Below are 484,756 nucleotides of genomic sequence, written 5' to 3' on the forward strand. Positions count from 1 at the left end.
CTTTAGAGCTTTGTGCCCCTAGAAGGCTATCCTGAGTTTGGTCCAGAAAATCCTCAGTCTCTCGTATACAACGCAGGGTCGTTACCTGTTGCTCCAGACCTTCAATCTTCTCTTCCAATATGGAGACCAGCTTGCACTTTGTACAGACAAAGTCGCTTCTGTCCTGTGGAAGAAAGACAAACATGGCACATCCAGTGCAGGTCACAACAGCTGAATCCCCCCCTTCCATATCACCTACCTACTACGGAGCTTCCTCAGAGACGTTGGCAAGATGTAAGCCTCACTGGGCTCACTCCAGGCGAACTCCCAGGCAAACTCCTGCTGTGAGCTGCTCTGCTGTCCCTGCTGCTCCGCTGCCGCTCAGCTGGTTCGCGAGGCTCTGGCTATTTTTAAACAGCCAGGCTTCCCTGACGCAAACACACAGACACCCTAATGCCCGCCCCCTGCAGGCTAGCAGCCAATCAGACACTCACTCAGGCTCCCTCCCAGCAAACACACGCTCGGATACTTCCTCAGCAAGCAAACACACACACTCGGATACTTACCAGTCCCAGGCAAACTCCTGCTGTGAGCTGCTCTGCTGTCCCCGCTGCTCCGCTGGTTCGCTGCCGCTCAGCTGGTTCGCGAGGCTCTGGCTATTTTTAAACAGCCAGGCTAACAAATAAATTTGTTAGTCTCTAAGGTGCCACAAGTACTCCTTTTCTTTTTTGCGAATACAGACTAACACGGCTGCTACTCTGAAGCCATCAATAGACTCACAACTGCCACATGAAAAATTGCCATTGGCAGAAATGACAAGCAATAAAAATACCCTGTTAAGTCCACTTATACTAAAACAGGACTCAGGAGTAGGTGGAGATCACCTAGAGATAATAAACAAGCACAGAGCCTCATTTGTGCATAATATATTGATGGGGAAAAATGCACCTGGAGATGTTCAATATGCCTCTAAACTATTGTCCCATCTGGACAGTTGCATCAGGGGTCCTGGTATTTGAGTAAGTATGAAAGTAACCAGTTTTATGGTTTTTTTTATGGTAGCTGCAGCAAATTTCTTTTAAAAATGGGATTGAATTTAGTGAGTATTAACAGTCAGTCATTTCCTTAGATCTACATCAAGGATTCCAGAAGCACAAGCAGAAAGGGTTGCTCTCAGAGTGGATGGGTCATTATACAAAGTAAAACTGCCCCTCCACCCCCACGAACATGATACAGTTCTGTGGTGACCTAGAATCCTATTTTCGACATCTCAGACTCAAGGAATATTTCCAACACACCTCTGACCAATATATTAACCCACAGAGACCTTCCTGCCAATACTACAAAAAGAAGGATTCTAGGTGGACTCCTCCTGAAGGTCGAAACAGCAGCCTGGGTTTCTACATAGAGTGCTCCCGCCGACGTGCATGAGCTGAAATTGTGGAAAAGCAGCATCGCTTACCCCATAACCTCAGCCATGCAGAACACAGTGCCATCCACAGCCTCAGAAACAACTCTGACATCATAATCAAAAAGGCTGACAAAGGAGGTGCTGTCGTCATCATGAATAGTTCGGAGTATGAACAAGAGGCTACTAGGCAGCTCTCCAACACCACTTTCTACAAGCCATTACCCTCTGATCCCACTGAGTTACCAAAAGAAACTACAGCATTTGCTCAAGAAACTCCCTGAAAAAGCACAAGAACAAATCCGCACAGACACACCCCTAGAACCCCAACCTGGGGTATTCTATCTGCTACCCAAGATCCATAAACCTGGAAATCCTGGACGCCCCATCATCTCAGGCATTGGCACCCTGACAGCAGGATTGTCTGGCTATGTAGACTCCCTCCTCAGGCCCTTCGTTACCAGCACTCCCAGCTATCTTCGAGACACCACTGACTTCCTGAGGAAACTACAGTCCATTGGTGATCTTCCTAAAAACACCATCCTAGCCACTATGGATGTAGAAGCCCTCTACACCAACATTCCACACAAAGATGGGCTACAAGCCGTCAGGAACAGTATCCCCGATACTGTCACGGCTAACCTGGTGGCTGAACTTTGTGACTTTGTCCTCACCCATAACTAATTCACATTTGGGAACAATGCATACCTTCAAATCAGCGGCACTGCGATGGGTACCCGCATGGCCCCACAGTATGCCAACATTTTTATGGCTGACTTAGAACAACGCTTCCTCAGCTCTCGTCCCCTAATGCCCCTACTCTACTTGAGCTACATTGATGACATCTTCATCATCTGGACCCATGGAAAAGAAGCTCTTGAGGAATTCCACCATGATTTCAACAATTTCCATCCCACCATCAACCTCAGCCTAGACCAGTCCACACAAGAGATCCACTTCCTGGACACTACGGTGCTAATAAGCGATGGTCACATAAACACCACCCTATATCGGAAACCTACTGACCGCTATTCCTACCTACATGCCTCTAGCTTTCATCCAGATCATACCACTCGATCCATTGTCTACAGCCAAGCTCTACGATATAACCGCATTTGCTCCAACCCCTCAGACAGAGACAAACACCTACAAGATCTCTATCATGCATTCCTACAACTACAATACCCACCTGCTGAAGTGCAGAAACAGATTGACAGAGCCAGAAGAGTACCCAGAAGTCACCTACTACAGGACAGGCCCAACAAAGAAAACAACAGAACGCCACTAGCCATCACCTTCAGCCCCCAACTAAAACCTCTCCAACGCATCATCAAGGATCTACAACCTATCCTGAAGGACGACCCATCACTCTCACAGATCTTGGGAGACAGGCCAGTCCTTGCTTACAGACAGCCCCCCAATCTGAAGCAAATACTCACCAGCAACCACACACCACACAACAGAACCACTAACCCAGGAACCTATCCTTGCAACAAAGCCCGTTGCCAACTCTGTCCACATATCTATTCAGGGGATACCATCATAGGGCCTAATCACATCAGCCACACTATCAGAGGCTCGTTCACCTGCGCATCTACCAATGTGATATATGCCATCATGTGCCAGCAATGCCCCTCTGCCATGTACATTGGCCAAACTGGACAGTCTCTACGTAAAAGAATGAATGGACACAAATCAGACGTCAAGAATTATAACATTCAAAAACCAGTTGGAGAACACTTCAATCTCTCTGGTCACTCGATTACAGACCTAAGAGTGGCTATCCTTCAACAAAAAAGCTTCAAAAACAGACTCCAACGAGAGACTGCTGAATTGGAATGAATTTGCAAACTGGATAGAATTAACTTAGGCTTGAATAGAGACTGGGAATGGATGAGTCATTACACAAAGTAAAACTATTTCCCCATGGTATTTCTCCCTCCCACCCCACCCCCCACTGTTCCTCTGATATTCTTGTTAACTGCTGGAATTAGCCTACCTTGCTTGTCACCATGAAAGGTTTTCCTCTTTCCTCCCCCCCCCGCTGCTGGTGATGGCTTATCTTAAGTGATCACTCTCCTTACAGTGTGTATGATAAACCCATTGTTTCATGTTCTCTGTGTGTGTATATAAATCTCTCCTCTGTTTTTTCCACCAAATGCATCTGATGAAGTGAGCTGTAGCTCACGAAAGCTTATGCTCTAATAAATTTGTTAGTCTCTAAGGTGCCACAAGTACTCCTTTTCTATTTCCCCATGTTTATTCCCCCCACCCCCGCTGTTCCTCAGATGTTCTTGTCAACTGCTGGAAATGGCCCATCTTAATTATCACTACAAAAGGTCCCCCCCCCCCGCTCTCCTGCTGGTAATAGCTCACCTTGCATGATCACTCTCATTACAGTGTGTATGGTAACACCCATTGTTTCATGTTCTTTGTGTGTATAATCTCCCCACTGTATTTTCCACTAATCCATCCAGTGAAGTGAGCTGTAGCTCATGAAAGCTTATGCTCAAATAAATTTCTTAGTCTCTAAGGTGCCACAAGTACTCCTTTTCTTTTTTCTCATTGGCTAGTTTCCTAATGTTCTTCATGCAGCATTATTGGTTAAGCATGTGGGAAGCACAATCCATCACAGAAGGGAGAAAAGTAATCTACAGAGGCATAACTGCATCTGGTGCAACAAAAATATGCTAGGTTTCAGAGTAGCAGCCGTGTTAGTCTGTATTCGCAAAAAGAAAAGGAGTACTTTTGGCACCTTAGAGACTAACAAATTTATTAGAGCATAAGCTTTCGTGAGCTACAGCATCCGATGAAGTGAGCTGTAGCTCACGAAAGCTTATGCTCCAAAAATATGCTAGTAATATATCAATATTATTTCAGATTTCAGTAGCTCTATTAATTAGAAATGTTTCAAGTTTGCACTGTAAAATTCTCTAGCCCTCAAGGAAAACAGAATTGTTGACAGTACAAAATATTGTCTTAAGTAAGCTGTAAAAGAGGGAGTCTGATAGAAAAAATAAGAATACAGCCGAACTGAGACAGGCTGTTCTTCTAAACACCCTGTTCACTTGCTACAACGTTTAAAAATATTAATAGCTAGCATCAAAATATGTGCAGTTTAGTAGCCTAGTTCTATAATTAACTCACTGTTTCATGAAAAGGTTAGAGTCACAAGAAGAATCACTTTCTTCCAACTCAGAGCTTTATTAGAGTAAAGAAAATAGCATTGTCTCTAAAGTTACTTGGGCCCTGCTTCACTGTACAGCTTCTGCATAGAACTTCCCCAGCTCCACTCCTGCCTGAATTTTTGGTGTATAGGTAAAGAAACAGTCCCACATCCTCCCAGCCAGATCATCACATCAGTTGCAACATTTAAAATTATAGGGCCTGATCTTTAGCATTACCTGAGTCCAGGATCATCCATGGGAAGGCTCTGCACCTGTGCACTGTCTCTGGGGATCATGTGTTTCCACTCAGGACCTACACAGCAGTCAATACTGAATTAGAAGCAGTGGGGCAGTATGTGGTTCTGGGCCATTCCAGGACTGATATATAAGACAAGGTAATGTCCAGGAGTGGCTGAATGAGCCATTCTTTCACAATTTGAATGTTGATTCATTAAGGTTTTACTTGGACAAGCGGATTAGAGTTTTTTTGTTTTTTTTTAAATATAGGCTACCCGTGTTAATGTCTGACTAGACCTGAAAAAGTCCCAGATACTTTTTTCTGTTTCGTGTGTCATTTACTAAGAGCTGCTGGGATAGTGCTGCCTCCTGTTATATCCTAATCCAGAAAACTAATCAGTCTGTCTGTAATCCTGTCAGCCTAAATGTGTGTGATTAGTAAAACTATGGAATAAGTCCTGCCTCAGCTATTGGAAGCCTTGTTGCAAGTGGGAAGAGAGTACAATACAGGCCAGGCAACAGTGCGCAGCAGACATCCTGGTTCTTTAGAAGAAAGAAAAGGTTTTTTTGTTGAAGGATAGCCGCTCTCAGGTCTGTAATCGAGTGACCGGAGAGATTGAAGTGTTCTCCGACTGGTTTTTGAATGTTATAATTCTTGACATCTGATTTGTGCCCATTTATTCTTTTATGTAGAGACTGTCCAGTTTGACAATCAAACTTCAAAAACAGACTCCAGCGAGAGACTGCTGAATTGGAATTAATTTGCAAACTGAATACAATTAACTTAGGCTTGAATAGAGACTGGGAGTGGATGGGTCATTACACAAAGTAAAACTATTTCCCTATGTTATTTCTCCCCACCCCACCCCACCCCCTACTGTTCCTCAGACGTTCTTGTTTACTGCTGGAAATGGCCCACCTTGATTATCACCATAAAAGGTTTTCCTCCCCCCCCCACTCCTGCTAGTAATAGCTCATCTTAAGTGATCACTCTCCTTACAGTGTGTATGATAAAACCCATTGTTTCATGTTCTCTGTGTGTATATATAAATCTCCCCACTGTATTTTCCACCAAATGCATCTGATGAAGTGAGCTGTAGCTCATGAAAGCTTATGCTCAAATACATTTATTAGTCTCTAAAGTGCCACAAGTACTCCTTTTCTTTTTGCGAATACAGACTAACACGGCTGCTACTCTGAAACCTGGTTCTTTAGAGTTAAGCACAGGAGCTCGACTGAAATGTGTCTGGCTAACTGGATGGGAGAACATATCCCCTTGTTACTTCCTTTCCCTCTATTTCTTCCCCTAAACCAATGTGGGAAATATCCTTACCTTCAGGACATACTCAGTCTCTCTCTCTCTCTCTCTCTCCTTATGAGTTTGCTCTTTGTTCTCTCCTTTGGCAGTGCATGTTCTGAATCTGCCTCTTGGCCCCTCTCTCAGATGGATATAACTTGGGAATAGGAGTTTTGGTTTGTCGTCTTCAGTAAGGGAAAAGGAAGGAGAAGGTATGTACTAAGATTTCTTGTCAGAAAAACACTCATGTGTTTAAGTGCTTTCCTGAATACGGTCTGGCTTCCCAGTTTATGACATTACTTATTATTTTTCTTCTGATGAACACAAATAGATGGAGCAGTGTCTAGTCATCATCTTTGAAGAGTATATTTGTTTGTTGATATCTTTCTTTTAAGATATCTTAAGAACATTACACCAAACGTAACAGAGGCTATCTGGACTCGGGTCTGCATCTGGTTTGATTGGTATTATAGTTTTTTCTTTCTCCCTTTTGAAATGTATCATTCAATTTTCCATACATGATGCATTAAAGCAGTTGACTATCTGTTGTGTCCAAGCTGACAGACTGAGAGTATGTCTCAGTAGATGTCATTGTTGTTTTGGCTCCATCTCTGAGTCAGATTTCACAATTTGTGCCCATGTGTCTGCTTCAGCTAATGAAGGAAACAAAGAGCAAGCTAGAAAAAGGGATGAGAGAGCAAAAACCGAGGATACTAAAATTAACGCCCTTCAAAGCACACAACTCATGGGTACAACTGATCATGGGTTCTTGACCTGAGGGGTCACACACTGGTCACAGGAGAGTCTGACCACCTTACCTTTCCATATTACTTAATAAGGTGGGCTCCGGTTAGATGGAAGGGGGACTCCCGGTATGGCAGTGGGGACTGCTGTGTGGCGAAGGCTGAGAATCACTGTTATAGAGGAGCTTTTAGCTCAGAGTTTAATTTGTATAAAGAGAAGCCCAATATTCTTTTTCCTACTACTGTATGTCAATGCCAGCTGTTTCTTATGCAACCACTTCCATGTGTTTTGGCTTCCAGTGGCCTGTTGGCTTAATTGCTGCAAACAGGCTTCTCAGGAAAAATTGTCTGCACCGGAATGGGAATTTCAGATAAAGATGCATCTGAGATGCCTTGCTACCAGCATAAAGAGAGAGACAGAGGGCAAAAATATTAGAAAAGCTGAGACTTTTACAATCCCCCAGGCATGTCTCCATCTGATCATTTCTCATTATGCTGAGTCTTCATGAATCTTTGTTTTGAGCAAGCCTCCAGAAGGGTTACTGTTCAGGTTCTGATAAACATCTCAACGTTTAGATGACTATACTTTTTACTCCTGGAGGTCTGTGTCACACTGTCGCAAGTGACTCACGACCGTGAGTGCCTACCTCAGGCAGACTGTCAAAAACAGGGCAGACACCCTACACTTGTGTTGTGTTCTATAATTAGGCTTCACCAACCCAGTACCAAATGTGAACTCCTGGATTTCTAGAACAGTCGTGCCATGAGTCACAGTCAGTCCCCTTAGACTCTCCAGTCTATCTTGCCATCCAGACAAACTGGGCTGAGTGATAAATGTCCACTGACACCAAAAATCACAAAATATTCAGGTTGTTTCCAGTCCCAAGAGACCTGTCACTTATCTAAGATACAAACTGATCTGGGATCTTACACCAGACACAGCACCTGTAGACAATCCTGTAAAAAAACTGTCTAAAGGTTTATTAATTAGGAAAAAGAAATAAGAGTTATTTACAGGTTAAAGCAAGCAAACATATACACACAAATGAATTACCATGTATGAGTCCAAAAGATGACAGAAAAGTGGTAATATGTCAATTCAAGATGTCCTTTAGGGCAGACGCAGGGGTAACCCCTGGGGCTTTCTGCCTTAGTTTAATGTCGATGGCCCTGTGAGAGTTCAAACAGCAAACAGGTGACACATTTTCTTGTGATTTTGTTTTATCTTTTATATTTGGCCTTCCAGTCCATGAGATGAGCTGCCTGGCATGTAGCATTTCCAAAGTCTGATAGGGCCATCCACCAATTCTTTGTATTTTGATGTTTCTTAGTGGCCTGCTTAATCTTGATGGGCATACTTAATGGTTGGGGGGAGAATTCCCATGCCTGGGTTCAGAAGATCAGAACAAATATTTTTAAAATTATAAAGCAAAATTTACATGTTTTCCTTATAGCATGGAATACAGGCATTACAAGTGAGATTAATGCATGCAGCAATTTAAAAGTTTTTCATGGAGACTAAATACATTCTTATAAGACTGATACCTATTTTGAATAAAACTAACATACAGGTGAGCTGGTTTGGTTTCCAGCTATGCGTTTGTCAGTTCTTAGCTAACATCTATGACCTTGGTCAGAGCTGGTACTTGGTTTACCAGATTCACAGTCCGATTTTAGATTCTGCCTTAGTTCACTGAGTTTCAGTGTCTCACCTAGTCCCTATTGGAGACTTGTCCATATCACAAAATCAGTGTTTAGTTTGGCACAATTCTCTGTCTTTGCTCACAAGAGGCACAGGATTTATTCTACAAGAGCATTACAGATCAGGATTGATGTGCATTGACAGGAACTACATGAATGCCAAGAACAAGGTCTTAAATCTAACCACTTTACAGTTTTGATAACTCATGAGTTCAAAAAGGCATCTAAGCCCTTCTTAGCAGCTGAACACATCATAGTTTTACACTTGGGTAACACTAAAATAGCCAGTTGGATTTTCTCTTTACTCTTAATTCTAGGCTGAGAACAAGTATAAAATATTTCATTTCAGAGGCTTTTGGAAAGATATAATCCATTGAAAATATGGGTGTAGAATAAAAATGCCTTTGCAACAGAGGTGTCTGTGCTAGGCTAGACAGTGTAGGTTGACCGTCTGTGGTTTAACTGAGCGGGCAGATATGTGGGGAACCTACAAGAACTCTGCCAAAGAATGACCTCCCACTTCCTGAAGAAAGTAATGCTAATCATAATAATTTCTTTTTTTTCTTAATCATTTGTGTGTGGTCTTTGTTTTGTTTGTTTTTTTCCATTGCCTACTTCCAGTGAATACAGACCATACCAGGTAGGCCTACTCCAGCCAATACCTCAACTGCTTTTCCTGTCCCAGCCCTTCCATCCTCAGCTGACAGAACTTTTCCCTCCTTTCCCATCTTGCTTCTGGGGTTCCTGCCTTTCTAGGGTCTGGCCTCGCAGGAACACAAGCCTATTTGGAGTCCTAGTGGAAAGAAGGTAGCTGAGGCAATGAATTTTATTGGATCAACTCCAAATATTTGGAATTCTGGTGTGCATGGTAAGAGGGGAACAGGGACTTTTTGGGGGTTAGGGAAGCTGGGGCTGGAATGGAGAAGGGGAACTCTGGAAGAGACGAATAAGAGCTGGAGTTAAAGGAGATAATGGGAAGAGGTGAGACAGAAAAATGTGGGAAGGAGAGCAAGAACTAGAGAAAGGCACAAATGGTATCCAAGAAGCTCATGTTTTTTTAACTCCAGGTGCATAGGTTCCATTCTGGGTTCAGGCCTCCCTTTGGAGTTGGGATCACATGATAATCCTGGTCAGTGCTTAAGAGATCTTATGACAGATGTGGAAATTTCCAGGACAAACCTGACTGAATTAAGTTTATGCACCTTAGGAGCTCATTGTATTAAAAATACAAATATTTATGTATTATTGTGGGATTGTATGTAACTTGTCTAGGAGACATAACTAATGTAAACCTTGGCAAGTGTTATGAGTTTTGAAGAACTATTAAACAATAGGCTAAGACCAGAATGAACTGCTAGTTGAGTAGGTTTCCTAGGAAATACTGGGAGGAGGGCAATCCAAATGCCCATCTCCAGATCTCATCTTTTGAAGTTTAGCCCTGGGGAGAGAACCTTTGTCTACGAATTACCTATTCCCAGGGTCAAAAGGCCCAAATGGCATAAAGGAGTAACTCACAAGTTTCTGGTGGTTTTTGTTCTGAGGAAAAGGATTTATGAACTTGTAGACACAGGATGGATGGGATTTGAAGGACTGTTCACCGGCCAGAATCCTTGTTCGAGTGAGGGGGTGAGCTCTGGTAAGCTTATTGTCATGCATGTAAGTTCTTTTATTGTTTTGATATGATGTTTTCTCTGTATTGCTTTTACCTTAAGAATAAATGTACTTGCTTAGAAGGAGCTGTGTTCTAACTTAACTGTGGCAATTACACTGTGTACCTTCTCTGGGGCAAAAAGTAAAGCTGGCCAGCTTAGGCAGTCTGACTTTGCTGTGGAATTCCCAGTAGTCATCCTGGAAATACCCTGGTCAGGAGGGAGAAAGATGTGTCTCTTCAAACCTCACCCGGGTCAGGTGATGGCTGAGGAGCTGGAAGCCTATGAGAGGGTGCCCTTGCTGGATCACAAAGAGGAAATAGAAGTACAGTTGTCCTGAACTGTGACAGATCCTATGCTACTTAATGATTTTGGTTGTGCTGTATCTCTCAGCAGCTTTTTGATAAGATTGAACATTGGATAGCTCTTTGGTGATTAATAGGAAATGCTGGAATGTCTAGAACAATTCTCTTTTCGGTTCCAATTGCATTTAGAGGATAGGAGAACCTGCATAGTTTTATACATTATGACGGGGCAAGGCAAGATGGCAATAGTAAATTAATGGGAGATGGATATATTAGCCACAGGCTAAACAAATCCCTGTTACCAGAATAAGCAAATGGCAGCTGCTCCAGGTCAATTAAGACACCTGGGGCTAATTAAGATCCAGAAGGCAGGGAGAACTAGGTTGATTGGGACACCTGAAGCCAATCAGGGGCTGGCTGAAACTAGTTAAAAGCCTCCCAGTTAGTCAGTCAGGTGGCCGCAAATGTCAGGAGCTGTAGGAGGAAGTTGCGCTGTTGGAGATACTGAGCAGTACACACCATATCAGGCACAAGAAAGGAGGCCCTGAGGTAAGGGTGAAGTGGGTCTTGAGGAAGTCAGAGACTGCTGTGGGGAAGTAGCCCAGGGAATTGTAAACATCCTGTTTCTAAAAAGTCAGCTACCATAACTGATACTATTAGGGTCCCTGGGCTGGAGCCCAGAATAGAGGGTGGGCCTAGGCTCCCTACTTTGTCCCCTGATTAATCACTGAGACTGGGAGACAACAGAGACTGTGCAAGGGAGTAAAGCTTCTCCTCACCTCCCTCGCTGTCTTATGATGAAAATGGCTCAGTAGGCTGTGACCCTTGCCTCTAGAGAGAGAAGGGCTACGTAGAGGGTCACAGTGAGCCTCTGAGGCTAGCAAAATCCACCAGGAAACGCGGGACCCACAGAGACAAGGACAGAGCTTTTTCACAACAAATTGAATCTTGCTTACACTGATTTTTGCATGGTTGCAACTTCATTCACATCAGTAGAATTACTCCTGATTTACATTGGTGTAAGTGAGAGGAGAATCAGGTCCATTATGTGGGAGTGTCCAAACAATGTAGAATTTGGAGAATCAATGGGAGGTCATCTTGGCACAACTGCACAGATGGATTTGCAACCAAGTATATAACTTAGCTATTTCGGCAGACACTAGCAACCTGAGTAGCTCAACTCCATAGAAACCTCTTTGTTTTGGAACACCAATGATTGCTTCTAAGAAATTGATTCCATCAGTATGAAAACAAACCAACCCCCTCTCCCCTGAACAACCTATAGAACCAAACGTTGTATAATGCAGCAACTGTATGTTCAAGGTGCCTACATTGAAGACAAGGGGTCATATTCCCTAGCTGGCGTAAATTGTCATAGCCCTATTGGCTTCAATTGAGCGTTGTTGATTTAAACTAGCAGAAGATTTGGCCCAAGGTCTTTTGCTAGTTCTATCAAACCTCACTACTACAATACTATTACTTATTTGTATTATGGTAGTGCTAAAAGCCCCCAATCAGAATCCTGAACTTCATTTTTCAAGGTGTCAAATGAACATATAGTAAAACATAGTCCCTGCCATGATGTATCAACCTTTCTTCAGCAGTGTATGACTGAAAATAAATTTGCACTATGTAAGATTACTTGTCTGTGATATGATTCTGGAGCGTTATAGGGTTTGGGAATAACTTGAAGTAATGCCATTTGTCTAGCATGAGCAAAGTTCACAGTATGCACTTATAAAATATCTTTCTAACTACTGAAATTATCCATATATAATCCCTATAACACTCCAGGGCCACAAATTTGGCTCATTCATCAAACTATATGTTGTAATATTGCCCAAGGGGTGCACAGCTAAACTTAGACTGCATATGTTTTCAATCTGTATGTATTCTAAGTAATGCATATTTATTCAATGAGCTTACATTAAAATGAATGGCAATCATTTTATTTTAGCTTCTTAGCCTTCCATTTGATGTGTGTAATACCTATTTTTAATTCTTTATGCTTGTTTTAATTGAAAGTGAGGATGAAGATTTTATAAGGACATTTTTTCTCCTTGTTTTAGTGATTAGATCTTCCAGCTTTAAGTCACTCTTCTTCCTCTATTCTATATCACTCCACCTGCTACAATCCACATCTCTGCACCTGCTGTCACAAGCTGTTGTCCCAATCTGCTCCAGTATTTTGGTTCTGAGTCTCGTCATTCAATTGAGACCCTATGCTGTATGATGTTGACTCATGAGTAAGGATGTGATTTAGTCAGAGACGTCATGGAAGTGAGTGACTTTACTGGACCTCCGTGACTTCTCTGGCTTCAGCACAGAAGGGCTTCCGTGCACCCCTGCCCTATGGCTGGAGCTAGGGCTGCCCCCCCCGGCTTCGGTTAGGGCAGGAGCCAGGATTGCGCTCCCCTACCCCACAACTTCAGCTGTGTTGTGTTGTTTCCCCATCACCCCTGTGGATACAGCTAGAGCTGGAGCTGTGTGCTCCTTCCCCAGTGGCTGCACTGGGGTTGTGCTCCCCCTCCCCCATGACAGTGGGGCTCGGGCTGTCAGTCCCTCTCCATGGGGCTCCAGCTATTATTCCTCTCCCCTTCCCTCCCCAACCTGCCGTCTGGTTATTTTTACTAAAAGTCACAAACTGGTCACTGGCTCCCATGAATTTTTGTTTATTGACTTTTATTAAAAATAACCATAACAAAATCTTAACCTTACTCATGAGTGACTGGCTTCAACTTTAATTGCTTTCCTGCCCTGCTAGTCCTCACGCTGCAATATTGTCTCTTTTACTCCCAATTTTCTATTCCTCTGCCACTACTAAATTATTTGTATTTCTCTGCTTTTTTTGGAGGGAGGCGTGTTACTCTTTTCCCCACTCAACTCTGATAGTGATACAGTTTCTGACTTGGCTTCTGTGCTGATTTAGCACTTTGACTGTGCCTGTGCGTTTTTATAGTTCCTACGTTCCTTCTATCTTTCCCACCTTGCCATTCTGATCATCTTGTCTGATTGTCTTATGACTTTTTTTTCTTGAGTCAGCCTCAGACATTCCCATAATTCTTCTTTCCCTCTCTGCCGACTGTAGCAGCCATATTTGCTCTGCCTGCTGCATAGCTCATTTAGGTGTGTATTTTTAGTCTATCTGAATTCAGAAGAATCATTCTCTACCATTTCTATAGAACATTCATCCATAGGAAACTATGCATTAGTCACAGTTTGTGATATAAATGAAATGTTATATTTTTGAGGCTTCTTAAGTACCATGGAGGAGTCTGCATCTTGAACTCTAAGAAGAATTTCCCACTGCATTTATCTACACGCATCAGAAAATTCATTAGTATCCCAGTGATATTACCAGTTATTATACTGCAGGGGAGGACATAGGTGCAATACATTGCATTTGCTTTACTTCACTAGGTTTTATCATGTATTGGTACTTGTGTACTGGATTGGCTTGAATATAGATCCTTTTTCTACATACCTTGGGCTATGTCTACACTAGCACTTTTGTCGGTAAAATTTTTGTTAGTCAAGGGTGTGAAAAAACACCCCGCTGATTGATATAAGTTTCATCAACAAAAGCACTGGTGTGGACAGCACTATATCAGCGGATGATGCTACAGCCACTTGTTGGGGGTGGTTTAATTATGTCAACGGGAGAGCTCTCTCCCATCGGCATAGAGCGGCTGCATGGGAGACCCTACAGTGGCACTGCTGCAGTGATTCAGCTGTGCCACTGTAAGGTCTGTAGTGTAGGCATAGCCTTATAAGAGCACTTCTGTATTTCCCTTTCCCTTTTACAAATCAATATTAGGTTGCTTTCTTGTTTCTTGCTATCAATTAAGCAAATCAGGTTTGTTGTATGATTGATTTTTTTGTGTGTGGTCCTTTTGACCTGAATTTTCCACATGAGTTTATTTGTTTTTGTTAACTTTCTTCTGAAAGATGCTTAGCTGAGCTTTATCCTCTCTTCCTTTGACTAGAAGACCTAACATTATTGTACTTGTACTGTAAGTGAAAGTACAGGTGTATGAAACATAGAAGAAATCTGCACAGAAAGGGCTGACATTCTCCTGATCCTTTGTGTATAACAGTTCTTCTAGCTAATGGAGACATTAGGGGAAAAATCTATTGATAATTCAATCTTCCCTAATGTTAGCGTGATTCATGCTTCATTCTCAAGACTGAGTTTCAGATGCCCTTTTAATAATCTCATTTTTTTTCATTGCAAGAAGAATGGATTCATTATAAATATAGATCTCCTGAAATCTTGGGATCAGTTTTGGAGTGAACTATGTGGCTTATTTGATTGTTATTCTTCTATAAGTTCTATAATTAACTGAAACAGTTCAGATTTTATTGTGTTGAGGCTTTTTCTCATCCAGTCCATGTGAGATCCTTTTACTCACCACTGGCTTCATTTTATTCTTTACTCACAAACTTGAATGTCTGAATTCAGTACACACTTTAATGAGATGTTGCTCATTGAAATGAAACGGGAAGTGGTACTGTATGGCTATAATATTTTATAATACGTGTGTCACTTGTCTGGATGTATTATATATCCATTGACATTTTAAAGGGGTAAGATAACAGAAGGAATGAAGTTTTCAAATGCAGGTGTCTAACTATCAATAATTTTAAAGGCACCCATGACAAAGTGGCCTAATTTTCAGAGTTCTGCATACCCACACCCCCCTCTGAAGTCAGTGTGTGTTGGGCATGCTCAGTATCAAGCCACTGTTAAGGACCTAAATAAGGATTTAGGAGACTAACTTTAGACATGTTTGAAAATTTTGGCCTGAGTGTCATTGATTTAACTTCTTTAATGACCCCTTGTATTTCTCAAAGATATGCGTAATTGAAAACCCAAGCCTAAACACGGACTAAGTTTTGTGCAAAAATCACACCATAGGAAGAAAAAGCACTAGGAGGAAAGAACTCAGGGGTACAGCAAAACTTCTGTGTATAAACACTTCTGAAAGTTGGATTCCTCAAGCGAAGCTAAGAACACCTCCAAAAGCTAGATTTTGACTGAGTTGCACACACTGAGTTAGAATTTCAGTTGGAGTGCATCCAAAATCATTAAGCAGAAGCCTGGGATACCACAGCAAAGAAGATATCATTAGCATGTTTTAAGTTAGGTTCCAGTAATTTTAAAACGAACATGAAGAAGAATGATAGGATAAGTCATTTGATTAATTAAAATTAAACATTATGAGGAAGAGAATTGTTTAGAATAATTTTTACAAGTTGTTGCACAGTGAAAAGTGATTTTGCCAAGTCTCCTTCTTCGGGAGATTTACTGTTCAGCCTTAATGTGAACACCCACAGAAGAATTAACAAAGAGGGCAAAAAGAAAAATTAAATACACCCAAATAGACTAGCACGACCATCAGATGCAGCACTAGATTTGCTGCCCCTATGAGGGGAAGCTCCTAGACAGGAACATCAAGGATGTTCTGTATTTCTGAACAAACTGCTGAAGGCAGACTACTACTTTCTCTACTGTTAATTGTTGTAATTTTGTGCCTTCCCCAATTGTGAGCGAAATGAAAATGGAGAACCAGGGAAGTTGTTAAAGCAGTTTTTGATATCTGATAAATATCCCTGATGCTAGGGAGTGTTACTGTCATAGATGCAGAAAACAATGGGGAGACCTGTGCTTCATGAAGAAATTGTAAAGCTAATGCTGCTAACAAATAATGAAAATGAAAGCCAGCAAAACGGAAAAATGGAAATAGATCATTCAGAGTCTCCAGTCTTGGTTACTGCAAAGGAAGCTGATCAGGAACTGCAGCCTGCTCTCTGTTTTGCTGAACAGAGCACAAGGCACTGATTTATAGTACAGTTCTCAGATTTAATAAAAGAAACATTTGTACTGGGGCAAATAATGGCTTGTCAAACCTCGGCTGATGACTTTTTAATTTAAAAACTTCTTAAAGTGTCTTGTATAATTTTTAAATTAATCCATGTTTGCAGTATTATAGCATTATGGATAAAGAACAACCGTTATCTCTTATGTAAATAACTCAGAGCTAGATTGTGCTATTTAATTATCATCAGCCTGCACAAAGGGACAATGAAAAGCTACTCCATCCCAGGGGAAGCATCAGGAAGGATATTGTGCCTTGGCAAGGAGGAATGTCTTGCTGGACACCATGGGTGCACAGAGGCATGCTATTTCCTCCTACATCCATTTGCAACTGATAGCTTCATTCCCACATTGCTGTCCAACTTTGGTGGCAGGCTCTTACTGACGTTGAGCCACTGGGGCACTGTACAGCATCTGGTAAACAGGTATACACTCAGACTGTGGAAGAGCAAGCAGGATATGCAAAGGGTAGGACATAGGTCCATGTAAAAGACTAAGCAGAGACTGTCAATTTATCTAAAGTCAGTAACTTACCAATGAAAGCTAACTGATTCTGAGCAAGGGTTAAACTGGTTTTCACACTGGCTTTAACTAGAGAAGTTTTAAAAAAGGGGCAAGTCTAGTCAAGCCTGTGCACTTTTCTAGTAGAGGCAAGGCCTTGGTTTGGATGTGAAGATTTCTGGAACACCCTGTTTTTAGCCTGGCTAAACTTACTATTCTATGAGAACAACCTTTTAAAAATATATATTTAGTCTCTGGTCTAGTATCTTTCTGTATATGATTGTGGCTGTGCTTCAGATAGTTGCAAGATTAGAATCAAAATAGTTAGTTAGAAACAAGATGTGGGAAAGAGAGAACATATTGCTATGGAAGTGGTCATCAGAGGGTGCCATTACATATAGTCTTACAAGTTCTTTTCCTAGGTATGTGAGCTAGTTTTTAATCTTGGAAGAAATACCGTGATGTGAGTTTTTGAATGCAGGTTTCTTTGGGGGAGCTGTGGCAAGCAGTAAGCAGACATGCCAAACCCGCTTCTTTTTTTTTTTTTTTTGATTGGCTCCCAGAAGCAGGGCAAGGGACAAGGAGGGGAGAGAGTCAGGGGTGCACAGTGGGCCCACCACAGTTCCAGACTACATACTGTGGGGATCTAGTCACATAGAGTGTTGAGGTTCTTAGGGATTGGCTTGTTTTGAAATGGGATTAGCTTGATTTTTGGCTTATTGTGAAAGTCAGGGTGCTTATTTACTACATGAAAGTTGGCAACTGTGAGTAAGAGACATTGATGTCTGCCTTAAATTTTCTAACTAGTCAATGCTTGAGGAAGAGTTGCTCCCTAGGATCTAGGCATTAGTGTATAGGGTAAGATCCCTAAAAGAGGTGATCTACATCACTCGTGTCTCCTCCGTTGGGAAGCTGACTTGACATCTGTTACTGCTCATCAGAGGGGCAATTTGTACAACTTTCAACCTTAGTAAAATTCTTTAATTGCATGTAATGGTTAATATTTCATTGCAATTACCAGACTAATAAAATTTTTCACCAGAGGTAGAAGACTAAGGGAAGTTAGGAGACATGCACTTCTGTTACTCTTGGAGATCCAATGAACTTCTAAATTAGATTTAAACTTTTAGCTCATTTCAGCGTTATTTTCAGTCTGAAACCAAGGGAGAATGGTAATAATCTGAAGGGAAACATTCTGTGTGGCAATAAAACACTTCCTAGCAGAACCTATGCGATGGGCCTCTAACCAGTTTCACTGAGGCAAACATTCTGATCAGAGACATGAATGGGAGGCAGGATGGCTTTCTTGTTAAGTGCGTACCATCGCATTTATGAAACTTCAATTTCTGAAAACTGTTAGAAAGCTTTAAAATCATAACGTGACTGAAGGACAGTGTTTGGGCACTGGAGAGCCCCCATGTAGTGTTCACTCTTAGGCGCTCCTGTGTCCTCGGAGTGAGGCACCTTTGCCTTTCTTGTTTCAATGTTCATCTCATCACCGTTTTAGCATCTGTTTTGTTTAATATTGTAATACATGTGTGGGTTCCACTTTTTTCACCAGTAGGAGGAGCCATGGTTGAGCCTGTCTGGGCAGGTTGTGCATGTGACCATCACAAGGCACACACATAACTTAAGATATATAGGGGTAGAGTTAAGAGCTTTTCTGTGTGGAGAAGTGACAGACTCTGGGCAGAGGGGAAGGCTTGTCTGCCTGCACCCAGTTCACCTCGCTGGACCACCCAGCAGGGAGAGAGATTGCTTACTGTACTACATATGCTGTAGCCTAGGAGCGTTCATTTGGAATCTATTGTGGTTTTCAATAAATGGTTAAAATCCATTTGGGCTTTTGAACTTAACTGAATTGCTCTAGGGAGAAGGCAAGTTTGTAACAACAGTAACTGTATAACTGCCATTAGAGTGGCAGGAAGATCTGTGAAAAGTTTATTAGAAATATAGTGAAATGAGACAAACATATTTGGAAAAATACTTTATAGACTACCACGTTTCAGAAGAAATGTAGCTTTTGGCAGAAAACGAGAATGAATAACACATTGAATAACTTAAATACATTGTTAAATTGTTTAAGTGTCAGATTTATCCACCCTTAAAACGACTTCAATCTGACTAGAAATGACCTGGATTTCAAATAACTTAAAAAACAAACAAAACAAAACCTCTGTATGTGGATCCTCAACTGAAACAGTGTTTAGTGCTGTGTCCTATTGTAATGACTGTGCTGACACTGGTGCACAAACAAGGAAGTGACAGCAAAAGAAGTAATGTGGTGTAATTTCAGGAAGCTGAATTTAGATAATTATGCCAATTGTGATCGATCTCTTAGTAATAGCTGAACTAGCTAGATTTAGCTCAAGAGGTAAGGGCCTGTGCTTCAGAGTAAAAACATATCTTTTTCCCTTAAGATGAGCAGACACCCCTCTTATTATATACTGGGAACAGGTATGGATAAGAAGTTGACATTTTTACGTAGTCACTTTTCAGACTAGAATCCCACTTTAATATGTTCAGGGTTGTGATGGTGTTGTATATCATTGTTTTTAAAGAAAGATAAGGTTGCAAAGTTCAATACTCAAAAGTTGGGAAATGCCAGAATTAAAGTTGCTGGTTCAATCTTAATTTAACCTTGTGTTTATAGTAATGTCTGTAATTATATAGCATGTGATTATTTTTTCCACAGGACTTTCTGCCTCTATTCCCCCACTTTTCCTTCTGCTGGGCACCAGTTTTGATCATTGAGAGCACATGAGACAGTCTCACTGTTCTCAGTTTTGATGCCCAGCACCACCTCAGCATCCAGCACCTGGGAAGAGCAATGATAGTTAAAGTCCTTCTTAGCCCCAGGCTGGAGCATGCCCAGTGCAGAGGAAATCTTCTGAGAATTTAGCTAGGAAACAAGCCTCTATTACACATGTACAATCTGTGGTTTTTTTGCAAAAAGAAAAGGAGTACTTGTGGCACCTTAGAGACTAACAAATTTATTGGCGCATAAGCTTTCATGAGCTACAGCTCACTTCATAGCTTTTTGCGAATACAGACTAACACGGCTGTTACTCTGAAACTTGATTTTTTTGTGTGGTTTATTACTGGGCCAAACTTGGGTGGACACATCTTTGCATCAGAATAATGCGCCTGCCAAATTTTAGTCCACCATTCCAAAGCATGGAGGCACTGGAGATTTTCAAATGAAATAGTTGTAAGACTTTTTTTTTCTTTTTTTTAAAACATGGGCAAAAATTTTCTATAATCTTGTTCTTAGAAACAACTAGCTTTTGTTGAAACTTTCCACCCGAGGCAGAAACCTGGGAAGGAAAAATTTAGCCTGAATGGTTGAAGTAATGCAAAGTTATGAGCAACTGAAAACATGGCCTTATAATGGAAAGTGGTAGACAACCTTAACTAGAAGTGTCGCTATTAACTCTGCCTACCATATGCCAGATTCTGTAACCTTTGCTTATGCATAGTTGTCTGTTTGCTTATGCATAGTTTGTATCATTATGTGCAAACCTATTTGGAGTATCAGAATTTTACACTTGGAAGCAGAGCTAACTTGGCATTGCCAGTATGTACTGAAAATGAGGGATTCTTGTTATTGCTAGAACACAAATACAGCACTACATGATACTGCAACTGAAAATCATCTTCCCCAAACACGGCACAGAACTATGTAAGTCTAATTAACACTAATGGCATCAGGGCCATCTTGGTATTCAGACTGTTGAACTGTAGACAGCAAATATCTATGAATATAACAGTAATTATGGACCTTTCCCTACTATATCAGGACTATTTAATTTACATAGTATAATGAAATCATATAGTTTAAAGGCTCTTCAGGTGTGTTCAGATCAGCCGTTTACACCGTGCACACAGCACAATATAAATTTCTTAGATTGTCTGTGCTAGCCTAAAAATAACTCTATGAACATATGTACTAAAGTACTTGGAATAAGCTTCCTTCTTTTTTTTTTTAAACTAAACTGCAATAAATCAAACTGTAGAACCAAGCACATGCTGTTGCAGCTACTGGTGCAAAGTCGTACATCATTTCTCAGCAAAACAAGATGACTGCTGAGGTTTTTTTTTTAATTTGTTAAAGGTATTTACTATGGAATTTTTTTAAAAAAGGGATGTAGGAAAAATGAACTTCCCCTCTGATTTTTAATTTGGACTATCAGCATTGCCAGGGAGCAGAAAACCACGTTCTTATAGAATGGAAGCACCGAGGGGAAAGGTCTAACATGCTAAGGAAATTCAGGAGTCTATCACTGCAGCTACCTCCTTGTCTATTTGAGTGTAGATCCTAGACCAAGGGCTCAACAGGCTACTCTCTGGCTTGTCTGGAGTTGCCACAACTATGCACTGGCTTGGCCCCCGTTTCCTCTCCATGCTGTGACTGTGGGATAACTTTGCAGATGATAATGTAATGCTGACAGACCCCGGTCGTCACTGGGCGGGATCGAACTGGGGACCTCTGGAGCTTAGTGCATGAGCCTCTACCACATGAGCTAAAAGCCAACTGGCTGTTAGTTAAGGCTGTAGAGCAGACTCATTTAACTCTCTCTAAGCGCTGGTCTACACTAGGAGTTGAGGTCGAATTTAGCAGCGTTAAATCGATTTAACCCTGCATCCGTCCACACGACGAAGCCCCTTTTTTTTTTTTTTTTTTTTTTTACTTAAAGGGCTCTTAACATTGATTTCCTTACTCCACCCCCGACAAGGGGATTAGCACTGAAATCGGCCTTGCCAGGTCGAATTTGGGGTACTGTGGATGCAATTAGACGGTATTGGCCTCCGGGAGCTATCCCAGAGTGCTCCATGGTGACCGCTCTGGACAGCACTCTCAACTCAGATGCACTGGCCAGGTAGACAGGAAAAGGCCCACAAACTTTTGAATTTCAATTTCCTCTTTGGCCAGCGTGGTGAGCTGCAGGTGAGTGCAGAGCTCATCAGCAGAGGTGACCATGATGGAGTCCCAGAATCTCAAAAGAACTCCAGCATGGACCGGATGGGAGGTATGGGATCTGATCGCTGTATGGGGAGAGGAATCCATTCTATCAGAACTACGTTCCAGTTTTCGAAATGCCAACACATTTGTGAAAATCTCCCAGGGCATGAAGGACAGAGGCCATAACAGGGACCCAAAGCAGTGCCGCGTGAAACTTAAGGAGCTGAGGCAAGCCTACCAGAAAACCAGAGAGGCAAATGGCCGCTCTGGGTCAGAGCCCCAAACATGCTGCTTCTATGATGAGCTGCATGCCATTTTAGGGGGTTCAGACACCACTACCCCAACTGTATTGTTTGACTTCTTCAGTGGAGATGGAGGCAACACAGAATCAGGTTTTGGGGACAAGGAAGTGATGATGATGAGGTTGTAGATAGCTCACAGCAAGCAAGCAAGCAGAGAAACCGGTTTTCCCGACAGCCAGGAACTGTTTCTCACCGTGGACCTAAAGCCAGTACCCCCCGAACCCACCCAAGGCTGCCTCCCGGACCTGCCAGGCAGAGAAGGGACCTCAGGTGAATGTACCTTTTTAAAATAGTATACATGTTTTAAAAGCAAGCATGTTTAATGATTAATTTGCCCTGGCATTCGCGGCTCTCCTGGATGTACTCCCAAAGCCTTTGCAAAAGGTTTCTGGGGAGGGCAACCTTATTCCGTCCACCATGGTAGGATACTTTACCACACCAGGCCAGTAGCACGTACTCAGGAATCATTGTAGAACAAAGCATTGCAGTGTATGTTTGCTGGTGTTCAAACAACATCCCTTCTTTATCTCTCTCTATGTTATCCTCAGGAGGATGATATCATTCATGGTCACCTGCTAGAAATAGGGTGCTTTTCTTAAGGGGATATTCAGAGGTGCCCATTCCTGCTGGGCTGTTTGTTGTGACTGAACAGAAATGTTCCCCGCTGTTAGCCACGTGGAGGGGCTAGCCACGCGCTGGGGGGAGGCAAAACGCGACCTTGGAACGAAAGCACATGTGCTATGTATGTAATGTTAACAGCAAGGTTTACTGTGAAAGAGTGTACCCATTGTTCTATAAAATGTGTCTTTTTAAATATCACTGTCCCTTTTTTTCCCTCCACCAGCTGCATATATTTCAAGGATCGCAGGATCTTCTCCTTCCCAGAGGCTAGTGAAGATTAGAAGGTGAAAAAAATGCACTCGCGATGAAATGTTCTCTGAACTCATGTTGTCCTTCCACACTGACAGAGCACAGATGAATGCATGGAGGCAGACAATGTCAAAGTGCAGGAAAGCACAAATGACCGGGAGGAGAGGTGGCGGGCTGAAGAGAGTAAGTGGCGGGCTGAAGAGAAGGCTGAATCTGAAAGGTGGCGGCAGCATGATGAGAGGAGGCAGGATTCAATGCTGAGGCTGCTGGAGGATCAAATTAATATGCTCCAGCATATGGTTGAGATGCAGGAAAGGCAGCTGGAGCTAAGACTGCCACTACAGCCCCTGTGTAATCAATCACCCTCCTCCCCAAGTTCCATAGCCTCCTCCCTCAGACGCCCAAGATTGCGGTGGGGGGCCTCCGGCCACCCAGCCACTCCACCCCAGAGAATTGCCCAAGTAAGTGCCCCAGCCAAGCAGAAGGCTGCCATTCAATAAGTTTTAAACTTTTAAAGTGCTGTGTGGCCTTGTCCTTCCCTCCTCCACCACCCCTCCCGGGCTACCTTGGCAGTTATCCCCCTATTTGTATGATAAATTAATAAAGAATGCATAAATGTGAAGCAACAATGACTTTATTGCCTCTGCAAGCAGTGATCGAAAGGAGGAGGAGACGGTGCTTAGCTTACAGGGAAGTAGAGTGAACCAAAGGGGGAGGGGGTTTCATCAAGGAGAAACAAACAGAACTTTCACACCATAACCTGGCCAGTCATGAAACTGGTTTTCAAAGCTTCTCTGATGCACACCGTGCCCTCCGTGCTCTTCTAACCACCCTGGTATGTGGCTGCGCGTAACCAGCAGCCAGGCGATTTGCCTCAACCTCCCATCCCGCCATAAACGTCTCCCCCTTACTCTCACAGATAGCACACAACAAGCATTAATAACGGTGGGAATATTGGTTTCGCTGAAGTCTAACCGAGTAAGTAAACTGTGCCAGCGTGCTTTTAAATGTCCAAATGCACATTCTATCACCATTCTGCACTTGCTGAGCCTGTAGTTGAATAACTCCTGACTACTGTCCAGGCTACCTGTGTATGGTTTCATGAGCTATGGCATTAAGGGGTAGGCTAGGTCCCCACGGATAACTGTAGGCATTTCAACATTCCCAACAGTTATTTTCTGGTCTGGAAAGTAAGTCCCTTCCTGCAGCTTTTGAAACAGATCACAGTTCCTGAAGATGCGAGCATCATGTACCTTTCCTGGCCATCCCACATTGATGTTGGTGAAACGTCCCTCGTGATCCACTAGTGCTTGCAGCGCTATTGAAAAGTACCCCTTGCGGTTTAGGTACTCGTTGGCTTGGTGCTGCGGTGCCAAGAGAGGGATAGGGGTTCCGTCTATGGCCCACTGCAGTTAGGGAATTCCATTCAGCAACGCCGTCCACTATGACCTGCACATTTCCCAGGGTCACTACTCTTGATATCAGCAGATCTTTGATTGTGTTGGCTACTTGCATCACAGCAGCCCCCACAGTAGATTTGCCCACTCCAAATAGATTCCTGACTGACCGGTAGTTGTCTGGCATTGCAAGCTTCCACAGGGCTATTGCCACTCGCTTCTCAACTGTGGGGGCTGCTCTCAGCTTGGTATTCATGTGCTTCAGGGCAGGGGAAAGCAAGTCGCAAAGTTCCATGAAAGTGCCAGAATCTGTGTTCCACTACATGAACCTGCCCCATTAGCCCCATGATGCCCACATTGGCAGGGTCCGTGCTTTGAGAGAAGTCTGTGTCCATGTCCTCATCACTCTCGTCACCACGCTGATGTTGCCTACTCGCCCGGTTTCACTTTGCCAGGTTCTGGTGCTGCATATACTGCTGGATAATGCGCGTAGTGTTTAATGTACTCCTAATTGCCAAAGTGATCTGAGCGGGCTTCATGCTTGCCATGGTATGGCGTCTGCACAGAAAAAAGGCGTGGAATGATTGTCTGCCGTTGCCCTGACAGAGGAAGGGGCGACTGACGACATGGCTTACAGGGTATTAAAATCAACAAAGGGGGTGGCTTTACATCAAGCAGAAACAAAAACAACTTTTATACAGAATGGCCCCCTCAAGGATTGAACTCAAAACCCTGGGTTTAGCAGGCCAATGCTCAACTCACTAAGCTATCCCTCCCTCTGGTATTATTTCAGGCAGGATTGAATCTCCATTAAAGTTTTCAAGGTGCCCCAACAGACCTCACCAAAACAATTGTCAGCAGTTGATTTCACGGAGGGAGGGAGAGGGGAAGCAAATGAATACTAAATAAATCTGGTCTATTTCTTGTTTTTGATCCACTCCATCTATCTTTTACATCTTTGGCTGGCAGCAGACAGTGCAATAGGACTGCTAGCCATCCTCATCTCCTGCCTGCTCACCATAAGATGGTACAATAGGCCTACCTGTAGGACTAAAGAGAATGAGCTGGTTGAGTCACTCCTAATTTAGTCCCTGCGCCCATGTCTGCCAAGGCGCTCCTGACCAACCTTACTGAGGTGGCCAGGAATACCTCGGACGCGATGACGATGGTTTTCAGGCCTATTGCACCATCTGTTGCCACAAGGCAATGGGTTGCTGCTGCTGTGTAGCAATGCAGTACCGCGTCTGTCAGCACCCAGGAGACATATGGTGACAGTGAGCTGAGCGGGCTTCATCCTTGCTGTGGTATGGCGTCTGCACAGGTAATTCAGGAAAAAAGGCGTGAAACGATTGTCTGCCATTGCTTTCACGGAGGGAGGGAGGCCTGACGACATGTACCCAGAACCACCCTCAACAATGTTTTTTGCCCCATCAGGCATTGGGATCTCAACCCAGAATTCCAATGGGCGGCGGAGACTGTGGGAACTGTGGGATAGCTACGCCCAGTGCAACACTCCGGAAGTCGACGCTAGCTTCGGTACTGTGGAAGCACTCCGCCGAGTTAATGCACTTAGAACAATACTCTTATTATTTTTATAAGGTTTGGTATCTGTTGTGTTTACTCTGTCTGGTTTTCTCACATTAGACCTGTAAGGCGAGGTCACATCAGCATGAAAATCATTCCTTATCCTTCTCAGTTTCATCTGTGTGCTTTCCTTGACACTGCTCTAGGTTTGCACACTGCTCTTCTAGATAACATTGTATCTTTGTTGAGCCTTTCAACCTTTAAATCTGCAATGTGGTATTCTTTGAGGTTGAGAGAAGGATGAGTAAACTTAAAGCTCCTTGTCACATGTCTTGATTACTACAACATTTTTCTTTCAGGCCTTGACAAATGCAATCTTACCCACTCATATCTATTCAGAATGCAGCTGCAAAGATCATATTACTAATCCATTACTTTGACCATATCACTCCTCTCTTAAAGGTTGACTCCTGCCTCCGACTGGCTTATACTAGCTTCCATTTCCTACTTTTTGACATTTTCAAACAAGCACCTTTGTGCTTTCTACCATGGTGTCCCACACAAGGAGGTACAGCTCCCTGTAAACAGCTACAAAACTCCTCCTTCAGATCCCTCCTTAAAACTCTCCTTTGCCAAGTTGCCCACAAAAAACTTGACATTGGTTAGGTTGGTGCTATGGTCAGATCATGGCCTAGCATGCCAATTAATATTGTTTCCTTATACTCCCCCATTGGGTATGTCTATATTGTGATTAAAACCCCCATGGCATTGAGTCTCAACGCCTGGGTTAGCTGACTTGGGCTCATGGAGCTCAGTCTGTGAGGCTAGAAAATTGCAGTGTAGATGTACCCAGAAAGACTAATAAGGGAGTACAAGGAAACCATGAGAAGTCCAAACTGTAATTTTATAGCCCCGCAGCCCAAGCCCAAGGCAGCTGACCTGGGCTCTGCAACTCTGAGCCATAGGGTTTTTAATGATAGTGTAGACATAGTCTTTGTCTTCATCTGTGGTCTCTTGCCATGTACTTGGATCGTAAGGTCTTGGGGAAGGGGGACTGTCTTGCTGGTCTATTTATACAGCGCCTAGCACAGTGGGGTTCTGGCCCATGACTAGGGCTCCTATGAAGATAGTAAATAATAATGATATGTTTAAGTTTCTCCTGCTGTTTTTATAGGCAGTGTGTGTTTGCAATACATTTGTCTGTCTTTGAGGTTTTATATAACTATGTGTATTTAATACTTTATTATTATGGAGGATGTTTCTGTGGCTACAGCAGGCAGAAAGCTTCGAGAGTACCAACAAAAAGAAGTTGCTGTGAGAGAGAGTGTAGTAAACCTTGTCATATATATTGTGTCATAATGTTACTGGTTATTTTTCATTCCTTGAATATGAATTGTTGCACAGGGTAAAATGAGCAATAGCAACATTGAATGACCCACATAACCAAAGCAAAAAAAGAGCATGATATAAATTGTATTTGACCAAAGTGTGTTTCTGAGGTATAATACAGAACTTTGTGGGTTGGGCTCATCCTCATGTTATGATTGTTTAATTTTTTTTTTAACATGCATATTTTTTTACACACCACATACAAAAAGGATTCCCTGTATCTGAGGATGTTACTAGTGTACTGGGACAGCCAGTTGAGTCGGTTGTTATGGAAGACTAGCTTCAATTGATATTTAAAAAAAACCCTTTTGCTTCCTTCATACTATACTAGTGTCACTTTTGGAACCATTAGGGTGACGCTTTTTGAACTGAGCAGCTCCGAAGACCAGATTTTGTAGCCAGTGGAAGATTTATTTTCCCCCAGATAGAGAATTTTTATTCAAATTTGTGTGGAATAGCAAAAATCCAATGCTTATCAGCTCTGCAGTTTGCTGGTTGTGTGACCTGACATCAGAATTTGCTCCCATAGTGGAGACCCAGAAAATAATAAAAACAACTAGGAATCCATGTGGCGCCTTAGAGACTAACAAATTTATTTGGGCATAAGCTTTCATGGGCTAAAACCCACTTCATCAGATGCATGGAGTGGAAAAAACCACTAGGCAGGTATGTATGCACAGAACATGAAAAGAAGGGAGTTGCCTTATCAAGTGGGGGGGGCAGTGCTAACGAGACAATTCAATTAAAGTGGAAGTGAGCTATTCTCAATAGTAGAATACCAAGGGAGGAAAAATCACTTTTATAGTGGTAATGAAGCAAATGTAATGAGGGTGGCCCATTTCAAACAGTTGACAAGAAGGTGTGAATAACAATAGGGGGAAATTAGTTTTTGTAGTGATCCATTCACTCCCAGTCTTTATTCAAGCCTAGTTAGATGGTGTCCAGTTTGCAAATTAATTCCAGTTCTGCAGTTTCTTGTTGGAGTCTGTTTTTGAAGTTGTTTTGTTGAAGAATTTGCCACTTTTAGGTCTGTTATTGAATGTCCATGGAGACTGAAGTGTTCTCCGACTTGTTTTTGAATGTTCTACGTTTTGACGTCTGATTTGTGTCCATTTATTCTTCTCTGTGGAGACTGTCCAGTTTGGCCAATGTACATGGCAGAGGGGCATTGCTGGCACATGATGGCATATATCACATTGGTAGATGTGCAGGTGAATGAGTCCCCAGTGGTGTGGCTGATGTGGTTAGGTCTTATGATCGTGTCCCTTGAATAGATATGCGGACAGAGTTGGCAATGGGGTTTGTGGCAGGGACTGGCCTGTCTCCTAAGGTCTGTGACAGTGAGGGATCATCCTTCAGAATAGGTTGATGATGCCAACGAGGAGTACTTGTAGCACCTTAGAGACTAACAATTTTATTTGGGCATAAGATTTTGTGGGCTAAAACCCACTTCATCAGATGCATAGAATGGAAAAAACAGTAAGCAAGTATAATAAATACACAACCTATCTTGAAGGATGACCCTTCACTCTCACAGATCTTGGGAGACAGGCCAGTCCTTGCTTACAGACAGCCCCCCAACCTGAAGCAAATACTCATCAGCAACTACACACTACACAACAAAAACACTAACCCAGGAACCTATCACTGCAACAAACCCCATTGCCAACTCTGTCCGCATATCTAACTATCAGCCTATAGCCTCATTCTCACTCTTTGGCCCAATGATTTTTCAAGTATTTTATGTGAAATGGGATAGCTCCACCAGGAGAGATCAAGGGTGTCTTCCTCCACCTCAGCAACCTCGCTCCTGCTTTGATCCTCCTCCTCCCCCCCCCACCTGTTGAACTGGGCTCTGAAGTGTCCATGGTATGGTCTGAGTGGAGGTAGGGTCAGCCCCAAGTATTGTGTCCAGCTCTTTGTAGAAACGGCAGTTGCAGGGGCAGCACCGGAGCGGCTGTTTTCCTCATGGGCTTTGCTTTAGGCATTCCACAGCTTCTTCACTTTAACCCGGCACTGCAGTGCATCCCGGTCATGGCCCTTTTCCATCATGTCCCTTGATATCTGCCCGAAGGTATCGTAATCCCTGCAGCTGGAGCGCAGCTGGGACTGGACAGCTTCCTCCCCCTAGACACTGATGAGGTCCAGCACCTCGCCATTGCTCCATACTGGGGATTGCCTGGCGCATGGAGGCTTGGTCACCTGGAAAGATGCGCTGAGAGCACTCCACGCCTGGCTGAGAAAACAGGAAGGGGATTTTCAAAATTCCCAGAGAATTTAAAGGGCGGGTCTGATGGTTGGTCACCTGAGGGCAGGGCAGTAGAATTCAAAGTGATGACCAGAGTGGCTAGCACAGGCATTGTGGGACACTTCTGGAGGCTGATCAGAGTGCACTAACAGACCAGGGCGTCCACACTGGTGCCGCGGCGCTGCAGTGGGGGTGCACAAAACATTATTCCACTTGCTGAGGTGGAGTACCAGGAGCGCTCTAGCCAGTGTGGACAGGTAGTGAGCTAGTGCGCCCAGGGCTCCTTTATTGCGCTATATCTCAAGTGTAGCCAAGCCCTGAGATTAGTTGTGTGACAGGCAGTAGCTGTAGGGAATACAACAGTCAGTGAGCTTTTTCTCTCCCATCAGAAAGTTTCAGTGTAGCAGAGGGATGTATTACAACCACCATATGGCACTAGCTTACAGTACTGCTAAAGTTAAAAATAACCTACCCACCCCTAAGACTGGTGTGGTGCCTAGGAGGATATGTTTTCACTCTGTTGTACTTGCAAATCACATTTCATCTGCCTACTTAACTCCTCAGAAGGATGCTAAATATACTTCGTGATGATTACTCTGTCATAAAGCACTAACGATGTACAAAGGCTGAACACAGACAGTAAATAATGAACACATCATTCCTAACAACAAATAATCCTTTCACAGTAAACACTGTCAAGTGTAGTAAAAGACAAATTACTCCATTCAGAGCTCCTTCATTGATAAACTTCATAGAGTTAAACAAATGCAGATGGTAAAATACTAGCATAAATGGTGCTCCTTTGTTCTGTGCATGGGCTGTTATTGAGATCTGAGTATCTGCTGCATACTCTGTAAATACTGGAAAAGAGCTTTGTTCACCTACTACCACAAACAGTAATTAGATGGAGCAAATCTAATGCTTTTAAGTATCCCAGTGCCATAATTTATGATAAACCAGTGCAAAGTAAAGAGCAGGTGCTTCAGAGATTATTACACAAAACAAGATTCTGGGTCATGAAGACAGAAGTGTTCAAAATCACATAGCTGTATCTGATACATCTACAATGCAATGAAGAGCCATGGCATTGGAATCTCCTTCCAGTGTCGTCGGCCCTCGGCTCTGTTGAAGTGAAATTTTCTGAATTCTCCATGTGGCAAAGCCTTGCTAATCGATCAGTATACGTGACTTTTATTCTGTAATCTCCTGCATTTAAATGAATATATTGATGAGAGTGGCTGATCAACACCTCTGTCCTTCTAGGAGTTTTGAAGAATCCTAGCTAGCCACTGCTCAAAATAATTAAGAGGTGCTGAAGAGTACACAATCTAGATTTGACTTGGTGTAACAAAGAAGGGTCTAAATTAACCAAAAGGGAGTGTGGATCAGTAGCTAGAACATAGGACTAAGGAGAATTGGGTTCTATTCCTGCCTGCTGCGGGACTTCGGGCAAGTGCCTCTAATCTATCTGTTTCCTTTCTCCCTCCTTCATTTTGTTTTATCTATTTACAGTATATGCTCTATGGGGGGGGACTACTGTATATCTTACTCTATTTGTACCATGTGTAGCACAGGGGGGCTTCAATCACTGGTGGGGTGCTTATATGCTAGAGGAATATACTCTAACAGGAGAAGGACAAGTGTCATGATAAGATCAGGAGGTCACACATTAAGAAGCATGCTCATCTTGAGGGATTATGTGTCTCTCCTTACGTTTCCACTCCATCACTTACCACTGCTGAGCTGCTCCAGGCAAGGTTTGAGGAAGGAGTTGAATGTGGAGAGAGAGAGAGAGAGAGAGAGTTTGGCAGGTAGGTTTGGATGGGACATTCCAGGATGAGGAGATAGGGATGTTTGTGAGAGAAGAACCCAGGAGGGGAATCAAGGCAGTATCACTGACCATGGGGAGAGGAAGGGAAGAAGCTGTGAAGAGAGACCAGGTCTGTGATATAGGCAGGGACTTGAGAAGCGATTTCTAAATTTTAATTAATTAATCTTCACAACATCTTTGTAAGGATGGGGCCAGTTGAAGCTCAGTAACAAGTTCAGATGTCAGAAGGGGGATTGAAATGAAGGAGTCACTCACTCAATCCTGTGCTCAGGCCATTCAGGACCATACCTTGCAGAGATTATTTTATTAGGATTTCCCTAGGACAACTGGGGTTATACTGGGGTGTTCTAACATATATGGACCAGTTTCTTGGCCCATCTCTGACTGCTTTGTACTGCTCTGATGCCTTCAAGTATTTGAGCATAAACTTTCGTGGGCTACAGCCTGCTTCATTGGATGCATTGAATGGAACATATAGTAAGAAGACACACACACACACCTTGGTGGGTCTTGTGCTTATTGGCAGTTTTACTTGCCTTGGAGCTTCACAGCAGCCCTTAGTTTGGCTGTTTTCGTGAACCCACAGTTCAGGTCAACTCCTCCTGTGTCTGACAAGGAATTGGGAAGTTTGGGGGGAAACCCAGGCCCGCCCTCTACTCTGGGTTCCAGCCCAGGGCCATGTGGAATGCAGCTGTCTAGAGTGCCTCCTGGAACCCAGCTACAACTTCCTGGGCTACTTCTCCATGGCCTCCTCCCAACACCTTCTTTATCCTCACCATAGGACCTTCCTCCTGATATCTGATAATGCTTGTGTTCCTCAGTCCTCCAACAGTTCACATTCTCACTCAGCTCCTAGTGCATTTTGCTCCCAGCTCCTTACAGGTGCACCACAAACTGAAGTGAGCTCTTTTTTAAACCTAGGTGCCCTGATTAGCCTGCCTTAATTAATTCTAGCAACTTCTTGATTGGTTGCAGGTGTTCTAATCAGCCTGTCTGTCTTAATTGTCTCCAGCAAGTTCCTGATTGTTTTGGAACCTTCCCTGTTACCTTATCCAGGGAAAAGGGACCTACTTAATCTGGGGCTAATATATCTGCCTTCTATTACTCTCCTGTAGCCATCTGGCTCAACCCTGTCACAATACATACAGAGAAGGTGGAATTTGCCATACAAACTGTAAGAGGCTAATTAATTAAAGATGAGCTGTTATCAGCAGGAGAAAAAAAACTTTAGTGATAATCAAGTGACCTATTTAGACAGTTGACAAGAAGGTGTGAGGATACTTAACATGTGGATATAGATTCAATGTGTAATGACCCAGCCACTCCCAGTCTCTGGGTTAAAACTCAAGTTAATGGTATCTAGTTTGCAACAAAGCCCGATGCCAACTCTGTCCACATATTTATTCAAGTCACGCCATCATAGGACCTAATCACATTATCCATGCCATCAGGGGCTTGTTCACCTGCACATCTACTAATGTGATATATGCCATCTGCCAGCAATGCCCCTCTGCCATGTACATTGGCCAAACCGGACAGTCTATGCAAAAGACTAAATGGACACAAATCTGACATCAGGAATCATAACATTCAAAAACCAGTAGGAGAACACTTCAATCTCTGGCCACTCAGTAAAAGATTTAAGGGTGGCAATTCTGCAACAGAAAAGCTTCAAAAAACAGACTCCAATGAGAAACTGCTGAGCTTGAATTAATATGCAGACTAGATACATTAACTTGGGTTTGAATAGAGACTGGGAGTGGCTAGGTCATTACACATATTGAATCTCTTTCCACATGTTAAGTATCCTCACACCTTCTTATCAACTGTCTAAATAGGCCACTTGATTATTACTACAAAAGTTTTTTTTCCTCCTGCTGATAATAGCTCATCTTAATTGATTAGCCTCTTACAGTTTGTATGGCAAATTCCACCTTCTCTGTATGTACCTATCTTCTTACTATATGTTCCATTCAATGCATCTGATGAAGTGGCTGTAGCCCACGAAAGCTTATGCTCTAATAAATTTGTTAGTCTCTAAGGTGCCACAAGTATTCCTGCTTTTTGTTTTTTTAAAATGAAGTGGTAATCCAGTGGCCCAGGGAAGGATTGCTGCCATGCCAGACTTGGGGCATAATTTGTTGGCTAAACAAAAACTTAGGCAAAATACCAAAATAAAATAGTTCCTCTGCCTGATATGGGCTATAGTTCCCAGCAGCTTTTCCCTCACCTCTCTCAGCCCCCTGGGGTCCTTGCTCTGACACAGGGATTCCTGCAGGAGTCTACCTGCTCCCTGCAGTTATCACTCCCTGGGATAGCTGCCTCAGAGTCACATCAGGAGCTTGTAGTTCTGCAGTTCTTTAGCTCAAATGATCACTTGTATAGATATCGGGGTTAGAGTCATACAGGGACTTTAGTGCTTAACTACCTCTTTAAAACACCTAAATCCAACACTGAGGCACGACAGGTGTTCACAAAACCCCTGCTCAGCAGCTGCCTACCCCTCTAGGCATCTAAATCCCCATAAGTGCCTGTTTCTGCCAGAGGACATGTACAAGTCGTGATGGTGCCACGAGCCCTAGTTCACACCTAAGGTGTGATGGGAATCTCAAATGAGGCACCTCCCTGCCTAGCTCACCTACAGGACCCAGTCCAGGAGAGGTACTCAGAGCAGCCTAACCTGCATGAAAGACAGCCAGGGGTGAGAATATTTGTATCTATCCATGTACCAGAAACCCAATACCACTTTTCTGGGAGGTGAGAGATCCAGGTTTGAATCCTCACTGTGCCCGATTTGGAGCAGGGAGTTGAAGCTGACTCCTAGATGGCTGTCCTGGCCACTGAGCTACAAAGTCTGGCTCAATGATGAGTTAATTTTTTATACAAAATAGAACAGCTTCAACTGGAGTGAGACCTTCCCCAGAATCTCCCAGAGCCTGGTGGCCAGGGCACTCACCCAAGAGGTGTGAGACCTGAAAGTCAGGGTTCGGCTCCAAATCAGGCTGAGCAGGGGTTTGAAAACAGGTCTCCTATATGCCAGAGGAGTGTCTTAATTGCTAGGCTATTTGTATAATGGATGTATGGTGTCTCCTTCCTTCGTTTTTCATGAAAAAGGAGTTTTAGACACCTAATTTAGACACTTATTTCCAGGCAAGGGCTCATGGCCAAGAAACCCACGCAGAGATAGAATATCAGAGTTGGAAGGGACCTCAGGAGGTCATCTAGTCCAACCCCCTGCTCAAAGCAGGACCAATCCCCAACTAAATCATCCCAGCCAGGGCTTTGTCAAGCCTGACCTTAAAAACTTCTAAGGAAGGAGATTCCACCACCTCCCTAGGTAACACATTCCAGTGTTTCACCACCCTCCTAGTGAAAAAGTTTTTCCTACTATCCAACCTAAACCTCCCCCACTGCAACTTGAGATCATTACTCCTTGTTCTGTCATCTGCTACCACTGAGAACAGTCTAGATCCAGCCTCTTTGGAACCCCTTTTCAGGTAGTTGAAGGCAGCTATCAAATTTCCCCTCATTCTTCATTTCTGCAGACTAAATAATCCCAGTTCCCTCAGCCTCTCCTCACAAGTCATGTGTTCCAGTCCCCTAGTCCTCCCTCTGGCCTATCAGGTGTCTAAGGCCCAGATTTATGAGAGCTGGGTGCTTAAGTACCTTTGTGGCTCTGGGCCCTAAGCCCCTCCCCTCTCCTCTCCTCTGCATTTCACTTCTAGCTTGCTTAGGTGGCTCCTCAGCCAGCTAACTTCTGAAAATCTTCCTGAAGCGCATATCATTGTGCATGCATTGCATCAGAATCATGGGCACTTAACTCAGGGCTGTGCATTCCACAGGATGGCAGGGTGCCTAGGAGTAAGGCGTTGCAATGCCTAACTCCCCTTTCCTAATCTAGTCCTAAATATTCTTCAGGTGATCCCCTGACCTATAGCTACACAGCCTCAGCTGGGCAGCAGCTAATAGTCACATGTGAGCTGGACCCATCTCCTATTAAAAGGAGTCAGTCACTCTGAACAGAAACCCTTAGCTGTTTGTTTGAATAGTAATGGTACAATGTTGTAATAGTCATGACATTTCTTCCCTAATTCTCCAGGTTCCCTAACTGACTCACTGGTGGGAGTGTTTCATAAAGGACTTAGCTATAGGTGTCAATAATAGTAATTTCCCCCAATATTGTTTGGCAAGGGGTGGCAGGGGATGCTGCTTGGGTTTCTCAACTTGAAAACATCCCCAGGTAATTAAAGTAGGCCACAAGAGAAGGAGAGGACATAATGCTGTCTCAGGACTATTTCATTCCAATGCTTAGGAAGCTGAATATACTTTTGGCCACTATTTTCACTATGCCATGCATGTTCTGTCTGCTCTGCATTATTGGTTCAGCATATTGATTGGATGGGACCTGGGTTTTCTCTTGCCACTTGATAAGTCAAAGTTGATCTTCAGATACAGACTAAAAGGTGACTAGAATTGTCAAAGGTATATGCAATAATCGCTTTGTTCCTCAAAGGGCTTCAGGGAGGTGGCAGTCCTTATCCAGGGTTTCCTAATGAGACTGAAAGATGCAAACGAGCAAGTTCCTTTGAAAGCAACTTAGAAAAATGATTCAGTAAACAATCTAATTACAAACCACTTAGTAGGGATGGGGGAAATGGGCTAAAAAGTATATTCACATTCAGCCTATTCCTATTTGTAGCTCCTATTATTCAAAAAATATTCAGGAGGTATTTGGATTTGAAAAAAAAAACCTTAGAATGGAAATAAAATATGAGCATAAAGATATAAAATAATCTACAATTGGCAAAAATGAGGGTAGGAGTATGTCAAGGTTCCTTCCCCACTCTGAACTCTAGGGTACAGATGTGGGGACCTGCATGAAAAACCACCTAAGGTTATTTTTACCAACTTAGGTTAAAACTTCCCCAAGGTACAAACTATTTTACCTTTTGTCCCTGGACTTTACACCACCAAGCGTCTAACAAATATAACCAGGAAAGAGTCCACTTGGAAATGTCTTTCCCCCCCAAAATCCTCCCAAACCCTACACCCCCTCTCCTGGGGAAGGCTTGATAAAAGTCCTCACCAATTTGCATAGGTGAGTATAGACCCAAACCCTTGGATCTTAAGAACAATGAAAAAGCAATCAGGTTCTTAAGAATTTTAATTAAAGAAAAAGTAAAAGAATCACCTCTGTAATGTCAGGATGGTATATACCTTACAGGGTAATCAGATTCAAAACAGAGAATCCCTCTAGGCAAAACCTTAAGTTACAAAAAGACACAAAAACAGGAATATACATTCCATTCAGCACAACTTATTTTATCAGCCATTTAAACAAAACAGAATCTAACGCATATCTAACTAGATCGCTTATTGACTTTTTACAGGAGTTCTGACCTGCTCTGGTCCCGGCAAAAGCAACACAGACAGAGAGAACCCTTTGTTTCCCCTCCCCGCAGCTTTTAAAGTATCTTGTCTCCTCATTGGTCATTTTGGTCAGGTGCCAGCGAGGTTATCTTAGCTTCTTAACCCTTTACAGGTGAAAGGTTTTTTCCTCTGGCTAGGAGGGATTTAAAGGTGTTTACCCTTCCCTTTATATTTATGACAGTAGTACACAAGAATAGGCAGAAAACAGGAGAACTAAGAGTATTACGTTGTATTAGTCTTTAAACCCTTCATGAGACATGACAGACATACAGCTGGCTTGTTCCTTCCAGTCCCCTCCAGTAACATAATGAGGCAGGGATCTTGTGGAAAATAGTGTATGATCATGTAATTAAAGACTATCATGTATGTATCTGAATGATGTTATCTGTAACAGAGGTAAATGATAGCTTCCAAAAAAGTAGTAAGAGTCTTTATACTGGTTATGCAGCATGCTGAAGGTTCAGTCTACATTACAAATTGAAACCATGTTGTAATGAGCTAGGGGACAAGCATGTGGTCACCAGGTGCTCTGCTTTGGCTGTAGTTTGAAGTGGTTCCCGCCACAGTCTGTAACAAGAGCAACTAGAGTGAGATTTTTCTTACTGCCTTTGCCCTGAACCAGATGCCTCTCCTCAGAGCCTATTATGTCATCTTAGAAGTTAATCAGCTATTTTAAAAAAAGCTATGTGCTCTTTAGATTGAAACTCTTTGAAGTGAAGTTTCATTGTTTATTTGAACAGATACTCATTGCTATGTAACCATATATCTTGTTTTAGTCAGCATGTTTTTGTACTGTGTTCGCCTTTTTCCTTGTTTTGCTGCATGCACATTGACGGCAGCTGTTTTGGGTGATAATAGCATTCAGAAGAGTCTTTGGGAAATGTGCAAATTGGTTGGAGAGAAGTAGGAGCTATCACATTCATTCCTTAATTTCCGTAGAACCTCAGAGTTACAAACACCAGAGTTATGAACTGACTGGTCAACCACAGACCTCATTTGGAACCAGAAGTACACAATCAGGCAGCAGCAGATACACACACAAAGCAAATACAGTGCAGTATTGGGTTAAATGTAAACTACTAAAAAAATACAGGGAAAGCAGCATTTTTCTTCTGCATAGTAAAATTTCAAAGATGAATTAAGTCAGTGTTCAGTTGTAAACTTTTGAAAGAACCACCACAACGTTTTGTTCAGAGTTACGAACATTTAAAAGTTATGAACAGTGTCCATTCCAGAGGTGTTCATAACTCTGAGGTTCTACTGTACTTGAGTTTAACTCATGAGGTCACAGCATCTGTCCTGAGATGTACTTGGAACACAGCCTGTGGTGATGAATTTTCCAGGGCTGTGCCATCAAGCCGAAAAGTGCAATGAACTTGTGCAAAGTACAGGGGAAGTGTGTGCACAGGGATCTACAAATCACTCAGTAAAACATATATATAATTGCACAAATATTAATAAGTGAAAGATTCAGGTTGGGTAAGCACCAATCATTTAAATACTTAAAGCTTGAGGGGCAATGGGATTTAGTGGATGGAAAACTGGCCTATGATTTAGGAGACCTGGTTTCTATTTCTGGCTCTGCCATTGACTTGTTGGGTGACCTTGGGAAAAATCTCTTCATCTCTCTGCGTCTCACTTTCTTCTTGAATCATTTGCCTGTCTAGTCTGTTTAGGTTGTAAACTCTTCAGGCCATGGGTTGTTACTTACTATATGAATGAACAGTGCCTAGCTCCATAGGGTCCCATTCTCAGATGGGGCCATTAGATTTTACCATACTACTTCAATAATCACTGAAATTCCTTGAGCTTTTCTGACTCTTAGCCTTTGAAATTTCTTTCACAATTTCCTGACTGATTCTTTCACTGCAGCCACTGCCATCCACAGGCTGCTGGCTGCTTACAGCCATCACTCCCAAAATCTCACTTTCCCTGGGCCTCTTACCACTTTCACATAGCTCCCTGACAAATGCCTGCCCCGCCATGCCTCCCAAAGCCACCTCTGCAAACCCATCAAGAAACTCCCAGCTTTCTCCACCCCAGGGACTTTTACTTGTGCTTGCCAAAGTTATGGGGCTTGTCTAAGGCTGTGTCTACATTGGAGCAGGAAGGTGTGATTTCCAGCTTGGGTAGACAGCCCTACTATCACAGTTCAGGGCAACTGCACCTGTATTGCCCCCGACTGTTCCAGCAAGGGCACCCACTCTCAGGCCTTTAGCTTCCTAGCTGTTGCCTCTGTTCAGTGGGGGACCTACATCTCCAGGCTGATCAGTTCTCTGCCTTCACTGTGTTACTCCCAGCAAAGAGAGTCTCCGTAAACTGACCTGCTTGCTTTCTCTTCAGAGAGTGATTGCTACAGATCTAAGTTACCATACACAGTTTTCTAAGCAATCCTACTTTATTCTTATGGTAAAAGCATTAGAGAGAAAACATTTAAAAATAATTAAAGAATCTACTTGCATGCTAATAAGCTTACCAGAGTTCATCCTAAATCTAACACAGGCTCTGGCAAGAGCAATCTTTCAGCACCCCAACCTAGCGTGTTCATTGTAGTTACAAGTTCAGCACAGCCTCAGCTCAGAACAAGCAGACTCATGACAAGTTTAGTCCACATTTTTATACTGATATGGGGTCTGGAGTTTCCAGAAGCACAAATTAGCATACAATGGACCTCTTCTCCCAGGGTGTATCTTCACAAGGTTGGCTTCCAAGGGGAGAATTTGCATTCCCTTCACCTCAAGGTATTGCCTAGGAAATTCACTTCACACACACTGTTCCAAAAAGACCTTTGAACTTCCTCATGCCTTCTAGAGATTGCATTAATCCTGTCTTCCGGCTAAGGAAGTGCTGTACAATTTAACAATAGTACATAGACATTTGCATATCTAATACTGTGTACGTCAAAGGTACTAACCCTATTTCAATAAGATTCAATCTAATTCAATAAAGTTCATTCAGGATATTGTCAGTCTGTCAGTCCCATGCTAGCTCTGATGGAGCTAGCATGCTGAAAACAGAGTGCAGCCAGGGTGTACACTGTGAGGGGTTAGCTTCCCCAAGTCCGATCCCATCTGAAACCCTAGGTACATACTCTAGTTGCTGGCTCGTCCTGCCACTCATGCCCCCATGACTTCACTTTTATGTTTAGCACGCTAGATCCATCGGAGCCAGTGTGGATATGTCTGCTCAAACTGGGAATCAGGCTTTCCAGCTCCAGTATAGCCTAAGAGGGCTGTATGAAATCTCTCATGATAGACTTCCTACAGTGCAAAATTTTCCTCTGAAAGTCATAACTAAATTTAAGAGCAAGTTGGGACGGGAGCCCTTAGCTTAGAGTCAGAAATTTTTAAGGAAAATACACCCAGTTTTCTTGTCACAGTCAGAAATATACAGCAGTTATTTTGGAGGCTAGGAGCCTTCTTCTGGGATTTTTTTTTTCTTTATTGGGTACATTTTGGAGAAGCTGACGCAGAATCTTTGTTTCTAAGCAAGAACTTGAAATTCTGAGCACAGCAGCCAATCAGAGCACAGGGACTGCCATGTTCACTATATAGGTTATTGATCAATAATCTATACAGGGATTATGCAAATCAGACATCCACTACCTCAGCTCAGGGAATCTCATAACAGAAAAAAACCCAAATGGATGGCTGTGAGTCAGCAACTGTACAATCATAGAACTGGAAGGAACCTCGAGAGGTCTCATGGCAGAACTAAGTATTATCTAGACCATCCCTGACAGGTGTTTGTCTGCAGTTTGTCTAACTGTAGCAGATCAACAACTCACTGGTGCAGTGCCTCCTGCTGGTTGTCTAGGAATTAGCTCTTTTCCAGCCTCAGAGCATCCTCTGCTGGCTGATGTCTTGCTTGCTTCAGGCCCCATGTCCCTCCCAGATCCTGATGCCCCTTTACCTTGAGGTTCTACCCCTAGCAGTACCCCCTTACTCTGGTTTTCCTTCTAACCCCCCACCCTCTTACCTTACCTTACCTCCATGGCTACTGCCAGTCATCATTTAGCCCCCTGGGGCACACTGTAGACTGTAATGGCCACTCATCATTGGCAAGCTATTCCCAGGCTACACCCCTGTAGCCCCAGTACCTTTGTATGCCTTCACCAAGACCTGCAGTCCGGGGGTTGCCAGGCTGCAACTCCCTTTGCCCTTCCCCAGTACTACTCTGCTTCAGGTACCTTGCTCCCAGGCAGCTAGCCCTTCCCACTCCAGGGCTAGAGTGAGACTCTCCTCAGCTCCTTTCCCCCCAACTGGGCCCTGATTGAGTTGGCCACACCTGTGGTCAGCCATTCCCTCAGCTGCTTTCACTCCTTTTCCCAGCCGCAGCTCTCTCTAGGGCTACTTTTAACCCCTGTTCTGCGGGAGTGGGGCAGTTGCCCCACTACACTAACCTCTCTTAAAAAATCCCAGTGATGGAGATTCCACAACCTCCATGGGCAATTTATTCCAGTTCTTAACCACCATGACAGAAAGTTTTTTTCTAATGTCCAACCTAAACCTCCCTTGCTGCAATTTAAAGCCCACTGCTTCTTGTCCTATCCTCAGAGGTTAAGGAGAAAAATTTTTCTTCCTTCTCCTTGTAACAACCTTTTATGAACTTGAAAATTGTTATTATGTCCCCTCTTAATCTTCTCTTCTCCAGACTAAACAAACCCAGTTTTTTCAATCTTCCCTCATAGGTCATGTTTTCTAGACCTTTAATCATTTTTGTTGCTCTTCTCTGGACTGTCTCCAATTTGTCCGCATCTTTCCTGAAATATGGCACCCAGAATTGGACACAATATTCCAGTTGAGGCCTAGTCAGCATGGAGTAGAGTGGAAGAATTACTGCTCGTGTCTTGCTTACAACACTCCTGCTAATACAAATCAGAATGACATTTGCTTTTTTTGAGTGTTTATACTATTGATTCATATTTAGCTTGTGATCAACTATGACCCCGAGATCACTTTCCACAGTACTCTTTCATAGGCAGTCATTTCCCATTTTTATGCGTGCAACTGATTATTGCATCCTAAGTGGAGTACTTTACATTTGTCCTTACTGAATTTCATCCTATTTACTTCAGACCATTCTCCAGTTTGTCCAGATCATTTTAAATTCTAATCCTATCCTCCAAAGCTGTAGCTCACAAAAGCTTATGCTCTAATAAATTTGTTAGTCTCTAAGGTGCCACAAGTACTCCTTTTCTTTTTGCGAATACAGACTAACACTGCTGCTACTCTGAAATCCACCTTATAGTAGCTCTATCTAGGTTGTATTTCTCTAGTTTGGTTATGAGAAGGTTATCAGAGACAGTATCAAAAGCCGTACTAAAATCAAGATAAATTACATCTACTGCTTCTCCCCTATCCACAAGGCTTGTTACCCTATCAAAAAAACTGTTAGATTGGTTTTGACATGATTTGTTCTTGACAAATCCATGCTAACTGTTACTTATCACCTTATCTTTGAGGTGTTTGCAAATTGATTGCTCAATTATTTGCTCCATTATCTTTCCTGATACTGAAGTTAAGCTGACAGGTTTGTAATTCCCTGGGCTGTCCTTATTTCCCTTTTTATAGATGGGCACTATATTTGCCCTTTTCCAGTCCTCGGGATTCTCTCCTGTCTTTCATGACTTTTAGAACATAATTGTTAATAGCTCAGATATCTTCTCAATCAGCTCCTTGAATATTCTAGAATGTATTTCATCAGGCCATGGTGACATGAAGACATCTAACTTGTCTAACTTGTTCTTTCCCCATTTTAATCTCTACAAGTTAAATATTAGCCTCTTTAATTGTACATCATCCCTGTACTCTGAAACAATTCTCTTTCAGTGTAACTTATAGAGATTTGTATTGAGATTTTTGGCCTTAGTGCATTTGATAGATCAGTCAATTTCAACCTGCGGTCCATGGACCCCTAAGGGTCTGCAGACTATGTCTAAGATTTCCAAAGGGGTCTGCACCTCCATTCGAAATGGTTGCAGGGTCTGCAAATGAGAAATGGTTGAAAACCACTATGATAAATGTAATCAGACCAGGGAGCCTGGCTCATAGAGGAAAATGGCAACTTCAGCTAACTAAACTACAACTCTGATCATACACTGTGGCAGAATTTCCAAATCAAAATATTTTGCTTTTGGGTGTGGAGGTTTCTCGCAGAAAAACTCATTTTCTGTACAAAGCAGGTGCTTTTCACATGCACATGTTAGTCTCTAACCCAGTTTTTCCCCTTGAAAAAGGTTGACAGAAATTTTTCAATTAGCCCTGTTGACTTTGCTTTATTATACAGGTATCTTTTTGAGTATGCTGACTACTTTAATAGGAGCTAACAATCGCAAATGTAAATAGGGCCCAATCTTAAAAATCCCCTCTGCCTTGCAGGAAAGGAATGTCACTTCTTTATGGGAACTCAGTCTTGTTCAGTGGAACTCACCCTGCTATGCAGGACATCAGGAATTTTAAGTCTCCAAGAATGTGGCTGCAGTTCATGTTAAAATAACTCCCTTCTCCATAGAGTAGTGTGTAAATAGCATTGAGGGATTTAGGGATGAAAGCTGGTATATCTTATATTGTTACTATGGGGCTGCCTAAGGAACAATCTGGCTCCTTTATATCAAATAAAAATCCTATACTCTGATGGTTCAGGCCTCATGGGGGAATTACATCTGATGACACAAGTACTGTATAAATTGGAAAAAGAAACAAACAACTGCAAAACTTAAATATATGCTCCTATCCTCTGGCCACACTACCTCAGAAATCAAATATGAGGAGATATCAAAGAAAAACTGCTCATGCCTGAAGACAGAAAACACGAAGCTGCTAATAGGATCCCAAAATGTTAGAAGTCTAACTAGAAATGTTCCAATGTTCCATAGATAGGCCCATCAGCCAACACTGGCAGAGTGTTGACCTTGTGCATAGAGGAATGAGGTAAGATTCATTACAGAGCTGTAATTGATAGCACTCTGAGGCCTAAGAGTGAGGCAGAAAGTCCTTATATTTTAGTTAGAACTGACAGAACGGTCAATTTCTCTACATAGGCTAGTGGTTGCCATTTCTTTTTCAGGTCTTTTGTAAAAGCTGTGGATTGACCTAGAGATAACTTTTGCGAGAGATAAGCGTATCCTCCACATTGGAGAGGAAACTGAACAGGAAAGAAAAATACATTTTATTCAGACTGAAGTCACTTGCAAATTGAATTTGTTCTGAATCTTTGAACATCTGATTAATTGAACGCACAGAGTAAAGCCCCTTTATCCATAGGAGGAAAAGGGTTAAACAAACTCCCTTTTATGAGGGATCAAGTGGATGTATAAATGCTAAGGAAGATTTCCTGTCTTACTCCAGTGTTAATTGAAAAGATCATTACCAGGAAAACCCCAAAAGACATTTAAAAGAAATCAAGCAACCTGAGTAAGGGCCTACGTAGTCATCTGGGAACTTATATGGCACTCATCATCGTAGTATTAGAACATTTCTGTTTGCCTCAGGATTTTGCCCAATATCTTTATGGTAAGTCGTATTATCTGAAAGATTCTGATGTAGATGTCTCTTATTGGGGTATTGGTATACAACCTTTAGGCCCCCAGTTCAAGAGCAGAGGTTGAGCCCCATTGCTGTTTTACTCATGAAAAAGTAGTGCACTGATGCCTCTCTCATGTGACCATGTCAATACAACTCATTCCTGATTCCCATGCTATCTTAAGCATGGGCCTCCTGTGAAGAAGTGCAAGCAGAAACTAGGATGGGACCACCAACCACGTCTATCTATAAGCCAGGGGCTGTGTTAGCTTTGCTAAGGTATCCATGTGGACTGGTAATAGATGATTTAGTTCCATTAGTTCCATCCCTATCCTGCCCCCAACCAATGTGGGCCTAAACCTTTCTCCTGCATGGATCTGTAGTAGGGTGGAAGATATGCAACAGAGACAGTTGATCTCTTCTTCCTTCATGGGGCAGGGGAGATCTGGGAGATGGTGTGAATACGTTGATGGCAGAGAACAAAAACAAAAGGACTGAGCGAGTTTTAAAAGACAGGTAGAAAACAACAAAATGAAACTCAGTTTAGAAAAATGCAAGCTAGCCCATCTGGGGGGAAATAATCGGAAATGCAGTGGGGGGGTGAAATATGATAGGTGGGATTTTCAATAGCAAAACTGATCAGTGTATGGAAGTTTCTGAAGAAAGATTAAAAGTTTAACATGTACAGATGGACATAATTCTGCAAATCTGTAAAACTTCAAACATAAGGAAGAGAGAGAATTTATGTAGGGTGGCCCAAATTGGTGTAAATAGGAATTGGCTGAAATTAAATCAAGAAAATATAGGCTGCATTGTGGAAAAAGAATCTTGAGAGTGAGCTGTATTAGGCTGTGGAATAATCCCTGGGGAAGTAATAGAAGTGCCATTGTATGGGGAATTCAAATGTAAGACAAACAGCTAGGTAATCTACTGTTGGACTCAATCCTGTGTTCCTCACTTTCTGTGGAATGCTTGTAATATTGAAGTCAAAGATTTTTTTGTCATTACTTCAATGGGAGCAGGATTCAGCTCTAAAAAAGCTAAGAGGTCTTTAATATGTATTATTATATAGAATGGAAAGTAACTAGATCCAGGAGGAACATGTAAAAGGTAAATTTTAAGGATCATTTTGTTGTTCATGGATACCTCGTGAAGCCCTTATAATTGCTCCAGGATAACAGATAGCTTCTTAATGCATCCTTGTAGTTCCTCTGCCCTTGCATAACTCTGTCTCTGGAGGTGGTGAGTTTTCAGCCTCCCTTGGTATCCTAACTGCAGCTAGTCTTTTATTGTTTTAAAGTTTTCTCTTGTTAACTCTTTGCAATGAATCACTGTGCACTACTTTGAGCTGCTTTCCTGTGGGCCCGATCATTTATTAATAAGGGTAATAAACTCAAATACACTGCCTTTTCATTATCACTGTTTGCAACATATGTTGTTTTGGGCTAGCTTGCACTTGTGTCATAAATCAGGTCTCCGGAAAACATTTAGCATGAATAAAATGAATACTAAAACCAGCGTTTGCTTGGCATCAATTTAAAAATTAATATATTTACACTCTCTTTGTGGGTCACCACCACCAATGTTTGGCTGAGGTTCTGAACAGGATTCTGAAAATGATTTATCTCACTTTTAGGCCATCCATTTTATGCTGATGTTACTTACATGGCAGAATTTGCAAAAAGCGGAGATAAAAAAGGCTTTTTTCCATAGTGTCAACCTTTGTAAGTAACCAGGGGTCTGATCTGAGCTACATAATATCTTGAGTGCACAATGTGAGAGTAGATTTGTGTTGGTATTAAAAATTAATATTTCATCCAGGGAAGTTTAAGTGAGGCAGCATCACCATTTATCTGGAGAACCCCATTAATACTGCAATTCTCGCAAAAGGTGACTGCCTGCGTGGAACTCCAATTTGGGACAGCATGTCAGAAAAATAAATTGCTTCTCTTCCAGTTTGCAAAAGCCCACAAAGGAACAATTTTTCAGGAGTTCTGTGACATGGAAATGGGACTCTTCTTTTCAAACTGAATCTAGGCCACTCTGAGTAAGCAAAATGCTTTTATAAAACCAGTTCCTTGTTGTTGTGTCATTCTACTTATATTTCACAGTTGCTACTGCCATCCAAAAATGCTTAACAATTTAATGAGAAGTCAGGAATCCTAACTGCACAAGTACAATGGACCAGATGCACAGCTGGTTTTTGCTAGTCTATAAAGCAGGTGGAGATTGTCTCTGGTAATGAAACGTGTATGTGGGAAAAGTCAGCAGTGGCACAAAGCTGCTCCAGTCTTTATTTGCTAGGGATGGGGGAGTTGTAATGGTAAGAGGCCAGTGTCACTCATACGGATGGTTATTGAGCAGTGGTTCTCAAAGTTTTGTACTGGTGACCCCTTTCACATAGCAAGCCTCTGAGTATGACCCTCCCTCCCTTATAAATTAAAAACACTTATATATTTAACACCATTATAAATGCTGGAGGCAAAGCAGGGCTTGGGGTGGAAGCTGACAGCTCGCAACTCCCCTATGTAATAACCTTGCGACCCCATGAGGGGTCCCGACTCCCAGTTTGAGAACCCCTGTTGTTGAGGGTAGGAATATGCTGATTCATAGCTTTCACTTCAACAACTCTTGTGAAGCTCCTGGTAGATTTAAAATTAGTACTCCCCTTCTGCTGTGGAAAGCCCAAGTGAGTGTAGTAGTAGGGAGCAGGTACTGCAGTCTGACAAGTACCATACTTGGTGTCACACTGTCTGGAAGGGCATGTGAATTTGGGTGCCAACCTCAGGGAAGACTGTCAGGAAATAGGGCACAAACCCCAAATTGATTATATCTATAATTAGATTTCACTAACCAAGTAATAAGTGTGAACTCCACAAGCACTGTAACAGCCTTACCGTGGAGTCACAGACAGTCACTTTGGGCAGTCCGGTCTATCTTATCTCCACAGGCAAGCCTGCCTCTGTGATAGATGGTCCCTTATACCAAAAATCACAATAGTAGCCAGGTTTCAGAGTGGTAGCCGTGTTAGTCTGCATCAGCAAAAACAACAAGGAGTCCTTGTGGCACCTTAGAGACTAACAAATTTATTTGGGCATAAGCTTTCATGGGCTATAACCCACTTCATCAGATGCCTGGAGTGGCCCTGGAGGTTTTTCGCCTTCCTCTGTAGCATGGGGACGGGTCACTTGAGGGAGGCTTCTCTGCTCCTTGAAGTCTTTAAACCACAATTTGAGGACTTCACTAGCTCAGACATAGGTGAGGTTTTTCGTAGGCGTGGGTGGGTGAGATTCTGTGGCCTGCGCTGTGCAGGAGGTCGGACTAGATGATCAGAATGGTCCCTTCTGACCTTAGTATCTATAAATCTATATAGCACATGAAAAGATGGGAGTTGCCTTACCATGTGGGGGGGGGGGTCAGTGCTAACGAGGCCAATTCAATTAGGGTGGATATGGATGTGGCCCATTCCCAACAGTTGACAAGAAGGTGTGAGTATCAACAGAGGGAAAATTATTTTTTGTAGTGACCCAGCCACTCCCAGCCTTTATTTAGGCCTAATTTGATGGTGTCAAGTTTACAAATTAATTCCAGTTCTACAGTTTCTTGTTGAAGTCTGTTTCTGAAGCTTTTTGTCAAAGAATAGACACTTTTAAGTCTGTTATTGAATGTCCATGGAGATTGAAGTGTTCTCCAACTGGCTTTTGAATGTTCTATGTTTTGACATCTTATTTGTGTCCATTTATTCTTTTGCATAGAGACTGTCTGGTTTGGGCAATGTACATGGCAGAGGGACATTGCTGGCACATGATGGCATATATCACATTGGTAGGTGTTAAGGTGAATGAGCCTCTAATGGTGTGGCTGATGTGGTTCGGTCCTACGATGGTGTCCCTTGAATAGATATGCGGACAGAGTTGGCAACGGGGTTTGTTGTTGGGATTGGTTCCTGGGTTAGTGTTTCTGTTGTGTGGTGTGTAGTTACTGGTGAGTATTTGCTTCAGGTTAGGGGGCTGTCTGTAAACGAGGACTGGCCTGTCTCCCAAGGTCTGTGAGAGTGAGGGATCGTCCTTCAGGATAAGTCGTAGATCCTTGATGATGCACTGGAGAGGTTTTAGGTGGGGGCTTTAGATGATGGCTGGTGGCATTCTGTTACTTTCTTTGTTGGGCCTGGCCTGTAGTAGGAGACTTTTGGGTACCCTTTTGGCTCTGTCAATCTGTTTCCTCACTTCCCCAGGGGGGTAATGTAGTTTTAAGAACGCTTGATAGAGATCCTGTAGGTGTTTGTCTCTGTCTGAGGGATTGGAGCAAATGCAGTTTTATCTTAGGGCTTGGCTGTAGACAATGGATCGTGTGATGTGGTCTGGATGAATGTTGGAGGCATGTAGGTAAGTATAGCGATCAGTAGGTTTCCAGTATAGGGTGGTGTTTATGTGGCCATCGCTTATTTGCACTGTAGTGCCAGGAAGTGGATTTCTTGTGTGGACTGGTCCAGGCTGAGGTTGATGGTGGGGTGAAATTGTTGAAATCCCAGTGAAATTCCTCAAGGGAATTCCCATGCATCTAGATGATGAAGAAGTCATCAGTGTAGTGCAAGTAGAGTAGGGGTGCTACTTTACTCCCTCAGCACAAGAGCTGAGGAAGCGTTGTTCTAAGTCAGCCATAAAAATATTGGCATTGTATGGGGCTGTGGTGGGGCGGTGCCCCACCCCAAGGCCAGATTGGGCTACAGCAGGACAGAGCGGCTGCGCAGACAGGCAGCCAATCAGAGAGGGCCTGCGGGGAGCCAATCAGGGCTGAGCAAGAGACAGCCAATCAGGGCCAGGCAAGGCCCTACATAAAGGCTGCCCAGGTAAGAGGCAGGGAGTTTCTCTTGGGCCTTCAGAGGGTCTTCTATGTAAGGAGACTTGCACCAGGGACAGCGCAGTACTGGGCAAGTGGTGGAAGCAGAAGGGAACTCCAGCGCGGTACCTGCCAGGCTGCAGGCCCTGAGGAAATGGCCTAGCCGGTGCAAAGGGGCTGAAGGGGAAATGGCCCAGGGAGAGAGATGGACAAAGGGAGGGAAGGCAGGCAGGCAGGAAGGCTGCCGCCAAAGGGTCCCTGGGTCAGGACCCAGAGTAGAGGGTGGGCCTGGGTCCCTTCCACCTTGCACTTACACCTGGCCATTAGGAGTGGCCATCACAAACTGCACCAGACCCCTGGCAAAAGGGGTTACACTTAGGGGGTGTGGTGGCCATTGTGGCTGGGGTGAAGAGAAGAACTGCTAATAACAACCCCCCCACCCCCTGGAAAGGGATGAATGTGGATTAGGGGGCACTGCCGGAGGGCAGTGTCCTGAAGAGGATGCTGCGAGAAGGGAGCAATGTGGGTCTGGATGCCAACAGAAAGTGAGAGACTGACAGGACGCCACCAGCGAAGGGCACTCCACATGGACTGAGCTAATTCCCAGAGTTACCAACAGGAGGTGCCGTGGTGGGTAATCCAAATCCCGACACATGGGCCATGCGGGTACCCACACCAGTGCCACTGACTTGAAGGTATAAATTGTCTGCAAATCTGAAATAGTTGTGGGTGAGGACAAAGTCACAAAGCTCAGCCACCAGCTCCCTCCTGCCACGAACCCCTCGGTCCCAGCCTTGAGCACCCTCCCGCACTCCCAACCCCTCATACGCAGCCCCACCCCAGAGCCCCTATTCCCAGCCCGAGCCCCTACTTCCCCCTCCCCCCCAGCCTGGAGTCCTGTCTCACACCCTGGACTCCTAATTTCTGGACACACCCCAGAGCTCATACCCCCCAGTTGGAGCACTCACCCCTGCTGCATCCCAACCCCCAATTTCGTGAGCATTCATGACTCGCCCTACAACTTCCATACCCAGACGTGGCCCTCAGGCCAAAAAGTTTGCACACCCCTGGTCTAGTTACCTAGGATTCTGTTGAATAATGTATAGTGCAAGCTTGTGGTTTTCCTTCAGGAAAATGTAAGCAGGCAATGACCTTGATAACTATTTGGCAAACATGGTCCAACAACAGTTTTAATTGCCTTTAAAGGGAGAAAGGCTTGTCACTCTATGGCCGTCTTCAATGGAATCAAATACTGGTACCAAGTAAAGTGATAAAAGGGAGCTTTGCCACTTGAAGATAATTTTAGACTGGAAGTAAACTTTGCCCCTTTCACTTCCTGTAAGTAATGTAATATGTAGAAAGTTTTTGTTCACCTGCTGCTTTTACTCTGATTTTTAAGCACTGTATTAAATGTTCAACTATTTGCATATTTAAAATGTGCACCTTGATTTCTAGGGACCATCTACCCCAATGTAACATCAAGCTCTGCAAAGTAAATCCTGACAAACGAGATGAATATGTTAAGCTGAAATGTCTGACAATGCTGGCCTTTAAGTAGACCTATAGCGTACAAAGTTAGCCCTGACTACTAATCCAATGTAGCAGTTTGTCTTTTTTTTGTTGTTGTTGTATGCAGACTTAAAAGGGAAATGGTGCATAGGGAGGAAAAATAACTTTTCAAATGGGTCACTCTCATTGCCACTTCAAAATTTATTTTTCCTCCCTTGGTATCCTGCTGTCAATTGAATTGTCTCATTAGACTGACCTCACACTGGGTAAGGCAAACATCTTTTCATGTATTTATACCTGCTCCTGTATTTTCCACTCCACGCATCTGATGAAATGGGTTCTAGGCCACGAAAGCTTACGCCCAAATAATGTTAGTCTCTAAGGTGTCAAAAGTACTTCTGTTCTCTTTGCGGATACAGACTAACACGGCTGCCACTCTGAAATCTGTCATAAGATTTGGTGTTTTGTCTTAAAGCCCCAGCTCTTGAAGATCTGTTTACATCAGATTCTCACCTTTTAGAGCCTTCATGGTTGGGGAGAAAAACTTAGAAACATGACACGTAAATGCTCAAAAACCAAAACACAAATCAAAAGAAACTATTAATGTTTTTTTAAATTTGCTGATTTTTAAGCCAGTCAGCACTTTTGGGGGCCTGCCTTGCAATCTTTGAATGGATGGGGTTGTTACTACTGAATCTAGGCACAATCCGATCAAGGTAGCATCAGAGGATTTAAACAGACGGCCAAAAAAGAATTTGAAAGAAACATAAATGAAAACTTATTTCTCTCAGCCTAGTTACTAGGAACATTCAATACATATGGCCACAGCTAGTTTACTTTTAATATTAGCAACTGGCAGTTTCAAAGAGCAACTTGTATAGCTAGAGGGTACCAAAGAAATAATTTATTTGTTCCTTTTTTTCTTTGTTAGCCCACCCTGCTGTGCTAAGATTTCCACCCATCTTAAGTAACTCCTGTGACTCTCCAACGTAGAATTCACAAACGTTAGGATCCTGTGGGAGAAGACGGCCCATTTAAGTGGCAGGCTGTTATGTATACCCTCAGATATACAAGCCAGAGTCAGATTAGGCTCTAAATCTTAAACAGCAAAATGCCTTAAGCACATAAAGGCCTGATTCCCCTCTCACACCAGTTTGACAGCAGTTTAATTCCATTATCCTAAATGGCGGTTACTTCTGATTGAAACCAGTCTTCTGACTATTTAAAATAATCAGACTGGCCTGTAGGGATACTGGGAAGTCTCCTGGGAGATCCCTGGCCAACCGAAGCACAGGTTAAAGTTTCCAGAATAAAATCCTCTTGTGCTGTTAATGAATGGCCTGTGCCTAGGGTTGCCAGCTTTCTAGGATTGTCATGCAATCTCCAGGAGTTAGAGATTGTCACATGAGGAAACTTCCAGGAATAGGTCCAAGCAAAACTGGCAACCCTTGAAACTGACAGGCTCTCCCCTCTGCTTGGGGCTCCCTTGCAGCTATCTGTGTGTCTTTGAAGCAGAAAGCTGCTGCCCTCTTTCACTGCTGTTCACACTACAGTGGTGCTGTCATTGGCTCATGTGAGGCCACAGTAGTGGGACAGAGGATTTGTCTGATCTGAAGGATTTAGGAGGAGGGCAGCCACCAGCATTAGAGATGGGTGAAATTGTTTTGGACAAAACTTCCTTTTGCTGAAAAATGCAGATTCAGGTAAAGCAAAACTTCTGGGATTTGTCAAATTGTTTCAGTTGGAAAAACAAACGCACAGATTCCAAAACAACCAAAATATTGTGTTCTGACATTTTTCAAAACCAAATGTTTTGATTTTTTTCAATTCAAAATGACTGTTTGTAAATCTGCTTCAATTGTATTGAAAAAGCTTAAACTAAGAATTTGTTTTGGGTTGAATAAAACGTTTTGTTCAATCCAAAACATGTCCCCCTGCCCCCGGAGTGGAGAGCAACCTGAAACATCTGGTCCTGACACAGCTCTAACCAGCAGCCACACTTCTTCATTAGCAAACAAGGCTGGTTGGAGGGCTGTCTGGTAGGCAGAATGCAAGCTGATTTGAAGAGAAGCCTGCAACAAAGTACAGAGGAAGTCTAAGTAGTTGATTGCGAGGGGAATGTTTTTTGTTTCAGGAGTCTTTACATTAAGTTTTGCTTTAATGGGATTATACTGATATTTTGGTTTGTTTGAGGGATTGTTCACTTAATTTGGGAGTGATCCTTTGTTTTGGGGGCACTTGCTTCTTTTAGGGGAGATCTAATTAGGAGGGATTGTTTGATTTGTTTGGGGTAGATCACTTCCTGTGTTGGGGGACTTCGTTTGAGAGGGGAAATTGAGTTTAAAGTGAGTGTGACCATAGCTGCTGCAGTCAGTGACCTCTGCTATGTGACCTTCTCTCCCCAAGGCAGAAAGAAAGAAAACACCAGTCGTTTACTGCATTTTTTTTAAAGATATGGTGGCAGGCAAAAAATTAAAATATTTGGCAAAATGGAGCAAATGCCATCATCTGAACTCCTTAATGTAGAAGGAGATGGGTGAACCAATTGCACATTTTGGAGGGGAAGCAAATGGTATTGAAGAGAGCCTGCAGAAGGTGAATCCTCCACACTGCTTTTGGTAGGGATAGAGGACTGAAGATCTACAGTACATTCCACTAAAAATATGCACAGGATAAACTGCTAAACAAAGACATTTAAAATGTCAATACATTGATCCAGCCACGAATGTCACTCAAAAAAGGCACTTTTTTTTAAAACAAGAAATAACAGACAAGCCTAAAAACTAAATCTTGTGCACAGTTAACAAATGGACTAATTAGAGGCCAAATTATTTGTAGCAGTTAAGTGATAGCCAGGCCAAAACAAGCGTATTGCAAGAAATGGACTTGGGCTTTGCAAGTAACAATGGGTATTTGCAGGGCTAGTGAAAACTCAATTAAGTTTGCTCAATTAAGATGTTAACAACTTGTGAAACAACAGAAGTGCATCTCTTTAAAAATGCATACTAAGGCTTAAAGATAGAATGTATTGGTGAACAAATGGCAAAGACCAGATTTGTTGGGAATAAATGTGGAGAGAATCCAATATAATTCACAGGTGACCTGTAAAAGGGCTGCTTTAAGAGACCAGGGGTTTATCTCCTGGACCTTGCTATATGACACAAGCCAAAGTTTATAAACCTATCACCTAACTAGGTTCCATATCCACTTACTTCAGTGGTGACTGTTAGAGAGAATTGTTTAAATTAACTAACTTGGGGAAGATGTGTCTGATTTAAGTGAGTGAGGAAGAATGATGGGAGAGTGTGAGGGGATGTGTGAGATCGGGGGGGGGAAGTAATATTGTTGAGGAAGATGACTGAATGGCAGAACACAGGAATAGTAATGAGGGAAGAATTATTGTACAGTATAGAAAAATAAGAGTATGGGGAAGTCACTAAAAGAGATGAAAACAAGTATAGAAAGTGTAAGAAAACGAAGGGAGGGGAAGAGGGAATGAAGAACAAAGACAAAATAGATTTGAATTTATTTTATTTAAAGTTTAGTGCAAAAAAAGTTACAATAAACGGCTGAAGTTGGAAGAGAGAATTTAGGAACACAAGCACTGAAATCCATCTAGAGCACCCAGTTAGGATAGGGTTGCCAGTTTTGGTTGGATGTATTCCTGGAGATTTCATCACATGAGATTATCTTTAATTCCTGGAGACTCCAGGCCAATCCTGAAGGGTTGGCAACCGTAGATTAGGACAGCATTTGGATATTACAGTGACAGGTGCTTTACAAGGGTGTTTAATAGTAATAAATGTCTAGGCTGACCCTGCCCATAGAACTACTCCATTTGTGCTAAGAGCACCTGGCAGCTAGAACTCCTGCTCCATTCCAAAAGGTTTGTCCCATCATATTTGGCCATGTCCAATACTTTCACATTTTAATTTTTGTTTTGGCTTTGGTGGGACAACCTCTCAATTCCAAACATTTCCAGAATAAACCCTGCTTGATGTGCAAGTCTTTTCTTGCTTTTTTTAATAAAAGTAATTTCAATCACTGTATAAGTGATATCAAGCTTGAAACACCCTTCTCATCACACTTTTCTATTTCAGTGAGCTTCCTCTTTCCCTAGGTTAGCCTCACACTGGAATTATTTCTGGTTCCTTAACATGCACCAAATGGTCCATCCTCTAGCCTTTCCCTGGGGGCACTATCCCCACCAGTTCAATACTGCTCTTTGCAGTCTAGGACATGCTAACACAAGTTCTTCGGTATTATCAGGATAATGGAACCAATGGTTCTCAGTCTTCATTAGACTGCGACCAGCTTCTGACAACAAAAATTACGACATAATCCCCACTCTCCATGCTGGGCTGTAGCCTGAGAGCTTCAGCCCAAGGCAGTAGCCCAAGCCCGGATGCTCCAAGTGGTGAGGCTGAAGCCCAAACCCAAGCCCAAGAACCACCACCCACGGCTCAAGCCCTTAGGCTTCAGCTTCAGCCCGGCGGTGGGGCTCAGGCTTCAGCTTCAGCCCTGGGCCTTAGCAAGTCAAACGCCGGACCTGGTGACACCATTAAAACGTGGTCATGAACCACTTATGGAACTAATGTTTGTCAGCTTTGTTTGTGTTACATTTGCAGAAACAAAGAGTAGCTTGTGACAGATCTGCTGAGTTTCATTTGCTTTCCGTTGTTGAACTTGCATTCCCTTGTTTTGCTGGAGTCCAATGCACAGTAGTGAAACCATGGCTAATTATACAGAGCTCCTTGACATTGTATTCCATCTCTCTCTCTCTCATTTTATATATATATATAATATATGCTTATAAAATGAAAGAGGCAAGACTGTCTTGAATCTGTAACTGGACTCGGGTGATGTTGATAGGAACTGCAAAGGCAATGTATCTACGCCGTGAATCAGTGACCGGAGTACAAGATGATGGAATTTTCCAAATACTGGACAAACTATTGCAGAAATAAAAAGAAAAGGAGTACCCGTGGCACCTTAGAGACTAACAAATTTATTAGAGCATAAGCTTTCGTGAGCTGTAGCTCACGAAAGCTTATGCTCTAATAAATTTGTTAGTCTCTAAGGTGCCACGGGTACTCCTTTTCTTTTTGCGAATACAGACTAACACGGCTGCTACTCTGAAACCTGTCATATTGCAGAAATGTGCCTATTCTGAACAGTGGGCCTACTGCCCTGTTCTCCTTATGCAGCATGAAGGGGAACAAAGGAGTGAAGAATTAGGAGCTCGCAGCATAGCTGCCCCACATCTTAAGTCAGTGATAGCTGCTCTGTGTGAACAGTGTATGCTAAGGACTCTGCTACAAATCAAATGTATGGCTGGCTGGAGGGAGGTGGGGGATGGGGTGAATTAAAGTAGTAGCAAATTTCTACTGATAAGGCTGATCTAAATAGCACTGGTCCATGCTACTATCAGTCTGTTGTGGGATTGCTGTCTTAAAATCTCTCCCCTTTCCTGCCTCTGCATAAAAGCCTCAAAGAATTTTTAAAGTAAGTTACCTTTCTGTGGGCATTGTCAAAGAATGGGATAATCTAGTCCTATAAAATGCTGTAGACATGCATTGTTATACATTCTACCAATTATCTTAATTTCTCTCTCCTATATGTAGCTCATTTCATACTTGCTTTTGTATTTAACTTCAAATTAACATATTTCAATAGAAAAAACTACTTTGAAATAATCGTGTTAAAGATCTGATACACTGACAAAAAATCAAGCATTTCAAAATTAAATGCTGATTCTTTGTTTTGAATTTGCACCAGCAAGAATAATAATGTGGAATGATAAGAGTTAAACACAGAGTATCGGGGTGAATTTGTGCTCTCTAGGGCATCAAAACCATAACACTAGACTCAGTCCTGAGGTTCTTACTCAAATAAAAATCCCAGTGAAATCAAAATGGTGATTAAACATGAAGTCAGTGGGAGTTTCATTGCTGGATTTGATGCATTATTTAAACAATTTCACAGGATTTTCTCCTTATTTAAAATCTAAGTTATAAAGGGTTTATAATTATGTAGATTTGCTATGAACATCTATTTATGATATACACTATTCATCTTAAAATTTCATATAAAAATCTCCATGAAAAGTAGTTGCTATGCATGCAGTCACTATTCAAAATGTTAATATGTAGAGCATTAAAAAAATATTGTTTGAAAATACCAAAAGCAATTAAACAATTTTATGGACAAAAATTATGCCAAATTTAATTTTTTCTAAAGATCAAAGCTATTTTTAGATATACAAACCAAAAGATAAACACAGTTCAAGATTAATTATTTGTTCCTTCTTTTCTTGCTGATTAAAATAGCTTAAATATTTTTTTAAATTTGTTTAAAAAATATTGTTCTTAATTTACAATTTTACTTGCCAATTTTCAGTTCTCATTGAATTTTGTTGGCCAAAAGGTATTAACCCCCTGAAAATAGAAATTATATCGAAGCACTGGACCAGCTTTAACAATAGAAGCGGTAATACAATACTATAGGACAAAACTAGGGCGTCTAATATCTTTAGCATAGCACAGTTCACATGCTAAAATACTAATATCTGACTTGACATGCCAGGTTTTTATTTTTTTAAATAAAATACGACCTGTATTCCTCCAGCATGGATACATTCATTGCAAACAGCATGCAGATAAAAGGGGATCCAGTTTTAAACTACATAGCCTTAACAATAAATAGTTTGAGCTACTACATGGTGATAGTGCATTTCTTGTTAAAACTGCAAGCTTTTACCAAATGACAAGAAACCCTTATTCTTTTTATAAATATTTTCAATAGTTTTAGGTACAGATTTCATACCAAGTATATAAAAATAGTATTTTTTGATAAATAAAGAGGCTTCATTTACATGACAAATAATGTGCAACAACTAACCACTCTCTATCAATTCTATTTGGTTGATTGTCTAGGAGATGACATGCAGCGATAATTGCCCCTTTGCCTTCACGGAACTGACAAATAAACCAGCAGGAGCCATGATCACCTGAAGCAAACAGTGCCACAGATATTGTTTGAGAACAACAATCAGGCACTCAGGAAAAGCCTTTGCTTCAAGCAACAAAAACCTCCTATGACAGTTCTTTTGTCCTAGACTTCCAGCTGCTCTGACCCTCAGGGTCTTTTGGACTATCACAAAAGTCTGCCAAACAGACCATAAGTTATATCTGTGTATACAAAATGCTTTTCAACATGCTTCTAAAATCTAGAAATTGTGTCCTACTGTATGAACTGGTTATATCTTATCATAGCTGCTTGCTTTCTAAAAATCTGATTTTTTCATGTTGGCAAGTCTCCATGATGACCAGAGAAAAGGCAATACAAAGCAGTCATGCAGTACTGGTTAAGTTTTAAACTGGCAACTGTGGAACATGCTTTGAATACCACTTATTGGTCTATCATTATACATTTATGGCTTGGTTATCTTTAATATCCATTGTGCTTGTCACAACATCCAGTGGAAAATCTTCAGAGGTTTGTGCAGAAACTGCTCCTGTTCCTTCAAGGTCCCAAGATCCCGGCAAGTTCTTAAAGCTTAGTGAACTGACTGCTCCTGGGCTAAAGCTACTTTCCTCAGATCTGCTGGGGAGCACAAGGTGCAATGAAGTCTCTGAGGAGGAGGACACTGAGGAAGAAAGAGTTGCCGAAATAGACTGAAGAGGAGTCAAGGTGGTATCCGAATATGGAGAGGTGCATCTTAAAAACTGCAAATTATCTTTCTGATTTACCTGATAGCAGGAAGGTGAATATTCAAGGCCTGAAGTGTAATAAAATTCACTGTCTATAGAATTTTGAACATGGGATTCAGTACTTTGGGGACTGCTCTCTACAGAAGATGGATCCCTGTTCCAAATGTCAGGAGTCGTGTTACCATGGCAAAGTTGTGCTTTGGTGCAAGTAGTATTCCCAGCTTGCATATGCATACACGGTTGATGTGTAGTCCAAGTCATTCTAGTCTGTAAGCTTTCCAATGTAGGACTCATAGATGTGCCATGCACTGCACAGAATCCTGGAGGCTTCTGTGACGTCAATAAGTTTTCCAGAAGATGCATCACGTTCTTCATGTCCTTTCTTAATTGTGAGACCTCTTGAGTTAAAGTAGTGACCTGCCGAGGCAAGGCAAAAAAGGAACACTTACATGAAATAAAGTATATAGTTTACAAACGCATCCAAAATACACTGTAATTTTCTTTTCTTGCTTGATGAAAGGCACTCTTTTTTTATAAAGGTATTAGCCTAGTATCATACAGTATCTTTGCTTAGAAAGAAATACCATTTAACTAAGCAGAGAAGTGATGTATCAGAAACAGTCCTTCCATTTAAGTTTGTATCTCCTTACATTATACACATGCATTTAATCGTGTGTTGCTTGCTTCCTTCACTAATACTGAAACATAAAAAGCAAATGTAACAGTGAGTGAGATCAGGTGAAAAACAGACAAAACCAATAAAAACAGGTTTCAGAGTAGCAGCCATGTTAGTCTGTATTCGCAAAAAGAAAAGGAGTACTTGTGGCACCTTAGAGACTAACAAATTTATTAGAGCATAAGCTTTCGTGAGCTACAGCTCACTTCATCGGATGCATTTGGTGGAAAAAACAGAGGAGAGATTTACACACACACACACACACACACACACACACACACACACACAGACAACATGAAACAATGGGTTTATCATACACACTCTAAGGAGAGTGATCACTTAAGATAAGCCATCACCAGCAGCAGGGGGGGAAAGGAGGAAAACCTTTCATGGTGACAAGCAAGGTAAGCTAATTCCAGCAGTTAACAAGAATATCAGAGGAACAGTGGGGGGTGGGGTGGGAGGGAGAAATACCATGGGGAAATATGACAGGTTTCAGAGTAGCAGCCGTGTTAGTCTGTATTCGCAAAAAGAAAAGGAGTACTTGTGGCACCTTAGAGACTAACAAATTTATTAGAGCATAAGCTTTCGTGAGCTACAGCTCACTTCATCGGATGCATTTCCACCAAATGCATCCGATGAAGTGAGCTGTAGCTCACGAAAGCTTATGCTCTAATAAATTTGTTAGTCTCTAAGGTGCCACAAGTACTCCTTTTCTTCATGGGGAAATATGACAGGTTTCAGAGTAGCAGCCGTGATAGTTTTACTTTGTGTAATGACTCATCCATTTCCAGTCTCTATTCAAGCCTAAGTTAATTTGCAAATTAATTCCAATTCAGCAGTCTCTCGTTGGAGTCTGTTTTTGAAGCTTTTTTGTTGAAGTATAGCCACTCTTAGGTCTGTGATCGAGTGACCAGAGAGATTGAAGTGTTCTCCGACTGGTTTTTGAATGTTGGTTCTGGAAACCTATCACACTGATAACTCCAATTGCTTTTAAACAAGTTCCACACACAAAAATGGCTGCAGGCTCAAACCTGGAAGGGGGAGGAGGGGATTTCCTATGGCAACGATATTCTTACAAAGATTAAAACATTCCTGCTTACATTTTAAAAAAAAGGAAGAGGAAAGTCTGAAAGATAGACACGAATGATATGGAAATATTAATACTGATGAAGGATGCTGGGATGAATCCTTTTGAAAATGTATACAAAGACCTATGCAAGAAATGGTGTTAATAGTAAAGAAATCCATGTACATTTTAAGCAGTGATTAATGATTTTAAGTGTCAGTTGTTTGGTCCCCAATTTCAGATGTCTTAAAGGTTCCTTGAGATTTAGAAAGGGCTGAGTACCTGGATCTCTGAAAATCAGACCTCTTCTTCAAGGTAGCTCAAATTGGTAATCAAAATACAGAGGCATTGAAAACCACTAGTCACTTCTAAAAAATTAGGCCTGTCGCTAAGAAGTGACTTGCGCTCTATATTATATTAATTTATATATATAAATTAAAAAAAATCAGGCCTAGGTTTGCTATAGACTGTGCCCAAATTTGAGATAAAGGTTCAGGAAGCTTAACAATTTTTTTTAATGAAGTTAAGCCTGAGTTACAAATTGGAATCCAAACTCCAAAAGTGGGTTTAGCGTAGCTGCATGTTTCATTGGAAATGTTTGCACAGCTGTAGTCACAGCTTTTGTTTGGGAAATGTTGATGCAAAGGGGGCCTTTGCCAGAGATGGCTATTGATGAGAGAGATTATTCTAGGGCATCACCAAGTGTTAATCATGTTTTCAGTGTAACGTTTCTTTTCCATTCATTTAAGAGGTAATGCATATTATTGAAATTGTTGATAACAAATTAATATTACTTTAACCTCTAATATAGGCCACATCCCTCCAAAACTCCCATTGTGAGCAGAATCAAGCCTACAGGTTAATAAGATGCTTTTGGCAAATATGATGTTTGGAGGTAAAGACATTCATTAGGAAAATTAAAAGCTTAAGGCAAGCAATGAAAGGAGCAATTCATTTTTTTTTTAAGGGAAAGATTCTTAGGGAGTTAAAGCTAGGTCTTTATTCTTTATAATAAAGAACATGCTGAGGGGGGAAAATATGAACTTGGCTTTGCCACCAGTGTTGGTTAATCAGTCTATTTTATATTAGATTATTGTCATTTATGCCTGTGGAAATAAACACACACTTCATCAAAGCCATGTTAGTGGAAGTAATCTGTCAAAAGCAAGACATGACTGCACATTTCTTTTCAGAAGGATACATCCACCTTCAAAAATAGAAAAGGATAACCTAGCAGTACTTGCTTTGCCCCAAACTAAAGAGACCAGGAATAGTTAGGTGACTTATGCAACTTAACTTTTTTTTTTATAACCAGAAATACAATCTTCACTATAGTGAAGACAGTTACAGGAAATCATCGAAGAGGGCACTTCAGGCTGGGTTTGGCAGTATTAGGATCATCCACTGTATTTTTTTTTTCTACAGCTACAAGAGCAGGAGCAGAGGAAATTTGGAAGGAAAGTACAAAACATATTTAGGTTCATTCCTTCCTCTGCATTTTGTATTTTTTATGGTGATCACATTTCCCTTTTTAAAAAGGGAGGCTCTTTGCTTTAATGATTCTGCTTAATAGGAAATAGGAGGAACTGGTCAGAAGTAGGAGAGTCAAGTCTGACAGTTGTCAGATTTGTTAAATGAATGATCTAATTGTGTGTGTGTGTGTGTGTGTGTAAATATATATATGTATGTATAGTTAATAAGGTTCTAGTAGCTAAACTCAAGGATATGTAGCCTAATTGAGTTTTGTACAACCAATTAAAAACTTGGCATGCATTGCAAATGGCTTATCTGTCAGCTTTATATCCACTTATAACAAGGTTCAACAGACAGTTGATAGGATGCTCAGGTATAAAGCCGATCTGCTTGAATTTCAGAGATAAAGTGAGGTATGAAAGCCCACAGAAAATGTGGTTGAACTAAGTTAATGAATCAAATTCACCTGTGAAAAGCTCACCCATGGAAAGCCCCTTTGTGCTGCAGAACTCCAAAGGGGTGTCTGGGTTTTCTGTAGATCTGGAACAAAGCAGCTATTCAGTGGTTCCTACACTTCTTTTGCAACCATGAGCTGGTACATGACCTGCTTCCAAATATGTGGGCATGGCAGGGAATACTGGGAAGTGGTGGGTAAGGAGGTACTCTAGCTGATGGGTAGTGGGAGCAGCCATTGTGGGGGAGGTAGGGTCAGCATCTACTCTCTTCCCTGGTCAGGGGTGAATTTTGCTTCTTATACCCTGCAGAATTCCCAGTTCACAGCTAAGGGTAAGATTAATTTCCCCTTACGTGAACATAGATTGCTTGAACTTCAGAGGCTGTAAGACAACATCTAGAATTATATTTCTTCTTAATCTTGGTTTCAACTTTTCCTCTTCCCCTTCAAACAGCATTTTTTATTTTATTGTTCTCTAGCATGTCCCTCCTTCCAGTTCATTGAAATAAAGGGGAAAAAATCAGTCCTAATATTAATCCTTGTGACAGGTCTGACCTAGCATAACAAGCTGTTCCGGAACACAAGTATCTTTGATGTATGAGCCACTTCTTTCTACATTTATTGATAAGTAGCTTGTTCCCTATACCTCAAGATTCACTGATAGATTAGCCTTGTATGTGCTTCTAAATCAGGTCGCTGTAGCATAAGTAGTTTCAGAGCTTTTGGGTATTACTTCTGCAACAAATTGTTAGGCATAATCTCCCTTTGGTAAAATCTGAGCAGACACTCCTTGAGTAAATTAGGAATTTGTAATTTGTTAACTGCTGACATCAAGTTTATACAGTAGGTCTGTCATTTTTTTGGATCTTCCCTGTTGTCATGTAATACTGGGCTGCTAAAATTATTGGATTCCAGAAACTACAGAAGATTTCAGAGTAGCAGCCGTGTTAGTCTGTATTCACAAAAAAGAAAAGAGTACTTGTGGCACCTTTGGGACTAACAAATTTATTTGAGCATAAGCTTTTGTGAACTACAGCTCACTTCACTGGATGCATTCGGTGGAAAATACAGTGGGGAGATTTATATATACACACACAGAGAACATGAAACAATCGGTTTTATCATACACACTGTAAGGAGAGTGATCACTTAAGATGAGCTATTACCAGCAGGAAGGAGCGGGGGGGAAGGAGGAAAACCTTTTGTGGTGATAATCAAGGTGGGCCATTTTCAGCAGTTAACAAGAACATCTGAGAAACAGTGTAGGGTGGGGTGGGAGGAGAAATAACATGGGGAAATAATTTTACTTTATGTAATGACTCATCCACTCTCAGTCTCTATTCAAGCCTAAGTTAATTGTATCCAGTTTGCAAATTAATTCCAATTCAGCAGTCTCTCATTGGAGTCTGTTTTTGAAGATTTTTTTGTTGAAGGATAGCCACTCTCAGGTCTGTAATCGTGTGACCGGAGAGATTGAAGTGTTCTCCGACTAGTTTTTGAATGTTATAATTCTTGACGTCTGATTTGTCCATTTATTCTTTTACGTAGAGACTGTCCAGTTTGACCAATGTACATGGCAGAGGGACATTGCTGGCACATGATGGCATATATCACATTGGAAGATGTGCAGGTGAACAAGCCTCTCATAAAAAAGGCTGACAAAGGAGGTACTGTTGTCATCATGAATAGGTCAGAATATGAACAAGAGGCTACTCGGCAGCTCTCAACACCACTTTCTACAAGCCATTACCCTCTGATCCCACTGAGGGTTACCAAAAGAAACTACAGCATTTGCTCAAGAAACTCCCTGAAAAAGCACAAGAACAAATCCGCACAGACACACCCCTTGGACTCCGACCTGGGGTATCCCGATCTGCTACCCAAGATCCATAAACCTGGAAATCCTGGATGCCCCATCATCTCAGGCATTGGCACCCTGACAGCAGGATTGTCTGGCTGTGTAGACCCCCTCCTCAGGCCCTATGCTACCAGCACTCCCAGTTATCTTTGAGACACCACTGACTTCCTGAGGAAACTACAATCCATCAGTGATCTTCCTGAAAACACCATCCTAGCCACTATGGATGTAGAAGCCCTCTATACCAACATTCCACACAAAGAGGGACTACAAGCCGTCAGGAACAGTATCCCCGATACTGTCACGGCTAACCTGGTGGCTGAACTTTGTGACTTTGTCCTCACCCATAACTATTTCACATTTGGTGACAATGTATACCTTCAAATCAGCGGCACTGCGATGGGTACCCGCATGGCCCCACAGTATGCCAACATTTTTATGACTGACTTAGAACAACGCTTCCTCAGCTCTCGTCCCCTAATGCCCCTACTCTACTTGCACTACATTTGATGACGACATCTTCATCACCTGGGCCCATGGAAAAGAAGCCCTTGAGGAATTCCACCATGATTTCAACAATTTCCATCCCACCATCAACCTCAGCCTGGACCAGTCCACACAAGAGATCCACTTCCTGGACCCTACGGTGCTAATAAGCGATGGTCAAACACCACCCTATATCTGAAACCTACTGACCGCTATTCCTACCTTACATGCCTCTAGCTTTCATCCAGATCACACCACATGATCCATTGTCTACAGCCAAGTTCTATGATATAACCTCACTTGCTCCAACCCCTCAGACAAACACCTACAAGATCTCTATCAAGCATTCTTATAACTACAGTACCCACCTGCTGAAGTGAAGAAACAGATTGACAGAGCCAGAAGAGTACCCAGAAGTTACCTACTACAGGACAGGCCCAACAAAGAAAATAACAGAACGCCACTAGCCATCACCTTCAGCCCCCAACTAAAACCTCTCCAATGCATCATCAAGGATCTACAACCCATCCTGAAGGATGACCCATCACTCTCGCAGATCTTGGGAGACAGGCCAGTCCTTGCTTACAGACAGCCCCCCAACATGAAGGAAATACTCACCAGCAACCACACACCACACAACAGAACCACTAACCCAGAAACCTATCCTTGCAACAAAGCCCGTTGCTAACTCTGTCCACATATCTATTCAGGGGACACCATCATAGGGCCTAATCACATCAGCCACACTATCAGAGGCTCGTTCACCTGCGCATCTACCAATGTGATATATGCCATCATGTGCCAGCAATCCCCCTCTGCCATGTACATTGGTCAAACTGGACAGTCTCTACGTAAAAGAATAAATGGACACAAATCAGATGTCAAGAATTATAACATTCAAAACCAGTTGGAGAACACTTCAATCTCTCCAGTCACACAATTACAGACCTGAGAGTGGCTATTCTTCAACAAAAAAACTTCAAAAACAGACTCTAACGAGAGACTGCTGAATTGGAATTAATTTTGCAAACTGGATACAATTAACTTAGGCTTGAATAGAGACTGGGAGTGGATGAGTCATTACATAAAGTAAAACTACATTTCCCCATGTTATTTCTCCCCCCACCCCACTGTTCCTCAGACATTCTTGTTAACTGCTGGAAATGGCCCACCTTGATTATCACCACAAATTTTTTTTCTCCTTCCCTCCCCCTCCTTCCTGCTGGTAATAGCTCATCTTAAGTGATCACTCTCCTTACAGTGTGTATGATAAAACCCATTGTTTCATGTTCTGTGTGTGTGTGTGTGTGTGTGTGTACATCTCCCCACTGTATTTTCCACCGAATGCATCCGATGAAGTGAGCTGTAGCTCACGAAAGCTTATGCTCAAATAAATTTGTTAGTCTCTAAGGTGCCACAAGTACTCCTTTTCTTTTTTTACAGAAGGTTGGGCCTGATCAGAGTTTGGATGGGAGATCTTTATAAAAAGAGAGCATCTACAGCAACAAACCAGCTGAATGCTGTAAAGCTAATAGAAGATGCAGAATTTGGAATAGTTACTGCAGAATTCTGCAGTGTTTTCTGATGTGGGGAATCACCAAGAGGAACGCAAGAGTGCAGCAGAAATGGTGTGAGAGTGGCAACTTTCTGTTTGAGACAGTTCTGCAGCAATGCTCTCGCATGGCATTAGTATCTGCCAGCATAAGTGTTTCCTGTCTTTCAGATGAGATTTAATACATGAGGCTTTGGCCATTTGTGGTTTTTATAGATTCCATGAGTTTCTGGTGTCATGGCCAACCTCAAGTGTGGATGGGGCGGAGTGTAATTATCCAAATCACTCCTGCAACTGCAATTGGCTAGAGAGCTTTTCATTACTGCCAGTACTAAACTGTCGATGTGTGTACTGTTATATGCTGACCCAAAAGGTTTTCCTTCTGTTCTATGTGCTGAAAAAGCTGTTCAGCACTAGGCACTGTCCAGCATCAGTAGTGCTGATCTGTCACCATTATCTGCAGCAAGGAAACTGGGGTGCCTTAGGTCTGATTTTTTGGGGTAACAATGCCTTGTTTGACCCTGCACTTTCAACAGAAAGTGAATTCATTTCGTTATGGAAAATGCACTTTTGTTGAACAGCTCTATATAAATGTCAGCTGACAATTATTACTATCACTTTTAAATGTTAATAGCCAAATTAGCTTTTCTAGCTCACGAGTAATGCCCTTGCTCATTCTCTCACACACCCACCCCAACCATGCGAGTGAATTTGATTGCAAAATCAGACAAGACTTAAGGCTAAGACAGGAATGTATCCCAGACCTGTCAAGGAAGTGCTTAGAGATGAAGTGAGCTGTAGCTCACGAAAGCTTATGCTCAAATAAATTTGTCAAATCTTAGTTGGCTCCGACATTCCCTTTCCTTAGCCCACTCACCTATTTACTTAGCTTATTTAGCACAAACATTCTGTTTTCAACCTGATGATTCGTTTATGTCCCTAATTCTATCTCCCAGAAAATGAGGCCTCCCTCCATGTGATAATTACTCATGTCAGGCTAGGCCAGTGAGCTGTAGCTCACAAAAGCTTATGCTCTAATAAATTTGTTAGTCTCTAAGGTGCCACAAGTACTCCTTTTCTTTTTGCGAATACAGACTAACACGGCTGCTACTGTGAAACCTTAGAGAGGAATTTTTAGCAGAGAAATGTAAAGCTTTAAATGTTTAAATTTCTCTGCTAAAACTCTGTCTCTATTAGCACTTCCTTGAGGGACCTGGGGTACATTCCTGTCTGGCCCTTGAGTCTTGTTAGCTTCCAATTTCTTGATCAAATGTTCTGGTATAATTCTGATTTCCCTTCAGTATTTTATCACCCTTGTGAGATGTATATCTCACCCTAGCATCTGTCTCCCATCCCTCCCTTCTGAACACCAAAGACAATAAAGTTAGCATTTGACAAAGCAGAGAAGTTGGCTGGCACTGTTCCAAAGATGCAGCACCTGTCTTCTCTGGAAACCAGGCTGGGTTCTGACAGAATATTTTGAAATTTGCCTCATTTCTTGCCTGCTCACAAGCCTTAGCTTCTAGGGTCCATGGTCCCAGGGTAGTCAACTAAGTGGACTGGCTCCAAGACTGGTGCTTCCAGGGCCCATGGCTCCAGGGCAGCTAGCCAGGCAGACTGTGAGTCAGGGACCCTGGGGATTTCCCTTTTTGAAATGTTTGCTTTTTGTTCTGAGTCAGAACAAATCCAAATACCTAAGATAATTTCCTTTCATGGAAGACTTTCACCATACAGTTCTATGGAGTAGCCCAACTGAAACTGTCATCTCATTTCAATTCTTTTTCTCTTATGGGCAATGTGTGTCCATCACAAAAAACAAAACCACACGTAGTGTTAATTGTCTCCCCTTTTGGTAGTTTCAGCTGAATGGTTGAATGATGTGTAAATGGAACTAGTGGCTACTCCAACTTAGAATAAAGCATAGTGGCAGATCAGTGTGGGAATGCTGTCATTGATCCTGCCTCTGCTATTCCTGTTCAGTGGCTATCTGCCTGTCTGGCCCTTTCATGAGCACCCTGTTTACCAAAACATAATCCTGATGGTTTTTAATTAATTACTTGCAGGTATTTTCCTAGAATGTACTTAGGAGATCTCAGTCTGTCCTCCTACACTCAGCTGTAATTTCTATCCTAACTTTTACTACCAAATACAGAGTGACCTTTGCATCACTGACATCTCTAGCCAATGTCTGTACATGACCTGTGTGCTCCTCCTCATCTGGCAATTTTGTGCCAGCTCCTAGATGAAATAAGTCATGAAACTTGAAATCTCCATGCAACTATCTTGTTCCTCTTTGGTTAAGGTTGAGCTCATCTTTTGGCTCAGCTTCACCTGCCCCCCAGCCCACTCAAAGCTCTTCAGTTTCTAATAAATTTATCGCCCTTTTCCTTGCTCAATCATCTTATCTACAATTGAAAGCTTGAGATTCCCTATAGAGTTGGCTCTGTATATGGAGCCAAATCACATCAGAGGAATCTACTAGAGATGTCCTGGATTTATGCTCCCCTCCCCATTATTCTAAGTTTAGCCTCCAGGACCTCTTTCCTACACTTTCCTATGCTAACTACCAGCATGTCCTGTGACCATGAACTCCACCCCAACTTAACTAAAAGTTTGGAGAGATGTCTCATGAGATCTCTCTCATTCACACTTGATAGGTAAATTGCCAAATGGTCATCACATACCCAGCTATTGACAGTTTTAATGAATGAATCACCTGTCACTATAGCCTGTCTTACAACTATATCCTACAACCCATGGATGCATGAGTACGATCAGCTTCCTCTGACTTACAGGATGGTGATTCCCAGTTGAGGGGACTATGTCCCTCTATTCCACTCTGGTCTCCACCAGTGCTGAGCCAGAGGATTGGGGCGGCCAGTTCAGAGCCATTTCCAACCACACTATCCTTATAGCTGTACTCCACTCACCATTGAGTGCCCCCACCACCCTTCACCCAATTGTCTCCTTCAGGCTTCATTCCACTCACCATTGAGTGCCCCCACCACCCTTCACCCAATTGTCTCCTTCAGGCTTCATTCCACTCAGGTCTGCATATCCCTGCGTTCTCTCTTTCTGCAGCAAATCTGACAGCGGAAATTTGCTGCTCTTCTCCTGTATTTCCACTCTTTTTCAAAAGAGAGAAAACTGTGTGCAGAGGGACTGGCCCACAGATCCAGTTACAGTGAGACTCACTCCTGTGGCTTTACTTCCCTGTGAACACCCGTGGAGTCTCTCTGCATGAAGTCCAGGAATCCTCTTCCATGATGCAAAAAAAACCCCTATTTTTCCTGTTGCATCCAGGCCCTCATGTCCAGGTTTTGCCACATCTTCCCTGCCTGGCATCAGCATGGAAAGGGGCTGAGATTTTAGGGTGTTTGCTACTTTTGTTGCATTCTGTAATATCCTGCAAATACTAAGCTACACTTAAAGAACACGTCTTTGTGACAGTACTCTATGCCTATCAAAATGTGAAATGGTAGAAAACCATCTCCAGACCAACAGCAGCAAGGGTAGAAACACTTCATTTTCATAAGTGAGATGTGAACTTCATATATATATAAATACTAATATTTATTAAGCACAAGTACCTCTGTTCCTTTTTTTGTTTAAAAACCAAGGAAAGTAAAGGCAAAACAAAAATTTAAGTAACCTAGGGTTTTATGATTAAATTCCCCAAAAGTGGTTGCATCACTTAAATGCAGCATTTAAGGTTATAAAAATGTTCTCTTTCTAGAGAAATGTTTGTAAAAGATTATAATTTAGAGAGACTGCTTTACATAAGGGACAGTATAGTGGACATAGGAATTTGGAGATATGCCCTGGAGGCAGGGGGTTGAGAACACTGCATGGCTGTGTGCAGCAGTTCACCAGACACGCTCTCCAGTTTGTTTTATTAAAGTTTTATTCCTTTCTCATTCACAGATTTGTTATTTAATGAACCCCAAGATTGTTATGAACTTGACTGTCCATCTAATAAATAGTAGTATTTCTATTGTTGGTATGCTGGTTACAATATATTTCTGTTGTAAAATGTACACCATAACACAAGGAGAGATTCCAAGACTTCAAATAGATTTATGCCGATGTTACACCGGCGGCTGATCTGTCCCATTATGAACGAAGTTAATGCTCTACGAACTTTAATGTTTTGTATTTCTTGACTTTGTGACTTTAATTATGCAAACTTATATTCAATTAATGTAACTTTTTTGCATTGAATTCCCATTATTAATTTAAAAAAAACCTAATTTGTTTTAGAAAACATTTTAATTCAAGGATAAGGGATGCCAAAACTAAACTATTTGGGTGTCTATCATGGTGCTAAATAACTTTTCTGTTGTCTGGCTTATTGAAGAGGTTTTGTTTTAAACCAGATGAAAGTTTTCAAGCTACAAATTGAACTTTCACAGTACAGTACATACTGCTTGCAGAAGTAAAGAAGTAATTAGAAACAAAGTATTGGTTTACCATTTTTATCTTCATGGGTTCCAGTCAGAACATTCCAATTTACAAAGATTTAACAGAGGGATCAGCAACCTTTGGCATTCGGCCTGTCAGGAAAATCTGGGGGCGGGCCCAGACTGTTTGTTTGCCTGCAGCATCTGCAGGTTCAGCCAATCGCAGCTCCCACTGGCCGCGGTTCGCCGTCTCTGGTCAATGGGGGCTGCGGGAAGCGGTGCAGGTGGAGGGATGTGCTGGCTGCCGCTTCCCAAAGCCCCCATTGGCCTGGAATAGCGAACCAGGGCCAGTGGGAGCTGCAATTGGCTGAACCTGCGGATGCTGCAGGTAAACAAACCAGCCCAGCCCACCAGCGGATTTCTCTGACCAGCCACATGCCAAAGGTTGCTGATCCCTGATTTAACACACCAAGTATATGCATTTTTTTTAGCCTAATACCCATTTGTTTTGTTTTAAAATGTACATTCTTCCCCTCTTATTTATTGATGCATGTATAAGGTTGCAGCCAGATGTAAACAAGTTTGTTTTAAACTCTAAACATGATTCAACTGATGCAATGAACAATCTTAATTCAATGTCTGGAGTAAACAAAGCAGTCCTATGAATGTATTTTCATGATGTGAACTCAAAATACATGACTGGCTAGAATATTTTAAATTTGTATAGCAAGAGAACTGAAAATTAAACAGCTAGGAATACTTCTAGTAAGTGCTCATTAAGCAGATAATTTTTTGACTGCAACACATCCTGGTTATTGTCCTTTAGTTGTCTCTTTCAGTTCAGTGAGAAGCGTGCGCTTGGAAATGATGATATTGGTTAGGTACATTACTTACATGACATACAAAAGAGGTGATGTATCAATCTCTTGTAAATCTATCTCTTGGGCATTTGGGGCTGGTTTTTAGCAGGCCCTCACTCTCTTTGAACTTGCAATTACAAATACAAGATTCTTGAGGTCATTTGGCATCTAAATATCTGAGCCTGTGAACCATGTACTGAGACATCTAAATGACAAACTTCTGCAACTATTTTCTTCTACAAATTATGAATATAAAAAGGCCAAGTATAAATAAAATAATCAAGCCCTTAAATTTTAAATGGGGCAAGATCATTAAATGTAAATTTTCAGTAGTTTTTGTGCTTTACATTAAAACAGCAAGATCTACATAAATGGCATACAAAAGCAATAATTAATTGAGGAATAACCTCTGTATGCTCCAGTTTTATCCATTCTACTAAAGCAGGTTTCATTTTGTGGAGATCTAAATTAAAATACTTCCTTTCTCTTTCCAACATGTAACCTAGACAACAAATAGAACTCATCTATCACTGTATGACTGCTTTTTTTCCTTCACTAACAGCTGGCTGTAGTGAACATTTGCATGAGGGATTTTTTTTCTCTATTCCTCACACAAAAAGTAAGAGTAGTTTAAGATCACTAGTGAACTGTTGTAATGCAATTACCTTCTATAAAAGCAGTTATTTTCTTAGTTGCTGACTTACTTTTGATCTTGACGTAAAAATATATATTTGTTGATGTTAGAGGGTCACTGGTAGCCAGCAGCTGTGTGTATGTGTATAAAAAAAAATTGGGGTGAAGTGTTGACATGTAGGTGCCTTGCCAGAGGGTCCTCTGTTCTTTGCAAACTACTTTCACTTCAGACCTGTCAAATTCACAACACCAGACACATGTCTTACAGGATATTTAACATGGAAGGTACATAAGAATGGCCCTACTGGGTCAGACCAAAGGTCCATCTAGCCCAGTATCCTGTCTTCCGACAGTGGCCAGTGCCAGGTGCCCCAGAGGGAATGAACAGAACAAGTAATCATCAATTGATCCATCCCCTGTCACCCATTCCCAGCCTCTGGCAAACAGAGGCTAAGGACACCATTCCTGCCCATCCTGGCTAATAGCCATTGATGGACCTATCTTCCATGAATTTATCTAGTTCTTTTTTTAACCCTGCTTTGGTTTCAAAAGAAAGCATGCAACTTGTCAAGATTCATAATCACTGAGATATATGTATGTGTAACATTTAAGGAATCCTGTATTTATGGTGAAAGGATGCTTTATGGACTTGGAGTAAAATTTAGTCATGAAATCATATGCCTCAGTGAGGGCCCATTCAAGCAGAAGGAAGGGAGTTGTCACCCTGCCTTAGGCCATGTCTACACTAAAGCTTACAGTGGCACATCTGGACCAACAGAGCTGTGCCACTGTAAGAGCGCTCATGTAGCCGTGTTATGTTGACAGGGGACAGAGCTCTCCCATTGACATAATAAAACCAGCTCAATGAGCGGTGAGCATCTCTGCCTCAGTGGTGGCCTCGGGGCTGGAGGACCTGTCAGCCTCCCGCCATGGCCCCAGGCTGGAGGAGCTGTCAAGTCCCGCAAACCCTTGTAGTCCTGGGGCTGAAGGAACTCTCAGCCCCCCACCACAGCGCACAGGGCTGGAGGTGGAATCCAGGGATCACATTTGCTATAGCCCAAGGTTCACTACTGCAAAGGGCATTATAGCAAGGATCTACTGTTAGTGAATATATAAGTCTCAGAACATTACCTGCTTAACTAAATCTAAATTGTGCCACCTTAAAATATTCTCTTATGCAGTATTCAGCAAGGTTCTTAAGTATTTGCATAATTTTAAGCATGTGGTCAATCTTGTTGACTTCAGTCTGCCTGTTCACATGCATAAAAGTTAGGCTTGTGCTTAGGTACTTTGAGCAATTTGGGCACAGAACAGTTTTTTCTTAGGCAGCTGCTCAGGAAAAAAACACCCTTACTACATACGTATGATGTTGGGAAGCAAAGAATGAAGCATGGTGCTGTAATATTTTCTTGACTATATTAGGAAACCTTCATCTTCATTGTTAATGTTAATATCTACGGTAGCTGTTGGTTATTTACTCAATTTGTTTAATGTCTTTCATTTGGTTCCAAAATTTAACTACGTGCATAAATCTTTTCAACATTGAGTCAATGGGATTACCCATGTGCATAAAATTATGCATGGCTCTGCAAGGTGGGGACCCTAGAGAAGAAACAGATACTAGACTAGGAATACTTTTGGCACCTTAGAGACTAACAAATTTATTTGAGCATAAGCTTTTGTGAGCTACAGCTCACTTCATCGGATGCTTATGCTCAAATAAATTTGCTAGTCTCTAAGGTGCCACTAGTACTCCTTTTCTTTTTGTGGATACAGACTAACACGGCTGCTACTCTGAAACCAGATACTAGACTGTCTCTGTGTCCTTAGCATGTCCAGCTAGGGTATAACTGGATTACAGGAGACTTGAGACAATGATCATGTTTTCAAAATACTGAAGTAAAATTATAATATGAATTTTGGCATTTATTTGCAAAATAGATTAAACAATAAACCTGCTCTTTTATTACCACAGATTGCTTTCTGTCTATCTCTGGGCCCCTGGCCTGTAGTTATTTTTTAATAACTATCAAGTTTCATCTCAAAGTTTTTAGTGCTCTTTTTCCCTGTCTCCTATTTTTCCAAATTCACAATTTTTTCTAACCTTGTTACTAGCTCCAGGACACTTTCTATCCATACTAATTTGCCTTTTTTGACTACTTTCTGTGGATCTGTAACCTTTCTCTACTAAAAAGCTTTTCCTCTTCCCAGCTTTTAGACCATTCCTCCCACATCACTGTCTCTTACTCCTGCAGTTTTCTAGCTTTCTCTTAATTCTGCCTTTCTACTGCTGTCTGAGCAGCTCTTCGATAAGTGATGAGAATGATCTTGCATTAAACTTATTTTTCTACATGTAAAATGTTTGTATTAAATATATTTGTGTGTATAGATATATTAAAATTAAGTTTAATGCAAAGTCACACTCAATTTATTGATTCGTGCCTTTTATCCGTAGTAAAATCAAGTCGATAGTAGTACATATATTTGTAATAGTTATCATTCAAATTCAGTCATCTCCAGTAATAAACAAAGATGTAAGAGCACTGCACAACAGGACAGGAAGTGAAGAATTCCATATCCAATTAAAATGAACTGGAGAGGCAGAATATAATGAACTAAGCTGAAATTTGGCTACAGTGGTTTTAACATCCCTTCTCTGACAGATCCTATGTCACTTTTTTTAATGACATATATTCAGATCCTTGGTTTTACATCTCTTCCAAAAGCGGGTACCAGTAGCATAGATTGTCCCTTGACGACATGATGTCCTTAGCTCAGTAGTGACTGAAAGGAAAGAATTCCTCTACTTTCTGAATCACCTGGAACACTTTGCTGCAACACCTTAAGGTCTCCTACTGATGTGCCGAAATGGTGAGTTCCGACAGGATCATGGCACAGGATATTGCTATTGGCAACAACATCTTTGAATCATAGGACTGGAAGGGACCTCAAGTGGTCATCAAGTCCAGTCCCCTGCACTCATGGCAGGACTAAGTATTATCTAGACCATTCCTGACAGGTGTGTGTTTAACCTCCTCTTAAAAATCTACAATGATGGAGATTCCACAACCTCCCTAGGCAATTTATTTCAGTGCTTAACCATCCTGACAGTTAAAGTTTTTCCTAATGTCCAACCTAAACCTACCTTGGTGCATTTGCTTCTTGTCCTGTCCTCAGAGTTTAAGGAGAACAATTTTTCTCCCTCCTCCTGTAACAACCTTTTACATGCTTGAAAACTTACGTTATCTCAGTCTTCTCTTTTTCAGACTAAACAAACCCAAGTTTTTCAATCTTCCCTCATAGGTCATATTTTCTAGACTTTTAATAATTTTTGTTGCTCGTCTCTGGACTTTCTCCAATTTGTCCCCATCTTTCCTAAAACATGGCATCCAGAACTGGACACAGTACTCCCGTTGAGGCCTAATCAGCATAGAACAGATTGGAAGAATTACTTCTCGTGTCTTACTTAAAATACTCCTGCTAATACATCTCAGAATGATGTGTTTGTGTTTTGTTGTTTTTTTTTTTTTTCCAACAGTGTTACATTGACTCATTCATCTTATGGTCCATTATGACCCCGAGATCCCTTTCCACAGTACTCCTTCCTAGGCAGTCATTTCCCATTTTGTATGTGTGCAACTGATTGTCCCTTCCTAAATGAAGTACTTTGCATTTGTCCTTATTGAATTTCATCCTATTTACTTCAGACCATTTGGGAGACTTATTTAATCTCTATTTTAATAATTAATATAGAATTAGAAACTGGATTAGGCATAAAGGATTCCTTGTTTAGTTACAATTCTCTCCCTACTCTGTAACCCCATCGACTTTAAGGGACTCACTCCCTTTTTACGGCAGTGTGAGAAGAGGATCAGCACCAAAACTGTTTGGGGTTTTTTTTGCATGGTGTTTAACAGGGAAAACTAACTTTGTGTTAGGAAAAAAATATCATTTCTACTGTTTAAATGTATCACAGTGCTAAAAGATTTCTATAACTACACTGGAAAAGCAATAAGGACAAAGCCACTGCAGATAAAATGTTTGTTTATTCCACTAGGTTTCTGCTTGAAAGGTTCTTGACATAGTACTCTATTTTAAATTGCTTGTTGATGATGATCATACAAGACTTATTTATAGTCTCAACCTTGAGGATCACAGATATTTTTCAAATCTAACAAATGAGTCAATACTACTTTCCTAACTTCTGCTACGGTAAAGTTCCAAAAACATCGCTAGTATGCTAGTGACATTTCTCCTTCGAGTATTGTTTGTATAGATACTCTGGGGATATGTATGAGCTCTCTGCATCAAGATTTCTAGAAAGCTCTGACCAATGATGATCATGCCAGCCTTGTCTCAAGCCATGGGATTCTCCAGTCTGTTTATGGAGGAGGGTCTAAGAACTTCTAAGGCACATTTGGAACTCAACTGCTTCCAGGCCCCTCTTCACAGTCCCAGTTGTGGTATATCTAGTCATTTTCCTGAAGCTGCTTAAATGTAGATCTCCATCATAATTGCATCCAGCCAGTCCGAAAACGGGGTCTGGGGTGGCGATAAAGGTGTATAAAGCCCCTTTTGTCCCCTTTTGCTGGTCCTAAACTGAATTCAGCTGAGCTGGATATGAGGTTTAAGCCTGAAAATTTGAGAAGTGGCCAATCCAGTGAGATTGGAGGGGTGAGGTCAGAGAGAAATTTACCATGTGTGGTGACAGTGGTTGGTTAGTCAGAGAGAGAGAGAGAAAAAGAAAGGCACAGTTTATGGCCAAATTTCAAAAAAGGGCTCATTCTTAAATGTTTCCTTTACCAAATGTATAACATCTTTCAGAAAAAAAGATATTACAGAAAATTCAACTAAACGGGAAACTAAAAGCAACCATTTCATTGTAAAACAGTCTTGCTTTAAGTGCAAATCTCAGGGCAACTTTAACTGTGGAATTGCTACTGATGCCTCCATCGTATGACCTGAAGTACTTTATTTGACTGAAAACATAATGGATATGAATTTTTAAAGACCACAGTGAAGACACGGTATCATATCTGCTAGGAATAATTTTTCTAATGCTTTTCATTTTTTCCCTATAACCAAGTGATGATGACGTATCAGTATTAGTGGAGCATTCAGAATAGGTGGAAGCCAGGCAGATATAAGGAACTACTTTCTTTAAAAAGAAGTCATAATCTGAAAAAGCAAAATGTTATATAATTCCTACATTCCACAGGACTAATGGCTTGAGCAGGGTTGGGCAAACGCTTCCTGCCTAACTTTGAATCTACTCAGATAATATGGGTTACATTTTTTATATGAATTTAAACTTTACTAGATTTGCATTTTGCTCAAAGGAGATTGTGTAAAAAAAAAAAAAGCAAAGACGTGTGTAATAAGAGTACGCAGAGTGAAACAGAAAGAGACAAAAGAAGCATGGGAAGGGAGAGCTATTTTATGGAAAAAAAAATCAGTGTACATACATACACCATATAGAGGCTGCTTACTTGTGATAGAATACACATAGCTCAGACATAGATAATACATAGCACAGACTAGATAAAGTATGTTTGTTTTTTGAATTACTCTTGAAAGGAATTAAAAACAATGTATTTAAATTACAGGTAAGATGGTTTGGGAACCTCTTCCTAATTTAGCAAATTCAAAACTTTGTGAAATTCCCAAACATCATGGGTTTTCCCCATGTCTTCTCATGTTGTTATTGTTCAAAGTGGTGTTAATCAGAATAAAACAAATCTCCGTACCTCATGGTTAAGCCTGCTGATCTGTTGTTTGGTTTCTTCTGCTTTAATAACTAGCACTGCAGCACCAACTTCAGAGTCTGTAAATAATCCACGCATATATGTAAATTATAGAAATACATTATCAAGTGGTTTAGGGAGTTAGTAAGGTAATTCTTTCACTTGTTCTCTGCTTTAAATCTGATCCCAGGTTTGGTTGGGAGCAAATGAAATTGGTCAATGTAAAATGTATAGTAAGGATGTAAATGAGGTATTATGGGAAGTTTGCACTGCCTCTTCCTATGTGGGGCCTACTCTGTGAGAAGACATAGAACTTCTATCAAGGCTTTATATCTGTTAATTCAGCAATTAAAAAAAATCATGTATGTAATTGACACACCCCTATTATGCAGTTCTTTTTGGCTTCAAAAAGAATGTTTCACAGTGGCATTTAGGCAAGAGATACATAATTATGTGGGAACAGTTTCCTCATCTAGGAGGGGAAAACGGGAAACAATCTGAGTTCAGCTGGGTATGACATTTCAGCACTAGCCCATTGCTTTTGCAGTAATGGCTGGGCTCTTATATTTGTGTTCCTGCCTGCTGCTTTATTTCATTAGTCCTTTCAGAAGTCTGCCCAGCATTTCCTGCTACTCACGGCTTTCACCCTGTTCATTTCTGACACACTCTTAACTCCCTAAAAAGCCAAGAGTTAATAGTAAAATAGCAGCAAAGTTCCAGTATGGTTCTTTTAAATTATTTTTCCAGGTATGTCCCTGTGGGACCCAATCTTGAAATGTGTTGTGTTCAGCAGGTTTAACAGAGTTGAGGGCACTCAGCACCTCCTAGAATTTATATTAGTAAAAATGTAGTAGAAATCAAACTCCTGACAAGCCATTTATTTTGACTTGTAATAGGAAGGAGCAGGACAACTGGCCCAGACACACTGATCGTATCCAGTTGTACCTTTCTGTCAGCATTTTTGATCAATGCAAATGACACTAAGTTTAACTGCATGTTAAACCCATTCATGTAACTCAAAGGTTTATTTTATTAAGAATCATGCAAGTATAGATGCACAAAAGGCAAGTCATCAAAAAAAAAAGCGTCTACTACAATGAGTGGCTAGATATAGCACTTACCCACAATTGCAGGAGATACCCGGGATTCCTGCCTGAGTTGATCAGGGCCAAAGTCAAAAGTCTGGCTTCCCTCATTATGGTTTCCATCTTCAATCCCATCGACAACCCTGTTAAAAACACTGTATTTGAATATAAAGTGTATAGACCTCACACTTCATAATGTAATTATCAATATTACTGAAAGGCACAGTCTTAAGCAATGGTGAATTCTGAATGACACTAATCTTAGAGAAATATAAAGGCCATTACACAGGTGTGACCAACTGAGTTACCACTTGCTTAAACCGTGAGTAAAGAGAGGAAGAATCAGGCCCTTCATCTTAACTGATCATTTTGAAACCATCATTACTTTTACAGGTTGTGATAGGGTCTTTAGTCTAATCTACTTGCATTCTCTGTGCCATTTGTAATAATTATAAACTGTTATGAGCATCAGTGAAAGAGACAGTTACCTTTCCTGTAACTAGTATTCTTTGAGATGTGTTGCTCATGTCCATTCCATATTAGGAGTGTGTGCTCGCCACATGCAGCCGTGCTGGAAGTTTTTCCCTCAGCAGTATCCATAAGGAACTGGCTCTGGCACTTCCTGGAGTGGTGCCTGCATGGCGCGGTATAAGGGGCGCTGCCGGCTCCCCCCCCACCCTAAATTCCTTCTTGCCGGAAACTCTGACAGTGGAGAATAGACATGAGCAACACATCTTGAACACCAGTTATGGAAAAAGTAACTCTTTTCTTCTTCGAGTACTTGCTCTTGTCAATTCCATATTAGGTGACTCCAAAGCAGTACCTCTGGAGATGGGTAGGAGTTCACGGATGTGTAGATTGCAACACATCTCTGCTGAACCCACCATCTCTGGCCTGTTGAGTGATGGCATGAGCGGTAAACATGTGGATGGAGGACCACGTTACGGCTCTACAGATGCCCTGAATAGGGATGTGTGTCAGGAAGGCCGCTGAAGACACCTGCGCTCTTGTCAAGTGGGCTCAGATGATCGGCAGCGATGGAATCCCTGCCAGGTCCTTATGCATGAAGTAATCCAATTCGAAATCCTCTGAGAGTACACAAGATGACCCTTCATCCTATCCGCTGTAGCATGAACAGTTGAGTCGATTTACGGAAAGGCTTGGTATGTTCTAAGTTAAAAAGCCAAGGCCCTCCGGACGTCCAGGGCATGAAAACTCTCTTCTCTTCATTGGTTTCCTGTGGTTTGGGACAGAGCACCGGGAGGAAGATGTCCTGGTTCTTATGGAAGGTGGAGACCACTTTTGGCAGGGAGGTCAGGTGGGGCCACAACTGAATTTTATCTCTGTAGAAGACAGTGTACAGTGGATCTGAGGTCAAGCTTCAATTTCCGAGACCTGTCTCACCGACGTCACCACCACCAGGAACGCGACCTTCCGTGACAGATGGGAAAGGGAGCAGGAACCCAGCGGTTCAAAGGGCGGGCCAGTGAGCCTGGAGAGGACCAAGTTAAGATCCCACTGTGGGACAGGAGCCCACACCTGCAGTAAGTCTCTCCAGCTCACTCAAGAATCTGACTATCACGCCATGGGAGATCATCATCTGTCCTTGGATCGGCAAGTGAAAAGCGGAGATGGCCACAAGATGCACTCTAATGGAAGAGTGTGCCAGGCCCTGGTTCCTCAAATAGAGCAGGTAGTCCAGGACAGCCTGTATGGAGGAACACGAGGGAAAGATGCCCCGTTCGGACGCCCAGCAGGAAAACCTCGTCCACTTGGCCAGGTAAGTCAGTCTAGTTGAGGGATTCCTACTTTCCAGGAGGACCTGTTGGATTCCTCCAAACAGGTCTGCTCCTCCAGGTTCAGCCACGCAGCATCCATGCCAAGAGATGGAGGGACCTGAGGTTGGGGTGTGAGAGCCAACCGTAGTACTGCAACAGCAGGTCCGGTCAGTTGGGCAGGGGCCAGGGAGGGGCCACTGACAGGCTCATGAGTATGCCGAACCAATGCTGGCAAGGCCACGCCGGGGCGATCATGATAACCTGTGCATTGTCTCTCTTGATCTTTGCCAGGGCCCTGCTGATGAGTTGAATTGAAGAGAACAGGTAAATCAGGCTCCACAATAGGAGAGAAGGCATTGGAGAGGGAGTCCTTGCTCGGATCCTGTCGAGAACAAAACTGGTGGCATTTCCTGTTCTGTCTGGTAGTGAACAGTCCACTTTGGGAGTTCCCCACCTTTGAAGGGTCATGCAGGCTACCTCTGTATGGAGCAACCACTTGTTGTGAGAGAAGTCCCTACTGAGCTGGTCTGCCAGCATATTCCTGATGCCTGGAAGGTGAAAAGCTTCTAGATGGATTTCGTGGCTGATGCAGAAATCCCACAGACGGAGCGCCTCCTGACAGAGAGCTGATGAGCACGCTCCCCCATTGCTGGTTGATGTAGAACATTGAGGCTGTGTTGTCTGTCAGGACTTGTATCACTGTGCCTGACAGGTGGGGCAAGAAGACTCCACATGGCAGCTGGACTGCTCAGAGCTCTTTGACGTTTATGTGTAACCGCACCTCCTCTGGGGACCACATTCCCTGTGTCTGGAGGTTGCAGAGATGTGCCCCCAGCCAAGGTCCGAGGCGTCCGACACCAACTTGATGGAGTGAGGAGGGTTGTCGAATATAACCCCTTCCAGGACTGTGCTGCGGTCAGTGCACCATCTAAGCGAGGTAAGTATCACTTAGGGAATGGTAACTATCTTCTCCAGGGGGTCTTGGGACTGGGAATAGACCATCACCAGTCATTGTTGCAGAGGCTGCATTTGGAGCCTGGCACGGTGAACCACATAAGTGCGTGCGGCCCAGCAGGCACAGACAGACCCTGGCTGCAGTCGGAGGGAATGCGGAGACTTCTTCAATGAGGTTTGCCAATGTGTGGAGCCTTTCCAGAGACAGGAACACCCTGGCGCAGACAGAGTTGAGGACCACGCCGACTAACTTTGTCCTTTGCACTGGCACTAACATCAACATTTTGTCATTTACCAATAGGCCCAGAGAGTGGCACGTGGCTTGAAGCACCACAACATCCCTTCAGACTTGAGACCTGGAACCACCCTTGATGAGCCACTCACTAAGGTAAGGGTAGATCTGGATACCTGGCGCCTGAGGTAACCTGTTACCACCGACATGCACTTGGTGAATACCCTTGGTGCTGTCACCAGGCTGAACGGAAGGACCGTAAAGTGGTAGTGATGGGGACCCATCGTAAACTGGAGAAAATGTTTGTGTCCTTGAAAGATCGCTATGTGGAAGTATGTGTCCTTCAAGTCGAGAGCAGCATACCAGTCTCCTGGATCCAGGGAGGGGATAATAGAAGCCAGAGAGACCATGCAGAACTTTAGCTTCTGTAGGTATTTGTTGAGATCTCACAGATCCAGGATGGGCTGTAGACCGCCCTTGGTCTTTGGGATTAAAAAGTACCGGGAATAGAACCTCTTGTTCCCATACTTGAGAGGAACTTCTTCCACCGCACGCAGCTGTAGTAGTACTTCCTGCATGAGGAGACTCATGAGAGGAGTTCCTGAAGAGGGACAAGGAAGGTGGGTGGGGGGGGGTAGAAAGGAACTAGAAGGTATAACCCCATTCCACTGTGCTGAGGACCCAGTGGTCAGAAGTTTATAGCGGTCCTAGTCAGGAGGAAAGGGGAAAGGTGGTCTGAGAACACTGGGAAAGATGGATCCGGGGAATAGTCTGGTAGGTTGCCCTCAGGGGCACCCTCAAAATGACCATTTGGCCCCCTGCTTAGTACGGGTCGAGTCCAACTTGCAGAGGGTGGAGATGGGTGACTCAGGTGGCACTTGTAACCCTTAGCTCATTTATGGGGCTGGTCCTGCCGAGGCTGACTCCCTTCGCCCTGAGGCTGCTGTGGTTTGAACTGCTTATGTACCGGGGCTGGGATGGAAAGACCCAGGGTTTTTCAGGGTGGTGCAGGAGTCCTCGAGGCTGTTTGCCTACGGCCCCACCATCGAAGGGCAGGTCCTGCAATAACTGCTGGGCCTCGGTGGACAACCCAGAGAGGAGCAGCCAAGAGACTCACCGCATGGAGATAGCGGAAGCCATGGTGTGGGCAAAAGCATCAGCAGTGTCTGACGCTGCCCTCGTCGAGGATCTCTTGGAAGCCTCAGGGAGTGACCCTTTGAACTTGGCCATGGCTTGCCACATATTGAAGTCATATTGGCCAAGGAGGGCTTGTGATTGGCTACTCTCAGCTGAAGGCTGGAAGACAAACTTTACATCCAAAAAGATCCTGCCTCCTTGAGTTTTTATTTTTGGGGATGGCCCCAGGTTGTCCCTGCCTCTCCTTGTGGTTAACCACCTCGACCACAAGGGAATTGGGGGCTGGGTGGGAGTATAAGTATTCATGCCCCTTGGTTGGCACAAAGTACTTGCATTTGGCCCTTTTAGAGATAGGGCCAGGAATGAGGGGGGTCTGACACAGGGCAGTAGTGATTTTGGAGACCCCTTCATGAAGGGGTAGCACCCCCCTGGCAGGAGCTGAGGACGTCAAACAGAGTCCAAGGGTTCTTCCAGTTCCTCTGCCTGAAGCCCCAGGTTAGAAGTGGCCCTCTTCAAAAGTCCCTGGTGTGCCTTGGCGTCATACTGGGGAATGGGTGAGGGGGCCCTGTGCTAGCCTTGTCTGGCGATTGAGGATGATGATGCCGGTGCCGTGGGAACTTCCACTTCCATTGGTGGTTCAGCAGCTTGCTCCCCTGGGTTCTCCTGGACCTGCAGGGTCTGACTCCCAGAAGCCTCGAGCACTGGAGAAGGATGGGATACCGAGGCCATTGGCCTCTGTGAGGCTCCCGGCACTGATTGGGCAACCTGGGAAGGTTGTGTGAACCCCCAGGAGTTCCACGGGTACCATGGCGCTGGCCACTGAGTTAGCAGTGCCAAGTCAAAAGCTCTATCTACTTGGTGCAGACAAACACAGTAGTAACAGCTGGCTTTGACCGTTCCACTGTTCTATTTATCCAGCCCTGCCAATATCAGTCTACCATCTTTCCTGCAAATAAGGTTTGCTGCTTGCCAGTATTGATACTGGGCCTAAACCACTGCCCACTGAAGTCCCAGGAAGGGCTCCCAGTGACTTCAAGGGGCTTTTTATTGGGGACATTATGAATTACACTGCATGCTCTATATAGGTGTACCTATATAAGCTGTATTAAGAGCCAAATCCTGAAGTCTGTACTTAGTTCTTACTCAGGCATGGCTGACAGTAGCCTTAGCATACCCCCCTCTCCATGGGGGTGTAGAAGACTGATTAACTAAAAAATCGGTATAGATCCTGCCCTGACTCACCCCAATTCAAGCCACGTTACAAACTTTTGCAACTCTGAAAGTTGAAACAGTAATTTGACCCACAACAAACTTGGCTCTAGTCAAACTCTGTTTATGGGGAAGTAGAATGGAAATCCAGATTGTTTCAATGCACTGCAATGATCAGGCTGCAATTCCACTTGTGGTTCCTTAGATCTTCCCAACACATGGGCAAACATCTAATCAGAGTAACAAATGCCATACCGAATTCAGTAAAACTTCCCCAAGCTCTTCAGATATTCAGTCCTCCTGTGGGATTGCTCTTTCTTTTGAGTTTGCATACATACGGCTAAACACAGGGTTAAAATTGCTTCACTAAGCTAAGGTGAAACTTAAGCTGCTCTAAGAATCACAGTCAATGGAGCTCCTGAGATGAAAAATACTATTGAGAATAAGATCACTGTATCAGAATCTTATTTTGAATCGGACGGGTTTTTATTGTGGTATGCAAGCATAGCTCAAGGCTGTACTTGTGTGTTTGTCAGACGGAGAGAAAGAGGAGAGTGCACATCATATCAAAAACCTTAAACCAATCAACCAAACCAACAAATAAAAGATTGATCTATGAAACAGACCTTTTCAACAGGGCCTCCAGACACTGTGTCTACAGAAGCATCCATTTGTGTATACAGAAACACACATTAACACATAAACGGTCACTTTGTATAAAAGCATTTGAGACAAAGCGGCAGATTTTTCTTTCACTTGCACCATTTGAGTCCCATGAAGCTACTCCCGTTTCACTTCTGTATAAGTGAGATCTGAATCAAGCCCATGAAGATAAAGAATGGAAAAATTAGAAGTATAGGCCATTAATATACAAGTTTGAATATTTCTTATTTTGATGTATTTACGTTTTGTAATATGAATATAAGCTTTTATCCCATAATGTTTTAAAGCGAACCCAAGTGCTTGTAAAAGGTGCTCAACTGACAACAGTGGACAATGAAATCCTCATTTTGTCCACAGAACAGACACAGCATGGGAAGTGATACAGTCTTCCCTAACACTGCCTCAACACTGACAGAGGAGTGATTTCTAGAAGAGTTCAGTTTTATGCTCAGCCAGTTCTTGGCCTCTCTCTTACCCAGCTAATTGTGAGGGTGGTTTTTTGTGATAAGGGGACACCTGTACAACGGGAACTACACTTTACATGAAATAAGGATGTACTTGTTCTTCTCCTCAAATGCAAAAACCTCATGGTAGGTGTCATAAATATAAAGGGAAGGGCAAACACTTTTAAAATCCCACCTGGCCAGAGGAAAAACCCTTTCACCTCTAAAGGGTTAAGAAGCTAGGATAACCTCACTGGTACCTGACCACAATGACCAATGAGAAGACAAGATACTTTCAAAGCTAAGGGGGGGGGGGAGAAACAAAGGGTCTGTGTCTGTCTGTGTGATGCTTTTTCCAGGGACAGAACAAGAATGGAATCTTAGAACTTAGTAAGTAATCTAGCTAGATATGTGTTAGATTTCTGTTTGTTTAAACAGCTGAGAAAATAAGCTGTGCTGAAAGGAATGGATATTCCTGTCTTTGTGTCTTTTTGTAACTTAAAGTTTTGCCTAGAGGGATTCCTTATGTTTTGAATCTAATTACCCTGTAAAGTATTTACCGTCCTGATTTTACAGAGGTGATTCTTTTTACTTTTTCTTCTATTAAAATTCTTCTTTTTAAGAAACAATGTTTTTTCATTGTTCTTAAGATCCAAGGGTTTGGGTCTGTGGTCACCTATGCAAATTGGTGAGGATTTTTATCAAACCTTTCCCAGGAAGGGAGGTGCAAGGTTTTGGTGAGGATTTTGGGGGGGAAGACTTTTCCGAACGGGCTCTTTCCTAATAAAATAAAACCGGTTAGACGTTTGGTGGTGGCAGTGGAAGTCCAAGGGCAAAAGGTAAAATAGTTTGTACCTTGGGGAAGTTTTAACCTAAGCTGGTAAAAGTAAGCTTAGGAGGTTTTCATGCAGGTCCCCACATCTGTACCCTAGAGTTCAGAGTGGGGAAGGAACCTTGATAGCTGGGCAAAACATAGAAGAGAGAACACGGTGGGATTGGTGGTGGGTTTGAGTTGAGAGACGTGCTTGCAGCAACATACGTATTATAGTCTTGATCCTCCTAATTCACTGTGCACATGCAGAGTGTTACTGGCCTCAGTGGGACTCAGTGGGTGCAAGGCTCTGTACTAGTGCATCTGCTGGCAGGATCAGGATTTCAATTGGAAGTAATTACACTTTACTGTATTAGGTGCATACACAAGTTTTCTAGTGATAACTTTTTGTAAGGGTGATAGAGAAGAAGATGGGATTCATGAAAATATGACCTACTCAGGATTATGGTGTTTCCTGCAACTGGAAATTCAGATGATTAATTTGTTTGGAAATTCAGTACAAAAGCTGAGTGATACGATTTGGTCTCATGCCTTCATAGAATAAGATTTAACTCGCATCAAATATCCACTTTTGTACAGGTTATTCATGGATTAAAACATTAATATCTTCATTGCATTTAAAACCCATATGGGAAATAAGCATGGTGAAAAACTATTAGATATGCATTGAAAATTACAGCAGATCCATAGTTTAAACTAACAAGAGACCTTACTAATATATGGAGGGGTTGTAGTGTTACTTCAGGATTAAAGGTGATCTGAAAGGTAATGTCAAAAGTGAGGTATGTATAGACTTACATGTAGACTTCAAGGGCCTGATTAACAGCCCATTAAATCAGTGGAAAGACTCCCACTGACGTTAACGGGCTTGGGATCAGGCCTTAATTGGTCCTTCTGATGAAGTTGTGGAAGGAATTTCCCCGGACTACAACCAGAAATCTTCTATAACCATTGTCTCTTCTAGTATCAATGATATTCCAGACTTCTTGGGTCCTTTAGTGAACCCAGAAGGAGATTGATTTTCTTTTAAGGAAAATTAAGACTCTCAGAGTCTGGTAGTGCAATCAGTGCACCCATTTCTGTTTCAAATAGGATTTTACCAATGTGCTTTTCCTATTAAGTGTAGAGGAGGATGAATGCCATTTTTATATGAATATACTGGCCATGCCAGCTGTGAGTATTGTAAATACTAGAATAGATCAAGTCTTGGAAGCATTTCCTACAAACAAACAAACAAACAAAAACAAACAAACAAACAGTCTTGGTTGATAGTTGCTGTGATAGCAGCAAAGCAAAAAATTTTCAGAAACAAGGTAAGGCTGTTCTGATGAAGGCTGAATGGATAGTGCTCCAAATGTAAGTGGCTTCCTATGGGTTGGACACCTATGTAATAGGTTGCAGGACCGAGGAGAGTTATTTGATTATTATTAATACATATTAACACTATTGCAGTAGTGCTCTTCGGTTCCAGTCTGGTTTGGGGCTCTAATTTTGCTAGGTGCTGTGCAAACACATAATGAAACACAATTCACAGACTATGGGTAAAACTCTCATGTAGAGTAAATCTACCTAGCTCCATTGAAGTCAATAGAGCTACACCAGTTTACATTAGCTGAGGCTATTGCCCTATGTTCAAAAAATACTGATATTGATTTACATTATTGATTTACAGGGGAAAAATACATAACAATACCTCAATTATCTATACAGTAGAGCCATCGTACAGGTAAGTGTTTATTCTCCACAAAATGATATGACTATGGCCCAAAGTCTGAAACATGTGCACTGCCAAACTACTCAGGTGGCGTGCTTGATCATCTCTTTGGGGTAAAGGGGAATTGTACCCCCTTCCTCTAATCTGTAACGTGGCCACTGCTGTAGTCTCAGAGCTGCAGAGGCCCGCACTTGAGATACAACTGCAGTCCCTAGGTGGAATTCTGGTTGGCCCAGCCAGAATTTCCCTTAGGGATTCCTTGAGAATGCACACTGGAGCCACCCTAGCAGGTTGGGGTCATGGCCCTGCCTCATTCTGCCCTTCTTCAGGTGGATAATATCAATGCAGAACGCTGGGAGAGAGGATGGCATACATTTCCTCAGCAACACTGTGGCTGCTCCTTCTAGAGGGATCACAAGTTGAGGTGGTTTCTTGCACATCTCCCCCTCATTCTTACACTCCTGCCCAAAAGTAGGCCAACATTTAGCCATTGGTTAGGGTCCTATTTGCATTTTACTACTAACTGGAAAAAACACTTGCTCCAGGTTTCTGACTTTCCTTTTTATTTTGTTCAACATGTTCTGATATTGCAAATGTAGTTGGGAAATTACAGAGAAAGGGATTTGGCTGGCAGGATAAGAAGTCTCAAATCATGTATGCTATGGGCTACGTTTCCAGCCTAACTATAAACAGGACTCTAATTTTGCATATGCAAAAGTATGTATGGAAATAATAGTGTGTAACAATGCACCTGCAGTTTGCTCCCACAAAATTGGAGGCCAGTGTCTAGCCATGTCTGATTGTAATGAACAATTTTTAATAGGCACCATGAACTAAGGATTTACTGAACTACTACTCATTTTCCACAGGCCATCAAATGGCAATGACTTTCAGTCATAACTTACTTGAACCAAATCAAATGTGTGACCTACTATAGAGATGAAAGACTTTTCCCTAAATCACTTTTTTCTAACGCTGAAGCTGACCTATCACATGCTTCCACAGATATACTAACAACAAAAGGGGTTGGTTTGCTGCATGTATCTATGTGATTTTTGGCTATACTGAGTTTATTGCATGATTTCCTAAATAAATTTTGACCTAGGAAGACCTATTGTATAGTTGTGATTCTGAGTCAGTGATTTTCATGTTTACTTTACCACTACCATAACCCTGAGAGGAGAAATAGATTTTTACGTTAGCTTGTCTATCACTAGTGAACAGAGAAAACTTTTGAAAATATACAATACTTCAAAACTGTTGGAGGATGTGAATTAAAACCCCCAAACCAAGACATATGAAGGGCCAAATCCTCAACTGGTTCAGCTCCCTTTGGTGACTTACATGAGCTGAGGATTTGTCCCCAAGGCTATAGTTTTTGCTAATAAAAGCTTATGATTTCTGAATAACCTACATAAGCAGCATTGCCATTAATGAGGTCATTCCACACTTGTACTAATCATACTTTTATACAACCACACACCATCATGTATTTTGTTTATGCCACACATTTTTAGAGAAAAGCTGATTTTAAAAACTTCATAGTTACTTCCCATTCAACATGTAGAGCCAGGTTGCCATTATACAATCTGTAACTTTTTAAAAACCTGTAAACTATAACCTACTCCAGTCACTTTGTGTATACGCGGCTATGCATTGACAGTGATCACTCTGAATATAGCCTTTCCTCTGAAGGACTCAAAATGATTTACAAAATTAAGCCTCATAGTGTCCCTGCAAGGTATGTATTTTCATACTTGTTCTACAGAGGGTATATTGATGCATAGAGGGGTTAAGGCCAACATTTAAAATCTGGGTGCCTCAAGTTAGGCACTGAAATCAGTAGCTCCTCATCTAAGTATGTCATCTCATTTTCATATATGCTGAGCACCTGTAACTTCCACTGTTGTATCATCATCTTTATCTTGTAATACAGCCCTGAAGTCCCAAAATTTCCTCTGCCAGGGGCTAAATAACATTGAATTCTTGTTAATAAAGGACACACCTGTTCATGCAGGATGGCTGGGATAGGAAGACTCCAGGAAGGTTAGATGCTAACATTAAAGTAAAACAAGAATTTTACAGCATTAAGAAAAAAATTCATGACCTGATACTTAAAAGCAGACTTATGTGATGGGGAATAAATAAAGATAAATGTTTAAAGCTATTACCTTGGGCTGAGGTCAGGGGGACCAATGGTGTTCAGTGTTGAAAGGTGCAGTTTTAGGTTTTTCTCTCTCTTTCTGGAGTAGTAGTGGAGTTCAGTTTCATGTCTGGTTCTTGCAGGGTTTGAACTGCAAACTCGGATAGGGGAGTGAAAGGGCACCGTTCCTGAGGCCAACTGTTTCAAGTTTATCCCTAGATAGGTTTTATTGCTTCCAGCCTTCTTCTCTTGGGATGAGGTTGTGCTCCTAGTATGGATTGGAGAAAGGACAGCATTCTCCTTTTCTTCTCCTTCATCCTCGTCTTCCTCATCTTCCACAATTGATGGGAGTCTCTTGTTTATGCTGCCATTTCCCTTGGGCTCTGTCTAAAATAGTAAATAATTCATATTAATATAAACTTCAAAGCCCAGCACTGCAGGGACAGCTGATTTGCTCTGATATTCATACTTGAATAAAACCAAATCCTTTAGAGCTTTTATTTTTCATTAGAACAAATGTTATTTTGGGACCCACCTGTTGTTTATCTTGCTCTCTCTCTTTAGTCCCTCACGTAAATATACAAAAGCCCTCTAGGAACATAGCCAGTGAACTCACTGCAAATATATTTTGTTACTGAGAAATGTTGCCTGAATTTAGTTCTTAAAAGCCACCCGGAGTACATATACTTTAATAGGTTCTCTCTGTCTTTTGAGGAGTTAGTTCTTCTGAAGTTAATGCTGTCAGATTGTTGATGCATTAAGGAATGAGTTTTAAGTAAATAACGTATATATCCACAGTCCAGTATATGGCCAGTCAGTCAGTTAAGTTTTATAAGTCAGTTATAAGGAGTGATACAGTTCACTTAGGACCTGAATGCATCCTGGTTCCTCCTCTTAGTCACACTGAGTGGGACCTTACACTCTGATCTTACTACCTTATAGCCAGACCCCTGACCTCCCTCAGAGCCCTATTAATGCAAAACAGTGTAATAGGATTACCTTCTGAAGAACTAACTCATCAAAATATAGAGATGACTTTATTAAAGAATACAGATTGTAGGATGGTCTGTAGGCGTTTATTTTAGGAGGCAGAGGGGCCTAATAGACACTGAAGACCTGCCACTCTACTGCTGGGTGACCTTGGGCAAATCATGTCTCTGTGCCTCAGTTTCCCAATTGTAAAATATGAATAATGGTACGCCTTTGTAAATCAGTTTAATATCTGGTAATGAAAATGGCTATATAAGAGTTATGCATTATTAATTTATTATTATTATTATTATTACTATTATTATTATTTCTTGGAAACAAAATACCAGTGCAGTGAGTTGCCCACATGGAGCTTATTTCTGGGTCAGGGCCTTGCTTCACAAGTAGTCCCATTTAGTCCCATGCTACAGCTTGTGAGGCAAGGTATTATAACTTGAGTAGCAGAATCAGGTCCTACGTCATTCTTACAAACTCCACACATCTCAAATAAAGCCAAATTCAACTGAGCCCAAAAGAAACCTTTTCTGAAAATAGTACTGGAGCATTTTCAGCATGATTGAAGATGTGGGAGTCTTTTCTGAAGAGATTTCCAGTCCAATTGTCCACAATCATATCAGTTTGGATAGTTTGGGTAAAGATACAAATTTTGGGTGAACAATCTTTTGAGATTTGCCGATCACTCCTTGTCCTCATATTTTGAAGCACGAGTTTAATTTTGCTATTCTACTTGTACTATCAGTTTACTAAGTAAACATTATACAATTATTATTATTAATGCAGATACACTGAGCCAGATCTTTTCAATCTGATATGTCTAAAAAGTCAAGAATATAAAATGTAATAGCAAAGGCCTGTCTGTCAAGAAGATAATAATGGCTTCCCTGCTATATAGAAGTCTGATGAGCAAACTATACAGAACTCTGATATGAGAAAGAACTTTATGTAAATTGAACTTTCCATGTCTATCATTTGGGTTGAGTAAACATTCCAGGATCAGCTTTAAAATGAATATGCATTAATAGAACATCAAAATCCAGCATCTGGATGCTAAGATGCCTGAGCATTTAGGCATAGAAAATTGTCCTTTATAAGGTACACCTAACAGCAGTTTTCAGCATTCAAATGCAGGATCCTATTTAAGGGCCTGATTCAAAACCCACCGACGTCAGTGGGAGCCTTTCATAGATTCATAGATACTAAGGTCAGAAGGGACCATTCTGATCATCTAGTCCGACCTCCTGCACAGCGCAGGCCACAGAATGTCACCCACCCACTCCTATGAAAAACCTCACCCATGTCTGAGCTATTGAAGTCCTTAAATCATGGTTCAAAGACTTCAAGGAGCAGAGAAGCCTCCCTCCAGTCAACCATGCTCCATGCTACAGAGGAAGGCAAAAAACCTCCAGGGCCTCTCCAATCTCCCCTGGAGGAAAATTCCTTCCCGACCCCAAATATGGCAATCAACTAAACCCTGAGCATATGGGCAAGATTCACCAGCCAGATACCCAGGAAAGAATTTTCTATAGTAACTCAGATCCCATCCATCTAATATCCCATCTCAGGGGATTTGGCCTATTTACCCTGAATATTTAAAGATCAATTACTTACCAAAATCCCATTATCCCATCATACCATCTCCTCCATAAACTTATCGAGTAGAATCTTAAAACCAGATAGATCTTTTGCCCCCACTGCTTCCCTTGGAAGGTTATTCCAAAACTTCACTCCTCTGATGGTTAAAAACCTTCGTCTGATTTCAAGTCTAAACTTCCTGGTGGCCAGTTTATACCCATTTGTTCTTGTGTCCACATTGGTGCTGAGCTTAAATAATTCCTCTCCCTCTCCTGTATTTATCCCTCTGATATATTTATAGAGAGCAATCATATCTCCCCTCAACCTTCTTTTAGTTAGGCTAAACAAGCCAAGCTCCTTAAGTCTCCTTTCATAAGACAAGCTTTCCATTGACTTAAAAGGGCTTTGGATCAGGTCCTAGGCGCTTATGTTTCAGAGTTAAGCTCATCATATTTAAAAGCAGACAATCATACCTGAGATGGTGTAGACTTGTTTGATAATCTTGATATTACCTAAGGAGGGAAAAAATGTAGTAGTAACAGAAAATAAGTGAATCTGCACAGTTTTGGCTTCCAAGGGCAATTTTATATGATGGAACAGCAAGGAAATCTCATAATAAAACAAATGTATATTCCACAAATTAAATTCAAAAGGCCACTGATAGTGAAATGTCTTTGAAATAGACTCTGTCAGGACCAAGTTGTTGACCAGAAAACGTATCTACCATTTTAAAGAAATAAGGAGTTCCTGTAAAATTAACATTTTACTCCAAAGTAAAATAAGACTAGGGACATGACACTGCACTGGACATACATGGATGGATCTCTGCATAGGGAGCTCCAATGACTTTGATAGGTCTCCATGTAAGCACAGAGTTCGTTGTAGGATTGGTCCTTAAATAATGTAGGAATCTAGAACAGTGACAGGTAGGCCAACAATTTTCAAAAATGGATCCCTAAAGTTAGGCTCCTAACTCCCACAGAAAGTCAAACTACCATCTGTGCCTTTGAAAATCCCCCCTTTAGGCTCCAAAACAAGTGTCCTGATTTTCAAAAGTGCTGACTACCCAGCATCTCCCTTCGAAATCAGAGGGATCTGAGAGATGCTCAGCACTTCTGAAAAATTATACTATTTACGTATATGTCTACATACAAACTCTAGGTAACATTTTCAAAGCTTAAGGGCCAGATTTACCAAGGTATTTATGGGTCTAAAAATACAGATAGGAGGCTAGTAGGATTTACAGAAGTGCCTATGCAAGGTAGGCACCTAAGTCCCATTTACTTTTAATCTTTGTAAATCTAGCCCTCAAGCCCAGATCCTCAAAATTATTTGATTTCAATGGGATTTAAGCACCTAAATAGAGGATTTGGGCCCAAATCACCAATTCAAAAGTAACTTAGGAGCATAAGTCACATTGAAAGCCAAGGGATCTTCAGAGCATAAATAACTTAAGTGCTTTTGAATATTTTACTTCAGCAGATTAATTTTAGTAACTCATTTTTGAAAATCTTGGTTGTTTTGTCATTAGATCAGAGCTCTTGCAGTTTATAAGACTATTAGGTGAATAGTTCTGTAATTACTCATAAAAATGAAGTCATATTATTGCCACACAAATGTATGCTTCCCCAATGTTTAATTTTGTCTAAGCAGTAAACCGATTCCATATCTGCCTAGCCATCAGCATGTGGATTAATCAGACATGTTGCTTACATAAATTTAGCAATAATTCTCAATACACTGATAAGCAGAACAACTAGAATCATTACATTGTGTAAATAAAGCAAAAATATGGCCCTGCTCCTCCTATGTCAGCGAGAGAAGATATCAGGCAGCCCTAACAGGAGCTCTGATATGGTCAGATGTCAAGCCCTTTCAGCTCTGATTGTAATCAATGTCAGCGGAAGGAACTCTGCACCTGGGCCCTAGATAGTTTGGAGCAATAGAAGCATTCAGTGTGCTAACTACTACAGTTTAAAAAAGATCAGTTTAATGTGATACTAAAGGCCTGACTTGCATGCACACCTACACCCAGACACACCTGGTATTAATTAGATTCATTTAATATAGGTGTGTATAGTGCCTAGTACTTTGGGGCCTCTAGACACCACTGTAGTATAAGTGTTAAATATATATTGATATAATATTAATTAAGATCTACAAAACCAGCCACGCGAATTAGCAGTTTAACAAACAGAAATACGAAAATATTAATTTGCCTGCCAGAATCTTGCTTGGGTTTTACCAAGAAAGGACTTGTGTGTGGGTGTGCATTGTTAAATGTGAGCAAAAATCTTCTCTTTTGAACTTTCTTCCCGGAGTATAAAGGAGAGTTATATGTGCAGCCTTGAAAATAAGGAAATACAAAAATTTCTGCATGGAATGGCTTTAGATTTTATTTCAGAGTAGCAGCTGTGTTAGTCTGAATCCACAAAAAGAGCAGGAGTACTTGTGGCACCTTAGAGACTAACAAATTTATTAGAGATTTTATGTATGCTTTTCTGTAGCCCTGCTAGAATTGCATGCATTCAGCTGGGCAAAAGGGGCTGAACAGCATTTCCCCTGCAGGGACTCTACCTGACTGCCAGAGATTAATGCTGTGCCAGCAATGAGTGCATTGAACCTTTCTTCACCACTCTCACTGTATCCTGATGGTAACCCAGCTACTGTAGATTTGCCTGAGGGAGGAGGAGAAAGCAACCAGCTGCCTCAGAGCATTGCTAATAGGGAAAGGAAAATAATGGGGGGTCAGAAGATTTATGGGGTACAGGCTGGTGAAAGGTAGCTCAAGGGAGGGAGCAGACCGGTGGCAACAGGTTCCCTCTTGAGAGCCTGTCCCCCATCCTCTCCTCCCATTGGTTCCCCTTATTCTGTCCATACAGCCTGTTCTCTCTTTTGTCCCTGGCCCCATAGGTGGGCAGTTTCAGTTTGAATCAATACATTTGGATAAGCTATGTGCCCAGGAACAAGCTTATCCATTTAATTGAAGCATGCCAAAGTAAAGAACGTTATAATTGCATATCTCTAGTAGTCTAATACTTCATTAATAGCGGACAAAGATAAATATTGTATCCATTTCACATACAGGTGGGGCCTGAGCTCATTTGCTTTGATAGAAATAGTGCTCGATGGTAAACATTTTTGAGACCCACACACATAAGAGATCGACCTGAAAGTGGGCAGAGTTCTCTGAAAAAGAGGCATTCTAAGTCTCTTCTGACTCTCCTCTCCTCTCCAAAAATTTAATTCTCAAAGAGAAAAAGAATACAAATGCACAAGGGCATGAACTAAGAGCAGGAAATTTAAAAACTGCAGTATCCACATAACCAGGGTTTCACCTTTCTGCATCTGACTGCATAAACTTTAGTATCAGAGGAATTGTCACAGGACCCAAGGAACTGTCCTAATTTCCAATCTACTAAAACATTTTTTTGCTTTAGGACAATACACAGATTTCCTTAAAGTGTTATGTGGCTTCCATGAAAAGAAAAAGGACACAATTATACAAACTGTATGATGGATTTAAAAGAGAAATAAGATTAAGGTTATAAACACATTTTGAAAACAAAATTGAAGAGGTATTTCCCAAATAGACACATTAGGAAAATGCCACTAATGTTAATGTGAGTCATGCTGCTGAAGATGCTCAGACGATCTGATTCAGATTTCAAATACAGTACATGTATCCTTTTGTATCTTGTAAAACCTTGTACACAACACAGTAACTGATTTCACAAGATACTGTGGTAATAGACCAAGATCAGAATCAAGCTCAAAGTCTAAGTATGATGTTTCCCTAGGATTGTATAGTATCTTAATGTATACATTTTGGAATTGGGGTCAGATGGTGCAACACTTGTATTCTCTTCTATCAGTGTTCATTGTAATTAAGGTTAAGATTTTGTCACGGTTATTTTTAATAAAAGTCACGGACGGTCAGAGTCAATAAGCAATAATTCACAGAAGCCCAAGTCCTGCTGCCCGGGAGCTGGGGTGGGAGGAGGGTTGACAGCGCGAGCCCCCTGCCCAGGGGGGTGGGGTTACTGACTCGCTGTCCAGGGTTGAGAGCCCAAGCCTTACAACCCGGGGCTTACCCCGCCACCCAGGGCCGACAGCCCAAGCCCCCCCCGCCCAGGGCTGAAGTCACCAAAAATCACAGAATCTGTGACTTCCATGACAAACTCCTATCCTTAATTATAAGACCAAGAATGGTACTTCCACATCAGAAAAAGCTGATTATTCAATGCAGGAAGTCAATCCAGATGTTTTAATCATCTGGAGATTATTTTTTTCTGGACTGAGGTTATAAAATGGTAACCCCCCAGTGGTATAGATATCTGTAAGATCATCTATAGGGATTTTCAGAGGTAAGCCAGTGAAAATGTAAATAATATATATATATATACAATCTGTTCAAGAGAGATTTTAAGTTCTATTTTGGAAAAGGCATGAATGTAGAGGTACAGCCACTATCCAAATTTTAGGTATAATGAGCTAAACAGTAGAGTATTGCATTGCTAATAATTGCTGGGCTTGAAAGGATAGGGTTTGATGGATCTTCTTGTCTTGTTCTGGCTTTGAAGGTTCAATATTCTTCATAGCAGGGCTTGAGTCTGAGCTTTAGGAACAAAGCATGCATATAGATTTACTGAGTTCTTTGTAAGTCTGGGTTCCTAGAATATGTAGTTAACGTTTTGTATTTTAGGGAACAAAAGGCTAAAACACTGTCAGAAAAGGATTTGGAAGCACAAACTGGAATATTGATATGCTTAGTTAGTATTAAGAAGTACACAAAACTGTTTAAGGATGTTGGCAAGATGTAAAAATATAGATCAAATGCCATATGCTCAATTCGTAGGGATTTTACTGACTGGTAATGGAAAATATAGGAGTAACAAGGGATTACCATATCACTGAAAAGCTTAATGCCTCACACACGTTCATCCCCTCAGTTTTCCTTAATCAGGAAGTTCCTCAATGAAATATAATAAATCCCTTAAATCACAGCTGATTGACAGAAATACATTCTACAGGAGGTATTAGGTTAGCTATAATTGTTACTGTAACTACACTCCATAATTTAAAAGCATATTTTCATGGGCATTTGGAAATGTCTCCTGTCCCAATATCTTCTGCATTTTAATTTTTTGGTTTATCAGCTCTCTCTCACTCTCACACTTCTTTCATACTGCCTCTGGCTGAATGGAGAATAAATAAATTCCCTAGAAACTGATGTCTTCAGCACTATGGGTTTGTACAGTATGCTGTCTAAGCAGCAAGAGCTGAGTGAATAATCTGTATTGAGTACCTTATTCTGGAGTTTAGTTTCCGATTGTGAATTGTCCACAAGCAACATACAACTTTCTCCCATTAATTCATTTCATAATAATTGTAATTCTATTGGTTTTGTGAGAGTATTTAAAATGTGAGTTGTATTGGTTAGTTTTTATTGGCCATGTAGGTCACAGAGTTTCTTTTCTCTGATTGGATACATATAATGTTTAGATTTAGATTTCTGGTGCCAACAATCACGTTTACAAGTTTGAAATTCACTTTCCATAAATATTCTATAAAGTGAACATGCAGAAAAGAGACGCTAAATTCAATGAATAAATTATTAGTAGTGAAGTATTCACTCACCTTCCATATAGACTGTGATGGTTGTACACCTTAACACAGAACCTTTAGTACTTCTGCTTAAAAGGTAGAAATACAGGAACCATAATAATGGCAACAACAACCAACAAAAGGGCTAGTCTCATTTTTTAATTCTGTTTCTGTGTGCACTCTTCTCTTTCATTAAAACAAACAAAACACTATTCCTGAGGATTTTGTGCAATTTTGAAATCATGAATTAAGAAAAACACCTTTTATTTATGTAGAAAATCCTACACCAGTGAAAAGAACACCATCACAAGAAAGGAGGCAGTCAATTAGGTCAAAATGAGACAGAAGAAGCAATTGTTAAAAGAGATGGCAATAGACCTTTGCACCTACAGCATGCTGCTCTAGCAGATAATACTTTTGAGGCGGCTTCCAGGTTATTGCAGACAAAAGATATAACGGAAAGAACACTTTAGGTATCTTTCCTACTTGGTTACAGTAATTGTGGAGGGGACGTTTTGAAGAAGATTTATGGTATGTTTGTAAACATTACAGCTAACACTGAAAGCCTTAAGAACTGGTCCTGGTCCTGCAAACACTTATGAACATCCTTAATTTTCCTGAGGTGAGTACAGTGAAGTATATACATAAGTATATGCCAGACTGGGGCCCTGAATAAGAGGAAATCTGATTAGAAATGTTCAGTGCCTATATGAGCAACCTTGGGAAAGAGAGGAATTTAAGGATGAGATCACCAGCCCTGCTCCAGCTTCTTTATGCTATGGGGAAAGGGCCCTAAAAGCCTCATGTCTACCTGGATTCCCCTGGAACTATGGAAGTCAGCTGCAATATGGTTGTTCGAGGACTCTGTCACAAGCCCTGCTGCAGGGGGCAGGTAAAGGATAGGTCTGTATGTGTGTGTGTCAGGGGCAGGGCTGCTATACACAGGGCTGCAGTGACTCCAGGAAGTGGTGCAGCCCATAGGCAGCCCAGTGAGGCTGCCATAGTTCAGACAGACTCTCAGGGCTGTCTAGTTAAGATGGAGCTGTCTCCAGCCCCCAAAGCAGCTCAGAATCAGGAGGGTGCAGAGATGATGTAAAGCTGCTGTGGTGGATGTGAAGTTTCTATGTAATAATCTAGGAATGCTGCAATGTAATTTATGAATACTGCAGGCAACTTCGTCAGTGAGGCAAAGTTACTGTCTAACTACATGGATTTATTAGACTTTCCTATACGAATGTATGATCTAGCTTAATAAGGAGTTTTTGCAGGAAAGCATCACAATGGATCTTGATAAATAATGCCCCAACAAACATGGGGGGGGCAATTATAGGACAGTGACTACTTCTAAGCTCCAGCCTGAAATTACACAGCTGTTTTGCCATTTCTGGGAACCTAGGGATCAAAGGGACACAAAACAGATAAAAGGGCTCTCTGGGGAGACAGGTGGGGGAAGAGTTGTCAGTGAGCTCTGACAGGGACAGGTCCAGCAGAAATGTCTGAGGCAGTTGGGCCGTCCCTGACTTCCAGAGATTGTATAGCCTTAGAAAGAGGCAGTATGTATATAATCCATTTTCTTGTTTGAAGATGTTTTTTTCTGAAATGCTTTTGTTCTAAATAAATAATACTTTTCTTTGAAAGGCTATTTGGTCACTGCTCTAGAGGGCACAGAATGCAGGTACTGGACACATGTCAGGCCTGCTGTGGGAATCACGGTTATCAACCAGGTGGCAGCTCAAAGTCTGGTCTGAGAGTGAGAGAATCATGTGATTCCACATGAAAATGGTGACTGCCTAAGACCTGAGAGGGAAATACACTTATAAGACTGGTTTCAGAGTAGCAGCTGTGTTAGTCTGTATTCACAAAAAGAAAAGGAGTACTTGTGGCACCTTAGAGACTAACAAATTTATTTGAGCATAAGCTTTCATAAGCTACAGCTCACTGGCCTTGCCTGACATGAGTAATTATTACATGGAGTGGGGGCCTCATTTTCTGGAAGATAGAATTAGGGACATAAACGAATCATCAGGTTGAAAACAGAAGGTTTGTGCTAAATAAGATAAGTAAATAGGTGAGTGGGCTAAGAAAAGAGAATGTCTGAGCCAACTAAGATAAGAGGGAGAACACACAGGGAAGTATTTTCTATGAACTAGATAACAAGGGGCAAAATAAGTTAGGAATGTAGAGATGAGGTAAAGAGGAAATCAAACCATGGACAGTGTTTGGACAGCATATTTTGCACAGGGAGTGGTTCCTGCAAAGTAACCAAGCCAATCCAAAAATGTGTGATGCAACGTACACATCTCATTGCATTTACCATCATGTATATAAAGGGAGAAGGTTTCTGTGTAACTTTGAAGTTGTGATGGATCCTGCATCCATCCCCGCTGCCTTTGAGTCTGATTAACTCAGCGTAGCACTGCAGATAAATAAAGATACCTGAGTGACGAAGGCTGGAGTCGAACTGAGTTCTTGGGAAGCCAAGTGGAAAGAGATCTTGGAGGGAATCCCAACAAAGACCAATTAGCTTGGTAACTGGGTCAGCCACCATAGCCCCTTTTCTCTGGGAGTATAAGTTCTGTGTTATGCCTCTTAGAGGTTCATTACATAATTTCACTCTAAATGGGTCAAATACAAGGCTAACTGAGTGAAATGTAATGGCCTGGGATATACAGAAGGTCAGACTAGATGATCTAATGCTCCATTCTGGCTTTAAACTCTATGAGTCTACCTATGCCATTTTTTAATTCTTAAGCGCTTGGTTACTTCATGGACTCCTGTGTAGCTTGGAATCAGAATCAGTAAAGTATTCTCAAAGTAGTACAAAAATGAAAACAAACTCAATATTTACATAATCAACTGCACTAAGACAATCGTGATGTGAAACAGTATGCATACAGGGCTAAATTTTATACTGAACTCCAACGGTAACCACATGAAGAAAATAGGAGCAGGACCAGCAAAAGAATGTTGAGTGCTGCAGCTGCACATCATTGAAGAGGATTTGCAACAGGCTAGTGAAAGTTGGAGAAATATTTGAGACAAGAATGGGTGCTATGATTTCTATTAATGGAAGCTCTGCACACTGGCAGAGTACAGCCCTTAGCCTTAAAAGGGTCGTGTGTTCACACCTTTGCAAAAAAAACCCCAAACAAAACAAAAACCCACTATCAAATTTACAAATACTAGAAAATACTAAATTTGCCAGAAACTTTTTAGTCCTTTTGATGAGACACAAAAATGTCTGTGGTCCAAAATTATTTAGGCTTTAGAAACCCCTCACTCCTTTCTAAAATCTACATTGCACTTCTTCCAGCCCTGAATTCTGTTATCCTCTGGGTCCCACACCATAAACTTTGATCCCTGTAGGCTTGTATGATTCCATTGCCCCCAGATTATGTCTGATCCTACATACAACTCAATTCATATCTGCCTTGGGACTTCTGCCAACTCAATAGAATGCCACTCACCTTATTTTTCTTTACTTTCAACTGGCTGGGGTGCCTGTTAATTTTGTCTGAAACAAATGGGAAGCAGGGGGAAGAGTTTGGGAACAGATACTAAGCTTATCTTACCTATCACTGTATGTGATCATAATAAAGACATTGATGTGAACAGCTTAGAAAAGACTGAAAGAAAAGGCAAGAGAAATGTGATTCAAACAGGAGTCATTACAATACTATTAGTGCTCGCATTGTCCCAGATTAGTTATTTCATGACATAAAGCTTCTTCAGAAGGCTTCCAAAGCTAAAAAAATCAGGGAATGATCCAGCAATAGGTCTTGAGTATGTTTAATGGATTGTACCATCTGTGCAAGGAGCAGTTTGGTTAATAACTAAATTCACCATGTGGCCCTGGACCATCAAACATGAATGCCAAAGCAAACATAACAAAAACAATAAATTCAGAAAGGGAAAGCAGAACAGAAAATGGTTAGTTGAAAATAATAATCCCTAATTCATAGCAAGTGTCTCATAGTCCCTTTCAGACTATACATACTATACAGAGCTTACATGACTCACAAATGATAAAATGCAGCCATTCTATGTCAGCATCCTATAGCTATTCTATAAGTGATAGCTTTCAGGAGGGATATTATATTAACCAAATTTCACCCTGAGTGATTAGAGTTTGCATATCTAAATTCATTCTGAATTTTAAATTGGCAAAGTTCACTCCCTCTTCTCCCCTCCCCAGCACTCAATTTGGAATTTGGTAAAAAAACCCCCTCAGGTTAGCACCCCTGTATTTTGCAAAAAATATATTTAATGACCATCTGTCATAAATATAAAGGGAAGGGTAAACACCTTTAAAATCCCTCCTGGCCAGAAGAAAAACCCTTTCACCTGTAAAGGGTTAAGAAGCTAGGATAACCTCACTGGCACCTGACCACAATGACCAATGAGGAGACAAGATACTTTCAAAGCTGGAGGGGGGGAGAGAAACAAAGGGTCTGTGTCTGTCTGTGTGACGCTTTTGCCGGGGACAGAACAGGAATGGAGTTTTAGAATTTAGTAAGTAATCTAGCTAGATATGTGTTAGGTTATGATTTCTTTAAATGTCTGAGAAAATAGGCTGTGCTGAATAGAATGGATATTCCTGTCTTTGTGTTTTTTTTGTAACTTAAGGTTTTGCCTAGAGGGATTTTCTGTGTTTTGATTCTAATTACCCTGTAAAGTATTTACCATCCCGATTTTACAGAGATGATTCTTTTTACTGTTTCTTCTTTTAAAATTCTTCTGGTGATAAACTGAATGCTTTTTTCATTGTTCTTAAGATCCAAGGGGTTGGGTCTGTGGTCACCTATGTAAATTGGTGAGGATTTTTATCAAACCTTTCCCAGGAAAGGGGGTGCAAGGTTTCGGTGAGGATTTTTGGGGGAAAGACATTTCCAAACAATGCTTTCTCAAAAATAAACCCGGTTAGAAGTTTGGTGGTGGCAGTGGAAGTCCAAGGGCAAAGGGTAAAATAGTTTGTTCCTTGGGGAAGATTTAACCTAAGCTGGTAAAAGTAAACTAGGAGGTTTTCATGCAGGTCCCCACATCTGTACCCTAGAGTTCAGAGTGGGGAAGGAACATTGACATGGTGGCAGAGCGGTGGGATTAACATGAAATCATTTTGAGATCAATTTGAGATTTTTTGAACCAGAAACACAGATTTTAAAAGGGAATTTTTTTTCCTTTGGGCTACTGGAAAGCAGGTTTCCAACTGGAAGTAGTTGGAGTCTCTCTCTCTGCTCTGGGGCCAGAGCAGAGACAAAAGGGAATTGTCTTTTGTGAACTGGAGTTTTCTCTACCTAAAGACAGGATAGTTAACCTCCTGCAGGGAAATTCACCAGTCTTCACAAACCTGAATTTTTTTTTTTTTTCTAAGAGCAACTAGAGGGGTTTACTACCTATTTGCCTGGAGCCAAAGGTGTGTGGTTTTTTTGGGGGGGGGGATTTTTCTGTAGGCTGACAATCACTATCAGAGAATATAGGTATCTTATTACAGCACAGCAAAATTTTACAAGCCAAGTTTTGTTTGTTTTATTTCTAACCCTCGGGTGTAAAGTTAGTAAAAACCAGAGAGGTAAAGATGACAGAAACCAAGACACTACACAAATTGGAATTAGCCAGACTGGAGGCAGCGAAAGAGGCAGAAAAAGCCCTAGAAGCTGCCCACAGGAGAGAAATGGAGGCAAAGGACAAAGAAAGGGAGACAGGGGCCAAAGAATTGGAGGAGAAGGAAAAAGAGAGGAAGCATGCACTGGAGATGGAGAAGGAAAAGGCTCAGCAGAATATACCAACAAACCCTAGCGATCCTTCTCCAGGTAGCACTTCCCATCCCAGAAAGTTCCCCACCTACAAGGCAGGCAATGATACCGATGCCTTCTTAGAAAACTTCGAAAGGGCCTGCCTTGGGTACAGCATCTCTACAGAACAATACATGGTAGAGCTGAGGCCACAGCTCAGTGGATCCTTAGCTGAGGTGGCGGCTGAAATGCCTAAGGAACACATGAACAAGTATAAACTGTTTAAAACCAAGGCAAGAGTCAGAACGGGGCTAACCCCTAAGCATTCCCATCAGCGATTCAGAGCCCTAAGGTGGAAACCAGACATGTCATTTACCCGATATGCCTACCACATTGTGAAACATTGGGATGCCTGGATATCAGGAGTAAGTGTTAGATCTCCAGCAGATTTTCCCTTTCTAATGCAAATGGAACAGTTCTTAGAGGGTGTTCCTGATGAAATAGAAAGATACATCCTAGATGGAAAGCCCAAAACTGTAATCGAGGCGGGGGAGATTGGAGCCAAATGGGTGGAGGTGGCAGAGAAGAAAAAACTGGTGGCAGTTGGAGTGGATACCAGAAGGGACAACCTCAGACCACACCCTACTACCGGGGGCAGCCCAAGGCCCCACCTACCCCTCAAGGAACCCTCCAGCCACCTTATCGTCCCGCCACACCATTCTCCAGCAACCAACCTCGCCCCAGTGACCCGTCAGCTGGATGATGTTTTAAATGTAACTAGCCGGGCAGGTAAAGGCCAACTGCCCCAAGAACCCCAACAGATTACAGTTCATTGCACCGGAATCACACCAGAGGTCCTCAGGCCCAGATACCTCCCAGATACCCTTGAAGCGGATGGAAACTATGAGTGTGGGCGGGAAGAAGGTCACTGCGTGGAGGGACACCGGAGCACAAGTGTTGGCTATCCACGCTTCCTTAGTGAACCTCAATTTAATCAACCCAGAGATTCAAGTGACAATTCAACCCTTCAAGTCCAACTCTTTCAATTTGCCTACAGCCAAGTTGCCTGTCCAGTACAAGGGCTGGTCAGGAATGTAGACTTTTGCAGTCTATGATGATTATCCCATCCCCATGCTGTTGGGGAAGACTTGGCCAATCGAGTGAAGTCAGCCAAGAGGGTGGCAATGGTCACCCGCAGCCAGACTAAACAGCCATTACGCCTAGTGCTGTTCTGGAAACTTTTATCAGGACCCGGTTAGAGCCGGACCCCCGGCCAATGTCTTCAACAGCAGTAGTGGATCCAGTCCCAGAGACCCAGACAGAGCCAGTCCCAGAACCGGAACCGGCGGAACAACCAGCACCAGACCCATCACCAGCACTGAATCCAGTACTTGCAACCCCAACCCCAGAGGTCCCCACCGAACCTGAACCGGCAGCAGCCGATAACCCTACACAAGAGGCTCAGCCGGAGCCTGAACCCCAACATAGTGCACCAGCGGAGAGCGGTTCACAGTCAACGGAAACAGCCCCATCCCCTACATCGCTTCCAGAGGGACCAAGCATAGATCCACAATCCAATGAGGAACTGATGTCTCCAGCATCAAAGGAACAGTTCCAGGCTGAACAGGAAGTAGATGAAAGCCTCCAGAGAGCTTGGACGTGGCACAGAGCAACCCACCGCCTCTCAGCTCTTCTGATCGATCCGAGTTTGTTGTAGAAAGAGGACTTTTATACAAGAAAACTTTCTGGTGGACATGAGGAAGACTGGCATACTCAGAGACAGTTGGTAGTTCCAACTAAGTACCCGGTCAAGCTCTTGAGCTTAGCCCACGATCATCCTAGTGGCCATGCTGGGGTGAACAAGACCAAAGGCTGGTTGGGGAGGTCATTCCAATGGGAGGGAATGGGCAAGGATGTTTCTACCTATGTCCGGTCTTGTGAGATATGCCAAAGAGTGGGAAAACCCCAAGACCAGGTCAAAGCCCCTCTCCATCCACTCCCCATCATTTATGTTCCATTTCAGTGAGTAGCTGTGGATATTCTGGGTCCTTTTCTGAAAAAGACACCCAGAGGAAAGCAGTACATGCTGACTTTCATGGATTTTGCCACCCGATGGCCAGAAGCAATAGCTCTCAGCAACACCAGGGCTAAAAGTGCGTGCCAGGCACTAGCAGACATTTTTGCCAGGGTAGGCTGGTCCTCTGACATCCTCACAGATGCAGGAACCAATTTCCTGGCAGGAACTATGGAAAGCCTTTGGGAAGCTCAGGGGGTAAATCACTTGGTTGCCACTCCTTATTACCATCAAACAAATGGCAGGGTGGAGAAGTTTAATGGGACTTTGGGGGCTATGATACATAAATTATTAAATGAGCACTCCAATGATTGGGACCTAGTGTTGCAGCAGTTGCTCTTTGTCTACAGAGCTGTACCACATCCCAGTTGAGGGGTTTCTCCATTTGAACTTGTATATGGCCACGAGGTTAAGGGGCCATTACAGTTGGTGAAGCAGCAATGGGAGGGATTTACACCTTCTCCAGGAACTAACATTCTGGACTTTGTAACCAACCTACAAAACACCCTCCGAACCTCTCTAGCCCTTGCTAAAGAAAACTTACAGGATGCTCAAAAAGAGCAAAAAGCCTGGTATGAAAAACATGCCAGAGAGCGTTCCTTCAAAGTAAGGGACCAGGTATTGGTCTTAAAGGCATTCTAGGCCCATAAAATGGAAGCGTCATGGGAAGTGCCATTCACGGTCCAGGAGCGCCTGGGAGCTGTTAATTATGTCATAGCCTTCCCCACTTCCAACCAAAAGCCTAAGGTGTACCATATTAATTCTCTAAAGCCCTTTTATTCCAGAGAATTAAAGGTTTGTCAGTTTACAGCCCAGGGAGGAGATGACCCTGAGTGGCCTGAAGGTGTCTACTATGAAGGGAAAAGGGTGGCGTGGAAGAGGTGAACCTTTCCATGACCCTTGGACGTATGCAGTGACAGCAGATCAAGGAGCTATGCACTAGCTATGCGCCGACATTCTCAGCCACCCCAGGACTGACTGAACGGACATACCACTCCATTGACGCAGGTAATGCTCACCCAATTAAAGTCCAACCTTACCGGGTGTCTCCTCAAGCTAAAACTGCTATAGAACGGGAGATCCAGGATATGCTATAGATGGGGGTAATCCGCCCCTCTGGCAGTGCATGGGCATCTCCAGTGGTTCTAGTTCCCAAACCAGATGGGAAGATACATTTCTGCGTGGACTACCGTAAGCTAAATGCTGTAACTCGCCCAGACAACTATCCAATGCCACACACAGATGAACTGTTAGAAAAACTGGGATGGTCCCAGTTCATCTCTACCTTGGACTTAACCAAGGAGTACTGGCAGGTACCGCTAGATGAATCCGCCCACATGTCGGGCTGTATGAATTTAATGTATTTCTTTTCGGGCTGCGGAATGCACCCGCCACCTTCCAAAGACTTGTAGATGGTCTCCTAGTGGGATTAGGAGAATATGCAGTCGCCTACCTTGACGATGTGGCCATATTTTTGGATTCCTGGACAGAACACCTGGAACATCTTCAAAAATATCTTAGAGTGCATAAGGGAGGCAGGACTAACTGTTAAGTCTAAGAAGTGTCAAATAGGCCTCAATAGAGTGACTTACCTTGGACACAAGGTGGGTCAAGGAACTATCAACCCCCTACAGGCCAAAGTGGATGCTCTCCAAAAGTGGCCTGTCCCAAAGTCAAAGAAACAGGTTCAATCCTTCTTAGGCTTGGCCAGTTATTACAAACTATTTGTACTGCAATACAGCCAAATTGCCGCCCCACTGACAGACCTAACCAAAAAGAAACAGCCAAATGCCGTTCAGTGGACCGAAGAGCGTCAGAAGGCCTTTAACCAGCTTAAAGCGACACTCATGTCTGACCCTGTACTAAGGGCCCCAGAATTTGATAAACCGTTCCTAGTAACCACAGATGCATCTGAGCATGGTGTGGGAGCAGTTTTAATGCAGGAAGGACCGGATCAAGAATTCCACCATGTAGTGTTTCTCAGCAAAAAACTGTCTGAGAGGGAAAGCAACTGGTCAGTCAGTGAAAAAGAATGTTATGCCATTGTCTACGCTCTGGAAAAGTTACGCCCATATGTTTGGGGACGGCGTTTCCACCTGCAAACCAACCCTGCTGCGCTACAGTGGCTTCATACCACCACGGAAAACAACAAAAAACTTATTCGGTGGAGTTTAGCTCTCCAAGATTTTGATTTCAACATCCAACACATCTCAGGAGCTTCTAACAAAGTGGCTGATGCACTCTCCCATGACAGTTTCCCAGAATCAACTAGTTAAAATCGTCCTTCAGATGTGAAAAATATTGTTAGTCTTTATATATTTGGTAGTATATTTAGAGGTGCATGTGTCTTATTAACTCTGCTTTTTCCTAGAGCTCCAGGAAGAAATCCCAGCCAGCGATTTCTAACAAGTATAAACATGTGTTTAAGATGACAGTGAAGATTCAGAAGTATTTTAAGATTTCACTACTTGTACCTGTACAACAATTTTTAAATAAATCCACATAATTCAGTTTTACTTCACACTGAATAATAACACTGTTTAGTGTAAGAATTCTTCCAAATTTAAGGCCAAATTTTACTCTCCATTACACCAGTGTAGATTTAGAGTAGATCAAAATAAGTCAGTGTGAATTTATATCATATGAGAGCAGAATTTGGCCTTTATATTGTATTTTTCTGCTTTTCTGTTGCAGACACACAAACAACATGTTAATATTTGCAAATCAATTGTGCACAATGTTCCCTGGCACAATGATATATACTGGATAAGGATTACATAACATCCCTAATATACCAACAACAGAAATATGGTTAGATTACCATATCATTAGATTAGGCAAATACTCCACTGAAAGCCAAGAGTTTTTCCTGGGTGAAACTGTGTTTTATATCCTTCTCGTACACATTTTGAAAACATAGCTAAGCTGTTTTTCTAGACTCTGGATTTTTCTACATGTAACCTTCTGGTTAAACTGTATAATCTGCTGCAGAATGCAATAATCCTGGGAAGTGAGGTGAATGAGGATGGAGAGAGTTCAAAATGATTCAAAAGCTAAAATTAGTAGTTAAGCATTGTCACTTATTCAATCTCAGCATTGTAATTACAATAATAATAATAATTAATAATAATAATAAAAAACCAGTTTGCCTTTGTATAGGACTGTTTATCAAAAAGTATTATGGGTCCAATTGTGGAAACCCAGTACATGGGGCTACTTACAGGAGTGAGGGTTGCATAATGGGGTCCTATTTTATGTATAGGTAGTCCCAGATTTTAAAAAAACTACATTAAGATGGAGTTAAAGTTATATACAAGTAATTTAGGATAAAAGACACAACAGATATTTTGCAATTATCCCCATAACAAGCATTATAATTCAGAAAATTCAGAATTAAATGGAATAGAAATCCAAACTTTTTAAGATATGGAAATGCAAGTTAAGGTACCCAAAGCACCTTATTTCTGATTTGTAGTGACACCATACAATAACTGCACAATTATGATTAATGAATATTAGTATTTGTGGTGCCACAAATTAAAGTGATTTTTAAAGACATTGATTTCTTCTGTTTTGGTCCCTTGGGGTGTCACTGCAAGGCCCCTTGTGATAGGGCATCTCATTATTAAAAATAATGCTTAAATGTAGTAAAATGCAAGGATCTTGGGAAACAAGTAAAAAGAATTGGAAATGATCCTAAAGAGTGGAGATTATGATCTAATGGTGCTTAGTGAAACATGGTGAGATGAATGTCAGTATTGATGGATATAATAATCTATATCAAGAAGAGAAGAAAAAAGGATAAATTGGTCACTATTTTTCCAAAAGTGTTTACAGTGCCCAGGAACTAACACACAACAGTGAGGAGTGTCAGGATGAGATTCTTTAGGTAAAGATACAAGGCATGAAAACCAAAGAACAAACAATGAGCATCTGCTATAGCATACCATGTCTGACAGAGAAAAGGCACCCATTTTATCATTTCTGAACTTTGTATTACTTCGCAATGTTATGTGGCACCTACATACCAAGGTGATGGAAGTTAGAAACACAATAGGTGGATGGATACCCAAGGGTTGGTCAAGGCAGTGTTTTCAAAGCTGCAGGGCACCATGCTCAGGAGAGATTTTAACTAAACAATATTTATAAACTCTGCAGCCAATATTCCAAGTAGAAAAGAAGTCAGCCTTAATCAGAGTTAAGTGAATAGGGGAGTATGAGGAAGAGCAGCTGCCATGGCTCTGCTAAAATCAGAGGGAGAGACCCTCCTTGGGTCTTGGGGAAGAACTACTCCTCCAGATCTCTCCCTTCCACCATTCCTGGCAAGGTGAATACTCACCAGGCAGAGAAAGCTGAAGTGTGTGTGGGGTAGGGAGAAGGGGGGGAGGGGAAGGGTTGGTTGCATATATGTGAAGGAAGTAGTATTGAATTTACGGGCAGCAGCGGTAGTGGAATCAATTATCCAAAAATGGTTCCAAAAATTCATGGCTGGAGCTTCATCACAATTTGCTTCGTTGATGCATGGATGCCTCGAATAGACAGGAGATGTCTATGAAATATCCTGCAAGGAAATGTAGGACAGAAGCTATTCTCACAGTATTTCTCTCTGGTTTCAAACTGAAAGTGTCATAGAAAGCACCTGAGACTGTTCTCTGACTATATTTTCCAATGTGGTTATGCAGTTTGACAGAAGAACAACCCCTTTTGCTTGCCATTAAATAGAAGCACAGGGAGGCTATGTGGGTGGTTGTGTGGGTGGTGTCTCGTTCAGCAGCAGGGTTATTTAATCTGAAAACAGGAGCCGGACAGCCCCAGAAGTGTGTAAGAAAAATTAAACCTGAAAAAGGCTTGTAAAAAAGCTATGCAAGGGAGCACTGAGCAGTACTTCACAGCAGCAGTAGCTGCTAAATAGGTCATGTACACAGGCAGCTAAGAAATTTGCTCCCAGAAAACCTGCCAAACCCACCTTTGCTATGGGCTTGATACTGCCATATGCTGGGCGCTCTCAGTCTGATCCAGCAAAGTATTTAAGTATAGGCTTAACTTGAAGTCCAAGAGGACTATGCAATTGCTTTGCTGGATTGAGTCACAGTGCTCAGGAATAGCCGGAGGAATCCCATTTTATTGAGGGATACTATTTGAATACAGGAGTTATGCTGGTTATGGGTTTACTGATTCAGTGGTGAACCACAGTGCAAGTCACAATTCAAATCCATTGAAGTTTTTTTACGCTTAAAAGGTGTTTTTGATGCATGCTCATTATTACAGGATAGCAACCAGGAAGTTCAGATGTGGACAGACCCCATATGTAAGATGTGAAGAGGAAAGACTGGTAATACTGTATCTGGCAAGCAGAAGGCACACACCATCAGCTGCTTGGGATCGCTTATCAGAGCAATTGTGAGCCATTCTATGGTGCCGCTAATTGCACATAAACTGATAGGTGAAAATTTAATCTGGAAAAAATGGTTACCTACCTGTAACTGTTTTTTGAAATGCAATGCAGATGTGTATTCTACTTAGGTGTGTGCACACCCAGCACACTGGAGCCAGAGGGTGGCAGTACCCATAGGGTGGTACTCACCTCCTGCAGCACTAGCCCCTCCCCTGGCCATATAAGGATAGTGGCTATCCGACCTCCTCAGCTCCTTCGCACTAAACGTCAGAGGTACAGACTCTGATGCAGAGGGGATAGATCAGTGGTGGGCAACCAATGGCCTGCAAGCCGCATGTGGCCCATCAGGGTAATCCGTGAGACAGTGTTTACATTGACCAGCTGCAGGCACAGACACCTGCAGTTCCCAGTGGCCAGGGTTCACCGCTCCCAGCCAATGAGAGCTGCAGGAAGTGGCACGGGCCGCAGGTTGCCCACCACTGGGATACAGGGTGGACCGTGAAATACATGTCTGCATCAGATCTTGAAGAACAACAGTTACAGGCACGTAAAGGATTGGTTTTTTTTTTTTTTTTTTTTGAGTAGATGCAGCCATGTATTCTATTTAGGTGATTCAGAAGTAGTACTCACAGGCGGCAGGGCTCAGAGTCTATTTAAACCGAAGTCCACATTTGTTCTGGAAGCAGCTGTAATGGCATAGTGGTTTGTAAAACTATGCACTGAGAACCAAGTGGCAGCCCTGCCAATGTTCAATATAGGAATGTCACTTAGGAATGCTGTTGATGTTGTCTAGGCTCTTGTGGAATAGGCTTGCATCTTTTGAGAAGGTGTAGCCTGGGCTATGACATATGCTGTCATGATAGGTTATCCACCTGGAGATTGTCTGTGAGAAAGACTACTTGACCCTTCATTTGGGCTGCATGTAAGACAAACAAATGAGGAAAGGTTTGGTCCTATCTAGATAAAAAATTAAATATCATCCGGCATCCAGTTGGTGAAGACGCTGTTCCTTAGTGAAGAACACTCATCAATATATAGGTTTGTTCAAGTGAAACTTGAAAACCACTTTGGATAAAAACTTAGTGTATGGCTACAGGGTTACTAACTCTTTAGAAAACTGAATGTAAGGAGGCTCCACCAGCAAAGCCTGAAATTCACCCACTGTTCTTGCAGACGTTATCACCACAAAGAAGGTCATTTTCTGACACAGAGGAAGAGAGAAGTTGCCAGAAGCTTGAACGGATGCCTCATAAGAGCCACTAAGACAGTATTAAGGTCCCACAAAGCAATCAGCTCTTTATCCTGTCGGGGAGACAAGTGACTCCTTTCAAGAACCTCACTACCATGGGGTTTGAAAACACTGACTTCTAATGGATGGGTGGATGAAATGCTCACTACCAGGTGGACTCTCAATGAACGAAACACAAGATTAGAGGACTGAAGATGTAACAAGTACTCCAATATGTCCTGGATACAAGGCAGCTTTGGATGAAGTTCCCAGGCTAATACCAATATGAAGAACCATTTCCAGTTGGCCGAATAGGTCACTCTGGTGGATGTCTTCCTACTATTGGGCAGGAATTGCCACACCACCTCCAAACATTGTTCCTCCTCCTCATCTAACCATGCAGCATCCATGCTGTGAGATGCAGTGACCTGAGCAGTGGATGCAAAACCTAACTATGATGCTGAGTCAGGAGGTCAGGATGAAGAGAAAAGGATCTGGGAGACCAAACCTGTAATGTGAGGAGGTCATAGAACTAACATTCCCTTAGCAACACTGGAGTAATGAGAATGAGCTTGGCACAGTCCAGTTTCAGCTTGAGAATGACCACATAGAGTCACAAAAACAACAAAGCGTCCGGTGGCACCTCAAAGACCAACAGATTTATTTGGACATAAGCTTTCCTATCTCTACTTGCAATACCTTGCCTGATGCATCCTAGGATCGCATTAGCCTTTTTTACGGCTGCATCACATTGGTGGCTCATAGTCATTCTGTGATCAACTTATACACCCAGGTCTTTTTCCTCCTCTGTCACATCCAATTGATAAGTCCCCAGCAAATAGCAAAAATTAATTTTTATTAATCCCTAAGTGCATGACCTTTTACTTTGCACTATTAAATTTCATCCCATTTCTATTACTTCAGTTTTCAAGATTGTCCAGATCTTCTTGTATGATATTCCAGTGCTCCTCTATATTGACAATACCCCTCAATTCTGTGTCAAATGCAAATTTTATCAGCACACTCCCACTTTTTGTGCCAAGATCATTAATAAAAAAAGTTAAAGATCAATCCCAAAACCGATCCCTGAGGAACTCTATTAACCTCACTCCAGCCTGACAGTTCACCTTTCAGTATAACCTGCTGTAGTCTCCCCTTTAACCAGTTCCTTATCCACCTTTCAATTCTCATATTAATCCCCATCTTCTCCAATTTAATTAATACTTTCCCCTGCAAAACTGTATCAAATGTCTTACTGAAATCCAGGTAGAGTAGATCTACTGCATTTCCTTTGTCTAAAATAATCAGTTATCTTCTCAAAGAAGGAAATCAAGTTGGTCTGACATGATCTACCGTTTGAAAAACCATGTTGCATTTTATCCCAATTTCCATTTACTTTTCTCTCTGTAACTACTTTCTTTTTCAAAATTTGTTCCTGGAATGATTGGAATTGGAGGAAAAGCATACAAGAGTACCGATTTCCAGCTCAGGTGAAAAGCATTAGTCATGGAGCCCAGACTGAGATCCTTTCAGGGGCAAAACAGCTGGCATTTCTTGTTGTCCCTCATGGATGAGTAAGTTCTGTCAGGATGCCCCAAACTGCAAAAATGGACCGCAAGATACTGGGGTTCAGGGAGCATTCGTGATTCAGGGAGTAATTTTTGTTGCGGTAATCCACCAGGTGATTCTGGATCCCAGGTAAGTGATGGGCCACAGGATTAATTTCCCCAATGAAAAACTGCCAGAGCCTGATCACTTCCTGACATAGCACATTGGAGTGTGATCCCCGGTCTGTTCACATAATACATCAGTAAGTGTGAGCATTGCCAAGTCCCGGATGTGATCTTGAAAGGCCTGACAGGCATTGTAGATGGCACAAAGCTCCAGGATATTGATATACAGAGAAGCTTCCTGTTCTGACCACAGGCTTGACCTTTCAGTTCATCTCTCCCCAACCTATTAAGGTGGCAGCAGTGACAACAGGGACCGACTGAAGGGAACACCCTGACATACCTTGCCCTGAACCATCCACCACCATACGGAGCCCATAATTGGCAGATGAATTCGGACCAGTCTGTACAAGGGATGACGATTCAGATAATGGACTAATTTCAGCCACATCTGAAGAGGCGTAGACCCAGCCTGGCATGTTGGACTACCTGTGTGTATGCAGCCATATGGCCTAGCAACCTCAGGCATACTCAGGCTGTGGCTAAGTGTTGAGACTGCAGCTCCAGACATAGGTGACTAATCACCTGGAATTGCTCAGTCAACTGACACACTCTTGAACTCACAGAGTCTATCAGGACCCCAATGAACTTGATTCTTTGAGCTGTCTAGAATGAGACCTAGATGACCAAGTAGGTGTAGTGTGAAGTGGACATGAGAGAGGACTTCTTCTCTGGACTTTCCCCTCAGTAACCAATCATTCAGATATGGGAAGATATGAAGTTCTCTCTTCCTGAGATACACTATTACCATTGTCATGAATTTGTTAGAGATTTGGGGAATGGAAGACCGGCTGAAGGCAGCATGGTGTACTGGTAGTGGTGGCCAGCTACAACAAGCCTGAGGAACCTCCTGCAGCTCAGGAGAATTGCTACATGGATATAAGTATCCTGAAGGTCCAGGGCAGAAACCAGTCATTGTGATTTAAGTCAGGGAGGATGGTTGCTAGGGCAATCATATGGAATCTCAAGTACTGAAGTATTTGTTGAGATCAAGGAGGTGTAGAATAGATCTCATCCCTCCTTTGGGCTTGGGAACCAGTAAATGCTGGGAGTTGAACCCCTGCCCCTGATGCTGCAGGGGGACCTCCTCTACAGCTTCCAGAACCAGTAGAGACTGAATCTACTTAAAGATCAGTGTCTCATGAGAGGGATCCCTGAAGTGGGGGGGGGGCAGGGGCGGGGAGCAGGGATGGAGAGGAACTGTATGGCATAACCAAATCTGATGGTGCTTAGTACCCAGTTGTCCATGGTAATTGAGTCTTAAATACTGTAAAAAGCCAGCCAAACATCCCCCCCAAACAGAGGGGATAGGGAAGGAGAGGTCATCACTGGCCACTGTCCTGGAAACATGAGTTAAAATGGGTGCTTGCTGGATGCTGGGGGAGGAGGGGGAAGAGAGAAAGGGGGAAGCTGATAGGTTAAACCCAGAACTAGAGGACCTTCTTCTCTAGGAACTGTGTGGCTTCTGTGAGTAGTACCATTGCCTTACAGGAAAGGAGAACTGTACAAAAAAAAATGCCATGGGCAGTATTGCTGCTGACTGCTCTAGTGGAATCTCTTCGCAGCCGGAGTATACACTCCCAAAGAATGTAATGCAAATCAGGAGTCTTTTAAAATGTGCAGATTTTCATCATTTTTTTCTGAAAACAAAACCCATCTATCATCCCTCAATGATCTGCTGCACATCTAGTACAATGCCTTAATTCTGCAGCCCTGAGGCCCCTTCTCATGGTCACAGCAGATGCCATAATTCTGGATATAGCATCCACCATGTCCAAAGCTAACTGCAATGAAATCAGTTTTTAGACTTGAAATCAGACGAAGGTTTTTAACCATCAGAGGAGTGAAGTTTTGGAATAGCCTTCCAAGGGAAGCAGTGGGGGCAAAAGATCTATCTGGTTTTAAGATTCTACTTGATAAGTTTATGGAGGAGATGGTATGATGGGATAATGGGATTTTGGTAAGTAATTGATCTTTAAATATTCAGGGTAAATAGGCCAAATCCCCTGAGATGGGATATTAGATGGATGGGATCTGAGTTACCCAGGAAAGAATTTTCTGTACTATCTGGCTGGTGAATCTTGCCCATATGCTTAGGGTTTAGCTGATTGCCATATTTGGGGTCAGGAAGGAATTTTCCTCCAGGGCAGATTGGAGAGGCCCTGGAGGTTTTTCGCCTTCCTCTGTAGCATGGGGCATGGTTGACTTGAGGGAGGCTTATCTGCTACTTGAAGTCTTTAAACCATGATTTAAGGACTTCAATAGCTCAGACATGGGTGATGTTTTTCATAGGAGTGGGTGGGTGAGATTCTGTGGCCTGCGCTGTGCAGGAGGTCGGACTAGATGATCAGAATGGTCCCTTCTGACCTTAGTATCTATGAATCTATGAAATCTTGGCCACCTTATGGCCTTCCACAATGAATGCCAAAAACTCTTCCTTTGAGTGTTCTGGCAGCTTGTTTGAGAACTCAGACATGACCACACAATTGACAAAAACTCATATGTAGAGTGCAACAGCTGCTAGTTTACCATGCACATTGGCAGGGAAGAAGAGATATAAGCCTTCCTCCCCATAAGGTCCATTTTCTTGGACTCTTTGTCCATAGAGGTGGTCTGATACTTTCCCTGCTATGCCCTGTCATTTGTTGCAGTAACCATCAGAGAATTAGGGGCTGGGTGGGAACAGAAGTCCTCAATACCCTGCTTGGGAATGAAGTACTGTTTCTCTGAACACTTATGTGGGAGGAAATTAAGCTCGAGTATTTCAGAGGGCCTTTGCATGCTCCAGAAAAGCACCATCTCTCCCTTGGGATTGGGAACCAGGAAATACTGGGAGTAGAACCGCTGTCCCTGATGCTGCCCGGGGACCTCCTCTACAACCTCCAGAACTAGTAGAGATTGAATCTGCTGGAGGGCTTTTATGTGGGAGGGCTTCTGTCCCTGGAGCTGATAATTGGAGAATGTCCAACAGCTTATGTGTATTCTTCTGCAGGAATTCTGCCTGGATACCCAAGGTAGCAGCCATATGCCTTAAGAGGTCTTGGTAAGCCTTAAAGGCCTCTGAAGGAGAGGGAGATTCCCAGTACAATAGAGTCAACTGGCAGGATGAGGAGAGAGTTTGCTGCACCAACAATGGGTCCCGTTCTTGCACCACAGGATCTAGTCAGAACGGCCCTGGAGGTCCAGGACAAATGAGTTCAGTGATTGCTTTCAGTTGAGATGGTTTGGGAGTGGGAGCCACTGTTGGGATTGGTGATCTTGCCCAACAGCAGGTCAAGGAGTGAGACCTCAAGGAACGAGGAGTATCCCAAGGAGGCGACCCGACATATGGATAAGGCATTGGTGGCCAGCAGGTACCACTTGTGCTTAAATTTAAATACGTGCTTAAGTGCTTTGCTGGATTGGACCAGTGTGTTCGAGAGGAGAGATCTCAGAGGCTTTAATTTCCAAGATAAGACGTCTGTTTTACACTACAGAGATGTGGCTCATAATCAGTTTTATTCTGAACTGTAGGTTTCAGAGTAGCAGCCGTGTTAGTCTGTATTCGCAAAAAGAAAAGGAGTACTTGTGGCACCTTAGAGACTAACAAATTTATTAGAGCATAAGCTTTCGTGAGCTACAGCTCACTTCATCGGATGCATTTGGTGGAAAAAACAGAGGAGAGATTTATATACACACACACAGAGAACATGAAACAATGGGTTTATCATACACACTGTAAGGAGAGTGATCACTTAAGATAAGCCATCACCAACAGCTGGGGGGGGGAAAGGAGGAAAACCTTTCATGGTGACAAGCAGGTAGGCTAATTCCAGCAGTTAACAAGAATATCAGAGGAACAGTGGGGGGTGGGGTGGGAGGGAGAAATACCATGGGGAAATAGTTTTACTTTGTGTAATGACTCATCCATTCCCAGTCTCTATTCAAGCCTAAGTTAATTGTATCCAGTTTGCAAATTAATTCCAATTCAGCAGTCTCTCGTTGGAGTCTGTTTTTGAAGCTTTTTTGTTGAAGTATAGCCACTCTTAGGTCTGTGATCGAGTGACCAGAGAGATTGAAGTGTTCTCCAACTGGTTTTTGAATGTTATAATTCTTGACGTCTGATTTGTGTCCATTCATTCTTTTACGTAGACACTGTCCAGTTTGGCCAATGTACATGGCAGAGCTTTCCCCCCCCTGCTGTTGGTGATGGCTTATCTTAAGTGATCACTCTCCTTACAGTGTGTATGATAAACCCATTGTTTCATGTTCTCTGTGTGTGTGTATATAAATCTCTCCTCTGTTTTTTCCACCAAATGCATCCGATGAAGTGAGCTGTAGCTCACGAAAGCTTATGCTCTAATAAATTTGTTAGTCTCTAAGGTGCCACAAGTACTCCTTTTCTTTATTCTGAATTGTAGGTTTTGATATTTTCATTTCTTCCAGAAAAGCAATGTTATCCCATCTAACTTCTTCCATATTGATCACACGGGCAGGGAGATCAGCAGATCAAGTGAACAGAAACACTAATGACTCCGATGACAATCATTCTAGCCTATTAAGTGAAATTGAAATATCAGAAAGTGGGAAGAGCTGCACAATCTTCAACTACTATGGTGGATAATTGTGTTGGAAGAACACAACACTAGCGTAAAGCAGATCCTTTGCTATACTGATTTTCAAAGAACAATAATTTGACCAACATGTTTGGTTACATGATAAATAAAATGACTGCCTGCCTACCCGTCCACCATTCTCAGTTCTGAAAGAGCTTTTAAATTTTCAGGAGGTTGAAGTTTATGACAAAAGAATACCACTGGAACTTGATAATTTGGGAAAAATAACCTTTAAAGGTTAATGTGCCCTACAAATAAGATGCCAGTTTCTCAGAAAGCAGAGAATTAGGCATTCTTTCTAAGAGCACTGGCTATGCACATCTTATAGTTATTTTTCTTTTCTGCATAAATACGTTGCTTTACTCATTCTCAGATTCTGATTTCTTTATTCCACTGGCAAACTTTACTAACTTTACTACACTGAGATGTGATGTTCCTGATAGAGAAGGAATCTACTGCTTTTCTGTTCTGAATCTACAATCTTTATTATTGTGTATTATATATATTGTGGTAGCACTGTACCACAATCCCTCTCTCTCTTTCACAGACCCAGAATTTTCATTTTAAACAGTAAACTCTGCCAATCTTGAGGAAAAAGCTCTCCATGAAAGACAGGATGCTATTTTTAGTGCTACAAAAGAAATGGATTCATATTAATTAAATATCCTGTCTGCAAAAATAGATTTCTAAGTCCTCAAGCAAGCCATCTTTCCCTTCACAATGTGACACATATTGATAATGCCCTGCTGAATCAAAAACAGAGAACACATGCTTTCCAAACAGGTTCTTATTTTCCTTTGGGACTTCATTAAAGCTTGAGAAATGGCAAAGTATCTGACTTAGATAGTACTCTGCTCTATATAAAGTCTATGGAGAGTGAAAGACACATAAAAGACACAGAAAATCTCTGTTACATGACAATTTGATTTTAGCTATGAAATAATTTAAATGAAATGAATGATGGCCTGATTTATGTCTAATGTCACAGTTCCCTCTAACCAATGAGAAGTTCCTAGCTGTCTTAAATTTATTACATATGCTTAAAAACATTTACAAGTTTCTCTTTCACTAGCAAACACCTAATAATCTAGCAAAGAAAACAGAGGGGCAGAATATACACCATTTTTATAAAGACACTTTTTTAGTTAAAATCTTGCTTTGCCAAGAATACATAAAAGGAGAACACAATAACCCTGCTAGGACAGGCTGGGTTCTGATAACATCGCAAGCCACTTGATTGTTGTTTCTATCAATATCAGCAGAACCCATTGAAACCTTTATCTCCCCATTTCTCTCTCTCTCCTTAGAGGCTGAGCTAGTGTTGTGGTTTCTATTTCTTGTATTTAGGAGGTTTTTTTGATTTTCTTCCTGGATTGTTCAAGCTACGTTTTCAGCCCTTCTATAATGGGAAGGCTGCAGTTTCTACTTGAAAGCGTGGGAGATCCTATTATATATCTTTCATTTCTCAGAGATAATCCTCTGCTGCTTCCGCAGTGACTGCTCTTTTATCTTCCGTAGAAGGAAATAATCTCTTGGTCATTAGCACCAGTTGTTTAGGGGAAAAGGGTGCTGTAGAAGTTTCTTTGCTGAATTTTATTTCATGCTGGTTGGTACACTTGGTTTTCAGATTATTTTCTGCTTTTATCTCAGCCATCCTCTTTTCTTGGTTATATTTTCATCTAGTGTGGTTCTGTGAGGGTATGGGCATGGGGGAGAGGCGGAGAATGGGATGCTTAGCTTTATTGTTCCCCATTCTAAATATCCTAAAATCATGAAAATCACTGTCATGGATTAAGAGTTATTTTGTTCATAAGACTGTCAGCCACATATATTATAATACATGGAGGATAGTTCTGACAGGTAAAAAGACCAAGATTATAGTGTTGGGTGCCTCCAATTTTTGGTTACCCGGCTTGTCAAGGTTCCTTCCCCATTCTGAACTCTAGGGTACAGATGTGGGGATCTGCATGAAAGACCCCCTAAGCTTATTCTTACCAATTTAGATTAAAAACTTCCCCAAGGTACAAACTTTGCCTTTTCCTTGAACCCTATGCTCCCACCACCAAGCATGTTAAACAAAGAACAGGGAAAGAGCCCACTTGGAGACTTCTTCCCCCAAAATATCCCCCCAAGCCCTTTCCTGGGGAGGCTTGAGAATAAACAAGTTGAGCACAGACCAACTTGGTTTCTTAGGACCCTAAGAACCCAATCAGATTCTTAAAAAACAGAACTTTATTAGAAGAACAAAACAAAGATAAAAGAAACACTCTGTAAAATTAGAATGGAAGATAATCTCACAGGCAGGCAGATTCAAAACATAGAGAATCCCTCTAGGCAAAACCTTAAGTTACAAAAAGACACAAAAACAGGAATATCCATTCCATTCAGCACAGCGTATTTTACCAGCCATTAAACAAAAGGAAATCTAACACATTTCTAGATTACTTACTAATTTAACAGTGTTTCTGAGACTGCATTCCTGATCCGTTCCCGGCAAAAGCACCACACAGACAGACAGACCCTTTGTTTCCACCCGCTTCCAATTTGAAAGTATCTTGTCTCTTCATTGGTCATTTTGGTCAGGTGCCAGCGAGGTTATCTTAGCTTCTTAACCCTTTACAGGTGAAAGGATTTTGCCTCTGGCCAGGAGGGATTTTATAGCACTGTATACAGAAAGCTGGTTACTCTTCCCTTAATTTTTATGATATGGCTAGAGCAGGGATTGGCAACCTTTGGCATGCAGCCCACCAGGGAAAGCCGCTGGAAATCCGGGAATGTTTGTTTACCTGCTGTGTTTTCGGGTTCAGCCGATCGCATCTCTGATTGGCTATGGTTCGCCATCCCAGGCCAATGGGGCTGCAGGAAGCAGCGGCCAGCACATCCCTTGGCCCGTGCCACTTCCTGCAGCCCCCATTGGCCTGGAACCAGAGGGAGCCACGATCTGCTGAACCTGCGGACGCGGCAGGTAAACAAACTGGCCCGGCCCTCCAGGGGCTTACCAGGGCTTACCTTGGGTCTTACCGCCAGCGGCTTACCCTGGCAGGCCGCATGCCAAAGGCTGCTGATCCCTGGGCTAGAATGACTTTAAAATGGCCTGATTATCTGAAAGTGCCAATCACCCACCCTCTGAAAATTAAACCTACTTAAAGTGTCTCAGGTAAAAACCAAACGCACCGAAAATCACCAGTCTCTTTTGGAAATCTTGCCCAAAGTAATTTTTAACCAAATTTAATAGGTAGGTTTTACTAAATAAATAATTCCCTTAGTTCATGATTTCAGTTGTATGCAGATATATAGAATTATGTGATAAAGCAAGAACAGTGAAGGTTCATTAACAATAAAATAGTTATGAGATGCATTAAAACTGCTCTCCACTTACTAGTCCAAATTCAGCCCTTAGTTTCAGCAATCACACCAAAGGGCTTCACATGTAAAAGTGAGGATTGGATTGGGTCTATTTGTAATGATAAAAACTTATGAACAAAAGCACATACACCCCTCTTTGCCAGGGTCAAAAGCAGTGCTTAGGAAATTTGGAATGATAAAGAATACAGTTAAAATTATATAGGAGATTTACACAGTATAAAAATACACCATTAAGATGAGAATGGCCAAACAAACCTAACATGGAACACTCAGTCTACAGAATACCATGAACAGGACAAATTTATCTTTCCTGTTTATTGATCTTCTCTAATAGATATTCACGACTTGGTAGTCTGGTCCATTCCACCATAGAGGCAGGCTCATGCAAAGTCCTCACTTGGACCACAACCCTGCAACTGCTTATACCTTTGTGGAATCCCACCAAAGTCAATGGGGCTGTGTACGAGGGCAAGGGTTTGCCTTTATATATCCCACTAGCGAGATGGGAAGTATGGCACCTAAACTGAGCCAGTTAAAAGCCTGACTGGTCATTTGGACAATCCACTGGTACTTCCTAGCCTCAGATTTTGTGAGAACATCATTCAGCCTTGAGTATTAAAGGCAGTCTTTGAAACCAAATTCTCTTCTATGTGCACTGAGATTGCTCCGGAGTTCTCAACTGCTCTTTCTTGCTACATCTGATACGCGTGCAAGAAAAACAGATGGACAGCAAGACCAACATTGGATGAGTAAAAGTAACCCTGGAAAGCTTATTTACTTAGGTACACAGTGAAACAACACTTTGATTTCAAGTAGCCTAAGTGGGTAGAGCGTAATCATTTTCTTAGTAGGGCCACCCACGAGCACTAAGCAAGCATAAAGTGTTATTAAGTGTGATAATTTGCTGAAAGCGCAGAATTATTATAGAGTCAGAGTGAAGACTGATTTATCTTCAGAGTTGCAAAAATATTTTGCCCATTCTTATCAATTTCCACAGATGATCCCCTTTAGATAAACATATTGTGCACAGTCAGAGGTAAGAAGTCTTCCACGGTACCCATTGCACTACACAAAACTTAAACAAAATTAAAATATCTCCATGCAGTATGAATCATTTAGAGGGTCATACTGGTGCTGCTTTGTCTCAAAAATTTTTATCACTGTTACATGATAAGGAGAGTCACTTTCTTCAAATTCTAAATAAATAGAATTACCCCTAATGCTACTTTCTCTCTGCCTCACTGAAGAGCATCTGGCTAGGACTTTCTGTAGACCCTTAGAATCATAGAAGATTAGGGTTGGAAGAGACCTCAGGAGATCATCTAGTCCAACCCCCTGCTCAAAGCAGGACTAACCCCAACTAAATCATCCTGCCCAGGGCTTTGTCAAGCTGGACCTTAAAAACTTATAAGGATGGAGATTCCACCACCTCCCTAGGTAATCCATTCCAGTGCTTCACCACCCTTCTATGAAATAGTTTTTCCTAATATCCAACCTAGACCTCCCCCACTACAACTTGAGACCATTGCTCCTTATTCTGTCATGTGCCACCACTGAGAAAAGCCTAGCTCCATCCTCTTTGGAACCCCCCTTCAGGTAGTTGAAGACTGCTATCAAATCCCTTCTCACTCTTCTTTTCTGTAGATTACATAAACCCATTTCCCTCAGCCTCTCCTCGTAAGTCATGTGCCCCAGATGCCTAATAATTTTTGTTGCCCTCCACTGGACTCTCTCCAATTTGTCCACATACTTTATCTAGTGGGTGGCGCAAAATTGGACGCACTACTCCAAATGTGGCCTCACCAGTGCCAAATAGAATTGGAATAATCAATTCCCACCATCTGCTGGCAACACTCCTACTAATGCAGCCCAATATGCCATTAGCCTTCTTGGCAACAAGGGCACACTGTTGACTCATATCCAACTTCTCGTCCACTGTAATCCCCAGGTTCTTTTCTGCAGAACTGGCGTTTAGCCAGTCAGTCCCCAGCCTGTAGCAGTGCATGGGATTCTTCCGTCGTAAGTGCAAGACTCTGCACTTATCCTTGTTGAACCTCATCAGATTTCTTTTAGCCAATCCTCCAATTTGTCTAGGTAACTCTGGACCCTATCCTTACCCTCCAGCATAGCTACCTCTCCCCCAGCTTAGTGTCATCCGTGATCTTGCTGAGGGTGCAATCCATTCCATCATCCATTAATGAAGATGTTGAACAAAACCGGTCCCAGAACCAAACCCTGTGGCACTCCACTTGATACTAGCTGCCAACTAGACATCAAGCCATTCATCACTACATTTGAGCCTGACGACCTAGCCAGCTTTCTATCCACCTTACAGTCCATTCATCCAACCCATACTAATTTAACTTGCTGGCAAGAATACTGTGGGAGACCATATCAAAAGCTTTGCTAAAGTCAAGGTATATCACGTTCACCACTTTCCCCATATCCACGGAGCCAGTTATCTCATCATAGAAGGCAATCAGGTTGGTCAGGCATGACTTTCCCTTGGTGAATCCACATTGACTGTTTTTGATCACCTTCCTCTCCTCCAAATGCTTCCTTGAGTACCTGCTCCATGATTTTTCCAGGGACTGAGGTGAAGCTGAGATTCTCCTTCTTCCCTTTTTTTAAAGATTGGCACTAGATTTGCCTTTTTCCAGTCATCCAGGACCTCCCCCAATTGCCATGAGTTTTCAAAGATAATGGCCAATGGCTCTGCAATCACAACAGCCAATTCCCTCAGGACCCTCGGATGCATTGCATCCGGCCCCATAAACTTGTGTATGTCCAGCTTTTCTAAATAGTCATTAACCTGTTCTTTCACCACCGAGGGCTTCTCACCTCCTCTCCATACTGTGCTGCCCAGTGCAGCAGTCTGGGAACTGACCTTGTCTGTGAAGACCGAGGCAAAAAAGAGCATTGAGTACTTCAGCTTTGTCCACATCATTTGTCTCTAGGTTGCCTCCCCCATTCACTAAGGGTCCCACACTTTCTCTGACCTCCTTCTTGTTGCTAACATACCTGTAGAAACCCTTCTTGTTACCCTTCACATCCCTTGCTAGCTGCAACTCAGATTGTCCTTTGGCCTTCCTGATTACACCCCTGCATCAGCTCCTCCCTAGTCATCTGTCCAAGTTTCCATTTCTTGTAAGCTTCCTTTTTGTGTTTAAGCTCACCGAAGATTTCTCTGTTAAGCTAAGCTAGTCGCTTACCATATTTGCTATTCTTTCTGCACATCGGGAAAGTTTGTTCCTGCACCCTCAATAAGGCTTCTTTAAAATAGAGCCACTCTCCTGGACTCATTTCCCCCTCATATTAGCCTCCTAGGGGATCCTACCCATCAGTTCCCTGAGGGAGTCAAAGTCTTCTTTTCGGGAGTCCAGGGTGCATATTCTGCTGCTCTCCTTTCTTCCTTTTGTCACAATCCTGAACTCGTCCATCTCATGGTCTGCTGCCCAAGTTGCCACCCACTTCTATGTCCCCTACCAATTATTCCCTGTTTGTGAACAGGTGGTCAAGAGGAGCATGGCCCTTAGTTGGTTCCTCCAGCATTTACACCAGGACTTTGTCCCCAACACTCTCCAAAAACTTCCTGGATTGTCTGCTGTATTCCTCTCCCAGCAGATGTCAGGGTGATTGAAGTCCCCCATGAGAACCAGGGCCTGTAATCTGGAAACTTCTTTTAGCTGTCTGAAGAAAGCCTCATCTACCTCATCCTCCTGGTCTGGTGGTCTATAGCAAACGCCCACCACAACCTCACCCTTATTGCTTTCTCCTTCAAACTTAACCCAAAGACACTCAACAGTTTCATACTGGAGCTCTGAGCAATCATACTGCTCTCTTACATACAGTGCAACTCCTCCCCTTTTCTCTCTCACCTGTCCTTCCTGAACAGTTTATACCCATCCATGACAGTGCTCCAGTCATGTGAGTTACCCTACCAAGTCTCTGTTATTCCAATCACATCATAGTTCCTCAACTGTGCCAAAACCTCCAATTCTTCCTGCTTGTTCCTGCATTTGTGTACAGGCATCTAAGATAACTAGCCGATTGCCCTAATTTCTTAGTATGAATCAGGAGGCCTTCCCAGTTGCACCCTCCTCCTTCTGTTTCCTCCCAGTATCCCACTTCCCAGTTTACCTCTGGGCTTAGGTCTCCATCCCCCAGCAAACCTAGTTTAAAGCTCTCCTCACTAGTTTAGCAAGCCTGCCTGCGAAGATGCTCTTCTCTCTCTTCTCTAGGTGGATTCCATGTCTTCCTAGCAATCCTTCTTCCTGGAACAGCATCATCTGGTTGAAGAATCCAAAGCCCTCTCTCCAACACTACCTGTGCAACTATGCATTTACCTCCAAAATTCGATGGTCCCTACCTGGGCCTTTTTCTTCAACTGGGAGTATGGATGAGAACACGACTTGCACCTCAAACTTCTTTATCCTTCTTCCCAGAGCCACGTAGTTTGCAGTGACCTGCTCCAGGGCATCCTTGGAAGGGCTTGATGAGTCTCAGCAGAAACTCCATCACATCCTGAATTCTAGCTTCAGGCAAACAGCACACTTCTTGAGTTTCCTGGTCTGGATGGCAGATGGATGATTCCATCCCCGCCAGGAGGGAGTCCCCGACCACCACCACCCATCTTCTCCTCTTGGTATCCATCCCACCTGGCTTCCTGGTACAGACTGAAAGATTTCCACAAAGGTCTAATTCCCCAAGGGGTCAAACTAATTAAGAGTGGAGCAGAATAACTAACAGATTTTTCAGTGGCCAAACCAGAAAAAAACTTGGTTCCTTGCAAACTGGAACTGAATTTGTTTTGGTTTTTCCTTGCCAAAATGACAAAAAAAAAATCTTTGTTCGAATGAATGAAACATTTCAAAAGTTGTTTCAAATGAACATTTTCTGAACAAATGTTGTTTCAAATTGACATTTCATTTACAAAATGTCATTTTGAAAGGATGTGTCAAAACGGTTTATCCTGAAAGTGTTGAAAAAAAACAAACCCATCCTGGCATTTCTGACTTTTTTTTCCCAGCTGAAAGTCTTTGCCAAATTTAACCCAAATTCTTGAAAAATACATTTATGGCAAATTTACAGAGCTCAAAAAAAATTCACCTAATTCTAGTTATAAGTAAAAGTTCAGTCATCTGAGAGAATTGATGGACTTTTCTTCAGGTGTGCTTCGTGATGGTGCATATGTTGTCTGTCAGGATTGAGATACACTGGCAGGTCATCGTGGGAAAAGTCAGGCTACTCTTGCCAGCAGTATGCCTGGCTCTAAGTACTGCTATTGATCCACTTTCATGAGCATCAAACTCAGTTTTTATGAGTACCAAATTTTCCATCATGTAAAACATAGGGGAAGAGAGAGAAAGAGAAAATAATAAGGTAACAAAAAAAGTGACTGTTTCAAATAAATTAATGATCCTCTGAATGAAGGAGGAGAAAATCTTACAAAACTAAAATTTCCCATAAAGTTCTGGAGGTATCATTACATTTTAAACCTGCTTGGAAAAGAGTATTTATTTAGAAGGACAGAAAAGAAATCTTGATACATCCTATAATGCGTTGAATTCCATTGTCATAAGCTTCAGAGTAGCAGCCGTGTTAGTCTGTATTCGCAAAAAGAAAAGGAGTACTTGTGGCACCTTAGAGACTAACAAATTTATTAGAGCATAAGCTTTCGTGAGCTACAGCTCACTTCATCGGATGCATTTGGTGGAAAAAACAGAGGAGAGATTTATATACACACACACAGAGAACATGAAACAATGGGTTTATCATACACACTGTAAGGAGAGTGATCACTTAAGATAAGCCATCACCAACAGCAGGGGGGGGAAGGAGGAAAACCTTTCATGGTGACAAGCAGGTAGGCTAATTCCAGCAGTTAACAAGAATATCAGAGGAACAGTGGGGGGTGGGGTGGGAGGGAGAAATACCATGGGGAAATAGTTTTACTTTGTGTAATGACTCATCCATTCCCAGTCTCTATTCAAGCCTAAATTAATTGTATCCAGTTTGCAAATTAATTACAATTCAGCAGTCTCTTGTTGGAGTCTGTTTTTGAAGCTTTTTTGTTGAAGTATAGCCACTCTTAGGTCTGTGATCGAGTGACCAGAGAGATTGAAGTGTTCTCCAACTGGTTTTTGAAAGTTATAATTCTTGACGTCTGATTTGTGTCCATTCATTCTTTTACGTAGAGACTGTCCAGTTTGGCCAATGTACATGGCAGAGGGGCATTGCTGGCACATGATGGCATATATCACATTGGTAGATGCGCAGGTGAACGAGCCTCTGATAGTGTGGCTGATGTGATTAGGCCCTATGATGGTATCCCCTGAATAGATATGTGGACAGAGTTGGCAACGGGCTTTGTTGCAAGGATAGGTTCCTGGGTTAGTGGTTCTGTTGTGTGGTGTGTGGTTGCTGGTGAGTATTTGCTTCAGATTGGGGGGCTGTCTGTAAGCAAGGACTGGTCTGTCTCCCAAGATCTGAGAGAGCGATGGCTCGTCCTTCAGGATAGGTTGTAGATCCTTGATGATGCATTGGAGAGGTTTTAGTTGGGGGCTGAAGGTGATGGCTAGTGGCGTTCTGTTGTTTTCTTTGTTGGGCCTGTCCTGTAGTAGGTGACTTCTGGGTACTCTTCTGGCTCTGTCAATCTGTTTCTTCACTTCAGCAGGTGGGTATTGTAGTTGTAGGAATGCATGATAGAGATCTTGTAGGTGTTTGTCTCTGTCTGAGGGGTTGGAGCAAATGCGGTTATATCGTAGCGCTTGGCTGTAGACAATGGATCGAGTGGTATGATCTGGATGAAAGCTAGAGGCATGTAGGTAGGAATAGCGGTCAGTAGGTTTCCGATATAGGGTGGTGTTTATGTGACCATCGCTTATTAGCACCGTAGTGTCCAGGAAGTGGATCTCTTGTGTGGACTGGTCCAGACTGAGGTTGATGGTGGGATGGAAATTGTTGAAATCATGGTGGAATTCCTCAAGAGCTTCTTTTCCATGGGTCCAGATGATGAAGATGTCATCAATGTAGCGCAAGTAGAGTAGGGGCATTAGGGGACGAGAGCTGAGGAAGCGTTGTTCTAAGTCAGCCATAAAAATGTTGGCATACTGTGGGGCCATGCGGGTACCCATCGCAGTGCCGCTGATTTGAAGGTATACATTGTCACCAAATGTGAAATAGTTATGGGTCAGGACAAAGTCACAAAGTTCTGCCACCAGGTTAGCCGTGACAGTATCGGGGATACTGTTCCTGACGGCTTGTAGTCCATCTTTGTGTGGAATGTTGGTGTAGAGGGCTTCTACATCCATAGTGGCTAGAATGGTGTTTTTAGGAAGATCACCAATGGACTGTAGTTTCCTCAGGAAATCGGTGGTGTCTCGAGGATAGCTGGGAGTGCTGGTAACGAAGGGCCTGAGGAGGGAGTCTACATAGCCAGACAATCCTGCTGTCAGGGTGCCAGTGCCTGAGATGATGGGGCGTCCAGGATTTCCAGGTTTATGGATCTTGGGTAGCAGATAGAATACCCCACGTCGGGGCTCCAGGGGTGTGTCTGTGCGGATTTGTTCTTGTGCTTTTTCAGGGAGTTTCTTGAGCAAATGCTGTAGTTTCTTTTGGTAACTCTCAGTGGGATCAGAGGGTAATGGCTTGTAGAAAGTGGTGTTGGAGAGCTGCCTAGTAGCCTCTTGTTCATACTCTGACCTATTCATGATGACGACAGCACCTCCTTTGTCAGCCTTTTTGATTATGATGTCAGAGTTGTTTCTGAGGCTGTGGATGGCACTGTGTTCTGCATGACTGAGGTTATGGGGTAAGCGATGCTGCTTTTCCACAATTTCAGCTCGTGCACGTCGGCGGAAGCAGTCTATGTAGAAATCCAGGCTGCTGTTTCGACCTTCAGGAGGAGTCCACCCAGAATCCTTCTTTTTGTAGTGTTGGCAGGAAGGTCTCTGTGGGTTAATATGTTGGTCAGAGGTGTGTTGGAAATATTCCTTGAGTCTGAGACGTCGAAAATAGGATTCTAGGTCAACACCAACATTCCACACAAAGATGGACTACAAGCCGTCAGGAACAGTATCCCCGATACTGTCACGGCTAACCTGGTGGCAGAACTTTGTGACTTTGTCCTGACCCATAACTATTTCACATTTGGTGACAATGTATACCTTCAAATCAGCGGCACTGCAATGGGTACCCGCATGGCCCCACAGTATGCCAACATTTTTATGGCTGACTTAGAACAACGCTTCCTCAGCTCTCGTCCCCTAATGCCCCTACTCTACTTGCGCTACATTGATGACATCTTCATCATCTGGACCCATGGAAAAGAAGCTCTTGAGGAATTCCACCATGATTTCAACAATTTCCATCCCACCATCAACCTCAGCCTGGACCAGTCCACACAAGAGATCCACTTCCTGGACACTACGGTGCTAATAAGCGATGGTCACATAAACACCACCCTATATCGGAAACCTACTGACCGCTATTCCTACCTACATGCCTCTAGCTTTCATCCAGATCATACCACTCGATCCATTGTCTACAGCTAAGCGCTACGATATAACCGCATTTGCTCCAACCCCTCAGACAGAGACAAACACCTACAAGATCTCTATCATGCATTCCTACAACTACAATACCCACCTGCTGAAGTGAAGAAACAGATTGACAGAACCAGAAGAGTACCCAGAAGTCACCTACTACAGGACAGGCCCAACAAAGAAAACAACAGAACGCCACTAGCCATTACCTTCAGCCCCCAACTAACACCTCTCCAACGCATCATCAAGGATCTACAACCTATCCTGAAGGACGAGCCATCGCTCTCTCAGATCTTGGGAGACAGACCAGTCCTTGCTTATAGACAGCCCCCCAATCTGAAGCAAATACTCACCAGCAACCACACACCACACAACAGAACCACTAACCCAGGAACCTATCCTTGCAACAAAGCCCGTTGCCAACTCTGTCCACATATCTATTCAGGGGATACCATCATAGGGCCTAATCACATCAGCCACACTATCAGAGGCTCGTTCACCTGCGCATCTTCCAATGTGATATATGCCATCATGTGCCAGCAATGCCCCTCTGCCATGTACATTGGCCAAACTGGACAGTCTCTACGTAAAAGAATGAATGGACACAAATCAGACGTCAAGAATTATAACTTTCAAAAACCAGTTGGAGAACACTTCAATCTCTCTGGTCACTCGATCACAGACCTAAGAGTGGCTATACTTCAACAAAAAAGCTTCAAAAACAGACTCCAACGAGAGACTGCTGAATTGGAATTAATTTGCAAACTGGATACAATTAACTTAGGCTTGAATAGAGACTGGGAATGGATGAGTCATTACACAAAGTAAAACTATTTCCCCATGGTATTTCTCCCTCCCACCCCACCCCCACTGTTCCTCTGATATTCTTGTTAACTGCTGGAATTAGCCTACCTGCTTGTCACCATGAAAGGTTTTCCTCCTTCCCCCCCCTGCTGTTGGTGATGGCTTATCTTAAGTGATCACTCTCCTTACAGTGTGTATGATAAACCCATTGTTTCATGTTCTCTGTGTGTGTGTATATAAATCTCTCCTCTGTTTTTTCCACCAAATGCATCCGATGAAGTGAGCTGTAGCTCACGAAAGCTTATGCTCTAATAAATTCGTTAGTCTCTAAGGTGCCACAAGTACTCCTTTTCTTATTGTCATAAGCATTACTCTTGCAATGACGTAGCACAGAAAACATCAATTGGTTGAGGCTGTGAGATCATGCCTATAAGCACCTCTCTTGGATGCTCCTTCTGAGTATACTGAGGGAAACATCACCCAGAAGGGGGTGAGAGGGTGTGCTGGCTTTCAGTGGGGGCCAGGTGAGGACGGGGATGGGAAGAAGAACCTGTCTACCACCCCATCAGCTCAAAGGAGAAATGGATTGTGCCTAATTTTATAGAGATTTAATAGGTTTATATGGATACAATATGTATGATAATTTACAAACTTGCCAGTATAATGAAAAGTGTGAAATATTTTTTATATAGGGATGTGTGAACCTGTACAAGAAAGAAGAGGAAAGCCCAAATTTCAGCCACAATCTTGAAGTGAACCCAGTTCCCTTTTCTAGATTGAGATGGTATTTCAGACTCCTCCCCAACCCTCAAGAGGCCTGTTGGCTTCACTTTGCTAACATTCTTCTACCGTTTGCAGCAAATGTTTGGCCATATATGCTGGCTCAGTTGCTATCTTAGTCACAATGAGTTCTGGGGCTTCTCAGGAGCCGCAGGGATGAGAGAGCACAATGCATTTTAGGACACAAGTTCTAGGGCATGCCTAGATATTAAGTTTAAATATTGTCAAAATACAACACTGACAGTCAGCACTGATAGAGAGAAACCCTGATCCAAAGTTCTCCCTTGCTTTAGGGCATAAAGCTGTCTTAACGCAGGCTATGCCATGCACAGGCTAACACGCTGCAGAACTGAGCTCCACAGGGACTTTCTGTGCAGGAACATGTGGCAGTGGATATGGGCAGGATGAGATGATACTGTTTGGGTCCATACTCTGTGCATCCATTGGTCCCTGGCCCCATGAAACAGTTGAGCAGTAGGCTACATCCCCTTTTTCCCCTGTACTATGCAATAGTTGTCACAATCCACATGACTGAGAGCTGTTATGGGATTGGGTGGATGAGTTTGTTTGTCCACAGAGTATAGTTCATGCAGATATCTATGGAAATGTTTGGACTAAAACCCAGATCTCCTGATCCCGAGTCACGTGTTTTAGGTTACCCCAGGCTTCATTCCATGGAGTTACTGTGAAGCCTCACAAAATCAGAGAAATTCAGATAAACACCTAACTTCATGAAATCTTAAGTGAACCAAACCTTTGAATCTCTTGAACTTTGTCCATCACTATTTTCTAACTAATGTACTTGATTTTGTGGTTATTTAGACTCAGATAAACACTTCCCCTTACCTAGGAGACTTTATACACTTATATGTTGAATCACAAAAGGTGAGTTGTCTCCAAATGCTTTAATTATTAAACTGTTAGTATAACTGAAATTGTGTAGCAAACTATAAAGGGTTTTGATCAATCCATTTTGTGGTCTTTAGCCATGTCCTTAGTTTCTTCCTTGCACACACAGGTTGTACAACATACTGATTTTCTGCACACTCACATACCTAAGAAGCCCTGGATTAAACAGCAAAATATATTTATTTGCACTGCTTTGAAAAATAGTTCTTCATATAAGAGCTCATTTCAAGCCTGGGTAGCACTGAAAATTTTTAAATGTGAAATGGAGAATTCAGTGAGCTATGAATTTAATGTTCATTAACCTGGCATTTCAGGATCTATAGGAGCTGTAACTTGATTATATCTTTGGATACATATTTTATATGATAACAAATACTTGTTAAATATAAGCAGAAGAGGACAAAATCCACTCAAAAGGAATCATTCATAAATAATGTTTCACAAAGACAAGTGAGAAAAAGAGGTCATGTTCGGATTACCCAATCAATAATTCACGTGGTTAATGACTGAATTATCACGTCAAGCATAATGAGTAGTCATTTTAAAATGAACAATAAAGCCTTATTTTACTGTAATAATCTAAACCACCTAAGTACGAGAATCATCTTTAAAGCTAATGAACACCGCAGATAGCTTAACAATACTTACATCACTTTCATGGCCTTCTCGCAGATTGTATGTGAGATCATGCTGAATGTCTTCTACAAATTTGTGAGCATACTCCGGGTAAAGATCGAGCACTTCAAAGAGTCCTTTGAGGATAATGCATTGGAGGTCACAGTAGGTTAGAGCTTTAACATCTGCGTTTGTTTTAATAACTTGGTCCTTAATTGAGAGGTTTGCTCCAATTAAATCTCCTTTACCTAAAGGAAAATATGCAAGTTATTTCAAAAGAATAAATACTTGACTCTTCCGTTGAAACAGAGGGCCATTTAACAATAACTGCTAAAGACTTAAAAGCCTGCTGCTGCTACTACACAATTTCTTTCCTAACATTTTAAAGACATCCATGATCTGATATTTAAAAGCTTTTTCGATTTTTGCAGGTGCAATATTACATCTGCATCTACAATTGGTGGAAGGTACAAATGCTAATCTCTAGATGTGTAACTACCTTTTTGAAGGGAGCAATATAGTTATTATCTATACAAATATAAGTGTTTGCACCAGCAATTAGTGACAGGTGCAATTTAGTGTCTGCAAAAGTAGAGGCTCATTCACAGACCCTCTGTCAAAAAGGAGGAAAATTGACAAATGTATTTATAATCAAAAAGGAAGGGGCTCTTTTAAGTCATTTTTTTTTTACTTAGAATTTGCATGGTGAATGATTTGCAATGTACTATGTGTCATTGTATACCGTACCAGTGTACTGTTGCAAATCAGGGAATTTAGCTGAACGAAATTCCTGACTGTCAATAAAAAAACCAAATTGATTCTCAAGCCATTATATCTTCAGATATAGGCACAACTGCCTTTGAGTCACACATGTATTAAAGGGCACGACTGATCCTGAGAACATGGAAATGTTATGGTGAAATGTTCAGAAATATTTGTACATATAAGTAAAAGACAGTATTTCAAATAGGAAATTCCATTTAGTTGGCAATTCCAAATGGATATTGCACTGGAACGCTTAACTTAAGAGTTTAAAAAAACCAACAACCCCCAACCAGAAGTTGCTTAAAGCAGATCAGTTTTGCTTTCTATTGCTACTGCATCTTTGCTGTAAAGATCGAGATGTTAAAACATTCTGTTTTCACAAGTGCCTACAGTAAACCCAGTAGGGACTGATCCACATTTACATAAGATTATGTTATACTGCTCTGACAACATAAAAGGACCCTAAATGTATTTTAAGAATGGAGTAAAGTGCCCTTTAGTGTAAATGGTAATCAGGACCAACTGTGTTTATGATCAGAATGGTAAACATAATAGAAGATACAACACCACACCAATACAAATATTTTGCTATGATTTCACGGCATTATGGTCTAATGGCAACTCAATCAAAAGCAATATAAAACTAAGCAAAATGATATGTTGACTTTGTGACAGATATCACCAGCTTTTTAGACTAGATTTTCTGATTATATTCCTGAGAGGGCAGGCAAGGTTGTTCCAGTGTATATAAACAAGGACACTAGTTAAAAAGCTATTCTGAATTTACCAAAACTGCTTTCAAATATACTAATCAGAAATTCCTCAGGTGTGTGAACATTTAGTATGATGAATCCATAAACCATCCAGACTAGATCTCATAGTTTAGGACTTTTAAATTCAATAATACCAGCTGGGAAAAAATACAATTTATGTTACAAGATTACTGTATATTCCTTTTCAAGTGAAACCTTAAAGAGTAAACATTGTAGATAAAATGAGGAAGACACAACTATCACAAAAATAAAATGAGCAAGTGCAGGGTACACCAACATTTGCCATTTAAACAGAGGCCATCATGTAAGTCTGTCTAAGCAGCTCTTCTCTTTTCTGATTGGAGAACAGAATTGCTTGTGTGGATTTATGTGGAGACATCTGTTTGATAGTATCTCTGTCATTGCAGCCTTATTCACAAATTCATTTGGTTGATAGAATGATTCCCTCCCCCCCCACCAAACATTTCTGGCTAACCTTTTAAAACATAAATCTAATATGTATATTTATATAGCATGTCCTTTCAGCATTAAAATATATTTCTTTAATTAAAGACCCCATATTCATGATTATAAATCAAACTGATAATATCAAGAGGAACCAAAATAAATAGCTATATTGTATTAAATTATCTAATGTTGTATTAACTGTATTGTATTGCTAATGAAAACATATCAACAAACTCGAAGACCACTCTATTGGAATTACAAGTAGAATATAAATTATAAAATTATAGGCCATAATTTATAAATTAGACCAGACAATAATCCACTGTTTTAATGATGAATTTGTCTCCTGGATTACTTCACATTGATGGTATATTCTCATGAGGGCAGTATAGGTTTGATGTATTCATCTGCTAATAGTGTTAATCAGACTTAATTGAGGAAGTTCCCATTCACTGTGATGAAACTTTCATCCACACTGTTTTAACTCTGTTTTGTAATTATGATTTCATTAATTTCATGCAGAAATCCTCTAATCCTTTGTTGTTGTCTCTGTTGTGCAATGTTTTGATTAACGTTTTCAGCAATTCCTAAGAATGGAAGCATTAATGAAACCTTAATTCCACTCTAGGCAACTCCTGACCTTTTGTTATATTTAACCTTATCATTTTTCTACACCCTATTTTATAGCATTGGTTTAGCTGATCCAATAAATGCTAGCCATTTTTAAACTTCCTAATTACAAATGAGTAATGGTCTGGAGTGGCTTGGATTGTCAATTTAATGGAATTAAAGGGTTATAAAAACAAAAAAAAATGTATTATAGTTATTTTCTTAAAAAAACTTAACCCCTAAATATACAATAATAAAAAAAAAAGGAAATTCAATTATAAAGACTAGAGATCAGTAATGTCAAGGGTCTAACACAGTCCTACAAAAATAGGAAGTAAAGCAGAAAGTAAATTTTTTGTTTTGTCTCTATATCGTATGACTATTCAAGGCTGTGACACTTACATTCTAAAATTAATAAAGGGGTTTAACATCTCACATTAAATAATACTTTGCACTTATAGCACCTTTCATCTGGAGATATCAAAGTGCTTTACAAACACTGAACTATACAAGTCTGATGGGTCTGATCCAAAATCCACACGAGTCAATGGGAGTCTTTTCATTGACTTTAATGGGTATTGGATTGGGCCCCATTACTGTAATTACTTGAGACATGGGGAGGTTAACAGGTGACTTGTCCATGGGCATATAGCAAAGCAGTGGCTGATCCCAGAATAGAACCTATTTCCACCCTCTGCTCTAGCTATTAGCTCCCTTGAAAGCTGATAGCAAAGATAAACTTAAAAATTAAGACTGTTTTTAACTCCATAGCCTTACTAGAGATGGGTCAGAGTATATAGTTCTACATTGATTTGGGTTAGGGTTAGGCCATGACTTTAGGTTTGGGTTTAAAGCTGAATTATGCCTGTGGGTTGGGATTAGATTTAATGGTGCCAACATCTTGAGAGCTATTTTCTTGAGATTTTTGCCTCGAATAATGAATTATTGTAAGATTACCACTCGTGTGATTTGGGCCTCTTCTGAACTAAAAATAGGTTCCTTCTAGTCTTGAATCTAACTCAGAATGAAAACCTTAGGGATATTTGTGTTGTATGTATAGCAGATCTAGGGACCTGGTTTTGGCTCATCTCTTATTAATATTGCTAGGACACACTCATCTATCAGTTAGCAGTGGTCTAAGTGTTAGCTGGAGATGTTTGTTTATCTTTAACATTTAACTTTACAGTATTGTCTGCATTAGAGGACTATTCATTTTCTTTGAAGATGTTAAACATCAACCTACCAAGAATTGCCAGCACCATGCTATCTTTCAGTACTTCCATGGAACCTGAGCACACAAAATAGATAGCCTGCAAGGCATCTCCCTGCCGGAGGAGGTACTCCCCAGGAGCACAAAAGGAGGTTTTGATATGCAGAGACAGAGACCTGAGGCAACCACGGCTAGCACACTCAAAAAGGGACAGCTGCAGAATCTCCTTGTTCAAGTGCATGGTGATGTCTGAGCGCAGCTCATCTGGAAAGTCTTTTAAAAGCTGTCCAAAAAGGGAAAATGAGATTGATGTTAAGTGTAAAATAATTTATTTTACCTTTTTGCATAAATGATCTGAGTTACTGGCAATATACACAATGCCTTTATGCTTAAATTTTCTCTTACGTATTTATGTTTAAAGTAAAATACGCATTATGGAGGGTTGCAGTTCTTAGTTCGTTCTTACTGAGTCTTTACACCCATTGATTTCAGGGATACTTTATAATATATTAAGGATTTTTTTGGTAATTAAAAATATATTTGTACTACAAGTTTATCTTGTGCACAAAACCCACACACAATTCTTGCAGCTTTTTGATAGAAGAAAATAGGCTATTTTGTAGAGCCTGCATGTTCTTCGCGGCAACAATGCCTGACACAATGACCCCAACTAGAAATAAAACAACAAATAATTCAAGCCAGGCCTATATGGCATGAGCAGAAAAAAGTGATGATAATTTTGTTGAGCTGCAATACAGTCCTCTTAAAATCATATCATGTACCGTGTGAATGGGAGATAGACATTTTAAATAGGAAGCTGCAAATCACAGCTGCAAAGGAAGGGAGAGGTCTATCAATGTATTTCCATTTAAACTGTGTTTGCTGTTTTAATCATAGAGTTTTACCCTGAATATCATGCCCACCCCGCCCAAGGAACCCTAACTGCAAAAAGTGTTACTGTGGTCCAGATCCCGAGATCCTTAATTAACCCTTATTCAGGCCTATATTGCCCACTTCTGTGGTAAAACCCTTGTTAGTGGTTATGAGGGATCAAATGTCCATAAGGTTCCCCCTTGCAGAGTTCCCTCTGTGATGTTACGTTGGACATTAGGCGGAAAGGGGGATAGTGATGAGGTGGAATGAGATGCAAAACCCTGGTGAAGGCAAAGGATAGATACTTCTTCCTCATTTTTCCTCAGTCCTAAATCAGGCAAGCTCCCATTGTAGTTTTGAGCCTGGTTCTGATGTCACTTACATCAATTTCTCAACAGATCTAGTGTAGCAGAGGAAAATTAATTAGTACATGTTTCTGCTCATAGATTTTTTTTCATATAGGGTGGCATAAAAATTGATGAAATGTTCTCCTTTCTTCTACCAAGGCACCACAAGATTTTTTTCTTTTTCTTGGGGGGGGGGGGGAGAGGAGGGGAGGAAGAGACTTTGAAAAAGTGCTTAAGTAACTTTTTGAAAGTCAATAGGAAGAAGTAACTGGCATTTGTTCCTCTGAAAATCTCCCAGTATGTACAGTATGTATCTAAGTCACTTAGCACTGGTGAAAATCCCACCCCTTGTGTTTTGAAGAAAACATCAAAAGGAATGTTCTGAAACCAAAATCTTCACGTTTATTTCTATATTGTTTTTGGAGGCTATTGAGTTTTATAAGGACACACGTTATAATGACAATGAAATGTCCAACAGGAATGGTTTGTTCAAACAAGCATTGGGCCAAGGAAAGTCATTATATCCTATAGAATAAAATAATAAACAATTTAGTTAAGTCGTATTTAAAGAAACCACCAGAATTCTCTCTCCAACTTTCACACTCATATTACTCTTCTTCAGTAATTAGTTAACATTCAAAAATATGTAAGTAGTAATAAATATATTTTAGATTCAGATAGTTCCCAAAGGATTCAGCCTAAAGGATTCAACCATGTTTCACAGCCTCTGTACAGACAACATCCATGAAATGCAGACACCTATGTACAAAAGGTTGCAAACAGTGAAGAGAGGGTAAAGATGAAGGAAGTAGTAATTTTGGGCAAGGACAGGAAGAAATCCCTACTCTTAGGAAAAGTACCATGGATACTTTAACATTTGGTGCAGGACAGAAACACTTCTGTTTCAGGGCATCATCAAAAAGACCCCTGCTGAATGGTACTTCAGTGCTTCCAAATAATGGTGGGCATAGGTGGCCCTGCTGAAATTTGAATTTGTAGTTTCAGGGAGTCTGATATTCCCAAACAGATGTTCAACAACCTACATATCCTCTTTGGGATAACAAACTCAACTTTATTCCTTATGCACATTCTTTCTGATGTGTGACTTCACATAAAATTTCAGAATAAAACCAATCTTAACAAAAAAACCCAATTAGAACAAATCTAAGAAACCAATGAAAGCCACTCTTTGATTATTACCTCATTGGAATCGATTCCATTATTGACAGACCAGGTGGTTTGGAAATATTCAAGCATCCTCTGCTTTAACTGCTGTGGCAGGTGATGGACCCGTATAAAGTCCTTTAGATCCTTGGTTCTTGTGTGATAAAGGGACCATCTGGAGTACATCCTCTGAATTATAGCAGTCACATTTCCGAACACCAAGGCATGCATCAAAGCTGGGGAGAACAGAAATTATGTACAATGGGATGCAGTGACTTTGCAGATTATGGTTAAATACAATATAGAAAATATTATGATAATTTTCCCAGAATCTAAGCTTTCACTTATAAATAGGCAAAAGAAAGTTTTAGAGAATGCAACATCTTCTGAAATATAGAGCAGCACTTTAATAATAAAACTCTTAAGTAAATATGGCTACTCTGATGGCATGTTAACCAAACCAGAGAAGCGATAGACATGGTATATCAGAACTTTTGTACAAAAAAAAAATTATAAAATTAGCTCAGAATGGATGCTGACATGTGCTGTTATCTGACTAGAGATTAAAATCAAACTCAGGAAATAAATTTGTTTTGAAAGCCATTTAGAAACTTTCTGTTAAGGCAAAGTTGCAATAAAATATTACCATACTACATTGTACATTACTTAATCAGGATCAGATTAATATTAAAAGAACGTGGGCTAAAGACTCTGGCTTGCTGGGTGGGAAGCCCTTCTACTTTGAGTATGATTAAAAAGGGTGACCAAATTTCTTTATATCTATCCTCTTTTTGGCACTTCTCTTGTGTAGCTACTTGGTGTGAAATCTTTGGCGTGAATGCCTGTGGTGTTCATGATTCAGCTGGAGCTGGTGGAGGTGGCAATGTCATCTGGCTGGGACATCTCGCGAGACTAGGACAAAGGAGGTCTGGGATCCCAGGAGATGGAGGAAGTAGCAGCCATGATGGTGAAACTGACGTCAGTAGCCAATTTTTCTCATTCTTTAAGGACCTCAAAATGGACTGACCATCTCCTCATTTTGTCCACCAGTTAGGTCTAATTTCCAACGCACCAATTTTGGCTCATTTATTTCTGGTCCCACACTTCTCTTGTTTACCAGGCATGCTCTCAGCACAGTCATTGAGTTTTATCAGTAGTCCATTCTAGCTATGTCTACACATGTCCATACACATGGTTGTGCCATAATCCCCCTATTGTTCATATCTAAACTCCAGAACCACATGTCTGAAGGCAAGTGGAGGATGAACAAGCTACCATGCCTATGTGTGGGTAAAGTACACACCTTAGGCTGTGGCATGGCCTCATACCCATGCCAGTTTGCGCTGTGGTCGGGAGTAAGGGGCATGTACCAGGTCTCCAGTTTCAGTAATCCTCCACCCCCATTCCCACAATGCATTGAACTCTTTTATTCCTCACCTTTACCCAAACTACAAAGATCCCAGTCCCCCCATTTTCTTGGGTAATAGTGAGCCGCGCTGACCACATCGGAACAGTTTTCAGCTGCACTGTTTTCATCAGTACAAGTGAATATGGATCCTGCTCTGAGAGCAGCTGCCTACCCTGCCAACCACACCAGCATGCTGACCAACGTGTGGTTAGAGTACACTGTCCTCCATGACTTCCTGGAACAGCAGGAACCTACAACTCTACTGGTGAAGTTTCAAAGAGGCTGGAGCAGGTGGGCATTGAGTGGGCTCTGTCCTAGTAATGGTAATGCATCAAACACTTAAGGATCCTGTACAAGAAGGCAAACTCCTCCAGTAGTTGCTCCAGATGGACTTGTATATGCTCCTTTTACGACAAACTCGCCAGGCATTGTCAAGGGTTCCCAGTACAAAGCTTCAGTGGCTCAAGACCCCCTCCTCAACTCCATCAGCCTTATCATTCGACAGGAGGGCCAGGGTGAGGAGGCAGCAGGGAACACAGAGGATGCTCTGGAAGACCCAGAGGATGAGGTGCATGTGATTTTGCACCTCTACTGGGAGTAGCCAATTAAGGAAAGTCCCCCCCCCCAGCAATGATTCTGAGGAGGGCCTCGAGCTGCAGCAGGAACCAGAACCTGAGGCTGACAAGAAACAAGTCCTCCCCATCAATATCTCCTCTTGTTCTGGTGCTAAATTCCTGATTTTAAGCCTGGGCCCCACTCTGCTTCGAAACTTACATGGTTCTCAAGCATGGAAAATCTACAGATAACTGGTTTTATTGATTTCTGATGAACCACTATTGTACATTTGACAGAAGCTATATCTGAAAAAAAAAAACAGATTATTAAAGAAAAATCATTGTGCCCGTTGTCTCTGCATTTCTTGGCCAGCACACAGGCAGCGATGGTCCTAAGGACGCAGACCAGGAGAAGGGAGGGGGTGGTTTATTAAGGTCCTGGTTGGGATGTGACAACAACTGTAGAAAACCTATAATTGTTTGTCTGAAGTTAGTAACAGCTGTCTTTCATCCCTTGGAAGATAACTGTTTTAGTGTTTTTATCACCTCTCTCCGCCTGATCTTATCCTTCCCTTAGGAACAGGAGCTGTGTGGAACAGAGGACAGGGGACACTGGTGGTAGAAAGAGTGTTAGGTCCAGGAAGGGAACATTCCGGCTATCTGAGGAAAAAGTAATCACAGCCATCCTTTCTTCTTTGCGAAGCGGGGGGATGGTCCCGCTATTGTGGGGAACTTTCCTGGCTTATACACTACCCCGGTGAAATGGGCTAGCAAAAGGATCTGAGTCCTCGCTCCCACTTCCCTTACCCAGTCCTTGCCTGACCTCAAGGACTCCCCTTCCACACTCCTGTGTGGCAGAGTCCTCGTAACCCCAACAAGGCTGGGCCCAGGATTCCTGGGGGACTCGACCCCCAACCTTGTTGTGGTAACTTAGGACAGGGGCTAGGGTGTCCCCACTCTGGGGTACTCTCTCTGCACTGGATGCTTCCCTGACCCACTGATCATTACATACAGTTCAAAGCAAATACAATTTCTCAAACAGCAATCGATTTAAAATAATAAGGAAAAAATGGGAAAGATTAAAGGAAAACATGTCACCCTGCTCTGTGGCACGGGGACATCACAACCAGTGTCTCTGGACCGTAAGGGAAGTTCAGTCTGTTCCTCACAAATTTCAGGCTCTTTCTCAGGCCCTGGGTGTGCTACAGAAATGCTGCAGGTTGGACACTTGCTCTGGCAGGGGCCACACGCTCTCAAGGTCTAGGTGGCAGGGCCCTTCTTCCCAGCGTCACCCCCGCCCCGTTGGGGTTACAATCCCACTCCAAGTCATAGCCTGCAGGGCCTCTTGGCTGGAGGCATCTCACTGCACTAGGCCCACGGCCCAGGGTCCCCCTTGCTCTCTCCAGCTGCTCACCACACTCGGCTCCGGACTGCTTCAGCCTCAGCTCCAGCTCCACTCTGCCTCAGCACGGCTGCTGCTGCTGCTCTGCCTCCAGCTCCCTGGGCTGTGTCTCTGGCCCCTCTGGCTCTGGTTGCTACAGCTCTGCTCCCAGCACAGATCTGCTTTGTGAGCTGCTTCTGTGACTCTAATCCCAGCACTGACCTGCTTCCCGGGCTGCTTTTCTGGCCCCTCTGGCTGGCACGGCTCTGCTCCCCTGGTCAGTGTGAGCCCCTGCTTTCGCCTCAGGTCAGCCCCACACTGTCTGACCCAGGCAATTCCAGCTCACATGGAGGACGGGACCTCCCTGGCCTCCTGACTCCCTGATTAGCCTGCCCGTCCTGTCAATCAGGCTGACTTGGAGCATTGGCCTCTTCCCATTGTTCCTGGGGACTCTCAGTTTCAGGGTCCTGATTTCCCATAGACCCTTTCCCTTTCTTTTGGTACTGGGAGCTTGCCAACCAAAACATCCCCACTGAGTTTTAGTAAGAGGACAACAGTCTCCTTACATTTGGAAGATTACAAAATTTTCACCGTCCCCATCTATGGTGTCTGGCCTCTCCCCGCACTGAGTCATGCTGCACAAGCCAGGGAAATGGGAGTGGGAGAATCATAGAATATCAGGCTTGGAAGAGACCTCAGGAGGCCATCTAGTCCAACCCCCTGCTCAAAGCAGAACCAATCCCCAATTTTTTCCCTAGATCCCTAAATGGACCCCTTAAGGACTGAACTCATAACCCTGGGTTTAGCAGGCCAATGCTCAAACCACTAAGGTGTCCCTCCCCCCTGAAAGATCTGGTGTGATGCTTGTATAAATGCAGTGAGGTGTCCCTCCATAGTGGAGAAGCAAGGGGATTGAGGTGCGCTCTCTTTCCCTGTTCATGTCTTTGTTGTTAGGCAGGCACGGGGCAGGATTTTCTGGTGATGCTGGCAGGGGAAGGGCAGTGTTTGTGGTTCACATCTCCTTTTGCATGGAACCTCTTTATGTTAGCTGAAAATATAATGAATTTCCAGTTGAACTACCTCTGAGTCTTTTAATTGTATTTTAGCAAATTTCTGGTGTAGCAGAAACTCCAGCTGGAGTTTGAGGTTCAATGGCAGTGTAAATCTGCTTGGTCAACCTTTGTAGTTAACCAAGCCCATCCATTCAGCAATATGTAGGGAGTGACCATTAGCAGTAATCTCTCTCTTGCTTAAACTGTTGGATTTCCTCCACAGGACTAGAAAGCCAGCTCTCTTTTCCATTCTGTTACCTTGAAGACTGCTATGTTCTCCAAATATCGTCCAGACTTTAAAGAAGAAATTTCAAACTGGTAACATAGCTCCCGAAATAAACTGCCATCCACCTCTCCTTGAGATACTATGAAAATTTTATTATTTAAAAAAAAACATTAGACGATGTATCTTACCATTCGTAGCTTCTGCTATAGTCTCATGGGCTGCAAAAGTTTTCTGAGAACCAAGGACAGTCTAACAGTCACATTACTGGAATGCTGAAAAGTATCAAAGTTGTGGCTTTCTACAGCTAAGTCATGTTATCTGGGGAGATTTCTTGGCATCTTCCAAAGGAAAGAAAATATAATGCTATCCTTGTCTTTGAACTGGCACGACCTTCAACTCCTGAGAGGGAAATCATTGCACTAGGAGGCAGGAGCAGCACCCCAGAGACAACAAAGGCAAATGGAAGAGGATGCTGGAGGACTGCTTTATTGGCCTGGATGGGAGGAACGAGGGGCAGATTGAGTTCTTTAGGGCAGGGGAGGATCAGGCTCTTCTGCAGGAAGTTGCATTGATTAACTGAGTAACGGAACAGGAAGCATGCATTACGGTAGGGGTAACCAATTATTTTTTTGGTCAAGATCCACATTTCTTGGTCCAGGTATAGTCTTCAGAGAAGAAAATACAAAAATAATAGCAATAATGTTAATAATAACTAAATAAAAAGATTTCACAGTTGGCTTCCTCTGCTGCATTAGAGAACGGGAGCGTTCCCTAATGGTGAGGTTCATAGAACTGGTGGCCAAATGAGTTTGTGGTCTGCCTGTTTCCATGGCCACTGCATCTGTTCTTGAATCATTGCTTCCTCATCCTCCTCTGACTACCACTCCGGATGCTACTGAGGTATAGGACCCAACCCTTTCCCCCATTCCCTGAGTAACCAGGAGGAGCCTGCAGGATTCCTAGGACCATACCCTCCCCACTGGCTCCTGAAACCCCTCACAGGGGGTCCCCTGAGCATCCAGGAGGGGAAAGATGAATCTGTAGGACTCCCTGGATTCCACCAAGTGCCCCACCAACAGCTTTTCCCTGTTGTTACCTCTTTTCAAAGGGTGGGCAAGGAGACTTGTGCAGAGCCATCAGCCACAACCACTCCCCCCACCAGGTTCAGAAAAATCCAAATCCTGAGGATACACAGTAGGGATGGGGAAAGTGCCATCAGTTTATGTGCTTACAGAAAGCACTACTACTTCTAAACGCAACAGAATTCACAACACAGAAAATGGATAGATAAATGTCTTTAGGGCTTGGTTCACATGCAGAAAATCAAAACATAATTCAAGCATCTGCCATTACCCAATGCTTAAATGACCTCTTCTCCCACCACCTCCCCCCAGCCTTGAACATTTTTAACCTTAGTAGCTCCATAAACAACTGCTATATGCAGGTAGCAATGCTGACTGGTTAAAGAATGGTTAAAGGAAAAAAAATGCTTGCACACCCACAAAGCCAAATGTTAATGAGGTCATTAAGAGAGATTCAGTGCTCCAAAGAACAGAGGTTTGTAAACAAGCGTGAACAGTGAATTCAGAAGCATTACAACTCAGCAGCCACCCTCTATGGCACAAACCCAACCCTCAGGCCTGGTCTACAGTACAGAGTTAGGTCGACATAAGGCAGCTTAAATTGACCTAACTCTGCAAAATGTCATGCTAAAATGTCTCTCCCGTCAATGTAACTCACACACTACACTGACTTAACTCCAGCTCCACAATTTCGATGTAGTTAGGTTGACACAGTGTCAGTATAGACACTGCATTGTTTACATCGAATATTGCTGCCTTTCAGAAGCCATGCCTTAATGCCCCACACTGACAATTAAATTGGTGCAAGTGCTCCTGGTGAAGATGTACACCACTGACACAAGGAGAATAGTGTGGACATGCAAGAGTGATTTAATTAATGTGGTGGCTGTACATCAATGTAATTTAGGTTGACATAATTCTGTAGTGTAAACATACCCTAAGGTGTTAACCCAGTGGAGGTGACTGTGACAGGGCGTGACTCATCACAGTGGCGCCTCCTGCTGGCCATCTTGGGGATTAGCTCTGCAGGTCGGTATGCCCTCTCCTGATGGTGCCTTGCCCACTGTCACACCTGCTCTCGGACCCACATCACTGCAAGGAATCTTCTTCACAACACAGCCCTCTGACCCTTCTGGGGGATAGTACTGCAGTCCAACTGTCCAGCCACTTCCCCCATGGTGTGTGTGTGTGTGTGTGTGTGGTGGGAGACCAGGGACCGCCCACTGCTCCAGATCCCAGACCAGGGAACCCCTAAATCACAGTCACCTACTGCATTCCTTTGTCTCGATTACCACTGCATTTCTCTGGGCCACTTCCCAACAGCCACAGCACCCTACGCAATCTCAACAGCTCATACGGAGCTCCATCTTTACTCCTGAGGTCCCTGGCCTGCAGCGTCCAAGGTGCTACAGGATTGCAGCCAATTCGGGATACACTCTTCTCTCCTCAAGATCCCAGCAGTGACTGACTCTGGCCCTACAACTCCTATTCAATGAGCCCACTGGGCCTGATTGGCTGCTCTGTGCTGCGTCTCTCCTATTGGCTGCTTCTTGGCCAGCCTCCTTAGGGCTTTATTAATCCTTCCCTGCAAGTGTGGGGCGAACACCCCAATCACACTGCCCTGTTATAATGGTTTGTAATGTGTGAATTGTCACAGGAACAAATGACTAATGATCTTTGACTATAGGGGAACAAACCCTCACAAAGATATGCAGCCCCACAAGTATGTGTCACTATTCCCTCCTATGCTTTTCCAACAACTGCACTGGATGTGAAGATGTCCTTCAGCAAAAGCAGACGTCATCCTGTGCCTCCTGTTCCAAGGTATGTGCACATATGGCATCCCTAATTTTCTCCATCTGCTGGGAAACAGGACCAGTGTGCATGTGGGTGGGATCCAGCTGCTTGAACACAGTTGGTGAAGCAGACTTGTCCTGAGCATACTCAGGATGGAAGCACTTTTTACCCTCACAAATGTTATGGAGTGTGCAACAGGTGACAGTTTTATCAACAATGTTCACCATATTGGCCTCCAGACAGGTGTGTAGCATCAATGAGATTTCAGCCTCTCAAACGTGCACGCCATGATCACTCTGCAGCGACTGTGTTTGTAACCAATTTCCCTTTTTCCAGAATCACTGATGTCATGGTATGGTTTCATGAATCAAGTTAGAGGCAGGTATGCAGTGTTCCCCCAATATAACAGTGGGCACATGTCATGCTGTCTGCAGCGGCTCGTGACCGTGAATGCAGGGCAGACTGTTAAAAACTACCTCAAGGCAGACTGTTAAAAACAGGGCAGACACTCCAAACTGGTGGAATATATATATTCAGGTTGCTTCCAGTCCCAATAGACCAGTCAATTACCCTAGGTCAATTTGTACCCTAGATCTTACACCAAATACAATACTTGTAATAAACTATCTAAAGGTTTATTAACTAGGCAAAAGAAACAGGAGAGTTATTTACAGGTTAAAGTAGGCAAACATATACACACAAATGAGTTGCCATTTATGACTCCTAAAGATGACAGAAATATAGTAATCTGCCCATTCAAAGGGTCTTTTAGGGCAGACCTGGACTGACCCCGGGGATTCTCTCCTTCAGTTTAGTGTCTTTGTCTCTGTGAGAGTTCAAACAGCAAAAAGATGATAATTTTTCTGGTGAGGCATTTTTGTATCTTCTTCCCTCAGAAATCAAGCTGATAGCAACAGTTTCCAGGCAGGTCCCTTCTTCATCGAGGGGTGGGAATGGGAGGGAGTGCACTTAAGAGCATTTAATCCTTGATCTCACACAACAGTTCATGAACATGATTTAATAACTTCTTGTCAGAGACCATCATTTGCATTATACAAGGCTTATTTCTGTTTGACGAGTCACAGTCACAGAGGTTTACAATACAAATGCTTGCTATGTATAATATGGGGGATAGCTACGTGAGAACAATACGCGCAGCATCCCACAAGCATTTTATAAAACACTAAACACATTCTTATCAATTTAACATCTAATATTTGATAACACTAACACACAAATAAGCAAAACTGTTTTTTAGCTATGCGTTTGTTAGTGTTCAGTGAGACCTGGGGCCTTGACATGAGCTGGCATCTGGTCTGCCAGCATCAAAGCACAGACACACCAGAGACAGCCATACTGTTTCTTGGAAATAAAGTCCCTTCTTTCCTCTTCACGTACAATTCCCAATCTCCACAGCATCCTGGCATCATGTACCTTTCCAGGGTTTCCCACATTTGTATTCATGAATCTGCTTCTGTTGTCCACTAAGCTTTGAAGAACAAATGGAGAGTAACCTTTTGGGTTCACATACTCACACACCCCTTTTGGAATATGGATACTGCCAATGGCCCGTTTGGCAGAGTTTGGAAACCCCATTCTCTCAAATCCAGCTATTTCTAGAACTCTTATTATGGCAACCATCCGTAGGTAGATCACAGTGTTAGTTGCCTCACAAATCTGCAAAACCATGACCCCAACAATGGACTTTCCATCCCCAAAGTGGTTTGCAGGGGACTTATAGGTGTCTGGTGTTGGCAGCTTCCATAGGGTAATACCCACTTCTGCACTGGTATGGTTTTCCTGAATCAAGCGTTCTGGCACTGGGGAGTTGCTGCAAGCTCCTCACACAGCTCCACGGAGGTCTGTTTCCTCATTCCAAGTTCTGAAATCACTGCTGGTCCTCCCAGGTTTCTAAAACAATGTGATCCCACCACACTGGGCTGGTTCTCCTGCACCAGAACCGACAGTCCATTCAAGGGCATCCATGGCAACAGAGGCATTCACCACATCTTATTCCACGGGAGTGAATTGTCATGACACTGAAGGTCAGCTGTCTTCGACGTGTCAGAAAGTTCTGCCCAAATTCCATCCAGCATCTCACCGATTGCTTACTCCACTGCATAAACATTTGTCCTGCGATAAGGAGCAGGAGCAGAGCCACATCATCATCCCATTGCTTCATGTCTCCCACCCCAGTGTTGCAAGGAATAAGAGTGAGGGGAGATGTGATCAGGAACTACTATTGACAAATGTGTGAAGGCAGGGGACAAACATCAAGAACACAAAGCAAAGAGATTCCCAGGGTGTCTCCCTGTCTGCACAGAACCTTGGGATACCACCCCTAAAATGGTAGCACTGACGTCGATAGTGTGGATATATGTATACGTGTGTACACAGTGTTAGACCTGTGTCCAGCACAGCATATGTGGACACTCAGTGCTTGTATGGGAAGCACACATGAACACATACATGGTCCAGTAACCAAGTAGGCTTGCTAGTTAAACATAGCCTTTGTTTGGACGAACTCAGTCTAAGTCTCTTTTGTATCTTTTTCCCATCAAGATTTATGATTGGTTATTGTGACCTTTTATACATTTTCATTCACTTTTTACAGTTGCGCTCACAATTACAGAAAATGTATAGGCCCAATTATCCCAACGGGTCTGACACAGAGAGTTTTACTTACAATTAGGGAGTGGCTTGGGAATAAAAAGACCTGAGGCAAAGTTGAAGGCGTGCCCACAGACAATCTGTCCATGTTTAGGTGTGCAGTGTGCTTGTCTGTTGTGAGTGAAAGTATTTAGTTCTAGATTGCATCTACAGTGTGGTACATAATGTACCTATTTATAAATTGTTAATTGAAAAAACTATTTAAAGAGTTTAATTACTCTATGCCCTGGTCTACATGACAAGTTTAGGTCGAATTTAGCAGCGTTAGGTCGATTTAACCCTGCATCCGTCCACACGAACAAGCCTGTTTTGTCGACTTAAAGGGCTCCTAAAATTGATTTCCGTACTCCTCCCTGGCAAGGGGTTTAGTGTTAAAATCGACCTTGATGGGTCAAATTTTAGGTAGTGTGGACGCAATTCGACGGTATTGGCCTCTGGGAGCTATCCCAGAGTGCTTCACTGTGACTGCTCTGGACAGCGCTCTCAACTCAGATGCACTGGCCAGGTAGATAGGAAAAGCCCCGGGAACTTTCGAATTTCATTTCCTGTTTAGCAGAACGGTGAGCTGATCAGCACAGGTGATCATGCACAGCCCCTCAACACAGGTGACCATGCAGTCCCAGAATCACAAAAGAGCTCCAGCATGGACCGAACGGGAGGTACTGGATCTGATCGCTGTCAGATCGCTGGGAGAAGAATCCATGCAGGCAGAACTCCGTTCCAAAAGATGAAATGCCAATATATATGCCAAAATCTTCAAAGGCATGATGGATAGAGGCTACAACGGGGACACACAGCAGTGCTGCGTGAAACTTAAAGAGCTCAGTCAAGCCTATCAAGAAACAAAGAAGGCAAACAGTCACTCTGGGTCAGAGTCCCATACATGCCACTTCTATGATGAGCTGCATGCAGTTCTGGGGGGGGAGGTTCCTCACACAACAGGGATGAGGAAGATGAGGAGGAGGAGGTAGTTGAGGATAGTGCACAGCAGGAAAGAGGAGAATTCCTTCTCCCCAGCAGCAGGAACTGTTCATCACCCTGGAGCCAATACCCTCCCAACCCTCCCAAGGCAGGCTCCCGGACCATGAAGCTGTAGAAGGCACCTCTGGTGAGTGTACCTTTGTAAATATAATACAGGGTTTAAAAGCAAGCGTGTTTAATGATTAATTTGCCCTGAAGACGTGGGATGCATTCACGGCCAGTATAGCTACTGGAAAAGTCTGTTAACGTATCTGGGGATGGAGCGGAAATCCTCCAGGGACATCTCCTTGAAGCACTCCTGGAGGTACTCTAAAAGCCTTTGCAGAAGGTTTCTGGGGAGGGCAGCCTTATTCCGTCCTCCATGTAGGACACTTTACTATGCCAAGCCAGTACCAAGTAGTCTGGAATCATTGCAGAACAAAGGATTGCAGCGAATGGGCCCGGGCTTTGGTGGCATTCAAGCAACATCCATTCTTTATCTCTCTGTGTTAGCCTCAGGAGAGTGATATCAGTCATGGTCACCTGGTTGAAATATGGGAAATTTGTTTAAAGGAACATTCAGAGGTGCCTGTTCCTACTGGGCTGTTTGCCTTTGGATGAAAAGAAATCATCCCCGCTGTTAGCCACGCAGTGGGGGGAGGCCTGTTCATGCTGAGTCATTTGCATTTGGCTGACAGGGATCTTCCCTGACACTAGCCATGCGGTGTGTGTGTGAAGCGATCATCCCAGAGCATTGGGGGGAGGGGGGTTGGGTTGTGCTGCACATTCACCCTAAAACCACAGCTCCTCCTTTTAAATGGCCAACCCAACGGGCTTTGCTTGATATGGGAAAGGAGGGTGCTGCTATTTGAAACCATTCCCACATGTTATGAAGGTTGAAGAAGCCAAAAGCCTTTGCCTTACCATGGCTGCCTGCAAGCCAAATTCTGTTGTCCAGTCGAGCGGGTGTGATGTCTCACACCAAACCGGCAGGCACTCAAGATAAGAGGCAAAATGCGACCTTATACCAAAAGCACATGTGCTGTGTAATGTGAATCACTTGATTCAGTGTGAAAGTCTTCCCTTTGTTCTCTAAAATGTGTCTTTTTAAATACTACTCTATCTTTTTTTCCTCCTGCAGCTGCAAACGTTCCTACGCTCCCCCTATCATCTCCGTCCCAGAGACTAGCGCAGATTAGAAGGTGAAAAAATGCACTCGCAATGACATGCTCTCAGAGCTCATGCAGTCCTCCCGCACTGAAAGAGCTCAGCAGAATGCAGGGAGGCAAACAGTGGCAGAGTCCAGAAAAGTGTTAAATGAACGCGATGAGAGGAGAGAGGAGCCCAATGAGAGGAGTCAGGATTCAATGATGAGGCTAATGGGGTAGCAAACTGAGATACTCAGGCATCTGGTGGAGCTGAAGGAAAGGCAGAGGAGCACAGACTGCCACTGCAGCCCCTGTATAACTGCCTACCCCCACCCCAAGTTCCATATCCTCCTCACCCAGACACCCAAAAATGGTGGGGGGAGGGCAGGAGGAGAGGCTACAGGCACCTAGCTACTCCACCCCCGAGAATTGCCCAGCAACAGAAGGCTGGCATTCAATAAGTTTTGAACTGTAGTGTGGCCTTATCCTTCCCTCCTCCCCTCATCCACCACCCCATCCGGTGCAGCCCTCCTCACCTACCCCTCCCGGGCTACCTTGCAAGTTTTCCCCCTATTTGTGTGATGAATTAATAAGGAATGCATGATTTTGAAACAATAATGACTTTATTGCCTCTGAAAGCGGTGATCCAAGGCGGGAGATCAGTTGGCTTACAGGGAAGTAGAGTCGACGAAGGGGGCGGGTTTTCATCAAGGAGAAACAAACAGAACTGTCACACCATAGCATGGCCAGTCATGAAACTGGTTTTCAAAACTTCGCTGATGCGCAGGGCACCCAGCTGTGCTCTTCTAATTGCCCTGGTGTCTGACTGTGCGTAATCGGCCACCAGGTGATTTGCCTCAACCTCCCACCCCGCCATAAATGTCTCCTCCTTACTCTCAGAGATATTGTGGAGCACACAGCAAGCAGCAATAACAATGGGAATATTGGTTTCGCTGAGGTCTAAGCTAGTCAGTAAACTGTGCCAGCGAGCTTTTAAATGTCCAAATGCACATTCCACCACCATTCTGCACTTGCTCAGCCTATAGCTGAACTGCTCCTTACTACTGTCCAGGGTCCCTGTGTATGGCTTCAGGAGCCATGGCATTAAGGGGTAGGCTGGGTCCCCCAAGGATAATTATAGGCATTTCAACATCCCCAATGGTTATTTTCTGGTCTGGGAAGTAAGTTCCTTCCTGCAGCTGTTCAAACAGACCAGAGTTCCTGAAGATGCGAGCGTCATGCACCTTTCCCGGCCATCCCACATTGATGTTGGCGAAACATCCCTTGTGATCCACCAGTGCAGCACCATTGAAAAGTACCCTTTGCGGTTTACATACTGGCTGCCAACGTGGTCCGGTCCCAAGATAGGGATATGCGTTCCGTCTATCCCCCACCACAGTTAGGGAACCCCATTGCAGCAAAGCAATCCACTATGACCTGCACATTTTCCAGAGTCACTACCCTTGATAGCAGCAGCTCAGTGATTGCACTGACTACTTGGATCACAGCAGCCCCCACAGTAGATTTGCCCACTCCAAATTGTTTCCTGACTGACCGGTAGCTGTCTGGAGGTGCAAGCTTCCAGAGGGCTATCCCCACTCACTTCTCAACCTTGAGGGCTGCTCTGATCTTGGTATTCTTGTGCTTCAGGGCAGGGGAAAGCAAGTCACAAAGTTCCATGAAAGTGCCCGTACGCATGTGAAAGTTTCACAGCCACTGGGAATCATCCCAGACCTGCAACACCAGAATCAGCGTTCCACGGCAGGAACTTGCCCCATTACCACCATGATGTCCAAATTGCCAGGGCCTGTGCTTTGAGAGAAGTCTGTGTCCATGTCCTCATCACTATCGTGATCATGCTGTTGTCGCCTCCTCGCCTGCTTTTGCAGGTTCTGCAGATACTGCAGGATAATGCACGAGGTGTTTACAATGCTCACAACAGCAACAGTGAGATGAGTGGGCTCCATGCTTGCTGTGGTATGGCATCTGCAGGACAACAGGAGAGCAGAGTTGCAGTGGAAGCAGTGGATGACGATGGATGCTAGGAGAATAGATATTTATACAGAACGATGAGAGGACCTGCAAGGTGGAGTCATGGCACCAGGAGAGCAGAGTTGCAGTGGATGATGATGATTAGCAGTCGTACTGCACCATCTGCTGACAGCAGCACCCAGTACACAACAGCAGTGCTGACGGTGAGCTGAGCTGAGCTGAGCGGGCTCCATGCTTGCCGTGATATGCCATCTGCATGGAAAAAAGGCGCAAAACAATTGTCTGCCGTTGCTTTCATGGAGGGAGGGGCGACTGATTGTTGGATCATATTAAAGAAGTTCTGTATTAAATTCACAAATGAGTTTGATTCCCCAGAGTTTAAATTCCAGGGTATTACTAATTAAGAGGTCTCTTGGGTTTTGGTACTGTTTGTCTTCCTCTCTGTGTGAAACTTGCAAGCTGCTAATTGTGTTAGTACATTCTAAGACAGAGTCTGTTCTCAAAGCAATTCTTTGTAACAACAACTACTCACACAGAGAGAGACTCAAAGCAATACTCTCTAACAACAGAAACAGGACCCAGAGACTCCCCGCCCTTTTGTTGTATTCATCTCGCTTTGTTAACAATTGTGATTAAAATAGAGATAGAGGATGTATGTGGATGGATGCTTGGTGTGGATAATAACTGAATGATCAGGGAGGTGTCAGCCTAAGAATCCAGTCGCCATTGGCTGAAGAAGGCATCAATAGAAATAACCAGAGGACCTCCGAAGGGCAGACTGGAATCCACCCAACAGCCTCAAGGATGGGAGAACCAAAGAACAAGATAACATCTGGCAGCACAAAGCCATCAGGAATGTGCCATCTGCTGATTGATTCAGCAACAGCATGATGAAGCAATTCCCATAGACTGGCATAGGAAGAAATTCCTATAAAAATGGAGTGAGAACTTTGGGATTTGATTCTGCAAACCAACTTCCAGGAGCATCAGATGTGCATTTGACAAGGCCCTGCTCCCTCCACCTGGCCAGTGGCTTGGCACGAGCAACTCTAAGGCTGGTAACTATGATAACAACCTTGCAGAACCTGTGTGTGTGTGTACGAATGAATGTGTGAATAAATAGGAAATTGAATGGAATGTTATAGCTATAACTAACTGCTTACTATGATTCTTTCTGTATTCACAATAAATGTGGCATTTTGCCTTATCCCCTTTAATAAGATCTTGCTGGTTTTTATTTTATTGGTATAACATGATGACATGTACCCAAAACCACCCGCGACAATATTTTTGCCCCATCAGGCATGGGGAGCTTAACCCAGCATTCCAATGGGCAGCAGAGACTGCGGGAACTGTTGGATGACTTATGGAGCGGTGCACTGTGGGGTAGCTGATGCTAGCCATGGTAGTGAAGACGCACTCCGCCGACTTAATGCACTAAATGGGAACATACACAATCGCCTATATAAAATAGATTTCTAAAAATAGACTTCTATAAGATCGACCTAATTTCGTAGTGTAGACATACCCTATAAGTCTACTTTTAAGGTATATCTGTCTTCATAGCACTTGAAAGGAAGCAGAGAAAGGCTCTACAGAGCATTGAACTTGTCAGTTAATAAACAAGACTTACACGGTACTGACCTTAAGTGGCAACGTAAACAGATTCCGTGGGTAAAGAGAAAGACAAGTGGAATGTGAGAAAGAAGGAATGTTTCCTGTTGGTCACAAGCTAGAGACAGACAACACATTCTCTAGTTTACAAAAGTTTTGAAAACTGTTATAAGCTAAGAAGAGAACAATATAGGAACCAGTACCTCCTTTGTTGTGAAAAGAGATTGGAGAATTAAACAAAGCACAGTACCTGTCAAGGTTCCTTCCCCACTCTGAACTCTAGGGTACAGATGTGGGGACCTGCATGAAAGACCCCCTAAGCTTATTCTTATCAGCTTGGGTTAAACACTTCCCCAAGGTACAAACTTTGCCTTATCCTTGAACAGTATGCTGCCACCACCAAGCGATTTAAACAAAGGACAGGGAAAGAGACCATTTGGAGACGTCTTCCTCCAAAATATCTCCCCAATCCCTTATACCCCCTTTCCTGGAGAAGCTTGAGAATAAACAAGCTGAGCACAGACCAACTTGGGTTTCTTAGGATCCTAAGAACCCAATCAGATTCTTAAAAAACAGAACTTTATTAGAAGAACAAAACAAGGATAAAAGCAACACTCTGTAAGATTAGAATGGAAGATAATCTCACAGGCAGGCAGATTCAAAACATAGAGAATTCCTCTAGGCAAAACCTTAAATTACAAAAAGACACAAAAACAGGAAGACACATTCCTCCAGCACAGCGAATTTTACAAGCAAACAAAACAAAAACATTAAACAAAATAAAATCTAACGCATTTTCTAGCTAGATGACTTACTAACTTCACAGGAGTTGGAAGAATTGCATCTTTGATCTGTTCCCTGCAAAGGTATAGCACAGACAGACAAAACCCTTTGTCCCCACCTCCAGATTTGAAAGAATCTTGTCCCCTTATTGGCCATTTTGGGTCAGGTGCCGGGGGTTACCTTAGCTTCTTAACCCTTTACAGGTGAAAGGATTTTGCCTCTGGCCAGGAAGGATTTTATAGCACTGTATACAGAAAGGTGGTTACCCTTCTCTTTACATTTATGACAATAAAATTTGTAATGTTTCAGAGGTGATCTGAGATTAGATCAGGGCAATACAAGCAAATCAGTAAAACGGGATGAGTATTTTGCAATTGTTAGGTGAGAAAAGTTAAACATGAAGCAGTTAGGCCAACTGAACCAAAGTCAGGCCAAGAAAGGCTGCTGGGAAAGTCCCTGAAAGTAGAATGAAGGAATACTTGTTTAAGTTACAGAGAGTGAGAAAAAAGGGGAGGCCTGCATTCCTGCATTTTTGTACCAGATGTACTGGGAACAGTCCTTGAGATACAGGGGCACTGTTTTCCACTCCCTGTTTTTGTGTTATGTCTGTTCTTAATTCCTCGACTCCCAGTTGACACCCATAGCGATAAGAAAGTTAGTGAAGCATTACAATTTGCTAAAAGTTATCTACAATAAAGGGGGTAGAAGTGCATGCATAATAGAAAAACTAGGATAGAAAAAATAAGATTTTAACTAACATAGGGGAGAGGTGGGCTGCTTTATGAATAAATCTGTGAGGCGACGGGACTGTCTATAAAAACCTATTTAGTTTTACTTAGAGGCTGCTGGTTCTCTTTGGAGACGAGCTGCTCTCTATTGTTGCGTGCACTCTTCAATAAAGAGCTTTGTGTTCGGACCTTGCTGGTGCTGCCTGTCTCTCTCTGGTCAGACAACGAACCGTGCCGTCTGGGGTTCAAGTCCTTGACACAATGGAAAGAGAGAGACTGCACAGTGAGAGAACATGGTGTGTGTGTGTGTGTGTGTGTGTGTGTGTATACATAATATCTAAACACACACACACACACACACACACACACACACACACACACACACACACCAAGAGAACATTAAAAAAAACGATGGTAAAAGAACATTGTTGTTGCAAAGTCAAACAGCTAACTGTTAGGAAATGACAGACTCAGATTGTCCATGCATACAGTCATGTGTGTAAGCCTTCTGGGTGTCTAATTCCATGATCACATAATATTTATTTCCATGGGACCCTCATTCAGTGCACAGGATGGACAATGTTCACCATGGGCATTGGGAAAAGTGGGAATGGGCAATCAATCAAAATGGACCAAATTTCAGTGGTGTTGCAACCTTGTGTACCAGGTTGCAATGCCACTCACTCAAATATGGATCAGCTTCCCCTCTATCTTGCCAGCTGGGTAGGTGCTCCACTGTTGTGTCACCCTGCTCTGGTCAGGAGGCTGTCTCCCTTGTTGCATCCCTGCTGAGTTCAGGTTTTCAAAAGTGGGAGGACATGCTCCCGCATTTAAAAAGTGGGTGGGGCAATGACTCTTTCCCCACCCTGGCCATCTCCAGTGACTATGATATTCTCTGACTGGGTAGTTATTTAAACATTTTTTTTTAATCATCATTCAATGTGTGGCCACAGGCCTTATTTGCTGCATGTTATTTGAACCCTTCTCTGAATTCAGAATGACTAATTTTCGAATGGACTTTTCTATGTGACTAATGGACTATCAGTATAGTATTGGAAAGCTTCCCAAACATGAATGAATTTACCTTCACACAACCCCTGTAAGGCGAGAGGGTGGTATTATCCCAATTTTACACATGAGGACGGAGGCAGAAAGATTAAGGCCACAGTTGCCAAAAGTGTCCAGTAATATTGGCTGCCCTATTGCAGTGTTCTGCTGAACAAATACAGTATTATCACAATGCAATCTGTAATATATCTGGACTCAGCTGCTGAAAGCAAGTTCACCTGTCAAGAGCAGAAAGATGAAACTACTAAAGTCTAACAATCTTACTTATCTTGAAAATTCTATCTGTGCATGATCCACTTACTTTCTCACTCAGCTCTGGGACCACATATTGCATGGAATAAGATATTTTTCTCTTTCCTATGATTATTTATCTGTCTTACACCATAATTGAAAAATTCATACAAAATCAGTACATCAAAACTAGCAAACAGATATAATAAAACAAGAATACCACTTCACAGTACAATAAAATAAAAATCAATATACAGCAAATAATGGCTACTTTTGAAGTACAGACATTACTTAAAATTCATAAGCATCAATCAAAGTTTCATAAACCTAAGATAAGGAAGCATCTCATACAATCAATAAATATTTTTTCTCCCCAATTCTTAAGGTCACGCTTGAAAAGTTCTTACAGGAAAAAATTACAGGCTCTTTCTGTGCTGAATGTACCCGTTTCCTTTATCTGCCAGCCTACAGAACTTTATTAATAAAGGCTAGATCATTCTTTTCTTAATGATGTAATAAATTCACACTTTAGTCAATGATATCTACTCTTCCAACTGACCTATCCTGCAGTGACACCCAGAGAACATTATTCCTTCTACTTTAAAAAAAATACTATCCACTCAATATGAAGCCAACAGATGTAATAATTAATACCTCACCAGGGTAAGTATCTTGCAAAATAAATAAAGTATTAATTTTCAAGACTTTAGTCATTAATGTATAGTAAAATATAAGATCTGGGAAAATTATACACCAAAGGCATATTAAGAACCGCATTTGTCAGACAAAAATACCTTAAGCCTTGAAACAATGTAGATGAATATTCTTGTCCCCAACAAATTCTACTGAGGTGAATATAAGTTCCTTTGTCTACCATGTTTGTTACCTCCCACTGCCCCATGACAGCTCCACTGCCCCTCTTTGCCCTCTCTGCTGAGTCCCCTAAATAATGTCCCACATACTTAAATTTCCACAAACCTTCAGTCAAAAGTGCTCTAAATCAACCTCTTCTTCCTTCTCTTCTTGACATATGCTGCCATCCAGCCCTTTCCCGAATGCAACATACCCTTGACTCAATCTGTCTTTCAGCTACCAGTTTTCTTCTGTTGCATCTGCATTACAGTCCTGATAGAATATGATAGTCTCTCTACATTTCCTCATTTTCCACACCCCGCCCCCCACACACAGTAGACCCACTACCCAGGTGTAAGAAAACATCCCTCAAAGTTAAACACAAAATCTGCATCTCACACCAATTAGTTTCTAACTCGTTGTAGTGTTCTGAGAGCTAACAACTGTTTGGAGGCCTGATTCCTTGTGCTGCACCATACAGAATTCAAATGAGTGTCTCTGACTTTAGCGAAAGACAGCCATGAGCTGCAGGGAGAATTAAGTCTCTTTTTCTCTTAACATGAAAAATGTCAAACTTCTGATTATTATAAAGTCTGCAAATTAAACCAAAAAAACAAAAACAAACACACACAAACACCCTCCCTCTCCTGCCTCTCAGCATCTGAATTGATATTTGAAATGCAAATAAGTGATATTCTTCTATCTAGGAAATAAATGGCAGTTATAGGGTTCCTTTATATTTTACCAAGGTATGTTTTTGGAATTCTTGCCATCTTCATCTCCCTTCATGAATATTTCTTGATTACCTCAATAAAAACAATCCCCCCCCCCGTATTCCACTACAAAAAGTTTTGTTTGAATGCACGTGGAACACTTGAAGGTTAAATATTTAACCTTTTCACTATTATTCAGCATTGAAATTGTATGTTATCAATAAAATTAATTACTGTACTAACTGTAGCATTCATGAAACTGCTGGAATCAATAAGACACTGTTCCTTGTCTGACTCATTATAATTACAGCTACTTATTGTCAGGACAATGAAAAAGAGCTGATAATTCATCAGGCTTTTTATAATTTTATACGTCATTGCTGAATGCTGTGAATTCATAATTTACAGTAAAAAGAAAAGGAGTACTTGTGGCACCTTAGAGACTAACAAATTTATTAGAGCATAAGCTTTCGTGAGCTACAGCAGCTCACGAAAGCTTATGCTCTAATAAATTTGTTAGTCTCTAAGGTGCCACAAGTACTCCTTTTCTTTTTGCGAATACAGACTAACATGGCTGCTACTCTGAAACCTGTCATAATTTACAGTGGTATTCAGCATGTACTATGGTCTCTGGTGTCAAGTTGTCAAGTTTATACCATGGAAATTTACATTTACATTTACAATGCTGAACTGACAAGAAGAGTCATGAAGACTAGGCTTGGAGTGAAACTTCATTGGTGAAAATACTTACCACTAAATCCTGGACAATTAAGCAGCCAGATAAACAATGTAGTGCACAGGGTCTAATGGTGACTCACTTTGCTTCCCTCCACTCATGCCAAACATTGCCTTTGATTTGTATGAAATATGTATTATGCTTTAATGCCAATATTTTTGGAGAAGAGAGGAAAGTAAATGTATAAAAACCTGCAGAACTCTCTCTCCACTTTTCTCTATTACTGTCACTTATCCTGATCCAGGTATACCACATTTTGAAGATGAAACCAGTTTGGAATCTTGGAGCGAGGTGGGGGGTTGACCTCAACATAAATAAAGCCGCTGCAATGAGCAAATATTTTTTCAACAGTAACAAACCTTTATCAAGATAAATCAAAACAAACAGGTAACAATAAGCAGATCAAATATAACAAATACCCTTCCAGCTTTGATATTAATCTATAACAGTGATCAGGCATATTTTATTCAATATTATTGTTGCCCTTGCAATTAAAAATTGAGACCTGCAGACAATTGTTTGTTGGTTTACTATATCACAAAAAGGTTTCAGATTCATTGAATTTGCTATTGTGCTAATGAAAATGTACCACATCATGGCTCTCAAATTTGAAATTTAATCAAGGACACGGCATTTTAGGATGAATGTTTTAATTTCAAATTATAGTTTAAAATTGCCTTTTTTCCCCGTTCAAATTTGACTTTTTTGCAAAACATTTTTACTTACCCCCAATCAGCATTGTGCAAATGGAGAAAATCTTTTCTGCATCAGTATTGGCCGAAACATTTCCAAACCCAACACTGGTGAGACTGCTGAGAGTGAAATAGAGGGCAGCTATATAGGCACTTCTGATTGACGGGCCTCCTAATGTATTATTGCCATAGTAAGGAGACTCTATACGTTTCCCCAGCTCATGAAGCCAACCTGAAAAGTAAAGAAAAAAAAAAGTTCGATGAGAAACAGCATAATGAAAACCACAGATTCTGTGAGATAAAGTCATACTTTTTAAGATTTAGGGCACTGGATTCTACATATGATTCCAAGAATAAAATGAAGATTAAAGCTCCAATACTGCAAACACCAGGTGTTTAGATAATTATGTCCATACACGATTTGTTCTTATTCATGAGTGCATATGGTGAAAAATAGACTCTTTTACTGAAATCAAGTGTTTATTAGATGCATTCAACAGCTGTATTGGGCAAATCAAAGAATCCAATTCAGGAGAGAAAATAAAAAAGTAATCTAATAATACTGTAGCATGAATACAAACTTCCATTTCATTCTTTTCATTAATTGCTGTTTGAAAAGCTTTTTGAGATTTTGGATCTTTATGTATACATTTCTTCTGTATAGAAGAAAAGATTCAGAAAGGCAGACAAGACTTATAAACCAGAGTTAAGGTATTAAAAAGATGCTGTAGCAAATCTGTTTTCTAAATTGCTCATCTAATCTTTATTTTCATTTTGCCAAATCGAGGGACAGCTATGCAAACCTTGCACAAAGAATCTAAATAAATGGCAGATGAGAAACAGATTAAGAAAAGAGAAGAGATAAAAAAACTATTCATAGTGCCAAGTTCTGCCCATTGGAGGATCTGTTTTTGTAGGTGGGAAATCTTCCTAGATATTCATGCACAGTGAAGGCAGTATAATTTGCCTGGTATGCTGAGTTCACTTTCAGAAGATCTGTATGGGATTTCCTTTTCTGGGCTGTATTCTAAACCCTTCATGACTCTTGAATAATTATGTTAATTTACGCATGTACTAACTGTTTGAAAGATGGAAACATCCATCTCCTCCACTCCATACAGATCAGTAAAATTAGGATCTGGAGAAATTCCTTTAGGTTGAAAAATTACAAAATAGGCAATAAGCTTTAAACATGAAGTCTAACAATTGTGATAACATTTTGTGACTGTTTTGTGACTTTGTATTGGTATTTTCCAAAAGAATTAAATCAAGCCTCTGAAAGCAGACCGTTGAGGATCATTACTACTAATACACTGGACTAGCCACAAATGCAGTCTCTGTTTTCTTGTGCTACTGCCTCCTCATTGCCCATAGGATGCTAGCTACTCCAAATGGAGGGAGGGGAGAGGCAGGGAGAAGCATACCTGTAGCCTTGCCACCACACAGAGGTGAAAGTAAGTCAGTATGCCCCAGTACGGTGTAGCAGCAAGAGCCGGTGCGCCGTACCGGGGTGGATCGGCTTCCCCAGGTGCAATTTAAAGGGCCTGCAGTTCCCAGCAGCGGCTGCAGCCCCCAGTCCTTTAAAATGCTGCCAGAATCCTGCTGCTGGAGTCCTGGGATAGCGGCAGCGGGGCTGGAGTGGCGATTTAAAGGGCCTGGGGCGGTAGCGGTGGCTGAGCTCTGGGCCCTTTAAATCATCCCCGGAGCCCCGCCACCACTTCCCCAGGGCTCTGGCAGGTTCCGGGGACGATTTAAAGGGCCTGGCACAGTAGTGACAGCCAGAGCCCTGTCCCCAGAGCCCTGGGGAAGCAGTGGCGGGGCTCTGGGGACAATTTAAAGGGCCCAGGGCTCTGGCCACCGCTACCGCCCAGGGCCCTTTAAACCGCTGCCAGAGCCTCCAGCTGCCACTGTTACCCTGGGGAGGGGGAATGAGGCACTTGCCGGTACAGGGTGGGCCGGGGCTGGCTCTGATCTCCTCCAGCCCTGCCCCTTCTGCCCGAGGCCCCACCCCTTCCGGGGGCCAGAGCCGGCCCCAGCCCAGCCCTGTACCAGTAAGTCCCTAGACTTACTTTCACCCCTGCCACCACATCTACATAACCTAGCAGGATTATCAGGATGCATAGGTGGAAAGCATGCTGTACCTTCATAAGGTGGCAATGTAGAGTGACTTAGGCCTTGTCTACACTGGCAAGTTTCTGGGCAGTAAAGCAGCTTTCTGCACTGTAACTCCTGAGGTGCACACACTGCCAAGCCATGTGCGCAGAAACTGCGCAGTTGCAGTGCAGTAAAAAAAACCTCACCCTGACGAGAAGCGTAGAGCTTTCTGCGCTTGCATTACAGCACCGCGGGGCCAGTGTAGACACCCTGATCGATTACAGCCCTGCAACTGGCCTCCAGGAAATGTCTCACAATGCGTATTTTTGCCTCTCTGGTCATCGGTTTGAGCTCTACTGAATTGCCCTCAGGTGACCAAACTGTGAGCCCCACCCTTAAATTCCTTGGGAATTTTGAAAGTCCCCTTTCCTGTGTGCTCAGTCTCAGTGCATCTTTCCAGGTGACCATGTCTGCTCCATGCACCAGACGATCCCCCACTTGGAGCAATGCTGAGCTGCTGGACCTCATCAGCATTGGGGGAGAGGAGGCTGTGCAGTCCCAGCTGTGCTCCAGCCATAGGAATTATGATACTATGGACAGATTTCACAATGCATGACAGAAATGGGCCATGACTGGGACATACTGAAGTGCAGGGTCAAAGTGAAGGCACTACAGAACGCCTACTACAAGGTGCGGGAGGCAAATCACCGCTCTGATGCTGCGCCCACGAGCTGCCAGTTCTACGAAGAGCTGGATGTAATACTTGGTGGCGACCCCATCTCCACTGCAAAGGCCACTGTGGATACTTCAGTGGCTCATGTGCCAGTCGAGAGTGGACTGAGCCAGGAGGGGGAGGGGACCCAGAGGCAGAGGATGAATTGGAGGTCAGAGATGCATGCAGCCAGGAGCTCTTCTCTACCCCGGAGGAGGATAGCCAGTCACAGCTGTTGGAGGTTGGCGAAGGACAAACAAGAGAGGAATTTGGAAGTGGCTTTGATTTTGGGAATTGCTGAAGCGAGTTTTTGTGGGCAGGAGGGTTGAAGAAAGCAGGCTTATGTCTGTATGATGCGCGTACCACCACATGCCTAGTCTGAGCGGCAGAACAGGATGTTGATTGACTCCCTCACTTCACGTGAATCTGCCTCAGAGATCTCCACGAGACTCTCATGCAGAAACTGGACAATTTGCTGCTGCAGGTTCTTTGGCAGAACTGCTTTGTTTCTTTCCCTATTAAGGGTAACTTTCCCGCACCACTCTGCCGTCACTGCCGTCTGCCGCAGGGGGACGACCATTGCTGCAAACAAGCGAGCCACATAAGGACCAGGGTAGAAGCTGCAGTCTTGAGGAAGACCCTCCCTTGATTCTCTGCTCACTCTCAGCAGCAAGATATCTTCCATAATGAACACAGCCTGTGGAAAATGTCAGGACAGCAATGATTATAAGGAACCCCATACAGTGCTCCCTAAGAACCACGTGCCCAGTGGACAGTACAGTTCTGGAACACTGATTCCCCCTGCCCCTATGGTTTCTCACCATTTTGGGAGTCTTGTGCTTGCCTGGGTCAGCCAGTTTGTGACAGGTATGTGAATAGTGGCTGTATTTTAAATCACTGAATCAGTGGTCTGTGTGTTGCAAACAATACTGCTTCTGTAAAATGTTGCATTTTGGCTTCACAGATATGACCTTGGGAACCCAGCCTCCTTCTTTGTTATTGCCGGCTGAACGGCTGCACAGAATTAGAAAGCGGCCACGAAAAACTAAAGAGGACTTTCTGGGTGATGTCATGATTAGGAAGCCCATTGCTGCAAAACCATCCACGATGTCCTGCACATTGCTCAGAATCACAGCGCTGCATAGCAGGAAGTGATTAACGGCCTTGTACACTTGCATAAAAATGGCTCCCGTGTTGGATTTCCCAACTCCAAATTGATTCCTGACTGACCGGTAGCAATCCACTCATTTCTCCACTGTCATTGAGGCTCTCATTTTGGTGTCCCTGTGCTGGAGGTCTTGGACGAGTTCTTCACACAGATCCAGGAATGTGCCCTTGCACATCGAAAAGTTCTGCAGCTACTGCTCATCACCCCGTACCTGCATGGCAATGTGATCCCACCAGCTGATGCCTGTTTCTTGGGCTCAGAACTGGCACTCCACCATCTCCAGCTGCTCTTTGAGTGCCACCAGAAACCTTGAATTGTTTCTCTCTCTGTCCCACAGAGATCTAGCCTCCAAGAAATTGTCACGTTCCCTGTGGCTCCTCTTGCACCTCTGCAAATGCTTCAGGATCAAGCACCCCATGCTTGCAATGCTCATGACAATAGTGCAGAGCTGTGCAGGCTCCATGTGTCTGTCACAGATGGTGGACAGCAAGGAGGGATGCATGAGTTTGCAGGGATTTTGAAAAGAGGTGCAAAGTATTATGAAATGGAGATGAAATTATGGAATGGAAAGCACAGCATTATGGGAAGTTGACCCCAGGATCCCAGTCACCCCAGCAGGACTCATTTCAGCCCCATGAGGCATTGCAAAAACTTTCCAAAACATCCTACGCTGGATGGTGGCGAGTTTCACAGTAGGATACCTACCCACAGTGCACTGCACTCTGCACTGATACAAGCACTGCTGGTGAGGACACGCACCACTGACAAAAGGAGCATGGTGTGCACATGCACAAGCGATATAACAACTGCAGTGGCTGTATGGCGACGAAACTTAGGTCGACGTAATTGTGAAGTGCCTTCGCCAAGGATGAGTCCTAATAATGACAAGGTGGATGTGTTACTCACCAAAGTTACTCACCAAAGAATACTAAGGACATATCTACGCTATACAATTACGTCGACTTAAGTTAGTCGCCATACAGCCACTGCAGTTGTTATATCGCTTGTGCACACCATGCTCCTTTTGTCAGTGGTTTGAAGAAGTTTGGCACTGCTATTCAGGCTTTCCTAGATTTCTCCAAATACTCCTTCCAGAATCCAAAAAGTCAAAGCACATCAAACACGTCTCATCCCCACTATCCTGCCTTCCAGTAAACATATGATTAGCTAGCCCAGAAAATAAAAAAAAATAATACTGAGAAAGTGCATCAACGCCAAAATGACATCTCTGAGGCATCTTTCCAGGCTCTAGTGGACTCGGCTATATGTTTCCTAAAATCACACTCCGATCTCCAAAAGCAATACTATCACGTGTGTATGTTAGATAGTGTGCTTTATCAGTGCTATACAAGGAAAATATAAGTTACTTAATGAAACTGATAGAACAGAATCTTAGAAAATCATATTCATTATAGTGAACTTTTGTATCACACTTAGGGTCAGATCCTGGAGCCCTTACTTGCAGGCATAGTATCAGTCCCTTAATAAGTGCACAAAGGAGATATGGATACATTAAGTTCATATAGCAAATAAACTGTGTCATAGAAAAAAATTGCAAAAGTACATTTACTTACTTTTTCACATTAACACATTAAAGTAAGTTAAATAATAAAATCTCTACATTGTCTTATTACAACAAATGTAAGTTATTAGTGCCATTAGTAATTAATATTAGTAGGACATTAGATAAAAATATTTTGTGCATGGTCTAAGCTTTATTCAGCATCCAGCAGTTTATGGGGATATATTAATGTGCAGTAACTCAAGTTAACTGTGAATGTGACTGTCATGGAATTAAACAGAGACTTTGGGGAGTCAGCATTTGTCCCTTCTTAAAATAGCTTACTCTGATTCATCTAAGTCGTGCTTTTTAAAAACACTTAACTAACTTTATCTGATAGCTTGATTGGGTGTGAAATACAGTAAGTACGGAGAGTGTGCACAAAAATCATATAAAGATCTTTAGGTGACAAATAAGGCTTGGGAAGGTTGCAATATTGGCCTTGAGGAGTATAAGAAAGCACCGAGAGGGCTAGGTTCAGCCAAGTGATTACTGCAGAAGTGAGAAGTGTCAAAAAGCGGCAAGAAACATCAGCAAAGGAGTGAGAAGCAATCAGGGTGGTAGAGGAGTGTGACCATGTGTTCTCCCAGCATGCACCCTCCTTTCCCCATGGCATGGATCGATAGGGCAGTGGCTCTGTCTCAGTTTTTTTCTGCAAAAAGAAAAGGAGTACTTGTGGCACCTTAGAGACTAACAAATTTATTAGAGCATAAGCTTTCGTGAGCTACAGCTCACTTCATCGGATGCCTTTTTTTCTGGACTTTCAGCTGATAAACCAGCCTCCAACATCTTCCAGGCTGAGGAGACTTAGTCCTCTGGCTAGATCACATATAAGCCACCCTCCTTCCATGGTACCCAAAGTCCAAAATAAACACAAAAAAAACAAAATTTTCTCTTTCCTCAGGGACAGGCAACAGTCTTCCTCAGTTCCTGACCCCAGTGAGCCTTTTCTCTCACAAGGAGACCTCAAGGCCTGCTCTCCCTCCAGGCCAAGCAGCAACTGAGCTGGTCTCTCCTTTTTTAGCTTCTCCATTGAAGTCAAACACAGTTTCAGATGTTGCAGAGTGGGGCTGGTTGGGCCCCCGGCAGCCCATTAATCCTTTCCTGGCTCAAGGGTTTTGTACACTGCACTACTGGGAGCATTTGGGCGAGTTGGATGGAGGATCTAGGAAGGCCAAAGAAAGTCAAAGATGCCAGAAACAGCACAGTAACGAAACTCATATGTTAAATCTTGCAGTCCTTACTCAGTCCAACCATCCATTGACCTAATGTTGCTGCTAATAATAAAATAATAATAGTAAATTATATAATAATGAAATATGCAGTGTTGTTGTAGCTGTTGGTCCCAGGATATTAGAGATACAATGTAGGTGAAGTAATATATTTTATTGGACCAACTTCTGTTGATGAGAGAGACAAGCTGATGAGTTTACGAAGAGCTCTTCTTCAGGTCTGGGAAATGTACTCAGAAGTGTCACAGCTAAGTACAAGGTGGAACAGATTGTTTAGCATGAGTAGTTCACACACGTTTCCAGGGACCATTCAAGGTGAAGTGGCCTGTTTACTCCCCGCCAGTCATAGGGGGGGAAAGATAAGGGAGGAGGGAAAGGCAACTGAGGGAGGTAGTTAGTGGGTTATACATTGTTGTTATAAGCCATAAATCCAGTGTGTCTATTCAGTCCTTGATTTTTGGTGCCTAACAAAGTTATGAATTTAAACTCCCTGACTTGTCTTTTGAAAGTGCTTTGCGGGCTTCCATTGAGGATGAGCATTTAGTAGAGATTATACTTTGGAGAATGAATTGCTTTTGGGGATGTTGTTCATTTGATAAGTTAAGACCAAAGTATATTGTTTCCCAGAATTATTTTGAATTCAGTATCTTCTTAGGTATTTTAACACTATTTATGATTGGGCAAAAGAATTTGTTTAAGAGCCAGGGGTTAATAAATAACCAGACAGTTTATAGTTGGCAACATTAGCAATCTTAACTAAATCCTATGAAATTGAAACAAAATATTTAATCCGTTACTTAGAAGAAGCCATTTAAAGATTTGAGTTAAGACAAGTTCCAAATATTAAGAATCTTAAATCCAATTATTTCTGTTTACCAATGTTTTGCCCCTGTCTTCAGGAATACATGATTTAGCCATCTGGAGATTAACAGAAGAAAGTGTTAGCGTTTTAGGTTACCAAAGTCCTATATCCCAATAAAACCATTACAAGAGTTTGAAAATCTAATCCCTGGGCACTGTCTTCATTAACTTCCTCCCACCAATCCATGTTGAAGTGTTGGGAAGATGTTCCTTGGATTTGTTTCTTCTTGAGTCTTTGTGTTTTTCTTAGCTTACTTGTGGAGATGGACAGGAAGAATTGTGGAGTGCTTGTTATCTAAGCAGAAGGCGTATGTGAGAGAGAGGGGGGTGCTCACTTCAGAGTTTTATACTTTTCTCCTTCCTGTTTCCATGAATCATAGGTTTCAGAGTAGCAGCCGTGTTAGGAAAACACACCTCTTTCAGGCTTGTTTAGATTCAAAGTTAGATGCTGTTACTCTTTCATTGGCTCCATGGCTTCACAGGAAGTCCTTAGGAGCCTCTTCATCTTATGAATGTTTAGTTTGTTAATGCAGTGGTTCTCAACCAGGAGTACGTGTACCCCTGGGGGTACTCAGAGGTCTTACAGGGAGTACATCAACTCATCTAGATATTTGCCTGGTTTTACAACAGGCTACATAAAAGCACTAGTGAAGTACGTACAATGATTTGTTTATACTGCTCTGTATACTATATACTGAAATGTAAGTACAATATTTATATTCCAATTGATTTATTTTACAATTATATGGTAAAATGAGAACAAAAGCAATTTTTCAGTAATAGTGTAACTGTGACACTTTTTTATTTTTATATCTGATTTTGTAAGCAAGTAGTTTTTAAGTGAGGTGAAACTTGGGGGTACGCAAGACAAATCAGACTCTTGGAAGGGATACAGTAGTCTGGAAAGGTTCAGAGCCACAGTGTTAATGCATATACGTATTAGGGTTGTAATTCTTTCTTGACAGTTGCATTTCCTTTGTCTTTGTGAAGGGAGATTCTCAGAACATCTTTACATTTAAAGTTTTAACTCTTTTATTCAATTAATTTTCTGAGATATCCCTTTCATTCCTTCAGGGTTTAAGAGGAGCTGAAATGATGTTTCATATGAATCCAAATAATCCTGTTCTCTGTGACACTTTGGCACCCCAATATTCATCACTGCCATGTATTTAGGATATGTTTTGTATGAAGTATGCCTTATGAGGAGGTATTCTAAAAGTCTTCATCTGCTAGACATTAATATCTCATTGGATTGTATGTGCTATTGTTGCATGGGAAGCTTTCAAGTTTGGCTGTGTCTGTGTTATTGAAACATGTTGTGAGGTTGAAAAAACACCCACAAGCAGCCTTTCAGGTACAACAGTAAAAAGGCCAAACCATGTTAGTTTATTGAAGGAATTCACACAAGCACAAGGATTACCCCAGAAACTGTGTACAGAGAGATACAGAGATAACACCACACAATGGGAACTGTTTGACCCAGGTCACAGAAAAAGAGCTTTCCAGCAAGTGGGGAGAAGATCTAAAAGGGGGACAATGACAGCATGATGGTACCTCTCTCTCTGTACAACAGCACGCTGGAAACACCAGAGGGGCAAGGACTGAATTGTGGGAAGAGATAGTATAAAATCCCTCTAGCCTGAGACTATGTATGAAAATGTGGGAAAGCCAAGGCAACTTGTGCATTAAGAATCTGCCATCCTGTTGATCACTCAGGGTGAAAATTTGCTAATTTATATCCTACGTATCTAGTGTGTTAAGCTCAGTTTGCGGTGTTGTTTATTTCCTAAGGGAATCTGCTTTGATCTGCTTGCTATCACTTAAAATCTATCTTTTATAGTTAATGGACTTTTTTTATTGTGTCTAAAACCAGTCTATGAAAATTATAACTTCGGGTGGAAAGCTGTTGCATCTCTCTCTCCACATTGAGGGAGGGGGTAAATTTTATGAGTTTATTCTGTACAGTTTTCTGTGCAGCGCAAGATGGTATAATTTTGGTTTACACTCCAGAGGGGTGTGTGCACTTGAGTAACTGAGCAGGTCCTTAGCTAAGCTTTCCCATGCACAGCTGATCTCAGCATGTGTGTATGAAGCTGCAGTCGGGTGTGTCACTATCTGTGTGTATGCTGGTGAAAAAGCAAGTTTGGAGAGCTTGGCAACTTCTCACAGCACCACAGTGTGAAAGGGAGCCCAGGCTGGTGGGTCAGGTGGGCTCAGTGGCACCCCAGGGGGAACCCGTCATATTCTCTTTAAAAGTCAGCTGTCAAAATAACCTTTTTGAAATTAAATTCTTAAAAAAGGAGTTGTTAATCTTGAATGGTCATCAAAAAAGGTACTGTCTTTTCTTTTTACCAATCTTTGGAGAGGTTTTTCTTATCTTCATGAGTTTGGTGAGGGGTTGCTGAACTAATTTTCTAGTTAATATAAATATATCTATAGTCAAATGGCTACTTATATCTGTAATCCATTACAGCATCATATGGCTTTGATATATTTATACATAAAACATCTTACTGTTCATATAACAATATCAGGCAGTTATCATATGAAGGTTTCTATTTAGATACAAAATATTTGCAAATATACAACTGAAAAGAAACTCATGCCATCTTATGCATTTGAGAAACAACAAAGGTTTTCACCTTTAAGTAACCAATATAATCTGTAAAACATATCCCACCATAAATGTTCTCCAGACTGAAAGAACAGATTCTTAGTGTATTTACAAAGAAATCAATTTCAATAAGCATATTTCTTAAATTAATTGTGTGGGTTTAACTTACGGTGGTTCTTTCCAAAAAAGAGGGCTAAAAGATCCACTTTTATTACTTGACTTATAGTTTTGATAACACACCCTAAGCATTACTTCTTTTTGGAACTTCTGAATGAAAATACCCTCCCATCTTTTACACAACCAGTATTCTTTCTCAAACATAAAATAGCAAAAAAAATCATATTGATACCAAGCTGATATCTTATACAAGAGGAATTTGTCGTGTTCTTTAATGAGGCACTCTGATGAATTTGTTTGTTTGTTCTGAACAAATGGTTTCTAGATTTACAACCTACCATTTGCAGTATATTCACAATTTCTAATTCCAGACTTATCAAATATTCTATACAAAGCATGAGACATAATATGTCTTATATACAACTTTCAAAACATAATATTAAAGAAAATAGTATAGAATGTTAAAGCAAAATAGAAATTATAAAGTTGCATTCCATAGACTATATAAACACACTTGGAAGTAATAAACTTGGATCTATAACTAAAAAGAGGTATCTTTCTGATATTTGCTTGTCCTTGGGAGACAAAAAGCAGAGCCTTTGGTATTTCTTTGATGAGTTCGAACATTTTGTAACATAACTAGCTAAACATGATATGCATTGTTACATTTTCAAGCATCCTGGCAAAAACATACTTGTAGCTGTATCTAATATTCAGAAAAGACAAAAATATGTAACAACCTAAGAACAATAATAAAAGTTATAGTAATTTTATTTATCTTATTTTTGCATCAATATGGATGTCTCTCTCTCTCTCATAACACCATTATGTAATGATGTGGGTAATTATAGGCATGTCAGTCTGACGTTGATTCTAGGCAAGATACTGGAGCGGACTTAATTAATAAAGAATTAAAGGAAGGTAATATAATTAATGCCAATCAAATGGAAACACAGATCCTGACAGACTAACTTGATACCGTTGTTTGGTGAAATTGCAAGTTTGGTTGATAAAGGTAAAAGGATTGATGTAATATACTTAGATTTCTTTAAAGCATTTGACTTAGTACAACACAACATTTTGATTAAAAAACTAGAATATAAAATTAACATGGCACACATTAAATAGATTAAAAGCTGGCTAAATGATAGGTCTCAAAATTGTAAACAGGGAAAACTTTAATTGTAAATGGGGAATTAACACTGAGTGGGTATATTTCTATTGGGATCCCTCAGGAATTGTTTCTTGGTCCTATGCTATGTAACACTTGTATCAATGACCCGGGAGAAAACATAAAATCATCACTGATAAAATTTGCAGATGACAAAAATTGGGAGAATGGTAAAGAAGGAAGATGATGATACAGAGAGATGTGGATCTCTTGATAAACTGGCACAAGCAAACAATATGTGTTTTTAATATGGCTTAATGTAAATGTACACATCTAGGAACAAAGAATGTAGGCCATACTTATAGGAAGATGCACTCTATTCTGAAAAGCAGTGACTGAAAAAATATTGGGGGTTGTGGTGTATAATCAGGAGAATATGGGTTTCCAGTGTGGCCAAAAGAGTTAATACAGTCCTGGGATGCTTAAATATGAGAATCTCTAGAAGGGATAGAGAGGTTATTTTACCTCAGTATTATGCACTGGCGTGACCATTGATGGAATACTGCTTCTAGTTCTGGTGTCCACAATTCAAGAAGGATGTTAATAAATTGGAGCCATGAGAATGATTAACGGATTAGAAAACATGACATATTGATTGACTCATGAACCTCAATCTATCTATTTTAAAGAGAAAGTTAAGGGCTGACTTGATTACAGTCTGTAAGTACCTACATCAGGAACAAATATTTGATAATGGGCTCTTCAGTCTAGCAGGGAAAACTATGATCCACTGGCTGGAAGCTAAACTAGACAAATTTAGAGTGAAAATCAGGTGCACATTTTTACCAGTGAGAGTAGTTAACCATTGGAACAATTTATGCTCATGGTGGAGTCTCCATCATTGGCAATTTAAAATCAAGATTAGATGTTTTTCTAAAAGATACATTCTAGGAATTATCTGGGGGAAGTTCTATGACCTGTGTCATAGATGATCACAATGACACCTTCTGGCCTTGTAAACTGTGAATATATGTATGATTTTATATATGTGGATAATAATAGTTACTTTGTACATACACACACTGCATAACAGAGTGACTATTCCACATATGCTGTGGCAAGTTTATCTAAAAAGCAGTACTTCCCCATAATCATAAATGTAAATACAATCAGGGATAATGTAGGAGAAAAATCTTTTTCCTGAGATTATTATAAACTGTTCAGCAAAACTGACTGGAAAACAGGTTTCCCAGTCCACGAGTATTTGAGATTTAAAAAAAAAATCTCATTTTGCATTGGGACAAAACCAAGATGTTTGAAAATATTTCATAAAAAATGAGACAGTGAGAGAGAGAGAAAGCACATGCTGTCAGCCTGGTTTGAGACCCATCTTCAAATCAGGCAGAGCAGGGACTTGAATCCATGTCTCCAATATGCAAGATCACTTTTGGTCTCTGACTCACTTTGACTAGCAATTACATCCTGGGCCCAGGAAATATTTCCTGACAAAGGTTTCATCAAAACTGGGACATTCCTGCAAAAAGTTTTGGTTTTGATGAATCAGCATGTTCTGATGAATCGCTGTTTCGTCAAAAAATTCCTGACCAGCTCTCCTCTACAAGTTCCCAGCCGCAGCAGTCCCCTTTTTCTGAACAGTCAGTTACCCTTCCTCTCTTACAACTCTTGCCTCCTCCTCCCATGTTACAGATGCAGAAGTTTCTCATATGCTGTCCTTCTCTAACACCTCCACTTGCGCAGATGACCCATCCATCTCCTGATCTCCCTCACGCTCTGTCTCAACCCCTCCCTTCCCTTATACTTCTCTTTAACCTCTCACTCTCCCATGGATCAGTCACAAATCTTAGTAGTTTAGGTTATGAAACGTCAGTTAATATTATACAACTGAAAATTATGGAGAACAAATGACAAACAAAAACAAAAAACCCTAAAAACCAAAAGCAAAAATACTAGAAAAATAGGAAAATAAAAAATAAAGTGTTAGTCACCTCATAAAAATATTTTACAGTAGTAATACAGAAGGTGCTGTATGTCTGCTGATGTGTAAGAAGCAGTTTGAGGTCATCCGGACAAAATAAGACTAGCTGAGAGAAAATGGACCCTGCATAACCGGACTGCATTTTTTAATGGAAGTAAATTTAATTCCTGAGAGCAGTGCTGACTCCCACTGTCACAACCTATGATCACTGTTGTAGGCCTGCTTCCTACCTCCAATTTAGATCTACTGAAGACATTGATGAGCTGAAGGGAGCTCACTGAGGCTTGTGGGAGCCCCTTGTTAACAGAATTGCCCGCTGGGCCCTGTAAAGGAGAACCATAGCTTTCATTATTTAAAAAGAGTGTGTGGATGAAATCCTGGTCCAACTGAAGTCAAGGGCAAAACTCCCATTCACTTTTATGGGGCCAAGATTTCACCCTATATCTTTAGCCTCTTTCTGTGCAAAGTTTGCCTTGAAAAAATAAACTCCAATGCAAAAATTTGGGGTAAACAGTTCCAATCTTTTCAATCTCTTGTCATAAGAGTGTTTCTATGTTCCAATCATTACCATAAACCATTTGTTTATGATCCTCACCTTTGCTTGTGCTATATCTAGTTTGAGGTGGGGTGACCAGAACTGAACATTGTATTGCAGATAAGGCACATCATTTATATAATTACATCACAAATGGATGCACCGGGAGAGAGTAATTTAAAAGGACTGAACATGAGGCAAAGAGTCAGTTGGCATGCATAATAAATAAAAGGTACATGGCAGTTCCTTTTTCAATCACTACATAGTGCAAAGCTGATTTAGAGGGAAAGTTAAACTGGAGAAATTTTAGTATAAGTGTAGCAGACACATCTGTAAAGGCTTCATTGCAATAAAGTAGGGTTAGAATTAATCTATTCCCATCTGTCTTTATTCTGCTAACCCACTTTCCTAGACACAATTTTTTAACTACAGAAAAAAAACTGACAAAGGGAAGACATCTGAAGGGCTTGTCTATGTGGCGGGGTAATGAACACTGTGGGGGTGTGATTCTAAACCACTATAATGTGGTTTGCATAAATCAGTCCATGTAGACCTTGCAGGTGCACACTAAAGATTCGCTTGTGCACTTTACCATCATGCTGTGGTATCAGTTAATGTACAACACATTAGAAATCACACTCCTGAAGAACGCATTACTGGTGTAGACAAGCCCTCAGTTTTCTTTAAGTATTAAAAAAAAATCCTGTTAAAGTATATTAAATCCATTTATAATGGAGTTTATGATAACAATAGGCTTATTCACAGTTGTGTGTATTTTAGAGACATGTAAATAGTTTAAAGTGTACATTCAAAATATGTCATACGGGAGGCAGCTGATGACTTTGGGGACTGGTGATGACTTTAAGAAATGGATATGAGCCTTTTATACTTGCATCATCAATGGCACTCAGACCAGTTTGGGTGTAAAATTTTGGCAGCCCTATGTGGAATGAGTGTTCCTGTTCTCAGTGATAGGAGTCCAGTCCAGTTCTCAATGATATGTGTCCACATCACCAAAACTTACCATTGCAATAAACGTTAATTGGCACCTTGTTGACATCTCAGCAAAAAAACCCACCACACACACACACCACCTGTATTTGGGACGGGCATGGAGACGAACAATACTATCATTCCTAGAAGTACTCCTCCCAGCTCAAATGTTGAGGCACACTGGTCTGGCGCTATGGGAAAACTTGCTTCGCCTCTCCAGGTGTTTCAACCATATACATTCCATATATTCTGAATATACACAACTATGCAAATGCACTCCTGACCTCCATGGATGTAGATGCAGGTCAAGCAGTGGAGTCAACGAGTGAGAAGACTCAATATAAGGAAGCCACGGAGGGAGTGGTGGGGATGGCCTGGAAAAAAGTGGGGTGTAGAAAAGGAATCCCACTCTTGCCCAGATCCTCTACTCTGCACAAAGGACTTCCACTAGACATTTCAAGTGCAGTTGTAAATGCAGCACTTAGATACCAATGTGAAGGATGATTCAGAAAACTAACATTGGACAAATTTGCTGGATGAGTCTCCATATTGTAAATAAAAGCAACACAAATCCTTTGTTATGGAATGAAAAAGGGAATATGATCTTTTTTCCTACATGTAAATATTTTGTGTTACTTTTCTATTAAGTAGCTAAAATTCTGAAAAAAAAACAGCAAATCACAAGAAGTTTGATATTTCAGATTTAAGATATGCCTCTGTTTAAATGCCAGTGCATACACTAAAATAAAACCTCAAATAATCTGAACTACAAACGCCATATGTCATCATTACCAACTCTATCTGACATTACAAACAGCATGCTTCAGGGAGTTATGGATCTTGTCACTGCCATCATTTACCAACATTTTTTAAATTAAAAATTAAAAATGGAGGCTCTGTAGTTATTGGTTCAGAACAAACTTGTCAGAAACAGAGTTTGATGAGAATGCCTTCTTTCCAAAATTACAAATGAGGATTTATCAGCAGCAAATGCTACAATTATTATTGTTATAATGGAAGTTAAGTGTACCCTACAAAGGACTAGATTCAATAACAGTGCCATTTGGCTTCCACAGTACAGAAGTTGGATAGAATTTTTATTGATTCTCTTCCCAAAGTAGCAACTGAAACAAGAGGTGGGTCTGAGCCAAAACTCAAAGTTCAAGCAGCCACTAATGCTGTGGATATCTGGACCCACACTTTCCTTCTAGCTCATTTCTCTATGATGTGCTAAATCAAAACTGGGCCCTACTGAAGTCAATGAGAGTTTTGCTATTGACTTCAATGGAGCCATGATTTCATCTCAGACTTGAGAAAATGTGGCTCTTTATTCATATCTGAACTTTATAGCTTGCATAGGTGGTAGGCCAGATAAAAAACCCAATATCCCAGGGTGTTTTCCAAAAAAATACCCACACACCTACCTCTGGCTGGAGCTTTATTTCTCCATCTTTTGAAACTGGCTCAGCCCGTGTCTCAGATTCTATCCCAAGTAAAACACAGTTGCATAAGAAACAAAAGCAAAACAAAACTGGGTTACTTGCCCATAACTTCTTGGCCTCTTCCAAGACTTTCTGTTGTGTGGTGGAAGGGTGCTGTTTATATAATCCCCTTAAATCCCAGCATACTTTGCCACAGACTACAACTATTGTCACTGTTACTCGGGAGATGCTAGTTAGCAAACCCTACTCTCCTGCACCTCCGTGAGAGACTGACTGGGAACTAACTGGATCCAGCTTTGTCCCTCACTATTAAAGGCACAGGGGAGTTCTAGTGCATCCACCTCATGGAATTTAGGTTTTTGGACCTAAAAACAGAACCAGCAGTTTTCCCAAACTGCCTCTCTGTTTCTCAGTGAACCTGTTCCCCACAAGTATGGTTCCTGAAACAGCACAGTACTGGCCCAACACGTATATATTATACCTATACGCAGCTATATGAAGGCTAAACAATCTAAACTATCAAGTAGGTTTGTATCAATGCAACATATTTGTGAAGAATTTGAGAACCATTCAACTTTACTGGAATATAGAAATGAAAATGCTATGCAAAGATTGCAATAGGTTTTAAACCACATTTTCAAAGGAAGATAATCCCATTACATCAGCAAAGAGCCATTTATTTTCAGAGAATAAAATTAGTTACAGTTTGATCCCAACGGCAAGATCCTGGTTAGCAACATTTAAGTAGACTATAGACGTAGTTCAGAAATGAATTAAGCTATCTTTGTAAACCAGGTACCAATTAGAGACAATGGAGAATTTTACACAATGCATAGTAAGAGAAAGGTTAGCAAGTGGTCATAAAGACAGAGAAAAGTAACTGGTTGGAATAAGGAGAAATCTTCTGAGAGAAGGTACCTTTATTCTCTGAGCATTAACATTATCACTTGGAAATAAATATAGTCTCAAAACCATTATAAAAATAATTCTGTAAGCTCACAGTTAGACCAAGTCATAACAAAATTATTGATTCTATGTGCTGACTGCAAATGCAGTTTTCCTGGCAAACAAATATTTAATCATCATATTGGTTTCAAAAACAAGAGGTGCTCAAGGGATCTTAAAACAGGAAAAATTCTAAGCTCCTATTCTAATGTTGGTGATAACAAAGACAGCTGAATCTACAGCAATGCCAAAAACCTGATAACAATTAAGCCTTATAGGCACAAAACTGAACTCTCAATGGACATTAAGAAGTTTGCAAATATAACTGACTATACGAAACAAAGTTTCTAAATTCCCAAGTCCTATTGAAGTTAATGGCAAAACTCCCATCAATTTCAATGGGGCTAGGATTTCATTTCCTGTATTTAACAGGATGGGGGCTTGAAAATAATTGAGGTATTTACTTTGGAAGGACAAATGATTTATCCATAGGGAGAGCTACTGTTTATCATGTAAGAGACCTGGAATCCTCATGAGTGAAGGCAATGAGGTGTAATAGTAATTCCTTTATGTTGGGTAGTGATATGTTAGGTGCTTCTAAGGAGAGTCAAAGCAGTTGTGCTAATCTGATACGTTTCTGTTAACACAGTAACACTTCACTAGAAAAAGAATGAAAACAGATAAATTTGTTTGAACATATGATTAGTCAAGATGGAATTTTGCTACTTCTCCACCTAATCCAATCGATTATAGCATCAACGTAAAGGAATTACCAGCTGCTACCCTTATTTCCGGTGAGGACAAGTCCAAGAAGATATATGTCAGGACTAATCATTTTGCTTCATTCATCATTAAGATCACATTCCCAGCTGGTGAACTTAGTTATTTTTAGTCTAAATCCTGACCCTCTTGTGCTCAGGCATGAGGGAAAGTTTTGTACCTTACTTGTATGTATGGTGACTTTGCACCGGCTTGACTGGATCTGCAGTTGCTCCAAGGTCTGGACCTATAATGCTTCTGGAGGTGATGGAGAGTTTATGTAAATGAGATACTCACAGATTTTGCCCTCTCTCTACCTGGCACAGATCCTCTCTCTTTCTCCCACAAGGCTATCTTTATCTTCATGAATTTGCCATGGGGAAGAGGAGGAAATTGGGTTGGGAGGAAAATATCCCTTATGAGTAGAGATTTGTGGCAGTCTCAGGAGCGTGACCCTTGACCACAGGGCTCAAAGTCTCTAATGTCACTTTGGTTCCTTCCCCTCTCCATTACATTGTGGTAGAGGAAATCAGGCCTAGATAGGCCCATCTTCACGGACAGCTTCTTTTTGGGACAGCTGTACAAACTGTTGGTTGTTTGGCTCATTCCATCTCCTTTGAGGAGTCACTCCCACACTAACATATAGGACTGAAAATGCAGTTTTATGGCACAGTGAGAGTGCTTTTATCAGCTTTGTCACAAATATAAAGGGAAGGGTCACAACCCTTATGTATGTAAGAACATAAAATCCCTCCTGATCAGAGATACAGAATCCTCTTACCTGTAAGGAGTTAATCAGTTCAATTAACCTAGCTGGCATCTGACCAGAAGGACCAATGGGAAAATAAGATACTTTCAAATCTATAGGGGCAGGAGGTATTGTTTGTGCTCTCTTTGTTTGTTCCCTCTTGGACACAGAGAGAGAGAGAGAGAGAGAGAGAGAGAGAGAGATATCAGGGCAGGAAAAATATCTCCTAAAAACATACCTGAAATGAGCATCTAAGATTACAAAAATTGTAAGTAAAGCAAGGAAATGCATTAGATTATCTTTTGTTTTAGCTTGTGTATTTTCTCTATGCTAAGAGGTAATTTTATTCCTGTTTTGTAACCGGGAACCAGAGTCAGAGGGGAATCCTCTGTGTTTTAAATCTTTTTATTTACCCTGTAAAGTTACCTTCCATCCTGATTTTGCAGGTGTGTTTCTTTTTTTTTAAACAACATTCTTCTTTTAAGAACCTGTTTGATTTTCAGTGTCCTAAAACCCAGGGATTTGGTCTGTGCTCACATTGTAACCAATTGGTTAGTATATTATTCTCAAGTCTCCCCAGGAAAGGGTGAAGGGACTTGGGGGGATATTTTGAGGGGATAAGGCTCCAAGTGGCCCCTCCCTGAACGTTTAAATCACTTGGTGGTGGCAGCAATACCGTCCAAGGACAAGGAAAGGAATTTGTGCCTTGGGGGAGTTTTTAACCTAAGCTGGTGGAATATAAGGTTAGGAAGTCTTTCATGCGGGTCCCCACATCTGTACCCCAGAGTTCAGATTGGAGAGGGAACCCTGATAAGCTTCAACTTGAGCCGTATGGAAGCCAGCACCCTGATCACTTAGAACACCCAGCGCACTGGGTGTGGTTAAGGTAGAAGAGATCACTTACACCTGCTGGTAGCCTGACAAGTTAATGAGGTAATTAGCTCACCAGCTGGAGAACCCAGGAAGGAAAGCAGGCAGTATAAAAGGTGAAACTAGGGAGCAAGAAGGGAGATCTACATAAGTGCTGCTATGTTTCTGGTGAACCTGGGGCAGAAATGACAAAGATACTTGATGAAGGTACTCTGGTGGACTGTGTATACTGGTTAATTCACTCAGAGGGCTTATCAGAGTTTCCAGGAGCTGAAGAGGGAGTCTGTTGACAGGCATACAACTAATTTTCAATATTAAACACAAGGAATCCAAATAGCCTTCTAGCTCTTTTGGTTATATTAAAGACAAAGAAGCAAAACATCCTCTCAATTGTCCAACAACAGAGCTCCACATTAAATTGGGGGCTGTCCTATAACAGGAGGACAGTCTATAATCTATGGATTTCATGCGTCCTAAAAGCCATCTCAGCAAGTCTATGAAATACTTTTCTATTGATATTTTATAATGTAGTAATTCTTTGCACACCTATGCTTATCGGTAGCAGCTAGAGGATAAATGACAAGTGCATACACATCCTTGCAAAACTAGTCCACAAGTCCTATCAGTCTCATTGATCAAGAAGTAGATAAATATAGGAGAGAGATGTACCAGAAAGTCTTCCTCTCTCTAAGGGGAATACAGGACTCTTTTCAACAGTAATTTGTCAGCTATGTATATTTAGGGCACTCAAGAGATCAGGATTCTAGTCCTGGCTCTTCCACTTACTTTAACAAGTCACTTGATTTCTCTGTCCCCGCATCTGTAAGATTGGGATAATTATAATGCCACCTTTCTAGGAATATAGTAGTTAGTTATTGTAAAATGTTATATAAATAGTAAGCATATTTATAAAGTTTTATTAATGAAAAATGGTTTATATATGCTTCCAACATAAATAATTGGTTGGTATGGGCACAAGTTTCCTTTTGGTGTTGGAAATTTTTAAAAATTATTTATCCCATTTTGCCCATGTGGAGTTTTGTTTCTGTTTTGTTTTTATAAATGAGAAGAAATTAACTTTAAAAGTTAACTTTTTTTATGTTACCTCATATATAATTCATATAAGCTTTAGATAGCTACTGACCTAATCACACTACTGGCCTAATCATACAAATAATCAAGGAAGTGAGACTATGGACAGATGATTAGCTATAGATAGTTTCTTTGTAGATTATTGACTTGATACAGACACTGATGTGCTGAGACAACTGTCTATATTGCTGACCAATATTGTTTCATTCTGTCTGTATTGATCTGCTGTGTCTTGTTTTATACATAGACTGTAAACTCCTTGGGGCAGGGACCGACTTTTTGTTGTGTGTTTGTACAGTGCCTAGCACAATATGTTGGGGCTCCATGATTGGGGCTCTTAGGTACCAATAGAAATAATAATAATAACAAAGATGATGATGATGAACTGGATATGATTTTCCTCTCTGATGTTCAAAAATCATTTCCATTACAAATATTAGTGGTTTAGTCTGTTCTTCATAAATTACCACCTAAAGGTACATGGAATTTGACCATCAGCAAAGCCTGTGCAACATAACAATATAACATAAGAACAGCCATACTGGTTCAGACTAAAGGTCCATCTAGCCCAGTATCCTTTCTTCTGACAGTGGCCAATGCAAATGGCACCAGTGGGCAATCCCACAATGTGGGACAGCAGTCTTCTCATGCTGTCAACCTAATCCTATAGATCATATGGTAGAAATCTGTGCTGCAGTGCTGAGAGGTTTCAAACCCCAATGATGGAGGGCAGTCTTCACAGCTGTGCATAATAGATTGTTTTTACCTTTTTATGTAAATTTGTAGAGATACTTTGTTTTTTAAAAAAAGAAAAGGAATACTTGTGGCACCTTAGAGACTAACAAATTTATTAGAGCATAAGCTTTCGTGAGCTACAGCTCACTTCATCGGATGCATTTGGTGGAAAAAACAGAGGAGAGATTTATATACACACACACACACAGAGAACATGAAACAATGGGTTTATCATACACACTGTAAGGAGAGTGATCACTTAAGATAAGCCATCACCAACAGCAGGGGGGGGAAGGAGGAAAACCTTTCATGGTGACAAGCAGGTAGGCTAATTCCAGCAGTTAACAAGAATATCAGAGGAACAGTGGGGGGTGGGGTGGGAGGGAGAAATACCATGGGGAAATAGTTTTACTTTGTGTAATGACTCATCCATTCCCAGTCTCTATTCAAGCCTAAGTTAATTGTATCCAGTTTGCAAATTAATTTCAATTCAGCAGTCTCTCGTTGGAGTCTGGGGTATTCTATCTGCTACCCAAGATCCATAAACCTGGAAATCCTGGACGCCCCATCATCTCAGGCATTGGCACCCTGACAGCAGGATTGTCTGGCTATATAGACTCCCTCCTCAGGCCCTTCGTTACCAGCACTCCCAGCTATCTTCGAGACACCACCGATTTCCTGAGGAAACTACAGTCCATTGGTGATCTTCCTAAAAACACCATCCTAGCCACTATGGATGTAGAAGCCCTCTACACCAACATTCCACACAAAGATGGACTACAAGCCATCAGGAACAGTATCCCCGATACTGTCACGGCTAACCTGGTGGCAGAACTTTGTGACTTTGTCCTGACCCATAACTATTTCACATTTGGTGACAATGTATACCTTCAAATCAGCGGCACTGCGATGGGTACCCGCATGGCCCCACAGTATGCCAACATTTTTATGGCTGACTTAGAACAACGCTTCCTCAGCTCTCGTCCCCTAATGCCCCTACTCTACTTGCGCTACATTGATGACATCTTCATCTGGACCCATGGAAAAGAAGCTCTTGAGGAATTCCACCATGATTTCAACAATTTCCATCCCACCATCAACCTCAGCCTGGACCAGTCCACACAAGAGATCCACTTCCTGGACACTACGGTGCTAATAAGCGATGGTCACATAAACACCACCCTATATCGGAAACCTACTGACCGCTATTCCTACCTACATGCCTCTAGCTTTCATCCAGATCATACCACTCGATCCATTGTCTACAGCCAAGCGCTACGATATAACCGCATTTACTCCAACCCCTCAGACAGAGACAAACACCTACAAGATCTCTATCATGCATTCCTACAACTACAATACCCACCTGCTGAAGTGAAGAAACAGATTGACAGAGCCAGAAGAGTACCCAGAAGTCACCTACTACAGGACAGGCCCAACAAAGAAAACAACAGAACGCCACTAGCCATCACCTTCAGCCCCCAACTAAAACCTCTCCAATGCATCATCAAGGATCTACAACCTATCCTGAAGGACGAGCCATCGCTCTCTCAGATCTTGGGAGACAGACCAGTCCTTGCTTACAGACAGCCCCCCAATCTGAAGCAAATACTCACCAGCAACCACACACCACACAACAGAACCACTAACCCAGGAACCTATCCTTGCAACAAAGCCCGTTGCCAACTCTGTCCACATATCTATTCAGGGGATACCATCATAGGGCCTAATCACATCAGCCACACTATCAGAGGCTCGTTCACCTGCGCATCTACCAATGTGATATATGCCATCATGTGCCAGCAATGCCCCTCTGCCATGTACATTGGCCAAACTGGACAGTCTCTACGTAAAAGAATGAATGGACACAAATCAGACGTCAAGAATTATAACATTCAAAAACCAGTTGGAGAACACTTCAATCTCTCTGGTCACTCGATCACAGACCTAAGAGTGGCTATACTTCAACAAAAAAGCTTCAAAAACAGACTCCAACGAGAGACTGCTGAATTGGAATTAATTTGCAAACTGGATACAATTAATTTAGTCTTGAATAGAGACTGGGAATGGATGAGTCATTACACAAAGTAAAACTATTTCCCCATGGTATTTCTCCCTCCCACCCCACCCCCCACTGTTCCTCTGATATTCTTGTTAACTGCTGGAATTAGCCTACCTGCTTGTCACCATGAAAGGTTTTCCTCCTTCCCCCCCTGCTGTTGGTGATGGCTTATCTTAAGTGATCACTCTCCTTACAGTGTGTATGATAAACCCATTGTTTCATGTTCTCTGTGTGTGTGTGTATATAAATCTCTCCTCTGTTTTTTCCACCAAATGCATCCGATGAAGTGAGCTGTAGCTCACGAAAGCTTATGCTCTAATAAATTTGTTAGTCTCTAAGGTGCCACAAGTACTCCTTTTCTTTTTGCGAATACAGACTAACACGGCTTCTACTCTGAAGCCTTTGTTTTTAAAAAGACTACATGAAATAAAGTTGTTTAGATTGCAGAGTCAAGTACTTGGAAGTTAGCAAATGCCAGATTTATGGTTGCCTCCACAACCTTCATTCTGCCGGTTTGTGCATTATGTTACACTCTTTAGTTTCATGATCACATACTATTTTTCCACAGGACTCCTGCCTCATGCAGTGTTGCACTTCCTAACATTTTAGTGCTTGACTTTGCAACCTAAATAACTTTATTATAATGTAGTTTTGTGTGTGCTGTTTTAAATAAATAAGACAAGGCTGAAAAATATTGGGCTTTTTTGGAAAATCAGTAGCACGTGACTTTTCACTGTGTGTTATAGCTTCATACCCAAAGAGCAAAACAGGTACGGTCATTGTAAAGGAAGACTTTATTTAAACTTAAGGAAAACAAAACAAGAAAAACACACAAACAGAAAAAGAACAAATAAAATTAAAGTGTCCATAAGAAAGCACAGTGTATGTTTAAAGCTGCAATTCTGACCATAAAATAACCATTGTACTTTCAGGCTTGACAATGTTCTTTAAAACTTAGAAGGTATAGTATAATGAAAATAAAGGCATGACTGTTTCAAGCTGCACAAACTTCTGTAAGACATTTGAGTGCTTTGAGATCTACTGATGAATGGTGATTTATAACAGCTAAATATTATTATTGTTCTTGTTATGTTATTATTGTAGTACAGGACTTTTCTGCAGTGCCGCACCATTACAACCCTAGATATATCTAATTTGTCATTAAACAAATGATAATAGCTTTGCAAACAGAAAATCTAATTAACATCCTGATATAACTATTAGCAATCAAAATAGATGTAAGAAAAAAGCTTGAGTATTTTCTGTGGCCTCTGGGCAATGAACAGATTTCTGAAAAATATTGCAGAATATCATTTGATTCTACTTTACTACATTAAAGATTTTCCATTTTGTTAGCAGGAACACTTTTTCCTTTACCAAGTACCTGGTATAATAAGAGATGAGAGAGGCCCAGAGAGGGATGAATCAAAGGCAAGAAAGCAGATATATAAAGGCACGTCTGTTCTAAAAATTCAGTTAGGAAAAAAATGTGTGAATATGGGCACTGGTCCATACCATATGCAGCAGACTACCTGTAGGAAAGGTAGGAAAGGAGAGAGAGACTGGAAGGTAGTCAGAAACAGGTGCTCCATTGAGGGGCACTCCAACTGATATCTCATGAGGCAAGCTAGCAGATGGCCTATGAGGCAATACAACCTACTATTGAAGAAGCATATGAAAAGGTTGCAAAATACAGAAAAAAAACATGCTGTGGTCTGCCCAGACTTATGCGGGACTTGAAACCTTTTAACATGTAGGGGCCAGACCAAGAGTTATGAAAACTAAGGCAATATACAGTTGGCAAATTCCCAATCCCAGCACAACCTTCCATTACACTAAGGTGTTCCTAGAACTGTACAAAATTCTCAAAGCTACTGTGCTTGAGGGGTGAAGAGTGTCTGATGTGATTTTTCACTCACTGAGCAGCCTTTTGCACTCTATCTGCAAGTTTTAATAAATCCCCAAGCGTTCAATATGTCAGTACTTGTTCCTTCTCCAACTAATGGTGCAAAATGTATTTTGCCAATTAGACAGGCAGAACCACAGAGTATCAATGCATAAATGAGACAATGGTGTTTGGAGGAGGGATTTAAATTTATTAGTAACTGGGGAACCTTTTGGGAAAGGTGAAGCCTATAAAGCAAGGATGGACTCCACTTAAACCAAAACAGAACCAGATTGCTGGCATGTAAAATAAAGGTTGTAGAGGAGTTTTTAAATTAAGGGCTCAGGGCAGTGGTGGTGGTGGGAAGATATGGAGGAGCACAAGTTTTGGACAGATACATACCTTAGGGAAGGATTTATTAAAAGGGGATACTCGATAGTCTGGTAAAGAGGAGAGGACAGAGGTTGGTAAAGTACAAGTAGGAACTGAAGAGAAACAGTCAAATGAAAAAGAATCCCATTCAATTACATCACATGAAGGCAGACAGCTAAATATTGATACATTTTATAAGTGCTTGTATACAAATGCAAGAAGTCTAAATACTAAGATGTGTGAACTTGAGTGCCTGATATTAAATGAGGATATTGATATAATAGGCATCACAGAAACAGATAACCAATGAAACATGATAATAACAGGGTATGAAATATATAGGAATGAGAGTAGGTCATGCTGATAGGGGAATGGCACGACATTTGAAAGAAAGCATAGAGTCAACTATAATAAAAATATAATTTAGAGGCTCCAACAGATGTATACCTCAAATAATAATAATAAAAAAAACCCACTAAAAGGATAAAAAAAAAGCCATCATGACTAAACAGAGTTTAGGCGGTTTGAAGCAAAAAGACATTTTTTAAAAACTAGAAATCAAATCCTATTGAGGAAAATAGAAAGTAACACACTCTGGCAAGTCAAGTGCAAGAGTCAAGTGTAAAATTACACAGGCCAAAAAAAAGAATCTGAAGAGCAACTAGCAACATACACAAAAACTAACAGGAAAAACCTTTTGAAGTACATCAGAAGCAGGAAGCCCGTCAAATGATCACTGAGGCCAATGGATGATCAAGAGGCTAAAGGAGCCCTCAAGGAAGACAAGGCCATTGCAGAGAAGCTAAATGAATTCTTTGCATTGGTCTTCACTGCAGAGGATGTGAGAGAAATTTCCACACCTGAGCCATTCTTTTTAGATAACAAATTTGAGGAACTGTCCCAGATAGAGGTGTCAATAGAGGACGTTTAGGAACAAATTCATAAATTAAACAGATAAGTTACCAAGATCAGATGGTATTTACTCAAGAGTTCTGAAGGAATTCAAATATTAAATTGCAAAACTACTAACTGTGGTATGTAACTCATTGCTTAAGTCAACCTCTATACCAGATGACTTCAGGATAGCTAATGTGATGCTGATTTTTTTAAAAAGGCTCCAGCAGAGGCAATCCTGGCAATTGCAGGCCAGTAAGCCTAGCATCGGTACCAGGCAAATTGGTTGAAACTATAGTAAAGAACAGAATTATCAGACATGTAGATGAACACAATATATTGGGGAAAAGTCAACACAGCTTTTATAAAGGAAAATCATTCTTCACAAATCTATTAGAATTTTTTAGGGGAGTCAACAAGCATTTGGACAAGGGTGTTCCAGTCAGTGTTGTATACTTGGACTTTCAAAGAAAGCCTTTGACAAAGTCCCACACCAAAGGGTCTTAAGCAAAGTAAGGAGTCATCGGATAAGACGGAAGGTCCTCTCGCAGATCAATAACTGGTTAAAAGACAGGAAATAGGGTAGGAATAAATGGTCAGTTTTCACAGTGAAGAGAGGTAAATTGTGAGGGTCCCGCAAATATCTGTGCTGGGACCAGTGCTGTTCAGCATATTCATAAGTGATCTGAAAAAATAGCTCAACAGTGAGATTTTAAAGTTTGCAGATGATACAAAATTACTCAAGATAGTTGAGTCCAAAGCTGACTGCGAAGAATTACAAAGGGATTACACAAAACTGAGTGATGGGGCACCAAAATGACAGATGAAAGCTGATGAAAGATTTTGGAATCATTGAGAATAGCTCTCTGAAAACATCTGCTAAATGTGCAATGGCAGTCAAAGAAGTTAACAGAATGGTAGGAACCATTAGGAAAGGGACAGATAAGACAGAAAATGTTATAATGTCACTATATAAATCTATGGTACTCCCACACCTTGAATGCACGCATGCAGTTTTGGTTCCCCCACCACAAAAAAGATACATTAGAATTGGGAAAAGTACAGAGAAGGATAACAAAAATGATGAGGGGTGCGGAACAGCTTCCATATGAGGAGAGATTAAAAAAAATACTGAGACTGTTCAGCCGGAAAAGAGACAACGGAGGGAAGATTGGATAGATGTCTCTAGAATCATGAATGGCATGCAGGAAGTCAATAGGAAAGTGCTATTTATGCCTTCACATAACATGAGAACCTGGGGTGACACAATTAAATTAATGGGCAGCAGGTTTAACACAAATAAGTCCTTCAATGTACAGTGACAACCTGTGGAACTCATAGCCAGGGGATGTTGGGAAGGCCCAAAGTATAACTGGGTTCGAAAAAGAATTCGATAAGTTCATGGAAGATAGGTCCATCAATGGCTATTAGCAAAGATTGCCAGGGATGCAGCCCCATGTGTTGGGTGGCCCTAAACCTCTGAAGATGTTCTTCCCTGTTCTGTTCACTACTTTCTGGCACAAACCACTGTCGGAAGACAGGATAATAGGCTAGATCAGAGATGGGTAAACTAAGGCCTGCAGGCAACATCCCTCCTGCCTGGTCCCTGAGCTCCCGGCCCGGGAGGCTAAACCCTGGCCCCTCCCCTGCTGTTCCGTCTCCCCTGCAGCCTCAGCTCACTGCACCGCCAGTGCAGCTGCAGAGCTGCAGCCTGACCTGGTGCTCTGTGCTGCGTGCTGGCGTGGCTGGCTCCAGCCAGGTGGCACGGCTGCCTGTCCTAGTGCTCTGGGTAGTGCGGTGGTAGCGCCGCCAGCCACTGATGCTCCAGGCAGCGCAGTAAGGGGGCAGAGAGCAGGGGAGGTTGGATAGAGGGCAGTGGAGTTTGGGTGGAGGTCAGCGGGCTTGAGTGTGGATAGGGGTTGGGGTGGTCAGAGGGTGGGGAACAGGGGGTTGAATAGGGGCAGGGGTCCTGGGGGCGGAGTCAGGAAGGAGTGGGTGTTGGATGGGGGGGTCCAAGGCAGTCAGGGGACAGGGAGGGATGGATGGGGCAGGGGGCCATCAGGGGGCAGGGAACAGTGGGTTGGATGGGGTAGAAGTCTTGAGGGGGGGCCGTCAGGGGGCAAGAAGCAGGAGGAGGTCGGATAGGGGACGGGCCACACCTGGCTGTTTGGGGAGGCGCAGCCTCCCGTATCTGACCCTCAGGCCAAAAAGTTTGCCCGGCCCTGGGCTAGATGGACCATTGGTCTGACCCAGTATGGGTGTCCTTATGTTCTTAATTCTTCACTCCAGTTTGCACTGAGGATCTCTATTACCTGTGCAGAAATTGTTCCAAACAAGGTATTTCCACTGATGTCAACAGTGATTGCTTTGCGGCATAAACAGACAAATATGCAAGTCATCTGCAGTTCACATCACGCATGATTTTTAATTGTGACGCATATCACCAAAGACAGGGACTACATCCAGGTACCATGATTTCTTCTGAAAAAATGTTAGCAACTACATAAAAAGTCTGAACACTTTTCTCTAAGTTCTTTATGGCTCAGTCCCTCTGCATTGGCAGTACTGACTTTTCTACTCTCAACCTAAGCTTGAATGATTCATTGAGTTCTGGAAAGTGAATTAATGTCTTTGAAATTCTACAGACTGTGTCTATAGATCACACTATATCTCACTAGAACGCTGCATTTTTTCTTTTACATTTCCCCAAAATAAAATAGCTTTGGTTAACATTATGTATATATGTCCTCCCTCCACAGAGCAGAAATCACAAGTTCCCTGAGTCTCCTAAAAGTGCATAGGCTGAGCTCAAATAAAATTTAAAAGGAAAAATATCCAAGATGGTTTCACTTGTCTTCATTTCTTCCAAGTCCTATTTTTACTTATCTTGCTTGCTTTTACTCCCTGCTGGACTACTGGAGCATTAACATTTCAGTATCTGAATTGTCTGCCCAGATGTGAGCAGGGCAGTAAAGTGCATTAAAATTTGCTTAAGAAACTGGTGATGCAGCCTCAACAGTTGCCATCCAACGTATGATCATATTAAACATAGATTCAGCCTGGGTCAAAAAGGTCAACATGGTCCAAGTTTTGCCTACCGTATGTAGTTTTAACCCTTGGACAAAAGGCCCTTTCCCCAACTAGGAAGAAACATTTTTCAGCTGTGAAAACTGCTTTTCATTAGCACAAAATCCTATAATTTTTCAGACTTAAGAGGGAACAGCAAAAAGTAGAATACTTGCTCATTTTACTTTTGGGATAAGCATTTTTATATAGCACTAAATGTGAAGAAAAACATTTCGTGTAATGTATGCAAGCAATAAGGCTGGTCCAAAACTGGAATTTCCATCCCATAGGAAATGCTGACATTTCAACATGTTTTCATCTTGAAAACTCAAAACATCTATATCTATATATTTTGTGTAATGGAAAGCTCCAAAAAATTTTTGATTTGGAAATGTAACAGTTCAGCTTGGTTTAACACTGAACTCTATCCATTTGAACCACGGTGGTGCCTCATGGGAGCTGTAATTCAGATGCTTCATGTCCCCTTTCTCCTCTAGGGGCTGGGCTAGCTAGGTGGAATAGATCTCAGAGGATGTAGCTCAGTCATGGAACTCCCATGATTCATTGCAGTGGTTCAACCAGAGAGGAGACTATGATGCATAATGGGAGATATAGTCAAGCCAGATGGCCCATACAGGAGAAAAAGGAGAATGGGAGCACGAGACACTTGAACTTTAACTCTCATGATGGACCAGGGTAGTTCAAACTTTCACAGCTTAAATACTGAACTCATCCAAAATTTAATGTTTCTACTGGGTTCAACAAAAGGAAATATTTTGAATCAAGACAACCACACCCTCAATGAAATATTTCATTTCAATTTTCCCAATGGAGATTCAAAAAATTTCAGCAAAAATCAAAATTTCCCCACAGAAATTTTTGATTTTTCAGAAACTGAATATCTGTAAAAAAAAACCAAATGGAAAATTCCTGACCATTTTTCATTTGCAGCAACACTTTGACAATGATGATGATTTTTTAAAATCTTTTATGAGTAGGATGTGTCAGATACAAGGAAAGTAGAAACTTGGATCCAAACTTTCAAGTCGGCCTCAACATGGCCCGCATTTGTGAACATAGAGCTTTGTGTATTCAAAACTCACCTATATACTACCAGCTGCACACACTGGTGAGTGGATCTGCATATGTAAAATCAGTTTGTTTCTATTAAGATTTTTGTGTGTGAATTCTAGCAGTGTGGCACGTAAGTGATAGATTCTGTAAAATTAAGTAGAGGATGGATGTTGATGAAAGAATCAGAGGAACTTCCCCTCCCTTGTAGTATATACTAAAAAGTTTAGTCCAGTCAACTTCAATGGAATTATTCATATGAGCCAGTACTTCTCAACCTGAGTAAGTGTGGCAGAATCAAGCCTTATATTTTTAGACAGATATTTGGAAGAAATATCAACAGAAATTAATTTTCTCTTTTGTGAGAAGTTTTCTTTGCAAAATTGATTTGGTAATCCAGAACTGACATTTGACAACTTTTCAAAGCAACTGACTGAGTAGAAAAAGATAAATTATTACTTACCAGGGCACTGATTTCAATGACTGAAGGACTGGGAATGGAGTGTGGATTTTTCCTGAATTAACAATGTATTTCCAGTCAGTGCATTAGGTGCACAATATCCAATATATTGAAATACTAACTATTTACGATGGGCGAAACACAACAGGGTTGGAGATCCAGTTCAGATGATGATTACCCAAACTTCCAGCACAGCTATCAAACAAAGGAAAATTCTCCAGAATAGATACTCTTATGAAATTTCCAGCACTTCCTGTTCCACTCATCTCAGAAATGTCTCAAAAATAGCCTTTATCATGGTATTATGATACTTTCTTTTCTTCCCCCCCAAATTTTTGAAACCCACTAAGTGAGCTGTAGCTCACGAAAGCTTATGCTCAAATAAATTTGTTAGTCTCTAAGGTGCCACAAGTACTCCTTTTCTTTTTGTAAATAAAGTGTAAAATATTGAAATGGGTGTTGCCAAAGTCTTACAAACCTTAAGAATGATTTGTGATTGGTTAAGTTTTGAGATGATTGTCTTTTACTCTAACCATTTAAGTACCACCAATATTCACATACCCATATATGGGGCTAATCAATTTGCTATAATTCTGAAGAGGATAATCTGAACTGGTTGGTTAATCTGTAAGCAACTGGAAGTCCCAAAACATTTCACAAGAATTGGAACTGACAAATGTTTCTTTCATACATTAATTGGGAAAGAATGTGTATCGGACTGAACTCACCCTTTTCTTTTCCTAGACATCAGAAATAGACAAGCAAGGAGATGTATGTACATCTCACACAACAAAGGACCTTCAATGGGATCACCCCAAGTTACTAGAGCCTTGATACATTTTCTTCAATTGAAGAAGCCACTGCTCAAGTGAGATATAATTATATCTTTTATTCCTCCTCTTAAAGATGCTTCTCAAAAAATAGAAAAGACTGCAGTTTCAAAGTAACAGGTATTATGTCATTGGCAAGATAATGGTGAATTAAAATTAAATACAATAAACGCACTGGAACAGAGATTTAATTAATAATTCAGAGGCAGAGATCATAGACTGAGCTAAGTTCTGACAATGGCTAGTGAATGACATACTGTATATTTAGTCAACAGTGTAGTTCTTCTCCTGCTAGAAGTCATAATCCTACATATGCTAACTCTAAATTGGTGTGTGCGCGTGCATGGGATGGGGGGGGTCAAGTCCGCTCTAACTGTGGCTTGTTAACCTGAGCATTTAAAGAGATGACCCTCTTCCAGCTTTTCAAGATATCCCACTTTGAATGGCTGAAGTACTCCTTCAGTAACTTTGTTTTAGCTTGATCGTTCTTTCCCCCCCCCTCCCCTTTTAGAAATCATCAGTCCATAATCACACTGGTATGAAGAGACATTTACAGATGTTGCATAAAACTATAGCTACACCCTGATTTAAACTGAGTTGGCCAAAATTCTGCACTGACTTGCACCCTGCCCAAGCCCAGTGGGTCCCACAGCCCAGGATTTGGCCCCAAATCTTAACTAGAATACACATTTATGGGTGGAGAGTCTTGGACATTCAAAGTTGCTCTTGTTGACATAGGAGAGAACCCATTTAGTTCTATAAATGTAATCAAGAATATATCGAGAATTAAGAGAAAAAAATATAAAAAACCTGAAGCTGCAAAACTAGAACAATGACTGACCCACATGTGCGACATTTCATCAACGTCAGGCTTAGTTTGGTGTATGTTTCGCTTCTATGACCAAACAAATGAAGGGCAAGATTGTCAGTTACACTTATGTGGTCAGACAGGACAGCAGGGGTGTAAAACTCCTCACAATGCCCTGTGTGGCCTGCCTGGATTGTGACAGGGCACAGAGATAGGGAAAGCAAGCTCCCCATAGCTTCTATTCCCACTCAGAGTAAAATGATCATGATAAGGCGGGAAATGAGTGGCGCCTTGGCTTTGCCTCCCCATCATGCCTGCCAGTGTGATGGAGGCAGTAAGTTGCAATCTTTTCAGGGCAGCAGTAATTTACTTCCTCATGGGAGCAAGGGTGGAGAACCAGGGTAGGACTGAGAGTCAATCACAATTTCTTCCTAGGGCTTCTCCTAGGGGGTATGTAGCTACGCATTGCCTCATACTCAGGGGGTAAGAGTTGGTCATAATCTAGCCTAAAGCATTATTCTATGTATCTACACACATACATACACACACACACACACACACACACACACACTTCATAAATTGGATACTTACTAAAACGAAATTAAACTAAATTTTTGTATAGGCCCCAATCCTGCAATTTAGACTGAGGGCAGATCCCATGTCTATGGGAGTTGGTGAAAGGTCTGCCATACAAGATCAGGGTCTACAAGTGTAGTTTTGTCAACTATCTTGATTTTATCACAAGTCTTGTAACAGTTGGTATTTTTCTTAAAACCCCAGCACCTGGAGTCCTAAGATTCATGAGAGCTTCAGTATTTTTCTTTCTTCTTTTTAAAAAAAAGTTCGTTCTAGCCCTCATAGTTGTAAAGAAAGCTTGAAAACATGAACTTTAAAGGATTAAACCCCCCACCCCACCCCCACAGAACGGTATTTTAAAAATCTCATGATGGGGGACTGGCTCATGCTTTAAAAACTTGGAGTTGGCAATACTGCTAATGTCACTTCCGGAAAATAATTTAATAAGTAACCAACAGCAGGATGAGGCCTAAGTCTGTACGAAACACAGCTGGAATAATCAGCATGAATAATAATTAATAGTATTCATTAGGGCACTACCTAAGGATAAGCATGGAGCCAACAATCTTGAGGTCTAATCTGAGCTCTGGTACATGCTCCCCTCTGTGGTCTCTGGCAGCCATTTAACTTCTCTGCTTCAGTTTTGTTACATACATTGGGAAGTATGTTATTTACTTCATTATACAATGTTGTGAGGATTAATTAACATTTGTACAGCACAGTAAAGGTGTAAGAAATGTTAAGTATTAATTGTTATCATCACAGCTTCCTCATTACTTGGTCATGTACAGAGTGTAACAGCACTGCTGTTTTTCTAACTTGGCTTTTATCTTACCACTAAGACTGCTGTGTCATATCTCAGATTACTAGGAGACGTTAATTAATATGCTAAAACTCATCATAAAAGTGAAAAACTAGCAGCTTTGAATATCTCCGGTTTTGCAAACACCTAAAAAATAGCCTTTTCTCTGAAAGAAGTGTAACTTGAGTTTAACCTAGACAGGTGTGCAAGTGACTCACAAGGATATATTCAAAATGTATCCCCAGAGCTTCTGACAAGATTGCTGGTGACTGCAAAAAAACTAATGAAAAGAATGATGAATGCTTCAAGTTTCTGCATCAGCCTGAAAAAACCTTCCTAGCATTAAAACTATCTAAGCCACTAAACTCTGGATATGATATTTGATAATTGTCATGATGAAGATTCCAGCTTCACAACTGACTTCAGATATACTGACAGAATTTAGACAAACTATGCAAAGAATAAGTTCAGCGTGGAGAGTTTTATACTGCAACTTTGTAACATAAGTGCAAGTAGAATGGTCCAAAAGCTTGCAGAGCTTTTCTGTTACTGAGTCAAACATAATGGTCACAAAAGTAATAAAAACTACTTACCAAGTATAAATCAGAAAAGAGAATAAAGACAATTTGTTGAAAGAAACATATGAAAGTTTAAATGAAAGGGGTTTTTTGAATCCTTTCCAAAGAGGCAAATTTGACATTTTTTTCCATTCTGAGTATAGGTGTTCTAAGTTGGTGCTGATAATAAGTCCTCCATAACTACAGTATTGTAAGTGTTACTATAGGTGAACTAATAAAAAGTGTGGCTGAAGTTATGGCTGACAGGAGGGAGAACTGCTCAAGACTGTTACATAAAATTATACTGACAGCTCTTGACTATCTAAGAGAAGCAGCATCCTGACTCTTGGCTGCCTACTAATCTGCTCACTATATATTCATGGTGGTCCAGTTTCAACAGATCATACAGTTCTCATAGGGTGAATGCATTTAGCAACAAGAAACATTTTCAGTACTGTCTGTTTCTTGTACAGCCAGATCTAAAAGACACTTCTCATAGCTGGTAAGAACATGAGGGGGCTAACTCAGCATGGACTAATTCAAAACAGGCAATAAAGACTCTGTGCCTTATTCTGATCTCAGTTAAACCTGTGGAAATGAGAAGCAATGCCAGTGAAGTCAGTGGAATTACACTGGTGTAAGTGAGATCAGAATCAGAGCCTCTATTCTGTGCCAGCTAACTGAAAATCTTATTTTTGCAGAAAATCATGTAGTTGTGCCCAGTAGTTGTGCTTTATTAGGCAATAAAGTCAAACTGCACTATGACTAAACAACTGCTTTCTTGGCTGGTGAAGGCTGCAAGACTTGCTCAGGTGAGGGTCTCAAGTCCTAGACAAGAAGTCTCAGGTTGTATCACCTTCTCATATCCCATATTGAGTGGGATCCTGCAGCGATCTGTCCTGGTCCAATTCTATTCAGTATCAATGTAAACGATTTGGATTTGCCATAAACGGCGCAGAGAGTGCACTTATAAATTCTGCGGATGACATCAAGCTGGGAGGGATAGCAAGGGCTTTGGAGGACAAGATTAGAATTCAAAATGATTGTGACAAACCGGCGAAATGGTTTGAAATAAATAGGATGAAATTCCATAAGGACAATTTCAAAGTACTACACTCAGGAAGGAATAATTAATGGCACAAATGCAAAATGGTAAATGACTGTCTAGGAAGAAGTACTGCAGAAAATGGTCTGGGAGTTACAGAAGATCATAAACCAAGTGTGTCAACAATATAATGCTGTTGCAAAAAAATGAACATCATTCTGGGATGTATTAGCAGGAGCATTGTAAGCAAGAAACTAAAAGTAATTCTTCACTTTATTTAGCACTGATAAGCCCTCTACCGGAGTACTGGGCACCACGCTTTGGGAAGATGTTGACAAATTAGAGAAAGTCAAGAGAAGAGCAACATAACGATTAAAGGTCTAGAAAACTTGACCGACATAGAAAGATTGAAAAAAAATTGAGTTTGTTTAGTCCGGAGAAGAGAAGACGGAAGGGGGACAAAATAACAGTCTTCAAGTACATAAAAGGCTGTTATAAAGAGGAAGTGATAAATCGCTCTCCTTAACCACTGAGGACAGGACAAGCAGTAATGGGCTGAAATTGCAACAAGGAAAATTTAAGTTAGACATGGGAAAAAACTTCCTGTTCTTAACTACCATTACGGTTAGGAACACGTTACCTAGAGAGTTTGTAGAATCTCCATCATTGGAGATTTTTAAGAACATGTCAGACAAAACACCTGTCAGGGATGGTCTAGATGAAGAGTGCCCAACCTATTATCCGTGAGCCATAGATGTGAGCATTTCGTAAGTTCCACAGCCTGCTTCAACACAATATAATAACAGCTGATTCATTAGCATTTTGTCATGTTTACATCAGCGTGTGTAAATAGACAAGCCTGCACATAGAAACAACCTATCTAAATACATACGAAACAAGTTGAACTTAAATATGAATCAATACAGGTGACAGTTACTCACACTGACGACAACAGAGGTCAGTCTACTCCTATAACTGCTCCCCCGTCTGCAGACAGGAACCACAGCCTACCCCCTAATGAAAAATCACCTGCTTTTCTTCTCATAACTGAATGGCAACATTCTTGCATTTATTATTTTAAATTCCTTATAGTGGGAATAAGGACAAAGAACTGAGGAAGAACTTCATGATTTGGCTCAATAAGAACACAGCACACACACTTTTCTGCTTTGTGTATTTTCATTAGAAGCACTTTATCATTCCCCTCTCCCTAACCCAAATGCAAACTAAGTACCTGGTTTGTTTAAATTAGCCAAAGAAACAGATACATGGGCCCCATGCATGTCCCATCGAAGTCAATGGTATGGGATCAGGGTTATGATGTACATCTGTTAGCACAACTAGGTCCTAAGTAATAGTTACAATATTACAGCCTAAAAATTTTAGAGCATCAGCAAAACCTCAGACTTTATTCTGTGTTGAAAGCTTTCTGAGGAAACACTAAAAGTGGTAAGGAAGTTAACAAAAGAAATATGATCTGAAACAAGTCTATGTATAAAAACAAAGAATCATTAATTTTTGTCCCTCCTCCAACCAAAGACATCTTTTTCTTTCAGCTGCTAGATGCACTATAGTGGCAATACCATTAATCCAGAGGGGCTTTTCAGCTATAAAGCACTTGCTACCACAGCTAACAGGAGAAGAAAAAACCTGCTTCTAAGGAGGAGACATGTTCTTTTGTAACCAAACAGCAGAATAAAGATACATATACATCTTTCTCAAAATACTGGCTTAGGGCTTGATCTAAAGCCTACTAGAGTCCATAGAAAGACTTTCATTGCCTGCAGTGGGCTTTGTATCACAGACATCTTTAAAAACTGAGTGTCAGTTGTGGTTTTAAATTATATTGAATAAAAAGGTAATGGTAAAATGCAATTGGCAGATTAGGTACAAAAACTAAGGGCCAGGTTCTGCCACCCTTACCTGCATTAAGCAGTACCTTACTTAGCAAGTAGTCCTTCTGAAATCAGTGGAACTCTTAATGGAGTACGGTATTAGTTAATGTGAGCAAGTGTCAGAATTGGGCTCTAAATAAATGTGGACTCTCATCCTTTATAAAACAGGAGAAGCTCCTCATTATTAAGGACCTGCTCTTGTGACTTGTACTTATGCTCAGTTATATCCTACTTAGAGAGTGGTCTCATTGATTGTATTTAAATCCCAGCACGTTTTGAGATAAAATATGATGCAGATGTATAAATTAACAGGACAAACTCTACTTCACTAGTGAGTTCTATTTACCTTGGACTCAACTCTACTACGCTTATACTAATTACCCTGGGACTATTCACAGGGTAACTCAATGACAAAGAAGAGGCTACACAAACATGAACAAATTCATACAATATTACCGGTTTGTGACATTCTATGGTTCCAGTCCTTGGGTTCAGCTCAGATGTACTCTCAGGAAGAAGGTGTGTCTATGACATCTTTATCCTCTCCCATCCTTGGGGCTTCCAGGGGCAAGTGTGGCCCCAGGTGTAAGGTAAAGCAACCTCAAGATTGTTCCAGGTTATGGCTCCAAGTGGCATCTGGAGATTGCCAGTGTGCTGCAGCACACCAGCCAAACTCTTTCCACCTCCTCCACATACCTCCCTTATCTGGGGAGATGGGGTGGTATAAGGCTGGATGCGCTGCTTCTACCACACTTGAGGATTCCCTTGCATTATGGGTAATTTTAGCCAGCTTGAATCAGCTTTATACTGTCTGTAGTGAGGTGGAGTGCCTCCCACTGAGGCACAAGGGGAGGGTCCACTCTTTGAACCCAGGTGGGCAGAGCCAGGCCATACTTGCCCCTCCCACCCGAAGTCAGGAGATGGGACAGGAAGTATAAAGGGCAAGTTCTGGAGCTCAGTTGGGCTGCAGCCGCCAGAGGAAACAGACACCTTCTGCCCACTCCTGAGCCTGGAGACTGAAGGGGAGCTACGCCAAACTGAGGACTAGCCAAAGTGGCTGGGGTTGCCAGCAGACTGAGACATTGAGGAGTTGCTGGAACGGCGACTGGCTACCAATCCTGAGGAGTTGGAGGACACTCAATGGATCCAGTACAACCTGAGAGGAGGGTAGGAAGTGGCCCGGGGTAGCTGACCTCAGTCTAGCTGCATCGCTGCCTAAACTGCAGTTAGTGTGTTGAAGCTGGATTCCCCACTGACCCCTAACTCCACTACTGTTAGGGCCCTGGCCTGGGGCTTGGTGGAGTCAGGTAGGCCCAGGTCCATCTACCCCCTGCCATCCACCCCTGGGGTGGCAGCCTCCCATCTCTAGGCCAAAAGGCCCACGTTTATCGGCCATCTTCTGGAGCTAGAACGCCTGACCCTTTGCTGCTCTGTCCTGATTACAGGCCAGAGCCAGACTGTTGCCCCTCCCTGCCTGAGGGCCTGGGCTCAGAGACTCTTTTGCTGCGCTGCCTTGACTACAGGCCAGAGCCATAGATTGTTAGTGCTCAGCTAATTCCCTGACTGTGGGCGATATCCATTTATGTAGTGAGGCAGGGCAGCCTCTCACTGACCTAGAGGGGGAGGACCACCACTAATGCACTCATTGCTACAGTAGCACTAATCAGATTTCACAGGGAGCTCAAAAATCTAGCATTATGTCTTACCAGCAAATAACTTGCATGTGAAAAAAACCAATGTGGTTACACAAATCTGGCTGAGGGCAGAATATAGCCCACTGTTCTAATATATGGAGAGTGCATATGCTTAGGTAGAAATTTGATGTACATTTTATGGAAGGTGACTTAGTCCTTGTTTGAGACTTTGAGCCCATTGTTTTCCAACTATTCTAAGGTTTCAGAGTAGCAGCCGTGTTAGTCTGTATTCGCAAAAAGAAAAGGAGTACTTGTGGCACCTTAGAGACTAACAAATTTATTAGAGCATAAGCTTTCGTGAGCTACAGCTCAGCTAGTTTTCGCATCCGATGAAGTGAGCTGTAGCTCACGAAAGCTTATGCTCTAATAAATTTGTTAGTCTCTAAGGTGCCACAAGTACTCCTTTTCTTTTTGCAACTATTCTAATACTTTCAATATTTTAAATTGTTTTCCTTTTAAAAACCCCTGTATTAAATTATTACATATAACATATGGAGAGAAGCTTGGCAATGCTGCTGATGACAGATGTGAAGCTGATATGTAATAATGTTACGAAAGCTGTATGTGACCTGTTCTGCAAGGGGAAGTTATTGTCTAGAGGTGATAATGGAATGTTTATTATATGTCCATGTAAGCTGCTGAACTGTCTCTATGCCCAGAGTCTGGATCAGGCCTTTTTCCCCTAGGGGCTTCATTTACTGGTGGTGCTACAATCTTCAGCAAAATCCCCAAAATAAACAGTTCAACGTTAATCTAAACAGCTGCACAATTTTCCTGATCCAGAGTTTACATGCCCCTGGCAGCTCTTCCTCAGTCCTCGGAGAAGCTGTCTGCCTGAAAATCTTTCCTGCCACCCCCTCTGCCCCACTCCCTGAGCCAAACTGCTTCCTTGTAGCAAGCCTTCTCAGTTCAACTCTTTCAACCTTTACAAGTATGTCATAAATTTAAAGGGAAGGGTAAACACCTTTAAAATCCCTCCTGGCCAGAGGAAAAAATCCTTTCACCTTTAAAGGATTAAGAAGCTAGGATAACCTCGCTGGCACCTGACCACAATGACCAATGAGGAGACAAGATACTTTCAAAACTGGAGGGAGGGAGAATCAAAGGGTCTGTCTGTGTGATGCTTTTGCTGGGACAGAACAGGAATGGAGTCTTAGAATTTAGTAAGTAATCTAGCTAGATATGTGTTAGATTATGATTTCTTTAAATGGCTGAGAAATTAGACTGTGCTGAATAGAATGAATATTCTTGTCTGTGTCTTTCTTGTAATTTAAGGTTTTGCCTAGAGGGATTCTCTATGTTTTGAATCTAATTACCCTGTAAGGTATTTACTATCCTGATTTTACAGAGGTGATTCTTTTTACCTTTTCTTATATTAAAATTCTTCTTGTAAGAAATTGAATGTTTTTTTCATTGTTCTTAAGATCCAAGGGTTTGGGTCTGTGGTCAGCTGTGCAAATTAGTGAGGATTTTTATCAAGCCTTCCCCAGGAAGGCGGGTGCAAAGTTTTGGTGAGGATTTTGGGGGGAAAGACGTTTCCAAACAACTCTTTGTCAAAAAATAAAGCCGGACGTTTATTGGTGGCAGTGGAAGTCCAAGGGCAAAGGGTAAAATAGTTTGTACCTTGGGGAAGTTTTAACCTAAGCTGGTAAAAGTAAGCTTAGGAGATTTTCATGCAGGTCCCCACATCTGTACCCTAGAGTTCAGAGTGGGGAAGGAACCTTGACAAGGTATCACCTGACCTCTTCCCTGCTGGGTCTGATTATCCCCTCTACCAGGCCCAAACACTGGTCCTTAATGGCACTCTGCCTCAGAACAGAGCTGGCTAGCCCCAGGCTCACTAGCTCTAAAAAGGGCAGCCTCTAATACTTGAATTCAATGGGGTTGGTACAGAAAGACAACAAAATAGCTTCCCAGATAAGACCTGGAAGCTCACACTTAAAATACAGTGGCATCCTTCCAGGCTCTAGGGGGAAGTCACACAGCTCTTTTGTGAGGCTGGGAGTCTAGAGATCAAATGGGTTATAAAGAGTTAAAAAGTTGTCTTGATCTCTGCAAAGGGTGGTGAGTCACCAGGAGCTATCCAGGGAGCATCAGTGAGCTTTGACAGGGAGACAAGCTGACAGAAAGAGGCTCTGAGGAACAGTGTATAGGAAGCTATTTCTTCCTCTGTCCCCACATGGAAGATGGTTAAACACCTGTTAAGCTAGACACATGTGTAACGTGCTATATTGTTTTTATATGTTTTCTACAAATGCTTCTGTTCTAAATAAATGCTATTTTACTTTAAGGAGGGTGTTTGATCTCTAATTACCACGGTCATTGCCCCCAGAGAGCACAGAACTGCAAGGCCTGAGCCTAAAGCTATGCCTATATTTATGTATATTTATAAGCATGTAGAAGACAGGCGCTACACATGTAGGTACGTGCCACAGGCTGCATCCACACTTGTTACTATGGTGTGTTGCTACACACTACAGTGAAAGGCTCCAGTAGCTCTTCACTGTAGGACACAGCAGGACACTACACTGCAACAGCGTAGACATGGGAGGGACTGCTTGGGAGTGTAGAGAGCCATATGGAGTATATACCCTGGGAGTACAGGAGTATAGGGCACTCTACTCACCTACATTGTGCCTCACAGTCTATTTATAACAGCGCTAGTTGGGCGTGCAGTGTGTGTACATGCCGTCATAAGTGTAGATATACCTTTAGTCAGGCCTGCTGAGGCAATCATGGTTAGTACCAGGACACTGCCACCTAGGGCCCAGTCAGAGTCAGAGAATCACATTATTGATATGATGTGATGACCCATGGCCTGAGACTGTAGGGCGTGTGTACATTCAATGGGAATCAGAGGGGAAGTTTGCCTGGTAACTGAGACAGTGCTAAGTGTGTTTGAATAAACTAACTTTCAGAGCCTAAACCCGCTGACAATGTCCTTTGAAGGCTGTTTAATATGCCTGTTGAGCACAACTTTTTTTCTTATTTTGTTTCTGCACTGAATGTGTGACCAATTCAAACACTGGGCTTTCTTTGTATCGCCCCCCTCTTCTGCTATAGCTTTGTGAGGTTTCTGCACGGCACTTTGTGAGGAGCTCGTCAGGCAGCCCCAGTAGCTGTTTTGTACAAACAAATTCGTGACAAAGTGGAAGAAAACATGAACAATAGACAAGCATGACAGAGAATCAGACAGGATTTTGGTAGCCTGATGGTAAGCTGGAGAGGTGCGTTGCTTAGGTGTTCCTCTCCCTGACTTTCTCCCTCCAACTTCCTCAGTTAGTTCCAGGTCAGGCACTTTTAACCTTCCCACTAGTTTTCCCATCAGTCATTCCTCTTGCAGCAACTTTTAAAGAAGAGTGTGTGTGGGGGGGAGAGACATTCAAGGAGGCAAGAAAAGGACCTGATGTTTTAGCTAGAGCCAACTTCTCTGTACACTTGGTCCCTGCTGTTTGTATACTTCCCTCACCATTTTCCTGAGCAGGCATCTGAAAGGGAATGAGTCCTATATCCCTCTATCAGGTATAATTATAGTGTTGAGTAGGCAACAGGCCTTTCTTAAAAACAACAAAAACACACCTAAAATACTCATGTTTCTATTCAGCCCTTTTGTATTTTACAGAACAAAGAAAATCAACAGAGTTTACAAGACCCAACCAATTTTACCATTGTCCTTGCCCTCTTTTATTCACCTAGACAAGAACAAAAGGTTTTATGTAAGGTCAAAGGAAAAGACAACTAGGAAGAAAAAAAAAGGAAAGTGAAGAAAAGGGGTGACTCATGGTTGGCCAGCAAAGAAAAAGACAGAAGAAATTCTTCTTTGTTCCTCATTCAGAGTGAAGTTAGAATGATTCTGAAAGCTGCAGGGTGATAGTAACTGCCTTAAAGAGTGATGTAGTTGCAGTAATACCCAATCACTACCAAACCCCTTCCTGCTCACATATAACAGTCAATTCATCTCCTAGTTTATAGATGCAAACCTTTATAACTAAATATAATTGGGGGGAGGGAGGAGGAGGACTTCCCATCCAATACAACTTTAAAAGCTCCAGAAGTCTTGAACATCACTCAGAAGAAACACAAGATAACTAGTTGAAGAAACTGGCCCTTAGTTTTAACCTGAAAAGTACAGACCTTCCCCATTAACATGTTCTCTCCCTTCCACACCCTTCCCAAACAAACAAGGCCATTCACTGGAGGATTTTAGAAAAGAAGCCAGCCCAGGTTCTACCCATTACACTGTGAAGCTACTAAGAACTGGAAGCCTCTCCTAACTTTCCATGATTTGCAAACCTCATGAGCTATTGTTTTGGTTTGCGGGATTCACTAAAGTAGTTTGCATTTCAGACCTCCCACCACATCTATAATTGAAAATCTTTGCTCACCTCCTCATTCTCCAATTTCTTTGACAAAAAAACCTAACTAAAGGAAAGCCTGTATATGGTATTTATCTTTTCATCAGAATTTTTCTATTGACTCTTCCTCTCTGCTAATTTTTCAAAATCTTTGTTTTTCACTCCTCCTGCTCTGTGCTCCAGTTTAATCCTTTTTGAAAAATCGGATCTCTTCTCAATTCCAAGTGAAACAGGAACTCAAAAACAATGAAATATGCACCAAACTTGCAAATACTTGACCTCAAGTGGGTTTGAATTTAGGCAGAAAGCATTTCCCCAATCCTAGTGATGAAGGTACAGGAGAGTGTGTGAAGAACTGTCCATTTCTTGTGTGCTAGTAGAGTTCACATTTTTAGCTCAGGAAAGATAACAGCTTTAAATGACAGAAACTGGGCCAAATCATCCCTGGTGACTCACTGATTTCAATCTGGTTATTATAGGGATGAAGATGGACCAGTACCTATAAAATGTTATAGTCCGTAAATTGTCGATCTTTTACTGAATGTTTTAAATACCATCATCAGACATATATGATTTGGGCAACAAACCCTTGCCACTGGTTTAATGCACTTCAAGAAAAATAATAAATGCTTAAATAAACGTTACTAGAAAAACTAAACAAAATTGATTATTTAAAACATCATACATGGAAAACATATTAAAGTACACACTACGTTTTAAAAAGAAAAGGAGACAGTTAAAGGAATGTCAGTCTTTTCTTGTGTTGAAGGTAAGTAGATAGAAATTTACAATTAGGTAAACTCAAAAGAACTTAGCCTCTAAAATCAAATATGCAAAACCTTGTTTAATATATAAATCCTGTTCACTTTGTAAATACACAAATGGGGGGTTGAGGAATGGACATTTGGGTCAAATTTCAGTGGGATTTCCCATCCCTTAATCAACAGGCAATTCAATATTTACATGTATTAAATATGCCCTGGTTAATAAAATATACGGTGTAGTTTTAGCTTTTATATACAGTATTATAAACTTTAACAAGAAAGGAAACACTGGGAGATTTATATATGGTAAAAAACAGACTCTTACCTACATCCCAAGTAACGGGATTATTCTCTTCCATCTCTTTTTTTCCAATGACATACCAAATGCATGCCATCCAATGAGCAAGCAATGCAAACATAGACATAAGAAGTGTGAGGACAATTGTGCTGTGCTGGGAATAACGATCCAGCTTCTGAAGAAGACGCAAAAGACGCAGCAATCGGACAGTCTTTAGGAGGTGGACAAGGGACACCTAGGGAAACAGAATTTTCAGCACTGTTGAAATATACTAAACAAAGTCCTGGTTTAGTGGAAGAAAGAAAAAGTCCTCTCCCCCCTCAAGTTCTATAAAATGTCCTTGCCACATGCACGCACAACTTAGTTACTCAGTGCATGCATTGAGCTAAGATTTAGACTCACAAGTTCGAACAGTGGCAAAGTCAGTACATTTATTAAAAACTGAGTATGTATGTATGTATATATATATATTTGACTGCAGCCAAACTGATTTCAAAACACAGACAGCCTCGATCTTTGGCCTTGCTTTGTGTGCAGCCTGAGGCCTCGGGTTTCACTTAAGTGTTGCATTTAGTCACAACCCTCAACCAAAAAACAAAATGAGCCAAACTGACCAAATTTCACGTGGCTCCAACATGAAGAAACAAACTGCCCCATTTTTGTAATAGTTTTTGATTACTGCTAACAAAGAGCCAAACAGTATGATTAAATAAACCACACTGGGCCAAAGTCAATAGCGTTACATGTGGGATAAAAATGATTCAGTAACTAAAACCTGGGAAAAGAGGGGGTGAACTGTTTCTCCCAAGGTGGATATTAGATAAAAAACATGGCATGTAGTTTGTGCATTGGAAGCAAGAGCACGCTACAGATATTTTGTAGGACAGAGACCAGATGGAACATTACAGGCTCGGATATGTCATTCAAGCACACTATTTTATAGGGGGAGAGAGCAGCAAAGGGAGGAGTTATTGCTCCATTGCAAAGGAGAGCTCCATAAGGGTTTATGCCTCAGAGAAGGTCCTTGTAGTATTTCCACGATACAGCTTCTTGCTACAGAGAATGCAATGTGCATTAATCTGATTTTGTATTTTTCAATGGATGCAGAAACCAAACAGCTTCCAGGAATTGTGAAAATTTGACTCAAACTTTTAAATCTCCTGCCAAATCCAGAGGCTATTCCAGGTCTCCTGCTTACATTTTACTGTCATTTGTCATCACTATTTACATTCATTTCATGTAGTCATAGGAATCTGTACATTTTTAAAGACTCATTCTGTGTCTGTCTTGTGTTGGCTGAAAAACGTAAATTAAACTGCATATTTCCCTCTAGTACTTCCAGAACATTTGGATATTACAACTATGGGTGCTATAAAAAACATGAGCACATTTTTTTATTTTTGACCATTGTTTTCTTATATTAATCCCAGTATGAATTGAAGGCTTTTTGCTTCCATTATCAAAAGTTGACATTCTAAAAGTTTAAATAAAATGGCTCTGTTCACTCAAAACTAGGCCTAGTTTGGCTGATAAAGTTCACAACCTGGGCGGAGTTCGGAATGACTAATGAAACCCCAAACCAGCCATGGGCTTTATTCTGTTCCCAGTTACACCTGTGCAAATCCACTGAAGTTAATGAAGCTATTTAAATTTACACTAGTGTTACTGACAACAGAATATGGCCAAATAGACTGATGTGACACCACTATAAAACATTAACAACTAATCCTTGATATTGATTTATACTGCAGGCCTCATTATCCCTTGAACTTTTTACCAGTGCCTTCATTGCCCATTATTTTAATTATTTCTCAAGAACCTTCGCGCTCTCTCCCATGGTGCCCCCTATACAATAGAGGAAAAAATCCACAAAACCACTACAGTATTCTCCTTTAAAATCCTTTCTTAAGGACACGGCGCTGCAATCAATAATAACTGACAACAGCTAAGCAGTCTGTCTGCATGCGGAGACTGCTGTTTATTATACCAAACAAACATTTCACTGTCCCCATGTCTTCCTCCCTTCCTTGCATTTGCTTGTTTTAGCCATCTCTTGTCATGTGCTAAGGAGTCAGAGGGATTAATCATATTTGTAAAGTTAAGCATGATAGTAAGTCTTTGTAGGACTGTGGTTGACAGCTGTAAAAATCTTTGGGGCAATCTTTTTTGTTATATGTATGTACAGTGCCTAGCACAATAGAACCCTCACCTCTAATTTGGGCCTGTAGGCACTATCATAATACAAGCAAATAATGATAATACAGCTCAGATATAAATGCTTAAATTCAGATATAACCATAATTACCGCATGGCAAAAGTACTGTTAAGATTAAAAAAAATCCCCAGGCATAAGTCATGTTGCTAAAAAAAAAATGCTGATTTCCATGTTCATTCATAGGTAAATTGTGACTACATTCTGAACTTTGACCACTTTGTTTTGATAAAAAAGGGAGAACACTACTTGATATTAAACAACAGTTGAAACAATGCAACATTTCTTTTTATGGGGTCTAGAAAAATACTTCATTTTTCTACTTGAGCTAAAAAACCCCACATCTTGAAATTATGTGAAAATAAATTTGCACATTAGCATAATAAATCTTGTATAATTACACTGAATTTTCTCATTAGTTATTCTAAGTTTTTTTCTTCTATTGTGTTCAATCTGTCATTGAAAGATCTCAGATGAAAGCAGGCAGCTTTATTTTCTCTATAATAAATTTAGAAAGACAAAGTGAAGAATCAGCACTCATACTTGTGCCAGGGTAGATTTGCTTTGTCCATAAATACAATGCTAGCTGAATTTCTACATTCAGTTAATCAATTTAGACTAGCTGGGTTAACCTTTTTTGTGGAAATGACAAAGACAAGAGTTTAGCAAAAGGCAGTATAAGCTGAAATAATAGCAGCCTTCAGTGCCTCGAACTACTGAGGAGGTTAGGGATCAGAAATGAAGTTGCTAAATTTCATACAAAGTTGGAAAGGAATTCTCTTGATTCTTTGGGCTTGATTCTCTGTTGCCTTAGAGTCAGAGTTTAAGGCCAGAAGGGTCATCAGATCATCTCGTCTTGCCTCCTGTATATCATAGGCCACCAACAGAACCCAGCACCTGCATACTAAACCCAACATCTGAAATGAAACCAAAGTATTATAGCCCACAGAAGACCAGACTTATGTGCCACAGGAAGAGAATAGGTGGGACCGAGCTGCACCAGTGCCCCCCCCCCCCATGATGGCAAGGAAATGATTAAGTGAGATATACCTAAATAGTCCTGGCAAGTGTCCCACACCCACATGCTGTAGAAGAAGATGAAGGTGGTCACTACCCAATCTGACCAGGTGGAAAAGACTTCCCCAACCCCACATAAAGCAAAGCAGTTAGACCCTGATCATGTGAGCAAAAGCCAGCCACTCAAGCACCTCTGAGAGAGAATGCTGGGTGCCTTCACAGTCCCAACCCATCCCACCCAATGGCCCGTCTTCAACTGTGGCAATCCCCGATGCTTTAGAAGGAAGAGGTTTATAAAAAGAAATACAGCCCAGAATACATTGGGTTGGCAAAGGAGAGGATCCCTTCCTGACTGTTACAAGTGGCTGGCCAAAACAATGAAGCATGAGCTTTTAGGAACATAGGTCATAAACTGGAAATGAGTCTCGGGGCTGCTGAGCCCTGCTCCCTACCATCATGAGTAACCCCCTCAGACAACCACAATCAAATTTGTCTAGCTCTTTCTAAAACAAATTACGTTGTTTCCCCCCACAACTCCTATTGGGAGTCTGTTTCAGAACCTAACCCCTCTGATGATTAGAAACCTTCTTCTAATTTCCAGTCTGAATTTGTTCATGGCCAGTTTATACCCATTTGTGCCAGCATTGTCCTTTAGCTTGCACAGCTCTCCACCATTTCTGGTATTTATCCCCCTAATGTATTTGTAGAGAGCAATCATAACCCCTCTCAGTCTTCATTTTCACAGACTAAACAAGCTAGGCTCTTCCAGTCTCCTGTCCTAAGACAGGCCGTTCATTCCCCTGATCATCCTAGTACCTGCATCTGCGCCAGTTTAAGATCATCATTCTTGAACATAGGTGACCAGAACTGTACACAGTATTCCAAATGAGGTCTTGCACAATAGCATTAATATTTCTCTATCTCAACTGGAAATGCCTCATGGGCTACATCCTCAGATCACACAGTATTTTCCTTTTTCACGTACACATCACACTGGTGACTCAGAGGTATCCTGTGGCTGGTCCACACACTCAGGTATCTCTCCACCTCTCTGGCTGCCAACTGGTAAGCCCCCAACTTGAAGCAGAAATTCTTATTAGACACTAACTGCATAGCCTTGCACTTCATATTATTGAATTTCATCCCATTTCTGTCACTCTAGGCTTCACTTCCAGACATTACTGTATAATATTTCCATCCTCCTCTGTATTGATGATGGCTCCCACTTTTGTATCACCAGCAAATTTAATGCGCATACTCCTACTTTTTGTGCTAGTCATTAATAAAAATATTGAATAAGGTTGGTCTCAAGACCAATCCTTGAACTCTGCTAGTAACCTCCCTGCAGTCCAATAATACATTTCAGCACAACCTGTTGCCTCCTCCCTTTTAACCAGTTCCTTAGCTACCTTACAATTCTTGTACTGATGCCCATCTTCCCTAATTTAAGTAATAATTGTCCATGTGGTACAATGCTTTACTAAAGTCCAAATATATTAGATCTACTGCAGTTCCTTTACCTAAAAAGATCAGTTATTTTCTCAAAGAGGGAAATCAGGTTAGCCTGGTATGATTACCATTGGTAAACTCATTACATTACATCCCCTTTATTATTTGCCTCCATGAATTTAATTATTCTTTTCCTCACAATTTGCTCTAAAGCCTGGCATACTACTGAGGTCTGTAATGACTAATATGTCTATAATGCCCAGATCACTTTTTGCTTTTCTTAAATGAAAGTACTCATATGGTAGTACACCCATAGAGATAGATTTATTAAAAATCCTTGCTATCAGACTACAATCTCATGTGACAGTTCTTTCAGTATTCTTAGATGGAAATTATCCATTCCCTCCAGTTTGAGAACATTGAGCTTCTTATGCTTTTCTTACACATCAGATGTGGTAATTTCCACTTCTAGATGTTCATTTCCGTTAGAAGTACTGCTTTCATGCACATATGCCATATGATCATCCTTATTGAGGCAAAGTATTCATTTAATTTTTGGGACATACCTACAGTATCATCAATCTCCTTCCTATGCACACTGCTTAATGGCCCAACCTTATCCTTCCTTATTCTCTTTTTATTTCTATAGCTAAAAAAATCTATTTTAATTTTCTTATCAAGAGCTAATTCATCTTGATTTTTAGCAAATCTCACTTTGTTCCTACATTTTCTAAGCTCCATAATTGTGCTTTCTTTGCGGTCAACCCCTCTTTCCGTTTCACACAGACTCTATGCTTACACCTAAGAACATTTTGAAGGTGGTTATTCATCCATCTGGGTGTGGAGCCTTTCCCTATAGATTTTTCCCCCTTGCTTGGGATGCAAATTTCAGATAGTTTTTGTATAGTTGATTTAAAGAAATTCCCAGGATCCTCCACATTTTGCCCACAGTTGCTCACCACTGCTCTAGAATATCTGGTTTGACCTACTGTACCAGTAGTTCCAATTCTTCTATTTTATTTCCCCGACTCACTGCGCTCAAGTATAAGCATCTCAGTTTTCTAGCTGGTTAGATATCGTCCTTTCAGTAAATGTAATATCTACCTATTACTCTAATCAATATTTGTATTTTCTTTCTCCTTTCTGTCCATATTCTTACTTTGTGGTGTTCCATTATCTCTTACTATATCTTCATTTAACTGATTTTCCTGCTCCTATGTATTGAAAGCCAGGAGTGGAGACTTCATGAGTCTCTCCTAATCTTCTCTCCTTATCTCCTACTTTAAAGTCCTTCTTATCAGTCATACCAGTCTTAACCTTTTGGGCTCAATACCCAAGGCATCTAAATGAAGTCCATCAGTCGAGAAAAATCCTCTCTCCATAAATGCCTCTCAATGGTCAATAATCCCCAAACATTCCTCATATAGCCCCAAGCCTTGAGCCATCTATTGATCTTCATTATCTTACTCACTTTTGCCCTCTTTTTCTAGGGGCTGTAAGTATTCCACTGAAAATCACCTGAGCTTCCACTTCTTTGTGTGTCTTTCTAAGTCAAGTGTAGTCATCCTTGGTCCATTCCAGTGAGAATCTAGCAGTGTGATTTGTCCTAACATGCAGCACAATCGATGGATTTTTTTCCTCACTCCCATCAGGATCCTCTTCAGCCTCATGCACATATCTTGTATCCTGGCTCCTGCCAGACAGCACACTCTTCTGTTCTGTGGATCTGGTCTGGGGACAGGCCAGTCAATTCAGAGTATGGAGACTCTGATCACAAAGACCTGTATCTTTCAAGTGCTGGTATGAATTTCTTTTATGTTCTCTCCACTCTTGCAGCCCCCATACATCAGGCTCATTTAGACTCAAGTCCCTGGCTGTCTCTATCATCTCTTCCTCAGGGACTTGCTTCCCATCTTTTCTTCCTCGATATCCCATCTTCTGCCTTTTCCCCCTCCTCATTCCCCAGTGCAACAAACCTTTTATTCAACTAGATACCATCACCACTAGCTATCTTGGGTCTTCTCTCATAAGCTCTATCAGGTGACATTTCATCAATAAGTAGCTTGCATCAGATACCCATCAAGGATAACATGCATACTACAGCTTCTGCATCCAATCATTTTCTGTATCTCCTCTGTTCACTTTTTAGTGCTGCCTCAGTAGCCATCATTGTATTCTTTTCCTAGACCCTATTCCAAAACAAAACAAAAAACACCCAACCAAGACTGCACCGCCAGCACTGAACACAAAACCACCACTCTCCTTTCAGGCCAAACTCCCATAGAAACTCTGTTAGCTGTTTGCCTTGCACCAGGGATAGTCATTTACACTAGAACAAATCATGTGCAAAATGAGTGTAGAAAACTACTACTGGTGTAATATTCAGATTTTTGATTTGGTAGCACTTAACACCAATTTTGCAGAGGTAAATAATACAAAGTGCAAAGCAGTGCGGCATTTATGCTCTTGGATAAAAGACATGTAGATATTTGGGGAGACAGTGAGTGCACAAGATTAAAAAGTCCTAGGCCTCTGAAACCTAGAAAGGCCACTGCATAATACAGAGAATTCAGAGAAGAGCCACAGAGATTGAGGCTCTCAATGGACTGATTTAAATGAGAAGATAAGGCTGACCAATCCTCTGCCATGATATGCTCCCTTTGCTCAGCTGAGGTGCTACAAAGGGAGTGAAACCTCCCATAACTCCCCTGCTGGGGATTCCTAGGGTGATCAGAGTCACAATTACTTTTTGGGGCAACACAGCTATACACTGTCCCTTACTCAGGGCTCAGAGCTATGGCTCACTATTTATCTTATGGAGAATCACTATTTCAGAGACCTACTAAGTTATTAGTTACTGCAATATTGTCCACAGCGAAAAATGATAAAAGGCATGATAGAAAGGACTGATCTGAACTAATCAAATTATTATATCATTTGCATTACTGTGTCTTCTTTAACAGAAAAAGTAATTGTTGGAAAATGGTTCTTCCCCACAGAATTCATTATGATAAAGATTATGATAAAGATTCCTCCAACCCCCACCCCGATGCCAACGGTACTAGTTTTAAAGGAAACATTTTATTCAGATTATGGTACAGACTAAAATAGTCTATTTTTAAAATAATCCTTGAAGAAAAGGCTTTGGAATGGCTCATTCATAAAGAAGTTGCAATGTAAATTTCTGATTGGAAATAAAATTGACATTCATGTTGGTTAGCACAATTACAATGCACTGAGCTAAACTGGACTGGTAGCTCAGTAGGCTCACTGCATTATAATTTTGTTGATGAATTAATATATGAATTATGAATTATAATTATATTTTAATTTTTGTTCATGCAAATATATGTATTAATTAAATTAAATTAATTTCAAGAGCTTGGCTAGTTTTGCTCTCTAACCTAGGGGGTCTATTCTACCCTCAACCTACATGTGTAATTCTCAATACTAACAAGAGATGTGTGTGCCCATTCCTGGGAGGACAAAATCCTTGAGTAATAGTAATAGAATGAAATTTAATAGTGAGAAGTGTAAGGTTATGCATTTAGGGATTAACAACAAGAATTTTAGTTGTAAGTTGGGGACGCATCAATTAGAAGTAATGGAAGAGGAGAAGGACCTTGGAGTATTGGTTGATCATAGGATGACTATGAGCTGCCAATGTGATATGGCTGTGAAAAAAGCTAATGCGGTTTTGGGATGCATCAGGAGAGGCATTTCCAGTAGGGATAAGGAGGTTTTAGTACCGTTATACAAGGCACTGGTGAGACCTCACCTAGAATACTGTGTGCAGTTCTGGTATCCCCATGTTTAAAAAGGATGAATTCAAACTGGAGCAGGTACAGAGAAGGGCTACTAGGATGATCCGAGGAATGGAAAACTTGTCTTATGAAAGGAGACTTAAGGAGCTTGGCTTGTTTAGCCTAACTAAAAGAAGGTTGAGGGGAGATATGATTGCTCTCTATAAATATATCAGAGGGATAAATATAGGAGAGGGAGAGGAATTATTTAAGCTCAGCACCAATGTGGACACAAGAACAAATGGGTATAAACTGGCCACCAGGAAGTTTAGACTTGAAATCAGACGAAGGTTTCTAACCATCAGAGGAGTGAAGTTTTGGAATAACCTTCCAAGGGAAGCAGTGGGGGCAAAAGATCTATCTGGTTTTAAGATTCTACTCAATAAGTTTATGGAGGAGATGGTATGATGGGATAATGTGATTTTGGTAAGTAATTGATCTTTAAATATTCAGGGTAAATAGGCCAAATCCCCTGAGATGGGATATTAGATGGATGGGATCTGAGTTACTATAGAAAATTCTTTCCTGGGTATCTGGCTGGTGAATCTTGCCCATATGCTCAGGGTTTAGCTGATTGCCATATTTGGGGTCGGGAAGGAATTTTCCTCCAGGGCAGATTGGAGAGGCCCTGGAGGTTTTTCGCCTTCCTCTGTAGCATGGGGCATGGTTGACTTGAGGGAGGCTTCTCTGCTCCTTGAAGTCTTTGAACCATGATTTAAGAACTTCAATAGCTCAGACATGGGTGAGGTTTTTCATAGGAGTGGGTGGGTGACATTCTGTGGCCTGCGCTGTGCAGGAGGTCGGACTAGATGATCAGAATGGTCCATTCTGACCTTAGTATCTATGAATCTAAGAACTACAAAATACTAAGCATTAAACACCCAGCCCTCTTATGTGAAAAACCCATAGGAATGGAAAATCTCTGCTAAAGTCTTTCCAAAGTTAGATATTGAGTTTCTGCTGAATGCTCCATTCAAAGCATAATTTTATAACCACATACGAAGGAAAGAGTCTAATTCTGCCACAAGAAGTGTAGGCAAATTCTATGGAAACCAGGCCCTCTCCCTGGTCCCGTCCAGCTCTCTTCTCCTCCCTGGGCCTCTCCATCTGTACAGAACACACCTTCTCAAAGGAATGGGGGAAGAGGTACTGAGCAGAAACTGATGATCTGAAGAGCATTAACTTCCATGTGGACTCCTGAAATGATGATGAACCCAGTTTGCCCTTGGCTACATTGATAAGTAAGGCATTTTCAGCACCCAGTTCAGATGTATCCATTGCTGATCCCAGTTGCCAGCATTGGTTAATTTTGCGAAAGTTGGTAAGGCAAGAGACTTGCTGTTTAGGAAAGAGCTGAATTTCTCATTTAAAAACGAACAGGAAAAAAAATCTCAGAAAAGACCATTTTTACACTCTCTTTATACATTACAAAGAAGCAAAAAAGGCACAAGCTCAATTTATTTTGTCTTCACATTCTATCTTTAATACTGTTCAAAATTCGTCTTCATCTGCCTGACATTTTGTCACTTGGGTAAGAGCCCAACTCACTGTTATATTGTCAGAGGACACTTTGGCTCTGCTTAGTAATTTCTTATGGGCCAAATTCTGATCCCTTTACTCTGCTTTAGTAGCCCCTTGCTCCACCACAAGTCCCACTGAATTCAATAGGACCACTGCACCACTGACGGGCTTCTTGTCAATTTGATGCCTATGGCTGAGCTGTTAAATACGTTTCAAGAACTGTATTTGATTTCTCCCTTTAGTACCTTAGGCCAAAATATTTCACAGTGCTAAAAGAGAAAACAAATTTCAAAGAATAGAAATCACAGAAATGTAAAACTGGAAAGGATCTCAAGAGGTCATCAAGTCCACCTCCTGTGCTGAGGCAGGACCAAGTGAACATAGACCATCCTGACAGGTGTTTGTCCAACCTGTTCTTAAAATCCCCCAGTTATGTGGATTCCACAACGTCCTCTGGAAGCCTATTCCAGAAAGTTATTCCTAATATTTAACCTAAATCTTCCTTGCTGCAGATTAAATCCATTACTTCTTGTTCTACATTCAGTGGCCATGGAGAACAATTGATCACTGTCCTCTTTTAATATCCCTTGATATTTGAAGACAGTTTTCAGGTCTTTTTCTCTCAAGACTAAACATGTGCAGTTTTTTTCCTTTCCTCATAGGTCAGGTTTTCTAAACCTTTTAGAATTGTTGTTGCTTTCCTCTCCAGTTTGTCCCCATCTTTCCTAAGCGTGGCCCCAGAACTAGACACACTCTCCAGTGCTGAGTATAGTGGGACAATTACCTCCCATGTCTTACTGATGACACTTCTGTTAATACTCCCAGAATATTAGCCTTTTTTGCAACTGCATCAGATTGTTGACTCTCATTCAATTTATGGTCTATAAACCCAGACCGTTTTCAGCACTACTAGTTAGTCCCCATTTTGTAGTTGTGCCAGGGCTGGATTACCCAATAGGCAGACTAAGCACATGCTTAAGGTACCAGCAAAGCAGAGGGCACCAAAAAAAATGAGGTTTGTTTTTTAAAAAATGTGATGTTTGATATTTTTTTAAAAAAGCATTGAAATAGTCACCATAGGAAAAATCAGAACTTTGTTAGACTTCCTTACACTTTACTATACACTCTTCCCCTGCTTTTCTGTTCTCTTTTTATTACTTATCCCCACCTAAACCAGGGGGGCATCCTACTAACGTAGATTGAAAAATGCGAGGAAATCAGATCCTGTCATATATTGTGGCTCAGTTTGACCCATTTTTAGCAGGCCATATCTCAAAATATGGGAATGCTGGCAAAGGTAACCCATTATACTTATCCAAGACAATATGTGATGAACTCATTGGTCTAATGAGTGACAAAGTTCGTTCAGCTATTGTGGATGAAATAAGTACTGCTGAGTACTTCAGTTTATCTGTCGACTCTACATCTGATCTTTCACATATTGATCAATTGAGTATTGTACTATGATATGTGTCTCCCACAGATGGAAAACCAGTTGAACGATTTATAACACTCCTCAATTTGAAAAGCCACACTGGTGAAGAAATGACAAATCAAGTACTGCATTATCTGTGCCAAGTTTGCAAAATAGATTTCTCAAAGTGCAGAGGTCAATCTTATGACAACGCTGCCAACATGTCAGCATTATCAAGGAATGCAGAAGAAGCTTTTAGAACAGAACAAATATGCCATATTCATACCATGTGCTGCACACTCTCTCAATCTTGCAGTGCTGTTGATTGTTGTCCGGTGGCAGTAAGTTTTTTCTCAACAGTCCAGTTACTTTATACATTTTTCTCTGCCTCAACACACCGATGGGCAGTTCTTAAAACATATTTGGGCAATGATCATATATTGAAATCACTAATACTCGTTGGAAGGCACATGCGTTGGCAACAAGTGAAATTCTGGAGTCTTACTCAAAGATTGTGGATGCATTAGAAAGTATAGCTGGAGACCAATCACAAAAGGGAGAAACTATTTGAGAGGCAGAAAACATTGCAAACAAGATGCAAGAACTAGAGTTTGTATTCATGTTGACCATGTAGAATGAATTTTACAATACTTTTACCACAGAAGTTAAGCTCTCCAAGAAAAAGAATTGGATTTGAAAACATGTGCAGACCTCTGTCAATCATTAGCAGACCACTTACACACTTTGAGGAATTATTTCAAAAGATTTGAAGACATATCAAAAGATATTTTGCCTGATACTAACTACAAAGAAGCCCAGTCCCACAAGCGAATCAGGAAAAAACAAGAAAATGATAGCAGTGCCACAGAAACAGCATTGAACCCTAGAGACAAATTTTCCATATCTACTTACTACACTATAATTGATACACTTGAAGCTCTTATAAAAAGGACAGGTGAAGTGTACATAGTAGTATCAAGTAGATTTTCTTTTCTAAACGATATGGGACTTATCTGATGAACAATATTCACAAGGTTCCCAAAAGCTAGACGACTCATACCCTGTTGACTTGAACATGAATCTCTGTGGAGAAGTATGGCAGTTCCACTGTTATATGCGTGCAAAGTTTAATGAAACAGGAAAAATGAAATTCAGTCACATTCATCTTCATGACATAATATTGAAAGATGGAATACAATGTGTATTTCCAAATATAGAGATTGCACTATGTATTTTTCTAACATTGATGATTAATAACTGCTCCACAGAACACTCTTTTCTGAGTTAAAAGAATAAAAAACCCTCAGAGAACAACAACGTGTCAGGACAGACACTTTCCCTACTGTGTATGGAAGCAGACATGCTTCATCGAGTCAGCTTCGATGAACTTATCCAGAATTTTTCAATCAGAAAATCCTGTAAGAAGCTATTTTAATTTCAGCATACATGTAAGTTGTGTCATTTCAAAAAATAAAATTTTATTTTATGGTATAGTATTGTTTTTATTTTGAATTACATATGGGGGGGCACCATAATCTTTTCAGTGCTTAGGGCCTCTAAAGGTCTTAATCCATCCCTGAGTTGTGCATTTGATTTTTCCTTCCTAACTGCAGTATTTTGCACGTCTTTACTGAATTTCATCTTGTCAATTTCAGATCAATTCTCTAATTTGTTAAGGTTACTTTGAATTCCAATCCTGTCTGCCAAAGTGCTTGCAACCCCTCTCGGCTTGATGACGTCTGCAAATTTGATAAGCACACTCTCCACTCCATTATCCAAGTCATTAATGGAAGCATTGAACAGTACCAGACTCAGGACTGACCCTTGAGGGACCCTACTAAATACACCCTCCTAGTTTGACAGCCAACTGTTGATGACTACTCTTTCAACCAGTTCTTTCAACTAGTTGTGCACCCTCCTTATATTAATTTAATCTAAACCACATTTCCCTAGTTTGTTTATGAGAATACAAGAACAAAGAGATTGTAATTTATTTGCTTTTTGTTCACAGAGCAGTTCTCCCTTCCCACCAAAAAAAAGCTGATTTGCCAAAATGACTCCTTGAGAGAAACACCGTTAATAGAATGCAAGTGTAGTACTCACCACAGTGACATTAAAAGCATAAAGGAGATCAAAGGGAAGTGCAGCAATTAAATCAATGATGAACCAGGTAGTCACATAGTGGATACAAATAGATCTTGCTTCAAATATAACTTGGCCAGACTTGCTGACATAGGTTGTTCGGAAATTTAAAATAATATCTGCTTGACAAAGAGAAGAAACAGAATTAGACATAGGTACTTCCTGCTTCAAATGGACTGCAGTGTCAACAGGACAGTAAGTCTATTTTCCAAATTCTTGGAAAGGAAAACATAGGGTCATATTTTGAAGTCCTTACTCAGTTTTCCTTTAATTCTTACTAAGGGTCTGTTCCTACAAACACTTATGTACTTTACATACCTGCCTAGTCTCATTGAACCAGTCACGAGTGTAAAGTTACTCATGTGTCAGTGTATAAAGGAATGGGCCCTAGGGAATTATTTGCATCGATTTCAAAGGGAGCTTTTATTGAATAATTTTTTTTAAAAGCCTCTAAATCCAAACCTAACGTTTTTATTTAATAGATCTCATAGACACAGCTATTATAATAAGGCTGTCACTGAGAAAAATGAAGCCACAATGCATGTAATTCAATTACTTTAAAATATTCTTTTATTAATTACAGGGGAAAAACAATTCTTTTTAATTAAAAAAACTAATTTATTACAACTTTCTGCTATAACTGCTCAACACAGGATTCCAAAAGAAATATCCTCTTCAACAGTAAACACTTGTTTAACATAGAAAATGCTGAGCCACCTGAAAAGAACTGACTGGTGGGGTACATTGGAGAGATATCAGAAGCAATATGAATTATTTGATGGCTTGTGCACTTTGTGTGTTTCCTTTTCATTGTTTAAGGCTACAAGTCGGTCAACACAGAGATTCTTTTGACATGACATGCTAAAACACGTTCCGTTTCAAATAAAAGTTCAGATCTTGACAGTTCAGTCTCAATTATTTTCACTTCCCAAAAGACAAAGGCCATATCTTGCCCTTAAGCTATGCACATAGCTCCTACTAATGCCAACGAGAGCTACTGGTATAACTTCTACTGATCTCAAAGGAGCACTGCCACAGATTTAGGGTATTATTTTATTTTACAGCACCAGAAATGTGCATGGTACTTTAAGAATTCTGAGGAGCCTCCCATAAAAGAGAAGTGTGTGGCCCCAGGTAGAAAGGGACAGTGGCGGGGCTGGCTTTCTCCCTGTGAAGACAAAGGGATATAGGGTAGCTTATCTCTGTGGCCTGGTATGCTAGACCTCAGTGGGTTTCTTGGATGTTTAGGTTGCGTAGACAATCTCCATATGTCAGTCCACTATGAACAGACTAAATTACACAGGTATGCTCACTTTTATTGTCAAATCAAAAAAACCTCCCAAAATACCAGTATCTTGAGTTATCAAGCAGTTTTGCTCTGAAATATCAATATTTCCTTTCCCTATGTATATGTAGCTTGTGTATTGGGTAGGGTAGTTTTGAAACAAAATTGCACCAACCCACTAAACAATACAAAAAAGTTACAAGGTAGGTTGTAAGCATGTCTCAAATTTTATGGTTCATACTTACATACTCAGTACTGTCCCCCACACACTCTCCCACATCTCATACTCCCTCTTCTCCCAATATTTTAACTTTTATTTTTCTTAGCTCCCATTTGGAGGATTGTTCTGTAGTTGGCTCTCTTGTTTTATAGGGAGCTTTCAGGAATTAAACATTTTCCTCCACAGCATGCACATGGAGCATCAGGTGTTTGTAATTCCTAATTCTTGATAAACTGTTTATCTCTGCCTTTTTAATTCAGTCCATCACAGGTGTATGAAATGTCTGGCATGCTTGAGCAAACAGACAGAAACAAACTCTTCTCAGATATCAAAGTTGAAGTGTAGATTTCCAATGCTCAATGCATAAAATAGCATTACCCACAAAGCTACAAGAGTACCAGGTGAGCTTTACCCCAACATGTATTTATCTTTGGGCTTTCATATAACATGTACAACAGAAAAGAAAACTGGACAGTTAAAAGTTTTCCCCCCATGCTTTGATTCATTTGAAAGCTCTGCAATTAGAAAATCAAGAACGATTATATCTGACTGCTGAGGAATTAGTAGGTAGATCTGGTTTTCACTAATGTGAGCGCCAAAGGGAAAACAATTACACATTTATATTAGCTTAAATGTTTCTTCTTTAAATACATCAAAACAATTAGAAATCTGTGCAGAGGCAAAATAATTAAACATTTATGTGGTGTTAGAGGTTTCTATTTAAATACATCAAAATATAACCAATAGGTAGCAGGGAAATATTTGAGCCAAACACCTACTAACCATTATATTAAAACCTGTAATTTGAAGGGGACTGATATAGGTTGTACCTCTCTGGTGTCCCCTGTGGGGGATGTGTGTAGAAGACACTCTTGCCTTGAACGTTCTTCTCTAGATGGCATCATGATTGTCGTCTGGGTTCCAGACTTGGGGTACAGCTCTCCGGCTGTACCTCTTAGGGAGAGGGGACTGAAGTTGGGTCAAAGTAGTCCAAAAGAAAAAGGTAAAACAGTTCCATAGCCTACAAAAAGGCCTGGGCCTCCATGGTCTCATACAGGATAAAAGGCCAATAGTCCTTGCGAGAAAGGTCTGGGTTCCTTATCCCTTGTATCTCCAGACAACCAAGGCTGAGTCCCAGGGCTCCAAAAAGAAGAGTTTTAAAAAAAAGCTAGTCCCTCTGTTTCTCCAGAGGGCTCAAGCAGCTGGTGCTCTCAAGCTGCTTCCCCCAGTAGAAAGTTCATTGCCTAGGGTCAGGGAGCTCCACGCACTAGCTGTGTTTGCTCATGAGTACTGCCCAGAATCCCATATTTTTAAGTGCCCACATTTCTCAGGATTGATAAGCCCTTCAGGTGCTGTGGGCTGAGGCTCAATAAGTCCAGAGGAGCTCTTTAGCCCCCTCTTGACTGGGTGAGGGGCTGCCCCTCCACAAAGACTGTAAGAGATTTGACAGAGTTTTAATATCTTTGCTGACCCAAAGTGGGCAAAAAAATGGCAGGGGATTGTTCTAACCTAAACAAAATTCATATAAGAATTGTTGATGAAAGCAAGCACAAAACAAAGAGTACGTATTGAGTTTGTGTAGACAAGTACGCATCAGTTAGATGATCTCCTAGGGTTTTTATAAGATTACAAATTAGAATAGCAATGGACTTACCATTTCTTGAAATGGTAAGAAATTCCTACCAGACACTATCTTGACTGGACACTTTAATGAGACAATGACAATTGATCATGCTCTTTCTAGACATTTTAGAGAGACTCACAAGCACTTTCTCATAATTGAGAAGACAGTATTTTAGCCTATGAACTTTGAGGAAATTTTCTCATACATCCAGACCATAAACAATTCATAAGGAATCTAAAGATCAGACCTGGAACCATGCGAAATCAGACCATAACTCCAAGACTGACTGTATCCTAGGCAACCTTTAGGATGTAAAGTTTGCAATTCCTGCTACCCTCCTCCACTGTGTAATTCCATCCCATCCTATTTTCTCTCTCTTTCTGATTTGTCTCTCTGAGTCTTCTATTTAATTGTTTCCAAGCTTGGCCAGCTTTGCAAGTGACATAGTTCTATAATGAGAAGGACAAGATGGATGAGGTAATATCTTTTATTAGACCAACTTCTTTTGGCACGATGGACAAGTTTTCAAGCTTCACAGAGCTTTTCCTCAGGTCAAACCCTGTGAAGCTCGAAAGCTTGTCCCTTCCACCAAAAAGAGTTGGTCCAATAAAAATTATCATCTCTCACACCTAGTCTCTCATATCTCCTGGGACCAACAATGCTACAACAATACTGCAAACGTAGTTCCATAATGTTATTTCTATAACCAGCACAACAGGTTGAGACAGTGTAAGTAGCCTTGTTCCAGTACGAAGGAGAACAGAGGAGCAAGCCACAACATACTAACTAGATGTCATCCTACACCAGGGAAAAGTGTCATGGTCCAGTGGCAAAGGCAAATTTGTGACTAACCTATGCTTGCAATATGAAAAGGAGAGGTTGCTCACTTTGTACAATAACTGTAGTTCTTCCACATGTCTGCCCTATGGATACTTCACTTCAGGTGCACATGTGCCCCATGAACCTTTGATCGGAGATTTTTGGTAGCAGTGCCTGTTCAGTCCACACATGCACTGTAGCTATCCTCATGTCACATAAGAAGGTATATAGGGGAATGTTGGATAAGCTGTTCTCAGTTCCTTCTCTACTGCAAAGTCTCCTCAAGGCAAGACTCCAAAGCAGAGGAGAAGGAGGGAATGAACAGGAGCACTCTTGGGGATAAACATCTCAAAGAACTCCAATTACTATACAAGTTAAGTAACCTCTCTGGGGTAATTTCCTTATGGGTTCTCCACTTCAGGTGACTCCCAAGCAGTATCCCCTTAGAAACTTGATCTCAGACTGTTTGAAGAACAGCAATTCCAAAGGCAGAATCTGTCCTGGAGGTGTGAACGAGAGCATAGTGCTGTGAGAAAATGTGAGCCAAAGCCCACATGGCACATCTACAGATTTCTGCTATTGGAACATTCCTCAACAGAGCTACTGATTTAGACTGTGACTGGTAAAATGGGCCATAACTCTATAATGGAGCTTGTAATTTAGCAACCTCATAACAAGATAGAACACAGCCAGAGACCCATTTTCAGAGTCTTTGGAGCTCCTTTAATTCTGTCTGCAAAGGAAACAATCTGAGGGCAGCCCTAAAGGAGTTGGTTTTCTTTAGATAGAAAGCCAAAGCTCTCCTGGTGTCTAAGGTATGAAGAGCAGCTCCCTCCCTGGGCTGATGAGCTTAGGGTAAAAGACTGGGAGTTAAATTTCCTGATTATTATGGAAATCTGGGATTACTTTAGGTGGAAAAAAAGGATGTGGTCTAAGAGATACCTTTCCCTATAAAAGACAGTATTGGGGGGGATTCAGTCTTTAAATTAGGTTAATGGCTCTAAACAGTTTCATGATGGAGCTGAAGACAAGGTGCAGATCCTCCCTGACATGTGGGAAGAGATTTCTTATCCGTTAATGAATCAAGACATAGCAGCATGAGCAAGTACTGAAAATCCTTGTACTGCGGGGGTTGAAGGACAGTCCAGAGTTCATCAGAGCAAAGAGGTAGTCCAAATATGTGATACGGTGGAGAGACCCTGCTGTGTGTAACAGTGGTGGAATCTCTTCCATTTTTGGAGGTATGATTTTCTAGTAGGTGACTTCCTGCTACTCAGTAATACTTCTGGCACTTCACTTGAACAGTATATTCTATTCCTGACAGCCATCTAGGAGCCAAGTCTTGAGATGCAGAGCAACAAGGTTGGGATAAAGGACCTTCCCTGAGTCTTGGGTCAGAAGGTCATGTATTAGTAGCAGACAAAGTGATGGGTGAGATGAGAGGCAAACTAGATAAAGGAACCAAACTTGTCTCAGCCAGGCTGGTGTTATTAGGATGATTCTGACTTTGTCTTGTCTGATTTTGGTAACGGTTTTGAGAAGTAACTGAGTCCAATAGGCATATAGAAGGTTTTTTGACCAAAGAATAAGGAAGGTATCTAACAAATGAGGACCCAGACCTGCCCTCGAACAGCATCGCTGGCATTTTCTGTTGGTGATGGTGGTGAAGAAGTTCACATCTGGATAATCCCAGTAAGAAATACCTTCTTCAGTGTCAAATTGTTGTACTCTCACTGTGTAAACCTGGCAGAAGTGTCTGCTTAGGTTATTGGCTATCATCTTCTGAAATCCTGGTAGGTATGTGGCCAAGATGAGGGCTTAATGGAATATGCACCAGAATCACAGCTTAGAGCTTCTGTGCAAAGGGTGTGATCTAGTAGACGAACTCCACATCCTATCAGGGATACTTCTGTGACTTTGATCACAGTGAAGGGAGTTGGCATGAAGGGAACTCCCGAACACACTTTATCTAGGTTTGCCCACCAGTTGAGTGATTCCAAAATCTTTGGTGGAATGGACACTATTTTGTCTAGACTGTGCCTATCAGGAGTGTAGACCATTCTAAATCACACCTGGAAGCAATGGTGATGGTGTGTGCATCCCACACTAGCCTGGCAAGAACTGAGTGGGGCCAGATGGATCCAAGCTACTAGTTAGGTTGCAAGACAGGGAGCTAATTGAGGAGGAATAAGCTCACCTGGGCAGGAACAGGTAGGCCTGTAGAAAGTCAGGTAGCTGACTACAGAGTAGAGGGCAGCAACTAGGGCTGAAGAGTCACTTCCTGGAAAGAGGGAGGAGTGTTTGAGGCTGCAGGAAGGCAGGCTGCACAGACTCCTTGAAAAGAGGGAATGGAGAAGCTGGGGGAACCAATTAGACAGGAAAAAACCCAGGGAAACAGCAGCAAGGTTGAAGGCAGTACAGAGCTAGGCTCCATGTTATAGGTCCCTGGGCTGGAACCCAGTGTAGATGGTGGGCCTGGGTTCCCCTACCAACCACTGGGCAATTGCTCAGGGCACTAGAGATGCCAGCTGGACACCTCATCCAGAAAAACTGATTTCCCCAGAAGGGGAGGAACTTAGTGACCTGGCTGGAGTGCCGAGCCATGGACTGGAAGCAGCAGCACCAAGAGCGAGAGAGGCCGCATACAAAGAGAAGACAGGTGGAGGGACTGCTAAGGAGGGTGCAGCTAAGAGACTGAGCTAATCCCCAGAGCAATCAGCAGGAGGCACCATGAGTGGACAGGGACTCTGTCTCAGCAATCAGGATATAAACATGACTGCAGTGCCCCAAAGGCACAGGCTTCCAGCTGGCCCAGAAGTTCCAGGAACATTATTGCTGAAGTTTGTGGTCTCATCTGAACTTAGGAAATTAGGTTTGTTTACAGTAACAAATCTGTCCTCTGGTAAGCAAGGCCTGAACATCAGGGTAACTCATAAAATCTATTCTTTGAATGGGTGACAATGGGATTTTTTTTTCCATTGAGTTGTAGGTCTATCCTTTTGAATAGATTTAAGGGCTTTAATACTGCAGAGTGAATTTCTTCATAAGAGCCACCTTTGAGAAACCAGGCATCTAGGTATGAAAAGTTGACTACTCTGGAATGGTGAAGCTGTGCTGCTACTACCATCATGACCTTTGTGAAGACCCTGGGAGAGGTGAAAAGTCCAAAGGGGAGAGCTTAATATTAAAAATGGTCCTGAGCAACTATAAACCATACGAACGCATCTGTGGGCTGGATGGATTGAAATATGAAAACATGCATCTTGGAGGTAGAGAGCTGAAAATCAGTCCCGTGGATGGTGTGATTGCTGCAAGTGTAAGCATCCTGAATTTTTGGCTATGACTACAAAATGCCAGTGTGTAGAGTACAGACACTGCAGTTGTTTCTATACACCAGAGTTAAAGGCAGGCTGTGACCACACTTGTCACTGCAGTATGTAGCTACATGCAGCAATGAAAGGCTCTAAAAGCGGGGAAAAGATCCAGCAGCTCCTTGCCACCAAAGCCTTGTTCTCTGGCAGGGAAAGTCTACAAAAATGGGGAGGAAGCTGGACACTACATTGCCAACACTAGCCATGGAGATGTGGGAGGCACTGCTTTAGGGTTACCAGATAGCAAGTGTGAAAAATCAGGACAGAGGGCGGGGGGTAATAGGTGCCTATATAAAACAAAGCCCTGAATATCAGGACTGTCCCTATAAAATCGGGACACGTGGTCACCGTACTTCACTGCTTGGGCATGTAGAAAGCCATGAGTGTATATATACTCTGGGACTTCAGGTGTGTAGGGAACTCTACTCTACATACCTAAGCTATGCCTCACTATCTACACTATATTTATACCTATTGATACAGATCCATGCAGTGTCTGTATTCTACATGCAGCCATAAGTAGTTTTTGGAAGTTTCCCTGAGAGACTTTTGCAAGCCAGCAGACTCATCCATCACTGTTACAAATTGTATCTAAGGACATTGCAATCATTTGTAATTTATATGATCTTTTAAACATTCCATAACTCTCTTCTTTTCTTTTTTTATTATTAATAAAATCTTTAGTTAGTTTACTGATTGGCTGACATGGTATTTGGGTAAGATCTGAGATATATATTGACCTTGGGACAAGCGTCTGATCCTTTGGGATTGGTAGAACCTCATGTATGGTTAATTGGGTTTTCAATAACCTCTCATCATATAAGACCAGTTTGTCTGAATGGGAACCAAGAGCTGGAATGCTTAAAGGGGACTGAATTTTGGCTTCTTGTTAACCAGTGTGATGCTACAGAATCTCTTTTGTTACTGATTTGGTAAATCTAATTATAGAATAAAACACCTGTTTTGGGGGTATGCCTGCTTTGTTTCTTGCAGTCTGCCCGGAGTATGGTATTCTTAGCATAGTCCATTCTAGGCGTCGGTCACAATTACATCACTCCAAAGAGTGTCACTTTAAAACAGAATTTTTGAGAGCAGCATCATAGCTTGTGTTATGTCAAGGAGATACTGACTCTTGTGAAATATCCTGGGCCTCCACTCACATCACTAAAAATTAAGAGAATTCCAGTGGAGCTTACACTGATGTAAGACTGGAATCAGTGAAAGAACAATCTAGCCCCTAGTATTCAAAATACAGGTCCCAGCATGGAGCTCCAAACATCCCCTGTTAAATTATTCACTCCTTTGCTTTTGCTGATTTTATATTATAAATATTTCTCTGTCCTCCCTCTTCATTTGGGTTTTTAATCATGTAACTCAATAATGTTTCTCTCTCTGAAAAATGGTTCTTGCTTCTAACTGATTTCTCCTTCACTGTAATCAAATCATGTGGTTTCAGACAAAATGCTCTTCCCTTCAATATATTACTGCCTCATGGACATTTAAAAAAATCAATTAATCAATCAATCAATCAATATTTGTGTCGAAGAAAGCAAGGAGAAACAGTTGATACAGCACTTTTCTGATTACCTCAGAACTTTATGCATTACAGTAGCAATTCATTCCAGTGCACAGCTGCTATGTAAGATGGCACCATTAACTATCTCAGCCTTTACCTGAACAGATTCTCTCTCAAAAGAATAAAGCAGCTTGTCATCTGTGTTTTGTTTAAAAGCTCATCTATAAATGTTCTGGGATTTAATCTATTGAAATGTCACTTCTTGTACCCAGAACACCATCTTAGAATTGAACCCTCTGGCATCAAAGGCTGTTCTGTACATTGTTTTTATGGGAGATGCAGTGAATATATTTAAATTGTTTAAATTTTTTGTTTTCAATTTTTGAAGAAACATCAGCATAAATATTTTATACATATTTTAATCTGTTCTTTTAAAAATTTAAAAAATAAATGTAGGAAATGAAATGTAATACTATATTATGATAATGTTTAGGTTGCAAAGCTAAGTACGCAACCAGAAAATGCTTTAAATTTAAAGTACATCACACAACATTAACTCTGCACCCTCAGGCATACAGTATTTAATTTTTTTTATCATTTGTAATTTAAGAAACACATTTGTATATCAGGTTGTAAACACTGTTTTCTATTACTATGCACTATTTGAACACTCTGATGTGCTCACATAGTAAAGACATTATAATTCATCTATAAAAAAGAGCAGCTAGGGTTGCAATTCCAACCTTAAGTTTGACATTCTACAATCCCTGACTTAACCTGACTGTACATTTGTAGGCTCAGATTCTACAACTGGCTCCCATGCTTACACTGAACCCCACTGAAATAAATGAGGCTCCACCAGGACACAGGTGCCTGCCCACAGAAAGCCGATTGAAGGAGGAGCCTTAGTGTAGTATTTTGCTTTTAATTAAAAACTACATACAGTAAATAAATTCATGCTTTAAAAAAATTTAAGCAATATAAATAATTCAGACAGACAGATATCTGGTAAATCCCGACCATAGTTCTCTACCCAGTACTCTACCCAGTAATATTATTTAAGAAATTAGCAATTGGGACACTTAGATTTAAACAATGATTCAGTTAGCAATACTGTCATTGTCAACGTGAGTGCAAGTCAAGATTTGTTGTCTGAGATAACATAGCAAGTATGCACATTTCTTTAAATGAGAAATAGGTCAGTGACACTACAAGGAACTTGGAGAACATGCATTTGTAACATAATCCTCACTTTCTAAACACATTTAGAAATGCTAAAATTAAAATGTGCTCTTATTTATTTTGGTAACATAGGACTGTGCAGGATCTCCTTGTTGCTTGAGTCAAGTCCCCTGCTATCACAGCCAACTGCCTTATATAATCCCTTCCATAAATGTATAAAGCTCCATTTTAAAACTAGTCAGATTGTTTGCCCTCAACTACTGAAGGGCACTGTTCTAGAACCTAATTCTTTTGCTGATTAGAAACCTTCACATTTCCAACCTAAATTTACTCATAGACAGTTCAAACCCACTGATTCTTGTGCCAACATTGGTCTTTAGTTTAAATAGCTCTTCTCCCTCCCTGGTGTTTACCCCTTGATGTATTTACAGCGAGCAATCATATCCTCTCTGTCTTCATTTTTCTCGGCTAAACAAGTAAAGTTCTTTTACGCTTTTCTCTCATGTCAGTTTGAGCAAAAATTGAAGTAATTAATGCAATATCCCTGATCCAAAAATATATTAGAACAATCTCTGAAGCCATTTCTAATTGCAGACTGTGTTAATACTGCCAGAGACGCACTATAACTAAGTTACAGGACGCTGAATCAGGTGGACCACTGCTCTGATCCAGTATGGCAATTTATATACTTTTATGTTGAGAGAGAGATTAGATGATCAAAAATAGCTTTTCGAAGCTGAAACTCTGAATTTATTGGAGTATTGAATAATACCTTTTAAAGCTATTACATAAGATGTCAGTATACACAACCATTTTTCACATGGAGACTGATGATCTCCTATCTAAAACCTCAAAAGAGGATGGGATAAAAACAGATATGTATGGAGACTATTTTCTAATCAACAGAGAAGTTTCAAAAGGAAAGTTATTCTTTCCAAGGCCACCTGTAAATTCCTAAATGTATCCAACAATGGCTTAGGATAGATGGAAGCTATACAATTAATTTCAGTATAATTTTGCCAATTGTTGAGCAAAACTTGCTAATTCTAGAGAACCACAATCACAAATAAGAACATATAGTACAATGCCAGTTTTAGAAGAGGATGGGGCAAAACAGTCATCTGCTCTCCCCACCTCTGAAGTTCATCAGTATCTGCAAAATCTAAGTTTAATTTAAAGTAAAGGAAGTTTCTAGCTTTTATGGTTGTGAAGAAATCCTTTCAAACCTGAAGGCCAACTGCCCCTGTACTGAGCTGTGAACTCTTCCCCCATTTATCTCAGAGGGACAGTCTGAAGATTGTCTCTGCAGACCAGTGTAAGTATTAAGATTGTTAAAAATATATTTTACAAGGAAGGGAACTGAATGACATGATCCCCTCTCTGTAAATTGCAGAAGGCATGAGAACATGAAACCCACTAATTTTGAAGGGGACCCATAGAAACTAAATGCATCTGATATGAATACAGGGCCCATTTGAGCTCCATTTGGGATTCACCTCTCATTTGAATGGCAGCACCCCACAGGGCATCCAGAATACCCAGAAAACAGAAAGAAAAGAAGAAGCTGAAGAGTTACTCAAGTCACCTCACAGACAAGACACAAGAGTCTGCCATGATAGGAAAATGAGAATGTTTTGGGGGAAGTTTCTTACATGTTATGTTTTTATAGTTTTGTAAGATTATTCATTTATTTATTTTACACATTTAGAAGAACTTGCGCCAATATTTGTAGATAAAGTTTATACTTGTTGGGTTAAGATATTTCCATTCCTTTTTCTGCTCAGCTATCCAGCTCCCTGTTCTCCTCAGTGCAGCCGCCAGTGGAAAGAAACTTAGGCTGTGGCAGAGCAGGATCAGCAGAAGGAGTCAAAGGGGAAAAAGTGGGCTCCAAGGAAGCAGAGGAAGCACCAGACTTTAAGGCCCAAGGCAGGAGGTAGGATCCAGGGGTGGTGGAGAAAGCTGTAGGGCAAGAGGGGAGAAGGATCCAAGGGATGAGACAGAGTGGACAAAGATACAAGGGAAGGATCTGGAGAGGACAGAAGGACTCAGGAGGTGGTGACAGCCAGGATGAAAAAGTAAAAAGGGGAAAGGGAACATACACTAATGGAGAGAAGACCAATGGAAGGGGAAAAGAGCCAAAAGGTGTGTTTTGTAGAGGGGAGTGGAAAAGAAGAGGAGGAAACACTGAGAGGAAGTGGGAAAGGATCAAGGTGTTGCAGGAGATGAGGAGAACCAAGAAGGGCAGGAAACAAGTGATCAAGAATGAGATGGGTGCATCAAGGAATTATGTTGCACCATTCACATTGTGCACCATTGTCCTGGGACAAAATGGCTTTGCAATGTATGTGGGATACTCGTGGAAGGACTGAGAAGTGAATTTATTTCCTTGTTATTTGGACAGAATAAATAAATGTTTCTGATTTCATACAAATATGGTATTAGCATGTGTTGGCTCCTGTCACAGATAATATTTCAGCTCAAGGACTGTAACAAACCCCAAGTTGCTACATACATACAATGGACTTTGGAGATGAATTCCACCCACCTTTCAAATGTGTCTTGTTTTCTGAATTTTGTCTTGAGGATAAAGTTTTAGGTTGGCAGTAAGATCAAGTACTGACTGGCACAGACTTAGTTCATAAACCTGGATAAATCCCTTATTTTCTGAATCTCAATTCATCCCTTTCTTTAAAGTTAGAATAAGATTTCTTTACTTCATAAGGCTATTGTGAGGATAATGTTTGTTGAGATGTGATGCTCAGATACTATGGTGATGATGGCCACAAAAGGCTTTCTGTGGAGTGAGGTGTAAGAATGTATATAAAAAGCACCACCTAATACTAATACACTGTATCACAAGGATGTCAATTTTATAATGGTTTCTGCTCAATTCTACTACTTGAATTGCCTATAAATATACATAATTCCTTTGTGAATGTCTATTATTGAATCATATTCTTTCCATTAAGAAGTTTAAGATGAAAAGCCATCTCAGTCTTGAAACACATTTACAATATGCACATTTTCCTACATCCATTTGACTTTTCCTGTCAGTGAGGTGATCCAAGTAAATTTCAAATTTTTCTTCTCCAAGAGTTCTTCCCTTTACATTTTTTGAACTGTCATTGGGGAGTCATCATTTGGATACATTCACTTTCACAAAAGATTAATTAGGCTTTACTTTTCAACTTTTGGACAATTGGATATTTAATGGGTCTCCATTGCCATTTGTATCTTCTTTGCATAAATTCACTTAAGGGATGATTCTGATGTAACCTCAGGAATTATACTGTAAATAATACTAATAATTTCACTTTGCAGCCCATCATTGATTTTTGTCTGTGTGTTTGGTTTTTTTAAAGTTTTTCATGAGGAAGTTAAATCATCATCATAACACTTAAGGTTTGATTTTCACCTAAATTTCAACCTAACAATATTTGTGTGGGTATAGTTTTGTGTTTGCAGTGAAGCGCAGGCACAAAAAAGTGCAGATGCAATATTTGTAGGGACAACTTGTACCTAAAAATAAATAAAAATAAATAAATAAATAAATAAATAGACACCACTATTGAAAATAAAGCCCTTTATCATCAGAACCCGAAACCAGCATGGTTTTCTGCAATTCTGTTCTGACCACAAATATCATCCAGTTTCCATGAATATCTGGACCTTGGTGGATGCTATTCACATTAATTTCCTATGCTGTGGTAGCAAGCCAAGTAAAGACTAATCAGTGGAGAAGTTTTTGGTGAGAGAGAGTTGTTTGCTTTCATATGTAAACCGGTTTCCCAATGTGAATCACAATTTCAATTCTGGCTATGACTTTACCCAGTGTAAATACCCAGTCTAGAAACATGCAACCGTTTCTCCAGTGTGTTGGATAGGAGACCTGAAATATGACAAAACTGCTCATCCTCATTCAGCTCAAACACCTCAGGTGAGGAGGTATTGAAGTAAAAATTATTTGCTCACTCACTACACATTAATAGCTGACAGACAGCTAAAGACTTAACTGAAAAGGAGTTAGGTGCTTGGCCTAAATTTCCCTGGAGCTGCCAGGACACCGAAGGCTTACAATTTTGCATGCAGCATCCCACATACAAGATTTCAGAGATGGCAGTTTCTTTTAGCACTTCACCATCTTTTGCTAATTTGTTCAAACCAGATTAGGGCAACAGGTACAGATTTTTGTTTTAAACTGACTAGGAAAAAGGTGACAAAGGGGAAGCAGCATTGTGAAAAGGGAAGAGAGATACTGGCAACAGCATCTTCTTGCACCCTATGTAGTATATAAAAATTCAAAGTGAGTTGGATGATGGTGGTCCATCTTTCATTTCTTGACAGCTTCTGAACTTTTTGGGGGCCTAGAACATCTTCATCTGGGCAACTATTTTTTTTTTAACAGCCTAACTACCATGTTAATGAATTTGTTGGGAATGCTGAAGAGGAAACAGGAACTACTCAAGCAACAAACATTTTTTGTAAAATTTTGTCAACAAGAGATAGTCATTTTCCTCAGAGACTTCATTATTTCTAGGAATTACGTAGTCACCTCTGTGACATTGCCCCCCATAAGTCTTTATAAAAATATACTTATGAATGTATACATGACATAACTAGAGTGTGTTTTATGCTACGTATGCCATGTAACATCTCTGTAAAGGTTATGATCCATTGAATCTATTAATCCTATTTATACGCATGAATCATTTTTGTGTTCAAAGTTATGAATATTGGCTGCATACTTGTTTGAATCTGAGTAGGTTTTAGTGAAGCAGTTGGTCCTTTTCCTGGGAAAAGACTGTTCTCAGTAAGTGCCCAATCAAGAAGCCCTTAAGCCAACAATGAATTTGGAGATGCCAATCCACATCTGGTCTTTCCCAGGAATGTGGCTTGGCTGGTAAGGAACTCAGTCATGCATGGACATGTGACTTGCCCAGGTCACTCCAAAACTCCATTTTGTAGCTGGACTTTGCATAGGAGAGAGAAGGGGGTCTCCACCCACAAGAGAAAGTCTATTTAAACTCCTGGGAAACGCCTCCATTTTGTCTCCAGCTGGCTAAAGAGAGAGCCTCTTCACCCCCAAAGATACCTGAAAGAAACTGGAACAAAGGATAGTAACTACAGGGGGGTGTGAGTGATTGCTGGACCCAGACTAGAGAGCTTACTAGAACTGGTGAGGTTTTTATCTGTATTCAGTTTGATTAGACATAGATTAGCATGTTTTATTTTATTTTGCTTGGTAATTCACTTTGTTCTGTCTGTTACTACTTGGAACCACTTAAATCCTATTTTCTGTATTTAATAAAATCACTTTTTACTTATTAATTAACCCAGAGTATGTATTGATACGGGGGAGGGGGGAAGAAGAGAACAGCTGTGCATATCTTTCTATCAGTGTTATAGAGGGCGAACAATTTATGAGTTTATCCTGTATAACCTTTACACAGGTAAAACAGATTTATTTAGGGTTTGGATCCCATTGGGAGTTGGGCATCTGAGTGTTAAAGACAGGAACACTTCTGTAAGATGCTCTCAGTTAAGCCTACAGCTATTAGGGTACATGGTTCAGACTTGGGTCTGGGTTTGCAGCAGGCTAGCGGGTCTTGCTCAAACCAGGCAGGGCACTGAAGTCCTAAGCTGCCAGCACAGGAAAGCAGGAGCAGAAGTAGTCTTGACACATCAGATGGCAACTCCCAGGGGGTTTCTGTGATCCAACCCATCACAACCTCAATCAGAACCTTACTGACATGGTTGCTCGGGGAAATGAAAGATTAAGCATTTTGACTCTTTAAATAAACATTTTCCCCATGATTAAAATCCAGAGGAGCTAGACTGGGGACTAAGTTGCTGCTATTAAGGGAGGGAGTCAGGCATTAAAGCTGAATGATATTACATCTTCAATATCAAAGTGTGAGCTGATCAAATATAAAGTCAGTGGCAGCAATGCAAGACTTATGGACTTTCCAGAAGTGGTAATTTTTTTTATTATGACTGCCAAAAATGCTGACAGGCTGGAAATTTGTGTCCGAAATGTACTGATTGCACTGGCATTTAAAAATTGTATTTAGATACATTTTCTATAAAAGGAAGGATAGGAGTTTTACAGTAGATTTGCAGCTACAAAACAGTTAAGGACATGTATTTATTTAGCAAGTTAATATGGCATATTTGTAACCATATTTTAAAAAACACATTTCTTGGGCAAAACACTGACCCATCATCATCCAAACATATCTACACTGCTTCAAGACTGAACCTTCTGTAATTGCATCCAGGGTGCCCAGACAGTATTGGGTGGGACTGATTGAGACTATAATCCCCTAGGGAAGGCCTGTCTTTTGTCATATATTTTTGCAGTGCTGAGAACAGTACTGGAGCTCAGTAAATAATGAATAATAATTCTAGTGGTAGCTCTAAAAAAACCTTTTATTTCTAAAAAGCTGTAGACAAACTTTGACAGTGATACAGTTTTATATCCCTTGGGAGACTTCTCTCTGGGGAATCAGTGTAAATTGGATCAACATCATTGTAAATCAAAGTTCAAGTTCCATAAATCATGCTACATACTCAGAAAAGCAGAACAGAATAAATAAATAATGGCTCTGTTATGAACAATGCCCTGAAAAAATTAACTGAAACTAAAGAAACAGCAGCAGGAGCAAATAATAGCCTTTTTAAGGTTCATAAATATGTCCATTCACCACACTCTGTACAAAGACATCTGAAATGCCAGCATAAACTCTAAAATGTTTCTGTTTTAAGGTGGGCTTCTCTCTATGGCCTTGTCTTCACTAGGAAAAAATGGTTCATGTTTAAGTCAAGTTAATATCATAAGGTAAAAAATCCTAATAAAGATAAGGCAGTTCACTTCTCACACACGATAACTAGTCAAGGTAAACCTGAGACTCCCCTATAGTCTAGCTCACATAAAAACTACAAAGACAAATTGCTCCTCACTGGGATGTGGTAACAGAGGAGTAGGACACTCCTTCTTCAGCATGGTCATAATCAGACATCAGTAGCTTTGTAACCATATCTACTGTGGATGTCTCCTGTCTCCGCTGTGTAACTGTGTTCTGTGACCATTTCCTCTTCTTTTTCTGTATAATATGCAATTTCAGCTTTCTTTGAAATTCAACATAATGTGGCATAATATCCCGTTAATGAATTTTATGGCATTCAGCTTCTCAAGGCGTACTTTCTGGGAAAGCTAGAGTATCTTCCCACATCATACGCATGCAGCTTTCTTGTCTCCATTACCTGTATCCAAAGTTTGCTGTTGTAGTTGCTCAGGTTTTTGTGCTTTGTGTTTCCTTTTCAGTTCAAACTCATTACACTGAAATTTGCATCCTACTATTTTGCTTTTTATGTTCTGCAGGGATTTTTGGTTTTCCCAATAAATGTAGATTAAGTAGTTATTTTAAACTGTTTCATGCCCATTGTTCTCATCTGGAGTTAGGCTGGACATCATTAGTGTCATAGATCTTCATCTCCCATGGCACAGATGAGAAAATGTACATGGCATTCATCTGTCTTTCTGACAATCAATGATGCAAAATAAAACTATTTGAAATAGCCTATTTATTTTGGGCATGCCAATTTATCAGCAAAATTAAGGGCTAGATTCTGATACCACCATTCCAGTAGCACATTTATTGAGTTTACTTGTAGAGCAATTTTGATGCTGGCCAACCAGGTACTAGCCTATGCCCAAGTTTCCATGCCTCACTAGGATACTGACACATACATAGCTGGAATTAGTCTGGCTCACCTATGAGTTCGTATGGTTAAAATAAGCACTGTAGTTGTAGCCATGTCAGTCTGAGGACATTAGAGACACAAGATGGGTGAGATAATAGCTTTTATAAAGAGATATGAATGATTGTAAATTGCTGCATGCATTAATCTTACTTATGATATCTGTGTCCCATATTGTAAGATAATAGCTGAGCATCTGAATTGTAAGCCTCTGTTATTAACACCAAAACAGGACAGAAATATTAACTAGTGTAAAATACTAGTCTCCTACAAGGGTGTTATCTCCTGCCCAACAGAGGAGGCCCATCAATACCAGATGAACTATTGTGCAACATCAGAGGACAAAAACTTTGTTGATTGCTCTTCCCATGAAGGGAAGATATGCAAGTGAATTCCTCCTTTCAGTTGAAATAGAAGCTCAGAAAAAAAGGAAAAGGGAATAAAAATCCCGAGGAGAAGAAACTATATTTCTGTGCTGCTTGAGCTCTTGAGGGCAAGATTTTGTAGGCATAAGAAAGATATTCCCAGTGGTTAGCTCAGGTTAGCTCTATGGGACATATAGAACTTGCTTATTATAGAAACTTCTATTACTCTTTGAAACTCAAGACTGCTACTCATTTGTGTGTGTATATGTTTACCTGCTTTAATCTTGTAAATAACTGATTTTCTTTTCCCCTAGTTGATAAATCTTTAGATTGTTTATTATAGGATTGGCTATAGACATGTGTTTGGTGTGAGATCTAAGGTGCAATTGACATGGGGTAAGTCACTGGAAGCAACCTGACTATTGTTGAGATTTTTGGTGTAAAGGACCACCTACCACAAAGGCAGACTTATGTGGGTGACAAGATAGACTAAAGTACCTAAGGGAACTGTTTGTGACTCTATGTTCAGGCTGTTATTATGCCTGAGGAGTTTAACACTTAATAAATGGTTGGTGAAATGTAAGTATAGAACTCAAAGCCAATTTGGGGTTTGCGCTTTGCTTCCTAAGAGTCTGCCCTGGGGTTGGCACTCACTCTCGAGTCACTGCAGGACAGCTTAACAGCAATTATTATGTGTTCTTTGAATTGTGGACTTGCCTATGGACCACAGTCATGGATCAGGGACCCATTGCCCAAGGCACAGCACAAACACAACAAACAGATGATCCCTAGAGATCTTACAATCTAGGGTAAGACAAGAGACACAGAACAGACAGAGATGGGGAGGCTGTGTTACCTAGGGGGTAGAACACTGGTCTGGGACTGAGGAGAGGTAAGTACCTGTCAAGGCTGAATCCCCACTCTGGCACCTTGTGGGGCTCACAAGGATTTTAAAAATTAATACTGGCCACTCCACGCTTGTATTACACTTCCAAGGTTACACTTTCTTTCTGACCTTGGCTTGGTAAATACTGCCACCACCCAATTGCAAAAAAAAACCCTTTGAACCCAGGAAGGAGCACTTGGGAATTCCTCCCTGTGGGGTACCCTCAAGCTCTTTCACCCCCTTCCTCCCGCTGGGGAAGAGCTGAGAAAGAAAACAAAGGAAATTAGTTGTTGCCTCCAGCTAATCAAACAGCATATGCACAAACCTCTTAGGACACCAAAAATCCAATCCTGTTCTTAAAAACGGTAAATTTTATTAAAAACAAAAAGGAAAATACACATTTGGAACTTAGGCTTTTGCTAGATTTTAAAAGAGCAATTCCAAAAATTAAGCACCCAAACTAGCTTTCTTGCGGGTTCAGTTTAAAGGTTACAAGCAAATAAAAGCATCAGGGGTTAGCACAGAGGAGATCCACAAGCCAAAATAAAAAATAAACATGATTGTGTCTAACTAAACATTCCCTATCTAAATAATTTCTTCTAGGTATGGAAGATGAATTTTCATACCTGATTCAAGCCTTACATAGCATTGCTGCTCCGTGTCTCCTTCTCCGGAGAACAACAGACAAAGGGAAAGTTTATTTCCCCATTTTAAAAAGTTCTAGCCTTCCCACTGGCTCTTTTGGTCAGGTGCCCAGTTTTTTTTTCCTTTACCTGGGGGACTTTTTAACCCTTTACAGGTAAAGCAAATAAAGAACAGCTGCCAAGAGGAATTTTACAGCTAACTGGCTGTCCATCAAAGGGAACTATCCCCCCACTTTATTTATCACAATAATGATGAGGATAGTACAGTCATGCAGAGCAAACCTGATCACTTGGTAAGTTTGGCCCATTCTGAAAAAATGCATTTTAATACAGCCAAATGAAAAGCTATACATCTAGGGAACAAGGAATGGAGGCCATACCTACATGAAAAAGGATTTGTGTGTCTTGGTGGACAAACAACATAACATGAGCTCCCAGAATGATGCTTGACTAAAAAGGCTAATGTGACCCTTAGATTGATAAGCAGGGGAGTAGCGAGTATGAGAAGTGAGGTGATTTTATCTCTGCATATGGCATTGGTGATATTGAGTGTGGAATACTTTGCCATGTCCACATTTTTAAATGGATGTCAAAAATTGGAGAGGGTGCAGAAAAGAGCCACAAAAATTATTTGAAGGATTGGGAAAATGCTGTACAGGGAGATACTTAAAGATCTCAATCAGTTTAGTTTATCAAAAAGAAGATCGAGAGTTGACCTGCTTGCTGAGTGTAAGTACCTTCATGGGAAGGAAATACCTTGTACTAAAGGGCTCTTCAATCTAAATGAGAAAGGCATAAGAAGAACCAATGGCTGGAAACTGAAACCAGTGAGATTCAAATTATACACACATTTTTAACAGTGAGGTTGATTAACCATTGGAACAAACTACCAAGGGAAGTGGTGGATTCTCTGTCTCTTGATGTTTTAAAATCAAGACTGGATGCCTTTCTGGATGGTATGTTTTAGCAAAACACAACTTTTGGGGCCCAATACAGTGGTAACAGGGTGAAATTTAATATACAGGAGGTCAGACTCTATGATCTAATGATCCTCTTTTAGCCTTAAACTCTATGAATCTACGAATTGAGGGAGCCATATGATGACAAAGTGAGGGGTGCCTATTTGTCTGAAAGGCAACAACATGAAGGAAGAAGTCTTCCTACATTTTTATATCTGCAGCAACTTAAGGACAAAAACAAAAAACCTAAAATACAAAATATAAATCCCAAAGTCCTAGCAATGCACAAAGATATTCCAAAACTCTTCTTTTATGCATATATTTGATTCAAGAGTCCATAATCTTGTCCTTAGACACAATGGCATCTTGATTTTGTTAGATTCTAGGAACTAACACAATATACATGTTAAAAAAATAAAGAATAAACTAGACAACTTCTCTATTTCAATAACTTGCCTATGCCCAAGGAAAAAAGACTGACAAATGATCCATGCCCATGCACACCAAACTTTCCGAAGATATTTGGATCCCCTGTGATTATTGTCAACAGGTCACTTACCTGATAAGATGATGGCCTTTATGGCCCCAACCCTGCAATGTGCAGTTGTCATAAAAATAAAGGGAAGGGTATCCACCTTTCTGTATATAGTGCTATAAAATCCCTCCTGGCCAGAGGCAAAACCCTTTCACCTGTAAAGTGTTAAAAAGCTCAGGTAACCTGGCTGGCACCTGACCAAAAGGACCAATAAGGGGACAAGATACTTTCAAATCTGGAGGGGGCGGGGGACAAAGGGATTGTCTCTCTGTGTGATGCTTTTGCCGGGAACAGATCTGGAATGCAGCCTTACAACTCCTGTAAAGTTAGTAAGTAATCTAGCTAGAAATGTGTTAGATTTCCTTTTGTTTAATCGCTGGTAAAATAAGCTGCGCTGGAGGGAATGTATATTCCTGTTTTTGTGTCTTTTTGTAACTTAAGGTTTTACCTAGAGGGATTCTCTATGTTTTGAATCTGATTACCCTGTAAGGTATTTACCATCCTGATTTTACAGAGATGATGCTTTTACTTTTTTAATTAAAAAAAAAAGTCTTCTTTTAAGAACCTGATTGATTTTTCATTGTTCTTAAGATCTAGGAGTTTGGGTCTGTGTTCACCTATACAAATTGGTGAGGATTCTTATCAAGCCTTCCCCAGGAAAGAGGGTGTAGGGTTTGGGGGGATATTTGGGGGAAGATGTCTCCAAGTGGGCGCTTTTCCTGTTCTTTGTTTAAAATACTTGGTGGTGGCAGCATACGGTTCAAGGACAAGGCAAAAAGTTTGTACCTTGGGGAAGTTTTTAACCTAAACTGGTAAGAATAAGCTTAGGGGGTCTTTCATGCAGGTCCCCACATCTGTACCCTAGAGTTCAGAGTGGGGAAGGAACCTTGACAGCAGTGCACAGGCACACTGATGATTCTTCTTGGAAGAAGAACTTAAGTAGGGTCAGCAACCTGCCTGTATGCTACACCGCGCATGTCAAGATGTTAGCTATAGGGCACTCTCCTCGGTTGCGAGGAATGCTTATACTGGATCATAAAGACAGTAAAACACAAGTTAAACATAAGTTTGGAGTCTGCAAATCCTGACAGTATTTTTGTGTGTGTGTGTTTGTTGTTAATAAAGCACTACCCAAACAGACTTCACCTCTACAAGCTGTTGCTGCACCACTGAGCTGTACAGTTCTATCATTTTGTCAAAGAGAAAATTTTGTTCTCTTTCAGAGCTTACGGATTTCACTTTTTAAAAAAAATATTACTCTTACTTGGGAGCACAATAGTTTAGAAAAGATTAACTCAAAAGGATTAGAATTAGTTCCTGTGCAAAATGACATCTTAGAACAGGAGAAAAGTCAAAACCCCTTTTAACAAACATATTTTCTCTTTTATTTCTCCTTCGCACAATCCTTAATCCCATTTTCAAGGGAGCGTCAGCGATCCAGAACATTCTGGAGACATTCCAGCCTAGTTTAAATGGCTGGGCACTTCATTTTAGCTAAATATTACATGTTAGTTCAAAAGAGCCCATTTCAAATGGTTTAACAGAATTAGTTGGGTGCTTAATGTTCAGATGAATAATGAAAAGCACCAGTGTAAGATATTTTCTTCCATGAATTCTTAAAATCCTCAGCACAAAGAAATATCATGTAGTTTGAAACAACTTTAAACAAAAAAACCAAGATGTTTTCTAAGAATGCAGAATTAATTTAATATGTAGGCTTGATTTTCTTAAAATAATTATTGCATGCACCAGGATCATTTGCCAGCTAAATTCTCCCCGAGGAGACAGAGTTTATTTCTATTTACTGAGCATGACAGTATTGCATATTGTACAGGGCCTAGAGGAGGAAATGATCCTTGCCCTAAGGAGGCGCTACAATATACAGGCTCAATCCTGCTCCCACCGATGTTTATGGCAAAATGCTCAATGACTTCAGTGGGAGTAAGATTAAGTCTTAAGACGCACCATAACAGAACATTCCAAAAACACATTGGTGGGTTAGCTGAAGGGCCATTGTGAAAAAGAGATGAATTTCTTTGTCTCACTATTTGTTTCTTTAATAGAGTTTAATGAAATGTTAAAATTATAGCCAAGAGTAAAGCATTTTATTGTTCTATAAAATATAATCTGCAAATTTAAAGATATATAGTGGCCTAACGGGCTCCTATGACAGCAAAGGTTAATGTCTGTTGGCACTATGACCTGACCAGTTTTAATGCAACATTACGGTATACAATACTAAATGTAATAATTAAATTTCTATAAGTTTTACAGTAGTAATTCTGTGACTCTTTTAAAATTGCCTATATTAAAACTAATGCCATTTCTGTTACACAAAAGAGTTTGATTTTGAGGGAAGGATTTATGGCTTGCAGAGCTGCTAACCCTAAGCTTCTAAAAAACAAGCAATCAGACCCCAAATATTGTATAATGAAAGTGGATTAAAAACAGGAGATTTTAAAATAAATAAATTCTAGGTTCTTATTTGTCTTGTGTGTTTTGAACGATTAAGATTCATTGTTGTTTATATAGTGTTTTCTATGCAACCATAAGGCTAGAAACAGCTTTAATTTGGTAAAGAAGATTTTCACATAATCATATGAGTAGAGGAGCTAGGACTTTCAGAAAAATTCAGTGCAAAAAAGTGTGTTAATGCAGAGTTAAGGTTGCTTGGTGGCATGTCATCCTCTTGCAGAACATAGAGTTCAGCAAAACATAAAACTTCTGAAAACCATGAAATTAAATGAAGTTAAGGTTGCCCATGCAACTTCAACTTTGCCCTGTCTCAGCAATGCCCTGTTAACGCACATACATTTGCTCTGCCAAAACCACAGTTGCTGAAATGTACAAGCTCTTCACCTCCTTTTATACCCTATTCACTCTCACCCATTTCATCTAAACACTATCAAAGGACAAAAAGGAGAAAAAGAAGTTGTCTTCGACACTTCTCCTCTATCCTCTTTGAGCACTGTCTCAATGAACACGCATCACATAATCACCCTTGGTACAATAAGGAGGTACCATCTCCTGGCATACCTTCACACACTTAGCCAACTCCCCATAAAGAATACCACACAAGTACAATTTAAGAACCACTTCACAGCCTTTTGCAGCTCATTTACACATATTCACAGGATACAATATCATCCTGCACTTTCACTTAACCATCACTAAAGCATTATAATCCTTTTACATTCCACCTCACTGCTGATAATGTCCTTTGTAATAAAAGCCTTATATCTTGCTTCTGACATAACCCACACAATTCTGCATAGATATCATGTATACTGCATCCTCAAGGCACACACACACACACCTCTTCCCTTTCCTCGCATATGAGAGGATGCAAAATATATTTCTCTTCATAGCACAATCACAGCTCTGTCACACACCTCAAATTAATCCATACAAGGAAAACATCGCCCTGAATCTTCACTTCCGGTTACACACATTTCTTTTGCTGTTACTTCACTACCCACTATAACCCAACTCACATGCAGTTGCTGGACCAAAGGAGAACTGTTTTAGAGTGGAATGGTGTTCCTGGTCATGTTTCAGAATGGTTGGAGGGTGGAGTTTGTGGCTGGGTTGCTGAGAGAAATCACAGATAAGGTTTCTGTTCCAAAATATTGAGTGTTATGTTTGAGAGAAAGACCTTATGACCTCATCCAATATCCGTACCCCATCTCTGAAAACAGTGAGGTGTCAGAACTTACAACATTTCCATGCTGCACTGCACAAAACACACTTTCTGATCAAAGTTCTACCAACATTTATTATTAACTTTCATATTGTTACTTTAGCGATTATTCAGATTCTCCGCCAAATCAGAGAATATTATCAGCACTTCCAGACTTCCGTCTCTGATGCAGTCCAAATCTCTCTCATACATGAGGTGAACACCAAGAATAGGGCCCAGATCACTTCCACCCAAGTGAATCACCACAATGTCTAGTAGAATAGATCACAACCTCTCAAGTTACCAGTTAGGCGCTGCAAATTGGGCAAAACGTGATGCCAATGCAGGTCATCTCTTTCCACACAAATCAGTCTATATTTAGCACTTACCATATCATGGTGTTCTCCTTGCTCTCCTGCAAACTTTTCATGATACAGAAATCACTCAGAATCCACACCTTGGCAATCCTATCAGCGCACATATTTCTTTTCCCCCAGCGGTAAAGATACCTGTGCTGTCAGTTCCAAAACCTCTGCTCTGGGTGTTTTTGGAAAACCACAATAACTTGCTCCAAGATCAGGAAGTAACCACATGCCTTCTCTTCCCTCCCACGGACTAGTTAAACAGGTGTTCTCAAACAACCAATTCACAGCTTGCCTACCACCTGTTCATATTTCCTGCCCCCTCTCACAAACACAACCCCTCCCCCTGTCCCTAACCTCCCGCTCCTTACCTCCCACCCAACAGACCAACAATGTCCTTTGTCTCTGGCTCCCCCCGACCTGATATAACAAAAATTTTGTATAGACTAGCTGCTGACTATTCTGTTGCACTCACAGTAAACTTCCCTATAAAATAAAAACACGTTATATTATCAGATAAATCTTGTAGCAAGCAACATGAGTTACCAAATCTTTACTGCACAGGTGTACAAAGGCTAAGACTAGAAAAGTCAATTGTGAGGTATTCATCACGAGCAATGGCTTTAGCATATTCCATCAAACTAGCTAGCATGAAGGGGCTGCATAGAAACTCCCTCATGATTTTTTTCTTTATTGGCACTTGCATACTGTAATCCTTCCAGACAGCACATCTATCCATGTAGAAAAGTGAACATTTTTGTAAATACCATTCTCAATTTGGGTGCCCCAAAGATTTAGTGGGTGCCATGCACCACCTTGAGTAAAACTTGACAGATTGAGACCATATTGACCTACATCACATCAATAGTTCGATCTCTAGCTCTATGTGCAAAAAGAACACCCCACCACTTAGAAACGTTTTGAAAATGGCAATTTTGTTCAAAGTTTCTCTGGCCACAACCCCTTGCTCAAATAACCCCAAATATGGGTCACTGACCCTTTCCGCCACTCTAAAGGCACACCAAATTTCAAAGGAAGCCAACTAAGCTATTCCATTTTAGAAGACTTAGGAATATCAATATTTAAACAAAAAGAAAAAGGAGTACTTGTGGTAACCGTGTTAGTCTGCATCAGCAAAAAGAACAGGAGTACTTGTGGTACCTTAGAGACTAACAAATTTATTAGAGCATAAGCTTTCGTGGGCTAAAACCCACTTCATCGGATGCATGCAGTGGGAAATACAATACGAAGATAGACATATTATATATATATATAAAAATAAAACACACACACACACACACACACACACACACACACACACACACAGAGAAAATGAAAAAATGGGTGTTCCCTTACCCACTATAATGAGAGTGATTAGTTAAGGTGAGCTATTATCAGCAGGAGGGGAAAAAAAGCCTCTTGTAGTGATAATCAGGATGGCCCATTTCCAACAGTTGACAAGAACGTGAGAGTAACAGTAGGGGGAAAAATAAGCATGGGGAAATAGTTTTACTTTGTGTAATGACCCATCCACTCCCAGTCTTTATTCAAGCCTAATGTAATGGTGTCCAGTTTGCAAATTAATTCCAATTCAGCTGTTTCTTGTTGGAGTCTGTTTTTGAAGTTTTGTGTTGTAATATTGCCACTTTTAGGTCTCTAACCGAGTGGACCAGGGAGATTGAAGTGTTCTCCAACTGGTTTTTGAATGTTGTAATTCTTGACCTCTGATTTGTGTCCATTTATTCTTTTACATAGAGACTGTCCAGTTTGGCCAATGTATATGGCAGAGGGGCATTACTGGCACATGATGGCATATATCACATTGGTAGATGTGCAGGTGAATGAGCCTCTGATAGCGTGGCTGATGTGATTAGATCCTATGATGGTGTCCCCTGAATAGATATGTGGCATAATTGGCAGTGGGCTTTGTTGCAAGGATAGGTTCCTGGGTTAGTGGTTCTGTTGTGTGGTGTGTGGTTGCTGGTGAGTATTTGCTTCAGATTGGGGGGCTGTCTGTAAGCAAGGACTGGTCTGTCTCCCAAGATCTGTGAGAGTGATGGGTCGTCCTTCAGGATAGGTTGTAGATCCTTGATGATGCACTGGAGAGGTTTTAGTTGGGGGCTGACAGTGACAGCTAGTGGTGTTCTGTTACTTTCTTTGTTGGGCCTGTCCTGTAGTAGGTGACTTCTGGGTACAGTTCTGGCTCTGTCAATCTGTTTCTTCACTTCAGCAGGTGAAGTATTGTAATTGTAGCAATGCTTGATAGAGATCTTGTAAGTGTTTGTCTCTGTCTGAAGGGTTGGAGCAAATGCGGTTGTATCTTAGGGCTTGGCTGAAGAAAATGGATCGTGTGGTGTGGTCTGGATGAAAGCTGGAGGCATGTAGGTAAATATAGCAGTCAGTAGGTTTCCGGTATAGGGTGGTGTTTATAGTTTATAGCTTTATAGGGTGGTGCTTATTAGCACTGTAGTGTCCATGAAATGGATCTCTTGTGTGGACTGGTCCAGGCTGAGGTTGATGGTGGGATGGAAATTGTTGAAATCATGGTGGAATTCCTCAAGGGCTTCTTTTCCATGGGTCCAGATGATGAAGATGTCATAAATGTAGGACAAGTAGAGTAGGGGCGTTAGGGGACGACAGCTGAGGAAGTGTTGTTCTAAGTCAGCCATAAAAATGTTGGCATACTGTGGGACCATGCGGGTACCCATCGCAGTGCTGCTGACTTGAAGGTATATATTGTCCCCAAATGTGAAATAGTTATGGGTGAGGACAAAGTCACAAAGTTCAGCCACCAGCTTTGCCATAACATTATCGGGAATACAGTTCCTGACGGCTTGTAGTCCATCTTTATGTGGATGTCGGTGTAGAGGGCTTCTACATCCATAGTGGCCAGGATTGTGTTTTCTAGAAGATCACCAATGGATTGTAGTTTCCTCAGGAAGTCAGTGGGGTCTTGAAGATAGCTAGGAGTGCTGGTAGCGTAGGACCTGAGGAGGGAGTCTACATAGCCAGGTAATCCTGCTGTCAAGGTGTCAATGCCTGAGATAATGGGGCGTCCAGGATTTCCAGGTTTATGTATCTTGGATAGCAGATAGAATACCTCTGGCTCAGAGTTCTAGGGGTGTGTCTGTGTAGATTTGTTCTTGTGCTTTTTCAGGGAGTTTCTTAAGCAGATGGTGTAGTTTCTTTTGGTAACCCTCAGTGGGATCAGAGGGTAATGGCTTATAGAATGTGGTGTTAGAGAGCTGCTTAGCAGCCTCTTGTTCATATTCCGACCTATTCATGATGACGACAGCACCTCCTTTGTCAGCCTTTTTGATTATGATGTCAGAGTTGTTTCTGAGGCTGTGGATGGCATTGTGTTCTGCACGGCTGAGGTTATGGGGCAAGTGATGCTGCTTTTCCACAATTTCAGCCCGTGCACGTCAGCGGAAGCACTGTATGTGGAAGTCCAGTCTATTGTTGAAACTCATGATAAAACCATAAAAGCTGGCAACTCTGGGCTTGGCATTTGTTTTTACCTTAAACCATTTTAAAAAACAAAATGTCTTAAATATGTTGAGACTTTATAAAAGCATAGTGTGTTCAGAAAACGGTGTCTTTTTATGATATGCAGTATTGTAGCCATATTGGTCCCAGGATATTAGAGTGACAAGGTGGGTGAGGTAATATCTTTTATTGGACCAACTTCCTAGCCTTAGCCCTAACATCTACACTGCAATTAAACATTCAGTTAGCGAAAGCCCCGCAAGCCTTAGTCAGTGAATTGCAGTGTAAACATACCGCCAGAGCCATGTCACATATTACTGGAATGCTGCAATTCTGATTGCAAAATGATTCTAATGCATACTGATCACAATGTACTTAACTGCTAAAGTGCAAGAAATTAGTCATCATAGAAGTCACAGTAAAGGGATAAGAAATAATTGCTTCAGCCAAAGATTTTGTATTGTTACATGATGCTATTTCAATTATTTCAGGTTTCAGAGTAACAGCCGTGTTAGTCTGTATTCGCAAAAAGAAAAGGAGTACTTGTGGCACCTTAGAGACTAAAAAATTTATTAGAGCATAAGCTTTCGTGAGCTACAGCTCACTTCATCACCCCTCTGTTTTTTCCACCAAATGCATCCGATGAAACGAGCTGTAGCTCACGAAAGCTTATGCTCTAATAAATTTGTTAGTCTCTAAGGTGCCACAAGTACTCCTTTTCAATTATTTCAGTTTCTGTTATCAAGAAGTGGTTAGGAAACCAACCCTGAATTGGATAGGCAGAAAGATATATGTGTGAGAGAAAAATCTTTATAAACAGAGACCTGTATATGACCATTGACAAAATGAACATTGACCATATTTAGCAGAAGCACAGATGCAGATCTGGACAGAGTTACAGCTGCCTACACAGTTCTGCCAAAAATAGCAACTCAGCATAAGGTCTATGTTGTGCTGCACTTCCAGCCTGACCCAATCAGACTCCCATTGATTTAAATGCATTTTGGAGCAGGCCTTTTTAGCATTTAACATACCAGCTTTGTTCTAGCTATTCCTACTTCTAAATTTTTTGAAGTTCAGAATTAAGCCCTTTGAAAATTAATATTTTCTTTACAAAACAGAATTTTGTTCTATAGACTTTAGTGTGAGATAGAGAAGATGGCCTCTTATATCCAATTCTCTTGTTCATAGCCTTTTCTATTGTCCACTTTTTCCCCTTCGCAAACATCCCAAGAAGTCCATTTACATCATTACCGCCCTTCAGATGACATTTTTTTTTAATGTTTTGAATAAATGTGCTGAACATCACTAACAGGTCACAACAGAACTGACCTAATTCCATTGATCATGGATCAAAGGATGTGTGTACTCACTATGTCTTTTAAAAGTATAAATATAATATAGGAGTCATCAGCTATTCCATTTGCAACATGGCCAGTCCAAAAGGCCAGCAAGTTTGATACAATGGATATTTTTATAATGAAAGGTTTTTACACTCCTGAACTGACAATAATAATGGCTGTAAAGAGCTGTTAGGAGTGGATTTTAATTTAATTATCATTATGACGACATTAGAAGGTTAATTTATTTTATATCAACAAATACATTACATTTACTAAAATTTATTTTAAATTGTTCTAACTTGAACATTCCATCCCTAACTCTGCTGTAGCACTTAGGCAAGGGGCCTTGCACTGAATCCAAGAGCTTTCTTCATGCCTTGTAGCTGCCATTCCCTCAACCTGGTTGTGTCAAATGTAGCATTATCTTCTTCAGATTCAATATCTCTATTTGAAGTGCTGAAAAGGATATATGTCCTGTTTTCAGCATGAATCATCAGGTGGACGATCATAGACTTTATGGTCAAATTTGTAACACTTGCTGGGAGAGCCGCATTGACAGTGTAAGGCCAGTGAGGTACCAAGTGACTGAGGTTTATGGTGTGCGGATGGAACTGGCACAATAAAGTAAAGACAAGGCCAAAATCCTACACCAAAGTGTAAATCCTGACAAACCAGATCACTGATTTCAAATTTCTAGTCTCCATTGTGGTTTGGCATGATATCTTGTTCCAAGTAAACACTGTAAGAAAGGCATTACAAACTCAGTTGATGGACATCACAACCACTACTGCTTTTGATGAGAAGCTGCCTTGATTTTGTTGTGGCCTACAGAGAACCGATTTGAAGATGCCATCATTGCTGCCAAAGAAATGGTGGAAAACTTCAGAGTTGAGCCTGCCTTCAAGGAAACACGTATTCATCCGAAGAAGAGACAGTTTGGTTACAAAGGCAGAGATAAGTTGATGGGAAACTTGGAAGAAAAATTCAAGAGGGACTTTTTTGCTCACCCATTTTCCCTGCTCAAGTGCCCATCGAAGAAAGGTGAAATGAAGCACCACAAAAAGACCTGGGGATTCTTGTATGATTTTAGTAAGCTGCTGGCAGACAGGAAATACTTGAACAATTGTACCGGCCTTCACCGGACAACATGGGGAATGTTTGGATGTCAATGATAAAAACCTTTATATCAAATTGGACAACATCCATCACACTTTGCAACATGGGAGGCACTCTCCACTTCATGTTTTCCAATTCATTCATGATGCAAAGCCGAAAAGCACTTTTCCTAATATCCGGATAGCTTTGAGGATTCTGCTCACATTACCAGTCGCAGTCACAAGTTGAGCACAGATTTTCAAAGCTCAGGCTCATTAAACATATCTTCGATCGATGATGGCCGATAAGAGACTGACCCATTGCTTGCTAGTTTATCACTTGAAAATGACATTGACCAGTCTTTGGATTCTCTGATACTGTGCTTCAGTTTGCAAGGACAAAAGCGACCTTTTGAACTAAAGGACTAAGGATAATGTTTTAAGGCGGTCACCTGCTGTAACACTATTTAATACTGGTCCACCTCATGTTGGTGCTCAGATCAATTTCATGATGGTAGTACATTTCAGTTATTCTTAAAATTAAGAACAGTTTCCATAAGCTTAGAGGAAATGATTTTCGTATTTGTTTATATATGGCATGAATAAATACAGATTTACAGATCCTAACATGTAAATGTATCATCTGATATGACAGGGATAAATCATGCATGCAAATTGTGTATCAAAGTCATGAAATGGGCTACAGAGGCAATAAAAAAAATAAGATAGTCAAAAGTTTAACAAATGTGGGTAGGCGGTGCCAAAGACACTCCTCAACTGGGGTGCCATATGATCTAGGGCCGGCCTGGTATCCACACACTTATGCCTGTACAGTTGTCAACAACATTTTTTTTTTTTGTTATTTTAAGAAATGAAACCTCAGATATGGGATTAGAAGCATCATCTGCTGTACATCACCACAGCTCTACTGAAGTAAAGGGTAGAGCTACACCAGCTGGCCTATACCCTGAAAGACAAGCTGCTCTGAGCTTCTTTTAAATAGCAACACAGAAACAAGATGACAAACAGGTGGAGAGGCATCCTGAACTATGGCATCTTCAAGTTGCCTCCATTAACGTAAAATGAGCCTGCACCCATTTAGACACATAGAAACACTCCCACACAAACAGGCATGTGTACATAGAAAAAATGGGTAATTTATGCCTATCTACTCTATTTTCAGACAGATTTACTTTATGAATGCAAACAGGGATTTGAGAGAGACAAATGGCTGTGCTCGTAAGTTTTGTGAGCATGCAAATGGAAGCTATTTGAAAAATTGTCAGCAAGTAACTCCTTGCTCTTGCCAGTTTCACTTTGTTATTTTGACATGAAAATTATAGATAAAATACCCCAAACTTTTAACACAAAACAACTTACTAAGTAGTTGATTTACATTACTAACTAATCCATAACTCATGGTTATATTACAATATTCCTCCAATGGAATAAATTCTATGAGAAGTCACATTCTATTCTGTTCATATTTTGCCATTATGAAGTGAAACCGTTCAGTACTTAGGGACAAATTCTGCTATCAGATCATAACTATATATCCCTTCTTGGGTTTTTTTGCAGCAAGTTTAGCAACTGGAGCTTTGAAGCCTCCCTGTTTATCGACAGGAACTCGACTGTCCTCACAAATACACAAGTCTTCTGATCTACTCTTGTCAGTGTTTGAGTTATTTACATTGTTAGCTCTTCCAGGCAAGAACATTACTTGTAAAGCACTACAATGCACCTATGATGCTATGTAAGTAATAACTAATCATTTTCACTGGGAAAAAAATATGAAGTAACGTGTATTTTTGTTAATAATGGAGTGAGTAATTAAAATGCTACCACCATCTTTTTACAGCTGATGTAGGCCAAATTTTGTAAGTGTATATTATAATTGATCTTTTATGGAATAATGTTTATATTTGAATCATTATGCATAACCAATAGTAAAATATATGCTTGTACTTTATTATTGTACTATAATTATTCAGGTATTCATATGCAAAACGTAAGACTCAGGGAATTCATGTGGATTTATGGCAATGCTTGGAAGATTTGAGGTCCATGGCTTAGATCCATTCATCTGGTATTTAATTTATGAAAGATACACAATGATCCAATTATTTTCCTTGTTCTATAATAACATGTAACAGAAAACATCAGAAAGGAAGTGTCTTATGAAAATGTTCTAATTGATGTGCTAGGTACAGTGTGTTGTATGACACTGATATGCTTATTTTGAACTCAAAAGATTAGGATATAATAATTAACAAATGATGTTTTGCATTTCATGGCAACATGCGGGGTGTGTTGGTTCTGGTTCTGGTTCTGTTGATCTCTACATTTCCTTGTAGCTCATTAAAAAAAAAGAGTTGCCTACAAAACATTTCAGTTTTGTTTGTGAAATGGTATTCAACATGAGAAAAGTTTACCGACAAGGCCTTCTGCCATCTTAGTAGCTTTGAACAGCCTTATGTGGAGAATCATCATTGTTCTACTGAAACTTCAAAGTTCCAATGGCTAATCTACCAAAAAAGTGTTACGTGCCTGAAAAGACTTCAAACTTCTCTTTAGGATAAATTCTGATCATATTATTTTATTTAGTAATAATGATAGGACTCTACAACTGAACAATGATTTTTCAGGTAATACCACTTACAATTCGGAAGGTGATCAATGCTTTTTTAGATAAAGAAATGAAAGAGATGGTTCTTTGTCTGAAAGTCAGAATGAAGCAATTCGTAGAAACAAAAACATGAAACTGGAGATTTTTGGTAAAAGTCACATGCCAACAATGGTGTGACCAACAAAATGGAGAGAGAGAAAAGAAATAATTTCCCCAGATAGATTAGTCCAATAGATCATCCAGAAGGAAAGGAGAACATGTCAAATAACCCAAAGTCCCTTATACTATATGTTACCCAGGGTTTTCAGAAAACAAAGCAGTGGTACCTTAACTGTTTTTCTCCAGTCAATGTCAGGAGTAAATCAATGAGGACACAGGACCTCCATCTGATAAATGATTGGTACAAACAAGCGTGCTGTTCCCTAAAAATACTTTTTTATTAGGTCTCAAGCACACACACATGCTGTTGCAGTAGGTTCAGAGCATGCCAAACATTTACATTTACCCAAAGTCTGAGTTGGTATGGGGAAACAGCAACCAAACCTTCTTGGGCCCTCCTTGCTTCTACTTGGAAGGGAGCTTAGGTGCCAGATCCTTGCCCAAATAAAAGCTTCAAAGCACACGAACTAAACTTTTTATAGATTTTCTTCAAACAAAGGAGCAATCTGAGTTATATACTAACAGGTTAACAATTTCCTTAGCAACAGCCAATAACAATGCATTATTTTCCTTATCAGAAAAGCAGCTTCAGCAAAAAACTTAGACAACCAGAATCAAGATCAGTTTTCCACATTTCCACCCTCCTTCTCATGAATCTGTCCTTTTACTTTATCTATCCCAGTCAGTAAAACTGCAGCTTTCAGCTGTTTTTGTCTGCCTAAGCAAGGCCAGATTTTGGTCCTGGCTTTGTGGCTTCCAGCTCAGGAAGTGCGAGTTGGGGGTTAAGTGTGTAAGATGGTTGCTGATTGTATCAAATCCAGTTCTCTCACAACATATTCTATATGTCAAACCTTCAAGCGTACTGGAAAAGAACAGCATAGGGATAGATTGAGGTCCTTAGCATATGTATTGCATAACAAATCCTATCCAATTAGCTGCCTATACAATATCATTTGCAAGAACTTTGAAATAAATGGTAAAATAAATGTGTTTTTCTTAGTCACCAATGAAACCCTTTAAAAACTTGTGTGTGAGAGAGTTTAAATTCACTAGAGTTAAGAATTTCTCTCTGGGTCCATCTATTATTATTTTAAAAGAACTTTTAAGCAAATTTTAGGTATTCCTGTTAGTTAAAATAAAGCATTCTTCATCAAGCTGGAGAAACAGATGAAAAATAAACATTTGTTTACAGAGTCTAACACTAAATAAGAAGTATATACAAAACTGGAAAGGAAAATAGAAAAAAAAAGTCTTGAAATAGCTACATGAAAACAAATGACTAAAAGAGCACGTTAGTATGTACAGGATTTAACAAATTAAAATTAGGTTAAATTGTGAAAGATAACTATGTTCCCCTCTAGAAATAATAAAATACGTTCTCACCCCCAATCTTTGCTTTTGAGAATTTTAAAAGACAGCAGTTAAACCCACAGCTTGACCTACTATTCACTCTTTAGGAAAGACATTTAATCTGAACATTTCACTCCACTCACCAGGGTACTGATTCAGGAAAGCACTTAAGCATGCCCTTAATTTTAACAATGTATTTAAATGGGATTTAGGCATGTGCTAAAGTACTTTGCTAGGAATGCTCTCCTGAATTGCAGCTCAGATGAGCCTGGCAGTTGTCTTCCACTCAAGGAAAAGGATTCACCCAAAGCACTTTAACAGACATTTCTGTTCTTAGAGGAAAGCAACAGTCCACTTCCTATTAATTTTCTTGGTAACTGGTATCAGCAGGCACAGTATTCTAGTGTTCTTGCTCAATAAACTTCACATGCTTCTAGAAAGTGCAAGAGGTATTTTTCCCTCTTGTTGTGAGTGCTTTACCCTCATATAATCATAGAATATCAGGGTTGGAAGGGACCTCAGGAGATCATCTAGTCCAACCCCCTGCTCAAAGCAGGCACAATCCCCAATTTTTGCCCCAGATCCCTAAATGGCCCCCTCAAGGTACTGCTAAAAATGAGAGCATATCTTACCTCAAAATAAAATGGTTTATCAAAAGTATGTGTGAATAAAAATTATCAAAAATTCTGAGATATCCAAGAGAAATTTAAAACAGATACAAGAATTTTCAGTATCTGTAAGTACAGTGATGCAGTAGTTCATGTACAACAAACTGATTACAATCAGTTCTCTCACTTTGGTAATCTTGAGAAATTTTCTAGAAACTTTTTCAATGTTTCCCTAAAATTGCACAAATTATCCATTAAAAGTATCCTTGTCAAGGCCAACAAAGCCCTCAATTTTGTGCTTTACCTTGAGTACATGACTAATCCCATTGATTTCAATGTGCTTACTCATGTTCCGAAAGCTAAGTCCACGCTTAAGGGTTTTGCTAGACTGGGGCACAACTGAACGTTAACCTTATTATTTTCCACTCCCACACAAACATGAAAGAACCAGTTCTTACACACAATAAATAGGTTTCAGAGTAGCAGCCGTGTTAGTCTGTATTCACAAAAAGAAAAGCAGTACTTGTGGCACCTTAGAGACTAACAAATTTATTAGAGCATAAGCTTTCGTGAGCTACAGCTCACTTCATCGGATGCATTTGGTGGCATCCGATGAAGTGAGCTGTAGCTCACGAAAGCTTATGCTCTAATAAATTTGTTAGTCTCTAAGGTGCCACAAGTACTGCTTTTCTTTTTACACAATAAATAGAAACCCTAAAAGATCTGAACAAACTGTCCGCAGAACAACAGGTCAAAAAATTAGAAAAATCCAGCCTCTATGTTAAAAATAAACAATGGGGGTGGGAGGGAGAGACGGAGAGGGAGGAGGAGAGCAAGGGGGATAAATAAAACAATTATCAAAGAAAAATGTGTGAAAAAAAAGTAAATGGTATTGGGTACATTTTCAATGTGATGCTTGTGATTCTCATTACTGTTAATTGAAATTGGACAGATAAATCCCTTTTAGTGCACCAAATATTTTACCCATATATGTTTATTCATGAATTTACTTTCTTTACTCACTATATCACAAAGCCAAGAGCTGGCAAAAAAAATAGCAGGCAAAGATCAGAGAAGTCAGGAAAAATAAAAAGAACATTTGCTACATGCATCATGGATACATCATTGTTGATTTACTGATATCAAAGTTGTGTATTTCTACCCAGGAACTGAAAGAAAAAGGGAGTGCTGGGCCATAAATCTTCTGTCTTGCTACATATGAATAACACTACACATAAATCAGATAGACGCAGTGTATGTTTTCTCATACTCAGATTCCAATTACTCAGTCATAACATCAACTAGTTATTTGCATTCTGTATGGTAAGGAAACCTGTGATCATCTGGTTATTTTAACCTTAAATCTACATTATTTTTACCCCCTCTTTCTCTCTCCCTAAGATGGATCTAATGGACTTGATTTGTTTTTGCACTTTTTATAATGTAATCTGTAGTCACTTCATAACTGATTAGCGAAAACCTCACATATTTTACAAAGGACAAAAATTCTGTCCGGTTTGCATCACAGAACGTAGATCTCTATTGCATATTCTACAATGGTTGAGGATAACGTGAGCAATTAACAGGGAATAAACAAAGAATAAATCATCAGTGGAGAACCACCCTGGGTATCAAGGAGAAGAATTTTATCTTAAATCTACATTTGAACTCTACTTCCAAAGGGGAAGAGACAAATATTTCAGAGTCTTCCATTAAGCATCATTTCTGCTAGCTATTCTTATATTGAATTTTGTTAAATTTGTATCAGTAAAGGGGAAGAAACATTTTTCAAGATGATCTTAAGAAAAAACTGTCCCTTTCCCCCACCTTTTCTTCTTTAAAAATAGCCTATATTTGGTGTATAAGAAGTTTGGGTTTCGTTCTTATTTCTCATGCATGAGCTAACCCCTCATTCCAAATCACCATACTTTTTCCGTTAAAAAAAAAAAGTGTTGTCTTTTGAGATTCCTCTACTCTGCTGATAATTTTATTCCCTCCTCCACATCCCTTTCTACCATATCACATTCCCAGGTCTCTGTGGGTTAAATAAAATTCTATTAAACTTTCCATGTTTCTCAAAAAAAAAAAAAAAAAAAAAAGGTCTTACAGCTATGTATTGGCACCAGAATTGTACTTATACTCTTTATGCAGTGTAGCTACATATTTTTTAAATAATAGATATAGAACTGTATTGGAACTACAAAAAGTTCTAAAGACCCTTCCTGTTATACTCAAAGGCCTATGATCAGTTTTTCTGTGTTCATAAAGAAAAGGAATCAATCTTTAAAAAAGGAAACTCTGTGCACCACAAAAGAGCCAGCAGGAATAACCCTATTTCCCAATATATTATATTTTTACCTCAATGTTTTGGAGATATAATTACTAGAGGGTTCATAAAACAAAAATCAGTTAAGAATCTGAGAGGGGACAAGCAAAAAAGCAAAATTTACACTTCAAATACCAACATTCAGGTGGATTACAGAACATAATCAATAGTACTAACGTGGTCTGTATGATAATGAAACAGGGAGATAATTTCCAATATGAAAATCATATTGCACCACTTTTTTAAAGCAGATCTCCCACTGAAACTATAACAACAAGCCTAACTAGAAACCACATTTTGGCAAGTGGCATGATAAATATATAAGAACTGTGGCAAACTGCCAGTAAAATTGTGATGGGCGTGGTTTCCTGCCCCTGAACTAGGGTATCTACTGTCCCACTAGTAACCCAGAGAAGGGTAGTGGAGAGGGAGGGACCCATCCTTTACTCTGGGTCCCAGCCCAGGGGCCTTAGGGATAGTGGTAAATCACTTGAACTAGTGATTCCTTCCCCTGGGCTACTTCCCTCTCCTGTTCTTCAGTTTGTGGAGCTTTTTGCCCTCTATCTCTGCACAAGCCGGGTGTCTCTTTACCTATGGTCTTGGTCTTCTAGCCCCCTATGGCACTTGTCCAAACTGCACTCTGCTCCAACTCCTTCAAACTGCTCTCTGCTCCAACTCTTTCCCCTGGCTGATTGAAACAGGGAGGTTTTATCAGATGACTGGCTTCAGGTGCTCTAATTGGCTTCAGGTGCTTTTAATTAATCTATAGAAACCTTTCTTCCCTCTACAGGGAATAAGGCTTCTCCTCATCCTGGGACTTATAGCATTCTCCTGCTGCCTTCTGGCCATGCTGTATCACAGAACAAAGAAACCACCAAATATCTGTTTAAAAAAAAAAACCTGTTAGGACGTGCTGCTGAGAAATTGAATATTTTAAAAAGTGATATAATTGTCTGATCATTACTGCACCTTTTTACATTAAATTTAGATATTCTATAAAAAACAAAATTCAGAAAGCAGAAAAATATATCTTACCTATGATAAAAAGAATTTCCACTGCAATGTCACTGACAGTTGTGCTTCGAGTTGTAGATAGCTCATCATTGCCAATAAAGCAAACATTGTAAGGTACAGTCACAGCAACATAAAACGTTGCCAGTAAAATAAGCCAGTCCCAGCCAGCTTTAAAAGTGCTAAAATGCAACAGTATGAATTTGGACTTTTTTGCATCTGAAACTTTGTATTCCGGAAATGCTGGTTTATCTACAAAAACATTCTGAAAGAAAGAATGGGAGAAGTTAGGAAAAAATATCTGACCTAAGATTATATTTCAGTGAATTTGATCTTTCATGTTATAAAAAAAGCCAAGAAATATGGTGACACTTAAAGTTGGGCAAATACTGCAAAACATTTTTTTTGCAAATTTACAAACAGATTCACTTTGAGTGTATTTATAAACCCTTTTGTGTTCACTCTATGAATACTCCTAAAAAACAAAATCATTTGCTAGAATACTTTGCCAAACAATGAAAGTTAAGCAAATATTGCAGAATATCAAAGGAAAGTGGATTTTCCATTCATAAGCTATAGCAAACATCACTGGAATTTGACCTTGAGAGTTGCATTCATTCAGTTGGGGAACAGAAATACATCACATGACCTACACATCCAATCAAAACTACTTCAGCTTAATATACCAATTTTCACAATGAACCACCTGTGAACAAACTACAGACACAGAATTATTTGAAGAATTTATCTGGCAAACAATTTTCAAAAACAAATTTGGGGAAAATCTGTTTGCAGATCATTCATAAAGAGAAAAAGAAGTGAAATTCACTCAAATTGTTACGAATTAATCATACTACCTTCTTGTAAGAGAAGGAAAGTTTGTTTCAATTTACACGAGACAGACAGGAGCACACATACTTTGTATTTTACTTTAGCATGATATGAAGTAGTTTAAACTGATAAAAGATTTAGGCCTGACAAAGTAGTGCCAAGATTTTTTCTTGCATTATACAAAAAAGGGATTTCACACCAACTTTATAATTGGTCTGATCCAGGAAACTTTGACTTCTGTAGTGGTCTCATTTCTTACATAAGGATTTCCAAGATCATTACACAAGTTTTAAGTGAACTGCACCACAAAGGCAATAATTTACTAATGATATTTTTTTAATTTCAGTTCTTTTGCTGGTGAATATTTTCCTGAGGGGCTAGCAGAACTAATGCACATTCCATATTTGCACCAAAGAAGTTTGGAGTACTGGATATTTTTACTACAACATACAGTTCAAAAATTAAAAGCATCAATTCTAACTGCAGTAAGCAGCATTTATGGAATGTGTACATTAATGTCATGACTCAGGAAACATCCTGTACCTCAAGTACATTGATTTTGAATTTAGGTTTAGATCTGTGCTTTTGATTGATGTGAATCATTGAAAGCTTCTGGTGGAAGATATGCCTTAGCCCACAGATAAGCAGTCTGTAAAAGAGCTGAACCAAACTGACTAATGCTAGCCCTACCATATATGAAACTGAACTAAGATATGCATGGTCCCTTCCAATAAACTTCTATGGGGGCATGGTTGGACCCCAAGTGCAAAGAATCTTCAGTAAGTTAATTTAGCGAAGCATAGACCTCACCTTTCCAGTAAAAGCACTTTGCATTTCAGAAATGGACACACTCTGATCTTAGTTACATCAGTCTACTGACATTACTCTGGATTCACACCAGTGTATTCGAGATCAGATTTTGTCCCCAAATTTTTCTCCTTCTGCCCATCCCCAGGGTGAAAGTAGTATTCCTTTTAAACATACAATGAAGTTGGAACAGACATCATGAAAACCGACTACAAAAACACATTTGTTTTTAAAACTAGAAAAGAAAACAAAAGAAAAGAAAAGAAAGAAAAAAATAGGATTGCTCAAGTACCACATTCATCTGACACTTAAAGCTATCATTGTTTAAGCTTGTCTCTGGTTATATACAGCATGCATAGTTTAGGGACATGTTATCCAAGTCTCTTATAATCAGCAATAATTACTCAAATAGCCAGAAGCTTTCGGTATAATATCTATGGGCATGTCTACACTGCATCTGGGAGGTGTGTTTCCCAGTTAAAGCAGACAGAAATGCATTAGCTCTGCTGGAGCTAGCATGCTAAAAATAGCAGTGTAGCCAGTAATAGCACGGGTAATCTCCTTGGCTAGCTGCTTTAGTACAAACCTGTATGGAGCCCGGGTATGTACTCAGGCAGCTGGCCCAAGCCACGCCTGTGCTACCTCAAGGAACACGGACATTTTTAGCACACTAGCTTGAGCAGAGCTAGTGTCCATATGTCTACCTGAACTGGGAATCACACCTCCCAGCTGTAGCACAGACATACCCTACAAGGCAAAGAGCTCTATTTTAATGAAGCACATTCCCCAAAAAAGGCAGAAATACATCTTGAGAAAATGATCATATTCTTTATTTTCCCCTCTATATTGACAGGGAATGTTTTTACAAAATTATTCTTTCCCTAATAGACATGTGGATATGGCTAGGTGGTGCTGAAAACTGTGAAAGTTAATCCCCTCATCAATCCACAAGATATGAGAATTAATAAAGAATAGGATTGGCCAGGAACTGACTATTTCCTTTTCTGCTAGGTGAATCCCATTAAATACCACTGAGTTCCTTTTAATGGACTCTCCTTTTCCGGAGGACAGATAGACTTTAAGGCTCCCATACGGACCCTTCCTAAGGATTTATCCGAGGGTTCCCTCTACACTTTTACCTCTTAAGCAGTCTGCTTCATTTTATCTTAAGATAAACTATTTGCCCTTTGACACCTGCTATATGAAAGTTAACAGTATTTATAATTACTTTAAGACCAGATCTTGCCTCACACATATATTTAACATGACCCAATAGACATTAGAGAATACATATGGTGCACTGGATAGTCTTGTTCCCCAGAGGAACAACTTGTTTGAATCCTTATAATTTGCAGGGGTCCCTGCAAATACAAATTTCAGATTCAAATACATCTCCCAATTCCCTCATTTTCGGTCCCTTCATCTTTCAGTTTTAAAAAAAAATCTCCTCAGCTGAACAGCAGCATCTATTTCATGGACTGTTTCATATTTTTCTTCACTAACAGAAAGACTTGCCCAGTGTCCTTCTGATCCTGGCTAGTGCTGCTTTCACCAGGTCTGCAGTACAGATAATGAAAATATCTTCACAAAATACAGTGTAGAAATTGGCATGCATTCAGCAAGCCAAGACTGTTGGATCATATTAAAGAAGTTCTGTATTAAAATCACAAATGAGTTTGATTCCCCATAGTTTAAATTCCAGGGTATTACTAATTAAGAGGTTTCTTGGGTTTTGGTACTGTTTCTCTCCCTCTCTGTGTGAAACTTGTAAGCTGCTAATTGTGTTAGTACATTCTAAGACAGAATCTGTTCTCAAAGCAATTCTTTGTAACAACAACTATTCACACAGAGAGAGACTCAAAGCAATACTCTGTAACAACAGAAACAGCACCCAGAAACTCCCTGCCCTTTTGTTGTATTCATCTGGCTTTAACAATTGTGATTAAAATAGAGATAGAGGATGTATGTGGATAGATGCTTGGTGTGGATAATATCTGAATGATCAGGGAGGTGCCAGCCTAAGAATCCAGTGTCCATGTCATGAAGAAGGCATCAAGTGGAAATAACCAGAGGACCCCTGGAGGGCAGACTGGAATCCACCCAACAGTCTCAAGAATGGGAGAACCAAAGAACAAGATAACATCAGGCAGCACGAAGCCATCAGGAATGTGCCATCTGCTGATTGATTCAGCAACAGCATGATGAGGCAATTCCCATAGACTGGCATAGGAAGAAATTCTTATAAAAATGGACTCTAGAAAGTGAGAACTTTGGGGTCTGATTCTGCAAACCAACTTCCAGGAGCATCAGATGTGCATCTGACAAGGCCCTGCTCCCTCCTCACGTCCAGGCCATTTGGCCAGTGGCTTGGCATGAGCAACTCTAAGGCTGGTAACTATGATAACAACCTTGCAGAACCTGAGTGTGTATGAATGAATGTGTGAATAAATATGAGATTGAATGGAATTTTATAGCTATAACTGCTTACTATGATTCTTTCTCACAGGTTTCAGAGTAGCAGCCGTGTTAGTCTGTATTCGCAAAAAGAAAAGGAGTACTTGTGGCACCTTAGAGACTAACAAATTTATTAGAGCATAAGCTTTCGTGAGCTACAGCTCACTTGCATCCGATGAAGTGATCATCGGAAGTGAGCTGTAGCTCACGAAAGCTTATGCTCTAATAAATTTGTTAGTCTCTAAGGTGCCACAAGTACTCCTTTTCTTTTAGCAAGGGTGCTGGAATCTTTGTAGAAGTGGGGGAGGAGTGGGGCGGCAAGGCCAAAATTCCCCCTCCCTCTCCACAGCTGGCTGATCCCGTGGTGATCCAGCTGCCCTTTCTTCTGGCACCACAGCTGCCCCTGGTGGGCAAAAAGGTGTAATTGAAGTGCCTCCCTAGCAGAATAATATATTAACACAGCTGCTTCCACTGGCCTGGAACACTTGATCTCTGCAATTCTTTTTGGATTATTTTGCACTAGCCCAATCCCAGGAAAATTTCCAGGGAAGTCTAGTAAACATTTGTAATTGTACTTGAGAGGCAGTATGATCCTTAAGACAGTGCACTAGCCCACAAGTCAGAGGACTAGGTTTCTCTTCCCACTGACCTGCTGTATGACCTTTTGATCAATCCCATTTCCTTTCCACCTTTTATCTGATTTGTTTATTTAGATTATCAGCTCTCCATGGCAGGGACCATCCTGTGTGTGTGTGTGTGTGTGTGTGTGTGTGTGTGTGTGTGTGTGTGTGTGTGTGTGTGTGTGTGTGTGTGTGTGTGTGTGTGTGTGTGTAGCACCTAGTGTATTGGGATCCCAATCTCACTTTGGCCTTTAGATGCTAGCAAAATACAAATTGTAATTACACACACACACACACACACACACACACACACACACAAAGAGAAAATCTTTTTTCTTCTAACTGAATCTTCATGTTTTCTTTCTCATTTTCTCAAAGTTCTCCCTCAAACAATATCCCAGTGAATATTCTTTACAGGCTGATACTCCATATCATTCTTGAGAGCAGTCTCTTTGTTAGATTCCTCTAGGTCATCCTATACTCATGACAGAGTTTCATAAACCTGAAAGAGTTGTTCTTTCTCCTAAGTATACTGCTCTAAAAATCTTTCTTCTGTTGTGTTTTTTCACAGCTCTTGGTGGTTTCTTGTTTGTCCTTGTCATAGGCCTGGGTGAGTTTAATTATATTGCAGTACAGATGTTGAAATTATTTTCCCTAAGCAGGAAGAACTAAGTTTGTTCCTCTGCTTTAAGTTCTTGATTCTAACTGCTAAGATATAATTCTTATCTTCATCTTTTTACAAATCTTAGTTCACGTTTAAGTTCCTGAATTATTATTATTTTCTCTTAGGAGCTGACAAAGCAATGGGAAAGACAAGGGACAATGCAGCATGTCTAATGTGATCAGCAGTGCCTTAGAGCTACCATTGTAATATTGCTAAGAACACCAGAGTTACTGTAGCTTGGGGGGAAAAATCACAGGTTTGACAAGTCAAGCTGTTGGACAATTCTAGTTGTGAATAGAGTCAGTTAAGTCCTTCTATTGATACACAAATGTGCTTTCTCATTCAGGGCAAGGATGTGCCTTTATAGAACAGCCCTGAGCATGGGATAGTGCAGACCACAATATCTTCCCCAAGCTCTGCAGTGCACAGAGGGTAGTCTGCACTGCAATTAAACACCCAAGGCTGGCCCAAGTCAGCTGACTTGGGCATGCGGGGCTTGGGCTATGGGGCTGTAAAATTTGCAATGTAGATGTTCAGGCCCAAGCTGTAGGATCTACACTGCAATTTTACAGCTCCATAGCTCAGTGTAATGATCCTTTGTAATTAAAATGGTACTATAATATATTTCTTTTCAGTGAGTCAAAAATAATGTGGGAGGAACAGAAGCACTGCCTGTGCCTAAAACACCAACCTCAATACTAACCTATTGAAACAGAGGGACAGTGTCCAAAAATGGCTAATACAGCATAAATTCTAAGGCATTTGACATTCTGCTACTTCTCAAATGTGTTATCCATATGCACTAGAATTTTCCATTTAGCTACATACACTTCTGATGTTTTCACTGCAGCCTCTTGATTTCTTAAAAAGAACAGGAGTACTTGTGGCACCTTAGAGACGAACAAATTTATTTGAGCATAAGCTTTCGTGGACTAAAACCCACTTCATCGGATGCATGCAGTGGAAAATACAGTAGGAAGATATATATATATATATATATATATATATAGATATATATATATACACACACACACACACACACACACACACACACACACACACACACACACATATACACACACACACAGAGAACATGCAACAATGGGTGTTATACACACTATAACATATAACACCCATTGTTTCGTGTTCTCTGTGTGTATATATATATATATATATATATATATATATCTTCCTACTGTATTTTCCACTGCATGCATCCGATGAAGTGGGTTTTAGCCCACAAAAGCTTATGCTCAAATAAATTTGTTAGTCTCTAAGGTGCCACAAGTACTCCTGTTCTTTTTGTGGATGCAGACTAACATGGCTGCTACTCTGAAACTTGATTTCTTAAATTGATTGGTTACTTGGGTAGTTGGTAGAGTCCTTCGATGTGTATAAAAAAACCAAACCAAACTAACTATGCTCTAGACTGTAGAGGCTTAACAATTGGTGCCTTTTCCTTCTTTTCTACCATCAACCATAAGTATGTAGGCCATACTTTCAGCATGGTGGACTGAAAAAGACTTGCAAGTTATGTGGATAATCATCTGAATGGGAGCTCCCAGTGTGATGCGTAAATGACTATTGCGATCCTGGGATGTATAAACAAGGAATATCAAGTAGAAGCAGGCAAGTTATATATCTTTGTATCTGGCACTGGTACAACTGCTATTGGAACAATGTGACTAGTGCCCGTGTACACAATTCAAGAAGGATATTGATAAATTGGAGCAGGATTCAGAGAATAACCAAAGCAATGATTAAATGATTCAAAAACATCTCATAGTGAAAGACTCAAGGAACTTGGCATATTTAGATTAGCAAAGAGAAGGGTAAAGGGTGATTTGATTACAGTCAATAAATACCTACATGGGGAACAAAAAAAATTAAAATAGAAAGTTCTTCAATGTAGCAAAGGTATAACCTGATGCAATGGCTAGAAGCTGAAGCTAGACAAATTCAGACTATAAATAAGGCAAAACTTGTTTAATTGTGAGGGTAATTAACCACTGTAACGATATACCAAGGCTTGTGGCAGATTCTCCATCACTGGAAATTTAAAAATCAAGATTAGATTTTTTCTAAAATATATGCTCTATTTCAAACAGAAAATTAATTCAGAGAAGTTCTGTGGCCTGTGCTACACAAGAAGTCTGAACAGATGATCACAGTTGTCCCTTCTGGTTTTATAACCTATGAGTCTACACCTTGGGTACATTCTTTTAGATACCTGTTCTGAGTGTGAAAAAGATGCTGGATTAAGTGTATACACAGACTATTACAATTGACTTTGGTTATTTTAACATTGTTTTGTTCATTTTAAAAATCAACTTCAGCATGCAGACTGAAAGCTTTGATGAGAATATTTTGGCTCTTTGGCCAAATATTAAACTAGAAATCATTAATATACAACTATTTTAGGACTTCAGTCAAGTGAACTATATCTTTCATTTTCTAGAGACCAAGTCCGATGAAAAAGTATTTTTTCCCCTCCACATCCAAAGCCATATTTTTCATTTAATGTCACCTTACTTCCACATCAAGAACTTTCAGTTGCTGCAAAATAACAGCTGATAAAATTCAAAATCTGTTTCTAAATTATTTTTATAAATTAACTTTAATAGTTTTGCTCTGTTTTCAAATTGATTATGTTACACACACAAAAATACATTAAAAGAACATTATGGTTGCAGTCAAGCTCCCCAAAGTGAGCAAATGCCAGACTTAAGCTCACCTGTGCAACTTTAGTTGTGTGTATTCATTACAGTACAGTCTTTAATTAAATGGTCACATACTATTTTTTCCACATGACCCCTGCCTAATTCAGTGCACGGTGCTCACTTAATTAGCTGCTGTTCAATATTTTTTCCTCCCTATTATTGAATTTATTATCCCAGGCCTTTATTTATTATTTGCACACTATTTGTACCCTGCTCTGAAAAAAGAATTACTAGTTTCCTCATGGGCCTATATAGGTCAATCATCACTAATTAATAATTAATTCACAAACATTCCTTTATTTTCATAACATTCCGTAAAGGTGAGGGGACAGTATAATCCCCATTTTATAGATGGGAAACTAAGGCAGACGAATTAAGGTCAGAAGTATCCATTGGTTCATAGGTACTGGGGGTGCTGCCACATCCACTGGCTTGAAGTGGTTTCCATCATATACAGGGTTTACATTTTGGTTCAATGGCTGTCAGCAGCCCACTACACAAATTATTCCAGTACCCCTGCATTAATTTGGCACGCCCAATCTGAGCTACCTTGGATCTATTTTTCAGAGTATATAGCATTATATAGCACTAATATATTCAAATCAGTTCCCATTGACTTCAGTTGCTGTTTTAAGTGCCCACCAGTTCTGCAAATCTGACCCCTAGGTTACAAGTTAGGGATGCAGAAAAACGAACAACACAATCAGTGACCACCTGTGAGAGGTTTGCTTTAAGCCACTTGCCCAGCATTAGAGCAACTCTGTGGCAGAGGCAGGGATAGAATCCAGTTCTCCAGGGCAGTGTTCACTGCTTTAACCATGAGACCCTCCAGTCTCTTCCTCCAATGCCCTGCCTCATTCACTACACACCTTTCAACTACTGCAACAAATGAAGCAAGAGTCCTACAGACAACAGCCTCCTTCACTACACAACCCTCGCCAATTCCCAGAGCAGGTTCATCACATGCATTGAATGAGATATCCTGTAGAAAAAAACAGCACAGGATCATGTAATTAAAGACTGGATCATAATGCATACACAAAAGGGGAGTGAATTAAGGTAAAACAGCCAACTTAATTCTGACATTTTCTAATTTTAGTGCTTGACTTTGCAACCTTAACATTCTTTTAACATATTTTAGTGTATGCAATTTTCTGCTTGTTTAAAAAAGTAAAATTCCATCATGTGGAATCATATTCACACTCATAAATCAGCAGGGTTGAAACCTTTACATCCTCCACGCAGACCAAGGTCATTTGAGCGAACAGAGTAGCCTACTGATAGCAGTAGGAGGTTGTCATCCTAGATGTGAACCAGCACTCGAGGGTGACAAGACACTTTGACAGTAGTTTCATAGATATTTGCTGACAGCAGAGGAATGATGAGATTTGTGAATCTTGGGTTCCAACCCAGGCTCTAGATGGGCGGAGACTCTCTTGTGGGATACAGACTCTTCTGCCTGTTCTCCTCAAACTTCACTCTTTGTGTCCCATTCCCTCCTACTTGACTTTCTCTCAATTATGTCTTTTCCCCATCCTGCTCCTCAGTCCTGTCCTACTGTCCACATCTAGTCAGTCCCAGTCTCCAATCCTCAGGCTTTTCAGCCTGGCACCAGTCTCCTTGTTTCATGTTCTCTGTGTATATAAAATCTCCCCACTGGATTTTCCACTACATGCATCTGATGAAGTGAGCTGTAGCTCACGAAAGCTTATGCTCAAATAAATTTGTTAGTCTCTAAGGTGCCACAAGTACTACTTTTCTTTTTGTGGATACAGACTAACACGGCTGCTACTCTGAAACCTATCATTGCACCAGTAGAGCACCATAATAATTGTGCCTCTGAGTATGCCTCTCAGAATTTGCTCAGACATCAGGAAGCCATTTTAAAAGGTGAGGCACACTCCCCCTTCTCTGGCCAGACAGATTTGCTACCTAGCAAGTGTGGGTGGGTGGGTGGGATGGCTCTATTAACTTTTCACCTTTTCCTATGCCCTTTGCGGTGCTCCAAAGGGAGTTGTTACAGGAGCAGTCTCTGAGTTTCCATGAGCGCAAGGACCACACTTCTGTCAAACTTTTATGTAAGCTCCTTATTTCCCGCCCACAACACTGTGCAATCTTCACACTTAGCTGTCCATCTATTTCCTGGATGTCACCGATAGGATTACGATCAGTGATGTGTCATCACCCCTCAGGTTTAAGGAATTATGAGAAATATCAGGGCTCAGCACACAAAATTAAGTAATTAGTCTTGTTTCTGTTTCTCTTAGCCCTGGTCTACACCACCAGTTTAGGTCGAATTTAGCAGAGTTAGATTGATTTAACCCTGCACCCAGAATGAAGCCATTTTTATCGACTTAATGGGCTCTTAAAATCGATTTCTGTACTCCTCCCCAACAAGGGGATTAGTGCTGAAATTGACATCGCCGGGTCAAATTTGGGTTAGTGTGGACACAATTTGACGGTATTGGCCTCCGGGAGCTATCCCAGAGTGCTTCATTGTGACCACTCTGGACAGCACTCTCAACTCGGATGCACTGGCCAGGTAGACAGGAAAAGCCCCAGGAACTTTTGAATTTCATTTCCTGTTTGGCCAGTGTGGCGAGCTCATCAGCAGAGGTGAACAGGCAGAGCTCAACAGCAGCAGTGACCATGGAGTCCCAGAATCGAACCGAATGGAAGGTACTGGATCTGATCGCTGTATGGGTAAAGGAATCCACGCTATCAGAACTCCGTTCCAAAAAACAAAATGCCAAAATATTTGAAAAAATCTCCAAGGGCATGAAGGACGGAGGCTATCACAAGGACCTGCAGCAGTGCTGCTTGAAACTTAAGGAGCTTAGGCAAGCCTACCAAAAAACCCAAGAGGCAAATGCCCATTCTGGGTCAGAGCCCCAGACGTGCCACTTCTATGGATGAACTGCATGCAATTCTAGGGGGTGTCCCTACCACTGCCCCACCCCGTACATGGACTCCTGCAAGGGGGGAATCTCACACAACAGGGATGAGGAAGATGATACAGAGGGGGAGGTTGAAGATAGCACACACCAGGCAAGTGGAGAAACCGTTCTCCCCGACAGCCAGGAATTGTTTATCACCAATACCCTCCCAACCTGGGCTCCCGGACCTTGGAGGAGGAGAAGGCAGCTCTAGTGAGTGTACCTTTGTAAATATAATACACAGTTAAAAAGCAAGCATTTTAAAGGTTAATTTGCCCTGAAGACTTGGGGTGCATTCATGGCCAGTACAGCTACTGGAAAAGTCTGTTAAAGTGTCTGGGGATGGGGTGGAAATCCTACAGGGACATCTCAATGAAGCTGTCCTGGAGGTACTCCCAAAGCCTTTGCAAAAGGTTTCTGGGGAGGGTAGCCTTATTGCATCCTCCATGGTAGGACACTTTACCACGGCAGGCCAGTAGCACGTAGTCTGGAATCATTGCATAAGAAAGCATGGCAGCATGTGGTCCCAGTGTTTGCTGGCATTCAAGCAACATTCGTTCTTTATCTGTCTCTGTTATCCTCAGAAGAGTGATATCATTCATGGTCACCTGGTTGAAATAGGGGAATTTTATTAAGGGGACATCAGAAGTGGCCATTCCTGCTGGGCTGTTTGCCTGTGGCTGAAAAGAAATCATCCCCGCTGTTAGCCATGCGGTGTGGGGAGAGGTGAAGCGATCATCCCAGAGAATTGTGTGTGTGTTGGGGGGGGGTTAGTAAGGTTTGTGCTGTATGTTAACCTGAAAACATCAGCCCCTGTTTTTAAATGGGCAATGTGTCTTTTTCAATTTTAGGTTTCAGAGTAGCAACCGTGTTAGTCTGTATTCGCAAAAAAGAAAAGGAGTACTTGTGGCACCTTACAGACTAACAAATTTATTTGAGCATAAGCTTTTGTGAACTACAGCTCACTTCATCGGATGCATTCGGTGGAAAATACAGTGGGGAAATTTATATACACACACAGAGAACATGAAACAATAGGTTTTATCATACACACTGTAAGGAGAGTGATCACTTAGGATGAGCTATTACCAGCAGGAAGGAGGGGGGGAAAGGAGGAAAACCATTTGTGGTGATAATCAAGGTGGGCCATTTCCAGCAGTTAACAAGAAAGTCTGAGGAACAGTAGCGGGTGGGGTGGGGGGAGAAATAACATGGGGAAATAGTTTTACTTTATGTAATGACCCATCCACTCCCAGTCTTTATTCAAGTCTAAGTTAATTGTATCCAGTTTGCAAATTAATTCCAATTCAGCAGTCTCTCGGTGGAGTCTGTTTTTGAAGTATTTTTGTTGAAGGATAGCCACTCTCAGGTCTGTAATCGTGTGACCAGAGAGATTGAAGTGTTCTCCGACTGCTTTTTGAATGTTATAATTCTTGACATCTGATTTGTGTCCATTTATTCTTTTACGTAGAGACTGTCCAGTTTGACCAATGTACATGGCAGAGGGGCATTCCTTGCACATGATGGCATATATCTCATTGGTAGATTCGCAGGTGAACGAGCCTCTGATAGTGTGGCTGATGTGATTAGGCCCTATGATGGCATCCCCTGAATAGATATGTGGACAGAGTTGGCAACGGGCTTTGTTGCAAGGATAGGTTCCGAGGTTAGTGGTTCTGTTGTGTGATGTGTGGTTGCTGGTGAGTATTTGCTTCAGGTTGGGAGGCTGTCTGTAAGCAAGGACTGGCCTGTCTCCCAAGATCTGTGAGAGTGATGGGTTGTCCTTCAGGATAGGTTGTAGATCCTTGATGATGCGTTGGAGAGGTTTTAGTTGGGGGCTGAAGGTGATGGCTAGTGACATTCTGTTATTTTCTTTGTTGGGCCTGTCCTGTAGTAGGTGACTTCTGGGTACTCTTCTGGCTATGTCAATCTGTTTCTTCACTTCAGCAGGTGGGTACTGTAGTTGTAAGAATGCATGATACAGATCTTGTAGGTGTTTGTCTCTGTCTGAGGGGTTGGAGCAAATGCGGTTATATCGTAGAGCTTGGCTGTAGACTGTGGATTGTGTGGTGTGATCTGGATGAAAGCTAGAGGCACGTAGGTAGGAATAGCAGTCAGTAGGTTTGCGATATAGGGTGGTGTTTATGTGACCATCGCTTATTAGCACCATAGTGTCCAGGAAGGGGATCTCTTGTGTGGACTTGTCCAGGCTGAGGTTGATAGCGGGATGGAAATTGTTGAAATCCTGGTGGAATTCCTCAAGGGCTTCTTTTCAATGGGTCCAGATGATGAAGATGTCATCAATGTAGCGCAAGAAGAGTAGGAGCATTAGGGGACGAGAGCTGAGGAAGCGTTGTTCTAAGTCAGCCATAAAAATGTTGGCATACTATGGGGCCATGCGGGTACCCATCGCAGTACCGCAGATTTGAAGGTATACATTGTCCCCAAATGTGAAATAGTTATGGGTGAGTACAAAGTCACAAAGTTCAGCCACCAGGTTAGCCGTGACATTGTCGGGGATACTTTTCCTGATGGCTTGTAGTCCATTTTTGTGTGGAATGTTGGTGTAGAGGGCTTCTACATCCATAGTGGCTAGGTTGTTGTTTTTAGGAAGATCACCGATGGATTGTAGTTTCCTCAGGAAGTCAGTGGTGTCTCGAAGATAGCTGGGAGTTCTGGTAGTGTAGGGCCAGAGGAGGGAGTCTACATAGCCAGACAATCCTGCTGTCAGGGTGCCAACGCCTGAGATGATGGGGCGTCCAGGATTTCCAGATTTATGGATCTTGGGTAGCAGATAGAATACCCCGGGTCAGGGTTCCAGGCATGTGTCTGTCCGGATTTGTTCTTGTACTTTTTCAGGGAGTTTCTTGTGCAAATGCTGTAGTTTCTTTTCACCTTCAGCCCCCAACTAAAACCTCTCCAATGCATCATCAAGGATCTACAACCTATCCTGAAGGACAACCCATCACTCTTACAGATCTTGGGAGACAGGCCAGTCCTTGCTTACAGACAGTCTCTCAACCGGAAGCAAATACTCACCAGCAACCACACACCACACAACAGAACCACTGACCCAGGAACCTATCCTTGCAACAAAGCCCGTTGCCAACTCTGTCCACATATCTATTCAGGGGACGCCATCATAGGGCCTAATCACATTAGCCACACTATCAGAGGCTCGTTCACCTGCGCATCTACCAATGAGATATATGCCATTAATTAGTTGGAATTAATTTGCAAACTGGATACAATTAACTTAGGCTTAAATAGAGACTGGGAGTGGATGGGTCATTACATAAAGTAAAACTATTTCCCCATGTTATTTCTCCCCCACCCCCTACTGTTCCTCAGACATTCTTAACTTCCAGTTAACTGCTGGAAATGCCCCACCTTGACTATCACCACAAAAGGTTTTCCTCCTTTCCCCCCCTCCTTCCTGCTGGTAATAGCTCATCTTAAGTGATCACTCTCCTTACAGTGTGTATGATAAAACCCATTGTTTCATGTTCTCTGTGTGTGTATATAAATCTCCCCATTGTATTTTCCACCGAATGCATCTGATGAAGTGAGCTGTAGCTCACGAAAGCTTATGTTCAAATAAATTTGTTAGTCTGTAAGGTGCCACAAGTACTCTTTTTTTTTTCAATTTTAAGCTACCTTTTTTCCCCTCCCACAGCAGCAAACGTTTCAACGCTGTGACTAGCGTCTCCATCCCAGAGGCTAGCGAGATAAGAAGGAAAAAAAAAAGCACTCGTGATGAAATGTTCTCTGAGCTCATGCAGTCCACCTAAACTGAAAGAGCCCAACAGAATGCGTGGAGGCAGACAATGGCAGAGTCCAGGAAACCACAAAATGAACACAAGGACAGGAGGCACGAGAGGATAGATGGCTGGAGCAACAGGAGAGGTGGCAGCAGCATGATGAAAGGAGGCAGGATGCAATGCTGAGGCTACTGGAGGATCAAACTGATATGTTCCGGCATATGGTTGAGGTGCAGGAAAGGCACAGACCGACACTACAGCCCCTGTGTAACCAACTGCCCTCCTCCCCAAGTTCCATATCTTCCTCACCAAGATGCCCAAGAATGCGGGGGTGGGGGGCAGCTCTGGGCACCCAACCACTCCACCCCAGAGGAATGCCCAAGCAACAGAAGGCTGGCATTGAATAAGTTTTGAAGTGCAGTGTGGCCTTGTCCTTCCCTCCTCCCCTCATCCACCACCCCACCCTTCCCAGGCTACCTTGGCATTTATCCCCCTATTTGTGTGATGAATTAATAAACAAGGCATGAATTTGAAACAATGACTTTATTGCCTCTGCAAGCGGTGATCGAAGCGGGGAGGGGAGGGCGGCTGGCTTACAGGGAAGTAGAGTGAACCAAGGGGGCAGGTTTTCAGCAAGGAGAAACAAACAGAACTGTCACACCATAGCCTGGTCAGCCATGAAACTGGTTTTAAAAGCTTCTCTGATGCGCAGCGCACTCTGCTGTGCTCTTCTAACAGCCCTGGTGTCTGGCTGCATGTAATCAGCGGCCAGGTGATTTTCCCCAACTTCCCACCCTGCCATAAAGGTCTCCCCCTTACTCTCACAGATATTGTGGAGCACACAGCAAGCAGGAACAACAATGGAAATATTGCTTTCGCTGAGGTCTAACCTAGTCAGTAAACTGCATCAGCATGCTTTTCAACGTCCAAATGCACATTCTACCACCATTCTGCACTTACTCAGCCTATAGTTTAGCAGTGCCTGACTACTGTCCAGGCTGCCTGTGTATGGCTTCATGAGCCGTGGCATTAAGGGGTAGGCTGGGTCCCCAAGGATAACTATAGGCATTTCAACATCCCCAATGGTTATTTTCTGGTCTGGGAAGTAAGTCCCTTGTTGCAGCTGTTCAAACAGACCAGAGTTCCTGAAGATATGAGCGTCATGTACCTTTCCCGGCCATCCCACATGGATGTTGGTGAAACGTCCCTTGTGATCCACCAGTGCTTGCAGCACCATTGAAAAGTACCCCTTGTGGTTTATGTACTGGCTGCCTTGGTGGTCCGGTCCCAAAATAGGGACATGCTTTCCATCTATTGCCCACCACAGTTAGGGAATCCCATTGCAGCAAAACCATCCACTATGACCTGCACATTTCCCAGAGTCACTACCCTTGATAGCAGCAGCTCAGTGATTGTGTTGGCTACTTGGATCACAGCAGCCCCCACAGTAGATTTGCCTACTCCAAATTGATTCCCGACTGACCGGTAACTGTCTGGCTTTGCAAGCTTCCAGAGGGCTATTGCCACTCGCTTGTGAACTGTGAGGGCTGCTCTCATCTTGGTATTCTTGCGCTTCAGGGGAGGGAAAAGCAAGTCACAATGTTCCATGAAAGTGCCCTCACGCATGCAAAAGTTTCGCAGCCACTGGGAATCATCCCAGACCTGCAACATTGTACGGTCACACTGGTCTGTGTTTGTTTCCCGGGCCCAGAATTGGCATCCCATGGCATGAACCTGCCCTATTGCCACCAGGATGGCCTAATTGCCGGAGTCCGTACTTTGAGAGAAGTCTGTGTCCATGTCCTCATCACTCTTGTCACTGTGCTGCCATCGCCTCTTCACCTGCTTTTGCAGGTTCTGCATATACTGCATGATAATGCACGAGGTGTTTACAATGCTCATAACTGCCGCGGTATTCTGAGCGGGCTCCATGCTTGCTGTGGTATGGCGTCTGCAGGAGAGCAGGGTGCCAGGGGAAGCAGTGGTTGGATGACCAGTGTTGCAGACCCACTGCACCATATGCTGCCAGGACACAACAACTGAGCAGGCTGCATGCTTGCCGTGGTATGGCAAGACAAGAGCAGCTGAGCAGAGTTGCAGTGGAAGCGGCTCTGCGAGACCACCAGGAGAGCAGAGTGCCAGAGGAAGCGGTGGATGACAACGGTCATATAGAGGACCTGCGAGGTGGATTCATAGCATCAGAAGAGCAGAGTGGCAGTAGAAGCGGTGTGGCAGTGGAAGCGGTGGTTTGATGATGACGGTTAGCAGTCCTACTGTACCATCTGCTGAAAGCAGCATGGTGCCTGCATGGAAAAAAGGCGCTAAACGATTGTCTGCTGTTGCTTTCACAGAGGGAGGGGACGACTGATGACATGTACCCAAAACCACCCGCGACAACGTTTTTGCCCCATCAGGCATTAGGAGCTTAACCCAGAATTCCAATGGGTGGCAGAGACTGCAGGAACTGTGGGATAGTTACCCACAGTGCAACGCTTCGAAAGTCAATGCTAGCCTCGGTACTGTGGATGCACGCCGCCGACTTAATGCGCTTAGTGCATTAGTGTGGGGACACACAGAATCGACTGTATAAAATTGCCTTCTAAAAAATCACCTTCTATAAATTTGACCTAATTTTGTAGTGTAGACATACCCCTAGGATCAAGTACATTGGATTTCTTTGTAAAGGTTTAATTGGCAGTCAGTCTTATTCACTGGGCTGAGGAGGCAGAGACAGAGCCCACGAGCCTGCTTAATGGCAACAGAGACTAAATGCACTGATATGGCATCATGGAGTATTGTGGAACAAGCATAACTGATACTATTGCGTTAAGATTCCCAGAAAGACTATTCTCTATAAGATTCTAAATACTCATCTGTGTGGAAGCGGGGAAACAAAGGAGTCCCTCACATGGGGTTAAAGTTCAAAATATGTCGGAGACTTGGGTCCAAAGCCTCAGCTGGAATAAATAAGCATCAGTGTTAATGGTGTGATGCTGGTCTACTGCAGCTGAGGATTTGGCTCTTGAGGTTCTGAGTACCACTTTGGCAAATGGCTGTCACAGCATAGCATATAGACATTTGGGATTGACTGATAGGAAGGAGATTGTAGATATTTAGGGCATTATGGTAACAATTAGCTATTTTATTTACTGGTTAAAATTTATATTAAAAGAAAGCCTGAGGGCTTTCCCTAGAACTTAGTATTTTATTTTGTGCCTTCTGGGCGGGGGAGTCAGGAATATAATGATAGAAGGCTGATGCTGAACAAAACTGACGAAGTTAAAAAAAAATACAACATCCACAGAGTATTCTATTAACTTACTTGTCAGTTACTATTACTTCTAGATAAGCACCAGGATTTTCTTAATACAGAGAAAGTTTTACTGCAATTAAAGTACAAGCACATCAGGTTATGTACTGCACCAAGTTTGATACATTGAAATCAAGTGTTTTCTCAGAGAAATCGCCTTCTCGATTTCTTGTAACATGTAGGTTTTTATTACTTTAATCTATTCATGGATCTTTTAGCAAAAGGTACTAAAAACAATTATACAGGGAAAACTGGAAGCTAAAATTAAGTTTTGAGAAATTTCATAAGGCCTTTTCCTTTGATAAAAATATCTGTACTTATAATCTGACTAAACACACTGTCCTGGTTCATAAACTGCAAATGAAATACCACAGCCAAAGCTATCTACCCGCTGCTCTGCACTGCACTGGCATATACTTTAATCTTCTTGCTATGACAACACTGTGATTAGGGATTTCTCTTATGTATGTGCTGATCTTTTTCAGTGTATTCATTAAAAGAAACTGTGCAAATATGCATGTCAAAGAAAATGAAAAATAATTATTAAAGCTAGTGAGTGCATCTGCTGCTCTTTCAGCAGCAAGGGAACATATGTGCCAAAAGAGGAGGGAAAATGAAACATATGCATTATACCTACATTATTAATTTTTAATTTGTTCTTTTCCCTTCTTTGCAGGTGTCCGGAGATATGATAAAGGACAGCTCTACTCCGTCTCCGAGCTGAATCAAAATGTGAACCTGCTCTTCCTCTTCCTTTCCATTTTTCTGTAGAATAAAAGTGAGAGCCCATTAAACAACAGCTGGTGTCACTTTAACCTGTGAGAGCTGAACTACTGACATTTTAGAGTTTAATACAAATAAGAATACATGTATGTGTTGTATACCTCAAAATACCCCCATTTCAGAAAAAAGGGAAGCAAAACACACTTTCCTATAAAAAGGCAAATGCCTTTGCTCAAATGAAAAACAATTCATTATAACTCATGGCTTCAGATGTGAGAAAAAATCTGTATTTTCCTCCTTTTTGTTTTCAGAAAATAAATTGCAACTGATCACTGACAAAAGGCAACAGTGTCTGGAATTAATCACCCTGTCATCAAAATTCCATTAACTACTTTTTGTTTAAAAAAAAATGTTGGAAATGTAAATTTAGAATTCCCCCTGTTGAGGTTTAATAAACAAAAGATGAAGAACCCCCCCCCACCATAACTCATTAGATTTCCACAATGACAATATATGCTTGTCAGCAAGTGTGATAGTTACGAATGTCCCATCCTCGTTTCCATGTCTTTAGAATTGTAATTTTCATATCACATCGTCATCACTTGATGCATTCTTTAATGGACATAAAATCCATTAAGGACAAGGATCAAACATTGTTTTTGGAAATGTCTGTGATTCCTTCCACCCACCCCCATTCAGATATATGCAACTGTCAATTATATAAGCAAATTCAGGTCTCACTTATAATGTAGCAAGTTAAGAGTATCTCCACTGAAGTCAGTGGAATTACCTTGGATTGATGCTGGAGTAAAGGAGAGCAGAGTTTGGCCCATATTCTACAAAATGTCAAGAACAACAGTACCACCACAACTGAGAAAAGGAATTGTGGGAGTATAGGAAGAATCTGTATGTCAAGAAAGTCTAATTAAAATGAATGCAGAATGTACAATTAGCACAGCCAGAAATTAATAGCCAAAAGCTGCACATCTTGAAGCCTGCCCAGGAGAAGTTAGGAAGTCTTGATATCTACAGAACTAATGTGAAGCATAATATGCAGAATGAGACCATTAATGAGGCAATGTGGAGGGAGCCAACCTCCCCATCCTCTTACTGAAGAATGTTACATTTAACTCATGCAACAGAGCCAACCAAAAAGGAGTGTATTTATACTTCAGTTAAAAAAAACCCAGAAAGCTGTTGAACCCACTGAATAGCCAGGTAATTATACATCTGTACCCCATATCCATCCTTGCCCTTTTGCCTTTGTGGCATGTTCACATAACTGTTATGGCCACCATTTAGACTCCAAACTTACGAATTATTAAGTGGATCTGAACAAAATTATATATGAGTAATGTAACTGAGTAAAATGTTTGTAGGACCAGGTGACTGGACTGTAAACTGTTCAGTTGCATTATCCTGACTTTTAAGGGAGATGAGCAGCTGTACAGACATCAATAGGAGCTCCTGGCAGTCAGCACCTCTGAAAGTCAGACCATATGTGTTTCCTAATGTGAACCTAAGATACACATGGCCACAAAGGGTAGCAAACCTTTGTTGTCAGAGTTCAAATCCCATTCTGGTCACAGTTTGGTACTATCATCCATTCCTTAGCGAACACTTTTTCACATAAAATAAGTGACATAATTAAGCCCAAATGGCAGTCTCTTCTGAGCAAAGCCAAGGTTATAACAGTGAGATATGTTGCAAGGCAAGACTGATGCGTATGAACTTTTGAACATACCAACAGCACCACTAACCTCGGTGTTCATCTTCACATGTAGTTCTTTTTTCCTTGTCACCACTAAGGCTTTGTCTACACTAGCACTTCTCTCGATAAAACTTTAGTCAGTCAGGGACGTGGAAAAACACACTCCTGACCAACATAAGTTTCACTGAAAAAATCAGCGGTTTGGACGGCCGCTCGTTGGGGGTGGTTTAATTATGTTGACATCGGCATAATCTCCCATCGGCATAGAGCAGCTGCACAAGAGACCTTACAGCGGTGCAGTTGCAGTGGCACAGCTGTACCGCTGCAAGCTCTGTAGTGTAGACGTAGCCAAAGGCTCCGATTCAGCAAAATACATAAACGCGTTTAATTTTCAGCATTCATTTAAGTCTGTTTTACTTCATTTGGCTTAACACTCAGCATGTGATTAAATGTTTTGCTAAATGGGGATGCATTTTAGCATGTGCTTCAGTACTTTGCTGAATCAGGGCCCACTGTGCTAGTGTGATTGTGATTTCTGTGGAATTTTTTCAAAAACTTATTTTAGGTTTGTTCTACTCTTTTTCTTTCCAGAATCTTCATCCCTCACCAATTCTAGCATCTCTTTCAGAGCTTCATTATCAGAGTCAGGCTCTATAGCTTGATGTGGCAGTTAAAATTACAAAGTTTGCATATTTGTGTAGCTTTCCCACAGCACTTGACTCCAGTCAGAGCATTATGATTCCATTATTTGTTAGAGACTGTATCAGTAAGAGTACTAGCAACAGAAGTCCCAGTGATCACTAGGAGGAGGAAAAAGGAATGTAGAACATATCTGGGAAAAATACTACAGAAAGGAGACAGAAAATTCCCATTCTAAAGTAGAAGTTAGTGATGACAATGAAAAGGATCTGCTTGTGAAGAGGAGATAAGTTAATGAGGCTGTTGATCCATTTAAACCATCACTTGTAACATATATACTGGATGAGGGAAGTTTCTGAAATCTCCTTTTTTTCCCCATGAACTTGCATATGCAACCACTGAAGGAGTCAATCCTGATTTCCTTCTCAGCTTCCCTGTTCACTGATTGTGTTTTTGAAATCTCTGTATATTTTTTTAATGAAGTATTGCAACTCCTGATCATTTCCTATTGTACCAGATCTGCAAATCACTCCTTAGAACAAAGGAGTTTGCTTATAATTTTTAAAATACACAGTTGGTTACTACCCAAATTTTCAAAAAATTACAAAAATGCACAGAAAACTTCATTTCTACATAGCTGGTCTTGGAATAAAAAGCAGCATAATAAGCCCTATGGAAATACTCAGACCCTTAAAAGTACTCCTTTTATATTTATCCTGCATTTAAAATTGAAAGGATTTCTCACCTCCCCACGTACTGTGACAGATTAACGGTCCAAAAAAAGCTCAATTTTTGGGCTGAAAAATCTGTTCAGATGCCCCTTCCTGTGTGATAAAAAAACCTAAAAGATACCACTTAGAAAGAATGTTTTCCAGTTTAGTTTTCACTCCACTTCTTCACCTGTGACAGAAGCGATCATTCATTTTTCGCCTCTTCCTGCTGCCCTCTACACTGTTTCTTTTATACATGGTCATCTATAGTATTACATGTATTAAGATTGAAAATTATGTCATAAGAAACATAAGATTTGGTAAGAATGGTAAATCTTAATATTAGGCCTGTGGCACTGCTTGCTAATAAACTGCCAAATATAAAGTAAAGGCATGATCCTGCATCCTTGCTGCCAAAGTTGACAGTGGAAAAAGTGTATGTCTTCCACATTTGTTACTCCCACTGAAAGTTAATGGCTTTTGGGTGTCTAAATTCCCTTTTGTACCTTTGAAAATCTCCCCCTTATTCATAAATCAGAGGACAGATTCATTGGCATGCTCCAGTGGCTTTGTGCTGCTCTCACAATGTAAAAGAACCATAAGCTCAGCTTATATGGCTGACTGAGCCATACATTGCATCATCAGAGTAGGGCAAAGCAGCCAGTGCATAGCAGTGGATATGGTACAGAACACTATTTGTTTATAATATTCTTATTCCGTAAATGAAGTGTGATTCTTAAAAATCTGAACTATAAAATGAAATGTTTATTCATCAAGTGAGAGATAAAAGTTATACCACTGATTCAGTATTGACCTTATGTGGTGGTTACAGCCATAATGTTTCTTTATAACATTGCTTTCCCTTCCTCTGCTAATTAAACATTATCCACCAACTGGATGTGTTACTTAGAAATCCCTGAAGTTTCCCTAACAAGAACCTTCTCTTTTCACCAGGATCCCCCGGAGTCTCTTGCATGGCTTCATGTTCCTGGTCTAGTCATGGATAATTATTACAGAAGCTGTCATGCGTGTGCGAGAGAGAGAGAAGATTAATACCGAGCCTTTGTATAGTATTTTTCATTCGTAGTACACAGAAAAACCTGAAGATTTATATTTGATATAAATAATCACGAGCGGGATTTCAATATATAGTAGTAGTCTAGACACACGCTTCAACCAAATAAACTCATAAGAGACTGCTTTAGAAACTGAAAGAAGAACCCTTATTTATATAGAACAAAATGCAGGGGGAGTACAAAAAGGAACAGAGGACCCATTCAGTGTGTGCACTGACACGTGCCAGAGAAATCTAAAAGCATAGGTAAATAAAACTAATTATCTTAAAAATAACCGTACTTGCCTATATCAAGTATATTCCAATGATTATTTAATATTTTTTTATTTAGGTCACATACTGTCACATTGATTTAGGAGCCACAAAGTCAGAAACCAGAAAAACAGCAAGTGCATACAACCATCCCTTTTAATCACTAGGAAAATGTTTTATTTCACAACTTAGAAATGACAGTGGGAGCAGAGGGAGAAGATACATAAAATTTTTAGGGTCTAATCCTACAAACACTTAAATGATTAGGTAAGTTACTCTTGGGAGTAGCTCCACTGCCTTCAGCAGAATCACTTATGTGAGTAAACTTACTCAAGTGCATAAGTGCCTACAGCACAGGGCCCATAAAAAGAAGTTATGCAACTCTTTTTATTCAATAGGCCACTTTATCATAAGTAGGGCCCTACCAAATTCATGGTCTATTTTGGTCAATTTCAGAGTCATAGGATATAAAAAATCATACATTTCTTGATTTCAGCTATTTAAATCTGAAATTTTACAGTGTTGTAATTGTAGGAGTCCTGACCCAAAAAGGAGTTGGGGGGGTCACAAGGTTATTGAGGGGGGTTGTGGTACTCCTACCCTTACTTCTGCGCTGCTGCTGGCAGCAGCACTGCAGGCAGAGCTGGACAGCTAGAGAGTGGCAGCTGCTGGCCAGGAGCCCAGCTCCGAAGGCAGAGCCACCACCAGCAGCAGCACAGAAGTAAGGATGGTATGGTATGCTATTGTCACGCTTACTTCTGCACTGCTGCCTGCAGAGCTGGGCCCTCAGTCAGCAGCTGCCATCTCCGGCTGCCCAGCTCTGAAGGCAGCAGCGTAGAACTAAGGGTGGCATGGTATGGTATTGCCATCCTTACTTCTGTGCTGCTGCTGGCAGGATGCTGCCTTCGGAGCTGGGTGCCCGGTTAACAGCCGCTGCTGTCCGGGTGCTTGGCTCTGAAGGCAGTGCAGCAGTAAGGATGGCAATACCGCAACCCCCCTCAATAACCTTGTGACCCCCCCAACTCCTTTTTGGGTCAGGACTCCTACAATTACAACACTGTAATATTTCAGATTTAAATAGCTGAAATCAAGAAATGTATGATTTTTTATAAACTATGACTCTGAAATTGACCAAAATGGACCATGAATGGACAGAACACTAAAGGAAGATAAGGCCATTGTGGAGAAGCTAAATGAATTCTTTGTATCAGTCTTCACTGCAGAGGATAAGAGGGAGATCCCTATACTTGAGCCATTATTTTTAGGTGAGATATCTGAACCATAGTCCCAGGTGGAGGTGTCTACAGAGGAGGTTTGGAACAAAATTGATAAACTAAAGAAGAAGTTGCCATCAGGACCAGATGGTATTCACTCAAGAGTTCTGAAGGAACTCACATAAGAAATTGCAGAATAACTAACTAGTATGTAATCTGTCTCTTAAAACAGCCTCTGTACCAGATGACTGAAGGCAGCTAATGCAACACCTATTTTTAAAAAAGGAAATCTTGGCAATTACAGGCCAGTAAGCCTAACTTAAGTACCAGCCAAACTGGTTAAAACTATACCAAAAAACAGAATAATCAGACTCTCAGATGAACACAATTTGTTGGGAAAAAGTCAACATGGCTTTTGTAAGGGAAATCAAGCCTCACCAATCTATTAGAATTCCTTAAGGGAGTCAACAAGCATGTGGACAAGGATGATCCAGTTGACAGTATACTTGGACTTTCAGAAAGCTTTTGACAAGGTCCCACAGAAAGGTCTTTTAAGCAAAGTAAGCGAGGCTAAGAGGGAAGGTCCTCTTATGGATCAGTAACTGGTTAAAACATAGGAAACAAAGGATAGGAATAAATCATCAGTTTTCACAAAAGAGAGGTAAATGAAAGGGTCTCCCAGGGAAATGTACTGGGACCACTGCTGTTCAACATATTCATAAATGATCTGGAAAAAGGGGTGAACAGTGAGGTGGCAAAATTTGCAGATGATACAAAATTACTCAAAATAGTTAGAATACTCAAAATACTCAGAAACTCTCTCTGCTTCCTCCTGACAGCCAGAGCCTTTCCCTATGACAGGGAGACAGCAGGAAACTATGCTGCTAAAAACTACCGTGCAGACTTGGAAGATCCTGATTGGGTATGGAAAGAGCCATGTAGGGTATATACCCTAATGTTCAGGCATATAGGGAACTCTACTCTTCTAAGGAATACCTCACTGTCTATAATGTTATGTATACCCATGGCAGTGGGGCATGCAGCATCTGTACTCTACTCTCCGCCATAAGTGTAGACCTACTCTTAGAGATACCATAGAGCAAGAACCAAATGAGTTAACTGGAATACTTCTTTTGGCTCCCCTTTGTAAGTTCACTTATTAATCACAATACAAGGGGGCATTGTGATTTTGCTTGCCTGCATCACTGATGCCTAATGGAGAGAGAAACAGACAGGAGAAAAAAACATGATTTAAAAATGGCAATAGTGCCTGCTTTCCTCACTATATGTACTTTTAAACAATTTTTCCTGATAGAAGCCAGTTCAAGTTTTGCATGAATAATGCATATAATCATTAATGAATTAGGACCTGGGAGTGCAGAGCATTTGTCTTACCATTTTCACGTTCACAACTTTATGAATTTCTGTTCTTTTACTATTCTCTTGGGGCATCAGATAGCTTATTAGGTTAGTTTAACTGAGGTTCTTTTTATTTAAAAAAATAATCTATACAGTAAAGTTAGTCAGACAAAATACAAGGCAATTTTCAAATAGTCAAATAATAGCTAAGCAAAGACTGTCTAAAGGACAAATTCTGCCATTGGATGCATGAGTAAGGTTCCCAATAAAGTAAATGAGAGCTGGGTGGGTCAAACCGAGTCCTTTGTTCCATAGTTGAGGAGGATCCCATAGTGTAGAACTAGTGCTGTTTTGTTCAAGGAGTGGCTGGATGTGTGGATTGTGTGTGGCATCTTCTATTATGTGATAGGGAAGTCCCGCAAACACCTCAATGCTAACCCAAAGAGTGTGGGAAGAAATAGGGAATAAACACACCAATGGGAGGGTGGGTACAGGACCTAGGGTTCCACGTCTGGATGGATACTTCCATCACCACCAAAAAACAGTGAGAGGGACATGCAAGTGGCCCACATAGGCTCTCTAGTGCTTTATGACTGAGGCCTGGTCTACACTACGGGGTTAGATTGAATTTAGTAGCATTAGGTCAATTTAAAAATGACTGCATCACACAACCAACCCTGTTCTGTCAACCTAAAGGGCTCTTAAAATCGACTTCTGTACTCCTCTCCGACGAGGGGAGTAGCGCTAAAATCAACCTTGCTGGATCGAATTTGGGGTAGTGCGGACGCAAATCGACGGTATTGGCCTCCAGCAGCTATCCCAGAGTACTCCATTGTGACTGATCTGGACAGCACTTTGAACGCCGATGCACTAGCCAGGTATACAGGAAAAGCCCCAGGAACTTTTGAATTTCATTTCCTGTTTGGTCAGTGTAACAAACTCAGCAGCACTGGTGACCATGCAATCCCCCCCAGAAATGTAGAGCGTAGAATGTTTCTACGCTCCCCCTATCATCTCCGTCCCTGAGGTTATCGCAGATTAGAAGGCGAAAAAAACTACGATGATATGTTTTCCGAGCTCATGCAGTCCTCCCGCACTGATAGGGCACAGTTTAATTCATGGAGGCATTCAGTGGCAGAGGCCAGGAAAGAATTAAGTGGGCGTGAAGAGTGAAGGCAGGATGTAATGCCTTGGCTAATGGGGGAGCAAACGGACATGATGAAGTTTCTGTTGGAGCTGCAAGAAAGCCAACAAGAGCACAGATCCCTGCTGCATCCACTGTATGACTGCCTATCCTCCTCCCCATGTTCCATAGCCTCCTCACCCAGACACCCAAGAACGTGGGGGGGGGAGGCTCCGGGCACTCAGCCTCTCCACTCCAGAGGATGGCCCAAGCAACAGAAGGCTGTCATTCAAACAGTTTGATTTTTAGTGTGGCTACAATAAGCTATGTGGCCTTGTCCTTCCCTCCTCCCCCACCCCCCCTGGACTATCTTGTCCGTTATCTCACTTTTTTTTTAATTAATAAAGAAAGAATGCATGGTTTCAAAAAATAGTTACTTTATTTTGAAGGTGGTTGGCTTACTGAGAATTAAAATCAACAAAGGGGGCAGGTTTGCAGCTAGGAGAAACACACACAAGTGTCACGCCGAAGCCTGGCCAGTCATGAAACTGGTTTTCAAAGCCTCTCTAATGCGCAGCGCGCCTTGCTGTGCTCTTCTAGTCACCCTGGTGTTTGGCTGCTCAAAATCGGATGCCAGGTGATTTGCTTCAACCTCTCACCCCGCCATAAACATCTCCCCCTTACTCTCACAGATATTATGGAGCACACACAGCAAGATATTCCATGATATATTCATGATATTCCAGGCAGGACTGAATCTCCAAGAGAAGAAACTTAAAGAAGAGAATGACCTTGAGTCTCTGGCTCCCATTCGGTGCTCTAAGAGGAGAATAGCCATGTCTGTCCAGGCGCCCCTGATCGACCTCACAGAGGTCTGCTAGGAGCACCCAGGACACTTATGACGGCTATCAGTCCTGCTTGCCATGAAGGCAAGGAGCTGCTGCTGTGTAGCAATGCAGTACCGCGTCTGCCAGCAGCACCCAGGAGATGTACAGTGATGGTGAGCTGAGCGGGCTCCATGCTTGCCATGGTATGGCATCTGCATGGGTAACCCAGGAAAAAAGGTGTAAACCGATGGTCTGCTGTTGCTTTCACGGAGGAAGGAAGGGAGGGGGGGCTGACGACATGTACCCAAAACCACCCATCACAATGTTTTTGCCCCATCAGGTATTGGGAGCTTAACCCAGAATTCCAATGGGCAGCGGAGACTGCAGAAACTGTGGGATAGCTACCCACAGTGCACTGCTCTGTAAGTTTGATGCTCGCCACAGTAGTGAGGTTGCACTCTGCCGACTTAATGCGCTTAGTGTGGACATACACAATCAACTGTATAAAACTGGTTTCTAAAAATCAACTTCTATAATATCGACCTAATTTTATACTGCAGACATACTCACAGATGGGATGGAGAACAATTCTGCACCTGTGCATTTGTCTAGTGCATGTCCCAGTTATTCAGGCCAAATGCTGGGATGTGGATGTTAGCCTGTCAAATGCCAGCTATATGGTAATTCATAAAAAATTTGTCATGAGCTACACAAATTGAAGATGTATATTCCCTTTCCCTTACACTTATCCAGGTCAATTTATTTGTCAAAAGTCCTCTCCCAACTTTTCATCTGGATTGTTGTTTCTTAACAGCTTTTTCAATCAAAATTGTATATATCTTAGAAATTTAACTTTTTGTTCCAGCTTTGTCCTGGGTCAATTGTTCAAATATGGTTAAAATTTTAGATAGAGCCACTTTGTATCCCAATTTCACAAAATGTTTGACTTGTAAATACTGAAACTACAGAATCTTTTATATTACTACATATCTCTTGGTATGATTTCACATCAGGACCCAGGAACAGCTGTCCAAATTGAGTAATCTTAGCCCTTATTCAGAACCAATAGTCATTTTGATATTTCCTAGGGATACATTACCAGTTATTATTGAACGTGTTTCTTTTTACCCCAACAATTACTAGCAATAGCTATATCTGGGCTTCACTATTGTTAGAGTTTTACCCAGTGTGTGAATAATCTATTGATAACCCAACTGATCATATCTTTTAATTGTGATGCATAATAATAAACCAAATTAAGGAAAGCTAGTCCACCCCAATTTCCACACTTATACAGAACTTTAAAACTCACTCTTTGTCTTTTATGTTTCCATATGAATGTTAATAGAACATCCTGCCACGTTTTTAATGTCATTTCAGGGACAGCAACAAGGATGCATTGAACAAAAACAACAACATTGGGAGAACATTCATCTTTACTGAGGCCAAGAAGTTTCCTCCGAGTCCTGTTATTTAACTGCACATTACCCGTCAATCTGCCTGTAATATTTTTTTTTTTTTTTTTTTTTTTTTTACAATTTTCCACAACATTTATTCCTAACCGATTTTAAAGATTCATTTGCACATTTAAATGTATGTAGCTGACAACACTTTGCTTTGACTCTTTCAGGAATATTAATGTCTAAAGTTCAGATTTATCATAGTTTATTTTCAAGCCTGATACCTGCCCAAATTCCAAAGTCAATTGTTCTAGAAGTTTTAATGAGGCTTCTGGATCCTGCAAGTATTACAAGACATTGTCAGTATAGAAAGCTATTTTGTGTTCTCATACAGAAGGCATTTTGATGTCTTTTACCAAGGGGTTGTTTCTCACATTTATTGCAAATAACTCCATTGCCAAAGCAAATAGGAGGACTAACAGGCCACTAGTCTACTCTTAGACAAATTAAAAGGAGGGGATTGATGACCATTAACCAAAGCAGAGAGTTGAGGATGAGCGAATAGGGCTGATATGCCCCTGTAAAACTGATTTTTAAAACCTAACCAAATTCTGTCCGAGGTACTCCCACTCAAGGCAGTCGGAGGCTCTCTCAGTATCCAAAGCAAGCAGTATAAAGGAAGAATTGCTAGAAATAGCATTATAGACTACATTCAGAGTTCTATGGATATTGTCAGATAGATGCCTGTCAGCAACAAATCCAGATTTCTCAGGGTGAACATATTTGAGCAAGAAGACACAATCTGTCTGCTAGCACTTAGCATAAATTTTAGAATCGACATTTAATAAATAGGTCTGTATGATGTGCAGTTAGTAAGATCTTTTCCTTCTTTAGGAATGACCACAATTTTTGCCTCTTTCCATGAATCTGGAATCTCATACCCCTGAAATATACCATTAAAAAAATCAGTTAAAATAGGAACAAACACTTGCATTAGAGCTCTATAATACTTTCCAGACAACCCATTTGGACCTGGAGCTTTATCAGATTTTAAATTACAACTTCAACCTCCTCTGAGGAAACTGGCCTATCAAGAGCTGCCACATCACCCTCTGAGAACTGAGGTAATTTCAGGGGTGAAAATAAAATTGAGCTATTACCGGGGCGGGGCCTCTGGTGGAAGAGCCAGGGCTGGGGGTCAGCAGCCCCCAACTAGCCCATCTGCGCTACCTGGCCTGCGCTGCTTGCACTCCAGCAGCGATTTAAAGGGCCCGGGGCTCCGGCTGTCGCTGCCCCTTTTGCGCCCCTTAGCCTCCATCGGCGACCCTGCCGGGTCGTCGCTGCCCATTTTGCAAACACACATACACCCCCATTGGTGGCCCTGCAGGTAGGGACCCAGCAAGCCGCCGATGGGGGCAGCACAAGGGGCAGTGACGTTAAAGAACCGTCCTTAAAGCGCTGCCCCAGCCGTGCTTTAAAGTCAGCGGTACGGGCCGGTACCAGCGGCCACTTTTTACCAGTATGTCGTACTGGCCTGTACTGCCTTACTTTCACTCCTGGGTAATTTCACACTTTTCAAATATCTATTTATAAGTTCAGGATTTGGATGGTTCAAAGCATACAAAATATGGAAAAAGTTAGCAAATGTTTCAGAAATCTGTATGGAGCGACTTACTAAATCTCCCTTTTTATTCCTAACCAGAGTGATGCCTGATTTTCCTGTTTCTTTTTTAACTTTATGGCTAAAAGCCTATCAGACTTATTGCCCTTTTCATACTATTTTTACATCTATTTAAGTGTCTGCACATCTTACCTGTTTTTAAATAGGTTAATTTTCCCTCTCATCTCATTTATTTTCTTTTACACTTTTAGATCCTGTAGATCAACGTCTACCCTTCCAAACACAAAGTTAGTTAAACAACTCCTCTTTCCTTTAAGAGCTCTCATCTTTTTCATGTATGATGCTTTATTTATAAAGATATTCCTCATTACCACTTTTCCAGCATCTCAGAAAACACTTATGGATCCCTTCCTTCATTTTCTTCTGTATATTTCTGAAAAAATTTCTTCCAGGTCTTGAATTCTAAGGGAGTCATACAACAAAGCTCTATTCAACTGCCAGGCCCTTTGTTTTTCCACTGAGTACGAATCTTTTATTTTGATCTATGCAGGGGCATGATCAGACCAAGTTGTAATTCAGATTATTTTTTAGACCAAATTAGCCATGGTCATAGAAACAAAAATCATGTCAATCTGAAATAAGATCCACAAGTAGCAGAACAACATGTATAGTCCCTGACATCTAGATTCATCTCCCACCAGACATCAACCAGATCCTCATTTTTACATGATGCCCCAAATTTACACTTCCTCCTCCTAAATGCCCTCTGTGTATATTGCATTGATTCAAAATAGGATTAAATACCTCATTAAAAATCTCCCTAAGAATAATATTCCCCTCCCTAAAATCTCCTAAATCCCAAAAAAACTGACAAAAAAAGAAGCTGCCCCTTGATTGGGAGCATATACACTAGCTAAGGTGAAAAGTTTACCTTTCAAAAATATCCTTTAATTAAAATATATCTCCCCTCTGTATCTATGAATTTTGCTGAAACAATAAAAAGGAAGTTTTAGCAAACAGTATTGCGATCCCTCTTCTATGAGATTCCCCTGGAGAGAGTTATGGCAGCTGTGTCCAAGAAGCATTGAGATATTTATCAACATTTTCCATTAAGTGTTTCCTGTACCTAAATTAGACTAGGAAAATCCTTTTTCAGTGAACAATGTATCCTTTTCTTTTTTGTTGGATTGTTCATCCCCTTAACATTACCAGTCATGACATTAATAAACTCACCCATGAGGACTAAGTCTGCTCTCACCCAGTATATATTACCCATCGTTAAAAACAGTCAGACAGCTTCTTCCCACCCCCGTCAGAAAGTTGTCAGGTCTCCATTACATTTGCACCTCTTCTTTAAATAAGACATTTAAGCTCACATCACACAGAGTAATTTTAAAACTCCCACATATGTTGGTTTTCCTTTCTTTAACACCTATATTGTATCCTGATCCTGAGTCTCATTTACCATAGATTTTTAAATTCTGAGCCCCGACTTTTAAATTAATAAACAATATTAAAACATATTATATTTAACATCTGTGTTTGTTCTCTTATCCCCTCACTCCCCATACATTCCACCATTGTCACATGTCCCTTTTAGCTTAGGCTCCCCTTACTTTCTTCATGGGCATGTTCATTCTCTGCTGTGGGGGGGTGGGTGAGGGGGGGTTCTTTCTTTTTATATCTATATAATCACACTTTAAGAATCAAGCCTTGTCTAATCTCAAACTATCTTTATAACATCCAGCAATATGAGAATATACCATCTTTAAATTCATTTATTGTTAAAAATTTTCCACCATAGGTGAACCATCTCCAATTTTGTGCCTAATACCTACACCACAGGAACGATCATTTTTGAAAAGGTAACAGGCTTTTTTTGGGTGGTGGCAGGGGGGAGAGAATGGTTTAGCTCTCCAGAAAGTAAATTTGCTTTGTACTGATTGTCGTCCCTCCATGACAGGGAAAGAGAAGGGCTTTGCTTCACGTTTAAGCAGCTGTCAAGGTTCCTTCCCCACTCTGAATTCTAGGGTACAGATGTGGGGACCTGCATGAAAGACCCCCTAAACTTATTCTTAGGTTAAATGCTGCCACCACCAAAGTGTTACACAAAGAACAGGGGAAGTGCCCACTTGGAAACATCTCCCCCCCCAAAAAAAATATCCCCTCAAGCACTATACCCCCTTTCCTGGGGAAGGCTTGATAAAAATCCTCACCAATTTGCATAGGTGAACACAGACCCAAACCCTTGGATCTTAAGAACAATGAAAAAGCAATCAGGTTCTTAAAAGAAGAATTTTAATTAAAGAAAAAGTAAAAGAATCACCTCTAATCAGGATGGTAAATACTTTACAGGGTAATCAGATTCAAAACACAGAGAATCCCTCTAGGCAAAACCGTAAGTTACAATAAGACACGAAAACAGGAACATACATTCTATTCAGCACAACTTATTTTATCAACCATTTAAACAAAACAGAATCTAACGCATATCTAACTAGATCGCTTACTGGCTTTTTACAGGAGTTCTGATCTGCATTCCTGCTCTGGTCCCGGCAAAAGCATCACACAGACAGAGAGAACCCTTTGTTCCCCCCCCCCCAAGCTTTGTAAGCATCTTGTCTCCTCATTGGTCATTTTAGTCAGGTGCCAGCGAGGTTATCTTAGCTTCTTAACTCTTTACAGGTGAAGAGGTTTTTCCTCTTGCCAGGAGGAATTTAAAGGTGTTTACCCTTCCCTTTATATTTATGACAGCAGTGATACACACTTCACTGCATCATTCACCAGATCATCCTGTGGGGTAAGTTGTCTGGGGACTAAAAAAAACAATGGGTATTGTAATGAGATTAGTGAAGTACTTAGACAACCTCTAGCTTGCAACATGGTCTTTTAAAGCTCTTTTACAAGACATTTCAGACAAATACAGTGACTTGTTGAAGCACAATGCTCGCTGATTAAGTAGGGGGCACACGTTAGAGAGGTTTTGTATGCTTCAAAAAGAAATGCTAGAATTTCTTTCAAACCACGAGACCAGCAAGGCTTGCAAGTCCCTGGAATTTATCTTATAGGTAGCTTGTCTGAGCGATATTACTGGTCACTTGAATTCCCTAATTGCAGCTCCAAGGCTGTTCAAGCAGAGTTGAGGATTTGTTTGAAAAAGTATGCGTCTTTCAGAGGAATCTTGAAATCTTTCAAACAGACTTAACAGGAATAATGTTACACTTTCCCACATTGCATGTTGTTGCTACAGATGAAACTTTGATAAAAACTGTGCAAGAATTCCTAAACATTTTGATCAAAAATTTTAAAACGTGATTTGAGAATTTTATAATTCCAAGGATTTGCTTTTCTTTGTTTGAGAAACATTTGTTGTTTCTACCAATGACCCTTGCCCTTATGAAGCAAAGAATATTCTTGACTCAATTAATAAAGGTGTCTTTCAATTAGAAATTGTAAGACTCCAGAGCTCAGATGTCTTGAAGGCAAAATTCAGAGATGTGGAACACTGATTTCTGAACTCAATATGCTGACCAGTTTCAGAATAGCCATAATGTAGCCATCTATCTTTTAATGATGTTCAGATCAACTTACATCTGTAAAACTGGGTTTTCTACCATGAACGTTATAAAAAACCAAAACTCCAATCACCTGACAGATGAGCATCTTCAGTGCATGTGTCATGCCCTGACCTTCTGCAAACCACTCTTCACAAAGCTTGCCAGAGATTGTCATTGTCACCTCTCCCATTAGAGATTGCCACAAACACAGGTAATAATGTTGATTTATAAAACTTTATTAAAAGATAAAGTACTAATACTTACGTTGCAATCAAGGTCTTTATTTATTGGTAGATGAAGATTTGGGTTTGGATGTTTTTGGTCAGCCTTCTGTGCAAATGACCCGCCTCTTGTCATAAAATTTTGAAATTGGCCCATGGAAGATTAATTGTGTAACACTGATAAATCATAACAATAAACTATGCTATACCCATAAGTATACTGTATCCACACAGAGTAAATCATCTGGATGCTATACACCTCAGCTTCCAGTTAACTAGATCCCTTTATCATTATAACCTAACAGATTATATTCATTATTTCTTGTAGTATCTTAGCCTATACACTCATCTTGTTCTTCTGGACTGTTTCTTCTGCTCTCATGTCTGTCCTGTTGTGATTATGCATCTTTTTGAGATGTTCAGGCTCTACCTAGTTATTTCTTGGTGACCTGTAAGACTGATGCCTATGATCTCATTCAAATTATTCTTGAATGGATTTGCCTATTCCCAGGTCCATAAGTACCAGCTTCCCTTCTTCTGTATCTCAGACAGACGCACCTCTGTCATTACATTTAAATCACAGTCTAAATGGGAACCCCATTTGTATCTTACACTGTTTTCTCTAGGAATAGAGGTCACCGGGCATTGCTCTCTTTGCTTGCTAAGGATTGAGGTTGCCAGATTTAGGAAAATTTGTATGGGGTGGTTAAAAATCATCTGTGTTTCACCTCTCTTCCTCATTGCCCTCCGTATTTTATCCTTGTCTTGATAGCAGTGCAGATGGACAATCACACCCATTGGTCCGGAGCTTTCAGGGGGCTTGGAGAAAAGGGATCTGCGAGCCCTCTCTGTATGAATGAGATCTTTATTGCCCAGTTTTAGTGTGTCATGGAAAATATCGTCCAATGTGTCCAGAAGATTTCTTCCTTCAGTCTCCTCCGGAATACCTTTAAAGCTTCTGTTATTCATATATTCTCTATATTCCACATCCTCCAGATTTAATTCTTTTTCTCCCCAATTATTTGGATTAGGTCATCTAGATAAGGAATGCTCATTTAATTCTGTTTCCACAGCTTATTTTTTCCCATTAATCCTTTTATATTTTTAATGAAAGCCTGGAACTCTTCCCCCATCTCCTATTAATCTTTCTGATTTCTACCAGCATGTCATTCAAGCCAGCCTTAATGATGGGTGCTTCTCCATCAGCCTCCATACTTTGTTTGCTGGAGTGGGAGTTACTCTCTTTCATAGCCAGGGGAACAGATTTTTGTATTGGAGGATTTGTTTCCTTTTTCAGACATTTAAATCTTCTTATCTTTTCTCCTTGCTTGTTGTGCCTTTCTAAAGATGGCTGCTACCATACTCTTTTGTTTGTCTGACCTTTCCAAAATGGCAGCTGTTACACTTCTTCCCCCCAGATACAATAGTAAAAAACGCCACCCACACCTCATTTCACTCACCCACTCTCTCTTTGCAGGATAACGAGGGTCCTGTTCAACATCTCCATGCTAGAAGAGTAATTTTTTGCAGGGAGAACACATAACTTGATAGCGGAGGGGCACCTGACCACCCCATGCATCGCCTCTGCTGCCCAACCACTAGCCCTTTGCATGCTCCCCTCTTTGCTGCCTCCTTCCCCAGCTCCTCTCCTCACTTTACTCCTTCACCCCCGCCCCAGCTCCGCTGCTCCTCCATAAACCCTGGTGGGGAACATCCCTCTCCCTAGGCTGTGTGGAGAACCAACCCCTGGAGGGAACACTCAGCACACCTGCAGGCTGGTTGGTGGGCTCCTTCCTCCCTCACTGCATCTAGCTGGGCTGGTGCCCCAAGAAAGCCCAAGATCTTTCTGCACAGGGCATTGCCCAGGAGGAGCCTAATCCTGAGTGTGCCATAGCCGTCCGGAGCCTGGCACAGCACAGCATGGGAGAGCAAAAAATGGTGGAAGGAAAGACAGTAAGGAAGGTACAGAATAGTCAGCCATATTTTATATTAAGATTCCATTTATAAAATGTTTTATAAAGGGTATATTGTTCATTATAACATGAGTAGAAGATTTATATTTGGTTATCAGATCATCAGTAGAAGGTACTATGTTTATAAGCCAAGATAATAAGCAAAATACTGGCCTGTTGGATGCTATAGCAATTGATTAACCATTCATTAAAACACCTATTAATCCTTTAAGGGCAATTAGTCTTCCCCCTTAGTATAAATATTGATAAGCCCTCAATTTTCATTAAAAGGGAAAGAAGGCTGTAGTGGAGAATATATTGATGTAATACAGATCTTTTTTGCATAGGAATATCTCATATTTTATAAAAATAAATGCAATCGTGACCATTGGACAGCATATCTGCTGCTTAATTATAGCCACCATCATTGAAACATGTCATATATTTTATACATATGCACATTAAAGGAGGAGAAAACTGATGTGATCCTGCTTGTGTGTGAATGACAGAAGAGAGATAGTATCACTGTGAACATGCTGCAGGGATCTGGGGTGATGACATGATGATAGTCTCTGAGTGTGTATTACGATCTTTCTATCAAACTCAGCCAAGTCATTACAGAACTATTGACATGACGGTGAATCCAAAAACCTACCCTATAATCTCTTTTTTTTAAACTGTATCTTATAAAAATACTTAAATAAGCAGCTAAATTCTCTCTCACACATGGCACATTCAAACTGCAATAAGGATTTATTTTTTAATTGGACTAATTTTGCACCCAAAATTGATTGCTTGTCATTCCAAATCGTGTCTGACTAGCATGTAACTAGAGGCTCAGAGCAGGCAGGGAAAGCAGCAGCAGAATCTATTGCTGCTGGTGGTACTTAGAAAAGGAAAAAGTTCATACACGCATTGGTGGAAGAGATGCAGCATCTCTATGGACATTTTGTAGTGTTGATTTTGTGACCCTTTTTGCTCCAGTATTAGAAAAAACCCACACAAAATGCCAACAGGGGAAAATAAAACCTTTCATAGATAGATAGATAGATAGATAGATAGATAGATAGATATAGATGATATAGATTAGGGCTGTCAAGATATTTTAAAAATTAATCACATGATTAATCGCACTGTTAAACAATAACAGAAGAGCATTTAAATATTTTTGGATATTTTCTACATTTTCCTCACATTTTACAAATATTTGAACTGTAAAAAACAAAAGAAATAGTATTTTTTAATTCACCTAATACAGGTACTATGGTGCAATCACTATCATGAAAGTTGAACTTACAAAGGTAGAATTATGTACAAAAAATAACTGCATTCAAAAATAAAACAATATAAAACTTTAGCACCTACAAGCCCACTCAGTCCTACTTCTTGTTCAGCCAATCACTCAGAGGAGCTCAAATGTTTACATTTACAGGAGATAACGCTACCCACTTCTTGTTCACAATGTCACCTGAAAGTGAGAACAGGTGTTCTCATCACACCATTGTAGCAAGTGTCGCAAGATATTTACATGCCAGATGCGCTAAAGATTCATATGTCCCTTCATACTACAACCACCATTCTAGAGGACATGCATCCATGATGATGATGGGTTCTGCTAGATAACAATCCAAAGCAGTGCGGGCTGACACATGTTCATTTTCATAATCTGAGTCAGATGACACCAGCAGAATGTTGATTTTCTTTTTAGTGGTTCGGGTTCTGTAGTTTCCACATCACAGTGTTGCTCTTTTAAGACTTCTGAAAGCATGCTGCACACCTCATCCCTCTCAGATTTTGGAAGGCACTTCAGATTCTTAAATCTTCAGTCGAGTGCTGTTGCTATCTTTAGAAATCTCACATTGGTACAGTCTTTGCATTTTGTCAAATCCACAGCTACAGTGTGCTTAAAATGAACATGTGCTGAGTCATCATCAAAGACTACTAATACATGAAATGTATGGCAGAATGTAGGTAAAAATAGAGCTGGAGACATACAATTCTACCTCAAGGGGTTCAGTCACAAATTTAATTAATGCATTTTTGCATACGAGCATCATCAGCATGGAAGTATGTCCTCTGGAATGGTGGCCGAAGCATGAAGGGGCATACGAATGTCTAGCGTATCTGGCAGGTAAATACCTTGCAATGCCAGTTACACAAGTCCCATGGGAATGCCTGTTCTCACTTTCTGGTGACATTGTAAATAAGAACTGGGCAGCATTATCTCCTGTAAATGTAAACAACCTTGTTTGTTTTAGTGATTGGCTGAAGGAAAAGTAAGACTGAGTGGACTTGAAGGCTCTAAAGTTGTGCATTGTTTTGTTTTGAGTGCAGTTATGAAATAAAACAAATTTACATTTGTAAGTTGCACTTTCCCAATACACAGATTGCACTACAGTACTTGTATGTGGTGAAATGAAAAATAAATGTTTCTTTTGTCTGTCATTTTTACTATGCAAAATATTTGTAATAAAAATAATATAAAGTGAGCATTGCACACTTTTGTATTCTGTGTTGTAATAGAAATCAATACATTTGAAAATGTAGAAAAACATCCAAAATATTTAATAAATTTCAATCAGTATTCTATTAACAGTGCGATTAAAACTGCGATGAATCGTGATTAAATTTTTTAATCGTGATTCATTTCTGAGTTAATGAGATCCAAAGCTGAGATCCAGCATAAGAATCAGTTTTGGAGAATAGATTGATTTTAAATTATTGCACCTTCATGACGTTTTTCTCAGGCTGTACTTTGAAAAGGTACACAGTGTCCCATAATGAGGTAAGCTGTTCTGACTTCAAGATAATATCAAACGCACAGCTGCACAGAAGTGTTTTGTTTGGGAAGCTGTATATTACCATTTACACGGTGTTTAGTGATGTACCTCACTGTGGGCCAAATTCTGCTCTCAGTTATGTTGTCGTGAATTTGGAGCAAGGGCATTTACTTAAGTGAACTTAGTCTTGGCATGAGCTGTTACAGACCAGAATCTGGCCTAAATTTACAGCTAGTTAACCACTCATGTTTTGGTCTGTTTGTTATGTGACCTTTCTTTTCTGAGACTATTTTTATATCCTTCAATGAACTCTAGTCCCTGTGAGATGATAAAATCTTTTATTTATTTTATTTTATTTATTTATTTTATTTTATCCACAGGTCATGAGCAAAAGGAGGCAGTTTCAAGGAAGTTATTGTTCACACCTTTTCTAAGAATCCTCAGATCTTAGTTAACCCTGGTGGTCATATTTCACTGCTTCTGTTCTGTTTCACAGCATCCGTTTAAATCTGGGAAACCTTCCATTGGTGTTGGATCAGGGCCTAGAGCTTTTATATAATGTATATTAGTATAGTATCTAAGAACCTAATCCAATTCCCATTGAAGTATGAAGGAGTTTGTAAGGTAGTGTACTCACCTCCTTTAGTACCCCCTTCTGTTAGGGCATGATACTGCAAAGGGTCCTCATCTCCAACATCTCCTGCAGGCTGTCTGCCTCTCATCTCCAGCCAAGTAATCTAAAGTTCAGTAACCTTCCAGGGTTACTAAAGGTCCAACTGAAAGTCCAAGCTAAATGACCAAAATAACTCTTCCACCCCTCTCGGGCTCCACTGAAGTGTTCTTTGTCACCTTCATCAGAGTCTCTCCCCACAGAAGCCTAATTTGTTTCTTCAGATTTCCTTCTCTGTTGCTTGGTGGAGGATCTGTACTGGGCCTCCCATTCAGGAGCCTAACCCGCTCCTGTGGTTGGACTAGCATGCCCCTTCCTCAGGGGCTACTAAGGGGAACACAGGCCCATTCTCTACTCTGTGTCCTGGCCCAGGGACCCTGTATGAAGCACTGCTTCTTCAGACCCTGCTTCTGTTTCCCTGGGCTGCTTCCTATCTCCAAGCCCCCCGGTGCTGCTTCCCCATAGCCTGTGCTCAACACAGCCTCCCCTTGGTTCTCAGACCTCTGGCTTCTTCCTTCTATGCTGAACTAATTAGTTTTCTGACCCTCTCAGGCTCCAATCAAATGATTTTACTATCCTTTCATCGGGTCCTCCACCACAGGAGCCTATCCTGCTCCTGCAGAGTTCTTCTTTTGTAATTTCTTTTCTTTGCAGGTTTTCCCTCCCTTCTCCAGGAACTCTGGCAGCTTCCCCATGGGATCTCCTCAGCCCTTGTAGGATCTAGCTCATGGCTCCCGCACACAGAAGCTTTACTCTGTGGATTCTCCTACTTGCAGGAGAGTCCTGCCTTCTCTGCAGTGTCCCCAAACCGCCGCATACGTGTATAGTCTTTTCCCAACCCATTCACAGGTGAGGTCACTAATGAGCCTTCAGTTGCCAAATCACAATCAGCTTAGGGCTGGCTGCTAGGTTTCAGGAAACGCTGAGCTTGGCTTGCATTAAAAGGCCAGACAACCTGTGATAGAGTTTTTCCATTCTTCAGTGGAAGCCGGATCAGGCCCCAGGTACTAATGTCAACTAATAGTCAGTCCTCCAAAGCATCAGAAATTTTCTCCCTGGCTCAGAACCACAAAAGGGAGAAGCACTGTGATGCTGACCCTAATTTATAGGCACCTAGAAAAATCACTGGAACAACACTACAATCCACAAAACTGGAGTTAGGCACCTGAACTCCCTATGTCACCCCTGGGGAGAAACAGATGCCTTAGAATGTAATCCACAAAGCAATCCCACTAGGTGAGGAGCTGCCGAACCTAGACAAGGAAAGACGATGAGCAGAGGGGTATATTCTAAGCACCCCCCACTCACAGAGTTCGATGCCTAAGTCTCAGCCACAGAGAGGCAACTATTTCTAAGAGTAATCCATGAACAGGGAGATGGCTCCTCTAAATTACTTGCAGCCCTTGATCCAGTAGATGTGCTGAGAGGCCACCTACCACCACATTGAACAGCCAAGGAGGAAGAAGGGTAGGAAGTTCTCCTTTCTAACCTTATGCCCCAAGGTAGAGCACTCACCCAGGATGTGGGAGATCCCGGGTTCAAACATCCCGAAGCCTGATGAGATGGGATCCACCACCTCTTAAGAGAGTGCCCTAACCACTCAGTGTAGAATCACTCTCACTATTTCTCTGGCCCAACAAATATTTAATTATATTTAATATTTATTTTATTACAGCGGAACAACTTGCTGCATGCTGAAGGGCTGGAAGAGACATTGGCCTACTGGACTCCCCATGTGGAAGATGGGTGATTTCTGGCATGTTTAATGAGTAGGTAGGAAATTCTATTGTTTTTGTATTTTCTCTCTGTATGGCTATTACCTTAAAAATAAATGCACTGTGCTGACCAAGTGCAATGTGGTAACTGCTGACCATTGCACTACTCCTTGTCCTTGAAGAGATAACAAGGCACAGAAGCTGGCCATTAGGCAGACTGGCTTGCTGGGGATATCACAACGTATGAACATAAGAACATCTATATCGGGTCAGATCAAAAGGCCATCTAGCCTAGTATCCAGTCTTCTGCCAGTGGCCAATGCCAGGAGCCACACAGGGAATGAACAGAACAGGTAATCATCAAATGATCCACCTCCCTCATTGCCCATTCCCAGCTTCTGGCAAACAGAGGCTAGGGACACGATCCCTGCTCTTCCTGGCTTATAGCCATTGATGGACCTATCCTCCATGAACTTATCTAGTTCTTTTTTGAACCCTATTATAGTCTTGGTCTTCACAACATCCTATAGCAAAGAGTTCCAGACTGACTGTGCATTGTGTGAAAAAATACTTCCTTTTGTTTTAAACCTACTGCCTGTTTCATTTGGTGGCCCCTAGTTCTTGTGTTATGAGAAGGAGTAAACAACACTTCCTTATTTACTTTCTCCAAACCAGTCGATTTTATAGACCTCTATTATATCCCCCACAGTCATCTCTTTTCCAAGCTGAAAAGTCACAATCTTATTAATCTCCCCTCACATAGAAGCTGTTCCAGACCCCTAATCATTTTTGTTTCCCTTTTCTGAAGCTTTTCAAATTCCAATATATCTTTTTTGAGATGGAGCGACCCATCTGCATGCACTATTCAAGATGTGGGGGTACCATGGAGTTATATAGTGACAATATATTTACTGTTTATTATCTATCCCTTTCTTAATGATTACCAACATTCTAGTAGCTTTTTTTGACTGTTGCTACAAATTGAATGGATGTTTTCAGAGAACTATCCACAATGACACCAAGATCTCTAACTAACTAACCAGTCTCTAATTTAGACCCCAACATTTTATATGTATAGTTGGGATTATGTTTTCCAATGTGCATTACTTTGCATTTAAACAACATTGAATTTCATCCGCCATTTTGTTGCCCAGTTACCCAGTTTTGTGAGATCCCTTTGTATCTCTTTGCAGTGTGCTTTGGATTTAATTATCTTGAGAAGTTTTGTATCTGCAAATTTTGCCACCTCACTGTTTACCCCTTTTTCCAGATCATTTATGAATAAATTGCATAGTTCAGGTCCCAGTACAGACACTTCGGGGACATGACTATTTACCTCTCTCCATTCTGAAAACTGACCATTTATTCCTGCCCTTTGTTTCCTATCTTTTAACCAGTTACCAATCCATGAGAGGACCTTCCCTCTTATCCCATGACAGTTTACTTTGTTTAAGAAACTTTGGTAAGAGACCTTGTCAAAGGCTTTCTGAATATCTAAGCACACTATATCCCCTAGATCCCCCTTGTCCACATGCTTGTTGACTCCCTCAAACAATTCTAGTAGATTGGTGAGGCATGATTTCTCATCACAAAAATCATGTTGACTCTTTCCCAACAAATTATATTCATCTGTGTGTCTGACAATTCCATTTTTTTTTTACTATAGTTTCAACCAGTTTGCCCAATACTGAAGACAGACTTAGTGGTCTGTAATTGCTGGGATCATCTCTGAAGCCTTTTTTAAAAATTAGTGTCACATTAGCTATCCTCCAGTCATCTGGTTCAGAAGCTGATTTAAATGATAAATTACAAACTACAGTAATTAGTTCTGCAATTTCACATTTGAGTTCCTTTAGAACTCTTGGGTGAATGCCATCTAATCCTGGTGACTTATTACTGTTTAATTTATCAGTTTGGTCCAAAACCTCCTCTAATGACACCTCAATGGGTGACAATACCTCAGATTTGTTATCTAAAAAGAATGGCTTAGGTGTGGGAATCTCCCTCACATCCTCAGCCATTAAGAACAATGCAAAGGATTCATTTAGTTTCTCTGGGGGGCTATTCAGCCTTAACTCCTCCCCACCTCTAATCAGATTATCAAAAGGTAATCATCCCCTGTTATTTTTAGTTCCTGGAGGAGCTATGATAGCCCTTCCCCATGGAATAGAACTCAGTCATACAGAAAACATTAATACATTTAATACAATGGTCTCCATAAGGTACTTTAGGAGGTTGAATACTATCACAATGAATATTGCCCCTCTTACCAGAGCCTAATTTTCTCCATCATAAATTTTTTTACAGGATTTCAGATTAACAAATGCATTGATAATCAGGACTCACGTTTTACTTGTTTGGCCAATTATTCTCTCAGAAACACAACTGTAACCTCCAGAGAAGTCAAAGGACATTACTGTGTGTATATGAAAGCAGAATAGAGCCCTAAACTTTCCAACACTGAGGGCCAGATTCTAATCTCAGTAACTCCAGTTTAAATCTGCTTGCTTTCGATGGAGTTACTCCAGATTTAAAAAGATGCAACCACAATCAGAATTTAGCCAATAGGCTTCCCGGCTTAGTACATAGCATTGAAATAACTTTTGCTAGTTATTAGTGTTTCCTTCTCCTTCTGATGGGAACAATTGCTTTTCTAAAATAAGAGATTTTCTGTACGTCGGAAAGAAAAGACCATCAATTTTGTTACAGTATTCCAAATCTGGCAAAGAGGGTGTTGAAAAGCTATTTTTTACAACAGTGCTTGATTATAGGTATTTTTAAAGAAACAAGGAGGATGGTGGGATTTCTCCGATATATTACTGGGTTGGGGAAAATCTATTTGTGTAAAGGCAAATTAACAGTTTAAATGGTGGAAAGTTACAACGTGCTTACTGTCCAGCAAAAGAGCTTGTTAATTAAAAAAAAAGAAACAGCGGCACTAAATGCATAACAGTTACTTTTAAAAAGAAAAAGAGTACTTGTGGCACCTTAGAGACTAGAAGATTGCCATAGCAACTGTCTGACAGAGAGACTACTACCATCCCTTAAATGCACTTTTTCCCAACTTTTGTTGGTATGCATGGGCATATATGAGTGCAGAATTGAAGCAGTAGGGCCTTATCCTGCCATTGTCTGTCAAGTCTGTCAACTTCAGTGGGAGCTTTTATGCAGAATAATAGCAGGAACCGATCTTTAGTATACAACATGCTGTTATAAAGTATTAATGATCGTGCAGCCATTAAAGTCAGTGGGAATGTATTATATATATTTACAGCCACTTTCTATCCCCTGTTCACTGCCAGAGCAGTGTAAAATAACCTTAATATAAATCCGAATCAGGGCCAAGGAGTAAATATTACAAATTTCTTGCTATGTTATATAGGCCGTTTCAAGCCTGTTGTTTTAGCCCGAGACTGTTCATTGCCCTCTAACACCTGTGTCAGCGGTCCTTGGTGTGATTTTGCAGGGGGTCTCTACTACTCCCTGTTTGGTTTCCTTTGGTTAGTCCCTGAACAGGGCAGTTCTTGGACTGTGGCCTCTAATTAGGCCCAGGGGTCTGCTTGTATCTCTTTGGGCCTTATTCCTGGAGACAGCCAGGTGCAGGGGTGTTGTCCCTTCCTTTTCCCAGGCCTTTCTGCCTCTCCTCCCTCTCTGATTGCCCTCCTCTTATAGCAGGCCTTTTTTTCCCTCATTGGTTGCAGGTGAGGGTGCCCCTCTCCATGACTGGCAGTTGTGGCAGCTGCATGGGAGTGTGGTCAAACTGCTTGCCTGCCGGCAGGAGAAGCCCCCCTCCTCCTCCTGCCTCTGCTCAGTATGGGATTTGTAGACTCCATTACTACCAGTCACTATTATTTATACTGGGGAATCACAGAGCAATTGGGAATGCATTGTGCTAGAATCTGTGCAAATATACAAGTAGATCTGGTTCCTGGCCCAAAGAACTTACCGTCTGATTTGAAAGAAGAAACAACAAGCAAGGATGACAAACAACAAGATTGACAGGTAGAGAGATGACCTAGGAAATGAAGTTAACACCATGTGGTTCCATTGGTTAGCTATTGCAGAACCTAGCCATCAGGGCTTGGATGATTTCTTGTCGGCTTCATAGCAGCAGTGGATTTTTGGGAGAGGGTAATGGTCATACAGATTAATTCAATGAGAACTTTACATACATAGGAACAGTGTGGAAGAAAACTCAGCTGTCTGAGAGAGCAGCAGATGAGTGGCCATTTCAAGGATGGCAGCATGAGGAGTTCTTTTTTGGTCATGTTAAGTTTGAGTTGCTGTCGAGACATTCAGAAGGGAAGGTCAGAGACAGAAGCTGAGATTTGAGCCGAGATGAAGTGAAATTAGTCAAGAATGGGCAGTTAGTTTGGCAATCAACTTGTATAAATATAGTAATTGAAGCTGTGTAAGCAAATGAGATCACCCAAATACACAGTCTAGAGCAAGAAGAGAAGGGGGCCAAGAATGGGATCCTATGGAAGCGAAAGACAACACAGTGGAAGAGATACCAAAAGATCAGCCAGAGAGATAGGAGGATACCAGGGGAAGAACATCATTATGAAAGCCCAGGGAGGACAAAATTTCAGGAAGGCATGATGAACAGCATCAAAATCAGCAGAGAAGTTAAGGAGGATGAGGTTGGAGTAGATATCCTGAGATGTGACCACTAAGAAATCATTAAGGATCTTGGCAAGAGTAGTTTCAGTGGTGTTTTGAGGGATTCAGAATAGATGACAGTAACTCAAGGCAGTGGTTACAAATGACATGCTCAATAGTTTAGAAATCAGTAAGTTTTACTATGCCCTCTTTGATTATGTCAATGAATAGCTGGTGGAAGGTCTTTTCTGTATAGGACAGAGAGAAGACAGCAAAGGTTGAAAGAAAATCCTATTAATAAACACCTTTATGCAGACATGTCACATCATTATATTGTTTGGCCAATGTACATGGCAGAGGGGCATTGCTGGCACATATAACATTAGTAGATGTGCAGGTGAATGAGCCTCTCATGATGTGGCTGATGTGGTTGGTCCTCTAATGGTGTTGCTAGAGTAGATATGGGGACAGAGTAGGAAACAAGATTTGCTACAGGGATTGGTTCCCGGATTAGTATTTCTGTGGTGTCATCTGTAGTTGCTGGTGAGTATTTGCTTCAGGTAGGGGGGCTGTCTGTAAATGAGGACTGGCCTGCCTCCCAAGCTCTGTAAGAGTGAGGGATCATTTTCCAGGATAGGTTGTAGATCGTTGATAATGTGCTGGAGAGGTTTTAGCTGGGGGCTGTACAAGACTTCAAAGAGAAACAGCAGAACTAAAATTTATTTGCAAATATAACATCATTAATTTGGGCCTGAACAGGGAATGGGAGTAGCTGGCTCATTACAAAACCAGCTTGGCCTCTCCTGGAATTGACACCTCCTCATCTATTATTGGGAGTGGACTACATCCACCCTGATCGAATTGGCCCTGTCAACACTGGTTCTCCACTTGTGAGGTAACTCCCTTCTCATCATGTGTCAGAATAATAATGCCTGCATCTGTAATTTTCACTCCATACATCTAAAGAAGTGGGGTCTTTTACCCACGAAAGCTTATACCCAAATAAATCTGTTAGTCTTTAAGGTGCCACCAGACTCCTTGTTGTTTTTATGGATACAGACTGTCAAATGTAAAGAGAAGGCTAACCACCTTTAAATCCCTCCTGGCCAGAGGAAAAAACCCTTTCACCTGTAAAGGGTTAAGAAGCTAACGATAACCTCGCGGGCACCTGAACAAAATGACCAATGAGGAGACAAGATACTTTCAAAGCTGGAGGGGGAAGGGAACAAAAGGTTCCTCTCTGTCTGTGTGTTGTCTTTGCCAGGACCAGAGCAGGAATGCAGGTCAGAACTCCTGTTAAGGGCTAATAAGGAATCTAGTTAGATATGCATTAGATTCTGTTTTGTTTAAATGGCTGATAAAATAAGTTGTGCTGAATGGAATGTATATTCCTGTTTTTGTGTCTTTTTGTAACTTAAGGTTTTGCTTAGAGGGATTCTCTATGTTTTTAATCTGATTACCCTGTAAGGTATTTACCATCCTGATTACAGAGGTGATTCTTTTACTTTTTCTTCAATTAAAATTCTTCTTTTAAGAACCTGATTGCTTTTTCATTGTTCTTAAGATCCAAGGGTTTGGATCTGTGTTCACCTATGCAAATTGGTGAGGATTTTTATCAAGCCTTCCCCAGGAAAGGGGGTGTAGGGCTTGGGGGAAAGACGTTTACAAGCGGGCTCTTTCCCTGTTATATATGTTAGACGCTTGGTGGTGGCAGCAATAAAGTCCAGGGGCAAAAGGTAAAATAGTTTGTACCTTGGGTAAGTTTTAACCTAAGCTGGTAAAAATAAGTTTAAGGGGCTTTTCATGCAGGTCCCCACATCTGTACCCTAGAGTTCAGAATGGGGAAGGAATCTTAACATGGTGGCAGACCGGTGGGATTAACTTGAAATCATTTTGAGATTAATTTGAGATTTTTTGAACCAGAAGCACAGATTTTAAAAAAGGACTTTTTTTGGGGGGCTGCTGGAAATCAGGTTTTAAGCTGAAAGCAGTTAGAGTTTTTTTGTCTCTGCTTCAGGGCCAGAGCAGAGATAAAAGGGAATTGTCTTTTGTGAGCTACAGTTTTCTCTATCTAAAGGCAGGGTAGTTAACCTCCTGAAGGGAAATTCACAAGTCTTCACAGACCTGAAGTGATTTTTTTTTAACCTAAGAGCAACTAGAGGTGCTTTTCTGTCTATTTGCCTGGAGACAAAGGTGTGAAGGGTTTTTTTTTTTTATTTTTCTCTAGGCTGACAATCACTCTCAGAGAACATAGGAACCCGGTTACAGCACAACCTATATATATTTTCTTTGTTTGTTTGTTTTATTTCTAACTCTCGAGTGTAAAGTTAGTTAAAAACAGAGAGGCTAACATGACAGAAACCAAGACACAACACAAATTGGAGTTAACCAAACTGGAGGCAGCGAAAGAGGCAGAAAAAGCCCTTGAGGCTGCCCACAGGAGAGCTATGGAGGCAAGGGAAAAAGAACTGGAGGAGAAGGAAAAAGAGAGGAAGCATGCACTGGAGATGGAGAAGGTAAGGGCTGAGCGGAATCTACTGGATAACCCTAACCATCCTTCCCCAACAATCCACAAATGGGAGCGACTATGTCCACAGTATGATGAATCCAGTGATATTGCTGAATATTTTCTCACCTTTGAGAGACTGTGCACTCTCCATAAAATTCCTGAAGCTCACAAGATGACCACATTGGTCACAAAATTAAGTGGAAGAGCTCTGGACATATTCAATAAGACATGTATTGATGAGGCTTCTGACTATAAGTAGTTCAAGGATTTGGTTTTAAAACAATTTGAAATTACATCTCAAACGTACAGAGTAAAATTTCGAACCCTTAAGAGAGGGCCTGGACTAAGTAATGTGGCTTATCTAAACCAGATGAAGGATCTGTTAGATAAATGGGTCCAAAGAAGGGGTGTCACTAGCTTTAATGGAATGTGTGATTTGATAGCTCAGGTGCAATTCCTGACTATGTCCAAGGAGGAAATAAAACAGTGTTTATGGGATAAGGATAAGAAAGTCTTGCTTCTTATGTTGATCGATATGAGCAGTCCCAGACCACCAGAGAGGTGGGGCAAGCCAGAACAAAACGGGTGGAGGGTGGTAAGAGGAACAACCCTGGTCACAGTTGGAGTGGATACCAGAAGGGACACCCTCAGACCACACCAGGGGTGCCCAAGGCCCCAACTACATACCAAGGAATACTCCAGACTCCTTATCGTCCTGCAACACCATTCTCTAGCAACTCACCTTGCCCCACTGACCCGTCAGCTGGATGATGTTTTAAATGTAACGAGATGGGGCATGTGAAGGCCAAGTGCCCCAAGAACCCCCAACAGATTACAGTTCATTGCACCGGAATCACACCAGAGGTCCTCAGGCCCAGATACCTCACAGATACCTTTGGAGCGGAGGGAAACTGAGTGTGGGCGGGCAGAAGGTCACTGCGTGGAGGGACACTGGAGTGCAAGTGTCGGCTATCCGTGTTTCCTTAGTGGACCACGATTTAATCGATCCAGAAATCCAAATGACAATTCAACCCTTCAAGTCCAACTCTTTCAATTTGCCTACAGCCAAGTTGCCTGTCCAGTACAAGGGCTGGTCAGGAACGTGGACTTTTGCAGTCTATGATGATTATCCCATCCCCATGCTGTTGGGGGAAGACTTGGCCAGTCATGTGAAGCTAGCCAAGAGAGTGGGAATGGTCACCCGCAGCCAGGCTAAGCAAGCTGTCACGCCTAGCTCTGTTCCAGAAACTTCTACCAGGACCCGGTCAGAGGTGACGGAACTGGACCACAGGCCAATGTCTGCAACAGCAGTAGTGGATCCAGTCCCAGAGACCCAGACAAAGCCAGTCCCAGAACCGGAACCAGTGGAACAACCTGCACCAGACCCATTGCCAGCACTGAATCCAGTACTTGCAACCCCAACACCAGAGGTCCCCACAGAACTGGAACCGGCAGCAGCCGATAACCCTACACAAGAGGCTCAGCCGGAGCCTGAACCCCAACATAATTCACCAGCAGAGAGCGGTTCACCATCAACAGAAACAGCCCCATCACCTGCATCGCTTCCAAAGGGACCAAGCCTAGGTCCACAATCCAGTGAGGAACTGATGTCTCCAGCATCAAGGCAACAGTTCCAGACCGAACAGGAAGCAGATGAAAGCCTCCAGAGAGCTTGGACGTGGCACGGAGCAACCCACTGCCTCTCAGCTCTTCTAATCGATCCAGGTTTGTTGTAGAAAGAGGACTTTTATACAAGGAAACTCTTTCTGGTGTACACCAGGAAGACTGGCATCCTCAGAGACAGTTGGTAGTTCCAACTAAGTATCGGGTAAAGCTCTTGAGCTTAGCCCACGATCATCCTAGTGGCCATGCTGGGGCGAACAGGACCAAAGACCATTTGGGGAGGTCATTCCACTGGGAGGGAATGAGCAAGGATGTTTCTACCTACATCTGGTCTTGTGAGGCATGCCAAAGAGTGGGGGAAACCCCCAGACCAGGTCAAAGCCCCTCTCCAGCCACTCCCCACCATTGAAGTTACATTTCAGTGAGTAGCTGTGGATATTCTGGGTCCTTTTCTGAAAAAGACACCCAGAGGAAAGCAGTACATACTGACTTCCATGGATTTTGCCACCTGATGGTCGGAAGCAGTAGCTCTAAGCAAAACCAGGGCTAAAAGTGTGTGCCAGGCACAAGCAGACATTTTTGCTAGGGTAGGTTGGCCCTCCCACATCCTCACAGATGCATGAACTAATTTCCTGGTAGAAACTATGGAAAGGCTTTGGGAAACTCATGGGGTGAATCACTTGGTTCCACCCCTTACCATCATCAAACAAACAAATTTGGCCTGGTGGAGAAATGTAATGGGACTTTGGGGGCCATGATACCTAACTTCGTAAATGAGTACTCCAATGATTGGGACCTAGTGTTGCAGCAGTTGCTCTTTGCCTACAGACCTGTACCACATCCCAGTTTAGGGTTTTCACCATTTGAACTTGTATATGGCCGTGAGGTTAAGGGGCCATTACAGTTGGTGAAGCAGCAATGGGAGGGGTTTACAGCTTCTCCAGGAACTAACATTCTGGACTTTGTAACCAACCTAGAAAACACCCTCCAAACCTCTTTAGCCCTTGCTAAAGAAAACCTAAAGGATGCTCAGAAAGAGAAAAGAGCCTGTTATGATAAACATGCCAGAGAGCATTCCTTCAAAGTAGGGGACCAGGTCATGGTCTTAAAGGCACTCCAGGCCCATAAAATGGAAGCGTTGTGGGAAGGGCCATTCACAGTCCAGGAGCGCCTGGGAGCTGTTAATTATCTCATAGCCTTCCCCACTTCCAACCAAAAGCCTAAGGTGTACCATATTAATTCTCTAAAGCCCTTTTATTCCAGAGAATTAAAGGTTTGTCAGTTTACAGCCCAGGGAGGAGATGACCCTGAGTGGCCTGAAGGTGTCTACTACGAAGGGAAAAGTGCTGGTGGCGTGGAAGAGGTGAACCTCTCCATGACCCTTGGGCATATGCAGTGACAGCAGATCAAGGAACTTTGCACTAGCTACGCGCCGACATTCTCAACCACCACAGGACTGACTGAACGGGCATACCACTCCATTGACACAGGTAATGCTCACCCAATTAAAGTCCAACCTCCTCCTTGTCTCCTCAAGCTAAAACTGCTATAGAATGGGAGATCCAGGATATGCTACAGATGGGAGTAATACGTCCCTCTGGCAGTGCATGGGCATCTCCAGTGGTTCTAGTTCCGAAACCAGATGGGGAGATACGTTTTTGCATGGACTACTGTAAGCTAAATGCTGTAACTCGCCCAGACAACTATCCAACTAGCCACGCACAGATGAACTATTAGAGAAACTGGGATGGGCCAAGTTCATCTCTACCATAGACTTAACCAAGGGGTACTGGCAGATACCACTAAATGAATCCACCAAGGGAAGGTCAGCCTTCACCACAGATGTCGGGCTGTATGAATTTAATGTACTCCCTTTCGGGCTGCGGAATGCACCCGCCACCTTCCAAAGACTTGTATGTGGTCTCCTAGCGGGATTAGGAGAATATGCAGTCACCTACCTTGACGATGTGGCCATATTTTCGGATTCCTGGGCAGAACAGCTGGAACATCTACAAAAAGTCTGAGCACATAAAGGAGGCAGGACTAACTGTTAAGGCTAAGAAGTGTCAAATAGGCCTCAACAGAGTGACTTAGCTCCTTGACCCACCTGGTTTCCAAGGTAACAACCCCCTACAGGCCCAAGTGGATGCTATCCAAAAGTGGCCTGTCCCAAAGTCAAAGAAACAGGTCCAATCCTCCTTAGGCTTGGCCGGATATTACAGGCAATTTGTACCACAATACAGCCAAATGGCCGCCCCACTGACAGACCTAACCAAAAAGAAACAGCCAAATGCCGTTCAGTGGACCAAAGAGTGTCAGAAGGTCTTTAACCAGCTTAATGAGACACTCATGTCTGACCCTGTGCTAAGGGCCCTAGCCTTTGACAAACTGTTCCTAGTAACCACAGATGCTTCTGAGCATGGTGTGGGAGCAGTTTTAATGCAGGAAGGACCTGATCAAGAATTCCATCCTATGGTGTTTCTCAGCAAGAAGCTGTCTGAGAAGGAAAGCAAGTTGTCAGTCAGTGAAAAAGAATGTTATGCTATTGTCTATGCTCTGGATAAGCTACGCCCATATGTTTGGGGACAGCGTTTCCACCTGCAAACTGACCATGCTGCGCTACAGTGGCTTCATACCACCACAGGAAATAACAAAAAAAAATTATTCGGTGGAGTTTAGCTCTCCAAGATTTTGATTTCAACATACAACACATCTCAGGAGCTTCTAACAAAGTGACTGATGCACTCTCCCGTGAACGTTTCCCAGAATCAACTGGTTAAAATTGTCCTTGAGATGTGGAAAATATCATTAGTCTTTATATACTTGGGAGTATATTTAGAGGTGCATGTGTCTTATTAATTCTGTTTTCTCCTAGAGCTCCAGGAAGAAATCACAGCCAGCGTTTCACCCTATCTATGATTTGGGTGGGGGGGTGTCATAAATATAAAGGGAAGGCTAACAACCTTTAAATCCTCCTGGCCAGAGGAAAAACCCTTTCACCTGTAAAGGGTTAAGAAGCTAAAGATAACCTCTCTGGACCTGACTAAAATGACCAATGAGGAGACAAGATACTTTCAAAGCTGGGGAGGCTAGGGGGGAAACAAAGTGTTCTCTCTGTCTGTGTGTTGTCTTTGCCGGGACCAGAGCAGGAAAGCAGGTCAGAACTCCTGTAAAGGGCTAATAAGGAATCTAGTTAGATAAGCATTAGATTCTGTTTTGTTTAAATGGCTGATAAGTAAGTTGTGCTGAATGGAATGTATATTCCTGTTTTTGTGTCTTTCTGTAACGTAAGGTTTTGCTTAGAGGGATTCTCTATGTTTTTAATCTGATTACCCTGTAAGGTATTTACCATCCTGATTACAGGAGTAATTCTTTTACTTTTTCTTCAATTAAAATTCTTCTTTTAAGAACCTGATTGCTTTTTCATTGTTCTTAAGATCCAAGGGTTTGGGTCTGTGTTCACCTATGCAAATTGGTGAGGATTTTTATCAAGCCTTCCCCAGGAAAGGGTGTGTAGGGTTTGGGAGCATTTTTGGGGGAAAAGACATTTCCAAGCGGGCTCTTTCCCTGTTATATATTTGTTAGACGCTTGGTGGTGGCAGCAATAAAGTCCAGGGGCAAAAGGTAAAATAGTTTGTACCTTGGGGAAGTTTTAACCTAAGCTGGTAAAAATAAGCTTCGGGGGCTTTTCATGCAGGTCCCCACATCTGTACCCTAGAGTTCAGAGTGGGGAAGGAACCTTGACACAGACTAACACAGCTATCCCCTGATACTTAACTTGTAGAATGTGGAGCAAGATCTAAATTAAAACGAATATAAAACTGAACAAAATAGCATTTTCCATATCATTCGTTCTTTGATTTTTGTTCCATTTCTAGCCCCAAAAGTCCTACATAAATGTACTCTTTTGAATTTTAAAAGGGAACTTCAAAAGAATTTCCACCCCAACTCCTTTATTTAATGGTGACTATATCTCAAAATGTGAAATATCAATAGTATTTATCAGTGTTTGTTGGAAACTATACAGACCTTCTTTTTTATCTTCTGGAGCAATCTTCACCTTTGTATCTGTTATATCTTTGAAAGAGGCCAGAAACAGTACTACATCTCCTTTCTCATTCTTTATAGGAACAATGTCCAGTAGGCACCAGAATGAAGACCCTGTAAGGATACAGAATGAATTAAATTCAAACAGCTGTCTTTTTGTTGAAAAAATCCAAACTATTAAAACTGCAACTAACGTAATTCTAACAAAAAATCATATTTAGAAGGTCAGTCAGGAAATCACAGATGTTCAGCTCATGTTAATCTGTTTGCATCATTGGTTGAAGGTCAGGAGTGCTGCATTCTGTGGAATCAAGGAATTAATTTAGATGCAAAATTTATCTACTGGGAACATTAATAGAGTATAATAAAGCTTCTTACTTCTCTCAAACCACCTTTTCCTTTGAAATCTTAACTGATGCTAGCACTTCCTATTTTAATGGAGTATCTGCCACTATGTTAACTCTGATATCTGAAGCTTCCATGTTTAATATGAAATATCTTTACCTTAGATCAAACTTGGCTTTCTCATCATCCCTTGGCAGAAGACCCAGTAGCTAGTGTATCACTTCACTAATTCAAAGCTATTTAAACTAATCAGACTTGTGACATAAAATAGAAATTAAAGTACAGTTATTCAAATATGAGGTGTTAAACTTAGGCAAGTGAAAACTCAAAGTCCTTGTATTTCATGCAAGATGAGTTTTATAATACTTACATTTTATCTGTGAAAATTAATGACAATAAAGATCTTCCCTTTTACATGTTAACTGTGGTAATAGCAATTAGTAGCCTGGGTAAAAAATACTTTTTTTTTTTAAAATGTAAAACTCAACTTGACTATTTAGTGTCAAAAATGTCACTTAATAATTACGTTGTATAAATAGAAAGGGGGTTTTTTGTTTTTTTTTGTTTGTTTGTTTTTAAAGTCACATCATCCTTGGAAAATAGGACATTCAGTCTGATCATCTTAAGCACTGGGGTTGTAATTCACCCTGATAATTCAGCATAGGAGCCAATTATTGCCAGTGTGTTGGTGTTGTACTGCTGCATAGTTCAAGCACATTGTGAGTAAAGCTGAGCTCACACCAGAACCCTGGATCCAAATCCTACTGATTCTGGGGTAAATCAGTCTAGATTCTAAACTGTAGTATGCAGCTTGGGCCCATCTCTGTAAGTCACAAAGGCAAAAACAATTACCTTCAGCCACTTTAAGCATACCAACAGACCACTAATGTTTGCAGTGGGATGGATCATTGTTATTGGACTAAGTCTTTTTCATTTGAAATTTGTTTTTGGGAGTGCCTGACCCCGAGACTCCTGTATCCTATCCATCTCACTGCTCTTTTGGCAACAATTTAATGCTTAAAGGCTACTTCCAGTGATCATGAAATAAAACTAAACATGGTCCCTGGGCCACTAGCTATCATTGAAAATACATAGCTAATATATATATATATGGTATATAAATATGGGTGAGCTCAAAAAAGATTGATTGGAAGAGCAGATTACAGCTGCTTGCTTTTGGCGCTCTTGTCCCTGTCCCCCTATTTTCTCTCTTCTCAACTCAGGAGTTTAAGAAATGGTACCGGGCACTGCAAATTTGCTTACAATTCAGCTGTCTAATCTAAATTTTAATATAAAGTTAACTTGACGGCTTCTTGAGAGCTGGGGCTGAGCCTAGCAGGGGATGTAGCATTTACCCTTGAAGTATTATTGTAGTTGAAGTTCCAGTAGGATGCTTCAAAGGAAAATCAATTGTTCCTCTCCCAATTCAATCACAAGTCTCTGGAGGCAATTGGGCAGTGTTTAGTTAGATTAGTAAATTTAAGCTGCAGCTGGGACAAGGCTCCCAGTTTGAAGGAAAACAGGAAAGTGAGAAAGGGAGAAAAGAAGGATATGGCAGATGAAACAAAATGGGTCTACCCTGTGTTTTAAACACCCTGTTTTGTAAGCTGTGAAGACAGTGCAAGCAAAGATACCAGCATAAAAGAGGGTAGAAATGGGAGATCAGAAGCAAGAGATTTCTGCCTGCTCATTCCCCCTTTTTTCCATCCTGAATTTCTTATTCCTTTTCATGCAGACATGATGGAGCAGGCACATTTTATTGTGAGTATCTTTGAGCAAGACAAAGCAAGAAGCAGAGAGAGCCAGTAGGACTACTGTTATCTCCTTTATCAAAACCTTTGGGAAAATCTGATTGGTGTTACTTCCTGTCACTCATTTGTTGACCAGCAATCAATACATCAATATATACTGGTGTATCCAAAATGAAGAGCATCAATAAAATTTTTTAGTTTTCTGATTGAAAGAGAGAATTGCAAGCCTCTAAAGAATATTACTATAACTCATATCACTTGGCCAAATTCCATTTTTTAAAATTACATTCTGCTTAGCTAAATTTCTCCCATAGTTTCAATTGGATAGAATGTTACTCTTCACTTCCTCTGCAAAACTTGTTTCTGGCCACTATGCTTTCTTAAACAGCTATTATTATCCACTCTAGAAGTAGCTGAATTTCTTTTTTCTTTTCTATTGATTTGTTATAGTTTTAGCATTAACAATACAGAAACAGCCATTAAAACACTGAATTAGTGGCAATAATGTTAAAGGCATCAGACATTTAAAAAAATGTATATTAATACATTCTAGCAAATACGTTTGGTGTAAGAACGGCCATACTGGGTCAGACCAAAGGTCCATCTAGCCCAGTATCCTGTCTTCCAACAGTGGCCAATGCCAGGTACCCCAGAGGGAATAAACAGAACAGGTAATCATCAAGTGATCCATCCATTATCGCCCATTCCCAGCTTTTGGCAAACAGAGGCTAAGGACACCATGCCTGTTCTTCCTAGCTAATAGCCATTGATAGACCTATCCTCCATGAACTTCTCTAGTGCTTTTTTGAACCCTGTTATAGTCTTGGCCTTCACAACATCTCTGGCTCAAGGAGTTCCACAGGTTGACTGTGTGTTGTGTGAAGAAATACTTCCTTTTGTTTGTTTTAAACCTCTGCTGATTAACGTCATTTGGTGACCCCTAGCTCTTGTGTTATGATGGAGTAAATTACACTTCCTTATTTACTTTCTCCACACAAGTCATGATTTTATAGACCTCTATCCCCCTTAGTTGTCTCTTTTCCAGGCTGAAAAGTCCCAGTCTTATTAATTGCTCCTTACATGCAAGCCTTTCCATACCCCTAATAATTTTTGCTGCCCTTTTCTGAACTTTTTCCAATTCCAATACATCTTTTTTGAGATGGGGTGACCACATCTGCATGCACTATTCAAGATGTGGGTGTACCATGGATTTATATATAGGCAATATGATATTTACTGTTTATAATCTATCCCTTTTTTAATGATTCCCAACATTCTGTTTGCTTTTTTGACTGCCACTGCACATTGAGTGGATGTTTTCAGAGATTTACCCCAAGATCTCTTTCTTGAGTGGTAACAGCTAATTTAGACCCCATCATTTTATATGTGTTGTTGGAATTATGTTTTCCAATGTGCATTATTTTGCATTTTGTATTTGATAACTATCTAAAATTATTAATTTGATTCTGAGACCTAGGGAAATTCATGTCAAACAAACGCTCTGTCCTCACAAAAGCATTTATAATACACAGAAAGCCCTTCAATGTTTCACAATGTGCAACATTCGCTTTAGTTAAAATAGCTGCATTACAGTGGATTCAGTAAGTGAATAATAATCACTAAGCTTGCTCAGCATTTTTATGGCAGGCTTGCATATTGTTGTTTGTTTCAGGTTTGTTTTTCGTCAGCCATGTTATCTCCTTACATATTTTTTCTTATTTTCCTCCCAGTGTAAACACTGTCTGAACAAAGTAAATCAAAATTGCTGAGGAGACCACCAACTTAAAATAGACACATATACTAATTCTCTCATGATGAGCTACAAGTTGACTCTTGGAATGAAGGAATCACATGATCTGGGATTGGTAATGGGGTCTTTTAACCATAATGTGGATCAACAGTTTGAATTAACAACTGTCTTCCCCATTGCAGTCTTACCAAAAAGGCCATGGAATGAATGGGTATGGAGGTGAAGTATTCCCTCAGCCTAGGAGAAATGATTTCCTAAGTCAGGGTTTAGACCGGGCCTGGCAAACTCCGGCCCATGAGCGGTTTTAAGCCAGCCCATGAGCTCCCGCTGGGGAGCAGGGCCTAAGGTTCAGCCCTGCTCCGGTGCTCCAGCTGGGGCACCGGGTCTGGAGCCGCACCATATGGCTCATCCCCACTCCGGCACTCCAGTCGGGGTACCAGGTCGGTGGCAGCACCTTACGGCTCCCAGAAGCAGCCACATGGCCGCACCCAGTGCTAGCAGGGTTGGGGGCTGCTTCACACGTAGGAGCCGGAGAAGGGACATGCCTCTGCTTCCGGGAGCTGCTTGAAGTAAGCACCGCTCAGTGCCTGCACCCCTGAGCCTCTCTCCACACCCCAACCCCCGCTCCAGCCCTGATCCTCCTCCCACTCTCCAAACCCCTTGATCCCAGCACAGAGCACCCTCCTGCACCCCAAACCTCTCATCCCCAGCCCCACTCCAGAGCCCTTGCACCCCCAGCTGGAACCTGCACCCCTTCCCTAGCCCTGACCCCCATACCACCCTCTGAAACCCTCAATCCCAGAGCACCCTGCTACATGCCAAACTCCTCATTCCCAGTCCAAACCCAGAGCCTGCACCCCAACCAGAGCCCGCACCCCCTCCCACACCCCAATTCCAATTTTGTGAGTATTCATGGCCCGCCATACAATTTCTCTTCCCCGATGTGGCCCTGAGGCCAAAAATTTTGCCCACCCCTGGTTTTGACAGATCAGGAATAGTTTGTACCTTTCCTGCAGAAAAAGAGTAGACTTCAATTTTCAATACTGTCAAGTTTTCACTGGGAAAAATAATGCAACCCACTGTATATGGTCTGCACGTTGAAAAGCTGTATCACATAATGTTATATGCCTATAATAGGATTTCTTACTTGTTAGATAAATAAAGCCCAACGTTACTATTATTCTGTTGAGAGAGCTCTTTTTCAGGAGGCGAATTCCTTTCCAGCTTCAGCTAGTGCATACAAAGGGCATTGCCATTGTCAACAAATCATTGTCTACCAAAAAGATTTCCTTTGTAGCTTAATTTTTATGGGCTTTCTTTATTGCCCCTGGCTACTTCTCTATCAGAAAGCTTCCTTTCTTTCCCTTACAGTAAGATCCGAAGCCTCAAAAGGAAGATATATTTAAGATCCGAAGCCTCAAAAGAGTAGCAGCCATGTTAGTCTGTACTCACAAAAAGAAAAGGAGTACTTGTGGCACCTTAGAGACTAACACATTTATTTGAGCATAAGCTTTCGTGAGCTATAGCTCAAGCTCACGAAAGCTTATGCTCAAATAAATGTGTTAGTCTCTAAGGTGCCACAAGTACTCCTTTTCTTTTTGAAAATATATTTTAATATCCTTCAGGCAGAGAATAGCACATCAAGGACAGGAGGGAGAGGCAGAACAAAAGAAAAATCTCATCATAGAGCAATCCAACTAGTCCAATAGCTGTTCTCAGCAACACAGAGGTGACTATTTTATGGTCACCCTCTCATCCACAGCTACTTCTACCTATTCTCCACTCCCTCTATCAAAATAAGCACAAATTGCCTTCAGCTGACCTATCCTTGCAACAAAGCCCGTTGCCAACTCTGTCCACATATCTATTCAGGGGATACCATCATAGGGCCTAATCACATCAGCCACACTATCAGAGGCTCGTTCACCTGCGCATCTACCAATGTGATATATGCCATCATGTGCCAGCAATGCCCCTCTGCCATGTACATTGGCCAAACTGGACAGTCTCTACGTAAAAGAATGAATGGACACAAATCAGACGTCAAGAATTATAACCTTCAAAAACCAGTTGGAGAACACTTCAATCTCTCTGGTCACTCGATCACAGACCTAAGAGTGGCTATACTTCAACAAAAAAGCTTCAAAAACAGACTCCAACGAGAGACTGCTGAATTGGAATTAATTTGCAAACTGGATACAATTAACTTAGGCTTGAATAGAGACTGGGAATGGATGAGTCATTACACAAAGTAAAACTATTTCCCCATGGTATTTCTCCCTCCCACCCCACCCCCCACTGTTCCTCTGATATTCTTGTTAACTGCTGGAATTAGCCTACCTGCTTGTCATCATGAAAGGTTTTCCTCCTTTACCCCCCCTGCTGTTGGTGATGGCTTATCTTAAGTGATCACTCTCCTTACAGTGTGTATGATAAACCCATTGTTTCATGTTCTCTGTGTGTGTGTGTATATAAATCTCTCCTCTGTTTTTTCCACCAAATGCATCCGATGAAGTGAGCTGTAGCTCACGAAAGCTTATGCTCTAATAAATTTGTTAGTCTCTAAGGTGCCACAAGTACTCCTTTTCTTTTTGCGAATACAGACTAACACGGCTGCTACTCTGAAACCTGTGATTATGCAAGGCATTGAATTTAGCCGTATAGAGTGGAAATCTGTCAACTTCATGAAAAAACTCGCACAGATACAGACAGACATCATCTTCCTCTCCAAATGCAAACAGATGGACATCATACCGAAAGGACTGAAGGTAAAAAATCCATTACAATCTACATACCACACAGACTATGCTGACAGCTTGTGCCACACACTCTCAAGGAAACTGCGGAACCACCTGATCAACATCCTCTACAGCAAACAGGGAAAGATTAAGAATGAGCTCTCAAAACTGGATACTCTCATAAAGAACCAACCTTCCACACAAACTTCCTCGTGGCTGGACTTTACAAAAACTAGACAAGCCATTTACAAAACACACTTTGCTTCTCTACAAAAGAAAAAGGACACTAAGCTATCTAAACTACTATATGCCACAAGGGGCCACAACAATGGTTCCCGTAACCCACCCAGCAATATTGTTAATCTATCCAACTATACTCTTAGCCCAGCAGAAGAATCTGTCCTATCTCGGGGCCTCTCCTTTTGCCCCTCCACCCCCACGAACATGATACAGTTCTGTGGTGACCTAGAATCCTATTTTTGACGTCTCAGACTCAAGGAATATTTCCAACACACCTCTGACCAACATATTAACCCACAGAGACCTTCCTGCCAACACTACAAAAAGAAGGATTCTGGGTGGACTCCTCCTGAAGGTCGAAACAGCAGCCTGGATTTCTACATAGACTGCTTCCGCCGACGTGCACGAGCTGAAATTGTGGAAAAGCAGCATCGCTTACCCCATAACCTCAGCCATGCAGAACACAGTGCCATCCACAGCCTCAGAAACAACTCTGACATCATAATCAAAAAGGCTGACAAAGGAGGTGCTGTCGTCATCATGAATAGGTCGGAGTATGAACAAGAGGCTACTAGGCAGCTCTCCAACACCACTTTCTACAAGCCATTACCCTCTGATCCCACTGAGAGTTACCAAAAGAAACTACAGCATTTGCTCAAGAAACTCCCTGAAAAAGCACAAGAACAAATCCGCACAGACACACCCCTGGAGCCCCGACCTGGGGTATTCTATCTGCTACCCAAGATCCATAAACCTGGAAATCCTGGACGCCCCATCATCTCAGGCATTGGCACCCTGACAGCAGGATTGTCTGGCTATGTAGACTCCCTCCTCAGGCCCTTCGTTACCAGCACTCCCAGCTATCTTCGAGACACCACCGATTTCCTGAGGAAACTACAGTCCATTGGTGATCTTCCTAAAAACACCATCCTAGCCACTATGGATGTAGAAGCCCTCTACACCAACATTCCACACAAAGATGGACTACAAGCCGTCAGGAACAGTATCCCCAATACTGTCACGGCTAACCTGGTGGCAGAACTTTGTGACTTTGTCCTGACCCATAACTATTTCACATTTGGTGACAATGTATACCTTCAAATCAGCGGCACTGCGATGGGTACCCGCATGGCCCCACAGTATGCCAACATTTTTATGGCTGACTTAGAACAACGCTTCCTCAGCTCTCGTCCCCTAATGCCCCTACTCTACTTGCGCTACATTGATGACATCTTCATCATCTGGACCCATGGAAAAGAAGCTCTTGAGGAATTCCACCATGATTTCAACAATTTCCATCCCACCATCAACCTCAGCCTGGACCAGTCCACACAAGAGATCCACTTCCTGGACACTACGGTGCTAATAAGCGATGGTCACATAAACACCACCCTATATCGGAAACCTACTGACCGCTATTCCTACCTACATGCCTCTAGCTTTCATCCAGATCATACCACTCGATCCATTGTCTACAGCCAAGCGCTACGATATAACCGCATTTGCTCCAACCCCTCAGACAGAGACAAACACCTACAAGATCTCTATCATGCATTCCTACAACTACAATACCCACCTGCTGAAGTGAAGAAACAGATTGACAGAGCCAGAAGAGTACCCAGAAGTCACCTACTACAAGACAGGCCCAACAAAGAAAACAACAGAACGCCACTAGCCATCACCTTCAGCCCCCAACTAAAACCTCTCCAACGCATCATCAAGGATCTACAACCTATCCTGAAGGACGAGCCATCGCTCTCTCAGATCTTGGGAGACAGACCAGTCCTTGCTTACAGACAGCCCCCCAATCTGAAGCAAATACTCACCAGCAACCACACACCACACAACAGAACCACTAACCCAGGAACCTATCCTTGCAACAAAGCCCGTTGCCAACTCTGTCCACATATCTATTCAGGAGATACCATCATAGGGCCTAATCACATCAGCCACACTATCAGAGGCTCGTTCACCTGCGTATCTACCAATGTGATATATGCCATCATGTGCCAGCAATGCCCCTCTGCCATGTACATTGGCCAAACTGGACAGTCTCTACGTAAAAGAATGAATGGACACAAACCAGACGTCAAGAATTATAACCTTCAAAAACCAGTTGGAGAACACTTCAATCTCTCTGGTCACTCGATCACAGACCTAAGAGTGGCTATACTTCAACAAAAAAGCTTCAAAAACAGACTCCAACGAGAGACTGCTGAATTGGAATTAATTTGCAAACTGGATACAATTAATTTAGGCTTGAATAGAGACTGGGGATGGATGAGTCATTACACAAAGTAAAACTATTTCCCCATGGTATTTCTCCCTCCCACCCCACCCCCCACTGTTCCTCTGATATTCTTGTTAACTGCTGGAATTAGCCTACCTGCTTGTCACCATGAAAGGTTTTCCTCCTTTACCCCCCCTGCTGTTGGTGATGGCTTATCTTAAGGGATCACTCTCCTTACAGTGTGTATGATAAACCCATTGTTTCATGTTCTCTGTGTGTGTGTATATAAATCTCTCCTCTGTTTTTTCTACCAAATGCATCAGATGAAGTGAGCTGTAGCTCACGAAAGCTTATGCTCTAATAAATTTGTTAGTCTCTAAGGTGCCACAAGTACTCCTTTTCTTTTTGCGAATACAGACTAACACGGCTGCTACTCTGAAACCTGTGCAGAAACTGAGATACTAACCTTTCTTCAAAAAACCAAACAACTTTAAAGTTTCAAGCAGCACTCTACCTTTATAATGCCAGAAATTTTAAAAGATAAGTATTCAGACCACTACAAAATGTTCTCCCCTCCAACTATTGAGATCTGCTTAAGTCTCAGCTTTGAGACATATGATCATGAGCTTTGTTGATAGCACTTGTACTGCATGAGCATTGAAAGGGCACAGAGCACAAGCTAAACTCTCTAAATCTTGTCCCAGCATACACAAGGATCAAAGTAAAACCAGCAATAGACTCTCTTGGAGGCAGTCTCTTCTTTGCTGGTCCAAAGTTTTGGACAGGGACCTAGAGGGGATGTCTCCAGAGTATTATAATGGCATTAGACTATAGAGATGGTACTGAGGCTACATATACTGGCTATTTGTTGATAAGGTATAACCAGGGTTCTGAGTATTTTGCTGCACAGTAGGACCAAATTCTATAGCAAGCACCTCCTAAATTAGGTGGCAAGTCTAACTTATTGTATATGCATTAAATATCCTTCATTCCCCTCTGCCATGGCTGCCATGGCAAATAGGAGCAGGGCTATGCTTGGGCCAGGACCAGCAGTGCTTTAACTCAGTTCTGTTCATGGGAAAAGCTAGAGAGTTAAAGACAGCTGCAGGTAGATTTTAGCAGGGCAAGAGGACAAAACAAAATGTCAGGTTCTTGGCTGCAGCAAAATCAGAAATTCTATTAAAAAATTCAGCCTTCTTGTGTATACATACATTATGATGCAGTCTATAATTGCATGATCTACAGGACCCTGTAGATGCATGGGATGGACAGCGAATAAGGCAGAGGGTTTTAAGAGCAACAAGGAGATGTTTCTGTGTTTAAGGCTTTGGACTGGTACCCAAGAGAGCCGAGTTCCATTCTTAGCTCTGCCACAAACTTTCAGTGTCATATAAAGTCACATTAATATAATGCACATGTAGGAGGGGGCTGAATTAAGATGGCACAGGCAACCTTAATTCTGTCATTTCGTAACTTTGGAGTGTTTGACTCTGCAACCTTAATGTTCTTTTAATTTTTAATGTAACTTAAACATACTAATATATTGTAATATACAGTGTAGTTTTCATATACTCGTAGATAATTTATGGACTCTAGCATACATAGAGCAGTATATATCCACATTTACATTCTGTCTTTGTTTACTCGCACTTTTCCCCTCTCTCCATTCACCGATTGAAAAGGATGTCGCAGTTATAAAACTCACAATTTTGAAATCCTTCAAATACACTTCGTTGAACTTCACTGAACAAAAACTAAAAAGCTAAGCAGTCCTTGCTGCAGCCACGCGACTTTCTTCTTTTGTCCTTATGTGCACTACTTATTTTTACTCCACTCTAATTTCCTTTTTCCTGTCTCCTACAACAGATTAGGAGGAGACTCCATTTAAAAAGACAGTGACCTCCTAGTGTCATGAGTTTACCAGATTACACATCTAACAGTTTGGGAAAGAACAAAATTATTCTTTTAGGGCCTGATCCAAACACCATTCAAGACAACGGAAAGATTCCCACTGACGTGAATAGTTTTTGGATCAAAGCTATCTGCAGTTCCCCCAATTATTTTCCAAGGACATTACAATGTACCAATTACATTAGTGGTGGCAGGTTGGCCTATACAGCCCTTATAGAGCACTAATCTAGAAAGGGTTTGGTTAGCTATTCAGTGTCAGATCTCCATTTTTTTTTAACGATAGACAGGTTCAATAGGTTTTTTCTAGCTGGAGTACTTAGTGGCTGTTGTAACTCTAGTGATATAATTATTCTCTAGTATACTGTAATTGAAAACAAACACACACCCCAATGAGTTACATGTATTTGGATAATTTACAATGATGGTCCTCCAACTTTTGTCTCCATGGAATAATTTGTTAAAGAAAGATCCTCTCCAGATCATTCCCCTTCTCAACATTCCAACCCCTCCACTGTTTTGTTCTCAACATATTTCCTTCTGTCAACCTCTGTTATTTCCCTTTATTTGCCAGTCATCAACCAACAGGCAATATTTACTTCCCCTTGATCACCAGCATTGCTGTATCCTATAATTAAGGACCATAGTCATATACTTGGTGCTTAATGCTGCTTGATGCTAATAGCTCCAAGTTCAGAATGAGCAAGTAATCACACTAGTGAATATACTTTTTTCAGGTAACTGAGAATGTATGCCGTCCCTGAAAACTGGACTAAAAGGAATTTTTACTCTTAAAAATAAACAGTTCATTTTTATAAGTTAATGAAATATCCAGTATATATAATGAGTTTTATTTCAGTCTTTTGTTTGTTCCTTGTTGCATTGTCTGTTTGATCCAAAAACATTATCTAATGTATTCATCACCATGGATGGCCATATATTCAGCTGGAAGTTTTAGAATAAACACAACATTATTTTAAAACTAAATAGTCACACAAGTTTATTGTTCTTTGAGAATCATTTTGAAGCCCCCTTTTAAGGAATAGAATGAAAATGTTAGCTGTTTTCATTTACAAAACTAAGAGTGGATTCAAAACTCTTCCTCTGAGGTAAGAGTTTCCAGTCATCTTGTTCTAATCATGAATTAGGGCATAAATTAAACTGTGTACATGAAGTTTCTGGTGAGTTGAAGCTCATCACATCTCCTGTGGTGAAGCAGCTATTTTCATAAACTGCCTTCATGATGGAATTTTCCTGGAGTCTGGAAGTTTTTGCATTTACTCCAGTCTCACTCCTCTTATAATGAATAAAAGTAGCATTTTTTTTTTAGAATATTAGACACCTTATTCACTGGAAAAATGTTACTGTTACAAGGGTTTATATGTGTATGTTAGTCTTCTACTCCACTGCTAAAAAGCTCTATTTTAGAAATATAGCCTATCAACTTGGTTACAGTTAGGTCGATTTTCCAATAGAGTTTCATGTTTTAACTTGCTTCAAGGATGTTTGTTACTGAACAAGAAAAATGTTACTTCTCTTGCTAGTTTTTATGTCCATCCTCTCTGGGGACCATCACCTTGCTGTGTTTCAGTAAACCTCAGAGCTAAGTTGTCAGGAGCTTCATGTTCCTGGTAGGGTCTCCCAAGGTGAATAGGTCTGAGGGGAGGTCCCAGACAAAGCACAGTCCAATCCCCCTAGTCCTCAATTGTGGATCAGTGGAAGAGCATCCTCAGATTTCAAGGCTGTGAAAGTGGATGAAGGCTGCAGCAAGTGGGGATCTCCGTCATCTGGGACTTTCCCTACCACTGGGCCTCAGACCTCCAATTTGTCATGATAGTGTGGTCACTGTAGGTGCACCAGCTTCCCTACATTAAAAGAAATCACATGTAGGATTCTACCATGGGAAATAAGAAAAGGAGTACTTGTGGCACCTTAGAGACTAACAAATTTATTAGAGCATAAGCTTTCGTGAGCTACAGCTCACTTCATCGGATGCATTTGGTGGAAAAAGCAGAGGAGAGATTTATATACACACACACAGAGAACATGAAACAATGGGTTTATCATACACACTGTAAGGAGAGTGATCACTTAAGATAAGCCATCACCAGCAGCAGGGGGGGGGGGAAGGAGGAAAACCTTTAAGGATGACAAGCAAGGTAGGCTAATTCCAGCAGTTAACAAGCATATCAGAGGAACAGTGGGGGGGGGGGAGGGAGAAATACCATGGGGAAATAGTTTACTTTGTGTAATGACTCATCCATTCCCAGTCTCTATTCAAGCCTAAGTTAATTGTATCCAGTTTGCAAATTAATTCCAATTCAGCAGTCTCTCGTTGGAGTCTGTTTTTGAAGCTTTTTTGTTGAAGTATAGCCACTCTTAGGTCTGTGATCGAGTGACCAGAGAGATTGAAGTGTTCTCCAACTGGTTTTTGAAGGTTATAATTCTTGACGTCTGATTTGTGTCCATTCATTCTTTTACGTAGAGACTGTCCAGTTTGGCCAATGTACATGGCAGAGGGGCATTGCTGGCACATGATGGCATATATCACATTGGTAGATGCGCAGGTGAACGAGCCTCTGATATTGTGGCTGATGTGATTAGGCCCTATGATGGTACCATGGGAAATAACATCTTTCCATCCTTCCAAGCCATGCAGCAACAGACTAGTGGTGACAGGGACAGGATTAGTGAATCTGGCAGTCCCTAGCCATGAATCTGCATGTAGGCAGTGGTAGTTAGATGGTTGTCTGGCACCTGGACTGAGACAGGTAGCTACTATCACGACTCAGCAGTCCTCTTTAGGATCCCCTCTGCATGGGGAGAGGGATAGAAAAGGTGCCCTAAACCTAGGCTGTCTCATACACTCCTGGCTGGATTACCTCATCCAGTGGGATCACTCTGCCTGCGGTCAAACCTATAAAAGTACAGGGACTTTTGCTACATGGAAAGTTCACACCCTGATGTGAAAACAGAGATAATGTACAGCCAGCAAGAAGAACTGCTATCGCCACCAGGGAACTTGTGAAATATAATATCAACGATGCTGCCGGAGTGAGATAAGGTGCCCACATGAAGGTCAAGAGAGAAGAAGGTGGAGGCTACACCTTTTCCTGAAAGGAAAATCTGCAGAGGACAGGTGCATTCATGGTGTCAGTTTTACAATTAGGAATAAGTTTGTCAGTCAGTTTATAGAATTTACTGTAGGAATCAATGAAGTCTTACGACTCTTCGTCTTGAGCTCAGCAACAACCAGTCTTCTGCTGTCAGTGCATATGCCCCAGTGCTTGATTCTATTGAGGATATCAAGGAAAAATTCTATACAGATCTTGAAAGAGTCTTGACCAACATTCCCAAGGAGGACAAGATAATTCTCCGTGGAGATTTTAACTCTAGAGTCGGCAGGAGTCAGATCTCTGGAATGGCACTATCGGAAAAGAAGGAGTAGGAAAGGCCAACTCCAACGGCATCCTCCTCCTGAGCAAGTGTGTAGAACATGGCCTGATCATCACAAAAACCCTCTTTAGACAAAGTGAGACGTATAAGACTATCTGGAGACACCCTAACTCCAGGCATTGGCACCTTCTTGACTATGTTATTGTTAAAGCTCAAGATTGGAAGGATGTCCACATCACATGCATGGAATCTATGATTGTTGGACAGACTATCGCCTTGTTAGATCAATCATGAATTTCCAGATCGCCTCAAGGCATCACAAGCAGGCAAAATCAGTACAAAAGAAATTCAACGTCAAGTCCCTTGAAGATATAGTGACTCGGGAGAAACTTCAGGAGTGTCTCCAAAAGAAGTTCACCACTATTCCTACAGCTGATGATGACAATGAAAATTTCTGGAAAGGATTAAAGACTGCTGTTCTCTTAGCATGTGCTGAGTCCATTGGCTGTATTACTCGCTATCACCAGGATTGGTTTGATGAGAACGATGCTGAGATTCGAGGCCAGATTGACCAGAAAAGAAAAGCTCACTGCATGCGGCAAAATGACGTATCACACCAACAGAAGAAAGTCATACAGGCCACTCAAGGCTGAAACACAAAAAATCCATGACATCCAAAATAAGTGTTGGCAAGAAAAGGCCAAGGAGATTGAGCTTTATATGCTGATAAACAAGACACGAGTCTTCTTTCTTTCAGGCAAGAAGGGCCATATATGGTCCATGCTCCCATGGACCCACACCACTCTGAGCCCAAGACAGGTCAACATATTTTAAGGACAGCAAAGCCAGATGGAAGGAGCATTTTGAGTTACTCCAGAACCATGAGTCAACTGTCTCTGATGCCACTATTGAATCTATACCTCAAATGACATGAAAGAGAATCTCTTGCTGACCCCTCCCACCCTCGAAGAAGTAACACGAGCCATTATGCAAACTAAGAACAAGGCAGCAGGGCCAGATGGCAAACCAGCTGAAGTCTACAAGTTTGGAGGTGAAGAACTGGTAGGGAAGCTTTTTCTTCATATCTGGTATAATGAGAAGATTCCAGAAGACTTGAGAAACGCTAACATTGTTACAATCTTTAAGGAAGGAGATAAGTTGGAGTGTGGAAACTATTGAGACATTGCCTTGCTATCTACAGCAAGGAAAATTCATGGCTCTGTCCTCTTAAACGGATTACTTCCCCTTTCTGTGGAAATATTGACGGTTTTAGATCATACTGCTAGACAACTGACATGATCTTCATTGCCCACCAAATCCAGGAAACGTCTCAGGAGCAAAATCGGGACCTTTACATGGCTTTCATCGATTTGACAGAGGCCTTTGACTCTGTCAATCATAAAGACCTGTGGAAGGTGCTGGCTAGATTTGGCTGCCCTCCAAAATTTATTAAGATCCTAAGGCTTCTCAATGATCAGATGACTGCCATGGTTCTCTGTAATGGCATTGAGATAGAACCTTTTGTAATAAAAACTGGGGTTAAGCAAGGATGCATTATTGCCCCAATCCTGTTTTCCATTTATTTAGCAGTCATTTTGGGCCTTGTTAAAGACCACCTCTCCAATGGAGTTGACATTCAATACAGAATGGATGGGCAGCTCTTTAATCTTCGATATCTCTGCCTGAACTCCAAAGTCTTCAAAGCGTCCATTACTGATCTTCAGTATGCTGATGACTGTCATCCTTGTGCACACTGAGAATGACCTTCAGTCCATACTGGATTTTCTTGTACAAGCTTACTAAAGCCTAGGACTTTCACTCAATACTGAGAAGACTAAAGTGCTTTATCAACCTGCTTCAGGCCTGGCACATGTCCCACCACAAATCACCACTGAGGTTCAGACTTTGGAGACAGTTGAGCACTTATGTTATCTCGGTAGCCAACTTTCTCAAAATGCAAAAATCAACAGTGAGATCCAGCACAGATTCAGTGCACAAGTGCTACCTTTGGGAAATTGCTCTGACGCATTTTCATGGACCTTGACCTACAGCAAGACACCAAGATCCAGGTCTGTAAGACAATTGTTCCTACACTCCTCTGTGGATGCGAAACCTGAGTGACCTATCGACAGCAACTCAAGAGTTTGGAGAGGTATCGCCAACGACGCCTCCGGAAGATCCTTTGCATCAAGTGGTAAAATCACCGCACTAACATCAGCATCCTCGCTGAAGCCAATGTCACCAGCATTGAAGCAATGATCCTCCTGCACCAACTTTGCTGGGCCGGACATTGTGTGTGGATGCCAGACTCTCATCTCCCAAAACAAGTCCTCTACTCTCAGCTCACCCATGCTCAGAGATCCGGTGGTGGTCAGAGGAAATGCTACAAAGACACACTGAAAGTGTATCTTAAGAAAAAAGGATGTGGACATCACAAGCTGGGAACAGCAAGCCACCAACCTACCCCAATGGCACCATATCCTCCATCAGACAGTGGCTTGCTTCAAGGAGAAGCGCCTTGCCCTCAAAGATGAAAACAGAGAGGAGGAAGAAAAAAGAAATAATCTTCTCCCAGCAAGACACTGGCCTGCCACAAAATGTCTGTACCTACTGCAGGCAGATTTGCGGTTCTAGGATCAGATCATCTCAGGACCTATATGTAAATCTGTGGTAGAGATCATATTCGAAATTGAGGGAACACCAATCATCAGCAGTTTATGTTAATTAATTTTTTTTAAAAAATTCTATTCACATCTAACAAGAGTTACAACCTAAGTTAAGAGGTGTCCAGCATATACATACATTCTTTCAGAGTTGTCGCTTGCATTTGAAGTTGTGCTGCCTGGCACTTTTTTGGAAGAGCTCCTAAAGCTGGATCCTGAGAAAGAGTTCTCAGAGTTCACACATCACAGAGGACACGATTTGGGCTTGATGTCGTTGCCCTTTCTGCCAGGTTACGTTCATTGCATAATAGGATTTTACAGCACATGCTGAGGAATTACACAAGGCTGTACAGCGGATTATTCTTCCCAATTCATCATTTGAATCTGCATGAGCACATGCTGTACACAGAGTGAGCCTGCTCACTGAAGAGAATTATAGTAACCCTGTGAGTTAGGAAACTGTAGGGTGTAACCTTTTCACTGCTGAAATTTTATATAAAAACACACAATGTAGTATAATGCTTTGGGCCAAATCTACTCCCCACACCAAGTCCAGGGGTTAGCACAATTAGAGGTGTGCAGAGAAAGATAGGAACAAAACCACAGGGAACAATTCAGAATGAAAACCAAAAACGTTGAAATCCACAGCAAAAAAGAGACCGTCTCCATGGCTAGCTGTCCCCAAACTATTGACTTTGTAAGCCCTGGGATGCCTGAATCATTGGCAGTCTGCCTGGCTGGCTGCTCCTGAGTCACGAATCCTGTAAACAGGGTATCTGCCTCCAGGGCAGTGGCTGTCTCACAGCCCCTGGGGAAAAGATTTTGAAAGCTCCATCAGCAGGCTCAGATTAACCAAGATGACTTGGTGCATCTTGGGGGAGGGGGGAATCACTGGCTGAGGGGGTCAGAACTACCCATACACCCCCCCCAACAAAAATCATGAAGGCCAGGAAGGTGGTTGGGCATTGCAGCAGGAGGACCTTGCCTGCACAATGTGATGAGAACCAGTGGGAGCTGGAGTGGGAAGCTGGGTCAGCCCCACCGGACAGGAACCATTGCAGGATAAGTTCAGGTTGGGACTGGTCTCCAACACCCACACCAAGGGCCTCTCACAAATTCCCTCCCCAACTCCCTTTCATCCTGGAGCCTCCCCCTAATGCCCCCCAGGGGCAGGACCTGATACACACCCCTGGGACCTCTCTCTCCCAGGAACAGGGAAGGTGGGGATCTCCCAACTGCCTTAGTGCACAGGGCCCCAACATTCTTTCATGGAGCACTATCAGTCCTGGTTTCCTGAGGAACTTTGTCAAATTCGAACAGTCTCTGCAGAAGGTTTCGATTTGAACAAATGAGGAAATTCTAATGAAAAACTGTTTTGTTGGAAATTTTCCAAGTAGCTCTAAGAAAAGTTGAGTTCCACAGTGGGGCTGTTGCAGCTGCCAGAGCCTGCAGTAACCCCTGTCCCTCCTGTGACCCTGCTTTACATATCAGTGAAGCAATGGTTCATCCCCATCTCTTTCCTTCCACATTCTACAGTCATGGCATCTAAGCATGTCCCACATTACTTAAATTGGTATAACAAGATCCCAGTGTACATCACAGATTCCTTTGAATTTTTTCCTTCTCGGGTACAAGATACTGCTTCTTGAGATAATGTTGGGGAATGTTTTTTCTAAATGGGGTAGTGGTTGTTGTAAATGTCATTCTAGACACGTGGAGGAAGCTTTATCAAAATAACAAGATCTTGCTGCATGAGCTAATGGTGGTCAGTCTCTGGATTTGTGTAATCTCTTCTGGAAGTTCATTCAACAGCAGGATCCCCTTGTCTAAGAATATCTCATCACTGTCTTTCACGTGTTTTGCCATGAGCTTTGTGAAATAATTGTTCCAGAGAAGAGCAACTGTCTTAGTAATTCATAGCTAAAGATATAGTATCTAATGTAGCTGAGGCATGATTCCTTAATGGCTTTGGAAGTCAGGACCTAGGCTGTCAACAGTCATGGAAACAGACTGAGAGCCAGTGGAGGGACCAAAGCACAGATCTGATTTGTTTAAGGTAGCCTAACCCATAGATAAGATGAGTAGGTGCATTCTGCACAAGACAAAGCCTTAGTAAAGACGACTCTAAAGTTAACAATGAGAAAAACTGGCATCCTTACATTCAGCATAGAGGCTACTGAAGCAGGAGAGACACAGAGTTATTCATTCCCCTTTAGAAGAGAGGAATTGGAAGACAAAGTTCAAGAAAAGAAAAGGAGTACTTGTGGCACCTTAGAGACTAACCAATTTATTAGAGCATAAGCTTTCGTGAGCTACAGCTCACTTCATCGGATGCATTTGGTGGAAAAAACAGAGGAGTTATTTATATACACACACACAGAGAACATGAAACAATGGGTTTATCGTACACACTGTAAGGAGAGTGATCACTTAAGATAAGCCATCACCAGCAGCAGGGAGGGGGAAGGAGGAAAACCTTTCATGGTGACAAGCAAGGTAGGCTAATTCCAGCAGTTAACAAGAATATCAGAGAAACAGTGGGGGGTGGGGTGGGAGGGAGAAATACCATGGGGAAATAGTTTTACTTTGTGTAATGACTCATCCATTCCCAGTCTCTATTCAAGCCTAAGTTAATTGTATCCAGTTTGCAAATTCATTCCAATTCAGCAGTCTCTCGTTGGAGTCTGTTTTTGAAGCTTTTTTGTTGAAGTATAGCCACTCTTAGGTCTGTGATCGAGTGACCAGAGAGATTGAAGTGTTCTCCAACTGGTTTTTGAAGGTTATAATTCTTGACGTCTGATTTGTGTCCATTCATTCTTTTACGTAGAGACTGTCCAGTTTGGCCAATGTACATGGCAGAGGGGCATTGCTGGCACATGATGGCATATATCACATTGGTAGATGCGCAGGTGAACGAGCCTCTGATAGTGTGGCTGATGTGATTAGGCCCTATGATGGTATCCCCTGAATAGATATGTGGACAGAGTTGGCAACGGGCTTTGTTGCAAGGATAGGTTCCTGGGTTAGTGGTTCTGTTGTGTGGTGTGTGGTTGCTGGTGAGTATTTGCTTCAGATTGGGGGGCTGTCTGTAAGCAAGGACTGGTCTGTCTCCCAAGATCTGAGAGAGTGATGGGTCGTCCTTCAGGATAGGTTGTAGATCCTTGATGATGCGTTGGAGAGGTTTTAGTTGGGGGCTGAAGGTGATTGCTAGTGGCGTTCTGTTGTGTAGGTGTACAAACACCTACAAGATCTCTATCATGCATTCCTACAACTACAATACCCACCTGCTGAAGTGAAGAAACAGATTGACAGAGCCAGAAGAGTACCCAGAAGTCACCTACTACAGGACAGGCCCAACAAAGAAAACAGAACGCCACTAGCCATCACCTTCAGCCCCCAACTAAAACCTCTCCAACGCATCATCAAGGATCTACAACCTATCCTGAAGGACGACCCATCACTCTCACAGATCTTGGGAGACAGACCAGTCCTTGCTTACAGACAGCCCCCCAATCTGAAGCAAATACTCACCAGCAACCACACACCACACAACAGAACCACTAACCCAGGAACCTATCCTTGCAACAAAGCCCGTTGCCAACTCTGTCCACATATCTATTCAGGGGATACCATCATAGGGCCTAATCACATCAGCCACACTATCAGAGGCTCGTTCACCTGCACAGCTACCAATGTGATATATGCCATCATGTGCCAGCAATGCCCCTCTGCCATGTACATTGGCCAAACTGGACAGTCTCTATGTAAAAGAATGAATGGACACAAATCAGACGTCAAGAATTATAACATTCAAAAACCAGTTGGAGAACACTTCAATCTCTCTGGTCACTCGATCACAGACCTAAGAGTGGCTATACTTCAACAAAAAAGCTTCAAAAACAGACTCCAACGAGAGACTGCTGAATTGGAATTTATTTGCAAACTGGATACAATTAATTTAGGCTTGAATAGAGACTGGGAATGGATGAATCATTACACAAAGTAAAACTATTTCCCCATGGTATTTCTCCCTCCCACCCCACCCCCCACTGTTCCTCTGATATTCTTGTTAACTGCTGGAATTAGCCTACCTTGCTTGTCACCATGAAAGGTTTTCCTCCTTCCCCCCCCTGCTGCTGGTGATGGCTTATCTTAAGTGATCACTCTCCTTACGGTGTGTATGATAAACCCATTGTTTCATGTTCTCTGTGTGTGTGTATATAAATCTCTCCTCTGTTTTTTCCACCAAATGCATCCGATGAAGTGAGCTGTAGCTCACGAAAGCTTATACTCTAATAAATTTGTTAGTCTCTAAGGTGCCACAAGTACTCCTTTTCTTTTTGCGAATACAGACTAACATGGCTGCTACTCTGAAAAAAGTTCAAGAAGTTATTCCAATATAGGAATCCTTCAGAATATGGAAATCCAGCTTACATGAAGCCAACACCAAGGAACACAGACTAAGGCAGATAATAGTATAAAATGGGAATTAGGAGAAATCAGTATTAATATATTATGTGAAGAGCCAATAGTCAAAGATTAAATATAGAAATAGAAAGTACCTCGATGAACATGACAGGATAGAGACAAAACAGCATCATTTCTATCAAGTTAATTAAGGAAAATTGTTCTCCGATAATCTACTAATCTTCTTTGAACATCTGTCTATAAAATATGTGGATAATCAGTTAATATAATTCATTTGGATTTTCAAAAAGTATTAAACAAAACCGTCTTCTGGGGAAGAGCATGAGGAACGCTAACTTAACCATGCTAAGTCAATGGGCAACCTGTGAAATGTGAAAATCATTGTTCAAAAATGCCTGGTCATGCATATTGGAACTTAATTATATGAACTACTCATACACACTGCTGAGTGTGAATTTAATTGTAACCACTTGGGGAAAAAGAGCTGGAGCATCACTCTTATCTCAATGTACTTAAAATGGACAGTTAAAAAAGCAGTAAAAAAACCTGACCAAAAATAAGAAAATGCACGTAACATCTTACAACTTATTGTCCCAAATGCATTTATAAACTTGTGTGTGTGTGTGTGAACATCAGTCACTTGCAAACTATAAACTATAAACACATATGTGTGAACATCAGTCACTTGCAAGCATTGCTATAAATAAGAAAAAAGTCTGTTTCTCTCTCTAACAGTGCCATGAGTAGTAAAACTCATGTATGGATTAGGTTAAGTACTATCAGAGTTTGAAACTACTGGAACAAATCCATTTTCACTGGATTATGCCAGAATTAAATCATGTTGCTGTTCAAAGGAGTAGTAGGTTGTGTCAACTTCAATGCCAACAATGTAAGAACAGTATCAACTCTAGTGAGTCAGCAATATTTCTGTTTAAATATCATTAAGTTACAGCGAGAGATCATGAATGTTTCAGATCATGTTACTAACAGGCTATTTTACTGCCATTTCTATTTTTAAATATTAGCTTTGTTCCTTTTTTTAATCTCTTTCATTAAACTCAGTCTGGCCACTTCATGGAGGTGCTGAATGGGTATGGAGCTCTTTTGAAAATCTGGGCCTTAATGTCTCTGTGCCTCAGTTCCCCACCATAAAAGCTGGAACAACAATACTTCCTATTTCCCACCCTTTCTGTGTCTTGCGTTTTTAAACTGTAAACTCTTCAGGGCAGAGGGGGGTTCTCTCTTACTATGTATTTGTGTGATACCTAGCACAATAAGGCCTTCAATAGGACCTTCAGGCACCACAGTAATACAAATGATAATCAGTGGCACAAGTGAATAAGGTCAACTGTTTGGAGGAAAGAGAGAAAAAAGGTACTGAAGGTATGAAACAAAAAGAAAAGGAGTACTTGTGGCACCTTAGAGACTAACAAATTTATTAGAGCATAAGCTTTCGTGAGCTACAGCTCACTTCATCGGATGCATTCTGATGAAGGTATGAAAGTGTTTCTCATCAGTAACTGTTAATAGGATTTAACTTCCTCTCTCATCAAAGCATTCCTCCCTATCTACTTGCATTAATATACAAGGTTTTTAAAATGACAGCTAAATGTAATTAATAGAGCACCAGGGAGCTGGAACTATTGAGCTATAAGTAAAACAGGCCAGTGGGAATAATGGTAAAGCTAGCTTTATAAATTAAAGAGATGGACTCTGTGGTCAATGGGATATGTAATTTCAATTGGACAATATTATCAGACTTTCATTGCTAGTGCTTGGTTGTTCTTTTTTGCTTCCCCTCAACCCCCTTTTCATGTTGCTGTGTTTAAATATTGCAATCTATCTTTAAATAATGTTGATAGCTTCTATTGTTAATTTGCTAACAAAAGATTTCTCTTTCTGTTCTGGAGGCTAGGACTGCCAAGTGTCCGGTTTTTGACTGGAAAGTCTGGTCGAAAAAGGACATCTGACAGTGTCTGGTCAGAAACACTGACTGGACACTAAAAGTCTGGTTGTCACCTGCAGGAGCAATGTGTAGGAGGGGCATACAGGTGCAAATGCTCCCCAGAGTTGTCTGCTGGGGGTGGGTGGGACTCTGTCCTTCTCCCACTGCTGCCTGCTGCCTCTTGCCGCCAGGCTCTCTCTCTCTCCCAGGCAGCCGACTGGTAGGCTCTCACACTGACCCAGAGCGGAGTGGCCGGCAGGAGAAGTGGGTGGTCCTGACCCTTTAACTCCCTGCCTGGGCCCGGCTGCCAGGGTCACAGGCTGAGAGAGCCAGAAATGTGCTGGGGAGTGAAAGGGGTGGGACCACCCACTTCTCCTGACGGCCACTCCACTCTGGGTTGGCGTGAGAGCCCAGCTGCCCAGTGTGGTGACTGGGCTGCCTCAGAGAGAGCCTGCTTGTGAGAGGCGGTGGCAGCAGGCCACACTCTGTCTGGGCCCAGCTGCCAGGGACAGTGGCTGAACGTGCTGGGGGGCAGCACAGAGGGAGGAGAGCGCCTCCCCCCATGCAGGTAACTGTCGGGATGGGGAGAGTGCATAGGTCCCTGGGCTGGGCACGGGGGGAGAGGGAGAGGAGTGAATGGAGGGTGGTACTTTGGCGGAGAGAGTGAAGCAGGAGGTGGGCCTCAGGGGGAGGAGCAGAAGTGTCCAGTTTCCAGAAATTGGGAAGTTCGCAACCCTAGCTAGTGCTGCCAGATCTGGTCATCATCACAGAAGATGGATCTGCCCTAAACTTCCTAATCAGCTGCCCACTTTGGCCAGTTCTTAAATGGTATTCAATAATTGTATAATAAAGCTGTTCAGTTTTGCTAGCTTTCTTTTTTGTTTCGTTTTAATTTGTTATCAGGGCTAATGCTCCCAGCATCCTTACTCCCACTGAGCAATACCTGACTCCTTCAGTATCATACAACTGCTAAAGTGTATTCACCTACACTGAGAGGAAGGAAAGAGCTCTTCAGAACAGCTGTGTTCTATTTCACTGATTCTTGAATGAAGAAATAACACAATAAAACAAAAAGTTTTAAGTAGTCATCATTTTAGCGAGAAAAGTAAAGTAGCTGGCCAAAAAATGGGAAAATTTTCTTTAATAAGAAACAAAGTAATTGGGCTGTTCAAGTTCTGAGAGAGATTCAGGGAATTAGTCTGTGATCTCACTAGCAATTCAAGTTCAGTGTAGAGATGTTACATTTGACTACTTAAACAATTACACAGCTCATTGTAGCATCTTCTTAGACAGACACAAATATAGGAAAAAGTCCAATCTACTACTGGTTACTGGTCTACTTCTGGGGCTTCCAAAGACCTGATTTAACTTTTTGAGAATTGTCTAAATATAGTTCATCAATGCTGTATTTTTCTGGTTGCAGAATATTTGAGCAATGGGGATCCAGTGAGCAAGGTTCTGTTCTCAGTGGCACTGGTGTAAATCCACAGTAAGTCTCTTTACTTCAGTGGAGTTACTCTGAATTAACATTGCTGTAACTGAGATCAGAATTTGGCCCAGCATCTGTGGTAAAGCAAAGGTCTACTTGGAAAAGATCTATGAAAATATCCTGCTGAAGTACCGCTTTCTGTAAAGCCCTCTGAAGTAGAAAACACCATGATAAATTGCCTTGTTTATTTCTGTGTCACCATACTTCTACTCAAGATGTTGTGAAATAAGAGACTAGAAGCTGACAGGAGCCACAAACACTGATATATATGATAAAATTCAATATAGGGTGGGATTTTTAAAAGCACCCAAGCACTTAGGTGATCACCTAGGGACAGGAACCCAGGGGGCTGCCCTCCCAAATTAGTGCTTTAACCACTGGGCTATGGAATCATTCTCACTCACTCTCTCTAGCCCAAAGAATATAGAAATATGTATACAAAGTTCAACAGCTTCAACAGGAGAAAGAGAGAGAGAGAGAACCTATAGCCTGATGGCTAGGGCGCTCATCTGGGAGGAGTGAGACCTGCATTTAAATCCCTGCTCCAGAGTGGGTATTCAAACCAGGTTCTCTCCCATCCAGCTGAGTGCGCTGTCCACTGAGCTATTGTGTAAGGACAGGGGGCATCACCACCTTGTCCTCCTCCATTTTGTGAATCCCTGGTGTAGCCCCCAAAATCTAACTTTCATTTTTGAAAATATTGAAACTGACTTTTTTTTTTCTTTTTTACCAAAACAATTTGCTGACACCACCACATATTTGGTAAGTGAACCCAAACTGCATCTTTCGGCAAAAATAAAGTTCTGGGCAAAAATTTTTTGCTAACTCTAATCATGGACCAGGAATAAAATAATTTAAAAAGACAAAGATGTACAGTGCAACTCTGGTATGCCACATCTTTCCACATACAGCTCATACACTTCATGCAGCTCTCAGTCCAATGCCTATGAGCTAGTTTTACTTTCTGCTGATGTCAGTTTAAAGCAGTACTTTCGCTGAAACTTCCATTGAACTTGTTCTGAGAGTTAGTGGGGTTGCTTTAATTAAAGGACTGCTCCTGTAATTTGTTTTGCTGACCATTATATTCCTGAGCTGAACTACCACTGAAACGTCTAAGTGATAGGGGAAAAAACAATTAATTATGAAGCTGGTAGGGTACTGGGAGCAAGAATCAAACCCATTAAATTTAGGCTAGCATTAGAGATGGGATTGAAATAGAAACTTGAATCCAAATACCCTACACTGTGTAGTGACTCAACATCCAAACCTAATCTTGATTTCAAATTTCATAATAGTTTCTCTCCAAAATATGCCAAACTGGAACCTCAGATAAAAACACTGAACAAGTTTGTGCACATTCAAACTCCAGCACTGAACTTGTATTCAGATTTTGCAGCTTGGGTCTGTGTCTTGCCAACATGATAAGGCATAAAATAAAATATTACTAAATGGTTACAAAATACTAGCCCTTCATTTTATATCAAAAACAGAGAGAAAGTAAACCAAAAAAAACCCGATACCGTGTTTTCACAAACATGGTATCCTCTGATAATCCTTATTTGTCATAGCTCAGTGCTAATTATGAAGCTTTTAAATAAGTGCTGAGAGGACATTCCAATCTGTACTGTGAACTCAGAACTGTGCTGGGACAGCTCTTGAGGTAGCAAGACAAGCATGCCTAGAGGGTATGTCAGACCTGCCAATTAGAGAAGTCAGGCATGCTGCAGAATTACAGAATAATCTGACTTTTTTTTTTTTGCTGGTATGTGTCAAGGCTTTCTGTTCCTTCTAAAAAAAATAAATAAATACTCAGAGGGAACAAGCCTGTTCTCACATTTATAAGTCAGACAACTTTATATAACTTTGCACACTTGCTACCGGCCAAATTTAGATCCGGTGTGAGCAGTTGCCATAAGTCAAGTAGGTGAAGTTAGTAGAGTTGCCCCTGCTCACACCAGGCTTAAATTTGGCCATTTGTCTGTTAAGTCTATTGAGTACGCACATAACACTTCTGTTAACTAAATCGGGAACCATACCGAGGTGTCTGAGTGCAGAATTTAGGCCTAAGAATTTGACCACTGGTTTGTTTCCCAGGACTGTATGAACACAGGACCACAACAATACAAAACCTGATGCTGAGTGCAATAAATACATGGCTCAGACAAATTTTTGGGGATATCTTCATTAATTCAGCACTCCTATCTGGTTAATAAAAAGAAAAGGAGTACCCCTGGCACATTAGAGACTAACAAATTTATTAGAGCATAAGCTTTTGTGAGCTACAGCTCACTTCATCGGATGCATTTGGTGGAAAAAGCAGAGGAGAGATTTATATACACACACACACACACACACACACACAGAGAACATGAAACAATGGGTTTATCATACACACTGTAAGGAGAGTGATCACTTAAGATAAGCCATCACCAGCAGCGGAGGGGGGGGGGGGGGGGGAGGAAAACCTTTCATGGTGACAAGCAAGGTAGGCTAATTCCAGCAGTTAACAAGAATATCAGAGGAACAGTGGGGGGGATGGGGGGGAGAAATACCATGGGGAAATAGTTTTACTTTGTGTAATGACTCATCCATTCCCAGTCTCTATTCAAGCCTAAGTTAATTGTATCCAGTTTGCAAATTAATTCCAATTCAGCAGTCTCTCGTTGGAGTCTGTTTTTGAAGCTTTTTTGTTGAAGTATAGCCACTCTTAGGTCTGTGATCGAGTGACCAGAGAGATTGAAGTGTTCTCCAACTGGTTTTTGAATGTTATAATTCTTGACGTCTGATTTGTGTCCATTCATTCTTTTACGTAGAGACTGTCCAGTTGGGCCAATGTACATGGCAGAGGGGCATTGCTGGCACATGATGGCATATATCACATTGGTAGATGCGCAGGTGAACGAGCCTCTGATAGTGTGGCTGATGTGATTAGGCCCTATGATGGTATCCCCTGAATAGATATGTGGACAGAGTTGGCAACGGGCTTTGTTGCAAGGATAGGTTCCTGGGTTAGTGGTTCTGTTGTGTGGTGTGTGGTTGCTGGTGAGTATTTGCTTCAGATTGGGGGGCTGTCTGTAAGCAAGGACTGGTCTGTCTCCCAAGATCTGTGAGAGTGATGGGTCGTCCTTCAGGATAGGTTGTAGATCCTTGATGATGCGTTGGAGAGGTTTTAGTTGGGGGCTGAAGGTGATGGCTAGTGGCGTTCTGTTGTTTTCTTTGTTGGGCCTGTCCTGTAGTAGGTGACTTCTGGGTACTCTTCTGGCTCTGTCAATCTGTTTCTTCACTTCAGCAGGTGGGTATTGTAGTTGTAGGAATGCATGATAGAGATCTTGTAGGTGTTTGTCTCTGTCTGAGGGGTTGGAGCAAATGCGGTTATATCGTAGCGCTTGGCTGTAGACAATGGATCGAGTGGTATGATCTGGATGAAAGCTAGAGGCATGTAGGTAGGAATAGCGGTCAGTAGGTTTCCGATATAGGGTGGTGTTTATGTGACCATCGCTTATTAGCACCGTAGTGTCCAGGAAGTGGATCTCTTGTGTGGACTGGTCCAGGCTGAGGTTGATGGTGGGATGGAAATTGTTGAAATCATGGTGGAATTCCTCAAGAGCTTCTTTTCCATGGGTCCAGATGATGAAGATGTCATCAATGTAGCGCAAGTAGAGTAGGGGCATTAGGGGACGAGAGCTGAGGAAGCGTTGTTCTAAGTCAGCCATAGAAATGTTGGCATACTGTGGGGCCATGCGGGTACCCATCGCAGTGCCGCTGATTTGAAGGTATACATTGTCACCAAATGTGAAATAGTTATGGGTCAGATGCAAACAGATGGACATCATACCGAAAGGACTGAAGGTAAAAAATCCATTACAATACCACACAGACTATGCTGACAGCTTGTGCCACACACTCTCAAGGAAACTGCGGAACCACCTGATCAACATCCTCTACAGCAAACAGGGAAAGATTAAGAATGAGCTCTCAAAACTGGATACTCTCATAAAGAACCAACCTTCCACACAAACTTCCTCGTGGCTGGACTTTACAAAAACTAGACAAGCCATTTACAAAACACACTTTGCTTCTCTACAAAAGAAAAAGGACACTAAGCTATCTAAACTACTATATGCCACAAGGGGCCACAACAATGGTTCCCGTAACCCACCCAGCAATATTGTTAATCTATCCAACTATACTCTTAGCCCAGCAGAAGAATCTGTCCTATCTCGGGGCCTCTCCTTTTGCCCCTCCACCCCCACGAACATGATACAGTTCTGTGGTGACCTAGAATCCTATTTTCGACGTCTCAGACTCAAGGAATATTTCCAACACACCTCTGACCAACATATTAACCCACAGAGACCTTCCTGCCAACACTACAAAAAGAAGGATTCTGGGTGGACTCCTCCTGAAGGTCGAAACAGCAGCCTGGATTTCTACATAGACTGCTTCCGCCGACGTGCACGAGCTGAAATTGTGGAAAAGCAGCATCGCTTACCCCATAACCTCAGCCATGCAGAACACAGTGCCATCCACAGCCTCAGAAACAACTCTGACATCATAATCAAAAAGGCTGACAAAGGAGGTGCTGTCGTCATCATGAATAGGTCGGAGTATGAACAAGAGGCTACTAGGCAGCTCTCCAACACCACTTTCTACAAGCCATTACCCTCTGATCCCACTGAGAGTTACCAAAAGAAACTACAGCATTTGCTCAAGAAACTCCCTGAAAAAGCACAAGAACAAATCCGCACAGACACACCCCTGGAGCCCCGACCTGGGGTATTCTATCTGCTACCCAAGATCCATAAACCTGGAAATCCTGGACGCCCCATCATCTCAGGCATTGGCACCCTGACAGCAGGATTGTCTGGCTATGTAGACTCCCTCCTCAGGCCCTTCGTTACCAGCACTCCCAGCTATCTTCGAGACACCACTGACTTCCTGAGGAAACTACAGTCCATTGGTGATCTTCCTAAAAACACCATCCTAGCCACTATGGATGTAGAAGCCCTCTACACCAACATTCCACACAAAGATGGGCTACAAGCCGTCAGGAACAGTATCCCCGATACTGTCACGGCTAACCTGGTGGCTGAACTTTGTGACTTTGTCCTCACCCATAACTATTTCACATTTGGTGACAATGTATACCTTCAAATCAGCGGCACTGCGATGGGTACCCGCATGGCCCCACAGTATGCCAACATTTTTATGGCTGACTTAGAACAACGCTTCCTCAGCTCTCGTCCCCTAATGCCCCTACTCTACTTGCGCTACATTGATGACATCTTCATCATCTGGACCCATTGAAAAGAAGCTCTTGAGGAATTCCACCATGATTTCAACAATTTCCATCCCACCATCAACCTCAGCCTGGACCAGTCCACACAAGAGATCCACTTCCTGGACACTACGGTGCTAATAAGCGATGGTCACATAAACACCACCCTATATCGGAAACCTACTGACCGCTATTCCTACCTACATGCCTCTAGCTTTCATCCAGATCATACCACTCGATCCATTGTCTACAGCCAAGCGCTACGATATAACCGCATTTGCTCCAACCCTCAGACAGAGACAAACACCTACAAGATCTCTATCATGCATTCCTACAACTACAATACCCACCTGCTGAAGTGAAGAAACAGATTGACAGAGCCAGAAGAGTACCCAGAAGTCACCTACTACAGGACAGGCCCAACAAAGAAAACAACAGAACGTCACTAGCCATCACCTTCAGCCCCCAACTAAAACCTCTCCAACGCATCATCAAGGATGTACAACCTATCCTGAAGGACGACCCATCACTCTCACAGATCTTGGCAGACAGACCAGTCCTTGCTTACAGACAGCCCCCCAATCTGAAGCAAATATTCACCAGCAACCACACACTACACAACAGAACCACTAACCCAGGAACCTATCCTTGCAACAAGGCCCGTTGCCAACTCTGTCCACATATCTATTCAGGGGATACCATCATAGGGCCTAATCACATCAGCCACACTATCAGAGGCTCGTTCACCTGCGCATCTACCAATGTGATATATGCCATCATGTGCCAGCAATGCCCCTCTGCTATGTACATTGGCCCAACTGGACAGTCTCTACGTAAAAGAATGAATGGACACAAATCAGACGTCAAGAATTATAACATTCAAAAACCAGTTGGAGAACACTTCAATCTCTCTGGTCACTCGATCACAGACCTAAGAGTGGCTATCCTTCAACAAAAAAGCTTCAAAAACAGACTCCAACGAGAGACTGCTGAATTGGAATGAATTTGCAAACTGGATACAATTAACTTAGGCTTGAATAGAGACTGGGAATGGATGAGTCATTACACAAAGTAAAACTATTTCCCCATGGTATTTCTCCCCCCCATCCCCCCACTGTTCCTCTGATATTCTTGTTAACTGCTGGAATTAGCCTACCTTGCTTGTCACCATGAAAGGTTTTCCTCCTTTCCCCCCCCCTGCTGCTGGTGATGGCTTATCTTAAGTGATCACTCTCCTTACAGTAAGAAAAGGAGTACTTGTGGCACCTTAGAGACTAACAAGTTTATTAGAGCATAAGCTTTCGTGAGCTACAGCTCACTTCATCGGATGAGCTGTAGCTCACGAAAGCTTATGCTCTAATAAATTTGTTAGTCTCTAAGGTGCCACAAGTACTCCTTTTCTTTTTGCGAATACAGACTAACACGGCTGCTACTCTGAAATCTCCTTACAGTGTGTATGATAAACCCATTGTTTCATGTTCTCTGTGTGTGTGTGTGTGTGTGTGTGTGTGTGTGTGTGTGTGTGTGTGTGTGTGTGTGTGTGTGTGTGTATATATAAATCTCTCCTCTGCTTTTTCCACCAAATGCATCCGATGAAGTGAGCTGTAGCTCACGAAAGCTTATGCTCTAATAAATTTGTTAGTCTCTAAGGTGCCACGGGTACTCCTTTTCTTTTTGCGAATACAGACTAACACGGCTGCTACTCTGAAACCTATCTGGTTAATGTGTCTTATCTAGATAGTGTGTATTTTATCTAAAGGGCTTATTAAAATAAACAGGCACACATACTACAACCATTTCATTAAAGCTAGATCTAGTGTATGTATTTAAGTATGTTAGTAGCTCAGCAGTTAAGTCCATATTTGATGTACTGAGATTTGCAGCTGAAGCACTGATATAATGATGTTGTTCACCTAAGTACAGCAATTAGGATGTTCTATATCCTTTTAATAAGTAGGAAATGCCTTACATATTCAAACACTAGGTTAGCAGGTTCAAATGTGTACATTCCTGTTTTTGCAGATTGAAATTACTGCAGGCACCCACATTTCAAAGTATGTCACCATGACTTTCCATGTTGGCTTTTGCAGGATAGCTAACTCAGTTCCAAAGTTACTCCATATTCTCTGCCTATGCTTATGTGTAAAATTGCAATTCTCTGCAATTCTAAAACACAAGCAAATTAAAGGACTGTAATATATTACAGTAACAGCTTTTCCTACTATGCTGTCCTGATTGAGGACATTTCTTCACATTACTGATGAGAACTTTAAAACCTGAGATAGAACTCTCCCAGATAATCTAAAGTGAGCCCATTGCATGACAGGTCAGAATTTTGAGAATTTATTCTATGTTACATGACTCCTCATGCAGGATAGGCAAAAAAACCAATCTGGGCAACATAGGTTGCAGGGAGGTACAGTCCTCACTAGTTGGATCAGGAATACAGCTATTCAATAGCCAACCCATTCCCAGAGCAAAACTCAGACTTCCAACCCAATCATATTGCTGAATAAAGCACTAAGTTCAGGGGGCACACTGATGCTGTGTCCCTGTGAGTTATAACTTAATAACGATATTTGTCAGAAATATGAAGTAGAAGCTAAAAGTTGAACCACAATACATGGAGAGATGCATGCCTAGTATAAGATGGAGAGCCAAAAAATAAGCAAATAACCATGCTAAAGGACATACTGAAGAAAGTGTAGTGTCACACTGAGAAGAGTTGGACAAATCTTCTGGATTTTTAACAGAGTGGTTTTTGAAGCTGTACAAATCGAATAAGAAATTTGCTAAGTAATTAGTTCTCAGCATGAAGAGCACTTTTAAAAGAAAAGCTATAATGATTTTTAATAACTTATGTGCTTAAACATGTTGCAAATGGGAGTAAGCACTGCTTCCCACGAGGAACACGTACAAGGGTTTACGATCTAAACTCATTTCCTTCCTGGGGTAGATTTTTAAGTCATGTATCAGAAGCCTGAGGCCTGACTACTCTTACAACATAAATCTGACCCAGCAGAAGCTTAGCCTGTGCAGACTGTTGTAGGGTTTCTCCCAACAGAACCTTATTGCTCTCCCTTTTTCTATCACTTTCTTTAATTAAGCAGACTCTTAGTAATGTATACTACTATGTGCAATGAATCCCAATTGGTCTAGCACCCAAGGTGAGTCTGCACCTGTGAACAGTGTCCTAAACCCAGATACTCAGTCATGTGAATATTCATATGACTGATGATTAGGGTGACCATATTTCCCAAAGGGAAAAACAGGACACTGCACAGGGCTGGCATCGCCGCTCACCCTCTCCCCCTCCGCCCCCCCCACCTCCCCCGCACCTCTTTTGTCCAAAAAGAGTGGGCATTTGTCCCATTTGCTCTTGCCAACAGTTTTGCCAAAAAAGTTGGGACAGCCAGGACAGGGCTTAATAAAGGGACTGCTTTCAATGAAAGGGTTTCAATTTTTTTTTGTTTTTTAAATTAAAAAAAAAAAACACTTTTTTTGTATTCCGTAGATACCTTTAAAGAGCTAAAATAAAATAAAAAAAATCCACATACTGTCTTATGTCTGCAATTTCTGTGCAAACCTCAGAATTTCAGTAATTCCATTTTGTTCAGATACATAAATTATGGATGCTTTGCCAAATTTTCTGGGTCTGCAACGTTAAGTTGAAAAATCACAAGAATAATCTTTCTTGTGAGATTTCTTGCCTTTTTTGCTTTTAAATGCAAAAATGGTCCCATGATATTTCAGCACTTCCAGGTGGTGCATAAAAACTTGAAAATAAAATACAACAGGTAGTAAGAGGAATTCGTTTATACTTTGAAAATGATTTGATGAGTTTGATTCAAATTATATACAAACGTTTAAGAGATGAGAGTCGGTGGGAATTTTTTTATCCAAACCAATTTGTCCATCCCAACTAATCTGTGATCCAACTCCTTAATTGCTAAGGAACTCTACCTACAATTCCATGATCTTTTCTTTCGGCCTTTGTTACCACCGTAAATGCTACAGGCAATATTCATTCCTGATGGTGCAGTGACAATTCAATTTACATCCCAGATAAAAGCCAGTGAGTACAACTGGCACTAATTCTTCCATTTACCTAATCTTAAATCTTCTCTCTTATGACTTTGTTTAGTCACCACTATCCAACAATGGGGGAAAAAAAGTGGTCCTTGAAACTTCTGGAACATTTTTCATATCCAAGAAAGATTAGTAAATCAGTAATTAACTTTTATGATGTGCTCCAGACACACTGCAACATTTTCTTTTAAACGCTAAAAGTAGGAGAGGGAAGCATTTTATTGCATCTTCAAAATGTTTTTACATAATATGACACTTTAAATACAGAGTGTGTATTAGCCTGAGGTTTGTGAGCCTATAGACTAAACGACCCTTTTCCCTCTTATATTGCAGTCAGAAAAGGGGAGAATTTTTCTCCTAGTATTTTCAATACATTGTCTTCCCTTTCCTCAGAGCATATCCATTATTTTAAAATGCTCATCTGTAAAAATGTATAATACCAAAGTAATATAATTCTACAGGGAAACATTTCAACAGCATATAAATATTAAGCAAGAACTGTGAAGACGACACCTAGCCAAAACATTTGCTCACAAATTCTAAGCTTAAAAAATAAAAATGAAAGCTGATACACAGTAAACTACAGCCTCAAGCCGTAAATATTTTTTAATTGTTTGAGACCATTCTCACAGCATTATGTCAGTTTTGCTTTCCCATTGGTTCCTTGTGCTTGAGCATTACATATGGCCAGTGCTTCACTTCAAAGGCAACACAATCAAAACAAAAGGAGTACTTGTGGCACCTTAGAGACTAACAAATTTATTAGAGCATAAGCTTTTGTGAGCTACAGCTCACTTCATCCGATGCATTTTCATCGGATGCACAATCAAAACACTTAGCAACGAGTGAGGGAGATGTTCTAAGAGGTGGAGTGAAGGAGCCTGCCATCAATAGAATGGGTGGAAGAATGATTATATCACTCGGCTACAGGTATGCTTCTGCAAACCCAAGTCTCTTTTTTTCCCTTTGTGGTATCATTGCTGATATATCTTCTGTGCAGACACACAGATATCAGTCATAAATGGGGATCAAACTTGGGGCCTTCACCACAAAACGCACAAGCCTCTACCTCTTCATGCAAATATGAACTCCGTTAGCTGTAAGTAAGTAGGGGCTTGTGCTTTTGGGTCCCAATCCAATACCCACTGAACTAAGTCTAGGCGCCTGGGTTTTTTGTTGTTTTTTTTAAACCTTGGTTATTACATGTATTAGAGTGCTCTTTCTCTAGCTGCTATAAGACATTCAAAACTTTCTGAAAATTTCAGCATCAGTAGAGCTGGTTGAAACTTGGAATTTCCATTTGGCAAAATATTTTGATATTCCAACTTGTTCGTTCCAATTCTGAACAAATTTTGTGGGAAATTTTCTCAAAATTAAGCCATTTTGTGAAAAAAATGTGGGTTGTGGGGTTTTTTTTGGTCAAAATGGAATTTCCCCAAGGAAAAACAGTTATACTGTAAATTTTCCAACCATTTCTATCAGGCTGAAATTTTCCATGCTTAGTCTCTGTCTGTAGGTGAGTTTTAATTTAATTTTTGTTTTAAAAAGCTTCAACAAGAGCAGGTCAATGTTTGATTACAAGATGAGTAGACAACTTTATATGGTGCACTTCTACACTGAATAAGTCAGTGCTCCACAATGGAATTAATCTTTCTTCAGCTTTTTACAATATCCTGCAATTTATCACATAGATATTACCACTTCTACATATATATTTGCACTTCCACCACCATAACAGCCCTACCTTTATTCAAATCAATTTCTGTAGCCCTCTGAACATTCACATGCAACATCCTTAAATAGAGTGGATATATAACTACTATGCTAAATAATGGTAAATTTCAGCTTGTCTGGGACTAATAGAACACTGATGAAAGCAATAAAACTCACCGTTCTTCTTATAAAACATGACTTCTCCTTTGAATTCCACCTTATCTTCCAGTGATTTTTCAATTTGAAGAATCATCTGCTCATTTGTTTCAGCACCAAGTAAAAATTTACAGCTGCAGCTCTTCTGCATGACTTCAGTTCGTGCAAATCCAGCAAGCTCACAGAAGCCATCTGAACAGTAAACTATAGGGAATCCCTTAGCCACCTGAGCATTTGCAAGGATGAAGTTACTATCTGTAGAGGAACACAGAAGTAAAACATTAATTACAGACTGAATTACAACAACATGTCTATCATAGTCCTTTGTATAGATATGATGGAAGTCACAACTGTGCATTAATACATAAAGCCAGCCTGTGTACAACAGAAGTATGTTATTGGGTTGAAATAAAGAGAATAGTAAGAAACCAATGCTCTCAACTTTACATATCCCATGACTCAGGGGTTGTGGGAGAGAGGGATCAGACTGAAACTTCCATTTCTCACTCACTAGACTGAATTTAGATTAAGTCCAGTGGCCAAAAGACATTACCAGTCAAATGGCCCTTCATGATCAGTGTGGTATTTTTAAAATAAGTTAATGATCTCAAAGCACTTTTTAGTGGACTGCTGTCAATATATCAAAACAACCACAACTGAGCACCTTAGCAGATAAGCCAATGACTGAATGAGAAGAACTTAAATACCCCTTTACAGTATCTCTTGAAGCATCCCTGAAGGTGGGATTGATGCATGCTGGTGAAGCATTTTGGAGAACGCTGCCCTCTTACTTCTCAGGATGCATCTCCTCTTTGGGGATGCAGAAGATTTCAGTCTAAAAAGCTGTCATACAAATGCTTTTCACAAGCACTAAATTCACTTAAAAAAGAATTATTTAAAAAGGTCTAACACATATGTTATGTTATGATTTTAAAAAAAAAAACCCACTTCTGGGACAAACCTCTTAATCGAGCAAGCCTCCCATTGAAGTGAATGAGAGTTTTGCTCAATTAAGAACCACAGAATTTGCCCCCTTTAATATTATCATTCTTATTAAACTGCATAGTTTTATTTGCGATATGTTTTAAAATGTGAGCAAGAGTCATTTCATGCAAATTGATTTTAAGAAGGAAAACAAAAGGACTAACCTTTATGTTACTAAGGCAATGGTTACTTAAAAATTAATAGCGGAGTAGCTCAGAAGAACATCTAAAAAAATCTTTAAGGAAAAATTAGCCAATGATGAAACCCTAGATGACTAAAATATCTAATCTGTGCAGGTGCCTTTGAAAATCTCATTTGGTGACCATCTGTGTCTTCATGAACCTAATACCTTTGAAAATCGGGCCCTAGATTAGTGCTTCAACTTCTTCATTCTTGAGACCACATCATAAGAGAGAGATCCTAATTTCAATCACCTTTCTCCTGAATTTCTCTCAATCCCCCTATTGTTGCTTCTCAAATATTTCAAACTTGTTTCCAGAAGTCTAAGCTGCTGGTCACCTAATTAAAAAACAACAACTTTGTGCCTTGTCTCCAGCCAAGCTGATCAAGCATTTAATATACATTACAAAGAAGTTAATTTGGAACGTGTGTAAGAAATGAGAAGTGCATTTTTCTAAACACATTTTAAACACATTTCTTAAAAGTGCAAGCTAATGAGCTAATGTTCTAATGATTTCAGCAGAGACAGGGATACTGTAGAATTCACAGGAAGGTGAATCGCAACCACTGTATACATTAATCTGTTTCTTAGTTTTCTTGTTGCAGTGGCTGGCTTAGAATTCATGGTAGGCTCCATATAATTCTATTTGAAGAATAACAGTGATACTGATTAGGGGATACTTACAATCACATTTTATTTGATAATTCTTAATGTTTAGTGATCTTCGGTAAAATGTCACAGAGAACCACAGTTCAGAATATAATGGTAGTTTACACCAAAGACAAAATCACACAAAATAGAGGTAAATTTCCGATCATTTTGTTATGCAACATATCTGAATCATGACTTATCTAGAGACTGAAGCTGTTGTATGCAATAGTGATATTAAATCACAAGCCCACTCAAACTCAGTCTTGGTTTCAAAGTTCAATGTGTTTGCAAACTTCTACTATTCATGTGAAATTTCAGAATCACACCTGAAATTGTTTGCCCATCTGAAAAGCTGGCAAATTCTGCTCCTCTCCAAACATTTTAATAGGCAAAAGGAATCACATTAAAAGACATTGAAGAAGCAGGTGGAGGTCCTGGGAGCTGCTGAAGTGGCATGGAAATAAAGAGGGGCTGGCTATTGGAGTATTTGATTGGAGATTCAAATTAATCCAGTTTAAACCTTTCAAATTGCAGACAACAGTTCACTTCAGTCCCCGGTGGACAAATCTGAAAGCGACTGCAACTCCTTTTGGGGTTTTTGGCTCACTAGGACCACACAATCACCCTAACTCAGCAGCCCCCTCTGTTCTGGTCTCTTTTGGACTAGTATGGAACCCCCTCCATATGGTATATAGGTCCCATTGCACAGCCTTTTTGCCTGTGCTTCTCCTACCACCAAGGTAAAATGCAGGGCTTTAGTGTTGTAGGGGGCCTTTCGTTGTCTGTCCAAACTTCATCCTGAAGGCCAAAAGCCAGTATTTTTCTTGTATTCTGCTCATTAATGTGCGTTTACCCTTCAGCATTCTAAAGGGGACCCAGGTGCAGCTTTCTCCCAATTCAGACATCTTTCATTGTTTAGAACTGTTTGTGTGGTGAGGGGAAAGATGCTGAATAAAATGCATCCCTTGATAAATATTCATAAGCGGATAATGGCTTGGGTCAGTATGCACAATGTATAAATCTAAATATGTAAATAATAAAGTATTCATAGCTGTTTGTTGGGGGAGACAGTATATAAACCTACAAGAAGAAACAGTTGGCTTGATTCTCCTCATACTTAGGTTTTATATCAGTGAAATCATAGAGTATCAGGGTTGGAAGGGACCTCAAGAGGTCATCTAGTCTAACACCCTGCTCAAAGAAAGAACCAATCCCCAATTTTTGCCCCAGATCCCAGGCCAATGCTCAAACCACTGAGCTGTCCCTCCCCCCACTGACTTCAACTGAGTTACTCCTTATTTACACCATAGTGAGAAATGTTGGATGATATTTGCTGGGATTCCAGTATTTTTAGGACAACGCAGAGTTTTCTTAAGATAGGTTTGCCTTCAGGGGTTTACACTTCACATATTTGGGTTCAATTACTCACTCTTTGCTCCTATCTAATTAGAAATCTTTCCAAAATTGTTTATGAAATTCAAATAGATACTACTTGTCTGCCACATATCTATTTTTTAAAAAAAATCTAGATCAGTTCAATGTATTGTTTAACTCCTGCGCCTGTCATTTTTATTTGCCTAACTAGGGAATAAATATTACAATACCAACATACTGTTGCTGCTGTCAACACAAAATCAAATCCCCATACTGCCAAAAAAATTAAAATCATATGCTAGCACTATCATTAAGTTGCAGTGCAACAATATAAAAGTGATGGATCTCACATCCCAAAAGCATCTATAGTTATAAACTTAATTTATTTCTGGGTTTCTTATTGTTTAAATTACAATTATCCACTGCAAAGTCATTTATCTCTTTCTATCTAATTCAATGTCAGATGCACGAAGCAGACTGGAACACTGAATGGACAAAAAGAGTTCTAGAGAATGCTACCTAATTGTAGGAGAGCTTGAATGTGTTTTTAGATACAGGAATAGATTAGAAAATACCAAATATACCAAGAACTTGTAAATCATGGAATAGGGGCAAATTCTACTAGCAGTTACAATGAAGTACATTTGAGGTTGGTCCATTGACATCAGTGCTGCTGCATAAATCAGAGGAAAAAAAATGCTCAAAGAGCATGATCCAAAGCCCACTGAACTCAACTGGAGTCTGTAGCGGGGCAGTTACCCCGCTCCTAGAAAAAAAGGCTACGCTGATTGGGGAAGCAGTCACAGCTGGGGCCATGCCCCAATCAGGTCACACCTGGCCCTGTTATAAGGACTCGGACAAGTTGGGTCAGTCTCTCTCTAGGTCTTGAGAGAGAAGGATCTGGCTGCCTGGAAAAGAAGGGTACTTGAGACAGAGCAGTGCTGGGGAAAGGGAGGAGGAGCTGGGTAGCTCCAGCCTGGCAAATCCCCAGGCTGCGGGCCTGGTCAAAGGCCAAAACAGGTATTGGGGTTGCAAAGGTGCAGCCTGGGGTTAGGCAGAGGCAGCGGGTCCAACCCCTCCCCCCCTTGCCAATGAGGAGTGGTTTACAGACTGCAGTCTGCCCCAGTGAGCTGGGGCTGGATGAGGACTGGCAGTAGCCACTGAGGCAAGGTGGGTTTAGAGGGTTGGGAGGGGAGAACCAGAATGTGGGGGCAACACCCCAAGGTAAAGGGGCACTGGGATCCATGAGGGACACGGGGGGGGGGCCTAAGGCAGACAGGATATCGGCCAGCAGAGGGCGCTCCAAAGATGGAAAAGAGCTAATTCCTGAGACTACTAACAGGGGGTGCCATGCTGTTGAATCTCGCTTCACTGCAGAGTCTTTCCACTGACTTTAAAATATGTTGGATCAGGTTTCTAGGGCTTGATCATACACTCATTGAAGTCAATGGCAAAACTCCTACTGACTTGAATGGTGCAGGATCAGGGCCATAGTCTCCATTGAGGGAAGCTTCTCTGCTCCTTGAAGTCTTTAAACCATGATTTAAGGACTTCAATAGCTGAGACATAGGTGAGGTTTTTCGTAGGAATGGGTGGGTGAGATTCTGTGGCCTGCGCTGTGCAGGAGGTCGGACTAGATGATCAGAATGGTCCCTTCTGACCTTAGTATCTATTAACCTATTTCCTGATTTGCAAATTTTGCTTAAACTAGAAATTTATGTAGTTAGAATTCTACTTAAAGTATAAATCATAGTTACCTATGAGATAAACAAACACCAAAAGAGAGAATAAATGTTTCCACTGCATGAACAATTAACAGTTATAAGAGTTGCTTCAATACTTGTGCAAAAAATAGTTTATATGTAGGCCCAGTGGATTCTAAACAAAAATTGATCTTATCATTAAATTTAAAAGATTCCAAAAAAGAAATACTGTTAAATATTATTTTAAATGTATACTGGCATAACATTTCTTTGCAGCTAAGTAACTTGATTTAATAGTGGTTTATTTCCACAATTTTGAAACTTGAAATAAAATCACACTCTTGTTTTGTGCATACATTCTGCAGCAATATTCCACAAATGGACCAAAGAAACAACAGATCGATCAGGTTTAAGGTGACACACAAAAAAAGCTTTGGCATTAAACTCAATGGGCTTTACTGAAAACCAGTCATATCGTAAAATACAAAAGTAGAAAGAACCAATTAGTATACAAATTAGAAATCTGTAGGCTGGAAGCTGAGGAAGAAGGAGTTACATCAGTGGTCCCCAAACTGTGGGGTGCACCATCCTTGGGGGGGCAGAGGAATGGATGGCAGTGGTGCCTGGGCCAGCCCCCACAGGGGCTGGGGAGGAAGTACCACCCAGCTGGCCCCAGCACAGCTACACCCCCACCCCAATCTCCGCTCTGCCCCCAGCCATAACTCTGTTCCATGCCCAGCCTACCTCCATCACTAGCACCAGTTCTGCCCCCAACTACATCTTCAGCCCAAATTCCTCTGTTGTGCCAACTGTGCAGTAACGTAGGGAGGTTATGGACAGATTCCATTACTGGTGGGCGGGGGGGGGGAAGAATATGACAGGAAAAGTTTTGGTACCACTGGTTTATATTGTAATTTACAGTAGAAGAGTTACTGTGGGCAATACGAAACAAACAATTCACTGGCGCATTTGTTTCCACACGTGCATGTGTGTAGAAACCACTGATCATATTTCTCTTAAAATAAATTGGTAAAAGGCCACATGTCTTAATTCCCATTTAGTTGTTTCACTACATCAATGTAAATCCTTCTGTGCGCCGCCTCAACTCAAGTGTCACTTGCTGAACAGCTCACGAGTAAAGGATGAATGAGGACAGTGCTCCAGTATGGCAGTCTGATAATGCTTTAAAAGACTGAATGATTAGAAATTGTGAGAGCCCCTGCTAATGGCCACATAAATACAGCTTCTGTGGGTGGAGGGGGAACCTGCTGCACAACTGTGCTCCAGCTTTCCTTTAAAAAGATTAAATCTCTAGTGTTTACGGTGGTGAAGATAAGAACGTTGGGCCACATGTAAGTGATGCTTCCTTGAGTCTGCAGACACCCTGAAACGATACTTCTGAGCAATGTGTGAACCCAATTCATCCCAACTCACATGATGGGTATCTAACAGGCATGCTGGATACTTTATTATTTATTTCCAAGGTGTGCATGCAAGTGTGAACTTTGGATGAAAAAAACTAGTTGTGTATGCAAGTTTACAGGCCAAGTTTGAAGGACATTTTTGGAAATTTGTATGCCAAAGAAAAGGCAGTAAACTTAGAAAAACAAAATTTTTCATGAAGCAATTCCTGTAGATACATAGCAGAACTGAGTGCATGCTATAAAAAACATTACACAAGTATTCACCTAGATTTAAAATAAAATTGTTTCAGCTATGTTTATGCTCCTTTGCGTTCCTTTTCTGTGAACATCCAACTAACTCAGTTTTACTGTCATGAATGCCTACAGAAAGCATGTATGAAGCACAAAAAGTTAACAGGTTTCAGAGTAGCAGCCGTGTTAGTCTGTATTCGCAAAAAGAAAAGGAGTACTTGTGGCACCTTAGAGACTAACAAATTTATTAGAGCATAAGCTTTCGTGAGCTACAGCTCACTTCATCGGATGCATTTGGTGGAAAAACTTTTTTTTTTGTTTTTTGTTTTTCCACCAAATGCATCCGATGAAGTGAGCTGTAGCTCACGAAAGCTTATGCTCTAATAAATTTGTTAGTCTCTAAGGTGCCACAAGTACTCCTTTTCTTTTTGAAAAAGTTAACAGGAATTCCAAAAACCTTCACCAGACCCTTGGCAAAGACTCAGTCAATTGAACAATTATACCTTTCATAACTAGAACCAAACAAAATACACACAACATATTTGGCACCCAGCCAATAAATCTTAAAGTAGCCTAATTTTTTTCTAGGAACAATCCTGCAGTAGATCTGGATAAAGCCCAGAAGGAAAATGATCTACCATTTTAAAAAAATTACCACAATTGTGCTTCTATCTTTGACTAACTTGGTATCTCTCCCTTAGAGTCAGAGCTCTAATGGTTTCTGCAATCCGTTGTCCTCTTTTTCCAATCAGGGAACAGAAACTATACCTTATTACTTATGTGACCAATCACCATTGACTATCACAGTGCTAAGTTTAAACCCACACATGAAGCTAAACATCTATCACCATCTAACCACACATGCTAAGTACTAAATACTTTTCAGCAAACTGTTCATGATCAGAGTGGAAAAAATAATATACAACTCAAACCTACAGAGAAGACAAAGAGGCTAAATTAATTGAGTAAATAATTTACATAACGCTAATATATAGATTGGAGGATGCTTCAGAATCCTTCCAAATCAGAGGAGCTATGATATTTAGCCCTAATCCAACAGTTCCTGCTCAGGCAACTCACAATGGGAGTCAGTTAATGGCAGTTTTGCCCAAGTTAGGGCTGCAAGAATGGGCCCCAATAAGTAACAATAAATATAAGAGTATACTGAAGGACTAAAATAGCAGCTGAAAATATTAAGGCCAACAAATGTAACAGAAACTGCCTTAATCCCTGACGTATTTTCAACGAACATAAATTGTCTCCATAGTGGACTTGAGGATGGGAGCATTTTATAACTCAAACACTCTGAGGGCCAAATCTTCCTTGGATGAGTATGGCCCATTGAAGACTATCGGACTACTCATCTGAATAAGGAGATAATGATTTACTTACACTTAAGTGAATTGCAATAAAGCAGATAGTTAACTAGTACCTCTCCCCATTCTGGGTTATGGGAATATTATATCTTTAAATGCATTTTGAGTGGCACTGAAGAAGATAGAAATGTTACATAACCAAGTGCAAGTCTGTACTCTCTCAGGAATACAGGACCCATCACTGTAAACTCTACAATTGAATTAATTGGCCAAGTCTCTCCAAGTGAAGGCTGACATTGATTTAGTTCATTGCATAAATGTGTTCATAGTTAGGCAACATTTACAAATGCAGGGTACAAGCATACCTTTGCTCAATCCAGTCAATTAGTTCTAAAGAGTCCATGAAACAGGGTGACCAGCCCCTTTATAGGCCAGGGGGCCTGGGGCTGACCAACCCTGTTTAATTAGCCCCACCCTGCAACAACTGTGGTGTATGTAGGGAGGAAGCCTGTTAGCGTGGAGCTAGCTGTAAAGGAGACTAGCATGAACTCCTGTGGTGCAGGCCCCTGGAATGTGATTCTAAGGCCAGCATTCCATAAGGAAGAGGCATCTGAAGAGAAGCTATAGGGGAAGGAGACTGTTTTGGTTTATGATATACTTGGACACCCAATATTGAAAAGCCTAGGGAGTCAGCAGGTTGATAAAAGTGAGAACAGCGAGTTGAGCCTAGGAGGAGTGAAGGACCTTTTGTTTGTGGGATCTTGGGACCATCGTTGAAAGTGGTACTCAGTTTGGGAAGTTTAATACCTCTGGAGGGGACTGAACTTTTAACTGACCTGGCCAGAGGAGTAGGCCACCGAAGGCCCGAAGAGAGAGATCCAACAGGAGGAACCTACCAAGGGAAAGGCCCTTCACCTAGCCACAAGGGGGTGTTGCCCGGAGAGTTGCTTCTGTGAATGTGGGGCTTGCTCTTGTGTGGGATCCTATAACAACCCAGAACTAGAACCGACAATGGGGCCCATCTAATGAGGGGCTGAGCTACCTCAACTCCCACTAAAATCCAGGTGCTAGGTGACTCAGATGCCCCACGGGATGTGACTTTAGGTAGGAGAAGTTTTGGGGATTGCAGTCCCAAAATGTGGGTGGAAAACATACCTTTTCCTCTGGAATAGCCACAAAACTAGGACTGATACTGAAAATAGTGTAATACTTATAACCATGAGTAAGTTTAATGAGCCTTCAATGAGATTACTTACTGTAGTTAGTACGGTGTCTAGTAATGTTTGCAGAATGGTGGGCAATGGGTTGCTTTTATGTAAAGTTAGGCAGACACTGCAAAATACTTTCAGCAAATATTGACTAAGAATTAAATGCTCACAGAAACAGCAATTTTTATGAACATACTAGAGAATATCCCCAAATACCAAATTTAAAATTCACCTGCCACAAACACACACACTGGAAAACCTGATTCTAAAAGTTATCTCGTCAAGGAACAGAAATGTACCTCATGATTTAACTAATTTTACACAGCTCAAATCTCAGACTTCACATACCAGATACTCTCATCAAATTGTTCGCAAGTGATCTTACATTCAAATAATTCTCTCAAGATAATGAGTAAACTTGAGAAAATTGCAATCTGTGTGGAGACAAAATATATCAAATAAATGATTCATTATGAATTATTCCCATAGCTAATTTTTTAAAAAATTAATTCCTTATTTTAAGAACGTCACTTCTCAGTACAGTCTTATTTTCGATAGAAAAGCTTGCACTATATATTTTTCCACTTCTACCCCCTTCTCTCTCCACCCTCCGCCCCGTCACCCCACAAAAAAGTCTAAAACTATCAAATTTGGGTTCGCTGCCTAATTTAGGCACTCATGTTTGAAAATGTTGGCCCAAAATTTACATAGTCAAATCTTTTGCCTCCAATAGTAATTTTGTGGAAGTTAGTATGGAATTTTCCTTCAGACCCACCAAATAAAACATTGAATAATTAATTAGGGGTATTACAGTTTTGGGATTATTGGCCAATATAACTGTTAGGATACTAGTAGAAATGGGTCAATCTTGTATGGGACTTCCCCGTCTCTAATTTGCACTATTTAATTCACCATTAGTATCTTTAGCACCATCTAGTGGTCTGACTCTGATCTCAGGTATTGTGTGTGGCTGTATCGCAGTGCTGATTTTTACCAACTATGCAGTAATGCATGTCATGTAACTAATATCCTAGATGAGCCTTTAGCAGTTACTGTATTATAGTGTGGTAGTGCCTAAAGACTACACTCAAAATTGGAGCCCCATATTCTGCTAGATGCTACACAAACACAGAGGAGGACACTGAACTTGGATGAGCAGGCCACTTCAGTGGCTAGAAATGCTTCCTTTTACCTCCAACTTGCTAAGAAACACCAGCCCTTCCTGTTAGATGAAGCCCTGGCCACAGCGATCCATGCATTTGTCACCAGCATATTGGAGCACTACAATTCATTGTATCTGAAGATGAATATGAAGACAATGCAAAGTCTGGAGTAAATGACAGCTGTTTATATCCATCCCAGTTTTGCTCAAGAGAGCACACTGGGTTTGTGCCCTGGTCACTCAGTTGGCTCCCACTTCTCATCTACTGCCAGTTCAGGACATCGGTCAATCTTCAAAGCCACTAATTGATCAGGTCATGACTAGACTGGAAGCCACATCTCCCTCTATGAACAGCATGGAAGTTGCTGTCCTCTGGGATAATGCAAAGCATAAAGTCCAGAATGAAGTGCATCAGGAGTTAAACATTTTCAGCTCAGGGGATCCGATAGTGGAATGGACTTCCAAAGGAGATTAGAAGAAGTCAGAATCTGGCCACCTTTAGGAAACATCGTTAACCTTCCTATTTAATAAATTTTCTCACCAAAATCCCATTTAAGACATCTACCGCTATGCTTTAAAAATAATTTTAAAACAAACAAACCACAGCAGAAGTTTCTATAACCCAAAAAGGGAGAAGAGTCAAACTCCATGAAGTCCACTGGCAACTTTGTCATTGCCACTCTATTTTACATGGAAGGTGCTCAGATACTACAGTGACTGGCGGTAGTATAAAATTATGAGAAAGAGACCAACAGCTGGATACAGTCCCCACCTTGAGGAGCATTAGCATAATTTGAGATGAGATATAATATGCATATGTGAAAAGAAAAAAAAAAAGGAATGACAGCTGTGGGGGAAGAGAAAATAGGTGATAATGAATTTACACAATTTTGCTATGCGTTTCTGGGGGGTTGAGGTTTTTTTGTTTTGTTTTGTTTTTGTACAAGGTATTTAACATTCTTTGGGAATAAAAAGTAGTGCTCTGTGGTCACTCAAAAGTATAATGTCCAAGAAAAGTGCAATACATATCTGGCATCACCCATAATCACATTATTTGATAACGGATGCCTTATTATGTAAATTCTTCAAGTTCAAATTCTATTAGCAGCAGTATTCCTTTGACTCTTCCTCAGGAGGAGATTACTCTGAAAAGATCAGTAATTGTGTTACTCACTCAAATTTAACCACCATCAGAAATAGAGGGGAAAGCGCTCTACTCGTCCACTGTTCCCTCGTCTAGCACATCCTTTTGATCCGGATACGTTGAGGTATATGCAAAATATTCATTTTTAAATGACTATATTAATTTTCTATTGTTAAATTACAATATACTACTCCCACCAGACAAATTTTTGTTTTTTATGGAAGTTGATTCAGTATTAGCCCTGATCTACACTACGAGGTTAGGTCAAATTTATAAGCAATGCGTCTACACAACCAAACCTGTTCTGTTGACCTAAAGGGCTCTTAAAATCAACTTCTGAACTCCTCCCCAGTGAGAGGAGTAGTGCTAAAATAGACCTTGCTAGGTCAAATTTAGGGTAGTGCAGATGCAATTCGACAGTACTGGCCTCCGGGAGCTATCCCAGAGTGCTCCAATGTGACTGCTCTGGACAGCACTTTCAACTCCAATTCACTAGCCAGGTACACAGGAAAAGACCTGGGAAATTTTGAATTTCATTTCCTGTTTGGTCAGCGTGGTGAGCTCAGCAGCACATGTGACCATGCAGTCCCCCCAGAGCTCCAGCATGGACCAGACTGGATCTGATTGCTGTATGGGGAGAAAAATCTGTGTAGGCCGAACTCCTATCAAAAAGAAGAAATGCTAATATATATGCCAAAATCGCACAGGGCATGGCGGAGAGAGCCTACAACAGGGACACACAGCAATGCCGCGTGAAAGTTAAGGAGCTCAGGCAAGCCTACCAAAAGACAAAGGAGGCAAACGCTTGCTCTGGGTCAGAGCTCCATACATGCCACTTCTATGATCAGCTGCATGGCATTCTGCGGGGGACCCTACCACTATCCGTGGACACCTGTAAGGGGGGGGAGTCTCATGCAACAGGAGCAGGAGGATTTTGTGGATGAGGAAGAGGAGAATGTGCAGCAGGCAAGCGGTGAAATCCGTTCTCTCCGGCAACCAGGACCTTTTCATCACCCTGGACCCAATACCTTCCAAGGCAGGATCCCCGACCCTGAAGGTGGAGAAGGCACCTCTGGTGAGTGCATATTTGTAACTACAGTACAGGGTTTAAAAGTAATAGAGTTTAATGTTTGATTTGCCCTGAAGAATTGGGAAGCATTTGTGGTCAGTACAGCTACTGGAAAAAAGTCTTAACATGTCTGGGAATGGAACAGGAATCCTCCAGGGACATCTCTCTGAAGCTCTCCTGGAGGTACTCGGAAAGCCTTTGCAGAAGGTTTCTGGGGAGGGCTGCCTTATTTCATCCTCCAAGGCAGAACACTTTACCACGCCAAGCCAGTACCACGTGCTCTGGAATCATTGCAGCACAAAGCATGACAGCGAATGGTCCTGGGTTTTGGTCACATTCAAGCAACATTTGGTCTATATCTTTCTGTGTTAGCCTCAGGAGAGTGATATCATTTATGGTCACCTGGTTGAAATAGGGGAATTTTTGTAAGGGAAAAATATCCCGTTCATGCTGGGCTCTTTGCACATGGCAAACAGGGATCATCCCTGAAAATAGCCATGAGGTGGAGTGGGGAGAGATGTGTGCTGCACATCCACCCGAAAACCACAGCCCCTCCTTTTAAATGGCAAACCCAACCAGCATTACTTGCTATGGGAAAGGAGGGCGCTGCAGTTTGAAACCATTCTCCCACATTCTGAAGGTGGAAGAAGCCAACCCCGTGTACCCTTTGGCTTACCATGGCTGCCTGGAAACCGAATTCTGTTGCCCAGCCATGTGCTCAATATAAATATATAAATACTCAATATATTGCTCAATATAAAAAGCAAAATGCGACCTTGTACCTAAAGCACATGGGCTGCCTGCTATGAATCGCTTGATTCTCTGTGAAAGTTGCCCTTTTGTTCTCAGAAATGTATCATCCTAAATTTTACTCTCCCTTTTTATCTGCCCTGCAGGTGCAAATGTTTCTATGTTCCTCCTATCATCCTCATTCATGAGGTTATCGCAGATCAGAAGGCGAAAAAAAATGCATTTGCGATGACCTGTTTTCTGAGCTCATGCAGTCCTCCCACACTGATAAGGCACAGCTGAATGCATGGAGGTATTCACTGTCAGAGGCCAGGAAAGCATTAGATGAGCATAATGAGAAGAGGCAGGAGGCAATGCTGAGACTAATGGGGGAGCAAACGGCCATGCTCAGGCGTCTGGTGGAGCTTCAGGAAAGGCAACAAGAGCACAGACTGCCACTGTACAACTCCCTGCCCTTCTCCTCAAGTTCCATATCGCCCTCACCAGATGCCCAAGAACGTGGGGAGGGAGGCTCCAGGCATCCACTCCACGGGATGGCCCAAGCAACAAAAGACTGTCAAACAGTTTTGATTTACAGGGTGGCTACAATAAGCAATGTGGCCTTGTCCTTCCCTCCTCCCCCATCCCACCTGGGCTACCTTGTCAGTTATCTCACTTTTTTTTTTTAAATTAATAAAGAATGCATGATTTCAAAACAATAGTGACTTTATTTCCTTTGCCACCTGTGATCAAAGGGGGGAGGGTGGTTGGCTTACAGGGAATTAAAATCAACAAAGGGGGTGGGTTTGTAGCAAGGAGAAACACACAACTGTCACACCGTAGCCTTGCCAGTTATGAAACTGGTTTCAAAGCCTCTCTGATGCGCAGCGCGCCCTGCTGTGCTCTTTTAATTGCCCTGGTGTCTGGCTGCTGAAAATCAGCCACCAGGCGATTTGCCTCAACCTCCCACCAGCCATAAAATCTCCCTTTTACTCTCACAGATATTATGAGCAAGCAGCAATAACAATGGGAATGTTGGTTGTGTTGAGGTCTAACCTAGTCAGCAAACAGTGCCAGCGAGCTTTTAAACATCCAAGGCACATTCTACCACCATTCTGCAGTTGCCCAGCCTATAATTGAACTGCTCTTTACTACTGTCCAGGCTGCCTGTGTACAGCTTTGTGAGCCATAGGAACAAGGGGTAGGCTGGTTCCCCAAGGATAACTATTGGCATTCCAACATCCCCAACAGTAATTTTTTGGTCTGGTTAGTAAATCCCTTCTTGCAGCTGCTTGAACAGCCCAGAATTCCTAAAGATGCGAGCGTCATGCACCTTTCCCAGCCATGCCACATTGATGTCGGTGAAACGTCACTTGTGATCCACCAGTGCTTGCAGCACCATTGAGAAGTACTACTTGCGGTTTACATACTGGTTGGCAAGGTGGTCCAGTGCCAAGATAGGGATATGCGTTCCGTCTATTGCCCCACCACAGTTAGGGAACCCCATTGCAGCAAAGCCATCCAGTATGACCTGCACATTTCCCAGAGTCACTACCCTTGCTAGTAGAAGATCAGTGATTGCATTGGCTATTGGATCACAGTAGATTTGCCCACTCCAAATTGATTCCCGATTGACCACTAAGCAAGCTTCCACAGGGCTATCGCCACTCACTTCTCAGCTGTGAGGGCAGCTCTCATCTTGGTATTCCTGCACTTCAGGGCGGGGGAAAGCAACTCAAAGTTCCAGGAAAGTGGCCGTATGCATGCAAAAGTTTCACACCCACTGGGAATCATCTCATACCTGCAACACTGTGCTTGTTTGCCAGGCCCAGAATCGGCATTCCACTGTATAAACCTGCCCCACTGCCGCCATGATGTCCCAATTACCACAGCCTGTGCTTTCAGGAATGTTTGTGTCCATGTCCTCATCCTGATGTCTCCTAGCTTGGTTCTGCACATACTGCAGAATAATGCATGAGGTGTTTAGAATGCTCACAACAGCCATGGTGAGCTGAGCAGGCTCCATGCTTGCCAGGCTATGGTGCCTGCATGGGAAACCCAGGAAAAAAGGCACAAAACAATTGTCTGCCGTTGCTTTCACGGAGGGAGGGGAGACTGATGACAACTACCCAAAATCATCCACGACAATGTTTTTGCCCCATCAGGCACTGGGAGCTTAACTCAGAATTCCAATGGGCAGCAGAGACTGTGGAAAGTGTGGGATAGCTACCCACAATGCACCGCTTCATGAGTTGATGCTAGCCATGGTATTGAGGACGCACTCAGCCGACTTAATGCGCTTAGTGGGGACATACACAATAGACTGTATAAAATCACTTTCTAAAGATCGACTTCTATGAAATCAACCTAATTTTGTAGTGTAGACATACCCTTAGTGTCCTATATTCTGACTGGTTTTGAGAACTGATTTATTTTGGGATTTAGCCAGTTTATCCAAAGAACTCCTGATCATGGTGTCTGTTTTTTGCTGTAAGTTTGGATTTTTGATTAGTGAGTCAGACATCACAATCTGAAGTTTGGCCTCTCTTAGAAGCAAACCATTGTCCTACGGTGAATTGGAAGGCCACTCTCTCACCCACACAGACATTGCATACCATTTCATTAACAAACAGCTCTCAGGCTTTATCTCTGTCTTTTCATGTATATGTCTCTGCAAATGCTGATAATATTTAGGAGAGGAGTACTTGTAATCTTCCTGTTCTCAGTGATTTAGCTTACATCAAAGCCTTCTTTGTGCTGTCTGCAGAACCTCACTACTCTGTGATGAATGTTGCAGGAGATGCATATTTCACAGAATGGATGATCCAGTATTCCTGGGGACTTCCACCTACTTTCATTCATCATATTGCCCTTAGCTGTAGACAGGACTCTACAAAACAAATCATTCTTAGGCATACAATGTATGCCTTTAAAAAGATATTTTTGTCAACAAAATGAAAAGCTGTAGAAAGAACAAAAACATAGTGGCACTCTCATAACTTCATACATTCCTCTTGAAAAATGAGATTGAATGAGGGGCTCCATGATTTACAAGAGTGCTCAACTTACAGAATATACTTCCTGTCTCCTGGAATGGAGTTGTCCCCCTCGCCTCGATACATCTCAGCCAGCAGAGCTGCCCAATAAATGCAAGCCAGTAACTCAATGCCACAACTGTGGCAAACACTTTGGGCCACAACTGTATCATTGAGCCATTGGTCTGCGTTGGGGCAGAGGGGAGGGAGCTGGACTAACACATTAAGACCTTGGGTGGAACTATGCTCCAGGAAGGCACAATTCTCTCTGAGCAGGCCAGTGTGCAGGGAAATGTTGCTGCTTTCCCCCATAGGACAAGGCTGTCTGACTCCTCCCTCTCTGCTAATGCCACAGATAAGCCTTCCTCCCTTGAGTGCAAGGATTGCAATTGTGACTGGCACACATGCTAGCCATGTAATGAGTAGAGAAGGCTCCTTCCGCCCTCTTCTCCCCTGCCCAAATCCCACACTCCAGTGTATTAGCCAGCCAACAATCAAACCCTTTCTGTGTAAGAACATTTAGTGATCTTAAACAAGTCAGTTAATAAACAAGCATAAGTGAGATGAACTGTATATCAGTAAAGTTCATAGAGCCTTGTGCTGCGATTCCTCAACACGCATTGAAGTCAACTAGACTTTTAGTTCAGTACCTTTCAGGATCAGGTCCTATATTTGTACACTGCTCACAAATAAAAAGGAAAACAATGCCTAATAATATAGATTGGAAGGGAAAGCATCCCAGCTCCTCCTCTTTATATTATCCTAAGGTGATTAGGCTGCAGAATAGTACAAATTTTCTCTCTCCCACAGGCTTCACACTCATCCTTTGCTTTTGTTAGGGTCAAAACATACATGAGCACTTCTGAAACTTTGCTGATAATTGTATGCCGAGGAAAGCTATCCAAGTAGCAAATCATCTTCTGTTGACCAGTAAGCTCAAGGTTTAATAGATTCATAGATTCCAAGGTCAGAAGGGACCATTGTGATAATTTAGTCTTCCCCCAAATAGTTCCTAGAACATATTTAGAAAAACATCCAATCTTGACTTTAAAATTGTTAGTGATGGAGAATCTACAATGACCCTTGGTAAATTGTCCAATGGTTAATTACACACTGCTAAAATTTACACCTTATTTTCAATCTAAATTTGGCTAGCTACAAACTCCAACAATTTAATTGCATTATATGTTTCTCTACAGGATTGAAGAGACCATTATTAAATATTGGCTCCCAAGGAAAAAGAGACAAAGTGTAAGCTAAACTCAACATGACAGGAGTAAAGAAATCTAATTATATTCCATCTCCACTGAGTCATATGCATCCAAAATGTACATTAAATAAACTACACACAGTTAAGTTTTAGTATGAATAAAAGATCACTAGAAAAGGGCTTATGCAGAGAGTTTTCTGTGATGATGGATACCTTCTGGCTGTGACCTTTAATCTTCAAAACTGGTATTGCTGTACTTGTCACTCAGCTCTTTCCTTCTTCTCAGCCTTGTAAGAGTGAAATGTTTTTGTTCAATCTGCTGACATTGCAACATGCATATTGCCAGCTGCTCTGACACACTTATTAACCCCCTTTCTACATTCATCCTCTTCACCTGTATTTTGATAAGGTAGACATAACTGTATACTTGTCTGTATTCTGCTTGCTTTTTAGCTCTTACATCTGTCTTTTTTTGCAGTTCTTAACTACATAAGAGCATTTTCAAAAAGAAACTGATGTAAGAGCTATTTTTATGCTCAACCTGACACTTTGTTTTAGAACACATATGAACAACTGAGTATCACAATGGCTGTAGCATTTTGAAACAAAGAAAATGCACAATTGCATTTCATACCTCTCAGTTAAACAATTTTCTGTAATCAGTTTCTTTTGATTCACTCTCTCATCACACACAAGATGAATAAACTGCACAGTTTAATAAAGAGAGACTGGAACTTGAATCCTACTGTATTGTGTTTCAGGTAAATATGTAAGCCAGTGTGGGAGCCATGTCATGAGAAAGCTGATTCGCTACACCAGGAGCTAAAAAGAAAGCATGCTATAGGATAAAACAGGAAAACAACTCTTTAATCAAAGTAATTATTCCAAAGACTCAATAACAAGTCATCCTAACTAGGAATAAACTAGGATTCCTTCAAGAGGGAGAAAAAATATTCACCACCTCTAGACTATTCCCAGAATTCCTTTTCCCTCCATTTCTCCCATTCACTACACCACCACCACCATACTCCAAAGGCCATTTCAGAACTACAAGATGTACTATTTGTCACTACGACTGTGCTAATTAACTAATTCAGTTTGGTTTTCTAAAAGTATCTTTCAAACAACTTTGGCTTCAGAAGAATCCATCTTCCAAGAAGATGGTAATCCGACATCATCCGGTAAGAGCTTATCTTCATGGGCACACTGAGGAAAGTCAAGGCTAATCAACTAGGTGTGAAGTTAATGTGCATGAGTTAAAGGCCTCTTTATTGTTTAATGAGGCATCCACATGAAGGTTTAACTTAGGGTGACCAGATGTACCTATTTTATCGAGATTGTCCTGATATTAGGGACTTCTATAAGATCCTATTACTCCACCCAGTTCCAATTTTTTTTCCCTTGCAATCTGGTCACCCTAATTTAACTTGCGTTGGCTTACACACATTTACTTCACACTGTTAGCTGATTTGCCTTCATTTTCCTGAGTGTCCCTATATAGATATGCTCTACAATAGATATATATGAAATGAAACTGATAATGAAGTAAATTGACAAGCCAAAGTAGGGCTGTTGGCTTGTCTTCCCCAGACTCCTTCAGGCCCTTTTCTTAGGCCACAATTTAATAATTCAGTCAAGAACTCAAGTAGTAACACTCAACAAAGCTAATGCCCCTACCAACATAAGCTGCACCTTTCACTCTATACCCCTCTCTTTTTCTGCTCCAAAAGCCAATCAGAGGAGTCAACCTCCCTCCTGCCGCTCTTTTTCCCTGAGCCACTTTCTGGCTTTTATAATTAGTTGATCTTTTCCTAGCTGGGTCTCATAATCTAACTGGCCCGGATAACTTCAGCTGGCCCTTAAGGGTCAGGCCACGCAGTTACAAAGATGAACCTCACACAGCAATGCTCTGTAATTTTCTCTCTAACAAACAACAACAAATTTGTGTTTCATATGAGATCATGGCAATGGAAAAGAAGCACATGGGAGAGGATGGATAATGGTTCTCCCAATAGTCATCTTATACTTGGGATATATTCTCCATAATGGAACAACAATGGAAATGAAATGGCTGTTGCAGCACATGAGAAAAAGAAATTATGTAGTTGTGTGTATTCTAATACACTGATGAAATTTCAATAAAGATTTTTTAAATGCATCTTGAAATGAGCAAAGGAGAAGCTTTCAAATAGCAGTTACATAGCCAATAGCACTGTCTATTGACGTTCTAAATGTAATGATTAAGTGGGGGGCAGATTTTCAAAGCTGGGTGCCTGCCATTTGTGCTTTGGACACACCATCCTCAGCACCTCAATAATTACATTTAGAAATACTAATACAGAAGATATCGAATGCAATTTCATTCAAAAGAATTCATTTTTGCCTTATTAGTTTTGGGGAAACTGTTCTGATGTGTTTTAGTTGCTGTTGTGTCTTTTAGTAGGACAATTCTATAAAGTATTGCAAGGAATAAAGAGAATTACAATGAAATTGAGAAAGATAGGCAGAGATTACTGTGTAAGTAAGTACATTAGGCAATAATGGATCATTAATCTATTTATGTAGAAAAGGAGAAGGAGCAGATCAAGAGTAAAGCAAGACAGATAACTGTGATTTTGACATCCAAATAGTGAATGTCTTGGTCCCTTTAGGACTAAAGAACTATTGAGAAAGTGTGAGATCGATCTTCATTAAATTGGAGAAAGTCTATTCCTATCAGCTCTAGAGTACTCAATCTTTATTTTCTAAGGAGATTTTTTTTTTTAAATGAGAGGATAGTAACTCTTGTTATTTAGACTACTTCTCTCACAGTGGCAAAGGGCTACAGTTCCTGGTACCAAGCAATATTCATAGAAAAAAAAGAAACTTTAAAGAATCATTTTTCTCTTTGGTTAGGGATTCATACCACTGGTAGGACAGGGCATCTTTTGCGTGGGACTCGATAGACTGCTCAGGAGATATATTCAACTAGCCCATTTTCTAGTTGCATCACGTCCACAGCAAGAGCCACCAACATTTGATGGTGGTGACTCCATAGCCCAAAGTGGAGTGGGCCTGGGGGCACTGTGTCTTGCCAAACCACTTTAGGAAGACTTTCCCACAAGGGAAAGTCTAAACTACAAAATTAAGTTGACCTAAGTTATGTTGACATACAGACACCACAGTAATTAAAATCGCTTTTGCATGCGCACACAATATTCCTTGTGTCGGTGATGCATGTCTTCTCTAGCAGTGCTTGCATCTACCACATGGAGTGAATCTTTAGTTCCCTTTTGTTTGTTTTTTTCTTCTTTAACTTTTAGCTTAGCTTTTCATCACAAATTAGCTACTGTGACAAAGTTCCTCCTCTACCTTGGTGGGCCTTGCACTTATTGGTGGATTTACTCGCCTCAGAGATTCACGGCACCCCTCAGTTTTCGTGAACCCACAGTCCAGGTCAACTCTTCCTGTGTCTGACCAGGAATTGGGAGATTTGGGGGGAAACCTGGGACCGCCCTCTACTATGGGTTCCAGCCTAGAACCCTGTGGAATGCAGCTGTCTAGAGTGCCTCCTGGAAAGCTGTGCGACAGCTACAACTCCCTGGGCTACTTCCCCATGGCCTCCTCTCAACACCTTCTTTATCCTCACCATAGGACTTTCCTCCTGGTGTCTGATAATGCTTGTACTCCTCAGTCCTCCAACAGTACATGTTCTCACTCTCAGCTCCTAGTGCCTCTTGCTCCCAGCTCCTCATACGCACCACAAACTGAAATGAGCTCTTTTTTAAACCCAGGTGCCCTGATTAGCCTGCCTTAATTGATTCTAGCAGCTTCTCGATTGGCTGCAGGTGTTCTAATCAGCCTGTCTGCCTTAATTGTTTCCAGAAAGTTCCTGATTGTTCTGGAACCTTCCCTGTTCCCTTACCCCGGGAAAAGGGACCTGCTTAACTTGGGACTAACATCTCTCCCTTCTATTTCACTCCAGTAGCCCTCTGGCCTGGAGGAAGAAGGAGGGAGAGGGCTGCTGCTGCTAGGCCCTGGGCTCTCCCTGCTGCGACTGCTGCTCCACTGGCTGGGCCAGACACCACCCCTCCCCCCCGTCCTCTGCTACCTGGTTGCTGGCCGGCTGCTAGACCCCCTCCACCCCTGGGTGCTGCTACTGCTCCAACTGCAGCCCCTTGAGGGGGGAGCCTGCTGGCCCACTCCCCAGAAGGGGAGAGTGAGGGACCCCAGCCGTTGCTGCTGTGGACACCACCAACACCACCACCACCACCACCACCTGAGAAGGGTCCTTTCTGCCTGCCTGGATCACCACCTGGAGTTCCTGGAGCTGCTGCTGCGGAGCTTGCTGCCTGGAGCTGCTGAAGCCTTGAAGAAGAGAAGGAGAGGACCATCTACCGGTGGGGGAGTACCTAGAGACTTTGCAGAACACTGTGGAGAAGACCTTAAGACTGAGTAACTTTCAAACTGTGCTCTTGTGGTGGGAGTCTTGACCGTGTTTCCAGGGACACGGGGGATGTGGCGTGGAGCTGCCCCCCGATCCATCTGTATCCCCCTCCAACCCCACCACCACTAGCACCACCGCTGCTCCCTCCACCACCCCCACTAGCTGTATACCATCTGCCTCAGCTCCTGCCTCTGGACTCAGCTGCTTGCTTGGCTTGCCATGCCCCGATTCCACCCTTTGGCCCAGAAGCAGTAACCAGTCCAAATTGACTTTGTGCAAGCGCACATGGGCACACGTGCCCCCCCTGACTGCCTACCTCACAGCTTTGCCCTTGCAACCTGCCCCATTTGCCATTTGCAGCTTTTGCCCCCCCTTATGCCCCAGCCTCCACTTATTAGCTTCAGTTTGCCTGCCTCACCTTTTTCCTTCTGCAGCCTTTGTTTGCCCTGCCCCAGTCTCTGAAGCTAGCCCCTTGGTTTCCCTGTCCTAACTCCAGCCCACTTAGTCCCTTGCTCTGTGTGCCCATGCCCCCTCCCATGTGCTTGTGCAACTACCCATTTTAGTTTCAACCCTCTTCACTGCACCCCCAATGCGGTTGTATAGAAACATGTCACCTGGCTTCTGGCAGAAGATGGCACCCCCCTCATGGATCCGGTGGAGATGTGCGGAAGGGCGAGAGCTTTCTACGCAAGCCCTTTCTCCCCGGATCTGACCGATCCTAACGCTTGCAGAGTGCTCTGAGAGGAGCTCCCTATGGTCAGCGCAGGCGACCGAGACCGGCTAGAGCTGCCTCTCACTCTGGCCGAGTTCTCAGAAGCCCTCCGTCGCATGCCCACCAATAAATCTCTGGGCATGGACGGGCTGACCGTGGAGTTCTACCGCGTGTTCTGGGACGTCCTCGGCCCAGACATAGTCACCGTCTGGGCCGAGTCTTTGCAGAGCGGGGTCCTCCCTCTTTCGTGCAGGCGAGCCGTGCTTGCCTTATTGCCGAAGAAGGGGGACCTCCGCGATTTATGGAATTGGCGTCCTGTCTCGCTCCTCAGCACGGACTACAAAGTTGTGGCAAAAGCAATCTCGCTGTGGCTAGGGTCCGTGCTGGCAGACGTGGTCCACCCAGACCAGACCTCCACCGTCCCGGGCCACAGCATCTTCGACAACCTATATCTGGTCCGGGACCTTTTGGAACTCGGGTGTAGGAATGGTCTGTCATTCGCCCTCCTGTCCTTGGATCAGGAGAAGGCGTTCGACAGGGTGGATCACGGGTATCTCCTGAGCACTCTGCAGGCATTTGGCTTTGGACCCCAGTTTGTGGGTTTTCTCCGGGCCCTGTATGCCTCCACAGAGTGTCTGGTCAGGCTCAACTGAACCCTGACTGAACCGGTCAGCTTCGGGCGAGGAGTACAGCAGGGATGCCCCCTCTCGGGCCATCTGTACGCTCTGGCAATCGAGCCCTTCCTCTGTCTCTTCCGAAGGAGGTTGACAGGGTTGGTGCTGTGGGAGCCGGAGCTGCGGCTGGTCCAGTCGGCATACGCTGACGACATGCTCCTCGTAGTCCAGGACCCGGGTGACTTGGCGCAGGTGGAGGCTTGCCAGGCCATCTATTCGGCAGCCTCCTCCGCACGGGTCAACTGGGTCAAGAGCTCTGGCTTGGTGGTAGGGAACTGGTGGCAGGCGAGCTCCCTCCCACCCGCGCTTCAGGCCATCTAGTGGAGTGCGGGTCTGCTGCTTTATCTCAGTGTTTACCTTTCTGCCATGCATCCCTCTCTGCCGGAGAACTGGCAGAATTTAGAGGGCAGGGTGATAGAGCAGCTCCGGAAATGGACAGGACTACTCCGGTACCTCTCCCTTCGAGGGAAAGCACTGGTGCTTAATCAACTAGTCCTGTCCATGCTCTGGTACTGGCTCAATACCCTGGTCCCGGCCCGGGGTTTCCTGGCCAACCTCCGGACATAGATTCTGGACTTCTTTTGGTCAGGACTGCACTGGGTCCCTGTAGGGGTTCTCCATCTACCCCTGGAGGAGGGAAGGCAGGGCCTGAAATGTCCGCTTACTCAGGTCCATGTCTTCCGCCTCCAGGCCCTGCAGAGGCTCCTTTATGGTACAGATAGTCCGGGGGGAGCATACTGGCGTACGCCTTCTTACACCGCTTCTGAGGGCTCCGATATGACCGGCAGCTCCTTTATCTCCATCCAAGAGGTCTTCCGCAAGACCTCTCTCTGGGCTGCCGATCTTCTACCAGGATCTCCTCTGGACCTGGAAACTGTTTTCAATGACCAGGTCCGTGGCGGCCTCCGAGGGGGTAGATCTCCTCGCGGAGCCCCTGCTACACAACCCCCAGCTCTGTGTGCAGGTGGCAGAGTCCCGCTCGGTGCACCAGAGATTGGTCCTGGCAGAAGTCACAAGAGTCGGAGACCTCCTGGACTATGACTGGGGAGACTGGCTGGATCCCCTGACACTCGCTCAGCGCATGGGTCTCTCCAGACCTTGTACTCCCCGGCGCATACTTCAGGAGGTGAAGGCCGCTTTGCCGCCTGCTGCTCGGGTTTATCTCGACCGGGTCCTGCACGAGGGCACGCCCCGCTCACCCTCTACCCCAGGCCTGCCGGACCTTTTAATTGGACTCCTGTCCCGTGGACCCAAACGACCCTCTCACCCCTTCACTGTAAGCCAGCTGCACGAGATGCAGCCAGTCTGCTTTCAAACCGTGCCAAGAAAACATCTATACACGCTCGTGCTCCATACCCTTCACACCCTCACATCCCGATACAACATGGCGGGACCTGCTGCCACCTTTAGAGGGTGAGGAGCCCCAGTGGGCCAGCCTATATTCCACCTTAGTCCTGAGACCCTCTGGGAATGTCAGTTGGCAGCTCCTTCACGGAGCCGTGAGCACGGGCATGTACTTGGCGCGGTTCACCTCAATCCCAGACACCTGCCCCTTTTGCGGCGTGAGGGAAACCCTGGCACACATATACCTGGAGCGTGCCAGGCTGCAGCTCCTATTCCGGCTCCTCATTAATATTTTCATACACTTTTGGTTGCACTTTTCCCCTCACCTTCATATCTATGCACTCCCTATCCATGGTCCCACAAAGTCACGCGATCTCCTGGTCAACCTCCTCCTGGCCCTAGCTAAAATGGCCATCTATAAAACCAGAGTGAGGAGGTTGACCGATGGAGTCTCCTGTGACTGTGGGGCCTATTTCCGATCCCCGGTCCGTTCACGTATCTGGGCAGAGTTCCTCTGGGCGGCGTCCTCTGACTCCCTTGACACCTTTGAGGAGCAGTGGGCGCTGTCCAGGGTTCTCTGCTCAGTGTCCCTGTCCGGTTCCCTTCATTTGACCCTTTGACCATACTCCTGTCCCTGTTATTTCATTAGTTGTCTCCCAGAATTTTAGGCTAGGGGGGACCCTTTAGCAGTGGATGGGCTTCGCCCGCCCACTTCCCAGATCCCAATAGGATCACTCTCCTGGTAGCCGTCTGGCCTGACCCTGTCACACTACTCAACATTTGACCCTTTTCTCCAACCATCAATCTCGGATATTGAGGAACCTGGACCACTGGACTCATTTGGCGTGCCAGAGATGAGGATAGTCCTTTGTCTCATATCACCAGGTCCCCAAGAAAGTGTGTGAGTATGCTAGTCGAAGTAGACTTTGTAACAAATGATACCATAGGTACCCCAGAACTGTATTATTTCTGCTTGATTCGGTGGTTTGGAGCTTTCATAACTTTTCTCTTTATTTTAATAAAAATCTCTAAAGCTTGGCTTTGTTCTTGGCGTAATTGTTCTTGCCACACACCCCAAAGGGTCCTTACAAAAAGTATTGACCTCTCTACGTTTAATTCTGTGTAGCCTGATTTCCAGGACAAGAACTTGATTATCTTCTAGTCAGATCATTGGCAAGCCTATAATATATAACCCTCTAAAAATCAGGTTAACTCCACATCCTCTTTCTTCTCCTCCTTACGTGGCTGAGCCGCTCTGCTGGTGTGGATGGAGAGACCTTCAAGCCCACATTTCCAGCTGCAAAAGCTACACAGAGGTACTATTGTGAATGTATTCACAGGGTAAATGGAAATTTTTTAAACTGAACTCACTCCCCTTGATCCGCACAAGTTGCGAGCACTGCATTTTTACTTCTCCTTGGGATTCATAGAGCACAGTGGCAATCTCAGCCATGGTGAGTATGTCCCAGGGGGCAGTTAGGGCAATATGGGGGGGCAGCTCTCGGGCATGAGTATATGCAGATAGGGCAATTGAACTGAATATTTGCAGTGTTTTCCACAGGCTGTGATGATTTTAGCCAATCTCATTCCATAGAGGCTGAAAGGGAACAGCTCCTGCAGGCATCCAGCTGCGGACCAGGTCTATATGCTGCTAGCTTGGGTGCCGTAATGGTGCCTGATGAAGTAACTATGGAGTAGTGTTGGAAAGCGTCCTACCGTGGAGGAAGAAATAAGGCAGCCCTCCTCAGAAACCTTCAGCAGGGGATTGAGACTATTTTCTGGTTTCCTCAAGATTTCTATGAAGGATTCACATGATATCCCGGTGCACATGAACTGTTCTTCAGGGTCTCCTCTGTCTAACTGTACAGGGGAATGAGAAGCAGATCACAACTGTACCTCTACTGATTTCACTACCTCTTCTAGCATGATTAAAGAGAGAGTAAATGAACAGATGTGTCCCTGCAATATCAAAGCAAACTGCCTACTTACTAGAGTTCCTTCTCCTGCATCAGGCTCGCCCATGCTGGACTGTAGGGACTGGCTCAATTGCTCTGGAGTCAAAAAACAGCTCCTGGCTTACTGCATCACTGGATCCTACAGTCGCCTGTCCCCTATACTCCTCATCGTCCCAACACCTTCTCCTTAAATGTTCCCTCTGGGGGCCAGTGAGTCCAGTTCCCCTGAAGTATCCATGCGGTTGATAGTGGGCTCTCCACCAAGGATGGCACACAGCTCTTTGTAAAAGTAGCACGTCTGCTGTTCCACACTGGAGCGACTGTTAGCCTCCCTTACCATCTGGTAAACCTGGCAAAGCTCTTTGACTTTCACACAGCACTGCAGTGAGTCTCTCCTTTAGCCCTATTCACCCAAGCCCTGAGCAATTTGCTTGTAGATATCGATGTTTCTATGGCTGGATTGGAGCTGTGCATGCAATACTTCCTGTGTACTCCAGGCAGGAGTCTGTCGGCAGCATGGCGCCGATATGGTCAGCTGGGCAGTTACTAGGTGAGGTCTCCATGCTGAGCAAACAGGAAATGGAATTTCAAAAATTTGCGGGTTTAAAAGGGGAGACACGTGTACCTGGCCGCTTTGCAGCAGAGTTCAAAATGGTGACCAGAGCGGTCATGATGGGGCATTGTGGAACACTTACAAGAGGCCACTAAAGTTAACATAAGTAATTCAGTGTCTATACGGACACTGCATCACCCTAACTACATTGACTTAAGTGTTGTGCCTTTTGCAGAGAAGGAGTTAAATTGGTGAATTATACTGGTGGGAACATTTTAGTGTAGAAACTTACAGTTAGCTCAATGTAAGCTGCTGTGCCTCCACCTAACTTTGTAGCGTATTCCAGGCCTTAGTTATACTAGTGGAAGCTGGGATAACAGAGCTGAAGTTGTCCCATGTTTTGCATTAGTATCTCTCCATCCAGTTTCCAAAATAAGCGCTTTTTATATTTATGTGGTTACATTTCAGATAGTTTTTCAAAGATGGTTATAATTTACACAGATAGGTAATGTCAAATTTGATGTTTTTGTAGAAATATATCTTGCAAGACATTGACCAGTAGCAAAAATAGAATAATTGATTTCTGAAAACTTATTTGACTATGCCAATCTTTATTTCTCATCAAAGAATATCAAAGAACCTCTTTCTCCATCCAGTTCTAGAGCTTGATTCAGCTCTCCTCTCCAGAGCTTCAGAATTTGGCACAACTTGTGCATTACAGGGGCAGAGATCAATTCATCTATCATACGGCTGATTTGGAGGTACTTTACCATTTTCCAGTAATGTTAGTTTCCAGATCTACATCTTAATATGCTATATTGTTCCTCCTTCACCTGCATCTTACCAGATGTAAAAAGGAGACAAAAATGAAAATAGTTTACATATGTTTTCCATATACTACCATTTGAAACAGAGATCTTAAGATAATCCACTGAGCATAGCTGATTCCAGAGTATGGTAAGAAAAATTTGTATTTTAAAAATAATTTAAAATGGAATGAACTAAGTTAATATGAATGGAAAAATAAAGATTTTGTTTTTACTAGCTTTTCAACTAGTGGGACGTTTGTTACCAAGTATTATTCTGTAAATCTCCTTTGGCTGAGGACATACTGTAAAGATAATAATTGTTACTATAATTATAATTATTCACCAGGAAATGAGACTAGGTAAGTTCAGGGAATGAGTCTATATCATGTCATGTATATTTATTTTTGAAGTCTTTCAGTATCTTTTGACATTACTTTAGACTTTACAGGAAGGAATTTGTTTTAATATTTTATATGCTAGTTAGGTGCTTTACTACACCCATTACTATGGTATCTAATGGACTAAAAAAAAATCACAAAAAATATACAATAATAGTATCTGTCCCTTCTCTTTTCCTTCCCACAGGTAGTAAAAATTTGTTCTGAATAATTTTTTCAAAAAAATAAATGATTGTACAGAAGTTAAAGTCACGCACATTAGTTTGGCACTTTATCCTGGAAGCAGCCTGGCCTAGGCTCATCTTTAGCCAGCTGCTCTTCATCCAGGTGCTTATTTTAGCCAGGCACTGAGAAAGCTGGGTGACAGTGCTGTTTATGTTTGATGAAAGATTTAGAGATGCATGTTGATGGCATGCTGCTGGTCTTGTTTCCTATGTTACACAATCTCCCTCTGGTAGCTTCATAAAGATATTGAATTAGATGAGGGGAAAGGTAGAGCCTTGAGGAATTCCGTAGCTGAGGGCTTTGGATGAGGAGGTGCACTTGCTTATTATGCCTCATTCCAAGTTTTGGAAGACAGCCCAAGAGAAAGGAGTGGACCAAATGCAGCACATTTCCAGTCACCTTGGACATTTCTCAAACATGAAGAAAGTGATATTTGATGATGAGTAGTTTCAAATGCTTCAGAGACCAAGCTGGACGTGTGTGTGAGCGCGCGTGTCCATCCCATGTACATGGACAAGAGGAGGTGACCCATTAGCATAACCAGTTCTGTCTCAGCTGCACATCCTGGCATAGAAATCTGATTGGGAGAGATCCAAGGTACCAGCAGCTGAAATTGGAGTCAGCTCTCTAGTAGGTTCTCGTTTTACTCTGGAAGAGAAGCTGTTTGTGATGTCTGCTACAATGAGAAATGATTACCTAAGACTCACTCAAACTACTGCATGGTTTGGGAGTGGGATATAGGTTTCCTTCTCAGCAATCACTGTTGGTGGTAGAGGTCATTCAAATTCTCTACTGTCTTTAAGCAACTAAGAAGATTATGTATCAGAGTTATCTGTGGTGAACCAAATTGCCATTACAATTTCCAGAACCACCTCTTGTTTGAGCAGAATTAATTTTTGGAAAAAGGGTGCTGTGCTGGTATTCATGATAGTGGTCTTTGAATGGCTTCAGTAAACGGGGAACTAATTAAGCAGACAAGGTAAAACATTTGCACCAAACCCTGAACCAATTGAGATCATCCTGTTTTTGAGCTTCATCCTATCCTTGAACCTCAGTTTGTCAATGCAAGTTCATCATGGACTGAGGTTGTTCACACAACCCCCTCTCAGCACAGTCTTCCTCCAACCAGCAGCCATCCTTCCTCCTCAAGTCTCAAGGATCTCTCCCCCGTTTATTCTATTGTCCTTGGGAAAGGCCTTGTGGCCTCCAGCAGGTTCCTTCAGTTTGGGCCAATGACCCCCATACAAGTCTTGTGGTGATGTGATCAGCACATGAGTACAATCAGATCTGCACCAATAGCATAGATTTGAAAGCCTAGGTAACAGCCTATGCAAAATTCAAATTTCCATAAAAAGTGGAGAGCAAAATACAGCATAAATCCAACAATCCTGGTTGCACTGAGGACCCTAGGATTTTCTGTTACATACTTTTTTTTTCCCTCTACAAATTTAATCGCAAATTTTGATTAAAGCATATTTAACTTTCACATTCTTCATCATAGGTGTGCAAAGCACATTTCATTAAGGTGTGCACCCAGGAAATTCTTTATTTATTTAAAGGCGAACATTTATTGAATTCTCAATCATAAAGGACATTTTTATTCAAACAACAAACAAACTAAAGAAACAAACTTAATTTAAAAAAATAAGTTTAGTTTAGTTAACTAAAAACTTACTTAAAAAATACAAACTTAAAAAATGAGACAAAATACCAAATTTTTGCTGTAGTGATAACCAGGTGTATATAAAGATAGTCAATTTTCATGATCTTTATCTTTAACCAGATAATGAGCCAACCCAAATTGACCAAAACAGATTAAGGTTTCTTCATCTTCTTGTCCTAGAGGATGAGACGTCGCTCACCAGGTGTTATGGACTTAAATTCCTCAATCACATCATTGTAACTAACTGACAACCAATTCTTGTTCAATGTACAAAATCATGAGTGAGTCGAGATGTTATTGGGACATTGTATTTCTTAGTTTGTTTTTTACATGTGCTAGTTTCAAAAAGGCTCTTTCACAGGAAAAGCTTGTAACAGGTAAGACTGCAAAGCATTGAATAGATTTGTAAAGTCCTGGAACATGAAAGACGGATCCGATTCCTTTAGCCAATCAAGCCACTCTCTGGTGCTGTTCGTAGTGCTACCTTTAGGAACAGATCCGTCATAACCCCGAAGCAATCTGACTTCAGCTTCCAACTCATCCAAGGACATATTGTCCCTGCCAATGTCTAAGCTCAGCAGTTTTCCCATTGCAGTCACAATTTTACAAGTCTCTTGTTCAAATCGCTGGTCAATGCCAGTAATCATTGAGTCTAGGAGTGGGTAAAATAAAGTTATTCTCTCCGGCTCCTCTTTTGTATCAAAGTGATGCTGGGACTCAAATGCGTCATGAATATGAGTGGACATTTTTCTCTTCTTAACTGGAGGAATTGATACATCATTCTCTACATACATTTTCACACCGTCATTGAAAATAGATTGAAAATATTCTGGGCCACTTCTCATCGCAGCCAAAGAGTTGCACAAGCTTTTCACCCCGTCATTGCAGTAAGTAAGTTGAGATCTGGAGCTTGAAGAGCCTTACTCACTTTTACCACCATCTGGAGAATAGGGTGCATCATATGAAGGGCAAAGATGAACTGGCTTTTATTTTAGTGACAGCAATGCAAGTTGTTTTGATAATCTCTTGTAAAGCTTGTAAAATGATGGAGTAGTTTTGTTTTACAGCAGCCATTGCTTCTGCTCTGCATGCCCATCTTGTGTTTGACAGGGACTTCAAAGTCTTCAACTGGGATCCTACTTCTTGTGAAATCTTCTCCATTACTGCATGTCACACAGGACTCCCCTCCATGAAGGCATAAAGAGTCTGAATAACACCAAAAAAAAAAAATCAAAGACAGTTCTGTTTTGTTTACTTGATGTGCATGCATCTATTAGGATAAGGTTCAAACAATGCACATAACAGTAATAGAGTATTTCATGGTTTCTTTCTTTACATTTCATTTGAACTCCCGCAGTACATCCAGACATAGTAGATGCGCCATCAAAACAGACAGACATCACTGATGGTCAATTTTAACAATGCCAAAGATGTCATTTAACTGATCAAAAACAGACTGAGCATCAACTGTTAATAGTCTCTGAACAGACAAAATGTGCAACTAGACTATGTTTTTCCATTGGCAAAATACTGCATCACAATAGACATCTGTTCATGGTGTCCACAGTCAGTAGTGTCATCGGCAATTATTGAGACATTTTTCCATTTAGTGAAGACACAGTCTTTTGTTGCACAACGTTGTGCAAGACCCCAATTAAATCATTTTGGATGCTAATACTCAGATAGGTAGCATTTCGAGGAGATTGTTGCACATGCTTTGCCATTATAGGATCATATTTTTGGAGCATAGTGACGAGATTTAAAAATAAATCTCTCTCAGAACTGTCAGCTTTTTCATTATGACCCCTGAATGGTCTCCCACCTTTTGCCAAACACAGAACAACGTCAATCAGTTGCTCCATTACACTTTGGTTATGGCACTGTTGTTGTTCTTGTTTAGACAGATAAGCCGGCTTGCTCTCATCCAACAATACATCAATAGGTTTCCCTTCATTAAAACTTGACCATGAAGAACAGCTCAACACAAGAGATTTTGACAGTTGGTGGTTTTTAAAACATTCGTTAGCCCTATGCCAGTTTCTGAATCCCTTATCAGTAAATGCTGGATCAGTGCGACCTTTGTTTGCTGCATCATTAGAGGAGAAGAAATGGCAGTAAAAGCAAAATGCTGCATCCTTTGATGGGCTATATTCTAACCATCTATACTTTTTCATACCAATCAGACTGAAAACTTTTGTTTATTCCCTATTTTACTTCTAGGAAACATGCTCAATCTAGGCTGATAAGAACCTCTAGATAATAGAGACCGGCATTCTTATTTATTTTTTGGATTATCACAGACCGGGTCATGCGATGGAACGTTTGATGGCTTTGAATAGGAACTACACTGACCTGAACTAAGAGAAAGTCTGTTTGTTGGTCATTACTCAGTTTATTGCACGCACTGGAACTGGTGGCGACATGATCTTCATGCAACTTCTTAACCGAGGAGTCCAAGGTATTTGCACTACTATCAGTACATTTATTATAATTCAGTTTGTCTGCTCCTTTTATCTTAACAATGAACAGATCCATATTTTAAAATGAAAAGGGGGTATCATATGATTGAATTAAAATGTAAAGCCATGGGCTTGTTATGCTATTTCAGTAGAGTACACATGAGAAAGATTACAAACACCGTAGACACTGCGCTGGGCACGCTTGACGAGGTCGCTTATATAGGTCAAAGAATTTTCTAGAATAGTAGTCTGAGGGGGAGGGGAGGACCAATGGTAAAGTGATGCAGCAGTAGTGGGGACGCATGCTGCGAGCAAACGTGGGATTTCTATAGATTTCTACAACATCTATATTATGCAACTCGGCGCTTATTGCATAATACAACAATCCATACTTTAAAACTAAAAGAGCGTATCATGTGATTAAATTAAAACTCAAAGCTACTTTTTTATATTTTCATTATTATATGTATAAAATAGATGGGCTGGTTAACTTTGGTAAATAGGTGATTGTTACATTTCCCCATTTTCCACATTAATCTTTCATTGTTAGACTTAGTACTGCTAGTTATGCTTTAAAAACTGGGAGCCAATATTAATTATCCAATCTTCCTTCTTAAATTGCTTTCTTTAATTGGAATCAGATTGAAGGAGTCAAATGACCTATTTTCTCATATTCAAATCCAATATGCTTTCTTATTTGAAAACAGTATTTCTGGTAGAATACGTATACCTTTACAACATGCTGTATGCTAGAAGGTCATACTGGGATGAGTTTTTTCCCCTGTAAAATGTTAAACAGAAGCCAGGTCTGTAACAGAATGAATATGCAAATTATGTAGCATTCCAAGAATTCTGTTATCCAAAAAGAGCCAAGTACCTGTGCCTCAGCCATGTAACAGCTGCATTCTATTGGTGTTTTAACTATTAATCAGCACATTTCCTAGGACACAGGATTGTTGGTAGTTAAGCAACATTGTTAACATATTGGCTGATGTTTTTGCCTAAGCAATGATGTTGATTTCAGTTTGTCAAGCACAGTGCAGTGCAGTGCATCTGGGCTTGTTGTCTTGGTGGCGATTGTGAATACCTCCCAAGGCCCTAATTTGCATAGTCTATGTTTGGTTTAAGAGTATAAAGTGCATTCAGGGCCAGGAAAAGACCATATGGTGTATAAAGGCCTTCCCCTTATTAAATACAGTAACTCCTCACTTAACATTATAGTTATGTTCCTGAAAAATGCGACTTTAAGCTAAACAATGTTAAGCAAATCCAATTTCCCCATAAGAATGAATGTAAATGGGGGTCGTTAGGTTCCAGGGAAATTTTTTTCACCAGACAAAAGATTATATTATACACACACACACACACACACACACACACACACACACACACACAGTGTAAGTTTTAAACAATTTAATACTGTACACAGCAATGATGATTGTGAAGCTTGATTGAGGTGGTGAAGTCAGAGGGTGAAAAAAGAGTGGGATATTTCCCAGGGAATGCCTTGCTGCTAAATGATGAACTAGCACTTGGCTGCGCCCCCAAGGGTTAACACGTTGTTAATGTAGCCTCAAGCTCTACAAGGCAGCACAAATGGAGGTAGGGGAGACAGCATGGTAGACAGAGAAACACCCTGTGTGTGTGTAATAGAGATGCACATTGCCCCTTTAAGTATGCTGACTCCACTCTAAGTACATTGCCTTTTTAGCAGATCAGCAAGTTGAGACAGTCCCTGCTGCCAGCACGCTCCCTCCATCCTGAGCCCTGTCGTGTCCCCCTCCTGCTCTATGGAAATGGGGTAAGCAAGGGGCAGGAGCTGGGGCGGGGGAAGGGGACGGACACACACCTCCTGCAAAGCAAGCAGGAGGCTTCCAGGAGCAGCTCCAAGGCAAAAGGGCAGGAGCAGCACATGGCAGTGGCGGGAAGGTCAGCTGAACTGCCCAGCAATTGATAGCCTGCTAGGCGGCTGCCACACAGGGAACTTAGGGGAGTGGGGAACTGCCGGTCCACCCTGACCGAAGCCTGAGCCAAAGCCCAAAGCCCAAACCCCACCACCCAGGCGGGGAGGCCAAAGCCAAATCCCGAGCCCCACCACTCGGGCCAGGAGGCCAAAGCCCAAGGGCCTCAGCCCCAGCAGCGAGCCTGTAATTGAGGCCGGTCACCCAGGGTTAAAGATCTCTGGCTTCAGCCTCAGATGGTGGGCCTCGGGCTTCAGCTTTGGGTGGTGGGTCTTGGGCCCCAGCAAATCTAAGCCAGCCCTGGCATGGCGATCCCATTAAAATGGGGTCCCGATCCACAGTTTGAGAATCACTATATAGAATAATACCCACAAGTGCTGACTTAACAAAAAAATGGCAGAACTCTTAGGTGAACTGAATTTTCTTGATTTAAGTTTTATGCAGTAATTATATCTATGAATATGTAACATGGTAGCAATCGTTACAGAAACATCCATTAATATAAATCAATTTGCTGTACAGTTTTGCTAAAATGAAGTAGTCTCAGCCAATCAGATGGAAGGAATTGTGTATTTACTGATTCACCACAGTACAGCAATTTTCAGTAAGTATATAGTATACACGTCTATACGTTGTTGTTTGCTATTGTACTCATCAGAACACCCATCCATATGGTATGGCCACTAACATGCCTTTTTCTTCAGATTTTCGTTTTATCAACCGAAAATGACCCCGTCGTTTCTCAACCCCGTCCATCTTAGCTGTTCCAAACATTGTCTTTCTTCCATTTAAAAATGAATACTGGACCCAATTTTTCTCTAACTTACATTGGATTGCTCGAGATGAAGCCTGCTGCCCATGGCCCCAAGAGAGAATTTCCACAGCTACAGCAAAGCAATCAGACCAAGGCCCCCATGTCAGGCCCCTATTTCCTGGCCATGTCCCTGGTGCCAGGAAAGAGGTGGCAGCACAGAGCAGCTGGTTCTCTACCACCTGATTATTCCCCCACTCTGGGATAATCCTCCAGTAATCACAAAGGCGCAGGAGGACATGGTCCAAGGCAGTGGAAAATCAGACACCCGTTGTCCATCAACTTCAATCCTTTCCCAAGTTTTCAGATGCCAAATCCACAAAGTTTTGAAATTACGTCTCTCACTTGATACAAGTGACGTCAGAAGAAGCTTCTTCAGGCATGTTGCAGCCCGAAGTCCCTTTGGTTCTATTTTTAGCAATAACTTTTGCTGTAACTAAGGTTCAAGAAAAGTCTTGGATACGTATCTCTCTTGATGAAAGATTTTGTTTAACTGCTGAGCTAGCTGACTTTCTTCTCAAGCCTGTACCTCATTCCAGATTCAGTGCAGTTAGTTACAACAGATTCAATGACCAGTTGTCGGCATTTGTGCTTAGTTGGAAACGAGCACTTGGCTCTTTTTAACCAATATATCTGTTCATTTCGAATGGAGTCCTAATGACAGCCATGCCATTCTAAATACCCCATTAACCCTGCAGCCCCTTGATTAATTTCTTATAGCATCAGTCTCTCAATTAATATGAAGGGGGAAAAGAAATTGAATTCAGTTTTTTTTCCTTCAACTAATTGGTGATAAGTAATTATTAGGTGGATCTGTTTTCCCAGCTAGATGAAGATCCAAAATTTTTATGAACCACTTCGTACAAAACAGACTTAAGTCAGCAGCATCCATCTTCTGAGAAGACATGATGCTCAGGTATTTTCTGGCTTGGTTTTCTAGTTATGATAGGAGAGATTAAGGAACCGCCCTCCTCCCTCCCTCCCCCCCCCCCGAATAGCCCACAGAACAGTGGTTATTGCACTCAGAGTTAGAAGATCCTTGTTCAAATCCCTTCTCCCCTTCGGGAGTGGGGGTAGGACTTGAACTGGGGGTCTCCCATAACCAGAGGAGTACCCTGACCGCTGGGCTAAAAATTATGAGGGAATAACTCATAAATGAATGACTTTACCCTCCCTTCCACCTCCATCTGTTTTGTGTGAGCTTGGCTGTGGGGCCTGACTCAGTGGGTGCTCTCTGAACACACCTACCAGATCAGGCAATGCATACGAGTAAGGTGGCCAAACACACATCTTCCCCTGGTTTGTAAACTGCTTAGGGCCTTAAGTGGGAGATAGAGGTACCTGGGTGCCTAAAGGGAAGCAGCAATGAACAGGCTCAGAGCCAGAAACATAGGTGCCTAGCAGATCTGTACTGCAAAAAATCTTGGCACCAAGTGAATTTAGGAACCTAGAGGGTGTTCAGCAGGAGGGACTAAGGGCTTGTTTACACTCACAATACTGCAGCTTCTCCCATCAGCATAGTTAATCCACTTCTCCAAGAATCAGTAGCTATGTCAATGGGAGAAGCTCTCCTGTGAACATAGCACTGTCCACTCCGGGAGTTAGGGTGATATAATTGCGTCACTCAGGGGTGTCGAAAAGTTTGTAGTGCAGACCAGGGTTTAGGTGTCTAATACTTTTTGTGCATCCAGGCCTAAGAACAAAATTTAAATTTCCTTTCTTCTCTTATCATGCAAAAGTAATGAAAAAGTAGGGAGCAGTAGAAAAACATTTTCCCTAAACTTCATCACAATTTCCTCTCCCTGAACTCCTTAGGAATTATGTTCTTAATGAGGCAGAATGAATGTCTTTTTAGTTAAAGCATAATTTTTCCATCTTCAGAAACTGATCTATTGTGTCCCTCCTTACAAATAAAAATCATCAAATTTTCCATGCTCTCTATTACAGCAGTGTAAATCCAAAGTAACTCAATTGACTTTAATGGAGTTACCTTAAATGTAACAGATAGGAATCTGGTAATACAGATTAGGTTTCACTTCTTTTGAAAAAATGTTTCAGTTAAATAGATGTTTTCCCCCAGCAGCTGGCAAATTATACTCAGATTTAAATAATATTCTTCTGCCTCTCAGAAAATATTTACTAAGGGAGAGAGAATAATGGTAAAAACAATCCAGCAATTTTCATCATATGAATTAAAAGATCATTTTTTTAATCACAAAGTCATGGTGAAATGGTAAATAAGGATGTAAACATTTTAGGTTGCTATTGATTTTAGTACCAACTAATGTAGTTTGTTTCCAAACCCCTATATCCTATTATTATTCTATAATAATATAATATAATCTATCCTATTATTCTATAATAATCATATAGCTTCTTCTTGAACAGATGTTGCACTATTTATTCTCTTGCTGAATTGGGGTTTTTTTAATTCCTTCTCTCTGCAAAGAATGACACAACAACTTTCAACATGTCAGTCTGGAAAATATTTGACAATCTCAAAAATGTTTCTATTCCTTCACAGTTTGTCTCTCGTCATCTAGTGCATCTGTGTCTGTAGGGAGTGCATGATTATTCTGTGGGGAAATTGCTTGTTAAGTTAATAAGGGTATGTCTACACTACGAAATCAGGTCAAATTTATAGAAGTCGGTTTTGTAGAAAGCGTTTTTATACAGTCGAGTGTGTGTGTGTCCCCACACAAATGCTCTAAGTGCATGTGGTCGGCGGAGTGTGTCCACAGTACCGAGACAACCGTCGACTTCCAGAGCTTTGCACTGTGGGTAGCTATCCCATAGTTCCTGCAGTTTCCACCGCCCATTTGAATTCTGGGTAGAAATCTCAGTGCCTGATGGGGCTAAAACATTGTCGCGGGTGGTTCTGGGTACATATCGTCAGGCCACCATTCCCTCCCTCCCTCTGTAAAAGCAAGGGCAGACCATCGTTTTGTGCCTTTTTACTTGAGTTACCTGTGCAGATGCCATATCACACCAAGCCTGGAGCCCACTCAGCTAACCATCACCGTATGTCTCCTGGGTGCTGGGAGACATGGTACTGCATTGCTACACGGCAGCAGTTTATTGCCTTTTGGCAGCAGACAGTGCAGTATGACTAGTAGCCATCATCAACGTAGTCCTGGGTGCTCTTTTAACTGGGCGCCTGGGCAAACATGGGAGTGACTCAGCCAGGTCATTTCCCTTGTTTCATCTCATGGCGATTGAGTCCTACCGGCACCTACTGTCCTACTGTCTTTTAATCTGCAGCCAGCAGAAGAGGATGGCCAGCAGTCATACTGCACCATCTTCTGCCGAGCACCCAGGAGGTGACGATGGCTAGTGGTTGTACTGGACAGTCTCCTGCCAGCAAGATAAAGACAGATGAAGTGGCTCAAAACAAGAAATAGACCAGATTTGTTTTGTATTCATTTTCTCTTCCCTCCCTCCCTCTGGAAATCAACAGACTGTTAAAGCCAGTTTTGAGTTCTATCCTTGAAGCGGACATTCAGTTTCTCGCAAAGCCACGCCCTTTGTTGATTTTAATTCCCTGTAAACCAACCCTGTAAGCCATGTCGTCAGTCGCCCCTCCGTCCGTCAGGGCAACAGCAGACAATCGTTCCGCGCCTTTTTTCTGTGCAGACGCCATACCATGGCAAGCATGGAACCCGCTCAGATCACTTTGGCAATTAGGAGCACATTAAACACCACATGCATTATCCAGCAGTATATGCAGCACCAGAACCTAGCAAAGCGAAACCGGGCGAGTAGGTGACGTCAGCGCGGTTTACGAGAGTGATGAGGACATGGACACAGACTTCTCTCAATGCACTTGCCCTGGCAATGTGGGCATCATGGTGCTAATGGGGCAGGCTCATGCAGTGGAACGCCGATTCTCGGCTCAGGAAACAAGCACAGACTGGTGGGACCACATAGTGTTGCAGGTTTGGGACGATTCCCAGTGGCTGCGAAACTTTAGCATGCGTAAGGGCACTTCCATGGAATTTTGTGACTTATTTTCCCCTGCCCTGAGGTGCAAGAATATCAAGATGAGAACAGCCCTCACAGCTGAGAAGCGAGTGACAATAGCCCTGTGGAAGCTTGCAACGTCAGACAGCTACTGGTCAGTCAGGAATCAATTTGGAGTGGGCAAATCTACTGAGGGGGCTGCTGTGATACAAGTAGCCAACGCAATCAAAGATCTGCTGATATCAAGGGTAGTGACCCTGGGAAACGTGCAGCTCATAGTGGATGGCTTTGCTGCAATGGGATTCCCTAACTGTGGTGGGGCCATAGACGGAACCCATATCCCTATCTTGGCACCGGAGCACCAAGCCAGTGAGTACAGAAACTGCAAGGGGTATGTTTCAATAGTGCTGCAAGCACCGGTGGATCACAAGGGACATTTCACCAACATCAGCGTGGGATGGCCAGGAAAGGTATATGACGCTCGCATCTTCAGGAACTCTGGTCTGTTTCAAAAGCTGCAGGAAGGGACTTTCTTCCCAGACCAGAAAATAACCATTGGGGATGTTGAAATACCTATAGTTATCCTTGGGGACCCAGCATACCCCTTAATGCCATGGCTCATGAAGCCATACATAGGCAGCCTGGAGAGTAGTCAGGAGTTGTTCAGCTACAGGCTGAGCAAGTGCAGAATGGTGGTAGAATGTGCATTTGAATGTTTAAAAGTGTGCTGGCGCAGTTTACTGACTCAGTTAGACCTCAGCGAAAACAATATTCCCACCGTTATTACTGCTTGCTGTGTGCTCCACAATATCTGTGAGTAAACGAGAGATATTTATGGCGGGGTGGGAGGTTGAGGCAAATCGCCTGGCTGCTGGTTACACACAGCCAGACACCAGGGCGGTTAGAAGAGCACAGGAGGGCGCAGTGCGCATCAGAGAAGCTTTGAAAACCAGTTTCATGACTGGCCAGGCTACGGTGTGAAAGTTCTGTTTGTTTCTCCTTGATGAAACCCCCCGCCCCTTGGTTCACTCTACCTCCCTGTAAGCTAACCACCCTCCCCACCTCCCTTCGATCATCGCTTTCAGAGGCAATAAAGTCATTGTTGCTTCACATTCATGCATTCTTTACTAATTCATCATACAAATAGGGGGATAATTACCAAGGTAGCCCAGGAGGGGTGGAGGAGGGAAGGACAAGGCCTTTAAAAAACTTACTGAATGCCAGCCTTCTGTTACTTGGGCAATCCTTGGGTGGAGTGACTGGGTGGCCGGAGGCCCCCGCCACCGCGTTCTTGGGCATCTGGGTGAGGAGGCCATGGAACTTGGGGAGGAGGGCACTTGATTATACAGGGGCTGTAGTGGCGGTCTGTGCTCCTGCTGCCTTTCCTGCAGCTCAACCATAGGCTGGAATATATTAGTTTGATCCTCCAGCAGCCTCAGCATTGAATCTTGCCTCCTCATCACGCTGCCGCCACCTTTCAGCTTCAGTCTTTTCTTCAGCCGGCTACCTCTCCTCCCAGTCATTTTGTGCTTTCCTGCCCTCTGACATTGTCTGCCTCCATGCATTCATCTGTGCTCTGTCAGTAGGGGAGGACAGCTTGAGCTCAGAGAACATTTAATCGTGAGAGCGTTTTTTTCACCTTCTAATCTTCGCTAGCCTCTGGGAAAGAGAAGATTCTGTGATCCTTGAAACGCATGCAGTTGGTGGAGAAAAAAGGGACAGTGGTATTTAAAAAGAAACATTTTATAGAACAATGGGTACACTCTTTCGTGGTAAACCTTGCTGTTAATATTACATACATAGCACATGTGCTTTCGTTCCAAGGTTGCATTTTGCCTCCCCCCACCGCGTGGCTAACAGCGGGGAACATTTCTGTTTAGCCATAAGCAAACATCCCAGCAGGAACGGGCACCTCTGAATGTCCCCTTAAGAAAAGCACCCCATTTCAACCAGGTGACCATGAATGATATTACTCTTCTGAGGATAACACAGAGATAAAGAACAGATGTTGTTTGAACGCCAGCAAACATACACCGCAATGCTTTGTTCTACAGTGATTCCCGAGTACGTGGTACTGGCCTGAAGTGGTAAAGTGTCCTACCATGGTGGATGGAATAAGGCTGCCCTCCCCAGAAATCTTTTGCAAAGGCTTTGGGAGTATATCCAGGAGAGCCACGAATGCCAGGGCAAATTAATCATTAAACATGCTGGCTTTTAAACCTTGTATAGTATTTGAAAAAGGTACACTCACCAGAGGTCCCTTCTCCACCTGGCGGGTCCAGGAGGCAGCCTTGGGTGGGTTCGGGGGTTACTGGCTCCAGGTCCAGGGTAAGAAACAGTTCCTGGCTGTCAGGAAAACTGGTTTCTCCGCTTGTTTGCTGTGAGCTATCTTCAACCTCCTCATCATCGTCTTCCTTGTCCCCAAAACCTGCTTCCATGTTGCCTCCATCTCCCTTGAAGGAGTCAAACAACACGGCTGGGGTAGTGGTGGCTGAACCCCGTAAAATGGCATGCAGCTCATCATAGAAGCAGCATGTTTTGGGGCTCTGACCCGGAGTGGCCGTTCGCCTCTCTGGTTTTCTGGTAGACTTGCCACAGCTCCTTAAGTTTCACACGGCACTGCTTCAGGTCCCTGCTATGGCCTCTGTCCTTCATGCCCTGGGAGATTTTCACAAATGTTTTGGCATTTCAAAAACTGGAATGGAGTTCTGATAGTATGTATTCCTCTCCCCATACAGCGATCAGATCCCATACCTCCCGTTTGGTCCATGCTGGAGCTCTTTTGTGATTCTGGGACTCCATCATGGTCACCTCTGCTGATGAGCTCTGCATGGTCACTTCCAGCTTGCCACACTGGCCAAACAGGAAATTGGAACTCAAAAGTTCGTTGGCCTTTTTCTGTCTACCTGGTCAGTGCATCTGAGTGGAGAATGCTGTCCAGAGCGGTCACAATGGAGCACTCTGGGATATCTCCCGGAGGCCAATACCGTCTAATTATGTCCACAGTACCCCAAAATCGACTCAGCAAAACTGATTTCAGCGCTAATCCCCTTGTCGGGGTGGAGTAAGGAAATAGATTTAAGAGCCCTGTAAGTCGATAAAAGGGCTTTGTCATGTGGACGGGTGCAGGGTTAAATCAATTTAACGCTGCTAAATTTGACCTCAACGCCTGTGTAGACCAGGGCTAAGCTTTGAAAGTTTAGAAGTAATAAAACCACAGCAGCAGTAGCTCCAAAGCAAAAGATTGAGAGATTTGCCAACAGACTTTTCAATGAGGAGATATTTCACATAGTTGTTTGAAATTTTAATTCCAACCTCCTAAACTGTTGAGGAATAAGATGTAATTTTTCTAACACAAGATACTTGAGACCATTTTAAAAAGGTAATTTTGCATCTTTTCTTCCAATCTGTATGTTATTGAGCTAACCCTACTTCCTTGCTTAACCTCTGTGCTTCACCACAGATGGCAATACACTAGGAAAAGCAGGCAAAAACTTTTTTGTAACCAAGATCCGTTGAGAATTACTGGTTCTCTTTCTGCTCTGGAAGAATTTCAGGTTGAAATACCTGCAACTGTTCAGATCTCACAATATCAATCATCTACTGAATAATTATTCTTTTGGTTCAGTTTGTTAAAACAACAGATCCCTACCACACATCATCAACCAAATCAATAAGATTCTTTAACAATAGACTTGAAATGGTCATGGCTGAAACGGTCATCTCTTCTTCCCCTCTCTCTTATTAGTGTCAAGTCTAGTCTGGTTCATGTTATATAAATCCTGCCAAGTGTATGCAGCAGAATAAAGGAAGACTTGAATGAAAATGCTGAGTGCTCTCTCATTAATAACAGCACAGGGCAAGGCAATGGTGGAGAGGGAATTGTCACAGAAAGTAGGATTCAAATAAATGAAGAACTTTTTTGCCCAATAGCCACATAATACAGCAGTTCTTCCACTGCACCCATTTCATCTGTTCTCAGTATAAAGGTGCCTGCAACTCAGACAGAATTCATAGATGCAAAGTCCAGAAGGGACCACTGTGATCATCTAGTCTGACCTCCTGTCTAGCATGGACAACAGAATTTTCCAAAGTAACTCCTATTTGAACTAGAATGTATACCTATTAGAGAAACATCCAATCTTCATTTAAAAGTTGCCAGTGATGGAGAATCCACCACAACCCTTAAATTGTTCCAACAATTAATTGCTCCTCATTGTTAAAAATTTATGCCTTATTTCCTGTTTGAATTTGTCTAGCTTCACCTTCCAGCCATTAGATAATGATGTGTACACTATACTTGTGAGACAACTATAGAATCAGGATAGGCTGATGTACCATTTTTCTTGAGCAGACGAAGAATATTGTTAACCATGTATGTCTAATTTTGGGGAGAGTCTTATCTTTTTGCAATGTGATGTAATATAGTTCCAAATTTCATCTTAATCTGTCCATACCTTGGACCAGATTCATTGAACCTGGTGCACCACCATGCAACAGGTAATCCCTCTTAACACCAGGTGTCCTTCACTCAGAATAGAGGACAGTTGTGTTATTTTGCTGCCCTACTTTAGGTTTTCTACCAGGTGTGTGGGGTGGGGGAGGGGATCGTCAGTTTCAGTGGTATCCACAGGAACCCCAACAGAGGAGGTAATGCAGGAAATAATGTACACATCTTAGCTCAGTTGCTTCTTAGGCTGTGCTAGCTTCCTGTGCATTCAACACAGAGAAAGTTGCAGCTGCGCCCCTGGCATATTTGCCTCACTAGAAACCTATGTCTGGGTATACACTAGTGAATTTGGCATAAACCTTGGGATGAATTTGTTCTGATGTCTATGATTTGACAACCTCCACTAGAGGAGAATCACTGGACCCAGATTATTAAAGCAGCAGAATTGTGGCCAAATTGCTCACTTTTCTGAGCACACGTCCCATATACATCATGCCTACAGAAGTCCACTGTATTGATGGACAGTCCTGCTTCATTATTCCAAGATTTTAACATGATGTTCTCACACACACACACACACACACACACACACACACACACACTCTCTCTCTCTCTCACCTCGTTCTTTTCCACCAAATAAAATAACCTAGTACAGGTTGTTAGTCCTGGTGATCTTGCATCAGCTTTCAGCATAAAGCACATTACAGTGAGTCCCAGCCTGTTAAAGGGCTCAAATCAGAAGTTCCCAACTTGTTGTTGTTGTTAAAGCCCCTCTTGGGATGGGCTGAGGGATGGGTGCTTTCCCACCATATTCAGGTCCCCTCAGACCTGACAGAGAGAATAAAGGAGAGATGGTAGAAACTAACTTTTTTTGTGTTTCTGGACTCTTTTTCCTGCTCCACCTTGACATTCCCTTCCTCCCCCCACCTCCCCTTTTTCATCTTTTTCCTTTGTTACTCTTATACAAGTGTTCTTGTAACTCTTCTCCTCTGTGCTCCACTCTACTCTCTGATAATTCTGACCCCACTCCTCATTACTGGCTCCTAGGAGCGAAGAGCATCCACTGGTGCCACCTGAAACGGAGCTGGAGGCCTGGACAAAGGAGAGAAGCTTGGGCTGGTGACCTTCCACTATATGTTAGCTACTGCTGCAGCCAGTTATACCAGGTGATAAAACAGGAGCATATGTGAGTAGCTTTCTAGGAGCCAAATGGTGCTTTTTTTGCCAATGAAATAGGTGGTTTGCTTTGCACATGTGCAGCGTGAATCTAGGGCCCTACAGTTTTTCTTGCTCAGACTGATCCTCTTCTCTATCCCTCTTAACTAGTCTGGAACTCCCAAAGAGGTCCACACCAGAATAATGCCCCAGGATGGAAAACACTGACCTAAATTAATGGTCTGCTTCAAGCTACCTCAGACGACACAGACAGCATACTCAGTTTTAAGATGAACAACAACAAAAGCAGAATCCCTTGCTAAAGTTAGTTTAAGCTTAAAAAATGAACTTATTGCATTCCTTTAAACCCATCGACAAAACTGAAATGAGCCAATTAAATAACCAAAATCCAAACTGACAAACAAAATTCTTTTTTTACTAATAAAATAAAATTTCAATCGCTTCCATGCCAAACCCACAAATAAAAGGTTTTGCAAACAACAAGGCACTACATCATGCCCTGAATTTTAATGAATTCAGCAGAGATAAAAATATGACTGGTGAATCTGAAGTGGCAGCTTATTTTTGCATGGTTGTTTTATCCATTATGTGAGTAAGTAGGTGAGGACTAGAACAGAAATACTTTGTGGCTCTAACCTTGAAATCTATGAAATGTGCAGCTAGCCTTGTGAATCAAAGGAGAAGGATTTACTTAGTTTTTTTAAGATATACACCTTAACTTCAGAATACTAAAAATGAAAAGTTCTTAATTCCACCACCTTGTCCAGGAATTAAAAAAAACAAACAAAAAAAAAAAACAACAAAAAACGCTAGACTAAATTCACACCTTTAAATCAACCAAACCAACTCTGGCAGCATTCCTATCAAACAAGCTAAGCTGTGAGTAATGATCAAACATAGAAATGTAAACAGCATCGGATAAGGCAGAACACACCTCAAAAACATCCAGGCCTGGATCCACAAAGGGACTTAGGCATTGCAACACTTGGCACTGCAATGTCCAACTTTTAGTTACCTTGAAACGTAGAGGAACAACAATGGGATTGACAAGGCCTGACTCAGGTGTCTAGGCTCCCTATGCAATGAATGGGGAGAGAGAAGTGGTGAAGAATTGGATCCACAAAAGCCAGCATGGTAGGAAGGGAGCTACCTGCAATGGGAGATGCCGATGAAAGTGGTGCGAGCTGAGACCCAGCCTGCTCAGACTTAGGAGCCTAAATCCAGGCTGCAGGGAGACCTCACCTGGAATACTGTGTGTAGTTCTGGTCTCCCATATTTAAGAAGGATGAATTCAAACTGGAACAGGTACAGAGAAGGGCTACTAGGATGATCCGAGGAATGGAAAACTTGTCTTATGAAAGGAGACTCAAGGAGCTTGGCTTGTTTAGCCTATCTAAAAGAAGATTGAGGGGAGATATGATTGCTCTCTATAAATATATCAGAGGGATAAATACCAGAGAGGGAGAGGAATTATTTAAGCTCAGTACCAATGTGGACACAAGAATAAATGGATATAAACTGGCCACCAGGAAGTTTAGACTTGAAATTAGACGAACGTTTCTAACCATCAGAAGAGTGAAGTTTTGAAATAGCCTTCCAAAGGAAGCAGTGGGGGCAAAAGACCTATCTGGCTTTAAGATTAAACTCGATAAGTTTATGCAGGAGATGGTATGATGGGATAACATGATTTTGGTAATTAATTGATCTTTAAATATTCATGGTAAATAGGCCCAATGGCCTGTGATGGGATGGGGTGGATCTGAGTTACCCAGCAAAGAATTTCCTGTGGTATCTGGCTGGTGAATCTTGCCCATATGCTCAGGGTTTAGCTAATTGCCCTATTTGGGGTCGGGAAGAAATTTTCCTCCAGGGCAGATTGGAAGAGGCCCTGAAGGTTTTTTTGTCTTCCTCTGTAGCATGGGGCACAGGTCACTTGCTGGAGGATTCTCTGCTCCTTGAAGTCTTTAAACCACAATTTGAGGACTTCAATAGCTCAGACATAGGTGAGAGGTTTTTCGCAGGAGTGGGTGGGTCAGATTCTGTGGTCTGCGTTGTGCAGGAGGTCAGACTAGATGATCATAATGGTCCCTTCTGACCTTAGCATCTATGAATCTATGAGCCAATATCCTGGATGCCTCACTGGGTGGGCACAATACAGACAACCCCAGTGGCATTAAAAGATGACCTCCTCATGGCCATGGACACAGGATCTCCCATGCACATACTGCCAGATCTCTCTGTAGCCTTTGACAAAGTGGACCACAAGTGCTACTAACACTATATGACCTAGCAGGAGTAGATGGCTCAGCACTACAGTGGCACCAATTAATCCTCTCCAGCAGAACTCAGACTAATGAGAGTAACTTCTCCTCCTCTCTGAGGGCCCCCTCCTGCAGGGTTCCACATGGATCCATACTATCCCTCTTCTTTTTAATATCTACCTGTGATCACTGGGAGATCTAATGAGATGCCATGGGTTTGGCTTCCATCAGCATGCCAATAGCACTCAACTATACATCTCATTTTCAACTGATGCAACCACAGACACTATTAAAATGTCACAATGCTGACAGGAAATCAGCTCTTGGATGAAGAGCACCTGGCTCAGGCTGAGCCAAGTAAGACCAAGTGATAGTGGTTGGAAAGGAGAAATGCTGCAAAGAGATGGCCAACTCAGTATCTCCACTTTCTATCAAAGGCTTACAGCCCCCATTTGCAAAGGTGTGTGAATCTTCAGGGTCTGACATCAAGATAAGCCTGGATGACCAGGTAGCATCAGTTTTCAGAAATGTCCTCTGTAACAGTTACTGTGCTGGCTGGGTCTGGATGCGTAGCACATCCACAGACAGACCCTAAAGGCCATCGGCTCCTCCCAGAGAGGAAGAACATCCTGACTCAGGAAGCTTGGGAGGGGAGAGTGAGGGGAGCGGGTGTTTGCTGTCTAAGGGAAGGAACATCAGCAGCACCAGCTTCAGGAGGGAAGCTGCCTCTGTGCCCTCTGACAGCAAGTAACATCTTCTGTTGTTACTGAGCGCATGTCTGTGTTATCATTCCAGGGATTCCGCCTGCTTGTACTGATCCATCAAGACAACCATATGGTCACAGAACACTTCTTTTTCCTCCAGCTTGCTAGGAAACTTCCTCCCTGGCCATAGTAATCCACACACTTGTCACCACCAGGCTGGACTCATTGTAGCCAAAGCTGCCTGTGAAGACTATGCACAAGCTCCTTCTGCCTTTTTCATGTGCACATATGGCCAGTACTCAAGTCCCTCTATTGGCTACTAGTCAGCTTTCCATGTCATTTTAAGGCCTTGTTCCTTATTTTCATAGTAAGGAACAGATCAAGCCCTGGCTACAAAGATATTTTGGTCTTAACCACTGCCACAGCTGCATTCCCTTCATGCAATGCAGAACTCGTATCCCACGATAAAGCACATGAGAGGGACGAAGCATGCTTTGTAAGGGGTACCTCCCTGGAAACCGGTTTCATAGACTATCAGACAAATCTAGAGTCTGACTGTCTTTGGAAATGTTGTAAGATCTTCTTCTTTGAGAAAGCCTTTCCACTGTAAGTGAATACCCATTTTATTCCCACATACCTACCAACTCCTCCCCCCCCAAACCCCCCCCCACTACCTCAAGCAGAGTTTTGACCCCAAAAAGGGAAGTGCTAAGGACTCCATGAAATCCAGTAGGGACTTCACTATTGTCACTGATTTTACACAGAAGGCACTCAGATGATATTGTTATGGTAAAAAAAAGCTTTAAAATGGCAAAAGCTTTATAAAAGCTTTTATATGGCAATATAAAACCCGGGGGGGGGGCGGGATTTGGGGAAAGAAGAAAAAGAAAAAGAGAAAGAGAAATATCCTGGCTCCATTGGAGTTAGTGGAGTTTTGTATTACCTTCAATGGGTCCAGGATTTAACACAGAAATTCTAGATAAATGCCAGATGAAACACAAAGTGCATTATTCTTTTCTTTCAGACTTGGTTTAAGTCTTGTAAATTCTAGATTAGAAACTCACTGCATACTTCACAGTTGGAGATTCTAACCTATTACAGAACCTTTAGTAAAAAACGTGGCAATGCATATTACCTTATTTTAAAAATATAAGCACATAAAAAGCCTTTTCTGATTCCTGTTAAACCAGTGGAAATGCACTATATTGTCATATTAAGGTATGTCCTGACCAATGATGACACAATGATATTCACATCATCTGAAGTGTTGTTTATTTAATAGCTTTCCTAATGGTAGGAAAAAAACTTTTTGCTTATCTACTGATGAAATCAGTATTTTTGAATTTCAAGAACAGTCCCTTGGTAGTATTTTGCATTTGTGTCTGGTCATATTTGTTCTGTTTTATACACTAACGCCAATAATGTCAGCACAGTAGTGAAAAAGTGATTTCATAAAGTGGTAAAACTGCACTACTGTTGATTTACATAGCCCGTAAAAATAAGTATAGACAAATATCATTAAACCGCTAATTTAAGTTGTCAATAGACCATGAATATTTAATTTCAAACATGCCTATCGTTCAGTTTTGTGACAGGGTGAGGCCAGATGGCTACAGGAGAGTGCGACAGAAGGCAGATATATTAGCCCCAGGTTAAGTAGGTCCCTTTTCCCTGGGTAAGGTAACAGGGAAGGTTCCAGAACAATCAGGAACTTTCTGGAAACAATTAAGGCAGACAGGCTGATTAGAACACCTGCAGCCAAGCAAGAAGCTGCTAGAATCAATTAAGACAGGCAGGCTAATCAGGGCACCTGGGTTTAAAAAGGAGCTCACTTCAGTTTGTGGTGTGCATGAGAGGAGCTAGGAGCAAGAGGCACAAGAAGCTGAGAGTGAGAAGGTGTACTACTGGAAGACTGAGACGTACAAGCACTATCAGACATCAGGAGGAAGGTACTGTGGTGAGAATAAAGATAATGTTGGGAGGAGGCCATGGGGAAGTAGCCCAGGGAATTGTAGCTGTCACGCAGCTGTTACAGGAGCCACTGTAGACAGCTGCAATCCACAGGGCCCTGGGCTGGAACCTGGAGTAGAGGGCACGCCCGGGTTCCCCCCATCCCCCAAACTCCCTACTTGATACCAGAGGGGTTGACCTGGACTGTGGGTTCCACTAGAGGGGAAGGTCCCTGGCCTGTTTCCCGATCCACTAGGTGGATCAGCAGAGACTGCGGGGATTGTTCTTCCTTTTCCCCGTACTGGCCAGTGATGAGGCTAATTAAGTGAACGGCAGATTTGAGCCACGAAAGCGGCCCAACTGAGGGCTGCCATGAACCTCTGAGGTGAGCAAATCTGCCAATAAGCGCAGGACCCACCAAGGCAGAGGAGGAACTTTGTCACACAGTTTCTGAATTCCCAATTGTGCTATGCTGTCTCATAGGTGCATTTTCATTTCCCCACTACTTTAGTTACATATTAAGGAGTCCCAGAGTTAGATATTGCTTTACTTCATCTTGAAGCAGAAATAATTTTGCCAACTCAGCTTTCAGAAGTCACATTTTTGGACCCATCATAGATTGCCTCTAGTCATTATAAATCATTATGCAAAGATAACAGCTAAATTACAGAGCATGTTTATACATAAAAGCATTCTATAGCTTCTTTAGGATGAAATAAGTTTCAGCAATTACTAGTTTCTAAAATATATTCAACCTATTCCACAAATATTTTTTTTAAAAAAGTGTCTTAACAAATGCTAGGGATTTGGGGAGTAAAAATTCAGCAGTGTAAAAGAATTACTCTCAGTAACGAGGCAGAGGAAATGAATCATTACATGTTTTGGAAAATTCTGGAACCTTTTACTTCATTTCATGTCTTGAAAGTAAAAACGAGCTTATTGGAAGATGCTGTCTTCATTTTCAGTCAGCTCAACTATCTCTGATGACTGGCTCACCAAGTTTTCCATCCTCTTTAAACCCTCCTAAATCACTAAGTAGCTCTTAAGAAATGCATCCATTTCACACTTGACAACAGTGGCAGAAGATATAAACAAGTTGCAAGAACCAAAACAGCAACAGTAAGTATTTACTTCAAAACTGATGGTCAGATTTCCATCTTCTGCACTATGAAGTAAGTATTACTGCTTGAAATGGTAACTTGAGTGTTCCAAGACTTAGCCATTCACAGCACAGTATGATTTGACAGGATTTATATAGCAAAGACAAAACATTGAGACAATTGTTCAGATTATTCTTGTGATAACAATTGCTCCCATGATTTTACACAAGAAAGAAAAAGCAGTTTCTGGATGCTTCATTTGAGATTGTTTAGGTAAGTATGGTATAAACATACATGTCACATTGTCCCAGAGTAATCTAGTTCCCATGTACCACAGCAATCTAATTTTTCAGGATCTATCTCTTGAACTCACTGCTTTTATTCTTTGGCTACATTGTCCAGGTTTCCTATGAATGATAGACATCAGACATCTCAATCCAGAAAAAAAAAAAGTTCACAATGACAATCACAGACAAAAGCATTGGGGCAAATTTAAGAGACTTCAACTTTGTTTAAGCATCTGATATCAATACAAATAAGCTAATCATCAATAACTTCATAAAGGCCTGGATCCACAAATATGTCTTATGAATTTTTGTCACTAGAAATTACTATAACTTCAGAACTTTGAAAATGAAGGTCCATGAAAAATGTGCCTGTTAGTGATGCATGTATTTTCTGACAATACATACCACAGAAAGAAAATTTGCTCTTGCTCAATTTGATTTTTACATGAGTCATTTCTTCAATACAACGTTAATTTGTTTACTCTCTCCTTATATAAGTAACAACCATAGCAAGGTTGATTGGTTCATAAATAAATAGTGAGAGACTGTTCCAAATGTAAGCGGCAACATGGATGAAAGGGAGGGGAGTACAAATGGAAGAGATACATAGGCATCTTAGATACAGCAAAGAGAATGAGATTGGGTATAATGGAAATCTTCTATTTAGATCTGTGTATTTAGCAATTACATGTGTAATTGCTGATCTGTGGAATCATTTGATTAATGGTACATTTTTTTCTTCAAACTTCAAAATAAAAGAAAAATGGACTATTTGACAGGATTTATAATAACCTGGTTGTACTTCATGCAATGGTGAAGTGTTTAGTAATGCATCATTCCATCTGTAGTACATGTCTAGGTTTGTATGTTGACATTTCACGATGTTCTAATGGGTGTACTATATCACATGAGACACTCCACTGGCCACATCTTTCTTATGCCAGCATTCTAGAACCCAGAGCATCCACTGAGGACTTACTAACCTGGTTGCCCCTTCACTGTTTCCGCCACCACTTAATTCCGATAGCACACAAGAGGCATGTGAGCGGATTAAATCTCAAATTCACCATCACTAAATATAATATTAAAAATGCTAACAGTGAAAATTTAAAAACTGTATGGACCAGTAATGGGAGCTTAAAGCAGATGCCTAAGGTGAATCTGTGGGCACTCAACATGCTAATGATCCTTAACCCTAATAAAAAACCTCCATGTATGGTATTTTCAATATAATAACTAATCTTATTTTGAATGGATTTTTCAGCTGACTTTTTTTCCTTTACCGTAGCAGACTTTATGGGTTCAATTCTGCTATCCACTAGGGGAGATTGCCAATGCTCTAGTGCCACAGACCAGTCTTAAAGCTGGCATACACAGTAACTAGAGGATTTCTCCAGTGTGGGGGGAGCCTTGGAGGAGGAAGAGTAGCTTACATCATTTTCCAGACAGCTGATTCAGGAAAAAGAGGTTGTGACCATAGTTCTCTTGAGTCAGGTTGATCCTGGATTGCCCAAATGGTCCCCAGTGGCTATTGGCCATCAGCATAAATTAGGAGTATCCTGAAGGGTGCTCTGATTTACATTGAGAATAAGACCAGTACCTCAATGGCCCAACTATTGGGGGAGCAGGAAGGTACCCCACATTCCTCCAGCACTCAACAGCAAATGACTTTTTTTGGAAATTTCTGTTGGCCTTCTAGCCATATATTTAAGACAGAGGTAAAAATGTGTGTGCGTCTAGTAGAAGGCTGAGCCATGTCTATAAACAGCTAATTTAAAAATATGTAATTATACCAACCATAACGTACAAGCTATACTGCCTCAATTCTACCGTATTCTCATATTTTGTATTCATCACCCTCTATGAACTCTTACCATGACCAAGAAAATAATGAGTAAGATCAACAACTGTGGAGCAAGTGGAGTTCAAATATAGTAACTAAAAGTAGAACAACGATGAAGACAACAATCATCATCTGGAATACAGACAAACATTTTTTGGTGTTTTTAAAATAAAATAAAATGTCCCAGTCACATAAATTAGGAGTTCATGTTATATCAACAATTTCATTAATATGCTATTCCAAGTCTGTTGGGACCACTTAGGAAATCAATTTCAATGCAAGTCCAATAGACACAGTTAACATGAGATTACAATGAAAATTCCAGTGCAAATCTTGGCTATTATGTGCCAACACCACAACATCACCATGATATGAGATTATAGGAAAACTTAACTGCATGCAAATCTACACTTGTGATAATGCCAGTTGTGATCTGAGTACACAATAGTTGCACATTTCAGTGCAAGTCTAAAGAACCTACTACAATAAAATTAAAGGTCAATGTAGGCTATATTATTGTAAAATATACAAAAGAAATTAAACACAAAAATCCATGTTAAAAGTATTGTTGTGGGTTTGCCTGTTAGCCCTAAATGTTAAAAACATGACCACTAACCTTCTAGTCTTTTATTGCCATGTCTCAGAAATGATAGTTTAACTGAGGAACTCACTAGATAAGAACTGTAGGAAAGATTCCTATGGGTAATTGAAAAGTTCCTGCACAGAAAGATTTATATTTTAAAAATCAGAATCACCAAATTGCCAACATTCTTTTCTTAGTAAAGTACTTACACAAAACGACTCTTATCTAGTCAGCTCTTGGGCTAGAGTTCCCCTTCCTGAACTGGCCTCTTAGCACCATTCAGGCTATACAGAATCTGGCCACAACTGCCCAGTTAAAACCTCCCCAAAGCTTAGTGACCTCACAGCCTGTGTAAAGCCAGGGAAGCCAGTTCCTATTTTCTTAATAAAGTCGGGCATAGGGAGCACGTTGGAGGAAAAAAACAGGTGCATTAGCAATAGGACAGCCCACATTTTCACTCTGTTAATTCTCAGCTTTTGTGTAGTTCCTAAGGGTATGTCTACACTGCAATTAAATGTCTACACTGCTGTGGCTCATGTCAGCTGACTCAGGCTCTTTGGCCTTAGGATATTTGGTGGGAACCTGTGCTCTGTGATCCTGTGGGGGAAGAGGAGGAGAGAGTCCCAGAGCCCTGGCTCTAGCCCAAGCCCAAATATCTACACCACAATTTTACAGCCCTGCAAGCCTGAGTCAGCTGATCTGGACCAGCCATGGGTGTTTATTTGCTGTATAGAAATACCCTTAGGGACCATATCCAGATTGCTCTAATTTAGACTATGGCCAAATGGCAGTAGCTTCAGAATTAGGGAGCTATAAATGGCTCTCTAGTTGCCCTCTCCTGTGCTGACTACATCTTGCTGAAGTAGTACAGAATCTGCCTCTCAATTTCTCTGTATTCACAACTGAAGATTTTACAGTTAGATTCACTGAATGTCTGATACTTTAAAGACAGATTTTGAGTGTGAGTGTATGTTTCATTTTAAACAGACACTTACATTGATGCAGTCACTTTAAATGATTTCTGCAAACATTAAATGGCAATGTGTTTACTAAAAACAGAAAAACAAAACAAACAAACAAAATGAGATCTGTATGGCTCAATTTTATTACTTTTCCCCAAAGAGCAAATTGTAAAGAGAGCACTTTAAGAAGTAGTTTAATAAAAGATGTTTCAGCAAGATTTACAGCAGCTTGAAAAAGTATGAAGACAATGCAAGCAAGGGGCCCAATCCAACCCCTACTGAAGTCAATCAAAGTTGGCATTAACCTCAGTGGAATTTAGAGTGAACCACAGGAAAGAGCAGCAATGGATAGGTAACAACAGGAACCCAAATATGCTAGCGCAGTACACTGGCTTAATACAGGGAACACGTTTCCCTTCAGATGCTGGCCTGAATCGAACACGAGTCTGCTGCTTACTCACATCTAATGGAGTTACTCCTTTAGCTTTGGAGTGTGGGAAGGAGCTCAGAGCTGGGGCAGAGGGTTGCGTGCAGGGGGAGGTGGACTCTAGGGTGCAGCTAGGGATGAGAGGTTTGGGGTTCAGGCTGCCCCAGGGCTGCAGTGGAGAGAGATGACTCTCCCCAGACCTCTCTCGCTGCAGCAACTCAGCTGGAGATGAGGTGCCTCTCCCCACTGCAGCCCTGAGCCCCTGTGTGGGGCTTAATAGGCAGCTGCGCGGCCGTGCAGCCTAGAGGAAACTTAAGTTACAAGTGCTTTGGAGGATAGGATTAAAATTCAAAATGATATGGACAAACTGAAGTAAATAGGATGAAATTCAATAAGGATGAATGCAAAGTACTCCACTTAGGAAGGAACAATCAGTTGCACACATACAAAATGGGAAATGACTGCCTAGAACAGAGATGGGACTGTCCTGCCCGGTCCTTGAGCTCCTGGCCAAGGAGGCTAGACCCCGGCCCATCCCCTGCTATCCCCCTCCCCGGCAGTTATGCCACCACGCGGGCAGAATGGCTGGCTCCGTCCAGGCAGCAGGGCTATGAACTCCTGCTGCTCTGAGCAGCATGGTAAGGGGGCAGCAGCAGTGCACACAGCAGCAAAGGAGGTTGGGTAGGGGGTCTCAGGGGGCAGTCAGAGGACAGGGAGCGGTTGGATGGGGCAAAGGTTTAGGGCGGGGCAGTCAGGGATCAGGGGGCTTGGATGAGGGTGGGGTCCCAGGAGGGCGGTTGGGGACAAGGAGCTGGGGGGTGGGGGGGAGGTTGGATGGGTCAGAAGTTCTGAGGGTGGGAAGTGGGTGGGGGTGGTCAGGGGGCAGAGGCCAGACTGTTTGGTGGGCACATCCTTCCCTACCTGGCCATCCATACAGTTTTGCACCCTGATGTGGCCCTCAGGCTAAAAAGTTTGCCCACCTCTGGCCTAGAAAACAGTACTAGAGAAAGGGATCTGGGGGTCATAGTGGATCACAAGCTAAATATGGATAAGACAAGAAGCAATGGGTTTAAATTGCAGCAAGGGAGTTTTAGGTTGGACATTAGGAAAAAAACTTTCCAACTGTCAGGGTGGTTAAGCACTGAAATAAATTGCCTAGAGAGGTTGTGGAATCTCCATCACTGGAGATTTTTAAGATCAAGTTAGACAAAAACCTGTTGGCAATGGTCAAGATCATTTGTCCTGCCATGAGTGCAGGGGACTGGACTAGATGACCTCTCAGGTCCCTTCCAGTTCTATGATTAAACTAGCACAAATTGTTATGAAACCAGGACAAACAGCACTACAATCAACATATTGAAAACGGATCATGGGACTCCCAACCTTAAATGCCTCAGAAACTAAAAAGCTTTCAGTAGAATTTTCCATTCTGTCCCAAATGCAGTATAAATCAGGAGATCAAACATTTTGCATAAACAAAGTGCAGAAAAGTCACACACAAATATTTTAACAATGTTTGAATTACTATCAATTCCTTCCCTGACGAATAAGCTCATAGCACATTTGGTGTGAACTATTAAAATGTGTCTAGTGGGAGTTGTGCCACCAACTTCCCTGGGAACAGCATCAGGCCCTATGGCTTTAAATTAGAGTATGTACAATGATCCTGATTAGGAGAAAAGTCTACAGCTTTCCTTAAACAATTTCCTTGGTCCCGTTTCACTGACCAGTGAGAACTCAGATAGCAGTCATGCAACTAAAGAAACATTTTAGAAAAGTGACAGCATCTAAGAACATGGAAACTTTATCTTGAAAAGATATCAAAAAACCAAGAGTAACTTAGAAAAGAAACTAATGCATTCAAATGGATATGCTCAAAAAGGTATTATTTCCATCCATTTCAAATGGGCTGTGGGGAAAAAAGTATTCAATGTTATAACATTTTCCTACAAAACATCTGTGTGATAATTGGGAAGATCAGAAATGCATTTAAGGAGCAGAATTGGAAAGAAAATAATCCCATTTCATTCATCCGAGTAATGGCATTGCAGAGTTTAGGTAATGTGAGTAGAAATTTAAAAAGGGTAAGGAAGCATCTAATCTGAAGTAGACTCCCATTCCACATTTTCTAAATTACTCAATCAATTTCCTTTTCCAGAATTTATGATCTGGAGTAGTGTGGTCAGGGCAATGAACTGGAACTGAAGAGATCAAGGCTCAATTTCTGGCTCTGCTATTAACTTGTATAACAATGGAAAAGTCACTTTATCTCAGTCTCTGTTCCCTCTCCCACCTTTTGTTCAGTGTAGTTAGACTGGAACCTCTTAGGATAGGCCTTGTCTCTTACTAGATGCTTACACGGTGCCTAGCACAGAAGTGCTCAGTCTTGGTTGGGGCCTCAAGGTACTCCTGTTGTGATACTTAAATTTAAAAAGTAATTGCAGAATAGTGCTAAGTGCAACAATAATAAGGGATTAGGTTTTTCCCATCTCTTCTCTTTCCCTTCTCTTCCCCTTCCCTCTTTTGAGCTGGGCAGTTTCTGCCTCAGGGAAAAGGTGGAATTCATGATTATGTGGCATCAGCTGTGCATTTATATTCTTGCCTTATTGGCACTCAGTTACAGGAAAGAAAAGGAAAATAAGGTAATTTAGTGGACTGCTTATTGTAGTTCTGCAGCATGTATTATTGCAGAAGGAGATGACAAAAAATAAGACTATTTTCAGCAATGAGGTCAGTTCAGAAATGTATAAGAAAGAGAAAATTATTAAAAGTTTAGAGACAATAAAAAACCAAAGACAAGTAAGGGCAACAAATGTGTGAACCAGGTATGTTGGAGGATGAAAACCCAGGAAATATTGCACCTTAATCCCATTCTTTTTTCCTAAATCAATACTTTTTAAACTATTGTTTGATCTATAGCATAAGGTGTTTAATTAGGCCAATAATTATACAGTTATAGGAGTAAGGGACTCTGCAATTTTATTTACATGGGTGTGTGATTTGAGTATCATTATTACTCTTAAAGATTCACTGCTATCTATCCATGCTTTATTTTCACTCTCCTGACACACACAACTTCAGCAAAATCTGATTTACAAAAAAGTCAACCGACCCATTCCCTCTAAGAGGAATCTCTTCTCACCCACCTCTTTCCTTCATGCCCCACACCACCGTTACTCACCTTAACACAACCACTTCCCTTCCCACACACACACAGGTACATTCTGCCATCAGTGCATGTTCAATAGCTGGACAAATGTGGTATATCCTTCATGTCTGTCTGTCTTCCTGACCTGTCTACCATCAGGACCCCACAGCCTAGAGTTGCCAATAACACAGAGTTAGATAAAGTGAGATACCTAAGACAGAGAAATAGGTAGGAGGAGGACAAAGAATGGGAAGCAAATACATAACTCTGTTTGGGAGGAGAGAAAAATTTCCTACACCTCCTGTGTAATTTCTTAAAATATTTACTTCAGTTTGGCCAAAATTTTCAAAAACGGGTGCTTAAAGTTAGGCTTGTAGATCCACATTTTAGCATAATCCCACAGTGAAGCTGCCACCAACACCCACAGACTCAGGAAGTGAGAACGGTAGATGTGGGAATAGTCTACATCAGCAGTTCTCAAACTTAATGGGTTTGCCAAGGCTGGCTTAGACTTGCTGGGGCCAAAACCAAAGCTCAAGCCCCACCACCTGGGGCCAAAGCTGAAGGCAGAGAGTTACAAGCCACTTGCCTGGGGCTGAAGCCTTTGGAGTTTGGCTTTGCCCTGCCCAGGGCGGTGGGGCTCGGGCTTTGGCCTCCCCACCTGGGGCAGCAGGGCTCGGGCAGATTCAGGCTTAGTTCTCCTCTCTTGTGGTCATGTAGTAACTTTTGTTGTCAGATGGGGGTCGCAGTGCAATGAAGTTTGAGAACTTCTGGTCTACATCAGATTAATTTGAGACATATTGTGGAAGGCAGAAGCCATCAACTTGGCAAATCTAAATGCACTCTCCTATATGAGAGTATCTGGATTCAGAAGTCTTTTCCGTAGGCAGTAAACACAAAAATGTACCATGGGATTGTAATGCAAAAGTTTGTTACATCTATCCCCAAAGCAAAAGTTATTGTATATGGTACAGAACATTGGCCAGAGCAAAGCCCATTATGGCTAAGAGAAAAGACTCAAAGAATTTACTTGTTTACGGATTAAAGATCATACAAACACAAAATGAGGGTGGGAGATAGAATCATAGGACTGGAAGGGACCTCTAGAGGTCATCTAGTCCAGTCCCCTTCACTCATGGCAGGTCTAAGTATTATCTAGACCATTCCTGACAGGTGTTTGTCTAACCTGCTCTTAAAAATCTCTAATGATGGAGATTCCACAACCTCCCTAGACAATTTATTCCAGTGCTTAACCACCCTGATAGTTGGAAAGTTTTTCCTAATGTCCAACCTAAACCTCCCTTGCTGCAGTTTAAGCCTATTGCTTCTTGTTCTATCCTCAGAGGTTAAGAAAAATTTTTCTCCCTCCTCCTTGTAACAATCTTTTACATACTTAAAAACTTGTTTCCTCTGTCGTCTCTTTTCCAGACTAAACAAACCCAATTTTTTTCCAATCTTCCCTTATAGGTCATGTTTTCTAGATCTTTAATCATTTTTGTTGCTCTTCTCTGGACTGTTTCAATTTGTCCACATCCTTCCTGAAATGTGGCACCCAGAACTAGACACAATACTCCAGTTGAGGCCTAATCAGAGTAGAGCAGAAGAATTACTTTCCGTGTGTTGCTTACAACAGTCCTGCTAATACATCCCAGAATAAAGTTCACTTTTTTTGCAACAGTATTACATTGTTGACTCATTTAGCTTGTGGTCCACTATGATCCCCAGATCCCTTTCCGCAGTACTCCTTCCTAGGCAGTCATTTCCCATTTTATGTGTGCAACTGATTGTTCCTTCCTAAGTGGAGTACTTTGCATTTGTCCTTATTGAATATCATCCTATTTACTTCAGAGCCATTTCTCCAGTTTGTCCAGATCATTTTGAATTTTAATCCTATGCACCAAAGTACTTGCAACCTCTCCCAGCTTGGTATCGTCCACAAACTTTTATAAGTATACTCTCTATACCATTATCTAAACCATTAAAGAAGATATTGAACAGAACAGGACACAGAACTGATCCCTGTGGGACCCCACTCATTATGCCCTTCCAGCATGACTGTAAACCACTGGGAATGCTTTTCCAACCAGTTTTGCACCCACCTTATAGTAGCTCCATCTCGCTTTCATTTTCCTAGTTTATGAGAAGGTCATTGAGACAGTATCAAAAGCTTTACTAAAGTCAAGATATATCATATCTACCGCTTCTCCCCTATCCACAAGTGTTGTTACCCTGTCAAAGAAAGCTATCAGGTTAGTTTGACATGATTTGTTTTTTGACAAATCCATGCCATCAGTTATCACCTTATTATCTTCTAGATGTTTGCAAACTGATTGCTTAATTATTTGCTCCATTATCTTTCTGGGTACAGAAGTTAAGCTGACTGGTCTGTAATTCCCTGGGTTGTCCTTATTTCTTTTTTTTAATAGATGGGCAAATATAGTGCCATTTTCCAATCTTCTGGCATCTCTCTAGTCTTCCATGACTTTTCAAAGATAAATCGCTAATGGCTCAGATATCTCCTCCGTCAGCTCCTTGAGTATTCTAGGATGCTTTTCATCAGTGTCCCACGATTTGAAGACATGTAATTTGCCTATGTAATTTTTAACTTGTTCTTTCCCTTTTGTAGCCTCTTCTGATCCTACCTCATTTTCACTGGTATTGACTATGTTAGACATCCAATCACCACCAACCTTCTTGTTGAAAACTGAAACAAAAGTCATTAAGCACCTCTGCCATTTCCACATTTCTCTCCCCCCCCCCCCCACACACCATTGAGTAACGGGCCTACCCAGTCCTTGGTCTTCCTCTTGCTTCTAATGTATTTGTAGAATGGTTTCTTGTTACCGTTTTTTGTCTCTAGCTAGTCTGATCTCATTTTGTGCCTTGGCCTTTCTAATTTTGTCCCTAGATACTTGTTTTATTTATTTATATTCATCCTTTGTAATTTGACCTAGCTTCCACTTTGTGTGGGAATCTTTTGGTTTTTAGATCATAGAAGATCTCTTGATTAAGCCAGGGTGGTCTCTTCCCATACTTTCCTATGCAGTGGGATAGTTTGCTTTTGTGCCCTTAATAATGTCTCTTTGAAAAACTGCCAACTGTCTTCAATGTTTTTTCCCCTTAAACTTGCTTCCTATGAGATCTTACCTACCAACTCCCTGAGTTTGCTAAAGTCTGCCTTCTTGAAATCCATTGTCTTTATTTTGCTGTTCTCCCTCCTACCATTCCTAAGAATCATCAAATCTAGCATTTCACGATCACTTTCACCCAAGCTGCCTTCCACTTTCAAGTTCTCAACCAGTTCCTCCCTATGTCAAAATAAAATCTAGAACAGCCTCTCCTCTAGCTTTCTCCATCTTCTGAAATAAATGGTTTCCAATACATTCCAAGAACTTGTTGGATAATCCATGCCCTGCTGTGTTTTTTCCAATTGATGTCTGAGTAATTGAAGTCCCCCATCACCACCAAGTCTTGTGATTTGGAGGATTTTGTTAGTTGCTTAAAAAAAGCCTCATCTACCTCTTCTTCCTGGTTAGGTGGTCTGTAGTAAACCCCTACCCAGGGCCAGCTCTAGGCACCAGCAAAACAAGCAGGTGCTTGGAGCGGCACATTTCTAGGAGCAGTATCCCGGCACCGGTTATGCCGTCCCTAGAAATGTGCCCCCGCCACCCCAGCTCGCCTCCGCTCTGCCTCCGCCTGATCCCCTGAGTGTACCGCCGCCGCTCTGCTTCTCCCCCATCCCTTCCAGGCTTGCCACACGCGAAACAGCGGTTTCATGCGGCAAGCCTGGGAGGGAGGAGAAGCCAAGTGGCAGTGCGCTCGGAGGAGGCAGCGGTGGTGGAGCGGAAGTGAGCTGGGATGGGGAGCAGTTCCTCTAACCCCCCCGTTACTTCCTGCGCTCTCCCCCCACCCACTCACCTCTGCTCCGCCTGCTCTCCTGAACGCGCTGCCTCTCCCTCGCCTGAGAGTAAATTTCTATTTCTTCCTGCTTATTCCCCATACTTTTCGCATTAGTATATAGACATCTAAGATACTGATGTTATAACCCCCCAGTTCTGTCTTCTCTCCTTTTTCCCTGCTAGTCAACAGACATCCTGGTTTTCAATAGCTCCACCACCACAGTCATCTTTATTTTGTTTATTTAAAGAAGTACTGCAAATCCTCCACTACCACAGTTTAAAGACCATATTTCTCTCCACCCTCAGGACATTCTGGCTGAAAGCACTCCTGAAGTATTCCGAATGAAAAATAACCTAGACCCAGAGGCAAAACCAGAAACTTTCCATACAATGTGAAAATCTTCAAAGGATGTCATCCTCCTAGGTCAAAATGTGCTGTCCCAGAGGATAGCCCTATTATTAGAGTATTAGCCCTTCATTTATGGCAAGTTCTTCAAGGAAACCCGCTTAATGTGAAAATACTAAAATAAAATAGAGTTATTGGGCCAGAGACGGAGGGGGAGAGCACAAGCATGAGAATGACTCTGTAGCCTGTTGGTTAGAACACTCACCTGAGATGGCAGCTCCCTGTTCAAAACCCTTCTCCTATCAGATGGAGGAGGAGGGGACTTTAACTGGGAATCTGTTGACAACTGGGGCTATAAATTTACCCTAATTTTATGATCATTTGTAAAAGTATGTGAAAATTCATAAAATGTCACAATTACCTATAATAACAAATGTTGATGAGAAAAGGTTCAAAGGGAGACAGAAAGGCCAAGTCTAAACAAAAAGGCCACATTGATATAATTCAAGAAATACCTTGTGAAGGCCAAAACTATAATGGGGTTCAAAAAAGAATTAAGCAAGTTCATGGAGGATAGTTCCACCAATGGCCATTAGCCAAGATGGTCAGATATGCAACTCCATGCTCTGGGTGTTCAGATTGCCCAAATTTGTGAATTGCTCTGTAGGTTGGCTGGGAGATGGGCATCCAGATGGCTAGAGTAACAGCAGCGTGCATGCCCAGAGGCAGAAACTTAGACACTTAGGTAACTTCTACTGCAAAAAACTTTGGCACCAAATGAATTTAGGCACTTACAGGTTCAGTGGCAGTTTTGTGCATTGCAATGGTCCTGAAACTGGGATTTTGGTGCTTAAACCCAGATTTAGGCACCTAGATCTGGGGTTTAGGTACCTACGTGCCTTTGTTAATGTAGGCCTTAAATATGAACCATTACAGGGAATCTGTAGGTATACAAATGTCTTTGAAAGGATGACAAGTTCTTCACTGATGCTGTCCTGTTTATTTCCTCTGTCCACTAGTTATACACAGCGATCATTATATAAAATTAAGTGCTGAGAAAGCAGACAGTCCTCACTATACAGAAACGTTTGTACTAAAGAGAGACTACACAGCAGTGCATTATGTACAGCAGTGATCCTGAACTTTGTGTGGCCGATAAGCCAATTAGTCAGCTAACTTAGTCTCTGGAAAGCCAATAACTTGCATGCTGTGTCCTGAAATTCTACTGCAGCATTTGGAACAGGAGATTGCAGTCATCCAAAACACAATGCTATTATACATTGATGTAATGTTATTATGCTGACCTCCCCAAGCATGTCAACTTTACATGATTGTTTATTGGCACTAATCTCCATTTAAACACAATACCTCCTTTCTCTTCTCTCCCTTCTTGGTTGCTAATAAAGAATATTGACTGCTTTCTCTCTCCTTCCTGGGCACTGGGAAGAAATATCAATTGGTTTTCCTTTTTTCCCCTTAGTTCTGACTCCTTGGTGGGACTGGAAAGAATGATGAAATTCCAGTCCATTTTTTCAGTGCTCCTTGAGCTATATTGTGCTTCACGAGGTATGAGGAGTGTTCCTGTGATCAACACTCACTGCCTCAGATGTAGTCTCTACAAAAACTGAATGCAGTGCCTTGAAGATACTCTGTAATCACAGGTTGAGGATCACTTATTTACAGGAGTCTTCCTAGTTTATTCTGGGATGATTCTCACAGGGATAATTGCTTCCAAAATGAGAGGCTTTTACGTTCCTTATCAAAAAGGGAATACCTGTAGATTTACCAAACATTGAATACTGAGAATTTTAAAAAAGGGTTTGATTCTACTATAATTTGTTTCTCAATTAATCGAATGACTGATCATAGGTCCTAAACCTCAGTGTCCTTGTTTAGTATTAATATGCCACTACTTTTGGTCCCCCTGCCTATGCAAATCCCTGCTACAGCTACTTATTTATTTGATTATCTTTCCTTTCCCAGGCACCATGCTTACTCACCTCTATATTTCTCCAGGTCAATCTCCAATAAATACCATTTCCCAAAAAACACCAACCCCTTTCAAACTATTACTCATTTACTGAATATAGAACTAAATGCATGAACGATGGGATTAGCATCTGAGGAGAAACAGTTACAAGTAAATGACTGCTTCCAAAGCGCTCCCTGGAAATTAAGCAGAAACTTGGGCCAGATCCTCTGCTAGTGTCAAATGGCATGATTCCATTGGTATTATATTAATTTACTTCATTGGTATTATATTAATTTACATCTGATGAGGATCTGGCCCAATACTTGGATTCATTATACCTAAAATTTTAGTGGATATTGTATATCAAATTCAGAAAACAAATCCAGAAATCTCAGAATATCTAGAAAGATATTTTATTGAGGCTACCAGTTTAGTCACTTCATTTGCAGCCTAACCCTGCAAACTCTTACTCATATGAGCAGACTTGACTCTTATTAGTAAAAGTTTGCAGGTCTGGGCCTTTGAATTGTGATTAAGTGAAAGTTCAAAGTTATGGGGCCTGATTCTTATCTCACCCTTTTATAAATCAGACCTCCACTGAAGTCATACCACTGTAAAGCCAAAAAAGGTTATATCTTTGGTTATCTCAGTAGGAATTATCTACTTAATTGATTACCATTTTTGTATATATGGCAATTTCCTTTATTCCCAGCATTCTTTAGGAGGCAGTAACAACTTTAAGTCACTCTATCCAAAAGCTCAATTTGAAGCAATTCCAGGACAGGCAGAAGAGCTGGGTGAATCTGAATTTCATTCTAAATCATACCATGTACAATTGTGAAAAACATACTATCCATTTTTTTAAAAAAGGGGGTGAAGTGGAGTAAGGGCAGAGGAAGATGAATCAGAGTAGCCTATAAAAAAAAAACTACAATGAACTGTACTTATCTTGGGAAAATATGGATTTTTAACAATATGTGGAGTAATTCTGTAAAGAGTGAGCTTTACTAAATTGAAAGTCATACGATTACTGGCTTTGCTTTTATACATCAGTTTAATTTCTAATAATGGACTTGCCTTAACTATTTTCATTTTATCTTGCCTTTGTCTTTTAATTATCATTGAATGATGAACTTTGTTTAATAATGTGAAGACTGTGGATGGAGGAGTTGTTTGCTTGTTCTACTAATTTCCTATATTCATATTCTCCACTGCTAGCCTATCTTGTTCATGCTGGTTAAAAGAAAACTTAGTTATTCCTCCACTTATTTGCGCTTATCTTTCTAAAAAGAAGCTGTTCCTCACGAAGTCATGAATTTCACATTTTTGCAGTCTCTATAAAAAGAAACTTCAGATAAAGAAATATACTTGAAATATGCTGTGAATATCACCTTCTGAGAAACCCAGCTTCTTTAATAGCTGCCTCTAATATTACAGGTTTCAGAGTAGCAGCTGTGTTGGTCAGTGGATGCATCCGATGAAGTGAGCTGTAGCTCACGAAAGCGTATGCTTAAATACATTTGTTAGTTTCTAAGGTGCCACAAGTACTCCTTTTCTAATATTACTGATAATAATGATGGTTTACAAATTATGCTCATTTCTATTCAAGACCAATGGAGGTATGAAGAAAAATTATACCTAGCTTCCTACCAGTCACAACTATCAAAGTAATGCTTAAGTCAGACCTATGTATTTTCCAACACATCATTCCTAGGATCATAAGCCATTTGGAGGCAACACATCAGCTAAAGTGAGAAAACCAGTACTATATTTCATCTACTTTATTATTGTTCTACATATATCTTGACAGAGAATTAGTATGATTTTATTTTTCACTGAATATACAAAATAGATGTGGTAATAATTGCATCTGAAGTTTTCTGTGTTGTAATTGATGAAAACCCAACAAGTTTTCCTTAATCATTTGTTCATATTTAAAAACAAGTGGCCCATATACTGACACCTTTATTCAGATTAGGATGATTTGCCCCTTCAATACACCCTGAGTAAGAGGCAGCAGTAGCTGTGCTGTCCCCAGGCAGTACGTGGAATGAGCTGCACCTCAGACACAAAATCTGGTTTCTGCTTTCCCCATAGGGTGGGGTTGTGGTGGGAAAGTAAGCTATGTCAGCCCTTCTCCTGATACATCTTATGTCCCTGGCTGTGCTTACTCAGATGCAGGGGCTGGAAAGAGAGGTGAAGTCAAGGCTCTACCCATTCTCAGCTACTGCTGGCCCACTACCAGCCTACCTGCACAGGAGGAATAGCAGTGTCCCAACAACAATTGCTTTTCTTCCCCCAGGTTTCTACCCACAATACAGGAGTCTAGGGATGGGAGTCAGAGGGCTCCGTACAGATCATTAAGCTTGCTCTGCTTGGAGTCCGAATGAAATTAATGCAAGTATTCATGGTCTAAGGTACTACTGAATGAGAGTATGGGTGGCAGAATCTGCCCAAAGTGTTTTGACCGTGCTCCTACTCCTTTTATAACTGAGTTTTATTCAGATGAATGTTCAAGTAAAACAAATTTAGACAGGATCTGGAATTATATATGGGATGGAGCACTTCTTGATGTAGAAAGGGTGAGGCTTCCCAAAACCCTTTTCTAAAGCAATGGCACAGATGCCATTAAAGTCAGATAAGGAACTCATTGCAGCCTTCATAGCTAGTACCATGCACATAAATTAGTGTGGACCAGATAGTTAATCCCTTACTCACAGCGATGAGCAGTTTCTCAGATAAGCAGTTTGGTTAACATTTTAGCTATGTTGGGCCCCAATCCTGCCAATGCTTACAAATGCATTTAACTTTAAACATGAGTAGTTCCACTGAAATCCAGGAGACTACTTACATGCCTGAAGCTAGTCATGTCTATAAACAGGACTGGTGCCTAACACAGAGTATGAAATACTCATAGCAAACTATTAGTTATCAATCCATAGAGGAAAAACAATGGAAAAAAATCAATGTATAAAAATATTTATCTGTAACAAAAAATAAACACACCATGATTTCCTTGAATGTATTTGTTGTTGATCTCATTGTGAACATTTCACATGCAGAAAAGAGCTAAAATTGTTGAATAAATTTGCCATAAGTTATTCCTCAGCTATAGTCATCTGTGTTGTTCTTACAGTAATTCAAGAGAATGAAGTGTTTCTTTATTGGTTAAAGTGTATTATTGAACTCGCTAACTGGCAATTGGCTGCATTCTGAGATAGCTCCTGTCTGTGTACATTGCCAAGGAAAGTTCATGAGAAAGCATTTAATAACTAGCCTGAATACTGAAGTAATTAATTACAACAGCATCTAGTGTCTGACAGTCTAGAACACGTAGCAGAGAAAAGATAGTAATTAAATACACTACAATAAAGTCTGCTGCATTCTTTGAAAAATGAAATCCATGGGGGAAACAATGGTGTTTCCTATATTAAGTACCATTTTCTTTAAGTGAATACAGTATTATCCTGTATGTTTTATACATCATAACCTGCCATACAAAGAACATACAAAGAACTGCTTGTACTGAATTCCATGTGTTCCAAAATAGAGATCCATAGCAATTACGTTAACATTTTATGTAAAGAAAAGTACCTTGGTCTCCATTCGTGTTCAGTACTTATACAATTCTGCTAATTTATCATTTATCTTTATAACCTTATAAACTAGGTTATATCATTAATAATCATAGCCCCTAGAACCTGCACTCAAAATTTACCAGCAGAGGTAAATTTTATATTAGATTTGCAGAAAAAAATATACATACAACAATTTAAGACTAGCTACATAATATACAGGTTCATAACTCTACATACACCTTTCTAAATACATCTTTGTACACACATACCATTTTAAAAAAATGTACACAGAAAAACACACTGATGTGAGTTTTTGTTTATCAGTAGTTCTCAGAGTATTCATAGATTCATAGAGTTTAAGGCCAGAATGGACCATTAGATCATCTAGTTTGACCTCCTTCCTGTATATCACAGACAGTACGTGGGGTAACTAGGTGGAACGTAATGGAGTCCAACAGCTATAGCGGCTCAGCTGCCAGTGATCTTCAGAGAATTTACAGGTTACCACAGAGAGCTGGTTAATCAGATGGTAGACTCTTCCTCCTGCTAAACTCCATTAAAATAGTTAAGAATGCATGAATGCACACTTTCTTAACACTACTTTTCTTACAGTAATTGCTGTAGTTGCCATGGAGATGTTATCCTTTATCACTGAGAGAAGATATAATCCAGTCAATCCTGGGATGTGGTCCATGCTGTGAAAACCTGTATATTTCAAACTACGGTGGCAAATTCCTCATTAGATTCATACTTGTATGCCCACGTTGTAAGGGGGGAACACTTTACATCAGTTACGCTAATGTAAATCCTGAGTAATTGCACTAAACAGTGAAGTTTACAAGTCAATGAGTCATTCCGAATTTGCACTTGTAAAACTGGAGATGAGAACCTTGCCCCAAAATTTCAAGTACATCGGAGCTCAGATAAGATGAAAGTAAGAAATCACCTTTTATATCTCAATCACTTTTTAAAAACATTTACCAATTTTCTTTTTTTATTTTTAATTTTAATGAGTGCATATCCTCTTTGTGTGGTATTACAGTAGTAAAGAAAATCATCTAATTTAGGACAGGTTTCTAATGACTAACTGTACATACTCACCAAAATTCACTCATGGATTTATGATGAATAAAAGATTTTTAGTGCACTCCAATAGCCAACAGATAAACCTTTAATTAATTCTTGTCAATGCTGATGCCAAAAGGCATCCAATTTCACCCAACCAAAAACTGTTAGAACTTAATTTAACTTTAACTTCCCAGATATAGACTGGAGGACCAGTGCTAGTAATAATAATAGGGCTCAGATTTTCCTAGATGCGATAGCTGATGGATTCCTTCGTCAAGTAGTTGCTGAACCGACTAGAGGGGATGCCATTTTAGATTTAATTTTGGTGAGTAGCGAGGACCTCATAGAAGAAATGGTTGTAGGGGACAATCTTGGCTCAAGTGATCATGAGCTAATTCAGTTCAAACTAAATGGAAGGATTAACAAAAATAAATCTGCAACTAGGGTTTTTGATTTCAAAAGGGCTGACTTTCAAAAATTAAGGAAATTAGTTAGGGAAGTGGATTGGACTGAAGACTTTATGGATCTAAAGGTAGAGGAGGCCTGGGATTACTTTAAATCAAAGCTGCAGAAGCTATCGGAAGCCTGTATCCCAAGAAAGGGGAAAAAATTCATAGGAAGGAGTTGTAGACCAAGCTGGATGAGCAAGCATCTTAGAGAGGTGATTATGAAGAAGCAGAAAGCATACAGGGAGTGGAAGATGGGAGGGATCAGCAAGGAAAGCTACCTAATTGAGGTCAGAAGATGTAGGGATAAAGTGAGAGAGGCTAAAAGTCGAGTAGAGTTGGACCTTGCAAAGGGAATTAAAACCAATAGTAAAAGGTTCTATAACCATATAAATAAGAAGAAAACTAAGAAGGAAGAAGTGGGGCCGCTTAACACTGAGGATGGAGCGGAGGTTAAAGATAATCTAGGCATGGCCCAATATCTAAACAAATACTTTGCCTCAGTCTTTAATAAGGCTAAAGAGGATCTTGGGGATAATGGTAGCATGACAAATGGGAAGGAGGATATGGAGGTAGATATTACCATATCTGAGGTAGAAGCGAAACTGAAACAGCTTAATGGGACTAAATCGGGGGGCCAGATAATCTTCATCCAAGAATATTAAAGGAATTGGCACCTGAAATTGCAAGCCCATTAGCAAGAATTTTTAATGAATCTGTAAACTCAGGAATAGTACCGAATGATTGGAGAATTGCTAATATAGTTCCTATTTTTAAGAAAGGGAAAAAAGTGATCCGGGTAACTACAGGCCAGTTAGTTTGACATCTGTAGTATGCAAGGTCCTGGAAAAAATTTTGAAGGAGAAATTAGTTAAGGACATTGAAGTCAATGGTAAATGGGACAAAATACAACATGGTTTTACAAAAGGTAGATCGTGCCAAACCAATCTAATCTCCTTTTTTGAAAAAGTAACAGATTTTTTAGATAAAGGAAATGCAGTGGATCTAATTTACCTAGATTTCAGTAAGGCATTTGATACCGTGCCACATGGGGAATTATTAGTTAAATTGGAGAAGATGGGGATCAATATGAACATCAGAAGGTGGATAAGGAATTGGTTAAAGGGGAGACTGCAACGGGTCCTACTGAAAGGCGAACTGTCAGGTTGGAGGGAGGTTACCAGTGGAGTTCCTCAGGGATCGGTTTTGGGACCAATCTTATTTAATCTTTTTGTTACTGACCTTGGCACAAAAAGTGGGAGTGTGCTAATAAAGTTTGCAGATGATACAAAGCTGGGAGGTATTGCCAATTCGGAGAAGGATCGGGATATTATACAGGAGGATCTGGATGACCTTGTAAACTGGAGTAATAGTAATAGGATGAAATTTAATAGTGAGAAGTGTAAGGTTATGCATTTAGGGATTAATAACAAGAATTTTAATTATAAGTTGGGGACGCATCAATTAGAAGTAACGGAAGAGGAGAAGGACCTTGGAGTATTGGTTGATCATAGGATGACTATGAGCTGCCAATGTGATATGGCTGTGAAAAAAGCTAATGCGGTTTTGGGATGCATCAGGAGAGGCATTTCCAGTAGGGATAAGGAGGTTTTAGTACCGTTATACAAGGCACTGGTGAGACCTCACCTAGAATACCGTGTGCAGTTCTGGTCTCCCATGTTTAAAAAGGATGAATTCAAACTGGAGCAGGTACAGAGAAGGGCTACTAGGATGATCCGAGGAATGGAAAACTTGTCTTATGAAAGGAGACTTAAGGAGCTTGGCTTGTTTAGCCTAACTAAAAGAAGGCTGAGGGGAGATATGATTGCTCTCTATAAATATATCAGAGGGATAAATATAGGAGAGGGAGAGGAATTATTTAAGCTCAGCACCAATGTGGACACAAGAACAAATGGGTATAAACTGGCCACCAGGAAGTTTAGACTTGAAATCAGACGAAGGTTTTTAACCATCAGAGGAGTGAAGTTTTGGAATAACCTTCCAAGGGAAGCAGTGGGGGCAAAAGATCTATCTGGTTTTAAGATTCTACTCGATAAGTTTATGGAGGAGATGGTATGATGGGATAATGGGATTTTGGTAAGTAATTGATCTTTAAATATTCAGGGTAAATAGGCCAAATCCCCTGAGATGGGATATTAGATGGATGGGATCTGATTTACTATAGAAAACTCTTTCCTGGGTATCTGGCTGGCGAATCTTGCCCATGTACTCAGGGTTTGGCTGATTGCCATGTTTGGGGTCAGGAGGGAGTTTTCCTCCAGGGCAGATTGGAGAGGCCCTGGAGGTTTTTTTTGCCTTCCTTTGTAGCATGGGGCATGGTTGACTGGAGGGAGGCTTCTCTGCTCCCTCGAAGTTTTGAACCATGATTTGAGGACTTCAATAGCTCAGACATGGGTGAGGTTTTTCATAGGAGTGGGTGGGTGACATTCTGTGGCCTGCGCTGTGCAGGAGGTTGGACTAGATGATCAGAGTGGTCCCTTCTGACCTTAGTATCTATGAATCTATGAATTTTTCCTTTTCTGGAGATCTCTTACTGAAGGCATAACTTATTTCTTAACAAAAAAAAAACAAACCCTGTTCTGCATTTGTGTACACCAATCACACATTGGTCACCTAATCTGTAGGTAGAGGATTTCTTTGCTTGTGTTTTTAATGGAAGTATTAATCATCATCTCCCATTGTTTCACTTTTCTTTGGTACTAAAGAGTCATCAGAACAGATTATAGGTGCAGAAGACATCTTTACATTTCTCCAGCAATGTAAAGTTATGTGGAAATGGCTTACCCAGCCAATAGAGAATACACCCAGTATAAAGAAATTTTCAGGTGATGAAGACATGTTAGAGTGGTTCATGCACCATTTTCCACTGCAGTTACTATGAAAGTAAGACTGAGGGAAAAAACAGCTTTTGTTGTATTTGGCCCTATACCCCGCTAAACCGCAACTGCTGAAACAGCACTATGGGGCAGATGGCAACTGGCATAATATAGAGAAGTCTTCACATTGTTCTGCTTTAAGTTTAAGTCTAAACAGTTCTCAGAAACAAAACTAGTTTGGATAAAACCTATTCAGACCCCACCTCTCCTCCTACCACATCAAATCAAAACGATTGTGAAAGTACTTCCGAAACCCTCTGCAACCACCAAACAGCCCATGGGACTCGTACAGAAATCTCTTCCCTCCACCTTACCTTCCAACTCCTTCTAGGACAGATAGAAAGATTCACTCTCTCTCCCACACTGAGATGAATTGGAATCTATGTAGTCCACATAGGAAAAAATATTAATGGAAAATAGCAAGGAAAGCAATTTTGCAAAATTTCATTTGATAATATCTGCAGTGCAGACATTTTAGTCTATAAGTACCATAACTGCAGTAGTGTTATTTTGCCTTTAGAGAACACTAGTACAAAATACAGTACACATTTACAGTATACAAAATCCAAAGCTGTGGTTACATAAGAGTAGAAGTACTGCCAATTGCACAATCGGGCTAACTTGTGCACACATTTTCATTCTGGGCAATTCCAAATGTATGGTTTAACACAAGTAAACCTAATTTTAGTTGATTGAACTGTTTAAGGTAGAAAGAATTCTAAGGATCATCTTACTGTGAACTCATTTTAATTTTGGTGTGACAAAGGCTGATATCAGTCAATAAGAGATCTATAATATGAAGAATTAAGTTGAGAATGTGTTATGAAGGTCTATAGGCTACATTTCTAAAGACAAAGTTGAATGGAATGGCTCTCACATGGCAGACCAGAAGCTTGGGCCACAAATTTGAAAAGCATACCTATTCAAAAGGGCACATAAGCATATGCTGAAATCCCATTGTCCCCTAGAATTCTCCCCCTCCCACTTCTCTCCTCTCCCCTACACACCACCTAATGGAGGGGAAAATTCTTAGAGATGACACTTCTGCAGATGCTTGACTTGAAGCACGTGCTGAAGAGCTTTCCTGTATCAGGGCTATGAGGAGGAAATTAACTATTTGAAACATTAGCAGCATTCCTGAATACTTTCTTCTTCCTTTCCTGATGATCCAAAATACCCACAGAGAGATGAGTGGAGGATGCTTGGTATAATAAACCAGAATAACTATATGTTGTTCTATAATGGGGAGAGAGATGATGTTAGTGCATACTTATCAAAGGAACCAAAACACTGACCAGGAACTTGAACAACAGCTCTTGAGATAGAGAGGACAGGGAAGGGAGAGATCTCTGACAAAAATGGTCAGAAAGTGACTGTTTTTAAATGTAACTAAAGAAAATTCCTGCTTATGTGGAAAGTAAATTCAGGTCATGTTACCCCATTTTGCTTTGCAAGGCTTTCAGGTAAGGTCTAATATGCCAAACTGTTTTGTTTTGTTTTTATGATTCTCTCTCAATAAATCCTGCTTTAAACACAAATGTATTATGGACTGCTGCATGGATATCATGCATGCAGTCCAAAAATATGTAAAACTCTTCAAACACCCAAGGAGAGGTAGTGAAGGATAAAGTGAGTATGGACTCAGAGGTCTCAATCAAAAAAGGTACAGACCAAAGAGATCAGGTTCTATCCCAGATGTTATGTCATGAGGGCTGCAGTCAGATACAAAGAAGAACACATGCAGACCAAGGAGGAGAAGGGTGCTGATGACAACGTAGGTGATATTTGGTAATCCAAAAAACCATTCAGACTGATATCCATCCCTCTATATTTATGACAGTAGGTTAACAACCTTCCTGTATACAGTACTATAAAACCCCTCGTGGCCAGAGGCACAAAATCCTTTTACCTGCAAAGGGTTAAGAAGCTCAGGTAACCTGGCTGGCACCTGACCAAAAGGACCAATAAGGGGAAAAATACTTTCAAATTTTGGGGTGAAGAGAAGGGAAAGTTTTGGTCTGTCTGTTCTGTGTGTTTGCTGGACATAGATCAAGGAAGCAAGCAATCTAACTCCGTTAGAATTAGTTAGTGCTAGCAAGGGAATGCGTTAGCTTATTTTTGTTTTGGCTTGTGATTTTCTCTGTGCTGAGAGGAAGGTTTATTCCTGGTTTTCTTTTTGTAACTTTAAAGTTTGGCCCAGAGAGAAATCCTCTGTGTTTTTTAATCCGATTTCTCTGTACGATTATCTTCCATTCTAATTTTACAGAGGTGCTTCTTTTACCTTTTTTCTTTCTAATAAAGTTTTCTTTTAGAATCTGATTGGGGTTTTTTTTTCTGTGTCCTAAAAAAACCCCAAAGTTGGTCTGTGCTCATCTTGTTTATTCTCAAGCCTCCTCAGGAAAGGGGGGCAGGGGTTTGGGGGAAATATTAGGGGGAGTAGGAACTCCAAGTGGTCCTTTCCCTGTGTTTGTCTAAATCATTTGGTGGTAGCAGTGTTACCTAATCCAAAGTACAAGGGAGAATTTGTGCCTTAGGGAGTTTTTAATCTAATCTAAACTGGTAGAAATAAGTTTAGGGGGTCTTTCATGTGGGTTCCCACATCTGTACCCTAGAGTTCAGGGTGGGGAGGAAACCCTGACACCTACTAATAAGAGTCACAAGAAGCTTTAATATTCAAACTTTTCAGGAACAGAATCACTTCTTAAATTAGCTAACTGACTTTTTGAGTGCCATCAGTATAAGATTTTGTATTCCAGTGAATATTTCAACAGCTTGTCATTATCAAAGTAATAAGATTATGTGCATTTTACCAAAGGTTGGGTTGTTTTGTTTTTTTGCAAAAATCTTTGTAGCAAATTGCTCTATTTTAAAATATGTCTCAATATATTTTAAAATGGCAATATCTTCAATAAATGATAAACATTTGACTTTGGCTTTCTGAAAAAAATTCTATCAGAGTCATGTATGTTTTTCTTAAAATTAGAGTTGGATCCCTTCATAGCCTGAAATGCTTAACATATGTTCTTCAAAATTCTTCCACGCTTCAGAGTGTTTGACTCCAGACACACACGTTTATTATGTTTCAGAAGCTGGAGCTCTAGAAAGGGATGCAATTTGGCCAAAAGGAAGAACTCTTAGTACAGCACAATGCGTTCAAGTTCCCCCTCATCCCACCCCATTTACAACACTAATTTGGACTCACTTAAATTCAATCTATATTTAGAGTGCAAGTACATGAGACAAAACAATATTCTCAATAGTCTTTCTAATGTGGTGAAAGAGTTAGCTAGTAACACATTGTAATGGGGTTCTTCTCCAATGCTAGCATCTCTCTCACATGCACCACATTTAGAAAAAAGTTATATTCATTTTAGTCCCAAAGTTATTCACATTCCATCCAAATTTGATGTCCACTTTTATCGCTGAAGATTATTTAACTCAGAAAAAGAATACTGAAACTGATATTATAGGGGCGGGGGAGTGTGGTGGAGAAGACAACTTATTTGCACCAATGGAATGAATCCCAAAACATTTTACATTTTTATAGGAATTTTTTTCTTGCACCCCTCACCCTTTTTTGCTTATTACTCATTGTGTCTCACATTTGGGCCCTGGCAGATTGACAGGTATGCAAGCTAGCTAGGCTGTGGGTGGGTGAAAGAGTGATGTTAGGGAAAATGGAAAATTAAAGAAAATGTCTTGTGGCGTATGCTGCCTATAGTCTATCCCAGGAGAGAGAGGTAAGTGTTTGATAGATCTGGTTGCATTGAAGGATTTTGAATTAAAAACATCATGGCTTCACCTCATTCATTTGGATATGCATGAAACTACAATACTGATAGCTGCAATACTCATAGCAATAAATCTGCTGCATAAGAATGCTTTTGTATTAAAGAACCTCATATGAATTTGGAAAATTAAAATTGTACTACCAATTTTGTGGAAGGTTTGGGGTCCAACTGTGCTCTCATTGATGGTTTTCAGTCTTTGGTTCTTGTTACGCCTTTTTCACTAGATTAAAGAGGCTTTCAGTAATGACAGGTTTCAGAGTAGCAGCCGTGTTAGGCTGTATTCACAAAAAGAAAAGGAGTACTTGTGGCACCTTAGAGACTAACAAATTTATTTGAGCATAAGCTTTCATGAGCTACAGCTCACTTCATCGGATGCATTCAGTGGAAAATACAGTGGGGAGATTCATATACATAGAGAACATGAAACAATGGGTGTTATCATGTACACTGTAACAAGAGAGTGATCACTAAGGTGAGCTATTACCAGCAGGATTTAAAAACCCTTAAATTCTTTATCAATGGAAGATCATAACAGCTTTTCCATTAAAATTTTCTTAGGACTGATATCAGCCTAACCAACCTTCAGTTACCCAAGTAATGCACTTTCCTTTTTGAATATTGGCACACCATTAGAACTCTTGAACTCTTCTGGAATTTCCCCAATATTCCAACTTTTATTAAAAATCAACATCAAAGGAGCCAATTCTTTTAGGCCACTTGGGCACAAGTTAACCCTGCCTGCTGGTTTTTTACCATATCCATCTACTAATGGTTCTATACCATTGCTAGAATTTCTTTTGTTCCTAATATACTTAAGATCCTTCTTATTGTCCTTAGCCCTAACAGCCATGGATTTTTCCGTTGTCATCTTTCACTTCCCTTAGCAATTTTCTATACTTCATAACTTCTAATTTACTTTGATACAACAGTGCTTTGGGGAACCTATTAAGGCCCCCAGACATCTTTGTTCACATGACCTACTCCCAAACTTCACTCAGTTTCTTTGCCCCCCATCCCTAATGCCCCACCACATCTTCCTTTCCTTCCTGTAGGGTGTGGCTACCTACTGTATTAAGGAGCCCAGTCAGTAGTGTCAAACATTTTCCTTTGCATTCCTCCACAGTCCCCTTTCTTACTTGTCCCACCACAATTGGGCATAGTCCCCATATATCTCGAGACCTTGTCTCTCTCCCCGATGGTGCCCAAGAGCCTCCCCTGCTGCTCAGCTGTATCTGAATATAGGAAATAACTGTTTTCAGAATAAAAATGTTCAAAACTGCTCTGTTCAAGAATGGTAGTGAAATTGAATGTAAACTTGGGATTTCTAGGAACTGATTCTTTAGCTACAGGGCCTCCAAATAACTACAAATATCAAAGTGCAATAGCTACAGCAACACTAATATGCTTGAATTATATAAAATTGTGACATCTACAATCTTGTTACCATGTGATACATACCATTTAAAAAGAGGGTAACTGTACCTATTTGCTTTAAAAATAGGACAGATGGAGGCTCCTATGAACACAGCATCAAAGCACCTTAGTATGATGTCTAATCTAGGATCTCAAACAGTAAGAAGTACTACTTCACATGAATAAAGTTCTAAATATATATGAAAAATAGTTTGAGATCATATTGTTACATTTCAGAAAGCAGGGATCATCTAAAATGGATATAGCTCTCTCTCACAGCAGTTTATGAACACCACATGTGAAAATGAAAGAATTGCCCAAATATGATAGGTAGTTGGAGTATTTTGAGGCATGCATGTCATTGAAGTGAAAGGTATGTTACTGCTCTGGTTTTCAGCAGTGGCACACCATAAATTAAACATGGCATAATTTGGTGGCATATCACAGTTGACAGAATAAAAGGCATGTCACATGCCTGCTTAATTATGTGTGTGCTACAAGATGATTCAACATTTCTTGCTCTCTTGTGGAAACAATTTTTTTTCCAACATCAGTTAACAGAGCTAAGAGAGTCCCATACGTAATATGTAATGATTTGGGAAATTATGATCCAGGGTTGTGCAACAGCTTTCATACTATCAGCTGGGACCCTGGTTGATCAGCAGAATCATAAATGTTCTTCAGATTATGTTATTCCAAATTAGAACGACTATCCTAATTTTAGGTAACAAAATGCCATGTGGATGGGTGCCTGTTTTGTGTTGGCAGATTGAATAAAATCAACAAGAATTATCACTTAAGAGTCATCCCAAATAATGAGTTAGATGCTGTTTAAACTCTAATCAGGTGTTTCTGAAATGCAGTCCCACCCACCATGCCTATGACCTTTCATTAACCTAATTCACATATTAGGATTTATAAGTGTGTGTACATGGGCATTGGGGAGTTGGGCATTGGGGACCAAGGAATATTTGGACAAGTTTTGAAGCTATCCTTTCATGCAGCGATCAATGCAATATCAGGAGAAACCCAAATAATCCCATAGCAATAGATTTTCTTTTAGTTATAGGTTATACTACCTTTTGGTTTCTGTTTTATTTTCATCCCATTGTCTGTGTACCTGCCCAGCCATTATCTGTATATTTTCCCTAAATACTTCTGTAATACATCATTTTGTCCTAAATCCTATAATATGATTTGATAGAATTTGATCCATCTTCTGCTTTTTATTATATTTTCCACATTTCATGGATATCATGGAATCATAGGGTTGGAAGGGACCTCAGGAGGTCATCTAGTCCAACCCCCTGCTCAAAACAGAACCAATCCCCAATTTTTGCCACAGATCCTTAAATGGCCTCCTCAAGGATTGAACTCACAATCCTCAGGTTTAACAGGCCAGTGCTCAAGCCACTGAGCTATCCCTCCCCCGACTTTGTTATGCACATATTCTCTCTGCTCCTTGTTAATCTTTATAAAACTTAGTTACAAATGTGAACATGAAAATATGCTCTTTGAAATTATCCTATTTTCAAAGGAATAGCATTTTGCAATTATCCACGATTATGCAGCAGCAGGAATAAGCAGAATGTAGTAGTGCTATAAAGAGAATATAGGCAAAGAGGTTGTTTTCATTAAGAAAATTTCAGAATAAATAATTTAAAACATGTATTGTCAATATGTATTTTGATTCCTAAATAGCAATCAAAATTCATAGTCCCACACCAGAACAAAAATGCTTATATGATAAATCAATAATTGTTGCATAATAAAATGAAGTAGGTAGAACATTTGCAACCAATATTAAAATGGTGCAATATTTCTTTCCAAATACTACTTTGCTAATCTTGTGTGAATCTGGCATAATGCATTTAAAATATGTTACATATTTACACAAGCTAACCAGCAATGGCATCTGCAAACCTGTACATGTCCTACAATGAGAAGCTGCACATATTCCAAGTGCCTCTTCCTTAAGTTAATTTACTAATAGTACAGTAATATGCTGATCCTGTGCAGTGTTAGATCAACACAATAACCATGATGTGCATTTACAGGAGGTAATGCCTGAGGGTGCACTTTTGTTTTCATGCGCCATACAAACGTTTGTTTTATCTACTTGACAGCTTTTAAATATTGCAAAGCTGAGAACTATATTTACAAAGTTTTGTTGTGGTTGTTTGTCAACAATTGGAACGTCTACTGAGACGTGCACTTTCACATATGATTTATGTATTATTTATGAATTAGCTGAATAGTGATAGATTATTTATACTCCAATATTTATGGCACTTGTTCTAAAAGTCGCGACCAAAGTGCATAAGAAATAGCAGAAATCAGCACACTTTCCATGCAGCCCTATTATTAAAAATGGATGCCAAACATGTTCTATGGTATTAAGGATTTTAAACAGAAAAATCTTACTGGGAATTGTGAGGCTGTAGGAAAGTGCTGCTCTTGGGCAGGAATACAACAGTTAAAAATCACAGGAGGCTCAGGTTTTAACCTGTATTTTTCATTTGGTGGCTCTCAACTACTGACGTTTAATTAATTATACTTGTAGTATAAACTTCGGTAGCACACGTTAAATATTTTGAACCCACTTGTATTTGAACAGCTAGCTTTGCTGCTAAGCTGCAATACTCTTTGGCTACTTAAGGTTCCCCAGCGGGTTTAAAGTTTTATATGTAAACAAACATGAACAGCAGAAGTTCCTTTTAGTAAAACAATTATTCTCTTTGGGACTTTTCTGCAGGTGTGGCTATACTGTGGATAAACATTTGCTTTTTATGCAACTTTTACAGATTTTTGAACTCATATTGCCAGATCCCCATGGGACTGAGGAGGCCTATGATGTAGACTGCAGCTATCCCCCAGATCACTACTGCACCTATCATATCCCATCCCAACTCGGAAAGCCCAAGTCCCGATGGTATACCCCCTCCACAGTAGAGCCACAGCAATTCCCTTATGGGTCAGCTCCATTCCTTTTAACCTAAATCTGAATTTTATCCTAGTTTTGAATTTGGCCCAATACTTCACATACTCTGCTCTGTAGAAGTAAGTCATTCATAAATCACTGATATTAATCATAAGACTAAAGTTGTATATAAAAAAAAGATAAATTATAAATCACTTGCTGATTCATCATTGATGAATTACTAGCTATAATCCAGTTTCTTATCAATGTACTGAAAAATGCCATGAGGCTTTATTTCTCATTACTCAGTTTTCACATGCACTAAATACAAATGCAGACTTACCCCAAAAAACTATTTTCCTCTATGAATAATTAATTCTGAAAGAAAAATGTGAATCTACATTCCTAAATATATCTATATTTGTATCTCTAGGGATGTCTACACTGCAGCTGGGAGAGAGACTTTCACTCCAAGCAGACAGGCTTATATTAGTGGGGATCACCCCAGTGAGCTAAAACTACTGATGAGCATAATGTGGAACCTGTGGAGGCTCAGGCTAGCCACCCAAGCGTGGACCCTGGAGGTAAGGAGGGTCTTAACTCAGGTGTCTCGCTGATGCCGCAACTTCCACACTGCTATTTTTAGCACCCTCATTCAAGCCCTGCTAATGTGAGTCCCTCTACTCAGGCTGTGAGATTCGCTCCCAGCTGTTGTACAAACAGTGTCACTTTTGAGGCAGCTGTAGTTTTTAGAATACAAATACATTCAATCATTCACCTTTTTAATCATTGATAAAAATATAATTATTTTTAAAAACCTAACTGTTTATATGCAAAAATCTTTAAATACCACATGGTACAACAGAATCTGATGAGAAGAAAGCACTCTGCCATTACAAAACAAACCCCATTGTGTTTATTCAGACAAAAACTGCCATTGTTGTCAATGAAAGTTTTTAATCATATAAAACTGAGTAAAGATTGTGGAATGTGATTCCAAGTATCTTGTTACTTCACTGCAAGCTCCATTTAAAATGGTTATTAGGAACAAGAATGCCTCTTGCACAAGTTTCAGGGTGTAGACTCCTAGAAAACATGCACTCCTCTTTCTGGGTATTTGAGATACAGAGGGAGTTAAGGATCTCAATACAGAAACTAAAAAAAAAAAATGTCCCATATCTTCAGACAAGGATATAAACAAAATCTGAAGTTATTACAATAGCCCATCTAGAATGTCACTCACATAAAAAAGGCTAAGATTTTCAAAGGAGCCTAAGGTGAGTTAGTCCAATGGTGGGGAGAGGAGAAGGCATGTAGCTCCCCTAAGCTCATTTGAAATTCCTGGCCCCAATGATGACATTTCACCTTTAAAAATTATAAGTTTGATCAGATTCTGAAGTCAAAAGAAATTAACAATGCTCAGCACCACACAGACGGCAGGATTGAGCCCTATGTGCACATGAGGTCAAACAAGTAATTGCACTCAGAAAAATAGGTAGTTGTTCAGAGAATAGCAGCATATTTTATATGCAGAGTTTCATGTTTGCAACAATGTGTGCATGTTTTGCATGTACAATTTAGGCATCTGTTCTTTCAAAGTGTGGCCCAAAAGACAAGTTTAATACCAAAAACTAAACAATATTTTTAACAGTTTAGGGCAATTCTGAAGGAATGCAACTCAGATATTTTACAGAATCTCTTTTTTCTAAATGCCAATCATTTCAGAATAAGTTATTGACACAGAGGTACTCAAGTAACAGACCTGAGCAGCTATGAACTCTGGATTTCTACATACTTTAAACTATAGGTTTGACTCTTTTAGTCTATAGCGAGAGAGGTTAAGTATTACGTTACTTGTCTTTATAATTGTTACACATGTTCCTGTACACAGTATAAATATATACTAGCTACAGCAACACTACAATAGTACCTTGCAAATTTGCACTAACGATTGGGAGTCCTGCTGTGAATTATATAATTTAGCAGATTAGGTTTTGAGCCATCAAAGCATTGAAACCATGTACTTAACTTTAAGACCGGATAGAAAACATGCTATACACAATAAGAGTCTTTCCACAATTGGCTTCACATCAGGACCTTAGAAAGCAAGTGAACACACAAACACCAAGAATAAGGAATCACAAAAGAGACTATTTACTTTGTAGTATAGTTTTAATTATTTAGGATAGTACACCATAGTATGCTAGCAAATGTACTGTAGTATCTTTTGGAAAAAAAATGAATTCCTAGCAATATGAGACTTCCCTATAGCACTCTGCTATAAAACTCTTTGCTGACAGAGTGGAGAAAACTCCATTTTTTGGCGAGAATTGCAAAATGTGCGATATAGCAAAATGTGAGGCTCTCTTGTGTTTGGCATTTTTAAAACCGTTCTGACAGGTCAATACACAGCAGGGATGCTCTGCTTTCTCTTCTCTGAAGTACTTGTTCCAGTTTACGTGTGGGAAGCAAGTATGAGGAACTTGTGGGGTAATGTATGGTGTTTGGTGGTGCTGAAATAGTTGCATTTGTATATGTATGATAAACTGACAGCTCTTCCGTGTCTAAGGGGGCAGAAAGATATCTATACATATAAAATTTCTTCCATTTCTGTTTAAAATCATAAAATATATAAAAGTACTGGATCAATGCATTATATCAGTAGTTCTCAACCAGGAGTGTGTGTATCCCTGGGGGATACATAGAAGCCTTCCAGGCAATACATCAACTCATCTAGATATTTGCCTAGTTTTACAACAGGCTACATAAAAAGCACTAGCAAAGTCAGTACAAACTAAAATTTCATACAGAGAAAATAAGCAATTTTTCAGTAATAGTTACTGTGACACTTTTGTATTTTTAGGTCTGATTTTGTAAGCAACCAGTTTTTAAAGTGAGGTGAAACATGGGGGTACATAAGACAAATGAGAATCCTGAATCTGGGAAGGTTGAGAACCACTGCATTATATCACTTAACTACCCGTCAGTTGTATACTCAGAATATTCTGAAACTATTAAATAAAATTAAAAAGGATTGATTTAAATACTTAGTGTAAATTAGGGTCTCTTACTTAGCAAGTATACTTATGGTGTAGGTTACTATTCAACGACAGTCAGAGTATTATAATCCAGCCATATATTAGGAATTTGTTTAAAATTAAACAAATTACAAATTAAATCATCATCCATATCTGTGTAAAACAGAAGACGATAGATAGATAGATAAAGTTGGTTTATGGATGCAAATCCCTCCTGCCCCCACCCAAGTGTTACAAATCTACATGCTATCCCTACCTGTTTCGTTTTGAGTGTGGATCTCTGATTTAACTGAAATTTGTGTAAAAACTCATTACCTACCTTAAGTGTCATTTATCTCAAGCAGCCTCAAGCACAAACTATTCCAGTTAAATTCAGCAGTAATTAATACTGATGAAATTAGCCCAAAATCCATCTGTTTTAGACAGATGCATAAAAAAAAAAAAAAAAACTTAAGGATTTGACAAAGGCGGCTAGCTCTTCACCACTCTATACCCTTTTTCAGCATTAATAAATCACATGATCAAACTACATGTGCTTACGGAGACAACCTTTTTGATGAATGGCAATACAATTTGTCCCAATATTTAGAAATACAGGCAGATCTGGTAGGGTCTCATTGGATTCCTATCACCAGAAGTTTCAGGTTTTGCTAGGGGTCAGCAACCTTCAGCACGCGGCCCATCAGGGTAATCCGCTGGCAAGCTGAGACACATTTTGTTTATGTTGACCATTCGCAGGCATATCCCCCCCACTCCCAGTGGCCACGGTTCACCGTTCCTGGCCAATGGGAACTGCAAGAAGCAGCAGGCAGCACATCCCTGCAACCTGCGGCACTTCCCGCAGCTCCCGTTGGCCGGGAATGGCCAAACACAGCCTCTGGAAGCCTGCGGATGGTCAATGTAGACAAAAATGTCTCACAGCCCGCCAGCAGATTACCCTGATAGGCCGCATGCTGAAGGTTGCCGATTCCTGGGTTATGCAATGTTCAGTTTATTCAGTTCAAGCAGAGGGTCAGTCTCTGTTTTCCTATCCTTAATTGTCAAATTTCCACAACCTTTCAGAAAATCTTTTAGGAGAAAGGGTAGCGTACACCATCCTCCCAGATTGCCTGCACATACAGCCCTCAGAAATATCTGACAGAAAGTAGTCAAACCAGTAAACGTCTTTACAATTCTATGCGATAAATTCCCATACAAGTTGGTTAAATTTTTTAAAGAGTGATCTTCAAGAATACTTAATTAAAAAAAGTAAAGATTAAACAGACCCAGAGACACAAATAGGATGTTCCAATAACGACTCACCGATTCAAATATTAGCTTCATATTTTTCCACAGGAACCTGTAGAACCTCCCTTCTTTCCACCATTTTGACATGTTCATTTCCCAACTGCTGACAGCGCTCTCGAAATCATTCTTAAAACCTCTCTTTTCAGCCACGGAAGTGTGAACATGTCCCTGTTTAGAAGCAAATCAACCCAGCTCTGGGCATCAGCTAAAGTGGTTGCCCATGAGTTCTGTGAGGGAAACACTTCACCCTAGGGACTGAGCACTCAGACCTGTTGTCACATTCCAGGGTGCAATCCAGAACAGTGAGGGGCTGTGTCACCGCCTGCATCACAACCTTGCGTTCCTGACAATGCTTTGCTGTTGTAGTTCCCAACCTGTGCTGCTCACAAACAACCTAACAGCAAACAGGTCACACCCTGAGGGCCTGTGATAGTTGCAACCCTGGTGTAGCAATTCTGACCCCAACAGCCTGTCAACAACATACCAGTCATACACTGACTTCCGCCGGCCTTGGTTATGACTTGCAGGGTGACCCCAAAACACTCCCAGTCCTGAATTTCCCCCCAAGACATGTGTTCTGCACCGTGCAGCCCTCTCCTGAGCAGTTCAGATATTAGCGTTCAATGCCCTCTAAAGAATCAATATTCAGTGGTTTGTTACTTTAATTGAAGTTACCAAACAGTTCAGTTTAAACACAGAACTGGATTAGTTTAGATGAAAAATTAAAACATTTATTTAAACAAAACAAAAAAAAAACAAAAAAAGATTTTCGGTGAATTCAAGTGTAAGAGATAAAGTTAGAAATGAAGCAGATTCTTCTGAGAATTACTCTTCAAAGTAAAGTTTATTCAAATAGTGAAGACGACAACATGAAGTCCGATGGGGTAGGAGGTTCCAGGCCTTATCTCCTCACCTGCCTTCACTGAAAGGCCAATTTGCCGAGTCTCTTGCCACCTCCTCCTCCCCATGCTGTCTCGAGGATCCCGTTTACTACTTATATGTAAACTGAGATAAACACACATGTCTTTGTTTAGAATAGAGCTGCTTAACAACCTTTTGCCTAGCCAGGGCTATGAAATTTTGAGCACAGGCTATCATCATCATACAGGTGGAGTCATAATTTTAAATACTGCATTGCTACATAAATTTCAACATGATATTCAATGACCAGCAATTATTAGTTTTCAAGTACCTCACAAGGCATATTTTGTATAAATATTACAATTACATGTAGGGTATGAATACAGGGGTGCTTTCATTTATACGTGTCCAGTACTCCAAGCTCCTGCAGACTCTGCTATGTTCCATTGGGACTTTTCTTGTGCTTAATTTGCTGTGGGAGTCATGGGGAAGTTGAAGAAAGGACATGTATTCAATTTTTAAAGTGATGGCTGTTTTGTATCCACGGAAAAAGTAAAGAACAAAGATATTTGCCAAGTTCACCTATAGCTTTGCTGCATGCTCAAAAACTACCAATTAGGCCCTAAAGGTTCATGTCTCTTGCCAAAGTTGTTATGTTCAAGTAATGCTGGAGAACTCTGGCTCACATAGTTGCTATAAACTAATATTAAGTGTGCATCATTTACAGTAAAAGTCTCAAGATTGTTATAACAGGCTATAAATCAAGTGTCTTTATTAAGTCCATGATATTTAGTGGCTAGCAAAAGTTATGAATTTAAGCTCCCAGGCTTGTCTTGTGGAGATGTTTTGTAGGTTTCCTTTGAGGACGAGGGCTGAGATGGCAGATATAGAGTGATTGCTTTGTGAAAAGTGTTCACTTTTTTTATTTTTTGGGCAGGTGGTGTTAATCAGCCACTTCTCCTTGAATTGTCTCTTACAATGTGTGTTAGCTACTTATGTTAAACAATCTGCTGCACCTCCTATTTAACTGCGACACTGAGGGCAGGGCTACACTTAAAAAAAGGCTGCCACAGCGCAGCTGCACCACTGTAGCGCTTCAGTGAAGATGCTACCACGCTGACAGGAGAAGCTCTCCCATCGACATACACTGCTGTAGACAGTAGACAGCACTAACTGCATTGCTTAGGGGTGACATCCACCCTGAGAGACTTAGTTATAGTGCTTTAAGGCTATGGCTACACTAGAGACCCTACAGCAGCGCAGCTGTACCAATGCAGCTTCACTGCTGTAAGCGCTTTAGAGTACCCGCTGTAAGGGCTTGGCTACACTTGTGATTAAAGCGCATTAAAGCAGCCTGGGTCACCCTAACCCCTGAGGTGTCCACACTGGCAAGGCACGTAGAGCGCCCAGACTTCACGGCTGGAGCACTCCTTGTAATCCACCTCTGCGAGAAGCATAACACTTGCTATGCCTCAGCTGGAGTAGCACCCGTATGGATGCCCTGGTTCTATAGTGCGCTCTGATCAGCCTCCAGAAGTGTCCCACAATGCCTGTTCTAGCCACTCTGGTCATCACTTTGACCTCTACTGCCCTGCCCTCATGAGACCAACCATCAGACCCACCCTTTAAATTCTCTGGGAATTTTGAAAATCCCTTTCCTGTTTGCTCAGCAAGGCATGGAGTGCTCTCAGCACATCTTTCCAGGTGACCATGCCTCCACACACCAGGCAATCCCCAGTATGGAGCAATGGCGAGGTGCTGGATCTCATCAGTGTTTGGGGGAAGGAAGCTGTCCAGTCCTAGCTGCACTCTAGCCGTAGGAATTACGATACCTTTGGGCAGATATCAAGGGACATGATGGAAAGGGGCCATGACCAGGATGCACTGCAGCGCAGGATTAAAGTGAAGGAGCTACGGAATGCCCACCACAAAGCATGGGAGGCAAACAGCCGCTCCGGTCAGGGCCGGCTCTAGGCACCAGCAAAACAAGTAGGTGCTTGGGGAGGCACATTTCTAGGAGTAGCATTCTGCCGCCAGCCAGGCCACCCCTAGAAAGGTGCCCCCACCTCCACAGCTCGCCTCTGCTCCGCCTGCTCCCCTGAAACCGCGGGTCTTAGAATCATAGAATCATAGAATATCAGGGTTGGAAGGGACCCCAGAAGGTCATCTAGTCCAACCCCCTGCTCAAAGCAGGACCAAGTCCCAGTTAAATCATCCTAGCCAGGGCTTTGTCAAGCCTGACCTTAAAAACCTCTAAGGAAGGAGATTCTACCACCTCCCTAGGTAACGCATTCCAGTGTTTCACCACCCTCTTAGTGAAAAAGTTTTTCCTAATATCCAATCTAAACCTCCCCCATTGCAACTTGAGACCATTACTCCTCGTTCTGTCATCTGCTACCATTGAGAACAGTCTAGAGCCATCCTCTTTGAAACCCCCTTTCAGGTAGTTGAAAGCAGCTATCAAATCCCCCCTCATTCTTCTCTTCTGCAGACTAAACAATCCCAGCTCCCTCAGCCTCTCCTCATAAGTCATGTGCTCTAGACCCCTAATCATTTTTGTTGCCCTTCGCTGTACTCTTTCCAATTTATCCACATCCTTCCTGTAGTGTGGGGCCCAAAACTGGACACAGTACTCCAGATGAGGCCTCACCAGTGTCGAATAGAGGGGAACGATCACGTCCCTCGATCTGCTCGCTATGCCCCTACTTATACATCCCAAAATGCCATTGGCCTTCTTGGCAACAAGGGCACACTGCTGACTCATATCCAGCTTCTCGTCCACTGTCACCCCTAGGTCCTTTTCCGCAGAACTGCTGCCGAGCCATTCGGTCCCTAGTCTGTAGCGGTGCATTGGATTCTTCCATCCTAAGTGCAGGACCCTGCACTTATCCTTATTGAACCTCATTAGATTTCTTTTGGCCCAATCTTCCAATTTGTCTAGGTCCTTCTGTATCCTATCCCTCCCCTCCAGCGTATCTACCACTCCTCCCAGTTTAGTATCATCCGCAAATTTGCTGAGAGTGCAATCCACACCATCCTCCAGATCATTTATGAAGATATTGAACAAAACGGGCCCCAGGACCGACCCCTGGGGCACTCCACTTGACACCGGCTGCCAACTAGACATGGAGCCATTGATCACTACCCGTTGAGCCCGACAATCTAGCCAGCTTTCTACCCACCTTATAGTGCATTCATCCAGCCCATACTTCCTTAACTTGCTGACAAGAATGCTGTGGGAGACCGTGTCAAAAGCTTTGCTAAAGTCAAGAAACAATACATCCACTGCTTTCCCTTCATCCACAGAACCAGTAATCTCATCATAAAAGGCGATTAGATTAGTCAGGCATGACCTTCCCTTGGTGAATCCATGCTGACTGTTCCTGATCACTTTCCTCTCCTCTAAGTGCTTCAGGATTGATTCTTTGAGGACCTGCTCCATGATTTTTCCAGGGACTGAGGTGAGGCTGACCGGCCTGTAGTTCCCAGGATCCTCCTTCTTCCCTTTTTTAAAGATGGGCACTACATTAGCCTTTTTCCAGTCATCCGGGACTTCCCCCGTTCGCCACGAGTTTTCAAAGATAATGGCCAAGGGCTCTGCAATCACAGCCGCCAATTCCCTCAGCACTCTCGGATGCAATTCGTCCGGCCCCATGGACTTGTGCACGTCCAGCTTTTCTAAATAGTCCCTAACCACCTCTATCTCTACAGAGGGCTGGCCATCTCTTCCCCATTTTGTGATGCCCAGCACAGCAGTCTGGGAGCTGACCTTGTTAGTGAAAACAGAGGCAAAAAAAGCATTGAGTACATTAGCTTTTTCCACATCCTCTGTCACTAGCTTGCCTCCCTCATTCAGTAAGGGGCCCACACTTTCCTTGGCTTTCTTCTTGTTGCCAACATACCTGAAGAAACCCTTCTTGTTACTCTTGACATCTCTTGCTAGCTGCAGCTCCAGGTGCGATTTGGCCCTCCTGATATCTTTCCTACATGCCCGAGCAATATTTTTATACTCTTCCCTGGTCATATGTCCAACCTTCCACTTCTTGTAAGCTTCTTTTTTATGTTTAAGATCCGCTAGGATTTCACCATTAAGCCAAGCTGGTCGCCTGCCATATTTACTATTCTTTCGACTCATCGGGATGGTTTGTCCCTGTAACCTCAACAGGGATTCCTTGAAATACAGCCAGCTCTCCTGGACTCCCTTCCCTTTCATGTTAGTCCCCCAGGGGATCCTGGCCATCTGTTCCCTGAGGGAGTCAAAGTCTGCTTTCCTGAAGTCCAGGGTCCGTATCCTGCTGCTTACCTTTCTTCCCTGCGTCAGGATCCTGAACTCAACCAACTCATGGTCACTGCCTCCCAGATTCCCATCCACTTTTGCTTCCCCCACTAATTCTACCCGGTTTGTGAGCAGCAGGTCAAGAAAAGCGCTCCCCCTAGTTGGCTCCCCTAGCACTTGCACCAGGAAATTGTCCCCTACGCTTTCCAAAAACTTCCTGGATTGTCTATGCACCGCTGTATTGCTCTCCCAGCAGATATCAGGAAAATTAAAGTCACCCATGAGAATCAGGGCATGCGAGGCATGTCTTCCTCACCTGAGAGGGATTGGGGGAGAAGTGGCGCAGCAGCGTGCTCAGGGGAGCAGGTGGAGCGGAGGTGAGCTAGGGCAGGGGGGGAGGGAGCTGCGGCATGCCAAGGGGAGGAGGCGGGGCTGAGGATTTGGGGAAGGGGTGTAGTTGGGGCAGAGCCAGGGGCGGCAAAAATTCTAGAGCCAGCCCTGGTTTTAGTGCTGCCCCTGCGACATGCCATTTCTACAAAGAACTAGATGCATTACTTGGGGCGACCCCACCTCCACTCAACCTCCACTCCAAAGTCCACCATGGACACTTCAGAGTCCAGTTCAACAAGACAGGAGGAGGAAAGCGAGAGCGAGGGTGCTGAGGAGGAGGTGGACAGCCCAGCATCCCTAGATGTATGCAGTCAGGAGCTGTTTTCAAGCCAGGAGGAAGGTAGCCAGTCGCAGCAGACAGTGCTTGGGGAAGAACAAACAGCAGACGAGGCACCCAGTTTATTTTGGGAAGGAAGTTGTTTGGTTCGGGCTCTTGGGGCAAGGAGGGTTAGGGCTGCATGCATATCTAGATCCGGAATAGGGCATTGATGTGCTCTCTCACATCGTGGCAATCTGCCTCAGTGATCTCTCCAAAGGTGTCATGCAGAAGCTGAGCAATCCGCTTGTGCAGGTTCTTTGTCAGAGCTACTGTACTCCTTGTCCCAGTAAGGCTAACATGTCTGTGCCACTGTGCCGTGATGGGTAGGGGGACCATTGCTGCACACAGGCAAGCTGCATGTAGGGAAGGGAAGACTCCATTGCTTCCCAGGTCACCCTCAGCAGCAAGCTATCTTCCGGGATGAACTCTTCCTGTGGAAAATGTGGGGACAGTGTTCAATATAGGGCCCCCTGCAGCTGTTGGCTCTGCCCAAGGCACAGAACCCCAGAGGCCTTGAAACAATCAGTCCCCCTTGCCCCTGTGCTTACTCACCATTTTGGGGCTCCTGTGGGTTGTGTGTGCTCACTTTGGGATGGGTAATTTCTGCTATTGTGTAGACTGTGCTTGTCTTTAAGTACAGGTGAATCATTGCTCTGTCTGGTGCGAACAGTGCTACCTCTGTTAAGTATTTTGCATTTTGGCTTTACAGATGCAACCCTGAGATCCCAGCCGCAATGGCCGAAAGAATCAGGAAACATCCATGAAGAAGCAAAGAGGACTTGCTGCATGAAGTCATGCAGCAGTCCCTTAATGAAATCAAGAAAGGGCAGGAGTGGTGGGAGAGTGAAAGGAGGGTTTGCCGGCACCAGAGTACGGAGCAGCGGCTAAGCATCATGGAGTGTCAAGCGGACTTGATACAGGTGCTCACAGCAATGCAGGCAGAGCACTTCCGCGCCCGCCCCACCCTACCCCCCAGCCCTGCAAACTACAACCCCCATCACCGTGCATTTTAGCCCACCTGAAGTGCAGCACTCATTGCACGGCACTCCAAACAGGAAGGCTGAGTATGATAACAGGACATACGCAAATCTTCGATTGTTCCGTTCCCCACCCCATCCCTTTCCCTCATCCCACAGAGCACAGATGTGTCATGCCCTTTCTGTTTCCCAAGCAGTTGTGTTTCTTTTCAATAAAATGAATTTTTTGGCTTTGAAAACATTCTTTATTATTCCATTAAGTAAAAGATACCGTAGCCCAGGAAAGCAACAGGCACTGCAAGTCAGTGCATGATACGCAGCAAACACGGATTCCTACTAATGTTGGTCGGGGTGTGTTTTTTCACACCTGACCAACAAAAGTTCTAATCTAGACAATGCCTAAGGCCTGTGAAAACAAGAGCAATGGAAGTGAAAATAACTTGGTGAGATCGGAGCGGGAAGGAAAAGTAACTAGGATAAACTACCCTAAACTGGATTTTAACTGAATCTAGCAATTGGCAGTGATCTCACTTGTTTGCTGAAGTATATAGGGACAGCTATGAATTTGACAATTTTTATCAGTCCAATCATGCTGGGGCAAAGCAGAATGAGAGGACTCTTCTCTGGTCTGGTCCATTTGTGAATATAAGTTGATTGTATATTTATAAATGCTTGTTACTACATGAGTGTTGTAAATGTTTAGGCATTTACACACATTTAGATCAATTGTATGATTACCTTTGGATTTAATAAAGGAGTAAGTTAAGCCTAGTGGTGTCCTATATTGTTAGTGCTCATAAATAATAATTCCAAGAAATGTGAATAGTGCAAAACAACTTATGGCTTTGACGCTTGTGATTCTTTATTGCACAAGCCCTGCCAGGTGTTTTCATAAGTAAATGAAAGATTTAGTCTGCACTTGTGCAATTGAGAAGAGTCCTATCTAGTTTTGTGTTTCTTTTAAAATAATCACACCTATTACCATAGTTCCTGACCACCTAAGATGTTCAGATGATCCAATGACTATTTTGTACTTCATGCCCTTTTTCATATACCTTTGCCAAAAAGATGTCTGAATGAGATATGTAAGAGTTTAGACTAACCTAACACTAAAACTGAGATTGATTACGATTTTCAGAGAGTCAGAAAACAAGGAGCTCATTCAATTCCATTATATTTTTTCTTACTAACAATACGGGCTAGACTGTGACTTTGACTGCATGCACGGAATACGGGAAAATGAAAACCCGCTAAACCCCTGCACAGAGTACCTGGACCTTGGTCCGGGTGCATAGGTATAAGCACATGCCTGAATCCCCTCCTTGGCAAATCTCTCACCTCCTTTCCTACTAATACTACCAATTTGATGGCCATCACAAACCTCCTCTGGTTTGGCTTCATCAGTAACTCAAAAACCATATAAAATTTTTGCCTAAGCATCTACCCTTTGACTAGGGCTTTCCTCTAGGACCTCCTGTGGCCTAGTTCCACAATTCCCCTACCCAAAAGGGGAATGCCCAGCCTTTTTATATTCTTCTTCAAATGCTTAGCAGATGGATGGTGAGGGACTAGTAGGGGCCAGAGATTTGGCTCTCCCCCCTGCTCCAAAATGTACTAACCAATCTGCTATTGATAACGGCCAGTAGCAGATCATCTGTTGGAACAAGGGGGACAATTGTGCCTCTCTAAGGTGCTTGTGAAAGACTACCTCTACTCTGAATTCTAATCTAGCCCCAGATCAGGATCTTCATGCTCTGTAACAGATGGGGTAGGGATTCAGCTTGTTCATAGATGTAAAAAGCTTTTCGAAAACTCACTTCAATGTAGTTTGCACTGTCTGCTTCCCAAGCTTGAGTAACAAATCGGCAAACAGCCAATCCTCAGAGAAAACCATTCTATTCTTGTATTTAGTTTATTGTGCTATTCACAAACTGTTGCTAGAAGCTACAAGTTAGCCGTGATAAATGAACCACAAAGAATTGAAGTGTCATGTAAACTAGTGCAATAATTTGAACATTAAAAGGAGAAAATAAAAGGAAATCACTATGTTCTGCTCAACAATACTGTTAAACCTTAATCGCTGGAAATCTAGTAACCATTGAACTTATTGCATGGGGGATTGGAGCTGTACTAGTGTCAGGATCTCCCTATGGCCATTTGTGACCAGGGCATTTCTGGGACCAGGACAAGTTATGGTGTGGTAGGGTGCAAAAATCCACAGAGCGTTCTTAAGGGAGGTCATCCCTCTCATATGGGTGCGACCTTCAGCAGTCTTGTTTGGACCAGAAGCCAGTCCAGGTAGAAAAAAACCACACACAGTAATCCCATGCAGAAAAACAAATACAATAATCCTGTGCTGAGCCTACCTTCCCTCTGGGAGGTTGTAGACACTAGCAGTCCGATTGGGGGCTGGTTCCCACCAGCTCTTATCTCCAGGAGCTGGAATAGGAGGACTTCTTTTCTTGCCAGCACAGCAGCAACAGATGATGGGGCCCCCTTTAACCACCCCCTACCATGCCTGACAGCACATGCAGGATTAGTAGGGAGGGGCTAATTGAGCCCATAGCTGCTTATTAACCCTCGCTAAGCCAGCATGACATTTTACACCCCATGACAGTGTTTGCAAGACAGTCATCCCTTGTTGTGCCTGCTACTCCTGATGCTGAGCACCTAGCTTCCAAACTAGCTGCTGCTGTTTGCCCACCATCTGTTGCAGAAGTTGCTGCTGGTTTTCTATCATCCATTTTAGCATCTGTTCCAGCTCTCAGCCTCGGTATGTTTGAGGACCCATGCCCCTCAGGCCTCTCTCTTCTACAGGGGGCTAGTTTGCTGCCCACATTTTTTGCCTCATTTTACCAGGACACTTCTGGGCTTGGGACAAATCAGTGTGGACTCCAGTGGGGAGCAAAAATCCACAGGGTTGAGTGGGGGTTTTTGGCGTGGGGAGAGCGACCGCTCCCCTCAGAGGGTGCCACCTGCAGCCATCTTACCCAGATCAAAAGTCAGTCAGTCTCTGGTAGAAAAGCACACAATATTCCTGTGCCAGACCTATCTTCCCTGAGAAAGGCTCTGGCCTGGCCTGGCGCCCACCAGCCCTTCTTGCTTCCTGAGAATACAGGAAATCTGCTCCTTCTTCCAGCCAGGCAACAACTGAGCTGGTCCTTCTCCTTGCAACTTCTCCCCTCCAAGCCTAAAAGTGCACACAGGTATAGTGGGGAGGGGCTGACTGAGCCCACAATAGCTTGTTAACCTTTGCTAATTCACCCTATCACACCATGGCAGCCCAACACAATCCCTGAAAATGCACATGGAGGCTGGTGGAGGGAGAGGGGGACTTTGTGGAAAAAATTATACAGCTTGATAAGATATGATTTTTTGGGCATCTCCACAAATCTGGTGTTGATGCGTCAATCTCCTTCCCCTGCCCTGGGTTATCCACTCCTTCCCTGAGCAGCCCAAGCTCTGGTTCCTCCTAGATTCTTCAGGCCCATAGAGCACGCCTGGCAGAGCATGAGACCCTGCCATTCAGCAGAAAACCCTGTCCCTTCCATGGAGATCCATACCAAGCTGGCAGACAGAGGGCACCTAATGTGCAAGTAAGGGAGAGAAATAAGTCAAGCCAAAGTGAAAGCAACCAATTATGGCTTAAATTCTGCCAGCATTACTCACACTCTGTTCTCCTATAGTCCTATTGAAATCATTGGTAGGTCTCGAAGTCATCTCCTACACAATAAGGCACCAAAATATGTCTCAGCATTTTTAACTGTAACCCTGAAAGTGCTTTCCAAATAGCAGATCATGGAAAATAACGTCAGCCATATTAGCAAACATGTATCCCTATAAGAATGCCCCAGAATTATCTCCAAACTGTTGTTTTACTTGTAATTGTTTTAGACAAATCTTAAAATTCAGCTTAAGATATATACAATATGTGACGGGGCAAGGCCAGATGGCTATGGAAGAGTAGTGGGAGACAGATATATTAGCTCCAGGCTAAACAAATCCCTGGTACCAGGATAAGTGAAATGGCAGCTGCTCCAGGTCAATTAAGACACCTTGGCCAATTAAGAACTTTCCAGAAGGCAGGGAGAACGCTAGGTTGATTGGGACACCTGAAGCCAATCAGGGGCTGGCTGAAACTAGTTAAAAGCCTCCCAGTTAGTCAGGTGGGTGTGCATGTCAGGAGCTGTGGGAAGAAGCTGTGCGGTTGGAGAGGCTGAGTAGTACACACCATATCAGGCACAAGGAAGGAGGCCCTGAGGTAAGGGGAAAGTGAAGCTTGAGGAACTGAGGGCTGCTGTGGGGGAAGTAGCCCAGGGTTGTACATGTCATGTTTCTAAGAGGTCAGCTACCATAGTTGATATTATTAGAGTCCCTCGGCTGGAGCCCAGAGTAGAGGGTGGGCCCGGGCTCCTCCCCCACCTTTGCCCCCTGATTAATCAGTGAGACTGGGAGACAACAGAGACAGTGCAAGGCAGGATAACTTCTCCTCACCTCAGTCGCTGGCTTATGATGAAAATGGCTCAGTAGACTGTGACCCTTGTTTCTAGAGAAAGAAAGGTTACGTGGAGCGTCACAGTGAGCCTCTGAGGCTAGTGAAATCCGCCAGGAAACGCGGGACCCATGGAGGCAAGGACAGAGCTTTGTCACAAATATGGTATATGTCATACACAGTATATTGGTAGCCTAAAGAGAGACAATTGTCTTGCTATCCCCTTTCTTCCTTTCAGCAGGAGGACCCGTCCCAACAGGAATCCATGACAAAATGGGCTTTAAAGCAGAATGGGAGTGAGAAGTGATGATGCAGGAATGACTATTTCACTGGGAAGATAAAATTTTACTATTCACCTGCCACTTGTAGAGCTGGTTGTTGGGCAAACCTACCTTTTCTGTACATCTACAATTTTGTTGTGTATATAGTAGTTCTTCCTTTTTTTCCCTCCCGATGTTCATCATGAAGAAATTCATTTCCACATTTGTATAATGATTGTGATTGGTTAAACATGTTACACAGGAAAAAAGTATATTTGGTAGTTGCTTCCATTTTGGATGATGTAATGCTCACCACATTGGTTTAGGTAATTAAATAAAAAGAAAATTAGCAAAATATTCAGAGTCAAAAGCACAAGTGAAAGGCTCCACCTGATTTCCTGTTGATAACGGTAACTAATACCACATATAGCCTGTGCAGCCATTATTAGGGGAATCTATTCAGGAGGAAGAAATGCATATGAACAATTTTTCCTGTTTAGACTGAACTATATTTTCTTTCGTAATTAAAACAAATCATTTTTCACTCTAAAAATGCACCAAATGCAGATGATTGAAAAGGGTGGGGGGCGAGTATTTGCTATTTTGTTAGGATACTATTAGGGTCAAGAGGAAACTAATTTACTAATTTTACAGGCCCAGTAAAATTCCCTCTGTGTTACTGCTTATGTAAGAAAAACCATTTACTTCAACAACTTTGTTTACCCACAATAAAAAATTAGTGACTCAACTAGTTCATGATAGAAATGGACAAAACTAAGACTTATCATAATGTTTTTCCTCTCTGGATATTTCCTAAGTGTTGGTGGTTAGTACAGTTATCTTTACTAATTCTTGGGACTGTGTTCTAGCCAGAACCAAAGCCCTCCAGAGCCCATTTTGATTCCCCTTCAAAAGGGGGTGCAAATATCACAAGAACAGCTTGCAATATTTGCCTGACACCAGGAAGTGAATCACCTGGATGTGGATTTACTTCCAGCTGAATAGTCTCGATAGGTCACCATCACCACCACAACCTACAACCCTCTCTCACACTCCCCGATTGCCCTTCAGACCTCTCCTATTGTTGGAGGACAAAGATTATTAATTTGAATTACAGTAGCACTTAGGAGGTCCCAGTTCCAATGTATGAGATATTGTACAAAAATACATGCAAAAAAAGACAGTCCGTGCCCTAAAGGGTTCACATAAGTTATAGTTGAGAGAGAGAACAGATGGATATGACACACAGAAAAGGAAGCACAAAGTATTATTATTCCCCTTTTACAAATGAGGAACTGAGGCCCAGAAAGATTAAATAATTTGCTTATGGCCACATAGGAAGTCTGTGATATAGCTGGGAAAGGAGACCAGGTTTCCCAGGTCACAGTCCACTACTTTAGTGCAGGGAGGATAGATGGTCTTATACTGAAGAGACATGGCTTCAGAGATCCTGACCAGGACTAAAAGGAACTTTTCAGGTGCATATTTGAAATATCATTCAGATGTGCTCAAACACATTTTTAGACTAGTCCTTCAAAGAGACTGGCGCAAAGTCACTGGAGTTGGACATTATAATAAATGCACAGTATTTTTTGCAAAGAATTTTCTTTTTACTGATAAGGTGAGTGCTTAAGCATGAATATGTGAAAAAACAAAATCAAGATTTACCTTGAGCACAAGTGATAGAAATGTCAATACCTATGGACCCTGTTTCTCTAACTCACTACTAGTCACATTTGAGAAAAAAATCATTTGTTCTCTTTGCAATTGTTAATAGTGGAACATTAGCTGGCTTCTCCAGCAAGTCAGCCACTAACTTGTAATTGACTTCATAGAAGACTAACTCAACAATATTCCATGAGAGAGACTTCTGACATTGTTATTCCTCTTTAGCTCATTCCAAGCCACTGCCCACTCCGCAATTTGATTGGCGATTCACAGCTTATCATCAGCTGGTGCACCCTTCCTCTGCTACTTGGACAAACATGTTTTGTACATATTACCACATTTGACCACAGCACCCTCTTCTGCAAATCAATTATTCCTCTAACTAATCATCATCCAATATATACAGAACTGATTCTTCAATACATCTTGCTCAGATTCCAATAAAATATCCCTCTAACTTTTGCACATAGTTAGTTAATTTGAGAAGGGTGACCTCCCTTCTACAGGCATAATTCACACCTCCACTAGTTGCACTTTCATCTACTTGATTGTGGGTGCAAAATCAGGTAGTAAATGTTCAACTATTATTTGTGCCTGTAACTGAATTGCAAGTGAAAAATCACTTTCACAAAGAGCCTAAGCAATAAGAACTAAATGCAGATATCCAAAAGCTATTGAATAGTGTGCAAGTATTTCCAAGTTCAGTCATTTAAACATGTTTTAAATTGATATTTATTTAAAAGCATAAGAAGAGATTAAAGAGATACATTTATTCAGTACACACGCTCCTTTCAGCCCCACGTGTAAGGGGAGTGTTGAGGGAGGGCTAAGGAAGGAGCATGTCAGGAATACCTAGTACTATGGATATTGTTTGCATAAGTGGCCATGGGGGCCCAGCATAAAAGTTAGGGCAGCCTTTGGGTTACTCTACTTCAATAGGACCCATGAACAGTCCCATAATATGTGGAGCACAGAAGTGGCTTCATGCCACCTTTACCCATGCCCCAAGTGCTGGAATAGAGTAACTGAGAATCAGGCTCCACATATTTTCTTCCGAGTTCATAGAATCGTAGGACCAGAAGGGACCTCAAGAGGTCTTCTAGGGCAGTCCCTTGAACTCAAGGCAGGAATAAGAATGATTAGTGATCCCGTTAGGTTTTTTTTTTTAATCTTTGTACATATACAACTTATTTTCTTACTTTAATATTTAGCTATCCTTTCCTACTTGGAAATTTCATTTATTGAAACATACAATACTCTAGTCAATAACCTTAGTCTCTCAAACTATTATTTTCTTTTCTCCTATTCACAGGTGAAAAGAAAAAAAAAAAACCAAAAAACAACCATCCCAAACTTTTAGTTATTCGTACTGGCCACAGATAAACTTGTTTCAAGAATCACAGTTCAGCTAACTTATTACACAACACTTGAATAAGGAAAATAGTTGACACAGAAATGTTAGAACTATCATATCCTGTTATCTCAAACCATTAGGTATTACTTCATATGTATATGCACCAGTCCATGACCGCAAAAGAAAAGCTATGATCAACGATACTTTTGTATTTTAATCTGGGACATTATATTTAAACTGAATTCTGAAACAATGTGGTCATTAATGGTTTGCTAAAGGTGCTTTAGCCAACAAAAGATATGAATCCTTCACTAAAAAGTTCATATTTCTAAGAATTTCTCACCTCTTAAAATATAAAACTGTCAATACATTATACCCTTTCTGTTCTCTACCTTTGTTAATTTCAGGGTTGGGGGGGAGAAGGGAAAACACAATTAGTGCAAGTTTCTCTCATCAGACCAGATATTTAGATAAATTCTAGTCCAATTCAATGGATCATTCTGTCTTGGGGTGGGGGGGAAAATCTAATAAAATGATAAGATACCTCAAGGACATGAGAGAGAGAGAGAGAGAGAGCGCGCGCAAGCGCGCGCATTCTGAACGGGGTAAGAAGGGACATTTTGACATGAATAAGGACATCTCTCCAGAAAGCTCAAAGAAAAGAAAAACAATGTAGCAATAAGAAGTTTTAATGCCACACAAGCCTCAGAGATCTGTGCATTTCAATAGGTTCATCTTGAAGGGACACCAAAATAAAAAAAAAAAAAACACCTGATAAAGTTATTTTCTACATTAAATCTATATTTACCTCTTAGATCAACCATTCTGAATGTACTGGAGGTGTGTTAGATTTGCATTGTTTGATTACTACATATTTTGCTACCAAGAGAGACACCAATACCCATTGTACTGTTCACTGGAAGATTAATTTAGCTACCAAATTTCACTATTCTAGTTTTTGAAGATGGCATCGCTTCGTATTCAGAACTAGGTAAAGAATTTTCTAAAAACAATGGAGCAATATATAGAATTTGCAAAATGAAAAAGTTACATGAATAGGTTAACAGATAATTTTGCACATTCTTACTTCTTAGGGTCAGATTCTGGTCTCATTTATTCCAATGTGGGTCTGGAGCAAATCAGAAATGACCTCTGAGTAATCCCAGATGATTCACATTAAGTGCAACAGAAATCAGTGTTTCTTTATTAATGGTTAATGCTTTGAGGGAATTTTCAAATTTCTTCAATACTGGCCTACTAGAGTTCAACTTTAATGGAAGTCAAATTCTTGTTAACTTCAAATGGCAGCAAAGTTAGGTCTATATTGGGCATATTTGAAAACCCTTTTCCTAGTAAGTTTGCTATTTGGACAATAAATGTTGCCTACATATCAGCTTTGCCATGGTTAATTTGCCATGTTAACACTGGCTTCTGCTGACAGAAGTGCACTTTGAGACTTTGAAGACAGCCAGTTAATGGACTGAAATTAATCTGATTCAACCAAAAGCTCTTATTACAACCAAGCTATCAGATGGCTGTTCTGAATTGCATAAGTACATTGAAACATTAGAGAGTGAAGTTTCTCTCCCTCAATCCGATGAAACATGACGCGGTTTCAAGTCATCAGTGCTGACTGCTGTGAGCTCAGTGCTAGGGCCTGCCCTTCAAATGTCATCCATTGATCAGCCTGGAGATGCTCACAGTAGTTGGAGCGAAGGAAATAGCAATGTAACAATTTGAGTCTTCAAAGACATATTAGTAGAGCACAAAAGCAAAGGCTGAATGGGTTTGACTTGGGAACATTGTCAAGTCATGGTGGGGGGGGGAAAAAAAAAAAAGACTGAATCCAGACAGCCAGTTTAGAACAGGCTGCTGCCAGGCATGATCTTCACACCCTTTACTCAACATCATGGTGTTTTCAGAGAAGGTGGCATCAGCTTTTCTTGTACAGAATCAGGATGGCAGCATCAGCCATAATCTGCAAGATCATTTGCATCAGTGGGAATGATCATTTCAAGATGCTCCTCAATTGTCTGTCACTTTCAGTCTCTCTTCTACTTGAAAAAGGGCAGAAAATTCCAGTTCCATCTTCCTTCAACCAAGAAGAGGTCTGGACTTCAGTCCACAAGATGAAGCCTGGAAAGGCACCAGAGGTTTGTAACATTACCCCCGAGTTGCTGAAGACAGGCGAGAGTATTGTTTCATGGCTGCAATAGGTTCTTCCAAAACGTCTGGTATACTAATATCCCCAATGACTCAAGGCGGCGGTATTCTGCCTCTGTTCAATAGGGCAATAAAGTCAAATATAGCAACTACAGAAGGCTTATGCTATCATCAGTCCCAGGAAAAAAGTCCTTACTTCCATATTAGTATCTCAAATCAGCAACACCCTTTATGGCAAAGGCTGGGATGCTGAGTGTAGCTTTAGGCCCTGGTTGTTCCATTACTGACCAGACAATATTTGGAGAAGAAGAGGGATGGATTTAATAAGTTGCTCACAGCACTTTTATAGACTTCCCTCAAGACTCTGACTCAGTGCGTTGAGCAAGTTTCTGGGATCTGATGGAGCATCTTGACATCCATAGGACAGTAGGGTCATTGACAGAAAATCTCTATAATGGAACTAAAAGCTGTAGTTGAGTCAGTGGCAGATCTAAAGCATGGTTTCCTATCTCCTTGAGAGTTTAGCAAGACCATGACTGGTCACCATCAATATTGGCATGGTTTGGGTGATGGATTACCTTGAAGAAGCAACCCTGAGCTAACCACCATTGTCTGTCATTTTCTGGTTGGCTCAGTTTGGTGAATCACTGCAGCCGATAGCCACTCTGGTTGGTCAAGAAGCGGCATGCATTGTTTTATCGGGATTAATCAGGATCAATCACCAGACCAAAGTCCCTGGCCATTGCCATCGAACAGCCTCCAGCTCCAGATTACAACCAGCTCAGTATTGGCCTGTCCAGATAGGATATTCAGCAGGTTGTAGCTGATGAATATTTGGGCAGCGTCATACACTGTGCTGGAGAATGCTTGAAAGATATGGACGCTCATATAGCAGAAGCTGCAGCATGTTTCAGGCCCTTCAGCGGCCTTCATAGGGATGTTGTGACATCAAGCTTCCTACAAAACTGAGGATCTATAGAACCAGTTATCCAACTGTGATGCATGTAAGCGACACATGGGCACTAAGGAAGGCTGAAGAACAGTGGATTAATATTTTCAGTTCTCATCTTCTCCATCAGCTGCTCAATATCAAGTGGCAGGAGAAGATCAGAAATTAAGCTATTTGAAGCTTAACACAGCAATTACCTCTATTATCAGAGGCTCAGTTTCTAAAACTTTCTTGGTATGGACATATAAAAATGGAAGTGTGTGTGTGTGTGTGTGTGTGTGTGTGTGTGTGTGTACCAAAAAATGTTCCTACACATCAGATGATCACATGGGCACCAAAAGCTTTAATCATGTGACAAGATTGCCAGTGATGGACAAACTGAAGATACAATCAGACCATTTTAAGCACCTCGCCAGAGCTCAATCCAGATGGAGTTCACTTGAAAAGAAGGCCACATCCTTTCGGATTTGCCATGATGATGATGAAGTTAGGAAATTGACCAAGACCCAGGGTTTTCGTGGCATTTTGTATTAACAGATAGTAGTTTCCTTCCTATAGTTTTCATTACGTTTTCCAAGTTCCTCTGAGGAAGAGAAAAAAAAAAGCTATAGAAATAGTTATGCCTTTTTATCCCACGGGAGAGAAATTTACCTGGAAGTTGTGTAATATAAAGATAACTCTTGACATTCCTTGTTACCTGTTGTTTTCTTCTTTTATATAAAACATATGCCTATCAGATTCAGTTTGTGTTGAGAAAAAAAATAAATAGTGCTTCCATTAAGGAGATGACTATTCAAATTATACCCTGGGGATTATTGTGAATTATTATTATTCTTACAATGTCAGATGGAGAACATTCCTGGAAAATCCTTGAAAATACTACTGAAGAGAGAGTTTTGAAGACAGATAGCTAGCTCTTCTTAAAAGGCTTATGGGGGAGGGAGGCACTCTCATAAAAGGACCTAAAGATTTCTTAACTCCAGCCCTGAACAGCCACCAAAAATAGGACAGACAGCTTGCAGAAACTTACTATCAACAGATTTTAGAAAGCATATTTCATTGCAAGATCACGAGACACTACATTTTTGTTAAAAATATCAGCTCGAGTGTAAGGTCAACAAGAGAAGGCAGGGAGTTTTCCCACACTGCAATCTGTTTTAACTCTGTGCAGCGATTGTGCAGCGATTGACAGACTAGATTAAAATTTTAGGAGTGTTCAAGGGATATTCAATGCCATCTCTGAACATACTAGTTTTTTTATTTTTTGCTTTTTAAGTATAACAGCTGTTCTAAAGCCTTTGAGTCATATTACAAGGTCCTGGAACACAAAAGCAGCCAACTGTTTCTTGGCATAGAGAAGCTTCCCAAAACAGAAATTGTCCTTCTATTAAGGAACTTTTCCCCCTCTCTGCAGTTTGAGAGCAAGCTTTGAGATTTACAGAGCGAGATTTTAATTTCACTTCTCTTCTCTTCCCCACCCCTCTTTTCTTTTTCAGCAGCAGGGCAAGGTAGTGCTGTACTGCAAATGAAAGCAGGGCACACTTAAATTATGCTCTCTCATTCTCAAATTAGTTATAATTGCACAACACAACCTCACACAAACGGATTTTAATGTGTTCTGAAGGCACTATGATGGTTTTATCATATTTTAATCATTTTGTTATGTTGGTCAGTACCCTAAGCACATCTGTTTTGCATGTGAAAGGAATGAGATTTATAAAATTATTACAAGTACTCACAGCAAAAAGTTAGGTTAAAAGAGTCTAATTTAGAAATATAACTACTTTTTAAATCTGCTCCAGAACTTCCAAAGCAAATAATGGGCTAGCCCCACCCCTACAGCACCTCCATTTACTTCAGTGAACTTGTATCAAGAACAAACATGACATCATCCATTTGGAAATCTACATCATTCTTTATTCTTCTATAGCAAAACCATTATGAGTAGTAAAGAACTCTGATCATTCTATTCGATTTAGAAAATCTACATAGAGAGCGTTCCTATTGTGATCAACTGAATAAGGTACAGCAAACTTAATTTAAAACATACAAGAGGCAGTTTTTAAAAAAATAACTAAGGACTGGGGGAAAGTGAACAGGTGCCGAGGAGCACATGATCTGAAGACTCACATCCCTTAGGAGAGGATTAAAGAGGATACTCCATATCCTAGTAAACAGGGGAGAATCTAAGCTGATAAAGTACAGGTAGGAACTGAAGAGAAACAGTCAAATGAACAAATGTACCATTCAATTACATCACATTAAGGAAGACAATTAAATATTGACAAGTCTTACAAGTGCTTGTATACAAATGCAAGGAGTCTAAATACTAAGTCTAAATACACAGAACTTGAGTGTCTGGTATTAAATGGGAATATTGATATAAGAGGCATCACAGAAACTTGATGGAATGACGATAGCCAATGGCACACAGTAATACTAGGATACAAAATATACAGGAAAGAGAGTAGGTTGCGCTGGTGTGGGGTAGCACTATAAGTGGGGAAAAGCGCAGAGAGTCAAATATAGTAAAAATTTTAAATGACTCAAACTGTACCATAGAATCACTATGGACAAAAATTCTGAGCTTGAACAATAAGAATAGCCGGACCAGGATGGTGGCAGTGATTGTGAAATGTTAATGATTGTAAATGGAAAATCCAATATTAATGGGGGATTTCAACTAGCCCTATAATGACTGGGTACACGTCACCTCAAGACAGAATGCAGAGATAAAATTTCTAGACTCCATCAGTGATTGCGTCTTGGAGCAGCTACTCCTGAACCCACAAGAGGATAGGCAGTTCTTGATTTAGTCCTAAGCGGAGCATTGGATCTGGTCCGAAAGATAAATATAGCTGAAACACTCAGTAATAGTAATCATAATGTAATTAAATTTAAACATCCTTGTGGGGGGGGGGAAATGCCCACTGCAGTAGCATTTAACCTCAAAAAGGGAAACTACACAAAAATGAGGAAGCTAGTTAAACGATAATTAAAAGGAACAGTCACAAGAGTGAAATGCCTGGAAATTCCTGCTACATGGAAGCTCTTTAAAAAGCCCTAATAGAGGCTGAAACTAAATAAAATTAATTTAAAAAAAAAAAAAAAACAGCCAGAGGATCAAAAAAATTCCACCATGGCTAAACATAGTAAAAGAATGAGTAGAAGCAAAAAGTCATCCTTTAAAAACTGGAAGTCAAATCCTATTTAGGAAAACAGAAAGGAGTATTAATACTGGCAAGTCAAGTGTAAAGGTAAAATTAGTCAGGACAAAAAAAAAGTTTTAAGAACAACTAGCAAAAGACAAAAAACAAACAGCAAAAATTAAGTACATCACAAGCTGAAAGCCTGCCAGACAAACAATCAGTGGGACCACTGAACAATAAAGGTGCTAAAAGACCATTCAAGGATAACAAGTCCATTGTGGAAAAACTAAGGCTTTGTCTACACTGCAGAGTTGTGTCATCAAAAGGCAGCTTCTGGTCAACAAAACAGTAGATGCATAGACACTATGCTGTGACTGTTGGCGGCAAAAAAGCCCTATTTTGGCAACAAAATAAAACCACCCCAACAAGAGACGCAAGGCTCTTTGTGCAAAAGTTTTGCCAACAAAGTGCCAGTGTGGACACTGTGCTTGATTCTCTCTTTAATTGGCCTCCAGGAGGTGTCCCACAATGGCCACCCTGACTGCTCTGGTCGGCAGTTTGAACTACCCTGCAGCCGAGTAAACAACCTCCCCCTTTAAAGCCCTGGGGAATTTTTGAAATTTCATTTCCTGTTTGATCAGTGTGGAGAGGTCTCATTGCATCTTCCCAGGTGACAAAGGCAGTTTCACGCAGCAAACGCTCTCCCATATGGACCACTGTGGAGCAGCTGGGATCTGCTCAGTATTTGAGGGGAGGAGGCTATACAGTCCCATCTTGGCTTCAGCCACAGAAATTTTGGCAGATTTCTTGAGGCTTGTGCAAAAAGGGGGATGACCAGGAGACAGTGCAGTGCAGAGTGAAGATAAAGGAGCTGAGGCAGGTGTACCATAAGACGATGGAGGCAAACGGTCACTCTGGTGCTGCACCCAAGATCTACAAGTTCCATAAGGAGCTGGACACTATCTTCAATGGCAACACCACCTCACCTCCAAGAGCCCTGTGGATACTTCAGTGGGCCTGGAGGCAGTGGAAAGAGGACCTAACCTGAAGGACAAAGTCCTTGATGAAGAGGTGGAGCCCAGAGCGGGGTTGCTCAGTAGTGCAGGCAGCCAGGATCTGTTTACCACTCCAGAGGGGTCTAGCTGGTCTTGGCAGTTGCTCTCCGGTGAGCAAGAAGCAGGAGAAGAGATGCCTGGTAAGTAGTTTGTGTAGCGTGGAGGTGGGTTCAGGGTATAGAAATGTACAAAGCTAGCTGTGTTTCTGTGTTCCTGGGGCAACTAATAAGTATGGTGAAAGAGGTTGTTGATGCATTGCATGATCTCACAGGAATCCTCTACAGAGGTCTCTAGGAAACTTTCTTGGAGGTACTCGGCAATCTTCTGCCAAAGGTTCCTTGGCAGAGTTGCTTTGTTCCTTCCCCTACTGTAGGAAGCTTTCCCACACCATTCAGCAATCATTTGTGCAGCGACCAAAGTGGCACCCAGGCAAGCAGCATAGGGCAGACAACACAAGCACGTAGTAGATGTGCCCTTGCTTCCCTACTAAACCCTCACCTGCTACAATGACCCCTTCCTGTGGAAGAGAGTGTGGGAGAATTTAGATTTTTTTTTTCCCCTAGTTGGCTGCACCACAACCCTTCCAGGGTGCTCTTTTCCCTATGTAGAGTTCCCCCTGCCCAAAGCCAATGCTCACCATGCTTTGGGTGTTCGCCGAGATGTATGCTTGCCAAGGCTGAGTGAGAAAAAGTGATTATGCTTCAATGCTGCGCATGAACTTAATCATGTTTCTGCGCATTGTTTCTTGTGCTTCTGCAGATGTGGCCTGCACACCGGCCCAGCGTCTCCACGATAAGAAAGTGGCCAAGATGGAGCAAAGACGACATGTTCCGGGAGATACTGTAGTTCTCCAATGCACAGAAAAGGGAATGCAGGGAGTCGAGGAAAGCCAAAAGACAGGACAGAAAAGAAAATCAGGAGTTTGTTAAGGACGCTACTGCATGGATGATTAAAGTAATGGAGGCGCGAACGCAGATGCTGAAGTCCTTAAAAATGCTGCAGACTGAGCAGATGCATGCCCACCCTCCCCTGCAGCAAATTCAGAATTTTTCCATGCGCCCTCTGCCCAACTCCACCCACACATTCCTTTCAGCTTTCCCAGACTTCTGTTTCCCCATTCGCTCCACCCCTGCAGACAACTTCCAAAATGATAGCTGGACCTACACAGCTCTGAAAGTCTGCCCTTCCCTGCTACCTCCTTTCCCACCAAACCTGCTTGTGTGTGTGTGTGCGCGCGCGTGTTTTTTGTGCAATAAAAGCAAAACTTCTGAATAACTAATCTTTATTTTTCTCCTACAGATTGAGATAGTAGGCACTACCAAAACATACACATGCAGTTTCATCATTTGCTTACTGGAATTTAAGGCCCCAAATTTCACAATTGCTTCCTTGGAAAACTAGATGTAATGTAACATTGCAGTACCAATTACTAATTCTCATTTTCAAAGTGTTGCCTCAAAGCCTCCCTGTTTAAAATTGCCCCCTTCTGGGTCCCTCTGATAGCCCTGGTATCTAGCTGCCTCAGCACTCCACCCCTGAGCAAACCTTTCATCCTCTGCATACATGTGCCTATCACCATGCGTATATTATCCTCATTGAGGTCTAACCTGACATTAAGGCATTACCAGCACGCCTTTAATCTGCCAAAGGCACATTCCACTATCATCCAGCACCTACTCAGCCTGTTGAACCATCCCTTACTGATATCCAGGTTTCCGTGTAAGGTTTAATGAGCCATGGCTGTAAGTGGTACGCCAGGTCTCCCAGGATCACGATGCATTTCAACATCCCCTACTGTAATCTTCTGGTCTGGAAAGAAAATCCCTGCTTGCAGCTTTCTATATAGGCCAGTGTTCCTCAAGATGTGTGCGTCATGCACCTTCCCAGACCACCCCAGATTGATGTTTGTAGATCACCATGGGTGTTTCACTGACATCTGCAACACCGTGGAGAAGTACCCCTTCCTACTGATGTACTCCATCGCAAGATGGTCTGGTGCCAAAATTGGCATGTGGGTGCCATCTATTGCCCTTTCAGAGTTAGGGAAACCCATTCTGCAAAGCCATCCACTATTTCACACACGTTTTCCTGAGTCACGGTCCTTCGTAGCAGGATGTGATTAATTGCCTTGCACACTTGCATTAACACAGCCCCAAGGGTCAGCTTCCCGACTCCAAACTGATTTGTGGCTGACCGGTAGCAGTCTGGAGTCACCAGCTTTCACACTGTGGTTGCCATGCATTTCTCTACTGATAAGTCAGGTCTCATTCTGGTGGTCTTGCACCAGGTGCAGGGGCAAGCTCCGCAGACAGTTCTAGGAAGGTGGTTTTCCACATCCGAAAGTTCTGTAGCCACTGCTTGTCATCCCAGACCTGAATGACAATACAAGCCTCCCAACATTTAGTGCTTGTTTCCCGAGCCCAAAAGTGACGGTCCACCACATGTAGCTGTTCTGTGAATGTCAAAAGAGATCTAAGTTGCTCCTATCCATATCACACACACCATGTCAGGCATCTGGGAGTCTTGTTCAGTTAGGAACTTCATGATTAACTGCAATGTCATTTGCAATGTTTTAATGACAGTTATCAAAGCATAGGAAAGCAGTGTGGGATCCATCCCTTCACACAAAGATGCCGGGGTGCACAGCAAACAAGGACCTTGAAAAAATGCAGCGAAAGAAAGCCAGAAGCTCATGGAATGCTGGGATGGAAAACAATGAATCATGGAACATTGATCCCAGTCCCAAAATGCGCAGCGATCCACTCCACCTTCCCACAAGACCTAGCGGCAGAAGGTGTTGAGCTGCCCTGTAAGATGCATACCCACAGTGCATCGCTCATACTGCTGATGATGGGGCCCCAACTGTGGGCATTCTCTGCAATATCAATTCTTTATTATAGCGTGTTTTTGAGTGTCTACATAACTTGTTGACAAAACTCTGTAGTGTAGACAAGGCCTGAGTTAATTTTTGGTATGGGTCTTCACTGCAGAGGATATGAAGAAGATTCCCAAACCTGAGCCATTCTTTTTAAGTGCCAAATCTTAGGAACTGTCCCAGATTGATGTGTTAGTAGGGAAGGTTTTAGACCAAGTGGATAAACTGAACAGTAATAAATCACTAGGACCCAAGAATTCTGAAGGAACTTAAATACAAAATTTTAGAACTCTTTCTGTGATATATAACCTATCACTTAAATCAGCCTCTGCAACAGATGACTGGAGGATAGCTAATGCAACGCCCATTTTTAATAAAAGCTCTAGAGATGATCCTGGCAATTATAAGTCAGTAAGCCTAACTTCAGTTCCAGGCAAATTGGTTAAAACTAAAGTAAAGAACAGAATTATCAGATACATAGAACAACATGACTTTTTGGGGAAGCATTAACACTGCTTTTGTAAAGGGAAATCATGCCTCACCAATCTATTAGAATTCCTTGAGGGAGTAAACAAGTATGTGGAAAAAGGTGATCCAGTTGATATAGTGCACTTGGACTTTCAGAAAGCCTTTGACAAGGGCCCTCACCAAAGGCTCTTAAGCAAAGCAAGCAGTCATGGGATAAGAGGGAAGGTCTTCTCATGGATCAGTAACTAGTTAAAAGATAGGAAATAAAGGTAATAAATGGTTAGTTTTCAAAATGGAAAGTAGTGGGGTACCCAGGGACCTGAATTGGGACCAATGCTCTTCAACATGTTCATAAATGATCTGGAAAAGGGGGTGAACAGTGAGGTAGCAAAGTCTGGAGATGATACAAAACTATTCAAGATAGTTAAGTCCAAAACAGACCACAAAGAGTTACAAAGGGATCTCACAAAACTGGGTGACAAAACGGCAGATGAAATTCAATGTTGATAAATGAAAATAATGCATATTGGGAAACAATCCAACTATACATACAAAATGGAGTTTAAATTAGCTGTTGCCACTCGAGAGACCCCTTCACATAACACAAGAACCAAGCATCATGCAATTACATTAATAGGCAACAGGTATAAAACCAATATAAGGAAGAACTTCCTCACACAATGCACAGTCAACCTGTGGAACTCATCCCCAGAGGATGTTTTGAATACCAAAAAATATAATTGTGTTCAAGAAAGAATAAGAAAACTTCATGGAGGATAGGTTCATCAATGGCTATTAGCCAAGATGGTCAGGGACACAACCCCATACCCAGACTTCCAGAAGCCAGGACTGGATGACAGGGAATGGATCACTCAATAATTGCTCTGTTCTTTTCATTCTCTCTGAAGCACCTGGCACTGGCCATGGTCAGAAGACAGGATACTGGGCTAGATGGACCACTGGTCTGACCCAGCATGGGCATTCTTATGCTAGTGTGGACTAACGGTCCAAGTACACAAGTGGGAGTCAGGAGTCTTTTAGTCTGAGCTCTCCCACTCACTTTTTACTGGATCTTATTCAAATGGCTTCTTTTCTCCAATTATCTATTAAATAGGGAGAATATTATTTACTTCCTCCCTGTGATGTTGTGAGGTTTCACTTGTTATTGTTTGTAAAACTCTTTGAGAGATGCTTTAGAAGTGCAAAGAACTATAGTTCAGATCCTCCTCTGTCGTAGCACAGCTGTGTACAGCTCCATCAGTGGAAAGCTGTCCTGAAGTCATCTTACCTGACTGCATAATGAAGGCTCCTCAGTTGTGGCAACTCAAGCACCAGCCCTCACCCCAGCATTGCTGGGAAGAAAGGGAGCAAGGCTGGAGCTTCTATACACACTAATCATCCCCATCTGCCATGATAACCTCCTGAGATCATTGGCCCCCGGTGCAGGAGGCTGCTGTAACTTCTACCAGGGAACCTGATCAAAGGAGATGCCCCTGGACTGAGTTGGGATCGGTACCACCTTAGAGACACTTTGGCACCCCTTCAGTTGTGTGGTGTCACCTGGTCACTGCTGAGGATTGGGCCCCACATATATATATTATAAAATTCTGCAAAAATTAATCAGTTGCTGAATGACTCTCCTCCACTCCTAAATTAATTCTAGTTCCAGACAAAAACAAGACAAAATAAATTAACTTAATTCAAATAAATATTAAGAAAAATCACCTCAGAATCTAATGTAAATGAAAGAGCCTTCTTTAAAGCACAGCTCTATTCCAAAAGGCAACATGTGTGATTTTTATGTAACAGATATGCTTCTTGCACCAGGTCCTCAGGTCTAGCCCTTCTATAGCTGGTGCAGCTCAGCAACTCGGGAGCAAAGGTGGTTTTAAGTCACCTTTACACCCTTTTGATCCTGAAGCATCCAGGCTAGTGTCAAGCAACAGTTTAGGTCAGACTAAATGTTGCTTGAAGTTATGTTTGCTGACAACAGCACCCAGGAATTACCCAGACATAGCAACCCTATGCCATCGAGCAACTCACCTGCACTGTGAGGACGCACAGGTAGCTGGTTAAGCTGGCATCTCAGCTATCAGTGCCAGAGTAGCACAAGCAGCCAGACTTGGGGCCAAGATCTGGCCTTTTCTCTATATTCAAAATCCTGTGTATTGATTTTCACATCATGGCTACAGGGTGAACTGTGGCAAAGACCCCTTTTAGTCCCTCTCAAGGGCACTCCTGCAGTGACAAACCTGGTTTCCTACCATGTTAATGACACAGGCCCAACTCAACTTTGGTACATAATAGTTTTCCTTGAGAAGCCTCTGACAGTATACTTTGCAGTGACACAGAAATAGCATCTTCAAAACAAAGCATTTATTAATTCCTCAAAAGTTGAAAGCATTTAGGAAAATGGGTTAACACAATAAAAAGCCTACACACATGGATATGATTTACACCTTTGCAAGTTCCCCTCAGCTCACCCTATATGTAGCAGAGAGAAACAGACTACCCCAGCTACATTTTCTATCTCACTTCATACGACTTTGCCAGCCTGTCACCTATTCACTGAGACATGACTAGGAGCCCCTTCTAACATCTTTGAGGGTTTAGAACCTCTTCGATAACAGGTTTTAGGCTGGGGAACAGTAAGCCATTCTAGCAAGCAAAGAGCCAGACAGGTAGTTTCTTCCCCATTAATAGCCCGGCCACCTTTCCTCAAAGATTTTTATATTTGCCATAAAGAAAAGGAGTACTTGTGGCACCTTAGAGACTAAAATTTATTTGAGCATAAGCTTTCGTGAGCTACATCTCACTTCATCGGATGCATCTGAGCTGTAGCTCACGAAAGCTTATGCTCAAATAAATTTGTTGGTCTCTAAGGTGCCACAAGTACTCCTTTTCTTTTTGTGAATACAGACTAACACGGCTGCTACTCTGAAACCTATATTTGCCATAGTTTCATTTACCTGTGGGTTTCTCCCTTAACAGCCTCTTGAGTGGCACAGGAGATGTGTAAAAATAATACACCTAGTAGCCTCATTTAGTGAAAAATTTTTTTACTGCTTTTTATTCCTGCTAACAATTCAAAACCTAACTTATGAGCTGGAGCCTATTCTTCCTTGTTTACTAATTTCTAACGTGTAACACTTTTACAAACACATTGACAATAATGAGTCTGCATGCGTGTCAATCAAGTTGTAAGTGGAAAACAGTGTAACTGAAGGTGTATGTTCTCCTACAGAGGTCATTATCATAGTTAATGGTGAGCAAGCTTGACTCAGATCCTAGATTCAGTTTACAGGGCTAGCAATCAGGGGGAAATCATTTAATTTGGAATTTGAGAACATTTGATACAGAAGGCACTGAAAAACAACTATAAAATTCCAGATTTTCATCTTTAGAGAGAGGTTTTAGGGAGTAAAATCACACGGAGAAATAGCCGTGTGTTTTCTGTACAATTTAGTTAGGCATGTCCACTTACTAAAACATAGTTTAACCTTGCTCCACAGGAAAGTAGCATAAGCATCCACAACAGAAGTGGCAGTAACATCACACTCTGATGTGGAAATTTTTTCCCCAATATATAGTCAAGATTGTAGAGCTTCTGGGAAACAGTTTTTGAAATTTGTGAAAAATTGAAATGGGGAGAGAGGGGGAAGAAATCCCATCCTAGACAGGACCAAAAAAAAAAAAATCTGAAAAAAGTTCAAGAGATAAAAATCTGGAAAAAAAATTAAAAAAAAGTGTTTTGTTTTGACGTCAACCATAACTAAAAAATAAACTATAATAAGCTTAAAATTTGAAAGATTTTGAACCAGAAAACTGGAATTTTTCTTGTTTTGAAAATATCAAAGCTTTCTTTTTCAAACTTTTTTTTTTCCTAAAAGTATTAGTCAAAATTAACCCTCTCTTTCCCACAAAAATTTTGGTTTTGATGAATCAGCATTTTCAAATTAAAAAAGCATTTTGTGGAGAAATTCCCAAGCGTTACTAGATTGTGGGGTTCAAATTGTGGGTTTTGAACAGGGTTCAAAAAAGAACTAGATAAGTTCATGGAAGACAGATCCATCAATGGCTATTAGCCAGGATGGGCAAGGATGCAAAACCATGCTCTGAAGCGTCCCTAAACTCTGTTTGCCAAAGCTGGGAATGGGTGATAGGATGGATCACTTGATGATTACCTGTTCTGTTCATTGCCTCTGAAGCACCCGGCATTGGCCACTGTCGGAAGACAGGATACTGGGCCAAATGGACCACTGGTCTGATCCAATATGGCCATTTTTATGTGCCCAGTAGGCAAAGCCTCAAGATAGTGGCAATATGAAGGGACACCACCACATTGGAAACATCAGGAGGTTTCCAGCATGCAGAGGGAGCATGTCTGCTACTACACACCTGAAGGGGTGCAGCCTATTTCTCCAGGTGTGCAAGCCCTGCTTTGTGTGTGAGGTAGCAGGAGGGCATAAATGTGATGTCAGGGGATCATGAATGAAGAAGTTCCTGTGCTGCCCTGACTCCCTGCGACTGACATGTATTCAATAGTCTGATGATCATTGTTTATATTTCAGTCTAACACAGATATTATAATACAACTAAAATTATGACGACCATGAAATTTCTGAGTATCTAAAGTACATAATAAAACTAACATTGATGTTTGCAGGGGCACATTATCTACAGATATTCTAGATTCTCCATTTTTTCCCCACAGTGTATTTCATGATATGGGTAAGTTGGTACAACATTAAAACCAAGACACATTATGATGAAAACTCATTCATAAAGTTCTATGCAAAGTGAAGCATATTTTCCAGTGTTCTCTGGAATCCTTTTCTGCACTGTTTCTGTTGCCCAGAATTAGAATTAATTCTCCTCTGGATTAAAGATGCATTGGTGGATTAGTCTATCATTGATGACAACAAAAATATATCCTTCCCAAAGGCTTAAAATAAAAGGAGGTCTGTTAACTACAGACATCATTACTGTATCAAAACATGCAGAAAAACAGAAGATCACCTCTGAAATCAAAATAGTTTATGTAACATATCCTGTGTTTAATATTGAATGCCAACCCCAAAATAAAAATGTATAATCATATTTAAAAACACACAGGGCCTGATCCTGTGAAGAGTTACACACTGAGTAACTTTTATTAATCTAGCAGTATCATTGACATTACTACAATGCTCAGGTGAGTAATCTTACTCACTTGCTTAAGAGTTTGCAGATTTGGGCCCAGAGCTTGCGCTAGACTTTACAAAACTGCATTTTTTTCCATATATATATTAAAAAAAAAATCTCAAACGACCACAGAAATAAGTATTTTGCAAATTAATTTTAAATTAAAAAGAAGCCAACTAGATCATATCAAATCAGACTCAGAGAAAAATTATTTTTGCAGATTTAAAAATTGCATCATGTTATGCACTTTATCTATATGATCATTCAAGGAAAGATGTAGTTTAATAACTGACATTATTTGTTTTAATTGATATATTTGAATAATATAAAAATGTATTCTCTACCTCAGTGGTTCTCAACCAGGGGCACCCCTAGGCTTATGCAGAGATCTTCCAGGGGGTACATCAACTCATCTAGATATTTGGTTAGTTTTACAACAGGCTACATAAAATGCATGAGCAAAGTCAGTACAAACTAAAATTTTATACAGACAAAGGGAGAAAGAAAGCAATTTCTCAGTAGTAGTGTGGCTCTGACACTTTTGTATTTTTATGCCTGATTTTGTAACTAAGTAGTTTTTAAATGAGGTGAAACTTAGGGTACAAGACAAATCAGGCTCCTGAAAGGGATACAGTAGTCTGGAAAGGTTGAGAACTACAGATCTGTAAATTACGAGCCAGATGCTGCCCCCTTTACACCAAATAGTACCATTCTCCACACATAGTCCCATCCCAGTCAGTCCCACTCAGTAATACACAGCCAATGATAAGATTTTCTGTTGTGAATTTTTGGGAGCATTTAAAAGGCAGAAATATATTTGTCCATGGTAATGTCTTCTAAATAATGCCCGTTTATCAGGTATTGAAGCCAAATCCCGAAGTCCTGTTTCAAGACAAAACTTCGACTGAAACCAGTGGGGGTTTTCCTCAATAGTGGCTTCATGAAAATGTTTCCCACTACTTTGTGCAAAAAGTGCATTAGTGTGTGTGAAAGTTTATTAATTACTAGTATTAAACATTTTAAAGTAAGTTAGTCATATAGATTCCCCCCCCCGATAATAACTTCAGAATGTATTCACTAAGATGTCATACTTAATGTATTTATTAAAAGCCTTCCAAAAACATTAGTGAGACGAGGAGAGTGAGGCAATATTTTTTATTGGACCAACTTCTGTTGGCAAGACAGACAAGCTTTGGAGCTACACTCAGCTCTTCTTCAGGCCTCATACAAAACTTAACAACCTCTTATACAGTCAAATAAATGCCAGATATATGTCTTGAATGCTTTTGTTTTACATGTTGCTGCAAGAGAGTATAGAGGATTGAACAGAACAGCTAAATTTAAGCAGCAATTCTTTTAATCTACATAAATTAATGAGAAATTGTGCTTAGTCTTAAAATTCAACTAACCCAATAAACATCTCAAACACCAAGGTGTCATTCTTAATGCAGACAATAAAATTATTCTTATAGCAATGTTTAAATAATTAAAAACCTATATATCACTAGTAGGGAGTTTAACCAATGTGAACCTCCCAAAATAAATGGCCTCTAAAGTGTTTTTTTTTTTAAGTAAATTCCCTACATACTGTGTTCAGTCCTTTCAACTGGAAGCCATTGTAGGGAGTTTTTAAGCAGGCAGCAGTGGGGAATATTTTTTTTTTCAGTAAGTGAACGCATCATCTACAAAAACCTTACATTAAATCTGCAAGAATTAACCTCCAATAAACAACACCTGGATAGTTGATTGTAAACTCTCTAACTGAAGAAAAAAAGCGACTTGGAATATTGTGATGTATACGGTAACAAAATAAATATAGCTCTTTAAGGCACAGCTACTCTAAGAGCTACTTTATAATGCAATATAGATTTAAGGCAGCCTTTAATCATGTTTTCAAGCTACTCTCAGACTAGAGAGACAGTTGTAATGTGATTTTATGTTTCCATGCAGTTGATCTGTGTGACTATATCTGTCTTGAGATTTTACAATTTATTGAAGAGAACTGGAGCTCAATTACTATATCATCTCACAGTAACACCAAAATAGTAATAAAAATACGCCAAAGGATACAAGATTAAAGGTATATAAATATCAAAATGTTTGACAGAAAATGAAAAACTAAGTTAAAAGAGTTTAAAGATTTTATTTTCACTCCAGTATGAATCATTTCAGATTTCCCCCCCACCCCCAAGAAAAAAAAAAAGACTTACGCTAGCGAAAAGTTTTCTCCCACCATATCGTGTATTTAAACGTCTCATTAGGTACAGGCAGCCCCGAAACTACAGCCTAGCACCTGCAGTCGCAAATTATTGCCGCGCACTTGAACAAACTCCACACGTTGATGCAGCGCATCGCAAGGGAACCGCTGAGCAGGGCTTGAGCGAGCAGCAGTAAGAGCCGGGGGAAGGAAAGGGGGCAGGAAATTGGGTGCTAAGTGGAAAGACTAAGTCAGGAACAGCTGGAGGGTCAGTAACCCGCAAAGGGAGAGCAGCAGGATCTGTCCAGGGTCCTGAAGTCACAACTCCGCTACCAAACCCATTCATTAAACTGCCGCAGACATTCATTCCTTCAACAACCCCCCCGCCCCCCGCCCGCACAGCTGTCTGGCCAACGCAAAACCTGATTAAAAGCTTAAATCTTGTCAAAGGGATTTAAAAAAAAAAAAAAAAAAAAAAAAAAAAAAAAAAAAGACTTTCAGAGCCACGTCCCGAGTCTGAAGCCTGCATCTCTCCGCGCTCCCCCCGCTCTCAGCGGGGCTGCGCCCGCTGCACGACAACACTCAGCCGGCACGAGGGCGGCTGCGAGGGGCAGCAAGCCCCGGGAAGCAGCAGCCTGAGCCTACAACTTCCATACAGAGACCAGCTGGGAGCGGCCGGGACCGCAGTCCGGGAATAACCCTGCAAGTTCCCAAAGAGGCGCCAAGCGCAGCCCGCTCTCCTGGCAACGGGCGAGCTGGCCCAGCACACCAGGGACCACCTCCCAGGGGCTGGGAGCCCCCCGCTGCCAGCCCCAACCGGGGAGAGGGGGGCGCTGCAATGCCGGCCCGACCTCCGGCCCCAGGAGCGCTCCCCGCTGCCCAAGCCCCCGACTCACGCGTGCCGTCGAAGCGCGTGGCGATGGTGTCGAGGAAGGTGTTCTGCGGGGCCAGCAGTCCTTTCATCACCGGCATCTTTCCAGCGCGGTGCGAAATTCTCCATCAAACTTTGTCCCGGGAGGGCGGCTCGCAAAGAAAGTGCAAAGGGCGGGACGGGGAGGGGAAGGGGGGGGGGGGAGAGCGCGGGCCGCTGCGACTTCGCCGAACCCGGGACGCGCCCGTCTGCCCGGCCGCACACAGGCTAGCGGGAGAGCTCGGCGGCGCCCCTCTTCCACCAGCTGCCCCAGCGCCCGCGAGCCGCCGCCGCCGCCGCCGCGCGCTCCATTCCCCTCCACTTGATTGGCTGGCGAGAGAGACCCGGGGAGGGGTTTGCATGTGTGTGTGCGCGCGCGGGGGCGGGGCGGGGGACGTTCCTTGCACGACGTGTGGGAGCCGCGGCCGCGTGGCTCGCGGGTTGTTTGCGCGCAAGGCGCTTTGTTCAGCCCTTCCTTGGAGGGGGGAGCCTCTGGCTGGCGTGTGTAGCGGGCCACCTGGGCAGAGGGGGCGTAATCCCAGGAGGAAAGGTGGGCTGGGGGTAAGGGAGGATGCCAAAGGCACCAGAGATTGCAAATGATTGGGGTGCATGTGTGAGTGTGCGTTTATCTGACTATACTCCACCTGCTAGCGGAAAGGTAACAGCTGAGCCAGCCAGTCACACCCCTCCCCCAGTCAAAAAAAAAAATCTAATGCTTAAAGAACAAGCTCACTCATAAAATCCAGGCTTTAATGAACCCCAACCCAATACAGCTGCAAAAACCTGCTTCCAGGCACTTTTTTGGCCTCGATCCTCTTAGTTCTGTTGCCTAAATAGAACACAAGAATACAGGCTCCATTGCAACCTCAAAAATCCAGATTTCCCCCTCCCCCAACAATATTGTTACACATACCTGAGTCCTCCCATTTTCTGGCTCCCAATTCCAAACCACACCTTAAAAAGGCAGACACTTATGAGCCCCGGGGCAACAGTATTGCAAAAACCCATCATCGGGAGCCTGCTAAATTTTGGCCAAAACCTACAAATTGTACCATTAAAGGAGAGAATAAGTGTTACTGCTACTATTCCTCCTAAAAGGTCTGACTCCCTCCCCCGTACACAGTCTAGTACAGAAAGCTGCAAAAACTCTAATCTGGCAACAGTACCTGCTCGATCCAGCTATTTTTTGCTTCATCCCTTCCGTTTTTACTGTCTAAACTTAATGGGTATGCAGTTTCTCTTACTCCACGAGAGTAGTCTCAATCCCAATGTATTGTGATATAGCAATGTTGCAAAAATGTGTATCCAGAAATTGAATCCAGCTGGGTCCACCTGGGACACTGGATCTGAGTTCTGGAGTGCTGTTGCTCCAAGGACATCAGAGCCAGGTGCAGTGGAAATAGATAACCATGGTACTTGGGTGACGTAGGTAAAAGTTGGCTGGATCCAGCTAACTGTGGTTCTATTGAACCAATATGGATTGGGCATCTGAATCTCTCTCCTTCTCCCCGCCCCCATCCCTCGTGAGAGGTGTCTACATTTCTTCTCTTTTTCTGCAGAAGAGCTGGGGAGATGGGCTAAAAATTGTCAGAATCTAGGAGGATCTGGGTTCTGGATTGTCACTTTTGCAGGACTGTTGCACTTAGATACCTCATGGTGTGAATCACTTTGGACCAATAGGAGAAGCTAGACCGGTTCTCCATTTAGATAGTGCAATTTATGGGGCTGGGGCCAAAAACTGGGAAGATTTGGCAGGGTCTGCCTTTTACCAAGACCCCCCTTCTCCTTTAATTTGCCTTATTAGTCTCTTAATAAGAGAGTGACTTCCTTGTTGCTGTTGCACACCTCACTTATTGCCTTGTAAGAAATTTATTTTAGTTCCCTATACACTGCATTTTTTAATAATTGTGAAGGTTTTTTTAAAATGTTGTTTCCTTGGTTTGTGTCACAGTGAATAGTTTAAACCATAATTTTGTGGGAAATAACTTTTCAAGACAAAGCACAAGATCCTATTTAGATAAAAGAACAAACATTTAAGATTTTTATGTATAAATAAATGAAACTATGGATGCTCCCTGGTCCATAGGATCAGCAGTTTATCCACATTCTAACAGCAGTACAGTCTCAAATGAGTTGTATGCATTTTGGGACTACTCTAGACCCTAGAGGTTGGTTTTGTTTTCCTATAAGTGTTTTTAGATTTTTTTTGAAGATCTCCCAACCCATGATTCAGGAGTTCTGCCTAACCTGGAAAAAAAAAAAACCCTTTTAATAACAAAAGGAAAGAAAGTGTGGAGATGCATGTCATAGCACAAAAAGACAAGTTTATGTGCTACAGAGAAAAAGGGAGTGAAGGGAGTGATATTGGCATGCATGAAAGCCACTCTTGTGTTGAGACTAGTGATTTGCTCAGGCTGTGTTGCTGTTTGATTGTTGCCTAGTATTACTCCCCAGAGTAAAGTCATTACATTTACTGTAGCAGCTGTGGTGGCAAAACATCTCTCTGTTCTTTCAGTCCCCAAAGAGGTTGACCAGGAGGTAGGCAAGGGTAGGTTTTCAAATCCCTGTGCATTAAACAGAGGGTCCCTGGCTTTCATTTCACAGTGTTTCTCTTGCATCTTCTATTTTTATTTCTGTCATTTCCTAATTCTTTGTGGCTCCCCTTCCTTTTGACAATTCAGATAAGATCTGGTTTCTTACTCCCTAAGAGAAGTATCATGGGTGGGAGCACAAAAGGGTCAAAAATGTTCTTTACAGCAGGATTGATGAGGAAGATTCATGGGGTGAGAGGATGCTGATGCATTGATTTTATTGCACAGCATAAAGCCTGCCCATGGTAACCTCACCTTGTCATTGCAAATACAGCAGTATTTTGCAGAGATTACATTAATCCATCCAATCCTCCTTGTATTGGAAGCCCATGGGAAACACTGGTGGGTCCGAGCTGTGCTGCTGGGGCTCAGCAACAGGGAGCTCCCCCATCTTATTTTTCAAATGGAACATGGGAGCAGAGGGACTCTCTGTCCTACAGTTACCTGCTGTCACCTTAAAAGCCTCCAACATCCTGATGAATCATTAGCTACAATAGTTGACTGACTAAACTTCAGATGGATGGTAGATTAGTATAGATTCTCATTCGCACCAGGCACAAGCAGGGTACCTTAGTATTAAAAGCTATGCAAACTGAAAATTTGAGTCATTGTTACTTCCCTGTGTCAAAATTGTTTCTTTGGCCCCTCAGATGAAAGTATCCAAGGTCTCGTAGACTATGCCTATATACTCCAACTTAAATAGGTGATACACTGTAAGTAACATTTCATTTCTCTTAATCGCTGAATATTGTCTCCCAAGTCGGGTACAGATCTCAGTCCAAACTAGGTTTCACATACTTATCATGGGCAGCAGAAAGGCCCCTTTGCTAAAGCTGAGGTAAATCTGAGGCCCTTGCAATTTGCGAAATAGCTCACATCAAGTTGCATTTGTAAGAGGAAAGATTCAGTCTGTGACTTTCTCCCTCCATCTGCCCCAAACTCCTATATCGGGCAAGTCAGGGTACAGTGGAGAAGAAGGGGTGTCAGGAGAGAGACAAAGTAATTTGTCCACAACTTGTGTGTGTGTTTGTGGAAGGAGTTAGAATATAATGAATGGCAGTTTCCTACATTTTGCCCCAGCCAGCACCGTGACAGGCAGATGTCTTGATTATCTAGAAAAGTCAAGTTGTCATAATTAGAGAACACTTCCAGCTCATAGTGTCTCATATGGTATTTCACATCACATGGCACTGCAACAGTAAACATTGTGCTAGTTGTAGGGTCTCCATGACCTGTGGGGCCTGGGCAACTGTAGGTTTCGCAGTATCTTCTGGACTAGCCCCGTTCAGTGAAGGGTAGCAGAGATCCCTAAAGAATCCACAATGATTGCATAATGAAAACGAGGGGAAAAATAAAAAAAAACTAATCATGTCATTGAAAAGCCTAACCAAGGCACTTTTAAAAAAAAATCTATATTGACATGAAAATACAGACGTTACTAACACCTGCCAGGCAACCTCTCCTGCATGCTTCCAACATGAATTCATTTCTGGTGAAAGGTGAAGGACTGAGTGTCATGGTGACTGAAGTCCCTCTAGCAACGAGCTAGAGGAATAGCATTGGCAGTTGCAATGCAAACTGCATCATCTATGTGCCTTTGCCCTGTTTTAGAAAGACTATATATGAAGGAGAGAGAATATTTCATCTTTAATATCATTCATTCTTTGGCCTCTCAGCTGAAAATGACAATGGTCTCCTGGATGATGAGTCCTTCAGGGCAGAGGACAGGGAATATAGGCAGATAGCGTATCACACTTTATACTTGATCAGTGCATAGCACATTGTGGATGCTACCATAATATAAATAGTAGTATACCAGTAATAAAAAGAGTGCCAATTATGACCATGACTTTTATAGGGTGGACAACTAGGAACTGGACTTAGACCAAACTCATTTCATATGCCTCAGAACAGCGATTAGAACTTTCAGTTACTGCTCGAGCTGATCAAATAGTTAAAAATGTAGATACACATAAAAAATAGACACTGAACTACTAGAGGGTAGTAGGATACAGGAAAGAACAGGTAAGTCGTCCCAGTGAAGTCAATCTGATACTTACATAGGAGTTTAAAATGCAAAAGGTTTCAAAAGGATAGGAAAGCAGTAAGTATGGAATAGCTCAAATGAGATAAATTAGCAGCTTGAAATAGTAGTGTGCTGAGAATAGGAAGGTCAAGAAAGCAAAGAGTAGTGTATGTCTGCGCTGTAGCTGGGAGGTGTGATTCCCAGCATAGGTAGACACACTTGCACTTGATCTGCTTGAGCTAGCATACTAAAAATATCAGTGTGGACATTGTGGCTAGTAGCCCAAGTCCAAGCCCCCCAAGCCCAAGCTCAGGCAACCAGCCTGAGGCACCACCCATGCCGTATGTCAAGCTAGCACACTGTTATTTTTAGTGTGCTAGCTTGCGCAGAGCTAGCACAAGTCTGTTTACCCGCACTGGGAATCACACATCCCAGTTGCAGTGTGGACATGCCCCTAAAAGGCCTAGAGTATTTAAAAGGGAGTTGAATGTGATGGGCAGAAAAATGAAAGTCTGCTGTCAGGTCCTCGAGAATTACCTCTTTTACTTTAGTTAAAATATAAACCTTCGGTTGTTTGCACATAATAGGTATTCAAATATTTAGCCTCTTTTTGTGTTTACTTTCCTGGGCATATGAAAAGACAAAATCCAAAAGAAAGGATTTATATCTTATTCTTATCCATTAGCAAATTCCCTTTACATTTTGTTATATTAAATTTAAAGTTGAGTAGAAAACATCGTTAGATGCTGATTTCCCAAGATCATTCACTTATATTGCTATCAAAGATAGCAAAATTAGAGTAACCAGAGAGTTGATTTTCATTTCTATTTATTTGTTAGAGCATAAGCTTTCGTGAGCTGCAGCTCACGAAATGCATCTAATGAAGTGAGCTGTAGCTCACGAAAGCTTATGCTCTAATAAATTTGTTAGTCTCTAAGGTGCCACAAGTACTCCTTTTCTTTTTGCGAATACAGACTAAAACGGCTGCTACTCTGAAACATTTCTATTTATATATTTCTATCACTATTTTGGGTAAACAGTTCATTCCATTCCTTTCTCTCTTCATTTATATTAGTGCCATTGAGCATTTTACTGAGTTCATAGTGTAAGCAATCTTAAAGAAAGATTACACCAAAAATAATATACTGGGGTCTGATAAGATTGCTATAGTTTAGGTTCATCAGTGTCTCCCCACTGCAAATCCAGGTTAACCAGGTGTTTACAATTTGGACTACAAGTATAATTCAAGCAAGCAAAGTTTGTTGCTTTAGATCAGTGGTTTTCAACCTGTGCTCCACAGACCTCTGACTATAGGCTGGTCTATACTACCACAGTAAATCAATCTAAGTTACACTACTTCAGTTATGTGAATAACGTAACTGAAGTTGATGTAGCTAGATCCACTTACCGTGGTATCTACACCGTGTAGGGTTGATGGGAGACGCTCTCCCGCCAACTTCCCTTACTCTTCTTGGGGAGGTGGAGTACACAAATTGATGGGAGAGCACTCTCCCATCAATTTAGAATGTCTTCACCAGGCCTGCTAAATCGACACCTGCTGCATCGATTGCAGCAGTGCGATTCTCCTGGAAAGTGTAGAGGTGGCCTATGTCTAAGAGGTCTGCAAAAGAGTGTTATTACCATAGAACAGTGGTTTTCAACCTGTGGTTTGTGGACACTTGGGGGTCCACAGATTATGTCTAAGATTTCCAAAGGGATCTGCACCTCCTTTTGCAATTTTTTAGTCGTCCACAGATGAAAAAATGTTGAAAACCACTGTTTTAGATTGTTCAACAATATACAAAATGTAAGCTTAGAGATAAGGTCCCAACTATTCACTAATTTAATACAAGTGTTATATTTAATGCATACATATTTTTCTATTAAGCAATACTGATTACCCAGAAACGGGTATGATGAGCGAGTCTTGCACAAGACTGGTAGGAAGTAGCAGAGGGCCGCATGAGGTGAATCACCATACCCAGAAACAGTAATCTGGCTGTGCAGCTGCTCTGGTCCGTGAGTACATGATGGGATCAAGGAACCCTTCCTTATGTTTGATCACACTTTCACAAGATCAAAACAATTTTATAGGTACATTGCTTATTCCTCCAGGTCTGGACTCACAGAAAATAACCCATGCTGGATATGAACCATATTTCCTTCTCAAACTCTTTGACAAATATTGTGAATGATTATGAATCATCTTGCAGTGTAACAACTTAGGAGCTGCTTTCTCCTTTCACAGCACAAACATTTGACTCTACCTACTGCTCCAACCATGCAACTGAAAATAATTAACAAAAAAAAAATCTAATTACTCATTCAAAAGGTCTACATCATCCTTTTGTGCTTGAAATGTCCGCCTGCTTACTTGTTTCCTAACATGGGCCCCCCAAGGGGAGAGAGAACACTAAGTAAGAATCTAAAAATATTAGAAAAGGCCAAGGAAGTGGCAACCTGCCGTTCATCTGCAATGAAATAGCTAATGTAATCTGAAATAGTGCCTGTTAGGAGTATTACTGTATCACAGTGAAGCGCTAAGCAAACCTCTGTGACCACTGCTCTTTACCAACACTGAACTTTTTTATTTGTAATTAAATATGTCAACAATGGAACATGTATAATAATAAAACTGCATACTTTACATTTTATCCATCTGATCATCTTGCAATTAAACATCTATCAAATGAGGGACAATCTGAGCCAAAGTTTATCTAGATTTATATCCCATGTAAACCACATTTTGTAAACTGGTGCAGAATTAGATCCACTAAGATCCTTAACTGGTGTAAATCAGTGTAGCTCCACTGAAATTAATGGAGTTATGCCAGTTTACACAAGCTGGAGATTTGGCCCAGGTAGTTTAAAGGACACCCCTTTCAGTAGCATATTTAATAATGGGAAGTTCACACATCCTTGTTAGAAGCTGGGCCGGTAACACTAAGGTTTTCATAGATTCATAGATATTAAGATCAGAAGGGACCATTATGATCATCTAGTTTGACCTCCTGCACAATGCAGGCCACCAAATCTCACCCACCCACTCCTGCAATAAACCTCTCACCTATGTCTGAGCTATTCAAGTCCTCAAATCATGGTTTAAAGACTTCAAGGTGCAGAGAATCCTCCAGCAAGTGACCCGTGCCCCATGCTGCAGAGGAAGGCGAAAAACCCCCAGGGCCTCTTCCAATCTGCCCTGGAGGAAAATTCCTTCCCAACCCCAAATATGGTGAGCAGCTGAAACCTGAGCATGTGGGCAAGATTCACCAGCCAGATACCCAGGAAAGAATTCTCTGTAGTAACTCAGATCCCACCCCATCTAACATTCCATCACAGGCCATTGGGCCTATTTACCATGAATAGTTAAAGATCAATTAATTGCCAAAATCATGTCATCCCATCATACCATCTCCTCCATAAACTTATCGAGTTTAGTCTTGAAGCCAGATAGGTCTTTTGCCCCCACTGCTTCCCTTGGAAGGCTGTTCCAGAACTTCACTCCTCTGGTGGTTAGAAACTTTCATCTAATTTCAAGTCTAAACTTCCTGATGGCTAGTTTATATCCATTTGTTCTTGTGTCCACATTGGTACTGAGCTTAAATAATTCCTCTCCCTCTCCGGTATTTATCTCTCTGATATATTTATAGAGAGCAATCATATATCCCCTCAGCCTTCTTTTGGTTAGGCTAAAGAAGCCAAACTCCTTGAGTCTCCTTTCATAGGACAGGTTTTCCATTCCTTGGATCATCCTAGTAGCCCTTCTCTGTACCTATTCCAGTTTGAATTCTTCCTTCTTAAACATGGGAGACCAGAACTGCACACAGTATTCCAGATGAGATCTCACCGGTGCCTGGTATAACGGTACTAACACCTCCTTATCCCTACTGGAAATACCTTGCCTGATGCATCACAAGACCGCATTAGCTTTTTTCACAGCCATATCACATTGGCGGCTCATAGTCATCCTGTGGTCAACCAATACTCCAAGGTTCTTCTCCTCCTCCATTACTTCTAATTGACGTGTCCCCAGCTTACAACTAAAATTCTTGCTAATAATCCCTAAATGCATGACCTTACACTTCTCATTATTAAATTTCATCCTGTTACTATTAGTCCAGTTTACAAGGTCATCCAGATCCTCCTGTATGATATCCCGGTCCTTCTCTAAATTGGCAATACCTCCCAGCTTTGTATCATCTGCAAACTTTATTAGCACACTCCCACTTTTTGTGCCGAGGTCAGTAATAAAAAGATTGGTCCCAAAACTGACCCCTGAGGAACTCCACTGGTAACCTCCCTCGAGCCTGACAGTTCAACTTTCAGTATGACCCACTGTAGTCTCCCCTTTAACCAATTCCTTATCCACGTTTCAATTTTCATATTGATCCCCATCTTTTCCAATTTAACTTATAATTCCCAGTGTGACATTGTATCAAACGCCTTACTGAAATCTAGGTAAATTAGATCCACTGTGTTTCCTTTGTCTAAAAAATCTGTTACCTTCTCAAAGGAGGAGATCAGGTTGGTTTGGCACGATCTACTTTTTGTAAAACCATGTTGTATTTTGTCCCATTTACCATTGACTTCAATGTCCTTAACTACTTTCTCGTTCAAAATTTTTTCCAAGACCTTGCATACTACAGATGTCAAACTAACAGGCCTGTAGTTACCCAGATCACTTTTTTCCCTTTCTTAAAAATAGGAACTATGTTAGCAATTCTTCAGTCATACGGTACAACCCCTGAGTTTACAGATTCATTAAAAATTCCTGCTAATGGGCTTGCAATTTCATGTGCCAGTTCTTTTAATATTTTTGGATGAAGATTATCTGGGCCCCCCAATTTAGTCCCATTAAGCTGTTTGAGTTTCGCTTCTACCTCAGATATGGTAACATCTACCTCCATATCCTCATTCCCATTTGTCATGCTGCCATTATCTCTAAGATCCTCATTAGACTCATTAAAGACTGAGGCAAAATATTTGTTTAGATATTGGGTCATGCCTAGATTATCCTTGACCTCCACTCCATCCTCAGTGTTTAGCTGTCCCACTTCTTCTTTCTTTGTTTTCTTCTTATTTATATGGCTATAGAACCTTTTACTATTGGTTTTAATTCCCTTTGCAAGGTCTAACTCTACTTGACTTTTAGCCTTTCTCACTTTATCCCTACATGTTCTGACCTCAATAAGGTAGCTTTCCTTGCTGATCTCTCCCATCTTCCACTCCCTGTATGCTTTCTGCTTTTTCTTAATCACCTCTCTGAGATGCTTGTTCATCCAGATTGGTCTTCAACTCCTGCCTATGCATTTTTTTCCCTTTCTTGGGATGCAGGCTTCCGATAGCTTCTGCAGCTTTGACCTGAAGTAATCCCAGGCTTCCTCTGCCTTTAGAGCCATAAGTTCTTCAGTCCAATCCACTTCCCTAACTAATTTCCTTAATTTTTGAAAGTCAGCCCTTTTGAAATCAAAAACCCTAGTCGCAGATTTATTTTTGTTTATCCTTCCATTCAGTTTGAACTGAATTAGCTCATGATCACTTGAGCCAAGGTTGTTCCCTACAACCATTTCTTCTATGAGGTCCTCACTACTCACGAAAACGAAATCTAAAAAGGCATCCCCTCTTGTCAGTTCAGCAACTACTTGATGAAGGAATCCATCAGCTATTGCATCTAGGAAAATCTGAGCCCTATTATTATTACTAGCACTTGTCCTCCAGTCTATATCTGGGAAGTTAAAGTCTCCCATGATCACGCAGTTTCCATTAGTATTTACTTCATTAAAAACATTAATGAGGGCTCTATCCATATCCAAATTAGATCCTGGCGGTCTATAGCACACTCCAAGCACTATCACGGGAAGGCTCTAGTATTTTTCTTCCCCAGTGTGATTTTTGCCCAGACGGACTCTGTCTTATCCATTCCATCGCTTCTTATTTCTTTACATTCTACCTCATCATTGATGTACAATGCTACTCCACTACCTTTGCCCGACAATTCCCACTATTAGAATGGGGGAAATAGGTGGAAAAGTCCATGCCCCTGAGAGCACACTCCCGTCCATAGCTTGGAATAGAACCCAAGATTCCAGAGTCCCACTATTCCTCTGTATAATGACAGGTTTCAGAGTAGCAGCCGTGTTAGTCTGTATTCGCAAAAAGAAAAGGAGTACCCGTGGCACCTTAGAGACTAACAAATTTATTAGAGCATAAGTTTTCGTGAGCTACAGCTCACTTCATCGGATGCATCCGATGAAGTGAGCTGTAGCTCACGAAAGCTTATGCTCTAATAAATTTGTTAGTCTCTAAGGTGCCACGGGTACTCCTTTTCTTTTTACTATTCCTCTGCTGTCAGCAAATATTTGTGAAACACTCTGGCTGTGTCTCATTCCCCGCTAGAGCTGAGCCACATAGATGAGTTCAACCTACTGCTGCAATCAGTAACTCTGTTAATTCCAGTTGCAGAGGTCTGTGCAGTGGACCTAAAGATTTCTACCCTGCTGATGAACAAAGTGGATGTCAATATGCTGCCACAGGATAGAATTTCTGATTTTTCAGTTTGCTCTTCTAAAAACCTAGGAAATTAGACACACAAGAGAATTAAATTTCACTGCACTAAAAGAACATCATTAAGATGGCAAGTCAAACACTCGAAAGTTAGCAAATGCGAGAATTAAAGTTGCCTGTACAACCTTAAGTTTGCCCCCTTGTGCATATGCTTTTTTAACTTTAACTAACTACATGACCAAATTCTATTTCTTCCATGTTCTTTTAACATAGTTTTTTGTATATAAGTTTATGTCTGAAAGCAAATGTCTTAATGAAATAACTGCAGCTAAGCATCTGATGATCATTCTGAGCAACCTCTTAATGGAGATCATTCTAAAAACAACAACAACAAAAAAACCACCTACAACTTGCCACAGCTCCCATGAGGATCCATCTGTTTAAAAGGGAAATTGCACTTCTGTGCCTCAAACCAGAACTCAGCAATCTTCAACAGCACAGCAGTGAACAGACAAGAAGCAACACTCAGCCAGAATCAAGTCCAGTTTAGATCAGAAGAAAACGCTTACAGTTGCCATGATGAGGTCAAAGTGTAGGTTGACAAAAATGGGAACAGATTATGAAAAACAAACTGTATATCAGAGAAAAGAGCAAAATAGAAAATGCTTTTCTGAAGGGTCCGAAGTGGGTGGCACATTTAGTGACCTATGGCATGCATTTCCTTGACATGAAAGGCATGTCAGATAACACTTACCTGTTTTATGGTGGCATACAACAAGATAGCACTGACATGGAGGATCTTGTTGCATTCCACACAGCTAAAAATATGCCATGCTTTCTGTTCAATAAATGCTAGAAGTGTTCCCAATGCTTTCCTTCTAATACCTGGTGAACATAAACATAACTATCCAGAGAAGTATCCTGCATGTTGTCTTATTTGTGCTATATTTTTAATATATTATTTGGGATCAAGGAATAATCCTTTATAGTTATCTGCTGGAATCCTGAAATTTCAGCAAAAAGGAAAAAAAATCTGCTTAAAAATGCTGTTCCAAATGAGGAAGATTATTATGCGCTAGTTCTGCCACCCTGTCTCCAGAAGTTGTCCAATTAAAATGAAGAGGATTACTTGCAGAGTAAGGTACAACTCAGTGGGAGTAGGGGAGCAGAATCTGTCACTATGACTTCAGGTAGTGACATCAAGCATTTTCCATATTTAGCAGACACAATAAAACACCTTGAAAAAAGATATCATACTTAAGTATCTCCCTAGATACAGGATTAGCTGTTAAGCCCTAAACATGTGTTTCTGAAGTGCAGATCTGTAAAACTGTCCCTCTCACAGCCAGATCCGTAGAAATTTGTTAGAAATTGTGCTGCCCTGCTTGTGTGCAGAGATCCACTGAACATTGGGAAGTAAGCATGAAAACTTCCCTGACCACAGGATTTAACCTTTAGGTGTGATCACTTTCCAAACACCAGCCTTCGAATCGTAGTTCATAACATAGTCCGCCTGAGCCTATTTTTGAGTGATTCAGTTGGCTACATGATAACAAATACTAGGACTAATTATTTGTTCTTTTTTTCTAATATTTTTAGCATACAACCGATACAGGGCCTGATTCTGTATCAAGTATACCAGTTTGACACCAATGTAACTCAGATGAATTTGGTGGAATTACTGCAGATTTCCACTGGTGTAAGAAAGAGCAGAATAAGGCCCACCTATCAGTATTTCTGGTATGAAAAGTGTACTAAGTATAGGGAATATCTATAATACTATGGTAATGCTAATTTGTTTTAACATTTTAATGGCCATTCTTGTACTCATCAAGAGAACACTAAAGATTTTCCAGACTGATTCTGATAAGTGGAGGCATGTCAGTTACTGCAGGCTATAAGATGGGGAGAAAGCTATAAAAAAAGATTAGCCTTCCACTGTGATGCCATCTTCAGCATAGTTTGCAATGTGATCACTTCTTTGGAGGTCTCATTAAGAGAAACCCAGGATAACATTAGTGATGTTTGTTACTTCTTCTATTTTAGATTTTGTTTTATTTGTAAATGTGAAATTTAATTCTCACATTAAAATATGAGATTAGCAACTGAACCCATGAAAGCTCTGTAGTCTTGCGTGGTTACATACAGATTTATTTACTGGTTGTGAAAAAAATGGAGCTGAAATGTAATAAGGTTATGAATATGGTAGGAATTGCTATGGGTTAATCTATGGATAGTGATATGCAATAATAGGATGCACATTATACAGTGACCAGGTCAGTGAGGGGAAGTTATTCTATTCTGGGTTATAATATTTTCCAGTGTGAATGTACTGATCTCACTTGTATGGGGGTTAGTGGATGTTTTTTATATGCCAATAGTGCTTGATTTCAATGGGAACTATACAGGAAAGCTTCCCAGATAAGAATACGTAGGTACACATTAGAGAGACAATAGCAGCCAGCTGTTAGATTAAAATTTTCTGTATCTTGTCTCCAAAAGCTGTAAATCTTGTTTTGCCAGGTGGGGGACTAGAAAGCAAAAGAAGACTAAAGAGTTAAAAAGATTCTCGGTGAGGGAGAATAGCAAGGGGTTTACTTGTGAGCAGCTGTCTAAGCAGACAAGCAGGCACAGGCTGGCACTGTTGAGGAATCTGAAAGAACTGGGCCTCCCACATCCAGGGAACGGTAAGCCTTAGGGAAGAATAGATATAGAATCATAGAGTATCAGGGTTGGAAGGGACCTCAGGAGATCATCTAGTCCAACCCCCTGCTCAAAGCAGGACCAATCCCCAATTTTTGCCCCAAATCCCTAAATGGCCCCCTCAAGGACTGAACTCACAACCCTGGGTTTAGCAAGCTAATGCTCAAACCACTGAGCTATCCCTCCCCCCAAGATACAGTATGTTCTATTGGTTTTGAGATACGCTTTCTCTAAAATGCTTTTGTTCTAATTAAACAACACTTTACTTTAAGGAAGCTGTTCGGTCATGAATTACCACTGTCATAGTCTTGGAGGGAACAGAAATGAGCTCAAGTCACATGCAAAGCCGATCATAGTTAAGACACATGGAACTGCCAACCAGCACCTGGATGGAAAGTGAGGGCAGCCTAAGACCTAGAAGGGGTGCACTTGCAGAGACCAAGAGGGGTCAAAGGTGCAGTCCACCCAAAGCAGTGACACTGGCAATTTCATTTATATTTTCTTCTTTTTATATTCATGAAAAGTAGAGATACAGAAATGAGTGTTGTCCCATGAAGCATGTATGTCTTGATAGGCATGTAATATGATTAACAATAGAATATTGAACAGAATATTTCTCTCTATTGCAAGAAAACTACTAGCAACAACAAAATCATATTTTGAAATATGTAACTACTGTAGTAAAACGCATGTAGATCCTAATTGATGAGATGGTTTGCCAGAGAGGCACAACTAATAGTAAGAAGATGTTGAACCAGATCCATACCTGGTGAAAATACTGATTTATGCCAGCTGAGGATCTGATACATAGTATACATCTTACTGAAGGTCGCTCCTAACATAAAATTGAGCTTGTTTCCATTATACATTTGTAGTCAATGTCTTTAGTTTCACTCATATTATGTAAATAAATTGTTTGCCTACTGTAAATAAATTTGTGAATGTTAGCTATTGAAGCATTTGTGTTTCAAATACATTTTTGTCACGATTATTATCAGTATGTCAAACACAATTTCATCTCACTAACTTAATTGTACATGCCTTAAAAGCTGTAATGAAGCCTTTGATCATTGACAAACTGACTGTATGTGTGCTGATCACCAAATTTAAAACTATGTTGGGTTTGTGCTTGGTATCTTATTAAAATTTCACCTCCCACAGCCCTAAACATGTCAATGAGGTATTGGCAGATGTAATGTCTTTCTCTTTCTTTTTAAAATATTGATTATTGTAACACAAATACATCATCTGGTAGATTCTAAAATGTAGAGAAATATGAAATTTTATTAAATCTATTTTATGGAAAAATGAAGCCTTGTCAAAATGTTTCACAGACCAATTTTGACAAACTTTTCAGCTGCTCAGTGAAACAATGAAAATTAAATAAAAATGTGTTTAGTTTCTAACTGAAGCTTTCATTTAGTTCTGATTTTCAAAAATGAAAAAAAAATCTCTCTCCTTTCTTTCTCTTTCATTTTAAACCTCCCTGAGCAAAGGAAAAAGGGCAAGAAGTACTAGATTAAAAAAATTATGTTTTGGTTTAGAAAATCAAAACAAAAATGTCAATTAAATGAAAGTGTTCATTTTATTTAGAATTTTGCTGAAAAAAAATCAAATTTCCCATAAAATATTTTGAATAAAATAAAAACTTAAAATATTTTAAGACTTAAAACCTCATTTTTCAGCCCACTTTAAATAAAACAGCGTTATCTCTACTTAAACAATTCCTTGAATTATTTTTAGCATTAGTATGGGAAAAGTTATATGCTTATTATAAAGAAGAGTATAGAATGTGTTTATACCATCTTCATGAACAGTTTTAAGATTAATGAGAACAGGGTACAATTAATTAATTGCAGAATGCCTAGAAACTGTGGTGATGAGTATATGATGAAGAAAGAGACAGACCACACTGTCTTTCCAGAAGGGATTAACTATCCTGTGCTAAAAGCAGTATACCAACAGCCATTTAAAATGTGCAACAACTTTATTGGTCCTACATATTTAGAAATAGTAAAACATTTTCTTATATACCAGTAGATGATGATCCTTGTATTACATATTCAGCTATATCTTATGTATAACTGCTTGTAAGAAACCATTTGTACAGTATTCATTTGAATCATTTTAGAAATATGAAATTTGTCATCAGCTCTGAGGGAGCCAGATTTTATTTTTTCTTAAAGAATACATTTAGAGAAAGAGGAACTAGGGAGAACAGGAAAGGAAGAAGAGAAGAGGTTACCAGTTAAAAATAGTGAGTCAAGAGGAATGTCAATATAGTGCCTTAAGGTGGAGTTACTAAGTTATTGAGATATACTTCCTGGTTGACAAAAGGAAAATAAAGAGAGAGACCCTTTTCTGAATGTCCTAAAGCAAAGGTTATTCTCCAGAAGTTACGAGATCAAATCCTGACTTCCATTGAAGTAAATGTTAAAACTTCCACTAATGTCAATGAGTCCATGTAGCAGGGTGCTGCTGGGCCCTCTTGGCTCTGGCTCCGGCTTCCG

The 484,756-nt window shown here is 41.5% G+C and overlaps 1 protein-coding gene and 1 long non-coding RNA gene across 3 annotated transcripts; both read right to left on the bottom strand.

Annotated features, from left to right (window-relative positions):
* Nucleotides 1–57,304: 57,304 nt before the first annotated feature.
* Nucleotides 57,305–469,407, bottom strand: KCNH8 (potassium voltage-gated channel subfamily H member 8). Of its 2 annotated transcripts, none has more exons than XM_043509048.1 (16): nt 469,156–469,407; nt 349,980–350,213; nt 313,822–313,953; nt 278,147–278,274; nt 259,431–259,671; nt 220,154–220,311; nt 206,662–206,869; nt 161,650–161,847; nt 139,965–140,164; nt 137,578–137,827; nt 133,774–133,988; nt 92,833–92,871; nt 89,826–90,184; nt 78,729–78,835; nt 77,611–77,687; nt 57,305–58,819 (listed from the first exon to the last, which is right to left on the bottom strand). In XM_043509048.1, the coding sequence occupies exons 1-16, from the start codon at nt 469,157–469,159 to the stop codon at nt 58,115–58,117; spliced, it is 3,255 nt and encodes a 1,084-aa protein (XP_043364983.1). In that variant the 5' UTR covers nt 469,160–469,407; the 3' UTR covers nt 57,305–58,114. The 2 variants fall into 2 exon arrangements, with proteins under 2 accessions (XP_043364983.1, XP_038246311.1); XM_038390383.2 differs by lacking the exon at nt 469,156–469,407 and adding an exon at nt 468,409–468,754.
* On the bottom strand, nt 101,713–115,957 carry LOC122458955. The gene is made up of 3 exons (XR_006279327.1): nt 115,946–115,957; nt 104,415–104,418; nt 101,713–102,240 (listed from the first exon to the last, which is right to left on the bottom strand). It is a non-coding gene; the product is annotated as an uncharacterized LOC122458955 (long non-coding RNA).
* Nucleotides 469,408–484,756: the final 15,349 nt, after the last annotated feature.

This window comes from Dermochelys coriacea, chromosome 2 (genome assembly GCF_009764565.3).
Source record: "Dermochelys coriacea isolate rDerCor1 chromosome 2, rDerCor1.pri.v4, whole genome shotgun sequence".
Classification (NCBI taxonomy): domain Eukaryota; kingdom Metazoa; phylum Chordata; order Testudines; family Dermochelyidae; genus Dermochelys; species Dermochelys coriacea.

Excerpts from the sequence above, each read along its gene's own strand:
- KCNH8 (XM_038390383.2), bottom strand. The coding sequence starts at position 468,484 with ATGCCGGTGATGAAAGGACTGCTGGCCCCGCAGAACACCTTCCTCGAC. Across the intron at positions 161,848-206,661 it reads TCCCGTTACTTGGGATGTAG|GTTGGCTTCATGAGCTGGGG; the intron begins GTAAGAGTCTGT and ends TTTACTTTTCAG. Across the intron at positions 137,828-139,964 it reads ATGGAATCGATTCCAATGAG|CTTTTAAAAGACTTTCCAGA; the intron begins GTAATAATCAAA and ends CTTTTTGGACAG.